Source organism: Scyliorhinus canicula, chromosome 2 (assembly GCF_902713615.1).
Source record: "Scyliorhinus canicula chromosome 2, sScyCan1.1, whole genome shotgun sequence".
NCBI lineage: Eukaryota > Metazoa > Chordata > Chondrichthyes > Carcharhiniformes > Scyliorhinidae > Scyliorhinus > Scyliorhinus canicula.
Genome location: NC_052147.1, coordinates 45,159,644 through 45,657,518, shown reverse-complemented (window position 1 = coordinate 45,657,518; position 497,875 = coordinate 45,159,644). Strand labels below are relative to the sequence as shown.

The window sequence follows — 497,875 nt, the reverse complement described above, 5'->3', positions numbered from 1 at the left end:
AACTGTACCTTGCCTTTAATACATTGGCCCTTTAAGACCGGGCTTGGAACCCTGGGGGACTCCGCCTCTGGCTCCGCCCCCAGGAAACGGTATATAAGGTGATGCTCACTGGGCAGCGTGCTGTGACCACACTTCTCAGCAGCTGTCCGGTTCTCTGGTAATTAAAGCCTTTGAATTACCAATCTTCTCTCCTGTGTCGTAATTGAGGGTATCTCAATTTAATTACCAGACACATCAAGATGGACAGCGCTCTAAAGCCGGAGAAACTCAACCTAGACGCTCGGTCACCGGAGGCCCCAGAAATTTTTTAATATTGGCTCCGGTGTTTTGAGGCCTAGCTAAACTCCTCAGAGACTGATTTTGACAGCGCTCGCAAGCTGAGCTTACTACATGCCCGGGTGGACCACCGACTCTCCGCCGTGATCGAGAACGCTACGACATACAAAACTGCGGTCGATATACTAAAGAAACGCTTCGTAAAGCCGATTAACAAGGTACACGCCAGACATTTGCTCTCGACCTGCAGCCAACGCTCCGGGGAAACTCTAGACGAACTCTCACTGCGCTCGCGAGGAACTGCAATCATAAAGAAGTGACGGCAGAAGTCCACATGAACTTACATATTCGTGATGCCTTCATGTCCGGTATCAGGTCCTCGTACATACGGCAGCAGCTCCTAGAAACGGGGCAAAGGATCTCCAAGGCACGGTAACGCTCGCCTCTTCTCTAGAAACGGCCCACCGTAACCTCCGTACATACTCCGCGGACCTTGCAAACCCCTCTTGATCCCCTCCAGACTCGGCCACGCTACAGGCCTGCGCCACGCATGGTTCCCCATGCTATTTCTGTGGGCAAGGCCAGCACCCACGTCAGCGTTGCCCGGCCCGCTCCGCGATCTGCAATGACTGCGGGAAGAAGGGGCACTTCGCTAAAGTCTGCCTGGCTGGGCCCAAAGGCCGCAAACAAAAGCCTCACCAGGCCCAGAAATCAAGCTCCCGGCCTCGCAGGCCCCGCAATGCAGTCGTGCGGCGGCCGGGCACGCCTACTTCCGACGCGTCATCGACCTCGTGCGAGTCATGGGGTGGCCATTTTGGCGCCGGCCATCTTCGAATCCCGACACGTGCGACCGACGGCGGTGGCCATTTTGTGACTCCAGGCAGCCATTTCGTGAGTCCAACCTAACCGAGGACTCTGACTACCCTCAACTAGGAGCGATCACGCTCGATCAGTCGCGGCCAAAGCACCTTCGGAACTCAATGATGCGGGTACAAATCAACGGCCACGACGCTCCCTGCCTATTTGACTCCGGGAGCACAGAGAGCTTTATTCATCCAGACACGGTAAGGCGCTGCTCCCTGTCCACCCACCCCGCCTCCCAAACTATCGCCCTCGCTTCAGGGTCCCATTCGGTACAAATCACGGGTTATTGTGTCGCGGACCTCGCGATTCAAGGCGCTGAATACACCCGTTTTAAACTCTACATCCTCCCTCAGCTCTGCGCCCCCCTGCTGCTCGGTCTGGACTTTCAGTGCAGCCACCGGAGGCTGACACTGAAGTTCGGCAGACCCCTGCCCCCACTCACGGTATGCAGCCTGGCGACACTCAAAGTTGCGCCACCCCCCCTCTTCGCGAACCTCACTCCCGACTGTAAGCCCGTCACCACTAGGAGTCGGCGGTATAGTGCCCAAGACATGACTTTTATCAAGTCAGAAATTCAGCGGCTACTAAAAGAGGGGGTCATAGAGGCCAGCAACAGCCCTTGGAGGGCTCAAGTATTGATAGTCCATTCCGGGGAAAAGCAACGAATGGTAGTGGATTATAGCCAGACCATAAACCGCTTTACGCAACTCGATGCGTACCCACTTCCCTGCATAGCGGAAATGGTGACTCAAATCGCCCAGTATCGGGTATTCTCCACGGTCGACCTAAAATCGCCCGATCATCAACTCCCTGTCCGCCCAGAGGACCGCCTCTACGTGGCTTTCGAAGCAGCCGGTCGGCTGTTTCACTTTCTCAGGATCCCTTTTGGTGTCACAAACGGAATCTCCATTTTCCAGAGGGCGATGGATCAAATGGTGGACAAGTACAGCTTACGGGCTACCTTCCCGTACTTGGACAACGTCACCATCTGTGGCCATGAACAGCAAGACCACGACACAAACCTGAGGAAGTTCCTCCAGACTGCCTGAGCCCTCAACCTCACATATAACAAAGAGAAATGCGTGTTCCACACAACCCGGCTAGCCATCCTCAGCTACGTCGTGGAAAACGGGGTCCTAGGCCCAGACCCCGACCGCATGCCTCCCCTTAAGGAACTCCCCCTCCCCCGTAGCCTCAAGGCACTCAAACGGTGCTTGGGGCTTTTCTCCTATTATGCCCAGTGGGTCCCCAGATATGCGGACAAAGCCCGGCCACTCATTAAGACCACGGATTTTCCCCTGACGGCTGAGGCCCAGTCGGCTTTCAGCCGTATCAAGGCCGACATCATCAAGGCTGCCATGCACGCGGTGGACGAAGCCATTCCCTTCCAGGTAGAAAGCGACGCATCAGACGTCGCCCTGGCTGCTACCCTCAACCAGGAGGGCAGACCAGTAGCGTTCTTCTCCCGAACCCTCACCGCCTCGGAAGTTCAGCACCCTGCAGTCGAGAAGGAGGCACAAGCCATTGTGGAGGCCGTGCGGCACTGGAGGCACTACCTAGCCGGTAGGAGGTTCACCCCCGTCACCGACCAACGGTTGGTTGCCTTTATGTTCGATAACGCACAACGGGGCAAAATAAAGAATGACAAAATTCTGAGGTGGAGGATAGAGCTCTCCACCTATACGTACGATATTAAATATCGCCCGGGGAAGCTCAACGAGCCCCCGGATGCCCTGTACCCCGGCACGTGCGCCAACGCGCAAAAAGACCACCTGAGAGCCATCCACGATGACCTCTGCAATCCGGGGGTCACCCGGCTTGCCCATTTCATCAAGTCCCGCAACCTACCTTACTCCACAGAGGAGGTCAAGGCCATGACTAAGGCATGCCAGATCTATGCGGAGTGCAAACCGCACTTCTATCGACCAGACAGGACTTGCCTGATAAAAGACCTCTGGGCCCTTTGAGCGACAAAGTGTGGACTTCAAAGGGCACCTCCCATCCACCAACCGCAACATCTATTTCCTCACTATTATCGATAAGTTCTCCCGCTTCCCTTTTGCAGTCCCCTGCCCCGATATGACCTCGGCCTCCGTGATCAAGGCACTGCACAGCATCTTCACTCTGTTTGGTTTCCCCGCTTATATCCACAGCGACCGGGGTACATCGTTCATGAGCGATGAGCTGCGTTGATATCTGCTGAGCATCGCCTCGAGCACAACGACGAGCTATAACCCACGGGGAAACGGGCTGGTGGAGAGGGAGAACGCGACAGTTTGGAAGGCTGTCCTTCTAGCCCTACGGTCAAGGAGTCTCCCAATCGCCCGCTGGCAGGAGGTCCTACCCGATGCCCTACATTCCATTAGGTCGCTCCTCTGTACGGCCACGAACGAGACCCCTCACAATCGTTTGTTTGTCTTCCCCAGGAAGTCCACCTCTGGGGTCTTGCTTCCACGCTGGCTGATGACTCCGGGACCAGTCCTACTCCGGAGACACGTGATGAGCCATAAAACAGATCCGATAGTCGAGAGGGTCCAATTGCTACATGCAAACCCTGAATACGCCTACGTCGAGCACCCCGATGGCAGGCAGGACACGGTCTCCCTGCGAGACCTGGCACCCACCGGCTATCCACCGACCCTCCCCCTCCTACCTACTCCCCGCACCAACTGCCAATCCCGACAGCGCCCCCTCCCATAGCGCCCCCTGCCACCCAGCCGGCGCCGGCACCAATCACTCTAGTCACCCCGGATACCCCCCCCCCCCTCCCGCTCCAAAGCGGGCAAAAGCTCAGTCAACCGTGCTCCCGGATATACCATCACTGAAACCGACCGTATCCACGGCACCACCACCGGAGCGGAGAAGGTCAGCACGGACGGTCAGACCACCCAAAAGACTGAACTTATAACTCCACTTTCACCCCCGACGGACTATGTGTTTTTTTAAAACAGGGGGTTAATGTGATGAATGGTATCGGTAACTGCTGTAACTGTACCTTGCCTTTAATACATTGGCCCTTTAAGACCGGGCTTGGAACCCTGGGAGACTCTGCCTCTGGCTCCGCCCCCAGGAAACGGTATATAAGGTGATGCTCACTGGGCAGCATGCTGTGACCACACGTCTTGGCACCAATCTTCTCTCCTGTGTCATAATTGAGGGTATCTCAGCATGAAACAAATTTACTTTAGTTCAGCAGGAGTTCAGCATGGATCTCTCAAAGCCTCTGCATAAGTAAACAGCAAACTGACATTTGCATATTTTGCAAGTGACTGTACTACAAAAGTATGTTGTTGGCTTGGGAGGTCCTGTAGCTGTGAGATGAGTTTATATAATCCACGAACTTTGAGCGGAACACTCAGCAAACTATTCCCAAGGAAAACTTTTAGCCTCCATGGATTTCCCAAATATGTAAACCAGTGGGAACCAACTGCGAACCAACTGCTACCAATGCATGTGGCAATATAGATACTGTGGTGAACCACGTTATTGCATTATATGTATTGTATTGTACTGTGTATGCTTGTGCATTCCTGGGCTTGTCCAAGCTGTCTCCGCCTGTGGCTCCTCCCCTCGGGCTTATGTATAAAGGTGGCAAGTCTCAGCCTCCGACCCAGTTCGGGTCCAGAGGCAGGAGGCTTGCTGTTTCGTGTATTAAAGCCTCCGTTATGTTCATCACTTGTGTGTTATTGATGGTGTATCAGATAGGTTAAATAATCAAATATAATCATAAACAGCTCTTTCAGAAAGTACTCAATGTCATTAAGTCACATCCCATCCTTACATTCTTTAGTATGCTGCATGTTAGCGCACTTAAAACCAACATGAGAAATGAATTAAAAACCATCCTTTCACTTGGAATAGATGTATCAAAGCTTTTGCAATGACCAGGGTCTTATTCCTGTCCCTGGAACATTCAGACATCTCTGGGCAGGCTCACACATAGCTTATCTATGTCTTGCATTGTTTTGGGACCTGTAGGAATTAAAAATTAATCTAATTTACACTGCCGGGAGTAACACATCAGGACAAATTTAAATATGTTCTTTTTCTGTCAAACGGCGTCCAACATGCAGTATAACCGGAATGACAGTCACTGTGCAGCTTGTTTCAATTTGACAGTAGACACTATGATTTGCCGTCTTTATGAAAAGAGCCTGAAGGGTGCCGAACAGTCTGGCTTACTGATTTGCAATTCATCCACATGGTATTTAATCAGAATCCACAGTGAGAGGCATGACAGATAAGAAGTTGAAATCACATTCTGAATAAAATTAAAGCTAACTCAAATATACCTTTTTTCACATGTCATCTAAACCCAATATTCTGTAAACACACTGATACGAATGCAAGAATTTGCTTTGAAATTGTAGCTTTCGGGGCTGTAGGCTATGCCAAAGTGCTACACAATCAATGTAGCATTATATGTCCAAAGTGTTGTAATGTTGTAATGTAGGGACATGTGGCAGTTAATTTGCTCACAACATGACACAAACAGCATGGAGATATTTGTCCTTGCGATGTTTGTTAAGGGAATGCTGGTTAAGTAGTTAAGAAACGGACTTCCGGTGACGGCGGGAAGGGAGGCAGCCGCACGTTGGAGGGCTCCCGCTCGGGAATAGAATTTTCGCGGTTTTAATGCCCGGTCCCAGGGGCAACAGATGTTGAAAAAGTTGTAGGAGGATACAGGGAGGAGAAATGTCCAAGCTTTTGAAACAAACGGTCATGAAAAAGGTGGCTAATGAAACTCCGCCAGTGAGTGGAAAAGTCGGCATTGGCACTGCAAGGAAAGCGGAGGCTAGGGCGCCGGAGGAGGTCACATTGCTCACCGCAGAAGGAATGACCAAGGTGATGGTCGTAGAACTTGGATCCCTCTCGATACGAACAGGATCGGGCTCATAGGTCGTGAGTGAAGTGAGTGAGCCACCAAGAATAGTGACTGTTTGTTTCTGTAGGTACAGCATGAAGGAGAAGGTCCTATGCTGGGCAAAGCAGAAGCGGGTGGTGCATTGGGCTGGAGCTGGTATAGGCATATACCAGGACTTTACGGTTTGTTGGCGAGGAGGCGTGCGACCTTCAGCCAGGTGAAGAAGGCACTGTACAACAGCAAGGTGCAGTGTGGCATAGTGTATCCAGCTAAGTTGAGGGTGACCTACAAATCCAAGGACTTTTATTTTAAGGCAGTGGAAGCGGCGAAGGGGTTTGCGAAGGCAGAAGGACTGTGGCAGAATTGAGAAATGGGACTGAGAGTTGATCTTGTACTGATGTAGCCTCATGTAACTTTATTTTTTCATTGCGTGTTGGTGTATGTACTAAATGAGTCAACAGTGTATATTTGCACAAGTGAAGAGTTGGGACTTTCCTTTGCAATGATGGTTCTTTGGGGCTTGGGTCTATATGCTGGGGCTGTGTGTTAAAGGGGATTTCTTTGTTTCCCTGGGGCCGAGCAGGGGGGAAGGAGACCCAGGCGCCGATCTCCATGCTTGCTGATTTAAGCCGGCCAGTGAACGGGAGTGAGGTGGGGGGAGGGGCTGCGGCCACCAGAGCTTGGCAGAACAGGTTCCGATGAGTCTCGCCGGGGTGAAAAGTTGGGGGAAGAAACCGATGCTGGGGGGAGGAGTTTACAAGAAGAAGTGGAGGGGAGGAATCTGTGTGGAGGGGGGTGTCTACAATTCATGGGTGTCATTCACAGTGCACCTTTTGGGGATTGGACAGCTTTGAATATTGGGGCTTAGGGGTTGGGGGGTGGACTATATATGTTAATGGTGACCAAGGGCGATTCCTGATTCCTTTTCCTTTTTTTTCTTGGGAGGTTTCTTTTATTCGATGCTTATATTGTCATGCGGGCCGTTGTTTGCGAGTTGGTGGGAGGATGGGATTGTTGTTGTTAATAAGGGGACTGACATTGTATTTGTTACCGTTTACTGTTTGTTGGTGGGGGTGTAAATTTTGAAGAAAATGTGAAAAAGGAGAATAAAAATATATTTTTTTAAAGTAGCTGAGATACCAGGGAAGCTATACAATTCTTTTTGGATGCGACTTTAAACCGATGCCCCATCTGCCCTCTCAGGGGTATAAACATTCCCCAAGGTACTATTTTGTAGAAAAGCAGGAGGAATTATCCCCTGTATCTTGGCCAATAGTTAGCCCTCAATTAACCTCACAAATACTGATTATCTCATCATTATCACATTGTTGCATTTCCTACATTACAGTGACTGCATTTCACAGAAGTACCTGATTGGCTGTAAAGTGCTTTGGGATAGCCTGAGGTCATAAAAGCAAATCTTCTCTCCATTAATGGGATAGCATAGGATTTTCAAACTGAACAGACATGACCTCAATTTAACATTTCATTTGAAAACAGCGCCTCTGACAGTGCTGCATTGAAGGGGAAGAAACAAATATAATCAATGGCTTGTACAACACTGAAGAAGGCCATTCAGTCCATTGAGCCTGTGCTGACTCATTTGAAGAGCAATCCAGTTAGTCCGACTCCCCATATTTTTCCCATGTCGTTGCAATGTATTTCTCCAAGTATTAATCCAATTCCCTTTGCAATCTACTGTTCAATTTGTAAATTCCAAATTTGCTCATTGTGTAAAAAGGGTTTCGCACATGTCACCTCTGGTTTGCCAATCACTTTAACTATGTGTCTTGTGGCTATCATGATAATAGATTGAAGGAAGCGACTTATAATTTTGCCAAAAGGTGTAGTAAACCTGAAGATTGAAAGGAATTTGGAAGTATTAAAGAATGGTCAAGAAATTAATGAATAGAAACAAAAAAGAATATTCGGTAAATGGGCAAGATACATAAAAGGCATTGCAAAAGCTTCGATCGGTAAATAAATAAGGAAGGATATACTTGCCTTAGACAGAGTGCAACAAATGTTCACTATATTGATTTGTGAGCTGGATGCTTGTTTTAATGAGTAGTAAATAAGGCTCACATTTACTCGTGTTTAGAAAAGTAAGAGATGATCTCATTAAACATAAAATGCTTAGATGGCTTGACAAGGTAAATGCTGGGAGGTTTCTTCAGGCTGGGGGGGGTCTATAACTAGGGGCGGGATTCTCCCGCAATTGGCGGGGCGGCCCTTACCGGCGCCAAGAACGGCGCAAATCACTCCGGCATTGGGCTGCCCGGAAGTTGCGGAATCCTCTGCACTTGTTGGCGCTAGGCCAGCGCTGGAGGGGTTGGCACCGCACCGACTGGCGCCGGAGGGCCGCCGCCGGCCGGCTTGAGTTGGTGCATGCGCAGGACTGCCGGCGTGTTCTGGTGCATGCGCAGAACTGCCGGCATGTTTCCTGCGCATGCGCAGGGGGTTTCTTCTCCGCACCGGCCATGACAGAGCCTTACAGAGGCTGGCGCGGAGGGAAAGAGTGCCCCCATGGCACAGGCCCACCTGCAGATCGGTGGGCCCCAATCGCCTGCCCCTGGATCCCCCCACGCCTGCCCCCGAGGACCCCGCTAGACAACAGACAAGCCAGGTCCCGCCGGGGTGGATCATGTCCATTTTATGCCGGCGGGACTGGCTGAAAACGGGCGGCCGTTCGGCCCATCGGGGCCTAAAGAATTGCCGGGGGGGGGGGCCGCTGCCAACGGCCGCTCCCAACCGCGCCTGAAAAGCGGCAGGAGAATTTGGCAGCCGGCGTCAGAGTGGCGGGGCGAGGTTCACGCCGCCCCCTCGCCAATTCCCCGACCTGGTGGGGGGGTCGGAGAATCCCGCCCTAGGAGTTTCAAAAGAATGGGTTGGCTATTTAGGAATGAGGTGAGGAGAAATTTCTTCACCCAAAGACTCGTGACTATTTGGAATTCTTTACCCCAGAGGACTATGAATACTTCTCAGTCATGGAGTATATTCAAGTCAGAGATCAACAGATTTTGGATACTAATGGAATCAAGGGATATAGAGATACTGCAGGAAGTTGGGTCAAGGTAGAAGGTAAGCCATGATCTGCAGTGATGAACCTATCTCTTAACTCCTCAAATGCATTGGATAAGCTATCTGTACATAAAGTTGTAAAAGCACCAGGGGCAGATGAGGTGCATTCAAGAATACTGAGGGAAGTGAGAGTGGAAATCACAGAGGCACTGTCCATAAGTTTTCAATCTTCGTTAGACTAAGGGGTGGTCCTGGCGGACTGCAGATTTGCAAACGTAACACCCTTGTTCAAAAATGTGTGGAAACATAAGCCCAGCAACTACAAGCCCGTCACTTTAACTTTGGTGGTGAGGAAATATCTAGAAACAATAATTTGGGACAACATTAACAGCCACGTGGACAAATGTGAGTTAAGGCCTTTGACAAGGTACCGCATTGGAGGTTGTTGCAAAAGGTTAAATCTCACGGAATTCAGGACGAGGTAGCCAATTGGATGCAAAATTGGCTTGGCAACCGAAGCCAAAGGATGGTTGTGGAGGATTGTTTTTCAAACTGGAGGCCTGTGACCAGCAGTGCGCTTCAGGGATCAGTGCTGGGTCCACTGTTATTTGTGATATCTATAAATGATTAGGATGAGAATGTAGGAGGTGTGGTTGGCTGTTTAGCACAGGGCTAAATTGCTGGCTTTGAAAGCAGACCAAGGCAGGCCAGCAGCACGGTTCAATTCCCGTACCAGCCTCCCCGAACAGGCGCCGGAATGTGGCGACTAGGGGCTTTTCACAGTAATTTCATTTGAAGCCTACTTGTGACAATAAGCGATTTTCATTTCATTTCAGTAAGTTTGTAGATGACATCAAGATTGGTGGCATAGTGGATAGTGGAGAAGGTTATATAAGATTGCAACAGGATCTTGACCAATTGGGCCAGTGGGATGATGAATGGCAGATGGAGTTTAATTTGGATAAATGTGATGTGATGCATTTTGGTTGATCAAATCAGGGCAGGACCTACTCAGTTAATGGTAGGGAGTTGGGGAGAGTTACAGAACAAAGAAATCTAGGAGTACAGATTCATAGAACCTTGAAGGTGGAGTCAAGGTGGACAGGGTGGTGAAGAAGGCATTCAGCATGCCAGATTTATTGGTCAGAATATTGAATACAGTTGGGACGTCTTGTTGAAGTTGTACAAGAAATTGGTAAGACCACACGTGGAATACTGTGTTCAGTTCTGGTCTTCCTATTATAGGAAGAATATTGTTCAACTAGAAAGAGTACAGAAGAAATTTACGAGAATGCTACCAGGACTTGATGGTCTGAGTTATAAAGAGAGACTGGATGGGCTGGGATTTTTTCCCCTGGAATGTAGGAAGTTTAGGGGTGATCTTATAGAGGTCTATAAAATAATGAGGAGCATCAATAAGGTAGATAGTCAACATCTTTTCCCAAAGGTAGAGGAGTCTAGAGCGAGAGGCCATAGGTTTAAGGTGAGAGGACAGAGATACAAGAGACCAGAGGGGAACTTTCTTCACAGAGCATCTGGAACGGGCTGCCAGAGGTAGTGGGAGAGGCGGTGTTGCTCGTTCTGAAGAGTGCGCTTTACACTCAATTGGCTCTGTTTTATTACTTAGCTCTAGAGTCACCAGGTATCCTTATGATACCACCACGAGGTTCAAGTTCAAGTTCAGATCAATGACTCAATACACCAATTAGTAAGGTTCAAATCAAGACACGTTTATTAATACACAGTTAATCGCTACTCATGCATACAATACTAAAAGATTAGGCTATTCCTACCACTAGCAGACCAATACTTATCTGGATAAGGGAACCCGCTGGGTCAGGGAACAATGGCCTCTTGCTCGATCCTGAGTCTGCAGGCTTCCAGCTGGTATGGACTAAGGGGTCAGGAGCATCTATCTCGTAGTGTGCGTTGACTGAACACTTACTTGATGGTGCAGCAGTTGGCCAGGCCTCTCCTTCTTACGGTCAAGTTCTTCGAGAGCTGCTAACGTGTTCTACTGGGAGGGCCGGCTAAGAGAGTGAACTGAACTTGGGACCTGTCCTTTATAGGTCCCAGGGGCTTCGCGCCCTTTTGGGCGGACCCCGAGCTTACTTCCAATCGATTGGATCCCATACCAATCGATTAGTTTGAATTCCCCAATACTGGGGCTGTTTCTCGATCGCTGGGCGGTTCTTTCTGGCTTGTTTGTCTCCTTTGTTTCGGACTCCCGTTGGCGCCGAGGAGTCTGACTTGCTATTTAGTGTCTTAAATGTAGCTAATTGTTGTAGCTATTGTTCCCGGGGATCGCTCATCAATATGCATTACTGCTGGTTTCAGTGCTGTCTGCTTTATTTGCAGGCAGAATACACAGGAAAAGTCTGCAAACTGCTTGTTTCTCTAGGGTTGTCCAATTTCCCTGCTGTCTTTGTGTTTCTCCATTTTGTGTGGGGAAGTGGCCAACTCAGGCGTCTACAGCGGGTACAGTTTTGTCTTTTAAAAAGCAGTTAGACAGCTACATAGGCAGGGTGGGTATAGAGCAGGGGTGGGCAAACTACGGCCCGCAGCCCGCCAAAGGTCTTTATGCGGCCCACCAAGATCAAGTCATAAAAAAAAAAGGTTAATGGGGGGTGCTGTTGGGTTACTGGTATAGGGTGGATACGTTGCCTTGAGTAGGGTGATCATTGCTCGGCACATGTGTTTCATGTGAAGTTTCTACTTTAAAATATTAATTAATCAAAATTAATTGCTTTTTTTTCTTTAAACTGAGTTACTTTGTTTTTCAAATAAATGTGTTTCATGTAAAGTTTCTACTTTAAAATATTAATTAATAAAAATTAATTGCTTTTTATTCTTTAAAAACCATTTATTTTGGCTATTTTAAATATTAATTATTTTACTTAATATACTATGCGGCCCTTTAAAATTGTGAATTTCTGAATGTGGCCCTTGCACAGAAAAGTTTTCCCACCCCTGGTATAGAGGGATATGGGCCAAATGCAAGTGGGACTAGTGATAGAAACTGGGAGGCATGGATCAGCTGGGCCGATGGGCTTGTTTCCATGCTGTAGGCATCTCTGACTCTAATGCCAGCATGGATTAGTTAGAGGAAAGTCATGTTTAACTATAATCTGTAGATTTTTTGAAGAAGAAACAGAGTAGGTTGACGAGGGAGATGCTATTGATGGACTTCCAAAAGGCATTTGTTCAGTGCTGCACAAAAGATTTATAAGCACAGTTATAGCTCATGGAATAAAAAGGACAGTAGCAATATAGTTGGGGAATCGGTTGAACCAATAGAAACAAAAGGTAGTGGTTGACGAGTGCTTTTCATGCTGGAGGAAAGTTTGTAGTCAAGTTCCCCAGAGTCTGTGTTGGGACCCTTGCTTTTCCTGATATATATAAATGACATAGACCTTTGAGTACTGGATACAAATTCATATATATATATAATTTTTTTTAAAATTTCCAATTAAGGGGCAATTTAGTGTGGCCAGTCCTTCTACCCTGCATATCTTTTGTGCTGTGGGGGTGAGACCCACGCAGACACGGGGAGAAAGTGCAAACTCCACACAGACAGTGACCTGGGGCCAGGATGGAACCCGGGTCCTCAGCACCATGAGGCAGCAGTGCTAACCACTGCACCAACGTGTCGCTCTTTGAGTACTGGATACAAATTTAAAGCTTGCAGATGACACAAAACCTGGAAGCATTGTGAGCCGTGAGGAGGTGTAAGTAAGCCTGGGTAGCAGATGTTTGTGTAAATGGTCAAAATGCCATATTTGTGCCATTTTGAACTCTTGTAGTTTATAATCACTCACATGTATTAATTAAGAGTTAACCACTGTGCACTGTGCCACCTGTGAGAGCTAAGAGTCAACCACATTACTGTGGGGCCCAGAGTTACCACATAGACATGACTGTATAAGGAAAATAGCTGTCCTTCCTCAGAAAGATTAATGATCGAATGGAGTTTTAAGACAAGCTGATCATTTTGTAGCTGCCATTACTGATATGAGGCTGTTGTTCCAGATTCATTGCACTAAATTGAATTTATATTCCCAAGCTGTCATTCCATCATTAGTCCAGGTCTCTGAATTAATACAGCCCAATAACACAGCCACTGTTCTTCCTTGGGGATGGACAATACATGCTGGCCTTACCAGCATTTCCCATATACCATGGACAAATTTCATAGAATTTACAGTGCAGAAGGAGGTCATTTGGCCCATCGAGTCTGCACCGGCTCTTGGAAAGAGCACCCTACCCAAGCCCACACCTCCACCTTATCTCCATAACCCAGTAACCCAACCCAACACTAAGGGCAATTTTGGACACTAAGGGCAATTTAGCATGGCCAATCCACCTAACCTGCACGTCTTTGGACTGTGGGAGGAAACCAGAGCACCCGGAGGAAACCCACGCACACACAGGAAGAACGTGCAGACTCCGCACAGACAGTAACCAAACAGAATCGAACCTGGGATCCTGGAGCTGTGAAGCAATTGTGCGAACCACAATGCTACCGTGCTGCCCAATGAAAACAAAACTCCTCGTCCTTGCGTTGTTCTCACATTCCTATGTTTTTAGCCATTGGGAATAGTTTCACCTTATTTAATTTATCCAGGCCCTTCATGTCTTTAAACCCAATACAAATAGATAAAAAGAATGAACAAAGAGCCACGTGGAAGAGAGGTTTTGATATGTTGACTGAAAGTTGGTTAGGAAGACCAGTTTGAAGATGGAAGTGGTGAGGGAGGGGGAGTTTATAACGGTGATTTTTGGTGAGCCATGGGCAAGACTAACACATTCCAGGGCGCACACTTTTTAAACAACCAACCTGGCAGCATGTTAAACATCCACAGCGAGCCTTTCACACAAATAATGTAACCATGATATAGCTGGAAATGAAATATGTCAATTACAGTTAAACATTTAGGAACATAGGGGCAGGAATTCACCGGCTGGTCGCTGGTGGTGGGGTTCTCTGGCTCCACCGGCAGTGGTTTCCTGGTAATGTGGGGTGGCTTCAATGGGAAATCCCATTAGCAAGCGGCGGGAACATAGAATCCCGCCCCAGCAAACGGCGGTCCACCTCCCACCACTGAGAAACACATGGCTAGGGGATCAGAGAATCCAGGAACAGAAGTAGGCCATTCAGCCTGTCCCGCCATTTAATGCCATTGTGGCCAATTGGACACTTCAATGCCTTTTACACCCCCTAATCTTTTATATTATTGCTAATCAGAAACCTATCAATCTCTGCTTTAAACATACTCAGTGACTGTGCTTCCCTCTTTGGCGAAGAGTTCCCAAAATTCTGCGTGAAGGATTGTTAATTGGCTGTATGTGCTGGGGTGGGAGGGGCGGTTTGGAGACACGCCTGTGGCGTGTTATTGGAAATATCCTCCAGCTCGCAATGGGCCGCCAGCAGTTTGTTTCTTGCCGTGACAGATCAGAGACATTTCAGCAGCGCCCCGCTGCAGGGACTTAGCCATGACCGGAAAGCTTTCCATCGCCTCCCTTTCTGCAGCTCTCGTTGTCACCTCAGCACTTGTGATTCTGAAACTAGCCGCCCGCTCCCAGTGGCGAAGAGAGGTCGATGGGAGAGGTGGTGATCCCGGCCGGCAGCTTTCCCGCTCTGGGCCACGTGAGCTGCTGGACGAACTGGAAGACAGGGAGCTGGAAACGATTCGCTATCAGGAGGAGGCTGTGCGCCGGCCGCGGGCTGAGCTGTTTTCCGGTCCCGACCGCGTTCCGGGCTCCTGGCCGGGAAGACCTTGGGGTGCTGGCCCTGTCTCCAGTGACTGGTGGGGGAGAGCGGGGAGGGCTGTCGGGCATCCACTCGGGTGCAGCGAGTTCAGGAATATCACAGGGATTGAATTCCTGGGCTCTGGCTACACTAAAACTGTTCTCAGGGGCACTCTGCAGGACGGCACTCCCATCGCCCTGAAAACCGTGAACAGCCAGGGCGACGAAGTAATGTGCTGCGTCCGGCGCTATGGCCAAACGAGGGATTGCCACAGACTGGCGGCGTTCAAAATCATCAAGGAAATTAGCCTGCTGCAAAAGCTTCAGCATCCGAATGTCATCCAGGTAACTCTCCGAATGCTGCCAGATTCATTTTCATTCCAAATAAATGGCACATCCTTGACAAAACTCTTCGTTACCTGACCGTTTTCATTTGTTAACACGCCCGTGGGAGCATTTCTGTGAAAAGTTAACTGCGCTTGTAAATAGAATCCACAGTCATGGTGAATCGTGCAGTCGTTATGTTTAAATTTAATAAAACAGCGAGGCAATCGGCGGATATCACAGGGGAGAAGATTCTGGGCGTTGACAGGTAATTTATGTCTGTGTCCCCATTTTGGGAGGGAGGGGGTGTGACAGCTTTATTCATTTAAGACTGAATTGTGAGGAGCATAACCTGATCTATCATTGCCCCAAAAGATCAGGCAACACACTGCCTCGCCTCAGCATTTCTTCAGTCCATACTAAAAACTTCCAGGAATGATTTATGAGTTTCTGGGGTGGTGGAGAGATGACTCAATCACAGAATTCCATCCCAGAATAACCCGCAGAATCAGATTTTAACATATTCACTCACTGTAAAGTTAATGGCTCTATTTTCAAATACTTAAGTTGTAATACGCAATGTACAGGGGGAGAACTTCAGGGATCTGGTATAATAAAGATAACATTTGTTTGTTATCCGTGCATGGACATCACTGGCTAGACCATCATTTGTTGCCCATCCTTAAATGCCCTTGAGAAAGGTGGTGGTGAGCTGCCTTCTTGAACCAGAGCAGCCCCCCAGTGCTGTTAGGCAGGGAGTTCCGGGACTTTGACCCAGCCACAGTAGTGAAGAAGCAGCAATATAATTCCTTATTAACACAAAAACAGAAAATGCTGGACAATCTCAGCAGGTCTAACAGCTTCTGTGGAGAGAGAACGGAGCTAACATTTCGAGTCTGGTTGTCTTTTGGTCAAAACTTTGACTCGAAACGTTGGCTCCCTTTCTCTCTCCACAGATGCTGTCAGACCTGTTGAGATTGTCCAGCATTTTCTGCTTTTGTTTCAGATCCCAGCACCCGCTGTAATTTGCTTTTATCCTAGTTCTTTAGTAACATGTCCTGTGTCTCGGAAGGGGAGCTTGCTGGTGGTAGTGACCCATGAGTCTGTTTTTGCTTGGAAGGCTTGCCAAGTCCTGTCAAGCGAACTTGGTCCCAGTGGTCATATTATAGCTTTTTGAATAGCCAGACTTGGGCTCGTTTATTTGGCATCATCACAGACACTCCCGTAGTGGGGGAAGTATTGGAACGATTAGCAGGGGGCAGATCAACCCGCTTGAACTGCATCATGAACGTTCAACATGAATGCAATGGGGATATGAACTCGGAGTTTTTGCCTGAGAGTAAGGGATTCTTCCTGATGAGCTCCCTGACTTCGAGGACAACACTGGGATTAGCTACAAACACATGATTCCTTTGGGCAGCACGGGAGCATAGTGGTTAGCATAAATGCTTCACAGCTCCAGGGTCCCAGGTTTGATTCCCGGCTGGGTCACTGTCTGTGCGGAGTCTGCACGTCCTCCCCGTGTGTGCGTGGGTTTCCTCCGGGTGCTCCGGTTTCCTCCCACAGTCCAAAGATGTGCAGGTTAGGTGGATTGGCCATGCTAAATTGCCGGTAGTGTCCTAAAAAGTAAGGTTAAGGGGGGGGGGGGGGGGGGGGGGGTTGTTGGGTTACGGGTATAGGGTGGATATGTGGGTTTGAGTATGGCTCGGCACAACATCGAGGGCCGAAGGGCCTGTTCTGTGCTGTACTGTTCTATGTTCTATGTCCCTCATATTTGGACAGCGATTGGTTTGGACATAATTAATAGTCCTTCGCTTGTATTATGTGTGATCATTTGGTGTGAGCCGGGTTGCTTTTAAAGGAATCTAACCTCGCAAATGGTTTCAGTGATTTCTAAATGGGGTTCAAAGCTCCCCTTGACACTGGCAAATGGGCCTGACACTGCGCCCGTTCGCTGAGGCGAAATTCCGCCCAAATGTCCACGCCAACTCATTCGCATAATGTCAGTCAATGAAACCAAGAAACAGGACCAAACCATTAATTGGCGCCGAGAATAAAACCGATAGATCTAAATGTGTTTGGATGGGGTTGTGTAATAGATAAATCCTCCACACAGTGAGGCTGGAGACCACAGGAGGTACTTTTGACTCGGTTTAAACTAATGGGTATTTCCCCAGCAGCGGAGCAGTGTCTTCCGTTGCTGGATGATTATTTGATCAATGTTGTATTGATGTGAAGGCCAATGCCTGTGGACGGGAGAATCTGACAGAACCAACAAGCGCAACTGGCAGACTCTCCAGCGCATATCTTGCATAGCTCCAAACTTGCGTGTTAAGGCTCTGTGCCGTCCCTGCTCTCCTCCACCTCTTTCATTTAAAATGCTCCTTCATGCCTATCTCTGTGAACAAGTTGATAGTGACCTGTTCAACGTCTCATCCTTTGGCTCACCTTTTATTTCGTCTGCTTTCCTTCCCGTGAAGGCCTTGGCGTTTGAGTTTGCGACGTTTAAAAGGCGCTACACAGATGCAGATCGTGTTTGTTCCGTGGTCGTTGAAAACAACCCACGGGACCGCAGAAGTTAACCACTGATGTTGATATGAAAAGATTGCTCAGATTTTGAGTCCTTTACTGGGTCATCAGCATGTGATCCCTCCCTAATTTAGTCTTTCTGCCCATCATTAGTTATATGGTCAATGCTACCATGGCCGTTTGGAAGATGCACCAGTGATAACCGCAATGATGGAACTGGGAACTCCTGTGGAAATGATACAGCTTTTGCAAACCCCCTGGGAAGAGAGATTTCGGGTAAGAAATCGAAACCTAATAATCGATACATTTTGGGCGGTAAACCGGGGAAGATTGGGGTTCTTCTGTGTGCCAGAGGTTCTGGAATAGATGTCTTTGGAGAGAAAATTCTCTTCAACCATAACAAAGAGACTTGCAGGGGAATTCAACATGGCTAAATTAACCTAAAGTGAGATGTGATAACAAAAGCAATTGACCTATGTCAGTTTCATAACGTCCAGTTGAAACTGGACTCAGCAAATTAAGGTGGATTTATTCGTCGGGCAAGCACACTAACAAAACTGATAAGAACAAAATGCCGTTCAAGTGTCATAATAAAAGATTTAAACGTGGTCGAAACGCTCACTTAAGTCTATGCTCAATGTCGCGCGTTGCTAATTTCTCACTGAATTTATCATTCCCCCTGAAGAATACGACTTTCAGCTGGGCTACGATTCCCTTTGTCTCCTGCCACAACTGCCCATTCTCCACACGGGAGCATCCACTGGTTATCTCCAACTGTCCCACACCTCAGTTCAGTATTCCACTCAGTCAGCCCTACAGAAGGGATTTTCCAACTACTTAATAATAAAGCAGGACAAACCAAAACGAAACCAAACTAAAAAGTACACTCGTTCACCCAAAGAGATCTTAGACAGCACTTGAGCCTCTCGAGCACTTGAGCAATGAATGTCCTTTACCCATGGATGCTTTGCAGATGTTTTAGATTTCTGCATTTTCATGGGTAGACAGTTTCACTTCCAGGAGGATAATGCGCTGTACTCTATTCTGCATTGTATCTGTTTCAGATTTGCCTGAGTCTAGTCAAGCTGCTTCATTATTTAGCTCACTCGCCTCTTGGGTCGGTGCTTCTGTTGGATTTCCAACCGCGTCAATTTGTCATCGTGGACGGAGAACTTAAAGTGACGGATCTGGACGATGTCAGCACGGAAGAACTTTCCTGTAAGGCAGACAGTGACTGTGTCCTTGAGTTTCCCACCAGGAATTTCAATCTTCCATGCACAGCAGAAGGGAAGTGTCATAAAATAAACGAGAAGAGAAACCTTTACAACGCATTCAGGTATTCAAGCAGGACATTGTCCAGGCCACATTGAAAGTTAACATATTGCCAGAATACTTTAACTTTCGAAGTTCATTTGTAATTTTAATACCGCACTTAAAGAGGTTATATCCATGCACACAACAGTAGGATTTTGCCGTCAGCAGTGAAGCAATGGCATTCACCATAGATCATGAAGAAAACTACCCATGAACATCTAACAATCTTGGACCGTGGTTTCCTCTTTTCCCAATAGCAGTTTAAATCTGGTGCCAAGTATGGGGGATATCCAGGTGTGCAGCAGCAGTGATGTTAGCAAGCAAATGACATTGAAGTATTGCTGCAGACAGCAAACCAGCTAGTTAAAAATGTTGAATCCCTTCACTTTAAAATGTGCAGGTAGCAAAATAAATTGTCATGATTGATTGAGAAAAAATTACTTAAAAATTATGTTTAAAAGAAATACAGTTTTAAATCAGTATGGGAAATGTGACATCCCACAAACATAAAATTAGCTTTTCAGGGCCAGTGAGGTTGTTTATCAATAATTATACTGTTAGTGTGCCATTTAGCAAGATGTAACTTGTTGTTATTATCTCTGAAAAATACGGGCCGCTGGTTAAATTCACTTGCATAAAATTGCATATATTAATAATCTTTCCATGTTGTGTTGGTTTGATTTTGTTTTCTCCATTAATGTTTTCTGTTTATTTTTTAAAAGATTCTTTTTCACATACTTGCTGCCCTACAGTGCACCCCCTGCCTTAACACCCCTCTTATGTGAAATTATGAATGCAACAGGTAATTATTACCTTTACTTGTATTTATTCCAGGAATGTCGTAGTAACATCAATAATTGACTGTGATTTATATTGCCCCCAGGAGACCTACGATATGGGATTAATAAAACATTAGACACATTTGAAGACGTTTTGTATCTTTACAAGTCTGGATTCCATCACATTAATCATTCTCAGTCCTGGCTGGAAGGTATTGCTTTGGATTTAATATTCTTACCCCACCTCTCAATTTATTAATTCCTGATCTCAGTATGACCATAGCTGTACGAATCAGCAGTATAATTCTGGCCTTCTGTAAGTATATCACACTGGATAGGCCTTGTACCGGAGCAGATGTGAACTTGAAGTATTCATTATAAATAAGCTAAATACACATTTGTAACATCAATAAGCAGTAAAAAGTGCAGCAAACAAAGGTCAGTGCTCAGTGGAAGCAAAACTGAACAACAAGGGTGAGGGTTGGGATTGTGTTGGGACAAGCTCTGCACCAACAAGCTCTGAACATTCCCTCCATCTTGAAACCCCCTTTTTCCTTTGTTTATTTTGGTTCCCTTGGCCTACCCCAATCCAACCCCATCCCTCCCCAACATGGCCACATGTCCCTTGTTGTTCAGTCTTTCACCCACGGAGACTTACCTTTGTTCTCCTATTAGCATATTCTATGATCTTACCTTTTGCCACTATTAGAGCTCTTCAGTCCATTTACATCCACCTTTATTCTTATGTCCATGACACCTTTGACAGTCTCCTAATCCTGTCCTTCTATTGTGCCCCACCCGCTTCGCCAACTATTATTGCAATATATGCAATTTCATATCCAGTACATTTAATTGCAATACATTTAATAAATCTACCTGACCAGGTAGATATTTGGAAATACTGATATGTCTCGGCTATTTCCTACCATGCTTGAAATTAAGTGAGCACAATTCTGTGACTTCTACATTTGGAATAACTGAATGAATTATAGTACAAAGCAAATTCAGATTTTGAATTCTGAAAGTATTGATTTCAGATTAGGATGTAACTTCAGAACTCAATTGTACTGATGCATGAAGTGAAAATTGTGCAGGGCATAACATGATTTAAATTGCTATCTTTCAGATTATAAAATATTTGAGGGGTTTCGCATTCGAGACCATTCCGACTACAAATGCTGGCCATCTTACAACCACCAGGGTTGTTTGCTGTCTGTGTATAATAAAGAGGAGGCTGCAGCAATCTGCCACTCTCAACAACAGTGCCAGAGCTTCATTTTTACCCAACGGACAACATGGCTTGGTACATTTATATAGTTTTCCACTTTGGTGCAGCTGATGGCAACTGTGATAAAGACCAATAGCTCATGAAATTAGTCCTACTGGTTAGTGCTAGCACAGGGAATCTGATTCACTTGGAATTAGTACTTTAAAAAAAAAAGAGTAAGGAGCTTGAAAATTTAGGAGACAATGAACTGATCCCAGTTTTGAATGTGTTGTGGTGATGACCAATGGTTTGTATACTGCTGAGCACTGGTTTTGTCAAATGTAAGTGAGTTTCACAGCATGTCAGCAGAAATGATAAAGCCATGGATCTATACTAGTCTGACACTGCCTGATCTCGGCTGATCTCAGAAGCTTAGCAGTCTCAGGCCTGGTTAGCACTTAGATTGGAGACTGCCTGGGAATACCATGTGTAGCAGGCTTAAGACTGGATTCTTCCGCCCTGCCCACCACAAGATCGCCATGGGCGGGATGCGGATCATGTAAAGGTCCATTGACCTCGGTCAGGAATTTCCGGTTGTCGGGTGGGCGTGGCCGGAGAATCCCGCCCTTCGTCTCCATGTTGCAATTGGTCAGCACGTTCAGCTGTTAACTGAAAAGTTAGTGGTTTGAGACCACCCAATGACTGAAAACAGGACTGACTGTACGCAATTACCTCAATGGTCTAACATAGTAGCTTGGCACAGCTAGAAGTTAAAATAATTTTATGAATAGAATTGCAGCTTTCAACATCATAAATACCGTTAGGAGAAAGTTTCATTTCGCGTATAGGGACAGAACACTTACGGCTTGAGTGAAAAGAATATTTAATGGTGATGCATGTAGCTGCTTAGTCGTATCACCTTTAGCATTGCTACAGATTTCTACTTCACGATAATGCTAAAGATGCTGAGCTAAAAAGGTGGATCGAATTGATCTCCCAGTTCGACTTTGCAATACAACTGTTGGTTTCAAACATAGGTTGCAGATTCCAGGCAGCACATTTGTAAATGCAGTTTCCTGCAGTGGAGATTCCCGCAGTAAAACCAATGTAGGGTATTGGAGAAAAAGCATTAATAATATCTGGTGACAATAACTTGGATTTATGATTCCTTGATTGATTGTCTGTCATGGGTGCAATGTTAGAAACATTTTAATGGGCATACTATGAACGGAACTATTTAATGTGCATGCATTGTGACATCATGCAAAAATCACATTGTGGATCTAAGAAATCGTAAGCAACTAGATTGGTTTTGGAGATGCTACTGTGGTATAAATCAATCCTTCAAACCTGAGTCTAACCCCTAAACAACTCATCTATTCAATGGATAGAGTTTCAATGCAGAATAAATTGCTAAAAAACACAATATTCTTCATAGTATCATAGAATCCCTATAGTGCAGAAGGAGGCCATTCAGCCCATTGAGTCTGCACCGACCCTCGGAAAGAGCACCCTACCTAGGCCTATGACCCCACCCCTATTACCGTAACCCAGTAGACCCACCTAACCTTTTGGAGATCAAGGGGCAATTTAGTGTGGCCAATCCGCCTAACCTGCATACGTTAGTATTCTTTGATAGTAACATCTACTGCATAGCAATTTTACTTGCAGCAAAACTTCCAAATGGTGTCACTGGCTTACCCTGATATGCCTTGAGAAAGTTTACAAAATGAAGCCAGAGATTTATGGTCCACGTGTTCATCACCAAACTGAGCAATGTAAGGTGGCTTCCTTGTGCTTTTCATGTGTGTAGGAAGCCAGATCTCTACTTGGATGTGCTCAAATGTATTTATGATGCAGTGATTACTGGGGTACAACAATTCTTTGAATTACAAACAATGAAAAGAGCGAGGAGGGAATGTTGATACTTTTCTAACTTTAAAATTTGGACAGGATAATGGCTGTTCACATGTGTGTGCTTCGTTTCAAGGTTTAGGTAAAGTTTATAATTAGTATGATTGGTGGCTGGCCACCAATCGTATTACACATTCAAGATCACATCCTCTAATGGTGGTCTTTTTACAGATGGCAAACTTTTGATTTTTGTGAAATTGAGAATGTTGATACAGAGTAGTACATTATGTTTGGGAGTTTATGTAGCCAGGTTAACAACTGTCTTGTTTTTCTACAGGACGATACTTGGTGTCATTCAGAAGCAGCACTGAGCTGGTATTGGATGTCAATTCAACTGTCTACATGAAGTCTAGTAGCTTCAAGGCACTGATGTGAAGAATCAAGATCACAAAAATAGTTAATCTTAAAAAATCTGAAACGAATTACAGTTTCAAGAATTAGATGCTATTTCAGGTATTCATTTGCCGTTGTTTGATCAACATGGTTGTTTTTCTAAGACTTTTAGACGTAAAGCTGAATGTGAGAATCTTGAAGTTTAAAAAAAATTTAAAGTGGCCAATATTTTTTTCCAATTAAGGGGCAATTTAGCGCGGCCAATCCACCGACCCTGCACATCTTTGGGTTGTGGGGGTGAGACCCGCACAGACACGGGGAGAATGCGCAAACTCCACATGGACAGTGATTTGGGTCCTCAGTGCTGTGATAGTGCTAACCACTGCACCACTGTGCCGCCCTGAGACCATTGAAGTTAACCAGTCTAATGATAGAAGAATGCATTATGATCACCAGTCTGAGGATGCTTACTGAAATATTGATCAATAATATGAGTCTTGGGGGAATGTTTTGTAATTTAGTATAGGTGATAGATTCAAACCAATTGTATTGCAATAATATTTAAGACAGAGTTATATATAAAAATGTTTCCAGCAGGCTAATATCCCTGCTTTCACCACATTTTCAACATTGGATAGTTTACTTGACTACATTTGTAATCTAAGCTAGCTCATCCTCGAGGCGGCATCAGTTAAGATGTTCACTGTAGCCAATCTGTTTATGCACTTTGTTAATTGGTACTAGACACTCGTCCTTTGATTATTTTCTCGTGCTGAGTAATTGTCCTATTATGGGGGTAGTAGAAGTGCCACAATTAATCTCCATCTATAGAGGAGATGGAGATGTTGGGGGCCATTCCCACCACCCCACCCCTCCCAATGTCTAGTCCAGGGGTGGGCAAACTTTTCCGTGCAAGGGCCACATTCAGAAATCCACAATTTTCAAGGGCCGCATAGTATATTAAGTAAAATAATTAATATTTTAAATAGCCAAAATAAAAGGTCTTTAAAGAAAAAAAAGCACATTTATTTGAAAAACAAAGTAACTCAGTAAGTAACAGAACAATGTCAATGAGAATAATGCATCTGACTGCAGTCATTTACCAGTTTGTTGAAATCAGGTGTCAAGTTGCTTGTGCTGATCCTTAACACTGACAGAAGCACAGCCTAGCCGAGTCAACGATAAAAACGCGCGTAGTGGGGTGGATGAGTGGGGCTGTCTCATTGGTCGGTTTAGTTGGGTGTGCGACCAATAGGAGTCCAGGTTACAAACAATAATAAGGCTTATTGTTTGTAACCTGGACTCCTATTCGTCGCACACCCAACTCAACTGACCAATGGGACAGCCCCACTCATCCACCCCACGGCGCGCGTTTTTATGCGGCCCGCCAATGAGGTGCCCGGAATCATAACCGGCATTTTTGAAAAGCTGCCGGGGAAAAGCCGCTGAAGTAAATGCGCTTATTGAATAAGCGCATTTACTTCAGCGGCTTTTCCCCGGCGGCTTTTCAAAAATGCCGGTTATGATTACGGGCAACTCATTGGCGGGCCGCATAAAAACCTTTGTCGGGCCGCATGCGGCCCGTGGGCCGTAGTTTGCCCACCCCTGGTCTGGTCCCTCGATCAGGCACTGAGTGCCTTTGATCAAGAGATGCACCTCGCTGCCCCCCCCCCCCCCCCCCCCCCCTCCCCACAACCCGAGGTGAAAAGCTGGCCGTGCGGTTTTATCTGCCCCGCATGCTGAATGGTGACAGGTCCATCTGCCACTGGATGGATGAGGCCGTTAAGTGATCATTAACTGTCGACTTGATGGCCTCAACTAGCAGCAGGGCAGGAAGGTCAACTATGGGCCTTCCCACCCAAAAGTTAATTCCGGCAGAGGCAAGAATGGTTCCGGAGTATGCCACCTTCCTGCCCAGTTACACGCCCTGCCCATCTCCAAGCTCACCACCAGCGTGAGCGGAAGGCTCCGTCCAGGAATACAGAGGAGCATAACAGTGGTTTGGAGGAGAGCAGCATGGGTAGTTCTGAAATGTGGAGGAGACTGGGGGAAGAGTGGGCCATAACCTTGCCAAAACAAATTGAGCGGAGAAGCAACATTGTCAATTCTAGAAACGTTGAAACGTATGAGCCCTCGGAAGGAAAACTGAGGGTGGAAGGGTCCTCAATTCTGCAGAAGGTTTTCAGGCAATGTTACTGGAATGCTATTGATTAATGACCTTACAGGTTACAGATGTATTTTCAATGAAAAAGTGTAAAATGTTTAAACGTTTAATTCCAAACTTGTATGTCATGCTTTTCTGACTTTCACAGAAAATAAAATAAAATTGGCAGAAGCAAAGGCAAAAGGGTGTTTTTTTCCTTTCATTGCACCAATTTTCATGAAACCCCATCCTGTCGGGGAACCACATGCCCAACAGCTAATATTACTAAATATATGAGAATGTACTTTTAAATTGAGGTCTATTGGTAAACTTACTTGCTTTTGTCAAAATTGTATAAAGTAATTTATTGTAATATTCATTCTAAAGTGTTCTCGTCATTGTTATACTTTAATATTAAAAAGAACACAAATAGCTGGGACAATTGTCACACACTTTACAATTCCAACTTCTGTAGAATATAGCCAAAATAGTTCCCATATGGACGAGAGGCTCTTGTCAACCCTCTTCAATTCAGTTGTTTTGTATTAGGCTGGTAGAGCCACTTCTCCAAGGACTCTAAAACACTTATGGGGACCTGTATGCATGGGGAAATAAACTGGGAATTTTTGTAATAAGAATACACTATTAAGTTCATACAATGTCTCTGCTGGCTCTCTGACCTATTTTAAGAGCTCTATTAAAGGCTGCTAAAATGAATCATTTAAAATGCACAAAGGTTGGACTTTTTCAGTCCAGTTCAATTCTCTACCTGCACCTAGGGTGCACTAAGGCAGACTTTTGTCTGTTTCCACAGCTAGGTATTCCTGAAACAGGCTGTTAGTCTGTAACCAGGATGTTTTCAGTAGGTAAATATTTATGGGGAAGATGGAAGGGAAAAGAGGAATTCTCTTGGAGTTACTGAGGCCTGCAAGAAATTAATTAACTTGTAAAACAAACTTAATAAATTTAATACATTGTCCCTGTTGTAACATAATAATCTATTTGTTTAAAACCTGCCATAGTTAGGTGTAACTCTGGATACAACATTGGTCAGACCACATTTGGATTATTATGTTCAGTTCTGGGCACCTTATTTAAGGAAGGGTGTTAAAGACCTGGTAGAGTGTAGAGGTGATTTACTATTGAATGATACCAGGAATGAGGAATTTTAGATACAAGGAACGATTGGACAAATTGGGCTTGTTCTCCTTGGAGCAGAGAAGATTAAGAGGCAACCTTATTGAGGTGGTCAAAGTTCTAAATAATTTTGACAGGGCAAAGAAGGATATTCTGTTTCCACTCACTGATCTGTCAGTGACTAGGGCGACACAATTTCAAGATGGTCAGCAAGAGAGTGAGATGAAGAGAAACTTCTTTACTTAGAGAGTTGTTGGGGTTTGAAATGCACTGCCTGAGAGAGTGGTCAAGGTGGATCCCATAGGAGGATTCAAAAGAGAGCTGGATATATTTGAAAGTGATAAATTTAGAGGGCTACGGAGATTGCGCTAGAGAATGGGACTAGCTAGATAACTCTTTTGGGGAGCCAGTGCTTATACGATGGGCTGAATGGCCTCCTGTACTGTAAATATCAAACTGACCTTTAGTAATGACCCATGTATAGAACATAAAGAGAAAGCAAGTGGCTTACATAGTTCTGCTTCTTAATAAGTCCTATGATTCACGCTGTATCAACTGGTGAAGCTACCTATACATAGGGGATCAACGTTGTCTATGAAGCATTCATTAAAAGTGGTGCTCTGTGATAGAATATTTCATCTGAAATAACAAGCAATGCATTTCAAAAATAAACTGTAGTCAAAAGTGCTTTGAGAAGTTTCAATTTCCATGTATAGAATGTCAAAATTGAATTTTCATTTCAGAATTTGAATGATGGTTTGATTTCTATGGGTCAAGGATGTTTCAGAGTGGCTGAGGACATTCTGGAGGGGGAGGGGGAGCAGCCAGCTGTCGTGGTGCATATAGGCACCAACGCTATCGGTAAAACACGTGATGCGGTCCTGTAAGCTGAATTTAGAGAGTTAGGAGTTAAACTAAAAAGTAGAACCTCGAAGGTAGTAATGTCAGGATTGCTACCAGTGCTACATCCTCGTCAGAGTAGGAATGTCGGGATAGATAAGATGAATACATGGCTTGAGAGGTGGTGCAAGAGGGAGGGATTAAAATTCCTGGGACATTGGAACCCGTTCTGGGGAGGTGAGACCAGTACAAACTGGACGGTCTTCACCTGGGCAGGATTGGAACCAATGAACTAGGAGGAGTGTTTGCTGGTGCTGTTGGGGAGGGGTTAAACTGATGTGTCAGGGGGATGGGAACCGATGCAGAAAGCCAGAGGGAATTAAAGTGGGGAGAGAAGCAAAAGGCAGTAAGGGGAAAAGTGAAAGACAGAGAAACCAGTCAAAAATCAAAAAGGGCCACAGTACAGAGTACAGACTGTGGATAACTCCGTGAATGGGTCCAGTAAGGCGAAGAGAAACAAAACACAGGGCGATTGTACAAAACATGACCGGACAGATGGTCTGAGAAAGTAGGGCAGAGAGCAAGGGAAGACTAGATTAAACTGCATTTATTTTAATGCAAGAGGCCTGACGGGCAAGGCAAATGAGCTTAGGACATGGATGGATACATGAGACTGGGGTATTATAGCTATTACTGAAACATGGCTAAGGGAGGGGCAAGACTGGCAGCTCAATGTTCCAGGGTACAGATGCGATAGGAAAGATAGAACAGAAGGTTAGAGAGGAGGGGGAGTTGCATTTTTGATCAGGGAGAATGTCACAGCAGTACTGAGAGGGGATATATCCGTGGGTTTGCCCGCTGAGTCTATGTGGGTAGAACTGAAAAATAAGAAGGGAGAAATCACTTTGATAGGATTGTACTACAGGCCCTCAAATAGTCAGTGGGAAATTGAGGAGCAAATATGTAAAGAGATTAGATAGCTGCAAGAAAAATAGGTAATAGATGGGGACTTTAACTTTCTCAACACTGACTGGGACAGCTATACAATTAGAGGCTTAGATGAAGAGATATTTGTTGAGTGTATTCAGGAGGAATTTCTCAGTCAGTATGTGGATGGCCCGGCCAGAGAGGGGGCAAAATTTGACGACCTCTTGGAGAATAAGGAAGGGCAGGTGACGGTAATGTTAGTGAGGGATCACTTTGGGACCAGTGACCATTCAATTAGTTTTAAGATTGCGATGGAGAATGACAGGTCTGGCCCAAAAGTTAAAATTCTAAATTGGGGCAATTTTGATGGTATTAGACAGCGACTTTCAAAAGTTGATTGGGAAAGTTTTTTGGCAGGCAAAACGATGGCTGGTAAGTGGGAAGCTTTCAAAAGTGTGTTAACCAGGGTTCAGGGTACGCACATTCCTTTTAGAGTGAAGGGCAAGGCTGGTAGAAGTAGGGAACCCTGGGTGACTCAGGATATTGAGGCCCTGGTCAAAAAGAAGAAGGAGGCATATGGCATGCAAAGGCAGTTGGGATCAAGTGGATCCCTTGAAGAGTATAGAGGTTGTCAGAATAGAGTTAAGAGAGAAATCAGGAGGGCAAAAATGGGGCCATGAGATTGCTTTGGCAGATAAGGCAAAGGAGAATCTAAAGAGCTTCTACAAATACGTGATGGGCAAAAGAGTAAAGAGGGAGAGAGTAGGACCTCTTAAGGATCTACAACGTCATCTATGTGCGGATCCACAAGAGATAGATGAGATCCGAAACAAATATTTCTCATCGGTATTTACTGTTGAGAAAGGCATTGATGTTAGGGAACTTGGGGAAATAAACAATGATGTCTTGAGGAGTGTGCATATTACAGAGGAGTTGCTGGAAGTCTTAAAGCGCATCAAGGTAGATAATTCCCTAGGACCTGATGAAATGTATCCCAGGCCGCTGTGGGAGGCTAGGGAGGAAATTGCCGGCCCCCTAGCAATGATATTTGAATCATCGACAGCCACAGGTGAGGTACCTGAAGATTGGAAAGTAGCAAATGTGCCTTTGTTTAAGAAGGGCCGCAGGGAAAAGCCTGGGAACTACAGACCGGTTAGCATAACGTCTGTGGTGGGTAAGTTGTTGGAAGGTATTCTGAGAGACAGGATCTACAGGCATTTAGAGAGGCGAGGACTGATTAGGGACAGTCAGCATGGCTTTCTGATTGGAATATCAAGTCTCACAAATTTAATCGAGTTTTTTGAAGGGGTAACCAAGAAGGTAGATGAGGGCAGTGCAGTCGACGTTGTCTACATGGACTTTAGCAAAGCCTTTGACAAGGTATCTCATGGTAGGTTGGTGGATAAGGTTAAATTTGATGGGATCCAAGGTGAAGTAGCCAATTGGATACAAAATTGGCTTGTGACAGAAGACAAAGGGTGATTGTAGAGATTGTTTTTCAAACTGAAAGCCTGTGACCATGGTGTGCCTCAAGGATCAATGCTGGGTACATTGTTATTTGTTATTTATATTAATGATTTGGATGAGAATTTAGGAGGCCTGGTTAGTAATTGGCAGATGACACCAAGATTGGTGGCATAGTGGACAGTGAAGAAGGTTATCTAGGATTGCAACGGAATCTCGACCAATTGGCCAGTGGGCCGATGAATGGCAGATGGAGTTTAATTTAGATAAATGTGAGGTGATGCATTGTGGTAGATCAAATCGGGGCAGGACCTACTGAGTTAATGGTCGGGTGTTAGGGAGGGTGAGAACAAAGAGATCTAGGAGTACAGGTTTATAGCTCCTTGAAAGTGGAGTCACAGGTGGACAGGGTGGTGAAGAAGACATTCGGCATGCTTGGTTTCATTGGTCAGAACATTGAATACAGGAGTTGGGATGTCTTGTTGAAGTTATACAAGAGATTAGTAAGGTCACACTTGGAATACTGTGTACAGTTCTTGTCACCCTGTTATAGAAAGGATATTATTAAACTAGAAAGAGTGCAGAAAAGATTTACTAGGATGTACCGGGACTTGATGGTTTGAGTTAGAAGGAAAGGTTGGAAAGACTGGGACTTTTTCCGGATCGGCCAGCAGTGCCGGTCGCCCTGACCTTCTACACAACGGGGTCATTCCAGGTGCCAAGTGGGGACCTTTCTGGGATCTCACAGAGCTTGGTGCACAGGTGCATCTACATCATCACGGAGACTCTATATGCCCAATTAGCACAATACATCCAAATCCAACATGGATTGAGCATACCAGAATGCCCGTGCAATGAGGTTTGCCACCGTCGCTTACATGTCCCGGGTCCTGGGGGTGATCAATGGGATGCATGTTGCCTTATGAGAACCTGCAGATGACAGGCCGCCCAACACAAACCGAAACGGATTCCACTCGCTGAATGTGCAGCTGGTTTGTGACCATCAGATGTGCATCATGCACATTTGCGCTCAATACCCGGGCAGTGTGCATAACGCCCTCACCGTGGCACACTTGGTGCTTCCTGGACTCTTCGAGATGCCCACCCAACTGGGTGGTTGGCTCCTGGGTGACAGGGGTTATCCACTCCAGTTGTTGCTGATGAGGCCACAAACCGTTGCGTAGACCCGCTACATCGACGCCCATGCAGCGACCAGGGGCATGATCGAGCAGTGCCTCGGCCTCCTGAAGATGCGGTTCAGGTGCCTGGTCCACTCGTGATGGCCTGCTGCATGCTCCACAACATTGCAAAGCGTATGGGCGATGATGCGACCATCAATTCACTGAGAGACACGAGTTGGAGTAAACTGTGGCTTTAATCGGCTTACAACTGAGCCTGCCTGTGACGGTCTCGCAGGACCGCAGAAGTTATACTCCCTAAAGGGGGCGGAGCCTAGGGCAGAGCCCTGTACATGCTCCTCATCTCCCACCTGTGGGCAGAGCCGCACAGTGGCTCACAGATGGGGCCCACAGGGAAAACAGTAAGGTACAGTGTGAATTACCAGTTACACATTCACCACAGGCGATGTGCTGGAGAAGGAGGATGAATGCCAATCCTCATCCGATGAGAAGGATGCAGGGGAGGGCGAGGATGGGCAGGGCATGGGGCCCAGGCAGGCAAGGGAGGTCGCACAACGTATGCGTGAGGCCCAATGTGCACGGGATGCTCTGATTGCCTCTAGGTTCACCGACTGGGGGGAATTGACCAGGGACACAGACATTGCATCCCACCCCCACACCCCCATACCCGGCCAGCCACACCCCCGCCTGCAACCCTCACCGTGATACATGCCTGCCACATTACGGGGCGTGGGCCCTGTGTTGGCAGCAACAGCGGATATGGTCAACGGGATGGAGCATGATGAAAATCTGCTCTGGGATCAGCTCTGGTGCTCCGCACCATCTGACAATGTCTCACTCTTGGCCGCAGTATCACTTTCCATCATCCACTTGGGTGATCACTGCATGCGAGCTGGCCATTCCATCACACAGTCCCACTGATCCCCTGCAGTGGGTGAGGTGGGATCGGTGGGGTGGGGGTGGGGGGTGGGGCACCAGAGCAGTCAACACTGGATGAACTGTGGTCCCTGAGCCAAGCCCACTCCCTAGTGTCCGCATATTCCGCCTCCCCCACCCTGTGCCCCCCCAGGAGCTATCCCAGCCCTCACACTCACAGAGCACCGAGGTTGGCTGTAACATTGTGAACAGGAGTTTAATGAGAAAACAATATACAGATAAGTGCCCCAGCCCCTATCACCAAAGTGTGTCCTGCACCCATGTCAAATTAACTAGTGTCTACTTTTCTGGCCTTACGGGCACTAATGCTACATCTAGGTAGATCCCCAGACGGTGCATCAGGAGTGGAGGTGCCCTGCTGTGATTTCTGCCCTGTGACCTTGGTCCCCTTTGGCAGGCGTCTTCTGAGGAGACTGTGCCTGGGTGGGCCCAGCTGCTGCTCGGGTGTCCCATTGGTCAGCGCGCTGCCTACCAGATGCGCCAGGGACAGGAGGGGGGAATCGAGGTGCTGTGGTGTTCCAGCACATCGCTGGCTGGAGTCATCATCACGAGCCCCATTGCAGCCTCCTCCGTCGGGGTGCCCAATGGCCCCCGAGCTACTCCATGGGATGGGATTGCGAACGGAGCTAACCGCTGAGGCTCTCCTGCCTCCTGGCTCTGCCAGTTTTGGAGGCCGCCTCCATCTCGACTAGGGTCAGCATGCTCGTGACCATGGAGCATAGAGCACAGGGAGTGGACCACCTCCATCTGGGACTGTGTCACATCACCCAGTGACTGTGCCGCCACCTTCTGGGTATGATCCACACCAGCCAGTGACTGCGGGAGTCTCGGGTCTCGGGTCTATGGCTCATGTTCATGTTGGTGTCATCTCACTGACCTGGGGCTCTGGCTGTGGCTGTGGCCGCGGGTGGAGGCAGGGGACACCAGAAGGACCCGCTCTATCACCGACAGCTCCAGCAAGACACAAGGCAGGATGCATGATTAGATTGTGGGAGGGGGGAGAGTGGGGTTGGGGGGGTGGAGACGGTGGAGCGTGGGTGTGGGGTGGTATGAGGGTGGTCTGGGTGTGAGGGTGGGTATGAGGGTAGTGTGGGGGTGAAGGCGGTGTTGGGGGGGTGGCACACATGTCACAGGAAACCGCAATTCAGCGGGGCCTCACTTCCTCGCCTGACGCCGACGTCCACCCCAGTGATTGCCCTTTCCTCGGGCCTGCCGACCACTGCTCTGCTGCAGCGAGGGGCCGCAGATCTGGTGGTCCCTCCCCCTCCCGCCTTCTCCTACTCCCAGTGGTTATGGGCGGCCTTCGCTTGGTGGAGGGGGGGGGAAGAGGAAACGACAGTTAGACAGGCCGCATGTGGCCTAGGGGGTGGGTAAGGGGGTGGGTAACTGGTAGCTTCAGTGGCCAGGGCACACGGCCATTGTGGCTGGTATGGTGGTTCGGCCTCCCTCCGGGTGGGGCAAGGGGTAAGTTTCCGGGCATGTGGAATGGGGGTTGGTCCAGGGGCAGAGTGCTGCCTACTGACCCTGGCCGCCCCTGAGGCGGTCATGCTGCTTTTTACGGCATTGCCGGTCGGTCCGGATGATGCTGCTCATGGTGCCTTCTGTATCTGCCACCTGCGCCCAGGCACAGTGAACGGACGCGGCTGGCAGCCTGCTTCTCAGGCTGGGGTACAAGGTCACCCACCTCTCCTCCATGGTGTTCAGCAGCGTCTCGAGCTTGTCATCCCTGAAACAGGGTGCCACTCTCCTTGCTGCCATCTTGTTGGCTGGGATGGTGTGTGTGGGGAGTGCAGTGTGTATATATACGGCTGCAGCTTGTCAGCCTCCTGAGTGTCAATCGAGAATCCGGTGAATCCCGCACTGTTTCTCATTACAATCAATTGTGTTCCACGTGGCGCACGGTCATTGAATCGGTCCAGGTGCGGTGACAGTTTTGCTGTTGTAGAACTCCAGGAACCCTGCTGCGACGTCAACATAATCTCAAGAACCGAGAATTCCACCGATAACCTCTTGGCTCGAAGAAAGGATAGTGCCACTGATTAATCCAACAAGTTTGCTCTGGCCTATGTATCATCCAATCATGGATTTAATGGTGCGGAGGTGAGAGGTTGACCCTCCAGACACATTGTAAACCCAAGCGTGGTGACGCTGGGAGTGGTTCCCGATCTTGTCACGCTTGATTTAGATTTTACGGGAGCTCAAATGTCAAATGCCTACCCACCCACAATTAAAGGCTGATTAAAGCACTTTATTTGCAAAATTTTACCCAGCCTGTGCTGTTTTCCGATCAGCGTGTGGGCTGAATGGATGAGTGTGAATTGTGACAGGGAGCTCTTTGTTGATCAAGGGTGGGACAAGAGCCCACAGCAAGCTGGCAGAGACTGGAGTCAGGGGCATGCTGTTGACAAGGTTGCAGCATGTTTGGTAGGCTTTTCTGCTTTTTATTTTCATCAACTGTGTTGCCATTTACCACATCTTTTCTTAATTGTTGGAGGCCCATAGCTCGAGGGGGCCTCTGTCAGAATGTGTTGTGAGAACATTTGGCTGCAGCTCATAAATCCTCATTGAGCCAAATGGGGATTGTGCATTCTGGCGGAAACTCCTCATCCGAGAAGGATCTGGTGGGAAGAGGCCAGCTAGCCAGAGGCAGCAGCAACACGTCTGCCAACTAGCATGACTGTCCATGCCAGGATGTGCAGTCCCTCTGGAAGCTCCACCAGGTCTCCATGCACATCCCGTTGGACATCTAACATTTGCTGCCTGATGGATATCCCCAGAGGCTGGTCATCTGCCTGGGGCTCAGCATTTTCTTGGTCTCTTTCCCACTCCTCTGAGTGCCAGAGTGTGAGGAAATCACAGATTCCGACAGCTGCTCTGGTGATTGTGCAGTGCTCCCCAAAGTTGGTGCTATCATTTTGATGGATTAATCAGTGGCACTATCCTTTCTTTGAGCCAAGAGATTATCGGCGGAATTCTCGGTTCCTGAGATTATGTTGACGTCGCAGCAGGGTTCATGGAGTTCTACGACAGCAAAACAATCGCGACACCTGGCCCGATTCAACGACCGTTGAGGGGCTAGCACCGGTGCGCCACGTGCACAACCCCACTGAGATGCGAGTGTCTGTGGTGATGTAAAGTGAGGGGCGAGGATGGCACATTGCACCCTCTGAGAGCCTCTGCTCTTCCTGAACAACTAATGGCGGCCCCTCAGCACCATGGGAAAGTTGGGACAAGGAGTGACCAGATGAATGAAAAAGAGCAGTGAGTGGACATGATGAATGAGGAGGGGGACTGAGTAAAAGTTGCAGCATCTTTTCACAGACATGGGCGGCATGGTGGTGCAGTGGTTAACACAGTTGCCTCAGGGCTCTGAGGATCCAGGTTCAATCCCGGCCCGGGGTCACTGTCCGTGTGGAGATTGCACATTCTCCCTGTGTCTGTGTGGGTTTCACCCCCATAACCCAAAGATGTGCAAGTTAGGTGGATTGGGCACGCTAAATTGCCCCTTAATTGGAAAAGAAAATTGGGTACTCAAAATTTAAAAAAATCTTTCTCACAGACTTTGCACATATCACCAATGGTGAGAATTTGGAGATACTGAGACCACACGCACCATAACCAGCCATCCCTACCCCCGTGTCCACGGAAGTTAACTCATATGGATTGCCATAATTGGGCCCACTATGCTCTCGCCTGCCTCATCCAAAACGCCTGCCTCTATTCTGCCAATCAGTCTCGTCCCCTGATGGCCGTACAGTTCAATATGTCTCCTCCATCGGGGTCAGCATTGTGAGATTGGCACTCCACCACCTGTCCTGAGTGTTCATGGGCATTGTGTGCCCTCTTCTCCTGTTAAAACAAATGTACGATAATGAGTCCAAAGTTTGAATCGAGCAGTTCCTCTTGCAGGTCTTCTTCACCTCCAGGTCTTCCTGCACCACACATTGCAGCAATGGCCCCTTCTCGGTGTACCTCCCAGACAACACTTCCTGACAGGCTCACTGGCTGCTGGGACTGCTGTTGGTGCTATGGCGGATCATGTAACCCACTTGTACACATTTGGCAGACCTTCCAGCCCCACCAAATGCATAGTCCCGCAGAGACACGCACTTGCATTGTCAAGTGGCTCCTTTCCTCATCGTAGATCATTCACCTTCTTGCAGCACTGCAGCAAGATTCTGTGCACTGACCCATGTGTGCTGACTGCATCTGCCATCTCTACCCTTGCTCTCCTGGTGAGCTCTCCTCTTGCCATCACGCACGAGACCGTCCCAGCACTCGGCTGACACCTTGAATGGGAGTATTCAGTAACTCATCAGTGAACCGTGGACCATGATTGTATGTCCTATGGCATTGCTGCAGGGTGGCACCTGAGAACCAAGATCTTTTCAGACTCTTCCCCTCCAAGCTAAGCTCCTGGACAGCAATAGAGCTGGCAAAACATAAATCCCACCCTCAGCAAAGATCTCTTGACAGTTCTGAAGTTTTCAGGGCCCCTCCAGATCTTGTCTTGTCCTCCTCCAGCCCCCACCCCCTTCGTTAGATAATGCTGCTGTCTTTTAAATGTCCCATTGGCAGTGTCTTCCACACTTGAGTCCATCCCACTCCCACCACCTGGCCAGCTCTGGGCCTCTCTTCATGCGAGCTTTCCGCTCGCCGCTCCTTAAATGGTCAGCTAGTGTGTGATTGGAGTGGGCTGGAGGCCACTCCCACTTCTGCCCATGGGGCTCTCCCACACACCCGGCGCTAAATTCTATCCATGAAAAAGGTGACTATTATTAGTACATTTTACTGATCTTTGAAGAACGTTGGCATGTTCCTCAACATTGAACGCTGTGTTATGGGCCAGGGTTTGGAGAACGACAAAGTGTATCATGGAGTTCACCTGACCCACAACTTTTAATAGATTGTGGTATCGGGAGCACACGGCCCACTCTACAGGTGTGGTACAGCAGAAATGAAAAAGTATTTTTTAAAACAAAACAATGTTTATTCTATGAACTCAAGTTAACCTTTTTAAAACATACAGTGAACATCTTAGCAACCATCAATTCAAATACATCCCCCAAAGAATACAACACTAAGTAATCCTTAATAACTTCTCAAACAACATCCAGAAGACAAAAGAAACACCTTTTAACAGAAGGACATTAGGTTTAGATTCACTACTGAGAACATTTATAATTCTGAATTCACCAAATGATCAAGAGATCAACAGTACACCTGCCCTGTCTGGCTTCAGCTTCAACACTGAATTAGAAACTAAAACACACCCTGCAGCAAACAGCCTACAAAAAAGTAAAAAGCTGACAGACAGCCCAGCTCCACCCACCCTCTGACATCACTGCAGTAGTAAACACCCATTTCTTAAAGGTACTCTCACATGGCATCTCCCCCCCAAGAAAAAACACCCATCAACTTCAAGATGGTTTCATTTTTCACCTTTTCACTACCCTTTAAGAAATGCACATAGTAAATATACATTTTTGTTTAAAAAAAAACAACACACGCAAACAGGTACAATAATATAATCCATTTTTGTTCTTCCTCCAACTGAAATCCTTCCTGATTGACAGTATCTTGAACAAGACGGTCTCTGCACGATCCATCCATTTCTCTACGCCTCGGCATTTCTCTTTAAAGTCAGATACTTTAGTTTAATCTGATCGCAAAGTCCCTTGTAATACTCCAACACAGGAGCATTGGTTATCACAGCTTTCAGGCCGTCAAATGCCTGTTGAAAATCCGCTGTCCACTGAAATTTTTGCGTTTCTTCAGCAAGTCCATCAGGGGAGAAATCATGGTGCAAACATTTTGCACAAATGTTCAATCAAATCCACTCATGCCAAGAAATCGCATTATTTCCCTTTGTCTTGAGGATATTGAAAACTCCTCAATAACTGTTGGTTTCACATCCCATGTGACCATTCGACGCTGTCCGATTGTATGATCAACGAAAGTGACTTGGACTTTTCCAAATTCACTTTCGGCAAGGTTTATCACCAAACCCGCCTCCTGAAGTCAATCGCATAACTCCATCAGATGTTTCAAATGTTCTGTCCATATCTAGCTGAAAATTACCAGATCGTCGATATGTACCGCACAATTGGTATACCATCTAGAGTCACAAAAGCTGAAATCTCCTTTGCCCTTTCAGATAAAGGTACCTGCCAGTAACCTTTAAGTAAATCCAGTTTGGAAATAAAAGTGGATTGTCCCACTTTCTCAATGCAACCTCCAAATGTGGGATAGGATAAGAGTCCGTTCCTGTAACTGCATTAATCTTTCTATTGTCCACACCACAACCATTGGGTACCGTCTTGTTTAGGTACCATCTATAGGTGAGCTCCATTGGCTGCAACCCACTTCAATTATGCCATTTTTAAGCATACTCTCAATCTCTTTGTTAACCTGTGCCAATTTTAAAGGGTTAAGTCTATATGGATGTTGTTTGATCGGAACAGCATTTCCCACATCTACATCATGTATAGCCATTTTAGTACTTCCCAATTTATCTCCACAAACTTGCCCACATGATATCAATAACTCTTTCAGGTCAGTCCGTTTTTCCTCTGGAAGGTAACTCAACAATTGATCCCAATTTTCAAGAACATCCTCGTTTTCCAATTTAATTTGAGGTATGTCAAATTCAGTCATCTGGATTTGGTTCGTCACTTTGAGTTAGAATCATTAAAACCTCCTCCTTCTTCTCTCCTTCCCTTTCAAAGTACCTTTTAAGCATATTCACATGACACAGTGAGTTTTCCTTCTATCCGGCGTTTTTACCACATAATTCACCTCACTTAATTTCCTTTCAATCTGATAAGGTCCACAAAACCTTGCTTTTAAAGGTTCACCTACTACTGGTAACAATACTAAAACTTTATCTCCACTGGCAAAACTACGAACTTTGGATTTCTTGTCCACTACCCGTTTCATCACATTTTGTGCAACTTTTAAATGTTGTCTAGCCAATTCACCTACTCTATTTAATCATTCCCTAAAATTTGACACGTAATCCAATAATGTAAGTTCTGATTTCTCACTCACCAATTTTTCCTTAATCAATTTAAGTGGTCTTCTTACCGCATGACCAAAAAATTAGTTCAAAAGGACTGAATTTGGTTGACTCATCAGGTGCATCCCGGATTGCAAACAGTACGAATGGAATTCCTTTATCCCAATCCTCTGGATAATCGTGACAATAAGCCCTCAACATTATCTCTAATGTCTGATGCCACCTTTCTAATGCTCCCTGCGATTCTGGATGGTACACAGTTGATTTAAATTGTTTTATTCCTAAGGTATTCATAACTTCTTTGAATAACCTCGAGATAAAATTTGATCCTTCATTCGATTGTATTTCTGTGGGTAGTCCATATCTAGTAAAGAATTTAAGTAACTCCTCCACAATCTTTTTAGCTGTAATATTACGTACTGGAATGGCCTCTGGCAACCCAGCAGACACATCCATTATAGTCAAAAGATATTGATTCCCACTTTTTGTTTTAGGAAGCGGTCCTACGCAATCAATTAGGACTGTGTAAAAGGTTCCTCAAATGCTGGAATGGGTATTAAGGGTTCTGGTTTTATCATTGCTTGAGGTTTCCCTATCACTTGACATGTGTGACATGATTGACAAAATGTAACTATATCTTTATGTAATCCAGGCCAATAAAAATGTTTTTTATTTTAGCTTGAGTCTTCCTTATTCCCAAATTACCTTCCACTGGTACCTCATGTGCAACTCGCAACACCTCCTTTCTATACCCTACCGGCACTACCTGATGAACGTCTGCCCACGTTTCATCAGCCTACAGATGTAAAGGTCTCCATTTTCTCATCAAGACATTACTTTTACGGTAATAACACTCTGGTATACACTCAGATTCCTCTTCCGTGTATGCTTTCTGATACATCCATTTTATTTCTACATCTTTCTGTTGTAACTCCGCCAATTTTCCTGAACTAAAAATATTCGCCTCATCCTCCACCTGTTCTTGTTCTTTTTCAACCATCTGATCAAAAATTGTTTCTGATAATTGCACTTCAACTTCATCTTCACTCTTTGATTTCTCCTCTTGTCTTAACCTGTGACTTTGCGACCTTGTTACCACACAATCTGGAAAAATCCCAGGATATTCGTCCTTCAATATTTCAGTTGTCTGACTTTCCACTGGCTTATCAACTACAGTAGGCATCACTCCCACCTGCGATCCAGCTATATCATTACCCAAGATAAACTGTATTCCTGGACAAGATAGTTTCTCTATTACTCATACTACCGCTTCACCACTCTTCACTGGACGTTCCAACCTTACCTTATATAATTGAACACAGCTCCTCTCACCCTGAATACCACATATTACCACCTTTTCTGGCAACATTCTTCCCAAACTACATAACTCCTCATCTCTTACCATTAAAGATTGACTCCCTCTCGTATCCCTTAAAATTGTGACTTCTTTACCTGCTCCTCCTGATACACAAGAGTAAACTTTACCCACACAAGTAAATTATTTAAAGAGATCTGGCACCTTCTTATCAATCACCTCTTGATCAGGCTATACATTCTTTTGCTCCACCTTCGCTTCACTTGGACTTTCCCTTACCATTTTAACAAACCCCACTGTCTTATCCTGTTTTACCACATCAGCCTTCCCAGTGCTTTTCTCCAACCATCAACACTGTGACTTTACATGACCTAGTTTATTACAGTGAAAACATTTGAAACTTTTCATTTCTTTTCCATCCTCCTGGATTTCTCTTTTACTCTGAGGTACACTCTCCTTATTATCTCCCATCAGATCACCTTTACCTTTACCACTTGAGTATTTCTCATGTCCCCAGTTTCTATCCCTCACAGGCTGAAACTGATGTCGGAAACCAAGCTTTGATTTCTGAACTAATTCATAATCATCTGCCATTTCTGCTGCTAATTTTGCAGTTTAACCCTCTGTTCTTCCACCAGTTCTCACTACATCAGGAATTAAACTCCTCCAAAAGTATAATTTTTCTGAGAGCTTCATATGTTTGGTCTGTTTTCAAAGCCCTTAACCACCTATCAAAATTACTCTGTTTGAGCCTTTTAAACTCCAAGTATGATTGACCAAATTTTTTCCTTAAATTTCAAAACCTTTGTCAGTAGGCTTCAGGCACTGGTACATCGGCACCAAAGATGGGTTTTTTCACCTCCTCATACGTCCCAGATACCTCCTCTGGTAGTGATGCAAACACTTCACTAGCCCTACCTATCAGTTTTGTTTGAATCAGTAATACCCACATGTCCCATGGCCATTTCATTTGTTCAGCCACCTTCTCAAATGAAATGAAAAAGGCTTCTACCTCCATCTCGTCAAACCTTGGCAATGCTTGGACATATTTAAATAGATTCCCACCAAGCCTTCGACTTTGATGCTCTTTCTCACTATCTTCATCCCTGTCATCCAACTGCACGTTTCCCTTTACATCTGCCAATTTTAACTGACTGTCATGTTTCATGGCCATTTTCTGAAGTTCAAACTCTCTCTCTTTATCTTTTTCCCTGATCTGTATCTCCCTTTCTCTTTCTTTTTGTTCTGCTAGGGTTATTCTTTCTTTTCTCCTTTCTTCTCTCTCCTTTTCTTTTTCCTCTCTCTCTCTTTATTTTTTCTCTCTCTTTCTTTTTCCGCTCTATCTCTTCTCTCTCTCTCTCTTTCTTTTTCTTCTTTCTCGTATTCAAGCTGCTTTAATTCTTTCTCGTGTTCCATTTGTTTAATTTGTAACTGAATTTTTTGCCATTTCCAATGAGTCAAACTGTATCTCAGGCAACTTTAAATGCTGAACCACCGCCATAATTACCTCATCTTTTTGCATTTTGTCAGGTAATGTTAACTGCAATGTTTTTGCCAAATCTAATAGTGTGCTTTTAGTCTCTGTCTGTAAGGTACTGCGTGTGACCGTCTCCACACCCAAAACTTCAGAGCCTCTGAAAGAGCCATTGCCACAACATACTCCCTACTTAAATTAGAATACCACACCTGAAAAGCAACCACAATATGCTCACCCCTCACTGTCTTTAAGTTCACTAAGCCAATCCAATAGATAGACTTTTATCCTGGACAAGCCCCCAATTTGTTATGGGCCAGGGTTTAGAGAACCCCAAAGTGTATCATGGAGTTCACCTGACCCACAACTTTTAAAAAATAAATTTAGAGTACCCAATTCATTTTTTCCAATTAAGGGGCAATTTAGCATGTTCAATCCACCTACCTTGCCCATCTTTGGGTTGTGGGGGTGAAACCCATGCAAACATGGGGAGAATGTGCAAACTCCACACGGACAGTGACCCAGAGCCGGCATCGAACCTGGGACCTCAGCGCCGTGAGACTGCAGTGCCTGACCCACAACTTTTAATAGATTGTGGTATGGGGAGCACACGGCCCACTCTACAGGTGTGGTACGGCAGAAATTGAAAAGTATTTTTTAAAACAAAATGACGGTTATTCTGTGAACTCAAGTTAACCTTTTTAAAACATACAGTGAACATCTTGGAAACCATCAATTCGAATACAACCCCCAAAGAATACAACATTAAGTAATCCTTAATAACTTCCCAAACAACATCCAGAAGACAAAAGAAACACCTTTTAACAGAAGCACATTAGGTTTAGATTCACTACAGAGAACATTTATAATTCTAAATTCACCAAATGATCAAGATAGTCTTTTCATGGCAGAGAGATCAACAGTACATCTGCTCTGACTGGCATCAGCTCCAACACTGAAAACGAAACTAAAACACACCCTGCAGCAAACAGCCTAAAACAAAAGTAAAGAGCTGACTGACAGCCCAGCTCCACCTACTCTCTGACATCACTTCAGTAATAAATACCCATTTCTTAAAGGTACTCTCACTACAGATATTTATATACACGCCCATTTATAAACAACTATTTCTTAAAGGTACTCTCACATGACAGCTGTGTACAAATATAATTTGTGGAAAATTGAATGAACAATAACTTTAGAATTCACATCTGTTTTCACTTTGCGACACGGTTAATATGGCTGATCTTATTATCAGCAACTTGCATTTATGTAATGCCTTTCATGCATTTTGGTTGGAGTTTTTTGACACCCGTATGCTGCCAAAGGGAATGACGTGGTAGGCATTGTAAGTACTTGGCAAAGGTCTTGTTTTCCCTGCACAATTCAAATGTTAATTTGATGTTAGTTTGGAAAGGCTCCAATACTCCAGAACAACAGGCAAATGCTTTCCAAAGTGGTCCAAGAATAAAAATTGTTCCAAAGGAATTTTTCCTCTTCCCTCCCCAGACTGGAAGCATGGATCATCCTGGAAAAATTCCATCTTTCCCTGCCAATTTTTTTCCCCTTGCTTTTTCTTTTACCAAAAACATGGCTGCCTCACTGCCGATTCCATCCCACACCCGATTAAGCCACGGTGTCAGGGTGAACCAGACTGTTCACAGCCTTGTCATTATAATTCACCTTAGACTGAAATTCTTACTCATGGATTTACATTTAAAGCACAGAATGAGGCCATTCAAACCTCGTGTCCACGCCGGTCAACAATTATCTGACTACACTAATCTCATTTTCCAACGCCTGGCCACAGCCCTGAAGGTTACGGCAGCACAAGTGAATCTCTGAATGCCTCAGGGGCTGTTTAGCACAGGGATAAATCGCTGGCTTTGAAAGCAGACCAAGCAGGCCAGCAGCACGGTTCGATTCCCGTAACAGCCTCCCCGAACAGGCACCGGAATGTGGCGACTAGGGGCTTTTCACAGTAACTTCATTTGAAGCCTACTCGTCACAATAAGCCATTTTCATTTCATTTCATTTCATTAAATGTCACGAGAGATTCTGATGCAACGCCGTTTCAGGCAGTGAGTTCCAGACTCCCACCACCCTCTGGGTGAAAAGGTTTCTCCTCAACTCCCCTCTTCCCTTAAATCTATGCCCCCTGGTTATTGACCCCTCTACAGAAGAACATAAGAACTAGGAGCAGGGGTAGGCCATCTGGCCCCTCGAGCCAGCTCCGCCATTCAATACGATCATGGCTGATCTTTTTGTGGACTCAGCTCCCTAACCGATCTGTAACCTTTTATTCCTTTACTGTTCAAAAATCTATCTATCTCTGCCTTAAAAACATTCAACGAGATAACCTCAACTGTTTTATTTGGCAGGGAATTCTACAGATTCACAACCCTTTGGGTGAAGAATTTCCTCCTCAACTCAGTCCTAAATCTGCTCCCTTTTATATTGAGGCTGTGCCCCCTAGTTCTAGTTTCACCCACCAGTGGAAACAACCTCTATGCTTCTATCTTAACTATTCCCTTCATAATTTTATATGTTTCTATCAGATCCCCCCCCTTATTCATCTAAATTCCAGTCTATTTAATTACCTACGGCACCTGGATGTGAGGAGGCACAAAGGTGCAGGAGAGTGAGTGGAAGAGATTGACCCTCTGGTGTATGGAGCTGAGGGTCAGAAGCGGTCGAAAAAGAGGGAATCAGTCGGTTGGAGTTGGTGCGGCGCCTGGGAGGCACATGGAGATGTCGGAAGGGCAGAGGACGGCCCTGCTGGCTCAGCGGTCGACGGACCAGCTGGTGAGTTTCCTGAACTAGAAGTTCATCCAGCAACGTAAGGAGAGCCTGGAGAACCAGGCCCGGGCAGTGGATTTGATCAAGGAGGTGGTCGATCGCCTGGAGACGAAGCTGGCGGCCCAGGGTCAGGCGACACAGAAAATGGAGGAGGTGGCGGGGGAACACGGGGAGCAGTTCGCCTGATGGCAGCTGAGATGGGGATGGTGCGCGATCAGCAGAGGCGGCTCCAGAAGGTTGAAGACCTAGAGAATCAGTCACGCAGGCAGAACATAAGGACCGTGGGCCTGCCGGAGGGGGGGGGGGCGAAGGAGCCAATGCTGGCGCGTATGTGGGGAGGATGCTGGAGAAGCTGCTAGGAGAGTGTGCATTCGCATGGCCTTTGGATGTGAATCGAGCGCACAGGGCGCTAATGAGGAAGCCTCAGGGGAACGGGCCGCTGAGGGTGATGGTGGTGCGGTTGTGGGTGGGGTGGCAGGCTCTTCAGAATTTTATTAATTACTACTGGGCGACGAATATTGCGATGGTCAGGAAGTGGGTAGTGGGGAAGGGTTCAATTTAGGAACAGGTGGAGGTGGCCTCATGTAAGGCACGGGTTTAGGGGCACCTCTGCCATTCTCGCCAGCCAGGTCCTCCACAAACCCGGTAGTAGTGGCAGTCCTGAGGGTGTGGGGACAGTGGAGGTAGCACATGGGGTTGGAGGGGGCGTTGGTGTGGGCGCCGAAATGTGATAATCACCGGTTCGCCCCGGGGCTGGATGGGGGGTTCCAGAGGCGGCAGTGGGCGGGAATGCGAGATTCGGAGATCTGTTTATTGATGAGGGTTTCCCGAGCTTGGAGGAGTTGGAGGAGGAGTTTGAGTTGCCAGATGGCAATGGGTTCCGGTTTTACAAATGAGGAATTTTGTGCGGAGGCAGGTTTCAAAAAGGGGAAGAATGGAGAGAAGGGTAAGGGCAGGGGAACCAATGGAGGGGGGCTGGGGAAGGTGGCACATTTTGTGAAATCCATGTTGGCTGGGGTTTGTTCTTGGGGTTTGTTGGTTATATTGTTGTGTTTCTGTTTTGCTTGAAATTTGATGTTTAAAATTGTTAAAATTATAAATGCCTCAATAAAATATTTTCTGAAAAACAAAAGTGTGTGTGAGTGAGTGTGTATTTGTGAGAGAGAGCATCGCCGGTGGGCTGGCCGATGGTGCGCCACAAGCCGTTGAAATGGCATGTGGTGCGCGTGATGGTGATGCCAGTTTGGAGGGGGAAGAGCATGGCGGACTGGCCCTGATTTTGTCGTGGGAATCCATTCTCCGCCCGATCACTGAACACGATTTCAGCAAGAGAATCGCACCCAAAGTGTCGGCCAAACCAGTGAGAAACTCCCCAGGGCCCAAAATAATGACTAAGTGCACATTCCATTGGCCATGTTGCACCTGAAAGTCAGCGCGCTGTGCTGCAACATGACCGGGTAGATGCTGGGAGACCCTGCTCCCGTGATCTATCGACTCGCCATGCCTCGCGAGTTCTAACACGATCTCGCGGGGATGCTGCGATGTGAATCTCGCCCATTGTGCGCGGGATCACTTTTTGGCAAGTCTTTATATTAGAGCGAGACAGTTAGTCTCCCTCTACTATTATTATATAATTATATTAATTATATTATATTCAGATTATTATATATGCAGTTCACTGGGGTAACCAAGGCTTTGGTATCAATCCCCTTTGCCTCGGAGACATCAGACGAGTGCCGCTCAATACTAGTCCCCACAAACGGTGCTTGCCATCTGGGCAGGGTGGCACACTGGCACTTACAGCCTGGCACTGCCACCTGGGCACCTTGACAATGTCAGGCGGGCACCCAGTTGGCACTGCCATGGTTCCAGCCTGACATTGCCAAGGTGCCCAGGTGGCACTGCCAAAGTGCCAAGCTGGAATTTGTTTACTGACGGGGATATGGCCCAGAGGTGCCATGTGCACATCGGCAAGCCCACCCGCGATGCTCTCTCTCACACACACTTTGTTTCAGAAAATATTTTATTGAGGCATTTATAATTTTAATAATTTTATAGGTGAGTTGGGGGTTTGGGGGTTGCGCCCGAGCCTCGAGGGATCGGGAGGCCATTTTATCTCTCCTTCTCTGAGGAGTTCTGGTGAGCGGGACCCCTTAGTGCAGGAAGCCAGACTAACAGCAGCCTCGGACACGCGCTCCCCGCTGAGGCTCCGTATCTAGCCAGAGTTGCATTGTGTTTCTCTGCGCTGCAAGAGCGAGGAAACACGCAGCTAAATGCGCTTGCTGTGGGTTAGATGTGGTTAGATCGTGGTGGGGAACTGGCAGACAGAGCCAACGGTAAACTACCAGCAAAACCTGCCACAAACGACACTTAGAATTTTTTCCGTGAGATCGGGGCCAACATTTCAAGTCGATGAGCTTTCAAAATTGTTCTGATGGAAAGTGAAGGACCTGAATCAGGCTGCATTTTCTCAGCACCGTGGAAATAGCTTTAGAGCCGGGAGGTGTGGGAAAATAGGGGCAATTCCCATCGGGATGGCTCCCCAATGCTTTCTTGGCTCCATGGAGTTTCTCAGGATGGGCTGGGAACAAAGTCGACAGCTCATTCCTTTTAGGCCAATAGTCAATGAGGACAATTAAAGCCCATGTAGTGGCTATTCTCTGAAGCCAATGGCAAATTTCTGTGGGGTGGGGTGCCACCCTCCAAGTGCAAAGCCCATTGAATTGAATTGAAGTTGAATTGATTTGATTTATTGTCGAGTGTACCGAGGTACAGTGGAAAGTATTGTTCTGCGTGCAGTCAGACAGATCATTCCATATATGAAAAAACATAGGGAAATACACAATGTAAATCCATAGGCACAGGCATTGCGTGAAGCATACGGAGTGCAATACTACTCAGTAGAGAAGCTGTGTGAAGAAATCAGTTCAGTCCATAAGAGGGTCATTCAGGAGTCTGGTAACAGTGGGGAAGAAGCTGTTTTTGAATCTGTTAGTGTGTGTTCTCAGACTTTTGTATCTCCTGCCCGATGGAAGAAGTTGGAAGAGAGATTAACCCGGGTGAAAGGTATTTTGATTATGCTGCCTGCTTTCCCAAGGCAGCGGGAGGTGTAGACAGAGTCAATGGATGGGAGGCGGGTTCACTTGATGAATTGGGCGGTGTTCACGACTCTCTGTAGTTTCTTACGGTCTTGACCTGAACAGTTGCCATACCAGGCTGTGATGCAGCCAGATAGGATGCTTTCAATGGTGCATCTGTAAAAATTGGTAAGAGTTAATGTGGATATGCCAGATTTCCCTAGTTTCCTGAGGAAGTATAGGCGCTGTTGTGCTTTCTTGGTCGTAGCGTTGACGTAGGTGGACCAGGACAGATTGTTGGTGCTGTCAACCATCTCCACCTCAGCCCATTGATACAGACAGGGGTGTGTACGATACTTTGCTTCCTGAAGTCAGTGACCAGCTCCTTGCTGACATTGTGGGAGAGACTGTTGTTGTTACACCAAGCCACTAGGTTCTCTATCTCCCTCCTGTCATCTGACTCGTCGTTATTCGTGATCCGACCCACTGTGGTCGTGTCATCAGCAAACTTGCAGATGGAGTTGGAGCCAAATTTTGCCACACAATCGTGTGTGTATAGCGAGTATAGTAAGGGGGCCAAGTACGCAGTTTTGTGGGGCGCCGTTATTGAGGAATATCCTGGAGGAGGTGTTGTTTTTTTATCCTTATAGATTGCCCATCAGCCCCTTAGCCTCTCACCAGGAGTCACATAGGAGTCCAAGAATGGCCTCAGGCAATCTTCCCAAATACCCAGTGTAATTTCATAAATGTGTAACTGTATCTATGTCAGGAAAGCTATGGGCAATAATGACATTTTGCACTATTGGGCCAAATTTTCATTTGGTTACAGAGGATGGACATGACATTGGTTTGTCAGCGAGCTCCTACCTCTGCGCCATTTTAGAAGAGACTGGTTTGGAGGGGGTGGGGGGGAGGATGGCTCCCCACCTGCAATTAATCATTCCAGTGGACAGCAGACTGGCAACTGTGGTATATCTATATTTATAAATGTATAAAAACTGCTCAGAGACTGCTTCCATCTTAAAGAGCTTTTTCTTTCTCCTACCAACATCGGGAGTTCTCAGTGTGGTGAATGTAATATATATATGTATATATGATAATTCACACTGTCTTTGTAAGTGCAGTAGCGCTATCCTACCACTAGGTGGAGTAGCTCTGGGAGTACTGAGGAACTTGTACTGGGCTCCACCCTTGGCTCCGCCCATGACTCCTCCCCCTAGTGCAGCTGTATAAATAACCCTTGTCCAGAGTCAGCCTGAGTTCACTAAGAGTTCATCAACGGGTAACAGGCTGGCTCTGAAGTAAGTCGATTAAAGCCTAGATTCATATCGGAAACACGTGTCTGGTGAATTGATGGTTCCATCAATTTAATCGACTTAAGAACAGTAAAGATCGATTATGGAATTGGCCCTCAAGCCTGGACGCCTGGAACTCAGCCCGCAGGATGCAGAGGCTAAAGAAATCTTCTCCCACTGGATGCGGTGCTTCAAGGCCTACCTGGCAGAAGCGAGCATAGCCGAAACGACAGAGGATCAGAAGCTAAGTCTACTGCACGCGAGGGTGAGCCACAGAATCTCTACGCAACGAAACTTGGCCAGTTCATATACTGCGGCGCTAGCAGTTCACGATAAAATTTATGTAAGGCCTATTAATAAAGTTTACGCTCGCCATGTGTTCACGACTCGCCGCCAGTGGCCAACAGAATCACTCGCCGAATTTCTAAGGGAACTCAATAATTTGTCCAATGACTGTAATTACCAAGCGGTTACCGCGGCTGAACACAGGGAACTTGCGGTACGCGATGTTTTTGTAGCGGGCCTCAGGTCTAACTATGTGCGCCAACGACTGCTGGAAAAGGGGCCCAGGACTTAGAAACGAGTTTGGAAGCTGGTACCACGATGGAGGTCTCCTTCCGCAGCCTTAACCCGTTCCCCGCGGACCCCGCGACCCAATCATGGGCCCCCGACCAGCGACTCCCCCAGGCCTGTGCTACGCGGCCGCCCAGCCACCATGCTGCCCCAGCCAGCCACTATGCAGCTCCAGCCAGCCACTACGCTTCTCCAGCCTGCCATTTCTGCTGCCACAACCAGCACCCGTGGCAGCACTGCCCGGCCCGCAACATGACCTGCAGCAGCTGCGGGCGAAAAGGCCATTGCGCAAGAGTGTGCCTCGCTAAAAGGGCCCCAGCTTCCAACTCCCCAGCGACTCGAAGTAATCGCTCCCCTCACTCGCAGGCCCGCGGGGCCCGAAACGCTGCGGCCTATGCCCCGACTCCGCCCCCTCCAACCACGTGCGATCCATGGGGGCCGCCATCTTGGAAAACCTCCACCACGCGACCGGCCACGTGCGACTCATGGGGGCCGCCATCTTGGATGCCATCTTTCTCGCCGCCTGCCACGTGCAATCCACAGGCCTGATCGGCATCTCCGCGCTCGGACAACTCTGCGGAAGAATTCGAATTCGACTATGAACTCAGAGGGCAGTCATCACGGGGCCACTCCAGCACAGCTGATCAAGCCGCCGACTACCCGCAACTCAGCGCGGTCACCCTAGACCAATCACGACCAAAGAATCTACGAAACTCGATGGCAGAGGACCGTATCAACGGGTACAAAACACCATGCCTCTTCGACTCCGGGAGCACGGAGAGCTTCATACATCCAGACCTGGTAAGACGCTGTTCGCTCCCCGTTTTCCCCGTGCAGCAAACTATCTCGCTCGCGTCAGGCTCCCATTCGGTCCAGATCCAGGGGCGCACCGCCGCGACACTCACAATCCGAGGCGCTAGTGTAGCCATCTAAGATGGACACCAGTAACACAAAATGGAGAACTGCAAAGACTGCAGGGAAAAACGGACAGTAAAGAGCAAACAGCTTGCAGAAGCTTTCAGCATTCAGATACTTGCAAAAACCGGTTTCCCCACAGGTGCAGAGCCCAGGCAGCGCTGTAAATGGGAAAACAATCTGCATACTAATGAGGTGATACCGGGACAATCCCGGACACAATAGATACACTCAAGTATCTATTGATACTTTCTATAGCGAAGCAGACATGATGGAGCCAGCGAAACCAGGACAATGAGTCCTAATAACCGCCCCAGCCATCAAGGAACGACCCTAGGATAGGGGGGTTCAAATCATATCGATTGGGGAAAGGCCCAATCGATACCCAGCAGGTGAGGAAGCCCACCCCAAGGGGCACGGACCTCCTGGGACCTATAAAAAGAAGGTCCCGCACATGGTTCGGTCTCCTGTCTCCGGCCTCCGACTCCAGCCTCCAGATCCTGTCTTTTACACCAGCCGTTGAGCAGCAGCCATCGATAAGTAAGTGCCAAAACGACGATCGCTACCTTGACCCAGGCATTACTTATACCCGTGCCGACCAGTAGTATCAAGAAGTTGCAGACCAGAATGGAATGAAGGCCTTGTTCCCTGACCTTGCCTGTTCCTTCTTAGATAAGTATTAGTCATTTAATGGTAGAGAAGTAAGTTAGTCTTTAGCGTGTGAATGAGTATTTATTATAATTGTTATAATAAACTCTAACTGTTTGGACTTACTAATTGGTGTATAGCTTTATTGCTTTGAACTTGACCTTGATGCTTGTGACGGTGTCTCTTACGGCACCTGGCGACTCCAGAGCATAGAAATAAGAAACAGAGCCAAACGAGTGTTAAGCACACTGCCTCTATTGGAGGAGTGTTAAACACACTAACTCAGAACGACCAACACAAGCTACTCGAAATTCAAACTCTACGTTTTGCCCGAACACTGCGCGCCACTCTTATTAGGCGTAGACTTCCAATGCAACCTCAAGAGCCTCACCCTCAGCTTCGGAGGGCCCCTGCCCCCACTCACAATCTGCAGCCTCGCTACGCTGCGAATTCCCCCACCTCCTCTCTTCGCCAATCTCACAAAGGACTGTAAACCTGTAGCCACTCGTAGCAGGCGGTATAGCCTGCAGGATAGGGTATTTGTCAGAGCAGAGGTCCGAAGGCTACTCAGTGAGGGGGTTATAGAGGACAGCAATAGTCCCTGGAGAGCTCAGGTGGTGGTCGTTAAGACCGGGGGAAAATTCCGTATGGTGGTCGACTACAGTCAGACCATAAATAGATTTACACTCCTCGACGCGTATCCCCTCCCCAGGATTGCAGACATGGTAAACCAGATCGCCCAGTACCGGCTCTTTTCCACGGTGGACCTGAAGTCTGCATACCACCAGCTCCCAATCCACCCGGAGGACTGCCACTACACGGCATTCGAGGCCGATGGCCGCCTCTTCCATTTCCTCCGGGTCCCTTTCGGCGTCACTAATGGGGTCTCGGTGTTCCAATGAGCAATGAGCCGAATGGTGGACCAGTACGGGCTGCGGGCCACGTTTCCGTACTTGGACAATGTCACCATCTGCGGCTATGACCAGCAGGTCCACGACGCCAACCTCCACCGTTTTCTCCAGACGGCACAGAAACTGAATCTCACGTACAACAAGGAGAAATGCGTTTTCCGCACAACCAGACTAGCCATCCTCAGCTATGTTGTGGAAAACGGAGTCCTGGGCCAGGACCCGGACCGTCTGCGCCCCCTCTTAGAACTCCCCCTCCCCCATTGCCCCAAGGCCCTCAAACGGTGCTTGGGATTTTTTTCCTACTACGCCCAGTGGGTCCCTCAATATGCGGACAAAGCCCGCCCACTCTTTAGGGCCACACGATTTCCCCTGTCAGCCGAGGCACGCCAGGCCTTCGACGGCATCAAGGAGGACATCGCCAAAGCGGCCATGCGGGCGGTGGATGAATCCACCCCCTTTCAGGTAGAGAGCGACGCCTCAGAGGTAGCTCTTGCAGCCATGTTAAATCAGGCAGGGAGACCAGTTGCATTTTTCTCGACGGACAATTCGACCACTGGACAGACTGACGTTGTAGGCCACCACCCCCGCCGGACTTGATTTTTTGCAGGGGGTGAATGTGGTGAATGTAATATATATATGTATATATGATAATTCACACTGTCGTTGTAAGTGCAGTAACGCTATCCTACTACTAGGGAGAGTAGCTCTGGGAGTACTCAGGAACTTGTACTGGGCTCCACCCTTGGCTTCTCCCACGACTCCTCCCCTAGTGCAGCTGTATAAATACCCTTGTCCAGAGTCAGCCTGAGTTCACTAAGAGTTAATCAACGGGTAACAGGCTGGCTCCTGAAGTAAGTCGATTAAAGCCTAGATTCATATCGGAAACACGTGTCTGGTGAATTGATGGTTCCATCACTCAGTCACCTCTGATGATTGGATTGACAATCTTTCAGTGCTGGAGGGCCTCCAGTTGACTCAATGTGGAGAGCATACCCACTCTCCTTAACTGGACAGGGCTCCAAGCTGCCACTTAATTCCTCAATCGCTTCCAGTGTCCCACTGCCAGCCAGCATCTCTGGGTTCCTGACATGTAATTTATCCCAGTATTGGGATCGGAACTCTGGAATTATTTCTAAAATGAACCTTCGCTTCATTGAGGAATGTTTTCAGATTGTCTGAAAGTTCACCTGCACTTGGACTTTCCTTTCATAAGAAACCATTGGAGATCATTGAATAGGATTATACCAAACAAGATCTCTTTTCTTATCTTCATCAAAGTATCATTGATCCTTGTAACTATTAACTCTATTGAGCTTGCAGTGGGCAAACATCAAATCACTTGAATAGAAAATGTACTGTCTCATCTTTGTACACGCTGTTATTATCCTGTCCCTGTAAATCATCCATCGTGTTTATTTTGTATCAGCTTACATCCTTGAGCTGCAATTCCACTTTATGATTCACAGCTTTTAAGTTCTCTACTCTCATACCTTTCTTTGTGATGTGGAGATGCCGGCGTTGGACTGGGGTGAGCACAGTAAGAAGTCTTACATCGCCAGGCTAAAGTCCAACATGTTTGTTTCAAACACTAGCTTTCGGAGCACTGCTGCTTCCTCAGGTGAAGCAACAGAAGTTCTCAGAGTAAATCAATAAAGGGGTTATAAGTGTAGCTCTTTATGAACATTCTCACAACAGAGAGCAGTGATTTTCCTGTTTTAGTGCATTTTCAAGTGATATGTAGGCAGTCACTGTTACATTGTCGTTTTCACCTTGAAACCGTAGTGCTTTGTAATCCTTCATCTTTGGTTTACTTCACATTAGTTGATAAACATGACCATTGTAAGAAATTGATGTTCCCTGCTTAGGATGAGAAGGAATGCTGTTGGTTTAGGTCTTTTTCATACATTTCACCTTTCCCAGATCACAGCCCTGTCCCTCTTTGGAGCTGTATTATAATATGCAAATTTCAGAATTTCAAGTTTAACAAGTTCTCCATAACATCAGTGTCATTAAGAAAGCATTAAAATGTGTGTGACCCATGGAGTTAATAACAATGATGGGAAATGTTCCCTGTGGGCCATGGTAGCTCATTAGAAAGTTACATCGTTGACAAGTGGATCCTTTCTCTTTGACAAGGTGAAACCCTCCAGACTGTTGTTGCCTTTTCTGTGGCTCTGCTGTAACTACAGCAATCAGTGAGTTTGCCCTCCTTTCTTTTGATATCTATTTCTAATGTTCAGAGTTGCCAGGTATCAAATAATACCACAACAAGGTTCAACCGGCTATCAGTCAAAGAGCCAAACACCAGTTAGTTAGTTCAAGGCCAAGGGTACTTTATTTACACACACAATTAGTCATGCAACATACACTACTAGTTAACTACACCTATCGACTAAGACAACCTGTACTTAACTTCAGGCACCCGGCTTAGGTTAGAGGAACAGTGGCCATTGTTCGCTTCTGGATCTATCAAGTCCGGAGAAGTAACTGGTGCTCAGCTAGGCTCATCAGTCTGGTAGCAGGCGTTGAACTTGGACTTGCTTCTTGTGGTGTTGCGATTGGAGATGGTCGTAGCCGGGGCGGCAGGTCCAAAAAAGGACGAACATATGGCGGACTCGCTTATGCTTGGGGGTTTTCGCGCTCTTTTGGGTGGTCCTTCGGTTTGGATCCCACTAATTGGGTGATCCCCAATCAATATGTTCGTTTTCTAACCAATAAATGGGCGGGTGCCTGGATGGCTGGGCGTGTCCCAAGCGGTCACTGACCCTGTTCTTTGCGTTTCCCTTGAACAGGGAGTGGCACCGAAATGTCTGGGACTGTACCAGTCGCTCGAGTACCAGTCCTTTGTCTTGGTGGAGATGGGCCATCAAATGCTAATCGGCCCATCAAAATGCTAATTCATAGAATTTACAGTGCAGAAGAAGGCCATTCGGCCCATCGTGTCTGCACCGGCTCCTGGAAAGAACACCCTACCCAAGGTTAACACCTGCACCCTATCACCATAACCCAGTAACCCCACCCACCACTAAGGGCAATTTTGGACACTAAAAGCAATTTATCATGGCCAATCCAACTAACCTGCACACCTTTGGACTGTGGGAGGAAACCGGAGCACCCGGAGGAAACCCACGCACACATGGGGAGGATGTGCAGACTCCACACAGACAGTGACCCAAGCCGGAACCGAACCTGGGACCTTGGAGCTGTGAAGCAATTGTGCTATCCACAATGCTACCGTGCTGCCACACAATTGGTCAGAGTTTCGATACCGTCTGGACTCCTTGTTTGCAAATATACATTTCAGGCTCTGAGCCTGCCTGAATCTGGCTTTGTCCATTTTACCTGCTATGCTTTGCGAGTTTCTCTGTTCCTGGTTGTACGTGGCCATCCCAGATGGCCACACTCCGTCCTCTTGATCTTCAACGCAAAGCATGAAGGATCACACTGCTGGATCTTCTCCTGTTCTCTGACATGCCGGGTACCCTCAATCAAGGACAGGTTCTACCTTACTCTGTCCTATGGGTCAAAATATTTCCCTAAATTTCCCTAACACAACACATATCTAAAAATTCCTAAGGGGGCATTTAACATTCAAACGTATATTTCAGCCTCCTTACACAAAAAGGGGAACCTCGAACTGTCTCTAACTAGACTACACTCATGCTGCTATTTAACAATCAAAGAACTTGGCCGGGATTCTCCCCTACCCGGCGGGGCGGGGGGTCCTGGGGTGTCGGAGTGGCGTGAACCACTCCAGCGCGGGCCGCCCCAAAGTTGCGGACGCCTCCTTTAGGGGCCAAGCCCTCACATTGAGGGGCTAGGCCCGTGCCAGAGTGGTTCCCACTCTGCCGGCTGCCGTGAACCGCTTTTGGCATCATGCCAGCTGGGGCCAAAAGGACTTCGCCGGCCGGTGTAAGTCCGCGCATGCACCGGAGCGTCAGCGGCTGCTGACGTCATACCGGCGCATGCGCAGGGGAGGGGGTCTCTTCCGACTCCGCCATGGTGAAGACCCGCCCGCCGATCGGTGGGCCCCGATCGCGGGCCAGGCCACTGTGAGGGCACCCCCCGGGGTCAGATCCCCCAAGACCCCGGAGCCTGCCCGCGCCGCCAATCCCGCTGGTCAGGTAGGTGGTTTAATCCACGCCGGCAGGAGAGCCTGTCAGCGGTGGGACTTCGGCCCATCGCGGGCCAGAGAACCCGGCGGGGGTTCGGAGAATCCCGCCCCTTATCTTACAATACAAAAAACATAACCAATAGCAGCATCACATTCCTACTTATCAAATGTCTATGTACAAAGAAGTAACTTTATTAAAGAAACAACAACTGCGGAATTTATAGGGTGGAAGGGTTCAGAAAGAGTGTGGGGTTTGCTGGAGTCCGAGGAAAGGGGCTCTAAGTGTGTATACTTGAGGACGGGAGGCTCCCCTTCTCCATTTCCGAAGTCTGATTGTCTAGATGACACTGGAGAGTATAGCTATGACCAGTAGAGCTTTGACTGTGTATGACAGGGAGTACCATTTAATGAGAGTCTCACACTATGTGGGGGTATCAGTGACTGTGTCTATGTGTGGTGTAATGTTTGGGCTAGTGGTGTTGTGTTGGGTAGTAGTGTTCGGGGCCTGTGTGGTGAGGGAGGTAGGGGTGGGTAACGTGCGCAACTGTACTGTTCCAGCGATGATCATGATGCAGATCATCAGGTTCCTCTTCGTCTTGTTCGGTCTTTTCTCCGTCTTTAAGTATTTTCGTATTTTCCTAGGGGAACAAGCATAATATCTGTTATTATCTTGTTGCTTAACATCTCGTTTGTCTGTCTGTTTCTCCTTATCGTCAATTTCCCATTTAGAATTGTCACCATATGTGACTCCCTAATTTTTTTTTAAACAACCATTTGGGAGACAAGACATCCCAAAAAATATTCTGTCACAGTGCCAGCACTCTCGCAGCCTGTGTTTGATGGGCTGATTGAGCGGACAATTTCTCCATCCTCTGCAAACTCGTTTTTCAACCAAGTGATTCGAACATGTCAATAGCAGGTGGGGGGGATAGCAACCGAAGGGTCGTCGGGAAGGGGAAAAAGTTGTGGCAAAAGTGCATTCTTTAAACCACAGACGTGATAAAGAACAGCAAAAGCGTTTAGAAAACATTCTCCGAATGGGGTGCGTATGATCCGCGGCAGGGCAAGAATGGGTGGAATTCCCGGGTAGGACGGTGACCAGTGGCGTTGCTCCACTATCCGAGATTGGCTGACCAAATGTATAGGGGGTCCTCAGGCAGGGCGGGGACCAGTGCCGTTACTCCACTGCTTAAGTGACCTTCCAAGAGCGGTAAGAATTTGGGGATATATGGTCTCCAACAAACTTGTTTCTTTAACTGCCAGAAGAGTAGTCTTTACTGCATCAAGAAATTATTCGTGAGGCTGACACACAAAACCGTACAAGAGAGATCGTACAACATTTAAAAATAAACTAAAGAAGAAAAGCAGGCAGGTTCCATCTGAGTGTAGGACACCGTAAATCAATTTGGCCTGGGGTGTAACTAGCATATGGAGTCAGTGTAGTGTATCCGAAGAAGAGAGGAAGGAGGAGAGACACAAAAATGCTGAGATGTCCCTGCCATGAAAAGTGGTGGGTAAGCGTTCACAGTTTGCATGGGGCAGCTGGGACCTTGTAGCTGCTGTGGGTGGTGTTCTCTTGCATATCTGGGGGCGAGTCTAGCTGGTGTTGCAATCTCGGGCGAAGTGTCCTGACTGCCCACAGTTGTAACATGACCCCTGGGGCACGTAAGGTATAGCAGGCTCTCTGGTGTATTGCTCCCTTGGGTATGGTTCCATGGGTGAGAGGGGTTGGGCTGTTGGTGGCACTGCTTGTTTGGGGGGGGGCATTGTGGGCTGATTCCGTTGCTGTTTCAGGGGGGCATTGCATTCTCGTGCGTAATGTCCCTCGTGTCCGCAATTGTAACATTCCTGCGCTTTAGGGTGCCATGAAATGCTAATCGGTCCATCGAAATGCTAATTGGTCAGAGTTTCCTTGTTTGCAAATGTACATTTCAGGCTCTGAGCCTGCCTGAATCTTGCTTTGTCCGTTTTACCCGCTATGCGGTGGTACCAGAGGATTGGAGAGTGGCGAATGTCGTGCCCCTGTTCAAAAAAGGGAATAGGGATAACCCTGGGAATTACTGGCCAGTTAGTCTTACTTCAGTGGTAGGCAAAGTAATGGATACTGAGGGATAGGATTTCTGAGCATCTGGAAAGACACTGCTTGATTAGGGATAGTCAGCACGGATTTGTGAGGGGTAGGTCTTGTCTTACAAGTCTTAGTGACTTCTTTGAGGAGGTGACCAAGCATGTGGATGAAGGTAAAGCAGTGGATGTAGTGTATATGGATTTTAGTAAGGCATTTGATAAGGTTCCCCATTGTAGGCTTGTGCAGAAAGTAAGGAGGCATGGGATAGTGGGAAATTTGGCCAGTTGGATAACAAACTGGCTAACCGATAGAAGACAGAGAGTGGTGGTGGATGGCAAATATTCAGCCTGGAGCCCAGTTATCAGTGGCGTACCGCAGGGATCAGTTCTGGGTCCTCTGCTGTTTGTGATTTTCATTAACGACTTGGATGAGGGAGTTGAAGGGTGGGTCAGTAAATTTGCAGATGATACAAAGATTGGTGGAGTTGTGGATAGTGAGGAGGGCTGTTGTCGGCTTCAAAGAGACATAGATAGGATGCAGAGCTGGGCTGAGAAGTGGCAGATGGAGTTTAACCCTGACAAGTGTGAGGTTGTCCATTTTGGAAGGACAAATATGAATGCGGAATGCAGGGTTAACAGTAGGGTTCTTGGCAATGTGGAGGAGCAGAGAGATCTTGGGGTCTATGTTCATAGATCTTTGAAAGTTGCCACTCAAGTGGATAGAGCTGTGAAGAAGGCCTATGGTGTGCTAGCGTTCATTAGCAGAGGAATTGAATTTAAGAGCCGTGAGGTGATGATGCAGCTGTACAAAACCTTGGTCAGGCCACATTTGGAGTATTGTGTGCAATTCTGGTCACCTCATTTTAGGAAGGATGTGGAAGCTTTGGAAAAGGTGCAAAGGAGATTTATCAGGATGTTGCCTGGAATGGAGAGTAGGTCATACGAGGAAAGGTTGAGGGTGCTAGGCCTTTACTCATTAGAACGGAGAAGGATGAGGGGCGACTTGATGGAGGTTTATAAGATGATCAGGGGAATAGATAGAGTAGACAGTCAGAGACTTTTTCCCCGGGTGGAACACACCATTACAAGAGGACATAAATTTAAGATAAATGGTGGAAGATATAGAGGGGATGTCAGAGGTAGGTTCTCTACCCAGAGAGTAGTGGGGGCATGGAATGCACTGCCTGTGGAAGTAGTTGAATCGGAAACGTTAGGGACCTTCAAGCGGCTATTGGATAGGTACATGGATTAGGGTAGAATAATGGAGTGTAGATTAACTTCTTCTTAAGGGCAGCACGGTAGCATTGTGGATAGCACAATTGCTTCACAGCTCCTGGGTCCCAAGTTCGATTTCGACTTGCGTCACTGTCTGTGTGGAGTCTGCACATCCTCCCCGTGTGTGCGTGGGTTTCTTCCGGGTACTCCGGTTTCCTCCCACAGTCCAAAGATGTGCAGGTTGGGTGGATTGGCCATGAAAAATTGCCCTTAGTGTCCAAAATTCTATGATTAACCTAGGACAAAAGTTCGGCACAACATCATGGGCCGAAGGGCCTGTTCTGTGCTGTATTTCTCTATCTATGCTTTGCGAGTTTCTCTGTTCCTGGTTGTAAGTGGCCATCCCAGATGACTACACTATTATAGTTAAATAGGCAGCTTCAAGACTTGCAGTGGAGATTAAAAGGATGATAATGCCCCAGGGAGATTTAAGGACACCCTGGTACAGGTTGTCGGGCTGTAACCAACAAGCGAGACAAATCTTAATCCTTATTCTGGTAAAAATGTTTGAAATGGGATTGATGGAATACTGGAATGTAGCTGACAATGTCAGTATTTTGGCTCAGCTAAAATTTGTTGCCCATCCCTACTTTCCCTTGAGAAAGTGCCATTGGGTGGCCTTCTTGCAGTCCATGTGCTATAGGTACATCCACAGTGCTGTTAGGAAGGGAGTTCCAGGACATTGACCCAGTGACAGTGAAGGAATGGCAATGTATTTCCAAGTTAGTGTGGCGTGTTACTTGGAATGGACCTTGCAGGTGATGGTGTTCCCATGCATCAGCTGCCTTTGTCTTTTGAGGTGGTAGAAGTCATGGGTTTGGAAGGTGCTTTTGAAGAGGCCTTGGTTCGTTGCTGCACTGCGTCTTGTAGATGGTACACACTGCTGCCACTGCGCACTGGTATGGAGGCAGTGAATGCTTAATGTGATGGTTGGGGTGCCAGTTAAGCAGGCTGCTTTGTGGCACTACCACCATGCTAACTGGATAGATTTTGATAGCAACTCCAAACTGGGCAGCCATGAGGCACTGTAGGCCATCAGTGCAACTAACTGTATTCAATCACCACCTGTATACTCATGGCCCAGCATATTCCCTGCCCTGTCATTGCCATCAAGCCAGGGGATCAACCTAGATTCAATGAGGATTGCAGGAGAGCATGCCAGGAGCAACACCAGGCACACCTAAAAATGAGGTGTCAGCCTCGTGAAGCAACAATACAGGACTATTTGTATGCCAAACAGTGGAAGCAGAAAGTTATCGACAGAGCTAAGTGATTCCACATCCAATGGATCAGATCTAAGCTCGGGAGACCTGCCGCATCTAATCGTGAATGGTGGTGGACAATTAAACAACTAACCAGATGGAGGAGGAGGCTCCACAAATATCCCCATGTGCAATGATGGGGACGCCCAGCACATCAGTGCAAAAGACAAGGCTGAAGATTTTTGCATTTTTCGTAGATCTGCCACAGATCTAGCCACTCAGAACTGGGCAGCCACGAGGCACTGTTGGCCATCAGTAGCAGCTAACTATACTCAATGGTGTCAAGCTTCTTGAGTTGTTGGAGCTGCACTCATCCAGGCAAGTGGAAAGTCATACTCCTGACTTGCGCTTGTAGATGGTGAACAGACTTTGGGGATCCAAGAGCTGATTTACTTGACACAGGATTCCTAACCTTTGACTTTGCTCTTGTAGCCACAGTATTTATATGGTTAGTCCAGTTCAGTTTCTGGGAAATGGAAGTCCTCAGGATGTTAGTGGGGAATTCAGCGATGATAATGCCATTGACTGTCAATGGGAGATGGTTAGATTCTCTCTTGTTGGAGATTGTTATTGCCTGGTATCTGTGTGGCGTGAATGCGACTTGCCATTTACCAGCCCAAACCTGAATGTTGTCCAGGTCGTGCTGCATTTGGCCATGAACTGCTTCAGTATCTGAGGAGTTCCAAATGGTACTGAACGTTTTGCAATCATCAGTAAGCATCCCTATTTCTGACCTTATGATGATGGGAAGATCATTGATGAAGCAGCTGAAGTTTGTTGGGCTTAGCTACCCTAGGGAATTCCTGAAGCGCAGAGCTGGGTGCTCTAGTTTCCTTTCACAGTCCAAAGATGTGCATGTGTAGATGGCTAGGTGGATTGGCCATGCTAAATTGCCCCTCAGTGTCAAAAGGTTAGGCAGGGTTATGGGGTTCGGGCGGGGGAGTGCGCCGGGGTAGGTGATGGTTCAGAGGATCGGTGAACTCGATGGGCCAAATGGCCTCCTTCTGCACTATAGGGATTCTATGCATAAATGAGGATTGAGGGGCGGCATGGTGGCGTAGTGGTTAGCACTGCTGCCTCATGGCGCCGAGGACCTGGGTTCTATCCCGGCCCCGGGTCACTGTCCGTGTGGAGTTTGCACATTCTTCTAGTTTCTGCGTGGGTCTCACCCCCACAACCCAAAAAGATGTGCAGGGTAGGTGAATTGGCCACGCTAAATTGTCCCTTAATCGGAAAAAAAAGAATTGGGTACACTAAATTTATTTTAAAAAATAAATGAGCATTGAGTTAATGCCAGAAGAATTTCACACAGGTACTTTAATCATTAAGCTGCAATTATTTCAAGGTACTGATGGAACCATCAATTCACCAGACACGTGTTTCCGATATGAATATGGGCTTTAATCTACTTACTACAGAGCCAGCCTGTTACCCGTTGATGAACTCTCAGTGAACTTCAGGCTGACTCTGGACAAGGGTATTTATACAGCAGCACGAGGGGGAGGAGTCACGGGCGGAGCCAAGGGTGGAGCCCTGTACAAGCTCCTGAGCATTCCCAGAGCTACTCCCCATAGTGGTCGGAAAACGCTACTGCGCTTACAAGATATAGTGTGAATTACCATGTTACATTCACCACATTCACCCCCTGCAAAAAAATCAAGTCCGGCGGGGGTGGCGGTCTACAAAGTCAGTCTGTCCGGTGGTCAAATTGTCCGTTGTGATCTGCGGAGCACCGGGGTTGCAGCCTCTTGCGGTGGCTGGATGGGTGTTGTGTGCTGGGGTACGATGGCGGACTCCAGGGAGGGTTGTATCCGAGTTTCACACTCTCCAGGTTCGACCGGGGACTGGGGGCACTGGGGGCTGGCCGGCGCGGGTGCGCGGAACTGGTGGAGCGAGCTCATGGGCTCAGGGGCGCGAAGGGGTGGCAGCATGGGGTCTAGGGTGAGAGGTCCTTCTGTGGGGGTAGAGGGGGCGCTGGATCCGGTGGGTGCCAGATCCCGGAGGGATACAGTGTCCTGACGGCCGTCAGGGAACTCGACGAATGTGTACTGGGGGTTGGAGTGGAGCAGGCGCACCTGTTCAACAAGGGGGTCGGTTTTATGTGCCCTGATGTGTTTCCTCAGAAGTACGGGGCCCGGTGCCCTCAGCCATGCTGGGAGAGAGACCCCCGTGGTAGTGCCCCTGGAAAAAATGAAGAGCCTCTCGTGAGGGGTCTGATTGGTCGCTGTGCACAAAAGGGACCTAATAGCGTGAAGCGCGTCTGGGAGGACCTCCTGCCACTGGGAGATTTGGAGCTTTCTAGACCGGAGGGTCAGTAGGACGGTCTTCCAGACCGTCGCGTTCTCCCTCTCCACCTGCCCGTTCCCCCGGGGTTGTAGCTGGTGGTCCTGCTCGAGACAATGCCCTTGTCGAGCAGGTACTGACGCAGCACGTCGCTCATGAAGGACGAACCCCGGTCGCTGTGTACGTAGCTGGGGAAACCAAACAGGGTGAAGATACTATGCAGGGCCCTAATGACTGTGTGGGAGGTCATGTCGGGGCACGGGATAGTGAATGGGAAATGGGAGAACTCGTCTATGACGTTTAGAAAGTAAACGTTCTTGTTAGTTGAGGGGAGTGGCCCTTTGAAATCAATCGCGAGGCGTTCAAAGGGCCTAGAAGCCTTGACCAGGTGGGCCCTGTCTGGTCTCTAGAAGTGCGGTTTGCACTCCGCACAGATCGGGCAGTCCCTGGTGACCGCTTTTACCCCCTCGTTGGAGAAAGACAGGTTTCGGGCCCTGATGTAGTGGCCGAGCCGGGTGACCCCCGGGTGGCAGAGGTCATTGTGGATGACTTTCAATCGGTCAATCTGCGCGCTGGCGCATGTCCCGCGGGATAGGGCATCCGGAGGCTCGTTGAGCTTCCCGGGTCGATACTTAATGTCGTAATTGTAGGTGGAGAGTTCGATCCTCCACCTCAGAATTTTGTCGTTTTTAATTTTGCCTCTTTGCGAGTTGTCGAACATGAAGGCAACCGACCTTTGGTAAGTGATGAGGGTGAACCTCCTACCTGCGAGGTAGTGCCTCCAGTAACAAATAGCCTCCTCAATGGCTTGTGTTTCCTTCTCGACTGAGAAGTGTCAGAGTTCTGAAGCGGAAATGGTACGGGAGAAAAATGCGACTGGTTTCCCTGCCTGATTTAAAGTGGCTGCTAGAGCTACCTCTGAGGCGTCGCTCTCAACCTGAAAGGGAGTGGATTCATCCACCGCCCGCAAGGCTGCTTTGGCGATGTCCTCCTTGATGCAGCTGAAGGCCTGGCGCGCCTCAGCTGACAGGGGAAATCGTGTGGCCCTAAAGAGTGGGCGGGCTTTGTCCGCATATTGAGGGACCTACTGGGCGTAGTAGGAAAAGAAACCCAAGCACCGTTTGAGGGCCTTGGGGCAATGGGGGAGGGGGAGTTCTAAGAGGGGGCGCATACGAGCCGGGTCTGGGCCCAGGACTCCATTTTCCACGACATAGCCGAGGATGGCTAGTCTGGTTGTGCGGAAAACGTATTTCTCCTTGTTATACGTGAGATCACTGGGTGGGAACCGAGGATGTTTTTTTTTTCTTTCCTGAGTGAAGACCACAGAAACCCATTGTAGCACCTTACCCAACAAACACTACATAGGTCAAAGCTTGAGGCCTTCTTGGTCCACATAGATCAAATATCCACTGGATAAACTCACTCAACCATCGATGGATTTATTCACAGGTTTTAATATGTACGAGGGGATCTTCTGTGACTTTGCGCTTGGTGAGGAAGGGGACACACTTTTATAATTTGGTCTCACTGGACTCTTTTCCCTCAGTTACCTGAGTAGTTGGACAACTGGATACTTAAAAGATTCATTTCATTTTCCCCAGATTCCTGCAGCCTCAGACAGATGTGCTGTTACCGCTGTTGGATGATTAAGGGAAAGAAACATTCAAAGACAAGTACTGTATAAGAATCATTTGTATTAATGGGGATCAGAATATAAAAATGCATATTGGACCTTGTTCTGTGTTTGACAACGTTTGCAGTCAAGTATGTTACTAAAGTTACTGAGCTCCTCGTCTGTGAAAGATTTTCGGAACAAGATTACCAATAATGTTGCGGATACATTTCTCAAAAAATCAAATATATCCTAGTAATTAAGGTTGAGGATTTTCCCTTTTGATATAAAGATTTTAATTAAAGTGCATGTACAATAATTCTATTGGCTTGTGGCCACTCTGCTGGAGGCATTTTGTAGCTTCAAATTATTGCCTGTCAGTTTTAAATCTTTAAGAAGGTTGGAAGATTAAAGCTATGTGCACATAAAAAGACCCACTTTGAATTATTCAACTATGTACAGCTGTATTTCATATGGCTGATCGAAGTTACTTTGTCCCTACATGTGTGCATTTCATTCCTCTTTTGAACAAATGGTAGAACCAATTTTATATATTTTGTTTCAATTCACTCTACCTGCAGTGCATGCAGATCGAAGCAAGTTATATTAATTAATTGGAAACATTCAAATTCTGAATAAGTGTTCTGTTATGACCCCCTCAGGTCCAAGGACTGTGCTCTATACGATTCCCCCCTTTCACCACAGTATGACGTCCCCTGGTAATTAGGGACGGAGTTTCCCCTTAACAAGGATGAACCTCTCAGTATATCGGCCTTTTGGCTAAGATGAGCGTGAGGTCGGGTGTAATTCCTGGATCTGGTATGTCTCTCTTGTGGGGACCATGAATTGCATTCAATTTGAATTGGTTTTTGGAGCAGGCGAGGAGCTGGATTAGGGGTTCGCCCCTGTCCACACTCTGAGCTCTGGCTTTGTAACTCTGCCACACTGGGTTGATATGGTGTTGGAGAAGGGAATAGTGCAAAGGCGGGGGTGGAGATTGGATGTGAGGCTGTTGGGGGACCGAGGGTTTTATGATAAGATTGGAAAAGTGATTGAAGAATATGTGTGGTTTAATTGTACGGGTGAGGTCTCGCAGGCGGTGGTATGGGAAGCTTTGAACGCAGTGGTGATGGGGGAGGTGATATCATTTAAGGCAAAGATGGATAAGGAGGAGAGGGTGGATCGGCAAAGGTTAATCGATAAGATGTTGGAAGTGGACAGGAGGTATGTAGAGGATGTGGATCCAACACTGTTGGAAAAGAGGAAGGAGTTTCAGGCGAGTTTCGACCAGCTGTCCACAAGGAAGGTGGTGTGCCAATTGAGGCGGGCGAGGGGAGCGGTCTATGAGTATGTAGCGAAGGCAGGATGCATACTGGCAGGTCAACTTCGGAGGGAGGTGGAGGTGAGGGAAATTGTTCAGGTGCAGGATAGGGTAGGGAAATTGGTGGTGGCTCCGGACAAGATTAATAGGATTTTTGAGGTGTTCTATGGGTTGTAAAGGTTGGAACCACCGGGGGAGGATCGGGGAATGCAGGAATTCCTGGATGGTTTGGAATATCCGAGGTTAGGGGAGGAGGATAGGACCACATTGGAGGGGGTGATCGGGGAGCAGGAGATAAAAGATGGGATTGGGAGTATGCAGTCGGGGAAGGTAGCAGGGCCGGATGAGTTTCCGATGGATTACTATAAAATATTTAGGGATAAGCTGGCGTCGCTGATGGTGGGGATGTTTGAGGAGGCGATAGGGAAGGGGGTGTTGCCACAGTCTTTGAGGCAGGTATCCATCTCCCTGTTGCTCAAGAAGGATAAGAGTCCAACAAAGTGTGGGTTGTATAGGCCCATATCAGTCTTGAATGTAGATGCAAAGGTGTTGGCAAAGGTGTTGGCGGGTCGGCTGAAGGAGTGCCTCCCAAAGGTGATAGGGGAAGATCATTCGGGGTTTGTAAGAAGGAAGCAGCTCTTTTCAAACATTAGGAGGATTCTAAATGTAGGGGCACCGGCGGAGGTGAGGGAGGCAGAGGTAGTAGTGGCGCTGGACGCCGAGAAGGCATTTGACCGGATAGAGTGGAGGTATTTGATGGCGGTTTTGGAGCAGTTTGGGAATGGGCCGCGAATTGTGATTTGGGTAAAATTACTTTACAGGGAGCTGAGGGCGAGTGTCTGCACAAATAATATGAATTTGGGATATTTTGCTCCACATCGAGGGACCAGGCAGGGGCGTCCTATGTCCCCACTGTTGTTTGCGCTTGCGATCGAGCCTTTAGCTATCGCATTGAGAAGTTCGGGGATGTGGAGGGGGATAATGTGGGGGGGAGAGGTGGGTGAAGCATAGGGTATCTTTGTATGCAGATGACTTGCTATCGTATGTGTCGGAACCAAGTGCGTTGATGGGTGGTATATTAGAACTGCTTCGAATGTTTGGGTCTTTCAACTAAATTTGGACGAAAGCAATATTGTGTGGTGCCCCGGCCTGGGGTGGGAAGGTGGCCAGGATTAGGAAGGTGCTTTTGCAGAGAGGATGGCAGTCAGGGGGGTTGTGTCTTCCGTATTATTACTAGGCGGTGAACGCTGAGAAGGTGCGGGGCTGTGTGAGGGGGGGGGGGGGGACGCCCAGTGAGTTAGAATGGAGGAGAGTCTATGTAGGGGGTCAGGGCTGAGGGCGTTGGCAACAGCGCCGCTCCCGATGGCCCCAGGGAAATACTCAGGGAGTCCGGTGGTAGTGGTGATGCTCAGGATCTGGAGGCAGTTGTGCCAGCCCTTTAGGTTGTGGTGGGGTCAAAGGAAATGCCAATTTGAGGGAATCACAGATTTGAACCTGAGAGGTGGGATGGGAATTCTCGGAGATGGGAGGAGAGGGGAGTTAGGATATTAAAAGATTTGTTTTTGGGTGGGAAGTTTGGGAAGTTAGAGGAGCTGGGGTAGAAATATGGATTGGGACAGGGGGAGATGTTTAGATATATGCAGGTCTGTAATTTTGCCAGGAAGGAGGTACAGAGCTTTTCGATTGCACCGGCTCCCACACTGTTGGAAGAGATAATGACTGCGAGGGGATTGGAGAAAGGGGTGGTGTCGGCAATTTATGGGGTTATTCTGGGAGAAGATAAGGTATCACTGGATGGGATTAAGGCAAAATTTGAGGAAGAGTAGGAGAATGGCATGGAAGAGGGGTTGCGGTGTGAGGTGCTTTGGAGGGTGAATGCCTCAAATTTGTGTGCGCGGTTGGGGTTGATACAGTTGAAGGTGGTGTATAGGGCGCACCTCACAAGGGCAAGGATGAGCCGACTTTTTGAGGGGTGAAGGATGTTTGTGAACTCTGTTGGGGGAGGAGCCCGCAAATCACGTTCAAATGTTTTGGCCCTGCCCAAAACTGGAGGGGTATTGGAGGGAGGCCTTTCGGGAAATCTCAAGGGTGGTGCATGTGAGACTCGAATCACGTCCCCTAAAAGCCACATTCGGGGTGTCAGATCGGCCAGGGTTGGAAACGGGTGCGGGGGCAGATATCTTAGCTGATTACTCAAAGGCGGATTCTGTTGGGGCGGAGGTCGGCTTCTCTGCCCTGTGCCTCAGCATGGCAGGGGACCTGCTGGCGTTCTTAACACTCGAGAAAGTAAAGTTTGAGTTGAAGGATGGAAGGATTCTACAACTCATGGGCCTTGTTCATCATGCACTTTCACGAATTGGATGACATTGAACATTAGGTGGGTGGGGGAGGGATTTGGAATGTATAAGTTAATGATGATTCTTTTTCATTGGTGTTTTGTATTCAAAATGTTGGGAGCTATTTGAGGGTGGATGGGATGAGGGGAATGTTAGCTAGGGGATTACCATTGTATTTGTTGTTATTGTTAATTATGTGTTGTAAATACGATGAAAATGTGAAAAAGGAGGAGAATAGAGATATTTATTTAAAAAATAAATAAAATAAATCTTTGTTAATTCCTATCCTTCGGTGCGTTCCCACATCTCTTCCATTGGATTCTACTCCGGGTTTCACGACGGCGTCGGCCGTTACGGAGAATTCCGCCCGAGGTATCCTTTGCTCACAGTCTAATCAAAATTAAAATAAAATATTGGGATTTCTGGCCACTGTTGGGGTCTGGTCCGGGACAGAATCACTGCCATTCTCTGACATGATATGCACAATAGATTCATGGAACAAGGATGCAGTTAACCACCTGCTACAAAATGGGCTTAGCACAGTGCAGAGATTTAGCTACACATTGAATCAAAGGACAGTGTATTCCTTCATAAAGGTATTTACATTGTCAGAGAAAGCTTGCAACTTCTTGCAATTTCAAAACTTAGTAAACTCAATGGGATATGCTAATCCTTGCTCTTTCCGAGTTGATATATAAAACTCAAAATCAGGGAAAAACTACTTTCCTAACAACCAGCACAGAAGAACTATGATGGGTCTTAACAGCATCTATTTTAAAATTCTGAGTAATATGGAAGCAGCTGTATAATATAGGTTGTTGCTTTCATATAAACTTCTTTTATGTAATGTCCTAACTACATTTGTGGAAGTGATTATAAAATAACTCTGGAAGTAGTTATTATTGCATGATTATGACTTGTTTCCCCAAATAGATCATTAAAGATCAGATTAAAAGTAGCAAAATAAAATTAAGTAAAAAGAAACAAAATCTTGTCAAATCAGCCCAACTTTTACAAGGCAAAAGAAAATCTTCATTAACAAGCGAGAGCCTAACCGTCTCCCCCTGACGTTCAATGGCACAGTTTTCAGTTCCATTTGCAGCTCCTCAGATAATGAAGCAGCCTATGTCCGCAGGCAGCAAGGCCTTGACAACATTCAGGCTTGGGCTGCTAAGTGGCAAGTAACATTTGTGCCACACAAGTGCCAGAGAAATGACTATATCCAACAAGAGAGGGTGTAATCGTTTTTACTTGAAATTCAATGACATTATCATTGTGGAATCCCCACCACCCACTTCCCCTGTGTCACCATGGACCAGAAATTCAACTGGACCAGCCACATAAATGCAGTAATGACAAGGGAAGGTCAGAGGCTGCATATTCTGCTCTGAGTGATTCACCGCCTGACTCCACAAAGCTGCTCCACATTTAACCAGGAGCATGACAAAATACTTTCCATTTACCTAGATGGGGCAGCTGCAAGATGTTTGGCAGCATCTCCAAAATATCAATCTGCTTCATTGTCGTTCCATATCCACCAGCTTAAACATGCACTTTCTCTACCTCAAGGGCAACTAGCAATGAGCAATGAAAGTTGGCCTTGCTGGTGACCCACATATCTTGAAAATTAATTTTTAAAAAGAGAGCACGAGTCTGCAATTTCTTCGACGGGGAACCTTTTCCCTTCCCTAATTGTACAACTTCCCTGGCTCCATTAGGAGCCATTGGATATCAATCAGCAGACGAACCCTCGCTTTATTTCATCTCACTGAGGCCAATGGGTTTAACCTTGAGTTATCTTATCTTAGCTGAAGCAGCAATAGAACAGTCATTGTTAGCGCTTTGACTGAAATCACAAAATGCAAACCTTGGAATTAGTGAAATGAAATCAGGAAATGCTGGGATTATGCAGAAGTATCTGTGGAGAGACAACAGAGAACATTTCCTGCTGATGACCTTTCATCAGAACTAGGAAATGTCAGAAATATAGGTTATAAGCAGGTGGAAGCGAGTGGGCAGGAAAAAGAACAAAAACGAACGTCTGAGACGGTGGAAGACAGGAGAGATTGAATGATAAAAGGTTTGCTGGTATAAGGCTGAAGGAAGTGGTCATGCCAAGAAGAATAGAGGGCTGGATTCTCCAAAAATGGGGCAATGTCCCCTCGCCGGTATAAAAACGCTGGTGTTTCACGCCAGACTTTCCTTAAAACAATTTACAGCTATTCACCTACCTTGAAGAGGCTGGCAGGGCCCCGGAATGCTTCTTGTAGCTTCAGCTGCGGATATGGGCCCCCGCACATCCGGTTGCGAATCCACACATGCGCACGGCGGCGCCCTGCAGCGGACGAGCCGCGATGGCAAACTCAGCCAGCGGACCTGACCAACAAAGAAGGTCCCATCGACCTGCCCCGCGCCGGTGGATCTAACCCACTCGATCGCCTCCCCGGCCGCCCATAAGGCCCTCCCCGGTACTTGATCCCCCCCCCGCCCTGAGGTTAGAACCATGCCGTCGGGAATTCGGCCGGTCGGGACTGGAGCATCGCTGGGAAGGCCTCTGGCGATGGCCCCCAGCCGGCATGCCAGTCACAATTTGGGCCGGCTTTTAAATGGTGCGTTTACAAGCCCCAGCTGGGCGGGCCTCTGCCCACTGGCAGGGAAGCTCGTACTCTACGAGTCCCACGTGGAGATAGATTTTGCACCCATGGGTGTCGTGAGGCTTATTATAATGTGGTCGTCAAGGGACAGATATTAGTCTGGACATATCTTCAGAAAAGTAATATATGATCCTTTATACTCATGTGAGCCGATCGACCAGCCTCGGTTAAAGTCCCATTTGAAAACAGCACTTCTGGCAATGTTGGCCTGGGCTATGTGCTCGGGTTCTGAGTGGAGCTTGATCCCACAGCTATTATTATTATACTGCTTCCTCTCATCTACCACTGAGGCAAGTTGATTCTGTTACGCAAATGCTGAATTACTGACCAACGATATGGGGGACTTCAACAAAACTGGCTTCATAAAACAAATACATGAAATGAAAATCGCTTATTGTCACAAGTAGGCTTCAAATGAAGTTACTGTGAAAAGCCCCTAGTCGCCACATTCCGGCGCCTGTTTGGGGAGGCTGTTACGGGAATTGAACCGTGCTGCTGGCCTGCCCTGGTCTGCTTTCAAAGCCAGCGATTTAGCCCTGTGCTAAACAGCCCCTAAACATTGAGAGCCTTTTGGAGACGGAGTTGAAGCCGAGTTACTGACATCAAAATGTGTGTCTTCTTCCAACAGGGGAGAGGATGTGCAGCTCAGCTCAGGCTCTGCCCTTGCAGCCTCCTGGTGCAAGTTATGCATGACCTCCTCCTGCAAGAAAGAAGGCCCTGAATTAGTAATGTCCTTGGTTAGGGTCATTCATGGTAGTAGAATAGTAGGTTCACTAATGTCCGTGAGGGAGGGAAATCTGCCATCCTTACCTGGCCTGGCCTACATGTCACTCCAGACGTGGTCCTCTCTCATTAGTTCTCTGAAATGACTTAGCAAGCCTCTCTGTTCAGGGAAGTTAAGGATGGACAATAAATGCTGGGCCAGCCAGCAATGCCCACATCCCATGTATGATTTTTCTTTTTAATGCAGCATTTAAAATATCTGCGGTATGGCCGAGAGTGACAATCATGTTAGAAAGAATTACAAAGCAGAGAAAAGGCCATTCGGTCCAATGGGTCCTTGCTGGTGGTCTGTGCACCACATGCGTTTCCTCCTTCATATAACCCCATCATCATTTTGTTTCATTTCTCTAACCCTCATGGGCCTATCTAGATTCCTCATAAATGTATCTATGCTATTAGCCTACAGTATTCTTAGAAACATAGAAAACAGGAGCAGGAGTAAGTAATTCAGCCCATCGAGCCTGCTCCACCATTCAATATGATCATGGTTGATCCTCTATCTCAACGCCATACTCTCACTCTCTCCCCATATCCCTTGCTGCCTTTAGAGTCCAGACATCTATCTATTTTTTTCTTAAATATATTCAGTGTCAGTTCCACATTTTAACCACCATTTGGATAAAGCCCGTTTCTCCTGAATTCCTCATTGGATTTATTAGCAATGAACTTGTATTTATGGCCTCTTGTTCTGGTTCTGCTCACAAATGAAAACATCTGTCCTACATTTGCCCTATCAAATCATTTTATAATATAAAGAACAGTATTAGGTCGCTCCTCAGTCTTCTCTTATGTGGAGAAAAATGCTTCAGCTGTTCAACCTTTCTTGATAGATGAAAGGTATGGTCTACCGGCTGCATTGCGCCCAAAAGGCAGTGCGACACATGGTCGGTAGATGCCGTGAGATCCCTCTTCCGGAATCTATGTGGCTTGCCACACCTCGTGAGATTTAATGCGATCTTGCAATGTGAGTCCCACGCATTGTGGGCGGGATCACTTTTTAGCAAATTTGATTATTAGAGCGAGACAGCTAGTCTCACTCTAATATGCATTCCCATGATCTACCCAAGACATGGGATCTAACATCTTTGCCTTGGAGATCTTGGGCAAGTGCTGTTCCCTGCTGATCTCCACAAATGGGTACCAGATGGCATGGGGCTCCCAGAGGATCGGAGGCCCCCAGGTGCTTGCCACCTGGGCATGGTGGTACCCTGGCAGTGCCAATGCCAGCACTACCTGGGCACCATGGCAGTGCCACCTGGGTGCCAGCCTGACAGTGCCAAGGTGCTGGCAGGAGCACTGCCAGGTTGGTGGTGCCAAGCTGGCATTTTTCCCTTGATGGTGATTGGGCCTCGGAGTGCTTTGTGTGTGGGGGAGGGGGTACAAGAGGGCCTAAGGACCTCTTTATAAATGAGTTGGGGCTTTGGAGCATCTCAATCTCACACTGCACTGAGGAGTTCCGGTGAGCAGAGCTTCTCAGTGCAGAAAACGGGACTAAGCGTGGCCTCGCCGGGGCCTTTGCTGCTGAGGCTCTGTATCTACCTGAATGGGAATTCAATAGCGTGGGGGTTTCACGGCGCTCCAAGCACCTGGCTGAACGAACTTGTCACAAGACTCTGTTTCCATTCGGGTAGATCACATGCTTAATTTCTCAGCTATGGTTTCATTCCAATGATCTTTTTGCATGTTCTCCAGTGCTGCCATCTGCTTTTTAATCAACTCGAGTTCAGAACTGTTTACAAAACTGCAAATGTGGTCTTCCAAGGGCTCTACCCTCTACCCAAGTTTAATGTAACCTCTGTTTTACAACTCTATTCCTGTAACAGTGTACACCAGTACTTTGTTGCAGTTTTTTTAGGGCTTCTTAACCTGCTTCACATATTTTGTAATTTGTAATTTGTCGAATTCTACCCCCAACAACAATGCCCCCCCCCCCCCCCCCCCCCCCCTCCCCCAGCCCCCTCCACCCCACCTCAGATTTCTACTGGGAAATAGTAAGTGTGTGAGCATGAGAGCTGGAGGCAGTATAAAATGTACTGCAATGATTGTAGGTGAGTGAAGAAAAGTGGTTGGGGTGGGGGTAGTACTTTGAGTAGTAGAGTTGGAGGTTGTGATGGAGGGGGGTGGTGAGCAAAGAATGAGTGATTAATATTTTTACCTCGTCAACTCTGGTGAGGTCCCTGAATCTATTTTGACATTATAGCCTTGCAATAGTAGCTAAACTTCAGTCATTGATAGCTTACATAACCTCTTCCCACTGAAAGACGAGGTAAGTACTGGAGGGCTTTCTGCTCTCTTTGGGGAATAAGATCCTCCCTTTTCCTGTCCATGACTTGGACTAGGGCCTTCAACGCAGCATTGAACAACATGGGTGCCATCTTGTCTGCAGCCAGGGTGCCCGCTCCCTTTATGAGGTACTGCAGTGCTTGTCAAACATTTTTCCTGGGACCCACTTTTACCAACCGGCGGACCTTCGGGACCCATGCAGGCCAGAGTTCGCGAGACACCATTAGTTCTTACCTTTAATATGGCAGGTGGGCCTGCTTGGTCTTCACGATCTCTCTTGCTTCGCCATTCAGTGTTACATTTCTGCTAAGGATTTATCAGCTGATGTTCTGGTCCTCTATGCTTTGAAAAAAATCAAGGGCTTGTCCTCGAACTCGCCATGCTTAGTCTTCAAAAGCGTTTGAATATTTGAGGGTTTTAAACTTCATTTTTCAGTACTTCCCTGCAGATAACACACATGGGCTTTGCATCCTGTTTGCATTGGCACAATTAACGCCATACCTCAAGAAATCACCTTTATACTGCTTTGCTCCCAATTTTAGTTTCTTGTTAATTATTTGTTCACCAGAGACCCTGGAGCTCTGGATACAGCTCACACCAGCACTGCCTTTTCCTACCGTGGACTCTCCTGAGAAGCTCTATCCAGCAGATTTAGTTGTGAGATCCAGTTCTGCTTGTATCTCTGGCCTCTCTACCTTATTACAAAATGACCCATCTTCAGTTCTTCACACAGTCCTGTTGCTTGCTTGCTGGCAGCTACAAAATTGAGGAATCTCACCTCTATGATTTTGCACCCAAAGCATTGACCTGCATGGCACACGACGTTCTCTCTGCTGCTGCCTCTGGTGGAAAGGCTTATCTTTCATATTTAAAGGCTGGTCGCAGCCGGCATTCTTTTTAAAAAAAATTTTGAAACTTTATTTCTGACACCTAATTTTTCCAAATTTATGACTTTTTACTTCTAAAAATTAAAACAATTTCAGTTGAACATGTGCATCCTTACATTTACACACAAACTTTGTTTTAAATATATTCCCATTCCTTTAAAAATTTAACCAATTACAGATAAAAGTACAATCTTGTTTTTACTTTTCAAACTACCACTTTAGAGGAGATGAAGTAACTTGTCAAACACACACAATGTTCCACTATTTCTTACTGGTTCCACTGCATTGTACTATCCAAACACCCAAGCCACCTTCTGCTCCATTCTCACCAAAAGCTCTGACAAAGTGCTGACTGTAGGTTTCTTCCAGTGTTCACATATGTCAGCCCTATTGACTGACCTCAGTTAATCAGTATTCTGCGAAACCTGGCCTGGCTTCCTCTCACTGTATCCACCCCAGTCACAGACCACTTTCCCAACCAGTACTTACCGTTGTGGGAGTGTAAACGGATGTTGTGCTGGCCGTTGAACGTATTAACCAAGTAGCCACAGGTTGCATATTGTCGATCGGTGACGGGGGATGAGCCGAGCAGCGTGCAAAGGACAAGCGATAGAGCGGAGCACCAAGCTGGGGCCACCATTGTTAGCATCGCGTCCATGTGGACACCCGTCAGCCCATTCCACCCCCCCCCCCCCATCGCTTTGTGTATGGTGACCAGCACACAGCTCAGCCTCGCGCCGCCCGCCCCCTCAAACACCACAACCAATCGGGGACTGCCCGCGGCCGGCATTCTTAAAAGCCGGTTGCGGCAGTTGGGAAATTCGTCCCGCGATCGGGAACGCCACAACCGATCGCTCCACGATCCTCCCGGTCACAACCCTGAGTTTGAAAATCCCTGAGGCATTGGCTGCCTTTAAGAGCATCAGGGCAGCACAATTTCCCACAACCCCTGTTATCAGACATGTGCAGCATACACCTACACCGTGAGCCTGATTTCAGGCCTCATTGAATGTCTCGGCCATACAATAATATTCTGTGAAAATAAAAGAAGGCACATGTGAGCGTACACATATTTACTTTGTGCATATGGAATTCTTCTGTTCTTTATTCTAATGGAAAAATTACTATTTATGTTCACTGCTATTAGAACATAGAACAGTACAGCACAGAACAGGCCCTTCGGCCCTCAATGTTGTGCCGAGCCATGATCACCCTACTCAAACCCACGTATCCACCCTATACCCGTAACCCAACAACCCCCCCCTTAACCTTACTTTTATTAGCACACTACGGGCAATTTAGCATGGCCAATCCACCTAACCCGCACATCTTTGGACTGTGGGAGGAAACCGGAGCACCCGGAGGAAACCCACGCACACAGGGGGAGGACGTGCAGACTCCACACAGACAGTGACCCAGCCAGGAATCGAACCTGGGATCCTGGAGCTGTGAAGCATTTATGCTAACCACTATGCTACCCTGCTGCCCCTAAAATAGTAATAAATGGAACTTCATACAACTCTGTACGACAAATTCACATGCTCCTATTTATCCAGTGTAATTCCAAGGTCTATCTACATAGATCTAAGTTGTCTCAAATGAAACATTAATTAACATGAACTCACAATCCTGTGTAGTGTTCAAACTCATTCTTTGCCATTCCTGCAGAATATTTTGTACAATAGGATGGAATTTGCTCTTTGGCATTGCAAAGAAACACAATCGAAATTTTCTGACCTGTACGATACCTCTGATACTTGTAAGTGTAGTTTGAAATATGTTCTCTAGTTGTTCAGCAATTTTAAAAGGGTTTTTGTGTGGGGCTCCGGGGCAATTTAAAACCAGAACATTAAACAATGGAAATTCTACAATTTGCTGGAGCTTTCCAAGTCTGTTGTCACAGGAAATATGGAATATTCAACTCAATCTACTCTGTGACGGCATGCATTTGATATGGAATATTGCTCTTTAAAAAAATACGATGACACGAGAAAAACTTGGAAAAATACAAGCAATGTATTGTTCTCAGATCACATAGAAAGAATAACAGAAGGGAATCAGAGGGGAATGTTCTGAGCAAAGACTCTTGCCATTTGTCATTCTTGGTTCAAAGCTTGGCCTCAGGAGCTTGATTTTAAAGTCAAAGGAAAGTTAAAGGCAGCACTGATATAAAAGAGCAAGAAAGAAGTACATTTATATAGTTCCGCTTACTACCTTACGATGTCCTAACATTCTTAGTCAATGATGCCCTTTGTTACCATTCTGATATAGGCAGTCAATTTGTACACAGCAAGTTCCTAAACACAGCAATGTGTTAATGGCCAGATAATCTGTTTTAGTGATGCTGGGTTGAGGGATAAACCTTGCTTAGGACACTAGGATAGCTCCCTTCCTCTAAACTAAGACAGGCTCTTAGTTTAACATCACACCTGAAAGGCAGCACCTCCACCAGTATGTACTGCACTAGGAATAACAGTCTAGATTTTCTGCTCAGGTTTCTAGAGTTAGATAAAAACTACAGCTTCTGACTCCAAAGTAAGAGTGCTGGCAATGAGCCATGGCTAAAGCTACTTACTCCCAGAAGCACCTGTTTTCTTTACACTGGAAAGAACCTTCGTCGCCTGTGCAGGACTCGCATACTGTTTAATGAATTAAAAATAATTGCCAGCATCATTTTACTCACAATCAGGGGCGTGATTCTCCTGATTGGAGACTATGTGCTTATGCCAACAGGAAAACCAGAGTGCTTCCTGCTTGCGCTAGGAGTGAACCCGACATGTCATTCAATGACACTTAGAAATGTTTTCTCCAGGATTGGGTTTTCCGAGCCATTCAATGGAACATTGGGGTTCTCGTAGGACCTGAGAAAGGCAAGACCTTCTTGAGAGGTCCTGCTGCTCAGAAATCGGGATGCCTTTTTTAAAGGGCACCTCAATCTCAGAATGCTGCTGCATTCTTAAAAAACTGTGGTTAGAAAAAACAGCTGCTGCTCTGAGTTATTGGACTCCTGTAGAGCGATATGAATAAACAACCTTAATCTTCCCTTTGAAAATGCCTGGACCTGTCAATCAAAAGGCTTGTAAAAGACAATGGTCTGTGAAATTGAATGTAAGCAATGAAGTTCAAAGCTTTTAGGCTTTTAGCTATACACACAGGCTTGAATAAGTTCAAGGGCTGTGGAAATAACCACTTTAAAGATTTCTACCACGTTAAAGGGAATAGGGAATATATTTACCTTAATCTCACAGATCTTTGAACTTGACATGCTGGGAGACACTTTAAAGGGGTTAGGGCTACAGACGGGAAGACTTTCACTTTATTGTCAGAGAACCTTAATTTTGACATACTGACTGACTGTTTAAAGGGTTTAAAGGCTGTTTGTTACTGGGGACCAGTAACAAACAGCACTTACCCAAGGTCCCCAAGACAAAGGGATTGAATCCCAAAGCCTCAGGTACCTTGTAAATCTGCACATTAGAGTAAGGCTAGCTACCTCGCCCTAATATGCAGATTTGCCAAAAAGTGATCCCGCCCGCTGTGGGCAGGATTCTCCTTGCAACGTCTCGCGAGATTGTGTTGAGTCTTGGCGTGCCGGAAAAGCATCTCACAAATCGCACCCATAGTCTCCCAAACGGAGAATCTCGCCCAATTGTCTTGAGTTATTTAATATCTCCAGTCACATGATAGGCTGCTGTCACTATGAATCCACAGACCTTTGCAATCAGCTTGTCTCATCTGCTCTGAACTGTATTGAAGTACAACTGAAACATTAACCCCAAAACAAAGCATTGCTGAAAATGCTAATAACATTTACCAATACATCAGATCAAACCCCAAGCTGCTTATTCCAAAACATTCACATTAATGCAGCTGAGACAAGAGGAGAAACCAGCAACTGTGGGATAATGGTGACATTATTTATGCCACAACTACGTTACATCTAAACGATGCTGGCTGATGAGGTAAGCATTCCTGTTTCATTTTCCTCCAAATCATTTATATATACTCCGAACAGTAAAGGTCCCAGCAGTGATCCCTGCGGAACACCGCAAGTCACTGTGTTGTTCCTTGTGTCTTAATAAAGCTCGTAGTCTCAAATGTGGAGAAGATGCTTTATTGTGAATTTGTTCTCTCTTCAGAGCCTAGCTTACGGCTACCTCAAATGCTGCCTGCTTGTGTCTGTGTCCTGCTACGAGTTCTGCCTTCCATGAAGTGTGTCATCACTTCCTGTCCCTGTGTATATATAGCTCTCCCGCGCTCCCTCTAGTGCTTGCTCAGTTGTATTGCATCTACTCAGATCTACAATCACCACATCCCCCCTTTTTTCTTTACATATTTTCTGTACATCGTTAATTAAAATTGTACAAAACAGTTAGATTACTTACGGTATGTGTATCTATACAGGAGATGGTGCTATTGCATATTTTACAAAGCCAATTTATATTTATGAGTCCAATCTTAATAAAAACATTTATGAGTCCAAACTTGATGAATTTGTTCACTGAGTTTTTTGTTGTTGTTGTTGACGTGGTGATATTGATATTGCAACTCCGTTGTGAATGTTGTCGGTGTTCTTGTTATTTTAAGTAACCAATACGTCATCCCAAGGTGTTTGCATGGTCGAATCACTGATGTTGACTGACATGGACTTTTTTCTGTGCTTGTGGTATCGATTTATTATGTCACCTGCCTTGAAAGCTGGTGTGCTTGCTTGTTCTGGAGCAGATGTGAGTTTGTGCGATTTGTTGTCATCACATGGCATGTTTGTAGTCCTGTCATTGTTTTGCAGTGTACTGTGGCATTGTCCTTCATGTGCAGAGTTGTACCATTTTGTACAAGTCGTTGTTTCATTGCTGTTGTTTCTGTCGTTCCTGTCTTTGTTGTTTTCGTTGCCGTTCTTGTTGCTGTTTTTGTCGTTTCTGTCTTTGTTATGCTTCTTGTTGGTTTTGTTGTTCTTCTTGTGGTTTTTGTCGTTGTGCTTGTAGTTTATGTTGGTGCTGTTGTTGTTCATGTTTCTGCAGTGCTTCTTGCGATTTTTGTCGCGCTTCATGTTGCTTTTGTTCTTGCTGTTGTTGTTCTCGTTTCTGCTGTGCTTCTGTTGGCTTTTATTTTTCTTGTTATGCTCAATGAGTGTCCCGTGTGGATAATTTGAGTCATTGTCACAGTTATTGATGCGAGTGTCCTTTGTGGAATCTGTTGCATTGAACGTTTCGTCTTGAGAATGGTGAGACTGATCTGATGTTGCATTGATGCTGGTGACATCAGTCATTTGTGGTGGATTTGATTCCTCGTCTTTGCTTCCTTTGTGCTCCTCTTCTGGAGTCAAATTCTTCACGATTTCATTTGACGCGGTCTCTCTGGACTCTTGGCGCTCCTCTTCTGGAGTCAAAATCTTCATGGTTTCTGTTGATGTGGTCTCACTGGACTCTTGGTGCGCCTCTTCTGGAGTCAAAATCTGGATGGTTTCTATTGGCGTGGTCTCTCTGGACTCTTGGGTGGCCCTACTCTGTGCTTCTGTACAGACAAGCTGAGAACTGTCAGTATCGCTGTGATCCTGTACCTCCTGTATGTCGAGTGTGATCACCTTGTCACTGTTTTCACATGCAGTAGGTAGATGTACATTGTCTTCTTCTTGTTTATGTGAGCTTGATAGACTTTCATAGTCTGCTTGGGGTTGCTCAGATACGGCGGGTTGACCTTCATGGTCTTGTTCATGCATGGTGTTCGCCAGGGAGTGTTTGCTTGCTTCCCTTTTGGAGTCTTTCATCACTCTCACTGTGGAGCCTGTCATCGCTCTCTCTGTGGAGTCTTTCTGTGCTCTCTGTGTGGCGTCATCTTCGTCTTGGGTATTGCTGTCATCCAATGTATCGACGATCTGCCATGGCACCATGGTGTTGGATTCATCTACCACGAGTAGATTCGTGTTGAGCTTTGCGACCGTGTCGCTGATGCTGTGATCAGCATATCCGAATAACTCAGCCATGTCTGAGTAGTATTCTTCGAAAACCAAATCATCTTGGTTGGATTCATCTACCACGAGTAGATTAGTGTTGAGCTTTCCGACCGTGTCGCTGATGCTGTGATCAGCATATCCGAATAACTCAGCCATGTCTGAGTAGTAATCTTCGAAAAACAAATCATCTTTTTTTGTTTTGGATTTCTTTTTGTTATCATCACTTTGGGTGGTGCAGACTGCTTTTTCCAGGGTGTTGTGAGAGTTATTTTCAACTGCTGGTTTAAGTTCAGGCGTTGTTTTGTCTTCTGAGGCAAGAAAGTTTGGTTTTACCGCTTTAAGTATCTTGTTTTCAATTATCAGGCATTTCCCTTTTAAGTAGGCGTGGTCCGGATGCTCAGGCGTCATGACACTCGTGACATCATGCTTAGGAATCAATTGCGCATGCGCAAATCGGTCTTCCTTTACTTTGCGGTTTTGTGTCCATTGCGCATGCGCGACTTGCGCATGCGCATAACGATCCGTGACCAAAACATTTTGAGACTGCTCATGCGCATAACGATCAGCAACACAAACTTTTTTAAACTGTGCATGCGCCAGCCGCATAAACGGGTGATTGTAACTGCGAATGCGCGGCTTCCGTTCCCTGCGCATTCGCAGACGCAGTTTTTTGTTCTTTGTCTGCCCGAGACTGTAAAATGTGCTCCGACGCCATTTTATTGCGGATTTCAGCGTTCTTTCTTTCTGAAAGTTGTAAGTTACCTTTTCCTTTTGATCTATACTGGACTTCAGCATTTTGGCTTTGTGAAAAATTCAAGGTTTTTCTTCTTTTTGATCTGTACTTTTCACTCGCGATTTCTTGTTTTGATAGTGATTGTCTGAGTTTTGCATCACTCAGTTTCTGTGCAGTTTGGACTCTGAGCATACCGTGCTGTTCAAATTCCTTACAGTACTCTTCAAATTTTTTTAGTATTATTTGTAAGCTGTTGCTGTCTTCAGCTTTTGAGTATTTAAATCCATTATATACTTTCCTAGCTTCATGCCCTGCGATGAGCATTGCTATTTTAATTTTGCCTGAGGCTGCTGTTACATCATTAGCTATGATGTAAAAATCGAACATTTGTTTAAATATTTTCCAGACATTTCTTACATTGCCGGTCGTGTCCAGCTGAGGTGGGGTTCCAAGCCACATCCTCGAATAAGCGATGTCTTCCCAAGTCCAATGTCCAGTAGGAGATTTCCATGCCATTTTGTTCTTTCTGTGTCTGCAGCTGAGTTGTCCTATAGTAAGCGTCTGAAGCCACTCTTGGTGCCATGTGTTGTTCCTCGTGTCTTAATAAAGCTCGTAGTCTCAAATGTGGAGAAGATGCTTTATTGTGAATTCATTCTCTCTTCAGAGCTTAGCTTACGGCTACCTCAAATGTTGCCTGCTTGTGTCTGTGTCCTGCTACGAGTTCTGCCTTCCGTGAAGTGTGTCGTCATTTCCTGCCCCTGTGTATATATAGCTCTCCCGTGCTCCCTCTAGTGCTTGCTCAGTTGTATTGCATCTACTCAGATCTACAATCACCACAGTCACAGCCTTCCAATCAGAAAAGCACCCTTCCATTGCTACTCTCTGCTTTCTATGACCTAGCCAGTTCTGTATCCATCTTGCCAGTTCATCCCTGATCCCATGTGACTTCACCTTTTGTACCAGTCTACCATGAGGGACCTCGTCAAAGGCCTTACTGAAGTGGATATAGACAACATTCACTGCCCTGCCTGCATCAATCATCTTTGTGACCTCTTCGAAAAACTCTTATCAAGTTAGTGAGACACGACCTCCCCTTCACAAAACCATGCTGCCTCTCACTAATAGGTCCATTTACTTCCAAATTTAGCATGGCCAATCCACCTAACTTGCTCATGATTGGACTGTGGGAGGAACCCCACGCAGTCATGGGGAGAATTTGTAAACTCCAGACACCGAGATCGGAATTGAACCTGGGTCCCTGGCGCTGTGAGGCAGCAGTGCTAACCACTGTGCCACCATGCCGCCCGTGTTTTGTTTCCGCTTCTCACACACTGTATATTTGACATTATCTTTGTGGAAAAATATGGACTCAAGTCTGTGCTTTTTTCACATAAAAAGCTAACCATGGACCGACTGGAATTAAAGCACTGAGATGGTTAACAACTACTTCAACCCAAACACCCCCTACTGAGCTGTCCAGAATCACTTGGAGGTAGATTTTCACTGTGTGTGATGGGCTGCCTGCCTGATGAGATCAGCAGGAGGCCTGAACCATTTGATGGTTGGTCATCATTCATATTTTATTGGCGAACTGCCAGGGTTGCTGGGCATCCTGCCCGATTAGAGGGTGGGATTTCCAGCAGATTCCATTTGGAAAGTGAATTCACCTCATAAAATGCGATGCTGTTCAATCTTCTGAAAAGCTGTGCTGCTCCTGGTGTTTTTTGGAGTGCAGCAATTTTTATCGCTGGGCGAGGCAAGCACTTATTGCCCATCCCTAGTTGCCCTTGAGAGCAGTTAACAATCAACCATGTTGCTGCATGTCTCTAATCATATGCAGGCCAGACCAAGGAAGGATGGTAGATTACAACAATATGGCTGGTGCTGTCAGGTCGGCATCACCAGCGAGAGGAGCGGGACTGCGTGCTGCCATACTTTGGTGTTGACTGGTGAGTGGTGAGGGAGTGTTTAAAAGCAGCTCCCTCTTGTTAGCGGTGAGAAGCTGCGGTGTGAGTCCAGAGAATCAGACGGCACTAAGTGCCATTAAGTATGGACCACGATCCCACCAATGCGGCCATCGAGAAACACCCACCAATCATGCCCAAAATAACACTTAGAAAGTTTACCGTTAAATTGTGCCCCTGATTTGTTGAGTTATTGCACACTTTCTGTTTCTGTGTTTTTACATGCAGCATCTGGGGGCGAAATTCTCCGACCCCCAGCAGGGTCGGAGAATCGCCTGGGGCTGCCGAAAATCTCCGCCACCCGGGAAGTGGCAGCGGCGGGAATCACGCAACTCCGATAGGCGAGGCCCCTGCGGCGATTCTCCGGCCCGCGATGGGCCCGAAGTCCCGCCACTGGGAGGCCTCTCCCGCCGCCGAGGTTTGAACCACCTCTAGTGGCGGCGGGATCGGCGGCGCGACCGGGCCCCCGGGGTCCTGGGGGGGGCGCGGGGCGATCGAACCCCGGGGGTGCCCCCACGGTGGCTAGGCCCGCGATCGGGGCGCCCCGCTCAGACTCCGGGCCAGTGCCCTGGGTGCACTCTTTCTCCTCCGCGGCTGCCACGGCCTCCACCATGGCGGAAGCAGAAGAGAAACCCACATCGCGCATGCGCCGGTGGTGACGTCAGCGGCCACCGGCGAAAGCCTTTCGGCCAACCCCGCTGCCGCTGGCGCCGGTTTTTTGCGCCAGTCTTCTGGTGCCAACCGTTCCGGCGCGGGGCTAGCCCCCAAAGGTGCGGAGAATTCCCCACCTTTGGGGAGGCCCGACCCCGGAGTGGTTGGCGCCACTCCCCTACGCCGGGACCCCCCGTCACACCGGGTAGGGGAGACTCCCGCCCCTGTATTGTGTTTATTGTTTCTGATATGCAACATCCAGTATTGTGTTTATCGTTTCTGATATACAACATCCAGTATTGTGTTTATTGTTTCTGATATGCAACATCTAGTATTGTGTTTTTGTTTCTGATATGCAGCATCCAGTATTGTGTTTTTGTTTCTGATATGCAGCATCCAGTATTGTGTTTTTGTTTCTGATATGCAGCACCCAGTATTGTGTTTATTGTTTCTGATATGCAGCATCCAGTATTGTGTTTAGTGTTTCTAATATGTAACATCCAGTATTGTGTTCTTGTTTCTGATATGCAGCATCCAGTATTGTGTTTATTGTTTCAGATATGCAGCATCCAGTATTGTTTTTGTTTCTGATATGCAGCATCCATTATTGTGTTTATTGTTTCTGATATGCAGCATTCAGTATTGTGTTTTTGTTTCTGATATGCATCATCCAGTATTGTGTTTTTGTTTCTGATATGCATCATCCAGTATTATATTTATTGATTCTGATATGCAGCATCCAGTATTGTGTTTAGTGTTTCTAATATGTAACATACAGTATTGTGTTTTTGTTTGTGATATGCCGCATCCAGTATTGTGTTTTGTTTCTGATATGCAGCATCCATTATTGTGTTTATTGTTTCTGATATGCAGCATTCAGTATTGTGTTTTTGTTTCTGATATGCAGCATCCAGTATTGTGTTTTTGTTTCTGATATGCAGCACCCAGTATTGTGTTTATTGTTTCTGATATGCAGCATCCAGTATTGTGTTTAGTGTTTCTAATATGTAACATACAGTATTGTGTTTTTGTTTGTGATATGCCGCATCCAGTATTGTGTTTTGTTTCTGATATGCAGCATCCAGTATTGTGTTTTTGTTTCTGATATGCCGCATCCAGTATTGTGTTTTTGTTTCTGATATGCCGCATCCAGTATTGTGTTTTTGTTTCTGATATGCATCATCCAGTATTGTGTTTTTGTTTCTGATATGCATCATCCAGTATTATATTTATTGATTCTGATATGCAGCATCTTGTATTTTGTTTTGTTTCTGATATGCAGCATCCAGTATTGCGTTTTTTTCTGATATGCAGCATCCAGTATTGCGTTTTTTTCTGATATGCAGCATCCAGTACTGTGTTTTTGTTTGTGATATGCAACAACCAGTATTGTGATATGGGGCGGGATTCTCCAAATTCCCGCCGGGTCGGAGAATCGCCCGGGGCTGGCGTCAATCCCGCCCCCGCCGTGTCCCGAATTCTCCGCCACCTGAGATTCGGCGGGGGCGGGAATCGCGCCGCGCCGGTCGGCTGACCCCTGCGGCAATTCCCTGGCCCGCGATGGGCCGAAATCCCGCCGCTGACAAGCCTCTCCCACTGGCGTGGATTAAACCACATACCTTACCGGTTGGAGCAGGTGGCGCGGGCGGGCGCTGGTGTCCTTGGGGGGGGGGGGGGGGGGCACGGGGCGATCTGACCCCGGGTGGTGCTCCCATGGTGGCCTGGCCCGCGATCGGGGCTCACCGAACGGCGGCCGGGCCTGTGCCGTGGGGGCACTCATTTTCTTCCGCCTTCGCCATGGTCTTCACCATGCTGGAGACGGAAGTGACCCCCTCCCCTGTGTATGCATCGAGATGACGTCAGCAGTCGCTGACGCTCCGCCGCATGTGCGGACTCATGCCGGCCGATGAAGTCCTTTCAGCCCCAGCTGGCGTGGCGCCAAAGGCCGTTCATGCCAGCCGGCGGAGCAGGAACCACTCCGGCGTGGGTCTAGACCCTCAATGTGAGGGCTTGGCCCCTAAAGGTGTGGAGACTTCCGCACCTTTGGGGCGGCCCGACGCCGGGGTGGTTCTCGCCACTCCAACACGCCGGGACCTCCTGCCCCGCCGGGTAGGGGAGAATCCTGGCCATGTTTCTGATATGCAGCATCGAGTATTGTGTTTTTGTTTCTGATATGAAGCATCCAGTATTATATTTATTGTTTCTGATATGCAGCATCCAGTATTGTGTTTATTGTTTCTGATATGCAGCATCCAGTCCTGTGTTTTTGTTTCTGATACGCAACATCCAGTATTGTGATTTGTTTCTGATATGCACCGTTCAATTTTGTGTTTTTGTTTCTGGTATGCAGCATCCAGTATTGTGCCTTTGGTTCTGATATGCAGCATCCGGTATTGTGTTAATTGTTTCTGATATGCAGCGTCCAGTGGTGTGTTTTTTTGTTTTTGATGTGCAGCATCCAGTAGTGTGTTTTTGTTTCTTATGAGCAGCATCCAGTATTGTGTTTTTGTTTCTGTTATGCAGCATCCAGTATTATATTTATTGTTTCTTATATGCAGCATCTTACATTTTGTTTGTGTTTCTGATACGCATCATCCAGTATTGTGTTTTTTTTCTGACATGCAGCAGCCAGTAAGGTGTTTTTTTTCTGATAGGCAGCATCCGGTATTGTCTTTTTGTTGCTGATATACAGCATCCAGTATTGTGTTTTGTATCTGATATGTAACACCCAGTATTGTGTTTTGTATCTGATATGCAGCATCCATTATTGTCTTTATTGTTTCTGATATGCAGCACCTATTATTGTCTTTATTGTTTTTGATATGCAACATCCAGTATTGTTTATTTTTTCTGATATGCAGCATCCAGTATTGTTTATTGTTTCTGATATGCATAATCTATTATTGAAATGAAAGAAATGAAAATCGCATATTGTCACGAGTAGGCTTCAATGAAGTTACTGTGAAAAGCCCCTAGGGGAAGCTGGTACGTGTTTTTGTTTCTGATATGCATCGTCCAGTTTTGTGTTTTTGTTTCTGATATGCAGCGTCCAGTATTGTGTTTTTGGTTCTGATATGCAGCATCCAGTATTGTGTTTTGTTTCTGATACGCAGCACCCAGTATTGTGTTTTTGTTTCTGATATGCACCATCCAGTATTGTGTTTATTGTTTCTGATATGCAGCACCTATTATTGTGTTTATTGTTTTTGATAGGCAACATCTAGTATTGTTTATTTTTTCTGATATGCAGCATCCAGTATTGTTTATTGTTTCTGATATGCAGCATCTATTATTGTGTTTTTGTTTCTGATATGCACCGTCCAGTACTGTGTTTTTGGTTCTGATATGCTGCATCCAGTATTATATATATTGTTTCTGAAATGCAGCATCCAATATTATATTTATTTTTTCCGATATGCAGTATCCAAATTGTGCTTTTGTTTCTGATATGCAGTGTTCGGTAGTGTGTTTTTTTTGTTTCTGATGTGCAGCATCCAGTATTGTGTTTTTGTTTCTCTTATGCAGTGTTCAGTAGTGTGTTTTTTTGTTTCTGATGTGCAGCATCCAGTAGTGTATTTTTGTTTCTTATGTGCAGCATCCAGTATTGTGTTTTTGTTTCTGTTATGAAGCATCCAGTATTATATTTATTGTTTCTGATATGCATCATCTTACATTTTGTTTGTGTTTCTGATATGCACCATCCAGTATTGTGTTTTTGTTTCTGTTATGCAGCGTCCAGTATTGTGTTTTTGTTTCTGATATGCAACATCCAGTATTGTGTTTTGTTTCTGATATGCAGCACCCAGTATTGTGTTTTTGTTTCTGATTTGCAGTTTCCAGTGCTGTGTTTATTGTTTCTGATGCGCCGCATCCAGTACTATGTTTATTGTTTCTGATATACAGCATCCAGTATTGTGTTTTTGTTTCTCATATGCACCATCCAGTATTGTGTTTATTGTTTCTGATATGCACCATCCAGTATAGTTTTTATTGTTTCTGATATGCAGCATCCAGTATTGTGTTTATTGTTTCTGATATGCATCATCCAGTATTGTGTTTATTGTTTCTGATATGCAGCATCCAGTATTGTTTTTGTTTCTGATATGCAGCATCCAGTATTGTGTTTATTGTTTCTGATATGCATCATCCAGTATTGTGTTTATTGTTTCTGATGTGCATCATCCAGTATTGTGTTTATTGTTTCTGATATGCAGCATCCAGTATTGTTTTTGTTTCTGATATGCAGCATCCAGTATTGTGTTTATTGTTTCTGATATGCAGTTTCCAGTGCTGTGTTTATTGTTTCTGATGCGCCGCATCCAGTACTATGTTTATTGTTTCTGATATACAGCATCCAGTATTGTGTTTTTGTTTCTCATATGTACCATCCAGTATTCTGTTTATTGTTTCTGATATGCACCATCCAGTATAGTTTTTATTGTTTCTGATATGCAGCATCCAGTATTGTGTTTATTGTTTCTGATATGCATCATCCAGTATTGTGTTTATTGTTTCTGATATGCAGCATCCAGTATTGTTTTTGTTTCTGATATGCAGCATCCAGTATTGTGTTTATTGTTTCTGATATGCATCATCCAGTATTGTGTTTATTGTTTCTGATATGCATCATCCAGTATTGTGTTTATTGTTTCTGATATGCAGCATCCAGTATTGTTTTTGTTTCTGATATGCAGCATCCAGTATTGTGTTTATTGTTTCTGATATGCATCATCCAGTATTGTGTTTATTGTTTCTGATATGCAGCATCCAGTATTGTTTTTGTTTCTGATATGCAGCATCCAGTATTGTGTTTATTGTCTCTGATATGCCGCATCCAGTATTGTTTTTGTTTCTGATATGCAGGATCCAGTATTGTTTTTGTTTCTGATATGCAGCAACCAGTACTGTGCTTATTTTTTCTGATATGCAGCAACCAGTATTATGCTTATTGTTTCTGATATGCATCATCCAGTATTGTCCTTCCGTTTGTGATATGCAGCATCCAGTATTGTATTTTTGTTTCTGATATGCAGCATCCAGTATTGTGTTTATTGTTTCCCATATGCAGCATCCAGTATTATATTTTTGTTTGTCATATGCAGCATCCAGTATTGTGTTTTTGTTTCAGATATGCAGCATCCAGTATTGTGTTTTTGTTTCAGATATGCAGCATCCAGTATTGTGTTTTTGTTTCAGATATGCAGCATCCAGTATTGTGTTTTTGTTTCTGATATGCAGCATCCAGTATTGTGTTTTTGTTTCTGATATGGAGCGTCCAGTATTGTATTTGTTATGGGCCAGGGTTGAGAGAACCCCAAAGTGTATCATGGAGTTCACCTGACCTACAACTTTTAATATATTGTGCTATGGGGAACACACTGTCCACTCCATAGGTGGGGTCCAGCAGAAATTGAAAAGTATTTTTTTAAAGCAAAACAATGATTATTCTATGAACTCAAGTTCACCCTTTTAAAACATATAGTGAGCATCTTAGCAATCATCAATTCAAATACAACCCCCAAAGAATACAACACTAGGTAATCCTTAATAAATTCCCAAACAACATCCAGAAGATAAAAGACCCTTTTAACACAGAGATCAGGTTTAAATTATCTAATGAGAGCAGTTATCCCTTTGAAATCACCCAAATCACCCAACTCTTTAGCTTGCAGAGAGATCCATGCACATCTGCTGGCTTTCACTGCAGCTCTTTGCTCTGAAAACAAAACTAAAAACTCACTCTATAGCAGCCTACTCAAAAATGAAAGTAAAGCAGACAGACAGCCCAGCTCCACCCACTCTCCGACATCACTGCTGTAATAAACACTCATTTCTTAAAGGTACACCCATTACAGTTATTCTATAAAAAACACCCATTTCTTAAAGGTAGTCTCACATGACATATTTTTGTTTCTGATATGCACCATCCAGTATTGTGTTTTTGTTTCTAATATGCACCATCCAGTATTGTGTTTTTGTTTCTAATATGCAGCATCCAGTATTGTGTTTTTTGTTTCTGATATGCAGCATCCATTATGGGTTTGGGCTGAAGGGCCTGTTTCATGCTGTAAGCCTCTGTGACTGTATATCTGCACATCCTTTACGTGAGGCAACAGTGCTAACATTCACACACCATCTTGACTAGGAACGAGATCACTGTTGTTGGGTCAAAAACCTGAAACTCCCTCCCTAAGAGCACTGTGGGTGTTCCTACAACACATGGACTGCAGCGGTTCAAGAAGGCAGCTCCCACCGCCTTCTCAAGGGCATTCTGGGATGGTTCATTGATGCCCGTTAGGGTGAAAATCTGCTTACTTTCTCTGGCCTACTTGTGACTTCAGACCCACAGCATTTGGGTGACTCATAACTGGCCTTGCAAGCCACTCAGTTCAAGGGTAATTGAGCAACAAACATTGGCCATGCCAGCGACACCCACATCCCATGGAAGAATAAAAAAAAACCTTTACTCTCTTTCTGCAGGGGAGCATGGCTCATAATAAATGGGAGAGGAATAAAATGCTGGAAAGTTAGCCTCAAACCATGCCCTGAGTTGGATGAAGAAGGAAACCATGGATGCCATTGGAGCAGGCAGGTCAAGTGCATCAGTGATGGGTGAGACTGGAGGCCTTGCTCAGTAGAGTGTCTATCTCTTACTTATACGTACTTCATCTTTCTTCAAACAATCACATCTCCAGGCCACATAACATCAATAAGAATGCTGTCAAACACTTCCATGCTGATTCTTGCCCATTCCCATTTTCCTTTTAAGGGCAATCCAATGATTTGGATCCTGCAGTAATTGACTTAAAGGCGGACAACCCTCTTAAAGAATCACTGACACTCATTCCAAGACTCCCAAGCTCAGCACACTGGGTGAACTGTGAACAGTTATCTAAGAAAAGATATTCTGGCATTGGAGGCAGTCCAGAGAAGATTCACTGGGTTGATCCCGGGTATGGAGGGATTTTCTTATGAGTAGAGGTTGAGTAGATTGGGCCTGCACTCAATGGAGTTTAGAAGTATGAGAGGCAGCCTTATTGAGACATATAAGATTCTCAGGGGGCTTGATAGGTCAGATGCTGAGGTGCTGTTACCCTTTGTGGGTCGGATCAGTGGGCATAATCTCAGAGTGAGGGATCACCCATTTATGACGGAGATGAGGAGGAATCTCTTCTCTCAGAGGGTAGTGAATCTGTGGAATTCTTCAATGCAGAGAGCTGTGGAGGTTGAGTCATTAAGTATGTTCAAGGCTGAGGTAGACAAAGACTTCCGGTGGCAGCTATGAAGGAGTAAGTCGCACATTTGGTGGCTCCCACTCGGGATGGACTTTTGGACCTTTACCCCGATTTTCTACTAGACTTGAATTGAAAAATTGATGACAGAGGCAATTGTGTACTGAATTCCTACATTGGTGCATGGAGAGGAGGACTAGAATAGCTCACAAAGGCAGAAACAGAAAGACAGAGAAGGCTTGGGCTGAAGCTGCAATGGGAGACAGCATGGCGGAGGACCGGACCTCTGGCTTGTCGACCGAGCGGTTGTAGCGCTAACAATTATACTCAAAGACGAGAGAATAGTACAATCGAGGCTTTATTGCTGTGCGATGCTATTCCTCCATCTGCAACTGTAGACGAAGGTCTGAGTGACTCACACGCATCTTTATACACAAGCTCCCTGTGGGCGGAGCTAGCCAGCAGGGCCTTACTGGAGGAACCTGTATTACAGGTACAGGCATAGATCCCCCTACTGCAAGTACACATCACTACAGTGGTTATATCACCACATTGGTCAACGGAGCAGCTGATACAAGTTAGTTTCAGGAAGGCTTCGCTAAGCAGAAACGGGACTGCTTGGACCCAATAAAAGAGTCAATTAAGCGGATGGAGCTTAGATTGGATGCCCAAGATCGTGCGACCTAGAGGGTAGAGAAGGCGCTGGCTGACCAGGAGGAACATCAAACTGCAATGGAGTTGGAGGTGGGGATGCTGAGAGAGCAGCAGAAGAAGCTCCTGGAGAAGGTGGAGGACCCAGAGAACAGGTTCCGCCGGCAGAACTTGAGAATTGTTGGGCTCCCGGAGGGGTCCGAAGGAGCGGACACTGGGGCATATATCGCAGGTATGTTTGAGAAGCTGCTGGGGGATGGGGCATTTTCCCGACCCTTGGAGGTGGACAGGGTTCACAGAGCACTTGCGAGGAAGGCGTGAATGGGAGACCCCCGAGGGCAATGGTGGTGAGATTCCACAGGTACTTGGATAAGGAGTGCATTCTACAATGAGCCAAGCAGACATGGAGCTGTAAACGGGACAACAGTATCCTGCGGATCTATCAAGACCTGAGTGTGGAGGTGGCCAGGAGAAGAGCGGGGTTTAACCAGATCAGGTCGATCCTTTTTAAGAAACAGGTGAAGTTCGGACTGTTGTATCTCTGGGTCACGCATGAGGATCAGCACTTTTATTTTGAGTCGCCTGAGGACGCGGTGGACTTCGCAAAAAGGAAAGGACTGGTGGTGGACTGAGAACTTTTGAACTTTGCTCCAACATCATGTTATTTTTTTTTAAAGTTTCTCATTTTTTTGTTTTGTGGAAGCTGTCTGTAATGCCTTCTGTACTGCTTTGGGGCCAGTTACAAAGCTGACTGAGTTACGGTTTACATTTGCACTGTTGGGGGGGTGGAGGTGTGCTTGTTTAGATTTTAGATCTCTTGCTTGATCTTTGTTAGCTTTTTTTTCTTCCTATTTTTCTGTCGAGCAATTGTGCTGGGATTATTTGTCATTGGAATATGTATGTATGAGCGGGGGGGAGGGTGGTGAGGGAATAATAGGTGGGAGGCTTTTCGGCGCCATGAGTGGGGGCCACCAAGCTAGCTGGGTGGGCTAACTCACGGAAGCATAGTGGGGGGTGTGCATATGTTAGGTTTATTAAAACGGTTGAGTTATATTGGGCGGGATTCTCCAACACCCCCCGTCGGGTCGGAGAATCGCCGGGGGACGGTGTGAATCCCGTCCCGCCGTCTGCCGAATTCTCTGGCACCGGAGATTCGGCGGGGCGGGAATCGTGCCGCGCCAGCCGGCGGTCGCTCGCAGCGGCCACCCCCGGCGATTTTATGGCCCGCAATGGACCGAAGTCCCGCTGGTTCTTTGCCAGTCCCGCTGGCGTAGATTAGACTAGGTCCCTTAACAGCGGGACCTGGCGGCATGGGCGGGCTCTGGGGTCCTGGGGGGGGGGGCGGGACAATCTGGCCCCGAGGGGTGCCCCCACGGTGGCCTGGCCCACGATCAAGGCCCACCGATCTGCGGACGGGCCTGTGCCATGGGGGCACTCTTTTCGTACGCATCAGCCGTGTCAGCCTTCGCAATGGCCGGCGCGTAGGTGACCCCTCAGGACCCCAGAGCCCGCCCACGCTGCCAGCAGCTGCTGACGCTCCCACGCATGCGCGGACTCTTGCCAGCCGGCAGAGCCCCTTCAGCCCCGGCTGGCGTGGCGCCAAAGGCCTTCCAGCGCCGGCCTCGCCCCTGAAGGTGCAGAGGATTCCGCCCCTTTTGGGGCAGGCCGATGCCAGAGTGGTTCACGTCACTCCGTCCCGCCGGGACCCCCCGCCCCGCCGGATATGGGAGAATCTCACCCATTGTGTTGTTACTAGGGGGGGGGGGAGGGGGGAAAATGTTCTGCTGACGAGGGAGGGACTTGTGCTAAAGGACAGAGAGGAGGTCGGGGGCTGCCTGGGGGCGGGCCACTGGTAGCGCGGAGGACGGGCTGGAGGCTTGCCCAAAAAGGGGATGGCTGACCAGCGAAGGGGGAAGGGGCAATGAGCCCCCCAACTAGGCTGATCACCTGGAATGTACTAGGGCTAAATGGGCCGGTTAAGAGGGCAAGCGTGATCACGCATCTGAGGGGACTAAAGGCGGACGTGGTAATGTTGCAGGAGACGCACCTCAGAGTGGTTGACCAGATTAGATTGAGGAAAGTCTGGTCTTTCACTCGGGACTAGATTCAAGGACTAGAGGGGTCGTGATCCTGATTAATAAGCAGGTGGGGCGCGATTCTCCGCCCCCCACGCCTGGTGGGAGAATAGCAGGAGGGCCTCCCAACATTTTTCATGCCCTCCCGCTATTCTACCCCCCCCACGCCCGACCCACGCCACGAATCTCCGCTCGCCGTTTTTTACGGCGAGCGGCGATTCTCCGAGGCCGATGGGCCGAGCGGCCAGGCCTTCACGCCCGTTTCAACACGGCAGCAAACACACCTGCTCGCTGCCGTCGTGAAACGGGTGCCAGAAGCCTGTTTGGGGCACCTGGGGGCCCGATTGGCACGGCAGTAAAACGCGGGTTGGCGTTGTCCAACCTGCGCATGCGCGGCCGACGTCATCGGCCACGTCAGCCGGCGTGATGCTTGACGTGCGGCCTTGATGACCGTCATCAAGGCCGTGCCGCCGTGACGCACGGGGCCGCGTTCCTAGCCCCGCCCGGGGGGGGGGAGAATCAGCCCCGGAAGTGGGCGTGAAGGCTGCTGTGGGTCACGGCCTGTCCCACGGCAGCCTTTACGATTCTCCGCATTTGTGGAGAATCTCGCCCGTAATGCTTGAGCGGAGTCGGGGAGAGGGCGGGCTGGCGCTGCCAAATGTTAGTAACCATTACTGGGTGGCGAATATAGCCATGATCAGTAAGTGGGTGGTGGGGGGAGTGTTGGCTTCATGCAAGGGCACCAGCTTGGGGCCGTTGGTAACTGCGCCTCTGCCGTTCCAGCCGGCACGGTACTCCACTAGCACCATGGTGGTGGCGGCCCTGTGAGTTTGGGGGCAATGGAGGAAGCATGTGGGAGCAGATGGAGCGTTGGTTTGGTCTCCAATCTGTAACAATCACCAGTTTGCCCCGTGAAGTATGGATGGGGGTTTCCGGGGCTGGAGGAGAAGTTTGGATTGGCGAGGGAAAACAAATTCAGGTACCTTCAATTGTGGGACTTCCTTTGTATTCAGGATTCAACCTTCCCGCTCCTACCACCAAGGGGGATTCAGAACAGGGTAGTTTCCAGAGGGTGGGTAGGAGAAGGAAGCATCTCTGACATTTACAAGGAACTTATGGGACCAGAGGAGACGCAGACTGAGGAGCTGAAGTGCAAGTGGGAGGAGGAGCTGGGAGTTGAGATAGAGGATGGTCTATGGGCAGACGCATTCAGTAGTGTCAACGGGTCCACAAAATGTGCCAGGCTCAGCCTGATACAATTCACGGTCGTTCATCAGGCTCACATGACAGTGGCCCGGATGAGCAGATTCTTTGGGGTGGAGGATAGGTGTGCAAAGTGTGTGGGAGGACCAGCGAACCATGTCCACATGTTTTGGACATGTCCGAAGCTTAGGGAATTTTGGTAGTGGTTTGCAGATGTCATGTCTATGGTGTTAGAAATAAGGGTGGCACCAAGTCCAGAGGTGGCGATTTTCGTGGTGTCGGAAGATCCAGGAATCCAGGAGGAGAAAGAGGCAGACATTCTGGCCTCTGCTCCCCTGGTAGCCTGGAGATGGATACTATTAGCTTGGAGGGACGCAAAGCCCCCGTAGTCGCCGACTATCGGACATGGCTAGCTTTCTCTGTTTGGAGAAAATCAAGTTCGCCTTGAGAGGGTCACTGTTAGGGTTCACCGTTCGTCGACTTCTTTGCGGAAAATTCATCATCAGCAGAAGGGGGAGGGGTTTAGACATAGAACATACAGTGCAGAAGGAGGCCATTCGGCCCATCGAGTCTGCAACGATCCACCTAACCCGCACATCTTTGGACTGTGGGAGAAAACCAGAGCACCCGGAGGAAACCCACACAGACACAGGGAGAACATGCAGACTCCACATAGACAGTGACCCAGCGGGGAATCGAACGTGGGACCCTGGCGCTGTGAAGCCACAGTACTATTCACTTGCGCTACCGTGCTGCTTAGACTAGGGGGTTAATAAAGGTGGGACCTGTAAGGGAGGGAGACAGCTTTTGCACTATGTTTATAGATTCATGTACATTGTTTATTTTGTTGTTGTTGTAAAACCAAGAATACCTCAATAAAATGTTTATTAAAAAAAAAGGCTGAGGTAGACAGATTTCTAATCAGTAATGGGGATAAGGATGGAAAGTGACGTTGAGGATGATCACATCAGATCAGCTATCTTCCCATTGAATGGCGGAGTAGTTTGATGGGCCAAATGGCCTACTTCTGCTCCTACGTCGGACAGGTGGATAGGCAATGAATTAGACGGATGAGGGAGCACAAATGCACAGGTACAGGGGGTATTGAAAGGACAGCCCAGGGATACTACGCACCATGTGGGGGTTTGGGCAAACCCATCTCCTTGCTGTACTAAAAGAAGAGAGATGCAGCCATTAAAAGCAAACTTCTGTCTTCCTTCATGGAGCAGGGGCTTAAAAGTAGGCCGCACATTGTCAAAACCAAATCAATAGCTTTTCTGGTAAGTTTTTAAAAAATCAGCTTTACCTCTGAATTAAACATGCAGCACAGTTAACTTTGAATAGCTAGTATCCACAACAGCTAGAATCCATAACAGTGAATAGCTAGGATCCATAACAGTGCTTTAAAGCTGCTTTTAACTCGCCTAAAGTTCCCATCTCCCAAATTCTTGGATCTAGTGTAGCTGATGACAACTCCAAAATAAACTTGCCAGATTTTTCTAAGGCTGGCTGCCAGAAACATCCAATAAACATCTGTTTTCCCAACAAATGTCGTGCACAAATCCTCCAAGTTTCCAAGGGCTTGCCACCAGCCCTGTGAGTCACGTGTTGGAAACACAGCAGTTAATTCAATATAACAGCAGCGAAACCTGGACCCAAAATGTTGGTTATGAAAACCATAATACTCTGAGATTCACTCATCTGCAAAGTGAGGTGAACAAATAAATGTCTTACAAGTCTGCACTGTAACATGTGGACATCAGTAGCCTGAATCAGACACTGCAATAACATCACGGATCAGTAAAACAACCTGCAGTGAACTAGTTTTATACATTCATATAACTGCACTGCAGTCTGCTTTGCCTTTTAGTGCAGACATTCTAATTTTGGATAATGAATGGCTCAACTCAAAGTCAATACTGACCCAGCCCTACCCACTACACCCACCCCACTGCCCACAACCACATCAAGGTTGCATCCATTCATTCCTCATGAGGAATAAATATATTTGATCTCCTCTCTCAAGCACAGTAACAACACAGCACCAAGCTCTTACGGAGTGAAGTTTATTGTATAATGGGTGCTAGGTATTCATTTTACGGGATGTGGGCTTCGCTGGCTAGACCAGCATTTATTGCCCATCCCTAATTGCCTTGAGAAACTGGTGGCTGGCTATCTTCTTGAATCGGTGCTGTCCCTGAGATGTAGGTAAACCCACAGAGCTGTTAGGGAGGGAGTTCCAAGATTTTGACCCAGAGACAGTGAAGGGACGGCAATATATTTCCAAATCAGGATGTGAGTGGCTTGGAGGGGAACCTCTAAGTGGTGGTGTTTCCACGTGTCTGCTGCCTGTGTTCTTCTAGATGTTAGCGATCGTAGATGTCAAAGGTGTTGCCTACGAGCCTTTGTGGGTTCCTGCAGTGCATCTGTTGCTACGTTGCGTTGGTGGTGGAGGGGGTCAATGTTTGTGTAAGAGGTGCCAATCAAGTGGGGTACTTTCTCCTGGATGATGTTCAACTTCTTGAGTGTTGTTGGAGCTGCACTCATCCAGGCAAATGGAAAGTATTCCACCACACTCCTGATTTGTGCCCTGGAGATACTGGACAGGCTTTGAGAAGCCAGAAGGTGAATTACTCACTGCAGAAATCCTAACCTCTGACCTGCCCTTGAAGTCACGGTATCGATATGTGTAGTCCAGATGTTAATAATGGGGGTTTCAGTGATGATAATGCCATTGAATGCCAAGGGATGATGGTTAGACGCTCTCTTGTTGGAGATAATCATTGCCTGGCACATGTGTGGTGCAAATGTCACTTGCCACTTATCAGCCCAAACCTGGTTCTTGTCCAGTTTTGCTGCATTTGGATATGAACATCTTCAGTATCTGAGGACTCGTGAATGATGCTGAACATTGTGCAATCATCAGGAAACATCCCCACTTCTGACCTTATGATTGAAGGAAGATCATTGGTGAAGTAGCTGAAGAGGTTTGGGCCTAGAAAACTGCCCCTGAGTAACTCCTGCAATGATGTGCTGGAACTGAGATGACTGATGTCAAACAATCGCAACCATCTTCCTTTGTGCCAGTTATAACTCCAACCAGTGAAGGGTTTTCCCTCTGATTCCCATTGACTCCAATTTTTCCATCTTGTCTCATCGTCTGCCACAGACCCAGTCGAGCAGCTATGTCCTTTATGATCCAGCCAACTTGGTCTGTGATGGTGCTACTTAGCCACTCTTGCTGGTAGACATTGAAGTGCCCCCACCCAGAGTACATTCTGCGCCCTTGCCACCCTCAGTGCTTCTTTCAAATGGTGTTCAATATGGAGGAATACTGATTCATCAGCTGAGGGGATGGTAGACTTCAGAAGTCAACATTGAGGGATCCCCAGGGTAACACTGTATACCACTGTACCATCACCTCTGGTGGGTCTGACCTGCTGGTGGGACAGGACCACCCAAGGATGGTGATGGTGATGTCTGGGACACTGTAAGGTATAAATCTGTGAGTATCAATATGTCAGGCTGTTGAGTGACCAGCCTGAGACAACTCTCCCAATTTTTGGCACAAGTAACCCAGTGTTAGTTCAGAAGACTTTACAGAGTTGGCAGGCCTGGGTTTGCCATTGCCGTTTCCGGTTTCATCCCTTTTGCTACAACTGAGTGGCTTGCTAGGTCATGTCAGAGGGAATTAAGAGTCAACCCCAAATATGGGTCTGGAGTCACATGTAGGCCAGACCAGATAAGGAGACTAGTCAACCAGATGGGTTTTTATGACGATCGTTTCATTATTAGACTTTTAATTTCAGATTTTTAGCCAATTCAAATGCCACCCAGGATTCGAACAAGGGTCCTCAGAGCATACTCGGGATCTCTGGATTTCTAGTCCAATGATAATACCATTATACCACCACCTACTAGTACAATGGCGCATTCAAGTATATCCTGATGTGTGTATCACCTCACTCTCCCTCACTCTACTTTCTCAAGCCTAGCAGTTCACTTCTCATACCAACTTGCCAGACAGGCCCTCTTGGCCTCCAAAACCCAAAGGTTTCAACCGAGAATCAGTCAGAGCAGAAATCTGAGCCGCTTGCCTCTATCTCTGCTGAAACCTTAGGTTGTATCGTGTCGAAGGACTGGGAGGAAGAAGACTAGAGATTTGTATTTACTCAAGGGTCTGCGTAAGGCATATTGCACAGTGTTAGAAATATTATTTGTTTCTACCATATTCCTGCCTTGCCTATTTTTGGTTGCTGTCGAGCATGTGGCCTTTTTTCTTGGGATAAATGGTAACACATTGATTGAGGTTGAGCAGTGGGGCAGCTGTGAATACTTTAGCTTTGTGTTGAGTGATGGGGAAGTGGCTTTCGGATCTAGCTGTCAGTTGGGTGGACTGATGTAACTTAAATGCACGTCATAATAATGAGAAAGCTCCAGATCCTGGGCAGTGCTGTTTTCCATTGCAGGTACCTTTGTCACATCACACTCCACTTCCTCATCTTTGTCCTGAGAATTGTCTGAAGAGGCTCTATTTTCTGTGTTTAGACCTGAACATTGCTGCTGTGTAATTGTGCATAGAGCACAGCACACCACAACCTTTCTGGAGCCCTTGACACATTGAAGGATCCCTCAGAACTGTCCATGCGCCTGAAGTACATTTTCAGCTTGCTCAGTGGCATACCAGTTTGTCATGTGGCCTCTGCTCCTGGATCTCAATGCTCTGGCTCCTCAGTAACGTTTTAAGTGGGTAAGCTTTGTCTCGAAGCAGTCATCCAGTACATCAGCTTTCGTGCACATGGATTTCAGTAAGGCATTTGATAAAGTTCCCCATGGTAGGCTTATGCAGAAAGTAAGGAGGCATGGGATAGTGGGGAATTTGGCCAGTTGGATAACAAACTGGCTAACCGATAGAAGTCAGAGAGTGGTGGTGGATGGCAAAAGTTCAGCCTGGAGCCCAGTTACCAGTGGCGTACCGCAGGGATCAGTTCTGGGTCCTCTGCTGTTTGTGATTTTCATTAATGACTTGGATGAGGGAGTTGAAGGGTGGGTCAGTAAATTTGCAGGCGATACGAAGATTGGTGGAGTTGTGGACAGTGAGGAGGGCTGTTGTCAGCTGCAAAGAGACATAGATAGGATGCAGAGCTTGGCTGAGAAGTGGGAGATGGAGTTTAACCCTGAAAAGTGTGAGGTTGTCCATTTTGGAAGGACAAATATGAATGCGGAATACAGGGTTAACGGTAGAGTTCTTGGCAATGTGGAGGAGCAGAGAGATCTTGGGGTCTATGTTCATAGATCTTTGAAAGTTGCCACTCAAGTGGATAGAGCTGTACAGACGGTCTATGGCGAGCGTTCATTAGCAGAGGAATTGAATTTAAGAGCCGTGAGGTGATGATGCAGCTGTACAAAATCTTGGTAAGGCCACATTTGGAGTACTGTGTGCAATTCTGGTCACCTTATTTTAGGAAGGATTTGGAAGATTTGGAAAAGGTGCAAAGGAGATTTACGAGAAATGGAGAGTAGATTTTAGGAGGAAAGGTTGAGGGTGCTAGGCCTTTTCTCATTAGAACGGAGAAGGATGAGGGGCGACTTGAGATGATCAGAGGAATAGATAGAGCAGATAGTCAGAGACTTTTTCCTCGGGTGGAACAAACCATTCCAAGGGGACATAAATTTAAGGTGAATGGTGGAAGATCTAGGGGGGATGTCAGAGGTAGGTTCTTTACGCAGAGAGTAGTGGGGGTATGGAATGCACTGCCTGTGGAAGTAGTTGAGTCGGAAACATTAGGGACCTTCAAGCGGCTATTGGATAGGTACATGGATTACGGTAGAATGATGGTGTGTAGATTGCTTTGTTCTTAATCTAGGACAAAAGTTCGGCACAACATCGTGGGGCCGAACGGCCTGTCCTATGCTGTATTTTCTATGTTCTATGATGTGAAGACATTATGGAAGATGGACTGCCGCAGGTTGAAAACATCATGGCAGCTGCCCAAGAATCTTATGCACATCTTGATCAAGTTTATTTGTGGCTGCACACCCAGCTGTGCAGCACAGTGCTGCTATTTTATAATCTCAGTTAACTCCTTTCCGCCTCAGTTTTACCCTAGTGTTCGCTTATTGTGAGCAGGAAATAGTCACATCTGTTTTACTCTTTGCTATCAAACCCATTAGTGAAATATCTGAACTTGCCTGCAGTATTAAATATGACATCAGCATCCACTGATTTTTGTGCAACCAGATTCCAAATTTCCACTGAAATGAAAACAACATGCTACAGGTTTTGGAAATCTAAAAATAAAATCAGAAATGCTGGATAAACTCAACAGGTCTGGCAGCGTCTGTGTTCTGAGTCCGTATGATTCTTCTTCAGAGCTGAAGACAGGTAGAAATGTGCTGGGTTTTATCCTGTTGAAGAGAGGGGTTTGGAGCAATGTGGAAGGTCAGGGATAGGTAGGAGTTCAGGAGAGATTTAACTAAGATGTCATGAACACAAGACAAAGTGAGTGGTAATAATTGTGTTCATACTATCCATAACAACGTGTTGATTAGTGCTGCAGCTACCGGTGGTTTTTAAGAATAAGGGAACGTGCATATAGCCCCCTTCACATATCTAGGACGTCTCAAAACACTTTCCAGTTCATGAATTACTTTTGAAATGTAGTCACTGTTTTCATGTAGGCAAACACAGAGGTAATTTTTCATATATCAAGTCCAACAAACAACAATTGATATCGACATTATGTATTTTAGCGGTGCTGGTTGTGAGATGCACAGGACGCCTTCCCTGTTTGTTTTTAAAGGATCCTTTATCTATTCCTGAACACTAATATGGTGCCTCATTTCGATGTCTCATTCAAAAGATGGGGCTCAGAGATAAGAGCACTACCAGTGAGCTAAAGCTATCCCTTTCCAATACTCTATGGAGCAGAGTAGTACACCCCTATTTTAGAATTTCACTTTCCCAATATCAGCTGTACCTCTATCATGGGTAGGTTGGTTTATTGTCAGCAGTAAATAACCGCATATGATTCTCAAACTACCATGGTAAGATTTTCATTCATATTTAGTGCAGACCTATGGATTACAAGTACAATAACACAATTACTATTCCACCATACCAGAATATTGAAATAGCAGGAGATATATAGATATAGAGAACAAATTAAAGCTGTTAGTGAGCCTCTCTTATGCAGTGATTTCTCTGTCTTACTGGAGGTTTACTCAGTTGGTGAAGCAACTCTGGAATTCTCTGCCGAAACCGCTGTGACCCTCTCACCCCCTTTAAGACCCACCATTAAACCTATCTCTTTGATCAATCGATAGGCATCCCTTTTTAATGGGCCCAAAACGCGAAGCAGCCGGTAGATGCCGGGAGATCCCTCTTCTAGGATCTACCCGGCATACCACGCCCTGCGAGATCTAACACGATCGGGCAAGATGTCGCTTTTTCAATCCTGCCCATTGTGGGTGGGATCAATATCTGGCAAACCTCCATATTAGAGTGAGACAGCTAGTCGCACTCTAATATACACTTGGCAGATCTACTGAGGCCCTGGGATCTAACCCCTTCGCCTTGGAGACCTCGGGTGAGGGCAGCTCAGTGTTGGTTCCCACAAATGGGAACCAGATGGAACGACACTTGTGGGTGGGGGTCTCCCAGAGGATTTGAGTCTCCCAGGTGGTTGCCCACTGCACAGGATGACACCCTGGCACTGCTGGTGCCACCTGAGCATCTTCGCACTTCCAGCATAGCAGTGCCACCTGGGTGCTGGCCTGGCACTGCCAAGGTGCTCACATGGTACTGGCAGGGGCAGTGACAATCTGGATTTTTTCCCATGATGGGGAAGGGCATGGGGATACCCTGTGTGTGTGAGGTGGGTTGTGGGAGAGGATGAGGATCCCCCCTATAGGTAGATTGCGGGTTTGGGGTTCGATGAGCGGAGCTCCTCAGTGCAGGAAATGGAACTAAGTACTGCCTCGCTGGGGAGCTCCCCACTGAGGCCCGGAAATGCAACAGAGTCCTGATAGATAGCGTGCAGTTCCTCAGCGCTGCGAGCACTGGGAAACACCCGGCGAAACGCGCTCGTCACGGGACGCTGTTCCAATTTGGTTAGATCACGTCTAATATCTCTAATGGCCTGGGTGTCTGCGGTGGTCACCACTGTTGTATAATACGTGTATTAGAGGTAATACGGTAAGGCTCCTGTACTACAGGTATGGGGGTAGATCCCTGCCTGCTGGCTCCGCCCAGTAGGCGGAGTATAAATGTGTGTGCTCACCGAGCTGCAACCATTTCTAGTAACAGCTGCAGGAGACAACACATCTCTGCGTAATAAAGCCTCGATTACTCTCTACTCTTGTCTCGTCGTAATTGATAGTGCATCAATTTATTAAGCAGAGATATTACAGTGATGGAACTACACATCAAGCCTGATCGCCTACAGCTGCACCCGTAAGCAGCCAACGCCGCTTCGGCCTTCGACCACTGGCTCGCTTGTTTCGAGAGCTACCTCCGATCCACGACGGACCAACCCTCGGAAGAACAGAAACTCCAGGTCCTCTACTCATGGGTGAGCTCCAATACTTTCCCCCTTATCCGGGATGCGCCTACTTACACGGAAGCAATGGTGCTCCTGAAAGGACATTATATCCGCCCAATCAACAAATGTACGCCAGGCACCTCCTGTCCAATAGACAGCAACTCCCTGGTGAGTCTTTAGATGATTTCTGGCATGCCCTGCACATCCTGGTGAGGAACTGTGACTGCCAGGCAGTTTCGGCAGTCGAACATACTGAACTTTTAATCCGGGACGCTTTTGTTACGGGCATGGGGTCACCGTACGTCCGCCAGCGCCTATTAGAAGGGGGTATACGCGACCTTGCGGCAACCAGGCAACTCGCAAACTCACTGACTGTTGCCTCCCGTAACGTACAGTCGTACACCCCCGACCGCACGGCGCCCTCATGGACATCGTGGGCCCCACTAGCGGCCGCCCCCAGCCAACTCCAAGCCTGCGCCACGTGGCAGCCAGCCAAAGCCGGGGGGCCCAAATGCTACTTCTGCGGCCAGACAAAGCACCCCGGCAGTGCTGCCTGGCGCGGAGAGCAATCTGCAAGGCCTGCAGGAAGAAGGGACATTTCGCTGCCGTGTGCCAGGCCTGGTCGGTCGCCGCTGTATCCAGGCCCATTGTTCCCGCACCCCCCATGTGCAACCCGTGGGCGCCGCCATTTTCGTCCCCACAGCCCACGTGCGGCCTGTTGGCGCCGCCATCTTCCTCCCATCAGACCACGTGCGGCCTGTGGCCGCCACCATCTTCCTCCCATCAGACTACGTGCGGCCCATGGGCACCGCCTCTTTACCGCTGCCCACCGCTTGCGCCCCGTGGGCGCCGCCATCTTCGGCACCATTTTGGACGGCGCATCAGGACCCCTGCTCATTGAACACCTCATCTGGCTGCTCATCGCCTGCCACCGTCGCCGACCAGCCCGGGGCCTACCAACACCAGCCACAGCTCGTCTCCATCACGCTCGACCAGGCCCGGCCGCACAACCTTGCAACCGCGACGACAACGGTGAAAGTCGATGGGCACGATACATCCTGCATTCTGGACTCTGGGAGCACGGAAAGCTTCACCCACACCTCTACGGTAAGGCGCTGCTCCCTCCCAGTACACCCTGTTACCCAAAGAATGCCCCTGGTCTCCGGATCCCACTCCGTGGAAATCCGGGGGCACTGTATTGCCACCCTCACCGTCCAGGGCGTAGAGTTCAGCAACTTCTGATTCTACGTCCTCCCCAACCTCTGCGCTGTGTGTTACTCGGCCTGGACTTCCAGTGCAACCTCCAAAGCCTAACACTAAAATTCGGCGGGCCCCTACCACCCCTCACCGTTTGCGGCCTCACAACCCTTAAGGTTGACCCACCTTCCCTGTTTACAAACTTCACCCCCGATTGCAAACCCATCGCCACCAGGAGCAGACGATACAGTGCCCAGGACAGGACCTTCATCAGGTCGGAGGTCCAGCGGCTGCTACGGGAAGGCATCATTGAGGCCAGTAACAACCCCTGGAAAGCCCGAGTGGTAGTAGTTAAGACTGGGGAGAAACACAGGATGGTCATTGACTACAGTCAGACCATCAATCGGTACATGCAGCTCGACGCGTACCCCCTCCCACACATATCTGATATGGTCAATCAGATTGCACAGTACTGGGTCTTTTCTGCCATGGACCTGAAATCTGCCTCCCACCAGCTCCCCATCCGCAAGGCGGACCGCCCGTACACTGCATTCGGCCACCTTTACCATTTCCTTAGGGTTCCCTTCGGCATCACTAATGGGGTCTTGGTCTTCCAACGGGAGATGGACTGAATGGTTGACCGGCACGGGCTGCAGGCCACCTTACCCGTACCGAGATAACGTCACCATCTGCAGCCACGATCAGCAGGACCACGACGCTAACCTTTTCAAATTTCTCCACACCACCTAACTCCTGAACCTCACGTACAAAAGGAGAAGTGCTTGTTTTGCACCAACCGCCTCGTCATCCTTGGCTATGTGGACCAGAATGGAGTTCTAGGGCTCGACCCCGACCGCATGCACCCCCTCATGGAACTCCTCCTCCCCCACTGCTCCAAGGCCCTGATGCCTGGGGTTTTTCTCCTATTACGCCCAGTAGGTCCCTAACTCTGCGGACAAGGCCCGCCCACTCATTCACTCCACAGTTTCCCCCCGACGGCTGAGGCTAGCCAGGCCTTCAACCGTATCAAGGCTGACATCGCCAAGGCCATGATGCACGCGGTTGACGAGAACCTCCCCTTTCAGTTCGAGAGCAATGCATCGGACGTCACTCTGGCTGCCACTCTCAACCGTGGCATTCTTTTCCCGCACCCTCCATGTCTCCGAAATCCGGCACTCCTCTATTGAAAAAGAGGCCCAAGCCATCGTAGAAGCTGTGCGGCATTGGAGGCATTACCTGGCCGGCAGGAGATTCACTTTCCTCACTGACCAACGGTCGGTTGCCTTCATGTTTAATAATACACAGCGGGGCAAGATCAAAAATGATAAAATCTTAAGGTGGAGGATCGAGCTCTCCACCTGCAATTACAAGATTTTGTATCGCCCCGGTAAACTCAATGAGCCCCCCGATGCCCTATCCCGAGGTACATGTGCCAGCGCACAAGTGGACCGACTCCGGGCCCTACACGATGGTCTCTGTCACCCAGGGTTCACCCGGTTCTTTCACTTCATAAAGGCCCACAACTTGCCCTACTCCCATTGTGGAGGTCAGGGCTGTCACCAGAGACTGCCAGGTCTGCGCGGAGTGCAAACCGCACTTCTACCAGCCAGATCGAGCACACCTGGTGAAGGCCTCCCGCCCCTTTGAACGCCTCAGCATGGACTTCAAAGGGCCCCTCCCCTCCACCGAACTCCATAGTACACTCGGACCACAGAGCCAGACAGAGAAAGGAGACCCCCCCCCCCCATCCCATCGATTGGCCGCACGCGCGAGCCTGAAACCGCGCAGATCTAATCCCTGGACTGAGTCCACAGCTACAAAATTGCCCTTAGTGTTGGGTGGGGTTACTGGGTTATGGGGCTGGGGTGGAGGTGATGACCTTGGGTAGGGTGCTCTTTCCAAGAGCCGGTGCAGACTCGATGGCTGAATGGCCTCCTTCTGCACTGTAAATTCTATGATGGTATCAGAAACAAAAACAATACTGGATGCGGCACATCAGAAACAATAAACACAATACTGGATGCTGCATATCAGAAAAAAAACACAATATTGGATGGTGCATATCAGAAACAAAAACACAATACTGGATGCTGCATATTAGAAACAAAAACACAATACTGCATGTTGCATATCAGAAACAAAAACACAATAGGGTGGAGGTATGAGCTTGGGTAGGGTGCTCTTTCCAAGAGCTGGTGCAGACTCGATGGGCTGAATGGCCTCCTTCTGCACTGTAAATTCTATGTAAACATCTCCATTTCTCCACCACTTGCCTCTCCTTTAAAAGGCACATTTTCCTCACATAGCCCTGTTGGTCTTGAAGCTGTATAAGGTTTGTGTGTATTAGTGGATTATTTGTCTCTTGAAGGCATCACAACAAATGTTGGTGTTGATCTCACTCTGACATCTACACACGTGGCCATTTCCAGAAGGGGAGACATTGGGTAATGATCGGGAACCCAATGTGATCTCTCATCCCTTCCATCAACAGAGCAGTGCTCCAATCGTCTTCCCCAGATCTGGATGTGAAATAAATACCTTCCGACATCGCGCACTGAATATATTGATAAATAGCTAGGAAATATATAGAACATAGAACATAGAACAGTACAGCACAGAACAGGCCCTTCGGCCCTCGATGTTTGCCGAGCAATGATCACCCTACGCAAACCCACGTATCCACCCTATACCCGTAACCCAACAACTCCCCCCCTTAACCTTACTATTAGGACACTACGGGCAATTTAGCATGGCCAATCCACCTAACCCGCACATCTTTGGACTGTGGGAGGAAACCGGAGCACCCGGAGGAAACCCACGCACACACGGGGAGGACGTGCAGACTCCACACAGACAGTGACCCAGCCGGGAATCGAACCTGGGACCCTGGAGCTGTGAAGCATTTATGCTAACCACCATGCTACCGTGCTGCCCCTACAAACAAAAGATTTTGCACTATAAACTTGGAAGCATTAGGGATTTCACCCAGCAACCTTTCGTGATCCAAAAAGATGTTTGATTACTTCATGTTATAAGCACATTAGATTAGTGATCACAAGAGTTAGCATGGAAAAAATGGACCTATTAGTTTTGAGCTGTGGCATTAAAATGTATTTGCAGAAAGGTTTCAAATGTGCAGTATTCTTGAAGCAGTGCAAGTGAACCCACAAAGTTTATTGGCACAGCAAATTAGCTCTCAGGGCAACAAATCACTCCTCCTCTGCTGTGCAGTGTGAATTAGGTATCTGTAAGTTAAGAGTGAACTTCTATAGAACCAGTAGCCGTTCATCATTTGTTGCTTTTGGGAACAGTTAAATAAAATTGCTCTGCTTGTTAAAACAATAACATTCACTGCATTTCAAAAGCAATTATTTGGCTGTAAAATAATATGGAACATCCTAATGCTCTCTATAAACTTGAAAGCTTGTTTTCAAAATGCATAGGAAATTGATGTTTTGGTTAAAAAAATTCTTCAAATAATTTCAAGCCCTGTTAAAAAGATTTTTTTGACAAATTAATGGTGGTCTAATAAGTGTTTACATCCGAAACACTAACCTATTGTGGTGATGTTGTGTCTCATTGCTCTGGAGGTGCCTCAGTGAGGAGACCTTGAGACCTGTATATTTAAACATGAACCATATTTTACTAATCTTTAACTATTCACCAGATCCAAGGTATGGTCATGCATGGTGCTGCCACTGTCATGCAGATAGGCTGCTTAGAGTATTCTTCTAGAGTATTCTTTCAGCGTCTCTTACCTTGTGACTCCATACATCATACCATGGTTGGTGCTATTCTCCAATCTCATGTTAATGCTGGCTCTGCCAAGCACCACAACATTATAATGGAATGCAGACAATATCGTACCACCTACCTTTCCTTTAGACATGCTGATTTTGCTGATATGCATTTCCAGATTTTCTATGGTTATATATGAAAATCCAACATTTACAGTTGTCTTTTTTGTCTGCATTTGATGAGTTGTGATTTTGTTCCTCTCATTTGGAGCATAGCTTAAAAATGAGTGTAAAAGATCTGTAGGTATATCTGTTTCATATTTTCCAAAGGCGTTTTTGATAGCCCAACATTACTAAAAGATCAAGATTAATGAAATAGGAAGAAATGCCACAGAAAATAAGGGGGGAAATATCCACCTGTCTACCTCACTTCCCTCCTGTAAGATGCTCCTTAAAACTTAGCGCACGCTTTTGATCATTTGCCTGAATATCACTTCATGTGACTTGGTGTCATAGTTTGTTTCTGACAGTCTGTGATGCACTTTGGGCCTTTATTTTACATTAAATGTGCTGCACAAGTACAAGTAATTTTTATTGTTGATGCAACATATTGGCAAACTAAATCAACAGAAGGTAAAACTCTAAGGGAGGATTTAATTCAGATGACAGAGAACCCTGCACCGCCTATATTTGTATGAAGTACCAATCAGGCATGTGGCTGGGACGCAGTGAGCCCTCCCAAAGATCGAGGAACCTGGTACGGGGACATTATTTAGCAACATGTGTTCATGAATATACGAACATATGAGATACTGGCAAAAGTACGCCATTCAGCCCCTTGAGATTGTTCCGCCATTTGATATGACCATGGCTGATCTGTTTGTATTTCAAGCACATTCCCATCTACCCCCCGATAACCTTTCATTCTCTTGCCTAACAAGAATCTGTCTATCTCTGATTAAGAACATTCAATGATCTGCCTCCCCTTGCTCTTTTTTGAGGTAGAGAGTTCCAAAATCACAACCCACTGAGGGAAAAGGTTTTTCCCCCCCTGTAAGAGTACGATGTGTTTCACACCTCTTCTGTTTGCCTCAGTAGGAAAAGAGGGCGCATAATTCCAGGTCTTGGCTGAGTTATACAACAGCATGTTTTTATTGATGGGAATGATGGTGTTAAGTGCTGGAGGGAGGGCTGTGCAGAAGATGATGTTGGCAAGTGGAGGAAGTGGATTGGGGGCCAGCTGAGGGGGTATACAAGAGTGTCTGCAGGCTATGGGCTTGAGGTGAGTATTACATCATTGAATGGCGAGCACCGGGAGGGTGGTCTGGATGGTGACATGTTCCTATTGCCATTCGCCTGTCAATGGTAAACCCGCTTTCTCACAGAAGCGGTGTGCATCCCCCCATCCCCAACAAGCCAGGTCATCCCTTTGACATGAGGAGGAATAAATGGTAAGAAGCCAGAGATCCAAGGTGACCAGATGGTTGGTGACTCCTTATTATAGGCCTATGAAGCAGTGGTGTTCTGTTGGCCCGGCTGGGAGTCTGGGAGATTGTGTGGAAGGCGAAGCTTGAATGCACGAGGCGTACCAGAAGGAGATGTTGAACCCCTGGAGGTGGCTCGCATTCCAAGCATTGCCTTGCATCTTTGACTTTGCCTATATATATGTTTCTGAAATCTATCTCTTCATTCACCTGAGGAAGGAGCAGTGCTCCAAAAGCTAGTGATTCGAAACAAACCTGTTGGACTTTAACCTGGTGTTGTAAGACTTCTTATTGTAATTTTGGATAGACACTCTAAAAATGGGCACTCTTTGCTCTAATGGTTTTTACTGTTAATTCAATTGGCAGGTCAGGTTGATGATCTCTCTTCAATGACGAAGGGCAACCATTTGGCGCCGGGAAGAGAGGCGTGAACCGCTCCAGCGCTGTGCTGGCCCCCTAAGTGGGCCAGAATCGGTTGTCCCTGTGCCCGTTTCGCGCCATCGTGAAACGCGACAGGGCTCACGGTGGCTCGAACACTTCGGGCACGATTCGCCGAAATGGAGACTAATTTTTTAAAAATTCATTAATGGGATGTGGGCGGTGCTGGCTGGGTCAGCATTTATTGCCCATCCCTGAGGACATTTTAGCGTCAACCACATTGCTGTGGGTCTGGAGTCGCATGTCGGCCAGACCAGGTATGGTTAGAAGATTTCCTTCCATAAAGGACGTTAGTGAACCAGATGAGGTTTTACGGCAATCGACAATGGTTTCCTGGTCGCCATTAGACTTTTAATTAGATTTTTATTGAATTCAAATTAAAAAAAAAATTAGAGTACCCAATTCATTTCTTCCAATTAAGGGGCAATTTAGCATGGCCAATCCACCTACCTTGCACATCATTGGGTTGTGGGGGCGAAACCCACACAAACATGGGGAGAATGTGCAAGCTCCACACGGACAGTGAGCCAGAGCCAGGATCGAACCTGGGACCTCGGCGCCGTGATGCTGCAGGGCTAACCCAGTGCACCACCGTGCTGTCCTGAATTCAAATGTAACCATCTGCCAGGGTGGGATTTGAACCCAGGTCCTACAGATCATTATCCTGGGTCTTTGGATTATTAGTCCAGAGACAATTCCTCTTCGCCATTGCCTCCCCTTACTAAGACAGTAGACTGTAGTCTATCTCTCAGTAATGGTAAGACTGTGAAGGATGATGGTATGGATGACCTCCATTGGAAGGTTCAGGCTTGGTTCATTGCCAGGCACGTTGTGCTGTGAGTTCTTCACAATCATTCAGGTGAATCGCTGCTGTGTTAAGCCCCTGCAAACAATAGCATCTGGCATGGAACCCAATAACCACCTCTGGGAAAGCCATCCACCAATCCTTTCCTCACCACTCCCTGTTTCTGATTGTTCACCCTCTGATTTCCCTGGCTGTTCCTCTCCCTCCTCTTGCTCCTCCTCTTCCTCCTCATCTTCCAATGACATGGGTCCTTCCTCAAGTTGCGTCCCCTTATCTGTCTCATATTGTGCAGGATGCAGCATGCAACCACTAACGTGATTAACATTACGGTGCACCACCAGAGCAGTCAAAACACCAAAAGCACATCTTCACCTGCTCAGCGATGGTCTGTGTCTGAATAAGGCCCATATTATAATGCTGTACGGCTTCAGTGTGGGCATTTCTGAGGAGAGTGAAGATGGCCTTTGTTACTGAATGGCCAGCTATGCACTGGGGAAATAGTGCGGAATAATTGAGGCACGCATGACTCCCGCAGGATGAAGGCAATGTGACACCTGCCTGGAAATTGAGCACACGTGTGCAGAAACATCTTCCTGTGCTCGCATACCACCTGTACACTGATAGAATGGAAAGCCTCCCGCTTTTCTTCAGCCTGTCAGTGGGTACCTTGATGGCCAAGTGTGTGTAATCGATTATCCATTGCATTGGGTGAATCGTCTTTCTTGGCAGAGGTCATTGTCCTTTGAGCCAGGGAATCTGCCTTTAGGAAAGGTGATGAAATCCTCCACCAGTGCAAACAGAGCACTTGTATAACAGTGACCATCTCTCTGGACATTCCCACCCTTCTCCTACACTGACTCTCTGACATGTCCAGATAACTGCATGAAACATGATACACCCAATGCTCAGGGTGTCCTCTTGAAGCTCTGCCTCCTAATGCCCGGGGAGCATTGCTCTTGTGGCATGCACTTGCTCATGTCCTGGTTCGATTCTGGATGTGTGATTGATGCACTATTAGTTACTACAAAGACGAGAGTAGAGAATAATCGAGGCTTTATTGAGCAGAGATGTGTGGCCTCCTGCAGCTGCTGCCAGAATGGGAGCAGCTCGGGTGTGCACACACATTTATACTCCGCCTACTGGGCGGAGCCAGCAGGCAGGGATTTACCCCATACCTCTAGTACAGGAGCCTTACCGTACTACATCTAATATACAGTTACTACATCTAATATACAGTTAGTGGTAACTACCACATTCACCCCCTGTTAAAAAAAGAGTCCAGCGGGGGTGATGGAAAAATTTACAGTTCAGGCAAAATTTACAAGTTCAGGCAAAATCTACAGGTTCAGTTGGTCGGGTGCCTTGATCCTCCGCTGTGATCGCCTCGGTCCCGGTGGTGATGCGGGCGCCGACTTAGTCGCCTGTGACTCTGGGAGCGTGTTGTCCTCGTCTTCATCCCCGAGTGGAACCAGTGTGAGGACGGATCGTCCTGGGGTGGGGGCTGTGGTGAAGTGGGCTGGGGGAGGGTGAGTGGTGGCAGGGCAATTGGAGGGGGGGTGTCGGGTGGTGGACCGTGGGTGGGGATGCAGCTGGTGCCAGGTCTCGGAGGGAGACTGTGTCCTGGCCCCCATCGGGGTGCGCCACGTAGGTGTACTGCGGGTTCGCGTGCGGTAGTTGTACTCTTTCAACCAACGGGTCCGCACGTGCTTGCGGAGGAGAACGGGTCCAGGAGCTGCCAGCCATGTTGGGAGCGAAACCCTGGAGGTGGACTTCCTAGTGAAGGCAAGGAGACGTTCCTGGGGGGTTTCATTAGTTGCAGTGCAGAGTAATGATCAGATGGAGTGAAGCGTGTTGGGGAGGATATCCTGCCAGCGGGAGACCGGGAGATTTCTAGACCATAGGGCCAGTAGGACGGCCTTCCAGACCGTACCGTTCTCCCTCTCCACCTGCCCGTTTCCCCGGGGGTTGTAGCTGGTCGTCCTGCTTGAGGCAATGCCCTTGCTGAGCAGGAATTGATGCAGCTCATCGCTCATAAAGGAGGATCCCTGGTCGCTGTGGACGTAAGCGGGGAAACCAAACAGAGCGAAGATGCTGTTGAGCGCTTTAATGACCGTGGCAGAAGTCATATCAGGGCATGGGATTGCGAAGGGAATGCGGGAGAATTCATCGACCACATTCAGGAAGTACGTGTTTCGGTCGGTGGAGGGGAGGGGCCCTTTGAAGTCCATGCTGAGGCGTTCAAAGGGGCGGGAGGCCTTCATCAGTTGCGCTCGGTCTGGCTGGTAGAAGTGCGGTTAGCACTCCGCGCAGATATGACAATCTCTGGTGACAGCCCTGACCGCAATGGAGTAGGGCAGGTTGTGGGCCTTTATGAAGTGAAAGAACCGGGTGACCCCCCCGGGTGACAGAGACTATCGTGTAGGGCCCGGAGTCGGTCCACTTGTGCGCTGGCACATGTACCTCGGGATAGGGCATCGGGGGGCTCGTTGAGCTTACCGGGGCGATACAAAATCTTGTAATTGTAGGTGGAGAGCTCGATTCTCCACCTTAAGATTTTATAATTTTTGATCTTGCCCCGCTGTGTGTTATTGAACATGAAGGCAACCAATCTGGCACACAGCAGCAAAATGGCCCTTCTTTCTGCAGGTCTTGGAGGTTGCGCTCCGCGCCGGGCAGTGCTGCTGGGGGTATTCGGTCTGCCCACAGAAGTAGCATTTGAGCCCCCCAGGGTTGGTTTGCTGCCGTGTGGCTCAGGCTTGGGATGGGCTGTGGGCGGTAGCTGGTGGGGCCCACGATGTCCATGAGGGTGTTGTGTGGTCGGAGGCTACTGTTAGCGAATTCGCAAGCTGTCTGGTTGCTGCAAGGTCAAGCGTACCCCCTTCCAATAGGTGCTGGCGGATGTACGCCGACCCCAGGCCCGTAACAAAAGCGCCTCTGATTAAAAGTTCGGTATGCTCAACTGCCGAAACTGCCTGGCAGTCACAGTTCCTCACCAGGATGTGCAGGGCATCCGAGGACTCCCCGGGGAGTTGCTGTCTCATGGACAGGAGGTGACTGGTGTAGAGTTTGTTAACCGGCCGAACGTAATGTCCTTTTCAGGAGCTCCATTGCTTCAGCGTAAGTGGACACATCCCGGATAAGGGGAAAAATATCTGAGCTCACGTGTGAATAAGGATCTGGAGCTTCTGTGCGTCCAAGGGTTGTTCAGCCGATGATCGGAGGTAGGTTTCGAAGCAGGTTAGCCAGTGGTCGAAGGCCAACATGGCATTGGCTGCTTGAGGGTGCAGCTGCAGGCGATCAACCTTGATATGAAGTTCCATCGCTGTAAAATCTCTGCTCTATAAATTGAGGCACTATCAATTACTACAAAGACGAGAGTAGAGAATAATCGAGGCTTTATTGAGCAGAGATGTGTGGCCTCCTGCAGCTGCTGCCAGAATGGGAGCAGCTCCGGTGTGCACACACATTTATACTCCGCCTACTGGGCGGAGCCAGCAGGCCGGGATTTACCCCTGTACCTCTAGTACAGGAGCCTTACCGTACTACATCTGATATATAGTTACTACATCTAATATACTGTTCGTGGTGACTACCACAGTGAGAGACCTGCACCCATTTTATAATTGGAAGCTTCCTTCAGAAAGTCACACTTTGCTGTCAGGTATCGTTGCAGCACTTGAGGTGATCCAACATTATTCCCTCCTATTTCCCCTTCTCAGATGTAAGGACAGGGAACTGTAATAAACTAAGAACAGTTTGGGATAACGTTGAATGAAGTTTCTCCAGACTGCCTTTAACAGCATTTACAGCTCCTTGTGAAGGACGTACTTCCGAAGCACTTCACTGCAGCTTTGGGAACAATGGGACTCAGGTCTGCCAACCTTTTCCACTAGAGGTACTGGCTCCACTGCCTTCTCCCCAAGCTTGTAGGCGAAGCACGCTCTGCCACCTTTTTTCCACTCAGATGAAAACACACAGAGCCAGAAATGGGGGTGGGACTTCTGTGTTCGGGTCCGATCCGCCATTTTTCTTTGGCTCACCTTCATTCTGGCTCGGATTGAGGTATGAAAATCTGGGCCCCTGGACTCCTAACTGGAGGACGTCTTCCATTGTCTGAAAATTCTTCTCGTGGAGAACAAAAATGAAAACAAAAAGAAAAAGAACAGAGGTCGGTGCCACCAAAAGATGAAGTAGATTCGAGAAGAAATCTGGATCAGATTTAGAAGTAAGGACAATCTATCTAGATCAAGCAGGAGCATTTCAGCAATTGTATCTTTTCAGATCTGAAAACTGTCGACATGAGGGCAGACAGTTAAGATGTCTACGAGAGATAAATATAAACAGCAAAGCATAGTGATTCTATGCCAAAGCCTAAAGCAAGAACAAGTCATTATTAGAAGTCAGAAAACAAACGAGCAAGAATAATAGAGTAAAACAGAAGGGGCAGAAATTCTTTATTTTCATTTAGTTGGCTTCAGATTGAGCATTCCTTGGAAATATATAGAAGGCCTTCCAGATCCACATCCTGCTTTGTGAGCTGGTAACAGAATTGCAAATTATTTGTTTTACCCAGACCTCAAAAAAATAGCAGAGTGAAAAGGGGCGCGATTCTCTGATCCTGGGGCTAAGTGTTGACGCCGTCGTAAACGCCGAAGCATTTTACGCCGCCGTCAACAGGCCCCTAGGAGCAGCGATCCTGCGCCGTACAGGGGGCAAGCACGGCACTGGAAAGCCACACACTGCTCCATTTGCCAATCCCTGCGTCAGAACGGGTGCCGCAGGTCCACGTATGCGCGCTATGGCCGGCAAGAGTTTGTGCATGCGCATGGGTTGCCTTCTCCGCGCCGGCCCCGACACAACACGGTGGAGAGCTACAGCGGCCCGGCGCGGAGTAACATAGGCCTCCACCAGGATAAACCTGCCCGCTGATCGGTAGGCCCCGATCGCGGGCCAGGCCACCGTGCAGGCCCCCCCGGGGTCGGGTGCCCCGTCCTCCCCGCAACGCCGCCTCCCACAACATGAATGCCGAGGTCCCACAGGGCAAACACATCTGTAGTAAGGGGGCTGGATTCTCCATTTTTGGGACAAAGTCCCCACGCCATCGGAAAAACTGTGGTCTTTTACACCAGGAAAACTGCTGTCAAAAGGCCACAGATTTCCCGTTTTGCTGGGGGCTAGCAGGCAGCTGTTGTAAAGCTCGCAGTTGTATCTGCCGATACGCCCCCCCCCCCCTCCCCCCCACACACCTCCGGGTCAGAGGGCGCGCATGCGCACGGTGGCAGCCTGCAGCGGCCACGCCGTGCTCCATGGCGGACTCAGCCCACGGACCTGGACTGGCAAAATAGTGCCCCGCATCCGCCAATCGCCCGTCCTGGACCACCCGCCCACATTGCCCCCAGACCTGAATGAAGCCCCCCCCCCCCCCCCCCCCCCCCCCGCTGTTCGGCCCACCCCCGACTGTGGCGGTCCCTGACTGAGTAAGCCGGGCGGGGACGGAGCATCGCGGGGCGTGCCTCAGGCAATGGCCTGAGGCGGTGGCTACTCGGCGCAGCGTACTCCATGAGTATGCTGATTTTCAGGGGGCGGAGAATTTATAAACCGGCGCCGCTCCCGATTGCGGCGCTAAAACAGATTCTCCGCCTTGTTGCCGAATGTGATTTTGGTGTCGGGGAACGGAGAAACTAGCGCAGTGTTTCGGCTGGAGGGTCTTTAGTCATTGAGTTATTGAGCTTGAGGCCGAATTACAGACACTGTGGACTATCAGTGGACTATTACTTCAATGGACAACGACTGCAGAATGCTGAGGCGCAGAGGGATCTAGGTTTTCTCACGCATGAGTCACAACAAGTCTTTATGCAGGTAGAGCAATGATCAAGACGGCTAATAGAATACTATCCGAAATTAATTGAAGATAAAAGTAAAGATGTTGGGTGCGAGTTAACGGAAAGGAAACAAGGTGCCTTGTCGGGCGGGTTTAGCCGGATGGTTCCCGGTGCTGGCAGCGCTGGGACCGATACCGCTATTAAACAGGACGCTGCTTCATTTTGGCGAGCAATGCCCTGCTGCGGCCACACTAACTTTCTCCGCTCACCAGTGCAGGAAGAGACCAGGGCACCAAAATAGCACCCGATATCTAAACCCCCTAACTGCAGCCTCTGGACCCCCCCCCCCCCCCCCCCCCACACAGGCTGGCAGTGTGTCCAGGTGCCATCAGGGGTGCTTAGAGTACCACCATGTCCAGAGCCCAACCACCCAGGGGCCCTCGATCGCCTAGGGGACCCCTACCAAGTGCCGGCAAACCAGGTCCACACCTATGGAAAACCAGGGGTAAATGGCGCCCGCTCGGGGTCTCTGAGGCGAGGTTGTTCGATCTCGGGGGCTGGGTAGATCTGGCATTGACATGTTCAAGTGAGACTAACCACTCACTTGAATATGCAAATCTGGATCCGGATTTCAATGGGTAGGATCGATATCGCAATGCTTCGCGAGGCCTCTGGCGAGATTTACGGGCCTTGTCAAGTCCTGAATCGGGCGGGATGAGGCCAATAGGTCGCGCCCGTTATACTTTAGTTATAAAGGGCTTTGGTGAGACCACATCTCGAATACGGTGTGCAGTTTTGGAAAGCTTATTTAAGGAAGGATGTAAATGGAGGCTGTTCAGAGGAGGTTTATTAGATTGATTCTTAGAATGAGCAAGTTTGGGGACTTCCGGTGACGGCATGTGGGTGAAGGTCGCACTTCGTGTGGCTCCTGCACGAGGCTTTGGTTTTGGACTTTAGTGCCCGATTTCAGGGACAGTTTTTGAATGAGCTGGTGCAGGAAGGTATAAGTAAGGTGGGAGGTGGCGAAGACCCAGAAGAAGGGCACTGGAAAGAAGGGGGTGAGCAAAACACCGCCGTCGAGTGAACGGGTGAGTCCGGCAGGCAGAATGATGGCGGAAGGTCGATCCCTGGGTGGGGTCGCGCCCTTCACAGTAAAGACTTTGACCGAGGGGAGTTTGAAAGGCAGTTCACTAAGCAGATGGAGGTGTTGCGGAGGGAGATGATGGCTGCAATGAAGGCGTGGGTGGAGGAAGCGATTTCCCCAGTAAAGGCGGAGTGTCAAAGACGTCGGCCTAGGTATGGGGGCAAGGAGAGATGTTGATGGGGGTGGAGAAGGCTTGGTCGCAAAACACAGTGGCCAATTCACCTCGATGGGTGAGGAGCTGTGGAGGGTGGCCCCAAAGGGCTCAGAGCCAAGGTGGAGGACCAGGAGAACAGGTCATGGCAGCAAAACCTATGGATCATCGGCCTGCCTGAGGGGGTGGAGGGCCCGAGGCTGACCGAGTGCTTCGCAAAGATGCTGGCAGAGCTGCTGGGGGAGGGGGAAGAACCCTCCCAAAGTGAGTTGGACAGGGCACATCAGTCATTCAGGCCGAAGCCAAAAGCAAATGGGCCACTAAGGACAGTTATAATTTGCTTCCATAAGTTTTACTTCAAGGAAAAGCTCCTGAGTTGGGCGAAGCAAAGGCGTGAGGTGCAGTGGGAAGGCATTGGTATTTGTATGTACTAAGGTTTGAAGGTGGAATTGGTGGGAAGGCAGGTGGCCTTCGGACGGGTGAAGGAGGAACTGTACAGCAAAGGTGTGAGGTTTGGAGTGGTCTATCCGACAAAGCTGAGGGTGACATACAACTCGAGCGATTTCTACATTGAGACGGTGGAGCTGGCCGAGACATTCGTGAAGGCCGAAGGATTGGGACTGAAATGAGATTGGGACTTGTTTGAGCTGATGGGGACTGTGCTTTGTCTTTATCTCTCGTTTTGGGTGGTTTCTTGTTTTGTATTTGTTGGGGGAATTTCTGCACTGGTTTTGTTTGTTTTGTTTTTTTGGGACTAGGTTGTGGGGGGGGGGGGGGGGGGGGGGGGGGGGATGGATTGGGAGGAGGGGGGCCTGGGCCTAGTTTGGTGGGGAGGGTGAAGGCTGATTTTTCGAGGTGGGACAATCTCCCTCTGTCGTTGGTGGGCCAGGTGCAGGCAGTCAAAATGAATGTTTTCCTGCGATTCCTGTTTTTATTTCAATGTCTGCCAGTCTTTTTAACTAAGTCCTTCTTCAGCCGGGTGGACAAGTTGATCTCTTCATTTAGGTGTGGGGGGGGGGGGGGGGTTTGCAGTTTGCAGAGGGGACAACAGTCAGGGGGGTGGCCTCCCAAACGTGCTGTATTATTATTGGGTGACGGAGAATGTGCGGGGCTGGAGCAAGGAGGGAGTGGGGGACTCTGTGGTAAAGATGGAGGCGGGCTCGTGTAGGGGGTCAGGATTACGAGCACTGGCAATGGCACCGCTCCCGATGGCCCCAGGGAAGTACTTGGCGAGTCTCGTGGTGGTGGCCACATTGAAGATTTGGCGGTAATTTAAGCAGCTCTTTAAGGTGGGGGCCGTGTCAGGCAGTTGTGGATCAGGGAGAATCTTGGGTTAGAGCCGAGGAGGATGGATGCGAGGTTTCAGTGTTGGGGCAAGAGGGGCATTAAGGAAATGAAGGATTGGTTCCTTGGGGAGCGATTCAAGAGCTTAGAGGAGCTGGGAGAGAAGTATGAGCTGGCGCAGGGATAAGGGTTTAGGCACATAAAGGTGCAAGACTTTGCAAGAAAGGTTTCCCTGACCTTCCCGATAGCACTGGCTCCCTCATTGCTGGAGGTGGTGCTGTCAGTGGGGGTGTTGGAGAGGGGGGTTGTTTCGGCGATCTACAGGAGGATCATGGAGGAGGATAGGGTGTCCATGGAGGGGATTAAGGCGAAGTGGGAGGAGGAGCTGGGTGGGGGAGGTCGCTGGACGAGGGGTTATGGTGTGAGGTGCTGCGGAGGGTAAATGCCTCGACTTTGTGCGCGAGGTTGGGGCTGATACAGCTGAAGGTAGTGTACAGAGTGGCCTCTCAAAGGATGAGCCGGCTGTTTGAGGGGGTGAAGGATGTGGGAGGGGCCCTGTGAACCATGTGCATATGTTTTGTTTCTGCCCAAAGCTGGAAAGGTTTTGGAGGATGGTGTTCAGCACAATCTCAGGGTTCTTACATATGGATGAGGAGCCTGGTCCCCTAGAAGCCATATTCAGGGTGTCAGACCGGCCGGAGCTGCAGGTGGGTGCTGGGGTGGACATTTTAGCCTTTGCCTTGCTGATTGCTCGTAGGCGGGTCTTGTTGGGGTGGAGGCCAGCTTTTCCACCCTGTGCTGCGGCATGGTGGGGGGTCCTGCTGGAGTCTTGACCCTGGAGAAGGTGAAGTTCGAGATGAGGGGTGTGATGATATGATCTGCATACTCGTCTGCCATTGGGCCAGAACGTCGGCTTACCATTGGCCCTGGTCGGTCATGTGCCTCTCGACCGATTGGCCGAGAGGCTGAGTTAACCACGCCTCTATCAACGAGGTATAAATGCTCAGAAGCCTGACGATCGTCCCTTTCCACTGTAGACGATCGCCAGGCTGTGTTCTAGTTAATTAAAGCCTGACATTGGTAAATCACTCGCCTCGCGTGCAATCGATGGTGCATCAAGGGGGTGAAGGAGGGTTCTATAATTGTTGGGGTTTGTTCATCATGTACTTTCGGGAGTTGGTTACTGTTGATTGTTGAGGAAGGGGTTTGGGGTGGGGGTTGATGGGGTTTTCTGTATTTGGTGGGGATTGCTTTTGTATTGCTGGGGTTGTTTTTTTTGTTGTACGACAAAAATGATGAAAATCTATTGAATAAAAATATTTAAGCAAAAAGAATGAGCAGGTTGTCCTAAGAGGATATGTTGGACAGGCAGGGCTTGTTTCCACTGGAATTTAGAAGAGTGAGGGGGTGACTTGATTGATGTATATAAGGTCCTGAATTATCTTGACAAGGTGGACATGGGGAGGATGTTTCCTCTGGTGGTGGGTCCAGAACTAGGGGTCACTGTTTTAAAATTAGGGGTCACCCTGATAGGACAGAGATGACGAGAAATGTTTTCTCTCAGAAGGTTGTACGACTTTGGAACTCTCTGTCTCAGAAGGCGGTGGAGGTGGAAAAGGTCACTGAATATTTTTAAGAGGGAGACAGATAGATTCCTATGAGGCAAGGGAATTAAAGAATGTCGGGAGGAAGATGGGAATGTGGAACTTGCAACATAAACAGATCAGCCAAGGTCTTATTGAATGGTGAAGCAGGCTCAAGGGGCCGCAGGCCTATTTCTACTTCTGTTTTGTATGTTCATATGTACCCACCTGAGGATCCCTGCCATTTACCTGTGCTCAGGTTCCTGGGCCAAACAGTTCCCTGCAATGCCTCTTCTGGCCACTGCAGCGCTGTGATGGTGGGGCTGGAGAGCTGTGGGCCAATCTGATTGGCTGGCAGCCCTTCAACGCAGGGCTTCACCCGATTGAGGGGCTGTCATAATCCGACCCATGGTCACATGAGGTTCCCTGTGACCTGGCCTGAGTATGATTTCCCCAGATAAGGGGGCGGAGCTACACCCTTAACCTAGTGGACATAGAATTTACAGTGCAGAAGGAGGCCATTCGGCCCATTGAGTCTGCACCAGCTCTTGGAAAGAGCATCCTACCCAAGGTCAACACCTCCACCCTATCCCCATAACCCAGTAACCCCACCCAACATTAAGGGCAATTTTGGACACTAAGGGCAATTTATCATGGCCAATCCACCCAACCTGCACATCTTTGGACTGTGGGAGGAAACCGGAGTACCCGGAGGAAACCCACGCACACATGGGGAGGATGTGCAGACTCCGCACAGACAGTGACCCAAGCCGGAATCGAACCTGGGACCCTGGAACTGTGAAGCGATTGTGCTATCCACAATGCTACCGTGCTGGACCTTGGGACATAAATACCCTGGCATGAGTGTGGCCCGGGGATGGGAGACCCTTCGGGGAGTAGAAGTGTATTGGGTAGGTGAATAAATATAGAGTTTTTCTAATCTGTCATCGCTTCCTTGTGGTTGCCCACCTGGAACTTTACAGGGGCGAAGTCCCACTTTATGTTCTTTGGAGCACAATATGCCATTGTGACTGCTGGGGTCGATGGGGATGCATTTCATGCTGACCCTATGGATGGGAGGGACAGAACACCCCATCGTTCTGAAAATTCAGGCCTTGAGCATGCTTTTATTGTCATGGTCCTCCCAGGTTGCAAGAAGCCCGGACAATCTTATTGCCCGTGAGGCATGGGCCCAGTCTGAAGAATTACTTTAATCAATTTATGCAAAGGCAGAAGAATAGTTAAATTTCTTCCAAATTTGATATAATTCAATGTGTGGGAAGAAGGCTGTGTGCTTACCTCTTTAGCTCTGCTGTTTCCTGACTGGAGGGGGTGAGTTCACTCACAGGTTTGCTGACATTAATTAAATTGATGCGAACATGTCAACATCCACCGAGCTGGGTCTTTTTATGCGCGCACTGATTGTAAATGCACTAATCAATCTGATTAGGATGTGATTCAGAGATTTGATTGTGGCTTATTACAGGTCTGAAATGAAATATGATCAGCATATAAAAGACGCATTTTTGGATAAATTAACGGTTTCTCATAGTAGACCCTGTAAAAGATGCAAATGTTTGTCACCGTCTCAACATTTTCAAAGATTCTCCTCCCTTTCATTCGTTTCAGTGTCCAGTTGCCCTGGAATATCCCTGGTGTGAGGAGAGTTGAGGAGCAAGGAAAGACTGCAGGAATGTAAGAGCACTGATTTTAGTCTGATCCTCCCCTCATCTGCAATGATTTAGACGGGGGGGGGAGCTTTGAGCAATACATCAGGCCCTCGCCACAGGTAGCTCTGCTGATGTCACTCAGGCATCAACACTATTTTAACTGCTTTTCAGTGAGATTGACACCTGGTGCCAGACTCTCCAGCATCAAGAGACAACTGGCAGCCCAAAAGAGGGACTGTTTCCATAGGGCCATAATCCGCCCCCTCCCCCCCACACCCTCTCCCCCACACAGAATTCAGGTTATTAATCATCTCAAAGCCACTCTTTGATTTTTGATTTGATTTATTGTCACATAGAACATAGAACATAGAACAGTATAGCACAGAACAGGCCCTTCGGCCCTCGATGTTGTACTCAAACCCACGTATCCACCCTATACCCGTAACCCAACAACCCCCCACCCCTTAACCTTACTTTTTAGGACACTACGGGCAATTTAGCATGGCCAATCCACCTAACCCGCACATCTTTGGACTGTGGGAGGAAACCGGAGCACCCGGAGGAAACCCACGCACACACGGGGAGGACGTGCAGACTCCGCACAGACAGTGACCCAGCCGGGAATCGAACCTGGGACCCTGGAGCTGTGAAGCATTTATGCTAACCACCATGCTACCGTGCTGCCCAAAGGCCACATGTACCGAAGTACAGTGAAAAGTATTTTTCTGCGGCCGAGGGAACTTACACAGTACGACATGGTAGACAAAAAGAATAATTGACAGAGAACATTGACAAATGGTACATCGACAAACTGTGATTGGTTACAGTGCGGATCAAGGGGCCAAACAAAGCAAATACATGAGCAAGAGCAGCTTAGGGCGTCGTGAACAGTGTTCTTACAGGTAACAGATCAGTCCGAGGGGGAGTCGTTGAGGAGTCTTGTAGCTGTGGGGAAGAAGCTGTTCCTATGTCTGGATGTGCGGGTCTTCAGACTTCTGTACCTTCTGCCTGATGGAAAGGTCTGGAAGAAGGCAATACCTGGGTGGGAGGGGTCTCTGATAATGCTGTCTGCCTTCCTGAGGCAGCGGGACCAACATAAGGCTTAAAAACTGAGTTTGGAATTTTGTTAATTCAGTTTTAAATACTTTAAATCTTGCCCAGTGGAAAGGGTAGCATGCATCTTCAAGACATGGCAATTAAACCGTGAGAAACCTCCATCTCATCCATCTGCCAGAGAAAAACAATTAAAGCAAAGTTAATGAGTAATAATGGTATAATTCTACTACTTGAGTTTATAGTCTCTTATCTCTTCAAAGCACTTCAGGTAATGAATTACCTGTCAAATACAGAAAGCATTATCTCGGCAAAAGGAACAGCCAACCGCGACCAACAATATGGATTGGATTGGATTGATTGGATTTGTTTATTGTCACGTGTACCGAGGTACAGTGAAAAGTATCTTTCTGCGAGCAACTCAACAGATCATTAAGTACATGGGAAGAAAAGGGAATAAAAGAAAATACATAATAGGGCAACACAAGATATACAATGTAACTACATAAGCTGGAAGGCGTGTGTACAGTACTATGCTTCCTGACGTCAATGACCAGCTCTTTAGTTTTGCCGGCATTGAGGGAGAGATTGTTGTCGTTACACCACTCCACTAGGTTCTCTATCTCCCTCCTGTATTCTAACTCGTCGTTATTCGAGATCCGGCCCACAAGCTCACAAGCAGTAAATAAATAATTCAATCTATTCTTTCAATGCTATTGTTTGTTGGGATAATGCTCTTCTTTTCTTTGAAAAATGCTGTGGAATCTCTTTGCACAGGCATCGGCCCCAGGATAATAAATGTGTAATGCCATGGAATCGTTCTGCACAGGGCACAGTGTATAATGGGCGCAATCCAACCAAAATGTTTCTGGGGGCGCGATTCTCCCAAAAGGGAACAAAGTCTCCCAGCGAGGGCGTTTAGCCTCGTGTTTCCCGGCGCTCCCAGTGCCGAGAAACACATGGCTATTCAACATGGCTTGCATTGAATAAAAAGTGGTGGAGGCTGCATATAGTCCCGTTTTGTCCAGCGGGGAGCTCCACTCGCTAGAACTCCCCATTGTAGTGAGAGATCGGGACGCATTTGTAAAAGACGTTCCAATCTCCGAGACTCCCATAACAATCCCGACCTCCACTCCCCAGCCCAAACTTACTTGGGAGGACCATGACCCTCCCCCCTACTGCATACCCCCAATACCCACACCAGCAACCCCAACCTGATGGCGCGCGTGCACAAAATGCCAGCTTGGCACATTGACACAGCCAATCGGCACTCTGGCAGTGCACATGCCAACTGGTTGTGCCAACTGAGTGCCAGCTTGGTGGCACTTTCAGCTGGCTTGGCACTGCCAAGGTGCCAAGCTGGCATTTTTGTACAGGTGCGATTGGGTCGGGGCTGCCCTGCGTGAGTGTTAGGGGTGATGTGGGGGAGGGGGGGGGCGTTGTGTGTTGGGACCTGTGGGGAGTTTGTGGGTCGCTTCGGGGGCCTCGGAGTTAGGGACATCATTTTTAAATGGTGTTCCGATCTCTCGCTCCACCGAGCAGTTCCGGCAAACGGGGATATGTGCAACCTCGGCTACACGCTTCCCGTTGAGGCTACCTATCAAATGTGAGTCGTGTGGAATAGTCTTGTGTTTCTCAGCACTGTGATCGCCGGGAAATACGCTGCTAAACGCACTCGCTGTGGGATTTTGTTCTCATTTAGTAAAATCGCGCCAATGTCATGTAATATCATGTAACCTACTGGACACAACACTGACTGAATTCAGCAATTTCAGACCTTCTCGTGGGCCCTCGCAATCACTCCTTTTCCCACCTTCCCCTTTTCACTTGCCTGAAACCTATTACCCTCCAACTTTCCCCAGTTCTGATGAAAGGACTTGAAAGGTTAACTTTGTTCCTCGCTCAGTGGATGCTGCCTGATCTGCTGAGCATTTTCAATTTTTCATTATGTTTCACTTAAACGTCCTCTATTATGAGGTGAGGGGGGGGGGGGGGGGGGGAGTGGAGAAAAGCAAAAAGTGAGGCTATAAAAGTACAAGAAAGGCATACAGAACAAACTTTCCTCAAATCCACCTTGTTCATAAAGCACTGCAACCCAAGCCTTTCCTTCAAGAATGGTTTAATTAATACATAAATCTTCACGTGTGACTGATAAATGAAAATTGTACATTTTGGAAGCAGAAAACATCTGGCTCTAAAATCTTACAAAAATTCGTATTGCAGGCTCTCATGAGCTTGTCCCTTTTAAATTGTTTCAGTTCACGTTAAAGCAACTGTAGTACACTTCAGGAAAGTAATTCCTTGCTTGTGGATCAATCTGTGTGCTTGGAGCGCCCTCTTGTGACCGTCCATATTTGTCTTTCCCAAACCGACAACCAACATAATAGTCTGGCTGCACTGAATTATTCCACCCCACGGATTTAAGTGATCCCACTGGGCTTGATGTGGATGACTGCAACTCATCCGCTTCATTCTGAATCACAAGTCTTAACCTTCGACAACAAGTTCTTCATCCAGATGCACGGAACAGCCATGGGGACCAAATTCGCACCTCAATACGCCAACATCTTCATGCACAAGTTTGAACAAGACCTCCTCACTGCACAGGACCTTCAACCGATACGCCAGATACATCGATGACATTTTTTTCCTTTGGACCCACGGCGAAGAATCACTGAAACGACTACACGATGGCATCAATAAGTTCCATCCCACCATCAGACTCACCATGGACTACTCTCCGAAATCAGTTGCATTCTTGGACACACTCATCTCCATCAAGGATGGTCATCAGCACTTTGCTTTACCGCAAGCCCACGGATAACCTCATGATGCTCCACTTCTCCAGCTTCCACCCTAAACACATTAAAGAAGCTATCCCCTGGACAAGCCCTCCGTATACACAGGATCTGCTCAGACGAGGAAGAGCGTAACAGACATCTACAGATGCTGAAAGACGCTCTCGTACGAATGGTGCTCGACGCATCGATCGATAGTTCCAATGCGCCACAGCAAAAAACCGCACCGACCTCCTCAGAAGACAAACACGGGACACAACCGACAGAGTACCCTTCGTCGTCCAGTACTTTCCCGGAGCGGAGAAACTACGACATCTTCTTCGCAGCCTTCAACACGTCATCGATGAAGATGAACATCTTGCCAAGGTCATCCCCACACCCCCACTACTTGCCTTCAAACAACCGCGCAACCTCAAACAAACCATTGTTTGCAGCAAACTCCCCAGCCTTCAGAACAGCGACCACGACGCCACACAACCCTGCTATGGCAATCTCTGCAAGACATGCCAGATCATCGACATGGGTACCACCATTACACGTGAGAACACCACCCACCAGGTACGTGGTACATACTCATGCAACTCTGCCATCGTTGTCTACCTCACACGCTGCAGGAAAGGATGTCCCGAAGCGTGGTACATTGGTGAGACCATGCAGACGCTGCGACAACGAATGAACGGACATCACGCGACAATCGCCAGGCAGGAATGTTCCCTTCCAGTCTGGGAACACGTCAGCAGTCAAGGGCATTCAGCCTCTGATCTGCGGGTAAGTGTTCTCCAAGGCGGCTTTCAGGACACGCGACAACGCAAAATCACCGAGCAGAAACTTATAGTCAAGTTCCGCACACTTGAAGGCGGCCTCAACCGGGACCTGGGATTCATGTCGCATTACATTCATCCCCCACCATCTGGCCTGGGCTTGCGAAATCCTACCAACTGTCCTGGCTTGAGACAATTCACACCTCTTAAACCTGGGGTTCCCAAATCTCTGGATCTGTGAAGACTTAATTACCTGCAAATGCTCGCTTTCTAAGCATTGTCTGGCATCTTTGAATTTGCCTATATATATGTTTCTGGAACATACCTCGCCATTCACCTGAGGAAGGAGCCGCGCTCCGAAAGCTAGTGTTTGAAACAAACATGTTGGACTTTAACCTGTTGTGGTAAGACTTCTTACTGGGCTTACACTCAGAAAGAATTGCGGACATTGCAACATCATTGGGTACATTTTTTACAATACTGTTAGAAGTGAGTGACTATAATTGTATTGTACTCCAGACACCGGCTGTGAAACATGTGGATGGGGTGGGTTGGTGAGGGAGCTTTAGCAGTTTACATTCCCTGTCAGCTCTGATGTAGAAAAAGAATTGTTCTGAAGTTTGTAACATAAACAGAAAATACTGGAGAAAACCTCAGCCGGTCTGGAGAAATAAGAGTAAATGTGTGAAGTCCTCAGAGTGAGGAAGAGGCATACGGCCTCGAAACATTGGGCGCAATTCTCCAGCCTTGCTACGCTCTCGTTCGAGCGAAACGAGGCCGATGAATAGTGGGAGAGGCCGAAACCAAGAACAGCGCCAGGCGGCAAACAGTTTGTGATGCAACCGGCCGGCTCCTCTAGGCGAAACCGGGATCCTGCCCCAGCATAGCAAGAAACCAATTATCGCCACTTAAGCCCTATTTCCATACAATTAATGGGAGCCACCCCTTATCTAACAGCTTCCTGTGATTCAGTGGTCTCCCCAGCAAGTGGTCCTGCTGACTCCGATTAGTACTCCTTTTGAAAAATGGGAATCTGGTGAAAGGGCTTCTGTGGGGAGCTGAGGAGATGAGCAGCCATCTTTGCTCACAGGCAGATAACCCAGGAGTGCTGGGCTCGCTCCTCCAGTGCTCCCCGGGCGGGGTGGGGTCGCTGACCCTCAGCTGGGGCAGGGCGCACCGTCCATGGAAGGCGGGGAATGGGAGGGGGGAAGCACTGGGAGGGGGGGGGGGCAACCGCTTGCGGCACCTCCATGCCAACCCTTAGTCCCTGTCATAATATCTACTCATGTATATCATGAGATGCAGACAGGCAGTGATTGACACACAGGATAACCAATGAACACACACGACACAGAACAACCAATCACCAGACAGGACACCACCACTATAAAGCCCACAGGGCATTAAGGCTCTCCCTCTCTCACAGGATACGGCTAGGGAGATAGTCGCAGTGCACAGGCCAATGAACATCATCACCATGTGATAGAGAGCTAGTCTGGTCAAGCCAGGAGGAGGTTATCTGTTAGGTTAATAGAGTGTCACCCCACAGCAGATTATGTACAGCAATCAACAGGTTCAATAAAAGAGTGTTGGACCATCTCCTGTGTCGGAAGCCTGTTTCTCGTTTTACTGCATCTAGTTGCAGTCGATGTTAGACCAACACAGATAACACATCAGGTAGGACAGTGGTACCAGAGAGCTATTAACTCTAACAAACCTACCTCGAGTGAATCTGCAATGACCAGCAAGCAGCCATCCAACGGCATGGAAAAGATCCAACCTCCTCCGCAACTCCGGATCTCCGGCAACCTCGGCGCCAACTGGAAAGTCTTCAAACAGAAGTTCCTCCTGTATATCGAGGCCTCCAACCTCGAGGCAGCATCGGATGCCCGAAAGATCGCGCTGTTCTTGTCGACTGTGGTTACCACGCCATCCACATCTATAACTCGCTCACGTTTGCCAATGGCGAAGACAAGACGAATTTCAAGACAGTTCTGCTGAAATTCAACAACCACTGCGACATTGAGGTGAATGAGAGCTTTGAACAGTACATTTTCCAACAGAGGCTTCAGGGTAAGGATGAACCTTTTCAGTCCATCTTGACCCATCTCTCCATCCTAGCGCAGTCATGTAATTATGACTCGAGGGCTGATTCCATGATCCGGGATCAGATCGTTTTCAGGGTCCAGTCCAACTCCCTGCGGGAACAGCTCCTCAAAGTCAAACAGTTTTTTTTTATTTTTTTATTTTTTATTTTTTTTTTTTAATTTAGATTAGCCAATTATTTTTTCCAATTAAGGGGCAATTTAGCGTGGCCAATCCACCTACTCTGCACATTTTTGGGTTGTGGGGGCGAAACCCACGCAGACACGGGGAGAATGTGCAAACTCCACACGGACAGTGACCCAGAGCCGGGATCGAACCTGGGACCTCAGCGCCGTGAGGCGGTTGTGCTAACCACTAGGCCACCGTGCTGCCCTAAAGTCAAACAGTTGACCCTCTCCGTCGCCATCGAAACGTATGTTGTCCATGAGCATGCCAGGAATCGTTACTCCCGCATCAGGGCGGCAGAAAATGCAAAACTAGTCTCCCACGAGGCAGACAGGGTGCAGGCCATTGCAAAAATGCAAGGCCTGAGCATCGAGGAGAGTGGCCGTTTTGTGCGCTTTTCCCGGGTTCCGAGGCATGCGTGCCACGACCGGGTGGACGACAAGGCCGAAGACCCCGATGCACATGTGCGAAAGTCGGCCGACCGCACTGCGCATGCGCGATGGCGCATGGAACGCGCTGACATCAGCGTCATGACGTGTCTAAATTGTGGCTCCGCCCATTTAAAGCAGCAATGTCCTGCCAAAGGAAGCTGATGTCTACAGTGTGGAAAGCCTGGGCATTACGCGGCCTTATGCAGGTCCGCTCCACTGACCAACAGCCAGCGATCCCGGCTGCAGCGCAGACGTGTCCGCTGCGTACAACAAGGCATGCAGGATTCGGATCCCGACTGCCATACGGACCCCGATGTTGACAGCCTCGAGTCTCCATCTCGGGTGGGCATAATCACCACGTGCGAGCTGGCCTCCACCGTGCCTGCAAACCTCCTTTCAATCCTCACTGTGGATCGTGACGACGAGTGGTATGCTGTTGTCACGGTTAACCAGTCTCGCATCCGATTTAAATTGGACACTGGCGCATCTGCAAACCTCATATCACAGTCGGACCTCGACAGCATCCGAGACCAACCTAGCATTCTTCTACCAGCCTGCCAGCTCCTTGACTACAATGGCAATGCCATAGCTGCCAGTGGATCGTGCCAGCTAGGTGTATCTCACAAGGCAATCAAAGTGACATTACGATTCGAGATCGTCCGGCCTGAGAAGGCATCCCTGCTCGGTGCTCACGCATGCCAACTCCTAAATCTGGTCCAGCGTGTCCATGCCATGTCCTCGGCACCGGCGACTGCCACGCCCCATGTAAATCTCCACGCTGAGATAGACGGCATTCTCACGCAATACCACAACGTGTTTGATGGAATGGGCACGCTCCCATATCGTTACAAGATATTGCTCAAACCGAATGCCATCCCAGTCATCCATGCACCGCGCTGGGTACCAGCTCCTCTCAAGGATCGTCTGAAAACACAGCTACGAGAGCTCCAAGACCAGGGTATCATCTCAAAGGTCACGGAACCAACAGGCTGGGTCAGCTCCATGGTCTGCGTCAAGAAGCCCTCTGGTGAACTCCGCATTTGCATTGATCCCAAAGACCTGAATCGCAACATCATGCGCGAGCACTACCTAATCCCAAAGCGTGAAGAGTTAACCTGTGAGATGGCTCATGCCAAATTCTTTACCAAGCTGGACGCCTCCCGTGGGTTCTGGCAGATACAGCTGGATGAGTCCAGTCGGAAGCTATGCACATTTAACACTCCGTTCGGCAGGTATTGCTACAACCGCATGCCTTTTGGTATCATATCAGCTTCCGAAGTATTTAATCGCATAATGGAGCAAATGTTGGAGGGGATCGAGGGGGTGCGAGTCTATGTGGACGACGTGATCATCTGGTCCACGAAGCCCGAGGGTCACATCGCTCGCCTCAAACAAGTTTTCCAGAGGATTCATGAAAACGGCCTCCAGCTCAACAGGGCCAAATGCTCATTTGGTAGGTCCGCTATCAAGTTTCTGGGTGACCACATTTCACAGCAGGGTGTGTAACCTGGCGCTGACAAGGTGCTGGCAATCAATGCCATGAAGACCCCAGAGGACAAAAAGACGGTCCTCCGTTTCCTCGGGATGGTGAATTTTCTCGGGAAATTCATTCCCAACATGGCATCCCACACCACAGCCCTCCGGCATCTCATAAAAAAGTCGACGGGTTTCCAGTGGCTTCCCGCACATCAAGCGGAGTGGCTTGAGCTGAAGGCGAAGCTCACCACAGCCCCAGTACTGGCATTCTTTGACCCAACCAAGGATACCAAGATATCCACAGACGCAAGCCAGGATGGCATTGGGGCGGTGCTCCACCAGCGAGACGACTCCTCGTCCTGGGCTCCAGTGGCATATGCCTCCAGGGTCATGACTCCGACCGAACAACGGTATGCCCAGATCGAAAAGGAGAGCTTGGGTCTCCTGACAGGAATAGTCAAGTTTCATGACTACGTATACGGCCTGCCAAAGTTCACGGTGGAAACAGACCACAGGCCTTTAGTCCACATTATCCAAAAGGATTTAAGTGACATGACACCTTGGCTGCAGCAAATTCTTCTTCGTCTCCGCCGATATGACTTTGAACTCGTCTACGCACTGGGTAAGGAGCTGATCATCACGGATGCCGTTCCCCGATCCATCACCACGCCGTGTGAACAGGGCAACTTCATTCGCCACATTGAAGCACAGGTGCAGCTATGTGCCAGCAACCTCCCAGCCACTAATGAACAAGTTATACAAGTGCACAAAGAAACTGCCAAAGATCTCCTACTGCAGCACGTGATGAAGCACCTCGCCCATGGCTGGTAAAAGGGGCAGTGCCCCCAGTTCTTCAACGTTAAGGATGAGCTGACAGTTGTTGAGGGGATCCATCTTAAACTAGATAGAATCGTCATTCCCCAAAGCATGCAAAACATGGTGCTCAGACAGATCCATGAGGGTCACCTGGGGTTCGGGAAATGTTGATGCAGAGCTCAGCAGGCAGTTTACTGGCCTGGCATCAGCCAGGACATTGCCAACACAGTCCTCAGCTGCATAACATACCAGAAGTTTCAACCAGCTCAGCCCAAGGAAATGCTGCAACAGCACGAGATTGTGACCTCTCCGTGGTCCAAGGTGGGGATAGACCTCTTCCGCGCCAATGGGCGTGATTACGTGCTCCTGGTCGACTACTTCTCCAGCTACCCGGAAGTGGTGAAACTGTCGGACCTCACGTCAAAGTCCGTCATCAAAGCCTGCAAAGAGATGTTTGCCAGGCATGGGATACCACTCACGGTAATGAGTGACAACGGTCTATGTTTCTACAGCCAAGAGTGGTCTGACTTTGCACGATCCTACCACTTTAGTCACATCGCATCCAGTCACCATTACCCGCAATCAAACGGAAAGGCCGAGAAAGGGGTCCACATTGTCAAGCAGTTGCTGTGTAAGGCTGCAGACTCAGCCTCGGATTTCAACCTGGCGCTATTGGCATACAGGGCAACCCCTCTGTCGACTGGTTTGTCTCCGGCACAGTTGCTCATGAACCGCAACTTGAGGACGAATGTTCCAGCCATCCATGTTCCAGACCATGACCACCTCACGGTGCTGCAGAAGGTGCAGCGGTCCAGGGACCAGCAAAAGATCACGTATGATGCTCATGCCACGGATCTGCCTGCGCTGGCTCCAGATGATGTTGTTCGCGTTCAGCTGCATAAGGGAGGTTGGTCAGCCCCAGCTGTTGTCATCAGACAGGCTGCTCCCAGGTCTTTCGTTGTCCAAATGGCTGATGTCTCTATTTTACGGCGCAACAGGAGGGCGCTGCGTAAAGTTCCTTGTCCATCACCCGACCGACTTCTGCGCATGTCATCATGCCTCCTCCGGACGTCTTGCACCACGAGGCCACCAATCTGGCAGCAATCCCGTCTGTCCACAAGGCCACCGAGATGGCAGCCATCCTGCCTGTCCAGGTGCTGGCGTCCCCCCTCCACCTCTGCGGCGATCGACAAGAATTCATCGCCCATCACAAAGACTGAATGTATGGCTTAAATCTTGTAAATTTTGTTCAGTTTGCTCTGTATCTGTACGACAGACAGCTTCCCATGTACATATGTTCACTCATTCCCCACTTGTACATAGTTATGCATATATATACAGCCACGTTCCAAAATTTATTTTAAAAGGGGGAGATGTCATAATATCCACTCATGTATATCATGAGATGCAGACAGGCAGTGATTGACACACAGGATAACCAATGAACACACACGACACAGAACAACCAATCACCAGACAGGACACCACCACTATAAAGCCCACAGGGCATTAAGGCTCTCTCTCTCTCACAGGACACGGCCAGGGAGATAGTCACAGCGCACAGGCCAATGAACATCATCACCATGTGATAGAGAGCTAGTCTGGTCAAGCCAGGAGGAGGTTGTCCGTTAGGTTTATAGAGTGTCAACCCACAGCAGATTATGTACAGCAATCAACAGGTTCAATAAAACAGTGTTGGACCATCTCCTGTGTCGGAAGCCTGTTTCTTGTTTTATTGCATCCAGTTGCAGTCGATGTTAGACCAACACAGATAACACATCAGTCCCAACCCCATTCTGGGGCAACCGTAGCCCCTGTCCGTCTGCCCCACCAACCACTCATAACCCCCACAAACTGCTGAGGCCTCCTGCCGTGCAGCTGAAGGCTATTGCTCATAGGGAATTGGCAAGTGTGGTTAAGTGAGCACTTTATGCAACCCAAGTAGATTCAGGTGGGTGGGTGGGCCATGTAGCCTGTGGGAGTCATTGTCTAGCATCCCAATTACACCTTGCTTGAACACTGCAGGAGGCAAAACCACACTTGCAACAGCCAACATCGGAACACCCAGGGGATGGGACGCAGCTCCGGGGACATGTGCACAGCCGGAGGATTGGTGAGTGCTACGGGAAAGGGGAGATCCCTGCAGAGATGGGCCAAGGGTTCGGAGGTCGGCCCGCATTGCGGTAGAAAGAGACAGAGGCAGCATACTGGTTGTGGTCAACACCGGAACTCTTGTTTCTCCCTCCTCAGATACTGCTGAGATTTTTTCCCTCAGCATTTTCTGATTTCAGATTTCCAGCATCCACAGTATTTTGCTTTCACTTTTGTTCTGAAGGTTGCATTGGGGTGGAGGGTCTTCTTTATGTTTAGGCCGATGAGGAGGTACAATGGCTGTCTGATTTAATCTCTTCAATGCTTTTCTCTCAATATTGGTCAGTGCCTGGGTAGCAGGTCCTGTAAAGGGGTTTCTCCAGTCTTGAAATCACTGCACATTATTGGGAAGACAAACCTGAAATGCCCAATCACTGGACAAAATATCTAGAATCTATGGACACGATGTAATGAAAAAAGAAAAGTCCCATTTTGGGCACATTGAGCAGGGTGTTTCTCAGCACACAACCCCGTTATCAAGCAGGACTCTTTATTGGCCTCAGTGTGGAACGCCGCGCCTAGGCCACACTGAGCTCAGCAGCGCAGGAAGATATCGGGACTCCATTTTTAAATGCCGCCCCGATCACTGAACCCCCTCCCCCCGTCCCTCCCTCAGACTCCCCGCCACGGCCTCCCGACCGCCCCACCTTACCTGTTAGGGCTTCCTCGAGGCCCTCCTCACCCCATGAGGGCGAGACACCGCTGGACCCGATCCCTGGCACAGGCAAACTGGCACTTGGGAACCTGGCACTTCCATCCTGACACTCTGGCAGTGGCCTGCCAGCCTGGCAGTGCCAGCGTGCCCAGGTGGCAATGCCAAGGTTCCAGCCTGGCAGTGCCAGGGTGCCCAGGTGGCAATGCCAAGGTTCCAGCCTGGCAGTGCCAGGGTGCCCAGGTGGCAATGCCAAGGTTCCAGCCTGGCAGTGCCAGGGCGTTATCAGGAGTGCCAGGGTATCAACTTGACCAGAGCCCGGACACCAGGGGGCCATCGATGGCCTGGGACATGTTTGCGGGGACCAGTGCTGAACACCTCCATCGTGAGGTCTGCCTAGTGCGGGCTTTCGTTCCCGGGCTTCAGGAGGATCGGGTGGCAACGTGCTTAATGAGCCTAACTGCTCATTTAAATACGTATATCTGGAACACTCCCAGAAGCAAGTAGATCTTGCAAGGCGTTCCGAGCGTCACAAATCTCGCGAGATTTAACGGCCTCGTTGCGTCACCGAGCCGGGCGAGATGAGGCCGTTCGATTGTGCCTCATATTGCATTCACAGTGAGGTGAACAGCAGGTGCTAAATTACTGACTGCCACTAGGGGGTGCTGTTACACAATGCAGGAAGATTGGATTGGATTGGATTGGATTTGTTTATTGTCACGTGTACCGAGGTACAGTGAAAAGTATTTTTCTGCAAGCAGCTCAACAGATCATTCAGTACATTGGAAGAAAGGGAATTGAACAGAATTCAAGAAAGTACATGAGAATACATAATAGGGCTACACAATATATACAATGTAACTACATAAGCATTGGCATCGGATGAAGCAGACATGGGTGTAGTATTAATGAGGACAGTCCATAAAAGGGTCGTTTAGGAGTCTGGTGACAGTGGGGAAGAAGCTGTTTTTGAGTCTGTTCATCCGTGTTCTCAGACTTCTGAATCTCCTGCCCGATGGAAGAAGTTGGAAAAGTGAGTAAGCCGGGTGGGAGGGATCCTTGATTATGCTGCCTGCTTTCCCCCGGCAGCGGGAGGTGTAGATGGAATCGATGGATGGGAGGCAGGTTCGTGTGATGGACTGGGCGGTATTCACGACTCTCTGAAGTTCCTTGCGGTCCTGGGCCGAGCAGTTGCCATACCAGGCTGTGATGCAGCCCGAGAGGATGCTCTCTATAGTGCATCTGTAAAAGTTGGTAAGGGTTAATGTGGACATGCCAAATTTCCTTAGTTAACATGTTAACTAATCAGGCACCTCCAGTTAACCAGGCAAACTATTCATTTGGCGTGCAAAAGTAATGAATAATATTGTCTGTACATCTGATAAGCAGGTGATTGGTGAGTCGATGCCACTTGTTGGCACAATTCGTAACTTCTTCCATTATTTGACGAATGATTGGGCAGAGACAGATTGGGCAATTGGACAGGTTCGATTGCTCTATTTATGGAAAGGATATAGAACATAGAACAGTACAGCACAGAACAGGCCCTTCGGCCCTCGATGTTGTGCCGAGCAATGCTCACCCTACTTAACCCACGTAACCTGTATACCCGTAACCCAACAATCCCCCCATTAACCTTACACTACGGGCAATTTAGCATGGCCAATCCACCTAACCCGCACATCTTTGGACTGTGGGAGGAAACCGGAGCACCCGGAGGAAACCCACGCACACACGGGGAGGACGTGCAGACTCCACACAGACAGTGACCCAGCCGGGAATCGAACCTGGGACCCTGGAACTGTGAAGCATTGATGCTAACCACCATGCTACCGTGAGGCCCCAAAAAAATACAAAAAAATCACTTTATTGTGACGAGTAGGCTTCAATGAAGTTACTGTGAAAAGCCCCTAGTCGCCACATTCCGGCGCCTGTTTGGGGAGGCTGGTGCGGGAATCGAACCGTGCTGCTGGCCTGCTTGGTCTGCTTTAAAAGCCAGCGATTTAACCCAGTGAGCTAAACCAGCCCCTGTAGATATAGTTAGGCAATTGTTCACCCGGTTGCCCAGATACCAGTGTAATAGCTGCCCTGAACCAGCTTGTCGGGTAGGCTGGTTTGCAGGTCACCACTATGTCCGGTGGAGGGCAATTAGGGATGGGCAATACATGCTGGCCCATCAATGAATTAAAAGAAAAACGCTTGGTGTGGGTAGACAAGACTGGAATGGACCAAGACTGAAACAACTCTTAATGGTCCAGACTTCAATACTTCAATTTAAATGTATTAGATTTGTGTTGCACCATGTTTAACATGTAAAATTTGGCATTGAAAATTCATTGTAAGTACTTGCAAGGATATCCATGGGAACACCACTATGTTGCAAGTTCCCCTCCAAATCACGCACCATCCTGACTTGGAAATATAACGCTGTTCCTTCACTGTCACTGAGGCAATATCCTGGAACTCCAGGCGTGATTCTCTGATCGCGGGTCAGAGTATCCGCGCCTTTGTGAATGCCGTTGCGTTTCATGACACCGTGAAACGGGAAACGGGCGCGGGCACTAGCAATTCTGGCCCCCTGCACGGCACTGGAGCGGTTCATGCTGCTCCAGCCTCACTTCCTGGCACACACTGGAGGCGGCGGCAACCTGCACATGCGCAGTGTCGACACGCCAACCCGCGCATGCCACGACGCAACATGGCGTGGGGGTTCTGGGGCCGGACGCGCAACAAATTGGCCCGGGGGGAGAGGCCGGCCTGCCGATTGGTGGGCCCCGATCGCTGGCCAGACCCCATCAGAGCCCCCCCCCCCCAGGGAAGGAGCCCCCCTCCTCCCCCCGCCACAGGCTGCCCCCGACCCTTCGCGCAGAGTTCCCGCCGGCAGTGACCAGGTGTGGACAGCGCCGGCGGGAATCTACTTTTTCCGCGCGGCTGCTCGGCCCATCCGGGCTGGAGAATCAGCGGCCCAGCCTCGTACAGCGGCCCGCGATCGGCGGCGCGCCAAATGCGCCGGCGCAAATGGCACCTCGGAGAATCGCGTTCTGGCATCGGGGCGGCGTGGCGCGGTAGCGATGATTCTCCGGCCCGAAGCAGGGCTGGGAGAATCGCGCCCCCCATTCCTAATAGCACTGTGGGTGTACCTACAGCACATGGACTGCAGGGGTCAAGAAGGTAGATCACCACCACCTTCTCACCGGCAGATAGATGGGCAATGAATCCTGGCCTAGTCAGTGATGCCCACATGCCATGAATGAATATTTTTTTTAAAGGCTGGTCTCACAGCCAACTGCTGCTGTTTTGTGGTGAGTGTCAATGGTTAAAGTGCTCCTTTCAATCTATACGCAGTTAGGGTGGGCGGCCACCGGGTGGCAGCATCAGAGGCTGATTTCTGAAATGTTTCTGTCTGTTGGGATACTGTGTTGTTTTGTTTGTTCTCAGTAAATGTTTATGCAATGGGACCATATTCTCCAGACGGAATCTGGGGGACTCTGGCCGACACTCACCACATCGTACAACAAACACGGGCCTGTCTTTTCTGTCGGTCGGCCCTGCGCACTCAGTGGAAGAGGTCGCAAAACATGTTTCTAATGTGCTCCCTCAGAGGGACAGCCACTGTGGAGCTGTCTCAGAGAGCCGCAGACCCACAAAAAATTAACTGTGATCGAAAAAGAGAGAGTAGGCGGCACGGTGTCACAGTGGTTAGCACTGTTGCCTCATGCAGCTGAGGACCCTTGTTCAATCCCAGCCCCGGGTCACTGTCTGTGTGGAGTTTGCACTTTCTCCCCGTGTCTGCGTGGGCTTCACCCCCACAACCCAAAGATGGGCAGAGTAGGTGGATTGGCCACGCTAAATTGCCCCATAATTGGAAAAAAATAATTGGCTGAATTTATTTTCAAAAAAGAACAAAAGAGAGAAGGAGACAGAGAGGAAGCAAGTGGGAAGGTTGGGGAGAGGAAAGGCAGTGAGTGGGAGGGTCAGGGAGGAGTATGGACCTGAGTGGAGGGTCGGGGAGGGGTATGGACTGCGAGTGAGAAGGTGGGGGAGGAGTATGGACTGCAAACGGGAGGGTGGGGGAGGGGTATGGACCCCGAGCAGGAGGGTGGGGGAGGGGTATGGACTCCGAGTGGGAGGGTGGGAGACGGGTATGGACTGCGAGCGGGAGGGTGGGGGAAGGGTATGGACTGCGAGCGGGAGGGTGGGTGAGGAGTATGGACTCCGAGCGGGAGGGTGGGGGAAGGGTATGGACTGCAAGTGGGAGCGTGGGGGAGGGGTATGGACTGCAAGCGGGAGGGTGGGGGGTGGGTATGGACTCCGAGCGGGAGGGTGGGGGAGGGGTATGGACTCCGAGCAGGAGGGTGGGGGATGGGTATGGACTCCGAGCGGGAGGGTGGGGGAGGGGTATGAGCTTTCAAGGCTCGTAGAGAGAGGGAAGAGAGGGCGGCTAGGCAGCAACTGATCGACCATCCTGGAGATCGACAGAAGATACTCCGGGGCCCCGACCGTAGAGCTTCTGACGGAGAGGAAAAAGCTACAAATGGACTTTAACCTGCTGTCCACCAGGAAATCAGTGCACCAACCCTGCCAGAAGGGGCCTTTTATGAACGTGGAGAGAAGGCTGGACGCCTGCTGTCGCACCAGCTGAGAAAGCAGGCAGCCAAGAGGGAAGTATCCCAGGTAAAGGATAGCAGAGGCAGAATGGTAGCCAAACCGAAAAAGACGTCAACCAAGCTTTTGAGGCCTTCTACCGGGGACTGTACACCTCTGAGCCCCCTGACGGGGACTCGGGGATGAAATGGTTCCTCGATGTACTGGATATGCCAGTCATGGGGGACGATAGACAGAGGGAGCTGGAAGCACAACTAGGACTGGGGAATCAGGCTGGGAAGGCGCCAGGACCCCATGGGTTCCCGGCGGACTTCTATAAAGAATTTGCTCCAGTATTGGCCCTGCACCTCATGGAGATTTTCACAGACTCGTCAGCAAGGGGCACTTTGCCTCCTACGCTAACACAAGCCACCATTTCACTGATTCCCAAGAAAGAGAAATACCCGACGGAGGACTGTGTACTAGAACTGGTCGCAGAGGACCAGATGGGCTTTGTCAAGGGTAGGCAGCTAACTGCGAACATCAGATGCTGCTAAATGTGATACTGACACCACCCGGGTAGAGAGCACCAGAGGTGATCATCTCCCTGGATGCAGAAAAGGCCTTTAAAAAAGTGGATTGGGAATACCTCATGGAGGTACTGGAGTGGTTTGGGCTTGGGACGGGGTTCACCTTGTGGGGGAAACTCCTGTACAACGCCACCAAGGCAAGAATAGGGACCAACACCACCAGCTCTGAATATTTACAGCTACACAGAGGCACCAGACAGTGATGCCCATTGTCTCCGCTTCTGTTCGCCCTGGCAATCGAACCCCTGGCGATTGCTCTGTAAGACCTGAGAGGTTGGAAGGGTATTTGAAGAGGAGGCAGAGAACACAGAGTCTATGTGGATGACCGGCTCTACATCTCAGACCTGCAGAACAGCTTGAAGGAAATCACAAAGCTCCTGGAAGGGTTTGGAGCCTTCTCGGGCTACAAACACAACCTGGGAAAAAGTGAGGTATTCCCAGTGAACCCGAATGGAGGGAATGACGGAGCAAATTCCACCACCTGGGGATGCAGATAACCCACCACTGGACACGGATCCACAAGTGGAACCTGACCAGTCTGGGAGAGGAAGTTAAAAAGGACCTACAGAGATAGGATACACTCCCCCTTTCTCTGGTAGGGAGGGTGCAAATGATCAAGCTGAACGTTCTGCCAAGGATCCACTTCCTGTTTAGATCCATACCAATCTACATCCCCAAGGCCTTTTCCCAAGGAATAGATAAAATGATTATGGCGTTAGTGTGTGTGTGTGTGTGTGTGTGGGGGGGGTGGGGGGGGTGGGGGGGGGGGTAATAATCTGAGAATCACCAAGACAACACTGCAGAGGAGAAGAAACTGGGCAGCACGGTAGCATTGTGGATAGCACAATCGCTTCACAGCTCCAGGGTCCCAGGTTCAATTCCGGCTCAGGTCACTGTCTGTGCGGAGTCTGCACATCTTCCCCGTGTGTGTGTGGGTTTCCTCCGGGTGCTCCGGTTTCCTCCCGCAGTCCAAAGATGTGCGGGTTAGGTGGATTGGCCATGATAAATTACCCTTAGTGTCCAAAATTGCCCTTAGTGTTGGGTGGGGTTACTGGGTTATGGGGATAGGGTGGAGGTGTTGACCTTGGGTAGGGGGTAGGGTGCTCTTTCCAAGAGCCGGTGCAGACTCGATGGGCTGAATGGCCTCCTTCTGCACTGTAAATTCTATGTAAAATCTATGTAAACAAGGGCAGCTTGGCCTTTCTGAATTTGTAACACTACATTGGACAGCCACAGCCGAGAGAGTGAGGGATGGGTAAGGGAGCCGAGCAAGAAATAGGGAAAAATGGAGGAGTCCTCCTGCACTGGAGCGATCCTCCGAGTCCTAGCCACGGCAATGCCCCCCCCATCCCCCCCCATCCCCCCCCCCATCCCCCCCCCCCCCAATCCCCCCCCCCCCCCCCCCCCCCCCCGCCCGGCATTGTACGCATCCAGTGGTGGTAGTTACGCTAAAAACCTGGAACCAGATGAGACAGCTCTTGGGCTTAACTGAGGTGTCCACCATGACCCCCATCTATGGTAACCACAAATTCCCACCAGCCACGCTGGATGCCACTTTAAGAAGTGGAGACAGGATGGGGGACACTAGCGATTAGGGACTTTTACATGGGGAACAGATTCACAACCCCGGACTGGCTGATGGAAAGATTGGAGCTACCCAACAGACAGGAGCTCTGACATTTACAAATTATAAACTTTCTCCGCAAGGAGTCGATGAGGTATCCTAGGGCCCCGAGAGACACAATGTTGGAGGAATTGCTGGTTGCAGACAGTATGGAGAAAGAGAACTGTGGGGACATTTAAGGCCGACTTTTAGAAAGGGCAAAAACACCACTAGACTGAGCAAGACAGAAATGGGAGGACGAACTAAGGACGGAAGTAGGGTGAGGATTCTAGAGTGAAGCACTGAGCAGGGCCAACTCCATCTCCCCCTGCGCTAGACTAAATCTCATGCAGTTTAAAGTGGTGCACAGAGCACACCTGACAAGAACCCGGATGAACAGGTTTTTCCTACAGGTGGAGGACAAGTGTAAACGGTGCCAGGGAGGTGCAGTGAACCACACCAACATGTTCTGAACCTGCACCAGACTTGTGTTCTGGACATCCTTCTTCGAGGCGATGTCTAAGGTTGTGGGTGTGAGGGTGGAGCCATGCCCGAGAGTGGCAGTCTTCAGTGTATAGGACCAGCCAGATCTTCATATGGGGAAGAGGGTCGATGTCTTTGCCCCTATGTTCAGCAGCACCACCCACAGCTGCAGACTGGCTGCCAGACCTGTCAGAATTTCTCTATCGGGGGAAGATCAAATACAACGTCCGAGGATCGGACGAGGGCTTCCACAAAGCAAGGGGGCAATTCATCAGCCTCTTCCAAGACCTGTTCGAGGCCAATAGCGGGAAGGAAGGGAGGGGCGGGGGGACCAATGGGGTTGGACAGGGCCACACGGAGCAGACAGGAACAAAGTGGAGGGGGCAGAAAAGAAGGAACCTAGGGAAATATCAGCAGGGGACATGGGAAAAAAGCGAAGAGGGGTCCAAAGGCCCCCCCCCCCCCCCCAACAAAGCCATGGGGCAAAAAACAACAAATACAGGATGAAAGGTAGAGTATCACATCTACGATGGAACAGAGGGCCTAACATAGCACCCGAATAACAAAAAGGGAAGGAGGGGGAGAAGGGGGATGGGGGAAAGGGGGGGGGGGGCAAGGGAAGGGGGGGGGGGCGATGAAAGAAAAACATGTAAATTGGACAACATAACCGTCACAATCACCTACAATATACAGCTGTAAAATTCAATAAAAAATATTATTTTTAAAGGTGGAGATAGTAGATTCTGTAATGTTGGAGATGGTCATTACCTGTCATTTGTGTGGCATGACTTGCCAATTTTCAGTCCAAGCATGAATTTTGTTTAGGTCTTGCTAGACAAGGGACTATTGCCAGGAACTATCTGAGGAGTTGCAAGTGGTACCAAACATTGTTCAATCATCAGTGAGCTACCCCACTTCTGACCTTATGATGGAAGGAAGGTCATTGACGAAGCAGTTAAAGATGGCTGGGCCTGGGACACTGCCCTTACGAACTCCTGCAGTGATGTCCTGGAGCTGAGATCATTGACCTCCAACCATCGTTTTGTGCTAAGTGTGACTCTAAATGGTGGAGAGTTTCCCGTTGACTTCAGTTTTGAGCAGGTTCCTTGATGCCACACTCAGTCAAACGCTGCATTATCGTCTAGGGCAGACATTCACCTCTTAAAGGTCAGCTCTTTTGCTCATGTTTGAACCAAAGCTGTAATGAAGACAGGAGTGGTCCTGGTCCATCAGTGAGGCAGGATATTGCTGCTTGACAGGACTGTTGCTGGCACCTTCCATTACTTTGCTGATGATCGAGAGTTGACTGATTGAGGTAGAACCCAAACTGAGCGTTAGTGAGCAGATTATTGGCGAGTGATCATTCACATCGAGCCATTAAAAGTTTCATTGAGCCCACTGTATTATAAATTAATACTTCTCAAACAAAGCTAATTGTTCTTTATCAAAGGATCCTGACAGGTTTGGCAGGGCATCCAGGGAAAGTTCAAATGATAGTTCACGCTATTGTTGAAGTACATTTCAGTAGCAGCACGGCAGCACGGTAGCATTGTGGATAGCACAATCGCTTCACAGCTCCAGGGTCCCAGGTTCGATTCCGGCTTAGGTCACTGTCTGTGCGGAGTCTGCACATCCTCCCCGTGTGTGCGTGGGTTTCCTCCGGGTGCTCCGGTTTCCTCCCACAGTCCAAAGATGTGCAGGTTAGGTGGATTGGACATGATAAATTGCCCTTAGTGTCCAAAATTGCCCTTAGTGTTGGGTGTGGTTACTGGGTTATGGGGATAGGGTGGAGGTGTTGCCCTTGGGTAGGGTGCTCTTTCCAGGAGCCGGTGCAGACTCGATGGGCCGAATGGCCTCCTTCTGCACTGTAAATTCTATGAAGTATCTGATCCAGTGAGTTCAAGAGACTTTTGTAAATATGAAAATTAATTGCTTGTTCATAGACACCACGGTGTCAAATGCCTTGGCTCAATCATTGAAATGGTCCCGAAGGACCACAATAACCATCAACAGATAAACACTGCAAAGTATACATGACTATCGGGGCCTTTTATGTGCGTAACAGGAGAAGACACAGTGCAAACTAAACAGATCACCCTCCCCACACTCACAGAAAGTATCACTTACATCAAATAGGTTTTTTTCAACTGATTTTAAAATTTATATTTGCTCCTTATGACCTCTGACTTATTTGATAATAAATTATAGGGACCCATTTTTCACTTGAGCAGCATGTGTGTGTGGGTTTGGATTGATCTATGTAGGGACTGAGACAATGGTGATAAGGGAATACCACTCAAACAAGATTAAATTACATCAGCAGTGTCATCTCTGGGGCTGGTCTGATCATTATGGCAGGAGTTCACATAAAATGAATTGCAGATGCACACAATGCTCAGAACTCTTATCAAAACATGTACTTATATATGTGCATGTGCGTGTCTATCATAAAAATTGTCATCACATTAATATCAGGGGCTTTGTGTGAGGTCTGATAAAAAAATAATTTATTCAATAACAGAAAAGTTAGAAAATGGCTATTTATTCATGTAGTGGTACTTTTGGATGAAAACAGCAATGAATGAATCTATCATTGGAGGAAATATATTCAGTTATTAATAATTTCATATTTCACTTCTATGTTGTGACTTCCTTTAGCAGCTAGAAGATCGCATTCTGATTACACAAGCTCAGTTCTGTGGTAGATTGCACATGAACAACTTATATTTGGGAGAAGTCTTTCTGAAGGAAGAATCCACTTTAAAAATCTAAACGTAGGGCAGCACGATGGCGCAGTGGGTTAGCCCTGCAGCCTCATGGCGCCGAGGTCCCAGGTTCGATCCCGGCTCTGGGTCACTGTCTGTGTAGAGTTTGCACATTTTCCCCATGTTTGCGTGGGTTTCACCCCCACAGCCCAAAAGATGTACGGAGTAGGTGGATTAGTCACACAAAATTGCCCCTTAATTGGGAAAAAAAAATGAATTGGGTACTCTAAATTTATTTTAAAAAAGAAAATCTAAACGTACCGGCAAATAGAAAGGTGGGTTGAAGTGTGTCTACTTCAATGAAAGGAGCATCCAGAATAAGGTAGGTGAATTTGGAGTGTGGATTGGTACTTGGGGCTACGATGTTGTGGCCATTACAGAGACATGGTTAGAACAGGGACAGGAATGGTTGTTGGAAGTTCCGGGGTATAGATGTTTCAGTAAGAGTAGGGAAGGTGGTAAAAGAGGTGGAGGTGTAGCATTGTTAACCGAGGATAGTTTAATGGCTGCAGAAAGGCAGTTCGAGGGGATCTGCCTACTGAGGTAATATGGGCTGAAGTTAGAAATAGGAAAGGAGGGGTCACATTGTTAGGAGTTTTCTATAGGCCCCCAAATAGTAATAGAGATGTGGAGGAAGAAATTGCAAAACAGATTATGGATAGGTGTGGAGGTCTCAGGGTAGTTGTCATGGGTGACTTTAACTTTCCAAATATTGATATATAGGTCGAACAGTTCGGATGGGGCAGTTTTTGTACAGTGTGTGCAGGAGGGTTTCCTGACACAAAATGTGGATAGGCCGACAAGAGGTGGGGCCACATTGGATTTGGTACTGGGTAATGAACCGGGCCAAGTGTTAGATTTGTTTGTGGGAGAGCACTTTGGAGATAGTGACCACAATTCGGTGTCTTTCACTATTGCAATGGAGAGGGATAGGGCCAAACGGCAGGGCAAGGTTTATAATGTGGGAGGGGTAATTATGATTCGATTAGGCATGAATTAGGGAGCATAAGATGGGAAAAGAAACTATCACGGAAAGGCACAAATGAAAAGTGGAAGTTGTTCAAGGAACAAATACTGCGTGTCCTTGATAGGTATGTCCCTGTCAGGCAGGGAGGAAATGGCCGTATGAGGGAACCATGGTTTACAGAAGAGGTTGAATGTCTTGTCAAGAGGAAAAAGGAAGCGTATGTAAGGATGAGAAAACAAGGTTCAGTTGGGTCGCTTGAGGGTTACAAGGTAGCAAGGAATGAGCTAAAAAAAAGGGCTTAGGAAAGCTCGGAGGGGGCATGAGAAGTCCTTGGTGGGTCGGATCAAGGAAAACACTAAAGCTTTTTACTCTTATGGGAGAAATAAAAGAATGACCAGGGTGAGGTTGGGCCGGTCAAGGACAGTAGTGGGAACTTGTGCATGGAGTCAGAAGAAATAGGAGAGCCGTTGAATGAATACTTTTCTTCAGTGTTCACCAAGGAGAGGGACCATGTTTTTGAGGATGAGAGTGTGATACAGGCGGGTAGGCTGCAGGAGGTAGATGTTCTGAGGAAGGATGTATTAGCAGTTTTGAAAAACCTGAGGATCGACAAGTCCCCTGGGCCAGATGAGATATATCCAAGGATTCTTTAGAGGCAAGGGATGAGATTGCAGAGCCTTTGGCTTTGATCTTTGGGTCCTCGCTGTCCATGGGGATAGGGCCAGAGGACTGGAGAGTGGCGAATGTTGTTCCTCTGTTCAAGAAAGGGAATAGGAATGACCCTGGTAATTATAGGCCGGTTAGTCTTACTTCGGTGGTCGGTAAGTTAATGGAAAAGATCCTGAAGGGTTGGATTTATGACCATTTGGAAAGATGCAGCTTAATCCGTGATAGTCAACACAGATTTGTGAAGGGTAAGTCTTGCCTCACAAATTTGATTGAATTCTTTGAGGAGGTAACTAAGTGTATAGATGAAGGTAGAGCAGTTGATGTCGTATATGTGGATTTTAGTAAGGCATTTGATAAGGTTCCCCACGGTCGGCTCATGAAGAAAGTAAGGAGGTGTAGGATAGAGGGAAATTTGGCCAATTGGATAAGTAACTGGCTATCACATAGAAGACAGAGGGTGGTGGTGGATGGAAAATTTTCAGACTGGAGACCAGTTCCCAGCGGTGTACCACAGGGATCAGTGCTGGGTCCCCTGCTATTTGTGATTTTTATCAATGACTTGGAGGAGGGGGCTGAAGGGTGGGTCAGTAAATTTGCTGATGACACCAAGATTGGTGGAGTAGTGGATGAGGTGGAGGGCTGTTGTAGGCTTCAAAGAGACATTGATAGGATGCAGAGCTGGGCCGAAAAATGGCAGATAGAGTTTAACCCTGATAAGTGTGAGGTGATTCATTTTGGTAGGAAAAATTTGAATGCGGATTACAGGGTCAACGGCAGGGTTCTGTGGAATGTGGAGGAACAGAGAGATCTTGGGGTTCATGTCCACAGATCTCTGAAGGTTGCCACTCAAGTGGATAGAGCCGTGAAGAAGGCCCGAAGTGTGTTTGCGTTTATTAACAGGGGGCTTGAGTTTAAGAGCCGCGGGGCTATGCTGCAACTATACATGACCCTGGTGAGACCACATTTGGAGTAGTGTGTGCAGTTCTGGTCACCTCACTATAGGAAGGATGTGGAAGCATTGGAAAGGGTACAAAGGAGATTTGCCAGGATGCTGCCTGGATTGGAGGGTAGGTCTTATGAGGAAAGGTTGAGGGAGCTAGGGCTTTTCTCTTTGGAGCAGAGGAGGTTGAGAGGTGACTTAATAGAGGTTTATAAGATGATAAGGGGGATAGATAGAGTGGCCGTTCAGAGACTATTTCCTCGGGTGGATGTAGCTGTTATAAGGGGGCATAACTATAAGGTTCAGGGTGGGAGATATAGGAGGGATGTCCGAGGTAGGTTCTTTACTCAGAGAGTGGTTAGGGTGTGGAATGGACTGCCTGCTGTGATAGTGGAGTCGGACACTTTAGGAACTTTCAAGCGGTTATTGGTTAGGCACATGGAGCACACCAGAATGACAGGGAGTGGGATAGTTTGATCTTGGTTTCGGACAAAGCTTGGCACAACATCGAGGGCCGAAGGGCCTGTTCTGTGCTGTACTGTTCTATGTTCTATGTTTGCATATAATAATAAATAATAATAATAATAATCCTTATTGTCACAAGTAGGCTTACATTAGCACTGCCATGAAGTTACTGTGAAAAGCCCCTAGTCGCCTCATTCCGACGCCTGTTCGGGTACACAGAGGGAGAATTCAGAATGTACAAATTACCTAACAGCAAGTGTTTCAGGACTTGTGGGAGGAAACCGGAGCACCCGGAGGAAACCCACGCAGACACAGGGAGAACATGCAGACTCCGCACAGACAGTGACCCAAGCTGGGAATTGAACTTTGGACCCTGGTGCTGTGAAGCAACAGTGCTACCCACTGTGCTACCCTGCCGCCCATATCATTTATTGCTTCCCTCACACCCCAGCTATCGTTCCCGATGATTGTAAGTAACACTGGAAAAAACGATTACCTGCCTCTGGTGTCTTTGACAAAGTAACCATCATTCAAGGACGAGTTCATGCACTGTATCAGCAAGGTATTTGAAGTTTCACAACCAAGGATCCACGTATATGCACTTAACAGCAGCGGTGGGGGTAAGGGGGGGGGGGGGGAGGGGTGGAGGCGGCGGAGGGGAGGGGGGTCACTAGATCACAATTGGGAACACGACTACCAGGAATCTTCCTGATCTTTATTGCTCCCCTATCTTAGTGCAAGTTTGCTCAGCCAGGATCTAGTTCCCATATCACTGGCTTGGCTGAGATTAACGAACCAAGTGTGAGCATCACATCTTCATGGTTCACTTCTGCGTATCATTTCTTCATAGTTTATTTGCCTGTCATGTTGTTAAGCACCAGTCGCTCACAAGGGATTGTGTAAACATGTTGAGGGACCATCTACTTAGACTAGACACATGGGAGTTTTTAGACATAGGTAGAAAGCTTGAAGACATCAGTAGCAGAACTGTGTGCTGTGTTCTGCTCATAGGCCAAAGTGAAAGTAAGACACATGACACACTTCCCTTTTAGTGATGGCATGCTGCTTCCCTTAAAAGCAAATAACAACATGCCCACTGACTGCACATGCATCAGTTGATCCATCAGGCCAACCGTGGACATGAAAGAGGTTCCATTTGACTTTGGAACAAAGATGGGGAGGCAATTCATGTGGAATCAGTGGTTCTTTGAACTGACATTGGCATAAGCTTTTGGCATGTCTTTTACTTCTTGATTATGATTTCATAGAATACCAATCAATATGCTGTCTCTCTTGCGAGTCTCCCAATCCTATCTATGCCCATGTGTGAGTGATGAAATTGTTGAAGAATATCAGGGCGGAAAGATTCCAGTATGATAACCTCCCTGCCTTTAAAAATGACTCCCCGGGAAATGTCTATTGCTAATCCCCATAAAGTCAAAATGGTCTCACATGTTTTGTAGACATACTGAACTCAATGAGGCCATCCTTCAATTTGGTTTTTCAAAGTTTCTGTATTGTAGAATCTTTTACCGTTTGTTCTTGTAGCTGCTGTCATTTGCGTTGCACAAAATGAATCAGGTTTGTTGTCAGACTTGCATTCTCCTGCAAGCGTCATGTTGCAGCTCACTTGAAACTTCCAATTTTGTTGAAATATTCTGGATTTTTTGATGTTATGTCATATACTGAGGTGATAGGAGTTGTTTCTGAGATTAATCTGACGTGTGGGGTCCAATTGATTCCATAGATTGCCACTCGTGCAAGGTCACGGCATGTTGATAGAGCTCTGATTGCCTGGCCTTAAATGTCCATGATGTAGAACATCTGTGGCACTCGGAGGATTGATTGTACCAGCATTCCAGGACAATGGATCCTATGCATGGAATCATTGAGCTGTTGTACGCTGAAAGTTGCCTCCCACTAGATTTCGCCACGGCCTTCCATGTCTGTGGATACATGTCTGGCACTTGCTCCCATGTCACCACTCTTTGTCTTGTGTACATTTTTGTCATTTTCTGGTTTGTCAGTCACCTCATTCACATGTCTCTGACGGGATACTGGATGGTTGCTCTTATTGCCTGGAGGTACTCCTTGTGTGCGACCTATTTGGATCAGTACACAGTTCTTTGTACCTGCATCAGTCTTTGTGCTGGTACACCTCTGCTGCTTCTGGCCTTTGCTGCCCCATGCTTTGTAGAAGTGATGGAATTGATGGAAATCTGAGCAATTTCTTGGTGCATGCAGAAGGCCACACTTTCTATATTGCTGGATATGTTAGGATGTTCGAGTGAGTGCATCAAAAATTGGTGTGGTACTTACGGCTTGTCAAGCTGCCTCGCATCGCACCACTCCCTTAACCACATCACTGGCAACTGGGACTTCAGTCCAGGCCCTAATCTCTGGAATCCCCTACTTGGACCTCTCTTTCTTCGTAACACTCCTTCTTCTTTGACTACGCTTTAAGCCAACCACCTTTTTATCTCCCTTTTTGGCTCAATCTCAGATTTTGTCTGATCTTGACCTGTAAAGATTGGGCCGTTTGTTACATTAACAATGCGATGTAAATGTAGATTGTTGTAGGTCAAGGGAACACTGGGATACATATATATTTGGAGTTTTACGTAGAAAAAAATGAAAATGATCTATTTAGCCAAAAAAAGTCACAATAATATGCCTGATTGATTGGGGAAGGATGTTATGATATACTTGCCTCCAAACGTAAAGCAGAGTTGGGAGAATGTTGTTAGTTGGCTGTCCAATGATGAAACTTGGGGAAGATGTGGAACTGATCATCCATCTCCATCTCCAACTCTTTACATTTCCTCGATTCTTGTTTGTTGGATCTGATCCCCTGAGAGTTGTTACATCTCTAACCTTTCACATTAGCTCACCATCTGTTCAAAGATTTGTTTTATTCCTTTTTTGGTTAAACTGAAGTATCATTTCTGAGTGAGTCAAAGTTTATTGGAGGCGGGCTCCTAAGAGATTCTTCATTGCCAAGTGGTGAGTAACGTTTAAAATATTTATCCATGTGGGCTCAAAACTTGGTAATCGCACCAACTCAATGCCCTCTATCTCCTGACCTCCTGCACAAAGTTGAGAACTGATTAGGATTCTTCGTCCTCCTCCTTACCTTCAAGAAATTGAACCTGAGAAGCAATCATAAGAAATAATGTGGAAAGGAAAATGTGATTATCATAGAGCAGGAGATAAACATACAGCCTGCCAAACTCATTAGAACCAAAGGTAAAATGTTGCGATGGCTGTCAGTTTGCACCAAGGCTGTAAAATTCCAACCTTTACGATGCTAGATGTGTTCTCCATTGTTTAGAATGGAGACCACCTCTCTGTGCACTGCTCAGCGAAGAGTGAGTATTTAGTCTGCAAAGTTCATCCCCATAGTTGGTTAAATGACTTGCTGCTTAAAGACAGTCTCTAAATGACTGCCTCCGTCTACAGATCTGGACACTTTCCAACATTGCCAGCCTGTTACTTCACCAGCAGTACAATCTTTTGTCCCAGCATTTTATCCTGGTTATCAATCTTTTCAGTCAGGCTAATATCCATTCTGACAACTAACCAATGTAAATGTCACACGGTTCCAGAGGCACACCTCTCCTTTGAGAGAGAGAGCTGACTGGTGGTGATTTAACCTAAGGGTCACCACACCTCAGACAAGGGGCAAGGAACGGGAATTGAAACCCTGCTGACGGCGTTGCTCTGCATCATGAACCAGCCGTTCAGCCAACTGAGCTAACCAACCCCCAGCTAACTAAAACTGCCTGTTCCACTCACCCAGAGTTGTACTTGGACCCTTTCCGAGATCTGAATATAGACACAGTTAAAAGGAAACCATAATTGAGAATACATTTTAGTTCAGCCTGAATTGGCGAATCATTATATATCTTGATCGATAAGTAACTGGATGGTGGGACATTGTGAGTAGGATTCTTTATTTATTTAACTGGAATTTATCCATTTCTATAATTCATTATATTCGATTACATTTTCATATTGAGAAACCTGTGCTTGCTGATCTGTTGAGACATTTCTTTACACCTCAGTCCTATTTCACAAAGGAATGGGTGGTGTAGCTTCATGCAATTCCAAGAAAGTGTCGCTTTAAAAATCTTTGATATGTTCAAGGTTGCATGACACCAAAACAAGACACACAATGTCCTGGCTTTTTCCAGTCTGGTGGAGGCTGGGTCCAGAGCTGGGTGGGATAGTCCAGACATTAATGTTGGGCACAGCATCCCAATGTCATCCCCTTCTCTGCTGGAGTTTGTCATAATATACACACAAGTATGGTGCATAGACAAGACACTGACTGACACACTGGGTGACCAATCAACACACTGAACACAGCAGCCAATCACCAGACAGGACACGGCCACAATAAAGCCAAAGGGCACTAGTTTTCCCACTCTCTTGGGATGCAGCCTCTGAGACAGCCAGAGCCCGTGATCAGCAACACGAACATCCACCATGTGCTAGCAGGATAGTCTGGTCAGGTTAGCCTCAGGTCTCCAGTCAACTCAACATAGTGTCAACCCACAGTGCAAGTATGTTTAACAGCTCATAGTTCAATAAAATAGAGTTGTACTTCTACAAGTGTTGGTAGCCTGTCTCTCTCACTGCTATGGTAAACGCAGTCCTCGCAGACCCAGCATACCCAACACATCAGAGTTCTCCAGGATGGGATAGCAGGCAAGCAGGGAGTCCCCTTGGATCATTTGGGTAAGTAATCAAGGAACGGTTGAGGTTGTTAATAAGACTATTAAGACCTGATTTAACCCTGAATTCTGGCTTTCCCAACCACGGGAACTGTTACCCGAGCTGACAGCAACTTGTCAGGGTCACCGAAGTGAATGCACTGTGGGAGGAGATTATTCAGCGAAACGAGCAAGTTGGACAGGTTCAGATCACTTAGACTTAAAGGGCTGCAGCCATGGCCAGGTGGGAGGTTACAGTTCTTCTCTGAGTGAGTGCTGTTGCTGCTTGAGAGGTGATTGCCAACTGCCTCACCTTTCCAGCTATTAACTCACAATCAGCTGCATCGCCCTGTCACCAGCTTTCATCACAGCAGGCCAACCTTCCAGCTCCTGAGGGGCAAGGGCAGAGGTCACGCTGCTGCCAACAATTTCAGGAGCAACACCAACAGCCCTCTCCTCAGCTGCATTCCCCTTTACAGGGCAGAGGGGATGGACACCAAGATTCAGCTGCAAGGAAGTGAAAACCCAACACCCCCCCCCCCCCCCACCCCCCGCCCCGCCCCCACGTCACCAACCCCCACAGAATAAGGGTCTATAGGTAGAGGATCATCTCCTTTGACATGTCTGAGCACCAGTACCTCAGAGTCTCCTGGCAGCTCACTACAACACTTGTAACCTCCTGAAATAAGACCTCCTTCCCAATGGGCTAGGTAAGCGTGTGAAAGTCTGTTGCTGGAAAACTGATCACAAATCAGAAATGTTGAGCTGGATTTTTCCGGAGTTGGAGAAACTCCACAGATCTTTAAAAATAGCAGACAGGACCAATTACGCTATTCCCGCCCCTATTCCCAGAAAGCCCACACCCTGGACCACCGACCTTGCTGGCTCCATTGCGGGGGTAGGCATCATATGGACCCCTGCAATTTTCACACAGTCAGGCCAGCTTTACAAGGACTTGCAGTTCATGGTCTCTCAGAGCTATGTTCTGGATAAGGGAACATTTTGAAAAATGACTTCAAAAGATCTCACCTATGCTTCCCAGGCCAAACCATTGCTCTCCACCACCCCCAGTGCCCCTAGTGTCTGTGGCTTTCTCCTCAAAATGCCCCCAGATGATTTTCACATGACAATTTGCAAACTCCCCTCCCCAAAACACACTTTAATATCTTCTCTCAGAAAATTGTTTTCACTTGGCGGTTTGCATTCTGAAATCCAATCCAGGTTTTACAAATGACACTTTCAATCAAAGCTTCCCCTCCACTTTTAACAGCGAATGCATTCCAGGATTTTACACTACCCCTTTTTTGGATCGTTATTTTAACTCACATTCCACAGACTGTAGTAAAATCTCACAAAGCTGAAAATCACTTCAGATGTCTTCCTGGCATCTCAGACTTCCTCTCAACTCTGTCTGTCTTTTCTGAACAGATCTCTTTAACAGTACCTTTAAGCTCAGTTTTCTTGAAAACTTTGCTTAATTTCTTTAGTTCCCTGAACCAGCTGCTCATTTCTCCATGGTATGAGTTTTCTTTTGCAAAGCTGAGAGAAATGTTCCCTCTCTTTAGCCTTCTAAACCCATTGCTTCCAGTTAAACTGTGGGAGCGGGTTTCTCGTTCTCGACATAGCTCCAACTGTTCAGGCTTCCAGGTAAAAAGAGGAAAGCCGCTCCCTCTGGAAAGTGGCTTCCTGTTGCTTAGCAACTCTCTGCTACTGCTCTTCATTCTCCACGTCGCAGCCCTCACGAAGCACAATAGGAACAAAGTTGAAACTTAACCAATCCCCACACTTCAGCCCAGCATGAATCTAATCAAAGGTTTTACCCTTCCAGGCACAGAAACGTGGGGCAGGCCCCCGAGATTCTCCGTCTCGTCAGCCGGCCAATGGGCTTTCCCATTCTGGGCAGCCCCACGCCATTGGGAAATCTCCTGGCTGCCGGAGGAACGGAGAATCCCGACAGCGGAGAATTCAGCCCATTAAGTTAAACACACCTAAAACTCTACCTTATTTCTAATGTTTACCAATAGAAATAGAAATCCCTTAAAACTACCTTTGTTCTCCTAACAATGGACATTCACCTGGTATACATTCTGTACAGCACCAATGAACCCTGTGGAACAAAGGCATTTGGGAAAAAGGTTAGAAACAGCCACTTGCAACTTCCTGATACAAAACCATATAAAATTATTAATCAACTAGACCTTTAACTTATCAATAGCAGAAACTATAATCACTTGACACTTCTTTGTCTTGTATTAATAAACATTGAGCCATTGACAAAATAGATCTAAGAAAAATAGCCATCAGTCAAGCAATAGTTTTCCTTGTGTGCACCTGTCTCAACAGACTAATTGAAGTCTCGGGTCTTGGCCAAGAATATATAATGAGCGTATAATGAATGCACCCACAATGCCTTGACCAATCACATTTAACCTGCCTGGTTCGAATTGAAATGAAAGCTTGGCAGTTAACTGTTCTCTGGTTTATTCTTCATGGCAGTCCATTTGACAACCAATCAGCACTCCCTTTTTATAAAATATAATATATTGTCCACTTTACAATTGGTATTCTTGAAAATCTGTCCTGATGAGTGCAAGAAGAAAAGCTTTGACAGCATGTTTCTTTTTTAAAAATTAATTTAGAGCACCCAATTATTTTATTTTCTAGTTAAGGGGCAATTTAGAGTGGCCAATCCACCTAACCTGCACATCTTTGGGTTGGGGGCTGAAACCCACACAGACATGGGGAAAATGTGCAAACTCCACATGGACAGTGACTTGGGCAGGGATCAAACCTGGGTCATCAGCACTGTGGACAGCAGTGCTAACCACTGGGTTCTTCTTTTTTCAGCAATACTCAAGTTATTTCTATGAAAAGGCTAAATGATTCTCAGAAAGAGCACAAACAACCAAACAAAATAAAGAGCCATTTCAAGTTGGTTTCTTCTATGGATTCTTCTGCTCGCTCTTCTGACTACACCCAGCTGGATGAAAGATCCCAAGCTTCAAAACCCATCTACTCTGATCTACTCGATGGTAACACCTTGCATCTCTCAACTCTCTCACAGGTCTTGGTCTTCTGCACCTACTGTCTCCCACATATCAACCACAGATCCACTTCTTATAGCTTCATCCTGGCTCTTCCCAGCCTGAATCTTTAGCTCTATACTTTCTCTCTCATTTTCAAATTTTCCACAAGGGTCAATACCTTTGTGCTTTGTTGCTGATTGAAGCCTCCTACCGGTACACAGCACCTCCCCACCTTGTTTATTCGGTCTCTGCTAATCCGTGATCCTGATAATATATTAATATATTTTATGCAACATTGGGCGTGATTTAACTAAATGGAAACAAAGTCCCATAGTGAGCGCGTTTAGCCACAAGGCTATAAAATGCGACTCGCGTTTGATAAGGGGCCTCAACGAGGAACACGTGACTGAGGCCGCACATAGCCCCGTTTTGTACGCTGAGGAGCTCCGCTCCGAGGCCCCCACTGCGACCCCGCATCATCAGCATGGATGGGACGGGGACCGTGTAAAGGTCCATTTTCCCTGGGCGGGAATTTCTGGTCGCCAAAAACTGGCTGTGGGGGTCGCCCGTTTTTTATTGGCCATGCTGTGCCGCGGCGCGCTGCTTTCTGGGTGCAGCGTGGCCATTAAATCGCGCCCATTGCACCAACATTGTGTCGTTTTAAAGTATCTGACTGCTCAGGGACAACCTGGAGGATATACACTGGTATTTAACTGTAACTTTCTGAGTTCAGTTCTGTAACAAAGGTTATTAACTAAACATGAAACATTAATTAAACAATGATTATATACACTGGGTCCAGAAAAACTGGAATACTAAAGTGGCCTAATGATATATTAATGATGCCAGGAAATTTAAGCTGCCAATTTGGTTATTCACTGACAAATGAGAAATGACTTTCATTAGTTTTGCATTAATATTGACTGTGATGTGTCACATAAATCTTTTCCAATGACTAAGATGTAAAAATTAAGAAATGGACCTTGGTAATGAGATGATGAATTCTCAGTGGACCTGAAAATTGCTCAGCTTGGCTGCAATTTTAACAAAACACCAATAGATCCCCTGTCCCATTGCTCACACTTCGAGCCCGATTTAATGGCTGCATTGCACTTAAGTGAGAGCGCGTCGAGGCTGATAGGTCACGGGAGAAGCCAAAAACAAGAACCGTGCTGAGCGCTGATCAGTTTGCAGTCTAACGGCAAAATCATGAACCCGCTGTAGCATGTCGAGAAACCAATAGTCACCACTTATGGCCAACCTCCATACAATTAATGGTAATGACCCCCTATCTAATGGCCTCCCGTGATCTAACCGGCAAGTGGTCACGCAGGTGCCGATCAGTACAGCTTTTTAAAAATGTGAAGCAGGCAAAATGGCTGCTGTGGGGACTCGAGGAGGTGAGTAACCATCTTCACTCCCGGGCAATGAGCCGGGGGCACTGGGGTTGCTGCCCCGGTGTTTGAAGGGGGGTGGAGGGGGGGGGGGGGGGGGGGGGGGGGAATCTTGGTCGAGGTGGCCTGCCATCTGTTGGGGGAGGGGGTTATTACAGGGCAAGGGGATGGCATCCCATGACCTGGGGAGAAGGGAGGGTGGGAATGGGTGCCTCAGTGCCCATGGGTCCGCCATGCCAACCCCTGATCATGTGCCCATTCCGGGGCCAGGCCAGTCTGTGCCACCGACCACCCATAACTCCCACTGACCACAGAGACCTCTGGCCATGCGGCTGGATGCTATTGCTAATTGGGAATCAGCAATAGTCATTAGGTGAGTACTATACACATCCCAAATGGATCCCCATGGGTGGGGGGGGGGGGGGGCATGTAGCATGTAGGAGTTATTGCCTAGCATCCCAATCAGACCGTGAAGCCTGGACACTGCATCTGGACACTGCGGGAGGCTACACCACGGACACAGCAGCCAACATTCGAACACCCAGGAGCTGGGCACCAGCACAGGGGACATATCGGCCACCAGAGGGTGGGTGTGTGCACCAAGGAAGGGCCCAGGATCCAGATAACATTACAAGTGTGTGTCTGGGGTACAGGGTGTGGGGCCCGGTGAGCAGGGGCCCGTGCGTGGGCAGGGCAGGTTGGATGGCAGGGAAGGGGTGGGGGAAATGGGGGAATGGAGGGTCCTGGGGAAGAAGACACCACTGATTGTCTGTCTTAGACGTTCTCCAATTCCTTACAGATATTACATAGAATGGATGATATATTGGACCTCGGCAGAAGCTGCCCTTATGGTGCTGCTGGCAGGCCAGGTGACAGATGCCAAATGGGGCGATGGCAGCAGTGCAGAAGCTCGAAGCAGCGGCCCATGTTCAGGGCCCTACTCCACACCGTGAGGACCCTGCTGCACATCAGGACAGGGAGGGACCTGTTATATTTTAATAATGACTTATCTAAAATATATATATTACTCTTGAATCCACCAGGATGATAAAATGACCAATAGTCTTCTTGTTAAAAGATGAACTATTTAATAAGTAATAAAATAATAAACTGTGAGAGTCCTTTTACTCAACACTAAACTAACACTAAAGAATTAAATTACAATACAGATAACTATATAAGTATGCACTATTATAATAAACTAGTTCTAACTTCTCTCACTCCAGTTATTCTATGTCTTGCTTGCTCACTGTTCTGAATCACTTCTTCAAGTCATCTGACTTAGAAAAGGCGGGAAATCAGTTCTTACAGAATCTGACTGTGAACCATCTAGTGTAATGACTGTATTACATTTACATACATTGATCATGTATATTGATATCTGAATATCACTACACGACCCAAAGGGAGAGGCTGGTGACAGCCCAAGGTGTGCAGGCGCTGCTGGTCTGTCGAACAAATGCCAGACAGCCTGTGCCTCCTTTGCCTCAACGAGGAGATGGTGTGGTACCTGTGCCATGTCCTTCTGGACTTGGCACCAGGTGGAGGAGGAGGATACCTGCTCCAGGTGGCCGTCAAGTTCACCGCAGCCCTGAACTTCCGTGAGGTCACGGATGCACTGTTTGCCCGGGCAGTGAACTATGTGAACTTTGACATGGACCAGGCCCAACAGGATGCCTGGGGCAGCAGGATTCTCAACCATCGCCGGGATGCCCCAAATCCAGGGTCTAAGAGGTGGCATGCAACTTACCTTTCACTCATCAGGCTGCCTGCAAGTGCCCAGGGGTTCCTCTACCCAGAGAGATTCTGTCCTTGACCCCCCGGGACATCTTCTCTCTTCATTGGAGTAATACCACCTTGAATTAATACTACCACTTCCCCCCCATTTTCTTCCTTACCTGTCTCTCCTAATTACCTTGTACCCAGGAATATTTAACGCCCAGTCCTGCCCTTCTTTGAGCTAGGTCTCTGTTATAGCAATAATATCAGAGTTCCCTTTGTTAACCTGTGGCTGTAGTTCATCAATCTTATTAATCCACACTCCGTGCAGTCACATACATACACATTAAATCTGATTTAGGCTCCAGTTCTATCAAACTCTCCAAGTACTTTATTTACCTTGATACTGCTCTGATATATCCTCCTCATCAGTTAATTGTTCTCTACTTCACACTGCCAGTTTATCTCCTCTCCTCTCTAATTTCAGCTCCGCTTCCCACCCCCCTGCCAATTTAGTTTAAACCCTCCACGAAACCACTAACGTCCCTTTGAGTTAGTCCCAGTCCTGTTAAGGTGTAATTCGTCCTCGTTATACAGGTCCCACCTACCACAGGACTGGTCCCAATGCCTCAGAAATCTAAAGCCCTTCCTCTTTGTCCAATTCTCCAGTCAGGTACTGTTTAACCTTCCTATTCTTATACTCACTAGTACGTAGCACTGGGAGTAATCCTGAGATTGCTGCTCTTGAAATCCTACTTTTCAATTTCCTTCCTAACTCCCGAAAATCTGCTTTCAGAAACTCGTCCCTTTTCCTGCCTCTGCCACTGTTGGATGACTCCGGGAGTGTGCCGAAATCCTCTTCATCCTCTGGCTTGGGCAGGGGAAGGAGGGTTGGTCCTGGGGGTTAATGATGGGAGCACCGGGGGAGGGGAGGGTGGCGCCGGGCCAGACAAGTGTGTATGGGTGGAACCTGCTGGTACCAGGTCCCTGAGGGAGACAGTATCTTGGCGGCCGTCGGGGTACTGGGGGTTGGCATGGAGCAAGTGCACCCTATCCACCAACGGGTCTGCCTTGTGGAGTCGGACGTGCCTACGGAGCAGGACCGGTCCTGGAGCTGCGAGCCAAGTGGGGAGCGACACCCCAGGTGTTATTCATAGCGGTGCACAGTAGTGACCGGATGGAGTGTAGTGCTTCAGGGAGGGCCTCCTGCCAGCGAGAGGCTGGGAGGTTCCTGGACAGTAGGGCCAGTTGGACGGCCCTCCATACCATCCCATTCTCCCTCTCTACCTGCCCGTTTCCCCAAGGATTATAGCTGGTCGTCCTGCTGGAGGCGATACCCCTGCTGAGCAGGAACTGACACAGTTCCTCACTCATGAATGAGGATCCCCTGTCACTGTGGATGTAGGCGGGGAAACTGAACAGAGAGAAGATTGTGTTTAGGGCTTTGATGACGGTAGCAGACGTCATATCGGGGCATGGGATGGCGAAGGGGATTCTGGAGTACTCATCGACCACACTGAGAATATACCTGTTTTGGCCGGTGGAGGGGAGGGGCCCTTTGAAATCCACGCTGAGGCGTTCAAAGGGGCGGGAGACCTTCACCAGCCGGGGGCGGTCTACTTGTGCACTGGCACATGTACCTCAGGATAGGGCGTCTGGGGGCTCGTTGAGCTTGCCGGGGCGATACAAGATCTCGTAATTATAGGTGGAGAGCTCGATTCTCCACCGCAAGATTTTATCGTTTCGATCTTGCCCCGCTGCGTGTTGTTAAACATGAAGGCTACCGACCGCTGGTCAGTGAGGAGAGTGAATCTCCTGCCGGCCAGGTAATGCCTCCAATGTCGCACAGCTTCAACGATAGCTTGGGCCTCTTTTTTGACGGACGAGTGCCAAATTTCTGAGGGATGAAGGGTGCGGGAAAAGAATGCCACGGGTCTGCCTGCCTAATTGAGGGTGGCGGCAAGTGCGACGTCTGATGCATCGCTTTCTACTTGGAAGGGCAGTGTCCCGTCTACTGTGTGCATCCCGGCCTTGGCTACATCAGCTCTGATAGTGGGGGAAGGCCTGTTGTGCCTCGGCCGTAAGGGAAAAGTGGATGGACTGAATGAGTGGGCGGGCCTTGTCCGCATAGTTTGGGACCCACTGGGCGTAGTAGGAGAAGAACCCCAGGCAGCGTTTGAGGGCCTTGGGGCAGTGGAGGAGGGGAAGCTCCATGAGGGGGCGCATGCGGTCGGGATCGGGCCCCAGAACTCCGTTCTGGACCATATAGCCGAGGATGGCTAAGCGGGTTGTGCTGAACACGCACTTCTCCTTGTTGTAGGTGAGGTTGAGGAGAGTGGCAGTGTGGAGGAATTTGGCAAGGTTGGCGTTGTGGTCCTGCTGATCATGGCCGCAGATGGTGATGTTGTCTAGGTATGGGAAGGTGGCCCGCAAACCGTACCGGTCGACCATTCGGTCCATCTCCCTTTGGAAGATCGAGACCCCGTTAGTGACGCCGAAGGGAACCCTGAGGAAGTGATAGAGACGACTGTCCATCTCGAAAGCAGTGTATGGACGGTTCAATTTATGAATGCGGAGCTGGTGGTAGGCGGATTTGAGGTTTATCTTTGAGAAGATCCGGTACTGCGAAATCTGATTGACCATATCAGATATGCGTGGGAGGGGGTACTCATCGAGCTGTGTGTACCGATTGATGGTCTGGCTGTAGTCCACGACCATTCTGTGTTTCTCCCCACTTTTAACGGCGACCACTTGGGCCCTCCAGAGGCTGTTGCTGGCCTCGATGATGCCTTCCCGAAGCAACCGCTGGACCTCCGACCTGATGAAGGTCTTGTCCTGGGTGCTGTACCGTCTGCTCCTGGTGGCAATGGGTTTGCAATGCGGAGTTAGATTGGCAAAGAGGGAGGGTGGGTCGACCTTTAGGGTCGCAAGATTGCACACAGTGAGGGGTGGTAGGGGCCTGCCGAATTTGAGGGTAAGGCTCTGGAGATTGCACTGGACGTCCAGGCCTAGTAGTAGTGCAGCGCAGAGATTTGGAAGGACGTACAGGCGGAAGCCCCTGAATTCTACACCCTGGACCGTGAGAGTGACCGTGCAGAGCCCCCGGATCGTGACGGAATGGGATCCGGAGGCCAGGGAGATTCTTTGATTGGTGGGGTGGACCGTGAGGGAGCAGCACCTTACCATATCCGGGTGGATGAAGCTTTCGGTGCTCCCGGAGTCCAGCAGGCAAGAGGTCACGTGACCGTTGATTCTCACACTGGTCAAAGCGGTGGCCAGGTTGTGCGGACGAGACTGGTCGATCGCTACTGAGGCGAGCTGCGGTCAGTCGTCGCTGGCGTCAGAAGATGGAGAGCATGGGGGGCCCAGGTCGTGGAATGCTATTGGCGTCCATGTCCCGTAGGGACGACAGGATGGCAGCGCCTAAAGTTCCTGCGGGGGACAAAATGGAGGCACCCATGGGTCGCACGTTGCGGGGGCTGGACAATATGGCGGGACCCATGGGCTGCACGTGGTCTGGGGGGGCAAGATGGCGGCGCCCACTGACTGGGCGTGGCCCCGGGAGGTGAAGATGGCGGCACCCACTGGCTGCGCGTGGTCCGGGGAGGTGAAGATGGCGGCGCCCACTGGCCGCGTGTGGTCTGGGACGAAGATGGCGGTGCCTATTGTGTGTAGGTCAGGGGTGAGGGGCCAATAGCGGCGACTGCGCGGGCCTGGCACACCACGGCAAAGTGCCCCTTTCTGCCGCAAGTCTTGCAAATGGCAGTGTGGGTCAGGCAGCATTGGCGGGGGTGCTTCTGCTGCCCGCAGAAGTAACATTGGGGACCCCCGGGGTGCGCGGGTTGGCGTGTGGCGCAGGTGTACTGGCTGGGTAAAGCCCCGGCTGGGGCGGCTGTCTGTGGGGTCCACGAGGGATAGGAGGGGTGGGCTGCACGGCTCGGGGTGTAGGCCTGAGCATTACGTGAGGCGACCGTCATGGAGAGCACTAGCTTTTTAGTCTCAGCTAGGTAGAGCGTGGCCCCTTCTAGCAGTGTTTGGCGAATGAGGTCCGACCCAATCCCCGTTACAAACGCATCGCGCATAAGAAGGTTGGAATGTTCAGTGGCCATAACGGCCTGACAGTCACAGTCCCGGATGAGTGGGATTAGGGCCCGCCAGAAGTCTTCTATGGACTCACCAGGGAGTTGAGAGCGAGTGGCGAGTACGTGCCTGGCGAAGAGTGTGTTCGCTTTCTGTGTGTAGTTTTCTTTGTGGACCCCATGGCGTCTGCGTAATTCGGGGCGTCCTGGATCAGCGGAAACATGCTGGAGCTCAACCTTGAGTACAGGATCTGTATCATCTGAGCCTCCATCGGAGGGCTGGTCGCTGAGTTGATATAGGCCTCGAAGCAAGCTAGCCAGTGATTAAAGTCCTTTTTGGCGTTGCTTGATTGAGGATCCAGCTGCAGGCGATGTGGTTTGATTCGGAGGCCCATCTTTTAGAAAATCTTACTGCAATAAATTGATGCACGATCAGTTGTACAAAGGGGTTGGAAACAACTATGGCTTTACTGCAGTAAGATGTGTGGCCTCCCACAGCAGTTGGCGAAATGGCTGCTGAATAGAGGACACGCTCCTCCTACTGGGCGGGGCCAGCAGGGCAGGGGCTACCGGCGAACCTGTAGTACAGGTCCTACCTTACATCACCTAATACAGGTGTAACAGTGGTTTACCACACCGACCTAACACCCTTCCGAGAATGGAGCACCAAGTGGGACACAATGAAGTGGTCATCAGCAGTCAGCACTCTGCTATACCTTTGGTGCTTCTGTGCCAATGGCACCAGTGATGCTGCAGAGCCCAATTTCATGGCCTTTGCACCCCCCCTCTTTCAATGGCAACGGACAATAATTTGCAGTTTTACAGTATTCCTCATGCAAAAACATGGGTGACAGTGTTTAGTGTCGAGTGCCAAACCGTCGATGCTGAACAGGAGAACAAGTGGCAACAGAAAGCAGAGGTTGAGAAATAAAAGACACAATTGAAGAAAAGTGTTTCAGGGAGTTGTTTTTTTTAAAAGCAAAGTAGGTGGAAAGAACTGGAGAGGCGGGACTGTTGTATCAATAGTGCAGAAGGGAAAACAGTAAGTGTGATGTTAGAGTGGAGGGGTTTTGCAGGAATTTTAAAATTAGACTAAAAATCAAAGTCAACTGTTCTAAACAAGAAAGAAAGAGTAAGAGAGAGAGTGTGTCAGAGAGTGAGAGAGAGATGGAGAGAGATGGAGAGAGAGAGTATGTCAGAGAGTGAGAGAGAGAGATGGAGAGAGAGGGAGAGAGAGAGTGTGTGAGAGAGTGAGAGAGAGTGAGAGTGAGAGAGAGAGATGGAGAGAGAGAGAGAGAGTGTGTCAGAGAGTGAGAGAGAGAGATGGAGAGAGAGGGAGAGAGAGTGTGTGAGAGAGTGAGAGTGAGAGAGAGAGAGAGTGTGTGTGTGAGAGAGAGAGATGGAGAGAGATGGAGAGAGAGAGTATGTCAGAGAGTGAGAGAGAGAGATGGAGAGAGAGGGAGAGAGAGAGTGTGTGAGAGAGTGAGAGAGAGTGAGAGCGAGAGAGAGAGATGGAGAGAGAGAGAGAGAGAGAGTGTGTGTGAGAGAGTGAGAGAGAGAGAGATGGAGAGAGAGGGAGAGAGAGAGTGTGTGAGAGAGTGAGAGAGAGTGAGTGAGAGAGAGAGATGGAGAGAGAGAGAGTGTGTCAGAGAGTGAGAGAGAGAGATGGAGAGAGAGGGCGAGAGAGAGTATGTCAGAGAGTGAGAGAGAGAGATGGAGAGAGAGGGAGAGAGAGAGTGTGTGAGAGAGTGAGAGAGAGTGAGAGTGAGAGAGAGAGATGGAGAGAGAGAGAGAGAGTGTGTCAGAGAGTGAGAGAGAGAGATGGAGAGAGAGGGAGAGAGAGAGTGTGTGAGAGAGTGAGAGAGAGTGAGAGTGAGAGAGAGAGATGGAGAGAGAGAGAGAGAGTGTGTCAGAGAGTGAGAGAGAGAGATGGAGAGAGAGGGAGAGAGAGTGTGTGAGAGAGTGAGAGTGAGAGAGAGAGAGAGTGTGTGTGTGAGAGAGAGAGATGGAGAGAGATGGAGAGAGAGAGTATGTCAGAGAGTGAGAGAGAGAGATGGAGAGAGAGGGAGAGAGAGAGTGTGTGAGAGAGTGAGAGAGAGTGAGAGCGAGAGAGAGAGATGGAGAGAGAGAGAGAGAGAGAGTGTGTGTGAGAGAGTGAGAGAGAGAGAGATGGAGAGAGAGGGAGAGAGAGAGTGTGTGAGAGAGTGAGAGAGAGTGAGTGAGAGAGAGAGATGGAGAGAGAGAGAGTGTGTCAGAGAGTGAGAGAGAGAGATGGAGAGAGAGGGCGAGAGCGAGTGTGTGAGAGAGAGAGAGAGGGAGAAAGAGAGAGAGAGAGAGCAAGTGTGTGAGAGAGTGAGAGATAGGGAGAAAGAGAGAGAGAGAGAGAGAGAGAGCAAGTGTGTGAGAGAGTGAGAGTGAGAGAGAGCAAGTGTGTGAGAGAGTGAGAGAGAGGGAGAAAGAGAGAGAGAGAGAGCAAGTGTGTGAGAGAGAGGGAGAAAGAGAGAGAGAGAGAGCAAGTGTGTGAGAGAGTGAGAGAAAGAGAGAGAGAGCAAGTGTGTGAGAGAGAGAGAGAGAGAGGGAGAGCGTGAGAGCGAGTGTGTGAGAGAGTGAGAGGGAGAAAGAGAGAGAGAGAGCAAGTGTGTGAGAGAGTGAGAGAGAGGGAGAAAGAGAGAGCGAGAGAGAGAGAGAGAGAGAGCGCAAGTGTGTGAGAGAGTGAGAGAGAGAGAGGGATAGCGTGAGAGCGAGTGTGTGAGAGAGTGAGAGGGAGAAAGAGAGAGAGAGAGAGCAAGTGTGTGAGAGAGTGAGAGAGAGGGAGAAAGAGAGAGAGAGAGAGAGAGAGAGAGCACAAGTGTGTGAGAGAGTGAGAGAGAGGGAGAGAGAGAGAGAGTGTGTCAGAGAGTGAGAGAGAGAGATGGAGAGAGAAGGAGAGAGAGAGTGTGTGAGAGAGTGAGAGAGAGAGATGGAGAGAGAGAGTGTGTGAGAGAGTGAGAGAGAAAGATGGAGAGAGAGGGAGAGCATGAGAGCGAGTGTGTGAGAGAGTGAGAGAGAGGGAGAAAGAGAGAGAGAGATAGCAAGTGTGTGAGAGAGTGAGAGAGAGAGAGAGAGTGTGTGAGAGAGTGAGAGAGAGAGATGGAGAGAGATGGAGAGAGAGAGTGTGGGAGAGAGAGAGAGAGAGAGAGAAGGAGAGAGGGAAAGGCAGTACTGGAACACTAACATCCCTTGCCAAGGCGAAATATCCCCAGTTCTTACTCTGTGGAATGCCTACGTATTTAACGAGATCAGTGTTGTTTTGTCGAAAGCGGTTGCTGAGCACATAATAAACAAAAGAAACGGCAGCTTTGGCGCCTTGCACAGCCGATCTCTGTAACCTGCTTGGAAAACTCAATTGTTAGAATTGTAAATTAAATCTCACTTCCTGATGCCTCTTCTCAAATACACTTCAGTCATCATCGGTACCAAAGCAATACATTTCTAAAAGAAATAAACTAATCTTAAATAGGAATGTATTATCACTGCTGAGGGCTTTGCTTCATTTCCCAATATTCTCACTGGATGTTCGTTCAGACTTCAGTAATAAGTTGTGCATTTTCGCTCATATTTCAATAATTCTGCCCAGTGTATCAAAGCTTTAAGGAGATAAAGTGCCCTTTCATTGGTTGATCCCCGGGGGCAATCTGTCCAAACTTTTAAAAATGCAATTAGAGTTAGATAGATTTTGAAAGAACATCCTGGCTGGATTCTCCACAGCTTCGCGTCGAAATCGCATTTGACGCAGGGGCGGAGAATCCATCTTCACGACGAAATTGGGCCTGGCGCCAGTGAGCATGCGCGGACTCGAAACCGGAAGTGCGGGGCCCCGTATCTGCAGCTAAAGCTGCGTGAATCACTCTGGGTCCCTGTTAGCTCCCTGAAGGTGAGTGAATTCGCTGATTTTTTTAAATCGGAAACTCGGGAGTGAAACGCCAGTACTTTTACCCAGCGTAAGGACATAGTCCCATTTTGGGAGAATCCAGCCCAGGTCAAAGTTCATGTTCATCCTGATAACTCTGGGCAGGATTCTCTGGTCCTCCAGTGTTTCTCGATTGCGCACCATTTGCTGGTGGCAGGATTCTATCTTCCCACCGCTTGTCAATGGGATTTCCCATTGAAGCTATCCCATACTCCCGGGAAACCCCCGGGTGGGGGTATGCTGCCAGCGGGACAAGTAAATCGTAACGATCGGGAGAATTTTGGCCTCTGTTAACTCTAAAAATGGAGAATTGAAAATGACAATGCTTTTTTTGGAAGATGACCTACATGTTGTGTTTGATCTTTTCTACTTTTCGAAAGAATCCACCAAACACCTGGACTTGTCCAAACCTGATTCTTTATTGAGTCTCATGTGATCAGATAGCAATCTGTTACAGAGCACGTTATCATGGAGTCTGCTTATTACTCCTCTGGAATCTGTACCTCATACCGACCATTCACTTGTATGACTTATTACCCTCTCAAAATTCTTCCGAAGATGGTCGGATGTGTCTCCCCTTATATGGGAGTCACTGGTCACATGACCTTGGTCTTGAGACTACATGGTGTGTCTGCACCGCCACCTGCTGGTTGGAGGTCACACACCTATATCATCTATGATATAGCCCATAGGCATATCACCACACTACAGAGACAAGAGAAAAGCAAATTAAAGTGCACGCCAATTATGATATTGTTGCTCAGCAGACGCACACTCAGCAGTCCAATCCAAACCTGGCTCCTTGAGCAAATGGCCGCAACAGGAAACTCTGAGATTTCACAGTCCTCTCGCCTGACAGAGGCTGAATTTGACTGAGAACTCAAGTAACTCAGGATCAATTTGCAAGGTGTTACACATGTGATATGCAGTTGCTTCTGGAACAATCTCAGGGATATTTTCCACACTACCTGACTTTGAAGTTAATTTTACATATAGAATTGTGTGGGGGTGGGGGGGGGGGGGGGGGGGGGGTGTCATGGGTAGAGGGCAGTGTCAGAAGAAGTGACTGACATTTTGTAAAAGAGAGTTGAAAATCTGCCCCCACTGATGCTGAGCGCAATAAGATAGGGATGTCCAAGGATGTCTGACTTGCTCCATCCTGTGGATCTTAAGGCCAGTATTTTACCAATCCTTTCGGAGGATCATCACCTTGCTGCGGAGGAGAGGCTTGCTTGAACCCGAGAGTGACGCCATCTGGAGATCACACTCCTGGTAGTGCCCGCCATGGTGTTAAGGTTGACGGGGAGCTTCCAGGCAAAGAAAGATCCACAAATACCTCAATGGCAGGACAGGCAGAGGACAGCAGCCACCCCAATGGCCGCAAAGGTGGAAGAAGGCTACAAATCGGAAGTGACCCAGTCGGCATGGCCTACAGTGCCAGTGAATCCGGCTGTGCACCGGTCCCCAGGCCTCCTTCTGGCAACAGCAAAGACCCCGTGGCAATAGACAATTGGCGACAGGGGCAGAGGCTGTGATACCTGTAAGCCCCCAGCCAAGATTCCGCACACAGGAAGTGGATGCGTGGTGGTCAATGGGCACCTGTGTATATTTCCAACATTTACATTTCTGGGAAACCAGGAAGTAGGAGCCATGGAAATTTCTATGAACTGGTTGTTCTCGGCTTTGCTTTCCTCCAGATATCATCGGCTTAATGGGACAAATAGAACGCCTGCCTGCCTTGAATCCCTTCAGATCCTATCCTGACTAAAGTGTCTTCCAGCCAACACTCAATTCCTCAAACTGGCCATTTTACAACAGGACAGTTCCCAACCCTTGAGGAAATTCAGGGTTCTCATCTCAAGCGATAGTGTAAAGTCAGAATTTTTATTAAACATCTTAAGTTATATAAATGAGGACTTTTTTTGATTATTATGATATCTTCTCCACGAGCACCTTGCTTGTACGTGTCCATTTATTTTGATTTGGTTGCCATGTGAAATAGTTTTTCGCAGTGCTTTCTATGCATTATGGTTGCACACATTTTATTCAGAAGCCATCAATGAAAATTATTTGATTCAGAGTTAAGAGTCACATCGTAGTTATTCTGACTCAGTATCAGGTTAAACCCTACACAATAGCGGATCAGCACTGCTAGAAATACAGGCTGCTGTCAGTGGGAATTAAAGGGTTACACACAGTACATTAGAACACAGGGGCTGGACTGGAGAAGGAGCAAGTTGAGAATTAATCATTTATGCACATCCTGTAATCCTAGTACAGTTTATTTTTCTAGCTGTTTTGCTTGGGCCAGTGTTAACAAAGAAGCATTAAGTGCCAGCACAAAAACAGGCTTGTTACATCATTATTCATTTTCAGTGGAAACAAGAAAATGTGCAATTATTCCTTGCTTTTATTGAAGGAAAACATCCCAAGGTGTTTCAAAGAACCGGGACAAAATGGAGACTGGGCCAAATGTGGAGCTATTTGGAGATGTGATCAAAGGCTAGGTTAAAGAGGTGGGTGATATGGAGGGCCTTAAAGAAAAGAGGCAAAATAGAAGGGTTGGGAGGGAATTCCAGAGCAGGAAGCCGAAAGAAAGCCTTGCATTCAGCATGGCTAGTTTAGCACATTGAGCTAAATCGCTGGCTTTGAAAGCAGACCAAGGCAGGCCTGCTGCATGGTTCAATTCCCGTACCGGCCTCCCCAAACAGGCACCGGAATGTGGCGACTGGGGGCTTTCCACAGTAACTTAATTTGAAGCCTACTTGTGACAATAAGCGATTTTCATTTCATTTCATGTTGACAAATGTCCCAGAGCACTTTATGAAACTACCATTGCTACTGTCGGAAACATGCTAGACGATTTGTACAAGCAGGTCCCACGCATAGCATTGCATTGACCAGATCATTTGTTTTAGTGACATTGAGTAGGAGTTAAACAACATCCAGGACACCAGGAAGAAGTTCCCTGTTCTTCCGTAAGACATGCCATGGGATCGCATGTAGATCTGAGAGGATAGACACGTCTATCTGAATTGAGCATGTCACCTGAAAGATGACACTGCGCTCCCAGTGCCTCTCTGGAGTGTCAGCCTGGATTATGTGCTGAAGTCTCTGGAGTGAGCACTCAGAAGCAAGTGTGCAGCCACGGCTGACCCAAGTTGCCTAGGCAACTGAAAGCAGGGCTGTCGATGGTGGGGTGACGCGGTGGTGAAAAATGAAGCCAGAAGGAAGAATAATGGGTATACAGTTGGAGGAGCTTACAGAGTTCAGGAGGGAAAAGCTATTAAGAGATTTAATTGCAAGGACAATAGTTTTAATTTGGAGGAATGCTTGTCCATAGGCAGAAGAATAAGTGGAGCATTGGTGTGGCATAGGATAGAGGCAGCAGAATTCTGGATGTGGTGAAGTTTGAAGCCAGTCAGGAGGGCATTGGAATATTTAAGTCTGGAAGCATGGATGCGAGTTTCAAATGCCGGTGTTTTTTTTTGATGTGTTAACTATTTTACTAAGCTTACCCCTTTCAAAAAGGAATTGGCTGAGAGGAAAAATGTGCAGGGCTCCAGCTGGGAGTGGGGCTAGCTGAATTGCTTTTGCAGAGCATTGCAAGTACACAAGAAGTCAAATGGTCTCCTGATGTGCTGTAACCATGCTATGATTTTATGATTCTTTGACCAGTTCTAGGAATTAAGATCACAAACAAATGCTCCTCCTCCTCCATGTCCTCCTGTAGTAGAGAACATTTCTATTGTTTTCACATCCTAGAGTAACATTTTTCCCAAGACATCTGTCCTGTTTGTACAATGTGAATGGAATGCTCAAGGTGGCATTCAGCAATGGAAGAGATGCCACTAACCCAGTTGATGTTGGTGATTAGAAAGGTCATCCGTGTTGCGCATGTTCATTTAGTCCTGTACATCTGTGTTAGAAAATACAAAGATTGTGTATAAGGCCATGAAGGAGTCCACATCGAGTAGTTCACAGAAACTTAGATTATTTATGATAACTATTATATACATCACAGGGTAGCTCCCACCAGGGTCTGCCTTGCTGGTGTCCAACTGACAGGCTCTATATGTCATACAACTAGACATTGTTTAGAGGTTCCACGCCCCCTTAACTGGGGAGCTCGTATTCTGCAAGGTTCATGGGGAAGTCAATTGATCCCACTCTGTAAGATACTTGTGGGTTATAGCAGTAATGTTGTTTGATTAATCACAACAGACTTTGTTTAAGGAAAGTGATACTACTTAATGCGATTAATGTTGCATGCTGTCGGAAAGCCGCATTAGAAATTGAATAGATGGATATATTTGACATATAAAAATAAAAAGAGGATTGCAATTAGAAAAGGGCTGGAAATCAAGGCAATAATAGACAGCAGTCAATATGAAAGTATCTCTGTTCATTGGTGTCACTGCCTGTTACAGCAGCAGTGGAGGGATTGTAAGCAGACAATGTCTTCATTATAGCAGATGGTGTAGTCATGATTGTTCTGAATTCCAGCAAAACAATTCAACAGACTCTCTCTGTTGTTTGCTCAGGAGCCATACACAGCACCTTGTAATTGAGAACAATATTTTACACAGCTATGTTTATTTGAGTGCCCAATTAAGCTGGCACTGCGCGAAAAACATTCATAGCTCTCAGCTCGGTAAATTAAGCAAGTGATTTTTTGATGCCTATATGAGGAATTTTGTCTGAGTTCATGACCAAGGAAACATGAGCTTCGAGGTTAGGAAATGGTCCTTACATTTTTTTGCAGGCCCTTATTGATCTGTGCGGCCTTCAGCGAAGCTCAAGTTCAGCGTACCTCATTTTTTGTGATAACTTATTGATGCTGTCTGTGTTCTAGGAGTCTCTTTTCTATTTAGTGCAGTAGTTTTCAGGTGTGTCTGTGGTTATGGATGGGTCTCAGTGGCTTGAAGGTCACAAAATAACATTTTTCAGATTATAAATATAAACTCAAAACGCTGGACAGACTCACCACTGATCCCGTTCTGTTGGCATGACCCTTACTACAGCATGTTGATGTTGTTTTGTCTAACCTTGAACCAACAGGAACCAACAGGACAGTAGCCAATGAGTAGGACATTAGCTGGGAATGAAAGTTTGAAAGGTGCAGTGGTACATTTACATGTAACCCAGATTAGATTTCCATTGGTTACTCTTCTTGTGGCATGCTTTTGCTTCTAGGGTTACTGAGACATCACTGTGTTCCATTGTTTCTTTGAATCTTTCCAATTAAGGGACAATTTAGCGTGGCCAATCCACTTACCCTTGGGTTGTGGGTTGAGACCCACGCAGACATGAGGAAAATGTACAAATTCCACATGGACAGTGACCCTGGACTGGGATCGAACCTGGGTCCTTGGCGCTGTGAGGCAGCAGTGCTAACCACTCTGTGTTCCACGGTAACACTGATTTATTCTTGCTGTTATCTCAGTATGTATATTTTTATTTAATGTCTCATACAATGATGCTTTCAAAACCAATTTTCTAAAAATTGCAATTGTTTTGTTTAGAATATACTTTCCACCTTTATTGGAAAGAAAGTGATACCTTGCCCTGGCTTGGATTTTGCAATCGAAATGGCTGTGAGGTCATCAGCGCTGACTTTTATTAAAAGTAAACAAGACAACAACGTCGTCTGCTTGCTGTGTATGCGCAGTTAAATGCAGAAATTAGCAAGTTGCTCCTCCTGAAGCTTTGCTACGGTGATATCTCCCTGAGAGGCTTGGCATTGAAACAAATGAAGGAAGTAAGTTGCTGTATTATGCCGGACTTTGTAGTTACTGGTGAATTGATGACGCCAGTTGTTCATTACCGTTCACTTGCCTATGGACTTTCTACAGACCTTTACACTGGAACCTGTGGGGAATAGAAACCCATTTTAGCATGGTGGGCGAAATTCTCCGCATCGGCCGACGCCGGAGTGAAATCCGGAGTGTTTCACTCCGGCATCGAAGGCCGCTCCTCGCCCCCTATTCTCTCCCCCCCCCCCCCCCCCTTTCCGGGGTCCAGGAGCGGCGTTGCGGGAAACTCGGCCGCCGGGCCTTGACGCTTGCGTCAAAGCGGCGCGCCGAGAATGACGCGGCCGGTGGCGCCTAGGTGACGTCAGCCGGCTCCAACCTGCGCATGCACGGTTGCCGTCTTCCCCTCCGCTGCCCCGCAAGACGTGGCAGCTTGATCTTGTGGGGGTGGCGGAGGGGAAAGAGTGCATCGTTTACAGACGCCGGCCCGACGATCGGTGGGCACCGATTGTGGGCCAGTCACCTCCTGAGCACGGCCATAGTGCTCGATCCCCTCTCCGCCCCCCACAGGCCCCACACCTACCTGTCGCGCGCTGTTCATGCCGGCAGCGACCAGGTATGGTTGGCGCCGGCGTGAACCCGTCGGGGTCGGCAGGCCGCTCGGCCCATCCGGGCCTGGGAGAATCGCCGCGAAAAATGTTTTGGGGGGGGGTGGGAGAATCGTGGGGGGTTCCAGAGCGGCTCTCCCACGATTCTTCCACCCGGCGTGGGGAGCGGAGAATCGCGCCCGGTGTGCATCCACTTCATTATGTTCATTAAGCATAGGCAGAAAGGTTAGGACTTGTCCATTCCAATGCAATTATTTTTTTCTGGTGTGACACATTTCAATTACTGCCAAGAAACCTCTCTGGCACTGAAAATTTACATTCACTGCTGAGGAATCTCATCCCTTCAGATTGTAATTAATGTTCAAAATGTAAAAAATATATATATTTTTTCTAAACTTATTTTTGTTTCTTCTCTTTCAATCTCATTTGCGTTTACTTCTCTTTGCTTTCTGTATGAAATGAAATGAAATGAAAATCGCTTATTATCACGAGTAGGTTTCAATGAAGTTACTGTGAAAAGCCCCTAGTCGCCACATTCCGGCGCCTGTCCGGGGAGGCTCGTACGGGAATCGAACCGTGCTGCTGGCCTGCTTGGTCTGCTTTAAAAGCCAGCGATTTAGCCCAGTGAGCTAAACAGGATTTGGCATTGAATTAAATCTTCAGAGTTACACTCCCTGGTGTAAATGCGACATGGATGCCTCAATCTGACTGATTCAGGATATTCACACTGCTCTTGGATCCTCCCTGGAGAGCACTGAGCTGAAATGGATTTCTAACAACCTCAGCTTTCTGGTGCAAATCCCTACATCAAGTCTGTGGCCAAATGTGGGTACGATGAACGGCTGATACAGCCCGTTCATCACCGACTTCCAAACTCTGCATTTAAAACTGCATTGAACCATTGAGCTGTCGGAGGTGGGATTGGCATAAAATATAATTGATTGGAATTTCCATGGCCTCTGTCCTGATGTCCTGTTGTCACTTCAGCAGAAGAAACTCTGGAACTATGGAATTAAATATCCAGTGTGTTATTTGACCTGCTGGAAATTAAGGCGCCCTTGGAGAGATTCTATCCCCGTGGACTCTGAGTGGGAAGCTGACAGTTTTGAATAAAGCTCAAAAGTTTCTGGACACAAACTCTTGAGGAGTTTTATTTTGTTGGAATAAAGTGTAAATCATTCATGTGATATGTTTTCCACCTCAATCTATCAGGACCCAATTTTGCAAATTGCAGGGCGGCAGAGTAAAGGTTGGCATGGTACCACCGAGCCTTCTGCATCGTGGACTTGGTGCATTTTTTTTGTTTACAATCGGGTACAATGATCCTCTTTGTTGGGACACCTCCTGTACATAAACATCTGCCTGTAAGTGGCAGGAAGTGGCAGGGTTAGCCATAGTGTGAAGCTAGTCCAAGATTTCTGTCTTGCTGCCATGTCCAAACACTATTTTGGCAGTATTAGAACAGTGAGTTGATATTAGTGAGTTATAATTTGCCAAAAGCCTCCCCGGAGTCACATTTATGAATCATTTGGCTAACATTTTATGTTGGAAACTCAAAGTACAAAATTAGCCATAAAAGCTACAAATTGTTTCTGGGAAAAGAAGGCCTACATACCATTTTTATTTTTCTATATGTTTCTAACACTTAGATCATACCATTGATTTTCACAGCTGGCGAGACTTTTTGGTCATTTATTTGGGAGATGTGGGCGTCACTGACAAGGTCAGCACTTATTGCCCTGGCCACTGTATCAGGTTGAATCCAGCTGTTTGCAACAAAGACATCAACTATGATCTAATCAACTGGTAGAAACTGATTGTTTTCCTGCTATATGATGCTATATATGCAAACTGTTCTTCTTGTCCACAAATCAAAATTTTGATGATCCCCTTTCAGCTAAACTTTTAACACTGCACATGCTGAGGGTGAAGAAACCATTGCCAATTATGTCGATTAAATTCCAATTCAATTACTTGATAAATATGGTCAGATGTCTTACAACACCAGGATTTCAGCAGCTCAAGGAAAAACCAACTGGATGGGCAATAAATGCAGCCTCGTCAATATTGTCTTCACCTCAAACAAAATACAAAAAGCAAATTGGATTGCTCAGTTACATGTAAGACGTTGCATGGTGCGAGTTTGGTGCCGATGATGCTCGAAGAATGCTGAATCAAATTTTAGTTCACTGCTTGGCAGTAGTGCTTTTTCAAGAGAGGTGGTCTGCAATGCAGAAGTTTGTAAGGCTCTGTTTTAGTGTTTCCTTGTATCATCTTTACTGGCCACCTTGATGTTGTTCACCTTGAGACAATTCCCCATAGCCGAGATGCTTGGCCATGTGGTGCAATGGGCAGGATCCCTGCCTCTGAGTCAGAAGCTCCGAGCTCGACTCCCACCCCAGGACATGATGGCCAAGGAAGGTGTGTTCATGACATGGCCATACAGGTTGTTTGTTCAACGTACAAATCCTCCCAAACACAATGGCTGGTGGTAAGAGCGGGAGAGACTCCTGGTCAGCCACGCTTGATGAGGAGTGGTGCCCCTCCAGCTATAAGCCCCTGGCGACAGACTAGCGACCTCTTCCGGGAATTACTAGCTATGCAAACATATGAAAGCCTGCCTTAGTGCACCACTTCCCACCTTTGAAGGTCGACTGCAGGGAACTGCAGAAGAGGAAGAGCGCGAGAGAGGCAAATTGATCCAAATGCAGCTGCAGCTGCCTGGAGGCTGTGTGGCTGTTTGCTACCACCTATTTTGCTTCTGTGACCTGGAGTAAGAAAATGGAGGGGGTAGGAAGACCAACTGCTGGTGCTGGAGAAAGGGTAGGAGTGATGGATCAATTCAACGGAGCAGTTTGATGAAGGTATTGAAGATCTGTTTTTGCAGATTGCTGGTGACCTTATTATACTGTTGACTCTTCAATGTTTAATGTCTGAAAGCCATGTGTCTGTTTGCTGCCACCCCTTTTGCTTCTGTGGCCAGGAGAGAGGAAAGGGAGGAAGTAAAATGGCCCACGACCAGTGCTAGTGGGGAGGGGGTGACAAATTGATGAGGCCACAACTTGAGTACTGTGTACAATTCTGGTCGGCACATTATCGGAAGGATGTGATTGCACTGGAGGGGGTGCAGAGATGATTCACCAGGATGTTACCTGGGATTGAACGCTTTAGTTATGAAGAGAGGTTGGATAAGCTTAGGTTGTTTTTGCTGAAGTAGAGAAGACTGAGAGGTGACCTGATCAAGGTGTAAAAGATTATGAGGGGCATGGATAGGGTGGATAGGGAGCAGTTGTTCCCCTTAATTGAAGGGTCAGTTATGAGGGGACACAAGTTCAATGTGAGGGGCAGGAGATTTAGGTGGGATTTGAGGAAAAACATTTTTACCCAGAGGGTGCTGACAGTCTGGAATTCACTGCCAGGGTGGTAGTGGTGGGTTGCCTCACATCCTTTAAAAAGTACCTTGACGAGCACTTGGCACGTCATAATATTCAAGGCTAGGGCCAAGTGCTGGCAAATGGGATTAGGTATGCAGGTCAGGTATCTCTCATGTGTCGGTGCAGACTTGATGGGCCTCTTCTGCACTGTATTATTCTGTGATTCATGTCTCTGTGACTGAGCAACTTGATGAAAGTATTGGAAAAATGCTTTTGCAGATTGCTGGTGACTTTATTGTACTGTTGACTGTTTGATGTTTAATGTCTGGAAGCCATGTGTCTGTCTGCTGTCACCACTTTTGCTTCTATGGCCCAGGAAAGTGAGGGAGTAAGATGGCCCATTACCAGTGCTGGAGGCGGGCAAGAGGGGCAAACCAATTCAACTATACAATTTGCTGAATGTATTGAAGAAATGCTTTTGAAGATTGCTGGTGACTTTATTGTACTGTTGACTGTTCAAGTTTAATGTCTGGAAGTCGTATGTCTGTTTGCTGCCACGCCTTTTGCTTCCATGGCCTCAAGCGAGGAGAGGGAGGAAGTAAGGTAATCCACTACCAGTGCTGGAGAGGGTGACGGGATGGCGGACCGATTTCACTGCACAACTTGATGAAGGTATGAAATACTTTTACAGCTTTCTGGTGACCTTATTGTACTGTTGACTGTTTGATGTTTAATGTCTGGAAGCTGCATGTCTGTTTTCTGCCACCTCTTTTGCTTCTATGGCCTGGAGCGAGGAAAGAGAGGAAGTAAGATGACCTACTACCCGTACTAGGAAGGAAAGGGGTGATCTTTCACTCTTCTGATGTGCTGTGCATCGGTGTGACTTTGCTGTGTATTGTTATGTTGCCCCTAACAACTTTCCACTGATGCAAGACAACTGCTGAGAGCTGTGGGAGGGTGACAGCGTTATTGTACTGTTGACTGATTAATGTTTCATGCCTAGAGGTTGTGTGTTTGGCTGCTGCACCCCCTTTTTGCTTCTGTGGCATGGAGCAAGGGAAAGGGAGGCAGTAGGATGACCTATCACCAGTGCTGGAGTGTGGGAAGAGGTGCTCTTTCACTCTTCTGGGGCGAAATTCTCCGACCCCACGCAGGGTCGGAGAATAGGCGGGAAGCGGCGTTATTTCCGCTCCCGCAGGTTTTTCAATTCTCCCGCCGGTCATAAACCGGCGTTGTGCAAATCCCGCCGGCAGCCTGTGAAAACAGCTGGCGCCGGCGGGATTTCATTTTAAAAAAAACTTACCTCAAATCTCCGGCCCGGATGGGCCGAAGTCCCGCCGCTGGGAGGCCTTCTCCCGCCGCCAAGGTTTAAACCACCTCTGAAACGGCGGGCTCAGCGGCGCGAGCGGGCCCCCGGGGTCCTGGGGGGGCGGGGGGCGATCGGACCCGGGGGGTTGCCCCCACGGAGGCCTGGCCCGCAATCGGGGCCCCCCGCTCACTCCGCGGGGCAGTGCCGTGGGGGCACTCTTTCTCCTTCCGCTCCGCCACGGCCTCCGCCATGGCGGACGCGGAGGAGAACCCCGCATCGCGCATGCGCCGGCAGGCTGACGTCACTGCCGGCGCATGCGTCGACCGCCGAAAGCCTTTAGGCCAGCCCGCTTCCAACGGCGCCGGGTGTTTGCGCCAGTCTTCTGGTGCAAACTGCTCCGGCGCGGGGTTGGCCCCCAAAGGTGGGGAGAATTCCCCACCTTTGGGGAGGTGCGACCCCTGAGTGGTTGGCGCCACTCCCCTACGCCGGCACCCTCCGTCACGCCGGGTAGGGGAGAATCCAGCCCCTGATGTGCTCCGCGTCAATGTGACTTTCCGGTGCATTGCATTCGAGTGACTTTCACTGATGCAAGTCTATTGCTGGTGAGGGGAGGGGGGGGGGGGGGGGGTTGGGGGGGGGGGGGGGGAAGAGATATTGTACTGTTGACTGTGTGATCTTTAATGCTTGGCAACTGTGTGTTTGTCTGCTGCAGCCCCTTTTGCTTCTGTGACCTGGAGTAAGGAAACTACTGCCAGTGCTGGAGAGGGGGAAGTGGTACTCTCCCGCTCTTCTGCTGTGGTCTGCATCAGTGTGGCTTTCTGGTGTATTGTTAAGCTACCCCTGAGCAGCTTTCCACTGATGCGAGCCTACTGCTGGGAGCTGCGGGAGGGGGAGAGAGGGTGAGTTGATTCAGATGCTGATGACTTCATTGTACTGTTGACTGTTTAATGTTTAAAGTGTAGTTGGTTTTATTTGTATAAGTGTAGTTTTGTGTTTGTACCAATATCCGTTAGTGAAGGATGCTTGTGCATATGCAGCATGATGCCTTCTCGTGTTGGTTGATGGTGAATGCAATATAAGAACTGTTAAGTAGTTATAAAAGGTATTGTTGACTGTTTAAATGTTGGTGTTGCAGCTTGTGTTTGCTGTCATCCGTAGCTGCAAATGCCTGGAGGCAGCTGCTGCTGTTTCCTTCTTTTTCTGTAGCCTGAAAAAAGAACAATTTTTCTAAGGTACCTGGAGCACTGGAGATGTACGAATCCAAATTGCAATCAGGTTTGAAGCAAGTGGACGCTGTGGGTCCTGGTGCATGACATTGATCCAAATGAGCAACCTGATGAAGATGTTGATGAAATGCTTCGCAGGTTGCTGATGCTTTAGTTGCTGGTGTGGTGAGGCTGCATTTAAGTAGCACGTGGCCACGGATCAAACATGTTGGAAGTCAAGGATGTTCAACTGCACCTTGAATGCCAGTGGAATATGTGGATGCCAGGATTTGGTTCCAGTGAGATTGGGCCATGTGAGAGGGTCTGCAGAGCTACGGCTTCTGGACAGAGAATGGCACTGATACATGGAGCAACCAAGGAGTAACACGTTGTTGGATAGCTCATTTCAGAAACAAAGGGTGATATTCTCCCCTACCCGGCGGGGCGGGGGGTCCCGGCGTAGCGGAGTGGCACCAACCACTCCGGCGTCGGGCCTCCCCAAAGGTGCGGAATTCTCCGCACCTTTAGGGACTAGGCCCACGCCAGAGTGGCTCTCGCTCTCGTGATTATGCCAAAACTGGCGCCAACGGCCTTTGGCGCTACGCCGGAGCGTCAGCAGCCGCTGATGTCAGCACCGGCACATGCGCAGTAGAGGGGGTCTCTTCCGCCTCCGCCATGGGCCCCGATCGCAGACCAGGCCACCGTGGGGGCACCCCCCGGGGTCCGATTGCCCCGGCCCCCCCCCCCCCCCAGGAACCCGGGAGCCCACTCGCGCTGCCAATCCCGCCTGCACAGAGGTGGTTTAAACCACATCGGCGGGATTGGCCTGTCAGCGGCGGGACTTCGGCCCATCACGGGCCAGAGAATCGCTGCGGGGGGCAAGCCGATCGGCAGGGAATGATTCCCGCTCCCGCCGATTCCCAGGTGGCAGAGAATTCCGGCCACGGCGGGGGTGGGATTTACGCCGGCCCCGGGCGATTCCCCGACCCTGTGGGGGGTCGGAGAATTCCGCCCAAAGTTCTGGACATGATAAAACATTCTCAGGCTTATCCTCTGTTTCTCTTGAGGAACCTGCGAGGGATGATACTGTGTGTTTGTTTGTTTTTCAGGATAGAGCCTTGTTTTGGTACCAATATGGAACGGTGAAGTTGAAATGAATTGAAATGAAATGAAAATCATTTATTGTCACAAGTAGGCTTCAAATGAAGTTAGTGAAGAAAAGCCCCTAGTTGCCACATTCCAGCGCCTGTTTTGGGAGGCTGGTACGGGAATTGAACCGTGCTGATGGCCTGCCTTGGTCTGCTTTCAAAGCCAGCGATTTAGCCCTGTGCTAGTGTTCTTGTTGATGAATGGTTAGTGTGATATGCGGAATGTAACATAGTTGATTTTCAGATCTTTGCTAATGTTGACCGTTTTTGCCAATAAAATATGACCCAAGTGGCTTCTCGTGGGTACACGTGTCATGTCTCAGATGATTATTGCATCGCATTTCAATCAAACTTTGAAGCCTGAACAGTGTGTTTGAACTCGAGAAGTGTCAGCACCATAGAGGCAGGAGCCAACAATCAAACACTCAAGAGTTGGGCTTCTTCACTGGGGATATCCTTGCAACCAAAAGGTAAGTGTGTAGATCAGTGGAGGGTACCTGGGCATGTTCTCCCTAATGTTCCCATCATGGGTCTGTGGTCTGGAGTCTAGGGGTACCTGCTTTGGCCAGAGGTGTGTACAGAGCAAGGTTTTCCAGCAGAACTGGTTCAGTGGATGGCACTCTGAGAGAAGGCGGGTCACCTCAGGGTGGGGGAGGCTGGGGGGATTTGAGGGTCCCGGGGTGGAAGCCCTAACTGATTGTCAGTCTCTCTTCCTCTTCGACTCCTCACAGATGTAACAATATGGCTGGTGCTGTCGCGGTGCTGGTCACAGCTGAGGCAGGCAGACGCTGGAGAAGGCCGCAGCAGCATTGATGCCACCCCATGTGCATGAGGCTGATGCACACCTGAAGTCCCAGCTGCCCATCAAGCCAAGGAGGAACCCAGAGGAGGATGCCAGCGATGGCCCAAGGTGTATAGATGTCATTTATCTTTTGAGGAGATGAACATGGAGGTCGGCTCTCAGGTGAACTTGCAAGTGGAACGGTTTGGAGGGAGATTCTTCCTCCCTCTTTCAAGGAATAGTTGTTCTGCTTTGGTTGCATGTCTTTCAGCTGGTTTGATGGCTTGTTAGGTGTTTTTCAGACGGACGCTCTCTTGGTGTTTCTCTGATTCGAACAGTTTCTGTTGTAACTTTTTAAAAGCAAGTACACGTCTGTCTTAACCATGTGACCTACACAAATCTGAAGAGCTTTCCCAAATAAAGCATTGGGTTAAACTGATGCACATCTTGTGTTGTGGCCTTTTATACTTAGTGTTTTGGATGAGGGGCCAACATAATACAATGAAACACCGATGCGAGTCATCTTATATTTGTCGAACAAATTCGGCTTTGTTGTCTCTGTTGTCCGTGGTGAGGCAGGACAATGAATTGGCTGGAATCTCATAGTCCTGTTTGTTCACACTTCCCACTTAACCAAAAGACTTGTGAGTGTCACAACTGGCTGAGGTTGTTCATATTTTAATGAGGTATTTGCTTGAGTTTTAGGTCTTGTCTGGAACCAATATTGCCAAAGTCACATTGTCAACCATTTTGCTATTGTTGGGTGTATTTTTAAAAAGTGGCGTTAAAATTTGTAATACTTCCAGTCGGGACTGGGTGTGAAATTAGTGCAACTAATCAGCCAACTCGCAATATTGGCGTCACGTTTTGTTTCTCTGCCTTACTTTCACCATCGCCATCACTATCATCGGAATTGGAAAAGAAAATCAGTATGGTGGCTTCAACGGAAGTGGGATTCCTCAAATATGTGTATGAAACAGGCATCGGTTGTTGCTGGCTGAAATAATAATAATCGCTTATTGTCTCAAGTGGGCTTCAATGAAGTTACTGCGAAAAGCCCCTAGTCACCACATTCCGGCGCCTGTTTGGGGAGGCCGGTATGGGAATCGAACCCGCGCTGCTGGCCTTGTTCTGCATTACAAGCCAGCTGTTTAGACCACTGTGCGTGGACAGTGGGCTAAATGGAAAAGGTAAAGGGCTATAACAAGTCCATAAAGACTGCTTGTGGATGCATTATCTTCAAACAGTTTTTTGCACTGCTGACTAGCGTTTTGTCAATGGAAACAGGGAAGAATTCTGTGCCAGGAGGGCTAGGCCACTGGCGGCAGTGGTTAGCACTGCTGCCTCACGGCGCCAAGAATCCAGGTGTGATCCGGGCCTTGGGTCACTGTCCGTGTGGAGTTTGCACATTGTCCCCGTGTCTGCGTGGGTCTCACCCCCACAACCCAAATATGTGCAGGTTAGGTGGGTTTGACATGCTAAATTGCCTTTTAACTGGAAAACAAGAATTGGGCACACAAATTTTTAAAAAAAGAATGGGTAAGCCTAAGATGCACTCAAAGCTCAGCCTGAAGGCTCATTAACTGTCCTGAATACATTGTAGAAATTCAATCTCCTTATTATTTGATCTGTTCTGCTTCTTCCGTCATTGCGACAATTAAAATCCCCCATTGTAGCCACATTGTTTTTGCGCCATGTTTTCCTGAACTCCGTAGTTACATACCTACCCCCACCACATGCCTATTGTCACACTGTCCACATACAACAGCCACACAAAATATATATGGAAATTAAAATTCTTCAAAATACAATTTTTAAAAATGTCGAAGAAAGCGGCAACAGAAACAAATAGAAATACAATTTTCCAAGTGATGTTTTAAGTGAAACATTCAACCATTTCAGATTGGCTGCACACGCCTCATCCCCTGTCAATATTCTATACGCTGTCTATCATCTCAAATTCTGTTGCAAAAACCTGCCAATTTTCAGCAGAATAATTGCCTCTGGTCAGTCTCGTTGTTTTGAAATTATTTTATTCCATTTCTAAGCCTGGCTGGGGATTAACTGGCTGCGCAGGTGTGTGTTGCGATGGAAGATGGTTATTTGTTACTCTTTGAAATATTATATTTGTTCATCGATTATGTTTGCTACCATGAAGCAGACACATTTATTTTTGTTTGGGCAGAGCTATGACAGCAACAATCTCATTAACTGGTTATAGTCAGAAAGTACACTGTGGGATATCAAGTCTACTGGTAAACGTGCAAAAAAAAAGAAAGACACTTTGAAACACCTTTTGGACCTCACAATGTCCCAAAAGGCTTCACAGCCGATGAAGTTCTTTTGAAGAATAGAGCGCGATCCAGCGGCCGTGTTACGTTCTCCCTTGTGTGCGGTGTGGCCGGTGAATGCCGGGGGAATCCTCTCGTGGACTTCCCGACAGTCCGGCGAGGTGTTGGAATCTGAAACACGCCCACAAGGAGTATGAGCAAACGGCGTGCATCAAAACCGGTTTTAAACCGGCTTCGGTGATCTTACCCAGTATCCACCGGCAATGCAGGATCCACCAGCCTCCCCAGCGAGGCTACAGCCAGGCGCTGACCAGCACTGGTCCACACAAACGTGGACCAGGCGGAACGGCACCCAGGGGGTCTCCCGGGTTATCGGAGACCCCCTTGGTGGTCAGGGAGAGTGAAGTGTGGTTCCCTGGCCCTTACCCTGGAATGCAGGCACCTTGGCACTGCTACCCTGGCACTGACAAGGTGCCCAGGTGGCACTGCCAAGCTGGCATAAGCACTGCATGAGTGCCAGGGTGGTTGTATAAGGGTGCCCAGGTGTCTGGGTGGCACTGCCAAAGATCCAGGCCCAAGGGGGCCATGTCCATAAAAGGAAAGTGGAGGGGGGTTTGAAGGGTGGGGGTGTGCAGGGCAGGTACGTAGGGGCCTTTGGGAGGTTGGGGGGGGGGGGGGTGACGGTGGCGGTCCTGGAAGGGGAGGGGCCTATAATTGGGCATGGGGGTGCCTGAAAATGGGGGGGAACCCCACAGGGACCCAATAGCGGGGTGTCCCCACTTGGGATGGTATAGGGTAATGCCCATGTGTGTGGGGGCTGATTTTGCCCATGGGTGGAGGGTGGAGGACCTCACAAGCTCAAAATGGCAGCCCCATCTCTGAGTTCAGCTCCCCTGTGCTAAAAATATTCTAAGGGCGCGATTCTCCAGAAAGATTTCTAAGTGTTGTAGCGAGCGGGAATTTCAGCGAGCTTCCGGCGCTCGGCCCAGCGAGAAAGGCAATTCTATTCAATGTTAATTGATCCACTTAACAAGGCCTCATGGACTTCTCGCCGCAAATGATGGCTCACCAGCTGATTTGCTGACACCGCGCTCGCCAGCCCCCCCATTAACAAGGTCAAGCAGCACTTGCTCAGCCAACTCGCAATATTGGCATCAAGGAGGCCAGCCCAAGATTCGGGGAAGCTGACCTGGGGAGCCTGCTAGATGCCGTGGAAGCCAGGAGGGATGTTCTGGTCCCCTGAGATCCAGAAGGGACAGCCACAGGGCAGCCAGTGCAGCCTGGGCAAGGTGGCAGCATCTGTAAATGCCGGGAGTGTGACCAAAAGACCATAAGACACAGGAGCAGAATTAGGCTACTCGTCCCATCGAGTCTGCTCTGCCATTCAATCATGGCCAGGGGGACTGGCCTCCAGTGCAGGAAGAAGGTCAATGACCTACACCAGGCAGCATGAGTGAGTAGACACTCTCCCCGCCTAGAGCAAGGCTACCTTCCTGGCATCAGACGCTGAGGTTAGAACCTGAGCTTCTAGATATATTTTGAACTGTTGTATAAAAAGTTTCCAATTGGAATGCATATTACCTCCATTACCAGCAGGCGTGGAGGTTGGATTGGGTCCATCGTGCCGATTGGTATCTGAAGGGTCTGAATGCTGCGAGGCCTTCCGTGGTCGAATGTCTGGTTTAAGTCCTCTTCTCTTGCTGGTGTCTAGCTAGCTTGCTGAAATCACGCCTGGTACCATATGTTATTCTCTCAGTCTGAATGAAGACTGTAGACTTACAGTTAACACAAACACTTTATTCAAAGGGTTCGTTCTGCTTCCAGAGCTCAACTAGATGTAAAACACTCAAGAGGTATGACCAGTGAGACTAAGGTAAACTGCCTATGCTGAGCTGTCTCTGTGTGCTGCTGCTCACTAGCTCTGTGCTTCTTGATGTACCATCAATTGGACGCGAGACACGATAAAGATCCAAACTGTGGCTTTAATCAGCTAGTTGTTAGCCCCAGTGGTCGACTACAGAGAAAGGCCGACCGCCGGGAAACCTGGGTACTTATACCCCGCCTCGGAGGCGGGTTTTACTTGCCTCTCGACCAATTGGTGAGCAGTCACATGACTAGTCCCAGCCAATCAGACGAGAGGCACATGACCAGCCAGAGCCAATGGGAAACCAATACTCTGCACCAATGGCAGTGCTCCCACTCATATCACCACACTTCTCAAAGTGGCCGATCCTACCTTGGGCTGGACCCTTTATACCTGTCTCTGATGCTGTCCTCTAGTGGTGCTGTGGCTGTTACATCTGTGCTGCAGTCCCTGGTGTATGTGCAGATGTATGTACAGATGTACAGATCACTATAGGCCCGGGTGTCTGGCTCCCAGTGCAGGAAGAAGGTCAATAACCTACACCGGGCAGCATGAGTGAATAGACACACTCCCCGTCGAGACCTCTCCACCCCCATGGGAGCATCTACACCCCTCCCCCTTCAACCCTCCAACCCATCCTTCACACACCCCTTCCACTACTGTGAACCACGCGTGTGGTTAATGATGCCCCCTCTGTGTCTCCTCAGGAAAAGCTCACCCACAATAGGCAGGAGAGGGCTCAGACTGGCTCAGGGGAGACATCATCACTTGCGAGGTGTGTGCCCTGGAGGTGGCCAGTGCGGCCAAGGACAGGGCGGTCACCAACGTGGTGGCTGACAGACGCCGCAGAGGTGAAAAACCACCGGGTCTCACCCAGTGGACCTGTCAAACGTGAGTTGTTGCTGCCTTTCTGACTGACCCACCCCTCCCACTGACCAGATGTCCATTCCCCGCAAGTCCTCCAGCTGACGACGCCGGCACATCCCAGCTGGTCCCCTCTCCAGTCTCCCATGAGACCACCTTGGAGGAGAGCTCCGAGGATGCCACCGTCATAGTCACATCACAGCTGTCATCCCCACCCACCAGCGCAGGTACACGCACTCGGTGGGAAATGTTAATGGTCAGGCTGTGAGCACCCCACTGCTGCTGATGCACATCAGGTGGAGGCCGGAACCTCCAGGCGAGACAGCAGTCAGAGGTCTGCTGAATCCCAAGACCCAGCTGGGTCCCAGCCTGATGCTGAGCCTGTGGACAAGGGTTACCTGGAGCTGATGGAGACATCAGGGAGCTGCCGGGACATTCAGTGGGAGATGTCGGCGACACTCCGGCAGATCCATAGCCGATTGGAGCAGTCCCAGAGGCTTTGAGCACAGGAGACATTGCTGACAATGCATGCTCCGAGGTAGGGGGTGAGGGGGCTTGGAGTAGGGGTGGGGGTGGGAAAGCACCATTGGGATGGTGGGGAATTGTCAAACACAATAACACCTTTGTGCACAATCAGTATGATGCCTCTGTCACTTTCTTCTGCAATGCGTGGGGGGCGCTGGGGGGGAATTGGGGTTGGGGGGGTGTTGATGGAAGAGGAGAGGGCCGCACGCCGGCGGGTGCCAGGTCCCGAAGTGAGACCGTATCCTGCCGACCGTCGGGATACTCCACGTACGCATACTGCGGGTTGGGGTGGAGTAACTGGACTCGCTCAACCAACGGGTCGGACTTGTGCGCCCGCACATGCTTCCGGAGCAAGATGGGCCTGGGAGTGGCCAGCCAGGTCGGGAGAAGGGATCCTGAGGACGACTTCCTGGGGAAAACAAGAAGCCGTTCATGAGGTGTTTGATTAGTGGTAGTACAGAGGAGAGACCGGATTGAGTGAAGGGCATCGGGGATGACCTCTTGCCAACAGGGGAATCGGGAGATCTCTGGACCATAGGGCCAACAGGATGGTCTTCCAAATGGTGCCATTCTCCCGCTCGACCTGACCGTTACCCCGGGGGTTATAATTGGTCGTCCTGCTAGAGGCTATGCCCCTGCTGAGCAGGAATTGACGCAGTTCGTCACTCATAAAGGAGGACCCCCGGTCGCTGTGGATGTACGCGGGGTAACCGAGCAGGGAGAAGATGGATAGGAGGGCCTTTATGATGGTTGTTGTGGTCATGTCGGGACAGGGAATGGCGAAAGGGAATACGGGGGAGAGGGTACGCGTCCAGCTGCGTAGACCTGTTGATGGTCTGACTGTAATCAATGACCGTCCAGTTTTTCTCCCCAGTCCGAACTACCAGCACTTGGGCTCGCCAGGGACTGTTGCTGGCCTCGATAACTCCTTCCTTGGACCTCGGACCCGATGAAGGTCCGGTCCTGGGCACTGTATCGTCTACTCCGAGTGACGACAGGTTTACAATCTGGGGCGAGATTAGAAAACAAGGAAGGTGGGTCCACTTTGAGGGACGCGAGGCTGGAGACAGTAAGGGGGGGAATAGGACCGCCGAATTGGAAGGTTAAGCTCTGCAGGTTGCACTGGAAATCCAGGCCCAAAAGTGCTGGAGCGCATAGACGGGGAGGATGAGGAGTTTGAAGTTTTTGAAAACCCTCCCCTGGACCGTGAGGTCCGCTATGCAGCACCCGGTGATTTGGACGGAGTGTGAACCCGAGGCCAATTCGATTTTATGCTTAACTGGATGGATGGGGTGCGTGCAGCGTCTTACCGTGTCGGGGTGGACGAAACTTTCCGTGCTCCCGGAGTCCAGTAGGCATTTCGTCTTGTGTCCGTTGAGCTGGATCGTTGTCGTAGTCTTGCCGAGCGAGCGTGGTCGCGACTGGTCGCGAGTGATGGAAGGGTTCGGGGGTTATGGGTGGTTGGTGGGGCAGACGGGCAGGGACAAGGGTTGCCCCTGGAATAGGTACACATGATCCAGCAGTTGGCATGGTGGTGTCACGTGTGGTTGCCCCCCCCGCACCCAGCCCCCACCCTCCCAGGGCGGCCCACGTCTGCGGAGGGTCCACCACCCCCAGATGAAGGTCCCCCACCCCGCACTGAGCCCAGCACCCCTGGACTCTTTGCCTGTGAGCAAAGATGGCTCCTCACCTCCTCGGCTCCCCACAGAAGCCCTTCCGCCAGGTACACTAATCGGCGCCAGCGTGACCACTTGATGGGGATGCCGCTGGATGACAGGAGGCTGTTGGATATGAGATGGCTCTCGTTAATTGTATACAAATAGGACTTAAGTGGTGATAATTGGTTTCTGTCCACGCTATGGTGAGATCCCGATTTCGCTCACGGGAGCGGGCCGGTTGCATCGCAAACTGTTTGGCGCCTGGAGCGGTTCTCATTTTCAGCCTCGCTGCTATTCACCGGCCGCATTTCGCTTAAGCGAGAGCGTAACAAGGCCGGAGACTTGCACCCTGAGTGTGGGCTAAACTAGTGAGAAGCTTCCCATGGTCCAGAAAAATGACTAAGTGTCATTGACTGAGGTAGGGAACTCACCGGCAGAGCTGGTGGGAAACTCCCTGGAAAACCTGTCACCAATGAACTTAGAAACCTTTTGGGAAAATCGCACCCTCTGTCTTGCCAGACATAAAGGGCGGGATTCTGTGATCCTGAAGTTAAGAGTTGACGCCATCAGCAACACCGTCTTGTTTCTCAATGGCGTCAACACGGCCTCAGGATCAGCAATTCTGGCCCCTACAGAGGGCCAGCACGGCACTGGAGCGGACCATGGTGCTCCAGCTGCTGATCCTGGCATGAACTGAGCGGCGTAGGGTCCGCGCATGCGCAGTGGCACCGGCACCAACGGGCGTATGCGCAGTGGCACCGGCACCAACGGGCGTATGCGCAGTGGCACCGGCTCCAACGGGTGCATGCGCAGTGACACCGGTGCCAACACGCACATGCGCAGTGGCTCTCTTCTCCGCACCGGGCCCGATGCAATATTGCACAGGGCTACAGGGGCCGGCGCAGAAGAAAGGAGGCCCCCAGCCAGAGAGGCCAGCCCGCTGATCGGTGGGTCCCGATCATGGGCCAGGCCACATTGGAGGCCCCCCCGGGGCTAATCCTCCCCTCCCCCCACCACAGACCGCCCCTGGACCCTTCCACGCCGAGGTCCCGTCGACTATGAGCAGGATTGAACCGTTGCCGCTGGTTCCACTGCGCATGCGCGGACCCCATGCCGCTCAGTTCATGCCAGGATCAGCAGCTGGAGCGCCGGCAGGACTCGGGTTTTTTTGCGACGGCCGCTCGGCCCATCCCGGGCCGAGAATCGGCGGGGGGCCGCTGTCGTCGCGCCAACCACGCCAGCGCCAATGGCGCCGATTCTCCGCTCTGTGGTGACTCGCGTCCTGGTGTCGGGCAGCATGGTGCGATTTGCGCTGGTCGCGGGGATTCTCTGGCCCGGCCCCGGGCTGAGAGATTCCCGCTCAAATTATTTGTCAAACTGCAAATTACAGACAGATCTGGCTCCTCCCATTATTTACATCATCTGCGTCCCAAGCATAATGCATTCTCCACTCTCCTCCTATTAAGATGCCCCGTGACCTGCTTAGCTAGGACTAAGCAAAATCCCTCATAAATTGTTTACACCCCAACGAACCTCCTAAATATAAACAATATTTAATTGGCCACTTATATGTAAACAAGTAAATGGTTGAAATCAATGATGACCTCACCTTTATGATACCTTAATCACAGCTTTAGCAGACATACTGCCTGTATGTATTTGAACCCAGGGGTTTTAATAACATTACTACAACCAGATATAATATATAACAATTTCCTGCATTTGTCACAACGCAGCTGGAGAGGGTGTAAGCAGGGCGCATGCCAGGCCAGATGATAAGGATGCCTGGCATGTGTGGGTGGTGAGTGGGCCCATAGACAGGATAAGGACATGGTCCACGGGGAGATGATGGTACGCGTGGGAACGTGTCCCTGGAGCTGACATTAAGTGAGATCCCTCTGGATGTGTGACTTGAGAGAGTTGAGAAGAGTTACTTACCCCGGTGGAATGGAGGAGATCATGCACCCTCTTCCTGCACTGGGTGGCTATCTTCATTTGAAGGGCTTTTGCACTGACCACCACCACCACCACTACCGCCTCCCATGCTGGATTGGTGTTCCTGCTGGCAGGTCTTCACACAGATCGCGGGGACACATCGTGGCAGATGTCCGCAGTGTCCAGGGGGCCACTCAAGGGAGGCATCGGTGAACCTTAGTGCCGCATGCTTCCTCGGTTTGGCAGCCATGACTTCCAGTGAACTCCAAAGCGTGCTAGCTGTGCGCTGGGGTGGCCTTTAAATATGGCACCTGGTTCACTGAAGTTCTGAGCTGACAGCGGGACGGGCAAATCAGAGGCGATGCAGGGTGGAACCCGTGCCTCACAATTGTTTCTTCTAAGTGCCGCACAATACACTGGAAAATTATCCCGCCTGACAACAAATTTTGCCGGTTTCTGAGGCAATTCGGCCACTCGCCTGAACTACCAATCCTTCTTCCACAAGCATCCAATATTTAGAGTAGTTTCTTACTTCAAGCTAAAACAGATGGGCGTTATGCAGTTCACCATTTTGAGTTTGTGCGAGCATTGAGTTCAGAATTTTCACAAACATTGGGGCGGAAAAGCAAGGAAGAGAGTTCGATTCTCATTCACCTCCAGGGCGATGGTCCAGTGGGAAACTTGGCCTCCCCCGCAGACTGATTTCTGGTCATACTCGAGTTAGCAAATATTAAACAATGCACACCAAATATGCTCATGTACATAAAAAGGAACCGGGGCCTTCCAACAGGATTTGGAAGGGACTGTAAACAGGATCAGGGAATTGGAGGACTGCCAAGATGAAGCAGAGTGTAAACTGGCTCACGCCCTAAAAACTATCAGTGAGCTACAAACCAGGCCATCCCTACTCGAGAATTAACAGAACAGCCAGAAAAAGGATTTTGGCCCAGAAAATTGATTGTGCAGCATCCATTTTTTGGGGGGCATTGGAATAGGGCACAGAATGGTCCAACATGGCGTGCAACATTTGCACACTCAGTCTGCACCAGAGTATGTACCATGTTGATCATCCTGTAGGTGTCCAGGACGACTGCCTGCAACTGGCTCAAAGCCAATTCCTTCTGCAGATCAGGAACCAAACAGCTGTTTTGCTTCTTGGAGAAGTGCTGCGATTTTATCTCAGGCAAACATCAACCAAACTAACCTGAAGGGTGGGAGCTGCTATGCCAAAAGCAAATTCGAAGTTTTTTACTTATCTGACTCCGAAACATGGGGGCTGGATGTTCCAAGCGAGCTTGGAGGCCAGACATCTCGATGAATTGCAAATCCAATGGTTAAATGTAAAAGTGGGCTGAGGTGAAGTGAACTCAATGCCAAATTTCAGGTGCAGAGCACCTCCAGGAGGCAGGAGCTGCCTGCCTGGTCCCATTGGCAAAGGCAGGCGGCAGCCATGTTTGGCATTGTCTCTGTCGCACTGAGGAGAGTAGGCAGCTTGTTAAAAAGACCAGAAGGATAAAGATGTCACAAAGTGGCCATGAATGCCAAGTGACAGTATAAAACTCAGCCTGGCACTAATTAACCCCTCAAATTTCACGAAAAAAAACACAGAAACAAATTTTCTTTTGCCCTGCAGTAACCCCAACAGCTGTGAACTGATGTGCACCAGATTGTTCAGCTTCATCCATATAAAAGATTGAAAATTCCATTCAGTTATGGACAGGCTTCTTTTTTTTTAGTGGCCAATTTAGCATGGCCAATCCACCTACCCGCACATCTTTGGGTTGTGGGAGCGAAACCCATGCATACATGGGGAGAATGTGCAAGCTCCACACGGACAGTGACCCAGAGCCAGGATCGAACCTGGTACCCCAACGCCGTGAGGCAGCAGTGCTACTCACTGTGCCACCGTGCTGCCCCTTGGACAGGGTTCTTAACGAGATTCTTTTGGAGGTTAATGGGTTGCTATGAGCAGGTTTCCCATTCCCTCAACGCTGCAATCAATCGCAAATTGTCCTGAAGGGCAAGGTCCAGTTCTTCCCTCTGGTAAAGCAGTTTCCAAATCACGATCACACCCGTTCCCGTCTCCCAGTGGCAATTGAAAACCAAGCCCTGGGAAGGTGCCCCCTAGCTGATGGCCTAGATTTCAGTGCAGGTTCCCGGCTGATGCACTATCAATTACGACAAGACGAGAGTAGAGAGTAATCGAGGCTTTATTACGCAGAGATGTGTAGCCTCCCGCAGCTGCTGCCGAAATGGCTGCAGCTCGGAGAGCACACACATTTATACTCCGCCTATTGGGCGGAGCCAGCAGGCAGGGATATACCCCCGTACCTGTAGTACAGGAGCCTTACCGTAATACCCTTGTATGCAGTATATAATACAACAGTGACTACCACATTCACCCCCTGTTAAAAAGGAGTCCAGTGGGGGTGGTGGAAACTATTTACATACAGGTTGTTAAAGAATTTATAGTTGTTTAAAATTTAAGAAAGAGTCTACAAATTTAGACGGTCGGGCGCCTTGATCCGTCGTTGTGAGCGCCGCAGGTGTGGTGTTGATTCAGGCGTCGGTTCGGTCGTCGGTGACTCTGGGAGCATGTCGGCCTCATCTTCATCCAAGTGTGGGACCAAGGGGAGGGCAGATTGTCCTGGAGCGGGGGCTGTGGCCGGGTGCGCCAGGGGAAGGGAGGGTGGTGCCGGGGTGGAGGAGGGGGCGGTGTGCGTGGACCCAGCTGGTGCCAGGTCCCGGAGGGAGACTGTGTCTTGGCGGCCGTCAGGGTGCGCTACGTAGGCATACTGCGGATTCGCGTGGAGTAGCTGTACCCTCTCAACCAACGGGTCCAACTTGTGTAGCCGCACGTGCTTGCGGAGGAGAACGATCCTGGAGCTGCCAGCCATGTTGGGAGCGAAACCCCAGAGGGAAGGCAGAGACGTTCATGGGGAGTTTCATTAGTCGCAGTGCATAGGAGCGACCGAATGGAATGAAGGGGGTCGGGGAGGACCGCAACAGCCATTCCTCGCCCTGCTCTACCCATGTCTCCGAAATGGGAGTATGTGGTGACCACGGGCACCATCGAGGCCTTCCATGTCCGGTGAGCACCGCAGGGTTTGAGGTGCGTCACTGACCCCTTTAATTGCACTCTTACCTGATATTGTTTAGTTTCCATTGACCAAACAATGTTCGGGAAGTGCCCCTATTAGGAGTGGCCCTTTATTGCTTTATCCCTAAGGAAACAAATTTAGGGATGAAGCAATAAAGGGCCACTCCTGGTAGGGGCACTTCCCGAACATTGTTTGGTCAATGGAAACTAAAAAATATCAGGTAAGAGTGCAATTAAAGGGGTCAGTGACGCACCCCACACCCTACGGTGCTCACCGGACATGGAAGGCCTCGATGGTGCCCGTGGTCACCACATACTCCCTTTCTAGGGACACCCGGCTGCGAATATAGTCGCGGAGGAGGGGCAGGCAGTCTGGTCGGACGACCCCCTCAGTCGCCCGCTGCCTGAACCTATAATTGCCAGGCCCAGAAGCAGGTTCACAAGGAGGTGTCAGCAGCCCATCCAATGTCAATTAAAGGGCTAATTAATTCAGGCAATTAAATCGGCAAAGCACTTCAATTTTAAGAGGCCCGAACAATTTTACGGTCAATGCATGAGCCGAAGGGGTAGGTGAGGGATGCACAATTTGCACTTTCTAAATCCAGGCTGGGGTATAAGGCTAAGGAGGAAGCAAGGAGTTTGGATATAGGAGCAAACATTTCTTTTGTAAGTCTGGACTGTCTTGTTTTCTCAATTGCTGATATCTTATGTGGTTAGCATTGTTGCTTCACAGCGCCAGGGACCCAGGTTTGACTCTCGACTTGGGTAACTGTCTGTGTGGAGTCTGCACGTTCTCCCCGTGTCTGCGTGGGTTTCCTTCGGGTGCTCCGGTTTCCTTCCACAGGTCCTGAAAGACGTGCAGGTTAGGTGAATTGGACATTCTGAATTCCACCTCAGTGTACCCGAACAGGCGTCAGAGTGTGGTGGCTAGGTGATTTTCACAGTAACTTCATTGCAGTGTTAATGTAAGCCTACATGTGACACTAATAAGGATTATTAATTATTATTATATATGTAAGGGGGTTTCCATCCTTAAAGAGGTATTTACAGATTTGCCTCAGCACCACCTGCCAAATGCCTCTCCAGAACCTTCATTGTGTCTTTCCTTCTATTATACCCGCTGCCCACAGCTGATGCCGGGAAGGCGTCTGCCTTGTTCCCCAGTTCGGTCCCCACACCGCCCCCCCCAGCAGCGCTGACCCTCCCAGAGAGCGGGTTTCATGCTGGGTGGCTGCTCATTGGCTACTTCCAGGCCCAACAGTCACGCCATCGCGCACGAGGGAAAAATTCAGGCCCACATTAAAACTGTAGGCCTCTTCTGACCTGTGCTCATGCCTCACCCTCCTGATTGTCACCCCACCCCCACCTTGGGCTAACGTTCGACCCTCGGTCGACTTCCCAACCAGCCGGTCGACCTTCTCCTCATCCCACCACCACACCTCCTAAAACCTTCCTCTTTGTCGCTTTGCGTGGGAAAAGGCCATGATCATTTGGGCCGTGAATGGATGCGAGTATGGGGGTCTTTGCTCGTGTTGCCGTTTCACCACAGCAAATCATAATTGTGCCAAGATAGGTGGGAACAGTGAGCATGCCTACTACTTGCTACTCTGTTGACCAGTTAACAGAAGAATCAAACGAAAATCCATGAAGCATATCGATAGCACTGGGAGTTAAAGATTCATATACCAGCCACTTTACTCTCATTTTTAAATGGCGTTTCTGATGGGGAGACAAAGTGGTGAAACGTGGTATGAAAGGTACAACTCGGTAAGGATTAATAAACTGATCTGAGGGCTCCCATATTATTTGCATCGGGTCATTTTATTATAAACAAAGAGAGTGCCTTGGTGACAATAGGCCTGTGAACTGCACCTGAGCTCCCTGTCAAACTGACACTGCTTATTCTTGCTTCCACCACAGTTACCATCTTAAACCAAGCCGGGAGAAGGAATCATGTAATATTACATCCTAGCCCCAATATCTAAAATAACAATAATATCAATAGAATATTCGTAATATTGATTAATAGGGAGGTCAGATAGCTCAGTTGGCTAGACGGCTAGTATAAGGTTCAGAATAACACCACCAGCGTGGATTTGATTCCCGTTGAGGTAGATTTGGGACCGATCTCCTCATCCTGCCCCTGAGAGTGGAAAACAACAGCAAACCACCAGCGACAAAAAACTGCTGAGAAAGGCGGTTTGGGGTGAAGCATCAGCAGCCAACGAGCTGTGTTTGAGCAGTGCGCTCGCCGAATGGAATATTGATCGATGTCTGTCAACATTTCTCTCACCCTGTCTGCTATTTTACAATCAGCGAGGTGTTACAGTAAAGAAATATTTGGGAGAGAAACGGTAGAAGATAAGGCAAAATATGGTTAGGTGGATAATGGGAACATCGCCACCATTCCCCCTCCATTAAGCTACAGGTGTGAGCGAAAAGGGACACAAAAATGTGACAATGTTCTTTATTTAAGTATTAGAGGGGGATATTCATTCGTGCCATGCAGCTTCTCACATCGCTTTGGACGCCTATCTTTGTTTCCCAAGGGGCAGGATATGCCACTGGTCACTTGCTGCACATCCTATTCAATGCTGTATGTGGGATACCGGAATATGTAGGCATCTGCATGTGCTGGAAATGCTGATTTGGCGTGAAGTTGATATAACGCATCACCTGACAGGATCCCAGATTTAAATAACGAATGTCCAGGCAGCATCTGCATTGTTTGGTCTAGGAAAAGCAGCCTGAAGATTGAAGTTGAGCTCCTCGGTACCTTTATTTAAAAGAATAGACACCCTGATTGCATGCAAGGTCTTTTTTTTTTCCAACTGTGTCTATTGCAGGTGCCTGGTAGCCATCTGGAGTAGTTTTGGAGGTGATTGGGTGAGTTCCTTTTTGCCTGAGAGCATTGCCTCATCCTCACAGAGATGGCAGAGGTGTAGACGCATGAGTGCACAAAGGGTGCGATCGAATGGCCACGCTGCGCCCGAAGAGCTGTGGCTCAACGTGGCTGATAAAAGCCGGGCGACCCCGCCCTCGGGATCTACCCGGCCCGCAATGCCTCATGGAATCTAACACAAATCTGCATATTAAAGAGAGACAGCTAGTCTCACTCTCATATGTAGTTTGCCAAGGCACCCGAGGCATTAAGATATATCCCCTTTGCCCCGGAGACCTTGGGCAAACGCTCTTCAGCGCTGGTCTCTACAGTTGGAATGGCACTCGTGGGGGTCTCCCAGGGGATCGGAGGCCCCCAGGTGCATGTCCTGTGGGCAGGGTGGTACCCTGCCACTGCTGGTGCCACTCAGGCCCACCTGGCAGTGCTATATGGGTGACATCCTGGCACTGCCAAGGTTCCCAGGTGGCACTGCCAGCAGGTAGGGACACTGGCAAGGTGCCAAGCTGGCATTTTCCATGTGGTGGCAATCAGGCCAGGGGTACCCTGCTCGGGTGTCTGCAGTAGAGGTTCAGGGAGGGCCCAGGGACCTCCTCATAGTGAGTTGGGGCTGGAGAGGGGGGAGGGGGGTCAGGATTGCGTTGGGCGCTCCAGAGATTGGGACACTGAGGCACTATCAGACACCATTTTAAAATGGCATCCTGATTTCTCGCTACACTGTGGATTTCCGGCGAGCGAGGATCTTCAGGACAGAAATTGGGCCTAGTGCCCCCTATCTAATCCGAGTGACATTTGATAGCGGTGTGTTTCTCGGTGTGAGCACCGGGAAACACGCGGCTAAAAGCGTTCACGATGGGACTTTGCTCCCGTTTGGTTCAATCACATCCAAAGTCTGCAGCAAGCATGGGTGCAGTGGGGCGGTGTCAGATCTGCTGCACGACAGGGAGATGCAGCAGAGTCAGTGATCAGGGCAAACTCTGAACCATCCCATCGCCAATTTGAAGCCTAATTCCTGGACAATGGCAGGGGTCTGGCAGAGCAGCCAATGCACTCTGCATCTGGGGTATGTGGTCATTCGGTGCCACTTGTTATGGACAAGGGTGAGATCGTAAGATGGTTTCCACCCCTCAACTGACGGAATATATAGGTGTTTTAAAGGAAACGCATTATAACCCTCTGAGTGCTGACACTCTCAAAGCAGACAAATCACAAACTTTCTCACACTACTTTGAAAAGGATAAATGTTTATTGCCCAACTCTCAAAATGGCAACAACATGCATACGCACACGGGTGATTCTGATTCCTCTTTGTCATTTGTTTATGTTAACATGCGGGCTAATATTTGGGGTTTGGTGGGTGGATGGGATCGTTGTTATTGATATGGGGATTGACATTACATTCGTTACTGATTATTGTTTATTGTGGGTGTAAATTTGGGAGAAAATGTGAAAAAGGAGAATAAAGAAATATTTTGAAAAATCATGCATACGCACACACATACATACACATGTATGCAAACACACACACACACTAGCATGCACATATGTGTTAAAATTCCCTGTCACACTAGCTTCTTTCAAAATAAAATCCTGTAACGTTGTAGGCCTGTGAATCCCTCCTCACTAATGCAGTACAGTTGCTCTCTCTCCTCCCCCTAGGGCCTCTCAGGCCTGGGAAGGTGCCAGTTCCTGAGTGTCTGAAAGCAGAATCATGGAAAGGGAGGTTTGGTGTAAGGCTAGGGGGATGGAGTGCAAAGTAAGGGTAGATCATGGGCAGCATGTTCATTTTGCCAGATAGCAGGACGAGGCTGAACAGGGAACTGTTATCCTCAATATTCTCAGTGATGTCAGATGCTGTGGACCTGTCACAATCAACTCCATGATGCAGAGAACTGTCTTCTCCATAGGGTTCAGGAGATAGACATCCTTGTCGCCTGCCACTTCTGCTCTGCTTCCTTCGACTGAGTACCACCCTGTCCGGCAAGAGAGAAGACAGAATTCCGTCATTTTTTTCAATTTTACTCATTCATTGGATCTCTGCGTCATTGGCTTGACCAGTATTTCTTGCCCATCCCTAATTGTCCTTGAGAAGGTGGTGGTTAGCTGATTTACATGTATTATAGGAAACCCCACAGTGCTGTTGAAAAATGAAATGAAATGAAAATCGCTTATTGTCACGAGTAGACTTCAATGAAGTTACTGTGAAAAGCCCCTAGTCGCCACATTCCGCTGCCTGTCCGGGGAGGCTGGTACGGGAATTGAACCGTGCTGCTGGCCTGCTTGGTCTGCTTTAGAAGCCAGCGATTTAGCCCAGTGAGCCAAACCAGCCCCTTAGCTCCAGGATTTTGGCCCAGCGATAGAGAAGGAACGGTGATATATTTACAAGTCAGGATGGTGAGTATTTTGGAGGGGAACTTGCAGGTGGTGGTGTTCCCATGCAGCTTCTTGCCCTTCTATGTGATAGAGGTTGCCGGTTCGGAAGGTGCTGTCAAAGGAGTCTTGGTGAGTTGCTGCACTGCATCTTGTAGACGTTACACACTGCTGCCACTGTGCGTCAGTGGTGGAAGCAGCGAATGTTGAAGGTGGAGGATGGGGTGCCAATCGAGCGGGCTGCTTTGTCCTGGATGATGTTAAGCTTTGTGAGTCTTGTTAGAGCTGCACTCATTCAGGCAAGTGGAGAGTATTCCATCACACTCCTGATTTGTGCTTTGTAGATGGCTTTGGGGGGGTCTGGAGGTGAGTTACTGTCCACACAATTCCCAGTCTCTGACTCTTGTAGCCATAATATTAATATGGCTAGCCCAGTTCAGTTTCTGATCAATGGTAATACCCAAGATGTTGATAGTGGGGATTCAGCGATGGTAATGCCATTAAATGTTACGAGGAGATGGTTAGATTCTCTCCTGTTGGAGATAGTCATTGTCTGGCACTGGTGCGGTGCACATGTTACTTGCTACTTGCCAGCCCAAGCCTGAATATTGTCACGGTCATTTTGCATTTGAACATGGACTGCTTCAGTATTTGAGAAGTTACGAATGGTGCTGAACATTGTGTCATCATCAGCAAACGTCACCACTTCTTTTTTTCAAATAAATTTAGAGTACCCAATTCACTATTTTTTCCAATTAAGGGGCAATTTAGCATGGCCAATCCACCTACCCTGCACATCTTTGAGTTGTGGGGGCGAAACCCACGCAGACACAGGGAGAATGTGCAAACTCCACACAGACAGTGACCCAGAGCCGGGATCGAACCTGGGACCTCGGCGCCGTGGGGCAACAGGGCTAACCCACTGTGCCACCGTGCTGCCCAAACATCACCACTTCTGACCTTCTGTTGGAAGAAAGGCCATTGATGAAGCAGCTGAAAATGGCTGGTCCTAGGACATTTTTGCGTGATGTGCCTGCCATAACTGAACAGCTGGAGTATGTGCAGGCAGTGTGAGGCGAGCAGTATTCATAGGTGTGTGAGTGTGAGGTGGAGTATTTAAATGTTAGGCACGAACCTTGTGGGTCAGGGAGTGCCGCTGAGTGGATGATTGGCAGGTGATGCCTTGAGTAATGTGAGGATTTGGTGCAGTTGTGAGTGAGAGATACCATGTGAAGATATATTCATTGACCTTGGCTAGCTGTGGGAGGTCACTAACCTTCTTGTGACACTGCTGCCAGGTCCTCAGGTCCAGACTCTTGAAGTTGGTCATCCTGGCCTCCTGCTCCCCTCACTTCTGAGAAATTATTTGAGGGTGTCCGATGGAACCAGGGAGTTTCTTGACCTGCCAACCTGCACCACCACAGGGCAGCACGGTAGCACACGTGGATAGCACTGTGGCTTTACAGCGCCAGGGTCCTAGATTTGATTCCCTGCTGGGTCACTGTCTGTGCGGAGTCTGCAAGTTCTCCCCGTGTCTGCGTGGGTTTCGTCCAGGTGCTCCGGTTTCCTCCCACAGTCTAAAGATGTGCAGGTTAGGTGGATTGGCCATGATAAATTGCCCCTAGTGACCAAAAAGGTTCAGAGGGGTTATTGGGTTATGGGGATACTGTGGAAATGAGGGCTTATGTGGGTTGGTGCAGACTCGATGGGCCAAATGGCCTCCTTCTGCACTGTATGTTCTACGTCGAATGTCCCCTGTACTGCTTCTGTCACTGCCCGCAAGTTCACTTTGCATGAGTTGACATTAAAGCAATCTTTTAGCGCAGCCTGGCTAGAAAAACAGCCTGACTGTATCATGGGGTCTACGAACAATACATCTGGGGCCTCAGCTGTGTGCAGAGCTCGCTGGTAACATTCAAGAGGAGTACTGGCTAAGGTTGAACTCATACAGATGAGGGGGATAGACATAATATTGTGTTTCCCACCCTGGCTTGAACGGATGTGAACAGGTTGCAAATTGATTTCTGTGTCCAAACAAAAGTGTTACCCATTATCTAAGCTTTTAGTTTTAATACTTGCTTACTGTAACAGTGAGTGATTGTGGGCTTCTGTTCATTATTTCTATACCACTAAGATAAGGCGTGACAGAACTCTGCCCAGACTGATTGGAGTCAAAGTTGAATATCCAAGACTCATCTCTTGGGTGGGGCTGGACAAGGAGCACTAGGTCTGAATACTTGTCAGATTTGGAGCTAATCAACCATTATATTCTCTGTCATTTTATTCTGGAAAGACTGTCTAGCATTTCTGTAAGCTGCACCGCATTTAATTCACCATTATCCCCTTATTTCATTTGCCTCTTTTTAAAACCAAATCTTTGCTCTACCGCCAGTGGAAAGCTTGCCTTCAACATACTCTCACTCCTTGTTTGAATGTATTTAGCCTGTACTTCAATTGTGTTTCTAAAGCTAATGGGCAAATAATTGATTGAACCAATTTTTTTTAATGACCCCCCCACAAAGCAATTAGATACCAAGAAAAGGAATAGTGCCAGTGAGGAACAAATTCAGACTAGCATCGCGTCTCTTACTGCTCTCATTTGTTAGCAAACTACACCTCACATTGTCTTCCAGTATCTTGCCATGCAATTTAATGTAATGCGATACAATTATAAGTATAACCCACCACACTTAGTGATTTCAGTAAGGATAATTAAGGTTGTCATATTTAAATCAATGAATGAACTAGATTATAAGGAGAAATGTGCCATAGAATTACACGCAGAAAGCACTTACTGATATTGATCCATATTGCACTTTATGAGTAAACTGTTTTGTTGTTTTGTTGTGGAAACCTATTCTCCAAGCTGAGTTTCTAACTCATATCCTCTGCGTCAAACATAGTTGCTTAGCTGCTTCTCAACACTTTCAGCAACTACCCCAAACCCTCATCTACTAAAACCCTCATGCATGTTTTTGTCACCTCCAGACATTAAGGGCGGGATTCTCCCGTACCCGGCGGGGCGGGGGGGTCCTGGCGGGACGGAGTGGCGTGAACCACTCCGGCGTCTGCCCGCCCCAAAGGTGTGGGATCCGCCGCACCTTTAGTGGCTAGGCCGGCGCCGGAGTGGTCCTTCCAGGTGCCGACTGGGGGATATTGGGGGGGGGGTTGGAAAATCCCGCCCTATTAATCCCATACTCCATAGGTAGACTGCCCCTCGTCCACCCTCAGTGAATTTCAACTCATCCGAATTGTTGAGTCAAGTCTTACTCATCACTTATTTTGCGCACTGACATTGGCTCCTATTCCCTCAGCAACTCGATGCTTAAATTCTTAACTTCTCTAATTTTGCCCCTCACTGTTATTGTACTCTTCTCTATAGAACATAGAACAGTACAGCACAGAACAGGCCCTTCGGCCCTCAATGTTGTGCCGAGCCATGATCACCCTACTCAAACCCACGTATCCACCCTATACCCGTAACCCAACAACCTCCCCCTTAACCTTACTTTTATTAGGACACTACGGGCAATTTAGCATGGCCAATCCACCTAACCCGCACATCTTTGGACTGTGGGAGGAAACCGGAGCACCCGGAGGAAACCCACGCACACACGGGGAGGACGTGCAGATTCCACACAGACAGTGACCCAGCCGGGAATCGAACCTGGGACCCTGGAGCTGTGAAGCATTTATGCTAACCACCGTGCTACCCTCCAGCTCTACAACTCTCCCCATAGCTCTCCATTCTTCTCACTCTGGTCTCTTGTGTATCACCTCTGCTCTTTGCCCCATTGTCTTCAGCCTTGTCACCCAGGTTAATGCTCTGGAATCCCTTCACTCCAGCACCCTCTCCTCCTCCAATGCCCACCTGAATATCCACTTCTTTGACCCAGCTGTTCACCAACTCTACAAATATCTTGGGCGGGATTCTCCATCGGCTGACGTGGAAATCGGGAAACGCGATTGGGCGGAGAATCGGTTCCGATGCTGAAATCACTGCGGGAGCTGATTTCATGCCAAATTGCAATCGTTCGTTGCCTCGACAGGGGTGTCATGCTGTACCAGAACGCATGTACAGTAAACACCATTTGTATGTCATTAGCGGGCCAGACCCAATATTCTCCGGGACCTCCGCAATTCTCTGCTTCCAATGGGCTGAATTCCCAAAGGCGCAGATCACTTGTGCTTTGAAAAATTGTAAAACTGGCATCATGGCTGATGAGGAGAGAGAGAGGAGATAGGACACACACAGGCGCGACCGTGGGCTGCCGGGCCGATCACTGGCTGGGCTCACTTGAGTGCCAAGGCGGGGTGATGCGGGGTGACGGGGAACGAGCCATGTGGCTGGGGTGACCCCCACGGGACTGCGGCGGTGTCCAAGCACAGACTACCATTACCACGGCCTGCAAGACAGTCACCTTGCTGCATATTCCACTGACCACCCACCTTGGCCTTGATTCTGCAGAGTGACACCTGCCGTATGGGTGCCCCCACCCTCCCACCCTCTGCCATAGCACCCACCACCCAACCAGCTGCCACCCACCGGCAGGTCTTCAGGCGGCCCACCCAGGTCAACACCCACTGTAGCCCAATGGGAGTGCCGGACGGGGGGCCTCGGAGCGTACCACTGGCAAGGACAGTACCAGCAGATGGTACCCCTGGCAGCAGGGATGGGCACCAGGGCCTGAGTCCCCATGGTGCTGGGCACAGACAGGGCCAGGGGTGCGGGGATGGGGAAAGGGACATGAGAGGGCAGGGTCCGCAGTGCAAACGGGGGCTACCATGTACCCCGTTGGACCTGGTTGGGCTGGGGGGGAGGGGGGGGGGGGTGACGGGGGTACATACCATGCTAACATGTCGGCCTTTCTCCTGCAGAAAATGGATATTGGAAGTCAACCAGCAATGGTGGCCATCCTCCTAGTCACTGCAGCCCTGCGGGATGCACTGCAGGTGAACGAGCTGGAGCTGCTCGAGGAGGAGGAAGCTGCAGCAGCAGAGCCTGCCCCGGAGTAACAGGAAGCAGCTGCCCAGGATGGAGAGCCGACCGCTCAACAGGTCGAGGAGGAGAAGGACGTGCCAAGGAGATGCCGCATGAGGCCTCGTGTGTACCGGAAGCGCCTGTCATTTGAGGACCTGCCGGCCCGGACCTACCGTCATGGACTCCGGCTGAGCAGGGAGGCAGTGTAACATATCTACCCGATCATGGCGCACCTGGCACTGCAGGGAAATGGGGAGGACACTCGTTACCGGTGGCCATCAAGGAGATGGTCGCACTGAAATTCTACACAAGAGGGTCCTTCCAGGTGCCGACTGGGAACCTGCACAGAGCTCGGTGTACAGGTGCATCCGCGCTGTCACGGAAGCCCTATATGCCCAGTTGGCACAATATATCCATTTCAATGTGGACTGAGCCACCAGGATGCCCGGGCAGTGGGGTTCGCCACCATAGACAGGATGCCCGAGTCCAGGGGGTGATTGATGGGATGCATGTCGCCCTACGAGCACCTGCAGATGACAGGCTGCTCTGCACAAACCGAAAGGGGTTCCACTCGCCGATCATGCAGCTGATAAGTAACCATGAGCTGCTCATCATACGCATCTGTGTCCGATACCCGGGCAGTGCACACAACACCTTACCCAGGCAGACGCGACGATTCCTGACATGTCCGCGATGTCCCCCTCCCCCGGCTAGAGCGTTGGTTCCTGGGTGACAGGGGTTACCAACTGCAGTCATGGCTGATGACACCTATCCGGAGGCCACAGACCGACGCAGAGACCCGCTACAATGACGCCCATAGAGCGACCAGAAATGCGATTGAGTGGTGCTTTGGACCTGGAGATGTGGTTCAGTTGCCTGGACGGCTGAGAGGGTTGCTTGCATCGTGGTGGCCTGCTGTGTCCTCCACAATATCGGCAGCATAGGGACGACGTGTTGGAGGGGAAGGATGAAGCCCAGGCCACCTCCGATGAGGAGGATGTGGGGGAGGGCGATGATGGGTAGGACATGGGGCGCAGGCAGGCACAGGAGGACAAACGACATGTGCGGCAGCGCTAACATGCACGGGATGCTCGGATCACATCCAGTTTTACCGGCTGCGCAGGGGTGGCCAGGGACCACCGCATCTCACCCTCACCGGGACCCCCCCCCCCCCCCCCCCCCCCCAGCCTCCTCCCTGCCTGCAACCCCCTCTGTGATACATACCTGCCGCATACAGGGTGCGGACCCTGTGTTTGCAGTAACTCCGGGTCTGGTAGATGGAGGATGATGACAACCACCTCTGAGATGAGCCCTGATGCTCCGCCAAGTGTCCTTTTCTTTGTTGCCAATACACAATGAGCTGCAAGAACACTGAACTAATCTTCATGTCTGCACAAATCTTGACAAAGTCATTAAAATGCAAATAATCATTGTGAGCATATCTTTGAGAAATTATCAAAATGCAAACAAACCTTTCTATGATTCATGGCTGCACTTCCGCAACTAATGAAAAAGACTGGTTTCACAATACTGTTTCTGACACTTAAAATCCAGAAAATAGAGATTAAAAAACTCTATTTATCAAGCTTGTATTGTATGTGGATGAGTGATCCCTGAACTCCATTGTTTGACAATGGCCTACTCGTCAGAAACTATTTATGAGGACAATGGAAAGAGATGCTGGGAGGTCATATGACCGAAACTAGGTTTCTGGTAGGGAGGTTTAAGGGTCGATTCTCCGCCACCCGCCACCAGTAACAGGGGTTCCGGCATAGAATCGAGCTAAAAATAGGATCGGCACTCAGCACCTGGCGCCGATACCGTTCTGATGCTCTGGATCCTCGCTGGTGGTCGCAGCGAGCTATATGTCCTACGCTGGTAGGAGAATGCAAATGAGTCATTTAAACCTATTTGCATCTTATTAATGGCCTGGAGGCCCAATTCTCCACGCCTCCTTGATGCTCTGGCTCTCATTTAACTATCATCACATCACAAGTAGTTAAGTGCTTTCTGCTGAGAAAAAGAGGATGTGAAAGCACTTATCTCCCAGATGTTTAAACATTGTGGTCGGGTCCACATAAGGGTGCTTGACATACATTCAAGCATGAAGGGAGATGAAAATAAACAATCCTGACACCTGGCTGTCTAGAAATTGTCAATTACAACTTACTAAAAGCTTTTTCCCTTTGAATGTGAATATAAACATCACAGGTCAAAGGATCTGAGAGGGTGTGAGACCTTGTGATTTGGTTTGGATTTCTATGAAGTAAAAGCTGCTGCTTTCTACACATTTTTCTACATGGATATTGAGATGGGTAGAAAACTAGTTGACAGAGAGGAAATAAAGAGTAGAAATTAAGGGATCTTTTTCAAATTGGAAGGCAGCAATAGTGGGGTACCACAGCGATTGGTGCTGGAACCCCAGCTATTCACAACATATATTAATGATATAGATGAGGGAACAAAATGTAATATCTCCAAATCTGCAGATGACACCAAGTTGGGTGGGAGGGTGAGCTGTGAGGAGGTGCAGAGATCCTTCAGTGTGATTTGAATAAGTTGAGTGAGTCGGCAAATGAATGGCAGGTGCAATATAATTTATATAAATTGAGGTTATCCACTTTGGTAGCAAAAACAGGAAGACTATTGTCTTAATGGTCATAAATTAGGAGAGGGGAATGTGCAACGAGATCTGGGTGTCCACCTACACCAGTCACTGAAGGTAAGCATGCAGGCACAGCAGGCAGCAAATGATATGCTAGCTTTCATTGCGAGAGGATTGGAATTCAGGAGCAGGGATGTGTTGCTGCAATTATACAGGGCCTTGGTGAGGCCACACCTAGAATATTGTGTGCAGCTTTGGTCTTCTTATCTGAGGAAGGATGGGCGGGATTGTCTCAGCCCACGCCAGGCCGGAGAATCGCGGGGCCAGGTGCGAATCGTGCGACACCGCCCCAATGCCGGTCCGCCGATTCTCCGGAGAGCGTAGAATCGGTGCCATTGGTGCAGACACGGTCGGCACGGCGCTGGTCGGGGGCCACTTTACGCCGCCCCCGGCGATTGTTCGCCCAGGATGGACCGAGCGGCCGCACAAAAGATCCGAGTCCCGCCGGCGCCATCCATGTGTGGTCTTACCCGGCGGGACTTCGGCGTGCAATGCATCCGGGGCGGCCTGGGGAGGGGGAGGGCGGTCCGACCCCAGAGGGGGCCTCCACTGTGGCCTGGTCCGCGATTGGGGCCTACCGATCAGCTGGGGGATCAGCTTCTCGGGCTGGGGGCCTATTTTGATCCGCGCCTGTCCCAACAGCCCTACGCCATGTTGTGTTGGAGCCGGCGCAATGAAGGGAGCCACTGCGCATGCACGCATTGCCGCCGGTCGCACTGCACATACGCGCATTGGCGCTGGTCGCAGTGCGCATGCGCAGACCCACGGTGCCCGTTTGACGCCAACATTGGCAGCTGGAGCGGCGTGGGTCACTCCAGTGCCGTGCTGCTCCCCTGTAGGGGTCAGAATCGCTGCTCCTGAGGGCATGTTGATGCCGTCGTAAAACGCGATGGCGTTTAAGACGGTGTCAACACTTAGCCTCAGGATCAGAGAATCCCGTCCGATGTTCTTGCTATAGAGTGAGGCAGCAAAGATTTACCAGACTGATTCCTGGGATGGCAGGATGGACGTATGAGGAGAGATTGAGTCAGGTAGGATTCTATACACTGGTGTTCAGAAGAATGAAGGGGGGGGATCTGATAGAAATCCTATTTCATCTTGACTGGAGTGGAATAAGACAAACCTGCCTCGGGGACAATAGATCAAAAGTGAATCTGTCCTTCTAAAGTTACCAGAGCTTTTTTGTTCGGTAGACAAAAAAAAATTACATGCCTGCACCGGTTTAAGTCGTCATCCTGGAGTAACGGATTGTGTGCATGTTTGTGCCTGTGTGCGTGCATGTGTGAGTGCACGTGTGCATGCAAGTTGTGTGAGTGTGCGTGGGTGTGTACATTCAGGTGTTGAATTACAACATTCATCTCTCTTTTAAAACTTACGAGAAAACCTGTCATTTGTCTGTTCCTGACAATTACAGCTCTCGAGGGTTAAAACATTAACACCGGCTGACATTGGTCAGTTGAAAGATGGAAAAAGGGGGAGGCAACCCCATCATCAGTGCGGCACAGTAGCACAGTTGTTGCTTCCCAGCTCCAGGATCCCAGGTTGCCTCCCACAGTCCAAAGATGTGCACGTTAGGTGAATTGGCCATTCTAAATTGCCCTTAGGTTAGGTGCGGTTACTGGGATACAGGGATAAGGTGATGGTGTAGACTTTGGTAGGGTGCTCTTTCCAAGGGCCGGTGCAGACTCGATGGACTGAATGGCCTTCTTCTGCACTGTAAATTCTATGATTCTGTGATCCTTGATCTCTCCCCTATCCATAACAATGATACCATGGTTTAAGAGAATGCTTTACTTCCCTTCGCAAATTACCTGATTCATTAACAGCATGAAAGAATGAAAAGCCTTTTGGGACATCTTGATGTCATGAAAGGCTCAATATAAAAACAAGTCTTTTTTCTTTATAACATGGAGATGCTGATTTTGGTATTGAAACCTGGGGTCACAATTTCAAAAGGCCACAGTGTTGGTGTGATTTGAAAATTGCAGGCCTAGAAATTGTCTCCGGGACAATTTCATATTTTCAAAGGTGGGGTGAAGGGAGTGGGAAATGCAATCACGGCCAGTTAACGGCCCGATGAGCTCGTTAAGGAGTTTGCTAAGGGACCTGTCTGGCAATGGAACTTACAGAGCTTGATTTGGTAAACCAGAACAGTCTGCCATAGTTTAGCGCACAGCTGCTGAGTTCGCTGTGCAGTCACCAGAAAGCTTTTCCACATTGATTTACAACCAACATTTCCTGGATCCCCTTGCGTCCCAGCACCTGCAGGACTGTTTTTACCATCATGGACATTGCCTGCTCTTTTCAGCAAAGCAGCAGCAGACCCCAACACGGCTGCTGCCTGCCTTTTCAATTGGCATCAGAACGGCAGCTCCTGCCTTCTGGAGGCACTTGGTGCCACTAACTGTGCGCCGAACGTACTTCTGGCCAATTAAGGCATTTGAATTTGAAAACAGTGTCCCAAGAGCTATGCAGCTTGCATGCAGGGTCAGGGTACGGAATTTATCTTAGTGTCGGGTTCCCCACCCCGCTTTGAAAGTCCAGTATCTGGTTTGGGAAAGGAAACTCTTTTTTTTAAATGTTTTTATTGAGCTTTCATATTTTATATATAGCAATTTATAAATTACAAAACCACTCCAAAAACCAACACATATATTTGTGGTGATTGTATATCTGTGTAGATGCAATACAACTGAGCAAGCACTAGAGGGAGCACAGGAGATATATAAATACACACGAACAGGAAGTCAGGACACACTTCACAGGAACGGGAGCTGGTAGCAAGACAGACTAGCAGCATAGATGTAACTTTAAGTTAGGCACTGAAGAGAGAACGAACTCACAATAAAGCATCTACTTCAACTTTAAGACTATGAGCTTTATTAAGACACAAGGAACAACACATGGTACCAGGCTTGGCTTCAGAACGCTTACTATAAGATTACACAAGCTGCAGACACAGAAAGACCAAAATGGCAAGGAAAACGCCTACCGGACATTCGACGTGGGAAGACTTCGCTAATTCGATGATATTGATTGGAACCCCACCTCAGCTGAACACAACCGGTAATTTAAGTAACGAATGGAAAATATTTAAACAAATGTTCGATATATATATCATAGCTAATGGTTTAAAAGCAGCCTCAGAAGAAATGAAAATAGCACTGCTCATCGCAGGACATGAAGCTAGAGAAATATATAATGGCTATAAATATTTGAAAGGTGAAGACAGAACCAAATTAGAAGTTATACAAAAAAAATTTGAACAGTACTGTATGCTCAGAGACCAAACTGCACAGGGACTGAGTGATGCAAAAGTCAAACAATCACTATCAGAACAGAAAGGGTTCAGTCCAGAAGTCGCGAGTGAAAAGTCCAGATCGAAAGGAAAAAGTAACTTGAACTTTTTACAAAGAAAAAACACTGAAATCCACTGTAAAATGGCGTCTGAGCACATTTTACAGTCTCCAGGGAACAAAAGATGAAAATCTGCGTCTACGCTGCACAGGAAACAGAAATGCGCAGTTAAAATCAGCTGTTTTGCATTCTGTGCATGTGCAAGCCATGCATGCGCAGTTAAACAAAGTTTGGTCACGGATCGTTCTGCACATGTGCAAGCCGCGCATGCCAGGTTGAAAGGAAAGATCGCACCATTCGAAGATGACAAAAAAAATGCACAGTAAAGGAAGATCGATTCCTACGCATGACGTCACGAGCGTCATGATGGCAGAGGACCCGGACCACGCCCACTTAAAGGGAAATTACCTAAAATTGAAAACAAGAAACTTAAAGCTGTAAAACCCAATTTTCTTACCTCAAAAGACCAAACAACGCCTGAACTTACACCAGCAGTTGACAATAACTCTCACAACACCCTAGAACAAGCAGTCTGCACCACCCAAAGTGAAGTGAACAATAACAATTCCAAAACAAAAAAAGATGAAGAAAACAATACCAAATCTGAAACAAAAAAAGATGATTTGTTTTTCGAACAATACTACTCAGACATGGCTGAGTTGGTTGAGTTATTCGGATATGCTGATCACAGCATCAGCAACACGGTTGCAAAGCTGAACACGACTCTACTCAAGGCAGATGAATCCAATACCATGGTGCCATGGCAGATCGTCGATACATTGGATGACAGCAATACCCAAGATGAAGACGACGCCACACAGAGAGCACAGAAAGACTCCACAGAGAGAGCGATGACAGGCTCCAGAGAGAGAGCGATGAAGGACTCCACAGAGTGAGCGATGAAAGACTCCACAAGAGAGCGACGCAAGTCTCCACAAAGAGAGTGACGCAAGCCTCCACAGACAGCTCATTGAAAGACTCCAAAATGGAAGCAAGCAAACACTCCATAGTGAACACCATGCATGAACAAGACCATGAAGGTCAACCCACCGTATCTGAGCAACCACAAGCAGACTATGAAAGTCTACCAAGCTCACATAATCAAGAAGAAGACAATGTAAATCTACCCACAGCATGCGAAAACAGTGTCAATGTGATCACACTCGACATACAGGAGGTGCAGGATCACAGCGCGACTGACAGATCTCAGCTTGTCTGTACAGAAGCACAGAGTAGGGCTACTCATGAGTCCAGAGAGACCACGTCAATTAAAATCTTGAAGATTTTGACTCCAGAAGAGGAGCACCAAGAGTCCAGAGCGGCCAGGTCAGTAGAAATCATGAAGATTTTGACTCCAGAAGAGGAGCACCAAGAGTCCAGAGCGGCCAGGTCAATAGAAATCGTGAAGATTTTGACTCCAGAAGAGGAGCACCAAGACCAACAAGAAAATAAAATTGTGAAGATTTTGACTCCAGAAGAGGAGCACCAAGACCAACAAGAAAATTAAATTGTGAAGATTTTGACTCCAGAAGAGGAGCACCAAGAAAGCAAAGAAGAGGAATTGAATCCACCACAAATGACTTTAAAAGAGGAGTAAAAAAAGGAAGCAAAGAAGAGGAATCAAATCCACCACAAATGACTGATGTCACCAACATCAATGCAACATCAGATCATTCTCACCATTCTCGAGATGAAACGTTCAATGTAACAGATACCACAAAGGACACTTGCACCAATAACTGTGACAATGACTCAAATTATCCACACGGGACACTCATTCAGCGCAACAAGAAAAACAAAAACCACAAGAAGCACAGCAGAAACAAGAACAACAGCAAGAACAAAAGCAACATGAAGCACAATAAGAACAACAAAAATCGCAAGAAGCACTGCAGAAACAAGAACAACAACAGCAACAACAAAAACTACAAGCACAACAACAAAAACTACAAGAAGAACAACAAAAACAACAATGAAAACAACAAAGACAGAAACGACAAAAACAGCAACAAGAACGACAATGAAACCAACAAAGACAGAAACGACAGAAACAACAACAATGAAACAACGACCTGTACAAAATGGTACAACTCTGCACATGAAGGACAATGCCACAGCACACTGCAAAACAATGACAAGACTACAAACATGCCATGGCAGGACAACGAATCTCACAAATTCACATCTGCTCCAGAACTAGCAAGCACACCAGCTTCAAGGCAGATGACACACTAAATCAATACCACAAGCACAGAAAAAAGTCCATGTCAGTCAACATCAATGGTTCAACCATTCAAACACCTCGGGATGACTTATTTGTTACTTAAAAAACAAGAACACCGACAACATTCACAACGGAGTTGCAATATCAATATCACCACATCAACAACGAAAAAGAAAAAAAACTCAACGAACAAATTCATTAAGTTTGGACTCATAAATGTTTTTATTAAGATTGGACTCATAAATATTAATTGGCTTTGTAAAATATCCAATATCATCATCACTTGTATAGATACACATATCATAAGTAATCTAACGGTTTTGTACAATTTTCTTTAACAATGTACAGAAAATATGTAAAGAAAAAAGGGGGGATGTGGTGATTCTATATCTGTGTAGATGCAATACAACTGAGCAAGCACTAGAGGGAGCACAGGAGAGATATAAATACACATGAACAGGAAGTCAGGACACACTTCCCAGGAACAGGAGCTGGTAGCAAGACAGACTAGCAGCATAGATGTAACTAAGTTAGGCACTGAAGAGAGAACAAACTCACAATAAAGCATCTACTTCAACTTTGAGACTATGAGCTTTATTAAGACACAAGGAACAACACAATATTCACAAGCATGTATCTTTACTACAACTTTGGCCATTACCCGTCCCTTTAGTCGGCATACATATTTTACATTCCCCAATACGGCCAGAACATGTATTTACAAGCATTTATTTACAGTTTGGTTTGGGTCTCAGCTTGCCCTCGGACTGGTCTCTTGCAGCTTTGTCCCTCCTGCTTGTCCCTTGCATTCTTTATGCGTGCCTTCACCCCCCCCCCCCCCGCTTCCTCCTCCCCGATCCCCCTTCCTCCTCCCCCCCCCCCCCCCGCTCCAGCCCCCCTTCCCTCCCCCCCACTTCCCTTTTCCTCTCTGTGTTGTGGCTTGCCCGTGTCTCCCCCACCTCCCCTTTACTCTACTGGTTGCTGGCAATGAACAGGTCCTGAAACAAGTTGGTGAACGGCTTTCACATCCCGTGGAAGTCTTCTGGCAACCCGTGGATGGCAAATTTTATTTTCTCCAGCATAAGAAATTCTGCCAAGTCAGACAGCCTTGGGTGGTTCTGCCGATCACCAGTCGAGCAGGATTCTCCAGCGGGTGATCGGGGATCAGGGATGCAAAGGCCACGGGATCAGCCCCCTCCCCATGAAGAGTTCTGTCTGACATGATACCCCGAAGGCCGCCACCTTTGGGCATGTCATCACCCTCACTCCCACAACCCTGGACATGGCCTCAAAGAAGGTTGTCCAGTACCCGACAAATCTGGGGCAGGCCCAGAACACATGGGTGTGGTTGACCGGGCCTTCCTAGCACCGTTCGCATTTGTTCTCCACCTCCAGGAAGAACCTACTCATTCTGGTTCTGGTTAGGTGCGCTCTGTGCACCACCTTCAGTTGCATTAGGTTCAGCCCTGCGCACATGGAGGTGAAGTTCTCCCTGTGCCGTTCTTCGGTCCAGAGTCCTCTCCCTATCTCCATGCCTAGCTCCTCCTCCCTTTTTTCCTTGTCTCATCCGGGGGGAGCGTACCTCCTCCAACAGTTTCCCATACAGATCCACACAGTTTCCCTTCCCTGTGTCGCCCGCGTCCAGCAGTTCTTCTACTTACAAGTGCCCTGGTATCTGGGGGTACGTTGTTGTTTCTTTATGGAGGAAACTTTTGACCTGAATGTATCTCAGGTCATTTCCTCTTGGTAACTGGAATCTGTCCGTGACTTCCCCCAGGATCGCTACTCTATTGTCCTTGTACCTGCCCCTACCCATCAGTGTCCCCTCGTCCTGTCTCCACCTTTTGAAGGTGGCGTCCATTATTGCGGGAGTGAACCTGTGGTTGTTGCAGATGGCGGCTATGGTGAACATTTTGGTCAGGCTGAAGTGTTGCCTCATTTGATACAATGTCCGGAGCGTGGTGACTACCACTGTGCTCCTCGAGTATTTGGCTGGCGGGATTGGGAAAGAGGTTGTGGCAAGGGCTTGGAGGGATATCCCCGTACAGGAACTCTCCTGCATCTTCACCCACACTGCTCCCAGTTCCTTAACCCATCCCCGTGCTCGTTCTGTGGTGGCCGCCCAGTGGTAGACTGTAGGTTCAGGAGGGTCAGGCCTCCCGCATTTCTTCTCCTTTGTAGGGCCTTCTTTTGGATTCTCGGGCTTTCCCTACCTCACCTCCCTCATTGTCCCCCACCCCTCACCTCTCTCCGCTCTCACTCCCTCCTTCCTGGGACTCAAAGCTAGGTTGAAAATAGGGCAAATGCCTTTTTATTTAAAATGAGTTTGCCTTCACTGCTGGCACTGTTGCTGATGCCTTCCAAGGTCGTGTCCTCGCACAAACTCGCCCGCATCGGCCATTGCAGTGAAGTAGAATTCCTTCCCCTGGAAGGTTATCCACAGTTTGACCGTGTCCAGCATATCGAACCACACTCCACTCTTCTACAAGGCTGCCTTGGCTGTGTTAAATTCAGCGTGATGCTTAGCCAGGTCTGCCCCAATGTCCTCGTAGACTCAGATTGAATGGCCTTCCCACTGGCAGGACTAAATGTTCCTTGCCCAGTTCAGGATCTTCTCCTGATTTAGGTATCGGTCCAGCTTCGCTGTTACAGCCCTTGGTTGCTCCCCCACTTTAGGTTTTGGCCAGAGTGACCTGTGGGCTCTGCCCATCTCCAGGGGTTTGGGAAAGCTCTCACTTCCAACCAGGTTACCTAGCATCAGGGCCACATATTCTGTGGGGTTCCTGCCCTCAATACCCTCTGGCTGATTCTCTTGGTCCTCCACCTTCCCCTTCATTGCCCCTTGCGTCGCTACCAATCTTGCCACTTCTGTTTCCAGGGAGACGATTCAGTCACTTTGGTCGGTCGGCGTTCTCTCGAGGTCCCTGATTGTTGCCTCCTGTGCCTCCAGACATCCCTCTGCCTTCTCCAACTCCACCTTGAAGGGGGCTAGGGCATCTGTGCCCACCGCCTTCACTGTCGCCATCATTTCCACGTTGATGGGATCTTTGTGTTTCTGGAGCTTCTGAGTCAAGAGGTCCATCCACCGGCTTAGCGATGGATCGTCTGGCTTGGGGCCCGGCGAGGCGGTCTGCTTGGGTGCGGCCGGCTCCACCTCCCTCCTCGTGTTCACCGTCGTCCCGTTCCTCCTCTCCAGGCTTTTGCTGGCCTGCCATCCTTTCGTGTCCTGGAGTTATTGCCGGGCATTTCTTGGTAGTTGCGGCTGTCGTGTGAGAGGGGGGTGTATTTGGTGGGCTATTTTCTGAGGTCCCGGGGGAGAGCCACCTTGCCAGTGTCCGCGAGCACATCCCCCTCACCGGAAGCCGAAAGCCAACTTCTTGTTGCAAACGTGAATGTAGTGTGTTGGGAAGATATTCAAAATGTAACAAAGATATTTTTAAAAATTGGTAGTGAGAAATTTGTTGTTGGTTACTGTATCAGAAAAGATGGTATAACAAATTCAGTTCAAAACAGCAGGCATGCAGTGTGTTACGACTGCGCCATTTACAAAAATGTGTTTTCAGGATGTGGACATCGATGGTGAGGCTAAGTTTATAACTCATCCTTCAGATGCTCTCACAACTTGCAAGGCCACATCAGAGGGTATTAAGAGTCAACCACAGTCGGCCAAACAGGGCACTGGTGTCAGGTTCCCTTTCTTGAAGGAAATTACTGAACAAGTTAAGTTGTTACAATTTAGCAATTTTCTTTCTGGTGGTAGTCAACAAATTATTTGATTTGCCTTGACAAGTTTGAGGGTATATAATCTTCAAATTGTTAAACCCCATAGATAAATCACTCCACTGCTATAAGGCTGAAATGATGCTGGAGTATAGTGTATAAATTACCCGCCTGTGATGTTATTGAAAGATTGCCATGTATTTATAAATAAATTCCTTTACCACCTAATTCAGGTCTCGCATCATCCTAAGTGTTGAAGGACGGTTATGTTTGAATGATCCAAACCACTCCGCCTCGCCATCTCTCTTTAATTCAACTGTGATGAATGTAGGAATTTCAGATATATTGTATTATATGTAGTTGATGCAGTAAGGGTTAAAAGCCCGGGTTAATCTGTGTATGACTGCTGCACTAGTGTTTTTTTAAATCCTGGTTTGAAAGACGGTTAGGCTTTTTGGAGCAAGCAGTGCAATTAAAGCATCGTAAAAGTTTGTGCTAATGGACTGTTATTAAGAGGGTTCCCTAAGGACTGAATAATTAGAGACATTGGGTGGAATCCTCCGCACTTCCGGGGGCTAGGCCAGTGCCTGAGGGGTTGGCGCCGCACCAACTGGCGGCGAAGGACCGCCGTGGTCCGCGCATGCGCAGAGCCACCAGCATGTTCTGGCACATGCACAGAACCACTGGCGTGTTTCATGCACATGCACAGTGGGGTTCTTCTCCGCGCCGGCCATGGCGGAGCCTACAGAGCCTACAGGCTGGAATGTGAGTGAAAAGAGGGCGGGATTCTTCGGAAACCGGCGAGGTGGGCAACTCTGGCGCGAAGGAATGGCATGAATCACTCCGACGTCGGGCCGCCCCGAAGGTGCGTAATCCTCCGCACTTTCAAGGGCTGGGCCAGTGGTTTGCGCTGCACCGGCCGGTGCGGATGGGGTTTGGCGCCATGCCAACCGGTGCTAAAGGGCCTCCGCCGGCTGGTGCTAGTTGGCGCATGCACAGGAGGGTTCATCTCCACGTCGGCCATCGCGGACCGGTACACCAACCATCGCGGAAAATAGAGTGCCCCCACGGCACAGGCCCACCCGCGGATCGGTGGGCTCCAATCACGGGCCAAGCCACCATGGGGGCACCCCCCCGGGGCCAGATCCCCCCGCGGCCCAACGAGGACCCTGGAGGCTGCCCGCGGAGCCAGGTCCCGCCGGTACATACCTGACGTAGCATACGCCGGCGGGACCCGCCGAAAGCGGGCTGCCACTCGGCCCATCGCGGGCCGGAGAATCGCCGGGGGGTGGGCCGCTGCCAGTGACTGCCAACCGGCATTGCGTGATTCCCACCCCCACCAAATCCCTGGCACCGGCGGAGGGTCGGAGAATCCCGCCCAAGGTTTCTGAAGAGTGCAGCCAGATAATCTGCATTATGCTGACAGGGTGTCAGGTCTCTTTCTTTAAAGCAGTCTCCAAAGATCTCTCTTTCTCAAAGTGAAGTATCAAAGGCTTCGCTTCACAGCAAGTATTCCAGAGCGCTAACAGTATTTAAAAGTGGATTATGACTAGAGATGGTTTTGTTGTTTGAAATAAAGATAGCCGTTAAGGGATATTGTGTCACTGTATTGATTAGCATTATTTAAGGGGTAATTGTAAGCTATAATATTGTGTGATGTTAAAAGATATTTTAACACTGTGTTGGTAATAAAGTTCGTTTTAATGTGCCATATCCCTATTTTGCATGAAATCACTTCTGGAGCGAGTTACCTTTCCTCACAGTCTTACAAAACTAAAATAAATTATTGGGGTTTCTGTCCAGTATTGTAGCTGCTGTTGGGGTCTGGGGCGAAATTCTCCGACCCCACGCAGGGTCGGAGAATTGGCGGGAAGCGGCGTTATTTCCGCTCCCGCAGGTTTTTGAATTCTCCCGCCGGTCATAAACCGGCGTTGTGCAAATCCCGCCGGCAGCCTGTGAAAACAGCTGGCGCCGGCGGGATTTCATTTTTTTTAAACTTACCTCAAATCTCCGGCCCGGATGGGCCGAAGTCCCGCCACTGGGAGGCCTTCTCCCGCCGCCGAGGTTTAAACCACCTCTGGAACGGCGGGCTCAGCGGCGCGAACAGGCCCCCGGGGTCCTGGGGGGGCGGGGGGAGATCGGACCCGGGGGGGGTGCCCCCACGGAGGCCTGGCCCGCGATCGGGGCCCCCGCTCACTCCGCGGGGCAGTGCCGTGGGGGCACTCTTTCTCCTTCCGTGCCGCCACGGCCTCCGCCATGGCGGACGCGGAGGAGAACCCCGCATCGCGCATGCGCCGGCAGTGACGTCAGCGGCCAGCTGCCGCTGACGTCACTGCCGGCGCATGCGCCGACCGCCGAAAGCCTTTCGGCCAGCCCCGCTTCCGACTGCGCCGGGTGTTTGCGCCAGTCTTCTGGTGCAAACTGCTCCGGCGCGGGGCTGGCCCCCAAAGGTGGGGAGAATTCCCCACCTTTGGGGAGGCGCGACCCCTGAGTGGTTGGCGCCACTCCCCTACGCCGGCACCCTCCGTCACGCCGGGTAGGGGAGAATCCAGCCCCTGGTCTGAGATCGTAATATAAATAAAGATTTCCTAAAAAGGGAGGGCCACATTAAGACATATAAATTGGGGCGGCACGGTGACACAATGGTTAGCACTGCTGCCTACGGTACTGAGGACCAGGATTCGATCCCGGCCCTCTGTGTGAAGTTTGCACATTCTCCCCGTGTCTGCGTGGGTCTCACCCCCATAGCCCAAAGATCTGCCGGTTAGGTGGATTGGCCATGCTAAATTGCCCCTTAATGGGACCAAAAATAATTGGGTACTCTAAACGAACAGGCGTCGGAATGTGGCGACTCGGGGCTTTTCACAGTAACTTCATTGCAGTGTCAATGTAAGCCTACTTTTGACAATATTAAAGATTATTATCATTAGGTCCATTATGTACATAGTAACCCAATGCAATTTGCAGCTACCAACATTTTGTTGTGGGATCAGTAGGAGCTTAATAGCGCCCCTGGTCTCACCAATATCTTCTTTCCTGTAGGCCCCTTGTGTGCCTCCCCTCCTCTCCACCTTACACACTCTGACCCGAGCAATGCTGAGCCTGCAGCCCCCAACCAAAGCTGCGACCTGTTAACTCAGCTTTGCGGCTGGACAGCCAGATTTCCTATTTCTCCCCCCCCCCCCCCCCCCCCCCCCCACCTGCCAAATTGGTCAGCTTGTTTGTGGTGCAGCACTCACAGCCTGCCAATCGGATGCCAACTGAGGCCTGGCCATCAAAATGGCTTTTGCCTATTGCTGAGGACATATGGCAAGCAGGGCTGCGCTACCCCACCCACCAATAATGCACAATGGTATCTGTAATCAGTCACAATAAGGGACAAAGTTACACAGAACGATAGTCAGCCAGTACTTTCCGGCCTCAGTAAAAGTAAACAGATCCCTTATCTATTGCTTTAATGTCAAATGAGGAAAAAGATCAAAATGATTCCTTGAACCAAGCAATTGCTATTTTTGTGATTACAAAATACGAACAGACCACAAGTAAAGCTGAGGCTGCATTCTGGCTGATGCTTGCCCTGTATTTTTAAATGACCGTCACCTTATTTAATTTGTGGGCTTCCTAGTGTAGTTTACTGAGTGACGGCTTGTTCCCTGTGGCCATACTGTGCAGAAAATGCTGCATTGTCTCTTACTGTAACATGACGTCAGCGGACACGGTGATTAGCACACTTTGAATCAGCCTGACCCTCTCCAGCCATCCTCAAACTGGATATGTACTTTCTTGCATCATTAATATTTCAATGGTAATTAAAATATCCACCATGACTCTGTGACCTTGGGTGGGAAATTTGATGGGAGTGGGCGGGACAAAGTAATTTTATCCACCAATAGGAATAGAGAGTTCTGGCACAGAAGTGCATTCTTTGCATCCCATAATGAGAAGCTGGACTGTTTGTTTCCATTAGCAGGGGTGGGGGACTGCTGTCAACTTGCAGCTGGGACCGATTACTGCTCACAGCGTGCACTGCAGTAGAAGACCTTAACTGTAGGTTTCTGCTGTGGGTTAGACATTAAAAGGAAGTGGGAAAGAAGGGAAGATTTTTTTTTTAAAACCTCTTTGTACGTGATGTCTGACTGTGAGGGATTAACCCTGGGTAAGTGCCAGCTTCAGTTTGTTGCTTCGTTCTCAGCCTGTGCTCTGTGGTACAGTTTTAAAAGCTGAACACTCTGCGGCGAATGCTCGCCTGCCATCAAGCTTCAGCAACTCAAGCTAAACTTGTTTTTACATTTTAAATGTGCAGCTAGGCCAAATGGATCATCTGCTGAGCTGATGATTCTGCACAACTACAAAATCTGTAAATATCCACAGGGTAACGGAGTTAAAATAAAAGACAGCAGAGGTCAGGAGATGGGTATATGAGACATTTAAATGTGTGAAAATAGTCACAGTGCCATTTTTAGAAAATTGCTGTCCTGCTGTCCTAATAATTCCTAATGTTAATAATTCTCTTCTGAAGGTAGTTCATTTACATCTTCTAAGCATGCATATTAAGGGCCGTCAGGTTAATGCATCAGATATTTGTGTTTTTTCTCACCTTTTTAAAAGGTATTAAGCAAGTTAACCAGAATATATAAGGTCCTGAGGCTCTTTGACTGACAGGAAAGAGCTTTAATGTTGTTTCAAATTGGATTGGATTGTTTAATTGCCAAATGGACAGTTTTGTATCAGTTGAGTAATATGCGCTGAACATTTGAAGTGTTGGGAGAATTCTTCCAATGGCCCAATGTGATATTCTAGCATCATCCAGATCAGAAAGACTCCAGATTCAGTTCCATGTCAATGCTGAGCTAGCACCAGCTGGGTGTGGGGTGGGTGGTCTTGTGGCTCAGCTCAGCTCTAGCTTCAAGTCCTACCCCAAGACTTGTATGCCATGGAAAGAGTGATGGAGCCAAACAGATTGATTATCGACCTGCTACTCCTTTCAACCCCGCCCCCCCCAATCAGGTGGTAGGAGTGGGCCGATTCCTAGTCAGCCATGCTTGATGTGGAGTGGCACCCTCATGCTCTAGCCATGCGTCCTCCTTTCTGAAATAACGAGTGATGCATCTGGTCCCTTGCAGATTATGGCTGATGACAAGTAGACATGGGGGCAACACAAGTTCTTCAATACAAAAGTACCATCTTGTGCCGTACAATGGCGGGTCCTTTAGTATTACTGCCTTCGGTAAGTCAGGGCATGTAAATAAACCTCAGCAGCAACAGTGCACTTTCTATGAAGGATTCTTTGAAATGAATAAACCCCAAATTGGGATGCTTGTTGATCTCATGAAAAAGAAACAGCCACAAACACAATGTGGCCAGCAACAACTTGCTGACCCCAGAAAGAGATGGAGGTTGTGAAACTTAACCCTCTCGTGGCCTTAACAGACACATCTAGATTAGATTGGGTGAATTTGGCTACCTGTCGTCAGACATTCCCACAGCAGGTATTGAAGGAAACTGGCAAAGGCTGAATCTGAATCCTGAAAACTGGCTGCAGAAATATTCCTCCACTTCTCAATGTTATACATTTGCTGGCCTGCCCCTTTAAGCTGCTGTAGCAAGTGAAATGCTGCCGCCCTGTAGGATGTCTTCCAAAATGCTCTCATCAAAACATAATTAACCCAAGTCAGGAAAATTGGAATCAGTCACTGCATGGGTGGTTGGAAATTTCACTAACAAGTACGGATACTAATGTCACAAGCGGGTACTGTGCTGGTGAAAATTATGCAAGCCTTAATAATCCTTTCAACAGGAATTGTCATTTTTTGAGTCCAAAGCATTATGTCCACTCGTACAAAGCTTTCTCAAAAGAAAGTAATTTGATATTGTGGTTTTATACTATCCTTTCTAATTAGTTATATTTTCTCTGGTGTGTGAGCTACTGAAGAAGGATCCATTGCCGTTCCTGTTGGACAAAATGGCCACACTGTACTCCTGAAGATTAACGGAGCATTTTCCTCCCTTACTGGCCTTGCCCCAGGCTTCAGGGTCCCCTTTTACGTCCTGCAACATGGCCGTCTGCCCAGAATATTCAACAGCTCCTATCACAGGAGTCAGGATTGGGTAGGCAGCTAGTCGCCATGACACACTGTGCCACACCGTGTCAGAGCCCACACGGGACTTATGAAGCTGAAATGATTAAACTCCCCATGAGCCTCGCTGAATATGAGCTTCTCTGTTAAAGCGGGTGTGGAACTCTAACAGTGAACAGATAAACTTCTGTATAAAGTCCGGCCAGTTTGGGTATCGACATCAGGAGAGACCCCGCTGGGATCTTTCGAACCGTGTAAATAATAATGTTGTAAAGAAAACTTTATTTCTTCTCGACTCGGTGTGACTACCTCACGGTCTATTAAACACCCCAAGCTGCTTCACCTGAATTATCTAAGTTTATGTCCCTTGGTTGGGGAGTCAGGGCAATAACTTGAAATAATCACAGAAAGATTGAGGGTGTACCTGAAATAAATTTCTTTCCACATAACGGTGGTTAGACCATGTTGCAAAGGTTTGTCCCAGGGAAGGGTTGAGGCAGACACCCTGCTATGGGAAGAGCAAAGCGTTTGAGGCAGAAAATGATACAGCACTAGAATGGACACCAGGGAGTAGGGATCCGTTTTAAATCACTGGGAAAGATGCAACACAAGCACCATGTAATCAGTGGGACATATGATGAAGGTAAGAATTCTTTGCTGTAAACCTGTACAGTTCAAAGTTCAAATGCCTAGATTATAAATGGATTTTATGAAAACGCTAGGCCAAGCAGCAACAAAGTTCATTACATCTCTTTGAGAAGCATGTTGTTAGCCTTTTATCATAGATCATAGAATTTACATAGAATTTACAGTGCAGAAGGAGGCCATTCGGCCCATCGAGTCTGCACCGGCTCTTGGAAAGAGCATCCTACCCAAGGTCAACACCTCCACCCTATCCCCATAACCCAATAACCCCACCCAACACTAAGGGCAATTTTGGACACTAAGGGCAATTTATCATGGCCAATCCACCTAACCTGCACATCTTTGTGACTGTGGGAGGAAACCGGAGCATCCGGAGGAAACCCACGCACACACGGGGAGGATGTGCAGACTCCGCACAGACAGTGACCCAAGCCGGAATCGAACCTGGGACCCTGGAGCTGTGAAGCCATTGTGCTATCCACAATGCTACCGTAGAAATATTATAATGTGCCATCGACTGGAGTTACAAGATGGTTTTCCCATCATTCCTGATTCATCCCTTCCTAAAAATAGTGATTTCATTTGGAATGCAGTTCTACTGAAATCTCTGGAGTATTACTCGGAACTGTTCTTTGCCTGTGGCCTGATTTAAAAGGCCTTTTTAAACGTAAGAGTCAGTACAACTGAGATCAATCACAGACAACGACTTCCAAGGTTATACAGAAATCAAGGTGCAGAAACCCTGGAGATTCCCTGCCATCTTCTACAGTGCAGCATTACATTACCATTTCCTCCCTGGTATGCAGGCATCGAGAGAACAGAAAATCATTTCAATAACTTCATGCATTTTAACCCTCTGCTGTACTGCACAGGGTAACAGTTTGAGGATGTTGGCTAACTATAAACATCAACATCCTGTAGCAGATATAAGAAGTGATGCAACTCTTTTTGTTACTCTTTCATGGGATGTGGGTGTCACTGACAAGGCCAGTGCATGTTGCCCATCCTCAGCTGACCTTGAGAAGGAGGTGGTGAACTGCCTGCTTCAACCTGCAGCCCATGTGTTGTAGGAATACCCATAGTTCCTGGAACAAGAACCAAGATGTTGACCCAGCAACAGTGAAGGAACGGTGATGTATTGCCAAGTGAGGATGGTGTGTGGCTTGGAGGGGAACTTGCAGGTGGTGGTGTTCCCATGCGCCTGCTGCCCTTGTCCTTCTAGCTGGTAGAGGTTGTGGGCTTGCAAGGTGCTGGCGAAGGAGCCTTTGGTGAGTTGCTGCTGCACATCTTGTCGATGTTCACACCACTGCCACTGTAATTCAGTGATGGATGGGGTGCCGATCAAGAGGGTTGCTTTGTTCTGGTTGCTGTTGAGTTTGAGTGTTGTTGGAGCCGCACTAATCCAGGCGAGTGGAGTGTATTCCTTCAGACTCCTGATTTATGCCTTTTGATGGGAAAAGGCTTTGGGGAGTCAGGAGATGAGTTACTCACCTTAGAATTCAAAGTTCTGACCTGTTGTTGTAGCCAATTTATTGATATGGCCGGTCCAGGTCAATTTCTGGTCAATGGTAATGCCCAGGATGTAGATAGTGGGGGATTCAGTGATGGTAATGCCATTGAATGTCATGGAGCGATGGTTAGATTCTCTCTTGTTGGAGATGGCCACTGTCTGTCAAATACTGCCTTGATGTCAAGGGCAATCAGTTTCATCTCACCTCTTAGTCCATGTTTGACTAGGGCTGTAATGAGGTCAGGATCTGAGTATCATCACACAAGTAAAGTGTCAGTTATCACTGTGTAAATGACACTTGATTTGAAAAAAAATAATTTAGAGTACCCAATTCTTTATTCTCCCAATTAAGGGGCAATTTAGCGTGGCCAATTCATCTACCTTGTACATCTTCTTGGGTTGTGGGGGCAAGACACATGCAGACACGGGGAGAATGTGCAAACTCCACACGGACAGTGGCCCGGGGCCGGGATCGAACCCTCGGCGCCGTGAGGCAGCAGTGCTGACCATTACGTCATCGTGCTGCCCATGAAAATAACACTTGATGACCCTCAATGGTACCTTCTATCACTTAACTGATGATGAAGATTAGATAGATGGGGCGGTAATTGACTGGTTTGGATTTGTCCTGTTTTTCGTGGATTGGACATACCTGGAAAATTTTCCACACTGCTGGATAGATGCCTGTGTTGTAGCTGAACTAGAACGGCTTGGCTAGGAGCATGGCTAGTTCTAAAGCACAAACTTCAGTACTATTGCCAAAATGTTAGCAGGGCCATAACGTTGTTATATTCAGTACCCTCAACCATTTTTTGTTATCATGTGGAGTGAATTGATATGGCTGAAGACTGGCATCTGTGAAGCTGGTGACTTGAAGAGGAGGCCAAAATGGGACATCCACTTGGCATGAAGATGGTTGTAAATGCTTTCGCCTTGTATTTGTCCTGCTTTGCGGGCTCCCCCATCATTGTGGATGGGAATATTTTCCTGTTATTTGCTTAATTGTTCGCCACCATTCATGACTGGATATGGTAAAACTCCAGAGATTTGATGTGAACCGTCAGTTGTGGGATTACTTAGCGCTGTCTATCACATGCAGTTTCTGTTCTACAGATCCCATGGAATTTGCAAATTCTCCCTGTGTCTGCATGGTTCTCATCTCCAAAGATGTGCAGGTTAGGTGGATTGGCCACATTAAATTGCCTAGTGTCCAAAAAAGGTTAGCTGGGGTTACTGGGTTATGGGGATAGAGTGGGGGTGTGGGCTAAAGTAGAGTGCTCTTTCCAAAAGCTGGTGCAGAGTCGCTGGGCTGAATTACGGTCAGCATTATGAGACAAGCTTTCAATTCCTAATTATTTAAAAATCATCAATGAGTTTAAATTCAACCAACTGCTGTGGTGGGATTTGAACCCTTTTTCCCAGGGCCTTTGGATTACTAGTCTGACATTGCCACTATGCCTCCATCTCCCAATACATACGTCACAGAGTGGGAGACTTGCTGTCAACTCCCAACCTTAGGCGCGATTTTCCGCAAATGCGGCGAGTCGTAAAGGCTGCCGTGAAACTGGCCGTGTTTCACGGCAGCCTCCGCGCCCCCTCCCGGGACCCGATTCTCCCCCCCGGGCGGGGCTAGCAGTGCGGCCCCGTGAAGCACGGCTTCGCGGGCTTAGCAACCGTCGCTAAGCCCGCTCGCCAAGCGTCACGGCGGCTGATGCGCACGATGACATCAGCCGTGCATGCCACTATGCGTGGGTTGGAGCCGTCCAACCCGCGCATGCGCGGATGACGTCATCACGCAGATGCGTCAAACACGCGCATGCGCGGGCCGTCATGCCCCTTAGCCGCCCCGCGGACTGATCCTGTGGGGCGGCGGAGGAACAAATAGTGCGCGGGTATCGGACCCGCTACCCGCGATCGGTGCCCACCGATCGCAGGCCCATGCCACCCTTGGCACAGCCATGCCAATCGGTGCCATGGTTGTCCGGGACGGCACTTTGCGGCCGTTTTCACGAACGGTGAGAGCAGGTGTGATTGCGTTCGTGAAAACGGCCGTAAATGCCTGGGAATTCGGCCCATCGGCCTGGGGAGAATCGCTGTTCGCCGTAAAAAACGGCGAGCAGCGATTCGTGTCGTGGGGCGGCCGTGGGGGGGGGGAGAATAGCGGGAGGGCGGGAAAAATGTCGGGAAGGCCCTCCCGCTATTCTCCCACCCGTCGTGGGCAGCGGAGAATCGCGCCCAAGTCTGTGGCTCAGATATCCTCCCAGGTAGCAGGTGCCAATCTTAGCCAAGCCATTGCTGTAGGATGTAGCACTGAGGGAAGCAGAGGGGGATTTACCTGAGGTCCCACATTGAGGGGACTTCAGTATTTCTGATCAGCTAAGCCCATATTGGTTTGGACGAAGTTGGACAGAAGTCCATTGGCACCATTTGGGCGAAGTCCTCGATGTGATGCCTGGCGAAGCCAGGAGGCTGGGGAAAATATAGTACATTTTAAATGTTCAAAACACAATCAGGCAGAGCTCTCTGTGACTGAAACCCATGAACAATATGACCTGGTTATGAAGCCAGCAATGTTACTGCTGCCAAGCTGTTTTCTACTCTATAATTTCAATGGAACACCTTTTGGAACAGGACAATAAGATGTACTGACTTACAGTTAATCACATAAACGGATCCAGATGTGAGACCACATTTATTTTAGATAATCTAAATTCCGTTCAAATACAATCGCCAGATGAATAATGTAATACTAGAATGTTAATATGTTTTAACTGGAGTTGTAGAAATTGAGGAATATCTACCCAATAATACCAGTGGCCATTGAGACAGAGGCAATATAATCGAAGAGGAAACTCATTGAGTATTTGAAAATGGGGAATATATCAGTCGTAGGCCAGAATGTAATGTGACCTGGATGGGTGGCAGGGATGGAAGGAAGTGGCGAAGTCCCTCGCACTCTCATCGCCACTCACATCACAATTGGCCACCAGCAGGTGGCAGTGACGACTGATCAGTATGCCGAGTCTGGAGGGTAGATTGGGGAAGGCTGTGAACTGGAAGAAGATGCTGGCAGCCTGATTAAAGGACTATCAGCATTCAATAGCTCTGTGGTGCAGGAGGGTTCTCCAACTCTGCCCCACCCCCTCCCCAGCTCTGCCCCACCCCCTCCCCTCCCCAGCTCTGCCCCACCCCCTCCCCAGCTCTGCCCCACCCCCTCCCCAGCTCTGCCCCACCCCATCTCCAGCTCTGCCCCACCCCCTCCCCAGATCTGCCCCACCCCCTCCACAGCTCTGCCCCAACCCCTCCCCAGCTCTGCCCCACCCCCCCAGCTCTCACCACCCCTCCCCAGCTCTGCCTCACCCCCTCCCCAGCTCTGCCCCACCCCCTCCCCGCCCCAGCTCTGCCCCACCCCCTCCCCAGCTCTGCCCCACCCCCTCCCCTCCCCAGCTCTGCCCCACCCCCTCCCCAGCTCTGCCCCACCCCCTCTCCAGCTCTGCCCCACCCCCTCCCCAGCTCTGCCCCACCCCCTCCCAGCTCTGCCCACCCCCCCCCCAGCTCTCACCACCCCTCCCCAGCTCTGCCCCACACCCCCTCCAGCTCTGCCTCACTCCTTCCCCAGCTCTGGACCACCCCCTCCCCCTGCCCCATCCCCTCCCCAGCTCTGCCCCACCCCTCTCCAGCTCCGGCCCACCCCCACCCCAGCTCTGCCCCACCCCCTCCCCAGCTCTGCCCCACCCCCACTCCAGCTCTGCCCCACCCCCTTCCCCAGCTCTGCCTCACACCCTCCCCAGCTCTGCCCCACCCCCTCCCCAGCTCTGCCCCACCCCCTCCCCAGCTCTGCCCCATCCCCTCCCCAGCTCTGCCCAACCCCCTCCCCCTGCCCCACCTCCTCCCCAGCTCTGCCCCACCCCTACTCCAGCCCTGCCCCACTCCCTCCCCAGCTCTGGACCACCCCCTCCCCCTGCCCCACTACCTCTCCAGCTCTGCCCCACCCCCTCCCCAGCTATGCCCCACCCCCTCCCCCTGTCCCACCCCCTCCCCAGCTGTGCCCCACCCCCTCCCCAGCTCTGTATCACCCCTCTCCAGCTCTGCCCCACCCCCTCCCCAGCTCTGGACCACTCCCTCCCCGGCTGACCCACCCCCTCCCCAGCTCTGCCCCACCCACTCCCCCAGCTCTGTACCACCCCCTCCCCCAGCTGTGCCCCACCCCCTCCCCAGCTCTGCCCCACCCCCCCAGCACTGCCCCACCCCCTCCAGCTCTGCCCCACCCCTCCCCAGCTCTGCCCCACCCCCTCCCGAGCTCTGTACCACCCCCTCCTCAGCTCTGCCCCACCCCCTCTCCAGCTCTGCCCCACCCCCTCCACAGCTCTGCCCCACCCCCTCCCTAGCTCTGTACCACCCCCTCCCCAGCTCTGGGCCACCCCCTCCCCAGCTCTGCCCCACCCCCTCTCCAACTCTGCCCCACCCCCTCCCCAGCTCTGCCCCACTCCCTCCCCAGCTCTGGACCACACCCTCCCCCTGCCCCATCCCCTCCCCAGCTCTGCCCAACCCCCTCCCCCTGCCCCACCTCCTCCCCAGCTCTGCCCCACACCCACTCCAGCTCTGCCCCACTCCCTCCCCAGCTCTGGACCACCCCCTCCCCCTGCCCCACCCCTTCTCCAGCTCTGCCCCACCCCCTCCCCAGCTATGCCACACCCCCTCCCCCTGTCCCACCCCCTCCCCAGCTGTGCCCCACCCCCTCCCCAGCTCTGTATCACCCCCTCTCCAGCTCTGCCCCACCCCCTCCCCAGCTCTGGACCACTCCCTCCCTGGCTGTGACCCACCCCCTCCCCAGCTCTGCCCCACCCACTCCCCCAGCTCTGTCCCGCCCCCTCCCCCAGCTGTGCCCCACCACCTCCCCAGCTCTGCCCCACCCCCTCCCCAGCTCTGCCCCACCCCCTCCCCAGCTCTGCCCCACCCCCTCCCCAGCTCTGCCCCATCCCCTCCCGAGCTCTGTACCACCTCCTCCCCAGCTCTGCCCCACCCCCACTCCAGCTCTGCCCCACTCCCTCCCCAGCTCTGGACCACCCCCTCCCCTTGCCCCACCCCCTCCCCAGCTCTGCCCCACCCCCTCCCTCTGCCCCACTCCCTCCCCAGCTGTGCCCCACCCCCTCTCCAGCTCTGGACCACTCCCTCCCCGGCTGTGCCCCACCCCCTCCCCAGCTCTGTACCACCCCCTCTCCAGCTCTGACCCACCCCCTCCCCAGCTCTGCTCCACTCCCCCCCCAGCTCTGCCCCACCCACTCCCCCAGCTCTGTACCACCCCCTCCCCCAGCTGTGCCCCACCCCCTCCCCAGCTGTGCCCCACCCCCTCCCCAGCTCTGCCCCACCCCCTCCCGAGCTCTGCCCCCTCCCCTCCCCAGCTCTGAGCCACCCCCTCCCCAGCTCTGCCCCACCCCCTCTCCAACTCTGCCCCACCCCCTCCCCAGCTCTGCCCCACCCACTCCCCAGCTCTGCCCCACCCCCTTTCTAGCTCTGACCCACCCCCTCTCCAACTCTGCCCCACCCATTTCTAGCTCTGCCCCACCTCTTCCCCAGCTCTGCCCCACCCCCTCTCCAGCTTTGCCCTCTTCCCTGTCCCCCTAGAGACGTTAGGCGGAGACCCACCTAACAAAGTATGTCTGGATGGAGGGGTGGAACAGCGATGGGATCGATTGGAGAACCTAGCTGCAGGGCCACAAGCAGATCAACGACCTTCTCCACTCTGCAAGTCTCTTCTGAGTGGTCAGCCAATGGCTGGGTGTGATGGGATGGCTGTTGGTGAGTGGGGGCCTACCAGTTGGAGGTGCAGGTGCCTGGCACAGCTGATCCATGCAAGCGTGCTGCCGAATGCCACGCTGCTGGGCCCCTACTCACCAACATCCAAACCATCACACCCAGCTGGGTGCCACACTGGAACTGACCCCAGAGCTGCAGCTGGAGTACAGAGTGATCATGTGTTCTAGACTCCACTGTCCTCCAATGAAACCATGCTCATATGTCTCCATGGGTGAAAAGGACACAGAATGCCAGGGGGAGAGCATGGACTGGTGGTAAAGTCCCATTGATCACCATGCTAATATCTATGGAGAAAGGCACTACAGCTATCCAGGTATATGCTGCCCCATTGCAGACAGTGGGTGCTGGAGCTCTTAATGAGGAGGGCAAGTCCTCAAATAATGAGCACATGGGTGAAGAGACAACCCCAGAGGGTGCAGCTTCACATTATTCCCCTGCACGCGCCACCAACTCAGATGCTGTCACCTCGTTGGGTATGCATTTATGTTCAGATTTAGGGTCATAACTAGTTCAACCACGGCACAAGCACTTGGCAAGCTGTTGGAGGCTGTGACAGTTGAGGCCACTTAAACGGAGAGTAGTGCTTAGCAGATGTTGCTTTTAGATTGATTGTTACAGTAAAAGTCTTAAATCTTGAATCTTGTCCACTTCCTTTAAGTTGGTCACTGGGGATTCAAATATCTGTTTTTAAAGTTATTTGTCTCCATGGGGATTGTAACAGAAGATCTGGCAGAGGTGCCAGCGGGTACCACTGTCTTGGCCCAGAGAGTGGCGGAGTCATCCAGGCCACGGGTGCTGCAATCTCTTACTCATCTGCACATGTGGCTTCCTCCATTGAGAGACTGTTGGTTGCTCACTCGGCTAAACCGCTGGCTTTTAAAGCAGGCCAAGCAAGCCAGCAGCACGGTTCAATTCCCGTACCAGCCTCCCCGGACAGGCGCCGGAATGTGGCGACTAGGGGCTTTTCACAGTAACTTAATTGAAGCCTACTCGTGACAATAAGCGATTTTCATTTTTGTTTTTTTGTTTTTTAACCCTCATGGAGGGCCAGATCCAGGATATTCAGTGTCGGTCGGACACTGGGGGTTCCTCTTTAGGGCCTCCTGCTGTAGAGTGTGGCTCCTTGGTGCCTCTGCCAACCACACCAGTGCTTCAGAGGACTGCAGTGTGAGCAGAGGCTCCTGACTCTGTGCAGAACCCCCTCTGCATGCCCGGACCCTCCCAACCTCAGGAAAGTAGAGTATGACTGCCAGGGCAGCACAGTTCACAGCCTCCCTCAACTGCAACTGGCAGCCAAAGGTGGGGGGGGGGGAGAACAAACTTGGGGCATGGGTAAAAGAATGAACAAAGCACCGTAACTGCACTTGGGTTTCACAGGCGTGAGATCAACATTCCTGTTGTGGAGATTTTCCAATGTCACTTTATTAAATGTCAATATTTGCCTACGACAGTCTCAGTGTAATGATTGTGAGATGCATGGGTAGGGTGGGTGAACCGGGGCTGCTTGGGGTTGACCACAGTGTATGTGTTAATCAGATGGACTATTGCAGAAGCACAAGACGCTGGTGGGCAAGTGGGTCTCGGCTTCCAGCGGGAGTGAGTGGCTGCAGTGAGCTTTGATGGATGATGGCTGAAGTGGTGAAGTTCAATAGTGATTCCCTTAGTATAAGAGCTCCCTGAGCTTCCCTCACACCTATATATTTTGCTTGATTGGTTTCAGCAACAGCCCTGAGAGAATGAGTAATATTTCCACCAATTCTCAAATGCTGAGGGCGACTCTCTGGCCGCGTTGTGCCCAGCTCAAATCCCACTGTCAGGAGAATTCTGGGAGAGGCCCAAAAAGGAATTTGCGCCGGCCACCATACTGTTTCCGATGCACCGGCCAGCTCAAGCTGGCATGATCGGTTCACCCCCTCTCTCCGCATGAACCAGATTAGCATATTTACAACTTCATTAAATATGCAGGATCGTTTTTTTAAGCCGGATTCTCCCGGCTCCTGCAATTCTCTCACTTGCTGGCGCGACATGAAGCGCCAAATGGAGACCATGGTGATGACCATACCAACGGGCTTGGAGGCCATTGTAGATCCAAGTGGTGGGGGTTACGGCAGCGACACCCTGGCACTGCCGGGTTGATACTGCTAGGTTGGCACTGCCATGTTGGTGCTGCCAAGGGGTGGGCGCTCACCGGTACTGGGAATTGTGGAGGGGCCTGATGCCGGCAATGGTGGGGGGGGGGGGCATCTTTGCGGGTGGGAAGTTGGGGTCGGGGGCAGCTGGAGCATTAGTCTGAGATCGGGACACACTTTAAAAATGGCACCCCGGTCTCTGAGGAGCCGGGCCAGTTGGCGTATTCAAGTCCCACACACCTCAAGACGCAGTTCACCCATATTCCAAAACAAATTTCCAAGTGTGGGTGGATTGCGCTCTGGATCGCACCAAACCACGCAGCGGGAATCGCGCCTCATTTCCAGCCGGAGATGACACTTTCTGGGAAGAATTGCGCTCACTGCCTGATAACATACTTGCCCCAGTAAATGGCAGGGGCAGGTAGCAAACAATACAGCTGTGGGCCAGTAAACTTTCTTCAATCCAGCCTTAACAATAGAAATGAATGTTTTAGATATTTTATTTCAATGCCAACAATCGACTATTTGGGGGTTTATGAAGGCAGTCTATTGTGTAAAATAACCTGACTAACCACAATGTTAATTATCCATCAAGTATGAATCATTCACTGAATCCGAACCGTCTTAGCCTTCAGTGTAGGGGGAATATTTCTCACTGTTCTTTTTATTCTTTGACCGCCACAATATAATGGACAATAGGAGATCTTTGAAAATCCCAACTCAACACATAGTTTGGGGGTCACATTCAAGGCGGAAGGGATGGAGGGAGCAACCACTGACTTTCTGTATAGTGTTTTAGTCATTTCTTCTCAGAGAATCTCATTCATTTAAAAATGCACATGTTTGGGAATGGAAAACGCTTCTCATCCTCAGACTTATTTCACTTTGTGTGCTAACTTTTTAAATCCATAATACATTGGCCAATAAACAGCTCATATTTGGCCAAAGCAGGATAACTTTTTTTTATAAACTTAAAGTGCCCGATTCATTATTTTCCAACTGAGGGGCAATTTAGGGTGGCCGATCCACCTACCCTGCACATCTTTGCGTTGTGTGGGACAAAACCCACGCAGACACGGGGAGAATGTGCATACTCCGCACGGACAGTGACCCGGGGCCAGGATCAAACCTGGGTCCTCGGAGCCGTGAGGCAGCAGTGCTAACCACTGTGCTCATGTGCCACCCCGAAAGAGAACTATTTTACTACTGAGGTCACTTTGGATGAAGGGATTTACTACTATATTTTAGAAAGTTAGCATGTATGTAGAATAAAATATACTGGCAACTATTATAATGAAGGAATGCATTAAGTGATTCAGGTGACATCAGGCTGGAGGCTTATCAATGTTATATGAACCCTGGATGTTTCACTCTTGTATGTGTCATTTTTTTTGTCCTAGAACAGTAAGTAGCTGTGAGTGAATCATTCAACTCAAACTACACCATTGCTGTACGTGGCTTTTCCTCCAGTATTATATACAATGATGTAGGACTAGATTGTATGCTCCTCCATGATGGGTTTGAAGGTCCACCACTCAGGATGCCTGGCAGCCCCTCCTGTCGGGCACCCAGGGCCAATCAGAGGCAGCCCATCCATGTCTTCCTCACCTTTAACCCTTCACCTGGCTCTCGAACTTGGGCCCCATGCCCCTCACTCTCTGGTTGGGGCCTTCCAACCTGTCCCCAGTGAGACCCCAGATCCCAGACTTACATGGGGTGTGGTGGGACTGCTTGTGGTCACAGCAGTGGGCAGCTCAAAATAGTTTTGAGATCAGTTGGCTATATTCAAAGCGCATTCTCAATGTGTTGGAAATAACCTCTTGGTATTTGTGAATCAAATTACTGGCCTAAGTTATTAACCAGTTATCATTTGGTACAACAAGAATCCCCTGAGCTTTTCTTCCTTCCAAGCTGTAACTGTGCCACCGATACTCGTCTTCATCCATGCACTACCCTCGACTGAAACTGAGACTCATTGTAGACCCTTACTCTCTTATTCTCTCCCAGACCTCCATATTTATTTCCCATAACGCAGGCAGCTTCGTTAACCAAAGTTAGACCTCCTTTAATCACCGCTTCCTAATTTATATCTAGTTATCTTTTAGTCTCTTTACCAGGAGTGCTCTTCATTGTGGGCCTTGGCCCCTCTGTGGCTTGTCAACATTAAAAATTCAAGCTTGTCAGATAGTATGAGGCAACAGAAATATTGGGCGCTATTCAATGGGACAGAAACAGAGTCCCATTTCGGGCATGTTAAGCGAGGTGTTTCTCAGCACCTGCAACACTGAGAAAGACCCTGGGCTGGATTCTCCACCACCCCAAAATCGCATTTAGCGCCAGGGCGGAGAATCCGTTTTAACGCCAATATTGGAGGTTTTCGTCGGTTTTCGTATTCTCTGCCTCCTGAAAATTTGCGTACCTTAGGAGTACGCTGTGCCAAGTATCCACGGCCTCAGGCCATTGCCTGAGGCCCACCCCCCACGATGCTCCCTCCCAGACCGGCCTGGTTCCCGACGGCGTGGGTTACATGTGCTCACACCGTCCGAGAACCTCACGTGGTGGCTGTGGACTCAGTCCTGCGCTGCCACAGTCGGGGGAGGGCTGATCCGCAGGCGGGGGGGGGGGGGGGGGGGGGGGGGGGGGGGGGGGCTTGATTCGGGACTGGGGGCACTGTAGCGGGCGGTCCGGGGTGCGCGAGCAGCCGAAGGGGGACACTAATTTTGCGGTGCAGGTCCGTGGGCTGAGTCCGCCATGAAGCACTGCGCGGCTGCTGCCCTGCGCATGCACGGCTATGGAATTGGAAATGCTCAGGACCGTAACAGCAGCTAGAGCTGCGAGCTCTATGCTGCCTCCTGCTGGCCCCCAGCAAAATAGGGAATCGGTGGCTGTTTAGCGCAGTTTTCCTGACATAAAAGACCACCAGTTGTCACGCAGGCGTGGGGCCTTCGTCTCCCAAACGGAGAATCCAGTCTCCTGTTTTCACCAGCACTTTGCCGTTTAATTTTGGCCTTGGTGTGGAGTGCCACGTCGAGGCCGCACTTATATCATTTCCTGCACTGACGAGCTCAGCTTGGCAGCTCAGGAAGATGGCCCGCGGATCGGGGCACCATTTTAAAAAGCTGCCCCCAGGATGGCACTGCCAAGGCGCCAGGCTGGCAGTGCCAAAATGCCCGAGTGCCAGAAGGAATGCCAGTGTGCCACCTTGTCCATGGGTCTGACCACCTGGGAGTCTCTAATGGTCTGGGTGATTTTATAAAACTCACGCGACGATTCCAGCATCGCGAATCTTGCGGGATTCAACGGCCTCATAGTGCCACCGAATCCAGCGTGATGGGGCCGGTAAATTGTGCCCATCATCATCCACAGTTGAGACAAAAAAGTATCATCCCACCGTCGCTTTAGACAAAAGCTTTTTAGAGTATTCGGAAAGTGAATTAATAAAGCAGAATCACATCTAACACCTTTAAAACCCAACCTCGATGCAACTACATAAGTACACATCTGAAGGAAAGCAAATTGCTCAATTATCGTTTTGAAGCTACAGTAACGCTCTGTCATTCCCAACCTGGTTTTAATGTTACTATTGTAATGCATTGACCCATTCAGCACTCAAAAGGTGATTCTGAAAATAGCCCAAAAGTGAAATAGACAACAATACGCACATTCACAGGCAAATAACAGCCCCTGCTGCCAGATTGATTAAGACAGTGATAACACAATTGTAGTGTTTGATGCCAGGCTGATGATGCCAGGCTAGGAATAGGCAATGGTTATTGTGTTTGTGGTAAAGGGTAGATTCAGCTTTCTTCTTAGATGCAGCCTCAGGAGAAACACTCTGCAGACAATATTCAGATTGGATCAGTCTGTCAATATGAACGAATGGGAACAGAGACAGCAACATGAAGACTCAGATAATTGACTGCAACATAAATTGATCCAGTTTAAAAATGGAGGTCTAAAGTCATTGTTAGAGTGAAAGCATTCAACTGAAAACTATCTAAACTACATCACTGCATTGGACTGAATATCCACTGGCTGTGCATTGTTATATGATCCTGATGAAACTATTACAGTTGGGGGCACCAGCATGTTCAGGTATTATCATGGGTTAGTGACTCAGTAGTTCTTGTGTAGACATCATAGCTTTTGTGTTGCATCAACCGGCTTTGTATCCATTTTAGGAAGTGGCTCCCCATTGGCTGCCAATGGGATCTTCCGGTCCCGCCGATGTCTGTGGCCCACCCCACCACCGGGGAACAGCAAGGGCTCACCTTTAGCAGGACCGGAACCTCCCACCATCGGGTAGGGCTGGAACTTCTTGGCCATCATGTCAAAGCACAGTAACGCCAAACGGTACAAAGTAACTTTTAAACGTTAGAAATCTTCAAATGCAAAGTCCGAGGCAGCTATCCCAACTCTTCTCTTAATTGTACAATCAACCAGCAATTAAACATTAAAGAGCAGAATTCAAGTGTTAGTATTCGCACAAATGCATCATTCTCTGTTTTGCCTGACAAAAGAAAGATGTGGAGTAAACAGCGTAACCACTCAGTCCTGCTTCAACCTGAAATGTCAACTGACTGGGGTGGTGTTCTCTATTTTGCTTTACCTGGATGGCTTGGATGCGTAGTGTTGAACAAAGAACACCAAGCTTTGTTGATGAACAAAACTAATTTATTAACACTACTAAATAAAATGGGTACGCATTTCTTAAAGTACAAGGTTACTATATTAACCTATGCTATCTCTAACTACAGAACTCTCAAATACACAACTGCTCCTAAGCCTCACCATCTTCAACTAGCTTCTAACTCCTACAAGGCTTAGCATCAATGTCTTGTATACATGTAACTCTAGCGCTCTCTAGTGGCTGATCTAGATATTTCATTAACCCTTGCAGTTCTTGCATTTATGATAAAACCATAACTGGGGCCTATCACGATTAAAAAACCTTATAGCACAGGAGGAAGCCATTCAGCCCATTATGCCGGGTTCTACTCTTTCAATCGTTCTCACTGACCTGTTCTTCCACAAATGTTCCTTATCAAGTATATATCAAATTCTCATTTGGAAGTTGCAAATGGATCTGCTTCACTACCCTTTCAAGCAGTGTGCTCCAGAACATAACAGTCACTTGTATATAAGAAAATAATTCTCCTTCTCTCCCCTTTCGTACTCTTGCAAATTATCCTAAATGTGTGTTCCCTGGGTTTGCAGCACTTTATCAAATGCTTTTGAAAGTTGATATGTAGAACATCAGTGTACAGTCCTCATCAACCCTCTCCCTGACTTTGTCAAAGAACTAAATCCAGTTTGTCAGTCAGGATTGATTTTTAACAAATCCATGCTGGCTGTCCTGCATTAATCCATGGTTCCTCCAATGCCAATACATTTTGGCCAGATTACGGTATGTCAAAGATTCCCTATCACTGACTTTAGACTGATTCGCTTGGTCTAGACTGAGAGGTCTAACCCTCTCCCCTGTTTTGAATGAGGGTGTAACATTTGCAGCCTTCCAGCTCTCTGGCGTCACTCCCATAACTAATGAAGATTGAAAGATTGCACCGCAGCCTTTCCCAAATCCACCCTGAAGATCCTTGAGCATCCCTATCCTGACTGGGTGGCTTTTCTGCTTTGAGTGCTGCCAATATTTAAGTACCTCCTGTTAATGTCTCTCATTGCATTTCTCTCTATCTCACTCCATGGGCGAAATTCTCCGCGGACCGTCGTGACGCCGATTTCCGGCGAACAAAAGTGGTGCAGATGACTCCGGCGTCGGGGCCTTCTTTTAGGCCGCTAATCTCCGCTCCCGGAGGGGCCAGCATCGGACCGACGCGATACGCGTCATTTTAATGCGCTGCAGAAGTGGCGCGTTGAGAGAGAGAGGACGGGTACCGGCGTGGGGAGAGGAGGAGGAAGGAAGGGGGGGGAGGGAGGAGGAGGAAGGGGGGGGGAGGAGGAGGAGGGGGGGGAGGAGAAGGAAGGGGGGGAAGGAGGGGGAGGAGGAGGAAGGGGGGGAGGAGGGGGAAGGGGGGAGGAAGGGGGGAGGAGGGGGGGGAGGGGAGGAGGGGGGAGGGGGGAGGAAGGGGGGAGGAGGGGGGGAGGAAGGGGGGGAGGAAGGGGGGGAGGAGGGGGAGGAGGGGGGAGGAAGGGGGGAGGAAGGGGGGAGGAGGGGGGGAGGAGGAGGGAGGGGGGGAGGAGGAGGAAGGGGAGGAGGAGGAGGAAGGGGGAGGAGGAGGAAGGGGGAGGAGGAGGAAGGGGGGAGGAGGAGGAAGGGGGAGGAGGAGGAAGGGGGGAGGAGGAGGAAGGGGGGGTGGAGGAGCAAGGAAGGACGGGGAGGAGGAAGAAGGAAGGAAGGGGGGAGGAGGAAGGAAGGGGGGGAGGAGGAAGGAGGGGGGAGGAGGAAGGAGGGGGGAGGAGGAAGGAAGGGGGGGAGGAGGAGAGAGGGGGGTGTGGGTACCGGCTTCAGCGGGAGGGGGGTGTGGGTACCGGCCTTCAGAGGGAGGGGGGGGTGTGGGTACCGGCCTTCAGAGGGAGGGGGGGTGGGTACCGGCCTTCAGAGGGAGGAGGGGGGTGTGTACCGTCCTTCAGAGGGAAGGGGGTGTGTGTGTACAGGCCTTCAGAGGGAGGGGGGTGTGTGTACCGGCCTTCAGAGGGAGGGGGTGTGGGTACCGGCGTTGAGAGGGGGGGGGGACACTGCGTTGAGAGGAGAGGGGGGACCCTGCGTTGAGAGGGGGGGACCCTGCGTGGAGAGGAGAGGGGGGGGGGCCCTGCGTTGAGAGGAGAGGGGGGACCCGCCGTTGAAAGGAGAGGGGGGACCCTGCGTTGAGAGGGGGGGACCCTGCGTGGAGAGGAGAGGGGGGGGGGGGACCCTGCGTTGAGAGGAGAGGGGGGACCCGCCGTTGAGAGGAGAGGGGGGGGGACCCTGCGTTGAGAGGAGAGGGGGGGGGGACCCTGCGTTGAGAGGAGAGGGGGGACCCTGCGTTGAGAGGAGAGGGGGGGGGCGGCGTTGAGAGGAGAGGGGGGACCCTGCGTTGAGAGGAGAGGGGGGGACCCTGCGTTGAGAGGAGAGGGGGGGACCCTGCGTTGAGAGGAGAGGATGTAGGACCCTGTGTTGAGAGGAGAGGGGGGGACCCTGCGTTGAGAGGAGAGGGGGGGACCCTACGTTGAGAGGAGAGGGGGGGACCCTGCGTTGAGAGGAGAGGGGGGACCCTGCGTTGAGAGGAGAGGATGTAGGACCCTGTGTTGAGAGGAGAGGGTGTGGGACCCTGCGTTGAGAGGAGAGGGGGGGACCCTGCATTGAGAGGAGAGGGGGGGACCCTGCATTGAGAGGAGAGGGGGGGACCCTGCGTTGAGAGGAGGGGGGCGGCGTTTGAGAGGAGGGGGGGACCCGTCGTGGGGGGGGGGGGGGGGACCCGTCATTGAGGAGGGGGGACCCGGTGTTGAGAGGGGCTGGGACCCGGCGTTGAGAGGGTGGGGGGTTGCGGCGATGAGGGGGGGGGTTGAGGGGAGAGGTTGCGGCATTGCGAGGGGGGGTTGCGGCGTTGCGAGGGGGGGTTGCGACGTTGAGAGGGTGGGGGGTTGCGGCGTTGAGGGTGGGGGGTTGCGGCGTTACGAGAGATGGGGGCGGCGTTGGAGGGGGTAGGGGTGGTGGGGAGGGGGGTAGGGGTGGTGAGGGGGTAGGGGCGGGAGGATCGGTAGGGTTGGTTAGCCGCGGGGTAGCGGGTGGTGAGGGGGGGTAGGGCGCGTTGGAGGGAGTTAGAGCGTTGGTGAGGGGGAGCCGTTGGAGTAGGGGGCTAGCGGCGTGACCAGAGGGGGGCGATGGTGCGTTGGCCTCGGGCATCCGTAGCCCCCCCCCTCTGCACCGCCGCTGCCTCCCAACCCCCCCACACCCCTACCCACTCCCCACCCCCCTACCCCCCTCCCACACCCCACCCCCCTCCCCACACCACCTACCCCCCTCCCAACGCCGCAACACCCCCCTCCAATGCCGCCAACCCCCCCTCCAACGCGCAACCCCCCCTCCAATGCCGCAACACCCCCTCCAACGCCGACAACCCCCCCCATCCAACACCGCAACCCACCCCCAATGCCACAACCCCCCCCCCAACGGCGCAAACCCCCCCCCCCCCCACGCCGCAACCCTCCCCCCAATGGCGCAACCACCCCCCCCCCCCCCCAACAGCCGGCAACCCCCCCCCCCCCCCCCCCCCCCCCCCCCCCCCCCCCCCCCCCCCCCCCCCCCCCCCCCTCGCCCCTCGGACACTGAACGGCGTCAACCATCATCAATGGAGATTTGTTGAAACTAAAAAATCAATGACATCCCGCCGGCACCAGATGTTTTCAGAGGCTGCCGGCGGGATTTGCACAACGCCGGTTTTTGGCCGCTCGGAGAATAAAAAACCCGGCGGGAGCGGGTATAACGCCGCCGCCGGCCGATTCTCCGACCCTGCGTGGGGTCGGAGAATTTCGCCCCATAACTGTGCAGAACCGCCTTCCTCCGTGAATGCCACTCATTTAGTACCGTAGATCTGTCCTCTGTTTTCACAAGAAGATTTTATTTGTGGTTGCTAATTGGCCTCACCCTTTCTTTAACATTCCTTTTATGTTTCATATGTTTATAAAGATTTATTATTCCTTTGTTTGTCACCTGCTCGTCTTTTTACAAATACTAACTTTGTCTCTCATTCGCTTCTTGAGTTCTCCCCTGCCATTCACACAAGTCTATTATGTCACACTTCATTAAATGCTATTTGAAAGTTCATATACACAACACCAACCTTCATAAATAATTCAATCAGGCTTGGCAGACACAACATGCCTTTGTTACAATTAAAAAGTTTAGAAGGTTGTTACGTTTTGTAACTGTCTCTTTAATTTAAGGTAAAATGGAGGAATGAAGGGGTATGTTACCTACTTTGAACTCTGCCCTTGTTGGCGTGGATGCTATGGGGGCAAGAGCAGCTGTTTACAGCTCTGACAATGGCAAGAGCATCTTTGCTGACTGTGGGAGGATTGATACTCTCCAAGCTTCAGTGGGTGACTGTTAGGAATGTCACTCTTTATAAACAGTTATACTTTAAACTTTGTTTGTTTAATTTCAAGGTAGAATGGATTGGAGGTCCAGAAGATAGCTAATTAGCATTTCTACCTGGGTACAGGGTCCATATGATTCACGCTACAATAGAAATGAGCTATGAGAAGGGAAAAGTCAATAGAAAGAAATCATAGAATTTACAGTGCCACCTGGCCCATCTAGTCTGCACCGGCCCCTGGAAAGAGCACCCTACTTTAGCCAAGCCTCCACCCATCCCTGTAACCCAGCAACCCTTTTGGACACTAAGGGGCAATTTAGCGTGGCCAATGTACCTAACCTGCACACCTTTGGACTGTGGGAGGAAACCGGAGCATCCAGAGGAAACCCACCCAGACACGGTGAAGAAGTGCAAACTCCACACAGACAGTTAGCCGAGGCCGGAATTGAACCTGGGCAACAGTGCTAACCACTGTATCAGGTCGTGAATTTCCTAAGATATTATTGAACCCCACAGAGACAAGTCAGTTTGCTGCTACCTAAGACATAAAGAGCAGGAGATAAAGGCAGCTAGTATGCCCCAGGGGCAAAGAAAATGCAAACCCTATTGCTCAATGACAGAATATGGTTGGGAGTTCATGCTAAGACTGAAGAGACTGAGTCTGTGAGGATTTAAAGGAGACTGGAAGATTAGCCTAACCTGGACTTGAGAAAAGGTATGTCCCATGCAATCCTCACAGTCAGATTGGGGAAGTTACCTTCCTGGGAAAGGAAGCCAGCCATCTGGAGCAGAGAATAGTTTTTACAGATTCTGGAAAAATAAAGGGACAGTGCAAAGTATACCACAGCTGTGCTGAAAGTTAAATGGGAAATTTCTTTTCTGTAATTTGAAATATAAATTGCCTGCAAAATAGCTTTTAGTCATTTTTGCTTTTAGTTTGTTTGTTACCATCAGAGTGTTAAAATTTGAAATGTGGGGCGGCATAGTGTCACAGAGGTTAGCAATGCTAACTCACGGCGCTGAGGAACTGGGTTCAATCCCGGTCCCAGGCCACTGTCTGTGTGGAGTCTGGACATTCTCCCCTTGTTTGCGTGCGTCTCACCCCCATAACCCGAAGGTGTGCAGGTTACATGGATTGGCCAGGTTAAATTGCTCCTTAATTGGACGGGAAAAAGAAGAATTAGGTACTCTAAATTTATTTATTTTTAAAAATTGAAATGTTATTAGGGTGTGGGTGGGGTGTGCCACCTAAGCTTGGCTGGCTCACCCCATAGTCATTTAACTGCCATCGGGTCATTAATTTACCTGACACAGGCCTTCCACACCATCTGGGGAGTAGACCACCTCCAAGAGCTACTGGCCAGTCAAGTGGCCAACTGTTTTCTGGTCCCAGCAACGCCACTGGGAGTGGTGGCCACTACTGGGACTGCAGCCAGGCCCAAAGAAGGTGTTCAATGAATGTTATGTCTGTGGTGTTACCGGGTCCAGGCTGGCAGACCTCATTGGGTGGGTATGGAGGGGGGGGGGGGAAAGAGGGGGGGTTTTGGACAGGGGGGAGTTGGCAGAAGGGGTGGGGGGTGAGAAGACCTTGGAGGGGGGGGGGGCTTCCATTGGCACATGGGACTCATAGATGAGGTACACACCCCCCCACCTTGACAAGCCATGAGCCAGAACAGTGCAAGGTGCCAGGCTGCACCTACCCCACCCCAATTGGGGGCCATAAAATCCAACCCTAAATAGATTCAAATAATTTTGTAGATCTAGTAATCCTAACAGATGTGTGAATGAATAGTACAAATGCTGGTAACTCAAAAAGCCATGTTTTCTATATCTCCTCTGCTGTTTTGCTAGAATTGGTTCACAATAGATTGCAGCAGGCATTCCCACCACGGTGCCATGGTGCAAACACAATGGGAATTCTAGGGGCTTTCCTGGGCTGTAAGTGACAGTTCTTGATTACTGCAGCCAGCATCGTGTACAGACTACAGAGTGCGCAGAGCAACTGGTTTCGCTCAAAAAAGCCCAAAGGACAGAAATTCTGATACAATTCCTTCTGAACAGAAATGACCCAAATTGATTGATGGCCCTTCTGAAATTACACAGGAAAACTAATACGCACAGGGAAAAGCTTCCATCCTGTTCCAAAATAATGCAGATACTTTTGGTTACTTGAGAGCTGGCAGAGCACGGCACCTGCAATCCATTAGGCAGAGTGTACGTTCACACAGGACTCACTTCAATAACAATGCTGTAAATATATATTATAAAAGAGTACAGCAAGAAGAATGAATACAAGAACCCAATCTTCGCTGGCTATAAAAATATAGGAGACATCTGAAATAGAGGATACAGATCTATGACTTGCCAGTCCGAGGGAAGTATTACTAATTGATAAAGAGTGATGACCGTACTGATATTGCAGTGGTACTGCTGAGCACCCTTCCGTCATTCAGAGAGCAGCCCCAGCTTCTGCAGGGTCGATATTCACATTTCCTCAGCAAGAATTTAAGAACACTGCTGGTTTGATCAACACTGTTCCACAGCCGCAGGGTTATTGTTGTCTGTTATCATTTGTTTTAACTCAGCTCTGTCAGGTAGCATGAATTTAAATCAAGTTGGGACAAGTTCACCTTGTGGCTTAGCTGAACTAGGCCTACACTACAGAAAAAGGAATCCACACTCCACTCTGTCTGTGCTGAGCTGCCTGAACCCTGCCTTGCTGATGGCAGGAACACCACACAATTGCATCAATGGCAGCTTGTATGTCCGTACTCCCTCATACCCACCCTGGCCTGGCTAAACCTGACTGTAGGTGGTAATTTACTCCTCAGCTGCTGTGTGCATTGGGGAATGCCTTTTTAACAAGCTGTCTCCCTCTGTGGCCTTCAGCTTCAACTGAATGATAAATCTAATGGATTATATGTCTTAAACCCCCAGGCACCAGACAGTCTCACCTTTCTCACAAACTCTCAGAGGATTTCAGTATACCTTCTAATCTTCCCGCTCCCAATTTAAACCTGTACAAGCCTAATGGGTATGTTGGCAATGGAACACTAGAGGGCTCTTGACTGGAACAAACATACTTTACAAAATTCACTTAAATTTACGGGGAGGACATTATGCTTCAGTTGTTCAGACTTCGGTTGGACCTTCTGTGGCATACTGACTCCAGGTTTTGGCACTGAACCTTAGCAAAAATATACTGGTCCTGAAGAAGCCCCAACGCAAATTCTACAGGCTTTAGAGGTAGACATACAGGGTGCCTGAACTTAATTTCTATTTCTTCCAGGGGTGATCTAATTGTAATATTTACAATGATAAAGGGACTAAACAGGGTTGACAGATAAACTATTCCTCCTGTAAGGGAATCGAGAGCAAGAGAACATCAGCACGGTAGCATTGCGGTTAGCACAATTGCTTCAGAGCTCCAGGGTCCCAGGCTCGATTCCCGGCTTGGGTCACTGTCTGTGCGGAGTCTGCACATCCTCCCCGTGTGTGCGTGGGTTTCCTCCGGGTGCTCCAGTTTCCTCCCACAGTCCAAGGATATGCCGGTTAGGTGGATTGGCCATGATAAATCACCCTTAGTGTCCAAAATTGTCCTTAGTATTGGGTGGGGTTACTGGGTTATGGGGATAGGGTGGAGGTGTTGACCTCGGGTAGGGTGCTCTTTCCAAGAGCAGGTGCAGACTCAATGGGCCGAATGGCCTCCTTCTGCACTGTAAATTCTATGATAACTGGACCATTAGGGGGTGAAATCAGGATGGATCCATTTCACGCACAAAGCACAGAGAGTAATCTGGAGCTCCATGTGGATACTGGGTCAACTGAAATTTTAACACTGAGATTGATCGAGTTGTACTGAGTAAGGATATCAAGTGAAAAGGACCAAATGCAGTCCTCTGGTCCTACACTCTCCCTTGAGTACATTTCAATCATATCACCTCTTAATCTTCTGAACTCCAGGAGTACAGACGCAACCTGTTTAATCTTTCCTTATAAAGCAGTCCCTCTATACCTGGGATCATCCTGTTAAACCTCGTCTGTACTGCCACTGTACCCGCTCAAATATATCTCCAAATCGTTTGGTCTTGTGTTTCATTTTTATAAAATCACTTTATTAGATGATGTAGTAGCAAATTATTTTGCTTAATGCTTTTTAGTTGTTAATCAGAGACATTCTTGAGGATGATTGTTGTCACCTTGAAATTCTGAAGGTGGAAGCTGAGGTATAATTGCATTTGCATTTTGGCAACTGGACACTAGAGGGCTCTTGATGAGAATAAGCGACGGCAGCAATTGCACTCCAGAAATTCTCGTTTTGAACGTACAATAGAGTCTGAAATAAAAGCAGCTATAACATTATCACATTAATTTTAATACTTTATTTGAACTAAGCATTTTAATCGGGGATGGAGTGGTTTGCTAAGCCCCGCAGCAGACAATGTCAAAAAAAAAGAAAGACTTGCACGTCTCACAGCCACGTAACATCTCAAAATGCTTCACAGAAAATTAAATACTTTTGAGGTGTAGTCACTGTTGTACTTGAGGAAACGTAGCAGACAATTTTCAAACAGCAAATTCCCACAAACAGCAATGCAATACTGAGCCAAGCATCTGCATTAATGATGTTCACTGAGGGATAAAAATTGGCCAGGACACTGGGGATAACCCTCCTGCTCTTCTTCAAAGTAGTGCAGTGGGGATCTTTTACGTCCGTCTGAACAGGGCGATGGAGGTCTCGTTTTAACTTCTTATCGGAAAGACAGCACCTCCGGCAGTGTAGTGCACTCCCCTGTCTAGGGGTATGTATGAAGGTCCGGCCTATCATAGCAGCAGGGCTCCGTGCATAGATGATTCTGCAATGCCCCCGACAGCAGATGGAGGCTTCAGTCAGAATCCCATTCGAATGATCCCTGGAAGACAGTGAGAGGAGGATCGGGATGTGAGGGGCTGGGCTTCCAGAGGGGTGGAGAGGTGGGCAGTGGTGGCTGGAAAGCCTAAGGCCTGACAGGAGCACTCCTGCTCCAAGAAGGGTTCCGACAGGAGTATGTTTTTCCAACCATGGCCTCTTGGGGCCTATGGATTCTCCTCGCTGTAGTCTGCTTTCAGGCTGCAGACAGGGCAGGACCTTTCGTTAAGTTCAATTGATAATTTTAGTTAGGATGTGACATTATCAGGTTGTGACTTTTGACAACTAAGTAGGGCCCCAGCTATCTGGAGCAGGATACTCATGATGCCATTATTCACCATCATTTTAATTCAGGCAGTTTGGAACATGGTGGGTTGGAACTGGAAGAAAGGGCTTCCAAGTTTTAATCCTTACCCAAACCTTTCCAGCCAGACAGAGAATGGAGCTGACTTCAAATCAGGACTTACACCAGACTGAATTATACTCCGTACAAAGTAACAAGGGATCAGCACCAGCAACGGGTTCAGAAAGTAAGTTTGAGGGAAATAGCTAGTGTCCCTTAAGGAGTGCAGGGACACCTGGCCACGAATTAAGTCACGGAAGAGGGGCAGACAGTCAGGTTGGATGATCCCCTCGATCGCCCGCTGCCTGGACCTATTTATGGCCAATTTTGCCAGGCCAAGGAGCAGGTTCATGAGCAGGTCCTCCTCCTTCCCTGCCCTTCTCTGCACTGGGTGACCATTTAGTCTCCTTACTGAAGGAATCTGCCTGCCCCATTTTCATGTTGATGAGGTGGGAGTAGGCTAGAAATGGGCCATCTTGCGGGATGGAAGGCCTAACTATTTGCTGGACCACTGCCAGGGTGTAAACATGGTTGTTAGGCCATCTAGCCTTCCCCCCTTACTCCACCCCCACTAACCCCATGTTCCCACCATATCCCCTTTATGCCCACTTACCGTGTATGTACTAGGTACTCAACCAATGAGCCACATAGTCTCACTGACATCTTTGGAATGCTCATGCGAAAGAACACAGCCATGCGTTCATGATGAGGTCATCTGGCAACTACATCAACAAACGCAGGTTGAGCAGATGGCCAGTTTTTGCAATGTCTATGTTTTGAACAATGTTCTTTTAAAATAAATTTAGAGTACCCAATTATTTTTTTCCAATTAAGGGGCAATTTAGTATGGCCAATCCACCTATCCTGCACATCTTTTTGGGTTGTGGGGATGGGTTGTGGGGGTGAGAACCATGCAGACATGGGGAGAATGTGCAAACTCCACACCGAAAGTGACCCAGGGCCGGGATTGAACCTGGGTCCTTGGCACCGACCGTGTGGCAGCAGTGCTAGCCACTGCACCACCATGCCACCCTCGCACAGTTAAGTGGTACGATTGAATGTTTCCTTATTTGGACTTTCACTGCCTGTGTTTGATTCACAAATTTATGAGAAGAGGGGAATGTTTCTCAAAGGGAATATTCAATGCCTCAAATGTTGTGATTCTCAACTTGACACTCGGTATTCCCCTGTGGTTCATGACTTGTCCGAGGTGTCATGACCCACATATCCGAACAAAAGGATTGTGACTCTATAAACATTGTGGGCGGTTTGAAATACCCACCCCTCCTGGAGACAGCAAAGGCGGGAGGGATGCATGTGGGCTTTCTTGCCTGCACATTTAACCCGAACTGCAAAAATAGCCAGGAATGGAAATGGGGACGCAAATCCCCAAATTGGGTCCTGTTTGCCATTTTTAAAGTCATTTGAACTTGGTCCGACTACACAAAGCTCCGGGCTGCTATATTCAGTGCTATTTTTGATTTGCCAGCTTTGCAGATGCGTACCAGCTTTTTTGAAATCAGCTTTTGCTCGATTGGCATGTGAGCACATTTATTTATTTTCTTTCCCACTCATTTGTATGGAATCACTTTCTTCACTTTTCCTCGTGTGTGTTTGAGTAAGGAAGCTGTTGTTTGGCCTCTGTCGTGTTGTATAGCTGCTTGCCAACAATTAAATAGGCATAGCCTGTGTCTTATAATTACATGGTTCATCTCTGCTCATTGACAGTTGTGACAGCTATCTGAAATCAGGAACTCATTCTTTATAAAGAAGAATTAAGCACAAAGCCCCATCCCATTGCTCCAAGATTGTTGGGGTACAAAAGCTTCATTATACTTGCGTTTCCAAAAATCATGTGAAAAAAATCAGATGTTAATGGTAGACACATGAATATTTTAACAAATGCAGTGACTCAACAAAGCTGTTTATATTTTAAGTCTGTACAATAAGCCCTTTATATTATTAAGTCCATGAAGATTTTATAGATACACACTGGTTTGCAATCATACTTTTGGGGCCTTGTAAAAATTAGTCAAATGGTGCACAATTCCCGTGAGGATTTATGGTTCCTCGGAGTCCGCAGAGAAAGGATGACGTGTATGTAGCACTACCCTGTTCCTTCTCTCTGAAAAGCAATGAAGGTGTGATGTTACTTGAAGCTTGTTTTAAAATGAGGAACTTGCTGTTCTCCTGAATTGCAGTCATTCACAGATATCACACCATTTTTGGTTTAAAACTTCTTGTGAGCAAGGGCAGCACTGTGGTGCAATGGTTAGCACTGCTGCCTCACGGTGCCGAGCTCCCAGGTTCGATCTGCCATCTGGGTCACTGCCCGCGTGGAGTTTGCACATTCTCCCCGTATTTGCGTGGGTTTCACCCCCACAACCTAAAGAGGTGCAGGGTATGTGGATTGGCCACGCTAAATTGCCCCTTAATTGGAATAAGTGAATTGGGTACTCTAAATCTATTTTTAAAAACTTCTTGTGAGTCATATAGCTTTCGTTGTCTTCACTATGACACAATTCTTTTTAGAAAGATAAAAGTGCACATACCTGAACATTTCATTGAACAACTTGATCTGATGTATACTATTGAAGTTGCCAAAATCAGAGAGGTATGTTCAGACTCTCCTCACAGAATTTTGAAAAAAAGAGGTTAATCTGTCATTTCTCCTGAAATAGATTTTAACTCATATTCCGGATGAGGGGGGCCGGGGGGGGGGAGCAGTTCAGTCATTTTCGCCCAGTCATTGCTCAGATAATGCAAACAGCTTTGTTGGGAGGTTATGCAAATTTCTATTCAAAGTTCAAAACTCTTTGACCAATACACATAACTCCTCCGCAAGGTGGATCTTTAATTGCAGCTTGGGCATTGAAGTGGCATTGTAGAATCTTTCCGATTCCTATTTGTTTTGATTTTTGATGGGAATGAGAGCTAGACAACTTCCCTAGTGGGTGGCTGATGGCCATGCCCATTTTATGTCTGGGCGGCACATTGACAATCTGCCCCCATCCCTTTGAAGCCAAGTCGATGATGGTTCTTGGGCAGCAGCCCATTTGAGAGGATTTGCTAAAGCCGTTTAACCAAATGATTCATTCCTGGTTATGCGATAAATTAGCATAATTCTATCGCATTTAACAATGGATGAGTCTGACAGCACCTGACAGAAAAGGAGAAAGTACTATTTGCATAGCACTTGTACAGCTCGCTCACATTTATCACCAAAGTTTCTCCCCGTCTCACAAGGTTTCACTCTTGAAACATTCAGTGATATGATGAGAATGCGTGGAAAAATGGAAACGTCCTTTAATAGACTGAACCTAAGGTTTGCCATTTGAATGAGAGAGAACTGCTTTGGCTGAAACCAACACAAAATTGGTCGAAGAGAACGAGAAAAGCCTTTTGACTGGGGTTGCCAAATCCCCCATCGTTGTCCTAGAGTCTCCACAAATGAAAGATCAATCATTTGCCAGTGACCTGGGGAATAAATCATAGGGCACAAAGCAAATACTGAAGGGAAGAAAAACCTTTTCTGACTGACAGTCAAGAATCATCCCATGTGAATGACACAGAGCCCGCCACTTCTAATTGACAATGGCGGGGTTGACAACAGCCAAATGGCAAAACCAATGAAAGAGCTTCGGATTAGGTGGTTAGAGGCAGGAGATCAAGTGATAAAGCCATCCTGGAACATATCCAATTCTATTTTTGACTGAACAAAAGTTCCATTAGAATGGAAATAATTCCTTGGCGTGCTTTTGTTTCATAATGCAGTTTATTTATTACAGATTTCTTTTTCCAATTAAGGGGCAATTTAGCGTGGCCAATCCACCTACCCTGCATATCTTTGGGTTGTGGGGGTGAGACCCACGCAGACATGGGGAGACCGTGCAAACTCCACACGGACAGTGACCTGGGATCGAACCCGGGTTCTCGGTGCCGTGAGGCAGCAGTGCTAACCACTGCGCCACCGTGCCCCCCTTATTACAGATAATTTTAAGGTACTGGAAAATGCTTTTAAACATTTTTCTTTGTCATTTGCGTCCAGTTTGAATTTTAGATGTACTAAAAGTGAAAAGCACAGTTTGACACTTCAGACAGTTTACGATAGCCTCAACACAGCCTGAGGCAGAGCAGGCAGTCACCACAACCACTTTGCATATTGATCGCTTCAAAGCTAGCTGGTTTCAATCTCTTTACAAACTGCAGGCTGCAGTGCACCAACAGTGTCAGCCTTTCCGTTCACATCCAATCTTTTTCTCGTCGAGGCAGTTCCCATTAAAGCACTAATCCATGGAGATTCGGAGATGTGATTGGAGAACGGGTGACATGTCCTGTACAGAGACATTTTCTGGGATTGTACTCTAATTTATTATAGGACAGAATGTAGCTCCTAGCCTGGGCGGGGAGATGAAACTTTGCCGTGATATTTGGAAATGTTGCGTGCTTTCGCATACTACGAGATAAAATGCCTCTGGCTATACCGCATTTAAACCTAGAAAAAAACAGTGAATGTTTTATTTACAAACAAGAGGGGCCATATTGTTGGAGAGGACAGCGTGAAGCAGACTGATAAGCTCGAGGAGATACTTGTCAGGAAGGAAGATGTGTTGCGCGTTTTGAAAAACTTGAGGATAGACAAGTCCCCCGGGCCTGACGGGATATATCCAAGGATTCTATGGGAAGCAAGAAATGAAATTGCAGAGCCGTTGGCAATGATCTTTTCGTCCTCACTGTCAACAGGGGTGGTACCAGGGGATTGGAGAGTGGCGAATGTCGTGCCCCTGTTCAAAAAAGGGAATAGGGATAACCCTGGGAATTACAGGCCAATTAGTCTTACTTCGGTGGTAGGCAAAGTAATGGAAAGGGTACTGAGGGATAGGATTTCTGAGCATCTGGAAAGGCATTGCTTGATTAGGGATAGTCAGCACGGATTTGTGAGGGGTAGGTCTTGCCTTACAAGTCTTATTGACTTCTTTGAGGAGGTGACCAAGCATGGGGATGAAGGTAAAGCAGTGGATGTAGTGTACATGGATTTTAGTAAGGCATTTGATAAGGTTCCCCATTGTAGGCTTGTGCAGAAAGTAAGGAGGCATGGGATAGTGGGAAATTTGACCAGTTGGATAACAAACTGGCTAACCGATAGAAGACAGAGAGTGGTGGTGGATGGCAAATATTCAGCCTAGAGCCCAGTTATCAGTGGCGTACCGCAGGGATCAGTTCTGGGTCCTCTGCTGTTTCTGATTTTCATTAACGACTTGGATGAGGGAGTTGAAGGGTGGGTCAGTAAATTTGCAGATGATACGAAGATTGGTGGAGTTGTGGATAGTGAAGAGGGCTGTTGTCGGCTTCAAAGAGACATAGATAGAATGCAGAGCTGGGCTGAGAAGTGGCAGATGGAGTTTAACCCTGACAAGTGTGAGGTTGTCCATTTTGGAAGGACAAATATGAATGCGGAATACAGGGTTAACGGTAGGGTTCTTGGCAATGTGGAGGAGCAGAGAGATCTTGGGGTCTATGCTCATAGATCTTTGAAAGTTGCCACTCAAGTGGATAGAGCTGTGAAGAAGGCCTATGGTGTGCTAGCATTCATTAGCAGAAGGATTGAATTTAAGAGCCGTGAGGTGATGATGCAGCTGTACAAAACCTTGGTCAGGCCACATTTGGAGTACTGTGTGCAGTTCTGGTCACCTCATTTTAGGAAGGATGTGGAAGCTTTGGAAAAGGTGCAAAGGAGATTTACCAGGATGTTGCCTGGAATGGAGAGTAGGTCATACGAGGAAAGGTTGAGGGTGCTAGGCCTTTTCTCATTAGAACGGAGAAGGATAAGGGGCGACTTGATAGAGGTTTATAAGATGATTAGGGGAATAGATAGAGAAGACAGTCAGAGACTTTTTCCCCGGGTGGAACACACCATTACAAGAGGACGTAAATTTAAGATAAATGGTGGAAGATATAGAGGGGATGTTAGAGGTAGGTTCTTTACCCAGAGAGTAGTGGGGGCATGGAATGCACTGCCTGTGGAAGTAGTTGAGTCAGAAACGTTAGGGATCTTCAAGCGGCTATTGGATAGGTACATGGATTAGGGTAGAATAATGGAGTGTAGGTTAACTTCTTAAGGGCAGCACGGTAGCATTGTGGATAGCACAATTGCTTCACAACTCCAGGGTCCCAAGTTCGATTTCGACTTGGGTCACTGTCTGTGTGGAGTCTGCGCATCCTCCCCGTGACTGCGTGGGTTTCCTCCGGGTACTCCGGTTTCCTCCCACAGTCCAAAGATGTGCAGGTTGGATGGATTGGCCATGAAAAATTGTCCAAAATTCTATGATTAACCTAGGACAAAAGTTCAGCGCAACATCGTGGGCCGAAGGGCCTGTTCTGTGCTGTATTTCTCTATTTCTATTTGTAACACCGTGGTTAAGAAATATTTGTGCATCAGTCATCTTGAATAAAGCTGTTGTTTGTCATTGGTTTATGGGAGTCCAAGCAGCAAATAAAACATCAGGTGACTACATTTGCAGAACCATCCGAGTTCAGGGTAGTCATGGAATAAACAGCTACCTCAAAATTTTAAAACTTTTGTCTTTTACCAGTGTAGGAAAGGTTTTCTTAACTCCAGCACACGTCTTTGCGATGCATTCTGCACAACCATTTAACTTTCAAAAATTTAAAACAAAATCTTTTCCAATTAAGGGGCATTTTTTCATGGCCAGTCCACCCACCATGCACATCTTTGGGTTGTGGGTGTGAGACCCACGCCGACGTGGGGAGGATGTGCAAACTCCACACAGACAGTGACCCAGGCAGGATCGAACCTGGGATCTCGGAGCCAAGAGGCAACAGTGCTAACCCCTGTGCCACCTTAGAACCATTTCACTTGTAACACAATACTTGCATGTCATTTCACCACAATCCTCCTCGGCTATGCCCACAGATTCCATTTGTACCTCTTTTGGCATTTACAGTGGCTGCCCCCTTGCAAGCAGTCACACCTAAATGTGCGGACTTCCTCTCACTCCTTCTTGTCTAACATAACCACAGAGCAGAAATCTCATTAACCTCCTTTCCAGCCAACTCACCCCATTGAACACTTCTCGCTTGGACTCCGTAATTAGATATCAACAATCACTGCAACTCTCTGCATTTCCCTTCGGAATGCCTGTTCAGTTGTGAAAAAGGACTTTAATAATCGCTTATTGTCACAAGTAAGCTTCAATGAAATTACTGTGAAAATCCCCTAGTCCCCACATTCCGGCGCCTGTTTGGGGAGGCTGGTACGGGAATTGAACCCGCGCTGCTGCCTTGTTCTGCATTACAAGCCAGCTATTTAGCCCACTGTGCTAAACCAGCCCCCCACTCTAAGCAGTACGTAATTCTGGAGGATTGCAATGCTACATGGCTTTTCACTGATATCGTGCTCAGTGGTGTTGAGGGCCAGAGTCCCAACTCTGCTCAACTCGAATTTGGATAAACACACATTTACTGGATCCACTAATAACGAGTATTTATTAATAAATTATAAGAATTAAGATTCAGTAGCTTTGGACTTAAGAATACGACACAATGAGGTGGACCTGATCAGGCTCTTCCTACGAAGGGTCTTCGCTGAGTCTCGGCTCATCGGCCATCTCACATGCCGAATCCTTCTGCAGGTTTCTCGGGGGGGGGGGGGGGGGGGGGGGGGGACTGGGTTTCCAGTCTGTTAATCAGATGGAAACGGATGCAAGTCGGAGCACGGGAACAGGTTTGCCATCTGGTGCCGATCCCATTTTTGGCCACTCCCTATTCTTTATCTGATCGGGAAATCCGCGGCTGGATTCTCTGCACCCCGCCGCTGAAATCGAGGCCGGCACCGAGGCGGAGAATCCGTTATGGCGCACGAGATCGGGACCGGCGCCAGTTCCCCGATTCTCCAGGCCCCGAAAAGTGGCATACTTACGCCGCGCCGCAAAGCACCTACCTGAGGTAATTGATGGAGGCCCTCCCCGCCATTCCCTCGGGGCACTAACCTGGCGGCTGCGGACTCAGTCTGCAACCGCCCTGGTCGGGGGCGTGCTGATCGGAGAGAGGGGGGGCCTTATACTTGGCCGGGCAATGTTCGGGCGGACCCGCGGCCTAACGGGGTGTCTAGTTTTCCTGTCCAGCTCCGCGGTCTGAGTCCACTATGGAGCACGGTGTGCCACTGGGGGCCACTGCTGTGCGCATACGCGGCCTCCGACCTGGAAGTGCATGTGCCCGTATCTGCAGCAAAAGCTGCGAGATTTACGCCGGGCCCCTGCTAGCCCCCTGTAGGGCTATGAATATATGACCCTTTCACACTAGTTTTTCTGACGACAGCGTGGGGACATAGTCCCAAAAACAGAGAATCCAGCTCCCGATACCGGTGTCTGGCAATGGGGAATCCACCCTATTATCTTGTCAGCCAGCAACTGCGGAGGATGTAGGCTCAGATAGTAATATTCAAAACGATAAGTCCATTGCAGCATCTAGAATAGAATTAAACATTAAAATAGAATGACTAACATGAAAGGATTGAACTTGCCTGCCTTATGTATAATAGTGTCGTAGTCAGCCACATTTAGTCGGGATTTACTGGAGTAATTTCCATCTGTCACTTTTATAATAGTCTACACAAGATAACAATCATTGTCATCATTATTTAGGCTAATTAAAGCTTCAATAAGATTAAATACAAATGAAAAAAGCCCATATGTGCAAGGTTTAAACCTGCTCCTTTGAGAATAGCTGTGTATTAATCACAGTTCCAAAGCTGCTGGGTGAGAATTTTGCAGGTGTCCACATGAAGTAAATTGACTGAACTGTTGACAAGACACAGACCTGTCAGCATGGCTGTGTAGCGAAGCTCTGTTTCTACCAGCAATAGTTCCTTGGCTAACACCATGACAAGAAATGAGAACCCTTCTTTACATGCAAAAACAACTTTTAGGTAAAAACTTTTGCATCAAAGGGGCAGAGGGTATTTAATATTGATTTGTTCCTCATAATAATGCAGTCAGCTCTCTTCCTTATGTTTACAATCACAAAGGGCAGTACGGTGGTGCAGTGGTTAGCACTGCTGCCTCACGGCACCGAGGTCCCAGGTTCGATTCTGGGCCACTGTCCGTGTGGAGTTTGCACATTCTCCCCGTGTTTGCGTGGGTTTTACCCCCCACAACCCAAAGATGTGCAGGGTAGGTGGATTGGCCACGCTAAATTGCCCCTTAATTGGAAAGAATGAATTGGGTACTCTAAATTTAAAAAAAAATGCCCTCAGACAGATAATGGGATCTCCTGGATAACCTGCCAACATTGCCATCTTTAAAAAAAAAATGTTTTTGTTATATGTTGCACAGTATAATACACACAGACTGATAAGACTTTAATGCTATTTCATTTTGGTTGTTTTTTGTTGTTTATTTACATGAGTTTAGACTTTGGACCGTTTGATTTTTTTCGTTCACAGGGCAGCACGATAGCACAAGTAGCTAGCACTGTGGCTTCACAGCTCCAGGGTCCCAGGTTCGATTCCCCGCTGGGTCACTGTCTGTGCGGAGTCTGCACGTTCTCCCCGTGTCTGTGTGGGTTTCCTCCGGGTGCTCCGGTTTCCTCCCACAGTCCAAAGACGTGCAGGTTAGGTGGATTGGCCATGATAAATTGCCCTTCGTGACCAAAACGGACAGGAGGGGTTATTGAGTTACGGGGATAGTGTGGAAGTGAGGGTGTAAGTGGGTCAATGCAGATTTGATGGGCCGAATGGCCTCCTTCTGCACTGTATGTTCTCTGTTCCTTTGTTTTCTTTCCGCCTTACTGCATTCGCTGTGGCTGTTGTATTCCCCTATGTTTCCTTTCCCGCTTGTGTTCCCCACTCTTTTCTCCCTCCTGGTTCTCCTCTGTTGTTACCCCCCCCCCCCCCACCCCCCCCCCCCCCACCCCTCCCCCTCCCTTCTCTCTCTCGCTGGGTTTGGTTACGCTTTCTTGTTTCCCCGAGTCTTTCCCCTTCGCCTTCTTTCCTATTGCATCTTGGCTACCTTATCTTAGTTGCTGGCCACAAACAGGTCCTGGAACAACCTAGTGAATGGCTCCCATGTGTTGTGGAAGCCGTCTTCCAACCCACGGATGGCGAATTTGATTTTCTCCGTTTGGAGAAATGCCGATAGGTTGGACAGCCGGTCTGCAGCTTTAGGTGGTGCTGCTAACTGCCAGCCAAGCAGGATTCTATGGCGGGCGATCAGGGAGGCAAAGGCAGGGGCGTCCACCCTCCTCCCCGTGAAGAGATCTGGCTGGTCTGATACCCCAAAGACCGCCACTTTTGGGCATGGATCCACCTTCATCCTCACCACCTTGGACATCGCCTCAAAGAAGGCTTCCAATACCCGGCAAGTCTAGGGCAAGCGGGTGTGGTTATACTGTTCACATTTATCCTCCACCCCTGGGAAGAACCTGCCCATTCGAGTTCTGGTCAAGTGGGCTCTATTTACCACTTTCAGTTGCATTAGGTTGAGTCTTGCGCATGTGGAGGTGGAGTTGACCCTGTCAGTGCTCTACTCCAGAATCCCCACCCTATTTCGCATCCCAAGTTTTCTCCCAATGCCTCCTTGTCGCATCCAGTTTGGTATCAGCCCTCTCTATCAGTCGTCCGTACAGTTCCCTCTGCCTAGAATATCTGCGTCCGGTAATTCCCCTAGTAGTGACTGTCGCGGCGGTCGTGGGTATGTGCTCGTTTCCTTTTGTAGGAAGGTTTTGAGTGACAGGTCCCTGTATTCATTGCCCTTTGCCAGATTAAATCTTTCCGTCAGTTTGTCCAGTGTTGTGACCCTACCGTCAGTGTATAGGTCTCTAGCTGTCAATGTCCCCATCATCCTGTCTCCACCATTTAAAGGTGGCGCCAGTGAGTGCTGGTGTGACCCTATGGTTGTTGCAGATGGGGCCCTTATCGAACATTTCGGTCAGGCCAACTTGCTGCTGTAACTGGTTCCAGGACTGGAGTGTTGCCACCACCACTGGGCTGCTTGAGTACTTCTTGGGTGGGGATGGGAATACCGCCGTGGCAAGGGCCCAGTGCGAGGTCCCCTTACAGGAGGCCTCCTCTGTGAAAACCCACTCGGCGCTGGCTCCTTTATCCATCCCATTATTCTTTCTGCTGTTCCTGCCCCAGTGATAGTGCTGCAGATTTGGGAGGGCTAGTCCCCCGCTGGATTTTGTTTTCTGTAGGACCTTCTTTGGGATCCTTGCATTCTCCGCCCCCCCCCCCCCCCCCTCCCCCCCAGCCCCTCCTTGGGGATATAGATCGGGATATATCTTAGTAGGAAGAGGTACCTGGGCAGTACATTCATTTTGATCGTCTGTACTCTCCCCGCCAGGGAGAGTGGGAGTGTGTTCCATATCGGTGCGTGCTTTTTTACTTCCTCTGTCAGACTGGTCAGGTTCCATTTGTGGACCCCCATCCAGTCGTGAACGATTTTGATCCCCAGGTAGCGGAATTTGTGTCGGGCTTGTTTAAATGGCAGTCCTGCCAGTGCTGCCCCTCCTCCTTGCGGGTTCACCGGGAAAATCTCGCTTTTGCTCATGTTGAGTTTATAGTCCGAGAAGGCACCAAACTCTTTCAGGAGCGCGATGATTCCTTCCATGCTGCTTTTTGGGTCTGAGATGTAGAGGAGCAGGTCATCCGCTAGAGCGAGACTCTATTCTCACACTGCCACTCTTCAGGCACTTGTACAATGTTGGAAACATGAACCTGGAACGTCACTCCCACGTACATTCACACCTCATGGTGTACCTGCTCCTGGGACCTACATTTCTTTCTCCAATCTGCACACATCCTCTCCTCACTGAGACACTTGCTCCTTGCCCTTGTGAGAGCGACATTGTCCAAATGGTTCAGGCTGCCATTGTTTAGGATTTCTTTGATCCGCTTTCTACATTGGACCCATTGAAACCGGGATCGGTGCCATTCCGATGCTCCTGACCCGAGCAAGGTTCGCTCCCTGCACCAGCAGGAGGATGTAAATGGGTTATTAAGACCCAGTTGCATCCAAATTTCCGGCCAGGCACTATATTCTCTAACATCGTGCTGACCTGCTGCGTCCCGCACAATATCGCGCAGCAGAGGAGGGAACATGCTAGAGGAGGAGGAAAACACCAGGCCTCATGAGGAGGATGAGGGGCATGGCCAAGAAGAACTGGGCATAGAGCCCAGGCAGGCCCGACAAGTTGCCCAACGTGTGTTCCAGGGTCACCACACACAGGACTACCTCACCACCTCCAGATTTGCCTAAGAGGTGTGGCCACCAGCATCTCTATCACCCTGTCCCATACTCTCCCCAAACCCCCCCCTTCCAAGTGCTGCCCCCTTCCCCTAGCTGCTCACATCCTCCGCTGTCCCTCCTCCCTTCACTGCACCACCCCTGTCCCTGCTCCCTTCACTCCATCCCACCACCTCACCTCCCCCTCCCCCCGCCGATGGTCCAACCAGCATCGCTGCACGATGTTGACCCTGGGCAGGAAGTATTCGTGGGTCTTGTCCATGGGACAGAGGATGATGACAACTCGCCATGAGATGCGGCGGCACGGTAGCACAATCGCTAGCACTGTTGCTTCACAGCGCCAGAGGCCCAGGCTCGATTCCCGGCTTGGGTCACTGTGCTGAGTCTGCACATTCTCCCGTGTCTGTGTGGGTTTCCTCCGGGTGCTCCGGTTTCCTCCCACAAATCCTGAAAGACATGCTGTTAGGTGAATTGGACATTCTGAATTCTCCCTCGGTGTACCCAAACAGGCGCCGGAATGTGACGACTAGGAGATTTTCACAGTCACTTCATTGCAGTGTTGATGTAAGCCTACTTGTGACACTAATAAAGATTATTATTATGAGCTCTGGTGCGCCTCATCCTTTGGCAAAGTCTGATTCTTGTCTTCAGGGTCACCTTGCACTGTCCGCCTGGGTGATCCCTGCATGTGTACTGGCAAATCCATCTCACCGGCCCATATATTCTTTGGGCTGGTGATAGGTCACTCGCTAAGTAAGCTGTTCTACAAGGACAGCCTCACACTTCTTGCCTCGTTCCCTGCCGCTCTGAGGGTCACCCCACGTGGAAGGTTCAATTTCCCTCGGGGCCCTGCCCTGTGCCATCCTCCAACACCCACAAACCCCCACCCTCTACACCCAGCCCAGTCCATCCCTCACAACCTTCAGACAGAGGATCGAGGCAGGCTTAAATGTTGGTGAAAAGGTGTTTGATAGTGACTACATGCATTTGTTGTGCCTGACATCTACCACTAACCTATATGCTGTACCCATGCCAACTTAACTGGTGTCTAACTTCCTTACATTACGCTCCTTCTAGGTGTGGCCCCAGACAACATATCAGACGTGGAGGCAGCTTGCTGCGGATCTTGCCCTCTGATTTGAGGGGCCTTTGGCAGCTGTTGTCCGGAGGGCCTGGACCTGGCCCAGTTCTCTCTTGGGTATCACAGGTGACGAGGTGCCTCCCTGTTCTGTCTGCTGCCCATCAGATGCGCCAGTGTCAGGTGGTGGGGATTCAGAAGCGCTGAGGTCTTCCAGCACCTCCCCTGCAGGAGACACTGGCATGGGCCCCATCACTTCCTCCTTCCTTGGGGTGCTCAATGGTCCCCGAGCTACTCCATGGGTCAGAGTGAGCTCCGAGTGCTCCACCATCACCTGGCACTGCCAGTCCTGGAGGCCCGCTCTCATCTCACCATGGAGCACAGAGACCGGGACACGTCTCTCAGCGAGTGAGTCTGCAGGTTCTCCCCGTGTCTGTGTGGGCTTCCTCCGGGTGCTCCGGTTTCCTCCCACAGTCCAAAGATGTGCAGGTTAGGGGGATTGGTCAGTGTCCAAAAGCTTAGTTGGGGTTACGGAGATAGGGTAGGTGGCATGGGCCTAGGGAGGGTACTCTTTGAGAGGGTCGGTGCAGATTCCTGGCTCTGCATCTCCACCAATGATGGGATCATACTTTACAGAAGCGAGATTCCTGTCTGGACTACAGCTGTTTCCTGGGATTGGGCAGCCCTCTGACCGCCCACTCTCTCGTGTGTCCCTACCTTCACATTATGTGCTGCAGCATGTCTGACGTGTCCATCGGAAGGTGACCCAGGAGCCCCCTTGGCCCACTGCGAGATTCACCAACCAGGGCCATGCTGGTAGAGCCCATCTGAGCCCATCCGTAAGCCACTCCCCACACACACACCCACAATGCACTGCCTCCCCATGTCTTCTCTACTAGACCCCCCCCCACCAACGCTCAGGAGCGGCTGTGATATGGGGACCCCCCGAGACATGCGGACCCCTGTCAGGGACCCCTGTGATAGGGGGACCCCCTGCAGGGTCCCCTGCAACAGAAAGACTCCCCCACATGGACCCCTGGAATAGAGAGACCCCCACATGGACCCCTGCAACAGAAAGACTTTCCCACATGGACCCCTGGAATAGAGAGACCCCCCACATGGACTCTGGGAAAAGAGTGACCCCCCCCAACACATGGGCCCCTGGAATAGAGAGACACCCACACATGGACCCCTGGAATAGAGAGACCCCCACATGAACCCCTGGAATAGAGAGACCCCCCCACATGGACCCCTGGAAAAGAGTGACCCCCCCCCAACACATGGACCCCTGGAATAGAGAGACACCCCAACATGGACCCCTGGAATGGAGAGACCCCCCACATGGACTCCTGGAATAGAGCGACCCCCCCCCCCCCCCCCCCCCCATCACACATGGATCCCTGGAATAGAGAAACCCCAACATGGACCCCTGGAATAGAGAAACCCCAACATGGACCCCTGGAATAGAGAGACCCCCAACATGGACCGCTGGAATAGAGTGACCCCCCCCCCCCCCCCCCCCCACACCACACATGGATCCCTGGAATAGAGAGACACCCCACAGGGACTCCTGCATCAGGGGGATACCCAGACTGGGACCCTTGTAATAGGGAGATCCCCCCCACAGGGACCCCAGGGACCACCCACATGGCCAATCCACCTAACCTGCACATCTTTGGACAGTGGAATGAAACCGGGACACGAGGAGGAAAGGCACTTAGGCACGGGGAGATCGTGCAAATTCCACACAGCCAAACCCCAAGGCTGGAATCGAACCCAGGTAACTGGCACTGTGAGGCAGCAGTGTTAACCACCGTGCCACCATGCCACCCATTATGATTATCAACATCTTACTCAGCTGCATCATAGTGCTCTAGCAGATTGCTCCAGGCATCTAAAATGAAACTTCCCAGTTCCGATGGTTTGCTCCATGATGATGCTTATCTGTAACCTCGGTCTGGTTATAGTTGGCCTCTTCTGTTGAAGTTTTATTGGAATCATAAGGGCAGAGTTCTGATCACCAATTAAACATCCAGCCACACGGATTCAAGGCATAAGACTAACATAACACATTGTCATATGATGTTAATGACATGGCAGCTTCCCAGGAATGTGGTCCTCCTGAACAACACACCAGCGATCATGTTGCAATGGTCAGCATCTGCCAGGTCACCACACATTTCCTGGAAGGATTCAGATACAAAGAAACTCGATCTTCTCCTGGGCAAAGCAGGCTGCAGATCTTCTGCCAGCATTTGGCATATTTAGCTAATGATCTGAGGGTTGGGTGAGGTAGGGGTAAGCATATCCCTCTGAGGTATTGACTGTCAGACAAATCTGTCAGCCTTGGGTCAATGGCAGAACCTTTACGCTCTGAACCAGATGATTGTTGGTTAAAGTAATAATAATCTTTATTAGTGTCACAAGTAGGCTTACATTAACACTGCACTGAGGTTACTGTGAAAATTCCCTCGTCGCCACACTCCGGCGCCTGTTCGGGTAGACAGAGGGAGAATTCAGAATGTCCAAAGTTCAGGAGCTTGAGCACATAATGCAGGCTAACACTCCAGTGTAGCACTGAGGGAGTGCTGGTCTGTTGGATCTGCTGTTGTCTGAATGATACATGTAATAACTCGCACAAGACCGACAGGGATGGCCCAACTAGCCTCCCCGTGAGCCTGATTGAATATGAGATTCCCCACTGTGGAAAGAGGGCCCATCAGTGGAGTAAATGGACGAGAATAAAAACCCCCAGCCCAGATGAGAGTTGAGCACGGATAGTCCCAGCTGGTACCTGAAGTATACTGTTATAGTCCGCTTCACATTTGGACTCCTCTGTGGCCACTAAAATACATTAAACCAATGCCGCCTCTGATCTCTCAGGTGAACATAAAAGATCCCATGGCACTGTTTTGAAAATGAACAGTGACTCCTCTCCAAGGTCCTGCCCAATATTTATTCCTGAACCAATACCTAGATCAGGTGATGTGGTCATTTATTCCATTGCTGGGAATTTGCTGTATGCTAATTGGCTGCCACATTTCCTGGGTGACTTTACTTCAAAAAACATTTCATTGGCTGCAAAGGGATTTTGAATGTTGTGAGGTTTTGAAAGGTGGTATACAAGTGCAAATCTTGCTTTTCTTACTTTTCACTGGTGCAGGCACCAGGGTCTGGAATGAGTGACAAACCCAGTCCTGGAAGCTGAGACCATCGATGAGGGTTTAATTTAGCAACATTGTGAGTTACTTAGAGGGAAGGCTCCTCGAGATTATAAATGACCAGAATAGCTCTGGGAAATTGCTGTTTTGTCTCTGTTTTCCAATTATAGTTAAATAGCTTGCCAATAGGGATCTATGTTCATATATGAAGGATATACATTTGGGTGCGGTACTAGAAGTTTTTTTAATGAGTTTAGCGTACACAATTCATTTTTTAATCCAATTAATCGGCAATTTAGAGTGGCCAATCCACCTACCCTGCACAACTTTGGGTTGTGATGGTGAAGCCCACACAAACACGGGGAGAATGTGCAAACTCCACACAGACAGTGACGGAGCCGGGGTCGAACCCGGGTCCTCAGCGCCGTAGGCAGCAGTGCTAACCAGTGCGTCACCATGCCACTAGAATTATTGCCCTAAATCCCAGCAGGAGACAACACCGTCAGAAAACTCTTTCCCCAGAAATTCTGCTAAAACTGGATCAGTTGGAAAGTTCAAATCTGAGGTTGCAAATTGGCTTGTCAGTCCCTCGGAGTGGCAAGTGGCGATGGTTTGTCACTCTGTAGCGATTTACCTGAACTTGACATGGCAAGAGCCTGTCTCACCCGACCTTCCTGACTCAGGCCAGGTGAGACTCAAGAAGCGCGGTGTGCCCCCGACTCCAGTGATGTAGTGCAAAAGGAGCAGAGCGAAGGAGGACACGCCCCCTTTGTACAGCACTAGCTGCCATAAAGCAGGTTAGTTTAAAGGCCCTTTGAAGGGTAAAGGGTAAGTTTCTAAGGTAAGTGAATGGGATGTGGGAGTGGGGATTCCGGACATCAGGACTGGGATGGGGTGACCGAAACATCGGCTGGGTTGTCTGGACATTGAGGGTGGTGTGGGGTGTCATTCAGGTCAAGCTGCAGAGGTTGAGTCGGGGGGTCGGGGGGGTTGGCGGAGGAAGGTGGGGTGCATACCATGCAGGTGGGGAATACTGTAGGGATGGGGGGGGGGGCTTAGTTGGGGGGATTCTCTGTGGGGGAGCTGGTCTGAGGTGTACCATGCGGGACTCGGTGTGGATATTTCAAATAGTTACTCTGAAGTTTGAAGTGCTTTTTTTTCTTCTAACTCTTTCAGAGTAACCATCAGGATAAAACTGACAGGGCCACCTGCAGTTAGCGATTTAAATAACTTTGTCAGGTAGTTCACAGCCCAGTGCAGTTGTCTAGGGATAGTTAGCCCTTCCGGACAATTGCCTAGTAAATGCTTATGTGAGAACTTCCAAGAGGGATTCCCCAGGACGTCTTTGGGTTACCCCCAAACATGACACTGGGGAGCCAAGAAGTTATGGTCAGCACATTATGGACCCAAGGCATGGAGCATTGAGTTCAGTTACAAATGCAGCCCTGATCTAGTTGAATGGCGCAACAGACTTGAGGGACAGAATTATAATAATTTTATAATAATTATAATAATCTTTATCTTTATTGTCACAAGTAGGCTTACATTAACACTGTAATGAAGTTACTGTGAGAATCCCCTAGTCCAAATGTCCAAATTAACTAACTTTCGGGAGGAAACCGGAGCACCCGGAGGAAATCCACGCAGACGCGGGGAGAACGTGCAAACTCCGCACAGGCAGTGAACCAAGCTGGGAATCGAACCTGGGACCCTGGTGCTGTGAAGCAACAATGCTAACCAGGTGCTACTGTGCCGTCCTCCTTGTTCCCATCTTCCTTTAAGATTAGGGGTAAAAAGAAGAGAAAGTAAAATGTTGCCATTCGCACAAAACAACACAAATACAATCTTGAGGAGTTGAAAACCTGCTTCTTTTTCCTTGTTGTAAAAGTGATGTAAACAAATTAGGCACAAAGTGCTTGGGATGAAAGGAGTGGACGCATTGTGGCAGCTGTGACATGCTAGCAGGATCTGTAATGATAACTAATGGACAATACCGTCTTGTTTCAGTCCCTGTAATGTTTTTGGAAACAATGGCCCATTGTGCTGTTTGTTTGATTCCTTTCTGGAGAGAAGCCTTGACCTTGCTGCTTGCAGGCGAGTTCTTCTTGTTGGGGATTAAGCTCTGTCTGTGGCAAGACTCCAATTTACACGATTATCTACGGTCTTCTGGCTATTCCATTTACACACACTTCAGCGGAGTAAATTTTATGATTGAACTATTCCACAAATGAAGCTTTTACCTGATATAACCAATAGGTTGTTAGTATCTTATACATTCGCTCTACTTTGGCTATTAAGCTGTAAAATTGATTTAAACAGTTTTCATTTGGAGCTGTCATTTTAAACTGGGTCTGAATGACATCAGCGAGATGTTAATACGACAGCTTAAAAAGAGATTATTCAGAGAACATGTCATTATTCTTCCTGCACTATTGCTGTTACCAACTAGTGACTGAAACATATCAGGCACAAAGCCCGATAATATGCAGAATCTTGTAGATTCCATACATTTGGCCCCTGCAGGACCTGATTTATGTTCAATGAACATGAAGTCTATACCGGAAGAACCATTTCAGCTGGATCAGCCTGCAGCTCCAGATACATGTCCAGGTTATTACAATTTAGCCCTGCTTACTTCTTTGGTCTGGGGTAGAATGGTTGAAATGTAAACAAGCGCATCTTCTGACTTTTGCATGCTTTTCGCACATATGAATTGTCACATTGTTACAAGGCTGTGTACGCCAGATTAGTTACTGTATTGTACCAATGTGGAACTAAATTTAAAATGTAAGGTATAAGTCGAAGTATTATCTATTGATGTTGGCCATAGTTGGACTCACGCACAACGCCGAGTGCACTGAATCTGCCGATTGTTCTTCGAGAGGAAATAATAAATGGATTCCATTTGTGGGTGGACTTGATTCACTGTCCGGGTGCACAAAAGAAGAGCATCTAAACCCACTTCTTAATGTTTGCGATGGGGGCCTGGAAAGCCGGTGTCACACTCTCCACCAACATTTATACCTTGATTAACACCAACAAACGGGCGATTTGATCATTTTATCTCATTGCCGTTTGTTGGGGCCTTGCTGTGTACAATTTGACTGCTGGTTTTCCTGCATTATAACAGTGACTATGCTTCACAAAGCCCTTTATTCGCTGTGAAGTACGTGAGACATTCTTGTAATATCCCACACAGGACTTAGGGGTCAGAAATGATGAATTCCCCGTGAGTACGAGCTCCCCCGCTGAGGGGCGGGAGAGCTCTATTAACCATTGAATAAAAGATTAGCCAGTCAGGCACCAACCAGAGAAAGAACCCGGGTAGTGAATTTATCATTATTTTTACAAATTTAGAGTAACCAATTCATTTTTCCAATTAAGGGTCAATTTAGCGAGGCCAATTCACCTACCCTGCACATCTTTATGGGTTGAGGGGTGGGTTGCGGGAGTGAGGCCCACGCAGACACGGGGTGAATGTGCAAACTCCACACGGCCAGTGACCCAGGGCCGGGATCGATCCTGGGTCCTCGGCGCCATGAGACAGCAGTTCTGACCACTGCACCACTGCGCTGCCCCCGTGTACATATCATTATTGTGAATAAATCTAAGTTCATAGAATTTACATTGCAGAAGGAGGCTATTCGGCCCATCGAGTCTGCACTGGCCCTTGGAAAGAGCACCCGACCCAAGCTCCACACCATCATTCTACCCCCGTAACCCAGTAACCCAACCCAACTTTTTTTTGGATTCCAAAGGCAATTTAGCATGGCCAATCCACCTAACCTGCATGTCTTTGGACTGTGGGAGGAACCGGAGCACCCGGAGGAAACCCATGCAGACACGGGGAGAACGTGCAGACTCTGCACAGTGACCCAAGCCAGGAATTGAACCTGGGACCCTGGAGCTGTGAAGCAACTGCACTAACCACTATGCTACCGTGCTGCCCTTCTTTATTTTCTTTGTTTTACTCAGTGTGAACTCCCCATGAACTTATTAAACTAGCGATGGGGAGTAAGCTGGTTTGCTGTCGCAGCTGCAATCTACTTGGCAGAGCCATATCCCTGATTTTCTGGACCCAGGTTGGAGTCATTTATTCCGCCATGCCTCTGTTTGGGCCATTAGATGCATTTGAAGGTGGTGCTGAAGACTGGAACCAGTACGCAGAAAGAATCGTTCTTCATCTGGGCCAACAACATCACAGAGAACGAGCGGCAGACAGTCATACTGTTAATGGCCTGCGTTTGGGGTGATCTGGTGTCTCACGTACCCGGCGGTGCCAAATACACACTGGTTCAACCAACTCGTGACACTTGTGGCACAACACTTTAACCCAATCCTGTAACTGATCATTCAAAGGTACCAATTTAATACAGCAGAGAGGACCCCAGTGAGTCCATCACCAACCAGGGATCTACCGGGGCAGTGTATATATATATCGTTATTGTGAATAAATCTAAGTTCTTTGTTTTATTCGGTATGGTCTCCCCATAACTTCATTAAAACTCTGATCTTATGAAATTTAAATGAATGAAATGAAAATTGCTTATTATCACAAGTAGACTTCAAATGAAGTTACTGTGAAAAGCCCCAAGTCACCACATTCCGGCGCCTGTTCAGGGAGGCTGGTATGAGAGGCGCTAGATAAAATCACAGAATCTCAAAATTGTTACAGTGCAGAAGGAGATCATTTGGCCCATTGTGTCTGTACCAGCTCTTTGAATGTATCATTCCCGTAGCACTTCCCACTCCTGTCCCGATCAGATGCGGGGCAGGAAGGTCCATAGACAACCTTCCCTCCCCAGCACCAGTGGAAACCCTTAAATGGGGAATTAATGCCCAGTCAAGGGCCAGATCTCACTGTGTGACAGGTGGGGCAGACACCACACAAGGGGCCCAAAAAGCAAACCCTCATTGGATTGTTACTTGTGGACTCCAATGGGGGACCTTTTGTTGTCAGGCACTCAGTGCCTGATTGAGGGACTGGCATCAGGGAGAGAGGGTGCCTGCTGAGAGCCACCCTCCTGCCCTTCCCTCTTTCCCCCCCAAACCCCCAGCCAACCAGCAACCCTCTCCCCCCAGCCGCCCCACTCCCCGCAACATCCATTCACCATCAGTAACTTGTGGCCTGAGTACTTTGCTGATTATGGGCCTCTAATTGGCTAGCTGTCCTCAGAAGAGCAGACTTTCTTCCCTGTGGGTGTCTTTAATCCCAGGGCAGGTTGTCCTTGGACCTTTGGTTGGTACTCAATAAGGTGCCCTTCCCCAAAGGAAGATGTGTCACCTGCTTTCCAGACCCCCAGCACAAACATTAAATTCCTCACAGTGCATGTCACCAGACATGATGAGCAGGATATACATTCAAGTGAGATTCCTTCTCAGCAAACCTCCAGGCCACCTTATTAACTGCTGGTCAGTTCATCTTGATGTCGCCTGCCTGGCAATCCAATGGACCAGGAGAAGTTTGGGCTGTGAGGAAACTTCATTGTTGAACCTGACGTCCAATGTTAGCATTCTTCCCCAAGATGTGATTGACTTTGATGGGACATACAGCAAGTTCTAATTAACAGTGATCAGTGCTTGCAGTACCAAATCACCTCCTTCAAGCAAGGAGCCGAGGGGAGGCAAACTGACAGGGGAAAATAATAGGCAAGTTTCTTATTTGCTTCACATACATTTTAAGGGAGCTTTGAAGGATATATCAGTACTTGTCCCAGAGCATTAAACTCTACTGGCAATTGCATCCCACTAAATTATTTCTAAATAAGTCAAAAATTACATTTCAAGGTAAAGTCATTTCTACTGAGTTAAAATGCTGCCACGTTGCAGAAAACGAGAACTTAGAATGTAAAGTAAAAGTCACATTAGTCCCATAATTTCCCCCTTTGAGGGTAGAGCTGACTGGTGGTGATTTAACCTGAGGTTCACCACACCTCAGATGAGGGGGAAAGGTTGAGAAGGTGGAGCCTTCATGAATAACCTCAGCCGGTACAGGAATTGAACCTGCTCTTGCTCTGCACCTCAACCCAGCTGTCCAGTCAACTGTGCTAAACCGGCTCCCCATTTAGGATGAACAAGGAAATGATAGGAGAAAATTATTATCATATAAAATGGTGCCTCTAATGTGACGTAGCGACACATGCCTAATCATCAAGGCTTCACTTTTTCGGACTGCAGAGTCTTATCAAGTTCTGCAAGTTCACACACTGCCTGAGATATAGTGATAGCATTTCTGTAGGGTTCCTACTGATTTTTCAAGAGCTGTTTATGTAATTTCTCCAGAGTTTGTGCCAATTTTCCATCAAAGTTACAATAGGAGACTGCATGAACAGCCACAGAAATTCCACCCCACGTCACTGTACTCATGTTGATGCCTCAGAACTCTAGTTCGAATTGTCAAAGTAAAAAAGCGGGGAAGTAGAAGATGGCAGGGAGTAAATCGAACATTTGAAGAAAAATCTCTCAATGAATTTTCCTCCATTTTTCATGGAATGTGGGCAATTGGCAAGTCCAGCATTTCGTGCCCATCATTAATGTCCCTGGAGAACTGCTGCACCTAAAAAAAAGACTAAGCCAAAAGGGCCAGAGGGACACCCAAACTGAGATTACTGAGCCCAGCCAGGCCAATGGTTGCAGTGCTACGATAGGCCTCTCTGACTATCCCACTTTTGATCAAGGGGTCATATAGAATTGGTTTTTGGAGCATGCAAAGAGATGGGTTAAGGGTTTGCCCTGTCCACTCCGCACATTGTCTTACACTGAGAAAGGAAAAAAGTTTATTAAACGTTCTTGAGAGACTGAGACATTAGACGATAAAGACTGAAGTTATCCAGTGATTTCCTAAAATGGGTTGTTGCAGCAAGTGGTAAAAGTCCAAGAAATTCATAAACCTGAGAGGAAGTACTGTGTCCTTTTTATATTTTACATTATTATTTTGTTTTTCGTAAAAACGTAGTGCAGTCAGACAACTTGTAACTTGAAGTAACCAGCTGTTGAAGGATGAACGGCTTCAAGGTTTATAGAAAGGAGAACTATTTTGTACACTCATTTTTGTACATGTAAACAGATCTTTGAAGTTACTAATCCAGTTTATGTGATTTACGTTGAAGTCACGTCTGTGCATGTTACATTGAGCACATATTGATCCAAATACCATAGTGTCATGGACAGAATTTACACCTGTGGTTAGTGTGTTTTGTATTTGAGAGGTGTGTGTTTATTTACTGCCTGTGTTCAGTGTGTTTTGTATTTGAGGGGTGTGTTTCTATTTACCGCCTGTGGTCACTGTGTTTTGTATTTGAGGGTTTTGTGTTTATTTGTTGCCTGTGTTCAGTGTGTTTTGTATTTGAGGGGTGTGTGTTTTCTTACTGTCTGTGGTCAGCGTGTTTTGTATTTGAGTATATTTGAATGCATTAATAATGTTAGTATTTGCAGCCTGGGCCTGCAGTAAACATTATCAAATTTATTTTTATTTTTAAAATGTCATTCTTTTTCTGCCAGGAGCATGACAGGAACAATGTGGGTCTTGATATTTGAGTAGCTTTATTACCGCAATCTTAGTGTTTCTTTCGGCTGCTGAATGCCTGCCCAAGGAGATTGTGACTTCCCTCGACCTGGTTCATGTGAATAATCCGGAAAATGTCTTTAGATCAGATGACCGGACCTTCAATTGCATCAGTTCACTTGGTTGAGAACCTAAAACTCAATCATAGCAAATAGTTAAATATAAATGTTGCAGGGTTCTTGGGTGGGATTCTCCGTCCCACCGCACCACTTTTCCGGACGGGCGCACCCTCGCCGGCAACGGGATTCTCCATCCTGCCGGCTGGCCAATGGGGTTTCCCATTGTGGGCAGCCCCACGCCGTCAGGAAATCCCCGGGCATGGGTGCGCTGCCAACGCAGCAGAGAATCCCGACAGCGGAGAATCCAGTTCCCTGTTCCCCCAATGGTATCATGGATGGGATTCTCTGACCCGCGATGGGCCAAAGTCCCGCTGGTTCTTTGCCAGACCCGCCGGCGTAGATTAGACTAGGTCCCTTACCGGCGGGACCTGACGGCGCGGTCGGGCTCCGGGGTCCTGGGGGGGGGGGGGGGGGGGGTGCGGGATGATCTGGCCCCGGGGGGTGCCCCCACGATCGGGGCCCACCGATCCACGGGCGGGCCTGTGCCGTGGGGGCACTCTTTTCCTACGCGTCGGCCGTGTCAGCCTCTGCGATGGCCGACACGTATGCACATGCACGGGGATGGTGTCAGCAGCCGCTGACGCTCCCGCACATGCGCAGACTCGTGCCGGCCGGTGGAGTCCCTTCGGCCCCGGCTGGCGTGGCGCCAAAGGCCTTCCAGCGCCGGCCTCGCCCCTGAAGGTGCGGAGGATTCCACAACTTTGGGGCGGGCCGACGCCGGAGTGGTTCACGCCACTCCGTCCCGCCGGGACCCCCCACCCTGCCGGGTGCGGAGAATCCCGCCCCATGTCTCACTTCACCCATTGGCCCCAAAGAAGGCCTGGGCTAAGAAGAAACCATCCGAGTCACGTTGTTGGGAGCATAATGCAAAATCTCTTGCTGCTTCCAGGAGATTAGGAAGTCTGCCAGGCCAATTAACACCTCTCGATACATGACTGGAGCCAGGGAAGACTTAACTAGAAATCCTGGAGGATTGTATTGACTTTGTACCACACTGAGATGATCTGAATGAGATCTATCTTATGCAGCAAATATAATTGGGGTTTTGGAGTTTGCAACCTTCTTCAGCTGGTTCCATGGAGACCAGATTAATAGGCCTCACTTATTCCTTTTAGGTCCGAGGGACCAAAATTCGATTGATGTTTGACCATTTGCTGTTATTTAGAACTCAGTGGGGAGCAGTAGTTCTGGCGTGTTACTCCCTAACTCTCTCAAATTAGGTCAGCTCCCAAACAATGGACAGATATAAATAATTGGCATCTGGAAGTTAACCAAGTGTGTTAGCAATCAGTGATAACCCACAATGTGAGCAGAAAGTAAATTGGCTTATATTCAGTTACTTTTGACACATCAGCTGATGTATGAATTCAGGACAGCATGAAGACTTTAGGAAATAGCACTTTTCAGTCAAGGTAATACTGCTAACTCTTGACGAACGCTAAATTGAATTATTTACGAGGAAAAATGCCCCTTGCAGATATGACGATACGTCACTAAATAACCCATCGTTTACACTTGAAGCCAGCTATTTATGGGAACAGATGTGCTGAATCATTTTCACTGCTTTTTAAAAATAAAATACAGCTTTAATTCTGAAACAAAGGGACATTGTGGCTTTGGGCTGTTACAACCCAGTATCTTGGAACCAGGTAGAATAAGATCTCTCCATCCTTTGTCCTCTGGTGTGATCTATGAGAGTAGCCCGCTGTGGCAACAACCTCGCATATGATGTTAGTGAAGAGAGTACAAAATTATTTTCCCTGTATTGTAGAAGTGAATTAATGTAGCTCTCAGAAAGCAGTGATGGAAAAGACAGTCCGATGTTCGGAGAAAAGACAGTTAGTCATAACCATAATTACAAAGTCTAATTTGCCCAAGCTGGAGCTGCAAGAAGAATATATTACAATATTTAGTATGGATATTGAGATTATGCCAATGTAATACAGTTTTAACCTCCATTATGTTTGCAAGAAAATAAACATACTTGTCTAAAGTAGAGTATTGTAACCTACACCTGATGTCAAATAAATTACTGCAAATAGAAATCTTTGAGGAAACCTAACCTAGATGGAAAAGACAAATTATCAATATACAAAACATTGAGGGTGGAATGTTCCAAGACTAAGTGTTGAAGCTGACGCAGAATTTGTGGACTTTCACGACAGTAAAACTTACGCCGAACCTGGATCGATTCAGCAACTGTGGAGGGGTTAGCACCGGCATCATGTGGAACACAATTGATTCCAATGAAAAATGGTGTGAGATTCGCCGGGTCCGTGATTGACACGTGGGAAGCTGACAAGCTGCAGCCACAGATACACACTTCACTCCCCACACACACTTATCCCAGCCAACAAGATGGCACTGGTTGTGCTGGAGCATATCCGTACAGCTAATTGGTCGGCTGGGGCACCTAGAGGGGTGGCCTGGGGGAAACCTATATGACCCGTGTTCATGATGGGCTGTTAGCGATGTGTACAGCTGCATGGCTGCCTTGCCAGCTGTGGCAATGGTGTTCCGTGCCCGTCCACCCCGATCCAACAGCCCACCCCCTGGCCACCCCCCGCTACAACCCGCTACTTGGCTCCTCACTCTGAAACTGGATCCTCGACTTTCTGACCCACAGACCACAATTAGTAAGAATAAACAACAACACCTCCTCCACAATAGTCTACAATACCAGGGCCCCACAAGGCTGCGTACTTAGCCCCCTGTACACACGACTGCGTGGCAAAATTTGGATCCAACTTCATCTGCAAGTTTTCTGCCGACATGGCCATGGTGGGTCGGATCTCGAATAATGATGAAACAGAATACAGGAGGGAGATAGAGAACCTAGTGGAGTGGTGCAGCGACAACAATCTCTCCCTCAATGTCAGCAAAACTAAAGAGCTGATCATTGACTTCAGGAAGCAATGTACTGTACACACCCCTGTCAGCATCAATGAGGCCAAGGGGGAGATGGTTAACAGCTTCAAAAATCTGTCCTGGTCCACCCACGTCGACGCTATTACCGAGAAAGCACAGAAGTGCGTATACTTCCTCAGGAAACTAAGGAAATACGTCATGTCCACACTAACTCTTACCAACTGTTACAGATGCACCAGAGAAAGCATCCTATCTGGCTGCATAGCAGCTGCTCGGCCCAAGACCAGAAGAAACTTTAGAGAGTCATGAACACAGCCCAGTCCATCACACGAACCTGCCTCCCATCCATTGACTCCATCTACATCTCCCGCTGCCTGGGGAAAGCGGGCAGTATAATCAAAGACCCCTCCCACCCGACTTACTTGCTCTTCCAACTTCTTCCATCAGGCAAGAGATACAAAAGTCTGAGAACATGCATGAACAGATTCAAAAACAGCTTCTTCCCCGCTGTTACCAGACTCCTAAATAACCCTCTTATGGACTGACCTGATAAACACTACACTCCTGTATGCTGCACCCAATGCCGGTGTCTATGTATTTACATTGTGTGCTTTGTGTTGCCCTATTATGTATTTTCGTTTTATTTTTTCTTTCTCATGTACTAAATGATCTGTTTGAGCTGCTCGCAGGAAAATACTTTTCACTGTACCTCGGTACACGTGACAATAAACAAATCCAATCCAATCCCCCAGCTCTGGCAGAAGCCCCCTGGCCAGCGGCACAACTGTGAGCACACTATGACAATGGTGGACACTTTCCGTACCCCCTTGCTCCCTCAGTAGCCATGACGCCGGTTTCATGATTTTTAAAAGCACAAGTGAACCGCGCCACCGGGAACTCGGCCCATCGAAGGCGGAGCATGACGCAGTCCCTGGAGAATACCGGGGCGGGTCCGCTAATGACATGCAAATGGTCTTTACTGTACGTGCGATCCGGACCGCATTGACACTGCTGGTGAGGTGACGGAAAATGACGATTTGGCGTCAAATCGGCGCCCGCCGCGATTTTAGCGTCGGAGCCTATTCTCCATCCATTCACGTTTCGCGATTTGCGGATCAGCCAATGGAGAATCCCGCTCAGAGTATTTTGTCATTGTCTATACATAGATACGTAATCATGTTTGTGGTCCATTTTTTTCAAATTTACACCATGGATATTTTAATTTTTGGTTATATGTGAGGGGTGTGTTTTGCCAAGCTCCGCCCAGTTGTTGAGTCGAACAGCTTGGTATCTTACATCTCTGATGGCCTCAAGTGCAGAAAACATAATCTACATTTGGAGAAGGGATTTTCATAAATGCAGAACAGAATTAGTAGGATGGGTATGGAAGAAAGTATGATTTTTCAATCAAAGATTGAAGCAGTAATATTTATGGGTTAAAATGTATAGGTAAATGGAATTTGAAATTTTGTGAATATTCAATGTTATTCCAAGATCGAGGGCCAGATTTTCACGGAGGTGGGCTGACTCCAGAACCCTTTACAAATAGTGGTGGAAACACCACTAAACAGAGCAAGACAGAAATGGGAGGACGAACCCGGGATGGAAGTAGGGTGTGGACTCTGGAGCAAAGCACTAAGCAGGGCCAACCCCACCTCCTCCTGCGCATGGCTAAACCTCATGCAGTTCAAAGTGTGAACAGAGCGCACCTAACCAGAACCCAAATGAACAGGTTCTTCCAGGAGGTGGAGGACAAATGTGAATGGTGCAAGGGAGGCCCGACCAACCACACCCACATGTTCTGGGCTTGCCCCACACTTGTCTGATTTCGAGGCAATGTCCAAGGTTGTGGGGTGAGGGTGGATACGTGCCCGAGGGTGCCAGTGTTTGGGGTATCGAACCAGCCAGAATGTTATATGGGGAAGAGGGCGGATGCCCTTGCTTTTGCTTCCTTAATCGCCCGCCGGAGAATCCTGCTCGGCTGGCGATCAGCAGCACCACCCACAGCTGCAGACTGGCTGGAAGACCTTTCGGAATTTCTCCATCTGGAGAAGATCAAATACACCCATCCGAGGGTCGGATGAGGGCTTCCACAAAGGATGTTCCAAGACTTATTCAAAGCCAATAGTGGATAGAAAGGGAGGGAGATGTGGGGGTGGGGGGGGGACAGTGAGGGCAGACAGGACCACACAGAGCAGATAGGAACAAGGGGGGAGGGGGGCAGCAAGGGAGGAGCCAGGGAAACATCAGGAGGGGACACAGGAAAAGACCGAGGAGGGGTGCCCCCCCCCCCCCCCAAACAAAGCCATAGGGGCAACAGTAACAAATCCAAAATGAAAGAGGGCCTACAGTATCTACGACAGAAGAAAGGGCCCAAGATGGAGTTCAAACAACCAAAAAGGGGGAGGGGGAAGGCCAATGAAAGGGGAACATGTAAATTGTACATACGAACCGTCTTGCTTACCGATTGTGTAGTGTACAGATGTAAAAATTCAATAAAAATATTTCAAAATTAAACAACAAGAAGGACAGGGGGTTTGTGTGTGTGTGTGTGTGTGTGGGGGGGGGGGGATGTTAAGGGGGTAGGGTCTTGGGGGTTATTTCCAACGATTGGCTTCTGTAAATTGTATTTGGTCTGCACAGACTTGTTTATTTTGTATTGTATAAAAAACATTCAAAACAAAATAATGGTGGGACATGGATGCGGAATCCCCCCCCCCCCCCCCCCCCCCCCCCACCCCCACCCCCATCCCCATTTTCATTAGAGTCAACAGTGTGGGAGTCACAAATTGATGAAGTAGATGTAAATGTTCTTGAAGGTCCCCTGAAGTATTTAAATCCCCAAAATTTTAAACATAGAAAATGTGTAATATGTCAGTGAGAATTAAAACAAAATCTCTTCTAAGCTGCAATTTACTGGGGCTAGTTTACCTCACTCGGCTAAATCGCTGGCTTTTAAAGCAGACCAAGCAGGCCAGCAGCATGGTTCGATTCCCGTACCAGCATCCCTGGACAGGCGCCGGAATGTGGCGACTAGGGGCTTTTCACAGTAACTTCATTGAAGCCTACTCGTGACAATAAGCGATTTTCATTTCATTTCATTATTTCGTTTGGAATGAATATCATCTGTTAATGCAGTTTCAGTGGAGGTTATACAACTGGGATGAAGTCCACCTACAATCTACCTTTGGGGGTTGGTAGATCCAACTGTATTCAACCCCCGCATCCCTGAAGTGAAAATTGGGTCCAATGAGGCTCTTTAACAGAGTCAGGGAATTTTCTAGCTTGAGCAACCAACCTCATTAGTGAACATCCGGCCTCACATCTGCAACTCGGTAGTGTTCAGTGTTTGACCATGCAGCTGCATGGAATATCCCATCATGGGCAACTTTTGCAAATCTCCAGACATTGAGTTTTTTTTCTCCGCTGACTCACCCAGCATTGAGGTGTACTGACCTGGGCGGGGAGGCAGAAATGTCAGATGCTCTGTCACTCTATGGACAGAGAATCTGGGGGTATGGTTTTCATTGTCACTCTGGCGAGGCATGATAGAGCTAGAAAGGCCAGCTCCACAGAGATTGGGACCCCATCTTTAAAGGGCGCCCTTCAACTCCCTTCAACAATCAACAAGCACTGGGAAGACCCCCTCCCCCCCCCCCCCCATCCCTCCACCCACCACAAGAACCAGAGTGACCCTCCCAACAAGCAATTCCCCCCCCCCCACCACCACAAATAAGAAGAATGCTCGGAATATAGCTCCGCAGAGGCGCACCTTGGCATTGCCACCCTGGCATTGGTCGACATTGCCAGGTTAGCACTACCAGGTTGGCACTGTCAGGGAGCAGGAGTCTTGTCCCTCTTCCCCAGGAGCCTATAATTACCCTGGCAACCCCGGTGGTTACCCTCAACCAATTCATGTTTTTATATAGCTTGTCAGTGTATTGCAGTGTAGAGTTATTGATAACATGTCACTGTAGTGTTAGTGATAACGTGTCAGTGCAGTGTTATTGATAATGTGTCAGTGTTGCGTTATTGATAATGTGTCAGTGCAGTGTTATTGATGATGTGTCGTTGTACTGTTATTGATAACGTGTCAGTGTCGTGTTATTGATAATGTGTCAGTGTAGTGTTTTTGATAATGTGTCAGTGTCGTGTTTTTGATAATGTGTCAGTGTAGTGTTATTGATAATGTGTCAGTGCAGTGTTATTGATAATGTGTCAGTGTAGTGTTATTGATAATGTGTCAGTGCAGTGTTATTGATAATTTGTCAGTGAAGTGTTATTGTTAATGTGTCGGTGTAGTGATATTGATAATTTGTCAGTGAAGTGTTATTGATAATGTGTCAGTGTTGTGTTATTGATAATGTGTCGGTGTAGTGATATTGATAATTTGTCAGTGAAGTGTTATTGTTAATGTGTCGGTGTAGTGATATTGATAATTTGTCAGTGAAGTGTTATTGATAATGTGTCAGTGTTGTGTTATTGATAATGTGTCAGTGTAGTGTTATTGATAATGTGTCAGTGTTGTGTTATTGATAATGTGTCAGTGTAGTGTTATTGATAATGTGTCAGTGCAGTGTTATTGATAATGTGTCAGTGTAGTGTTATTGATAATGTGTCAGTGTAGTGTTATTGATAATGTGTCAGTGTTCTGTTATTGATAATGTTTTCAGTGTAGTGTTATTGATAATGTGTCAGTGTTGTGTTATTGATAATGTGTCAGTGTAGAGTTATTGATAATGTGTCAGTGTCGTGTTATTGATAATGTGTCAGTGTCGTGTTATTGATAACGTGTCAGTGTAGTGTTATTGATAATGTGTCAGTGCAGTGTTATTGATAATGTGTCAGTGTAGTGATATTTTGAAATGTCTCAGTGCAGTGTTATTGATAATGTGTCAGTGCAGTGTTATTGATAATGTGTCAGTGTAGTGTCATTGATAATGTGTCAGTGTCATGTTATTGATAATGTGTCAGTGTAGTGTTATTGATAATGTGTCAGTGTAGTGTTTTTGATAATGTGTCAGTGTCGTGTTTTTGATAATGTGTCAGTGTAGTGTTATTGATAATGTGTCAGTGCAGTGTTATTGATAATGTGTCAGTGCAGTGTTATTGATAATATGTCAGTGTTGCGTTATTGATAATGTGTCAGTGTAGTGTTATTAATAATGTGTCAGTGTTGCGTTATTGATAATGTGTCAGTGCAGTGTTATTGATGATGTGTCGTTGTACTGTTATTGATAACGTGTCAGTGTCGTGTTATTGATAATGTGTCAGTGTTGTGTTACTGATAATGTGCCAGTGTTGTGTTATTGATAATGTGTCAGTGCAGTGTTATTGATAATGTGTCAGTGTAGTGATATTGATAACGTGTCAGTGTAGTGTTATTGATAATGTGTCAGTGTAGTGTTATTGATAATGTGTCAGTGTAGTGTTATTGATAATGTGTCAGTGTAGAGTTATTGATAACTTGTCAGTGTCGTGTTATTGTTGATGCGTCAGTGTAGAGTTATTGATAATGTGTCAGTGTAGTGTTATTGATAATGTGTCAGTGTCGTGTTATTGATAATGTGTCAGTGTAATGTTAATGATACCATGTCCATGCAGTGTTATTGATAATGCGTCAGTGTAGTGCTATTGATAATGTGTAAGTGTAGTGTTAATGATACCATGTCCCTGCAGTATTATGGGTATCATGTCCATGCAGTGTTATTGATAATGTGTCAGTGTAGGGTTAATGATACCATGCCCGTGCAGTGTTATTGATAATGTGTCCATGTAGCGTTATTGATAATGTGTCAGTGTAGTGTTAATGATACCATGCCCGTGCAGTGTTATTGATAATGTGTCCATGTAGCGTTATTGATAATGTGTCAGTGTAGTGTTAATGATACCATGCCCGTGCAGTGTTATTGATAATGTGTCCATGTAGCGTTATTGATAATGTGTCAGTGTAGTGTTATTGATAATGTGTCCGTGCAGTGTTATTGATAATGTGTCAGTGTAGTGTTAATGATACCATGTCCGTGCAGTGTTAATGATACCATGTCCGTGCAGTGTTATTGATAATGTGTCAGTGCAGTGTTAATGATACCATGTCCGTGCAGTGTTATTGATAATGTGTCAGTGCAGTGTTAATGATACCATGTCCGTGCAGTGTTATTGATAATGTGTCAGTGCAGTGTTAATGATACCATGTCCGTGCAGTGTTATTGATAATGTGTCAGTGCAGTGTTAATGATACCATGTCCGTGCAGTGTTATTGATAATGTGTCAGTGCAGTGTTAATGATACCATGTCCGTGCAGTGTTATTGATAATGTGTCAGTGCAGTGTTAATGATACCATGTCCGTGCAGTGTTATTGATAATGTGTCAGTGCAGTGTTAATGATACCATGTCCGTGCAGTGTTATTGATAATGTGTCAGTGCAGTGTTAACGATACCATGTCCGTGCAGTGTTATTGATAATGTGTCAGTGCTGTGTTAATGATACCATGTCCGTGCAGTGTTATTGATAATGTGCCAGTGTAGTGTTATTGATACCATGTTTGTGTAGTGTTATTGATACATGTCCAATCAGTATTATTGATACCGTGTCCATGTCGTGTTATTGATGCCATGTCATTTATACAGCAGCATGAACTGTCAGGTAACGACTTCGGATTTATATTTCCAGGTGTCAAATCTGACTCCCACGGACAGTTACAGCTAAATGTTCACATGGTGGAACAGATATCTGTACTTAACTGAGTGGATTAGTATCCTGGGCAAGAACACCCACCCTCAAAACATTTGGGAGTTCTGCTTTAGTTTAAGTAAACCGCAAGCTCACTTTGAAACTTCAATTTTAGTCTGGTGTGGTGGCCAATAGAAGGTTTGAGCGATGGCTCCCATTACCCAAAGTCAGGTGTGGAGTCCCTTCCCGGGTTCGACTATTATTTTTGCCTCATGTTCTGCTCTTTGGTTTTGGTGATACAAATATGTCACGATAACTATGCTAACTGAATGGAGTTTTGAAATCCTATTATAAAAGTGCATGGGCATGGACTGCAATTAGGCTTGGCAATCCTCCAGGATTTTCCTGCTGTTTACCGGGAATGAAGATTAATCATCCGGTCTCTGGTGTGAGCAACCGGGGAAAAACAAGTCATTGGGGCAGTTGAAAATTATTTTGCATTTCATTCACTTTCTTTGAATATTTGCATTTGTTGTAAAAGATACTCGCAATGGAAAAATATGTTTTTTTAACTAGACGGGGAATTCATAGAATCATTGAATAGTTACAGCACAGAAGGAGGTTATGTTGTCTGTTCTGGTTTTCTGTACGTGGAACGCGCCTCCTGCCATTTCCCTGCAATCTTTTCCTTTCGAGATGGGCAGTTGTGAAACCTCCAGGGATATGTCCATGACCCCAATTGCAGCCGGCATCAAAGTGACTTACATTAAATCTTGTTCTCTGTTACTGCTAGCTGCAGCCAGAGGCATGGATCTGCAGTTGTCAGCCAGGCGTTCATGGACTGCCTAGTCCCAGGAAAACTGTGAACTCTGATTCAATGAATTCCATGGATTAGCACTGGTAAACTCAGGGGAAAATGAGTCATTTGCAAAGTGTCTCCTGATCAATTCTCTCCTCAGCTTCAATAACATGATGATGCTTTGCTGAAGTAAGAGTGGGGGAAAGTTCCTCTCGTTCAGATAACTAAAATATGGTGAAAAGAGACATTACGCCACCACAAATAACTTTGTGCCAGGGCACAGTTTAACACTTATTTTGATAGTGAATTATCAGGGTAAAGAATCGGTTCCAAATGATTTTTTAAATTAGTAGGTTGCACAATAAATGAAGCCTAAGGCGTCTGTCACATGTTTTTATGTTTTGCAAGAAAATATTCATGCCACAAACGGGGAATCACAAATAGTTTGGCTTTTTGATTGAGTCCCCCCTTCAGCACTCCGCTTGTTGTGATTGTATCATAGCAACACCCTCCTTGTTGCTGCTGAATTTCTAAAATGCTGTGTTATGCAAAGTTATCACCATGGAAACAGACAGAAAAAAAACATAAACAGAAAGATATAGAGAACAGAGCATTATCAGCACATTTCTGGCTGTGGAGGTGGAATAACGATTGCTTCTTCATGTGCAATGTATTTTGTTCAATTGTCCATTGATGGTTATTTTGAGATCGGTGGTCAGTTAAATGTTGCAATGTTACAAACTGCGAGCACTGAAACGCGCAAGCTCCACACGGACAGTGACCGGGGTCAGGATCAAACTCGGGTCATCAGCGTCGTAGGCAGCAGTGCTAACCACTGTGCCACCGTACCAAAGTGTGGCTTATTATCATCCACTCACTGACCCATATTCATTCTCCTGCACTCACTCACTGCCACAATGAAACTTCTATGTTCATAAACTCACTATTCCAAATTCACGCTCACTCACTTCTCATATTCACTCATTCTCCCTCCATAACACTCTCACAGCACCTCTCTATTCCTATGTGCGTTCACTCTCTCGTTCGGTCTTTAACTCAATTTGCTACTTAGTCTTTTCTCACTCAGGGGCTCACACCGAGGCGGCACGTTGGTACAGTGGTTAGCACTGTTGCCTCACGTTGCTGAGGACCCGGGTTCGAACCCGGCCCCAGGTCACTGTCCGTGTGGAGTTTGCACATTCTCCCCATGCCTGCGTGGGTCTCACCTCCGTAACCCAAAGATGTGCAGGCTAGGTGGATTAGCCACACTAAATTGCCCCTTAATTGAAACATATATAAGAAAAAAGAAAATTTGAAGAATGGTTTGTGCTCTCAATCATTCACTCCTTTGCTCACTCAATAACTCACCACTTTTCCTTCTAATCGCTGATACTCTCACGCTCATGGGGCTGGGTGTTTTCCTGCACACCCTCAATGAGTTTGCTGGTGGGCCTGGAAGAATTCGGGATATAGGGTGGGATCTCTTGGTCGCATTGAACCTGAAAAGCACCAAGCTCATGGTCTCCAGAGCAGAAGGGATACTCACCCTCCTATATGGCTGGACTATGTACAGCAGGCACTTCAAAACCCTGAAGAAGTAACACCAGTGCTACCTCCGCAAGATCCTCCAAATCCATAGGCAGGATAGGCACATCAATGTCTGTATTCCAGCTCAGTCCAACATCTGCAGCACAAAGCATTGATCACACTTGGGCCACATCACCCACAAGCCTGACACAATTCTCCCAAAACAAGTACTCTGGGCTGGGCGGGATTCTCTCAGCCAGGGGCTGGGCCGGAGAATCCCTGTGACCAGAGCGAATCGCACCATGCCGCCCCGACACCGGCACACGATTCTCCACAAGAGCGGAGAATCGGCACCATTGGTGCCGGCGTGGTTGGTGCAGCACCAGTCGCGCGCTGCTCTAGGCGGCCGGCCCACCGATTCATGGGCTGGGATGGGCAAGTGACCATCGTGGAAACGCCGAGTCCCGCTGGCAGCGTCTACACCTGCTCTCAGCCGGCGGGAACTCGGCGTGGAAGGGTCGGGTGGTGGCCTGTCGGGGGGGAGGGGAGGGGGATTCTAACCCGGGGGGGGCCTCCGATGTGGCCTGGCCGAACGGGGCCCACCGATTGGCGGGCCGGCCTCTCTGTCTCCCTGTCTGCTTTCTTCCGCGCCGGCCCTCTAATCCTGCGCCATGTTGCGTCGGGGCCGGTGCGGAGAATGGAGACACCGCGCATGCGTGGAAATCGTGCCGGTGGGACTGCGCATGCGTGGGTTCACGCCGGACACACTGCGCATGCACATCCTCCGGAGCTCTTTCCACGGCCAGATGAGCAGCTGGAGCGGTGTGAACCGCTCCAGCACCGTGCTGGCCCCCTGTAGGGGCCAGAATTGCTGATCCTGGGGCCGTTTGACGCCATCGAGAAACGCGACGGCATTTCCGACGGCGTCAACACTTAGCCTCAGGATCAGCGAATCCCGCCCTCTATCCACATGTGTACCCTGCACCCAGCACCAGAGCAGATACACATGCCCCTCAGTCGGAAGTCAGTCAGGTGATGGCTCAGGACCACAACCTGCCGAATACCCCACAGTCATGCAGATGTGGGAGGCAGTGAGGGGGGGGGGGGCGAGGCCACTGCTTGTTGGAGGCATGTTGGAGGGCAGCCCCCCTGCTCTGCCCCAGGCTGATGAGGGGCCACCTTTCGCACTGGGCTGTGTGCCACTGTCCTTTAAATAGACAGACATCTCAAAGTTTGCCTGCTGCCTGCATTACTTTGAACCTGTGCATATTAACCATGTATCTCGATCCTCGTGCCTGTTTTCAAGGGCTATACAATCTTCAGCCCAGAATGTATTTGGGCGAAATCCACAGCACATTAGGATAGTGGAGTTGGCGAAGAAAAAAACTTTGTCCTTGGCCTGCAGAGCAAATATGACACGTGCAAAGCCTGGATAAAATGAAGTTAAAAATGGAACATGAGAAATTGGCAGTGTTGGATTTCCCATTGTACATTGCCTGACAAAAGCACCTCTGTTGTCTTCAGCAAAGGGTGGTGCGTAGCGAATGGCTCTGCATGAGGTGGCAGAAAGTTGGCATCTCTTCAGAGGAATCTGCAGGGAGGGAAGAAGAACTGACACTTCTGCATATCCCACAGTTCAGCCACCAGTGAAATCAGTCACTTGAAAATGTTCAGGAGCAGCTGGGAATGAGTTGTCCCTCATTCCCAATTCCCCCTGCCCAAACATGGAAAAGTGCTCAGCGGCCACTTGGCATGTCCCACAAGGTGGACAGTTGTGAGTGGCAGATGAGTGAGTGGAGGGTGCTGGGATACCCTGCCACTCCAGGGCACAGCGTGTTGAATCTCCTATGCATCTCAGTGCACATAAAAGACAGTTGGCAGAATAAACGTTGCTTGTGGTTTCTCTGCAAATCTCTCGATGGGGAGCATTCTGAAATGCCGCAGTTCGCTGACTCAGAAATCATTGAAGGAATATTGAGCAAAGTATGATCGTAGAGCTCAAAATGTTTAGCAGGTTGTGGCAGTATCTACGGAGAGAGAATCAGAGATAAATGTTTCCAGTCTGTAACCTTTCACCAGGACTGGATGTTGCCTGGCCCACTGAGTATTTCCAGCATTTTCCATTTTTAAGTTCAGACTTTAAGCACCCACAGTATTTTGTTTTTCTGGATGATTTTAGCCAGATAAGTGCTATTGACATTTTAATGGTGATGTTTGACATGTTGCTCTCTGGATAAGATTTCTGGTTTTTTTTCTAATTTCTATTAATTTTATTCATACATATTTTGATTTCTGGTGTTTTTATTTAATTTATTTTCGGTAATAAATGCAGAGAAAATCAAATGTTAGAATTGTTGAAATGACGGAGTGATTCAGACTATTCATCATGATCCGATCTGAGCTTTACTGAATTAAACGAAACTCCAGACCTGCAAAAGGTGCTGGATCAGAATTACCATCAAGATAATGTCCAGGAATAAGTCCAGGCTAAAAATATGAGATGATATAATACGATGAGTCAGCATCATCACTGTGAGCATTGGATTGTTATTAGCTTATATACGAGAAAAACTTAATTAAATAATCCAGTTGGTGAGTACATCATCTCCAATGTCATCATGTTAATTCTTCCTCTTATTTTGTGGTAGATTTGTATTGAATTGTGATAAGAAGATCTGTCTGAAAGGCACAATGCAGCCTGACTTCAATTATGATCAAATGCTTCACACAATACTCTCTTTATTTGGTCAGATCTGCTCCCTCAATAACTGCCCCATTTAGCAATGAGGAGAGATTCCTCAGTGTTTCCTGGCACTCACGTTGTATAAGGGGCCTGAACGGGGAACGCATAGCCGAGGCTGCACATAGCCCTGTTTTGTACAGTGGGAGCTCCGCTTGCCGGAACTCCCCATTGTGACAAGAGATCGGGACACCTCTGAAGCCCCTGAAACAATGCCCCCCCCCCTCCTCTCCCGCATCTCCCCAACACCTACGTTGGGCAACCCCAGTCTGATTGTGTGTGCGGAAAAGATGCCATTCTGGCACCTTGGCAATGCCACCCTGGCACCATGGCAGTGCCCATGCCTGCTGGCAGTGCCATCTGGACACCTTGGAAGTGCCAGGCTGACACTCGCCACCTGGATGCCTGCCTGGCACTGCCAAGTGGCATTGCTGGCTGGCAAAGACACTTCCAGGGTGCCAGGCTGGCATTGCCAGGGTACCCAGGTGACACCAGCAGTGCCAGGGCATCATCCTGCCCAAAGGGCATGCAGCTGGAGGCCTCCGATTCCCTGGGAGACCCTCAAGAGTGCTGTTCCATCTGGCCCCCATTTGTGGGGACCAGCGTTGATTGGCGCTCACCCGAAGTCTCCTCGGTGAAGAGGAAAGAGTAAGCGACCTCGGGAATCAGCACATTAGATTGAGGCCTACTGCGAGCTGGGTAGATCACAGGAACGGGGTCTCCCAGCTTTGAATGGCCACGCTGTTCTGGAGCGAGCTGCTTTTTGGGCACAATGTGGCCTTTGTATAGCGCCCCTGGTTACTGCCACTTGTATATGCACCACAGAAAATAATAAATATGAAGTTACTTTATTCCACACCGCCTGGTTCTTGCAGAAGACTTCAACGCCCAACTTGACATAACAACAGTCGGTCCAGAATTTGCGGTAAAGTAACAGTGAAGCTATCAGCACTCAGCATTATTCAGTAGTAAAGCCAGAAACCTCTGACATCCGTACGTGTACGGTTAAACATGGAAATCAGGACGTTCCTGTCCAAATCCTCTTGCTCCTCCAGAGGTTTTACTAATTTGATATTTTGCCCATAGTTTGCTTTGAAATACATGGATGGAGTGAGGTTGCAGTACAAATGTGATAAATTCCCACTAAAATTTGCAGGAAAAAGGTTCTGTCCATTCCAATGTAAATACGTTCTTAACAGCATAACTTAGCAATGTCTGGCACTGAAAATTCATTTTTACAAATCTGGAGTCTCAGTTCAAATTTGCACGGTGGTGCAGTGGGTTAGCACTGCCGCCTCATGGCGCCGAGATCCCAGGTTCGATCCCAGCTCTGGGTCACTGTCCGTGTGGAGTTTGCACATTCTCGACATGTTTGCGTGGGTTTTGCCCCCACAACACAAAAGATGTGCAGGCTAGATGGATTGGCCATGCTAAAATTGCCCCTTAATCGGAAAAAATTAATTGGGTACTCTCAATTTTTAAAATTTATTTAATTGTTGTTAGAATTTTTAAAAATTTAAATATTTAAATAGTATTTTAAAGATTTTTTTTCTTTCTGTCTCTTTAACCTCTTTGTCTTGATCCCATCTTTCCTTTTGCTCCCTTTATTTCACTTCTGTGCATGACCGGACAATGAATTTCAAATTTGACCTTGCACTTTGTAGCTCAGACCCCCACATGCCTCGGTAAGGATTTTTCAGTCCGACTGGTCGGGGAGACATTGCTTGTCCGATTTACGCAGATCCCAGATCCACTACAGAAGGTGCCAATTTCAAATAGATCCCTGCTCACCGCAGTTTCCAGTGTAAAAACACACAGAAAGAGCCAGATTCTCCGATTCTGAGGCTAAGTGCGGAGGATCCGTGACGTTTTACTTGGAAAAAATCGGTGGGGCCCCTTCACCACTGCTGCGACCGATGAGGGGCAAGCATCCTTGCCACGTAAAACATCCGGCCTCCATTAAATAAATGGCCTGAGAATTACCTAGTCCATAGCTGCGCATGCGCACGGCGACGACCTGCAACGGTCATGCTGTACAACATGGCGACGACTGTGTGGGGATCTAACCTGCTAGATAGTGCCCCCCCCCCCCCCCCCCCCGGACACCCCCTCGCCACCTCCTGGCCACCCCCCACCAGTCCTCCTAGCCCTCTCCGAAGCCCACCCCCAGACTAGCAGCATGGCTCCCGCCCGACTATGACGGCGATGGACACAGTCCATAACTGCCACGCTGGGTTCCCGCACGGCTGAGACCATGAGTGAATCGTGCGGTCATGAACTTGGCCCATCGGGGGCGGAGCATCAGGGGAGGGCTTCCAGGTGACGTCCTGTTGCCGTCCGAATGGCCTGCGGCATGTGCCGCGATGATGCCATTTTGGAGGGAGCAGAGCATGTGAAACCTGCGTAAAACAGACGTCACCCCCGATTCCGTCATTAAAAGGCATTCCCTGCCCGGTCGTTGATTCCGAAATTGGCGTTGGGAAACGGTGAATCCAGCCCAAAGTCTTTGGGCAAGTGTTAGTCTGATGAATGTTGACCACTGATCATAAAATCTGAACCCACGCATTTTAAGTTAAAGTACAAATGAAGCGAGACAGGAATATGTGCAAAAGGGACAATTGCAAGGCCCAAAGCAAAGGCTAATGGGTAGAGAGCGGGTATCAGTAGGTGAGACCCCTATGTCATTTTAACTGCCTGCCCACCAGACTTCTGTCAGGCAGGCAGAGTTTAAACAACGTCCATGAGTAGTGCGTCCCCAAAACCACCTTGAGGCTTCACCTGGAGTTGCGAATAATTGTTCAATCAGTTTAGATCAGAGAATTGGATGTTTGTTACACTGCAGCTCAGATGGATCTTTAAAAAAAGTGGCAGCTAATGAGTTATCAAAAGGAGTTATTATCTTGAATCATTGTTCTGCTGTTGTGAGCCTCAAGATACAACCTGGCATGATTGATCGCTTCACTGAGACTGCAGGACGGCTGAGAGAAGAAGCTGGAGAATTTGTTTTGATGCAGGAATCCATTCACGCTACTTCACATGGCCCATCAACATTGGAACAGGATTTACTCCAAATAACAGAGTCTACTCAAACATAACATTGCAAAAACTGTCATTTATAAACTTTGAAGTTGTAAATGTAAAGGGGGACAGCTAGATTTATGAAGCTGCATCCTTTACAATGGAAAAAGAATGTAAATTTAGACACAATTTGGGAGTGATTTGTACTCAATGCAAGATAAAATATTCCCTTTAATTGAACAAAAGACTACATTTCACTTGCTCATAACTGTAACATCTGGAAGTCTTGCATAGTTAGAATCCTCATTAACATATCTCATTGCATGTATTAAACTGGAATGCTTCAACATTAGCCCTTGCTGTTGAGAATACTCTTTGATGCAATATGTGCCTCAGCTTTGATGTTACTTCTAGCATAAAACACTCAATCTAAAAGGATCAGCATGTAGTAACCTACTTTTACTAATTATGAGTTGAAAAAGAGTTACTGATAGATGTACTACAAGACAATTTATGGACATGATCTACGGGCGTTGTCACGAACAACTCAGAGAGCGACAAGGCCATTAAATCTCGATACAGGCCTCTCGCAAGATTTATGACACTTGTTACACCTTGCAAGATCTAAGAAGAACTTGCAAGGCATTGCAACCTGGATCTCAACCTCAATGGACATACTAAAGTGAATATGTCTGCGCCAGAATTACCCAAGGCACAGGATCGAACAATCAGAGACTCTGCCGTGGCAACAAAGAACAATACAGCACAGGAACAGGCCCTTCAGCCCTCCAAGCATGTACCGGTTATGATACCACCCTTGGCCAAAACCCTCAGCACTTCCCAGTGCCGTATAATATACTGAGGTTGGATTCTCCCTTTTTGGGACTATGTCCCCATGCCATCGTGAAAACTGTGGTCTTTTATGCCAGGAAAACTGGTGTGGAAAGGCCACAGATTCACAGCTCTGCAGGGGGCTAGCAGGCAGCTGTCATGGAGTTTGCATCTCCAGCTGCCAATACAGCCCCCTGCACTTCCGGGTCAGAGGCCGCGCATGCACACGGTGGCGACCTCCAGCGGCCACGCCCTGCTCCATGGCCGACTCAGATCGCGGACCTGGACTGCGGGAATAGTGCCCCCGATCGGCAGCTCGCCCGACCCGGACCGCCCGCACAAAAAAACCCCAGTCCCCCTTTTTCCAAAACATAGACAAATTATTCATGGCATTTGTGTAGGGGTGGGGGCAGGAACCCGAGAATTCCCAAACCGACACTGCAAAAAGGGAAAGTCAGAGGGGGCCTGGCTCTACCAAACCTACAATACTACCACTGGGCAACAACGGCAGAAAAAGTGAGGGGATGGGTACAAGAACCCGACACAGATTGGGTTCAAATGGAGGAGGCATCCTGTAAAGGAACAACCCTCTGGGCCCTGGCCACAGCAGCACTCCCATCCTCCTCAACAAAGGTACACAACAAGCCCAGTGGTAGCGGCCATGCTGAGAACGTGAACCCAGTTGAGACAGCACTTCGGGATAACCAAAATGTCCCTTATGGCCCCCACCTGTGGCAATCACAGATTGCCCCCAGCCATGCTAGATACCACCTTCAAAAGATGGAGGCTGGACGGGGGCACACTGACAGTCGGGGACTTCTACGTAGGGCGCAGACTGGCGACACTGGATGAACTGACGAGGAAGTGGAAACTAGCAAGAGGACAGCACAGCAATCCTCAACAAATCCATTGGGCGCAATTCTCCCAAAAGGAGACAAAGTGCCGACGCCGGAGTGAAAACTGGAGTGTTTCACTCCGGTGTCGGGGGCCGCTCCTCGCCCCCTATTCTCCCACCCTCAGGGGGCTAGGAGAGGCGGCGCGTCAATCTCGCGCGCCGGGCCTTGACGCTTGTGTGAAAGCAGTTCCGCCTGAATGACGCGGCCGGTGGCGCCTAAATGACGTCACCTGCGCGTGTGCAGGTTGCCCTCTTCCCCTCCGCCGCCCTGCAAGACATGGAGGATTGATCTTGCGGGGCGGCGGAGGGAAAAGAGTGCATCTTTCAGAGACGCCAGCCCATCGATCGGTGGGTATGGATCGCGGGCCAGACCCCTCCTGAGCACCCCACTGGTGCTCGATCCTCCCTCCGCCCCCCACAGGCCACACACAAAGCGGTCGTGCGCTGTTCATGCCGGCAGTGACTAGGTGTGTTTGGCGCCGGCGTGAACCGGTCGGATTAGGCAGGCCGCTCGGCCCATCCGGACCAGAGAATCGCCGCTCGACTGGAGCGGCGATTCACCAAGCGGCCTGTCGCAAAACGGGACACGCCGTTTTGGGGGGGGGTGGGAGAATCGCGTGCGGTGTGGTGTGAATCGCCCGGCACTCCCGCGATTCTCCCACCTGGCGTGGGGGTCGGAGAGTTGCGCCCATTGTGCCAAACCTACCTAATGTAAACTAGCCAGGTTGGACAATCAGAAACATCTGGGGCTGGATTCTCCGCTGCCGGGATTCTCCGTTACACTGGCAGCGCACCCATGCCCGGGGATTTCCCGACGGTATGGGGCTGCCCACAATGGGAAATCCCATTGGCTGGCTGACTATACAGAGAATCCCGCTGCCAGTGGAGATGCACCTCACCAGAAAACTGGTGCAGTGGGACAGAGAATACTTTCATCCTGTTGTATTGAGAATCCTGTGCTGTTTTTTAAATGAGAAAAAACCTGGGCTTCTAAATTCTCAGCAATATCACAAATTCAGTGAGCCACTGTAAGAGCCACTTAATAGTAAGTGGGATGCATTTCAGTTTTTCAGCTGATTTTTCATCTAGGACTGTACGAGCCATGTCTAAAGCTACAGGGAGAATTGAAATATTTCTGCGATAGCGTGGGGCATTTTCTCTAAATTACACGGTAAGCTACCATTTAAGAGGTTAATTGTGCGTCGTCGTTCAATGTTACATTTCTACTAAGGATTTCAGCTGGTGATTTAAGTTTCCGCTGCTTTCCTTTGAAAAGAAACAAGAGGTCTGTCCTCGAACTCGCCATGATTAGTCTTCAAATGCCGTTGAAGTTCTTAAGGTTCTAAACCTGCATTCACCGGTGCTTTCCTGCATCTAACACACAAGGGCTTTGCATCTTGATTTGCATTGGCACAATTATCAAACCCATATCTCAAGAAATCATGTTTATACCGCTTTGTTCCTGATTTAACGTTTCCCTTTTTAGGGAATGTGGGCTGGTCACCAGACGTCCTGGAGATCTGTACAGAGCTAACACTAGCACTTCTCTGTCCTGCTGTGGATTCTCCTTAGCAGCTCTCTCTAGCCAATTCAGATGTGAGATTCTGGCCTTCTCTTCCTTATACCAAAATGATCATCTTCACCGTTCCCTTGCCTTGCTTGCTGACAGCTGGAAAATGGAAGAATTTGCTTCTGTGATTTCATGCCAAAAGCATATATGTACAGGGCGCTTGATGTCAAGTGTACATGCAGGGCACGTAACCTTATCACTGCTGCCTCTATGGCCAGAAGACTGCACACAGCCTAATTTTATTCTCATTTTAAAACCGGGAGCGGCCAGTGGGCGATTCTCCCTCGAATGGGACCACCACGGAAATGCTAGAACCGACCACTCCGCGACCCTCCTGAAACCCGTCTGTGACCCACCCACGGGTCGTGAACTGCACTTTGAAAATCCCTGCTCTAGGCCAGAGTGAATGTAATCACAGTTGTCTATGTTGCTGCAAGATGCTTTTCTTAGAAATGTGTTGGTAAAGCTTATTTGGAAAACAAGAGGTCTTGTGCTGCCGTGGTAGCATGTCTGCCCCTGGACCTCTGGGCTCAGGTCTAAATCCAGGACTTGTTGGCCACGGAAGGAGCATTTAACGGACTGATAATCAGCTCGGGTATCCTTCCATCACTTCCTCCATTATTCTTTTTTTAAATAAATTTAGATTGCTCAATTTCTTTTTCATTTAAGGGGCAATTTGGCGTGGCCAATTCAGCTACCCTGCACATCTTTGGGTTGTGGGGGCGAAACCCACGCAAACACGGGGAGAATGTGCAAACCCCACACGGACAGTGACCCAGAGCCTGGATTGAGCCTGGGACCTCGGTGCCGTGAGACAGCAGTGCTAACCACTGTGCCGCCATGCTGCCCTTCCTCCATGTTTCTGAAAAGGGTAAAAAAAGGTGTGGGTGCAAAGATCCGCTTAAAAATAAAATTGGAAGACAACTTAAATCATTACATCTGTCACATTCCTGGGATACTTGAATTAAGAAGGCTTGATATTGTTCGATTTAGTTTTGAATGACTTTGCCTCGACAAATATCAGCAGAAAAAGCAACAAAGAAATGAAAAAATGAAAATGAGATGAAAATCGCTCATTGTCACAAGTAGGCTTCAAATGAAGTTACTGTGAAAACCCCTAGTCGCCACATTCCAGTGCCTGTTCGGGGAGGCTGGTACGGGAATTGAACCATGCTGCTGGCCTGCCTTGGTCTGCTTTCAAAGCCAGCTCTTTAGCCCAATGTCAGCAGGCTTGATAAATCAGGCAGGAAAGGTATTCTAAATTTATAAGAATAAGGAACGCCCCCTGAAGCAACAGGCAGTAAGCAAATTGAAACATTAAAGATACCTGTTACCTTGCCTAATAGTCAGAGTGTCATTCCACTGAGCCTCATGCGATGTAACCTTCCAGCAGATCCATTAACAATAATGCAGCACTTGGATTACAAAAGGAGAGGAATTCAGTGTTTGGAATGGCACCATTAACTAAAACAGCAGGCTAGAATCGTCTGAATGATGTGTGACTTTAACTTTCTGTTCCCTGTTGTGTCAATCCTGCCATTTTCAGCTGTATATTCAAAATAAAGCAACAGAAGTAGAATGGAAAAAGTCAAATAAATGCCCAGGTTATTTGTGGTTTTCGGAACGATCTGATCTGTAAAATGATCTGTGAGTGAGATTTCCTATTTGATAACATTGGGTGCCAGGTGTTGTACTCTACAACATGACCGCTTAGTGACAGTGTGAATAATGGCAAACACTGAAGGTTGTTGGAACATGCATCCAGCTATAAGAAATCATTATCATCATATCTGATGTTATCTCTGAAAGAATTTCTTCGGTACGGAACTAGCTGGATAATATTTGAGATCTTTAACTTGTGGGTATTGATAGACACTTTTACTTTTTTAGGTCAAAGTGTAGGTTCCTTCCATCTAAATGCCAGCAATTCCACTGCTTAATATTAATCAGAAAATCGTAGCTTAAGGTTTTTATGGATCCATGAGATCCATAAAATCTGGAGAACCAGATTTAACCGCGTTAAGGTTGGGAGATTTCCGTTTTTTGTAATCTGTACCGAACAAATGTAAATGCCTCAAAAGAAAAGTTACTTGGTTTTGAATGTTCGAGGTGTACAAGGTTGTCATATTTTGCCAAGTCCAAAGCAAACCTTCAATGAGCACAGATACTACATGGGATTGTCACCTTGTGATGTACTTCTGTTCCCTGCCGCTAAAAGTAAATTAGCATTGAAAGTAAAGGTAAATAGCTGTCAGTGCTGATCGCCCAGACACCAATAAAGGACAGTAATAGAACATTCTTATGCTGATCTCCTACAGTATAAAGAGAGCAAATTCAACAGACAAGACTAAACTAGTTTATTTGTATTATGACAATAACTGGAGAAGATAAAGGATTAACTGCGGGCACTGGAACCATTTAACCAGTTCAGTTTTTGATTGAATTGCCAATTTTTTGAAAAGATTGTCCAGAATTGACACTGGGGTGTGACACTCGTCTTTGGTAGTAGCCTGGAATGGGTACCAAACGGGCAGCCTGGCCAATACCTCACCCAATTTCCTTTTCCAACAATGTACTGCTGATTCTTTGTTCATGGTTTTGTGCTCCTCCCGAGGACCAATTTAATCTCCAATTTATGCAGCACTTAATCATGTCTTCAGAATGTCCCAAAGTTCATTGTATCAAACTGGTGGATTATTTTTGAAATGCAGCCCCTGTTATTTGGGTAAACGTTGCAGCCAATGTGCATACTGTTAACTACCCACAAATGGCAAGTGAATGGATAACTGGATATGAGTTTTAGGCAGCGTCAGTTCATGGACACTGGGAGAATTTCCTGCTTTTCTTTGCCTGGTAGACCTGCTCAGACAGACAGGGAATTGACATCCCACCAAAAGGTGGCACCCCCAAAGATGTAACACTCCCTCTTGACTACGCTGATGTAGCAATCTGCATAATGCACTCAAACACGCAATGGGACATCAATCCACAACCTACTGAGCCAGGAGGAGAGCTACAGACTGAGCCAAGTTGACACTAGGGGGCAGATTTTATTCTCAAGTACCTGGATGTAAAAACTTGGCGAAAACATATTTGACAATTTTGGGCCCAAGCTGCCCCTGGTTTTCTGGCCTTTCAGTTTACTGGCTTGAAAATCCAAAGCAGCTAGCGCCTGCATTTGTAATTAGCCAAGTTGTTCGAGGTGATGAAGGACAATAAATGCGTGCCCCGAATGTTTCTATCTTAATGATGCAGTCTTTGGTTTTGGTTATTATGGGTGGAACCTTATCATATTTTTTCAAAGTCCCAGGTTTAGACTGAAAACTGTAGCTCTCCAGCTGCACAGACCAATTTTCTCTCCAGGTATTGAGCCTCTTTAAAGAAATATAATGAGTGGCCGTGCTTTACGCTGTCACTCTGGCGGGATGAGATCTTTTGGAGCCGTCACCCGGATTCACAGAGGTCAGGGCGCCATCTTTAAAAAAAAAAAAATTTAGAGCACCCAATTCATTTTTTCCAATTAAGGGGCAATTTAGCATGGCCAAACCACCTACCCTGCACTTCTTTGGGTTGTGAGGGCGAAACCCACGCAAACACGGGGCAAATGTGCAAACTCCCCACGGACAGTGACCCTGAGCCGAGATCGAACCTGGGACCTCGGCGCCGTGAGGCAGCAGTGCTAACCCACTGTGCTGCCCTGGGGAGCCATCTGTGAAGGATGCTCCGATCAGCACTGAGGTTTTACTCTCACCCGCCCACCCCACCATACAATCATCAGGGGGGTGGGGGGGGGGTCTCCTCCATCCCTGAACAGTCATTGAGAACTTCCTCCCTCCCCTAGCACCGCGGACGTATCGCCAGCATTTCCCACTCTCAGTGGCCGCTCCGCCCCCCCCCCCCCCCCCCCCCCCCCCCACCACCACCACCACCACCACATATAAATGGAGCCTCCCTCTCACTGGGGCTCCCATGGGAGCCGTCCCCTGGAATTGCTCCCTAGTTGCTGCCAACCTGTGCCAGGGCAATGGCATTGGCAGAGGCAATACCACGGCACTGCCCAGGCATGACCCTCCCCCCCCCCCCCCCCCCCCCACCGAGGCTCTGGTTACTTTTGCGCCTCCGGAGGGATCCCCTTGACTGAATCCCGTATTTAAAATGCTATTGTAAATCACCTCATTGAGATATGAATATTTAGTGAGGAGGGATTGTGTGGCAGCGAGATGTGTTAATAATATAAAAATTTGTCTTAACTCATTTAAATGAGGTTCCTGCCCATTTCTGCCCATGTCGCTGCTCTCTCAGGCACCAATCGCCCCCATGTTTCTAATGGTTCTAATGCTTTTTCATCAATTGAAAGCAAGCACTAGAACTCAAACAGTGATTAATACCACTTCCTGCACTGTTTCAGTTTTGACAATCTTGGTGGTAAACCTGGGCCCTCTAAGTGCTCATTGTCAGGCAGGTTTCTGTTTGAGCCACTGAATATAGGCTGCAGTGAATTACTGGGCGGCACAGTAGCACAGTAGTTAGCACTGTTGCCTCACAGCACCAGCGACCTGGGTTTGACTCCCGGCTTGGGTCACTGTGCAGAGTCTGCACGTTCTCTCCGTATCTGCATGGATTTCCTCCGGGTGCTCCGGTTTCCTCCCACAAGTCCTGAAAGACAGGCTTGTTAGGTAAATTGGACATTCTGAATTCTCCCTCATTGTACCCGAACAGGCGCCGTAATGTGACGACTGGGGGATTTTCACAATAACCTCATTGCAGTGTTAATGTAAGTCAATTTGTGACACTAAGATTATTATTATTAGAAAAACTGGGCGTAGTGTTTAGCACTGCTGCCTCACGTGTTCGCGTGGGTTTCGCCCCCACAACCCAAAGAAGTGCAGGTTAGGTGGATCGGCTACACTAAATTGCCCCTTAATTGGAAAAAATGAATTGGGTACTGTAAATTTATAAAACAAAATATCAGAAAAACTGTCGTGAAATAAACTTTTAACGTTAAAAGGGTGTGGGCTAACTAAAGATAAACAATAACTGCAAGAACCATTTTAATCCTTGTGCACTGTGCCTTTCAACATAATACAGGAAGAACCAGTTCTCGACTCTTTAGCTGGTGTGCACAAGAGGTGTTCACACAATGGAGATCTCATTTCGCATGCAGTGATGTCTGAACCATTGTTACAATACTTAGAGCACTTAGAACAGTAGAGATGATTGAAGTGGCAGATGTGTTTGACTCTAGAATTTCTTATGCAGGCCAATCAACAGAGTCACTGAAATGTGCATTAACTTCCTGTAAGAGGCACGTTTACAGAAGCCTTCAACTATCCCTGAGAGCAAGGTCAACTTGTTTCTTGGTGTCACTTGAGCTCATGACGAGTTGTTTATGATTGTGTAATGTCATCAGCGATGGTTATCGAAAAACAAAAACATCTATTCTCCATTTAAATTTCTCTTTTCAATGTAAGAGTGTGGCAATAAATTGGTGGTGGTTGAGGTGTTCAATAATTCGTCATCAATTTCTTCTCTAAAATCCACACTACTGTGAGGTGCTGTTTCTGTCGTCTCCAGTTTGTCAAGAGAGTTTACTATTAACTCTGCAGAAACGAAGTTGAGGAAAGACACAATAAATTAAGTGTTCTGTTAATTCAGAGACTATTGTGGCAGATTTGTGATTTTTTTTGTGAGAATATAATTATTAGTTTATTTTTCTTTATTCAATGTGCTAGCTCTTTACTGGCCATTGCATCATTTTCATGGGCACTGGCTATTGTATAGGTTTGGTGAATGGATGTCAGTATTATGGGGGTGCCTCACAGTCCGGCTCAAACCTCTGCTAACCTGAGGCAGGATTCTCTGTTTGGGAGACTATGGGCTGGGTTCACCATTGCCCGCTGCTGGTAGCGGAGTTCCTGATGCTGCGGAGGATCCAGCATTGGCAGAAAACGCCAATCACATTCTGATGCTTAATCCCGTTGGGATTAAGGTTCATGTCCTACGCCTGCGGGAGGATGCAAGATTAAGATCCATTTGTCTTATAGTAACAGGCGGGGCACCATGGGCGCGATTCTCTGCAAATGCGGAGAATCGTAAAGGATGCTGTGAAACTGGCCGTGTTTCACGGCAGCCTCCGCGCCCCCTCCCGGGACCCGATTCTCCCCCCCGGGCAGGGCTAGCAGCGCGGCCCCGTGAAGCATGGCATCGCGGGCTTAGCGACGGTCGCTAAGCCCGCGCGCCAAGCGTCACGGTGGCTGACGCGCACGATGATGTCAGCCGCGCATGCGCAGGTTGGACGGCTCATACCCGCGCATGCGCGGATGACGTCATCACGCATATGCGTCAAATTCGCGCATGCGCGGGCCGTCATGCCCCTCAGCCGCCCCGCGGACTGATCCTGCGGGGCGGCGGAGGAACAAAGAGTGCGCGGGTATCGGACCCGCTGCCCGCGATCGGTACCCACCGATCGCAGGCCCATGCCACCCTTGGCACGGCCGTGCCAATCGGTCCCATGGTTGTCCGGGACGGCACTTTGCGGTCGTTTTCACGAATGGTGAGAGCAGGTGTGTTTGCGTTCGTGAAAACGGCCGTAAAGGCCTGGGAACTCGGCCCATCGGCCTGGGGAGAATCGCTGTTCCCCGCGGACTGATCCTGTGGGGCGGCCGTGGGGGGGGAGAATAGCGGGAGGTCGGGAAAAATGTCGGGAAGGCCCTCCCGCTATTCTCCGACCTGTCGTGGGCAGCGGAGAATCGCGCCCCATATTCTCCGGGCCCTCGTGATTCTCCAGTCCTCTGGGCTAGGAATCACAAGGTGAGAATTGGTGCAGGTCCTGATAAGCAGTGGATCATGGGGGTAACTCTTTCAGGGAGTTGCCCCTGAGGTCCATAGGAGGGCCACCATATCCCCCCCCTACAGTACAAGACCTGCCCACACACCCCCACCAAACGTGCCCCCACCCCCACCCCCTACCAGAGACCCTCGAAATAAAGAGATTCCTCTACAGGATCCCAATAAAAGAAACTCCCCAGGGACCCCCTCAATGAAGAGACCACCCCCACAAGCCCTCTGAATAAAGAGCCCCCCCCCCCCCCCAAGAAGAGAGACCCCTGTCTGGAAGCTGGAGAGCAGTACAGACAAAGGCAGTGAAAACTGCTTTAACACTCACCTTAGCCAGCTGGCTTAGACACAGGAGTCACCACCTGTTAATTCTTATTTTTAATAAATTTAGAGTACCAAACTATTTTTTTTTCTAATTAAGGGGCAATTTAGAGTGGCCAATCCACCTAACCTGCACATCTTTGGATTGTGGGGTGAAACCCACACAGACATGAGGAGAATGTGCAAACTCCACACGGACAGTGACCCAGGGCCGGAATTCGAGCCCGGGTCCTCAGCGCCGTAATCCCAGTGCTAACCACTGCACCACGTGCCGCCAGCCCACCTGCCAGTTCTTAATGACCCATTTGCAACCTCCTGCTAGTGCGGGGCATGAACCTCGATCCCGGCGCCAGTGAGGGACCGGAGCATCGGAGCAGAATTGGCGCCCAGCACCGATCCTGTTTTCTGCCCAATGCTGGATTCTCACTTTACCCTGTCCTGTGAATTCGCTGTCCTGTTGTTCTCCCATCACTTCCCCCACCGTAGAAACTATTCAACCCATGTTCACAACCACCACTTTGACGTTGCCACTTCCCGTGGCCTCTCTAGTCCCATCATATCAACCCCTTGGGTAAAAAACATTCCCCCAAATGACACTTAATAAACTTCCACTAGTCTAGCCTTTGGCCCTACATTCTCCATGATACTTATGCTACTATTTACTCTTGCTTCCACTCTGATGCTCTTGACTTTAGCTAAACTCCTACTCTCTTACACCTCGTTACTTCCCCTAGTACAGCCCCAATCTTTGTTCCTGTGAAATTCACAGGGCACACAGACTTCAATATGTCTGCCACACAACAGGTTGAGCAATTTATTGTCAGTTCTGGCTGTGCAAGCTTTGGGATCACTCTGGAACACAAAGCTCATGTCTGCTTCTGTTTCCCCAATACGTGTTCACTCCTTAAACTCTTCTCCCTAATCCCTCACCTCCAATAGCAACATGAGAAACACATGGACTTCATTGTAATTAACGTTGAGACTGCTGCATGTCGCTCTTTCCCTTGGCCATCAAGCCAAATTCCATCTTTCTCCAGGTTCTTTCCAAACTCTCCTCATGACCTCTCCGAGATTTGCTTGTGCATAGGACCCATGCAGCATCCAAAAGGTTAGGTAGGGTTACAGGGATAGGGTGCAGGTGTGGGCTCAAGAAGAGTGCTCTTTCCAAAGGCCGATGCAGACTCAATGGGCCGAATGGTCGCTTCCTGCACAGTAGGATTCTATGATAAGTAGATGTCCATTTATGAGCACCCATTCACCTGCACGCCCATATTAGGCAGGTCAGATTGTGCCCACAAGTACCCACTAGGCGGAGACATTTATCTGGTCACTCATTTATTTAATTTGTGTAAGACCTTGCAGTGAGAAAGTGACTATCTTGTTTGCCAATTATGTTTTGTAAATTTAGAGTACCAATTATTTATCTTTTTCCAATTAAAGGGCAATTTAACGACTTCCGATGGTGGCCATGCGCGGGTAGGTCGCATTTTCGGCAGCTCCCGCTGCAAGAAAAGTTGGACTCAACCTAAAGGACAGCCACACTGGGACGTTACTCTGGTGGGGATGGTAATTGCCGAGTAGCCGGAGGCAGCGACATTATGTTGTTCCCTCTTGTATTTGTTTGTTCTCTGGGTCTTCGGCCATGTTTTCGGCTTTTGTAGAGCTCGGCCGCAGAGGGAGGAGTGGAATGTGCGGGGCCTAAATGGGCCGGTCAAGAGGGCTCGCGTGTTCTCGCACCTAAAGGGGTTAAAGGCAGACATAGCCATGCTACAGGAGACGCACCTAAAACTTGCGGACCAACCAAGATTGAGAAAAGGGTGGGTGACCCTGCAATGCGCAGAGGCGTCGGCGGGCGAACGGAGTCCATTCTGTAGGATGGCGCGAGACTGGTGGAAGACAGATCACTGAAAGGTAGGTCTCAGAAGTGCGAGCATCCCTCAACTCCTGGTATCATGGTGTTGGTTAGTGTAGACTTGAGAGATGAACAGACACTTCCAACACTGATGAAGGTTCAACTCAATTTTATTAATTAGTTCTAACTAACTAACACACGATGACTGTGGGTCTAAATGATGCTAACTTAAACTAGAGACCTAAGCCTTGTCCGAACCAGTTGATTCTCTCAGCACGTGTTGTGAGTCTATGCTGGGCTGGATGAGTTCTTGTTACACTGAGAGGCAGCACCCAGAATGAGCGGGAACCGTGGTGCCCTCTGCCTTTATAGTGTGTGTATTCTAACTGGTGATTGGCTGCGGTGTTTGTACATGTTGATTGGTCCCTGTGTGTGTCCATCAGTGTGTGTCTGCACCGTGATATACTGGTGTATATTATGACAGTGGGTGGGCCAGATGTTCCATTCGGGGCTGGATTCAAAGAACAGAGGAGTAGCAATCCTGGTCAGCAAACGGGTGGCTTTTGAGGCAGGGAATATTGTAGCTGACAAGGGGGGGGCAGATACATAATGGTCAGCGGGAAGCTGCAGGGGACTCAGGTGGTGCTAGTGAACGTTTACGCCCCGAACTGGGATGACGTGGAGTTTATGAGACGCACGCTGGGTAAAATTCCGGACTTAGACTCACACAATCTGATTATGGAGGGTGACTTCAACACAGTCACAGACCCTGTATTGGACCGGTCAAACCCCAGGTCGGGGAAGCGACCAGCGGCAGCTGAAGAACTGAAGGAATTCATGGAACAGGTGAGGGGTGTAGATCCGTGGAGATTCGCCCGACCGAGGGCGAAGGAGTTCTCTTTCTTTTCCCATGACCACAAGGTTTACTCCCGTATAGATTTATTTGTGATGAGCGGGGCGATGATCCCCGGGATGGAGGGGGCAGAATATTCGGCCATTGCAGTCTCTGATCATGCTCCACACTGGGTGGATATGCGTCTTGGGTGGAAAGGGGTCATCCCCACTATGGAGGCCAGATGTGGGGCTGCTGGCAGATGACGAGGTTTGTGGGCGGATAAGGAGGAACATTAAAATCTACCTGGAAACTAATGATACGGGGGAGGTAGCGGTGTCCACGGTGTGGGAGGCCCTGAAGGCAGTTATCAGAGGGGAGTTGATTTCTATCAGATCCCATAGAGAGAAGAAAGAAAGAGCGGAGAGAGAAAGGCTAGTCAGGGAGATACTCAGAGTAGACAGGAGTTACACGGAGACCCCCGTGATGGGGCTACTGAAAGAGCGCCGGAGGATGCAGGCGGAATTCGGCCTGCTGGCCACGGGGAAGGCAGTAGCACAGCTGAGGGGCTGTCTACTAGTATGGGGAGAAAGCGAGTAGAATGTTGGCGCACCAACTTTGCAAGTGGGAGGCAGCCAAGCAAATTGGGGAAATACGGGATAAGGAGGGCAACACGGTCATAGACCCAGAGGGGGTGAACAAAGTTTTTAGGGCGTTCTGCGATAAATTGTCAGAGCCCCCGCCGGGAGGAGAGGGGATGAAGCAATTCATGGACCAACTGAGGTTTCCAAAGGTGGAAGAGGATCTGGTGGAGGGACTGGGGGCCCCAATAGAGCTGGAGGAGATGGTAAAGGGGCTAGGGAACATGCAGTTGGGCAAGGCCCTGGGGCCGGATGGCTACCCTGTAGAATTCTACAAGAAATTTTCGGAACTGCTGTGCCCACTCCTACTAAGGACCTTTAATGAGGCCAAAGAGAGAGGGACCCTCCCCTCAACAATGTCACAGGCTTCGAATTCACTCATCCTCAAACAAGAGAAAGATCCGCTACAGTGTGGATCTTATAGACCGATATCGCTCCTGAACGTAGATGCCAAACTGTTGGCCAAGATCTTGGCTGCTAGAATTGAGGACTGTGTCCCTGGGGTGATAGGGGAGGATCGGACAGGCTTCATCAAGGGCAGGCAATTGAAATCCAATGTACGGAGGCTCCTAAACATCATCATGATGCCCTCAGAGGGAGGGGAGGCAGAAGTAGTGATGGCAATAGACGCAGAGAAGCCTTTGACCGGGTGGAATGGGAGTACTTGTGGGAGGCGCTAAGAAGGTTCGGGATCGGTGAGGGGTTCATAGGTTGTGTCCAGCTACTCTACCAGGTCCCTGTGGCAAGTGTGTGCACAAACAGGGTGAGGTTGGAATACTTGAGGCTCCATCGGGGGACATGGCAGGGGTGCCCCCTCTCCCCGTTACTATTCGTCCTTGCGAAAGAGCCGCTGGCTATAGCGCTGCGGACGTCAAGGAACTGACGGGGGCTGGTTCAGGGGGGGAGGAGCATCGGGTCTCGCTTTAAGCGGATGATCTGCTCCTCTACATTTTGGACCCACGAGAGGGGATGTGGAAGGTCATGCAGATTCTGAGGGACTTTGCCAATTTCTTGGGGTACAAGCTAAAGAGAAGAAAAGCGAGATGTTTGTGATCCAAGCTAAGGGGCAGGAAAAGAGACTGGGAGAGCTTCCGCTGAAGTTGGTCGAGAAGAGTTTTCGGTACCTGGGGATACAGGTGGCTCAATAGTGGAATGCCCTCCACAAGCTTAATCTATCTCGGCTGGTAGAGCAGATGGAGGGGGAACATGCTCCCGCTATCTCTAGAGGGGAAGGTGCAGACCATTAAGGAGACGGTCCTCCCCAGATTCCTGTTCGTCTTCCAGTGCCTTCCCATCTTCATCCCTAAGTCCTTTAAGCGGGTGAACAAGATCATCTCGGGATTCGTACGGGCAAATAGGACCCCGCGAGTAAAGAGACTGTATCTAGAGCGCAGTCGGGGGGGCTGGTGCTGCCAAACATTTGCAGCTACTATTGGGCGGCTAACATAGCCATGATTAGGAAATGGGTATTGGGGGAGGGGTCGATGTGGGAGCGGCTAGAGGCGGCCACATGTAAAGGTACCAGCCTAGGGGCACTTGTAACGGCACCTCTGCCGTTCTCGCCGTCCCGCTACTCCTCCACTCCGATGGTGGTGGTGGCATTAAAGATCTGGGGTCAGTGGAGAAGGCACAGGGGTGTGGAGGGAGCCTCAGTCTGGACCCCGATACGCAACAATCACAGATTTGTCCCGGGCAGGATAGACGGAGGGTTTCAAAGCTGGCATAGGAGAGGCATTAAAAAGATGGGGGACTTGTTCATAGACGGGACCTTTCCCAGCCTGAAAGTGCTGGAGGAGAAATTCAGTTTGCTACCTGGGAATGCTTTCGGATACCTTCAGGTACGCGCCTTTCTGAAAAAACAGGTGGTGTCATTTCCACTGCGACCCCCACACAGGATACAGGATAGGGTGGTTTCCGGCACCTGGGCAGGGGAGGGGAAGGTGTTGGACATCTACCAGGAACTTCAGGAGGTGGAGGAAGCCCCAGTAGAGGAGCTTACGGGCAAATGGGAGGAGCTAGGTGGAGAGCTGGATGCGGGCCTGTGAGTGGATGCCCTAAATAGGGTCAATTCCTCTTCATCATGTGCCAGGCTTAGCTTAATCTAGTTTAAGGTGGTCCACCAGGCGCACATGACGGCAACCAGGATGAGCAAGCTCTTTGGGGCTGAGGGTAAACGTGCGAGGTGTGCGGGAAGCCCTGCAGATCATGTCCATATGTTCTGGGCATGCCCGGCTCTTAAGGGATTCTGGTGGGGTTTTGCTCAGGCAATGTCCAAGATCTTGGAGACCCAGGTGGTGCCGAGTCCAGAGATAGCGATCTTTGGTGCGTCAGATGATCCGGGAGTTCAGGGGGCAAAAGAGGCCGACGTGTTGACCGTTGCCTCCCTGGTAGCCCGGAGATGGATCCTTTTAATGTGGAGGGACTCAAAGCCCCGAGTGTAGAGACCTGGGTTAGTGACATGGCTGGGTTTCTCCGTCGCAAGAAAAGAAAGTTTGCCTTGAGAGGGTCCATGGTGGGGTTTTCTCGGAGGTGGCAGCCGTTCCTCGACTTTCTAGGAGAGCAGTAAAGGTCAGCAGCAGCATCCCCGGGGCGGGGGGGGGGGGGGGGGGGGGGGGGGGGGTGGAATTGTTACGTTGTACTGATCTTTTCTTTGTATATATGGTTAACTTTTATTTTATTTTGTTATGTTAACGGTTGCGCACGGTTATGATTTTGAGAAAAATTTTGAATAAAAATAATTTTTAAGAAAAGGGCAATTTAGCATAACCAATCCACCAAACCATCACATCTTTGTGTTCTGGGGGTGAAAACCATGCAGTCATCGGGAGAATGTGCAAACTCCTCACGGACAGTGACCCAGGACAGGGATTCGAACACGGGTCCTACAGTCCCAGTGCAAACCACTGCGCCATATGCCGCCCTCTGTTTGTTAATTTAACTACTCAAGTCTTCACTTTAAAAAAGCTAACCCTTTAGTTGGAAGACATGTTCAGATTCCTTGGGAGTATGACAGTGCAATTTGTTGGAATGTGATTTGCTGTGATGCGTCACTTCTCTTTCCCCAGCAATCAGCATAACAAGCTTCATATCCCTTTGTAGGTTCTCTTTGCTTGCTTCATCATTTTGTTGACTTCTTTCCTAATCTTTTCACAATGCCACATAATCGGACCACATAATTGGTTTTCTTCCAGTTTGCATTGTCACTGAGCACAAACACAGAGGAAATTTCGGGCCTCGGTGTTTTGAAACAGGTGGGAGGATGTTGCAAGAAATAAATGGCCCAGTGATTCATCAAAAGAAACATTCCCATCGCGAATAGTCCTGGGATGAAAGAAAACCAAGATTAGAGCAGGCAATGAGAGGTGGTGCTTTGGGAGACTCGTTTCAGTCAAAGAATGGCACTCAAGTGCCTTAGAAACAGTGGCGAAAGAATACATTCCCTTTGAGCCTGTTCTAGCATTCAGTTAGATCATGGCTGATCTTCGCCTGAATACATCTTTGTTCCAATTCCCTCAGCACACACTTACCCAAATGCCAATCACACAGCCTTTGTGGGAGCATGTGCCACATTTCCACTGCATATTGTGAGAAAAAGTGCTTCCTAATTTCATTCTTTAGTCGCCTAGCTCTAATTATTCTGGGTTTGCCCACTAGAGAGAATAATTTCCCTGTATATACCCTATCAAATTGCTTATCATTTTAAACACCTGACTCAGATTACCCCTCAACCTTCTAAGCTCAAGGGAAGGCAAGCCATTTTTTATGCCATCTATCCCTGCAATTTAAGCCTTCAGCACTGCTGTCATTTTGGCGAATCATGTGTGCTTGTTTGCATTCCTGAGATACAGAGCCTAAAACTGAACAGAGATGACCCCAGGTGGGGGTCAACACTTTGTGAAGTATCACTTTCTTACTTGGGAATTAGAATCCCCTTGAGAAAGGGTCAGTATACCTTTTTAATTACCTTTCGTACCTGTGCATCAGTTTTGATTTGTCGAAATGGGCACCTAAATTCTCTTGCTTCTCCATAGATCCTATTTTTCCAGCATTAGGAAAACATGCCGTATTGTTGTTCCCAGGCCAAGACTTGATTATTTTGTTCTTTCCCACGTTGAAGTCCATTTGCCATGATTTTGTGCGACCATTTAGTCTCTGTCCCTGTGTGGCTCCAGTTCCCATCCAGAAAACGTACACTGCTTCCCAATAATGTCGTCCTGAAAAAACCTGCACTTGTATGGCCCCTCAATTATGTAGTCAAATATTTCTGAGTACTTCACACAATTAATTACTTTTTAAAAATAAATTTAGAGTACCCAATTATTTTTTCTCCAATTAAGGGGCAATTTTAGCGTGACCAATCCACCTAACCTACACATCTTTTGGGTTGTAGGGGTGAAACCCACACAGACACGGGGAGAATGCGCAAACTCCACACTAACAGTGACCCAGGGCCGGGATTCGAACCCAGGTCCTCAGCACTGCAGTCTCAGTGCTAACCACTGTGCCACATGCCGCCCTGAATTACTTTTTTAAGTGCAATGACGGTTGACCTGTGGGAAGTCAATGGCTACTATGATATTGATGTTTCCATCCAAATCCACCCACTCATGAACCAGTTCCTGGTATTTATGTTGCTAAATCCGACTCCATTATGCCAGCAGCAACCTTGAAGTTCTAAATTTAAAAAAAATATGTGTTTATTGGTAATTTAAAAATGTCATATTAATCAAAACAACCCAAAACAATCAAACAGAAATGCACAATAGAAGAGAAAAAAAAGCAAAAACATACACAACACCTAATTAACTTGATCACAAAAACTAACCAAAATCCCCGAACAACTGACAGTGACTAACTCCTGAAAAAAGGAAATGAATGGTTGCCATCTTAGATAGAACCTCTCCTCTGACCCTCTGATGGTGAACGTGACCTTCTCCAAATGCAGAAATGACATGCGATCAGGCAGCCAAGCTGAGGCACTGGGGAGAACAGGAGTCCTCCACCCAAGCAGCATTCGCCTCTGGGCTATCAACGAGGAAAAGGCGAGGACATCCGTCTTCACCCCAGGCTGAATCACTGGTGAATCTGATACCCTAATTATAGTCACCAGCGGACATGGATCCAAATCTGTGTGTCTGACGGGGGGTATGGAGCTTCCCTCCCGACAAGGAATCTGGTACCGGGTTCTACTCTTTCAGTGCACCAACTCGTGCCGTCAAGCGGAAAGGAATATCTCTGACATGGTGTTAATGAAAGAGGCCTAGAAGCCGATCAACCTACGACAGGACCAGAACATATGTGTATGATTATAATAATAATCGCTTATTGTCACAAGTAGGCTTCAATGAAGTGACTGTGAAAAGCCCCTTGTCGCCACAAATTGGCGCCTGTTCGGGGAGGCCGGTACAGGAATTGAACCCGCAATACTGGTCTTGTTCTACATTACAAGCCAGCTATTTAGTCCACTGTTCTAAACCAGCCCCTAATTAGATGTATACCGCACAATTGGGTAATCCTGAAACGACTTTGTAGTTAACCGTTGAAATGTGGCTGGGGTGTTTTTCATGCCAAATGTCATAACTTTGAATTGGTATATACCATCTGGAGTCACAGAAGCTGAAATCTCCTTCGCCCTTTCGGATAAAGGTACCTGCCGGTAACCTTTAAGTAAATCCAGTTTGGAAATAAAAGCTGATTGTCCCACTTTCTCAATGCAATCTTCCAAACGTGGTATAGGATAAGAGTCCATTCTTGTAACTGCATTAACCTTTCTATAGTCCACACATTTTTTTTTTAAAATTTAGATTCCCCAATTATTTTTTCCAGTTAAGGGGCAATTTAGCGTGGCCAATCCATCTACTCTGCACATTTTTGGGTTGTGGGGGCGAAACCCACGTAGACACGGGGAGAATGTGCAAACTCCACACAGACAGTGACCCAGAGCCGGGATCGAACCTGGGACCTCAACGCCGTGAGGCGGTTGTGCTAACCACTAGGCCACCGTGCTGCCCTCTATAGTCCACACATAACCGTTGGGTACCATCCAGTTTTGCTACCATCACTATGGGTGAGCTCCATTGGCTGCAACCCACTTCAATTATGCCATTTTTAAGCATACTCTCAATCTCTTTGTTAACCTGTGCCAATTTTAAAGGGTTAAGCCTATATGGATGTTGTTTGATTGAAACAGCATTTCCCACATCTACATCATGTATAGCCATTTTAGTACTTCACAATTTATCCACAAACTTGCCCATGTGATTTCAGTAACTCTTTCAGGTCAGTTCATTTTTCCTCTGGAAGGTAACTCAACAATTTATCCCAATTTTTAAGAACATCCTCATTTTCCAATTTAATTTCTGGTATATCAAATTCACAGTCATCTGGATTTGGTTCGTCACTTTGAGTGAGAATCATTAAAACCTCCTTTTTCTCTCTTTCCCTTTCAAAGTACCTTTTTTCTTTCCTTCTTTTTTTTATAAATTTAGAGTACCCAATTATTTTTTCCAATTAAGGGGCAATTTAGTGTGGCCAATCCACCTACCCTGCACATCTTTTTGGGATGTGGGGGTGAAACCCACGCAGACACGGGGAGAATGTGCAAACTCCACACGGACAGTGACCCAAAGCCGGGATTCGAACCCGGGTCCTCAGCGCCGTAGGCAGCAATGCTAACCACTAGGCCACCGTGCTGCCCGTTCAAAGTACCTTTTAAGCATATGACACACTCAGTGTGTCTTCCTTCTATCTGGCGTTTTTACCACATAATTCACCTCACTTAATTTACTTTCGATCTGATAAGGTCCACAAAACCTTGCTTTTAAAGGTTCACCTCCCACTGGTAACATTACTAAAACTTTATCTCCAATGGCAAAACTACAAACTTTGGATTTCTTGTCCACTACCCGTTTCATCACATTTTGTCCAACTTTTAAATGTTGTCCAGCCAATTCACCTGCTCTATTTCATGGTTGCCTAAATTTGACACGTAAACCAATAATGTAATTTTCGATTTCTGACTCACCAATTTTTCCTTAATCAGTTTAAGTGGTCCTCTTACCTTATGACCAAAAATTAGTTCAAAAGGACTAAATTTGGTTGTCTCATTAGGTGCATCCCTAATTGCAAACAGTACGATTGGAATTCCTTTATCCCAATCCTCTGGATAATCTTGACAATAAGCCCCCAACTTGGGTGGGATTCTCCTCTACCCGGCAGGGTGGGCCGTACCGGCGTCGAGGAGTGGCGTGAACCACTCCGGTGTCGGGCCGCCTGGAAGGTGCGGAGGATGGGTCTAGGCCGGCACCGGTGGGGTTGGCACTGCGCCAATCGACGGCGAAGGCCCTCCGCTGGCTGGAACGGAAGGAAAGAGTGCCCCCACGGCACAGGCCCACCCGCGGATCGATGGGCCCCAATCGCGGGCCAGGCCACCATGGGGAGACCTCCTGGGGCCAGATGACCCCAGGCCCCCCCCCCCCCCCCCCCCCCCCCCCGCCCCGAGGACTCTGCAGGCTGCCAGCAGAGCCAGGTTCCGCCGGTAAGGACCTGGTTTGATTAACGCCGGCGGAACCGGCCGACAACGGGCGGCTGCTCGGCCCATCGCGGGGCAGAGAATCGCCGGGGGGGGGGCACTGCCAACGGCCCCCGACCGGCGAGACGCGATTCCCGTCCCCGCCGAAAAACCGGCGCCGGAGAATTCGGCAGCTGGAGTCGGAGCGATGGGGCGGGATTCACGACGCCCCCCGGCGATTCTCCGACAGGGCGGGGGTCAGAGAAACCCGCCCATTTTCTTTAATGTCTGATGCCACCTTTCTAACACTCCCTGTGATTCTGGATGGTATGTAGTTGATTTAAATTCTTTTATTCCTAAGGTATCCATAACTTCTTTGAATAACCTCGAGGTAAAATTTGTTCCTTGATCCAATTATATTTCTGTGGGTAGTCCATATCTAGTAAAGAATTTTTTTGTTGTTGTATAAACTTAGAGTACCCAATTCATTATTTCCAATTAAGGGTCAAATTTAGCATGGCCAATTCACCTAGCCTGCACATCTTTGGGTTGTGGGGGCGAAACCCAAACAAACACGGAGAGAATGTGCAAACTCCACACGGACAGTGACGCAGAGCCAGGATCGAAGCTGGGACCTCGGCACCATGAGGCTGCAGGGCTAACCCACTGCGCCACCATGCTGCCCATCTAGTAAAGAATTTAAGTAATTCCTCCACAATTTTTTTAGCTGTAATATTACATACTGGAATGGCCTCTGGAAACCTAGTAGACACATCCATTATACTCAAAAGATATTGATTCCCACTTTTCATTTTAGGAAGCAGTCCTACGCAATCAATTAGGACCCTTGTAAAAGGTTCCCCAAATGCTGGAATGGGTATTAAGGGTGATGGTTTTATCACTGCTTGAGGTTTCCCTATCACTCGACATGTGTGACATGATTGACAAAATTAAACTACATCTTTATGTAGTCCAGGCCAATAAAAATGTTTTTGTATTTCATCTTGAGTTTTTCTTATTCCCAAATGACCTCTCACTGGTACATCATGTGCAACTCGCAACACCTCCTTTCTAAACCCTACCGGCAATACTACTTGATGAACTTCTGACCACTTTTCATCCGCCTGCATACGTAAAGGTCTCCATTTTCTCAACAAGACATTACTTTTAAGGTAATAACACTCTGGTATACACTCAGATTCCCCTTCCGTGTATGCTTACTGATACATCCATTTTATTTCTGCATCTTTCTGTTGTAACTCCGCCAATTTTCCTGAACTAAAAATATCTGCCTCACCCTCCACCTGTTCTTGTTTTTTTAAACCATCTGATCAAAATCGTTTCTGATAATTGCACTTCAACTCCATCTTCGTGTTTGATTTCTCGTCTTGTCTTCACATGTGACTTTGCAACCTTGTTGCTACACAATCTGAAAAAATCCCAGGATATTCGTCCTTCAACACTTCAGTTGTCTGATTGTCCACTGGCTTATCAACCACAGTAGGCATCACTCCCACCTATGATCCAGCTACATCATTACCCAAGATAAACTGTATTCCTGGACAAGATAGTTTCTGTATTACTCCGACTACCACTTCATTGCTCTTCACTGGACTTTCCAACCTTACCTTATATTGGGGCAGCACGGTAGCATAGTGGTTAGCATCAATGCTTCACAGCTCCAGGGTCCCAGGTTCGGTTCCCGGCTGGGTCACTGTCTGTGTGGAGTCTGCACGTCCTCCCTGTGTGTGCGTGGGTTTCCTCCGGGTGCTCCGGTTTCCTCCCACAGTCCAAAGATGTGCGGGTTAGGTGGATTGGCCATGCTAAATTGCCCGTAGTGTTCTAAAAAGTAAGGTTAAGGGGGAGTTGTTGGGTTACGGGTATAGGGTGGATACGTGAGTTTGAGTAGAGTGATCATTGCTCGGCACAACATCGAGGGCCGAAGGGCCTGTTCTGTGCTGTACTGTTCTAAATAATGGAACACTACTCCTCTTACCCTGAATTCTACATATTACCACATTTTCTGGCATCATTCTTCCCAAACTACATAACTCCTCATTTCTTACCATCAAAAATTGACTGGCTCCCGCATCTCTTAAAATTGTGACTTCTTTACCTGCTCCTCTTGATACACATGAGTAAACTTTACCCACACAAGTGTTTTTTAAAAAGAGATCTGGCACCTTCTTATCAATCACCTCTTGATCAGGCTCTACAATCTTTTGCACCTCCTTCACTTCACTTGGGATTTCCTTTACCACTTTAACAAACCCCACTGTCTTACCCTGTTTTACCACATCAGCCTTCCCAGTGCTTTTCTTCAACCACCAACACTGTGACTTTACATGGCCTAGTTTATTACAGTGAAAACATTTGAAACTTTTCATTTATTTTCCACCCTCCTGCATTTCTTTTTAAATCTGAGGTACACCCTCCTTATTATCTCCCATCAGATAACCTTTACCTTTTCCACTTGAGTATTTCTCATGTCCCCAGTTTCTATCCCTCACAGGCTGAAATTGATGTCGGAAACCAAACTTTGATTTATGAACTAATTCATAATCATCTGCCATTTCTGCTGCTAATCTCGCAGTTTTAACCCTCTGCTCTTTCACATGAGTTCTCACTACATCAGGAATTGAACTTTTAAACTCCTCCAAAAGTATAATTTCTCTGAGAGCTTCATATGTTTAGTCTATTTTCAAAGCCCTGATCCACCTATCAAAATTACTCTGTTTGATCCTTTCAAACTCCATATATGTTTGACCAAATTCTTTCCTTAAATTTCTAAACTTTTGTCTGTAGGCTTCAGGCACTAGCTCACATGCACCCAAGATGGATTTTTTCACCTCCTCATACAACTCAGATACCTCCTCTGATAGTGATGCAAACACTTCACTAGCCCTACCTACCAGCTTTGTTTGAATCAGTAATACCCACATGTCCTGTGACCATTTCATTTGTTTAGTCACCTTCTCAAATGAAATGAAAAAGGCTTCTACCTCCTTCTCATCAAACCTTGGCAATCCTTGGACATATTTGAATAGATCTCCACCAAGCCTTCGACTATGACGCTCTTTCTCACTATCCTCATCACTATCATCCAACTGTATATTTCCCTTTATGCCTGCCAATTTTAACTGACTGTCATGTTTCATGGCCATTTTCTGAAGTTCAAACTCTCTCTCTTTATCTTTTTCCCTGATCTGTATCTCTCTTTCTCTTTCTTTTTCCTCTCTATCTCTTTCGTATTCAAGCTGCTTTAATCCTTTCTCAGGTTCCATTTGTTTAATTTGTAACTGCATTTTTGCCATTTCCAATGAGTCAAACTGTATCTCAGGCAAATTTAAATGCTTAGCCACCACCATAATTACCTCATCTTTTCGCATTTTGTCAGGTAATGTTAACTGCAATGTTTTTGCCAAATCTAACAGTCTGCTTTTAGTCTCTGTCCGTAAGGTACTGCGTATGACCGTCTCCACCCCCAAAATCTTCAGAGCCTCTGAAAAAGACCTTGTCCACAACACACTCCCTACTTAAACTAGAATACCACAACTTAAAAGCAACCACAATATTCTCACCCCTCACTGTCTTTAAGTTCACTACGCCAATCCAATAGATAGACTTTTATCCCCCTTGAGCCCCTAATTTGTTATGGGCCAGGGTTTAGAGAACCCCAAAGTGTATCATGGAGTTCACCTGACCCACAACTTGTAATAGATTGTGGTATGGGGAGCACACAGCCCACTCTACAGGTGTGGTGTACAGCAGAAATGGAAAAGTATTTTTTAAAGCAAAACAATGTTTATTCTATGAACTCAAGTTAACCTTTTTAAAACATACAGTGAACATCTTAGCAACCATTAATTCAAATACAACCCCCAAAGAATACAACACTACGTAATCCTTAAGCTGTCCTTTTAACATCCATAAGACTGAAAAAATAACTTTTAACAGAAGCACATCAGGTTAAAGTCAATACTGAGCGCAGTTATTAGTTTTAAATCACCATAGGATCGATTTACAGTTTTTAGAATACAGAGAGAGAGACTAATATCCCTTCTGGCTCTGACTGCAGCTTCCCAGCTCTGAAAATAAAACTAAAACACACCCTGCAGCAAACAGCCTAAAACGAAAGTAAGAAAACTGACAGACAGCCCAGCTCCACCCACACTCCGACAATACTGATAAACACCCATTTCTTAAAGGTACATTTCTTAAATACCCATTTCTTAAAGGCACTCTCACATACCAAGCACTTCACCCCTGTATGCTTCACCCGATGCCAGTGTTATTTTGTGTTGCCCTATTATGTATTTTCTTTCATTTCCTTTTCTTTTCAAGTACCTCATGATTTGTTGAGTTGCTCGCAGAAAAATACTTTTCACTGTACCTTGGTACACGTGACAATAAACAAAATCCAAATCCAATCCAATTTACTGGATATTTCCCACCTGTATTAGACCTTCCAAAATGCACTACCTCACTCAATCCCCAAAACTACACTTTAAAATTTTCTTTCATAAAATGTGTTCCCTTGGCTGTTTGCATTTCAAAATCCAGACCAGGGTTTCCAAATGACACTTTTCAACAAAGCTTCCACTTCTCTTTTAATAGTGAATCCAGTCCAGGATTTTACACCAACCCCTTTAGGATTTCTTTGTCTTCAATGCTGTGCAAACTTCTCACAATTGTGTGAACTTTCAATTCCCAAACTGTATTAAAATGACATCAGTCTTTTTTTAACCTTTGTAGGCTGCTGACCCAGTATAAATCTGGTTACTGCAATTGTCTCTTTAACTCAGAACACTTTGTTTACTCTTCTTCAATTCTTCTGAACTATACTTTGATGTCTGTTTACTTAACTCCAGTCTTCTTGGACACCTCTTAATTTCTCTAGTTTCCTCAACTAGCTGGACTTTAGATTTGTGGCATCTGTTTTCTTAACCATTACTTCAAAATATGGGCCATTTTTCTAGTAAAGCGAGAGAGAGAGAGATATTCCCTCTCCAGGTTTCTAAATCAACTGCTTCTAGCAGAGCTATAAGAGCTTTTTCTTTAAAAAAAATTAAATTTAGAGTACCAATAATTTTTTTTCCCAATTAAGGGGCAATTTAGCGTGGCCAATTCACCTACCCTGCAGATCCTTATGGGTTGTGGGGGTGAGACCCATGCAGACAAGAGGAAAATGTGCAAACTCCACATGGATAGTGACCTGGGGCCGGGATCAAACCTGTGTCCTCGGTGCCGTGAGGCAGCAGTGCTAACCACTACACGACCGTGCTGCCCAGAGCTATGAGAGCTGCCTTCTCTCTCATTACCTATCTTCAACTGCAATCCAATTAACTAAACTAAAACTTAAAGATTTGCCTACCTTACAGGGCTCCAGCTGTTAAACAATACCCTCAGTCTTATGCTTTTTATTTATTCTTGATGCCGTAGCCCTCTCTAAGCACACTAGAAACACAGTTGGAACTTAACTAATGCCCACACATACAAACACCTTTGTCCAGCATGAATCTAACGAGAGGTTTTATCCGTCCAGGCACAGAACATCAAATTAAACCCTTTTAAAGATATACCTTATTTCTTCGGCAGCACGGTGGTGCAGTGGTTAGCATTGCTGCCTCACAGAACCAAGATCCCAGGTTCAATCCCGGCCCTGGGTCACTGCCCGTGTCGAGTTTGCACATTCACCCCGTGTTTGCGCAGCTCTCACCCCCACAACCCAAAGATGCGCAGGGTAGGTGGATTGGTCACGCTAAATTGACCTTTAATTGGAAAAAATTAATTGGGTACTCTAAATTTATTTTTTAAAAGATATACCTTATTTCTAATGATTACCAATACAAAAATAAATCCCTTAAAACCAACTTTGTTTTCGTAACTAATGGCATGGATCACTTGGGTCCAATAGTTTGTTTGTATGCTGTAAATTTGATATAGTTCTATGCAGACTAAAATCATATTTTACTACAATGATGCAAAGTGGCAAATCATGAATTGATTTATTGATATAAAACACACAATGAATGGTATACAGTTTTCACAATGAGTACAATGAATTTATCTGCGTCAATTGGTTTTGACAAATGATAAATGTGCAGCTCACTGAAACTTTGAATGTTGGTAAACTCCTAAAGCTAAACTGGTCCAGATCCTTTCAAAGCAAAACAGCTCCTGTTCATGTTTCTGGAACCACGATCACTCTATCGGTTAGGAGAGGATTCCCTGTCACCTGTCGTAAGTCAGTGTTTAGACAATGAACTATCCATGATTTAATTAATCATAATGGAAATTTTAACAAACCTAAGCGAAGACAAATAAGATCATGTTTGTTGATGACCTAAATATTTAACAATGAGATAACTAGTTCAGCTGGCTTACCAGCTGGTATCTTTCCATTGTTTCAGAATACAACAGTTTGCATAATTGAACTGTACCCTTGCCATGACATCTGAGATAGGCTCCCCCTTATCTGAGACTCTGGGTGATGGAGTTAACTACTTTTGAGCTGATCTTAATAACAGAGAAACTTAGCAAGTTAAAATTCAGCACAATCAACCCAGGCAAAATCAAATTGGCTCACAACATTTGCACACAAGTGTACTCACAGAGATCCATTCTTGATTGTTAAAAGAGATTTCTCCCTTGTTGTACACAAGGAATTACTCCTCAATATTCAGAGTCACTCCTCATTATTTATCTCCACATTATAAATCAGATTTGCTCCTCATTCTCCACATAAATAATCTTAATCATAATATTCTTCATGTCCTGTTAAGGCATTGATGTGGAATGGTGTGGCTCCACTGACAGAAGACACTCTCTGATGGTTTGTCTGAACAGCCATTCTTTATACGTGAGCACAGGCAGTAAGGTTAGATTTGTGACTCCACCTGAGAGACAATCACACCGACACTGATTTTGTTCTTAACCAATAACTATGTAAAACCTCAAGCTGGAGCCACTGAGCAGTGATGAGGGCCAGAATTCTCCAGCCCTTCCCACTGATGGGAGGCAGGATTCTCTCAGCACAGGCCGGGCCGGAGAATCGGTGGGAAGGCTGCAAATTGCGCGACCCCAGTCCGCCGATTCCTCAGAGAGTGGAAACTCGGCACCATTTGCGCCAGCGCCCCCCCCCCCCCCCCCCCCCCCCCCCCCCCCCCACACCCGGCGATTCTCCGCCCGGGATGGGGCGAGCGGCGACGCGAAAAAACCCGAGTCCCATCGGCACCGTTCACATCTGGTCTTACCCGGCGGGACCTCGGCGTGCATGCATCCGGGGGCGGCCTGGGGGGGGGGGGTCCGACCCGGGGGGGGGGGGGGGGGGTCTCCGCTGTGGCCTGGACGCGATCGGGGCCTACCCACCGCTGGGCCGGCCTCACGTGCTGAGGGCCTCTTTTGTTCCGCGCCGGCCCCTGTGGCCCTATGCCATATTGCGTCGGGGCCGCGCGGAGAAGGGAGCCACTGCGCATGCACGCATTAGCACCGGTCCCACTGCGCATGCACAGACCCGGAGCGCCCATCTGTTGCCTGGATTGGCAGCTGGAACGGCGTGGGTCGCTCCAGTGCCGTGCTGGCCCCCTGCAGGGATCAGAATCGCTGCTCCTGAGGCCATGTTGACGCTGTCGAGAAACGCAACGGGTTAGCCTCAGGATCAGAGAATCCCCCCCCCCCCCCCCGGATCTTCCAGTCCTGCCAAAGCCGACCACTGCTGTGGGTTCCCTGACAGGGGTATGGGCAAGGAATGTAAATCACCTTCCACTTTGGCGGGTCCAGAAGATCCCACGAGCCACCCCCATCACGGGAATATCCACTACAGGGGAAGTGGAGGGGAACTGGAGAATTCCGCCCAAAGGAGTGGAATGTAGTATAGAGGCCTGGTACAGACAGGGTCAATGTGGGACTGAGTGTAGTACTGCCCACACAGTGATGTAAGAGAACACATGACCCCAACCTAGGGGTCAGTCTAGTGTTGCACAGAGCTGTGTACACAAGCAAGCAGAAAGACAGCTCTGAGCTTCAACCCTTTACTGCCTATTTACACATAGTTCCTGTAGTTAATAAATACATACAGTTAACCTACTTAAGACTTGAAAGACTTCAGTAAGATTGACCAAATGGTATCCAACACCCTACAACATGGAACACCTGGCTGATCTTAAGTCTTTCATTAATTTTTCAGATGTTTGTGCATTAATTTCCTTCCACACGCTAACCTAAGCCAGGAGCAGACAGGTGGCTGCACTGACTGCCATTTCCTTCACTGTGGGGAAGCACACAGCTCCCCTGACAGACACGTTTAATATTCAGCCTGTGGGATATTTGTGACGGTGAGAGTTTATGAAGATGGTACCCTGTGAATCCCTGGCAAAGTGACACAGTACAACACGGAGTTTCAAGCAGCTCTATCATCTTTTCCCAGTTAAATAAACTAAAGTAATTATCCGAATGTAATACCTGACTGTCTACAACTGCTGGCCACCACTTCACTTTTCATGTCCCGAATGACACTTGTCATTTTTCTACTTGCTTACTTGAGTACTTAAATTTGACAGGCATCGACTGAAAACACAATGTTTCAAGCTCCATTTCTCTCTTGAGGCTGGCAAGCTTCCAGCAAAGATGGAGAAGAAACAATGGTAGAGTAATGGTTACTATCCTGCGGGACATGCCACCTGACTTCAGACTGTGGGAAAATCTTTCATCTATTCACAGGGTGCCATTGTGCATTGAGTGCTTAATCTCTCGTACAAGCAGGGAGCTAATGCAGAAAGATTACCTGAAATAAAACACCCATACAGCTCCACTCATTCGATTAAAATATTTCAGACATTTAATAAACATCAAATGCAGCAGCAACATGATTTTACTTGGTCATGTCAAACAACAGAGAATTCTAGATCAATTTCTGGCAACGTACAGTGGGATTGACTTGTGTTTATTCTGTGGACATAATGTTAACGCTGTTCAGGTATACTGAATGGGAGAACAGGTTCAGCTGAACATCAATGTTATACTGCCACTGCTCTTTGAGAAAACAAGCCAAGACCTAGAAGGTGCCTCGTTAACCTTTGTGTTCATCAGAATGAATGCTGGATAAGAACTCTTTGTTAACGGTCATGTGCTTGTGGTACATCCCAACAGTAGTTCCAGAGTGACATTTTATCTTTATGCCGTACTCCTCTCTGAATGAACTTGCCAATTAGTGAGAACTTGTCAGCTCGTGTGTCCATGAGGAAGTGGACTGAAGTTGCCAAACTAATCATAATTAGGGACCTTACAGCCAAGATGACCATCAGGATAAGCTGGATTCAATTTGAACCCGATCCATAGCAATGAAAGGCCAGTATCAAACTCATTCTGTTACCTCATGGGATTTAATGGGGCAAGTATAGGAACCCTGTCCCTTCTGGGTGCTGTCAATGCATTAAGGTAATAAAAAGTTACTTTACAATTTAATGTGAGTGTTAGTTCTTAGGGCTGGAAAGTTTAGGCTGGGGACAGGCACACGGGTGGAGGGATGGGGAATTTTGCACTGCTGGTCAGTGTGAAAGTTCTCCCATTCCATCTCACCAGATAGGGAACAAATTCAGGTGGTTAATGGCCATTTAAGGTCAGCTGTCAGAGGTCGATTGGGATTTAATAATAATAATAATTGCTTATTGTCACAAGTAGGCTTCAATGAAGTTACTGTGAAAAGCCCCTAGTTGCCACATTCCGGCGCCTGTTCGGGGAGGCCGGTACGGGAATTGAACCCGCGCTGCTGGCATTGCTCTGCATTACAAGACAGCTGTTGAGCCCCCACAGACAATGGAGAACAGGGCAGTCCTTACTTTTCTTCAACCTCTCATTTGCTGATCCACCTATCCCTGATTGCCAGGGAATTGCCCCAAGGGGTCTTCAGATACAATTTTCATGGTGCTGAGCAAGAAGCATAAGATGCTAATGAGATTCTGCCTTTTAGATTAGCAGGGCTCCTGTGTTTCTGACATTTTTGGGTTCTTTAATCCATTCTTGTCCGCCCCATAAATAGTGCTGATATTCAGTAACTTTTCATTTGCGAAGCATGGAGATGATGAAGGTATGGATTACGCTTTTAGCAGAATGAGAAAGAAGTGGCAATGTAAGTGGGTAATGTTCTGAAAATGGAAAAGTGGAATTCGGAACAAACAAATAGTAAATTGAAAGAAAGCCATAAGAAGTCAACGTGTGCATTCTATGATCCCGTCCATCAGCAAATAAATGCTGCTGTGTAAAATTAGATTGGCGTTGGTCAGCAGGATATAATGGTGTATGTCTGCCGAGTAAACTGGATTTCCTTCTGTCAACTACATTATTGTTTCTAACATCCTGTTTCTGAAAGGTTATCCTCTTGTCTGTACAACTCCACAGGCCATGATTAGAAAATACAGCATCCATAGCTTTTTATGTAGAGTAATGGGATGACACAGAAGAATTCATTTTCATTCTTTGTGTAAGGTTTGCCATTTTGGAACACCTGGGGTAACTTCAATTGTGCTCTCTGGTTTTCAGTGTAACATTGTTCAATTATCTCCACTCTCCCCCTCTCCAACCCTCCTGAAGGCATTGAACCCTTGCTGGGATACAATTCAACAGGTTTCCTGCCATCATTTATGTTGTCGTGCCGAAATGTGGAAGGGGAATGAACATTAACAGGCCATTGTACCTTATGTAAAACTGAATGGTATCCACGCCGGCTCTGGGTCACTGTCTGTGTGGAGTTTGCACATTCTCCCCGTGTTTGCGTGGATTTCGCCCCCACAACCCAAAAGCTAGGTGGATTGGCCACTCTAAATTGCCCCTTAATTGGAAAAAATGAATTGGGTACTCTAAATTTAAAAAGAAAAAAAAAATGACTGAATTTACATCCTCCACCATCTTTCGCTTGTATGTTCATTTCAGTAAACTTGCAGATCTAGTCAATGTCCCATCACAAAATACAGGGGTGATTTGGTCATTGCAGCCATCCCCATGGGTCTGTAATATATGCTGCCCCAATTTCACTTGGAGATTAAACTTCCCTTCCATTGGTTATGAATGAAGAAATACCACACATATTTCATGTACTTTAATTAGTATAATGATTATTCAAATTCTGGAAGAATAAGTAGGATTAAGGTTTGTTCCGAGACATTATTTTTATGATAGGTGTCATTTTTTATTAACAGGATGTGATCGCCATGTTGGGCCAGTATCCCAGTTTGATTGCAGATGCTCATTGAGTGATTGAGTTACCAGCAGAGTGGGCGAGAATTAATCATTCAAAGGCTGTTGCTTCAACAACAGCTTTGGGTGGAGAATGATTGTCAACTATATTGTTCATAACCCACCAAATGACTTTGGGATATCCTAAGGTTGCGAAAGGGTACTATATGATTGCAGATCTTTCACTCTTTCATGTGTCAAAGGATTTTTAGCATCATGTGGCTCTATACAGTTTTACTATGTCTTAATTTATTTGCAAGCAGCATGATGGACATCAGATATCATTGTGATTTATTTCAGTTGGACGATATCCTCTGCTATTTCACCTGTGGCTATCCAATCAAACAAGCCGAATTAAATATTTTAAAGAAGAACCATACATCCTGAACAGCTTGTTTGTTAAATGTATTGTAGTTTGCTTCCAACCACAAAATCACATTTTTAATTCTGCCCTGATCTGGGATTGGTATTTCTTCTATTATTTTGTGTAACCCACGACATTCCTTCAGTTCGTGGAGTTACAGGTGGAATCTAGTGGAAGATGCTTGAAATCTTGCAAAGTTTTACATTCATTTTTAAAAAAATTTAGATTAGCCAATTATTTTTTCCAATTAAGGGGCAATTTAGCGTGGCCAATCCACCTACTCTGCACATCTTTGGGTTGTGGGGGCGAAACCCACACAGACACGGGGAGAATGTGCAAACTCCACACGGACAGTGACCCAGAGCCGGGATCGAACCTGGGACCTCAGCGCCGTGAGGCGGTTGTGCTAACCACTAGGCCACCGTGCTGCCCTTTGTACATTCATTTTAAAGTCTGAAAGATTTGCCAGAGATTTTTTTCAGTTCAGCAGAGCTGCTTTTCCAGCTTCATTGTCACCAGATTCACCCCACCGCTCATCCCCACATCTTCTTAACACTCCTGCTGTGCACACGACATGAGTAGAACATTTACTCAACATGAACTGTGAAATGTCAGGGGCTGGGTTCTCCAATAATGGGGCTATGTCCCCACACCCGCGTGAAACGCTGGCGTTTCAATGTAACTTTCCTTAAAATCCTGAGTGATTCTCCCATCTGCAGGGGCTGGCAGGGCCCCGGAGTGGTTCTCGCAGCTCTGGCTGCGGATACGGGACCCGCACTTAAGGTTGGGAGTCCGCGGAGCGGCACCAAAAATGTAGGGGCCCCCCCAAGATCGTGTGCACCCGCGGGTCCGTGACGCCCGATCACTCCCCTGGTCGTCCATGAGGCCCCCCCCCCCCAGTGAACGATCCCCCCGCCCATACCAGGGCGGCCACGAACTGACTCCGCAGCCGCCACCCAACGTTCCCGATGGCGGATAGGTGGTTAGAACCACACTGGTTGGAACTCGGCCACTTCTGCGTGGAGAATCGCGTGGGGCCTCTGTCAATGGGCCCCTACTCGCGCCACGGAGAATCCCGGGAGTGGCGCTGGTCCGAATTTCCGGTTTGACCATTCTCTACCCCCCCGTGCCGAACGTGATTTCGGTGCGGAGGCTCGGAGAATCCAGCCCCAGATTTGTCCAAAATTTGGGGACATGACGACCCCTTTTTGAAGGGGGTCCCAACAATCCTATCAGTGGAGAGTAGCAGCTTAGACCTTGTTCATCCATTACAACCAATTTGGGGCGGCACGGTGGCACAGTGGTTAGCACTGCTGCCTCACAGCTCCTGGGTCCCGGGTTTAATTCCGGCCTCGGGTGACTGTCAGTATGGAGTTTGCACTTTCTCCATGCATCTGCGTGGGTTTCCAATGGGTGCTCTGGTTTCCTCCCACAGTCCAAAGATGTGCAGCTTAGGTGGATCGGCCATGCTAAATTGCCCCTTAGTGTCCAAAAGGTTAGGTGGGGTTACTGGGTTATGGGGGTAGGGTGGAGGTGTGGGCTTACGTAAGGTGCTCTTTCCAAGGGCTGGTGCAGAACCAATGGGCCGAATGGCCTCCTTCTGCACTGTAAATTCTATGAACATTGATGCAAGTCTGAAGTTACAAAATAGGTCTTTACTTTGGAATCATTCAAAACACAGCAGCAAAACAAACTGACTCCATCAAATGAGCCTTGATATGATCATTTAAAAAAATAATTCTTTCAAAAAGTCTGACAAGAGTAACAGAAATGAAAGCTAAATACTCGGTAAGGAAAATAGGTGATAACCTGGCTGTGGGTCAAATGAATCCACTGTGCCATAGCTGCCAATTGCAAATAGAATACTTGTGTGTGTACTAAATATACTACAGTAAGCCACTTCACTGCTGTCGGAGCCATGGGCCTCCAGGGAATCATTCTCAAACATTAATCCGCATATGGCTTTGCCAAGTACTGGAGCTGTTTTGCCTAATGAGCACAAAGCTGCATTTCCCTTTTAAAACAAGGATAAAACTAAAAGCCATGGGCCAGAGACAATTTGCAGGTACTGGCTTGGAAATCAGAATGAAGGATCAGTTAAAATGTGCCTTCTTTCGCTTTTAACAGTTATGAGCTACAACTAAACTTAATTAAGTTCTTTATGTTTTGAGAAAAATCCTATCGCAGGAGCCAAACCCCAAATATTCCCCAGGCAATGTCTTCCAATAAATTGCAGGGCCTGCTGCTGAATGAATGGAAGTACTTAGGAAGCATTTTAGAATAAAAGTCCTTTGGTAGATGTTTAGTTTCCAGTCTGCTGACACTGGAATTCAGTTTATACGAGCAGGTTAGGAGCAGCATTGCTTTTCCCAGACCCGATCTCAGCAATCTTTAATGAAATCTCATTCACAATATGAAGCCATCTTCATTCATCTTTGCCTATGCTTGCTTTTCCGCATTGGCAGTTCCCCTGTTTGCTTAGAACGTTATCAGTGGAAAGTGCCTGCTGCTGTGACAGGCTTCATGCAGATTAGACCATGGAAATGGCTGCTTGATCATATGTTGTCGGCTGAGCTGAATGAGGCTGAGAGATTCCTGTAGATTCCCCTCTTACAACTTCCTCCCTAGTCTCTGCTCAATTCTATTTCACGCATAGTTTAGCAGCCTCCGCATCAGCTGGTCGGATGCGACAAGGTTATTGGCCAGGGCTACGTGGCTGTATTTTGAAAGGATGCTCGTCCTGTTTTTTTACTGGTCTAGGATTACCGTCAGGCAGGAACTAGAGAACAGTTTGGCAGTCCCTCTCCCTCACCCACTGCCCGAGACATTCAGCTCCTTTTGCACTCCACATCTGTGAGCTGCCTCCCATGGAACTTTCTGCGTTTTGAGTCTGAACACGCCGCAGTGCAAAGAAGGTTCGGAGGGAAACACACCACACACAGAGAGCGAGGCTGTGGAAAGAATCTGATTGAATGGGTTGCTATGGTAACTGACACCGGCAGGGAGACCCCGGAAAACTGGATCGTGAACGGGGGACATCTCCTGTGGCAGGCAAACTAAGTAACGGAGAGCCTGGGACAAATAGGTTCAGCATGGAGGACGGGTTTTCTGGCTACAACAGCCTTTACGACACCTCTTCACTGCTTCAGTTCTGCACTGGTAAATGATCTAAGCTTTTGCTATCAGTCTTTATAGAGACAAATCTATTAAGGGGAGAATTTAGACCTGCGTTGAGGTGTGTTTAAAGGTCAGGGATCCCCTTTGAAGATATTATTAAAGAAAACAGCATTATATTGGTAAATCTAGTGATCTCAGCTAGGTCACTTTCAGGTTTAAATTGAATTATGCTTCAGATTGGAAAGTTCTCGGGCTTTCCCACAACTTGGGTTCATTTTATTCAGCCCATTATAGTCTCGGATGACGTTTCTGGGGTAAATTACTAGCATGTACCAATAGAGCCTCTCTAGATTTGCAGTGCTGTTGCTGATTACATTGTGTTACTGTCACCTTTTCCGAGTGCGCACAGTGACATGAGTTGGATATTGGTCAGTGTGGATGTGGTATGTGTGAAGGCTGGTTCTGATAAAGAAGGTAGCGATCATTTGAATATTCAGATTACATCTTTTACTCAAGCCCTAATGCAATAGTTCAGCTCAGTTGGCTGGATGGCTGGCTGGTGAAGTAGAGCAAAGCCAACAGCGCCGGTTCAATTCCTGTACCGGCTGAGGTTATTCAGGAAGACTCCACCTTCTCAACTGTGCCCCTTGTCTGAGGTGTGGTGACCCTCAGGTTAAACCACCACCAGTCAGCTCTCCTCCTCAAAGTCTATGGTCTTTTAGTAATATAATGCTTCTCCTCAAGGAAAATGATTTGATGTGATTTTCCCCTGTTGTACATTTTGAGGCATTTTTCTGTGCTCAAGGTGCTATATATTCAAGTTGTTGTACCAGGCATTATGTAACAACAATTACTTTTTGATGGTAGTTTTCTTAATTCCCAATCTTTCATTTTATTATTATTATCATTATTTCCAGTGGGACATGGATCAAACTTTCCCTTGTGCTGTGGGACCCTGTGTCACTTTCGGGCTGCTGATCAGCAGGGGCCCACAGGCCGAATTCCCGTTCCCACAAAGGGGACACTGATGCAATAACAAAGTGCGGGCCTCATTTCAATCCCAACTTGACAAGCTACTGACGCCAACTGGTCATTACAAGGCAGCTCGCCAGTATTGGGCCAGGGGGAATGTTGACCAGCTGAAAGTTTGGCAGCACCTGGTGGGGGTACGGTGAAGGTGCGGGTAGGCAGGACAGAGAGGCTGAGTCCAGGCTGGCAGTGGTTAGTTTTATTAAGTAGGATTAACGGCACGGACCAAGCCTTTTAGCCCAATCGGTCCGTGCCAGTGTTTATGCTCCAGTTGGGCCTCCTCCCAATCTTTCTTCATCTAAATCTGTCGTCCTATCGATTTCCTTCTCGCTCCAATACTTGTCTAATTTCCCCTTAAGTGCATCTGTACTGCTTGCTTCAACCACTTCCCATGGTAGAGACTTCCATATTCCCATCACCCTTTGTAGGCCTGCAAAAATAATGAACTTATCTTTTCTGAGTGCCTTACTGCTCTAACACCAGTGCAATATGTTGTGTGCTCTGGTAATGCCAATTAAGGTTCTAATGTATGTCACAGGGCCCATATTAGCATATTAATAGCGATCTAATACCTGAACCAGTTGGTGCTCAAAGGGCCATTGATTGGCCCCTTGTAAAAGTTTTGTGTGTGTGGCAACACATTTGCTAGATTTTTATTTATTCCCCCCCCCCCCTAATTGAAGTAAAGTAATATTGTTTTATAAAATAAAGCTGATTTGAGGAAACAGAGGCAAATTTTCAACAGGTCCTTCGGAGATGAAAGTTCTAAATAACAAAACATTGCCATGTGATGTACAACCCAAATCCACTCCATGCAATGTCAATATAAACATCATCTGGTGTTTTACTGGGACCAATTAATTATTGATTGGTAAGGCACTGCAGATCATATTGCAGAACACTGTCAAAGATGAAGAAACTGTGAAGCCAAAGTAAGTCAGAAAGTAGTGATAGGTTAATGCCAAGCTTGTGTTAGGAGACATATAACAAGGCTTGATTTCAACAGTTAGACTGCAGTGTGTGGACTGCAATTAGTATCACCCCGAATGCCACATGGCACAGTGAATGAGATAAGTAAAACCAACCATATGATTAGTCAACCTTGTAATGATATGCTTCTCGTATATTCTTGGCATAGCATAATCTCGATTAGGTGCTACTACTAGAGGAAGCAGAAATGCTAGGATATCAATTCCTAAATGTCAGGCTGACAAGTCACAGGGTGAGGGGGAGGGTGTGGAAGCATGGGGGGGGGGGGGGGGGGGGGAGGGTATGGGGTGGGAATGAGTGGGGGCTGGGGAGGAGACTGGCACTATTCTGAGTTCCAGCTGAACAGGAAGAACATCTGTGCACTAAATGTGGGCAACTGTTACGACTTGCAGACATGTTACTATCTTAGTGGAAATCAGGAGCTGTCTTAATACCTGGCCTGAATTGATAATGATTGACAATAATGATAGGAAAGGATAGGCGACCTGGCTTGTTACTTCCGACCAGGTAATCTGCACAGAACTGAAACTTGGCAGATAGTTATGATTCAAGCCTTTGGGGTGGCACGGTAACTCAGTGGTTAGCATTGCTGCCTCACAGTGCCGAGGACCCAGGTTTGATCCCGGCCCTGGGTCTCTGTCCGCGTGGAGTTTGTACATTCTTTCCATGTCTGCGTGGAACCCCCGGAACGCAAAAAGATGTGCAGGGTAGGTGGATTGGCCACACTAAATTGACCATTAATTGGAAAAAAAGAATTGGGTACTCCTAAATTTAAAAAAAACTCTAAATTAAAAAAAAATTATTCAGGCATTTGCAGGTTTGCACCCCAAAACATAGAAAGTGGTTTCAAGATTATATCTATTGGATGGTGGTCAAAAGTTTCAATGGCTGGGAATAAAAAGAGTAACTGCGCTATTCATTTTTAAATTAAAGATATAATTGACTGCTACTGTACACCTGTGATTCGCAAATGGATTTATTTGTTGGATGGTGTAAACAAGGAATAGTTTCCAGAGCTGGCCCAGTGTTTAGATGTCCAGAGCATGTTTACGTTTAGTTAATTTGGCAATTCCTTTTACACATGAAGGATGAGATGAGCAGCTCCAGGGAATTGAAACAACTTCATTGTTATGGTAGGTAGGGGGCTGTGCTACAATTACAAGACGACAATTACGCACAGCAGAGGTAGAAATCAGTGCTGTATTCCAGCCCTTATGTACAAGACACTGGTACGTTTACTGATTCTGTTCTCAGCCCTATTACAATAGCTGAAATGAAAGTGCTGAGAATCCAGATGGCTCTTCTGCTGTCTTTGCGTTGCCATGGAATTATGTGGGAAAAAAATACCTCAGCGTTTAGGTCAGAATGTTTGGTTTTGAAGACTGAGAGAACTACATGCTGCACACAACAAGAAAGAGTCAAATTATTCAATTTACTACGTTGTGCCTTCAGATGGAATAATTCAAGGAACTCTGTATTGGTCGGACACTTCTGATCCCAGCATTCATTACAGCAACCATCTGTGGGCCACACTGTGCCATCCAGTAAGTGTATTAAATAGAAAGAAGCACAGGGTCACATACTTTACAGCTGTGGAGATTTATGATGACAGAGTCAGATTACAATGTAACTGCCTCTGTTTAGCTGCAGTAGATAAATTGACCTGTTATTCATGTCAAAAAAATCTACTGGTTGAAAGCAATAGGTAAGAAGTCCATGCTGGATTTTGTTAGTGTGAGGTTTGGCTGAGAATACTAATTGACGTGGGATAAATCATTTGCTGTGATGTTGGTTATGTTTTAAACACTGAACATGCTTCGGATATACACCTTGGGTGGGATTTTCCAGTCCCGTCCACCCCGACGTCGGAAATTCCAGCCCGAGGCCAACGGACCTGTTGAAGTGAGACTCCTTTAATAGAATTTGCAGTGCAGAAGGAGGCCATTCAGCCCATCAAGTCAGCACCAGCTCTTGGAAAGAGCACCCTACTTTAGGAGAAACTCTAGTTGGACTATGTAACCTATTCATCCTATAGGATGGGAACAAAGAGAGCAAAGGCTTTGTCCTCAGTTCTTGGATTTAGAAGTGGAGAAAGTATGGCCTGTATCACAACACTCTGTACATAGTCCTTGTTTGTAAATAAATAGTGTCACCACACCCTGGCTTGGTATGTGGTCACTAAGCCCCACTTGACCCGGAGTCGCAACACAGATTTTATCTAAAGTACCCAAGGTCATTGGTTGAGCCCAATATACTCCAGTCACCAGGTTTGTTAGTTTAAAACTTTATGAACAGTTTTGTGCTGTAGGTATTGAGTCTGACACTTGAGATCTGTGTTAAGATATTCCAAGTTGACTCCAGGTCAGAGCCTGGCAACCAATTGAGAAAATCAATATTTACCTCATTAGGTTGGGTTGGATCCACCACCCTGCCTAACCAGTTTATTCACCTTTTTACATCAACTGTTTTATGGCTTCACTAAGAGCAATGTAACATTTGCCTTAATCAGTGGAGTTAGTCAGGCTGCAGGAAGAATTTTAAACTATTGAAACTTTGCTTCAAACTTGATCCCACAGTTGAATGAACACTGTATTATGGTGGTTGTGTCTGTCACATGTGTGAGTGTCTGATGCGTTTCATATAGGAAACTTGCAGAACTGTCTGTGTGGAGTTTGCACATTCTCCCCATGTCTGCGTGTGTTTCCTCCGGATGCTCCGGTTTTCTCCCACAGTCCAAAGATGTGTGGGATAGGTGGATTGGCCAGGCTAAATTGCCCCTTAGTGTCCAGGGATATGCAGGTTAGGCCATGGGGCTATTGGGATAGAACGGGATAGATGGGTGAGTGGATATGGTTAGAGTGCTGTTTAGAAGGGTTGGCACAGACTAGATGGGCTGTATAGCTTCCTTCTACACTGTAGGGATTCTATAAAAACACAAGTAACCTTCTAGGGGCTGTTTAGCACAGGGCTAATGCGCTGGCTTTCAAAGCAGACCGAGCAGGCCAGCCGCACGGTTCGATTCCCGTAACAGCCTCCCCGAACAGGTGCCGGAATGTGGCGACTAGGGGATTTTCACAGTAACTTCATTTGAAGCCTACTCGTGACAATAAGCAATTTTCATTTTCATTTCATTATGTACAGTATTATCATTAAATGGACAGAAAATGTCCCACCCTTTTCCAACCCCCCCCTCCCTCCTCACCAGCCCCACTCTCTCTACACACACACACACACACACACACATACACAGACAAACAGCACAAAGGGGAAAGGGTTCTGAAAAAGGAAAGAAAATATAAGCACAAATAAAAGGATAAAGTTCTTTGATGCACTGGGATACCTTTCAGTCAATGTCTTTCTGAAGTTCAGCCTTTTGTTTTGGTACTTCTTCCTTTTAGGATTGAGGTGAATTTCTCCTGCAAAGTTTTCTACTTTCTCTGCAGACACAGCACCACTTCAGGTTCACAGCAGAGGATGTGCCAGGCACTCTGTTTTCAGAACAATTTCATAGAATTTACAGTGCAGAAAGAGGCCATTCAGCCCATCGATTCTGCACTGGCCCTTGGAAAGAGCACCCCACTTAAGTTCCACGCTTCCACCGTATCCCATTTATCCCCGTAATCCCAACTAATCTTTTTGGACACTATGGACACTAGAATGGCCAATCCACCTAACCTGCACATCTTTGGACTGTATGCAGCAATTATTTCATGTCAGCAAGCCGGAGAGAGAGGGAGAGCATTCCTTTCACTTCCAAGTTCTAAATACTTCTGCCCAGTTCTCTCAGAAAACATCGCGCAGGAACCAATCACTGACCGTTGCCAGGCAGAACACTGTCCCTGGTCAACCCACCGGTTGACAGTTAACCAACCGAACCAACTCCCTCCAAAGATGGTTCCTTAGATCCACTCAGTGCGGAAGAGTCTGGATTCTCCTTTGCAAAATACAAAGCCTTGGAACACAATATCCTGGCAAGCAGGCTATTTCAGCTTCAAATCCTCTGCTTAAAGACATATCCTGATTATGGGTCCACGGAGCAAAATAAAATAAATGTGAACCAAAGAAATAAACAGCACAAACTCGTACAACCGTTTATAGTTGATTATTGACCAGTGGTCATCTGGAGACCCTATAACGACAGGACATTTTGCTCGTCTGGTAAATTGTCCACCACGCTCGTGACAATTCCCGTGATGGATCAGACCAGAAGATTTGGAACCTTCTATTTATTATGAACACACGGACTTGTAACACTTGCGATGCTTCATTTTCTTTCAGCAGCAACACCAACAACCAAGAGGTTGACCTTATTAATTTAACAGAACTAGGGGGCACTGTTTTAAAATCAGGGGTTGCCCTTACCGGACAGAGATGAGGAGCATGTTTTCTCTCGGAGGGTTGTCCGACTTTGGAACTCTACCTCAGAAGGCGGAGCCACTGAATATTTTCAAGGCGGAGTTAGATCATTTCTTGTTATGCAAGGTTATCGCGGGTGGATGGGAATGTGGAATTCAAAACACAAACTGATGAGCCATGGTCTCGTTGAATGGAGGAGCAGGTTTGAGATGCTGAATGACCCACTTCTCTTATTTTATATTTTTGTGTGTTTGTATAAAAGTTGTCTGAATGTACTTCACAATTGGAATCAATGTAATGGCAATATAGATTAAGAGGTGACTTGTTAAAAACATAGGACGAGATTGCTTCTCCGTGGCGGGAGACAGCCTGTTGTCCGCCGATGGGATCCTCTGGTCTCGCTGCTGTCAAAGGGATTTCCCGTTGAATCCATCCCACACCGCCAGGAAACCCGTGGCATAGGGGCAGCACAGTAGCGCGGTGGATTAGTCCTGGTGCCTCACGGCGCCCAGGTCCCAGGTTCGATCCAGGCTCTGGGTCACTGTCCGTGTGGAGTTTGCACATTCTCCCCGTGTTTGCTTGGGTTTCTCCCCCACAATCCAAAGATGTGCAGGGTAGGTGGATTGGCCACGCTAAATTGCCCCTTAATTGGAAAAAATGAATTGGGTACTCTAAATTTATTTTTTTTAAAAAGGAAATCCGTGGCGCGGGGGTGCACTCTCGCTGGAAGCGGAAGATCCCACTGGTGTGAACAACTGGAAGATCTCGCTCATGGGTTTTGGGAATGATTTCAAAGTCAGAAAGAGAAGAGATTTTGTTTCAAGGTGCGAATTTCAAGAAGTCGCACCCAGGTGGATGGTTTTGTCACAAAGCTGATAGGAAGGAATGGGAGATGTATAGAAGGGTGGAGGATTAAAACGTTTAAGAAGAGCAAGACCATGAAGAGATTTGAAGAAGATGAGGAGGAGGTTATTACACAGGAGAGATTAAACAAATCTAAGTTAGCTGGGCAAGTGGGAACTAGCAGAGGACAAAAAAACAAGCGGTGGTATTTTGGTCAAGATGGAGTTTATGGAGAGTGGAAAATAATGAAAAATGAGACATTGGAATATTTGAGTCTAAAAATATGCATGGACAAGGGGGCAGTGGTGAAGGATTGGCAATGAGTTGAACATGAGATTTATAGTTCATCTCAGGATTGAAAAAGATGCCAATGTTTAGTTCGTGCTAAGTAAGTAGCTGAGGGGGTGGGGTGTTAAATGCAATCAGTGGTGAGGTGTTAGCCTTGATGACGTCAGTGGCCATCTTCTGGTCACTGGGGCCTGTGTAGGCCCACCTGGGCAGGAGAGCTAGCACCATGCCTGGGCACTCCTCAGTCATCACAGTTTCCTCAGACGTGACGGTCATTGGCAGAGTGTTGGAAGAGCTGCTGTCATCATCAGGAGCTCCCTGACAGGAACTCTCAGATGCACTGAGCTGCAGGCCATCCACCAACATAAGGTGTCTTTGAACCCTCTGCTCACCAGCGATAGATTCACTAGGTACCTCCTCTGACTCTCATATTGGCAATGACCTTCTGAGGTAGCTGCCCGTGTGTGGGTTTGCAGGTCTGTATGCATCCCCAAAACCCCCTGATTGAGTTCCTGGAATTGCTGCTCCAGGAGAGTCACCACACTTTCAATGGAGGAGGCTGTAGATTCAGAGCTCCGGACAAAGGCAGTGCTCTCGTTTTGCATAGACTCATGCAAAGCAAAGACCATGGCATGTAGACCCTCAGGGATCTCTTCCAGATCTTCCTGTGCATCATGCTGGACATTAGCAACTGCTGCCTGATGGATGACTCCAGAGGCTCATCAAATTCCTCGGATTCAGCATCATCCTAGTCTCTACCAATCCTCTGACTGCCAACACCCTGTGGACACTCTGCCTCTGCCATCTCTTCAGGCAAGTGTGACGTGCCTTCACTACTGCGCACTACTATCTGCCCCGATACACATATGGCTATCAACGTGCCTGTATCTGTGCTGGTGCATGGTGCAGCCAGAGGACATGAAGTGGGTGCAACTGACAGCTGGTCATCCTCAGAGGTCAAAGGTTTGATCCTCGGGGTCCTTCTGAGGTCACGAGGGCGCTCCACCTGAGGAGGAAGAATAATTCTAAGTCTTGAACAGCATTATGAACTCAGAGGGCCGCACTCTGGTTGCTTTTTGGAATGGACAGCTGGCTGAGCAATGAGTTCTGAATGGATGGGCAACAGGGATGTGGATTTCACACAGCAGTCTTACAACTGCTGCCCTAAGTCTCACATACCCTTCCCCAATCTCTCCTCTATCCACTGGACTCTTACCCTCCACCGAGAGCCCTGCCTCTCCACAACCAATGGACCTAGTTCCACATCCTTTAATAATCTTTCATAATCTTTATTGTCACAAGTAGGTTTACATTAACACTGCAATGAAATTACTGTGAAAAGCCCCTAGTCGCCACATTCCGGCGCTTGTTCGGGTACAAAAAGGGGGAATTCAGAATGTCCACTTCACCTAACAGCACGTCTTTCGGGACTTGTGGGAGGAAACAGGAGCACCCAGAGGAAACCCACACAGACACAGGGAGAACGTGCAGACTCCGCACAGACAGTGGCGCACGTTGGGAATCGAACCTGGGACCCTGGAGCTGTGAAGCCATAGTGCTAACCACTGTGCTACTGTGTCGCCTTGCCATTTTGAGTACTTGCCCCTCAGTCTGACTTAAGAGCAGAAGATTTGGGGCCTCACCATCTGCCCATCATTGCTACTGCACATTGTGAATCTCTTCTCTTGTAAGGACAGAGGTGTACTCAGAAGGCTCCATCTATACTTGCTGAAGCATGCCAGCCTCCCCGCACCACGCCACCAATGAGGCAGATTCAGGTGCCCATCATATTGCCAAACCTCACCCTTACGTACATACCAGCCATCTAGTTTAGTTATGTGTAATCTTTCAAGGCACAGGAATATGTGCCAATTGACCCTCTGCATGTCACCACCCATGGGCACCAACAAGTGCTGCCACCCACAAAGACATCTATTCAAGGTTCCAACTGGAATCAGTGTTCACCCTGGCAGAGTGCAGAAGGTCATTGAACCCTTTCCTGCACTGGATCCATGTCCTTTGCACGGCGTCATGTCCGCTGATCTATAGAATCTTTTCAGAGCAGAAGGTGGCCATCCGCCCATCGAGTCTGCACTAACCCTCCAAAAGAGCACCCTACCTGGGCCCACTGCCCCACCCTATCTCCCAACTCCACCTAATCTACATATATTTGAAGTCTTTGATCACTATCTTGTAGTTTCCATCGCCATTTCCGAGTCCACAGTTTTTCAGGCAATGTGTTGTCTCTGGGAATTGGCAGGTCAAAGTCAACAGAAAAGTCACCCAAACATGTTGTAGATGTTGTTGTTCAGGATGAATGTGTAGTCTGGACGCTGCTCAATACTTCAAACCTTTTAACAAAAAGTGCCAGAGTATTGTTTTGCCGAGTTTCGTCCTCTTGTCTCGCCTTCAAATTTTGACTTCCAGATTCATAGTATCTCTTCATGTTGACTGGGGATTATCTGTCTTAATTTCAATGATTTCAAGAATAAGTCTTCAGAATCCTCTGTCAAGTGAAGCCTCCTTAAGCAAAAGCAGCCGATGGGCTCCGTTTAAAGAAAGGAAATTAATGATCCTGTGTGTGAATTTAATTCTTGGTCTTTGTCTTGATTTGTGACAAGCTGTGCAGTAATTTAAAGCCTTGATGACAACATATTTAACAAACTACTGATTGAGATCTTCCTTTTAATAATAAACAAATGCCACCTGATTCTGAAAACTGGTACAAGTGTAGGTTTGCCAGTAAACTATTTTCCTGCTGGTGTCTGATCTGTCAGTAAAGGCCAGAGTGTGATGATCCAGACAAAGCAGTTTTACAACTGGACAGCTGTATTATTTTGTTGGAAGATGATCCTTCCACCAAACCCCATAACACAAAACATCGCAGGCCGACTATTGCAATTATATTGGCAGCACGGTGGCACAGTGGTTGGCACTGCTGCCTCACAGCGCCGGGTTCGGTTTTGGTCTTGCATGATTGTCTGTGTGGAATTTGTACGTTCTCGCCGTGTCTGCGTGGGTTTCGTCCGGGTGCTGTGGTTTCTTCCCACAATCCAAAGATGTGCAAGTTCGATGGATTGGCCACGATCGTGCACGGGGTTGCAGGAATAGGGAAGGGGAGTGAGCCTAGGTAGAGTGCTCTTTCGGAGGAACGGTGCAGACTCGAAGGGGCGAATGGCCTCCTTCTGCCCTGTAGGCGTTCAATAATATGACCTGCAACCCAGGGTTCATCACACAACTGCCTTAAAATTGATGATTAGTTTATTTTCAAAGCACTTTTATCGAAGTTTTTCATTTTAACAATTAAAGCAACAAAACCACAGCAATGGTACAGCTCAGCACAAAACGTCTCAGCATATATGGATACAAAGAGGAACAGGAGAGCAGCAATATAATTGACTCAGTACAATTATTAGAATCAGTTTGATGCCTCTGGATACATCACCAGAGCACAAGGGAGAGAAGGGTAAAGCCATGAAAACATGGTGAAATGGTGTACTCCTTCCCAAACAGCGATTGCTCACAACGACCACGAGAGTTCAGGATAAATATTCGTGCCAAGTGCAGGTTTGCACCAGAACATATCTCCCTCAACTCCAGCAAAGCGGAGGCATCAATGACACACTGTAACCCCCTCCCTCCGGATGTCAGACTCATCTGTTCCTCTGCAGGATTCAATCACAGATTCTTAAACCCCACCATAACAAAAATAGAAAAAGGCAAAGAAAATACACAAGTACCCCAGTTCTAGAAGTCTGCTTTACATATACCACATATATTCCCTGTTGTTTTATGTACTCTGGGATAACACAGACTGCAGCTTGATGCAGCTTTGACAAAAAGATACTCCACATTTTGAAGTAAGTTCAATGTGATTTATTGAACCATTAGCACAGTTCTCTATGAGTTCGACTCTCCTGCTAATCTTGCTATAGTAACTCAGCCTAACTAAAGAGTCTGCTCTAAGCCACGTGGTGTGTGTGATACTTCTGATCTGTCCATGTCCTACTCTCTAAGTGTCACCTGTGGAAAGAGACAGAGCATGTATGCCCTGCCCTTATATATGGGTTGTGTAATGCCCCCTTGTGGTAGTGTCACCCCTGGGTGTCTTGACTGCCCATTGGTCGTGACTTATTCTATGTGTTCATTAGCTGTATGTCTGCATGTCATGACGTCTCTGGTGCGCCCTCTAGTATTTACTTAGTCGCAGTGTATTTACATTAACCCCTTGTGCATTTACAGTGATGCATATCACCACATTCCCAACCACAGGCCCAGTACAAAATGATCATCATTCCACATATTTATACAGGGAGGACCAGCAATTCAGATTATGGTCAGTGTAGCCAGCGTTTCCCAACTCATTAAACAAGCAGGATACAAAAGGGAGAGCTACAAGGAGCAAACGTTCTCAGGATAAATGAAGGTCAATATACAACTATAAGTCTGCATTCCTCTGGCGCAAGCCCAACCCCAAGGATAAAGAAGAAAAAAAGCTGCTCATTCATACAGGGGAACATCTCAACCATAAGGCTGACAACAGGATATCAACCACAGTACAGGACCTGTCCCAATCCCACGCCCTCGTGCACTTAGGAATGAATAAACCAAGGTTATTCAGGAACATCAAAAAACAGTCTCTCCCGATGTCCCTAATAACTCCCAAGAGAACAACAGGATGTCAACCACAGAACCGGACTAGTCCAAGCACACTCTGAGACAGGGGTGTCAATACCTCCAAGACACCTAGCACATGCCAGGACCCACCTCCCCAGGGAAGGAACACTGGAGTAAACCCAAGAACATAAGACACAGACTCACAATGCAAGTAGTATATTCGGGGACAGAGCAGCGCTGCCTCAGCAGATACGATACACTACCTCCCCATGGAATACCCAACCACGTTGAAGAGGACATTCAGGAAACCAATATATAAGACCACCTGGTGGAGGGTGCCTAACTCTCACATCAAGCCTACCCCCAAATGGAAGAAGGGCTCCGACAATTCACAGGTATAACATCCAGACTCTCACTTCAACAAATCAAACAGAGATAAACTGACCACACCCAGACATGAACCACCTCTCATTTCCCCTACCCCAATTGCCCTCAAGATGCCAGCCACAAAAGAAAATCAGGAGGAACCCAGTCCTCTCCAGGATCCAGGACCTGCACAGACCTTTGAAGGAGACAAGTACGGATTCTCAAAATAACAAAAAAAAAGCATAATGCAAAATTAAAACCCGATGCAATTAGCTCTGACTGGGGCCTATCTTCAATCCAAGTGAGGACTAATCAAACCCGACCACCCACCACTACACCAATCACCCACCCATCAACCCGCCGTGGCTCCACTCATCTTCTCTATAAATGAGGTAAAGGGTATCTAAAATGCACTCCCTTCTCATGGATGCAAAAGTTACAGCACATTCAAAAACAATATAAGACTGTGCACAAACCACATATCACTTCACCGACTCAAATCGGATCTTTGCCAAAGCAGGATAACAAATGACACTCGGCCTCATGCTCAAATATCGTACACCCTTGTCAGGAGAAAAGACAACAACATGAAATCAACAGCATAATCACAAGGGAATAAAGTGCACGATTATTAATGAACTGCAGGATAAAAACATCACCTATGCCGCTTGGAAAAGCCAAGACTATGACAGGATTGTTGAACAACACTCAAAGGTTCTATTGAATGAAGCACGTTCACCTCCACCACACTGCCGCCTCAATGCCCAGGCGGCCAGAGACCCAGACCCGGGCTGGGGGGATCACTCAAAATAGCCAGCCACCTCAACCCCTCCCGACGAGCATCGCAGACAAGACAATATAAGACCAATGGCCGGGGCTTCCACCCAACCCAGTTCATTAAAGTGAGTACCATAAACCCGCACCACAGAGCTGAGCTCATCATCCAGAAATGTATTTGCAATGGTGTTCATCATCCTGATGCTGACAGCACTGTTGAGGAGTGGGCCGGCTCGCCTGCAAAACCACCACTGCAGGCTGGGCCCCACCCCAGCCATCTCCGACCACCCCAGTCAAACTAGGATTCTCTCTGATTCAACTCAGCTCTTCACCACCAATCTCCGACCAGGATCATCCAGGGACGTAGTGCAAGACATAGATCCCCCAAAAAAGATAATTACGGAATGTGCGTTGGGATAACATAACGGATCAAAAGCTGAGTGGAGCATGAGCTCGTGAATACGCAGCCCATATCACGTTACCCCGGTTATGAGCAATTTAACAGAAAAAGACTGGATCACTTTCTCCTCTACCCAACTCCCGAGCCACAGCCTGCACCTGGCCCCAGTTCAGATTCTCTCCTGGGAGCACAGATAAGACCAGCACCACCAGGATTACAAACCTGCAGCTGAATAAACTGTGAATTAAAGCGGTAATATTTAGGCATGTTGGACTAGCCAAGCTTGCTTCTGACTGTCAGTATATAGCAAAATAGCAGCTCGAGTGTTAACCAGAGATTGTTCCAACCAGAGGACATGGCTGGTTAACCTGCGCCTACCCACCCATTGATAAGTGTCAGAGATAATGGGGAAAATACCTTGCCTACTGCATATCTGAGATTATTTTTTATGAAAATGGCACATTGCCAATGAAGCACAGTTATACTCCTGTTCTTGGTGTACAGGAACGCAGCTGTGAGCTTAACCTTTTTGGTGGTTGGCAACAAATATTTCATTTTTGTACTTAGTTCCTAGGATTTTATGTTTATTTTGGTATAAATTTTGTGGAATGAATAATATTATGCAGCTGGAAGCAACAATGATCATGACAAACGTCAAACGTCTCTCAGGATTAACTCTGTTGTTGCCAAAGCCCAGATAGCACAGGAGAATAAGTGCTCAGATGCTAATGGCAAATTCAGACCACCCCATGGTTGAATGTGTGTGCCAAGTTGGCTGGGTAAAAGTACTGTTGCCTCAAATTGACAACGGTAAGAAGTCTTACAACACCAGGTTAAAGTCCAACAGGTTTGTTTCAAACACGAGCTTTCGGTGCTCCGAAAGCTCGTGTTTGAAACAAACCTGTTGCACTTTAACCTGGTGTTGTAAGACTTCTTACCGTGCTCACCCCAGTCCAACGCCGGCATCTCCACATCAAATTGACAACGTTGTGGGTTCAAGTCTTGCTCCAGAACTTGAGCACACATTTGAATACTGGCAACTCAGTGCGCAAAGAGCGTCGCAATGTCAGAGGAGATGAGACATCAAACTGACGCCACCTTTGCCTCTTTAATTGGATTCAAAATAACCAGTGGTTCTTTTGTGAAGAAGAGGGAGAGATCTCCCAACGTCATGGTCAACATTCTTCCCTCAACCAATGTCACCATCTATAATCATTGTTTTTTTGTGGGATATCGCTGTGTCCATGTTGACTGCCCAGTTCACTTTAAAATCAATGTCAGCAAGAACTGCAATGATTCAAGAAGATGGCTCACAACAACGTTCTCAGAGGCAATTCAAGATGGGCAACAAATGCTGGCCTAGCCAACGATGCCCCCATAAATTAAATAAAAACTACACCTCAGAAATAATTAATTAGTTATAGGGCAGTTTGGGGCATAATGCAGATGTGAAAGGTATATAGATTCACGCCTTTTTCTCATTCTTTAGCAAAAGGTCGCCAAATCCACATTTAAACTTCTGCATACAAAGTGCAAAGCTTATGGAGTTTAATCTGGACAAATGTGAGGTAATTCATTTTGGAAGATCTAATACAGGTAGGGAATATAGAGTGAATGGTAGAACCCTCAAGAGTATTGACAGTCAGAGAGATCTAGGTGTACAGGACCACAGGTCACTGAAAGGGGCAACACAGGTGGAGAAGGTAGTCAAGAAGGCATACGGCATGCTTGCCTTCATTGACCGGGACATTGAGTATAAAACTTGGTAAGTCATGTTGCAGCTGTATAGAACCTTAGTTTGGTCACACTATAGTGTTCAATTTTGGTCGCCACACTACCAGAAGGATGTGGAGGCTTTAGAGAGGGTGTAGAAGAGATTTACCAGGATGTTGCCCGGTATGGAGGACATTAGCTATGATGAGGGGTTGAATAAACTTGGTTTGTTCTCACTGGAACGACGGAGGTTATGGGGCGACCTGATAGTGGGCTACAAAATCAAGAGGGGCATAGACAGAGTGGATAGTCAGAGACTTTGTCCCAGGGTAGAGGCGTCAATTACTAGCGGGCATAGGTTTAAGGTACGAGGGGCATGGTTTAGAGGAGATGTACGAGGCAAGTTTTTACACAGAGGGTAGTGGGTGCCTGGAACACGCTGTCGGAGGAGATGGTGGAAACAGGGACGATAGTGACGTTTAATGGGCATCTTGACAAATACATGAATAGGATGGGAATAGAGGGGTAGAAGATTTTAGTTCAGACGGGCAGCATGGTCGGCGCAGGCTTGGAGGGCCGAAGGGCCTGTTCCTATGCTGTACTAATCTTTGGTCTTTGTTCTACCATTGGGTGGGTTAGGATTGAAATATTCAGTGTTGCCAAACAATGGCAGTTTTTACCTCCAGAAGCTGCTGCAAATATGTGAACAACAGTCAACCGAGCAGCAACCTGATGAAAATTCTATCCTATTGTTTCTGGAATTGTTGGGTACAAATATTTGGTCCCTCAGCAAGGCATGTCTGCTCAGGCCAGTATAGTGTTACTGAGGCCCAATCAGGATATTTGTTTCGACAAAAAAAGAAGTTCGACTTAATTATCCACTTCTAACATTTTGCTGTCTGGAAGTCTCCGTCCGTTCCCGCCGGCGGGATTCTCCGTCCGTTCCCACCGCCGGGATTCTCCGTCCGTTCCCGCCGCCGGGATTCTCCGTCCGTTCCCACCGCCGGGATTCTCCGTCCGTTCCCACCGCCGAGATTCTCCGTCCGTTCACGCCGCCGGGATTCTCCGTCCGCTCCCACCGCCGGGATTCTCCGTCCGTTCCCTCCGCCGGGATTCTCCGTCCGTTCACGCCGCCGGGATTCTCCGTCCGTTCCCGCCGCCGGGATTCTCCGTCCGTTCCCGCCGCCGGGATTCTCCGTCCGTTCACGCCGCCGAGATTCTCCGTCCATTCCCGCAGCCGGGATTCTCCGTCCGTTCCCGCCGGCGGGATTTTCCGTCCGTTCCCGCCGGCGGGATTCTCCGTCCGTTCCCGCCGCCGGGATTCTCCGTCCGTTCCCGCCGGCGGGATTCTCCGTCCGTTCCCGCCGCCGGGATTCTCCGTCCGTTCCCACCGGCGGGATTCTCCGTCCGTTCCCGCCGCCGGGATTCTCCGTCCGTTCCCGCTGGCGGGATTTTCCGTCCGTTCCCGCCGGCGAGATTCTCCATCCGTTCCCGCCGCCGGGATTCTTCGTACGTTCCCTCCGCCGGGATTCTCCGTCCGTTCCCGCCGCCAGGATTCTCCGTCCGTTCCCTCCGCCGGGATTCTCCGTCCGTTCCCACCGCCGGGATTCTCCATCCGTTTCCACAAGCTGAGTGCCAAATTCCCCGTTCTCGCTGGGAGGTTGAACCCGGATCGGAGAATCCCGGCCTGTGTTTTCCTTCATGCAGCTTTTATTATTGTGCGAGTTGTTTTGTGTACACATTGTTTTCAATGTGCTGTGATGTCCAATGCTGTTAAAAAGGATAACCTTAATACTAAAAGAAGCAATCAACTAATCTCTAATCAATCTGTAATAATACATAACATTCTCTAATAATTACATAATAGCATAATATATAATAAATAAAAGTGAATGAAATAATATATAAGAAATAATGTGGCTGGGGGTGGCGCTGGAAAAGGTTCTGTGGTGTGAGGTGCTGTGGAGGGTAAATGCCTCGACTTCGCGTGCGAGGTTAGGACTGACAGCTCAAGGTAGTGTACAGGGCGCACCTTACAAAGTCTAGGATGAACCAGCTGTTCGAAGGGGTGGAGGATGTCTGTGAGCAATGTGGGGGGGGGGGGGTGTTGCTAACCATGTAGATATGTTTTGGTCCTGCCCGAACCTGGAGGACGGTGTGCAGCACCATCTCGGGGGTCTTACATTTGATCCCATGGAAGCCATATTCAGGGTGCCGGACCGGCCAAGTTACAGACATGTGCGGGGGCAGATGTTTTAGCCTTTGCCTCACTGATTGCTCGCAGATGTGTCTTGTTGGGGTGGAGGCCAGCTTCTCCATCCTGTAATTCAGCATGGCGGGGGGGCCCTGCTGGGGTTTCTGACCCAGGAGAAAGAGAAGTTCATGCTTTGGTGGTGAGTGGTGTGTGCTACAGTTGTTGGGGTTTGTTCATCATGCATTTTCGGGAGTTAGTTGCCGTTGACTGCTGAGGGAGGGGGGGTGGGGGGTGACTGGGGGGGGGGGGGATGGAGGCTTTGTTTTCTGTTGTTTTATGTTGTAAAATTGTCCAAAATTTGCTGAATAACAATACTTAAAAAAAAAATAATGTGATACATTATAATCTGGAGTGTACATGATTTTCCAGGTAGATGTCTTCAGCTTGTTCTTGACCCACTGAACTGATATCTTCCTATCTCGATTCTATTTATTCTTTCCTTGTCCAGTTTTGTTTCATTAACTTCCATAATTTCCCCAACACCTCCTTTCTAACAATTTCCTGGCTCCTTTTCTCCATGGCTGGCCCATCTCTCTACACTTCCATTACTCACCAGGATGCTCTGAGGAATATCAATTTCTTCCAAGAAAAGTGTGCCAACCAACTCCACCCTCCTGCCCTGGCTGAACTTCTTCTCACATTAAACAACTTATTTAACTCCAATTACTTCAAAATGAAAGCTGTTGCTATGGGGTGTGCTAGGGTGAGATTTTGTGCCCCCCCCCCCCCCCCCCCCCCCCCCACCCCGAGGACATTTGGTGGCAGATGGCATTTAATCAAATGGGGATCCAGCCACCTTAGTGAAGAAGGCTTATAGTGTGTTAGCGTTTATTAACAGGGGGCTTGATTTTAAGAGCCGCGGGGTTATGCTGCAACTATACATGACCCTGGTGAGACAACATTTGGAGTATTGTGTGCAGTTCTGGTCACCTCATTATAGGAAGAATGTGGAAGCATTGGTAAGGGTGCAAAGGAGATTTACCAGGATGCTGCCTGGTTTGCAGGATAGGTCTTATGAGGAAAGGTTGAGGGAGCTAGGGCTTTTCTCTTTGGAGCGGAGGAGGCTGAGAGGCGACTTAATAGAGGTTTATAAGATGATGAAGGGGATAGATAGAGTGGACGTTCAGAGACTATTTCCTCAGGTGGATGGAGCTGTTACAAGGGGGCATAACTATAAGATCCAGGGTGGGAGATATAGGAGGGATATCCAAGGTAAGTTCTTTACTCAGAGAGTGGTTAGGATGTGGAATGGACTGCCTGCTGTGATAGTGGAGTCGGACACTTTAGGAACTTTCAAGCGGTTATTGGATAGGCATATGGAGCACACCAGAATGACAGGGAGCTTGATCTTGGTTTCGGACAATGCTCAGCACAACATCGAGGGCTGAAGGGCCTGTTCTGTGCTGTACTGTTCTATGTTCTATGTTCCTGCCTCCATCCCTATTAAGACCATGGCAGGAAAGCTCATGGATGGCATTCCCACTTGCTACCAGTTGACGCCCTTTAGCAGGCAATTGATGCTCAATTAAGAGCCGAATCCCAGAGTGGCTGTTATTAAACCAGTGGGAAGCGGCCTGCAACCATGTAAGGAACACAATGAACAAACCTGTGCAGGCTGTTTGTAGTCTCATCGGGGGAGGGGCGGCTTCCCTTGTTCAAATGCACTCAATGCCTGATCGAGGGACTGTGAAGGCAAGTGGGGGTGGATCCCTGAGAGTCACCCGGCCCTTGCTGTTGACCCCCCCCCCCCCCCCCCCCCCCAATCCATTCAATTTTTTCTCTTCTACTCTCACCCTTCTCTTTCCTCCCTTCCCAGAGCCAAAATAAGGTTTCCCTTTCCCTCACCTTCTACCCCACAACCTCCATGTTCAATGGATCATCCAATGCAATTTTTGTGTGGTCACATCACCAAGTTCATGTTCCCCCATCTTCCCTTTTAGCACCCTGAAGAAACATCTCTCTTATGGCGCTCTGCTGTTGGGACTCGCTGTTCCGCCGGCAGTGCGCCCCTGCCCGTGGGTTTCCTGGCCATGCAGGGTGGCTGCAATGGGAAATCCCATTGGGCAGCGGCGGAATGGACAATCTCACTGCCAGCAATGGCTCATTGCCACGAAACATTAGGCTTGGAAGGGGGAGAATTCAGCCCCTCATCATGAAATTAGACACGTCACAAAATCCCAGATTCAACAGAGAATTCAACAATTTGTGTCCACATTGTTACAGATGGCAGCTTGTCATGTTCATTCTGCTAATTCCATTTACACCACGTCCAGTTCCGCCTCTTGTTTTTCCACATCTCCCCTTACTGCCCGTTTTGGCCTTCCACCCACATTCTTTTTGTCATTTGATATCTCCTGCTCTCCACCCTAACTCAGACTTTCCCTTTTGTTTTCTCCTCCCCTCTTCCCTTCCCCAGCCTCTAAGTTTGTTTTAAACCTGCCCCATCTCTAATTTTTTCCAGTTCACACAAAAGGTCATCGACCTGAAATGGATTTTTATCAGTGTGGAGGTGATAGACTGCGCAGAGGGCTGGTAAAATGGAACCAATTCAGCACCCCTTCTTGCCGCTCCTCACGTTTATTTGTGTTGGGAAGGCCGTTGTCACCTGGGTGACCGTCAGGATATATCTGGCGGCCTCCCAGTGGGATTCCCTCTCATTGGGCCATCAGCTCTGGGAGGCGGTTGGGCAGTGGTCCCAGTTGCAGCCCCTAATTGGCTGCTTTGGGTAAAATATCCCCCTCGGGTCCCACTGCCCAACCACACTCTCTCGGGCCTTGCTTTGAACCATAGTGCTGCCCAGTGGCACAGATGTTGCCTCACAGCATTAGGGACCCAGGTTCGATTACGGCTTTGTCTGTGCGGAGTCTGCACATTCTCCCCGTGCCTGCGTGGGTTTCCTGCGGGTGCTCTGGTTTCCTCCCACAGTCCAAAGAAATGCAAGTTAGGTGGATTGGCCATGATAAGTTGCCCCTTAATGTCCAGGGATGTGCAGGTTAGGGTGGGGTAGGCATGGGGAGTGGGCCGCGGTAGATGCTCTTTCAGAGGTTCGCTGCAGCCTCAATGGGCTGAATAGCCTTCTTCTGCGCTGGACAGATTCTATGACCATTTTCCTGCTGGGAAAATCCAAGCCTTTTGTCTTTCTCTCTTCACTGATTCTGCTAGACCTGTTGAGTTAATATAGTTTCTTCTGCATTTATTTAAATGAATCTACATATTATGAAAAATGTCGTTATGCATTTCCTTTGAAACTCCTTGTTGTCACAGTTTTTGTGTCCTGCTTTATGTCCAATTTAAAATTTAAAATTCCTATATGAACATTAAGAACAAAAATCCTTTCAAAACTGTATGTAACACCTTCAAAACCACAGGATTTTGCAAAGTGCGATATATCGAAGTACTTTTTTGAAGTGTTAGTCACTGCTTTAATGTGACAGCCAATATGTACACAGCAAGTTCCTACGAAGAACAATGCGATGCTGAGCAGATCATCTGTTTTTGCAATGATGTATGTGGCATAAATATTCCCGAGAAGACAGGGAATAATTCTCCTGCTCTTCTTTGATAAAGTGCTGTGGGATCCTTGACGACACGTGAGAGGGGTCTTGGTTGCATGCAACAACACAGGCCGGAGTTCTCTGGCCCGTCCGGCAGCGCACCCCACTCACGGGCTTCCCGGCGGTGTGGGATGGCTTCAATGAATTCCCATCAACAGCAGCAGGAGCAGGGAATCCACAGAATCTGACCAGTAGATTTTGACATCTTCCAATGTCAATGTACATATAAAAAATAAAATATTCATTCAAACATACAAATTAGGAGCAGGAGTAGGCCACTCGGCCCCTCGAACCTGTTCCGCCATTCAGTAAGATCGTGGTAAACCTGATTGTAACTTTGACTCCGCAGACAGGATTCTCTAACAATGGGGCTATGTCCCCACATCGGCGTGAAAACCGGTGCCAACGACTCCGGCGTCAACGGCCCCGGAAGTGAGGAATCCTCACCTTTCTAGGGGGCTAGGTTTCCACCGGAGTGGTCCCCGCAGCTCCAGCAGAACGACCGGCGTATTCCCACGCATGGACAGAATGGCCGTCGTGTTTCCGCACATGCACAGGGGTTTCCTTCTCCACGCCGGCCCCCGGGCAATATGGTGGGGCCCCCCGGCACGGAAGTAGTAGGCCCCCACGGAACCAGCCCGCCCGCCGATTGGTAGGCCCCAATCGCGGGCCAGGCTACCGTGGAGTCCCTGCCCCCCTCCAGGACAGCCCCCTCACGCCCACCTTCCAGGTCCCGCCGTGTGGGAGGTGAGTAATCCACGCCAGCCCATCAGGGCCCGGAGAATCGCCGGGGGGGGGGGCTGGGGGGGGGGGGGGCGCTTTCAATGGCTCCCGACTAGCGTGGCGGGAATCCCGCGGGCGCCCGTAAAATGGCGCTGGAGAATGGGGAAGCCGACGTCAGGGCGGAATTGCGCCCCCCCCCCCCCCCCCCCCCCCCCCCCGGGATTGGGCCGGAGAATCCCGGCCCACATTCCCACCTACCCTCACTAACCTTTCAACTCCTTATATATCAAGAACATATCTAGCTTTGCTTTAAAAATATACAAAGACTCTGCTTCCACTGTCTTTTGAGGAAGAGAGTTCCAAAGACTCACGACCCTCTGCAAGAGAAAATATCACCTAATCTCTGCCTTCAATGGGTGACCCCTTAGTTCTAGATTCTCCCACATGAGGAAACATCCTTTCCACGTCGACCCTGTCAAGACCCTCAGGATTTAATACGTTTGAATCAAGCTGTTTCTGACTCTTCCAAAATCCAGCAGATACAAGCCTAGCCTGTCCAACCTTTCCTCATAAGACAACCCGCCCATTCCAGGTATTAATCTCTGTAAACCTGCTTCCAAAGAATTTACATCATTCCTTAAATAAGGATACCAATATTGCATGCAGTACTCCAGATGTGGTCTTACCAATGCCCTGTATATCTGAGGTATAAATGGTGGGCAGTGGTTAGCACTGCTGCCCTTCAGCGCCACGGGCCCCAGTTAAATTCCAGCCTTGGGCGACTGTCTATGTGGAGTATGCATGCTCTCCCCATGTCTGCGTGGGTTTCCTCCGAGTGCTCTGGTTTCTTCCCACAGTCCAAAGATGTGCAGGTTAGGTGGAGGTACGCTGTTATGGGCATAGGGTGGACGAGGGGGCCTAGGTAGGATGCTCTTTCAGAGGGTTGATCCAGATCTGATGGGCCGAATGGCCTGCTTCTGCCGTGTAGGGATTCTATGGTACCTTCTTATTTATTCAATTCCCTTCGCAATAAATGGTAACATTTTATTAGCTGCCCTAATTACTTGCTGTACCGATGTACTAAACATTTGAAATTCATGCACCCAGATTGCCTTGCATCTCAGAGCTCTGCAATCTCTCACCATCTGCTTCTTTTTTATTTGTCCTGCCAAAATGGACAATTTCACATTTTCCCACATTATACTCCATTTACCAGATCTTTTCCCATTCACTTGACCTATCTATATCCATTTGTAGTTTCCTTGTGTTCTCTTCACAACTTACATTCCTACTTATCTTTGTGTTGTTAGCAAATTTAGCAACCATACTTTCAGTCCCTTCATCCAAGTTATTTATATAAATTGTAAAAAGTTGAGGCCCCAGCACTAATCCCTGTGGCACATCACTCCTCACATCCTGCCAACTAGAAAACGATCCATTTATGCCTGCTCGGTTTCCTGTTAGCCAGCTAATCTTCTCTCCATGCTAATATGTTACCCCCTACACCGTGAGCTTCTATTTTCCACAATAACCTTATGATGTGACATTTTATCAAATGCCTTCTGGAAATCTAAGTACAGTACATCCACTGGTTCCCCTTTATCCACTGTCTCTGTCACGTCTTCATCAATTGTTCATGGACAACACTGTAAGTTCACTAATGTGTTAAAATTTCACATTGTGCTCATCTCACTGAATTGGTTGTTCGTTTGTGTACTAAACATATTTTTGTGAGAATTGGCAGGTCATCGGGAGTGCTCCTATTTTCTGAGTTTCAGTTAGCCTTGCTCAGAATGCTATCAAACAATTGAAGAAGTGAATAGTTAGCAAAGATGCCTCACATCTGTCATAATATACATCTATGTATATGATGGAGTGCAGACAGGCAGTGATTGACACATAGGATGACCAGTAAGCACACAGAACACAGCAGCCAATCACCAGACAGGACACGACCACTATAAAGCCAAAGGGCACCAGTTTTCCCGCTCTCTCGGGATCCAGCCTCTGAGACAGTCAGAGCTCGCGAGCTAGCCAGTGCAAACACCATGCGGTAGCCAGTAAGTCTGGTCAGGCTAGCCTCAGGTCTCCAGTCAAGTCAGCATAGTGTCAACCCACAGTTGAACATGTATAATAGTTTAGATGATAAATAAAATCGTGTTGCATCTCATCAAGTGTTAGAAGTCTGTCTCTCGCTACACTGCATGAAGTGCAGTCCACATCGACCCAGCCTGCCCAACACATTAGATCGATTCTTCGCAACTGGAGTGATTCACCTGCCATTAACTGTCAGCTACATTTGCTTTCTTATATATTGTGCAAGACTGCTTTATGGCTTATGGTTTCAACCCCAGTTGTTTGTGCAATGTTACAAATTGAGGAACCTGCTCTGTAACGAATCATTACCATTTCTGAAAATGAAAGACCAAAACTAAACAACCTGCTGCAACACTGAATATTTTATCTGATCATCTTTCCTTATTTTCTCAGTGTACCTGTTAGTCCTCAATGTAATTTATGCAACAGGAACCAATTAGAGAGAGCTGCAAATGAATGGTATGTTTGGAAGTGGTAATCATGAATGCAATAGTTAATTTGTTTGCACACAAATATTCTAACATCCCCCTAGCACTTGCTAAGCTCATTGCAATGCAGAATGCAGACGCGCCAGAGTGACATTTTATTACCTTGTTGTACATCTGAGGCTGGATTCTCCTGTCCCTCAGTCCCGTGCTTCTCAGCGGCGCGCCCGTTCCCTGGTGATGGGATTCTCTACTCTCGCCATTTGTCAATGGGATTTCCCATTAAAGCCACCCCACGCTGACGGAAAACCCACGGCAGGAATGCGCTGATGGCGGGAATAGTGAATCGCAACGGCCGGAGAATTCGGCTCTGATATGGGCAAATTAGCCACAGACCTGATGCACAATTCATTTTTTTCTCTTTGGTTCATGCTCAGGCTAACTTCTCTTTAATGTTTGTAGTCTCTATTCTATCTCCAGTTGTGCTATCCATGTTGTTATTCTGGCAGATCAGCTTGATGTGCCCCTAGATGTATTGGACAGGCTGGCCCGATGACACAGTAATTAAAGATGAGGAATGCCATTCAGTATGTATCAAATCGTCCATCCTGAGAAATCCTTCTGCCCCTCCCATTGTAGAATCCATTGTTTCTGAAATGATTGCAGAATTTTATGCCTCCCTTATTCTGACTGAATGTTTATTTAGGGTGTAAATCACTTTTAAAGTGAAGAATTTCCTGATATCGGAACCAAAATGAATTGCCAAGTTTGAACCTGTCTTTGAGTTCTAATCCAGGTTAACTTTTTCTAAGCCTTTAAGAATTTCACACACCTTTTATGAAGTCACCTTTCACCCTATCCAAGCTCTGAAGCTCAGTTTTTCGATATGACCCAGGCTTGACCCTGGAGATTAGCCTCATGTTTTTTTTCTGTGATGTCCCCCAGTCACTCTTCCTTCATTGAGACCTGTATTGTACACGGTATTCACAGTGCGGTCTATTCTAACCAGAGCACTGCAGCTTGATCATGAGCTTCACTGACTTTTATTCTATAGTTCTGACAATGGAGTTCAACATCCTATTAGCTTTGTTGATTGCTGTTGAGTCAGGACGAAGAGGATCTCACTGCCAAGTTATAATAAGGTATGATTCATCCACTTGCATCCAGAGATCGCCAGCTAATTGGAATATGTGTTTACAGGCTGCTTCCAGCTTTTCCCACAACTCCTCCATTTATTTCAACCAGCTTATCCAGTTTTACTGGAGAACCCCTAAAGTCTCAAATACAATCATTATTAATGAGTATAATAGTGCTAAGCCACATTACTTCCAATACTAAGATGCTCACTAGCAGCTACACACTGGTTGTTTCGATATACATGGCCAATCAATTCTGTACATGTCACAATACTAGTCCCACGTTAGCCCCATGCAGCTAAACTTGGATAAGACACGAAATACAGTAACTCTTCATAGCGTCCGAATTGCAACTACAGCTGCCGTCGGAGGTTAGTTTCAGAGTGAGTGGTGGCATTTGTCTTACAAGAGTCCTCCTGGGGAAAGGGTGACAAAACGGACAGAGCTCCAGCCTCCTCCTTCACTCATGGAAAAAAGAATTATGATTTGTTATCCAGTTCAATTTATTGCAAAGCTGCCAGAAACTTGTATCAAATTAAACATCTACAGATTCACTGTGTGAAGAGTGGACAATTTTAGGAATATTGGGGGTGAAATACTGGGGCAATTTAAGGGTGAAAGGTTATAGTGGGTTTGACTGCAGTGGTCATGTTTTTAAAAAAAATGTTTTGTAAAGGCCTGGAAGCTTCTAGGAGCCAGAAGGTGAAATTGGCCAAACTAATGTGGTTTTCAGTCTGGACTAATGGATTGTGGTTTGACTGGGGAAAGTCCCTGGGGAGTTAAGCCACTTCCAATATGTAAAGTTAATTTGTTTTTATGTTTGGGGAGATGATGTAATTGGTGGGTGGAGCCAAGGAATGCAGAGGGTCAGTTTTTTGGAGAAGGCTTTGGGAGAGTGAAGATGTGAATTCTGGTCTGTCTGACACTGAGTCAACAATTCTCTCACATGGGATAGTTATAAAAGAGTGATCTGTAAAGCAGATCAATCTTGTCTGGGGACAAGGAAGAAACAGAAAGACGGCAGGTGAACCAGCTTTTTAAAGATATTCAGTCAGAGTCTGAAGGGTTCTAGCAGCAGTAGTCCAAATCCGTTCTGTGAAGCAAGTATGACAGCAAGTGCTGACTTATAAGATACATTGAGAGCTGTTTATTTAATTTCTTGTTGTTTAATGGGAAATTGATTAGTAGTGTTTCAGGGGTAATTGTAAGATGTTTTCTTTGGGTGTGAAGTTAAAAAGATTATTTTGTAGTCAGAATAAAGTTTTGTTTTAAACATAACAAACCCCTATTTCTTCTTGCAATCACTCCTGGAGCGAATCATTTTTTCCGCACAGTCTTACAAAATTAACTAAAATATTGGGGTTTCGGTACAGTATCCCAGCCACTGTTGGGGTCTGGTTTGGGATTGTGATGACTGCAAAATGAAAATCATAATTAATCCACTAAGCTATCCTTTGTGTAATGTAGTGCATAGGATGAGAACAGAGGCTTTATGTGCTGAAAGCATTTGCAGTGTTTGCCAAATACCTTGCAACAAGGCCATGTTTGTGATTCCTCTCATTGCAAAATACGAGTAGAGCTAAATATAGTTTTAAATGGAAGTAGTGTATGTCCAATCAGATTTTGTCCATATTCACCAGCCACTGGAGTATTGCCCAGCCATCCAAGTGTCTTTGTTCCACGTACCCATGGTACATAATAGAAATGCCAACATGGCAGAATTTATTTAAGAACATGTAAGCAGTTTATGTTCTTTGGTTCACTGCTTTGACCTTGGTTTATATATACGCACACAATAATTTCAAACAATCGCTATATATTTAGCAACTGTACATCAGGGCCAACGTGCAGTCATGTTGCACACCACATTCTCTGTGCAGTTTGACTTGTAGCACAATAATGTGTAGTTTCTCCTCCCACTCATTAAAGTAATGTGGGAACTTACCCCGCCACCAGTGTCGGTCCACCATTGTAGCACAAGGCACTCATCTCAAGCTGTCGGTATAACTTTTACAAAGGCTTTAGTAACAGCAGTTAAGTAGCCTGGGAATTCTCTGTCGCTAAATTATAAATGGGAACCTTTCATTAATCCAATATTTTATTCATAAAAGCAGAAAGAACTTGAATTTTAGCCCTTTCATGTGCCCCGGACCTCCCAAAGCACTTCACTTTGAAGTACGTCTGTGGTATAATCATTGTTGTAGTGTAGTGGAATACAGCAACCACTCGTACACAAGGTCCAATAGACAGCCATGAGGTAAACCTGCTTTAGTCATGTTCAATGAAGAATAAATGTTAGTCCGGATGCTAGGGGAGATTTTTGTTGCAAATATATACTTTATTCATAAAATATCTGAAAGGAAGATTACAAAACATTTCAAATTGTCATGCAAGGAAGTGCAAATGATATTCACATTCTCTGCAGAGGTCAAAATGCATTCTCTGGTGCTTCAATGCAGAAATGAGGACATTACAAACATCTCAATATTTTCATTACAAAGAGTCCAATGCTGTTCAAATTAGAGTCATGTTGCGCTCTTGAGGTGCTTTAGCATGGTTACATTACTATGCGCAGTCAGGATTAAGTTTATAGCTCAAGGGGTTTTACATGGTTACCAGCCTTACATAGTGGCCTTTCCCCATTGCTTGGAGAACTCCACTGTTCTTCAAATAGTGCCAAAGAATTATTTACAATTTTCTGTCAGGCAGCACCTCCGACAGTGTAGCAATGCTTCAGTACTGCACTACAGGGTCAGCCTAGATTATATACTTACGTCTCTAGCATTAGGTTGAAAACTATAAACTTCTGATTCTCTTTTTTGTTAAATATAAATTTTGAGTATCCAATTCTTAGTTTTCAATTAAGGGGCAATTTAGCATGGTCAATTCACCTACCCTGCACATCTTTGGGTTGTGAGGGTGATACCTACTCAGACACAGGAAGAATGTGCAAACTCCACATGGATAGTGATCCGGGCCCAGGATGGCAGCAGTGCTACCCACTACGCCACCGTGCCGCACGATTGACTTCTGATTCAACAAAGAGCATATGACCACTGAACTAAGAGTGACACAATAAGCAATAAGCATGAAACCTATGGGGTGGGATTCTCTGGTCTCTGATGCCGAAATCCCGTTCGGCGATCGGCCAGAGATTCCCCGTTGCGATGTTCCGCTCCCTCCAACGCACGGCGTCGGGACAGCCTCAGGACGTCACCTGAGGTCCTCCCCCGATGTTCCACCCCCTCCAATGGGCCACGTGCACGACGGTGTGGGACATTTTTTTTCGGGAACCCGGCGTGGCGGCTGCGGACTGAGGCCAGCGCCACCACAGTCTGGTGGGAGCCATTCCACGGGCAGGGGGGCTTTAGTGGGGACTGGGGGCACTGGTGGGGGGTGATCCAGGCGTGGCGAGCATGGTCAATGGGGGGGAAGTATTTGGCAGGCCGGGCCCGTGCACCGTCGTCACCATGTAGCATGGCGCGGCCGCTGCAGGCCGCCTCCGAGCGCATACGCGGTCATGGGCTCGGCAATTCGCCGGCCGTAATCGCAGCTAAAGCCGCGGGTTCTATGTTGCATGCCTGCTAGTCCCCCCACCGGATGGTGGATCGGTGCAGCTTTTGTGCCATTTTTTCAGGTGTAAAACGCCACCGTTGCCACACTGGTGTCAGCAATTTAGTCTTTAAATCGGAGAATCCAGCCCATGAACTTTTTTTGGCACTAGATTCGGCGCTAAACCACACCTTGCACGACCAGGAATAAGTCTTGATACTGTTTTCTGCTGTGTGCACGAGCATGCTTGCCAGCTGCTGTATTGTTTTCAAGAGAGTGCACATGGTGAGCATTCTGGATATTGGTATTCCAAATTCTGAAATGAATGCTTTAACATTTATTAAGCTGCCATTCTTAAGGCCTTGGGTTCAATTTCATATTTTCACGGAGTCAGCCCTGTTTCAATTAGGAAAGTAGTTGTGATGTCAGCTGGGAAGCCTTATCCCAGTGTGATTCATTGCTTTCCATAGAGGAGGGAAGAAAAATGGCCACCAGACAGATGATCATAATTAACATGTGGTTGTAAGCCACGGGGACCATGTTCACAAAAAAATAATGCCCATAGAATACAGAGGGAGAATAAAATACAAATGTGGAGCAACCTTTCCTCAGATTGTTTCAAATGTCATTGCAGCCAATTAAATAGATGTTACACAGTAATGTACAGCACTCCAAACAGACCATTCAGCTCACTAGGTCCAAGCCAGTGCCTATGCTCCTTTCGAGCCTCCCCCCACCCTTCTTCCAACCCCATTCCTCTATCTCTTTCTCCCTCATGTGTTTATCTAAATCCTCTTAAACGCACCCAGGCTGATGGCCACAACTACTCCTTGTGGTCCTGACCTCCACATCCTAACCACACTCAAGGATGAGGGATTTTAGTTCCAAGACTCAGTTGGAGAAGCTGGGGTCGTACTCCTTCGAGCAAAGGAGATTGAGATGAGATTTGATAGAGAGCAGGGGCGGATCTACTATGAAACTAATGAAGCTTAAGCTTCAGGGCCCCTAATCCCGGAGGGGCCCCAGAAGCGACTTCAGTCCAGATTGCTTAAAAATTTTGGGTCCACTGTATGAGAAAGGGTTTTTAAAAAATAATAATATTAATAATACAGTGTAATTCAAAACAAAATAATAGTTAAAATAAAAATTAAAAGGTTATTAAAGTATCATGTAGGCTAGCCGTAAACGAAAAAATGTTCAAATTAAGCGGGCGCGATTCTCCACAGGCCGCACACGCAGCGTTCACGCGCTGTTCACGTCGGCAGCGACCAGGTGTGGTTGGCGCCGGTGTGAACCGGTCATATTGGGCAGGCCACTCGGCCCATCCGGGCCGGAGAATCACCTCTCAATGGTTAGAAACGGCGAGCGGCGATTCTCCGAGCGGCCTGTCGTAAAACGCGGCACGCCGTTTTGGGGGGGGTGGGAGAATCGCTTGCCAGGGCGGCGTGGCGGGAATTGCCCGGCACTCTCGCGATTTAAAACACTATTAACATTTATGACAGAAATACAAACAGTAGATGACGTGTTGTAACAAAAAAGGGGAGCCGTTGAAAAGGCAATCACAAAGCTAACGTGAACTTTCAACATGATAGCACTCGTGATGGCGATCTAGACAAGAATTTTTTTCAATAAAGTGTTCATAAGGATACAATATTTTAATTACCCCAACTCAAAAATAAATGTTATATTTAGAAAAGTAAGGTAAGTAATAAAGGTGAAATAGTGTTAGATTAGCCTAAGCCTATTGTTTTTATGAAGAAGTGAACGGAAGGTAGGGTACGACCGCATAGCCTAGGCTAATACTATATTACAAGTATTTATGAAAAAGTAATAAAAGGGTGAATTTGTGTTAAACTACAGGTGTTTATTATGAAAAGTGTTCAAATAATGGTAAAATTGTGTTACATTACCTTAGCCTATGAGTTTTGGTGGCCTAGTCTTGCCTAACTTAGTCTAGCCTAGCGTAGGCTAGCTCGAACATAGCCTAGTTAAGCCTATTTAGCTTATTTATTATAAATCTTAAAAAATGGCGCTTTACTTTCTGAGAAGGGGTTTTTAAAAAAACCCTTTCTCAGAAACTAGACCTAAAATTTTTTCCTTTCAAAACATTTGACAATAGTCGCACGACTCAAATTGATTAATTTTTTGTTGTATATATTTCAACAATCCCAAAGTTTGAGAGTCAGTAGCACAGATGTTGTAAAGGTGGAGTGTTGCGGTAAGTTGGCTGTTCGTGGAACAACCCTATTGAAGAAGATAACAGTGGTTACCCAGACCTCGTTGCTGGTTGCGAAGGGGCCCCCATAACAGTTCAAGATTCAGGGTCCCAAAAATGTAGGTCTGCCACTGATAGAGAGGGCCAAGATTTCATAAGATTTAGATAAGGTAGACAAAGACCAGTCTTTCCCTTTAGCTGATGGTACAAGGACTAAGAGACACAGGGGGCGGGATTCACCCCTACCCAGTGGGGCGGGGGGGGGGGGGGGGTCCCGGCGGGATGGAGTGCCGTGAACCACTCCGGCGTCGGGCCACCCCAAAGGTGAGGAATCCTCCGCACCTTCGGGGGCTATGCCCGCCCCAGAGTGGTTTGCGCCCAGCCGGCCGGCGGGAAAGGAGCTTGGCGCCACACCAACCGGCAGCGAAGGGCCTCCGCCGTGAGTCGGCGCATGCGCGGGAGTGCCAGCGCATACTGGCGTCATCCCCGCGCATGCGCAGAGGGATTCACTTCCACAACGGGAATGGTAGAGGACCATGGCCTCTGGTGTGGAAGGATAGAGTTCCCCCATGGCACAGGCCTGCCCGTGGATCGGTGGGCCCCGTTTGTGGGCCAGGCCACCGTGGGGGCACTTCCCGGGGCCAGATCCCTCGTGCCCCCCCAAGAACCCGCCAGGTCCCGCCGGTAAGGGACCTACTCTACGTTACACCGGCGGGACTGGCAACGAACTGGCTGGACTTCGGCCCATCGCGGGCCGAAGTTGCATACCCTTTGGGCAGGGTGGTGCTTTGGCACTGCTGGTGCCACCTTGGCACCCTGGCAGTACCAGCCTTCTACCTTGGCAGTGCCACCTGGGTGCCAGCCTGGCACTGCCAAGGTGCCCATGTAGCACTGCTGGCTGGCATGGGCACTGCCAGGGTGCCACATTGGCATTGCTAAGGTTTCCATCTGGCATTTCTGTGCGCCCGTGATCAAGCCGGGAGTGCCTTGCATGGCTGTTGCGGGGGATGGGGTGCAGGGGGACCCTCCAATAGTGCGTTTGGGTTGGGGGGGGGGGGCGGTCAGGGATCGCTTCGGGACCTCAGAGATCAGGATGCCATTTAAAAATGGCGTCCTGATCTCTCGCTACACTGGGGAATTCTCTGGCCCGCCATGGGCCGAGTTCCCGCCTGTTTTTGCTGGGTCCCGCCGGCGTAAATCAAGGTAGGTCACTGCTGGCAGGACCCAGCTCCGTGGTCGACCTCCGGGGTCCTCGGGGGGGGCGCGGGGTGATCTAGCCCCAGGGGCTGCCCCCGCGGTGGCCTGGCCTGCGGTCGGGGCTCACCAATCCGCGGGCGGGCCTGTGCCGTGGGGGCACTCTATTCCCCCAGGCCGGCCGCGTAAGCCTCCGCGATGGCTGGTGCGAAGATGAACCGCCCCCCCTGCCCTGCTGTCAGCAGCCTCTGACGCTCCCGCGCATGCGCGGACCCGCGCCGGCTGGTGGAGTCCCTTCGGCCCCGGCTGGTGCGGCGCCAAAGGACTTCCACCCCGGCCAGCAAACCACTCCGGCGCCGGCCTATCCCCTGAAGATGCGCCTGACGCTGGAGTGGTTCCCGCCACTCCGCTGCGCTGTTTCTGCCCACCCCGCCGATTCCCAGAGAATCCCGCTCCTGATCTTTCGGGAACATTGCTAGATCACAATTAGCTCATTGGTAAATCAGAGAACTTTAGTTGACGTTTAATTTCTTGTTGAAATGATGGAGGCAAGATTGGAAAAAAACTGCAGGGTTAGTGCATACAGCGGGCGGAATTTTCCATTCTCCTCACAGAATCCTGGCTGCAGAGCTGACTTTTCATGAAGATAATCTATCACACTGTGCAGAGCAAAATCTGGAGGTATAGCCCACGCCATCATGCTGGCAGGCAGAGCTGGAAAAAGCCGGCAGCAAAGAATCCTGAGATTGTGCTACCCTTCTTAAAGGGACCCCCTCACCCCACAGACACAGGGAACCCCTCCCACACACACACACACAATGTGGAACCCCCCCACACGCACAAGGGGAACTCCCCCTCCAATCGTTAAGGGAACCCCTCACCACCCCCCCCCCCCCCCCCCCCCCCCCGGGTTGGGGGGGGGGGGGGGGATCGGTAAACACAATCCTACTGGCGAGAGGCCCAGGTCGCCATTTGTGTTGTGCCTGACACACGAGCATATTAAGCTTCCCCAGAAATAGAATGAAGCACACAGTCCTATGTGCCCATAAAGCAAAGGATTTATTAAAAACTTACCTTTTCAGGTTTCCTTCTCATTCCTCACAAGCGCCTGGAACTTAGAGACTGAAAAGCCAGCAAAGTTCTCTGCTGGTTGTATCAGCCGTGAGCATCGGTCGTTGAATGTGAGCCCCTCAAAAACATTACCTGTTTAAATGTTTCCCCCTTAAATCGTGCCAAAAAGAGTCTCAGAAATGTCACCATTACGTGAATGTATATGGTAATTTATTTCAATCACTTTATTTTGGTTGAATATCTTTCACTTAGGAATGCCATTAGTTTGATCCTGACAACAGTCAGCAAATCTTCCAAGTGGGCACGTTATAAACTTCTAGATTTAACACTGAGTTAAACAATTTCAGGTTATAACCATTGCCCCCATTTTTTCAGATGGCTGCTGGTGATGAATCTGCTCTTAGCACTTTTGTCTCATTCAGACCCATCTTTTTTTCTTTACTTGTTCCTTTTCCATATCCTTTTGCCTTGCACCATCGTCCGTCTTGGGTGGAATCTTTTTTAGGGGACGGGGGCACTGGCTGCTGGCGAGACCTCCACATTGCCCCTTTCCCAGAAGGCCCACCACATCATCTGCCACTCAGGCACTTGACAGGCCAGTGGCACGCCTCCCTCGGGATCAAGGACCCCAAGAGCAGTGGTTCTGCCTGCCAAGAGCTGCTGACCAATCAAACGCCGGTAGCTCTTTTGTACTCAGCAGTGGCACTCTCCTGAGACTTTGGATTGAGGAGGGACCCAGGCATATGGTGAAGGATGGTGAGAATGGTGTCAAAGGGTGGACTCGCGAGGAGGGGTTAAGGAGTTCGGCAACAAGGGTAGCTCTCAGTGAGCTCCCCAAACATGCCAGAATTTGTTTGGCAAACATCTCTTTGGCGAGCACCTTGTCCACTGCTGGGTTAAGTAGGCATTAATTGTCCACTTAAGGCCTTCAACTAGTTGGTGGCCTGTGGAAGACTGTCCACAGGCTTTCCTGCCATGGACTTAGTCAGGGCAGAGGTGAGAACGGGCAGGGGTCCCTCCCAATTGCCCGCCAGCCCAATTAAATGATGGCCTGCCACCAAACCCACCAGGGGAGGGCAAGAGATTCCACCTTTTGCCCTTTAAGCTCTCCTGCTTTCTATTTTATCACATTTAACCAGTCTTGTTCTTTCTCCCTCATCCATTTCCCTGCTTCTTAACTTGTTCAAAATCTGTTCATCTGTAACTTTTTCCAGTTCTGACTCAAGGTCATTGACCTGAAATGATATTTCTCTCTCTACAGATACCTGACTGAATATTTCCAGTGTTTTCTTTTACATCATGCAGCTTGTTAAAGCTGACAAAGAGAGGGCGGGTATTTCAGCTGAGGTTTTTAATTAAGGAGTTCCATTAAAAAATAGGCAGATGAGTACTTCCTGTGAATGTATGGTTGCCTAACTTCAAATACACGCAACTGTTAAATATCTGGAATTTTTTCCCGCAATTAGGGAGCAATTTAGCGTGGCCAATCCACCTACCCTGCTCATCTTTTGGGTTGTGGGGGTGAGGACCAAGCAGACACGAGGAGAATGTGACCCGAGACTAGGATCAGACCCAGCTCCTCGGCATCGTGAGGCAGCAGTGCTAACCACTGCGCCACCTTGCTGCCCATGACGGCTTGGGTCACTGTCTGTGCGGAGTCTGCATATCCTCCCCGTGTGTGCGTGGGTTTCCTCCGGGTGCTCCGGTTTCCTCCCACAGTCCAAAGATGTACAGGTTAGGTGGATTGGCCATGCTAAATTGCCCTTAGTGTTGGGTGGGGTTACTGCGTAATGGGGATAGGGTGGAGGTGTGGACCAATGGGCCGAATGGCTTCCTCCTGCACTGTAAATTCTATGTTAAATATCTGGAATTTGAGTTTGGAATGTCATTGTGGTCTTGTGACGAGAAACGCTTGATCGATCCCTCAACAGTTACTAGTCGCCAATCTCGCAGTAAAAATCTGCTGCTTTGAAATTGTGTGCAGTGAGATGATACGGTCATATCTGAGCTAGGACCTGGCTATTGTTGAATCAACGTTTGTCTGAATCTGTAGTGTTTGGCTGAACAGACTAGTCTTCCTCACTTAAATATTCAGAATGTTATAAGCATTTGGACTCTAAATATCTTTCAAATTGCCATTTTAAAAATGTATTTTAGTAGAAAATGGACCAGGTTTGCTGATGTTGCCTGTGCTGTTTCACTGCTTTACCATTTCACATTGACTTTATAGAATGAACTCTCGTGTATTTTGTGGGCAGCTGATTAAAGCATGAGGCAGCTGAGTGTTTTATTTTTCTCTCCACGCTCTTCCCTTAAAGGCGGGGCTGCAGTTCCATAGGTGGAGAATTACAGGGCAATATTTTCACCCATTCAACGAGCTGTGAGCCAAATGCAGATTTATCAGCATCATTTTTGAGCCAAGAGCCAAATTGTGGTTCCTTAGAATGCGATCAGTGATTAAAAACAAGTTATCTGCCAATCACAATGAGCTTGTGAGATAATGATCATTTAACGCTTCTCACGCAGTCATTTAATTGAATTAAATGTTGAAACATTTGCCAATCTTGCCATAAGCAATGTTGCCTGACACTGACTCAGTGGAATGTGAGGAGTCCAATTTTCATTCCTGATCCTGTACATACTCACGATGATCTGCGATGGATTGACATTCAAAACAGGAAATTGTGAAGAGCGGCGACTCTCAAAAGTGGAAAGGACAAAGCAATACTGTAATATGTCAAAGGGCAGCACGGTAGCGCAGTGGTTCGCACTGCTGCCTCACTGCCTCACAGCGCCAAGGACCAGGGTTCGATCCCGGTTCTGGGTCACTGTCCGTATGGAGTTTGCACGATCTCCTCGTGTCTGCGCGGGTCTCGCCCCCACAACCCAAAGATGTGAAACGTAGGTGGATTGGCTACGCTAAATTGCCCCTTAATTGTAAAAAAATAATTGGGTAATCTAAATGTATTTTTAAAAACATAATATGTCAAGGGGCGACCGATTGGAGCAGGATTTTCCCGCCCCATCATGGTGGGACCCGCTGTGGCAAATTCTGTGGCTTAGCTAAAGGTCCACTGACTTTCGTCGAGACCGGGCGACCCTGTCAATCTGGGACTGCCGGTTCGAAGTTGTGTATTCCTCTTGCATTGCATTTTGCTATCTCCTGATAGGTTTCTCAGTTCATGTATAACCACTACCGGGTGTCACACCTGGTGTCATATTGTTGCTGGCCAATATTGTCGGGTAGAAGCTCCCATGTGGCGTGTACAATTATCGTCACACTACATAAAAGCAGTAAGAACATTCAAAAAGTAATTTGCTGTGTGGGACAAGACTTGTAGGGAGCATAAACAACAGAATAGAAGTTAGGCCTGTTTCTGCCCACGCTTTGTAATTCCATATGCAAAGTGCTTTCAGACATTCTGAGAATAATTGGGACTATACAATTCAAATATTTCCATTTCTTTCTAACTCCCTACCAGAGCAATTTTCAACCTCCTATTTGGTGGGAACAGAGTAGTTGAGCAGTTAAAATGTAGGGGGGAGAGGGCAGCACAGTGGTGCAGTGGGTAGCACTGCTGCCTCACGGCGCCGCTCTCCCAGGTTCGATCCTGGCTCTGGGTCACTGTCTGTGTGGAGTTTACACATTCTCTCCATGTCTGCGTGGGTTTCTCTCTCACATCCAAAGATGTGCAGGATTGGCCACACTAAATTGCCCCTTAATTGGAAAAAATTAATTGGGTGCTCTAAATTTAAAAACAAATGTAGGGGGGAGGGTGAGGATTCTCTGTTTACTGCTCCATTCTTGATTTTAATGCTGCTGGTTTGGAGGCAGGTGAGATGCGTGCTAGATTCTGACAATAAATGCTGCTTTGATAGCTCTCCTACCGGGTGATGCTGTCAGAAAGCCAGTGAGGACTTCGAAAGGAGATTTTAAAAAACTTTCCATTCTGGTTTAAGAGTGTTCCTCCAGTGTCTCACAATTATGTGAGGCCTATGCCCCTGCGCTACCCCTTCTTCCCATCAAACTACTTCCTTCCTTCACCTCCCTCCCTCCACCCCCCTCCACTCCCACTTCTTCACTCCAGCTCCGTGCCAGCTATGAGATCCTTGTTTCTCCCATTTACCTTGCAGCTTGCAACCTCCTCTTGGTGCGAGCAGGTGGCCAAAGAGCGGCCAAGCTATGTCTTTGCCCTTCACCTCCCTCACCTCACCAATGGGCCGCTGCTGCTTTCCATCGCAAATGGCCAGGAAGTTGACTGTCGATCTTCACCTGGAATCAGCTGGGCCTTTGGTGAAGCCTCCCATGTGGCATTGACTTCTGCTCCCACCAGAGTTCAAATTGCTGATAATCAGATAATCAGATCTACTGGTAAAAACACAATCATCCTTTTATTAAATTGGCTATAAAACCTTAAACCTTAAAATTGAACTGAATTTTGTGACTATTTCTTCAGCTCATTGAGTGCGTACTCCTAAAATGAGAGATAAAACCGGTGTCACCATATTGCTTTAATGAATGCCTATGCCTGTGAGGACTATGCTATTAGTATAAGATTGAAAACATGCAAAGTGACTGTGTACAAGGGATAATGGGAAATGAGTGGTACTCTACTGAAAGGTATACGATTTGTGTGTTCCAGCTCCAAATATAATTTACCCGTGAGCTTCACTTTCTATGGGAACAGTGGACTAATTCGACCTTTATTTGTACTGGTTATGTTGAAAGAGCTTCATTATAAGTTTCAGTCAGATGTACTAATAATTCAGATGGCTAGGAACTGTTAAAATATTCCTAGCCTACAAGATGTTGAATTAAATTAGAGGTTGTGGTAGTCGGTATTAGGGGCGTTACGGTACCCAGGTTGAGGCTGTGTGATGATCGGAATACCTTGCCCCTTTAAGAGGCTTGGCATTGCCCCTTTAAGAGGCTTGGAACCCTGGGGGACTCCGCCTCTGGCTACGCCCCCTGGGAAACAGTATTTAAGATGAGACTCCATTTTGCGAGCACACTTCTCTTGGATGCTGCCATTGTTCAATGCTTATTAAAGCCTTTGATTACTGACCTAACTTTCGTGTCGTAATTGAGAGTGCCTCAGGCTGTAAGATCATTGGTGTGGGAGGTACCTGAGACAGCAAGATCATTGGTGAAGCCTGCCTGCTGGTTCCGCCCAGTAAGGCGGAGTATAAGAGTCTGTGTCTCCCCAGCTGTTGCATTCCGTACCTGCGCTGCTGGGGGAAACATCTAGTCCAATAAAGCCTTCAATTGTACTCCAATCTCACTTCGAGAGTTATTGATCGTGCATCAGAGGTTAATTCAAACTAAATGTGAAGGACACAGCTCCTCCTTATGGGCCCTGTGACATATGCATTTAAATGAGAGAGCGTGTAGTGTTTTCACTTTCTGGCCTCCTTTGTACAGTGTGTGGGAGGAGGTATGGGAGCAGTCACGTTCCGAACTGAAATTTATCCAACCCAATTTTTCCACCTCATTTCTCACATTTTCATTACTTTCCCTGCGATACTCCGCGGGGGGGGGGGGGGGAGAATCGGCGCCATTGGCACCAAAGTGGTTGGCATGGCGCCAGTCGGGGGCCGTTCTACGCGGCTGGCCTGCCGATTCTCGGCCTGGGATGGGCCGAGTGGCCATCGTGAAAATGCCGAGTCCCGTCCACACCTGCTCTCAGCCGGTGGGAACTCGGTGTCGAAGGGTCGAGGGCGCAGCCTGTAGGTGGGTAAAGGGGGGTCCGACCCCAGGGGGGGCCTCCGATGTGGCCTGGTCCGCGATCGGGGCCCACCGATCGGCGGGCTGGCCTCTCTGGCTGGGGGCCTCGTTTCTTCCGCGCCAGCCCCTGTAGCCCTGCGCCATGTTGAGTCGGAGCTGGTGCTTTGAAGGAAACCACTGTGAATGCGCGGGTTGATGCCGGCGCCATTGCTCATGTGCAGATCCTGCAGCGCCCAGTTTACGCTGGGATCAGCAGCTAGAGTGGCGTGAACCGTTCCAGTGCCGTACTGGCCCCTTTTGCGGAAAGAATTAGTCATGGGGCGGCCCGTTTACGACGGTGTGGACACGCTGCCGTGGGATTAGGGAATTTCGCCCCCTATAAATCGGATTTGCCTGTGGAAAAACTAATCGAAAATTGTTCCATGCCACTTTCATGACAGGTTGGCTTCCCACTGATCCATATCAGGAATTCCATTTACATGTCAGGAATACTCATAAAAAATGCAACTTGCCGGAATCACGTTCCCTCTCCCAATTACAAGCCCCGCCAGTGGGAAATTAGGCCAATCCAAATAGGTCAGGGTGAGAGATTAAAGGTGTACCTGTCCACCCTCACTTCACTCATGAGTTTGAGTGTAACATTCAAAACCTACTTACACCAGCCCTGCTCTGGTTCCTCAGCGATGCCAGTGTAGGTGCACGTTGCTGGGGGTGTATGGGGCTGCTCGCCGTGGTTACGGCGCTACTCTGGCAAGGCAGCATTGTGGGCCACGAGCCTTATGCAGGGCTGTACTCGAAAACAGAGACCAACATGGTGACCAGGGGCTGGATGAGGGACTGAAGGGGGTGGGGTGGGGGAGAAGAATAATGACTGGCAGAAGGAAGATTGGGACTGGGGAAGCTAGAGGCCAACAACGAATAGCAGAACACAGACACAGGAGCAGGTGGATAGGATTTGATTTGCACAGGGGAGGACATGCCCCCCAGATTCTAGAGTAAGAAGGGGGGGAGGCTTAGTGTGGCACAAGAGGGATGGGTTTCAAAGAGACTACTGGAGCGGGAGGGCTGAAGGGAAACTGTCTCGTGGCCATTCATTGAGGAACTCAAGAGCTGAATGAAAGAGAATTGCAGTCCCTGGACTGCTGCCAAGAGGTCAGGGTGAGAGATCAAAGGAAGCTACAGGACTATGCACGGCACTCATGTCATGTTCCCGCTCCAGGTAGGTGCAAAGCCTGTGAGCTCAATGGGGATCAGGCACAGCTTGGTGTGCAGACGCTGCCGTAGCCTCACAGACGATGATGATGGAGGTGTCTGGGTCGGTACTAGTCAGCAGATGGGATGGTCATGGTCTGGGGAGGCATCTGCAGCCTGTTAATGGGGAAAACATAAAATGTGGTGGGAGGGCGTTACACAAAACTCTCCTAGGGGAAGACAGTTATCTCTGTATGTAACCATGCACGCAACCTCATGATGGGACGGGGAGAGGTCCATATGGGGCATGGGGATGTCAACATGATGGGTTCAGAAGGAGGGCAAGAATGCCCACTGCAATGGCAATGGGATCCAGGGTTACCAGGCCTGGAGAGTCACGAGCTGGAGTTCTACCGACTAATAGTGAGGCTCCAGGGAAATCAAGAGGGCCCGAACTCTGAGAGTGGGAGGGTCAAAGTAAAAATACAGTACCACCAAATTGGGACCACGACGCTATAATTTAAAATTTTTATTTATTTATTTATTTATTTATTTAAATTTAGAGTACCCAATTCATTTTTTTTCCAATTAAGGGGCAATTTAGCATGGCCAATCCACCTACCCTGCACATCTTTGGGTTGTGGGGGCGAAACCCATGCAAACATGGGGAGAATGTACAAACTCCATGCGGACAGTGACCCAGAGCCAGCATCGAACCTGGGACCTTGGCGTCATGAGGCAGCAGTGCTACTCACTGCGCCACCGTGCTGCCCACACCCTGACGTTATAATGTAATGTAAAATCGAAACCGGAAATGAATCTGCAGAGGAGGGGATTGAGGCTGTGTGAGGAGCCCATTGCTAGTCATGGGGCACACTCAGAATGCTCAGAGTAACACCATGGAAATGGAGTCTGAGCTGATAGAACTCAGTAAGAGCTAATTGAGATGGTGCAAGTGGAGCCACTGACATTTGGAGCACTGTAACGTGAGACTTCAGGAGTCATTGGGTTCACAGTGAAGTTGATCAAATTGACATTAACAGAGGATTGTGAGAATGAATGATGCAGTTAACCAGGAAGGGAGAACAGCTGCTGGATATTCGTAAGATGATCAATGAAAACCTCTAAGGAGCTTTCTGCAGTTGGAATGGCTAATGGGTCAAAGGGTATCCAGTCATTCCAAAAGAGTTAGTTAGGCATTATCAATATATCAGATAAGACATAGTCGGAGTCAAGCCTCTTCCAGCCTCTCTGAGATTAAGATGTCAAGTAGCTGGGATGGCATCTTGGTCAATTAGATCTGTGAAGTAGTTCCTCAGCTGGAATGCTGGATCAGGGAAAGGCGAGTAACGCAGACGCAGATCAAGGCATGACACTAGCTTTCTGGCCGCGATTGGGAGCTCTACTATGGGATGCTGGGAGTTCCCATGATTCACACCTCCTGGACCACTCCCAGGGATGGACTCAGATAGGGCCGTGGCACCTACGGGGCTGGCTGAGTGGTCATAAGGGCTACCCACTGAAATTATGGCTCATGACATCCATGCATCGTCCTCAAGGTGCCTCGGAGGAAAGATATAACAAATCGCAATGTTTGAAACGGCCCATCATAGGACAAACCATTGACATCCTAAAGATACACATCCGATGCGTGGACTGCTCAGGTGGAGCCCTGCAGTACTCTCTGTGTTGGTGGGGAGTACAGGCGAATGCAGTAATCGGCCTTCTTCAAATGGCTCTTCAGCAGCCTCGTTTGAGGTGGCCTGCGGACTGGGCCTTATGTTGCCTGCCCCAGTCTGTCAGGACCTGCTGCTGTGAGAGAAAAGATAGATTTAGTTCATGAACAGACTGAATACATTTCATGTCACTCACTGTGATTACCAGGATGTGATCAACTCAAGGAAGGTTCATCCATACTGGATTGCTGGGAGAGGCCGGCCTCACCTTCCCCACAGCAGTGATCTCTATCTTCACTTGTCAACTTGCCAACATCCTCTTGAATTTGCAGAGTTCCTGACTGTCGGTCATACCTCCTCCAGTCTTGGATTTCTCTCTCTTGTTGAGGGCAAACCTGGCCCATATGAAGACAAATGGATGGGATGTGATGAGATAGGGTGGAGCAGAGGAGGCAAGCCTATCTGCTGTGTGTTCTGAGCCCTCCTAGTATTGGGCGAAGATGTAGTTTGTGCAGGATGATAGAGGAGATGCTGGGGAATAGGCTTTCAATGCTGATATCTCCCCTGATAATACTGCATGAGATCCTTGAGCTGTGTAATCCTTTGAGTGCATAATGCTAGAGTGTGAGTTTGGAGTGAGCTGAAGGTTGACTTACCCTGGCGGTGTGGATTAGATTTTTCACCCTTTTCCTGCATGGGATGGCATTTCCCTTGTGGTTGCCTGCAGCACAGATTACCTTCACGACCACCTCCCAGGCCAGTGAGGTCAGGTCGATTGACCTCCTGGATCCATCCCTGGGAAAAAGAACCTCCTGGTGGACACTACTAATTAAAGCATGACGAAATCTTGGTCCTTGTTCCTTGGGGCCTTCTCCAGAACTTCCAACCATGCATCTGGGCTGTGGAGCATAAAGTGTGTGTTCAGGTTTAAATATGATGCCGGGGGGCAGCACAGTGGAGCAGTGTTTAGCACTCTTCCTCATGGCGCTGAGGACTTGGGCTCGATCCCGGCTCAGGCCACTGTCCGTGTGGAGTTTATTCTCCCTGTGTCTGCATGGGGCTCACCCCCAAATCCAAAAAGCTGTGCAGGGTAGTTCAATTGGCTGTGTTAAATTGCCCCTTCATTGGAAAAAATCTAATTGGGTACTCTAAATTTAACCAAATAAATAAATAAATATGAAGCCAGGAACTTCGACCCCATGAGATGACGGTAGGCGGACGAATCCGTACTCACCCAGCCACTTGATTCAGCGAGCGCCTCGCCTATGTGGTTTCAAGCAGAGGATGAGGTGAGGTGAGGATCCAACCCACCAATCAGCTGAAAGTATGCCACTAATCCCGCCCGCCACCACCGTGGGATCTTCTGGTGGTATCTCTGAAGTCAACCCTCCGCAGAGCGTTCCCTGGCAATGGGGAGGGAAAGCCATGCAAAAGCCCGTCAACTTTGGCAGGACCAGAAGATCCAGCTGGCAGCCAATGGCGTGCCAGATCCACTGAGGGAAAACCTGCCGCGGATAATTGCCCCCTAAATCTTTTTGCCAAGGTCATTAACATCTTAATGTTTCAAACATGTCATGCATTGAAATGAATACGTAACTTCACAGGGTGCAGAGGAGATTTATCAGTATGCTGTCTGGACTGGAGGGCATGTCTTATGAAGAAAGGTTGAGGGAGCTAGGGCTTTTCTCACTGCAGTAAAGAAGGAAGAGAGGTGACTTGATAGAGGTGTACAAGGTGATGAGAGTCATGGATTGAGTGGATAGCAAGAGACTTTTCCCCAGGGTGGAAATGGCTGTCACGAGGGGACATAGTTTTAAAGTGATTGGAGGAAGGTATAGGGGAGATGTCAGAGGTAGGTTCTTTTTTTTTTTAAATTTAGAGTATCCAATTCATTTTTTTCTAATTAAGGGGCATTTTTAGCGTGTTCAATCCACCTACCTTGCACATCTTTGGGTTGTGGGGGCGAAACCCACGCAAACACGGGGAGAATGTGCAAACTCCACAAGGACAGTGACCCAGAGCCGGGATTGAACCTGAGACCTCGGCGCCGTGAGGCAACAGGGCTAACCCACTGCGCCACAGAGGTAGGTTCTTTACACAGAGAGTGGTGGGTGCGTGGAATGCACTGCCAGCAGAGGTGGTGGAGTCAGAGTCATTAGGGACATTTAAGCGACTCTTGTACAGGCACATGGACAGCAGTAAATGGAAGGGATATAGGTTAGGTTGATCTTAGATTAGGATAAATGGTCGGCACAACATCATGCACCGAAGGGCCTGTACTGTGCTGTACTGTTCTATGTTCTATTACATCCTCAACCATTTTGCAAAGATTGGGTGTATTTTCACACACCCTTATTAATAAGCTAGTACAGTACTCTCTTGATGGCTCCTTTGCTGCATTCCTGTATCCTATTTATTGTTTAATGCTGACTGCATTGGCATTAAAAAAAAAACATCGGGTACAACTGACATAAATCCAAATCAACATACAGAAGGTTAACTTAACTGCCAAAAAATTGCTTCAAGCTAAAGGTTTCCCCCAGTTCTGGGATATCACAGTGCCAGACTTTAAGTAGTTTCAGACATAATAGGAGGGGAAACCTTTGACAGGGCAAGCAAGTGACCCAGGCAAGAGGTGCACTGTTTCACTGCTGGTGTGCAACTTGACACTGCCACCATTTGAATTGAGATTGTGCCGACTCTCCTTACTCACAGGAGTGGTCAAGCTCCAAGTGTGACATTTCAGTTCATTCATAGAAATCCTTGCTGTTGGATAGTAACATAACTCATGTGCATTTGTCGCCTGAGAAACAATTTTATTTTCTAACGCACGCCATGAGCTCTGTGCAATTCCAGCTGAGTTGTTCTGAAAAATAGCCCGAATACCTTTGTTCATCTGCGGCAACAAAATTAGAGAAGATATACAATTTTCCACTCGGCTGTCCATTCACTGCACTTCCATCCTTGATGTGGCAACTGACATTCAGAGAAGTCGTAGAACAACGGCATGCTTGTTATACTAACTCAGTCTCACTTTTAATGCGATTATTAATAACTCAGCCAAATCTAGACTTAATTTGATTTTATTGATCATATACCATACATTCCTGCCACAGGCTACACAATAAGTTGCTGTGATTTGCATTTTTCTATTTTAATGGTATCTATTTATTTCAATATTGATTGACTCTAGTGCATTATTCTTAATTTGTCAGCAAAAATAATTATGTTTCTTTCTCATAATTCCAATCCAAGTCTCCTTTTGTTATCTGTTTTCAGTTTCCCCTGGCCAATGATGTTTTCATTGCAACCTCAGTCATTCAGTGCCATACTGATGAAATGGAAAATATTGTCTGGAAATTAATCCACTGTCTACAAATCCCCATGGCATCAGGCACAAGTCTTCATCATATAGCAGTTATTTATATCCCACAGTTAACCACCAGTCATTAAAACAAGGTGATGAGGGAACTTGGGTGCAGTGGCGGACAGCATGCGGAGCTTTATACCTCAGGGGGCTGAGTTTAAATCCAGCCTCCTTGATCAAATTAAAGCTTATTTCTTTCCGCTGGTTGTAGGGATCTGAAGTTTAATGAATTTGGATATTCTCAAAACTATCCACAAATGAGGTGTAAATTACTAATTAGGCTTGGGGAGACCACAGGAATGGATGTGGAGGAATGAAAATGTCCCACTGATCAAGATGATTTTAGATTGGAGTTAACAGTGAAGAAATATGGGATTGTTAATCTGTTATTGATGTCTTTGGTCTGGAGTGTGATACTTGTGTTCCTGCACTTGCCGATAAGGCTGGAGGTGATGCGGCTGGCAAACATTGTCTTTTATTTAACATCATGATAAATATCGACACGATAGTCTCGGCACAAAGCTGTCGCTCTCCATACTCTCTTATAATGGCCGACATTTCTGGCCCTTCCCATTGGCAGGATCTTCCAGTCCGGTCGAAGGCGAACCCCTGCAGCAGGTTCCCCAGTGGCGGTGGCTGTGAACCAAGGAAAAGGCCATTGACTTCAGTGGGACAGGATGATCCTGCAGCTGGCCAATGTCAGGTCACCTCCACTGCTGCACAACAAGCAGCAGGGTGATGGAAAATCCCAGCGGTGTGGCTTATGTCATTGATTGTGTCGACTATATATTAACTTAATTAACATTAAACTTGATATGGCATCTTCCCCCCTCCACAGCAATGGGTTTAACTCTTAAATGACCTCTGAAATGACCAAGCAAGAAGTTCATGGGAAATTGGGGATGAGCAATAAGTCCTGGCCCAACCAGCAATGTCCACATCCCATTAATGAATTTTAAAAAAAATTATATATTTTTTAATTTGGTATTATTTCCTTTGAAACCATAAACAACATCATATCGGTAATCCTGTTGTATATCATTATGTGGCTCTTGTAATATTGGCCAACACTTTCCAGTCTTCAAAGCTCCGAATAATTTGATTCATTTGCAATTTTTTTGTAATTTTTGAATATTGGCAGCCAGAAAGTATTGAAAGAGCTGCTTACAATGCCTCAGACTCTGTAATAATTTCAGGAGGCACGGAGTGAAAGGCCGAACTGGTTTATTTTAAATTGAAAATGAAGTCACGACTGCAATACACAAATCACAAGTCCCAGCCCAGGACTATCGAGTACTGCCAGTCCGGATCTGGGAGCTTACTCTAAAGGTCCTGCTAACAAGCCCCAGCTGGGCGGGCCTCCACCCGCTCACCACATGAACTCATATTCAATGAGGCCCAGGGGGAGATCAATCAGCAATCCCCTGTGGTCCTTCTGAGGGTTATCCCAATCTCATTGGTGGACAAATTCTAAATCAAATCATTTAGAAGTCAGCTTGAAGTCAGTGCAAATTGAAGTGAACAGTGATTTAAACTTTACATGTGGCCCGGGGACCCCCATGGTTTGTGCCTGTGTGCAGCCCATTAAGACAAAAGCTTGGAAATTCCTGCATTGCAGATTTCCCCCTGCTGTGCGATAACGTAGCAGGAAGTCAGATCTGTAACATTGCTGTGATACTTCACCAAGCCGAACTTATTCTTAAGTGTTGTGTTCAATGCCAGTTATTCAGTTTCAATGGTCACTCTCATGAACTCCTTCTTCAGTTAACTGTTTCTTCTGATGAAATATATCGTAAATTCCTCTCTGTCGCTGGTTTCCACTCTTGCCCTCTCTCCAGTTCTCGCACTGGTGAGATGCACAAGAAACCAGCAGTGAGGAGGAACTTTCACCAAGAGTGGCGCAATATTAAATTGATTGTTTGCTTGCACTTTAAACCTGTGCTTTTAAGTATTTTAGAAGTGTATGTTAGAAAAACAAAGGTCGTTTTAAGGGATTTATATTGGTATGGGTAAACATTAGAATTAAGGTATGGTTTTAATTTAATGTCTCTGTACCTGGAAAGGTAAACCTATAGTTTGATTCATGCTGGACAAATGTGTCTGTATGTGTGGGGTTGGTTTCAATTCGAACTGTGATTCGATTGGACTTAGACAGGGTTACGGCGTGAAGAATAAATAGTAGTAGCAGTAGTTACTTAGCAACTGAAGGCCCTTGTAAGGTAGGAAAGCTTTTAAGTTTTAGCTGGATATATTGCAGTTGGAGACAGATCACCAGGGACTGACCATCTCTCAATTCTGCCAGAAGAAAGACTGGACAGGATTGAGCTGCAAAGAGGCAGATTTCTTAAAGAAACAGTTATTGTCCAGATACTAGGGAAAAGGACAGAAAGAATACTTTAAGACGACTGAAGTTAAGAGAACAGAGACCAAAGTATTGTTCAGAAGAATTCAAGGAAGAGTAAATAATGTGTTCTGAGTTAAAGAGTCAATTACAGCAACCAGACTTAGAGTGGGAAAGCAGATTTCAGAGTTAAATCAAAAGTTTGATGTCATTTTAATATAATCTGGGAATAGAGAATTAAAGCTATCGTGAACAGTTTATGCAGCCGTCAAGTCAAAAAAATGCTAAAGGGGCTAGTGTGAAAGCGGGACTGGTCTCACTGTTAAAAGTGAAGTGAAAGCTTTGTTTACAAGTGTCATTTGGAAAAGCTGGACGGATTTTGAAATGCAAAGCGCAAAGAGAAAGCATTATTGTGAAAAAAGATTTTAAACCATATTTTTGGGAGTGGAGTTTGGAAACTCTCATGTGGCTATCATCTGGGGGCATTCTGATGAGAAATCCACACACATTAACTTGAGGTTCAGAACGGAGTGCGTGTCTTTGACCACAGTCACCTTGGGTGTTTAAAAGGGGCATTGTGTGTAAATGAGACCATTGTAGTTTGGTACTTTGTAATCTGTGTTAATTTTAAAATCTGTGTGTATTGTTAAAATAAGCGGGAGTAAAGCAGTATTGTATTATAATCCAATTTTTTCATGTTTAACAAATATTTTCCTCCTTGTTGTTAAGACTAATTGGCGGTTCTGTTCCTCCACGTTTTATTTAAAAAAGTAACATTTATCTTTTGAGCCAATCCAGTTTTAACACCAACTGAGATCATAACGTATAGCAATGAGAGGAGGCTAGCTCCAAGATATTAAGTGGGTTTAATGATTACTATCCCATTACATTCATTCAAGGTTTATAAAATAATGCATTTGATGGCCTAAACAATAAGACAAAGGTGCTGCCTGAATAATCTGGATATAACATACTGAATGTTTTGTAAGTGTTTGCATATTGAAATGCTTGTCATCTTTGTGCTGTGCTATGCAACCTAACTTGAACACAGCAGCTGGAGTTGGAAAGAGATCTCCGTGTGAGGTATCTGCACAGTGTTCACCAACAGCTTCAGATGACATTTATTCACAAGTCCCGAAAGACGTGCTGTTAGGTAATTTGGACATTCTGAATTCTCCCTCTGTTTACCCGTACAGGCGCCGGAATGTGGCGACTAGGGGCTTTACACAGTAACTTCATTGCAATGTTAATGTCAGTCTACTTGTGACAGTAAAGATTATTATTATAATTATTATCTAAGCTGGGACATTTCCAGAAAGTGGCCGCAATGCAGATTCCACATTATTCCACTTAAAATCAAATGTGAAGCTCTCCAAAGAGTTTGAATGCAATTTAATGAGGGCAGCAGGAAGTAGTGGGGGATGACATCTGTCACTGGGAGTCCCGAGAAATTTAGTTTCCTAATTGGCAACAGGAGCCCAGCCACGAGGGCTCCTGACTCCACGGAAGGCATTTAGTTGTTGCATTTCCCCCAGTTGGGCAGAAACTCCACCCTCTGAGAGCAGCCAGCCAGTCAGAGGTGTGGCTGCTGCCAGTGCTTCACTTGGGCCTTCATCAGGCCATTTGGATGCCTGGTGAAAGGTGGGATGAGGGTCGCAATGAGGGGAGGAGTGGGGTCGGCTGAAATGGCAGGCATTTAACTCTCAGCAGCCCCTCAACCTTCCCGTGGCAGGGTCACTTGATCAGACGTGGAGTCCTTTGTACAAGGTACTGGCCTCTACAAGCCCACAGCATAACCTACAAGGTTTACTGGGTGGTTGAATTCCAGCAACAGTGGGCATGAACTGCCCCAGGGGCTAAAATGACACCTGGGTGGGAAGGCCACCTGCAAGGCTTCCTACCCCAGAGTCAGTCAGAGGGAGCAGGAAGGTGGGATCTCCACCCCACACCAACCTGCCCAATCACATGGTTATCCTTGCCTTTGAATTTGCCTTGGGAAGGGACGGTTGACATTAAATTCCACACCATGGACTCAAACTTCATGCCTGCCATGAGTGCGAACAGCGATGTGGGTACGAAATCTCGCGAGAGTCAGAAAACGAGATTCTAGCCAGTGAGATTTTTTTTTCCAATTGCCCTGCCCCTTGCTGGTGACGGGCAGGAACCTCATTTCAATACATTTTGATACATTTTAATATGATATGCGGGCTTCTCCGCCATGTGCTCCCCCCCAAAAAAAAAATGTTGAATCCCGCTACATTGCTAAGGTTTACAACTGCTTTTTAAAAACATGGTCAGGGGTGCCACTGCCAGGGTGGCACAAAGAGACGGATCGGGGGCAGTGATGGTGGAGCCCTCCGAGGAGCTCCATTATGGGGTGGGGGGTTCCCCTTGTGCGTGTATGGGAATACCTTTTTGATATTGGAGAAATGGGTGACCCGGTCTTGGGGTTCGTGGTTGCCGGCTTTATCTGGCCCCACCCTGCCCCGCCTTTTTCAAAAAACCTGAGCCAAACATTTGAATGAAAAAAATCAGACAAGGCAGCCTTATGTTTCATGCATTTCCTTTGTACACTATTATTTTTAAAAATAAAAATAAATTTAAAGTACCAATTTAGTACACGCAATTTAGCGTGTTCAATCCACCTACCTTGCACATCTTTGGGTTGTGGGGGCAAAACCCACATAAACACGGGGAGAATGTGCAAACTCCACACGGACAGTGACCCAGAGCCAGGATCGAACCTGCGACCTCGGCGCCGTGAAACTGCAGTACTACCACTGCGCCACTGTGCTGCCCTCTTTATACGCTATTATAAGCCATTGCTTAACATTATATTGCCTGGGAAATTAGTGTGACAGAGAATTGGAAATGGAAACACAAAAATGACTGTCGGAGTCGGCACAGTAATAGAGCTGGATTACATTTTTAAAAATGCGTCACAAATTCTGTATTATGAAATTTTTTATTTTTTATTTTTTAAAATTAATTTAGAGTACCCAATTCATTTTTTTCCAATTCAGGGGCAATTTAGCGTGGCCAATCCACCTAGCCTGCACATTTTTAGGTTGTGGGGGTGAAACCCACGCAAACACGGGGAGAATGTGCAAACTCCACACAGACAGTGACCCAGAGCCGGGATCGAACCTGGGACCTCGGCGCCGTGAGACAGCAGGGCTAACACACTGCGCCACCATGCTGCCCTGTATTATGAAATTTGACAATTAGGAAATTAGAAATATCTAGAAAAATATTCCCAACACAAACCAAGATATGAGGGCGGCACGGGGGGGCACAGTGGTTAGCACTGCTGCCTCACGGCGCTGAGGGCCCGGATTCGATCCCGGCCCTGGGTCACCCATGTTTGTGTGGGTTTCGCCCCCACAACCCAAAGGTGCGCAGGATAGGTGGATTGGCCACGCTAAATTACCTCTTCATTAGAAAAATAAACCAAAGATATGTTCAACCAAGGAATAAAAGATGCAGTTTGATGTTCTAAAAGTGTAACAAATGGAGAGGGCAGAATTACAGTCTCCCAAATGGTGAGCTAGCAATGACATTCCTCACAACCTAACCCTGCCTTGCGCAATGCTGCTTGACTCTTCACTGAGAGAAGATGGTTTGCAGACTTTACAAGGCTTCCGTGGAGTTTATTTTTAACATAATAACGATTTTGTGGCACACATTCTCCCAGGTACAGTGTATCATAATTTACCCTGATGATAAATACTTCACTTTCATTTCATCATGCTCCAGCTCAGTACATTGCATTATGGGCAGGGGAGAGCATCGGAGACAACAGAATTGTAGATAGCACCAAACACACACACACCATCAAACATACACACCACACACAAACTCTGATATATTATTCCTGTGCTATAGGGAATGACCATGATTAATGTGTCAATGCAAATGAAGGATAAACTTTATTTAATTAATTTTTACAGGATGTGGGCTTTGCTGGCTAGGCAAACATTTGTTGCCCATCCCTAATTGCTCTTGAGAAGGTGGGGGGGGGGGGGGGGGGGGGGGCGGGGTTGCCTTCTTGAACCGCTGCAGTCCTTGTAGTGTGAGTACAACCGGGTTTGGTACGTTTCGGCGTGGCCAGTTCGGCGTGGCCAGTTCGGCGTAGCCGATTCGACGGAGGAATTTTTCGGCGGAGGGACGTTTCGGCGTCAAATTAGTTATAGTCGCAAAATGTTTGTGCAGCCCATTTCTCGTATCTTTTCCTTCCAGCAGCCTTAGATATCGTGTTTGTGCACCAAACCGGGTCTCTTAAAGAAAGGCACCAACATTAAACTCTTAAAGAAAGCCGGTGTTACTCAGCGCCGGCCCTAGGGTTGCTGGCGCCCCGGGCAAGCTGAACTTCGGCGCCCTTGGGGGGGCGGGGCCGAGGGGGGCGGACCCGAGGGGGGGGCGAGGGGGCGGACCCGAGGGGGGGCGGACCCGAGGGGGGGCGGGGGGGCGGACCCGAGGGGGGGGGGCGGGGGGGGACGGACCCGAGGGGGGGGGGCGGACCCGGGGGGGGCAGACCCGAGGGGGGAGCATGGGGGGGCGGACCCGAGGGCGGGGCGGACCGAGGGTGGGGCGGGGGGGGCGGACCCGAGGGGGGGGCGGGGGGGACTGAGGGGGGGGGGCGCGGACCGAGCGGGGGGGCGGACCGAGCCGGGGGGGCCGCCCTGGGGGAGGGCGGCCACCGCGCATGCGCTGGTTGGCACCGGCCCAACTGCGCATGCGCGGGACCCGAGTCTCTGGCGCCCCCTAGCACATGGCGCCCCAGGCGACTGCCCGAGTTGCCGGTGCCTTGAGCCGGCCCTTGTGTTACTGAAAGTATTGAAGCAGCTGCCCAGTGATCTACACTGCTGTCTGACTTAACACATTGTGTAAAGTCACAATATCTTCAGTAACACCGGCTGTATAGAGTCAGACCCGGTTTGGTGCTCCGCGGGGGAGCTTATGGACCCCAACTGTCAGTTGTGTCAATTTCAGCGGCCGGCTCACTTTGATCCGGAGAGGGAAGCTGCTCTCTCACTGAAACAATCAGCGGCCGCTGAAATTGACACTGCCGGCTGCTCTCTCCCTCCAATCAGAAACATTAAAACTTAAAAGTTGGATTGGCGGGAGCGAGCAGCCGGCAGTGTCAATTTCAGTGGCCGCTGATTGCTTCAGTGAGAGCAGCTTCCCTCTCCGGCCGCTGAAATTTAAGGGGTTTTAAATTTATTTAAAAATCTATGCTAGCGCTTCCCATTGAGAGTCTACGGGGGTCTGACCTCTCCCCCCCCCGCCCCCAGTAGACTCTCAATGGGAAGCGCTAGCATAGAGTTTTAAATAAATTTCCATCCCTCCGCCGAAAAACTCCTCCGCCGAATCGGCCACGCCGAAACGTCCCATTCCAATCGGCTACGCCGAACTGGCCACGCCGAACTGGCCACGCCGAACTGGCCACGCCGAAACGTCCCATTCCAAACGGCTACGCAGAACTGGCCCCGCCGAATCGGCCACGCCGAACTGGCCACGCCGAAACGTCCCATCCCCAGTACAACCACTGTGCTGTTAGGGAGGGAGTTCCAGGATTTTGACACAGTGACAGGGAAGGAAGAGCGATCAATATATTTCCAAGTCATGATGGTGAGCAACTTGAAGGGGAACATCCAGGTGATAGTGTTCCCAGGTATCTGCTCCCTTCTTTTAGATGAAAAAATGAAATGAAATTGAAAATTGCTTATTGTCACGAGTAGGCTTCAATGAAGTTACCGTGAAAAGCCCCTAGTCGCCACATTCCGGCGCCTGTACGGGGAGGCTGGTACGGGAATCGAACCGTGCTGCTGGACTGCTGGGCTGCTTTAAAAGCCAGCGATTTAGCCCAGCTCAGATGGTGGTGGTGGTGGGTTTGGAAGGTGCTGCCTAAGAAGATGTGGTGAGTTCCTGCAATGCATCTTGTAGATGGTACACACAGCTGCCACTGTGTGATGGTGGTGGAGGATTTGAATGTTTGCGGAAGGGGAGCCAATCAAGTGGGCTACTTTGTCCTGGATGGTGTCAATCTTCTTGAGTGATGCTGGAGCTGCACTCATCCAGGCAAAAGGGGAGTATTCCACCACGTTCCTGACTTGTGCCTTGTAGACTGTGGACATGCTTTGGGGAGTCACGAGGTGAGTTACTCGCAACAGGATTCCCAGCCTCTGACCTGCTCTTGCAGCCACAGTATTTATATGGCTAGCCCAGTTCAGTTTCTGGTCAATGATAACCCCCAGGACATTGATTGTGGGAGATTCAGTGATGGTGAATGTAAAGGGGCAATGGTTTGATTCTCTCTCATTGGACAAGGTCATTGCCTGGCACTTGTGTGGCGCAGATGTAACTTTCCAGCTGACATCTCAAACCTGGATATTGTCCAGGATTTGCTGCATTTGCAGGTGGACTGCTTCAGTATCTGAGGAGTGGCGAATGGCTCTGAACATTGTGTAGTCATCAGAGAACAGCCCCATATCTAACCTTATGTTGGAAGGAAGGTCATTGATGAAGCAGCTGAAGATGGTTGGGCCTAGGACACTATCCTGAGGAACTTCTGTAGTGATGTGACTGCGATGACTGGCCTCCAACCACCACAACCATCTTCCTTTGTGCCAAGCACTGGAGAGTTTTGCCCTTGATTCCCATTGACTCCAGTTTTGCTCGGGTTCCATGATGCCATACTTGATAAAATGCTGCCTTGATGTCAAGGGCAGTCAGTCACTCTCACCTCACCTCTGGAGTTCTGCGCTTTTGTCCAGCTTTTGAACCAAGGCTGTAATGAAGTCAGGAGCTGAGTGACCCTGGCGAACCCCAAACTGAGTATCTGTGAGCAGGTTATTGCTGAGTAAGTGCTGCTTGAGAGCACTGTTAATGAACGTTGCCATCACTTTTCTGATAGGGCGGTATTTGGCCAGGTTGGATCTGCCCTGTTTTTTGGGCACAGGACATACCTGGGTAATTTTCCACATTACCATGTAGATGCCAGTGTTCTAGCTGTACTGGAACAGCTTGGCTAGGAGAGGGAAAGTTCTGGAGCACAAGACTTCAGTACTATTACTGGAATATTGTCAGGGTCCATAACCTTTGCAGTATCCAGTGCCTTTCGCCATTTCCTGATATCAAGTTGGGGTGATTCGAATTGGCTGAAGACTGGCAGCTGTGAGGCTGAGAACCTCCGGAGGAGACTAAGATAGATCATCCGTTTGGTTCCTCCATCATTGAGGATGGGGATATTTGTCAAGCCCCCACCTCCAGTGAATTGTTTAATTGTCCAACACCATTCACGACAGGTTATGTCATGACTGTTATACATAGGTCTGATCGTTGGCTGTAGGATCCCTTAGCTCTGTCTATCACTTGCTGCTGTTGTTGTTTGGCACGCAAGTAGTCCTGTGTTGTAGCTTCACCAGGTTGACATCTCATTTATTGCTGCACCTGTTTCTGCTCCTGGCATGTCCTCCTGCACTCTTCATTGAACCAGGGTTGATCCCCTCGCTTGATGGTAATGGCAGAGTGGGGAATATGCCTGACTATGAGGTTACAGATTGTTATCGAGTACAATCTGTTGCTGCTGATGATGCCTAGCCTTGAGTTGCTGCATCTGTTTTGAATCTAGCCCATTTAACACCATGGACACCCACACCGCTGTGCGGTGTTCACTCCTACCGATACTGTCATGGACAGATGCATCTGCAGCAGGCAGGTTGGTGAGGGTTAGGTCTAGTATGTTTTTCCCTCTTGTTGGTTCCCTCACCACCTGTTGCAGACCTAGTCTAACAGTTATGTCCTTTAGGACTCAGCCAGCTCGGTCTGTAGTGATGAAATCGAGCCACTCTTGGTGATTGATATTGAAGACCCCCACTCAAGAGTATATTCTGTGCCCTTGCCACCCTCAGTACTTCCTCCAACTGGTGTTCAACATGGAGGAGTACCGATTCATCAGCTGATGGTGAACGGTACCTGGTAATCAGCAGGAGGTTTCCTTGCCAATCTGAAGCCATGAGACTTTATGGAGTCCGGCGGTGATGTTGAGGACTCTCAAGGCAACTCCCTCCCAACTGTAAACCACTGTGCCACCACCTCTGCTGGGTCTGTCCTGCCAGTGGGGCAGGACATCCCCAGGCATGGTGATAGTGTGTCTGGGAATTTATCTTTAAGGTGTGATTCTGTGAGTATGGCTGTGTCAGGCTAGTTGCATGACTAGTCTGTGAGACAAGTCTCCCAATTTTGATCCAAGCCCCAGATGTTAGTAAGGAGAACGTTGCAGGGTTGTCAGGGCTGGATTTGCCATTGTCAATTTCTGTGCCCTCGATTGATGCTGGTTGGCGCATCTGGGCCGGGATTCTCCGACCCTGCGCCGAGTCGGAGAATCCCCGGGGAGAGGCGCGAATGCCGCCCCGCCGCCCCGATGCCGGCTTCCCCATTCTCCGGCGCCATTTTTCGGGTGCCTGTGGGATTCCCGCCGCGCTGGTTAGGGGCCGTTGACAGCGGCTCCCCCGGCGATTCTCCAGGCCCCAATGGGCTGAGTGGCTGATGAGTTTGGCCCAGTCCTGCCGGCGTGAATTACTCACCACACACACGGCGGGACCTGGAAGGTGCGCGTGCGGGGGTCGTCCTGGGGGGGGGGGGGCAGGGGTATGGGGGGATAAGCCCCCAGGGGAGGGGCCCCCACGGTGGTCTGGCCCGCGATATGGGCCTACCGATCGGCGGGTGGGCTGGTTCTGTGGGGGGCCTACTTTACTCTGCGCCGGACCCTTGTAGGGCTCCACCATATTGCCCGGGGGCCGGCGCGGAGAAGGCAACCCCCATGCATGTGCAACAATATGCTGATCCTTCTGCGCATGCGCGGAAATATGCCGCCCGTTCTGCGCATGCGCGAACTTGTGCCGGCCCTTCGGCGCCGGCTGGTGCTGCAGGAACCACTCCGGTGTCAACCTAGCCCCCTAGAAAGTGGAGAGTTCCTCACGTTTGGGGGCCATTGACGCCAGAGTGGTATCGACAGTTTTCATGCCGGTGTGGGAACATGGCCCCAATTATTGGAAAATTCCGCCCCTGGTTTCTTTCCTTTTTAGAGGGCAATTAAGATTCAACCTGCTATGGATTGCTATGGATCTGGAGTCACATGTAGGTCAGACCAGGTAAGAATGGCAGATTTCCTTCCCTAAAGGACATTAGTGAACCAGCTAGGTTTTCAATGGCAATTGACAATGGTTTCATGGTCATCATTAGACCTTTAATTCCAGACATTTATTGGAATTCAGTTTCCACCATCTGCCACAGCGTGATTCGAACCTGGGTCCACAGAGTATTACCCTGGGTCGGGGTGGCACGGTGGTGCAGTGGTTAGCACTGCTGCCTTATGCCGCCGAGGACCTGGGTTCGATTCTGGCTTCAGGTCGCTGACCATGTGGAGTTTGCACATTCTCCCCGTATCTGCGTGGGTTTCACCCCCACAACCCAAAGATATGCATGGTAGGTGGGTTGGTCACACTAAATTGCCTCTTAATTGGAAAAGAATAATTGGGTACTCTAAATTTATTTTTAAAAATAGTATTATCCTGGGTCTCTGGATCACCAGTCCAATGACAATACCACTACGCCACCCCTACCACATGTTTGCACATGTGAACAGTTAAAATTGAGATAATCACATTAGACATGAGAAATAATCCAAGAAAGATTGCAGTTAACACAGGCTTTTGTAACAATGCCTTAATGCTAATATAGTTAGCCATCTGAGTAAGTAACTATGCTAGTCAATGAATGTTTGTAGAGCATATAAATGGCATAGCTTATATTATGATTGTTCTTTCCTGAAGCATATCATTATCTTCCAGTCAAGCTGCTTCCAAATGATACTGTTTAAGCAACTTGACTGTCCTGGCTATTAAAGCTTATGTGTTGTTCAACCCCTCGCCTTTTCTCCCCAGTCACTGCCACGTCATGGATTTCATTCAAGCAACACAGGCTATGAGCTGTCATTGTACTCCAGCACTATCCTGGGCAGCAGGAATTCGCATGGCAGCTGACAAAGCACTAATTATTGTTTCACTCGCCACGTTGCTTCAGTGTGAACTGAATAAACTCTGTTGCTATTCTGTGTGCACATGGTCCTTGATTAGCTGTCTGAGAGCGAGATCCAACTCAGCATTGTCCAGGCTGCTACTGACATTGGGCTGGTGAAACCAAGGGCTGGTGTATGTTTCGACAACTGGATGAATTAAACCACTACATTTTGACATGGGGTTGGGTTTTTCATCCTCTGGTTGGGGAGCGGGAGTCGGGAAATTACCCATCCCAGTTTGCCTGCCTCGGGAGAAAATGCAAGGAAGGATGGGAATTTCATTCCAGTTGGGCGGGGGGGGGGGGGGGGGGGGGGGAGGGTTGCAGGCTACAGCTGATCTAGCTGACTGTTTGCTGGTGATGCTGCTTTGGTGGTGTGGGTCTTTGGCGCAGTTATAATCAAAACAGAAAGATCTTCCCACTCCACATACCTCCTTACTCCCCATGCTCCATCTGTGTCACCTCATGCCACCCCCACCCGAATTCCAAGCTATGGAACTTATCTGCCTCTTCACCCAATATACACTATTTAGGAACAATGAACCCTATTGTAAATGTATAATGTGTTCAAAGAATCTTCTAAACCAGTTATTGATGGATAACTTTCCAATTTCTTTCAACTTTATTCCACCTTTTACTATAATCCAATTAAAGTGTCAATCATCGAGACCCTTTCAAGTATCAATTGCAGAAACCGCAAGCACTTGAAACCTCTTTATCTTGTATAAATAAATGTTATGCAGTTGACCGAAGAGATCAGAGCTGTCAATCAAGCAATGTTTTCTCTTGGCCAAGAGAGCCCAGACATCCATTAGAGTTCTAAAATAACTAAGCCCCAGAGAAAACATTGCCCCTCCCCACCCCAAGAGAGTGAAAGCGTTGAATGGAGAAGGCAGAGGAATATTGTGTAAATAATTGGACACAGAAGCAGACAACTTACTACAGGGAATAAGAAAGGGGGGAAAGCTCCCTCCAACCTTTCCAAAGATTTAGCTCCAGCAGTATCCTCTTTCTATTGAACGTAGCATCTTTCACTGAATTATCATAATCATCATTTAATTCCTTCTTATGAGGGTGGCACGGTGGCGCAGTGGTGATCACTGCTGCCTCACGGCGCTGAGGACCCGGGTTCGATCCCAGCCCAGGTCACTGTCCATGTGGAGTTTGTACATTCTCCCCATATCTGCATGGGTCTCACCCACACAACCCCAAGATGTGCAGGTTAGGTGGATTGGCCAAGCTAAATTGCTACTTAATTGGAAAAATATAATTGGGTGCTCTAAATTATTTTTTTTAAATATTCTGCTCTTTAAGAACCTCTACAAGTAATTGCTTTACTGTGAGATATAACATTTAGCTGTAATTGGCAAATCTAATGGAATTACTTGCAAATGTTGATTTACACAACATTGTGTAACATTGACAAGCTTCATCATTGTACTGATGTATCTGCTGTCCATTAAAGTGCAAAGATGATTTAATTGATATGACATTTTAATTAAATGACCCTCTTCAGTCAGGAATTTCAGGCCTTTCCTGATATCAAGAAACGACTGGATCTGCATTTGTGCCCCAAAATAGGGCAGGTACGAAGACAGCGGAGTGTGTAATATCCAGAGACAGGATTGGGGTAGAAGGCCTACCTGCCAGCAACTGGCGATTAGCCAGATGAGATGCGTTAATGGCCCATTAAAGTCAATGCTCAGAGGCTGACTGGAATTTTCCAGTTGACCTTTGGGTCCCCCGCGACTTCAGAAAGAGGCCATCTCCCTGAGGAGCAACTTTCTGGTGGCGGATGAGGAGCCAGCACTCCAGGGAGATTTTGGAATTGTCCCCACCTTTCAGGCCAGGACCCCAGCTGCAGATCAGGCTACCCTGTGGAAGGATTCCACCTGCACATTGGTGGCCTGGCAGCTGCGGCAATTTTAAAAATTCTAAAATGTTCGAAGAGAAATGTATCTCACTGAGAGATATGACGGCGTCTTTAATGTTGGTGGCCCCTTGCTGGCCCTTCAGCTTAGAGAGCCCACCGGGGGAGGAACAGTTGCTTTTCTGTGCATTGTGGGGTTTTACTTGGAGCGGGTGTACTTGGCCAGTTCCCTGGGCAGCAGCAGGCACACGGTGGTCTGGATCTCCCCGGAGCTGATGGTGCTGCGCTTGTTGTAATGGGCCAGGCGGAAAGCCTCACCTGCGATATGCTCGAAAATATCATTCACAAACATTCACAAAAGATGCCAGTGTCGGGGTGAACCTGTTTCATCATTATTATGGGTGGCAAGGTAGCACAGTGGTTGGCACTGTCGCTTCACAGCACCAGTGTCCCAGGTTCGATTCCCGGCTTGGGTCACTGTCTGTCTGGAGTCTGCACGTTCTCCCCGTGTCTGCGTGGGTTTCCTCCGGGTGCTCCGGTTTCCTCCCACAGTCCAAAGATGTGCAGGTTAAGTAGATCGGCCATGCTAAATTGCCCCTTAGGGTCCACAAAGGTTAGGTGGGGTTACTGGGTTACGGGCATAGGGTGGAGGTGTGGCTGAAGTAATCTTTCCAAGGACTGGTCCAGACTCGATGGGCTGAGTGGACTCCTTCTGCACTGTTGATTCTACAATCACTCTGAAGATGTAGATGGAGCATCTTTCTTTCCTGGCTCTTCTCGTCTTTGTGCTGCCCTCTGCTGAAAGTTTTTTCTAAGTTTTCTTGATACCCTTCTTGGAAGCCAGTGCTTTCTTCGTGTCACCCATGGTCACAGTGAGTTTGCTCTCTGGTTACTAATTGACCTGTACACGGAAAATCAATATTTGACTGCAGCTGGCATGTTGCGGGGGTCGAGATCCCCATTCCCAATCGTCAGGGTACTGCCCCAAAACCCCAAATCCTGCTCCTGATATCAACATGGCAGTGACCTGTGAGTCCACTGTAACTTGTTCAGTAACACGTGGGATAATAGAGCAACCTTCAAACACAAACTCTGTATCATTGTCATTGTCTCTATCAGTCCAAAGATGTGCAGGTTAGGTGGATTGGCTGTGCTAAATTGCCCTTAATGTCCAAATAGGTTTGGTGGGGTTACTGGGTTTATGGGGATAGGTTGGAAGTGTGGGTTTAAGTGGGATGCTCTTTCCAAGGGCCCGTGCAGACCCGATGGGCCAAATGGGCTCCTTCTGTAAATTCTATGATTCTATGATTCTATGATTGCAGATTGTTTAAAACCCTCAAAGACTACAGTAGACTTGCAGCTTGCCAAAATTATGAAAAGCACCACAGTATTTGTCACAGCTTGGGCTCTATTAAATGGTATTAAATCTCTAAACCATAGCCACTCTCAATTACTTTCCCACCCTGCTCGACAGAATAACATCCTCTTTGAAATGCTTGATGGTACTGGCTTTATTGACACTGCCCATATGTTGCCCCCATGGAGGAACAACAGTCGTTGAGGTGTTTATTCCGGCCATCTGCTCTTTAGTGGCTGTTTGGCACCGTAACATCATTCTGCGCCACCGGTGACATAGGTTTTTGATGGAGTAAGGGAAATATTTAATAAGCTTTGTAACAGCATGTGTTTTCTTATTGACAAGAAGGAATGTTAGATAAATCATTGTAACAGTACCTCTGTGACACTTTTCGTTTAATTGTAGATATTTCAATCTTAACACGGTGCAAATTAGAATGCCTACCTATCAGAGTGTATTTTTCAGTTTCACAGTTCTGTGAGCAGGAAAGGACAACTGTGCAAAGGATGAATGCTTTCAGTTGAACAGCATTGCATTTCTCCTGAAACTGCTCAAAAGCATTTTAAGCAGTGGATGTATTTATTCCTCCTCGGGTGATGCAAGACTTCAGTGCTTGTGTCTGATTCACAATTCTCATTAGTTTTATTAGTTGGGTCTCTTTGCAGTGGTGGAGTTTCAAAAAGGTCAGCCTGTTGTATGTTATTCTTGACTACTTTACAGACCTGCCATATACAGCGTAGGAATCAAAGCATCGTTTTCTGTGGCTATATGGTTCATGTTAATCATTTGGGAAATTGATCTTCCCAAAACATGCCGCTTTCAGTACTTCTAGAACCTAGTACATAACTTAAAACATAAGAACTAGGAGCAGGAGTAGGCCATCTGGCCCCTCGAGCCTGCTCCGCCATTCAATAAGATCATGGCTGATCTTTTGTGGACTCAGCTCCACTTTCCGGCCCGAACACCATAACCCTTAATCCCTTTATTCTTCAAAAAACTATCTATCTTTACCTTAAAAACATTTAATGAAGGAGCCTCTACTGCTTCACCGGGCAAGGAATTCCATAGATTCACAACCCTTTGGGTGAAGAAGTTCCTCCTAAACTCAGTCCTAAATCTACTTCCCCTTATTTTGAGGGTATGTCCCCTAGTTCTGCTTTCACCCGCCAGTGGAAACAACCTGCCCGCATCTATCCTATCTATTCCCTTCATAATTTTAAATGTTTCGATAAGATCCCCCCTCATCCTTCTAAATTCCAACGAGTACAGTCCCAGTCTACTCAACCTCTCCTCATAATCCAACCCCTTCAGCTCTGGGATTAACCTAGTGAATCTCCTCTGCATACCCTCCAGTGTCAGTATGTCCTTTCTCAAGTAAGGAGACCAAAACTGAACACAATACTCCAGGTGTGGCCTCACTAACACCTTATACAATTGCAACATAACCTCCCTAGTCTTAAACTCCATCCCTCTAGCAATGAAGGACAAAATTCCATTTGCCTTCTTAATCACCTGTTGCACCTGTAAACCAACTTTCTGTGACTCATGCACTAGCACACCCAGGTCTCTCTGCACAGCGGCATGCTTTAATATTTAATATTTAATATTCAGCCAATTCTTTTGCCAGTTTGTAGCTGTAAAATAGATTCCCAAATGCGATTAGGCCTTTCCAACAATCCACCTGTTACATCCTCATGTTGTTCATTGAAATTTCTTTCTTTTACTCTTGAAATGCACCACAGATGAGCTCGAATGAGAAAAGTCAGGTGCAGCTGCCACCTTGACCATGGTGGAAATGAGAAGCTTCTTGAGCTTCACCGATGCAGAAACGTTGAGGAGCAATTACTGCAGCTGAGGATGACTTTATTGCGCCACTTAAATATTTTGCATTCAGCATCCTTGCAACTTGTCTGCCTCTATCAGAGTTGATACCACCGGACGATTTTCCACTCCAACAATGAGGATTTCTCAGGAGCAGCGTATGGTATTCCCTGTGGGGATACAGTGCATGTCGTTTATCATCGAGGGGAAAGAGCAGGAAAGCATGGTGGGAAGGACACAAGCCACATGGGAATGTTAGTGAGGTGTTAATGTGTTGGATGAGCGTGCTTCACCAAAGAGGTATTCGGGTTCAGCACGACCTGCAGTTTTGGTTGTCTGCCCTTGCAACTCTATCTGCAGCTATGCAACTTGAGGCTGCACTGGATCGCTTAATGCAGCCACAAGAAGAATCTTTGTCGTGTTAACCAGAGTGTACATTGACTTTAACATCACAGCAAGGCAGCAGTGAGATAGGGCCATTCAGGTTCGTCAAGGTAACAGCTTTACCTAGATTCATTGTGCAAATGAAAACCACTCCAACCTCACATTGCCGAGCTCAGGAGGAATCGCCACTTGTCTTTGCATTTGCTAGATTCCTTCACAAATTAAAATCAGGGTATGTCATTCCCTCTTGGTTCAAATCGTTTCACACATCTTTCGAGCAATGCATCTGAGGCATTGGCAGAGTGATCTTTACTTCCTGCCTGGCACATACTTAATAGCACTTAAATAACTTTCATAGCTTGTGGTCACATAGAATTCTCAAAGGCATAGGTGACAGAGACAGGACAAGGGCCCCAGGCTGAAGTTCATTGTAACAAAGCACGGAGACAGATTGAGTGTGACATAGTAACAAGGTCGAGACAACGAGAATCCTTGACAGTTGCGAACAAATGAAGCATCATTCGCTATTTAACAAGAACGCTGCTCTTTCAGAGGAGATCCTGCTGTTTTTAAATGACAAGCGAGAAAATAAGAAGTACAAATCCACCAGAAGGGTCAGTAGTTGGCACAGATTTCACAGTAAAAGAATGAAGCAAAACACTTACTTGGTCATTGTCCAAAGCACTGAGCTGGTACTAATTAAAGGCACTGTGGACCGTTTATCCATTTTAATTTAATTGGATATATAGATGAAGGCTTAAAATAAAACCCAAATACTCTTGTTCAGGCTATTAGAGAACACTCAGAAAAGATTCAAGAGTATTTGGTTCTGAACATTTTCCGTGGTAGTGTTGAACTGGGCAATAACGGGCAGATTGAACAGAGATTCAAATGAGAAACACTGAAATCCAGTTTTCCCACATGCTGTGGCTTTCTAATTTCACAGAGTTGCCCTTTGTTCCTGGCAACTCCTGGCAAAAATGCAGTCAGATACAGGCTCGTTAGTAGGCGGTTCACAGCAGTAGGTTGGTCCAATCCATCACCCCAATCCGGGGGGGGGGAAGGTCCGATTCCCAATATGTGGGAAGCCCTTGACCTCTGTTTTTGAGAGTCTGATTCCTGAACATGTGGGGGGGGGGGGGGGGGGGGCAGTGTTCCCTATTCCAGGTGGCCTGATCCGGAATCCCAATGTCCAGTCCCTGATTGAAAAGAGTCCAATCTTCAATCCTAGCAGAGTACACATCCCCAATTCTGTCCGATCCTGATCCCAGTCAGAGGATCTGATTTCTGATCCCATGGAGGGTCTGATTCCTGATCACAGGGAGTCTAATTCCTGATTATCCTAGGAAGACCTGATCCCAAGTGAGGGATTGATTCCCGATCCCAGGGGTCTTTGTCTGGGCAAGGTCTGATGGGAGAGCCTGGGGGTCAGTGCAAAACACTTGTACTTCTCCTGACCCTCAAGCAGTGCTGTAAAGTCAATCCATTGTCCTTACAGCTGTCATTACTCTTCTTTAGCTTTCCCAAGCTGCCTCCCGGGAGAGGCTTGACTTCCCTCCCCCTTGCCCTTGTCTGCAGAAAGTGGGCTGGGGGGGTCAGTGTTCACAATTTTAAAATGTTAACATCTAACCTGAACCCAACCCACAGTTTTGGTGCACTAAATTTCAGCCTACTGTATGCATCTGAAAGTCAGGTCATCTATTATTGAAACATTTGGCAGCCTGATAATCTAGCCACGCGTTAAACTGGGGACCTAATAGATTATTACCATCTGCATGCGTGTCCCTTATAAACCAACATGTGTGAAATCACGAGGACTTCTTTAATGATAGGATTGCAACCTACAACAGACGGCCACTTGTCTCTCTGTGGTTCTTAGTGTAAACGGGGCGATCAGTAACCACCCCCTTCTGCACGAGGCGGAAGAGGTTCAAAGCCACCCTGATGTTTTTCAGCCATGCCACTTAATGTTTATATAAGGCAGCAAAGTTTCGAGCAACATAGAAAGAGAACATTCGGCCAATGCTGCTTGTGCAGGGGTTTTTAAAAGAGTTATCCAATTATCCCTACTCTCCCCCTCTTTCCCTATAGATATGCAAATATTTCCTTTTCAAGTATTTTATCCAACTCCCCTTTGGATTAAATTTGCGATTGAATCTGCTTCCACTACCCTTTCAGATACTGCAATGTATTCCAGATCATAACAACACGGTGTGTAAAAGATAATCCTGCCCATTATTCTTATGAGTGAAATAAATCATGTTTGGCTTTCATTAAAGTTTTGCATCAGAACATTTCCAATAAAGCCGCTGTACTGTGTGGAGATTTACACTTCAAAGATATCAGTGATGCACAACATTGCTTCCACCTTGTAGCATGTGACATCTCAAAGTAATCCTTATCCATTCTCACTAAAAGGTGCTGGCATCTTTAACGATATGGCCGGGAATACCACATGTTACGTAGCAAGGTTCAGGAAACTTTGCACTCCATGTGATCAAAACGACGGCCGGAAATGTTTTACGTTCTCCTCACCGAAAGATGCACTGCGCAGGACAAAAATATTTCCGGTGCACAAGTCCTGTATGAGATTCCTCATTTTCAGAATTCCTTATGTGGTGCAATGGAAAGTAAAAAGTAATTTTTATTCGGTGACCAGATTTTTAAAAATTTTTTCAACGCACAACATAAGCCCCAGCGACAGAAGATGTATCTTACGTGCAAGATTGAGCTCACAGCTTTCCAGTGTAGTGAAAATAGGACTTGACAGCAGCTGTGCAATGGAAATACAGGACCTAGATATGAGCAGATCACCATTGAGCTAAATGTGTACATCAGTGCCCTTTTTTCAAAATTGAACTAAGCTTGTTAGCCGGCTTAAACTACCATAAATCCTTCCTGTCATCAAACCTTTTCAAATGCAAAGTTGTGACCTACATTACACAACTGTGGTGCCCCGTATGGTGGAGACACATACTTAGCACTTAATTCTTCTTCCTGAATATGAGAGTCTCCAAATAGATTGAACCCTTTTAAGGAATTTCATTAGATCTTTTATGCCAAGTTCAAGATTGTCTGTTTCCATTTTCAATAATAATCTTTATTATTGTCACAAGTAGGCTGACATTAACCCTGCAATGAAGTTACTGTGAAAAATCTCTAGTCGCCACACTCCAGCACCTGTTCGGGTACACTGAGGGAGAATTCAGAATGTCCAATTCACCTAACAAGCACGTCTTTCAGGACTTGTGGGAGGAAATCGGAGCACCCGGAGGAAACCCACACAGACCCACAGGGAGAACGTGCAGACTCCTCACAGACAGTGGCCTAAGCCGGGATCCGAACCTGGGACCCTGGAGCTGTGAAACAGCAGTGCTAATCACTGTGCTGGCATGCCATTGAACTGCAATGTAAATACATATTGTGTCGCACACTCTTAAGAGGATATTTCCATGCATCATTTACGTTTGTCCTGGGCCTCTATTCAAACTACCATTACTGCTGTGATCAGGGTGAATTTTAGAAGCAGGCACCTTGAGTACACTGTATTCTGTCAGCCTGGTCAAAATTTGACCTGCACGTCAAGGGCCTTGCACCCCACTAAACACAAAATAAGCAGCTTTAGTTAAGCAATGCACAGACAGACTGATATTTTTAAAGAAATGACACTTTGATCAATTGCGTTATGTCATGGCGTTCAGTTATGTAAACGAAATTAAAATTAAAAGCATTAAAAGAACAGCCAGTGAGATAAGATAACCGCTTGCATCGCCATACATGAACATTGATCATTAACAGAAGTTCCCTTTTAACGTTATTCATTCAGATTAAAGTCTCTTCCATTTGATCTCCTCAGTTTGTGTTTCTTTTTTCTTTTGCCTCAGATGACAGTGCCTCTGCAGCCAGTAGCATGGAGATGACTGATCGAATCGCCTCCCTGGAGCAGCGTGTACAGATGCAAGAGGATGAGATACAGCTGCTGAAGTCGGCGCTGGCAGATGTAGTCCGACGCTTGAATGTTTCCGAAGAGCAACATGCCATGCTGAACAGGAAAGGACCGACCAAAGGTAACCAAGAGGCAGAAAGTAGGAGGGCGTAAATTTACTGCAAAGGGAAACACGCCAGGAGCATACACTGCACTTACACTCATACTGTCTAATTCTGAATAATAATAATCGCTTATTGTCACAAGTAGGCTTCAATTAAGTTACTATGAAAAGCCCCTAGTCGCCATATTCCAGCGCCTGTTCGGGGAGGCTGGAACGGGAATTGAACCCGCACTGCTGGTCTTGTTGTGCATTAAAAGCCAACTGTCTTAGTCCACTGTGCTAAACCATCCCCTAATGGGCGTGACTCAGCAGAATAAAATCTTTTTCTGGTTTTGTGTGCATTTGGCGGCGTGTTTCTTGACCACTGCATCGCTGAGAAGCAGCTCGCTATTCAATGGCAATTTGCAGTTTTATTTGGCCTTGGGGAGTTTCTCTCTGTCGAGGCTGCACTTGACTCATTTCTTGCTGGCGACCCCACTCATTATTGCATCCCTTCCCCCCGGGTCCTGCACTTCACTGGCCCCCACAAACCCCATCCTCTTATTCAACAAATTGGCCAACCCCTACGACTGTCGATCAAACCCCGAGTGAAATACTTGCCCCCCTCTCCGCCCATGACGGCTGCCCTGCTCTCGGCTTCTGCCTCAAGGACCTGTGGGTCCAATCCACCTCTGGGGCATTGGCCAACACCTTGTCCCCCACCAGCCTGACCAACATCCTCAAAACGTACTTCGTGGCACTCGAACCTTCCACACCCTGTGGCAGACCCACAATTCACAAGTCCTGTCGCCTGGACCTGTTATCCTGCTCCTCCACCTTCATCCGCAGCGACTAGCATAGAACCCCCAGGCTCCCCAGCTCCACCTCGAAAAACACAATCCAATTGTTCTGGTCGGACACCACCCCCTCCACCTCACATATCGTCGTCCCATGCACTTTGAGGCACTTCTCCACTTGGTCCAGCGATCCGCGAGAGGTGCGACTGCTCCCTCAATCACCTTTGACCAGTTGTCCTGCATCTCCTTCCTTTGCTGGCGAAATTCCTCCTTGAAGAAGCTCATCAACTGTTCCACCTGAGTCTTTTGCACCGATTGTAACCCTTCCCGCTCCACCATTCTCAAAATTGGTGCTGCGCCTCAGGTGTCCTGCAGCTCCTTAGCCAGGTCTTTGACTGTCTTTTGCCAGGGCTGGTAGCCATTAGACATGCCAATTCTGGGGAGAACCTCTTCTTCTGCACCTACCCCACTAACGTTCTACCCGACTGATGGGTAAGAAATGAAAATGAAAATGAAATGAAAATCGCTTATTGTCACGAGTAGGCTTCAATGAAGTTACTGTGAAAAGCCCCTAGTCGCCACATTCCGGCGCCTGTACGGGGAGGCTGGTACGGGAATCGAACCGTGCTGCTGGCCTGCTTGGTCTGCTTTAAAAGCCAGCGATTTAGCCTGGTGAGCTAAACCAGCCCCTGGTGAGCTAAACCAGCCCAAATCAACGCCTTTGAGCTGGAGCTGCCTATGTGTGACCACATACTCCCTGGCCGCCACCGGACGTCCAGCCATGATTAAGTTTAACCATCATGCATTATTTCCTCCATTATTTCTTTCCTTTCTCTCCTCTTCTGATGATTTGGACCTTTCCTGGAATTTGATTCCATGTGTACTGGTCACCTACCACACCTTGCCTAATGTGGCCATTACTCTTCTGAGAGTCTCGATTTAGAGTATTGATAGGTTGTTCAACCATATCAGGGATCACAGCTAAATCCAATCTTGCCCTCAGCCAATGGCTATACATGTGCAGCTTCAGTTGGAGTCACCGGGTGACAGTCAGGAACAGAAAGCTTTGCTGCAGTTCCTCTCCCTATCTCAGGTGTGTTGACTCCTCTCAGATAGTGATGAGTCCCAGCTGAAGTTGAAACTTTCCTAATCTGAATGGACAGCCACTCAATCGACACGGTCATTGAGCCAGTTTTCAGCTTAACAATGATACATTTAAACAGCATTCGGAGAAGATGTCTGGTGGGATTCACCATTCCTTCATGTCGGCGGGATTCTCTGTTGCTGCTATAATGGGTGGAAATTTGACTGAGCGTCTCATTCTCCGTTCTCGCTGGCAGCGGTAGTGAGGCAGACTCGCAAAGGACAATCTTGGCTATCATTTGTAGAGAATTGGATTCCAACTCCATTTGTATATTTTTATCTTGAAGGACTGCTGTTGACCACTGATGTCTCATTCTCCTACTGATAGCAGCTCTTTCTCTGGAATTCCTGGCATTTAGAGAGCAGCATATCCTATATATTTGCGGTTCCCGAACTTTGAGCATGATGATACTCTTCTACTGAGACCTGGGAACAAGGGCAACATCTGCACCCATAACCAGGAAAGATCAACCTGCCAGATGTTTTATTAAAAAATTAGAGCACCCAATTCTTTTTCCCCCCCCAATTATGGGCAATTTAGCGTGGCCAATCCACCGATCCTGCACATCTTTTTTTTGGTTTGTGGGGGTGAGACTCACACAGACACGGGGACAATGTGCAAACTCCACACGGACAGTGACCCGGGAGGGCTTGAACCTGGGTTCTCAGCGCCATGAGGCAGCAGTGCTAGCCACCGTGCCGTCCAACCTGTCAGATGTTACGACACCTTGGGCAAGTGCACAGCAAATACAACTGGTTAACTGTTAACTCATTCCTAACTCCCCACTTTAACTCCCCCCCCCATACACACACAATACAGAAAAACACAGAGGGGTGGAAAGGTGTAACAAACAATAAGCGAAAGGAAAAACAGTCTTTGTTTGAGATGATAGTTTTTAGCACAGCAGGCTTGTGGGTTAAAGTCTTTGTTCTCAGCCTGGAATGGTCTTCTCTGTAGATTCATTCATTCATCCAAGTACTCCCAACAGGCTTTCTGGACAGAGATAGCACTCACAGGCCTTCTAGATAAATACAGCACTCACAGCAGACTTTCTGGAAAAATACAGCACTCACAGCAGACTTTCTGGAAAAATACAGCACTCACAGCAGACTTTCTGGAGAGAGATAGAGAAAGTCAGTTCTATCTCTCTCTGCGCTTCCAGAATCAAAACTGAAACCTTGGGACTCTGAAAAGCATACCAGTGGGATAAGATTCAATCACCACGTGTTACCGGGCAGGGCACAGCCTTTAGGGCCAATTCATTGGCTACGGGCCAACCAATCAAACTGAATCCCAACCCTGTCTCTCGCACTGGTGCTAAAAGCTCTGCAGCTCCAGTTTAAACCAGCACGTGATCTTTCCTTAAACCTCTGGAATCTTCTGCTTGAATTAAGGACATGGGTTGCTTGACTTAAAGGCACATGTTCATTAACCATCCATGGATCAAAACAAGAACGGGAAAATAAAAGAAAGGGGAAATAAGGGGAATAAACAGGAAGGACTCTTACATGGACAACATTGTACCTTACATTCCTTGTGACATCATGCACCCTAAAAGCCGATACAGTGGGAAAAAAAGCATAATTACTATTAAGTCTTTATAACAGCAGAGAGGTTGCAATGTCGCTTGAGTTCTTAGCAGAGTTACTTGAGTATTTGGCAATATAACAGGTGCCACACTGACTACATGAGGTTCACTTGTTTAGCTGAACATGGAAGGATGCCATCTGTTATTCAAGTGCAGGACGATTTTATTCAGAATGTTTCACATTGGTGTTTTCTCATTTGAAAACTGCACAAAATTAATGAGACCAGCAATCTATCTCAGTTAGCATCTAAATATCTGTATAAGCTTCAAGTTTGTAGTTAGAATTGGAGAGTAAAACAATCAACTCCTGCAAACTCCTTCTGCACTGTAAATTCTATGATTCTATAAACTGATATTATTCTATTATGATTCTATGAACTGAAGTTGGTTCTCCCCGTGCCTGCGTGGGTTTCCTCTGGGTGCTGCGGTTTCATCCCATGAGTCCTGAAAGACGTGCTGTTAGGTGAATTGGACATTCTGAATTCTCCCTCAGTGAACAGGCACCAGAATGTAGCGACGAGGGGCTTTTCACAGTAACCTCATTGCAGTATAAATGTAAGCCTGCTTGTGACACTAATAAAGATTGTTATTCTGAAGGATAAACATTAAAGACCTACCTACAAGGTAACCAGTAACACATGCATTTAGATACTGGACCACCTGATACTTAAATACATACACATAGATATAGATATTCAAATACTGTCAAGCATTGACAATTAAGGATTCTCAAGCATAAGAGCCCAAGATACAAAGTTCTTTACCACCACGTACGTGGATGCTTTCAACAATTAGAGATTCAATTACACACAGGTACACAACAGTCAGACTGTTGTTCTTCTCGGGTGACTGTGGAGTTTGCACATTCTCCCCGTGCCTGCATAGGTTTCCTCCAGGTGCTCCGGTTTCCTCCCATAGTCCAAACGTGTGCAAATTAGGTGGATTGGCCAGGCTAAATTGCCCCTTAGGGTAGTGTGCAGGGATAGGGTGGGGGATTGGGCCTAGGTAGGATGGTCTTTCGAAGGGTCGGTGCAGACTTGATGGGCCGAATGGCCTCCTTCTGCACTGTAGGGATTTTATGATCTAAAGTTCCAGGTCCTCCGATAATGTCCATATACAATCACCAGAGACTATAGTATTTACAGGTACTAGGCTGCCAGGGAAAATGTCTGTATCGTATATGCCACCAGTAAAATAGCTACAAACAAGGACAATAGTTCTCCAAGAAAAGCGGCTATACAATGGCCTTTCCATTTAATATTTACTACCCAGTTTGTGGTCACTGGTGACTAAAATATGTTTTGAAACTCAGCTTTTAAAAAAAGTTATTAAATTTTTTTTTTTCCAATGAAGGGGCAATTTAACATGTCCAATCGACCTAACCTGCACATCTTTGGGTTGTGGGGGTGAAACCCATGCAGACACGTGGAGAATGTGCAAGCCCCACACAGACAGTGACCTGGGGCCGGGATCGAACCTGAGCTCTCAGCGCTGCAGGCACTACACCACTGTGCTGCTCTGTGCAAGAATTATTTTATGTGCAATTAGCAACATGGTTCTAAATCTATTTATCAGGTGAATTGGCCATGTTAAATTGTCACTTAGTGTCCAGAGGTGTGCAAGTTAGGTGGATTGGCCATGCTAAATTGCCCCTTAGAGTGAAAAGATGTGCAGGTTAGGCGGGGTTATGGCGGATAGGGTGGGGAAGTGGGCCTAGGTAGGGTGCTCTTTCAGATGGTCAGTGCAGACTCAATGGGCCGAATGGTCTCCTTCTGCACTGTAAAGATTCTGTGATAGTATAATGTTCTATGGTCAGTAGATGAAAGAGTGGGTTGTATTTGATCTGGCTGTTCAGTCCCGTTTTTTTGCCATCCTTTGTTTACAGCTTGAAGAACCTCGCTTTGAAATTCTATTTGGTCTTGTGATATTTTCAAAGGTGAAATGTGACAGCTGACTTCAAAGATTGTTATTAATAGCCAGCAGGTCATTAATGATATATTATCCAGAGTTCAGCTCTCTCCACCATGATCTATCCTCTGTGTGTGCTATTGTAATGCTGGGAGTGAGCAGAGGCAGGAACACTTGAGAATATTAGGGGAGTTCCATTTTGCTCTGCCAGATGCAATTTTTGGATAAACAAGTTTTCAACAACTGTTATTTTCGTAATCGTTTGAAAGAATCTCAGAATCAGTTTCAGTTTTAATGTTATGACTCTACTGTTGATTAATCTCTCACTGTCCAGAGCCTACAATTAAAATGCATGATTATAGTTATATTGTTAGCATGTCTGGTTAATTGAAAATAATTAGAATTCCCCACTTCCCATTAAAGTGGAGATCAGTTGGAGTCACTGTTCTTTATCTAGATCATACTTCTGTGGCGCTTTTTAACTTTCCTTTGGTAGCTATTCTACTTTCACTTGCTCTCCTCTTTAATCTTTTATTTTATCATACTGTTAAACTTTTCCTTCTGTAATCTTTCATATTTCAGTCACATTTACATTTTATTTTCCTCTTTTGTCTGTTTTTCTTTGTCAAATGCTCCTCTTTATGGACCGTTAGATCAGGCAGCATCTAAACGGACAGAGGCAGATAAACAGGGCAGTTCTAACAAAGCAGGTAAGCATTTGAGATCCCTTCAACTCCAGGTTATAGAAGCTCCCCATAGAATAAGATGCAATCTGCAAGCACGTGGAAGATGCAGACAATAGAGTTACTGTTACACTCTAAATTAACATCCTAGCTGTTGTCAAGTGCGCCATTAATGAACGATGATGGATTTAATGCAGGGACATTTACCTCAGAAACGTTGTCATTAAGTTAATGAAACCTTCATGAATATACAATAATTGTTTTCATTTAAAATCATCTGGGTAATTTTATTTTCTCACTCCCTGCATGGCACAATCTTCCCATCCCATCCAGTGGTTTATACATCAAGACCAAGAGTGGAGGTGGACAGCTTCCTCTGAGCTCTAAGACCATCTGCTGGAAGGTGCTGGAAGAGCAGAGTGTCGGTCTTCTAGTTTTCCTTCCTCACCTTTGGGCCATGCCGAGCAGCAACGTGATAACTTCTCAGTCAGCTTGACTGAATCAGGAAATCAGGTTGAGCATTTGGGAATTGAATCCATCACTTTCAGCTGCCCAAATCATTAAGATAATGAACTGACTTCCAGTAATATTCCTATGTCAACACAGGCATTCTTCATAAGGAACAGAACTTTTATTTATACAATGCCTTTTTCAGCCATAGGACATCCAAAGTACATCACAGCCAATCAATTAGTTTTGAAGTGTACAATATTTATTTTTGGGGCATTTATGTGAATACCTCCCATATGAAATATATTATTTGTAACCCTATATTTGAAAGATTCTTGATGGAGATTTTTCACTGGGAAAAGATCCAGGCCACACAATTTACACAAGATAACAGGGGAATTGACGATAACTTGCATTTTTACACTGCTTTTAATGTGGATGAACAGCCTTCACAGAAATATCATTAAAAAAAGATCCGTGAGCAAAATAAAGTGATAGAAGGAGGGAGTAAAATCTTGGCCAAAAGAACGGGTTTTCAGGAGGAGAAGGCGGTGGAGAGCCAGAGATGACTTTAAGAAGAATTCCAGAACACATTGACCAGCTGACTGAAGAGGGAGATGCAGAATTACCCAGAGTCGACGCAACGGCGAGGTTGAGGAAGGGGAATATTGTATTTGAAAGAGTTTACAGAGCTCAAGGTAGCTGAGGCTATGAAGGGAGTTAAGCAGAGAAATAATTTTAAGTTGGGGTTATTCACGGAACAGGGATGTAATCGGTGGTTTGCACTTATGCCAAGAATTATGGGTTCAGCCTTTCCAATGTCGAACTGGAGGAAATTGTGGTTCACCCTAGATGGGATGTTGGATAAGCAATGACCACACAAAGACAGTGGAGTGTTCAAGAAAGGAAGTGGAAAGTTAGAGTCAGACAGTGTACACCGTGTCCCCATAGAGGAACAAGATTAATAGCAAACTATTCAAGCCAATATTATGTGAATAATATTAGGGAATATATCAGATGTCTGCAGTGTCCTTGTTACTTATTGCAGAGGGTCAGTGCAGTAGGAAAGAGGGAATGACATACCAGGTCACAGAAAACTTGTGAGGAAATCATGGTGTGAGATGTCAATAGTTGGTTTGCAACCAAGTAAACCAAAGGGCAACAGTCATGAAAGTTGAGGTTTCTGGGCGGAATCTTCACTGGACCGCTAGCTAGCGCCCCTAAAATAGTCAGACAAAGCTTACCATTCTGTCCCAGCTCCCATTCTGCTGAAACCATACAGACACCAGCACTGTGACCACTGATTAACTTTCTGCTGTTTCTCCAGCTAGGACAACAACAACAACTCCTCGTGTTTGTATAGTACCTTTAATATAGTAAAACATCCCTTACACTTCATCGGAGCCTTTTGTTAAGGTCACGGCTAATGGTAAATGCCGATTTTCTCCAACTTCCAGATGGGAAAATTGAAGCAACTGTCTTCAATTATATTTTGCAATTTGGTATAATGTGAACAAAGGTGTGAAATCCAGAGATTGATGGATCCCGGATGTTTTGTGATGATTTTAATAAAATAAATATTTATTAAGAAACCGAACACTAAAGTAAACTAGAAGTACACCTAACTAAGTCAATGGATAGACACAGTATCACTAATTGTTTAAACCATTCTAAACAATCTTTACTATCTTCAGAGCTAACTCTCCCCAAATTGTTCTACTGCACCTTGTAGATCCTAAAATCTGTTTCAAAAATCCAGTAAGAGTTACCACACCAGGCAGTTATAACTCTTTGTGTTGCGTCTGAGCTATCATAAGCAACTTGCTTTTCAAGACAGGTTTTTATCACAGGTACTTCTTGCTGGGAGTTAAGATATTCTTGCTGTTGTCTGAAGTCCAAAAACAGCTCTCTTCATAGGTTTAATCATCTTAATTAAATACAGTTTCCCCTTGTCTGACCCAACTTATTCCAGAAAACAGACTTAATTACCCTCATTTCTTGATTTTAGTTTTTAGAGTGTAAAAGCAAAATGCAGAGAACATTTCTTCACAGCTTGTATCTGTTCCTTTGAATCCCTTTGAACTTATTAAAATTCATTCATGTGTTGTCCCCCCATTGTTACTGACTTGCCCTAGGTAACATCTGTTTGCCGTTTTGCTAAGCTCTTCAACATATCAACGGCACTGGCTCCATTAACACAGCCATCCTTCAGAACAGCCAGATCTATTCCTGGGGAGGAGGGCGGACGCCCTTGCCTTTGCCTCCCTGATCGCCCGCCGTAGAATCCTGTTTGGCTGGCGGTCAGCAGCACCGCCCAGAGCTGCGGACTGGCTGTCCGACCTCTCGGAATCTCTCCAAATGGAGAAAATCAAATTTGCCATCCGAGGGTCGGACGACGGCTTCCACAGAACGTGGGAGCCATTCATGCAACTGTTCCGGGACCTATTTGTGGCCAATGTACAAGAGGAAGAATAGTCGGGGGAAGGTAGCGGGAGGGGCTACAGGTTCGGTACGGGGGTTCGATGGCTAGCTAAGGCCCAAAACCAAACTAAATAAACATGTTGGGGGGGGGGGGGGGGGGGGGGGCGGGCGCAGTTACTACTACGAAGATGCTTACCTGTAAATATGTATGTTAATTTTTGCGTGTTTGTTTGTTGTTTTTTTTTTTTTTTTTTTTTTTTTTTGTTCTTTTTCTCTCCTAACAATTTGTAATTTGTTCAATATAAAATATGAAAACTGAATAAAAACATTTATAAAAAAAAAAAACACAGCCATCCTGTCCCTGCCTTGATTAACTTTCATTCTTGCAGTTTTTAAAATATATAACCAACTTAAAATATTCTAATTTCATGGATTTCCTTGATATTTTCATGTCCTTAATATTTTCCTGACAATTGTCTAACAAGTAATGACACGGATGCACATAGACAATCAAATGTGTTGTTAAAGAGGTAGGTTTTATTGAAGTAGGAGAATATTAAAGCGGGGAAGGGCATTTAGAGGTGTGCAGGGAGAGAAATCCAGTGCTTGGGGCAAATGAAGGCAAGCCTACCATTGGAGCAATTAAATCGGGGATGCTCAGGATGCCAAAGTTAAAGGAGCACAGATAACCTAGAGGTATGTGGCTCTGGAGCATATACAAGAGAAAAGGTGGGTCCAGGCCAATGAGGAATTGGGATACAATGTTGAGAATTTCAAAATCAATTGGTGGGTTTCTCCAATAATGGGGCTATGTCCCCACTCCAGCGTCAAAACGCGGGCGTTTCACTCTGGACCTTCTTGAAGCACGTCCAGAGTGATTCTCCTACCTGAAGGGAGCTAGCAGGGCCTCGGAGATTCCTCGCAGCTCTGGCTGCTGTTATAGGGCCCTACACTTCCGGTCGGGAATCTGCGCATGCGCCCGGTGGCGGCCTTTGGTGGCCGCACTGCGCGACATAACGGACCCACAACGCGGACTGGCCCCGAAAATATAGGCCCCCCCCCGAGACTGCAGGCACCCACGGATCGGTGGCCCCCCGATCACTAGTCTGGCTGTCCGCGAGGCCCCCCAGGGTGAAGGATCCCCCCCGCCTCACACAAGGGCGGCCGCGGACTGACTCCGCAGCTGCCGCCAACCGTTCCCGACAGGCAAAACATGGTGAGAACCACGCCGTCGGGAACTCGGCCAGTTTTCGTCGGTGAATCGCGGGGGGGGGGGGGGCCTCTGTCAATGCTCCCCTACCTGCCCCGCGTAGACCCCGCGGGCATGCGATTCACGGTGAGCGGGAGCGGCGTCGTACGGGTTTTTGGCGTCAATGCCCATTTTCCGCCCCCACCCCCTCTGTTTTCAGATAATGTCACAGGGGTTGTGTGTAGTTGAGAAATAGGAGGGAGCCAAGGTTAGATACTTGGTGGGGAGGGGGTCACGGTAACAGCAGAGGTAACAATGTGAGAGCAGGAAGAGAAACCATTGCAATTGGTTCTTTAACCACGGTTAGATAGACAAGAATGGAACCAGGGTAACCCCTCTGTGGTGAATGCGATTCACACCGGATTATAATCTGTATATACATGTGCCTATATTGTAAGCAAGTTGCACTACCTGACCACCAGGGGGAGTAGCTCTGGGAATGCTCGAGAATTGTACTGGGCTTCTCCCCTGGTTCCGCCCAGGACTCCTCCCCCCTGGAGCTGCTGTATAAAGATCAGTGCCACATGGTCAGCCGGCCAGTTCACCGAAAGATCAATGGCTAACCGGCTGGCCCTGTTGTGAGTATATTAAAACTGCTATTCTAATGCTACAAGCACGTGTCCGTGGAATTATTGGTTCCAACACCCTCACAACTTGATGAAGGTGGAGAGATGTTGGAGGATGGTGCTATGGTCAATATTGCAAAGGCTGCAGACAGGTCGAGAAGGACAAGGGGAGATAAGGATTAGGTGCACCCTACATTTTGGGTGTTGAATTTTAAAGTTACTTTGGCTATTTAAAAAGAAGCCCCATCTCTATTGACAACTCTACACCTCTATTTTACAAAGTGTAGTTTTCTTTACTTTTATGGTATCAGCAAGGCATGTTTTCCCAATTATTTCATACACCTAAGCTAGTGCTTGCAGGCCAATATTTCTTATGGCTATTTAAGGAATTGTGTCAGAGGCTAACTGAACATGACTACCCTTTGATTGTTTCCTATTGGCAGGAGATGGCACAGCTCTGCTCTGGACTTCTGTGTTCAATTCAACTTGGGTCAGCAACTCAGCAGAGCTCAGTGTTTCATATTCCAAAGTGTATTTCATTTTACAGTATTGGTCACTTTAATCGAATAGCTACTGTAGTGCACCTGAAAGGTAAACTAGCCTTCTCCCTCTGCCCTGCCCCCAGATCAGGCTCAATGGTCAATCACAATTAATATTGGAATTGGAAGCCAATAGGATCATAGAAAACATAGAAACCTAGAAGCTACGAGCAGGAGTATGCCATTCGGCCCTTCGAGCCTGCTCCACCATTCAATATGATCATGGCTGATCCTCGATCTCAATGCCTTAGAGACAACTGCTTCAGCTGTTCACTTCAGAACAGGTCCCAGGAGGGTTAGCATGAATAATAGTTCATTCTAAAGGTACTTCTTAAAAATTAAGAAGTTTATTTGGTGAATGATTAGTGATGGAATCACAATATTTTTGATTCCATAACAAATTAATGAGCCTGACTGATGGTGTTTGGAGTCCACTTGCCAAATGGTTTGTTCTGAGTGGCTCTGACTGTCCTATTGTAACTGTACTGCAGCAGCACATTTGCCATAAAGGGTTCCTGACAAGCTGCCATTGCTGATCAATGCAGCTGATTTCTTTCCCCTAAAGTAGCAATTAGCACACAACTAGAGAAGATTTTCAAAAGGCGCTTACTGATCCTGTGCTGTGGAGAAATGACATCTGTGGTAAATGGCAAACCCTTAACAAGACACAGTGTCACTTTTTAAATGAATGTGCTTGATAAAACAATGAGCCAGATGATCTTGAAGGACTCCAGGGTTCGGTCTGCATGCGTGTTCCTAGCTAAAGGACCAAAAAGCCCCAAAGGAAATAGTATAAGAAGCTGCTGAAAAAATTAATGATTTTAACACTTTTATGAGTGATATTTCAGACTGGATAGCTGTTGGCATAGTTTCGAAATGCTATTAGCAGGTTTTAGATGAACGAACAGTATGCTGTTTGCATCAAAGTTTCCAAAATACGCATCATTCTGGCTGTAGATTTGGACCAGTATCAGGATCACAGTAATTGGAACGAACTTGCATGTAACTTACTCTGAAGGCAAATTAAAGGAAAATGCCAGAATGGAGGACAGAAGCTCTATAAACCTTTGGGAAAGATCAGAGGATTTCTCAACGTATTGCAAATTTTGCCTGAGCTGGTGAGGGAGGGGCTAAAAAGTTACAGACAGAAATGATGGAAGAGGCAACCCAAGGAGCAAGCATGAGCCTGCAAATAAGTGGGTCTGGATTCTCCCGTAATTGACGGGGCGGCCCGTACCGGCGGCAAGAGCGGCGCGAACCACTCCGGTGTCGGGCCGTCCGGAAGTTACGGAATCCTCCGCACTTTGGGGGCTAGGCCGGCGCTGGAGGGGCTGGCGCCGTGCCAACCGGTGGCAAAGGACCGCCGGCGGCCGGTGTGAGTTGGCGCATGTGCAGGACTGCCAGTGTGTTTCCTGCGCATGCGCAGGGGTTTCTTCTCCGTGCCGGCCATGGTGGAACCTTACAGAGGCCGGCACAGAGGGAAAGAGTGCCCCCACGGCACAGGCCCGCCCGCAGATCGATTTGCCCCGATCGTGGGCCAGGCCACCGTGGGGGAACCCCCGGGGCCGGATCCCCCCGCGCCCCCCCCCCGAGGACCCTGCTAGACGGCCGACAAGCCAGGTTCCGCCGGGATGGACCATGTCCATTTCACGTTGGCGAGATAGGCCGAAAACGGGCGGCCGCTCGGCCCATCGGGGTGGGGGGCCACTGCCAATGGTCCACGACCGACGCGGTGCGATCCCTGCCCCCGCCCAAAAACCGGCACCGGAGAATTTGGCAGCCGGCGTCAGAGCAGCGGGGCGGGTTTCACGCCGCTCCTCGCCGATTCTCCGACCCGGCGGGGGGTGGGAGAATCCCGCCCGTGATCTCTAGTATGCATAGTATTTACAGCACACAAAAAGGCCGTTTGGCGCAGTGTTTATGTTCCACAAAAGCTTCCTCCCACCTTCTACTTAAACTCCATTAATATATCTCGCCATCCGTTTCTCCCTCAATGTGTTCGATCAGATTTCCTAACATGCATCCATGCTATTAACCTCCACTGCACCTTGTGGTAGTGGGTTCAACATTTACACCACTCTAAGGGTAAAGAGTTGTCCTGAATACCCTGTTGGATTTATTAGTGAATATTTTACATTTACAACCTCTAGTTCTGACCACAGCAAGTGGAAACATTAGCAAGTAGAAACACCTTTGCTTCCTCCACCTTATCGAAATGGTCCATCATCTTAAAGACCTCTACAATGTTAATCCTAAATCGTCTCTATTCCAGAGGAAAGAGCCCTAAACTGCTCAATTGTTCCTGTTAGGCAAAAAACTCTCAGCCCTGGTATCAGTATATCCTTTTTGAGAGAACAACTCGGCACTTACTTCCTTGCTTGTGGCTACAATAGGGGAGGTAATCCTGTAAAGGCTGCTATTTGGAAAGGAGGTTTTCTGTGACATTCCTTTGGACAATCTTCACAAAATGCCTGAAGGGAAAGCCAATCATTTTACAGACAGCAGATAACTGCAACTCTTACCGGATGTGTCGACTGTCATTCTGTGTGATTGGAGCGTGTGTAGCAAATAACACCGACAACTGATTCTCGAATGAGACAAATTCAAGGACATTTTCAGTAGGTGTGCCAGAATCTGCAAATAATGTTGGTGGTACCGTGGCAGGTCCAGCCAATTGAGGTAAGTTTGCTGTTTCCAACCTTTGTATGCATTGCCTCTGAAAACGCTGCGCATTGTGATTGGGGTACTTCTGAAGCAACTTCCTGAATTAAAGTTAGCTTGATATTTACAAACATTATCAATTCCAATGGGCATGCTCTCCCACCTTTCAATGAAGAAAAGCAATCAAATTCACCACCTTTCTGCAAGAGTGACGTATGTTTAGCTCTGTTGATGGGTTCGCCTCTCATTCAGCCTGAGCTGCTTCACATGCCTGTTTTAATCCTCTCAAACATCCCCGCCACAGGATTTCCAGTGCTGTTGGGAAAGAAATTCCTTTACAAAGTTTGGCACAAAATCCTGTGAGCCTAAATGCCAGTGGAGAGGGGAAAAAATCAGTCATTAATATATGGGTGAAATACACTTAATATTATGGTGTCCTTTTCATGACCTTTATTTGCTTACCACTGCCTAACAATCCAGATAACTATTTCATTCAGGAATGATCTATAGCTGGCGTCTTGCATACTGGACTGGCAGATAATGACATGGAGGATGGTTAACTCCCAAGTGAATACTTTAAACAAAACGCTTGTCATTTGTGAAGTGGAGCCTCAGGTCACTGTCCGTGTGGAGTTTGCACATTCTCCTCGTGTCTGCGTGGGTCTCATCCCCATAACCCAATAGAGGTGCAGGGTAGGTGGATTGGCCACGCTAAATTGCCCCTTAATTGGAAACATTAAAAAAATGTTTTTGAAGTGGATGTTTCCTATATCCCTGGTTCCTCATTCCCCTGGAAACTGAAACAGGAGTAATGAATTCCTCCCCGATTATCTGCTGCCTGAGTGACACTACCACAATGGATGGCTGGCGATGGAAAGTACAGGTTTTGTTCTGAACAGTGAGGTCATGAAAAAACAAACATAATAGGTCGACATTACTGTTGACAGTATCAATGATGTGAACACTCACTGTTTGCAAATAAATTGTCTCTATGCTGGTAGTAAAATAAACATGTGAATGTCTCTGTTAAGTGGCAGAGAGGAATTTGGCGTTGTGTTCAATTTTCACCACATACCACTGCCAAGATTACTCTTTATCATGTCCTCCTTTAATCCTACCATTAGTCTTCATGATTAAAAGATCAATGATCTACTTAATATGCACACGATAAATATATCTATATATATATATTGACATATATTAACGTTTTTCAACTTGTGCATGTGGTGATATTTCAGATGTTACAATACAATGTTTTCACACTTTGCTGTCAATACAAAAAAATCTAGAAATGGTAGAAAAGGAAAAGACAGTCAGCATTTCCTGCTGGTTTTCTGACCTTTGGAATGCGATGAAAGCAAAATACTGCAGAGAAAAGCAGATCTGGCAGCATCTGTGGAGAGAGAAACAGAGTTAACGTTTCGAGTCCATACGACATTAATGCGAAACATTAATCATAGAACCATTGCAGTGTAGCCCATTCAGCCCATCATGTCTGCACCGACCCTCTGAATGAGCATCCAACCCAAGCCCATTTCCCCACCCTTTCTCAATAACCACTTAATCTAACCTATACATCTTTGGACTTTAAGGGCAATTTAGAAAGCCCATGTGGTATCATTCTGACTCAGAAGGAACTCATTTCTATTATCTTCAACAATTTTGTGGAATTTATCCTTGCTTAATTGTTGAACCACAATTGACTTCTTTCCAGTGTGTCCTTCTAGAGAACTTGGTCTTCCTGGATATCTCCCCAGGGCGTGTTTGTTGAATCTGACCTAAAATCTGAGCAGAATTAAATAATCATTTTTACCTTGAAATAATACAACCTGGGAATGATCCTTACTATGCAAACATTCAACAGATTTCTAGTCACGGTAGACCAGAAAGATAATACAATATTGGATTTGTGGGCTAAATACTGGCAGTTCTTGCTGCATTTTCTTTCAGAGGTATCCATGACAATGTCAAGCAATTTGCATGAATATTTTGAATGTATTACTTCCTCATAAATGTTTAAGACTGTGAGCTCTGAGTTTGCTCTCTGTGACTATAGGTGTAAACACTTACAAATGCATAAAAGCTTCTGGGCTGGATTCTCTGCCGGCGGGATTCTCCGTTTTGCCGGCAGCCTGGGGGTTTCCCGACGGTGTGGGGCTGCCCCACAATGGGAAACCCCATTGACTATCCGGCGTAATGGAGCATCCCGTCAGCGGGCTGAAACAGAAATGTGGTGCGGCAGGGCGGAGACTCCAGCCCTATATCTCAAATTCCGCTCTCGTCTACACTGGCAAAAGCATTAACCACTTTGTGGGTATTGCCTCCACTAAAATAGGGGAATAGGGCAGCACAATGGCACAGTGGTTAGCACTTCTGCCTCATGCCGCCGAGGACCCGGCATCGATCCCGGGTCACCACCCGTGTGGAGTTTGCGCATTCTTCCCATTTCTGCGTGGGTCTCACCCCCACAACCCAAAAAGATGTGCAAGGTAGGTGGATTGGCCATGCTAAATTGCCCCTTAATTGGAAAAAAAGAATTGGGTACTCTAAATTGTAAAATAAAATAGCGGAGTAAGGAGCTTCAGACAAGCAAATTGAGCATTTGCATTGATTATCCCATAGATTAATTTCAAGGCAGTCACTTCTTTGGAACAGAAACCAGAAGTTCCACATAATATAGCAAAGTAACTTTCGCTTTAGAGTATTAACCCCTAAATGAAAACAGTGATTAATTTACTTCAAAAGCAAAGGTATTTGCTCTGTGGAGGGTAGTGACGTGCTGTTTGTTTGTTTTACAGCAAGACCCATAGTTCAAACCCTGCCGTTAAGGCCGACAGTTAACAATGGGACTGTGCTACCAAAGAAGGGAAGTGGCTCTTTGCCATCTCCCTCAGGAGTCAGGAAGGACACAACACCAGCAGCCAAAAGGTGAGAATGCTGCAAAAAAGCAGCAGGTACTTTTTCCAATCTTTAATGTAAAATATTAAGATGCCCCAATGTCCTTAAGCACTTCTTCACTTCCCAAAGCAACCCTTATGCACTGAAAAACACAAAATACCACCACTATACTTCAGATCACACCCTGTTATACCACATTATGCAACCTATTAGAGTATATTACTCACCCTATCATCTTGCATAATTCTAATTCTATACTTTTTCGTGTTTATTTTTAAGCTTGCCGTAGTTTGCTTTAGGTTTATTATGGAGATTATTTCTGTTGCTGTCCACATTCAGTGCAACGTGAAGAAGACCGTGACTGACCCACACCTTTGAGGACGCGATCGAGGAAAGGTTATCTAAACTCCCCAAAAAAATTATCATGAAGGTTTACCAGTTAACATGCGGAAATTCAGGGTACAGTTTGGGAATGGAAACGGTGTCGGCCCAAAGGTAGTGAACAATGTGAGGTAGTAAGCAATACAATGGAGTGACCCTCAGATTAGGGTTGGGCCACCCAAATGTTTATCATTTATAGTAATGATTTACATCCAGAAAATCAAAATTAAAATGAATGAAATTAATAGATGATGCCAAATTAGAAAGGGGTAGCTCTGCACTGTGCGGATAAAAGCTTAAAATGTAACCCATTGAGATGCTCAGTTGCAATAGATGCGATCCTCCGGCCACTCTGCAGAGGAAAGCAGCTCACCGTCCCATAGCGTGGCCGGTGAAAGCCGGGAAACCCCGCTCCCGGGATCTACCCGGCTATTGACGCCTCATGAGAGACGTTGCAAGGGGAATCTCGCCCACAATGGACGGGGTCACGTTTTTTCAAACCCCAAAAAAATAAGATCAGACAGTGATCATAAAACAGAGGAAGCCATTTTTCTGCATCAAAGAATCATTTTATTGTAATGGAGGAAAGCTGTTTGCAGCAATCAATTGCTTCCCATGGTTTGCATGTGTGCAGAGATGTCTTTGACAAAATCTTATATCCCATAGTGTAAATCCACAACTTTAGCAAATATGAATTGTTGGGTAAATGGGGCGGGATTCTCCCATCCCGCGGCAGAGTGAACAGGCCGCTGCCAGGACTAATTCTGGCCCCTACAGGGGACCCAGCATGGCGATGGAGCAGTTCGCACTGCTCCAGCTGCCGATCCCGGCGCGAACCTGGCGCCGCGCATGTTACAGAAGAACGCGGGCATGCTCAGTGGCCTCTCCTTCAAAGCGCAACATGCGATCGGTGGGCCCCGATCGCGGGCCAGGCCACATCGGAGCCCCCCCCCCTGGGGTCGGGACGCCCCCCTCCCCACACCACCCCACCCCCCCACACCCCCACAGGCCCCGCTCGATCCTTCAATGCCGAGGTCCTGCCGGCTCAGAGCAGGTTAGAACGGCGACAGCGGGACTCGTTTTTTTTTCTTACGGTCGCTTGGCCCATCCGGGCCGGAGAATCGGTGGACCGGCCGGTAGAGCGGCCCACGACCGGCGCCGCGCCAACCACGCCTGCGCCGAGGGCGCTGATTCTCCACTCTGCGGAGAATTGTGTGCCGGCGCCGGGGCGGCGTGGCACGATCCGTGCGGTACACCAGCGATTCTCCGGCGTGGGGTCGGAGAATCCTGCCCATGATTTTTACATTAAGTCTGTATCACAATTTTATAGCTATAATTAAACTTTGCGACAAACATAACGGCCATTTGTGGAATAAATTATTTGCACACATGAGGTGGAATTTTCCGATATTTTTTCAAGTCTCAGTCTGTGTGAGAATCCCATTGGTGCAATCATTGAGAAAAGTTGTCGTTTAGTCAGCCCCTTTAAGTGGAACTTTTTTTTCCATGAGTTTCACGCCGTGCCCATGGCGGCCTGCCTCTGAATCACTTGCCCCGCCACATCTTAATGGCTGCAATCAATGGGGCCCACCATTTAAACGTCTCCCAACAAAGTCGAATTGGGGGAGGTGGCTGCCAGAAAGACTGCACCATGCTTCACCGCAGGTACCCTCAGCAAGCTCTGGATGGGACCCAGCAGGGGCAGAAGTTCCTCTACCCTCTACCAATGACTGATCAGGGGCGGGATTCTCTGAAAATGGGGCTATGTCCCCACGCCAGTGGGAAAACCGGCGCCAACGACTCCATTGTCAACGGCCCCCCAAGGTGAGGAATTCTCACCTTTCTAGGGGGCTAGGTGGATGCCGAAGGGGTTGCCGCTGCTCAAGCCGGCTCCAAAGGGCCTGGCGCGAGTTTGTGCATGCGCAGACCGGCAGCGGGTTTTTGCGCATGCGCAGGGATTTTCTTCTCCGCGCCGTGCCCCCCGGGCAATATGGCGGAACCCTACAAGTGCCCGGCGTGGAGGAAAAAAGTCCCCGCATGGAACAAGTCCGCCTGCAGATCGGTAGGCCCCGATCGCAAGCCAGGCCACTATGGGGGGTCCCCCCCGGGGTAGGATTGCCCTGCATCCGCCCGAGGACCACTCCTCCACACTTACCTGCCAGATCCTGCCGTGCGTGAGGTGAGTAATTCACGCTGGCGGGACTGGCCAAAACTGGATTGCCGCTCGGCCCATCGGGGCCCGGAGAATCACCGGGGGGGGCGCTGTCAACGGCCCCTGACTGACATGGCAGGAATCCCACTGCCCCCTGAAAACCAGTGCCGGACAATAGGGCAGGCAGCGTTGGGGCAGTGGGGCGGGATTCGCGCCTCCCCCCGGGGATTCTCCGACCCGGCGAGGGGTCGGAGAATCCCGGCCCAGATGTCTTGCCAGCAAGGTCACCAACCCACGCTTGTGAGCGCCAGTTCACTTCACAAGAACACAGGATTGCAGTGCCGTACGAAGATGAATGACCTTTGAGCATCCAGGATAAGTCTGCCTCCTCGTGTCTCCTGCAGCACCCTCTATCGCAGTGTTTTTAAAACTTATTTTCCCGGGACCCATTTTTACCAACCTGCCGACCTTCGCGACCCACGGCAGCTGACCTTCGCGAACCACTCCAGCCGACCTTCGTGACCAACTCCGGCCGATCTTCATGACCAACTCCAGCCGACCTTTGGGACCCGCGGCATCGAACCTTCATGACCCAACGCCAGCTCCGTGACCCAATCCGGCCGACCTTCACGACGCATGCCAGCTGACCTCCATGACCCACTCGGGCTGACCTTCGGGACCCGCGCCGACCGACCAACCTTCACAACACACCATTTTCTCATACCTTTATTGTGACTAATGATCCTGCTTGGACCTCACAATCAGGTTCCCAGGAGAAGAGGCCAATATGCACAACAGGTGCAGAGTTCAGCTGGTTCCTTTGTGCTGTCTTCATCTTTGTGAGGTCAGAAAATCCAACCTCGCACATGTAGGTCATTGTGAAGGACATAAGCAACAAAATACTTGTTTTACTCAGCACTGGACGCTCCTTGGAGATGCTACTCCAGAGCCGCATGGCCTTGTGGCGTATTTTTAATGTGCTGTCACAGGTGAGGCTCACAAATTCAGTATCTTCATTTGGAATCAGCTGTTAGTTTTCTTTTTAAATTTAGAGTACCTAATTATTTTTTTACAAGTAAAGGTCACTGTCTGTGTGGAGCTTGCACATTTTCACCGTGTTTGTGTGGGTCTCCCCGCAACCCACTGTTCTATATTCTATGTGCAGTTTAGGTGGATTGGCCATGCTAAATGACCCTTAATTGGGAAGAAAAGAATTGGGTACTTTAAATTTTTAAAAGAAAAATAAATAACTCAGCTGTTTTTCCCAATCATGTTGGCTGCCTCATCGCTTGTGATTCCTCTGCAATGAACCCAGTCCTTTGTTATTCAATGTAACATTTCTGCTAAGGACTTCATTAAGTTCTCACTGCATCCTTTGAAAAAAATCAAGAGGTTTGTCCTCACCATACTTCAGGCAGGATTCTCCGACCCCCGCCAGCGAGCGAGGAGGTAGGGGTTGGCGTGGGGCAGCCGCCAGAGAGGAGACGGCACGACCGTGGCTGGGGTGGGGGGGGTGTTGTGGGTGCCGGTAGAGGATGCTCCCCAGGGCCGGGGGTACGTGCTGGTGATCGGGGTCAGTGCAGGGGTGGGGTGGGGGTGCCAGGGATGGGGGTGCCGGGGATTGGGGTGCCGGGAAGGGTGGTGCCGGTGATCGGGTGCGGGGGATGGGCCTGCCGGGGGTGGGGGTGACGGTGATGGGAGTGCCGGGGTTGGGGGGTGGGGGGGTTGCCTGGCGAGGTGCCAGCTGGCTGCGTAGGGGGGTATGGGCAATGATGACATGTCGTTATGTTTGGGCATCACCCAGCAATGTTGGCCGCCATAGCGGGAGCCGCCCTGCTACATGTTGCCCATTGGGAGCTGGAGCAGGAGCGTGCAAGGGAGGCGGCGGAGGCTGCGGCAGAGGAATGTGCCGCAGGGAGGCAGGTGGCAGCCACCCAGACTGGAGGGCCACCCGCCCGACAGGACGATGAGGAGGAGGAGATGGTGGTGGTGCCATGGTGACGGAGGCGCCCGATGAGGCCCCGTGTGTACCGGCGCTGCTCATCGTACCAGGACCTCCGGACCGGGCATGCAAGAGGAGACTCAGGATGAGTCGGGAAACCGTCGCCCATATCTGCCACCTGATGGCACACCTGGCATGGGATTGGGGGCGGACACTCTCTCCCAGTGGCCGTCAAGGTGACAGTGGCCCTGAACGTCTATGCCACAGGGTCGTTCCAGTCGTCGAGTGGGAACCTGTCCGGCATCTCCGAAGCATCGGTGCACCAGTACATCCATGCAGTGACTGACACCCTGTACGACATCGCGGACCAGTCCATCCAGTTCCCTGTGGGCCACGCCAGGATGCAGCGGGCTTTGCTGCCATGGCCAGGATACTCATGGTACAGCGGGCGATCGATGGGGTGCACGTCGCCATACACCCACCAGCAGATAACAGGGCCGTGTTCATGAACAGGAAGGGGTACTACTCCATGAACATTCAGGTGATCTGTTACCACCGCTTGATGATCGTACATGTCTACGGCCAGTACCCGGACAGTGTGCGTGACTTTTTCATATTGGCACAATCTTTCATCCCCGCCATTTTCGAGGGACCCCCCCCCCAGGCTGAGGGACTGGTTACTGGGCAACAAGGGTTACCCGTTGCTGCCGTGGCGGATGATGCCTATACGGAGGCCACAGACTGACGGGGAGAACCGCTACAATGATGCCCATGCAGCGACCAGGGGTGTGGTCGAGAGGTGCTTCAGGTGCCTGGACCGCTCTGGAGAGGCCTTCCAGTACCCGTCGGATAGGATCGGCCGCATCGTTGTGGTTTGCTGCGTCCTGCACAACATAGCCCAGCAGAGGGGCGATGTGCTGGAGGCAGAGGAGAGGGAGGGGAGGGGGAGGAGCAACACGACAAAGGGCAGGCCCCCCCAGATGAGGAGGATGGGGGCAATGAGCAGGACAGACGGGCTGGACAGGGACGGGAGGCTGCCCACTGTCACCGGCTGGGCCAGCAGGCACAGGACGGGTTGATAGCCACACGTTTCACAGACTAGGGGGGGGGGGTGGGAATCGCGAGTATGGGCACGGACAGCACAGTACGGCACCTGCCCACCATCCTCACACCACCCACCACCAACCACCCTCACCCGGCACACCACCCACCACCCACACCCCACCCACCACCGCATCACCCGCATGCACACCACTCCTCCATTGCATATCCACCTGCGGCACACTGGGCAGGGCTCACACGGTCACCAGTGGAAGCATGTCTATTGCAGGCCATGGAGAATGCTGACAACCCGCTCTGCAATGAGCTCCGGGCTCTACATCGTTAGACAATGTCTGACTCATGGCCACAGTCAAACCCTCCACCTGGGAGGACCCTGCATGCGGCCTTGACACTGCAGCGCGCGGTCCCGTCTTCTACCCGGGGACGGGATGGCAAGGGCGACCCGGGAGGGAAGGGGTGGGGCACACTCACCTGAGCTCGAAGTCCTATCACCCCTCACACACATACTGGTGCTCACCTCACACCACACCCCCGCAAACATCGGACAGAGCACAGAGGCAGCTTCTGCAGGTGTGAAAGTGATTTTAATGACAAACAGTTCATACATGTGCCCTAGACCCTATAACTAATCTGTGCCCTGCACCCGTGCCAACTGACTCAGTGTCTAATGTTTTGGCCTTACTATGACTATGTCTAGGTGGTTCCCCAGACGGTACAGCATAACTGGAGGTGGACTGCTGTGATTCCTGCCCTGTGACTAGAGTCCCCTTTGGCGGCCGTTTCCTGCGGCGGCCTGGCCTGGATGGGACAGGCTGCGCCTAGGGCGAGCGGGATGGCGAGCTGCCAGCCTGTTCTGCCCGTTGCCCACCAGATGCACCTGGGACGGAAGGGGGGGGGGGGGGGGAGTCCGAGGTGTCGCAGTGTTCCAGGACTTCCCCTGTAGGGGGACCCGGAACGGTCCCCAGCACCTCATCCTCCCTCGGGGTGCCCGATGGCCACTCCGGGCCTCTTCATGGGTAGGAGATGCAAACGGATCCAGCACCCGATGCACCCCGGCACCTGGCGCTGCCAGTCCTGGAGGCCCGCCCTGGTATCAACAAGGGTCTGCAAGTTTGCAGCCACGGAGCTCAGGGAGTTGGCCATCCCCGTCTGTGTCTGGGCGACGCCGGCCAGCAGCTGTGCAATGGCCTGCAGAGACAGGGCCACGGCGTTAAGCGTCGCTGCGATCTGCAGCTGGCTCTGGTTCATGGCTTCCTGTGAGAGGGCAGCCATGTCCTGGGCCACAGACGCCGCCTGCATGGAAAGCCCCAGGTCTCGCATACTGCTCCCCATGTCTGACATCGTCGCATCCATTGTCTCCATCGTGGACACCACCCATGCGCTTTCGGCCTGGGTGGCACGCCTGACCGGCACCACTCCCAGCTCCTGGACGCTGGTGGACTCCTCCGTCTGTGTCTGCAGGTGCTGCAAGCCAGCCGTCACCCCCTTCAATTGTCCCTGGGTCCGTGACTGCATCGGGTCTATGGGTGGGTGTGGTAACTCCAGGAACCCAGGGTGGGTGTGTCCTGGGTGGGTGTGTCCTGGGTGGGTGTGTCCTGGGTGGGTGTGTCCTGGGTGTCAGTGTCCTGGATGGGTGTGTCCTGGGTGTCACTGTCCTGGGTGGGTGTCCTGGGTGTCAGTGTCCTGGGTGTCAGTGTCCTGGGTGGGTGTGTCCTGTGTGTGGGTCTCCTGGGTGGTTGTGTCCTGGGTGTCAGTGTCCTGGTTGGGTGTGTCCAGGGTGTCAGTGTCCTGGTTGGGTGTGTCCAGGGTGTCAGTGTCCTGGGTGGGTGTGTCCTGGGTGTCACTGTCCTGGTTGGGTGTGTCCAGGGTGTCAGTGTCCTGGGTGGGTGTGTCCTGGGTGTCACTGTCCTGGGTGGTTGTGTCCTGGGTGTCACTGTCCTGGGTGGGTGTGTCCTGTGTGTGGGTGTCCTGGGTGTCAGTGTCCTGGGTGTCAGTGTCCTGGGTGGGTGTGTCCTGGGTGGGTGTGTCCTGTGTGTGGGTGTACTGGGTGGGTGTGTCCTGGGTGTCACTGTCCTGGGTGGGTGTGTCCTGGGTGGGTGTGTCCTGTGTGTGGGTGTACTGGGTGGGTGTGTCCTGGGTGTCACTGTCCTGGGTGGGTGTGTCCTGGGTGGGTGTGTCCTGGGTGGGTGTGTCCTGGGTGTCACTGTCCTGGTTGGGTGTGTCCTGGGTGTCAGTGTCCTGGGTGGGTGTGTCCTGGGTGTCACTGTCCTGGGTGGTTGTGTCCTGGGTGTCACTGTCCTGGGTGGGTGTGTCCTGTGTGTGGGTGTCCTGGGTGGGTGTGTCCTGGGTGTCAGTGTCCTGGGTGGGTGTGTCCTGGGTGTCACTGTCCTGGGTGGTTGTGTCCTGGGTGTCACTGTCCTGGGTGGGTGTGTCCTGTGTGTGGGTGTCCTGGGTGGGTGTGTCCTGGGTGTCAGTGTCCTGGTTGGGTGTGTCCTGGGTGTCACTGTCCTGGGTGGTTGTGTCCTGTGTGTGGGTCTCCTGGGTGGTTGTGTTCTGGGTGTCACTGTCCTGGGTGGGTGTGTCCTGGGTGTCAGTGTCCTGGGTGTCAGTGTCCTGGGTGGGTGTGTCCTGGGTGTCAGTGTCCTGGGTGGGTGTGTCGTGTGTGTCAGTGTCCTGGGTTGACTGGGGCGGGGGCTTGTTGGTGTGGCTGCCCTCCCCGTCGCTGGATGTGGCCCTACGGCGTCGCCGCACTGGCACTAGCTGGGGGCGGCATACGCATGATGATTCGGGTCTATCCCTGGCTCGTGGGCGCCCCGGCACTGGGTGGGGGCGTCGTATGCCTGAATGCCCAGGTCGGTCCCTGTCCTGTGGGCGCCCTGGCACAGGGTGGGGGGGTGTCGTATGCCTGAAGGCCCCGGTCGTTCCATGTCTTGTGGACGCCAATTTCAGAGAATCCCGCCCTTAGTCTCCAAATGCCTTTGTAGTTTTGAGGGTTTTAAACTTTTAATTGTCAGTACTTCCCTGCATATAATACACAAGGGATTTGCACCCTGATTTGCATTTGCACAATTAATAAAGCCATACCTCAAGAAATCATCTTTATATTGCTTTGTTCCTGCTTTCAGCTTCTTCTTAATGGATTGTTCACCAGAGGCCCTGACTCTCACCAGCACTGCTTTGTCCTGCCGTGGACTCGCCTGAGTCGCTCTGTCCAGCAGATTCAGTTGTAAGATCCTGGCCTGTTTGTGTCTCTGGCCTTCTCTTCCTTATTATGAAATCATCCACCTTCAGCTCTTCACAGTCCTGTGGCCTTGCTTCCAGGCAGCTATAAAATGGAGGAATCTCTCCTCCATTGTTTTGTGCCTAAAGCACGGACCTACAGGACGCATGATGTCAGTGAGAGCGTCGGATGCGTGTCAGCCTCTCTGTCACTGTTTAGGGGGCTGTTTAGCTCACAGGGCTAAATCGCTGGCTTTGAAAGCAGACCAAGGCAAGCCAGCAGCACGGTTCGATTCCCGTACCGGCCTCCCCGAACAGGCGCCGGAATGTGGCGACTAGGGACTTTTCACAGTAACTTCATTTGAAGCCTACTCGTGACAATAAGCGATTTTCATTTCATTTTCATTTCACTGCTTTTGGCAGGAGGACTCCATTGCTTTTCAAAATAAAATCTGGGCTGGGATTCTCCCTTACCCGGCGGGGCGGGGGGTCCCGGCATGATGGAGTGGCGTGAAACACTCCGGCGTCGGTCCGCCCCAAAGGTGCGGAAGTCTCCGCACCTTTAGGGGCCAAGCCCTCACCTTGAGGGGCTAGGCCCGCACTGGAGTGGTTGGCGCTCCGCTGGCTGGCGTGGAAGGCCTTTGGCGCCATGCCAGCTGGGGCCGAAGGGACACCGCCGGCAGGCGTAAGTCCGTGCATGCACCGGAGCATCAGCGGCTGCTGACGTCATTCCCGCGCATGCGCAGGGGAGGGGGTCTCTTCCGCTTCCGCCATTGTGAAGACCATGGCAAAGGCGGAAGGAAAAGAGTGCCCCCACGGCACAGGCCCGCCCGCCGATTGGTGGGCCCCGATTGCGGGCCAGGCCACTGTGGGGGGCACCGCCCAGGACCAGATCGCCCGCGCCCCCCCCCCCCCCCCCCCCCCCGCCACCAGGACCCCGGAGCCCGCCCACGCCGCCTGCTCCCGCCGGTCAGGTAGGTGGATTAATTCCCGCCGGTGGGAGAGGCTTGACAGCGGCGGGACTTCGGCCCATTGCGGGCCGGAGAATCACCGGGGGGGGGGGGGGGGGGGAGCCCGCTGACCGATGCGGTGTGATTCCCGTCCCTGCCGAATCTCTGGTGGCGGAGAATTCGGGACACGGGGGTGGGGGGGGGGGGGGGGGGGTCGGATAATCCCGCCCCTTGTCACTGACAGCGCACAGACGTCAGGAGGAGGCGGTCTGCCCCGCTGGGCTTTGGGCCTGCGCACTGCCGGATTGACCTGAGGAGACACGCATGCGCGGAACGGCCGGCATTTTTTAAAGATGGTCACATTTGGTATTTTTAAAAGCCAATCGCTCCGCGACCTCCCGACACCCGACTGTGACCCACCTACAGGTTGCAATCCGGAGTTTGAAAAACACTGCCCGAACACACCCCTAACGCCTCCACAGTGATCGTACTCCCACCCACCTCTCAGGGCCCCAGCCATTGCAATGCTGACCCTCCCCCTTCCCCGTACTCCACCCAGTAGCTATTCTGCTCTTCACATCCCCACTCCCACACATGTCCCACTTATGGCAGATACACTATCATCTAACTTGGCATGACTGCCACCTACACCCTCCGCATCTTTCTCACTGCACAACCGGTGTGGGCTGGCCCAGCTGGCCAGAATGATGCCAGAACTTAACCCCATTCGAGGATCGAGCTCTTGAACTTACCGGTGCAGAGCAGGACCGCACCTGTGCACAGGGTGAGGTGGGGGCTAAAGACACAAGTGAGAACCCTCAACGCAGGGCGGCATGGTGGCACAGTGGTTAGCACTGCTGCCTCACGGCACCGAGGACCCGGGTTCAATCCCGGCCCTGGGTCACTGACCGTGTGGAGTTTGCACAATCTCCCCGTGTCTGCGTGGGTCTCACTCCCGCAACCCAAAAAAATATGCCGAGTAGGTGGATTGGCCATGCTAAATTGTCCCTTAATTGGCAATTCATTGTATATCAGTGGCGAGATGATGGTGTCGTGGAAATGTCATGGAACTAGTAGAGGTCCAGTCTCGTGCTCTGGAGACGCAGGTTCAAATCCCACCACGGCAGTTGGTGGAATGTAAATTCAGTTAATAAAGTCTGAAATATAGAAGCTATCTTCAGTAAAAGTGACTCAAAACTATCATCGATTGCCATAAACAACCATTTGGTTCTTAGGGAAGGAGATCCGTCAACCTTGCCTGTTATGACCTTATATGTCACTCCATTGAGGCTGACCCTTAATTGCTCCCTGAAATGATCCAGTCAAGTTACACTTTTGGGGCAAATAAGGATGGGCAACAAATGCCGACCTTGCCAATGATACCCACGCCCCATTAAACAATACATTTTAAAATACATTTTATTTACTTAATTGAACTTTCAAACAATGATTAACTGCTCAATATGCTAAGAGAGGATTGTGTTATTAAAGGTTCCATTGTGACTGTGAGATTATACAGCTCTATTAATGCAACCAATGATGCAATCTTTTCCATCACGTTTATTTCTCTGTTCATGGAAGCATCTCATAAATATAAAGCACATGTGGGCTTCACAGTGCTTTTCACTGGCGAGATAGAATAGTTATAGATTAAATTATTTGTTTTATGACTCAAAATCTTCATAAATTAGAATGAAGGGATTCATATTTTAACCTTTTTTATTTCAGCTGTTAATAATGACTAAATTTTTGGCATCTTTCCCAGGAAGACTCTTCATTCAATTTACACGGATAAATTTATTCTCAACTGATTTGGACAGTAGGGTGGTATTTTAATGACTTTATGATTATGTATGCAGAATGGCTTTGCTTGAATAATTGAGTTACTATGAGAAAGGCTACACGGACCGGAATATGTCAAAATGACCCTGCACATACACACACACGTAACAGCAAACGTAGCAAGGACATACTATTATTAGCGGCAATATAAGTAATTTTAAAACTCCTTTAAACATGACACAAATGTCCTTTATAATACCGGCGGAATAAGCTGATCAATGGATAAAACCTATTTCATTAACGATATGTGGAACAGGATTAAACGCAAAATGTTGTCTCAGATTGTCAAATTAATATTGTATTGATTAGCTAGAGTGACACAAAGCTAGAATTCTGTAAAGATTGCTTTCATTTTGACCTCCTTAGTGACTAATGTGTTCCAAATTGCTAGTCACGATAATGTTTCTTGCCATATAAATTAGGAAGTCATCATTAAGGGAAATCTTCATTCAACTAATTAGATGAAAATGTTAAATAAAGACACTATTGAGCGTCATTGATGAGCATGCTTTCAAACAGACATTCCACTATATCTGGCGTTTACATTTACAATGAGAACTCTTTGTTAATAAAAGATGTTTGCAAGAAATAAGGGTTAATCTCCCACATAAATGGATCGAGGATTACTTTTGCTTTTTTCACTTTTGCTCCAATTTTGCTTTGTTGCACTGTGAAAGTTGCAAGGGTATGGCACTCTTGTGGCACAATATGGGGGCTGGTTTAGCACAGTGAGCTAAATAGCTGGCTTGTAATGCAGAACAATGCCAGCAGCGCGGGTTCAATTTCTGTACCGGCCTCCCCAAACAGGCGGCGGAATGTGGCGACTAGGGGCTTTTCACAGTAACTTAATTGAAGCCTACTTGTGCCAATAAGCAATAATTTATTATTTATTATGATGGCCTTGTATTTCATTTCGCACCACACACACACACACACACACACACACACACACACACTTGTCAAGGATGGCATGGTGGCACAGTGGTTAGCGCTGGTGCCTCACAGTGCTGAGGACCTGGGGTCGATCCTGGCCCCAGATCACTGTCCGTGTGGAGTTTGCACATTCGCCTCGTGTTTGCGTGGGTCTCACCCCCATAACCTAAAGATGTGCAGGGTAGGTGGATTGGCCACGTGAAATTACCCCTTAATTGGAAGCATTTTTTAAAACACACACTTGACGAACTAATCGCTGGTCCTTGAGCAACATTGACTGCTGGGTTTTTTGTTCCCTCCGCGTTATTATCCCATTTTTTACTTATAAATGTGGCTTGCGCTTGTCCACATTATTTGTTCAAACCTTCAGATTTAACAGCTTTCATGAGCTTTGGTGGCACTTCGTGCCAGTAGTAGCGCTGAATGTAATGGTGTATCCTTGTGATGCATGAGTCTAAGTGGGTGGGATTTACTGGCCTTGACGCGCCCGACTTGGTGGCACGATGAGGCTATTGAATCTCGTGAGAGGCATCTCATGAGATTCGCGAGGCTTGTGCCGTCTCATCAGTTTTTTTTAATTGAAAGTACCCAATTCTTTTTTTTCCAATTAAGGGGCAATTTAGCGTGGCCAATCCACCTACCCTGCACATCTTTGGGTTGTGGGGGTGAAACCCACGCAAACACGGTGAGAATGTGCAAACTCCACACGGACAGTGACCCAGGGCCGGGATCAAGCCTGGGTCCTCGGCTGTCTGAGGCAGCAGTTATAGCCACTACGGCATCGTGCTGCCTCATCTTGTGGGATTCAACCGAACCTCCCAAGATGTCGCGATCTGGGCCTCGCCCGTACTGTGCGTGATCCAGATCTTAATGGCTCATTTAAATATATCTGTGTCCTATTCTCCCAGGGCCCAGGAACTAATGGCCTCCCCAGCGAGGCCTCAATCGGGCTCCGCTTAGTACTGGTCCACACAAACGTGGACCAGTCATAATGACACGTGGGAGTGTCTCCCAGCCCATTGTAGATCCCGCGGGCGGTGGGTCTCTGGGCAGGGTGGTATCCTGGCTCGCCCACTGGCACCTGGGCACCTTGGCACTGTCAGCCTGGCACCTTGGCACTGCCATGCTTCGCAGTGCCAAAGTGCCCAAGTGCCAGGTTGCCCTGCCAGGGGTGCCTTGCCCTTAAGAGGTGGGATGAGGGGGACTCAAGGACCCACAAAGAGGTAGGTCGGTTGCAGTGGTGGGGTCCAGAAACCACGGTAGGGATGCTGTGGGGGGTCAAATATCAGAGCCTCCTTTAAAAATGGCACCCCGATTCACAACTCCTTTTGTAGGTTCGGGGTATTCTCTGCCGAGGCCAAAGAAACCAGAAAGTGCCGTTGAATAGGAAGATGTTTCTCACTGCTGCAGCTGCCAAAAAATACCCCGCTCAACCCGCCCAAAAGCGGACTCTGATTTCCTCTGGTAAATCGCATCCATTGTTAATGTTACTTGCTTTCTGCTAAGGCAGGCTCAGAGGGTAAAGGAACTTCACTTCAGTGGCAAAAGAGGCTCAAGCATTTTGAGAAAAGTAATACTTTAATATCATTGTTGTCCATCACTGTGTGCGTGTGTTAGCTGGTGACAAGACACAGAACTATGATATTACCTTCACTGTAATTCACGATTGTACAAAATATAATACTGGTTGAATTGCTATGGGATTTAGAATCAGATTAGGCAGTTGATTCCCAGGTACAGCAGGTAATGCTTAATGTTGAATCACCGATTAGGCCTCAGCTGGAGTATTCTATCCAATTCTGGGCACCACATCTTCGAAAGGACGGAAAAGCTTTGTTGTTGGTGCACAGGAATTACATTTAGTGATATCATTTTGGTAAAATGATATCAGACTGAGGAAATTTCATTCTGTGGGATGATTGGAAAAGCTGTGATCATTAGGGCAGAGAAGAGCTTGAGAGAGGAAAAAATGGAATGGTTTTGATAGAGTAAGTAGGCTAGAGTTCAGGGAATAATGATAATCGGAGGATACAAATTTAAGATGATTGGCAAAAGAGCCAGAGGAGAGATGAGGAGATTTTTTTTAAGCGCAGCAATGTGTTACGATCTGGAGTATACTGTCCGAGAGGTGAGAGAAAGCAAATTTCATGGTAACTCGCAAAAAGGAATTGGATATATATTTGAAAACGAAATGTTTGCAGGGCACTAGATGGGGGTGGGGGGGGGGGGGGGTGTGTGTGTTGCGGAGAGAAGCAACGGAGTGTATAGTTCTTCTAAAGCAGTATAACAGGCCAGATGGCATCCATCTAAGCTGTCTGATACTTTGGATGGAATTTTATTTGCTTAGTTTTTAAATGTAGGCCGGAGCCATTTCCAGGTCCCCACCCTGATGGTTTCTGATGCCCACCCACCTCTGTCATCTCCCTGGAGGTGGACAATTAGCAAACTGGGGCCAATGGGAGCACCTGAGTCTCCAGCAGTCCCACCAGGAGAGAGGTGGGTGCAGCTGCTGTGGGTGGGAGATCACAAGGACACGTCAGAAAGAAGGCGCCCCCTGAATACTTCAAAAAATCTTAAAATAAGAATGGCCACAGCTGCCAGGCCAACACCATGAAGGGGGAACCCCACCATAAGATGGCATACCACTCTGGCCTTCTGGCACTCATGGCCCCAGGGCAGGTAGGGGAAATTAAAGGAGCTATCTGCTGGACTTCGGCCTGACAGGGGATGGCCATTGTGATGATCCCAGCAGCGTGGACATTTTGCCACATGTCCACTAAGCTGAGGTAACTGGTTCCGATCCAACCCTGTCTCCAGCTAGGTTGCATGGGAGTGGGATTGCATCGGGTGCATGGCCTGACAGACACCATGGGCGGGATTCTTCCATTCGGCAGCAGAGTATCCACGCTGTCGGAAACGCCATCGTGTTTCACAACGACATGAACGGGCCGCTGGGAGTACCGCTTCTCACCCCTGTAGGGGGCCAGCATGGTGCCGTAGCGGTTCACGCCACTCCAGCCTCCCATGCCGGCGCGAACTATGCACCGCAGGATCCGCGCATGCGCAGTGACGGCCGGCACCAACCCACGCATGCGCAGTGGCGGCCGGCACCAACCCACGCATGTGCAGTGGCCTCCTTCAACGCGCCGGCCTCGACGCAACATGCGTGGGAGTTCAGGGGCCGGCGCGGAAGAAAATAGGCCCGGGGAGCGAGAGGCTGTCCCGCCGATCGGTGGGCCCCAATCGTGGGCCAGGTCCCATCAAAGGTCCCCCTTGGGGTTGGAGCCCCCCCCCCCCCCCCACCCACAGGCCGCCCCCCAACCCTGCACGCAGATTCCCGCCGGCTGCGACCAGATGTGGACGGCGCCGGTGGGACTCTGCCTTTTTAGAGCAGCCGCTCGGCCCATCCTGGCCGGAGAATCGGCGGACCGGCCGTGTACAGCGGCCCACGATCGACGTCGGGACGGCTTGGCCCGGTTGCGGGGATTCTCCGGCCCGGCCCCGGGCTGGGAGAATCCCACCCCATTCCCCTGATTTAAACTCCTGTGGAATCTTTACCAGGGGTCCTGGGTAAAACAAGTATAAAATGACTGTCTCTCCACAATCACTGTGCACAATACTGTTATCAATAGACATGCATGATAGCAGAGGTGATATATTTCTTAACAATACTGTATTTTACCCAGTTGGAGTTTTTAATAATCCAAATAGTGTGACAGTTCACTGAGAATGTTTAGATTTCACTTTCGCCAGGCTGGTGAATTCAATTGTCACTTTTTACTTTGCAACAATTTTTCTCTAAAATTTACTTTTGATTGTTTTCACCTACATTCTGTGTGTTTTCATCAGGTTTTCTTCCTTCTTGTCTTTTGCATGTCATTCATTTTTCTTCTCTTCCATATTGCATCTCACTTCTGGATGTAGCAGGCACGGGTGTCTGGCTAGCATGTCTAAACTGAATAAAACTGCTAAAAGGTGAGGGTAACCTTGAACTCAGTCAAAACAGAAAGTAGAATTGAACACTCCGCTGGTGCTAATACACTTATCTCATTTTCCACAATTCATAATACTCTCACTTGGACACAAAGATGGCACCCATAGCGTGCAGCTGGAATAACCAAAAGAAGTTGACTGGACTGATAAAGTGGTGTTAAATGGAGCTTTCCAGGGAATCATTGATATTTTCCATGTTATCCATGTCAGTTCCCCCCTCCCCTCAAAGGGAAAAGCAGTCTATGATCATCTGAGATTATTGTGACTTTACCTTAAGCCCCCGTCTTTGGCTGGGTGTCAGTTTCAGTCTGATTACGCCTTGTAAAGTTAACATTACAGCTTTAACAGGTTTGCATACATCCAAGCTGATGTTGTTGAGAGTTCTTGCAAACATTTCTTTCATCCTGTAAATCTGGACTGCAGTTAAAGCTGGTTAACCGGAAACAATAAGATAATTCTGTGACCCATGACACGACTCATGTATTTCCCACTCGCTTTATTTTTTTCTCAACTATTTTGCATTCAACAAAGAGTGATTTATGGGTGGTGGAAATTTCTACGTGAACAGAAATATCACCATAATGTGCTAAATTGTACAAGGCAAAGCGAGAATGAAGGATTCTCCCTCAGTTCACAGATGGTTCTGTGGTGTGTGCTGGAGGTACAGGGAGCAGAGAATAATGACATCTCCTTTGTCATTGCCTATTGTGAATAACAAGATAAAAATGGAAATTCCGACAGAAACCATTTATTTATTCAAGATCAAATAAACCAGATTCGAATCAATGTTCACATAAAGCTCAAAAAACCCACTTCAGCTACCAAGATACTTCCAGTGCTGCCACAGTAAAGGTGAAAATTGCAAGAAATTCATATATCTGCAGAGAAAATGAACAACCAAGATTCAAACAGTTGGATTAGATGCACACTTTATTCTGTGTTAATAGTGTAGCCAGCATAGATTTAATACTACAAACTTAATAAGGGATCCTATAACTGAAAAGTAGAATAGAATTTTTCCAAACAAATGTGACTTTGTATTGGGGAGGTTTGCTGACTCTTCAACTATAGCCTTGGTAAGTAGTAGATAAAATCTGGAAAATGAGCCAGGGTGTGGCAGAATCACACAGGACAAGTCTTAGAGCCATTATTGCACAGAAGGAGACCATTTGGATCATCGAGTCAGCACTGACTCACAATCAGTCCCATTTAGCCACTTCATTTCCGTAAACCCTGCAAGTTTATTTTCCTCAATGCTTATCCAATTTCCTTTTCAAACCATTAATCGTCTCCGTTCCACAACCCTCATAAGCAGTGAGTTCCAGGAAAAAGTTCTTTCTCGAATTCCCCCCTCCCACCCTGCCAACATCTCTTCCTCAAAACGTTAAACCTATGCCCTCTAATCCTTGCACCATCAACTGATCAGAACAGCTTTCCTCTGCCTTACATATCGAAATCCGTCATGATCTTGTACAGCTCTTGTTAAATCTCTCAATTTCCAGAGAGGTACAATGACGCAGTGGTTAGAACTGCTGCTTCTTGCCGCTGAGGACCTGGGTTCAATCCAGCCCTGGGTCACTCTCCTTGTGGAGCTTGCATATTCTCCCCCTGTCTGCGTGGGTCTCACCCCCACAAACCCAAAGATGTGGGTAGATTGGCCATGCTAAATTTGTCCTTACTTGGAAAAGAAAATTGGGACTCTAAATTTATATTTTTAAATAATCTATCAATTTCCTTTGCTTTGAGGAAAACAACACCGGCTTCCAGCCTTTTCTGGTTTATTTAAAATATATATTTTAAGTCTGCTTTTATGCAACAAATATTGAATATTTGATTTGCATTGAAGTAAAATCTGAAGAAGGCAGCCATGTAATTGTAAGCCATTGCATTTGAAAAGTAGATGGTTCTCAAAATCAATATTTCTGCAGCAAGGGCATTGCATTTGTGAATTAATGAGCCTTTCTTTAAACTAGTGCTGTGAAAAGAAGCAACTCTTCTGAGCGAGTGTCATCAGCTGCCCGTAGAGAGAGCTTTGGAGAGTCAAAGAACACCAGGACCCGCACTGGTTCAACTAGCAGTGGTTCCAGTGGGAAAAAGACCAGCGACAGGTAAATTAATGTGCTTACATACATTTTCTAAGTATTCTACACTCTCCGTAATGTTGAACAGAAGTTTAATGGTATTATCTCGGCCATGGAGAAAAGGGTTAGCATGCTATTTGTGCCTTCGAAAATTAACAGATAGCTTCAGCTTGGAGAACACCATTAACATCCCCTTCCTTCGACTTGAACTACATCTGTTGCCCTGAGAATATTTATTAGTCTTTTCAGCTGGCCAAATCAAAGTAACGGGCTGTGACCAATAGAGGGGCACATTTTGAAAAACTTCAAATACATTTTATTAAAATACCAGTTAAGAGTGTTGCATTTTTACCTCTAATAGGGAACAGTTTGAATTATTATGAAGTGATCTGAATTTGTAGGGGTGCTAAATAAAGGTGCCCTGGTTCAGTTTAGGTGTCAATGTCTTCTATGAAATCATCCTGAGGAGATCATCCTGCATAAATTGATATTGAAACAATCTGACGTGATGCTGATATTGAAGGCCAACTTCAATTGGTGTCTTTTGCACCTGTTAGGCCAATGAGGCCTAAGTAGCTGAATTGGCTGAGAGCTCCATGTGATGATCTGCAGATGGCATTGTGACGGCTGTTTTGGATAGTTCCAAATCAGCTCAATAATCTTTTTTTTTTAATTATCCTATTTTTTAGACAAGAAAACTAATTGTGTGCTATGTAAGCGGTATTGGTACTGATATGAAGATTCAGACTAATATTATTTCTTTCACAGTAAACCCAAGGATCCGCTCTTTAATGCAGGTGAGTAGCTACAACAATTATTCCTGTTCAATACTAGCTTTCTGAAGAGCTCAATTAGACCATCATGAAATTGTAGCATTCTTGCTTTCTGTGTTTTATGTTCTTTCCTCATTTGATGTTCCTGCTCTTTGAAATGAAAACTCTTGGCTTTGGTTTCCCCAAATTTTCAAATACATAATTTTGGAAAGCTAGGGTGAGGAATTCAACCAGAATCCCAGAGCAGTGTATCATCCATATCAGACATTCAATGCTGAGATAGACACCATATAGGAACCACTGACTGAAGCGGATATGTAGATTTTGTGTTGAATAATAAGTCATAATGTGATGCTCAGTGTATGCTTTTCCTTTGCTGAAAACAATTGTTAAAATTCTACCAAACAATGGACTAGCTTGGCCCCTTCCCATTCACCCACCTACCCTTTCAGGAGATATATCTTTGCATATTTTCTTCAACTAGGTTGGCTGCTGCCAACACAACAGCGATCAGGAAGTCCGGTTCTAAAGCATATGGATCATTCTGCCTTCTGTGCCTCTTCTCCCTTCCTTTATCCACAAAATGGAATTACTGACGTTCATGAGTGTTTCTCATGGTTCCACAGTAAAGGATAGTGCTGATTATATTTGTATCCCAATGGAATGACCCATTACTATCTCTCACTTATCTGGGTTGTTATTGAGGAGACAGTCATCTTTAAAATCAGATCATTGGCAGCTCAGATACGTTTACTGGTCACTGCATCAATCTTCAATGATGGCTATTCTTTCCATGTATAAAATGTAGCTAAGTGATATTGCTCTGGATGTGCAGTTCCAGATAGAAGTTCCCTAATGATGAAACAATTATATCTTTTGCAAAAAAAAAGCAAATGTGAAGTGCAAAAAACAATTTCACAAAATTAATGGTTGGGGTCTGGAATGCGCTGCCTGGCAGTGTGGTGGAGGCAAGTTCAATCAAGGCATTCAAGGGGGCATTCGATGATTATTTGAATAGAAATAATTTTCACGGTTATGGGAAAAGGCAGAGGAATGACACTAAGTCATAATACTCATTTGGAGAGCCAGTGCAGAGACGATGGACTGAATGGCCTCCTTCTCTGTGGTAGCAATTCTTTGATACAGTGATTATGTTACGTAACTAAAGGCCAAATTCCCTTTGCACCAATTCTTCATGTGCTATTGGGAGAAAGGCCAAATTGATGGAAATCTGAGAACTATGTGTATTGTTCCCATTTTGCTCATGTGTGGAGCCAAATCTGAGCTTCTTTTTACGTTGCTGACATCTTCTCTGGACTGCACTTGAAGAGGGTACAGCAATGTAAAGGGCCTTTGTACCCAAATTTACCTTAATAATGGGAAGTGCACTTCAGGGTCAAACAGCCGCCGTAAAACCTGGTGCGATTTATTATTGAGCTGCTGCTTAAATACTACCAATCATAGGGTATTGTCAAAATAGATCTTTAATTTTAACTTTATTCATATAAAATAGTATTGTTTCAGGATGTACTGCAAAATTGGCTGTAAAACAGTTCTTATGTGCCAAGGTCATGAAAGGCATTAAATAAATGTACGCTCTTCTTCAGAGTAGGAAACACTTGGCGATAATAAAAAGAGAAGCCACACAGATAAATAAACATCCTCCTATTCCTGCACCCTAATTCTTCATATGGGCACTTTTTTTCCCAGTCCCCTTTCTGGCTACTTGGCACTAAGGTGCAGTTTACTAACTCCCTACAGGGTAGATAGCAGCAACAAGGCTTGCACATCGAACATAGCTCTAGAAAATGTCCCAGGATGCTTCACAGGAAGCATTAGGCCAAATAAGCAAAATTATGATCAAAGAGGTAAGTTAACAGACATCCTTAAATAAAGTGAGGGAGGTGATGAGATGGAGGGGTTTATGGAGAGAATGCCAACATTTCAGGCTTGGACACCTGAAGGCTGCGACTCTTGGAATGAAGGAAGGGTGGGATGCACAAGAGGCCTGAGCAGGCGGTGAGTTTGGGGAGGGCAACAGCAGGACTGGGGGAGCTTACATTGATAAGGGGCGGCTATGAAGGGATTTAAATGCAATGGGAATTTCTAAGACTGTGGGCTGAATTTGATGGCTCTGTCATGGTGGGGGCTGGGCTGACAAATGCACCGAGTCATTCAAAAACCCATTGACTTCCGTGAGAGCAGAAAGTTCCACCCTGGAAGTAACCCTGCAAGCAGTTTGAAAACACTGAGACTGGGGGCTGACCAAAGGAGGCAGTGGGCAGTTAGAGCTCAGTGGAATCATCAGCGTACTTGGAATTGCTGAGCCCACATCTGCAGAGCATGTTACCATGGGGCAGCGGGTAGATGAAAATCTGAAAAACGGTCAAGGTTATGTCCTTGAGAAACTCCAGAGGTCGCAGTACAGGGGATGAGAAGCAAAGCTATTGCTGGTGATTCTCTATCAATGATTTGATAAGTAAGTATGGAACCAAGCCAGTGCTGTCTTACGAGAATTGAGCAGAGGTGTGCTGTGCAGGAAGATCGGTGAGAGAGGAGGATTGGGCAGTCAGGGTTGCTGCTTGTAAAAAAATGACCCATCACCATGACCGACTACCATGAGCCATCGCAGAATGATAAGAGAAACCGAGTGGGTAGGAGAAATTCCTGGGATGGTGGCAGGAGAGTGGGAAAACGAAGCGTTGAGATGGGGATTGCAGGAGGAAAATACTCGCAAAGATAGAAGTAAAAGGTTGATGGGAAGAGAACAAGAGATGGGCCAAGAAAAGGAAATGAGGGAGACTAAAGGGTTGGTGCCTAATTTGCACCCACAGTGATCACGACACATACTTAGTGGCCTTACAAATGTATCTCTCTGGCTTTGATGTTGCTTCAGAAGCTTTCTTGTCTGGTTCAGTTTTAAATTTGGAGTCTTTGAATGAATTTCAGTGGGTTTGAAATCTGCATGAATCCCATTTACTTTGGTTATTATCAATATTGACAATGTTCTAAGTTCCTAATGGAGTGAGGCACTCCAAATGTCTGATAAGAATATGCAGCTGATGAGCAGCTAGCCAAGTCAAAGCACATGTTTATTAATATAAAGTCGTGTCCGGTGCATTTTTAGGATGATCGAGTTGCAATGTAATTTTAGTATCTGAGGGACTGAGAGTCTTATTCCTTCCCAATATATCATGAATGGAATTTGCATGTAACGGATTTATAGAAGCGAATATGCTAAGATAGGTGAGGACCTCAAGCTTCTATGTTGCATGAGAGGTCATTTAGAAGCTATAAATGAATATGGCTGTGCAGTCCTTAGAACAGGTGTTAGGTGAACCTGACTTTCCTCATACACATCTTTATCTAGCACTTCTGTCTCTGTCTCTGTAATCACAAGGAAAGCGCCGTGTGATGCATTGCAAAGGTAGGTCTCATTTGTGCAAAATTCTAGCTCTCTGAACGTACCTGTTTCCTAGCTGTCAGGTCTCATTCACATGCACACACAGCCTCTTCTGCAAGCATGCTTACATTTTCTTGTAAATGCAAAGCTTTCTTATCTGGGTATCACTTTTCACTGCAACCAACCTTTCCAAATGCATTAAACAAACTCTCCTTGGAGCAGTAACCCATCCTGGACATAGTTTACCATCTGGTGGTGGGGGTTATGGGGTTGGGGAGGGGGGTGGAGAACCGTGAATTAATGAGGAGGTTTTCTGACTGACTCATAGATCCTTGCGTTGTCTTTGAATTTGGCTTGTTAAGTCATGTGACTGACGTGCAGAGAGCTATGCCACATGTCATGTAGTGCTGCTTGCTTTTCAAAGTTTGCATCAATTCACCACTGCCTGAAGAATAAATCACTTTTCAGGATGCAGTTTGTAATTTCTGCATGAGAGTTTGTCAAAATGTACTAATCTTTCAAAACAAAATTCTTGTAGTTAGTCCAAATTTAGTACGGAGACATAACTCTCAGTCAGGAGTGACCTTGCCAAAAAAAATCACATGAATGCTAGTAGACAAGCCACAGGATTGAACATAGTCTTTTTGTTAGTAGCAAATCCCATGTAATGAGCAATAGACAAGCCCAGATTGGGTGACCATGGGTTTTGTGGTGTCTGAATTAGAGCTTTCTGTGTTGCAGTAGACATAGAGAGTAATATTGAATTTGGGTAATAGTGGAAAGGTGATTGTGATTGAAATCAATACAAATTAAATCACCGATTTCACACTATCTCACAAAGTCAAAATCAACCTCAAGAACAATAGGTTTAGCACTTGAGCTGTCTGCTCAATTTCCTATCTTTACAGTACAAGTATCATTTCAATTTTCTCATGGATGAGAAATTCTTTAAAAAAGTTATACGATAGGGTGGCACGGTGGCACATTAGTTAGCAATGCTGCCTCACGGCACCGAGGACCTGGGTTCGATCCTGGCCCCGGGTCACTGTCCTTGTGGAGTTTGCACATTCTCCCTGTGTCTGCATGGGTCTCACCCCCACAACCCAAAGATGTGCAGGGTAGGTGGATTGGCCACGCTAAATTGCTCTTTAATTGGAAAATAAAAAGAATTGGGGACTCTAAATTTATTTTAGAAAAGTTATATTATAACCCCAAAGTCTTTGGTTTTGTAACAGTGAACTCTCACATTTCATTTAAAGTTTAGCAACTTCCTAGATAATAAAACTACCTGGGATAAGTTGCTAATGCTTGCATTGCCTGTTTAAAAAGGGACAAATAATTGAGGTGTACATATAAATTTTTATCCATTAAATTTTAATAATGATGCTGATGTTTTAGTAGCTGAGAAATTGTAAAACCGTATGTTGCAATAGTGAGAATTAAGATTGTTATTCTTCATTAATACTGTTAGACATTAAAATCTAACTGAAATCTTATTTATTGTCATTTGTAATCATTTTTACTTCTGTCCTCCCATTTGCTCTGATCCCATGACCATCCCCATGTAGTTTCAGTGCAGATAATACTGAGTCAGATTCCAAAACCGATTGGTCCTCCCGAGAGCAGTGCTGAATTCTTTAATCTGCTATTGAACCCAGAACTAACTGTTGAAGAATCTGGAACAACCTCAATTAAACCTGTTGGGAAGCTTGGAAGTCGCAAGTCACCCTCTCTGACCTTACCATTTCCTAAAAGCCCAAGTCAGATTCTCATCAGCCCTATTGCTTTGTCAAGGTCTCCAAGTTTGCTGAGTCCACTTAAATCCCCTAGCCAATACTTCCAGATCTGCTTTTAACTCCATTTCAGAATGAAGTATTTGTTGGGCTGTGAAGGAATACATCTGTCTTGTTTTATTTTGTCCTATTATGTGTCTGTCATTTACATTTCTATGTCATATTTTGCTCTATCGTCCTCTCTTTTTTTTCCGCACACTGTTTCCTGCATTACGTTTGTTGTTTTGGATGCATAATATTGACTAAATAGCATGCGCCGCTGATGTTATTTTGGTCGGATGGAATGTGGTCACCAACTGTTGCACTTTGAATAATTTTGCTTCATTGTTTTAACATTAGCAGCATCCACTGCATGTAATGACATTGTGTGAAACCTTTTATGTAATAAAGACAGTTCCGATTTGAAATCAAATGTTGGTGTTGGCTGTCCTTCAATTCCTCTCCCTTTGTCTCTCTCTCTCTCTCTCTGAATATTGCTGCCAGTTTATCAGATCTTATTGCACCTTATATTGTTGTTATAACAGCGCTTTCAAGAAATGAGCATTATATTCTCTGTCCTTTTTATAGAGGAAGGATATATTAAAATGTTCCTGCGTGGTCGTCCAATCACCATGTATATGCCCCAGGTTATTAAGGAGACCTACAGTTTGGAAGATAAAGGTGAACTTCCAGCCAAAAAGCTAAAGCTAGACTGGGTGTATCCTTCAGCCTGCAGACTCCAACGTTGAATTATTTAACCGTAATGTACAGTTGTTAAATACTTTTTCATTTCAGCAAGCCACAGTGGTTAAAAATAGCAGATCTGGTTATTAAAAGTATTGAATAAAATGATGGCTGTGCGAGATTCTCACTCCCTGTGAAAATGTCCTGAGGGCTAGATTCTATTTTTGTGACTTTTGATGGATATTATTTTACATTTGTGCTTTTTAAATTCCAGATACCAGACCCAAATCCTGCATTAACTTGTTTGAAAAGTGCTGTCTGTTTTTGTTTTAATTCCTTTATGTCTCTTCTGTGGAAATGTTTTCATCAGAACACTCTTTGGAAAATTGCAGTACTTGTTAAAAATATATATATATATTCTTTCATGGGATGTGGACGTCACTGGCATGGCCAGCATCTGTTGCCCATCCCGAATTGCCCCTTGAACTGAGTGGCTTGCTCGGCCATTTCAGAGGAGGGCAGTTGAGAGTCACATTGCCATGGAGTCACATGTAGGCCAGACCAGGAAAGGACGACAGATTTCCTACCCTAAAGAGGGCACTTTAGTGAACTAGATTGGTTTTTAACGACAATTGAAAAGTCTTGCGGGGTCACCATTACTCAAGCCGGCTTTGTATTCCAGATTTTGTTATTTAATAATGATCTTTATTAACATCACAAGTAGTCATCAAATTTGAATTCCACCAGCTCCTATTGGTGGAATTTGAACCCTTGTCTTCAGGGCATTAATTTGGGCCTACTGGACTGAAAGCCCAGTGACATTCCCACTGTGCCGCCATCTTCCTCCATTGCCATGCATCAGCTGATGAAACTTGTAAGATTTGTTATTATTTTGAAGTTATTATTTAATCTGTAGGACTGATGTACCATCAATTGAACACGAGACGAGTTGCTGAACAAAAGTATGGCTTTAATCAGCTAGATGTTAGCCCTACAGTCGATTACAGTAAATGGATGACCGCCGGGAGTACTGGGTATTTATACCCTGCCCTGGAGGCGGGGTTAACTCAGCCTCTCGAGCAATCATGGAGCCGTCACATGACTGGTCTCAACCAATCGGTCGAGAGGCACATGACCGACCAGGACCAATGGTAAGCCGGTGTTCTGCACCAATGGCAGGCAGCTATGCTAATCATACCACCACAAGGACAATGCTACTTTTTAGATTTGATGTTTCCTAATAAGTAAAAGGATCATTTCCCCCAATCCGATTGCCTTCTTACCACATGTAACCCTGCTACACAGAATTTCTGTATTGTAGGAAATGTAAGTTTTCCAGCCTACTCCCACTCTCAATGAACTGGAAGGGCCATTTGAATTCCATAAAGCTGTGCTCTGGTGATAAATTACCATTTTGTGAGGTCCACAATAACAAAAGGAGCTATTGCAACATCAGAGCAGTGGTGGTGGTGTTGTGCTATTGTCACTGGACTAGTAATCCAAAGATCCAGGATAATGCTTGGGGGACCTGGGTTTAAATCCCACCACAGCAGAAATTCCAATTTCGGGCAGCATGGTGGCACAGTGGTTAGCATTGCTGCCTCAAGGCGCTGAGGTTCCCAGGTTCAATCCCGGCCCTGGGTCACTGTCCGTGTGGAGTTTGCACATTCGCCCCGTGTTTGCGTGGGTTTCGCCCCTACAACCCAAAGGTAGGTGGATTGGCCACGCTAAATTGCCCCATAATTGGAAAAAAATGAATTGGGGTATTCTAAATCTATTTTTTTTTTTAAATTCCAATTTCACAACAAAACATTAAAAAAATCTGGAATTAAAAGTCTCAAGATAACTATTGTTAATTTTTGTATAAAATCATTTGGTTCATGAATGTCCTTACCTGGTGTGGAACTCCAAACCCACAATTGATTGACTCTTAGATGCCCTCTGACACACGCAGTTCAATGGGAATTAGGGACGGGCAATAAGTGATGGCCCAGCCAGCGATGTCCACAGCCCCTGAACGAATAAAGGGGACTGTGTACAATGACTGCAGTCAGTTTTGTCTACTAGCATTGCTTCAAGGTCAGTAAACTAGGATAGAACATAGAACAGTACAGCACAGAACAGGCCCTTCGGCCCTCGATGTTGTGCCGAGCAATGATCACCCTACTCAAACCCACGTATCCACCCTATACCCGTAACCCAACAACCCCCCCCTTAACCTTACTTTTTTAAGGACACTAAGGGCAATTTATCCTGGCCAATCCACCTAACCCGCACATCTTTGGACTGTGGGAGGAAACCGGAGCACCCGGAGGAAACCCACGCACACACGGGGAGGACGTGGATCTGGGGCTTCAAACTTAAAGCCCAGATAGCTCAGTCAGGAGAGCATGAAACCCTTAATTGGGTGCTTAGTTATCATTTGAACATGGGGAGGCAATATAAAATAAAGGGTACAGCTCTAAAGGAGCGGAGGGGCAGAGAGACTTGGGTGTATATGTGTGTAAAGCATTGAAGGTGGCAGGACAAGTTCAGAGAGCAGTTCATAAAGCGTACAGCATCCTGGGTTTTATTCACAGGGGCATCGAGTGCAAGTGCGGGAGAGGTTATGTTGAATTTGTGTAAGTCACATTTTGAGTTCTGCATGTTGCACTTTAGGAAGGATATGAAGGCATTGGTGAGGGTGCAGAAAAGATTCACGGGAATGGTTCAGAGATATGGAAATTTGGTTATGACGATAGATTTGAGAAGTTAGGCCTGTTTTGCTTAGAGAAAATAAATATTGAGAGAAGATTTGATGGAGATATTCAAAATTTTGACTCACCTAGACAGAGTAGATAGGGATAAATGGTCCCCACTCTAGAAAGGATAGAGAATGAGAGGACCCAGATTTCAAGTAATCAGTAAAAGAAGCAAAAGTGAAATGAGGAAAAACATGTTTATGCAACGAAGATTTCCTGAGAGCGTGGTTGAGGCAGGTTCAATTGAAGCATTAAAAAGTGAACTAATTTCTTATATGAAAGAGAAGAATTTGCAGGGTTATGGTAGAGTTGCTCATTCAGAGAGTTGGTGCAGATACAATGGGCCCAATAGTATTCTTCCGCACCATGCCTTATCTATGCAATTGAAAACCGTGGAAACGAGACACTCATATGGCTTAAGGTAGTGGTGATGGTGATGTTGCCAGCACTGAGACAACATTATGATGCAATGGTTACCCAACACTTGAAGCTAAGTAGAACAGTGCAATAATTGACACCTAATTTGATTAGTAGCGGAGAAAGACATAATGCTCACTCTGATACACACAAGTGATATAATGTTTCCCTTAAACATTTTGCTTTAATACAAATGTTGGAGATATATCCAGTCATAGCCAGAGAGACATTACAGCAGTGTTCTACAAAGTCGGGGGCACGACCCACAGGTGGGTCGCGGGCGAGTGTCGGGAGGGTCGCGGAGCCGTTGGATCGGCGCGCATGTGCAAATGTGCATGCGTGCCAATAATCGGGCAAGCACATGCAGTGCGGCCGCTGTTTTTTTAAAATGGTTACAACTTTTTGGTTTACAAGTTCTGTAATGGTTTTTATTCATTTATTTTATTCATTTAATTTTTATTTTTTTCATTTATTTTATTCATTTTATTTACAAGTTCAGGGGGGTTTTATTCATTCTTTCCATTTATTTTATTCATTTTATTTTTATTTTTTTTTACAAGTTCGGGGCGGGGGTTTATTTGATATAAATTTACAGGAAAAAAATGCAGAACTTTGGACAGATGGAGACTCCATACTTTCCGACACTGGAAGGCTTCACCTTCATCCAACAGGTTCCATTGGAGGAGCGTGTACGAGGGCCAAAAGAGACCCAAAACCATTTCCTCCATTTTTGTCAGCAGCAGACAAGGTAAGAGAAAATGGTGGGTCGCGCAGGTCGGCCGGCGTGGGTCGCGAAGGTCGGCCGGCGTGGGCCACGAAGGTCGGTCGGCGTGGGTCGCAAAGGTCGGCCTGGTTGGGTCCCGAAGGTTGGCCGGTTAGTAAAAATGGGTCCCCGGAAAAAAAATTTGAAGAACACTGCATTACAGCACCCTAAGAGGCCCTTCGGCCCATCAGGGGCTGAATTCTTCGGTTCCGCAGCCACTTGTTTCTCGGTGGCGCACCGTTCTCTGGTGGCGGGATTCTCTACTCCCGTCGCTTGTCAATGGGATTTCCAAATGAAGCCACCCCACAACGCGGGAAACCCATGGGGGTACATTGAGGTGGGAACAGAGAATCCCAATGGCCAGAGAATTCTGGCCCTTTCGATGCCGGCTTTCAAACACCGATCCATTTTAATCCATCTTCCTGCACTTGGTCCATAGCCTTGAATGCTATGGCGTTTCAACTGCCCTGGAACATGTTTATTTGAGGCTGTCATTTTTCAGAATAGCTGCACTTGTCAAGCCATCCCTTTCAAAGTCCCATGGTTGTGACAGGGAGGAGGTAGCACCAGGCTGTCCAGGAGGTACAGGGTCCAGAGATGCAGATAACAGCAGTTCCATAGGGAGCTGCTGGAAACATATAACAAACATGAAAAATAACAGCAAAAATATCTCCAGCTTTATCCAACATGATTAGTGATGTCTTGTACATTCCACAAAATACTCTTGCCACCACATCCTGAAGTGTTTCTTCTGGGTAATGTGGAAAAACACAAAAGCTCAGCAAGCTGGGAAAAATATTTCAAAAATGATATGATTGTGAAGGACATAGTTGACTGAAAAGCTGCCAAGGCTCAAACATTACTTACTTCTGCCTGTCTTAGCTGATCTCGGAACCTCTCATCCTCAATATTGCAACATAATTTACCCATTGAGTAAACCTTGGAATAACAGGGCAGTGATGCCACAGACCCTCAAAACAATAAATATCGATGGATGCACAAAGCTCAGTTTGAACATTGTGGGCGGGAATAAGTCACACAAGAAAATTTGGCGGCACAATGGATTTTGAAGTTGGAAGTGGTTCCCACCCCAATGTGCTGGTGAGATAAACTACCTGATTTAAGGCTGCAATCCTGCCAATTAAGAAAGCACATAACTGCAGGGTTGTATTTGCGAATGACGTTTGTGCTCCTACGTTGTGCTAAACACAATTTGTATCATATCAATTCAGTTCTCCAGATCGCCAGCTGTAACAATATTTGACTATGTAAATATTTAATGCCACTTCAGCATGATATTTAGAACACCAAGGAGATAACTGAGACAGTGAGAGCTTTTTAAGCTTCTCTCTGTTTTGATCCTACTTTGAAGGAGGGGCTGCTGGTTATATTTTCTTCCTGTCTTGTACTGTTCTAAGTATGACAAATGACCCACGCGTTTGAACTGAGGGGCTGGTTTAGCTCACTGGGCTAAATCGCTGGCTTTGAAAGCAGACCAAGCAGGCCAGCAGCACGGTTCGATTCCTGTACCAGCCTCCCCGGACAGGCGCTGGAATGTGGCGACTAGGGGCTTTTCACAGTAACTTCATTGAAGCCTACTCATGACAATAAGCGATTTTCATTTCATTTCATTTCAACTGTTCCTAATACACCATTTTATTTATCGCAGCTACTTTGAAACTAAATATAAAACCCTTACATCAGAAAAAGAGTTCAAAACAATTAATTTGCATGGTCGCAAAAATCAAGTTGCACTACAATGCACACTGCTAAATATATCTATTCCCTCAGAGAGCAAATTGTTTTCCCTAAGCTGAAACCAAGGGCATGCGATTTAGAATGAAATGCCCCTCAAATATCCTGAAGAGAAACAGGAAATTCGAGGAAAATCTCAAACAAGTCAGGCAGCATCTGTGGAGAGAGAAATGGGGTTGATGACCTTTCATCAGAACTCTTTTTCGGAACCTGCTGTTTAAGCTTGTTCTTGGGCAATGGGCACAGGGTTGCCAACCCTCCAGAAATGGCCTGGAGTCTCCAGGAATTGAAGATCAATCTCCAGGACGCAGCTGCATGGAGAAAAATCATCGGGACTTAAAAAAGATTGGGGGGGGGGGGGGGGCGATTCTCCGAGCCCCGCGCCGGGCTGGTGAATCGCCGCAACCGCGATTTTCCGAGGTGTGGAGAATCGGCTCCATTTGTGCTGGCTGCCGATTCTCCGGCCCGAATGGGCCGAGAGGCCGCGCCGATACGACAGAGTCCCACCGCCGCTGTTCACCCCTGGTCGCTGCCGGCGGGAACTCTGGGCGAATGGTCGGGGGCGGCCTGTGGGGGGTGGGGCTCCTTCACCGGGTGGGCCTCCGATGGGGTCTGGCCCGCGATCGGGGCACACCGATCAGTGGGCCGGTCCCCCCACCCCCCCCCCCCCGGCCTACGTCACGACGCACAAACATTTGGGCTGTATATTGGAGAATAGCCCCCTGGGTTTTTTTCTTTTCTCACTTTCTTTGAACATTTCTCTTTACCAGATGTAAAAATATTGAAAATGGAAAGAAAAACAAGGCTGCTTGGCTGATAGTCAAGCATGGTAGCACAGTGGTTAGCGCAGTTGTTTCACAGCGCCAGGGTCCCAGGTTCGATTCCCGGCTTGGGTCACTGTCTGTGCGGAGTCTGCACGTTCTCCCTGTGTCTGGGTGGGTTTCCTCCGGGTGCTCTGGTTTCCTCCCACAGTCCAAAGATGTGCAGACTAGGTGGATTGGCCATACTAAATTTCCCTTAGTGTCCAAAAAGGTTGAGTGGGGTTACTGGGTTACGGGGATAGGGTAGAGGTGTGGACTTGGGTAGGGTGCTCTTTCCAAGAGCTGGTGCAGACTCGATGGGCCGAATGGCCTCCTTCTGCACAGTAAATTCTATCATTCTATGATTCATTCAATTGGATAATGGCTGTTTTAGATTTCCATTTGGTGTAAGGAGGCAGTGCATCATAAGAATGGACTAATAGCTGGAGCGTGAGGGGCAGGTTATGCGATGAATCCACCAGGAATACATTAAATCACAGCTAGCACCCTAGATCGTGCCAGCAAGGTTGCATTATTGCCCATTCCTAGTTGCTGTTAGTTAGAATCATATTGCAATCCCATTGAGAAACATACAGCTAATTGCTGCACTATTTAGAGGAGGGAAAACATTTAGAGGTGGAATTTTGTGGCCTCCCGGGGGACTGGAAATTTCTGCCCAAAATCCAGGGACCTGTGCTGGTCCATCAGATGTTCCGTCCTTCCCGTGACAATTCCCGCAGTCGGCGCGACTGGAAAACCCTGTCCAAAGAAAACAGGATTTGAATGTGTGTTTGTTTCTCTCTATTGCCCTCCCACTGGTGCATTAAAAATGACCCAACCTTCAGTTTGTTTTAAAATTGCAAACATGACACAGACCTGCATTATTTTTCAATGTTTTCACAACCAATTCACCTGATCCCGGCATCGTCTGCTATGTAATATCAAAGTGTCTCAGAATTCAAATCAACTTTATTGATCCTCTTGATCTGTGTGAAGCTTCACCACTTACTCCAGTTAATGCCCTTGACCAATACTTCAGTTATGGCTACCGAGGCCGGGATTGCCGCTGTAATCTGTACCTTCTGCCAACCGGTGAGATTGTGTATTTCATTGCGTCTGTGGTCGTACTATACAATGTGGAGGAACAACTTCAGAGACATTATACCGGCCACAATGATGACGTCAAGTGGTGAGTTTTAAAAAAGCATGAAGGAAAATGTGCCGGAGTTCAATTTGCTGCTTGTCGCTGTGAATGGTAACTCTTTTTACAGGCAATCTCTCAGCTAATCATGTGTGTCTGATTCATCTTTCCTGGCCAGGCAGCAATTGATTTACATCTGTTTGCTGTAGTGGTGTTATTCTTCATGCTGGCAGGAAACCTGCTGGAAAGTTTCGGATGACCTAAATGTTCCTGTTTTTCAAATTGCACTTATTTACCGACTGATGTCGCGCACTGGTCGGAATTCTCCGATCATTGCAATTCACTTTTCCCGCTGGCAACGCACCTCCATTTGTGGGTTTCCCGGCAGCGTGGGGTGACTCCAACGGGAAATCCCATTGACAAGCGGCGGGAAGATAGAATCCGGCCCCCAGCGGGATGCGCACCGTTGAGAAAAGCATGGCTGAGGGTCCGGAGAATCCAGCCCTAGTCAATGTGTTTGTTTTAGCTCTATTGAGGATTAAATTGCAAACAACACTGAAATGCTCACAGACTCTCAGCTGCGATTGATACACCAGAAAATCTAGTTAGGAACAACATGAGTCATGTCTTTGTTTTGATGCAACAACTGACATATTTTTGTTTTCTTTTCATAGCCTTGCAGTCCACCCTGACAGAATCACCATAGCAACTGGTCAGGTAGCAGGGATAACCAAGGATGGAAATGTGTGTGGTACTATTTATTCATCCAAGTAACAGATAATGTAAAGTGAAATAGGACACGCTGGCACATAATGCATCTCATTCACTTTGATTGGAGTTTCAATAATGGACTCCCCCACAGTCTATTCGAAAGCATCTCGACTCACTTTAATGAAGCTTTAAGTAGATCATTTAAACTGCAGCGATACAATTAAGAAATTGTGTGGAAAATCTATTCATATTTCCATTAAAGATTGCTGAGCCATTTCAGAAAGTACTTGTTGCTGACTAAACTGAAGTGAAATGAACCTACCTCTGCTTTATTTGCACAGCAAGCCGCCCCTCATGTTCGAATCTGGGATTCGGTGAGTTTGAACACACTGCACACTATTGGAACAGGTTTCTTTGATCGATCAGTGACCTGCATAGCTTTCTCAAAATCGGTAAGTGTCAGGAGGTACTCACTGAGTAGAATGAATTTTCTATGAAACACTGTAGGGAGTTCTGTTATGTATGTGTATTTCCATTCATTTCTTTTCCAGAATGGAGGCTCTACTTTGTGTGCAGTGGATGATTCTAATGACCATGTCCTTTCAGTATGGGATTGGCAGAAAGTAGAGAGACTAGGTGATATTAAGGTATTTTCTTTCTGAACATCCTTATCTCTATAATACTGCAAATATTTTCTTTGATTGGCTGTTCAGGAATCATGATAACAGTCAATCAAATCAACTATTTATATTGTAATATATTCTGTCAGATTTGTTTTGTTATTTTTAACCAGAGGAGGGGAAGGATAAGGCAGAGTGTGTACAGGAGAATGTATAGGCCACAACCGGGGAGGGGGGTAAGATAGTGGTGTTGTCACTGGACTGGTAATCCAAAGACCCAGGTTAATACTCTGGGGACCCAGGTTCGAATCCCACCATGAGATACTGAATCCAATAAATATCCGGAATTAAAACTTGGCACAGTGCTTAGCACTGCTGCCTCACAGCACCAGGGACCCAGGTTCAATTCTGACCTCGGGTAACTGTCTTTGGAGTTTTCACATTCTCCCCGTGTCTGCGTGGGTTTGCTCCGGGTGCTCTGAGGTCCTTCCACAGTCCAAAGATGTGCAGGTTAAGTGGATTGGCCATGTTAAATTGACCCTTGGTGTCCAAAGGTTAGATGGGGTTCCGGGGATAGGGCAGGGGATTGGGTGGAAGTAGGGCGCTCTTTCGGAGGGTCAGCGCAAACTCAGTGGGCCAAATGGCCTCCTTCTGCACTGTAGGGATTCAATCTATATATTCTATGATGACCAAAAATATGCAGGTTAAGTTGATTGGCCAATAATAAAGCCCCTTAGTGTCAATGGATATGCAGTTTTCCTGGCGTAAAATACCACCATTTTCACGCCGGCGTGGGGACTTAGTCCAGGGTGTGGGGGTGGATCTAGGTAGGGTGCCCTTTCAGAGGGTCGGTGCAGACTTGATGGGCTGAATGGCCTCCTTCTGTAGGGATTCTATGACTCGATGACCATGAACTATTGTCGATTGTCGTAAAAAACCCAGCTGGTTCACTAAGGAAATCTGCATTCCTCACCTGTGACTCCAATCCACAACAGTGCCCTCTGAAATGGTCTAGTAAGCTATTCAGTTCTATCACACTACTACGAAGTCAATAAATAGGAAAGAAAATAGACAGACCTGGACACTGGAAATGACAACGGCAAACCCAGCCCTGTCGACCCAAGTCCTCCTTACTGACATCTGGGGAAATTCGGAGAGTTGTCTCAAAAACTGACATAGTCACAGTCACAGAATCATACCTTCCAGATAACGTCCCAGACACCATCATCCTCATTCCTGGATATATCCTGTCCCACCGGCAGGACAGACCCAGCAGAGGTGGTGGCACAGTGGTATACAGTCGGGAGGGAGTATCCTCAACATCGACTCTGAACCCCATGAGGCCTCAAGTGTTCAGGTCAAACATGTTCAAGGAAATCTCCTTCTGATTACCATGTATTATCAATCAGTATCCTCCATGCTGAACACCACTTGGAGGAAGCTCTGAGGGTGGCAATGGCACAGAATGTACTCTGGTGAGGGACTTCAATGTCCATCATCAAGAGTGGCTCAGTAACACCACTACTGGCCAAGCCCTAAAGGACATAGTTGGAAGACTGGGTCTGCAACAGGTCCTAAGGGGACTAATAAGAGGGAAAAGCATTATCCTCACCACCCTGCCTGCTGCAGATGTATCTGTTCATTATAGTATCGGTAGGAGTGACCACTGCACAGTGTTGTGGAGATGAAGACCCGTCTTCACATTGAGGATACCTTCCATCATGCTAAATGGGATAGATTCAAAACAGATCCAGAAACTCAAGACTGGGCAACCATGAGGTGCTGTGAGTCATCAGCAACAGCAGAATTGTACTCAGCCACAATCTGTAATCTCATGGCCCGGCATATCCCCCACTCTACCATTACCATCAATCCAGGGGAACAACTCTGGTTCAATGAAGAGCCAGGAGCAACACCAGTCATACCGAAAAATTAGGTGTCAACCTTGTGAAGCTACAACACAGGACTACTTGCATGAAACTACATTAGCAGCAAGTGATAGACGGAGCTAAGTGACCACACAACCAGTGGATCAGATCTAAGCTCTCCAGTCCTGCCACATCCAGTCGTGAATGGTGAAGGACAATTACACAACTCACTGGAGGAGGAGGCTCCACAAATACCTTCAATGATGGAGGAGTCTAGCACATCAATGCAAAAGACAATGCCGAAGCATTCACATTAATCTTCAGCCAGAAGTGTCAAGTGGATGATCCATCTCGGTCTCCTCCAGAGGTCCCCAGCATCACAGATGTCAGTCTTCATCCAATTTGATTCACCCCGCGTGAGATGAAGAAATAGCCGAATGCACTGGATACTGCATAGGCTATGGGCCCTTACAATATTCTGGCAATAGTACTGAAGACTTGTGCTCCAGAATATGTCGCCCCCCTAGCCAAGCTGTTCCTGTACAACCACAACACTGGTATCTCCCCAGTACTGTGGAATCAAGAAGCCCCAGCAAAACTGGAGTCAATGGGAATCAGGGGAGAAACTCTCCACTGGTTGGAGTTAAACCTATCACAAAGGAAGATGGCTGTGGTTGTTAGAGGTCAGTCACCTCAGCCCCGGGACATCACTGTAGGAGTTCCTCAGGGTAATGTCCTCAGCCCAACCATTTTTAGTTGTTTCATCAATGGCCTTCCTTCCATCACAAGCTCAGATATAGGGATATTCGCTGATGACTATACAATGTTCAGCACCATTCCTGACTCCTCAGACACTGTAGCAGTCCACATACAAATGCAGCAAGACCTGGACAATATCCAGGCTTGGGCTGACAAGTGGCAAGTTACACTCACACCACACAAGTGCCGACAATGACCGGCTCCAATAAGAAAGAATCAAATCATCGGCCCTTGACATTTAATGACATTACCATCACTGAATCCCCCACTATCAACATCCTGGGGGAGACCATTAATCAGAAACTGAACTGGACTAGACATATAAATACTGTAGCTACAGAGCAGGTCAGAGGTTTTGAATCCTGCGATGAGTAACCCACCTCCTGACTCCACAAAGCCTGCCCACTATCTAGAAGGCACAAGTCAGGGGTGTGATGGAATACTCTCCACTTGCATGGGTGAGTGCAGCTCCAATGACACTCAAGAAGCTCGACACCATCCAGGACAAAGCAGTCCGCTTGATTGGCACCCCTTCCATAAACATTCACTCCCTCCACCATCGACCCACAGTAGCAGCCAGTATGTACCATATACATTTTACACTGCAGGCACTTACCAAGGCTTCTTAGGCAGCACCTTCCAAACCCATAACCACTGCCATGTAGAAGGACAAGGGCAGCAGATCCATGGAAACACCACCACTTGGAAGCTCTCCTCCACGTCACTCACCACCCTGACTTGGAAATATATCGCCGTTCCTTCACTGTCGCTCTGTCAAAATCTTGGAACTCCCTCCCTAATAGCACAGTGGGTGTACCCACACCTCATGGACTGCAGCAGTTCAGAAGGCAGCTCACCACCACCGTCTCAAGGGAAATTAGGGATGGGCAACAAATGCTGGCCTAGCGAAGCCCACATCCCATAAAAATGAATTTAAAAAAAGGTGAACTTCAACTGTGACTTTCAACTGCATATCAAAGCCAAAGGTAAATGAAGGAATTGCATTTGATTCAAAAACTTACTTCCCTGTGCTTCACACCTTCAACATTTAATCGCTAGTCGTACTGACAGGCTCTCCCACAGATCCTAGAAGTCAGGTATTTAATTAAAGGAGATGTGAAATGGATGCACATTTGCAGATTATGCCTGTTCACTTGTATTGACTTTTTTTGCACACCGATTTTCAGCCACCTGTGGTCTTCATTCTGAAATGTCCACAAAGATAGTTGAAATAGCCTTGATGTGGAACATTGATGGTTTAATTTGAAAGTGTGAGTTATCCCTAATTCAGAAGCTGCAAAATAACCTTTTCAGGCTCAGTTTCTTCTGTGGATTCCCCACCTCCACATGGGCATTTGTCCCTTATGGTATAATTTTCAGGCTATCTTCCACTGAGTGAAGTTACAGATGTGCCTAGAGTTTGCTCCCAATGGCAGAATGTAATTGCACAATATGGGCAAATTCCTGTAATTGAACTTTCAGTCTGTAGTGATGAGGCAGCAGGAATGTGAAAAATGGCCGACACTACTCTATGAGCATCCCCTTTTAAGTCAATGAAGAGTAACCGTGGCAATTTCCTGAGACCAGCTTATCCATGCACTCCCCTAAAAATAATCAAGACATCCCAAAAATTATTCAATTACTGTGCTGTGAGTCAAAGCAAGTGTACGTTCAGAAAACTTTCTGAAGTCAACTCTGTGTTTTGTTCAATTACTGATTAATTCAAACAAGTATATAAATATGTGTTCACTTGTACCCTTGCCAGTGTTCAAACGAGCCAGTCTTTGCAGCAGATTTCCATCCAACAGAGACAAACATCATTGTTACTTGCGGAAAATCACACATTTACTTTTGGACACTTGAAGGAGGCTCTTTTGCAAAGAAACAAGGATTGTTTGAGGTACGTTTGCATTGTATAAATATCATAAGCACTAGGGTTTTTGATGTGAAATAAAAATATGGGCAGTGAAAGTCAAGCACATTTCTCCAAAAGTATACCCTTGTAGCACTGTTCTACCAGTCACATGATTCCTATAATATACTTGCTTAGACAATCATTCAACTAAAGCTAGAGGGAACAAGAATATTTGAGAAATTAGGTAACATCATTAAAAGTGACACTGAAGGGCAGCTCAGTGGCACAGTGGTTAGCACTGCTGCCTCACGGCACCGAGGTCCCAGGTTCGATCCTGGCTCTGGGTCACTGCCCGTGTGAAGTTTGCACATTCTCCCCGTATAATCAGTTTACCCATTTTGACTGGAATAATTTGATTGTGGTGATATGCATCACTGTAAATACACAAGGGGTTAATGTAGGTGTACTGCGACTGAGTAAACACTAGAGGGAACACCAGAGACATCATGACACACAGATATTCAACCAATAGGTCAGTAAGATAGGACATGACTAATGGGCAGTCAAGACACACCCAGAGGTGACACTACCACCAGGGGGCTACCCATATAAAAGGACAGGGCACACATGCTCTTCCTCTTTCCATAGGCGACACTCAGAAGGACAGGGGCAGATCAGAAAGCATCACACCCACCGCATGGGTTAGAGCAGACTGGTTGGTTAGATTGAGTTACTATAGCAAGATTAGCAGGAGAGTCGAACTCAAGTAGGAGAATTGTTAACTGTTCAATAAATGTGTTAAACCTATCTCCAAGTCTGAACCTTCCTTTGTCAGAGTATACATCAAGGAAGCAGCTTATGCCACATGAAGAAGCATAACATAACAATGATAGAGATGAAAATAGAATTATACTTGCATAAAATGTTTTTTTGACTTAATTTGTATGCAATTGGGATTTCCATGCAACTGTTACTAAGAGGTTTGACCATAATCTTTGAACGCTGTCTTCATATCTCATAACTGCAGCACCTTGTTGTCCAGGACTGCCCTCAGTCTGAAACACGTCCAATTCCTGACCTGCCACAGAAATACTTGGTAACTGGAATGTAAAGGACACGGGAAAAAGCACTATTTAGTTCCGACAGAATGTGTGCAAACAGAGAACTACATTCTGAAAGTAAATTGGCTTTCATTGTATTCAAGACTGTAACCTGCATTTGAAGTTTAGATGGCATTGATTGGCTGTGAGAATAATGATGCCAACCGGGGGCTGGATTCTCCGACCCCCTCGATGGGTCAGAGAATCGCCGGGGGGGGGCGGTATGAATCCCGGCCCGCCGCTCCAACACCACCCGCAATATTCTCCAGCAGCCAAAAATTTGTGCCGACGGTAATCGCGCCACGCGCCTCGCAGAATAGCGAGGGCCGGCGCAATGCTATGGGCCCTGGGGCTGCTCCAATTCTCCGGGTCGGATGGGCCGAAGTCCCGCCGACGTGACAGCCGGTGTAGATCAAACAACCTTTTTAACGGCGTCAACCAGTCGTGCTGGTTGATGCTGGCCAGCGTGGGGTGGCCACTGGAGACGTGACGGCTCGGCCAAAGGTGGGAGGGTCGCGGGTGCCGGTGGAGGGTGTGTCGGTGATCATGGTTGGTGCCGGGGATGGTGGGGTGAGTGCCGGGGGGGGGAGGGTGAGTGCCGACGAGGGTGAGCGCTGGGGAGGGGGGAGCAGGGAGGGTAAGTGCCGACGAGGGTGAGCGCTGGGGAGGGGGGAGCGGGGAGGGTAAGTGCCGACGAGGGTGAGCGCTGGGGAGGGGGGAGCGGGGAGGGTAAGTGTCGATGAGGGTGAGCGCCGGGGAGGGGGGAGCAGGAAGGGTAAGTGCCGACGAGGGTGAGCACTGGGGAGGGGGGAGCGGGGAGGGTAAGTGCCGACGAGGGTGAGCGCTGAGGAGGGGGGAGCGGGGAGGGTAAGTGCCGACGAGGGTGAGCGCCGGGGAGGGGGGAGCGGGGAGGGTAAGTGCCGACGAGGGTGAGCACTGAGGAGGGGGGAGCGGGGAGGGTAAGTGCCGACGAGGGTGAGCGCCAGGGAGGGGGGAGCGGGGAGGGTAAGTGCCGACTAGGGTGAGCACTGGGGAGGGGGGAGCGGGGAGGGTAAGTGCCGACGAGGGTGAGCGCTGGGGAGGGGGGGAGCGGGGAGGGTAAGTGCCGACGAGGGTGAGCACTGGGGAGGGGGGAGCGGGGAGGGTAAGTGCCGACGAGGGTGAGCGCTGGGGAGGGGGGAGCGGGGAGGGTAAGTGCCGACGAGGGTGAGCGCCGGGGAGGGGGGAGCGGGGAGGGTAAGTGCCGACGAGGGTGAGCGCCGGGGAGGGGGGAGCGGGGAGGGTAAGTGCCGACGAGGGTGAGCACCGGGGAGGGGGGAGCGGGGAGGGTAAGTGCCGACGAGGGTGAGCGCCGGGGAGGGGGGAGCGGGGAGGGTAAGTGCCTACGAGGGTGAGCGCCGGGGAGGGGGGAGCGGGGAGGGTAAGTGCCGACGAGGGTGAGTGCCGATCAACCACCCTCTCCCCACCCACCCACCACCAACCACCCTCCTCCCCCCACCCACCCACCACCAACCACCCTCCCCCCACCCACCCACCACCAACCACCCTCCTCCACCCACCCACCACCAACCACCCTCTTCCACCCACCCACCACCAACCACCCTCCTCCACCCACCCACCACCAACCACCCTCCCCCCACCCACCCACCCACCACCAACCACCCTCCTCCTCCCACCCACCACCAACCACCCTCCCCCCACCCACCCACCACCAACCACCCTCCTCCACCCACCCACCACCAACCACCCTCCCACCACCCACCCACCACCAACCACGCTCCTCCACCCACCCACCACCAACCACCCTCCTCCACCCACCCACCACCAACCACCCTCCCCCCACCCACCCACCACCAACCACCCTCCCCCCACATACCCACCACCAACCACCCTCCTCCACCCACCCACCACCAACCACCCTCCCCCCACCCACCCACCACCAACCACCCTCCTCCACCCACCCACCACCAACCACCCTCCTCCACCCACCCACCACCAACCACCCTCCACCACCCACCCACCACCAACCACCCTCCCCCACCCACCCATCCACCCACCCACCACCAACCACCCTCCACCACCCACCCACCACCAACCACCCTCCCCCCACCCACCCATCCACCCACCCACCACCAACAACCCTCCTCCACCCACCCACCACCAACCACCCTCCCCCCACCCACCCATCCACCACCAACAACCCTCCTCCACCCAGCCACCACCAACCACCCTCCCCCCACCCACCCACCACCAACCACCCTCCTTCACCCACCCACCACCAACCACCCTCCCCCCACCCACCCACCACCAACCACCCTCCTCCACCCACCCACCACCAACCCCCCTCCCACCACCCACCCACCACCAACCACCCTCCTCCACCCACCCACCACCAACCACCCTCCCACCACCCACCCACCACCAACCACCCTCCTCCACCCACCCACCACCAACCACCCTCACATTACCCGCATGCACACCTCCCCTCCATTGCACATCCACCTGCGGCACACTGGGCAGGGCTCACACGGTTGCCGGTGGAAGCCTATCTATAGCAGGCCATGGAGGATGGTGACAGCCCGCCCTGCAATGAGCTCCGGGCTCTACATCGTTTGACAATGTCTGACCCATGGCCACAGCACCACCCTCCACCCGGACCATCTCTGCATGCGGCCTGGACACTGCAGCGCACGGTCCCATCGTCTGCCCGGGGTGATGGCGAGGGCGACCTGGGGTGGGGCCACACTCACCTGAAGCCGACGTCCTATCACCCCTCACACATACACTGGCACTCACCTCACACCACACCCCCAAACATCGGACAGAGCACAGAGGCAGCTTCTGTAGGTGTGAAAGTGATTTTAATGACTAACAGTTCATACATGTGCCCTAGCCCCTATAACTAATCTGTGCTCTGCACCTGTGCCAACTTACTCAGTGTCTAATGTTTTGGCCATACAGTCCCTATGACTACGCCTAGGTGGTTCCCCAGATGGTACAGCAGAACTGGAGGTGGACTCCTGTGATTCCTGCCCTGTGACTCGGGTCCCCTTTGGCGGCCATTTCCTGGGGCTGGATGGGCCAGGCTGTGGCCGGGCTACTGGGATGGCGAGCTGCCAGCCTGTCTAGTCTGTTGCCCACCAGATGCAACCGGGATGGAAGTGGGGGTGGGGGTGGGGGGGGAGTCCGAGGTGTTGCGGTGTTCCGGGACCTCCCCTGCAGGAGCATCCGGAACAGGCCCCACCACCTCCTCCCCCCTCAGGGTGCCCGATGACCCCCGGGTCTCTCCATGGGTCGGGTGTGCGAACGGATCCATCATCCAACGCACCCCCGGCACCTGGCGCTGCCAGCCCTGGAGGCCCGCCCTGTTATCAGCAAAGGTCTGCAAGTTTGCCGCCATGGAGCTCAGGGAGTTGGCCAGCACCTGGGCAATGGCGCCGATGCCCTCAGCGATGGCCTGCTGAGACTGGGCCATGGCCTGCAGAGACTGGGCCATGGCCTGCTGGGACTGGGCCATAGCCTGCAGAGACTGGCCCATGTCCTGCTGAGACTGGCCCATGGCCTGCTGAGACTGGGCCATGGCCTGCTGGGACTGGCCCATGGCCTGCAGAGACTGGGCCACGGCCTGCTGAGACTGGCCCATGGCCTGCAGAGACTGGGCCACGGCCTGCTGGGACTGGCCCATGGCCTGTTGGGACTGGGCCACGGCGTAGAGCGCCTCTGCGATCTGCTGCTGACTCTGGCTCATGGCGTCCTGTGAGAGGGCAGCCATGTCCTGGGCCACAGACGCCTCCTGCACGGAAAGCCCCAGGCCTTGCATACTGCTCCCCATGTCTGACACCGTTGCCCACAATGCCTCCACCACGGACGCCAAGGTGGCACGCATGACCGGCACCACTCCCAGCTCCTGGACGTAGGTGGACTGCTCCACCTATGTCTGCAGCTGCCGCAAGTCGGCCGTCACCCCCTTCGATCGTCCCTGGGTCCATGACTGCATCGGGTCTATGGGTTGGTGTGGTGTTGCCCGTTTTGCTAAGTGTGCTTTACACTTAATTGCTCTGTTTTATAACCTTGCTCTAGAGTCGCCAGGTATCTTTATGATACCACCACAAGGTTCAAGTTCAAGTGCTGATCAATAACTCAATACACCAGTTAGTAAGGTTCAAATCAAAACACATTTATTATATACACAGTTAATCGCTACTCATGCATAAAATACTACAGAACTAGACTATTTCTACCACTAAAGGCCAATACTTAGCTTTGGAAAAGGAACCCACTGGGTCAGGGAACAATGGCCTCTTGTTCGATCCTGAGTCTGCAGGCTTCCAGCTGGTATGGACTAAGGGTTAGGAGCATCTATCTCGTAGCGTGCGTTGACTGAACACTTACTTGTTGGTGCAGCTGCTAGGCAGGTCTCTCCGAGTTGAGAGTCACGGTTGAGTTCTTTGAGGGCTGCTAAGAAGACTTGCCAAGAGACCGAATTGAACTTGGGGACTCTACTTTATAGTCCCTAGGGGCTTCGCGCCCTATTGGGCGGACCCCGTACCTGGTTCCAATTGATTGGACCATGTTCCAATCGATTGGTTTGATTTCCCCAATACTGGGGCTGTTCCCTGATCGCTGGGCGGTTCCTCAGTGTCCGTTGGCTTCTTTTGTTTTGGCTCCTGCTGGCGCCGAGGAGTCTGGCTTTGCCTCGATTACCTTAACTGTTGCTATTGTTCCCGGGGATCGCTCATCAATATGCAGATGGTCGTCAGTTTCAGTGCTGTCTGCGTTCTGCGAGTCTTAATATACAGGAAGCTTTGCATTCTGCTTGCTTCCCTGTACCTGTCCATTTTTCCCTGCGTTCTAAGCGAATCCCCATTTTAAAGTCGGGAAGTGGCCAACCCAGGTGGCTACAGTGGTAACTCCAGGAACCCGGGACCCGTCTGGGCGGCAGATGGTTACTGGCGCCGGGCTGCCCTCTGACCGTCCAGCCCCTCGGCTGCTCCTACCTCCACTTGCTGTACCGGGACTGTTGTGTTGTGCGCACCAGTTAGTGTACCAGAGGCCTCATTGCTAAATTGCCCAACCGAAGTGAGTGTCTTTGCGATGTTGGAGGGCGTAGAAGATAGCAGTGGCGTAATGTCGAGGTCCTCATCAGACCCGAAGTCCGAGGTTCCCTGGAGTGGTGTTTCCTGTCCGTCCGTCTCCTGTGTGTGGGTGTCCTGTGTGTGGGTCCCTTGGGTGCTTGTGTCGTGTGTGTCAGTGTCCCGGGTCGACTGGGGCCTGTTGGTGTGGCTGCCCTCCTTGTCGCTGGGTGTGGCCCACCGGCGTCGCCGCACTGGCACAAGATGGGGGCATCGTATGCCTGACGCTCCGGGTCTATCCCTGTCTCTTGGGCGCCCTGGCACGTCCTGGGGGCGGTCGGCATCCACAGGGACGGGTGGGTCGACATTTGGTCCTGCAATACACAATACAGCATGCTTGGTTAGATACGCAGGCGAGGATGGGGGATGGGGGAATGGGGGGTTGGGGAAGGGGGGTTGGGGGAAGGGGGGTTGGGGAAGGGGGAAGGAAGTGGGGTGTCTTTTATGCTGCAATGCCACACTGCGGCAGTGACAGCACGCGTCCGTGACGGGTGACGCCGTCGCGAATGGCGTTACGCCGCTGCTAGCCCCTTCCGGGTTGGAGGTTTTCTGATGTTCCAGTTGGCCCGACACATGAGTGGTTTGCGCCGTTTTGATGCTAGCATCGCGCCGATCACGGAGAATCCTGCCCAGAATCTGCGAATGTTTTCAACAAAGATCCACCCATCAGATTTTCTTTCTCAGTTCCTACACACTGAAAGAATATCAGGGTGAACTGGGCTAATGTGAATGATTGAGACGTGTAGGTTGCAGGCACTGAGTGTTTGCTCCTGAAGATGATTTAGAGAGTCATGTTATTTGGTTCTTGGTTGTATATTGTTTAAAAAAATGTAACTATCTAAATACATTTGCTTCTTCATAGAAACACGAGAAACCAAAATTTGTGCTGTGTGCGACTTTTGCTGAGAATGGTGACACAATAACAGGGGATTCGAGTGGAAATATTCTAGTTTGGGGAAAAGGTGAGAATAAGGCAAACTTTGCTTTTCAAATCACATTAGTACTATTGCTCCTTTTCTCCCAGATTCTGGTGATATTTAATTCTAATTTCAGCCATTAAATCATGTGCAAAGTCACGCAAAAGGATGTTATTCATGAATAAAAACGGCATCTCTGAATAGAGTCGGGCATTAGATTTGGATTTATTGCCACGTTTACGGAGGTACAGTGAAAAGTATTGTTCTGCATACAATCCAGGCAGATGAAAAAATCCATACGAGAAAAAAAAATATAGGACATACATAGACACAGACAGTGGCCTTTCTTCAACAAATGCCGGTGTGATTTCACTTCGCAACAGATAGCAATATATCTTGTAAATGTTACCGACAGTAAAACTGGTGAAAATAGATCGGTGAAGCAAAATGGTGATGAGGCCGATACCATTCTCTGTTATTCTATTTTTTGCTCAGACCAGACTCAGTAGATCTCTGGGGTGGGATTCTCCAGTAATGGGGCTATGTCCCCACGCTCGCACCAAACCGCTTGTGAATCACTCTGGACTTACCTGGAGTAAGTCCAGGGTGATTCTGCAATTAGCAGTGCCCCGGAGTACTCCTTGCAGCTCCATGCTGCCGATACGGGGCCCTGGCTTCCAGTCGGGGGTCCGCGCATGCGCACGGCGGCAGCCTGTGTCGGCCACACCGTGCAACATGGTCGACCCAAACTGTGGACAGGCACCAAGAAGATAGGCACCCCCAGATCGCGCACGCCTGCAGATCGGTGGCCCCGATTGATAGCCTGGCCGTCCTGGAGGCCCCCCCAATGAATGATGCCCCCGCCCCCCACCAGGGCGTCCGCAGACTGAGTCAGCAGCCGCCAAACCGAGTGTCCGCCGGGTGGAACCATGAAAGAACCACGCTGGCAGGAACTCGGCCAGCTGCTCTTGGAGAATTACCGCTAGGGCCTCTTTCAATGGCCCCCAACCGGCATCATGTCGACGGCGTGCGCCCGATTGGCGTCAATTCTCCGAGGACTGGAGAATCGCGGGAGCGGCGTTGGACCCAATCTCGGGTCTAATGCCAATTCTCCGCCCCCACTCCGGGCGCGATTTCTGCGCGGAAGCTCGGAAAATCCCGCCCCTGATCCCTCCCATCTGGATGAGTTTGAATTCTGTGAAAGATGAAAAATATAATAAAACTCTTACTGTTTAACAACACCCAAAACGTATTTTTAAATTCAATAAAAATGTATGGTGGGATTCTCCCATGCCGCGCTGTATGGGAGAATCGCCGCTCGCGCCACTTTTTCCCACGGCGCCGGTCTGACGCCGGCAGGCGATTCTCCGAGCAGCGGAAAATCGGCGCCATTTGCACCGGTGCGATTGGCGCGGCGCCGGTCGTCGGCCGCTGTCCGCGGCCATGCCACCGATTCTCCGGCCTTGATGGGCTGAGCGGCCACAGCAGAGTCCCGTCGGCGCCGTTCACACCTGCTCACTGCTCGCAGCCAGCGGGAACTTTGCGTGTAGGGTCGGGGGGGGCGGCCTGTGGGGGAGGGGGGGAAGGGGGGTTGGGAGAGACGCTCCTTCACTGGGGAGGGGGGGGCCTCTGATGGGGTCTGGCCCGCGATCGGGACCCACCGATTGGTGGGATGGCCTCTCCAGCCCCGGCCCTATTTTATTACACGGCCGGTCCCTAAACCCCCACGCCATGTTGCGTCGGGACTGGCGCGGTGAAGAAGTCCCTCGCGCATCCATGGGTTGGAGCGGCCCAACTGCGCATGCGTTCACGACGGTGCGGAAACTCTGTCCCGCGATTGGAGAATCGCCCCCATGGTTTCCCCAAACAATCTGCTAGCTGAGATGGTGGGAAGCTTTTGGTTGTTGGAAATTGAATGTAAATGTTGGACCCAACAGAAACGTCTAAATCTGCCTCTCCCTTTAACTGACCTGAGGCCTTAGGATTAATCTCCAAAATCCGATTGCACAACCTTGCATTTAACTGAACTACCCTAAGTGGCTCACTCAACTACATGATCGAATTTCTCTGCCCTGTAAATCCATTTACACATATTAGTCACACTTTAACATTTTCCTGGGGGTAGTTTATTAGAGCAAGTCAATCATGCTTATTGTATACATTCAAAAAGCAGCAGATTTCATCTGATAATCAGCTCATTCTTATGTTATTCATTCTGAGGCTGTTGCTATAGAATATTGTGAACAGGCTTTTGCCGGCAAGGTGGGTTGCTCGAGTTGGGAATTTCCTAACTAGCTGTTCCCGCCTGGGTAAAAAGGCTCCCAGATGGCACAATCCTCAATCCGGAGGATTGGGGAGCGGTTTGATTGGGGTTGTGGGTGTGGTTGGGGGTGGGTCTAGGATAGATTCAGACCTGCTGTCCCCAGATGTGGAACGTAGGTGGTTACAGGAGCAGCTGGTTACTGGGGCAGGCTGTTTAAAAAGCCCAGCTCAATGCTCTGGGGCATTGTCCCAATTTTATTGTGATATTTTAGGCACACTAGGCCTCAACATCATCCTCTCCCCCCAACCAGTTCTACGTTAACTCATGCCACCATATGGCCCTTCCATGCCATTTCACCCAGTATACAGTAAGGGTGCAATTTGCAATTTTCCCAAAATTACACAGTGTTGGATCAGGTGAGAAAAGTTGTGTGAGATTCACTGGCTTCACCGGAGCCTTCGATCACCTGATTTAACAGTATTTGGTGCAATTTCAATGTTCCAACGAGGATCAGACAGCCAGCTACAGGGACGAGGCCAAAACAAGGATGGAGAATTCTGAGATTGGGGCATCATTAAGGGCCCCCGGATCTCAAAGCTACATTTATGGCCACTCCCACAGAGATTGGCGCACTCCCCACAGAGATTGGGAGCCTCCCTCAAGCATCGGAGCACCACCCCCAACACACACCCCCCCCCCCCCCCCCCCCCACCACAACGTCAATATTGGGGCACCCCCCAACCACACACAAGGGGAACTTGTCCCAACCGTGGAGAGTTAACCCCTGCCAGAGCCCCCTTGGCACTGCCAGGCTGACGGTGTCAAGTGGCATCTTGCCCGTGCCGGGTCTGGTGGTGCTCTCCTCTTAAGAGGTGTGGTGAGGGGGGCTTGAGGACCCCCAATCAATAAGTTGGTGCGTTGGGGGCGGGCGGTCCATGGGTCATATTGAGGGATCGAAAGATGGGGGGCACCATTTTTGAACGACACCCCAATCCTTTGCTGCGTTGGCGAGCTGAGCTCCTCAGTGCAGGAAATGACAGTAAGTCGGGCCTCGGCTGGGCCCCCAAAAATAACAGAGTCCCGTTTAATATCGGGTTCATCCTCGGCACTGCAAGTACCCCGCGAAACGCAGCCTCTGTTTTTTCTCCCGTTTAATTATGCCCTAAAAGTGGTTGGAAAGTGGTTCGATCTCACCCAAAAAGCCGGCAAGAAACATCCGCCAAATCCATCCAAAATGACACTTAGAAAGGTTTTGGTTGAATTGCACTCTGCATCTCCGTGATGGAGCTGACATGGTCGGGAGTGGCTGGCATGGTCGGGAGTGGCTGGCGTGGTCGGGAGTGGCTGACCTGGTCGGGAGTGGCTGGCCTGGTCGGGAGTGGCTGGCCTGGTGGGGAGTGGCTGACCTGGTCGGGAGTGGCGGGCCTGGTCGGGAGTGGCTGGTCTGGTGGGGAGTGGCTGACCTGGTCGGGAGTGGCTGGCCTGGTCGGGAGTGGCGGGCCTGGTCGGGAGTGGCCGACCTGGTCGGGAGTGGCCGGCCTGGTCGGGAGTGGCTGGCCTGGTGGGGAATGGCTGACCTGGTCGGGAGTGGCGGGCCTGGTCGGGAGTGGCGGGCCTGGTGGGGAGTGGCTGACCTGGTCGGGAGTGGCTGACCTGGTCGGGAGTGGCTGGCCTGGTCGGGAGTGGCGGGTCGGGAGTGGCCGACCTGGTCGGGAGTGGCTGACCTGGTCGGGAGTGGCTGGCCTGGTCGGGAGTGGCTGGCCTGGTCGGGAGTGGCCGACCTGGTCGGGAGTGGCTGGCCTGGTGGGGAGTGGCCGACCTGGTCGGGAGTGGCTGGCCTGGTCGGGAGTGGCTGGCCTGGTGGGGAGTGGCTGACCTGGTGGGGAGTGGCTGGAGTGGCTGGCCTGGTCGGGAGTGGCTGGCCTGGTCGGGAGTGGCTGGCCTGGTGGGGAGTGGCTGACCTGGTCGGGAGTGGCGGGCCTGGTCGGGAGTGGCTGGCCTGGTGGAGAGTGGCTGACCTGGTCGGGAGTGGCTGACCTGGTCGGGAGTGGCTGACCTGGTCGGGAGTGGCTGGCCTGGTCGGGGGTGGCTGGTCGGGAGTGGCCGACCTGGTCGGGAGTGGCCGACCTGGTGGGGAGTGGCCGACCTGGTGGGGAGTGGCCGACCTGGTCGGGAGTGGCGGGCCTGGTCGGGAGTGGCTGGCCTGGTCGGGAGTGGCTGGCCTGGTCGGGAGTGGCTGACCTGGTCGGGAGTGGCTGACCTGGTCGGGAGTGGCTGACCTGGTCGGGAGTGGCTGGCCTGGTCGGGGGTGGCTGGTCGGGAGTGGCCGACCTGGTCGGGAGTGGCCGACCTGGTCAGGAGTGGCCGACCTGGTGGGGAGTGGCTGGCCTGGTCGGGAGTGGCCGGCCTGGTCGGGAGTGGCCGGCCTGGTCGGGAGTGGCCGACCTGGTCGGGAGTGGCTGGCCTGGTCGGGAGTGGCCGGCCTGGTCGGGAGTGGCTGGCCTGGTCGGGAGTGCAACGTGTGAGCTTGCCACCCACATCCTTTTCCTGTGCCAGCTGAAATTGAGGGCACCAGTAATGGGGGAAGGAATTCCAGATTCGGGTCATGCCTGCCATTTTTGAATGGCTCCAGAGTTCTTTAAACCTGCAGAAATCTGGGTCTGTGTGTTGGCAGTGTGCATTGGAAATTCAGGCCTGCACTTCCTGTGATTTTCTGCTAAAGGTGAAAATCTAGCCTCCGATGTGCTGCACCACAAATGGTAAAACCCAAATTGGAGCCTGGAATTCCCAATTTTCACCAGATTGTTGCGAAAACACAAGTCACGTGCTGTTGCAGAGAGGGAAGCAGCTTCGTATTTCCAGGATTCTGTTAAGACCTGGAACCAGAATATTTTACTTTTGGGGAGAAGTTCTGGGGATACAGTGGAGTGTGGCAGGGGATTGGAGAAAAATAAAATTGGAGTAGAAGAAAACATATAATTCTGAACTTAGAAACACAATAGTTAAGGGCTCGGCCTTCCCTGATCAAACCTTTGAGGCCATGATGTGAATAGGATGAATGAAATTAGCATTGCTCCAAAAAAAAAGTCAATTACCCTGTTTATTGCAAAATACACAAGTTTAGCTTCACCCCCTACATTGTAATTCGCTAATAAATGCTATTGTTAATTAACTGATCTTTTGCGAAGCGTCTTTGTGACCAATGAAACAAATATTAAAATTACATTTGAAACAAAGGTGAATTGGAAACTGAACGAGAGGATGCATTGTTCATTTTTTCTCTTAAATACAGTTGTGTTATTGTGACAACTTATCTTAGGTACCAACCGCATTAGCTGTGCTATTCAGGGGGCCCATGAAGGGGGTATATTTGCACTTTGCATGCTGCGTGATGGCACCCTCGTATCAGGTGGAGGAAAAGACCGAAAGCTGATCTCTTGGGACCGTAATTACCAGAAGATACAAGAAACTGAGGTGAGGCTTCCAAACCAACAATGGAATAATTTCCCAACTCTTAGATAACAATGTAACAACTCTGCCTCTGTTATCCTATGTTCTGCAGTCTACCAATATCCCATTGAACATGCTTCCCCCAGCAATGTCCCATAATTGGATTAATAGATAGAAATTCAGTCATCTTACTCTGATTATCCTGGCAATTCAATATTAATCTTCGTAATGATTAAGAATTGGGATGCAGTAGTTGAAAGATATGTGACATGACATGTGGTAAGTGTAGAGTGCTTAGGAGGGACAGATGTCCTTGGAACTATGGTTTCCCAAAGCGCTCTACCACTGAGACTCCAGCTCTATCCAGCTTTGACAAAGAGTCATCTCCACTCGAAACGTTAGCTCCCTTCTCTCTCCACAGATCTAGTCAGACCTGCTGAGATTGTCCAGCATTTTGTGTTTTTGTTTCAGATTCCAGCATCTTTTATCTCCACCACTGGGGTTTTGTTGGGTCTGTTTCAGACCAATTGGTGTAGATTGATTCCTATGTTTAATAAACAATTCCATTCTCGATGGTATCATTTCAACTTCTTTCTCGCTCTAAACTAAGTCAATGATTCAAGTTTATTATATTCAATAAAGAAGCACCATCAATTATATGACTTTTATTACCTCGCTATGAAGTTTGAAGCAGTTCACTGGCGGGCTGATGTGCTTAATATTGTTTTTACATAGAATCTTTTTTTTTAAATTTCCAATTAAGGGGCAATTTAGCGTGGCCAATCCACCTACTCTGCACATCTTTGGGTTGTGGGGGTGAGATCCACGCAGGCAGGGGGAGAATGTGCAAATTCCACATGGACAGTGACCTGGGGCCGGGATCGAACCCGGGTCCTCGGTGCCATGAGGCAGCAGTGCTAACCATTGTGCCACTGTGCCCCCCTTTACACAGAATCTGAGAAGGGCAGAAGATCTTCTGTTGAAGTTGTACATAGAAAACCCAAATAAGTTGCTAAGATGGACGATACAAAACCTGTCATCTTACATGGAACAATGAATGAATTGTAGTGTTTAGATATTAGCAAGCAAGTCAAACAAGTGTGCATTTTCAGCTTTCACTTTTTCCTCAATGACTCCCTTCCTCACCTTCCTCATTGTTTTCTTTCAACACAACCAGAGAGATAAAGATGGAGGGCCCGACCTAACGGAAAAGTTTTTAAGTGTCATTTGTGGTGGGAGTTTCCCACCGGTTCTGTCAGCGAGTTCCCCACCGCTATCTAACCATACTAATGCTTTTAGGCCCTGAAGAGTTTCTCCCAGTCAAACCCACACTTAGGGTGGGATTTACCGGCTGTTCATGCCGGCGGAAATTCCGGCCCCACGCCATCGCACGGGTTTCCCGGCAGCGAGGGGTGATGTCAACAGGAGTGGTGAGACCGGTAGATCCCGCTGGTGGGCCGCCTCCCCCGTCGAAAACACGCGGCGGGGTGATCGGTAAATTCCACCCTTAGGGTGAGATCTTTGGGCAGGGTGACACCCGGAAACGCCAAGGTGCCCAGGTGACATTGCCAGCTGGCAGGGACACCTCCAGTGTGCCAGGCTAGCAGTGCCAAGGTGCGCAGCTGGCATTTTTCTATGACGGGGATCGGGTCTGGTGGTACCCTAGAGGGGGGTGCACGAGGGCCTAAGGATCTTGTTATGGGTGAGTTGGGGTTTTGGGGGGGGGGGGTTGAGGTTTGCGTTGGGGAGTTCAGAGATCGGGACAGCGTTTAAAAATGCCATCCCAATCTCCTTCTGCGTTGAGGAGTTCTGGTGAGTGGAGCTCCTCAGTGCAGAAAACGGGACTGAGTGCAGCCTCGTCGGGGTGTACCCGCTGCGGCACCATGTCGACCTGAATGTACGTTTGGTAGCGCGATGTTTCTTTGCACTCCAAGCGCCGGGAAACACCCGGCTAAACATGCTCACTACAGACTCTGTTCCCATTTGGGCAGAACATGCCCTTAGAATTACTTCCATCACTGGGCAACTGAACTCGCTGGCAAGATCGGCTCCTCAGAGATCGAGCCTCCATTTAGTAAGAGTGCCTCAATCTCTAAGAGGGCTTGTGGGTCCCCGCCCCCCCCCCCCCCCCCCCCCCCCCCCCCCACCCACCCACAGGCAATGTCAGACTCCGAGGATGAAAGCTACGGTAAGGAGCCAACAGGGAAGTAACATATGGGAGTTAGGGTGACCGGGGAAGCTGTCACTCAAATTCTTTCCAGTAGGCTGCCAATGACCCCATTCCATAGCCTTAAAATGTTGTAGTTGTGGGGTTTCGGTAGCAGCCATGAAGGAGTAGGTCGCACATTTGGTGACTCCCGCTCGGGACGGACCTTTGGACCTTTCCCCCGATTTGTTCTTGGATTTTACTTGAAAAATTGATAGTGGACGCGACCATGAGGAGGAGTCCCACACCAGTGCATGGATAGGAGGACCAGGAGTGCTCGCAAAGGAAGAAATAGGCGAACAAAGAAGGCCTGGGTTGAAGCTGTAGCGGGAAAGAGCATGGCGGCTGAACGGAGTTCTGGCTCGACGACCCAGCGGTCGACGGAGCAGTTGATGAGGGTTATTGAAGAGGGCTTTGTCAAGCAGAAACAGGGATGCTTGGACCCGATTAGGGAATTGATTGCTCGACTGGATCAGAGATTGGATGCTCAAGATCGGGCAATCCAGAAAGTGGAGAAGGCACTGACTGAGCATGAGGAAAACCAAACAGCAATGGAGGTTGAGGTGGGGATGCTGAGAGACCAGCAGAAAAGGCACCAGGAGAAGGTGGAGGACCAAGTGAATAGGTCCTACCGGCAGAACTTGAGGATCGTTGGTCTCCCGGAGGGGTTCGAAGGAGCGGATGCAGGGGCATATATAGCGGGTATGCTCGAGAAGCTAATGGGGGATGGGGCGTTCACCTGGCCCTTGGAAGTGGACAGCGCGGACAGAACACTAGCGAAGAAGCCGCGTATTGGTGACCACCCGAGGCCGATAATGGTGAGATTGCACAGGTACTTGGATAAGGAACGTATTCTACGGTGGAACAGGCAAACGCAGAGCTGTAAGTGGGAGAACAGCATCCTGCGCATTTACCAAGACCTGAGCGCGGATGTAACCAGGAGAAGAGTGGAATTCAACCAAGGAAAGTCGACCCTTTTCAAGAAGAAGGTGAAGTTTGGACTGTTGTATCTACCCGTCTTTGGGTCACCTATGAGGAGCAACAGAAGGAGAGGGCTGGCAGGGGACTGAGGGGTTTGAACTTTGCTGCAGTGTTCACGTTAAAAATACTTTTGTTTTTGCACTATATTTGTAATGCCTTCTGTATCGATCCTGGAGCTGCCACATATTTTTGCAAGTTAAAGTTTGCATTTGTACTGGTGGGGGATGGAGGTGTGAATTTTCGATGTGGGATTTTTCTTTTCTTTTTGTTTCTTTCGGTGAACTGGGCTGGGAATGTTTTCTCTTGCATATGTGTCCCCGAGCAGGCTCACGGAAGTGCAGTGGGGGTGAGCAGATATTATGCTTGTTGAAGGGGGCTGTTTTTACTGTACTATTATTGGGGGGGGGAGGGGGGAATTGCTCTGCCAACGGGGGAGAGACTGTTGCTGGGGGACAAAAGGGAGGTCGGGGAAGGAGACTGCCTCGGGGCGGGCCTGCGGGTACGCGGGGCGCAAGCTTGAGACTGGTCTATTTGGCTAGCCAGCATGTAATTGCTGCTGGCAGCCAGTGTTGGGCAGAAGCGGACATTACATCCACTCCTTGTCCCGCTGATCTGACAAGCATACAGAGTGCAATATACAGGTTATAGAGATGGTCCATATTCCTGCGATGCGCATTTTTATTTTCACTGCTGCTTTGCTTCTAAGTTTTTTAAATGATAAAATAAAGTGATACTAGGTCTGTGGAATCAGATGTTAAAATCTTTACCGAGTGACATAGGCGACAAACTAATCAGTAACCTTTAAGAACGTATTATTTATCATTCTGCCAACAACTTAGCCTAATAATACAGCAAATATATCCTGTGTGTAAGTGTAATTTCATAACATTCTTGTCTTGGGAGTGCAAACATCCTGTTGCAAGGATAAATGAGCTTCATAGCCGATTTATTGAAATGAGGAGGAATTTCCTCAGCCAGAGGGTGGTGAATCTGTGGAACTCTTTGCCGCAGAATGCTGTGGGGGCCAAATCACTGAGTGTCTTTAAGTCAGAGATAGATAGGTTCTTGATTAATAGAGGGATCGGGGTAATGGGGAGAAGGCAGGAAAATGGGGATGAGAAACATATCAGCCATGGTGGAATGGCAGAGCAGACCCGTTAGGCTGGGTGGTCTAATTCTGCTCCTGTGTCTTATGGTCTTTATAGCATTTCCCATACTGATCAGACTTATATAGAATCTGCCTGTTAACTCCTCTTCTTTTTAATTAAGGTCCCTGAGCAGTTTGGTCCAGTGAGGACAGTAACTGAAGGAAGGGGAGAAGTATTGCTTATTGGCACAACAAGGAATTTCATCATACAAGGCACTTTATCTGGAGACTTTCATCCAATCACCCAGGTAGGAGCAGACGATTAAAAAATATGCGCACTTTATCTCTTCAACTTCTTTGGGTTGCTGGAAGGAATGTTCATAAATCATTCCTGCAAATGCATGTAAAACTTGCTCAGTTCTCCCCCTGACTAATTTCCATTGTAAATCACTCATGTGGAACCCGCTGCAGTCAAAGTGGCCATTCAGCTTTGAGATTTATACCCGTCTTTTTTTGTAAGGCCCAGAACAGGTTGGCTTTCCGTTTCTGAGATTATTCTTGGCTCTGCCATAAAACTCCAAAGATAATGGGAAACAGTCTGAATTTCAATTGGCGCTATTGTACTTTCTCTTCACTGCAGTTGGTGAGGCGACTTTTTCTTTTATTGTTCGTCGTACCCAGTGGCCAGTGAATCTTTGTAGTAATCAATAATCAATGACACTTGAACACATTAGTGAGCCGTCAACTGCAGCCTATTGTGGAGAACTAGTCCCTCTTTGTGCAGACTGTCCCTTTGCAGTCCTCCTGCCCAAATAAACCTTTTATGCCAAGGAGAGTATTAAACTTCTCAAGCATAGAGCAAACCAGCCTTTAATATTTTATGGCCAGCGTTATGTTTGATGTATGCGGAGATAAAAATTGAACGCGGCCAGATAAAAGGTTTCGGAAAACCGCGTCATGGTAAAAAAAGCAATCTATTTTATATTAATTCCCCGTGGTTTTTCCTGCATTATTCCTAATTTGATCTCTGATTGCTTTTTTTTCTCCTGTTCTGCTCACAAAGGTTTATTTCGAGAACATTAATTTGCTTTACTTCTTCTGCAATAGGGTCACACAGATGAACTGTGGGGGTTGGCCAGTCATCCAAATAAAGAGCAATTCCTAACATGTGGGCACGATAAACATATTACTCTATGGGACGCTGTCGCTCATCAGACCATATGGAGCAAGATCATAGAGGTAGCAAGTTATCAATATTTTTACTCTCTAGATTTTTTTCATTGGAAATTGGGAAACTTAGGCAAATGCATGGCATGACCCAACTTGAAAATAATGGAGAAACGTGAGATTAATCAAGAATTAGTTGGAAGCCCAAGCTTTAGAAGCCTGTAGGTTAGTGTCCAAAAGGTGAGGAGGGGTTACAGGGATAGAGTGGGGGCATGGTAGGCAAGATACTTCTTCGGAGCGTCAGTGCAGACTCGATGGGCCGAATGGCCTCCTTCTGCACTGTAGGGATTCTATGATAAGAGGGAGGGAAGACTGAGGAAGTTAATTCCAGATTCTGGGAAAGATTGACCATGGGAGATGGTTTGATGAATCTTAATTGCAACAGGTTGGGAAAGAAACAAGTGCATTTGGAGCTTCGGACAATACGGCAGCACAGTGGTTAGCATTGTTGCTTCACAGCACCAGGGACCTGTGTTCGATTCCAGCCTTGGATGACTGTGTGGAATTTGCACGTTCTCCCCAAGTCTGCGTGGCTTTCCTCTGGCTGCTCTGTTTTCCACTTTGTCCCCAAGGATATGCAGATTTGGTGGGGCTACAGGGATAGGGTGGGGGGACTGGGCCTGGGTAGGGTGCTCTTTCGGAGGTTCAGTGCAGACTCGATGGGCCGAATGGCCTCCTTCTGCACAGTCGGGATTCTAAATCCTGTGTTGCTTGTCCATAGAATATAAATTGAAAGTAGCAAAAGTTCAATCAAACAGTTCAAACCGTTCAAATGATTCTTGCCTGAGAAGTGAAGAACTTTTCCTCGTTGAAATAAAGCAGGTCTTGGCACAGCGGGTGCCTGACAGGGTTGTAACATTGTTTAATTATTAAAACACTGTTATTGTACGGAAATGTTTGCTTAACAGGAAACATTCCACCTACATAATTATTATACATGTTCGAACAATTGAGATTTACACGCTCTCAGCACTGCGGAGTTTAATTAATCTATTACTAACAGTCTGTGCTTCTGAATATGTTTCTTCCAAATTGTAGGACCCAGCTCAGTCTGCTGGTTTCCATCCATCAGGCTGTGTCGTTGCTATAGGAACCCAAACTGGAAGGTAAGTGTGAGTAAGTGCAGACTGTGCAGACAGCTAATTGCTGTTTTGTTTTTGCGTTTTTTCTCATGCAAATTCACAGTAAAATGGAAGAAATAAAATTCATCTGGCCAGGTCACATTTCTAAAGTCAAAGTTACAAAAAAGACTGTCATTTAATTTATCATTCATAACTCTTACTGGGTGGAAAAGGGAGAAAATGGTCAAGAATTTCCAGTATTTGCTTCAACAGGAGAGTTTACGGAGCAATATCTGGACCTATTGGTGAGCCCAGGAATTGCTGACAGCACTGAAAATGAATTGTTTACAATCTGCATAGGTTTCAGGTAAGGGGCAGGAGATTTAGATGGGATTTGCAGGGAAACATAGAACATAGAACAGTACAGCACAGAACAGGCCCTTCGGCCCTCGATGTTGTGCCGAGCCATGATCACCCAACTCAAACCCACGTATCCACTCTATACCCGTAACCCAACAACCCCCCCTTAACCTTAACCTTACTTTTTAGGACACTACGGGCAATTTAGCATGGCCAATCCACCTAACCCGCACATCTTTGGACTGTGGGAGGAAACCGGAGCACCCGGAGGAAACCCACGCACACACGGGGAGGACGTGCAGACTCCGCACAGACAGTGACCCAGCCGGGAATCGAACCTGGGACCCTGGAGCTGTGAAGCATTTATGCTAACCACCATGCTACCGTGCTGCCCACAAAAATGAAGTTACTGTGAAAAGCCCCTAGTCGCCACATTTCGGCACCTGTTCGGGGAGGCTGTTACGGGAACCGAACCGTGCTGCTTGCTTACCTTGGTCTGCTCTAAAGCCAGCGATTAGCCCTATGAGCTAAACAGCCCCGTTCATCCAACCCTTTTCATCCAAAGGGTGCTGAGAATCTGGAACTCACTGTCTGTATGCGTGGTAGAGCTGGGAACCCTCACAATATTTAGGAAGCATTTAGATAAGCACTTGAGATGTCATAGCATACCATGGACCATGTGCCGGAAAATGGGATCAAAATAGATAGATGCTTGATGGCAGCCATGGTGGTGCAGTGGTTAGGACCTGGGTTCGATCCCGGCCCCGGGTCATGTCCATGTGGAGTTTGCACATTCTCCCCGTGTCTGCGTGGGGCTCACCCCCACAACCCAACGATGTGCAGGGTAGGTGGATTGGCCACGCTAAATTGCTCCTTAATTGGAAAAAAAAATAGATTGGTGCTTGACAGCCAGCAAAGGCACGATGGGCTTTGCTGACCATCAAATTGTGCTGTAAAGCCCCCTGACTCTATGACGATGCATGTGTATACCTTAATTGGACAGTAGTGGCCACACTGAAATCCCAGTGTTACCACATAAAACTCAGCATCACAAGTGTTCCCTCTTTGAGGGCACCACTCATAAAATAATCTAACCTGAGGTCCAATCTAAATTAAAGAAGTACAACATAAATAAACTCAGTGTTTTGTTCTGGTCATAATTTGCCTCCAGCGTTGGCCATTGATCACAGAGGTGAATTTTACCTGTGAATCCTTTGATAAATGTACCTCCCATTTTCAGCATGTAATTACAAAGGCAAATGGAATGTTAGCATTTATTTTAAAAGGACTGACTGGAATATAATAGTAGAGAAGTGTTGTTGTAATTGTGTAGGGTGATGGTGAGACCACATCTGGAGTATTGTGTCCAGATTTGGTCTCCTTATTTGAGGAAGGATGTGGTGGCAGCGGAGACAGTTCAGCGGAGTTCATCAGATTGATTCCGGGGATGAGGAGAGATGAAGCACTTTGGGCTTACACTCGCTAGAGTTTAGAAGGATGGGCGAGGATCTGAGCAAGGTATAAAAAATACTAAAAGGGAGGGATTGATAAAGTAAACGTAAACCAAATGTTCCCCCTTGTTGGGAAATCTAGAAAAGAGGTTATAGATGTAGGTTGAGAGGTGGTAGATTTTAAATCCCTTCAAATGGTCAATCTCATAAAATAAACCAACTTCTAATCAGTAACCAAATTAAAGACAGCTAATCCTCTAATAGACTGTGAAAACTGCCAATCAAAATGTGAACTCAGTCCCCATGCTGAGATAATGGGTTTTGGATAATCTGAAATTCTGCCAAGCATTCATAATGAACTCAGTTGTAATATCAGCCCTTGGGAAATGCAAAAGAAAACTCTATTAAAACTGTAGGAATATCTAGTAATGATTTTCATGAGCTGCATCAGATGGCCTGTCAATCAATGCACTCCAGCAGTGTGTGTTTTTCTTTACTCTAACCGGCAGCTACAGCCCAGGTTTTTTTCATGTTTAAGAGCTGGGGATTTAAATAACCTCAGATCATGACAAGTTAAACAGACCTCATTCACCCTTCAAGATAATTTATTAATTGGTGGCACAGTGGTTAGCACTGCTGCCTTATGGGTCTAATCCCAGCTACGGGTCACCATCCACCTGGTGTTTGCACATTCCCCCCACGTCTGCATGGGTCTCACCTCCACAACCAAAAAGATGTGCAGGGTAGGTGGATTGGCCACGTTAAATAGCCCCTTAATTGGAAAAAAATTATTGGGTACTCTAAATTTATGAAAAAAAAGATCAAGGGCTGAATTCTCTGCTGGTGGGATTCTCCGTTGCGCCCGCAGTGTACCAGGCCCGGGGATTTACTGACAGTATGGGCCCTCCCACAATGGGAAACCCCATTGGCCGGCTGGTGAGACAGAGAGTCCCACTGCAGGTGGGGACACGCTGTGATGGAGTACCCCGCCCCATTTATTTCCCTTCCATAAATCGGTGATTCCCACACTGCAGGTATGTGTCTTTTGGCACAGCAAAAATGGGTTCTGTATAAACGCAGCCATATTTTCAATTGGCCAGTAAATTTGTGTTTTGCACCCATGCTATTCGCACCCCGCCCCTTTTCCCCTACCAGCAAATTTTAAATTTAAAGTGCCCAATTCTTTTTTTCCAATTAAGGGGCAATTTAGTGTGGCCAATCCACGTAGCCTGCACATCTTTGGGTTGTGGGGGTGAGAGCCGCACAGTCACGGGGAGAATGTGCAGACTCCACACAGACAGTGATCCTGGGCCGGGATCGAACCCGGGTCCTGGGCGCCATGAGGCAGCAGTGCTAACCACTGCGTCACCGTGCCGCCCATTCGTGCAAAAGTTGAAAGGCAATCTGGTTAGTCCGGCACTTGTGGATGTTTGATTTATATATGTAGGAGTCAATGGAATCACGGTTTAATTTGTTTCATTGACAGGTGGTTAGTTCTGGACACTGAATCAAAGGATTTGGTAACTGTTCACACTGATGGAAATGAGCAACTCTCAGTCATGCGCTATTCACCAGGTAAGCACCAGTGTTAAACAGCTGACTAAGAGTTACCTCTCAAATTTTATATTACTGCAAAGGAGAAATCATTCCAAAACATCTGTGCACTGACTGGTGTGATTTCTCGTAGCTTCAGCTTGTAGCTATGCAATGTGAAGTGATTATTCTCACTAAGAACGATTGGTTTTAATATGTTCCAGCTGTCAAGCCAGAAATAATTAGTCACCACCCAACAGATTGAATCTCTCATTTCCAGCAAAAATTGTTGCTTTTTAATGGAAAATGAAAGTTTTATTCAAAAGGAAATATTTGCAAGACTATGGCAATAGAGCAGACAAATTAGAACATAGAACATAGAACAGTACAGCACAGAACAGGCCCTTCGGCTCTCGATGTTGTGCCGAGCAATGATCACCCTACTCAAACCCACGTATCCACCCTATACCCGTAACCCAACAACCCCCCCCCCCCCCCTCTTAACCTTACTTTTTAGGACACTACAGGCAATTTAGCATGGCCAATCCACCTAACCCGCACATCTTTGGACTGTGGGAGGAAATCGGAGCACCCGGAGGAAACCCACGCACACACGGGGAGGACGTGCAGACTCCGCACAGACAGTGACCCAGCCGGGAACTGAACCTGGGACCCTGGAGCTGTGAAGCATTTATGCTAACCACCATGCTACCGTGCTGCCTAATTGCTGGGACTAATTGGGTAACTCTTTCGAAGAGTAACCAGAGGCATAATGGGTTCAATTAACACCTTTGTGTTCCATCATTCTACCATTTTATGATTCCATTCACACCGTGGCACAGTGGCACAGCGGTTAGCACTGCTGCCTGCCAGGGACCCAGGTTCAATTCCAGCCTCGGGTGACTGCGTGGAGTTTGCACGTTCTCCCCATGTCTGCGTGGGTATCCTCCGGGTACTCCGGTTTCCTCCCACAATCCAAAAGATGTGCAGCTTAGGTGGTTTGGCCATGTTGCCCCTTAGAGTAACCAAAAGGTTAACTGGGGTTACGGGAATCGGGTGGAGTGCTCTTTCAGAGAGTCAGTGAACAACTCGATGGGCTGAATGGCCTCCTTCTGCACTGGAAGGATACTATGATTCTAACCTCAGTTTCAAAGATTTGGTCAGTTTTTGTGTCTCTTTCTTTCCTCCCAAGATCTTGGTCTCAAATTTTGACATGAATGAACAGCTCCTGTGTATATTAAACAATATTTTCCAAATTGCTGTTCCATGTCTTCTTTCCCTGAACATTTTTTTAAAAATCCGTTCCTTTGTTGCAACTTCACATCATGATATTTTAATGCAGAGCATGCATCTCGGCAAACTTTCTACAACTGCTGTGAGATTGTGTAACAATTGGCTGGCAGACGATATTTTTGGGATAGGATTATGCTTCATTTACACCCTAGCTGGCCAAATTCCTCTGGGCAGGATGAAAGAGTCTGAGTACCAGCATACTCTAGATATTCAAACATCTAGAATGCCTCAATTGGATATCAGTGTTTTATCACTTTGGCTTTTGCTTTGTATTTGCTGGCACTATGGCTGTGTTACAGGTGCTCTCACACGTGGTCACTAAGATCGTGAAAACTGACCAGACAGAGAATCCCAGAAACGGGATCGGCGCCACGCAGCAGACACGTCCCCAATCTCTGCTCCCGTTCCACCGGCCATAGCGGGATTCCCGCCTACGCTGGCAGGAACATGTAAACAGCTCCTTTGCATCCATTTGAACGAGATTAACAGGCTGGAATCCTGAATCTCCACCCCCCCCCCTCCCCCCTTTATGCTAGGACCCCTACAGTGGGAACTCCACCAGACGTTCTTTGGTGAAAGTATTGTCAAGCGCATTCCTGGCATGCTGGATCCAGAGTGGCCGAGGTCGGGGGGGGGGGGGGGGGGGGGGGGGGTGCATGGGAGGCAGGGGGGACGACAAGGGGCAAATTGTGGTTAGAAAAGAGGACGTGAAATCACTTAGCTGCTTTCAAGTGGGCAGATGCTGTCAATCATAACAAGAATGTTTATAAACATTGATATTAGGGTCAATGGAGGGTACTTAAGATGCATTCAAGCATGAAGGGAAATATAAATAAACACATCTCCTGGCAGCTGTGTTTAAACCATTAGGCTGTCAATCAAAGGCACGTTAAAGAGCCTGGACTATGAAATTGACTGAATTCTTCACAGTTCCAAGATTTCAAGGCATTTCAAGTGTAGTGGGCTTTCTAGAAAGGCTGACACTTCAAAAGCAGCAGTTTTAAAAGCATATGGTTGAAGGAGCAGAGTGAGGAAAGGGAAAGTTCCTAGCTTGATTTTTCACTGAACTCTCTTCTCTGCTGATGAACTGTCAATACGAGCAGTTCAGAGTGAGAAGGCCACTTCAGAGTTTAAGCAGGTCAGACAAGGATGATGATTTTGAACAGAGGGCTGTCTGAGATCACCCCGCCAAAGGTGATCTTTAGGTCGCCCAGGGACAGGGGACCCGACCCTGGGTGAGGGTCTTGGTCAACGCCTTACCCACAGCCCCAGCTCACCCAACCCCCAGGACCCTTGGAGGACCCTCACTCAGCAGCCTGGCAGTGGCAGTGGGGGACTTGAGCAATGGGCTGACCCCCTTGACTCCACCCGGGGTCCAGCGTGCCAGGTTACGGTGTCACTGCCAGGGTGTTGGTGCCATAGTTCCAAGGGGCAGTGCACAGTTGGCAATGTCAGGGAGTGAGGACTAAAAGGAGGGGCCTGAGGAGAGGCCTGAGGAGGAGGGGGTGGCTGAATGGGGGTGTGGCTGAGAGGGTGGTGTTTGAAATGCGTGAGGCTGAGGGGGGCTAAGGGTGCGACAGTCAGGTTGGGGGGGGGGGGTTCAGGCCACCCTCATGCATGTGTGGTGTGGGAGAGGGTGACCCAATATTCCCATGGTTGGGGGGAAGAATGCCTTCCTTAATGAGGCTCTTCACTTTTTTGCCTTTTCTGATACAATCAAAAGTCCACCTCATTGTTAGACCCAGAGGGTGGGATTCTCTGTAAATGGGGTTATGTCCCCACGCCGGCGGGAAAATCGGCGGCAACCACTCCGGCGTCAACAGCCCCCGAAAGTGAGGAATTCTCCACTTTCTCGGGGGCTAAGTTGACGCCGGAGTGGTTGGTGCCGCTCCAGCCGGCGGCAAAGGGCCAGTTTGCGTATGCGCGGAACGGCCGGCGTGATCTCGCGCTTGCATGGACCGCCCGGCGTATTTCCGCACATGCGCAGACCGGCCGGCATATTGACGCGCATGCGCTGGTGTTCCCTTCTCCGCATCGGCCCCCGGGCAATATGGCGGAGCCCTACAGAGGCTCGGCACGGAGGAAAGAAGGCCCCCCACGGAACAAGCCCGCCCGCAGATCGGTAGGCCCCGATCGTGGGCCAGGCTAACGTAGGCCCCCCCCCCCCCCCACAGGGTCGGGTCGGATCCCCCCCACTCCCCCCCCCCTGCCAGGACCGCCCCCGCACTCTTACCTGCCAGGTCCCGCTGTGCGTGAGGTGAGTAATTCACGCCAGCGGGACTGGGCAAAACTTTACAGCCACTCAGCCCATCAGGGCCTGGAGAATCGCAGGGGGGGGGGGGTGCTGTCAACGCTCCCCGACCGGCGTGGCGGGAATCGCACCGGCCCCCGAAAGAAGGCGCCGGAGAATAGGGCAGCCGGCATCGGGGCGGTGGGGCGGGATTCGCGCCTCCCCACCGGGGTTTCTCCGACCTGGTGAAGGGCCGGAGAATCCTGGCCAGCATATGTCAGCCTTGTATCGCTGACACTATTGAGTTAACAGAGTAAGACATGGGATGTGCAGTACCATCCTCTAACACAGATGGGCCTGTGAAAGGTGATTTTTGGGATAGTAATAACTGATAATATAGTAGTAATATCAATGTCAACTGGTAACATTTTATTTTGACTGATTATTTTGAGAAAGGTGTACTTTTTAAAAGCACAAGCTTGCTTTAATTCCATTATCAGCAATCTATTCTACTTTGCCCTTCTTTTTCTAGAGGGAAATTACTTAGCAATTGGCTCCCACGATAATTATATTTACATCTACACAGTCAATGAAAATGGCAGAAAGTACAGCCGAATTGGTAAATGCTCAGTAAGTTGCATCTATTCAAAATTAAACTGCATTGCATTGCATCTTTGTTTTTTGTTATAAAGGTGGTTTGTTAAATCAGTGGGGGGTAATTTTAGGCAACCGAGAATGATATCAGATTGACCACTTTCCCCAAGCTAATAGAATTCAACATTGGGAAAGATGCATAATGGGCAGCTGATCCAGTATCTCACCACTTACAATACCCCAATCACTTTTATAAATCAGTAAGAAATTTCACTTTTCCGTTGAAGACATTGATAACTGTGCAGAGTTTCCCTGATGCAAATAAGGTGCTACAAAATATTTTTAGACTGCTCTATAACTTACTATTGCATGTTAACTTCTTAACAGTTCCAGCGAGGCAGGAAGCTATATACAATCGTAACCAAGTTCATGTCTAATCGAGATGTCATTCCTCCCCCTCACAGGGTCATTCCAGTTTTATCACACACCTTGACTGGTCGACTGACTCTCAGTATTTAATGTCTAATTCTGGGGACTATGAGATCCTGTACTGTAAGTATTTCATTTTTCAGATTCGAAATAAAAGTTAGTTTGATTTGGAATTTGTTTTTAAAGGACAATGCTGTGAGAGCTATGGGCCATGTGCAGGAAGATGGGATTAGAAAGAGCATCTGGGTGTCTTCGGGTTGGCATGGACAAGATGGGCTGAATGGCCCACTTCTGTGCTGTACCTTTTCTATGGTTCTAACTCATCCCATCAAAAGTGAGTGGCATCTGGTTCAGCAGCACCTCAATTTTAACATTCTCATCCTTGTTTTAATCCCTCCCTATTTCTGTAACCAGCTACAACCCTCCAAGATCTTGGAGCACCTTCAAATTTGGTCTCTTGTGACCCTTAATGTTACCCGTTCCGTCACTGGTGGCTCTGCTTTCAGCAGCCAGAGCCTCAGTTCTGGCAATGCTCCACAGCACTAGCATTCTAACAACTTTTGCAGCAAGTGATAAAATAAACTCAAAGGTTTGATTACAGCATCCCCTATTGACCTTAAATGGAAATGTCTCATTTAAGCATGGGCGTTTGAACATGTAACTGACTCACCATAGGATATATTTACATTGCAGTTTTCTCCATACCTCTGTTAATACACTGATCCATATGTTCCAGTCAGTGATGAAGAAACAACCCCCCCCCCCCCCCCCCCACTGTTTGCTCACATGCTTAACGTGCACATTTTGCATTGTGCTTACAGTGTGTGGGATTTTCAGTGGTTAATTACAGAATTTAGAGATTCTTTTCAGTACAGCACTCGCTACAGATCTGGTAGCATATATCAACAAGGCAATCAACAGCGTCCTCTTCAAACAATCAGGTGGAGAAATCCCCACTCTGAGCTATGCAGACACTCAAAAATTCAACACTCAAATATGTTTCCGTCAGGTGGGATGTGTAAAATATTTGAAACATTTCAAACCCAGCAAGCCTCTAATCTTTCTGCTTCCAATATTTAAGGAGGCAGGTTGGAGAGATTGAGGGGGGGGGGGGCGGATTCTGGTGCCCAATCTGCTCTCAGAATGCTGGTGGGTGTTTAAATATTATATTGAGGCTGCTTGCCTCATATTTCATTTCCCTTCCAGGCTTAACCCCAGCCAGTCAGGTTTCCCAGCTTTTGAGGTGGGGGAGGTCTGATCCATGGAAATGTTAAATACCTTTACAGCACTACCTGGGGGCCCGGAGAATCAGGAATGCTTTCACCTAGTCCACCAACTAATCTCCCTCCCACACCCCTCTAACATTGTCCACCAGCCCTCCAGGCCCGATGACCTTAGCCCCGCCCCCAGGACTGGGCACAATCCAGGGTCGCCAACTTCACCCAATCAGACAAGCCCATGATCAGGCCATCTCTGTCTGCCTGACAGCACCCACAAACCAGACCCTCCCTTTCTGCTCCCTTGCTGCAGCCTCCTCCAGAACATTCGCCGCCCAGAAGCCAAGCTGTCAAGAGGTGGGCATAGCGGCAGGGAACCTACTGGGAAAAAAAAGATGCAAGTGATGGAACTGAGTGCCTGGGGAAACCCAGATCTCAGGACTTCCTGGGCATTGCAAGACCCCCCCCCCCCCCCAACCACCCCCCAATCACAAGATGGAAAACCCATGTCTCAGTAAAGATCGGTGTTACAGTGTCTATTCTAGGAAGTATAAAGTAGAACATTTTAGCTCACTGGGCTAAATCGCTGGCTTTTAAAGCAGGCCAGCAGCACGGTTTGATACCCGTACCAGCCTCCCCGGACAGGCGCCGGAATATGGCGACTAGGGGCTTTTCACAGTAACTTAATTGAAGCCTACTCGTAACAATAAGCGATTTTCATTTTTCATTTTTCATTTAATTCCGTGTGCAATCATGGACAGAATGTAAAATTAAGCCAAAGAAAGATGGGATTAAACCTCACACTTTATAATATGTTTTCATGCAGAATCTAACAGGGAGGTGATGGCGTTGTACAGTTTGTGAAAGAGCAGATCAAATTGGAAAGAAACTTTGTGTTAATCATGCATGTGCAGACACCAGAGGTTGCTGTCCCACTTCATCCATAAGAACCTTCGGGCTGAGGTCCCCCCCCCCCCCCCCCCCCCCACCCCACCGCAGTGTGTTTTCTGCCGATGGGGGGGGGGGGTTTGCCATTGGCCGCCAGCAGGACCTCCTGTCCTGCCAAAGTCTAATGTCTCACCGGGGAATCCGGCACAGGAGATCCCGCCGGCGGGATGGGGTGGAAAATCCCACCCTAAAGTAGATACGTGGAAATCAGTGTCTGAGTTTTATTAAAGGTGTATCTAGCTGGGGAATTCCAAGAGTTTAACCTGTCAACAAAGAAAGAAATATGAAAGGATGGTTTGTGACATGAGGACAAGTTAGATGGTGTTTCTGTGCATTTAACTCCACTGACGTTCAAAATTGTGGAGTTTGCAAGATTTTGGAGATATTAACCATAAAATCATAAGACATGAAAGACTCAGTTATTTGACCTCCACAGCCTTCTGCGGCAAAGAGTTCCACAGAATGCCGGTGCCTCTGCTAATCGACCACTTTCTTTCAGCTACTGAGGTTTCAGCTGAGATGAAGCGCCCAAGTCTTGGAGTGGAGTTTGAACGTGTGCTCTCCTGACTCAGAAGTAGTGGACTGTCACTGAATCAAGGTTGAGACGATAAGAGAGGATTTCCTTCAGTGCAATATAACCGTCCTTTTAGTAAAAAACAAATCCCCAAATGTTACAATCCAAAAGGAAATTATGTAATAAATGGAAGCAGATTTTTAATTGTTATGTTTTATTCTAATTTTGGGTGTTGACACTGTTGCGGGCTCCATTTTAACTCTACAAGTGAATGTATTTTTGAGTTAAAATCAGGCCCTGAGTCGATTTTCAAATGGATTAGTATGGTTTAAGCTGTGACAGTAAATGTTTCTACCACAAGGATAGCTTTTGATGGAAGCATGTTTAGTGCCTTGAATTTATAACTCCATGGTTTAAAATGGTTCTATAATAGCCAGTGCAAAACAAATGATAAAAAATTCATTATTTAACATTCACTCCAGTTGACTGAATCCTCATATTTTACTTTGTTTTTCGTGCACAGGGATGCCTTCAGTGTGCAAGCAAGTGGTGAGTGTTGAACACATCCGGGATGTTGAATGGGCCACTTATACCTGCACATTAGGATTTCACGTATTTGGTGAGTATTCTGCTCATTCATATCCTAACTAAGTGAGGAGTCAATGAAACTGTACTGTTGCAAAAATTAATCCCATCCTTTTAATTAAAAAAAACCCCATTTCCAATGAAGGGACAATTTAGCGTGGTCAATCCACCTACCTTACTCATCTTTGGGTTGTGGGGGTGAGACCCATGCAGACATGGAGAGAATGTGCAAACTCCACACAGACAATGACCCAGGGTGTAATGAACTTCAATTGGCTTTATTGGTTGGCCAATTGGAGTATGAGCTCTCTCAATGATAGCTCATTGAGGGGGCCCATATAATCACCTGTGTAGGCTTTGTGAGCCAGTCTTAAGTTGACTGGACTGCTAGCAGCACTGTTTGTAGCTGCTCCTGTAATATCGTTATGGTAAATAAATATTGGTGTGGTGACGGAACTCCTGCCTCCCGTGGATTACTACACAGGGCCTATCCCTTTAAATGGTTTACAGTTGCCTGCTGTTCTGAAGGTGCAGGCTGCCTCGTGCCCTGGAGGTGCTGTCTGGAGCTCTTGGGGTGCAGGATGTTTGTAAACTGTGTATTAATTGTATTTAAGTGCTTGAAGTTGATGGACACTAGCTGGGGATTCAATTTTACTGTAAATAGAAACAGACTGATACTGTGGTGATTGGGTTCTGAGATGCGTATTTTGAGCTTCGCCAAGCATTTAAAATGAGGCCATCTGCCACTTGACAGATGGCCAGACATCTGTTTCTCCAGATTGTCTCATTATGAATGCTTGGCTGCACTTGAAAACTGGATTAACTCAACAAGTGTCTGTTCACACAAGCTGCAGGGGGTGTCAGCTTTGATTGACTGACATCTTTTTGAGGTTGTAATATGTTATTCTCTCTTTGTTTAAAAAAAATGCTTATTTATTTGGACAAGATTAAGAGTTGTGAACTGGCTAAGGCTTCTGTTATTGAAACTGTGAACGGCAGTGTCTGATGGGCACTTTATAAGATTGTAAAAGCAACAGAGCTTTTCAAAGCATTTCAAGACTTGTCACTTATTATATGGATCATTGGTTCTGTTCATAGTGCACATTGTTTGAGGGGATATGGAAGGAACAAGGGGGCATGAAGTTGACAAGTGATATGGAGGTGGCATGGGAGTAGCTGGAGGCGCGACAAGGTGTGAGGGATGAAGGCTAGAGGTCCTAACAGCCTTTAATATCAAGGGCTGGATTTTAAAAAATGTAAAGTCATAGTGGTGATGTGAATGATCGCGACACAGGGTATAGAGCTATCACATTCACAGGTCAATTTTCCAGAGTATGCACTCAGGTGGCAGAGGAGCCTAGTGAATAGAGGGATGCAACAATGGTGGGACTTGCAGGAAAAGCTCCGAGTGAGTTTAAATATTGGTTCCATAATGGGCGGGATCCAGATATGCATAGCCAAGTGCGTAGTTAGGCACATTTTACTATTTCTACACCAGGACTAACTAGAGTACCAGGCTGGCAGTGCCAAGGTGCCCAGGTGGCATTTTACCCATGCTGGGATTGGGCCCGGCGGTGTCCTGCCCTTATGAGGTGGGGGGCAGGGGCTCAAGGACCCCTTCAACAGGTGAATTGGGGGGGGGGGTTCGTGTGGGGAGGTTGAAATATTTTTAAATGGCACCCCGATCTCTTCCTGCGCTGACAGGCGGAGCTCCTCAGTACAGGATATGACACTGAGTGTGGCCTCGGTATGAACGCTTCGTTGTCCTTAATCTCTCTTCATAACTTAAATGTTCAATCCCATGGAACATCCTGGTGAATCACCTCTGCAACCCCTCAAGTGCAATCCCATCCTTCCTATAATGTGACAACCAGAATTGCACACAGTAATCCAGCTGTGGCCTCACCAAAGTCCCAAACAACTCCAACATGGCCACCCTGCTTTTGTAATCTATGCCTTGATTGATAAAGGCAAGTGTCCCATTTCCTTTTTCACCACCCTATTAACCTACCCTTCTGCCTTCAGAGATCTATGGACAAACACAAGGGATGGGAATCTCCGAGCCTCCGCCTCAAACTTTGCCTCTCCAAGTGGAGATAGATACTCTCCTTTAGAATTTTCTCCAATAGTTTCCCTACCGTTAACGTGGGACTCACTGGTCTGTAGTTCCCTGGCTAATGCTTATCCCTGGAAATGCTTAGGAAATCAGAAGCACAAAGCAGTGGGCAACACGATAGCATAATGGTTAGCACTATGGCTTCACAGCGCCAGGGTCCCAGGTTCGATTCCTGCTTGGGTCACTGTCTGTGCGGAGACTGCACGTTCTCCCCGTGTCTGCGTGGGCTTCCTCCGTGTGCTCCGGTTTCCTCTCAAAAGTCCTGAAAGATGTGCTGTTAGGTAATTTGGACATTCTGAATTCTCCCTCTGTGTACCCAAACAGATGCCAGAATGTGGCGACGAGGGGCTTTTCACAGTAACTTCATTGCAATATTAATGTAAGCCTACTTTTACAATAAAGATTATTAAAACAAGAATGGTCCCTGGAATGAAGGGCTTGTCGTGTGAGAACGGTTGAGGACTCTGGGTCTGTACTCGAAGTTTTGAAGGATGAGGGGGGATCTTATTGAAACTTACATGATACTGCAAGGCCTGGATAGAGTGGACGTGGAGAGAATGTTTCCACTTGAAGGATAAACTAAAGCCAGAGGACACAATCTCAGACTAAAGGGACGATCCTTCAAAATTGAGATGAGGAGGAATTTTTTCAGCCAGAGGGTGGTGAATCTGTGGAACTCTTTGCCGCAGAAGGCTGTTGAGGCCAAGTCACTGAGTGTCTTTAAGACAGAGATAGATAGGTTCTTGATTAATAAGGGGATCAGGGGTTATGGGGAGAAGGCAGGAGAATGGGGATGAGAAAAATATCAGCCATGATTGAATGGCAGAGCAGACTCGATGGGCCGAGTGGCCTAATTCTGCTCCTATGTCTTATGATCTTATCTCTACACCTTTCTTAAATAGTGGGACTGCATTAGCTGTTGCCCAGTCCTCTGGCACCTCCCCCGTGGCCAGCGAGCAATTACAGATTTGAGGGCAGCATGGTGGCGCAGTGAGTAGCACTGCTGCCTCACGGTGCCGAGATCCCAGGTTCGATCCCGGCTCTGGGTCACTGTCCATGTGGAGTTTGCACATTCTTCCCATGTTTGTGTGGGTTTTGCCCCCACAACTCAAAGATGTGCAGGGTGGGTGGATTGGCCAGGCTAAATTGCCCCTTAATTGGAACAAATGAATTGGGCACTTCAAATTTTTTTTTTAAATTGGATCAGAACCCCCTGCCTCCCAAGGCATCCTGGGACCTGGAGATTTGTCCACTTTTAAGCCTATCAACACCTCCAATACCTTTTTAAAACCTATATCAATTTGCTCAAGAACTTCACAGTCTCTCTCCCTGAGTTCCAATCTACCACCTCATTCTCTTGGATGAAGACAAATGTGAATTATTCGTTCAACACCCTACCAATATCCTCTAGCTCCACCCACAAGACTTCCCCCTTGGTCCTTAATGGACCGTACTCTTTCCCTGGTCATCCACTTCCCATTGATATACTTATAGAATATCTTGGGATTTTACCTACTTTTACCAGCCAGAGCTTTCTCATACTCCCTCTTTGCTCTCCTAATTGCTTTCTTAAGCTCCATTCTGCACTTTCTGTAGTCCACAAATGCCTGCGCTAATTTTCTCCCCTTGTACTTGCTGAAAGCCTCTCTTTTTCTTCTCATCGTATCCTGAAAGTCCATGGTCATTCATGGTTCTCTGAGCTTACTACTCCTTCCTATAACCCTAGAGAGAACATGTTGGGCCTGTCCTCTCCCCATTTCCTTTTTGAATGCCCCACTGCTCTTCTGTAGATTTCCCCACAAGTAACTCTTTCCAGTCTACCTTGGCCAGATCCGACCTTATTTCACTAAAATCCACTCTCCCCCAATCCCAAACTGTTTTTTGCAACTTGTCTACTTCTTTATCCATAACAAACTAAAATTGTACCATGTTATGGTCGCTATCACTAAAATGCTCCCCCACCAACACATCAACCACCTGTCCGGCTTCATTCCCCAGAATTAGGTCTGGCACTGCACTCTACATATTGAGCTAAAATGTTCTCCTGTATACATTTTAAGAACTCAATTCCATCTAAGCCCTTAACGCGATGACTATCCCAATTAATATTGGAAAAGTTGAAATCAACTTATATAATACCCTATTATTATTTTTACATAAATCTCGAATTGCGTACTTATTTGCTCCTCAATTTTCTTCTGACTGCCTGGGGTCTATAATCAACACTTCGCAATGTGGCTGTCCCTTTTTTATTCCTAAGTTCTACTCACAAAGCTTCATTTGATGCCCCCTCCAAGATATCATCTCTCCGTACTGCAGTAACTGACTCCTTAACTAATAATGCAAGGCCCCCTCCTCTTTTATTCTCTCCCCCGTCTCGCTTGAAGATTTTATAGCCCGAGATATTGAGCTACCAATCCTACCCCTCCCTCAATCACGTCTCTGTGGTGGCTACGATATCACAATTCCAAGTGTCAATCCTCACCCTTAAGTCATCCATTTTGCCTGCAATACACCTAGAATTAAACTAGGTGCCATCCAGCCTTGTCTTACTGCCCTGAAACATACTACTGCATCATACCTGTGGACACAACAGATAGTACAAGAGGGACCTCTCAAAGTACAAGACCCAGCAGGCATAAAGGTGGAAATATGGGTCATAGTTTGAATAGACGAGATGGTGAAATTAAGGCAACAGATTGTTCTGATAACAGACGTCTTGAGGATTATGCTGCGAGATTCTCCGTTGGCAGGATTCTCCGCTTTGCCAGCAGCATGCCCGCGGGTTTCCCGACGGTGTGTGGGTGGCCACAATGGGAAACCCCATTGGTCAGCTGTGGGAACGGAGAATCCCACTGCCGGCGGGTGGGGCGCACCGTGCCAGAATACGGGGCTGGCGGGATGGAAAATCCCGCCCATGATGTTTTGGTGACTGCCAATTAAATCAAGGACAAACTAGAGAGCCAAAACAAAGAGAGTTAGGTCGTTGGAGTGAGTTAGAGTTTATTCTGAGGTAACAAATAAGGGTCAACCAGTCACATGTGAACTTAGAAAATCCTTAAGCTAAAACATGGCGACTGTTTGTGAACAGTGATAGGGTGATGTGCTTGTTCAAGTGCTTCTCTCACAGTTAGAAAAGTAATCTTCAAATGTTTTTAACCCTTTTGGCCACAGGGATTTTCAACATAAAAGGTGCATTTCTGCGCAGCAGAATGCTGAAGGAAAACTATGGAAAATAAACGAATGCAACAGTGGCCTGGATGCTCCTTCAGGATAAAAGCTTTGACAAAGAGTCATCGGACTCGAAACATTAGCTCTTTTCTCTCCCCTACGGATGCTGCCAGACCTGCTGAGATTTTCCAGCATTTTCTCTTTCGTGCTCCTTCAGGATATTGGTCTGGATTCTCCAGTCCCCCAGCCGTGTGTTTTTGGCGGTCTGCCGTTCGCTGGCGAGGTGATTCTCGACTCTCCCCGCTTGTCAATGGCATTTTCCATGGAAGCCACCCCACCCCGCCGTGAAATCCATAGGCGTGGGGGTGCGCTGCCGGTGGGAACAGGGAATCCCAATGGCTGTAGAAATCCTGCCATGGTATTTTTGGTGAGATCTGTTTTGCTGCAAATAGATTGTGTCCAACTAAAAGGAGAACCTGTGGTGATTTATTGGTATGATAAGGGAAAACGTTTGGATGTTTTCATAATGCACATTGATTTTTATGGGGTAGGGTACTACATAATTTGGGCAATGTGTTATTAATAAGAATAGAGTAGAATTTAAAATTGGGAGTCAAGGTAATTTAGATATGAGGTCTGGAAAAAGTTTTCAATCAATAATTCCATTGAAACAGTGTTACTCACATCCTGGCTAATCCTACTGGGTTCACACAGAAAGATTAGAAAGGACAGTGCAATTATGAAGTTTGATTGGTCAATTGAACTTATTGTTCATTCAAACTAGATTGGATGTTAGTTTGGTGTACTGTGATCAAACCCCCTAAAGTAGAGAATGTTTTAAGGGCAAATCAAACATTTGGCAGGTGTTTCTGGGAGGTGGAATTGGTCCATGAACTCGAGGTCACTGGCATTCCTCTCTCAGGCTCCTATTTCAGGCCTCCTCTTGCCGTCAACTGTTCTCAAAACATTGTTCCCCTTCAGTCAGGAGATTCCTCCAGATAAGTTTCTTCTGAGCAAGCGTCTTCCAAGTGCTGACGTCTATGTTGCATTTCTTGAGGTAAACCTTCAGTGTGTCTTTGTAATGCTTTCTTATTCGGGTGCCTTCTTTGAGGCGGGCGAAGAAGATTTTCATTGGGCAGTCAGGACTCTGGCATCCTAAGCAGGTAGCTGGCCCAGCGGAGTTGGTTTTAGATGATCATGACCTTGATGCTGGTGCTCTTGGCTCCTTCAAAGATGCTGATATTAGTATGCCTGTCCTCCCAGCTGATGTGGAGAATCCATCTCAGACAGCATTGATGACACCTCTCCAGGGGCTTGAGGTGGCGTCTGTATGTAGTCCAGCTTTCTGAGCCATATCGGAAGGTTGGGAGGACGACTGCCTTATACACGAGGATCTTAGTATCAGAACGGTTGTCGAAAACACACATCCTTAGGCATCTGAAGGCAGTGCTTATGGATTCAATACAATGTTGGATCTCCATGTCGATGTCAGCCTTAAATGAGAAGTGGTTCCCCAAGTAGGGGAAACGTTCCACATTTGGGAGGGTTTCTCTCTTGATATTGATGGAGAGAGAGAATGGATCGTGTCCTGGGATGGGTTGGTAAAGGACTTGAGTCTTCCTGAGGTTGAAGCTCAGACCGATTCTTTGGAATGCTTCCGTGAAGGTGTCAAGCATGATTTGGAGATTCCCTTCTGAGAGAGCAGAGATGGCCGTGCTATCCACATACTGAAGTTCCACGAACACTATCTGTGTTTTCTTCTCGGATTTTAACTTATTGAGGTTGAAAAATGTCTGACCATTCTATAGATGACATGCATTCCACTGGGAAGTTTGTTCTTGACAAGGTGAAAGATGGTGGCGATGACAGTGATCTCCTCTCCTCCAAGTTTGAAAATCTTCGTTGGAATCCCATCCACACCTGCAGCTTTTCCATTCCTCATGTGCTTAATGGTGGCTACGAGTTCGTCCATGCTTGGTGGGAGGCCAAGACCAGCTTTGATGGGGAGTTGGGGGATTTCCTTGAACACAACCTCATCTACGATTGTATTACGGTTTAGGAGTTCTTTGAAGTGTTCTCTCCATCGAAGGCTGATGTTTTCTCTGTCTCTCAAAAGGGATCCTTACTCCTCACCGGTTTGAGGCCCAGAGTGTTGGGTCTAAGTATTGCTTTGGTGACACTGAAGAAGCTCCTGGTGTTGTGCTTGTCAGTGAGGAGTTGCAGCTCCTTAGCTTTCTCAGTCCACCATTGGTTCTTGATTTCCTAGTTCTTCTTGGCTGTTTGGCTAGTTTCATGATAAGGGAGAGAATGGGAAAGTTTTATCCCTTAGCTTGGGAAGCTAAGAAAATATAGAACAAAAGCATGTTAAAAATACTTTTGGTGTGGAAACACTGGTTCTTTTGGAGGCAAATGATATGGGATTCAAGTAGTCAAGTAACTTGGATTCTGTACAATTAGTATTCTGGAGGTAGTCTAGGCATTGAATTGTATGTAGATAATTGTTTATTTTTGGACAATGTACTGGCTCTGAAAAGTGTGAGGGAGAAATGGTAAAGATTGACATTGTTGGCTTGAAAGAAATGCTGAATAGAAAGGAAATCTCTAAAATTAAATAGGTGGATGCAAGTCATCCATTGTCAGATTGTTTTACAAAAATATATGTACATATGAGAAAATTGTTAGACATTCAAGAGTACTTTGTACAAAATATCAAGGTCTTTTTTATCTTAATTTATTTTGAAATTATGACTGTGCATATAGGACGTGATTCAGCCGCCTCGTTGCGCCCGAGATTCATTGCGCCTGAAATGTCTCGCAAGATGCAACACGAGAACGAGTTTCAGGCGTGCATATATAAATGAGCCACTACGCTTATTTAAATATGTGTTTGTCCAATTCATCCGGAGCCTGGGATTCACTGGCCTCGCTTGCGAGGCCTCGACTCTGCATTGTTTGGTACTGGTTCACAGAGTCGTGAGCCAGTCATGATGGCATCTGGGGGGGGGGGGGGGGGGGGGGGTTGGGGGGTGGGTTTCGCTGGGGAGTTGATGGCCCTGGGTGGTCGGGTGCAGGGCAGACTGGTATCCCGTCACTCCCCCTGGCACCTGGGCACCTTGGCGCTGCCAGCCTGGCACTTTTGTGGTGCCTGGGTGGCACTACCATGTTGGAAGGGGCACTGCCTGGGTTCCAGGCTGACAGTGCCCAGGTGCCAGGCCGCCTCTGCTAGGGGTCGGGTCCAGGGGAGCCTTTCCCATAAGAGATGGGGTGAGGGGGGCTTGAGGACCCCAGAAGAGGTAGGTTGGGTGAAGTGGGGGAATCCGGAGGCCACGGTGGGGGCACAGAAGGTGGTCAAAAGATCAGGGCTGCCTTTAAAAATGGTGCCCTGATCTGTGGGTCGACTTACTGCACTGACGAGCTGAGCTCGCTGTGAAGGAAATTACTTAAAGAGTGCCCTCGACAGGGAATTCCTCGCCAAAGCCAAAAAAAAGGCAAAGTGCTGTTGAATAGTGGGGTCGCAGAACCGAAAAATACCTCGCTTAACGTGCCATTCAGCAGAATTTATCTCGAGTCCGCTGAATCCCGCAATAAATTCTATCTTCATTTAAAGAGAATTGTATATGGTGGGATGCAGGCTGCCTGGTGATCTTGGGGGTGCAGGATGTCTGTTAAATGTACATTTACGGTCGACATTTACTGGGTTTATGCAATCCTATAAATAGGAATTGACTGAAACTGGTGGTTGGGGTAGGAGGTTCACGTCTGTAATGGTCAACTCGGCAAATGAAAGCCTATAAAAGTTGGTCAAGATGAGCTCCAGTTCAATCCTTCACCACCAGGCTTTCTGTAATTTGAGTGTCTCGTACACAGATGGTGCAAGGTGCCTGACGCTCTGATGATGCTGCCTGACGCTCTGATGATGCTGCCTGACGCTCTGATGATGCTGCCTGACGCTCTGATGATGCTGCCTGACGCTCTGATGATGCTGTCCGGTGCTCTGATGATGCTGCCTGACGCTCTGATGATGCTGTCCGGTGCTCTGATGATGCTGCCTGACGCTCTGATGATGCTGTCCGGTGCTCTGGAGGCATATTGTTCTGGTAGTGAAGGCTATCTGATAGGACTAATGGTACCACTCTGGGTTCCTAGACTATTAGCCTATGCATTCCAGATTGCAGTTTTAAAATATTTAGTCCTGCACACTTAATTTGGCAATTACCAATTGGAAATTTGGAGTATTCAATCAGGTTAACCGGGAGAGCACAAAGTAAGTACATTGAAGCATATAAATCAGGAGTAATGAAATACCCGTCCCTTCCCTGGATGTGTGAGGCTCCAACAACATTCAAGAACCTCAGCACCACCCAGGATAAAGCTGCCAGCTTGATTGGCATCTCAACCACCAGCTTAAACATTCACTCCGTCCACCCAGTGGTTAGCACTGTTGCTTCATGGTGCGAGGGACCCGGGTTCGATATCCGGCCTAGCTCACTATCGGTGCGGAGTCTGTACATTCTCCCCGTGTCTGCGAGGGTTTCCTCCGGGTGCTCCGCTTTCCTCCCACAAGTCCCGAAGGACGTGCTTGTTAGGTGAATTGGACATTTTGAATTCTCAGTGTACCCGAACAGGTGCCGGAGTGTGGCGCCTAGGGGATTTTCACGGTACTTCATTGCATTGTTAATATAAGCCTACTTATGACACTAATAAAGATTGTTATTATCAATGATGCACAGTGCCACAGTGTGTACCATCTACAAGGTGCACTGCACAAACTCACCAAGACACCTTTAACAACACCTTCCAAACTTACTACCTCTACCACTGAGAGGGGCAAGGGCAGCAGATGAATGGGGACACCTCTGAGCCATCCTGACTTAGAATTACAGCAGGGGTGGGCAAACTACGGCCCGCGGGCCGCATGCGGCCCGCCAAAGGTATTTCTGCGGCCCACCAAGTCATTAAAAAAAAAAAAAAATTTTTTTTTAAAAAAATTTTTTTTTTTTTTTATTAATTTTTTTTAAGGTTAATGGGGGTGGGGGGCTGTTGGGTTACTTACTGGTATAGGGTGGATACGTTGACTTGAGTAGGGTGATCATTGCTCGGCACAACATCGAGGGCCGAAGGGCCTGTTCTGTGCTGTACTGTTCTATGTTCTATATGAGGCGCCCAGAATCATAACCGGGTGAAGTAATTATTTTACTTAATATACTATGCGGCCCTTTGTGAATTGTGAATTTCTGAATGTGGCCCTTGCATGGAAAAGTTTGCCCACCCCTGAACTACAGTATCACTGTTCCCTCACTGTTGGTTCAAGATTCTGCAACTGCCTTCCTAACAGCACTGTGGCGTTTCTGCACTAAATGGACTGCAGCAATTCAAGAAAGGGCTCATCACCACCTTCTCAAGGGCAATTTGCGATGGGTAACAATTATAGTTCTGGATGACTAAGTTATTTTTAACAACTTTACTGTGTATTTGTGTATTGCAGGAGTTTGGCCTGAGGGATCAGATGGAACTGACATCAATGCTGTTTGCAGATCCAACGATAAAAAACTTTTATCTACAGGTGATGACTTTGGCAAAGTGCATCTGTTTTCATGTCCATGTTCACAGGCCAGGGTATGACTTCTCTTTTACTATATTCTTCATATTTATATTGAGCTTAATTTTTGAAGAATTTCTCCCCCGACCCTTTTAAGAAGTTGCCTCTCTTCTTTGAGTACCTTACAAGATTGTCCATTCATATTATCAGAGGGCAGACGAGGTAACCTGCTCCCAGGCCTCTAGGTGTTATATGTCTGCTCTCCAACGTATTTTTTCCTCTGTCAGACACTAAGTAGCCTGGTTGGGATTTTATGGCCCATCTGCTCCATCAGGTTGAGAACTGAATCTATTGTCTAGTTTTGGCTTAAAGAGCATTATTATTGGATATATAATCATTTAACAAAATGAATAAATAAGGGTCAAAGAAACCAAAGGGGCGCAATTCTGGTGATTCCACTAGAACCATGCCGACCAGATGTTGTGGGTCAGTCACAGAACCTCCTCCCCCCCCCCCCCCCCCCCCCCCCCCCTCCCATTGTGGACTATGCTGGCAGAAGTCTGGCCACAGTGGCTGTGGAATGTCAACCCCCCCATGGGAATGGCTATCCATGCCCAAGTTGACTTTCCATCATCCCAATAATTATCCTGTAGGCTCCCAATGGTCAAAGTCACTTGGTGAAACTTGAGTGAAGCTAAGGAATGGGAACACCTGATGTAGGAAAATAATGTGATAATGTCCCTGTCCGAGTCCTCTTGCCGAGCAAGGGGCAGCCAGATGTTACAAGGCAATCAGGCAGCTCCTGGAATAGGTGGAGGGCCAGGAAAACCGAATCTCTGCTGATTTCTGTGGCTTTTTGTTGAAGTTGTAGGGGGTGACTTGTAGATTTATGAAGCCAAGGTGTTCTACTGACCTATACTGTCCTTTTAGTCTGTGAAACATGAAACCTCCTTTGATTATATTTCTCCCTCTATCTCGTGCCTTGCTGTTGTTTTTTTCTTATTCTTGCAACAGGAGATTCAGAAATGTTCGGTTTCAATCTATATGTTTTATATATAATTTCAAAGAGGTTTAAACCCCATTCCAGCTATATCATTGGAATAAATACTATTGATTTAACAGGGTTGTTTTCATGGATTAAATGGAATATCCTTGCTGTCCAAGGAAAACTCTTAGAATTCTTAAAATGGCTCTGCCAGGAGTGAATACTGAATGACTAACAGTTAGAGTAAAAGTGTTCAGCACGAGCAGCCTAACTTTATACGGGAAACAAATGCCAGTTTGCAAACTAGGCAAATGTCATTTTAAAAAATAAATTCATAGGATGTGGATGTCGCTGGCTGGCCCAACATTATTTGCCCATCCTTACTGCCCCCCCCCCCCCCCCCCCCCCTCCCAACAACTGACTAGCTTGCTTGTCCAATTTTAAAGGGCATTTAAGAGTCAACCACTTTGCTGTGGATCTGGAGTCCAGACCACACAAGGACAACAGATTCCCTTCCCTCAAGGGCATTAGTTAACCAGATGGGTTTTTACAACACTTCTAATTCCAGATTTTTTATTAAATTCCAATTTCACCATCTGGGGCGGGATTCTCCGACCCCCCGCCGGGTCGGAGAATTGCCCGGGGCTGGGGTCAATCCCGCCCCCGCCGTGTCCCGAATTCTCCGCCAGCCGGGATTCGGCGGGGGCGGGAATCGCGCCGTGCCGGTCGGCGGGCCCCTCGCGGTGATTCTCCGGCCCTGACAAGCCTCTCCCGCCGGCGTGGATTAAACCACCTACCTTACCAGCGGGATTGGCGGGATGGGCGGGCGCCGGGGTCCTGGGGGGGGGGCGTGGGCCGATCTGACCCCGGGGGGGGTGCCCCCACGGTGGCCTGGCCCGCGATCGGGGCCCACCGATCGGCGGACGGGCCTGTGCCGTGGGGGCACTCTTTTTCTTCCGCCTTCGCCATGGTCTTCACCATGGTGGAGGCGAAAGAGACCCCCTCCCCTGCGCATGCGCCGGTATGACGTCAGCAGCCGCTGACGCTCCGGCACATGCGCGGACTTACGCCGGCCGGCGAAGCCCCTTCAGTCCCAGCTGGCGTGGCGCCAAAGGCCGTTCACGCCAGCCGGCGGAGCACCAACCACTCCGGCGCGGGCCTAGCCCCTCAGTGTGAGGGCTTGGCCCCTAAAGGTGCGGAGACATCCGCACCTTTGGGGCGGCCCGACGCCGGAGTGGTTCACGCCACTCCAACACGCCGGGACCCCCCGCCCCGCCGGGTAGGGGAGAATCCCGGCCCTGCTCTGGTGGGATTTGAACCTGGATCCCCAAAGCATTGCCCTGGGTCTCTGGATTACCAGTCCAGTGGCAATACTACTGCGCCATCTATTATCACCATGATCATTTCTCTTTGGAATATGTCCAGCTGAAGCTGTTGACTTTAGTGTGGGGATGGTTCCCTGGACGAGTGGTGGGGAGCTGGTGGTGGTTGGGGGAGGGGGCTTCTTCTGAGTTAAATTGGCAAAAGCTGAGTGCACTCTTATTTAATATCTGTACCTTCAGAACTGAAGTGAGCTGAGGTCTGAGTCACCAGCCTTTGATGCAAGTAAGTTACAGTTTCCTTTTCAATGTTAATCCACAACGTGCCAATCAGATATAAAAATATATATTATTTTTAATCTTGCAGGCTCCAGGCCACACATATGGAGGACACAGCAGTCATGTGACCAGTGTAAACTTTCTGCACGATGACAGTCAGCTAGTCTCCACTGGTGGGAAGGACATGAGTGTCATGCAGTGGAAGGTCATTTAGACTGACCTCCTGCCATGGAATTTGCTTTGGGATGTCACAGCAAATGTAACACATATGGAATGATTTTTGCCAGAAGTTTAAACTGCAACTAAAAAGCGAGAGAAGTTCCTGCACTTTTACAGGCCACGATTTGGCATTTCTGTTAAATGTCAAAAGATTTTATTTAAACCTCAGGAAAATCAAGCCTCTGCAAGGTTACTGGTGCATTATGTGGTACGTGACTGATTAACAGTTCTGGCAGTCACTTTCGAAAACAGACTTGCTCCTGGTCTCGACATGTTTCTCTGTGGTGAAAGTGAGGGTAATGTACAATATTGTTTATATGTTTACCCCAACAAAATGTCTGTAAACACAACCTTTCATTTTAAATGGTGAAGATGTCATGAACTGTTTACCATCAACACTATATGCACTAAATTTCTCATACTGACATAGGCTTTGTGTATAATGTGTCTTAAATTTATGTCGCAGTCTGTTTTGTATCTAATTGTCAATCTGTTTCTGAAGTATGGTGAGACTTGACTCCCAGTTGTCACGTTGTTGGAAGCTGCTTACTTTCTTCCTTCTTGCCCTGAAAGGAGCTGCAGTCTTGAAGACAAGTTCCAATTTAACTGTAGAACCGCTGACTAATGCACTGGAAGCCTGCAGAGGCTGTTCACAGAGAAAAACAAAAGCCTGCACTTCTATGACTGTGCAACTTCTACTCCATCTCTATCCACCCCCACCCACCACCCGCTCCCCGGCAAAACGTTGTACGCATGGATATGTCCCCCATTGTAAACAAGGCTGTCTGCTTGTGAAGACGAGAGAAGGACAGGTGTTAGACAGGGCTGGTGGTGACAGCTCGCACTTTCAGCAAAGTGGAAATATGCAGTTTACATTTGGAATGTATGTAGAGATTTTTTTAAATGAAAGTTGTTGGTACATTCTTTAACAATAAGGTTCAAAGATTTGTTTTGTGACTGATTGTCAATAAATTAAAATTGCTGAAAGGTATCAATGTGAATAGGTGTCTGTGCACTTCTTCCTCTCCTCCAAACCACTCGAAGTGAGCAATATTAAAAATGTGTCCTGAACATTTATTGCTTTTAACGTAATGCCAGTTGGAAGTAACGTGCACAAATAGACACATACACTGCAACTGTAATCTGAATCCAACTCGCATAAATGTGGAAGCTGACTACATGTTTTCACGTTCTTTTGCCACGGGCTGGTGTATAAATGTTGAAGAGGTGGCATCCAACTATGGAGCCGTGGGCTACACCCCAGAGGACCAAGCAAGCTTGGGAGGAGAAATCACCGGAAAGGGTATACTAATTATAAAGTAACAAAGTAGAACAGTCAGTGTCAGTTTGAATAAAAAATTAGCTTAAGGACAGAAAACAGTTTCCGGCCTTGGGTCACTGTCTGTGCGGAGTCTGCACGTTCTCCCCGTGTGTGCGTGGGTTTCCTCCGGGTGCTCCAGTTTCCTCCCACAGTCCAAAGATGTGCAGGTTAGGTGGATTGGCCATGATAAATTGCCCTTAGTGTCCAAAATTGCCCTTAGTGTTGGGTGGGGTTACTGGGTTATGGGGATAGGGTGGAGGTGTTGGCCTTGGGTAGGGTGCTCTTTCCAAGAGCCGGTGCAGATTCGATGGGCCGAATGGCCTCCTTCTGCACTGTAGATTCTATGAAATGTATGAAGTAGGAGAGTATGAGCATTCAGCCATGGAAAGGTACAGTCAGTGGAACTTGCAATTGTTGAACCAGATGAATAGTAAGATCAATCACTCCCAAAGTGTACTTAAACTTGTTGTTTGTAGGCCTGAGGCCACAGAGGTGTTTTTGGTATGAGCAGGAGCTTCCTGCCGTAAGAGATCACTTAAGAAGTGGAGATATTTTCAAAGGAACCAATAGAGGCATCAGCGTCATCATGGTTTAAAGGCCTGAATGAGGAAAGGTTTAAATGTGAAAGGGTATTTGTGAGGGGGCTGTGGTGAAATGTTCTGCATTAAAGGTATCAAAGGTTCAAATTCAGAGCATGGCTAGTAGTGAATCCTTTGCAGTCAAGGGAGATGGCTTGGATAAACCAGTACTATAAGGCCACCTGGTGGAGGTTTATTTGCCAACATCAGCACAAGGTAGTGGGGACATCATTGCCAAAAGGGGAAACAGTTGCATAGTGGCATTACTACTGGAATAGTAATCCAGAGACCCAGGGTCATGCTCTGCAAACCTGGGTTCAAATCCTGCCATGGCAGATGGTGAAATCTGAATTCAATAAAAATCGGGAATTAAAAGTCCAAAGGTGACCATGAAGCCATTGTTGATTGTCGTAAAGACCCATCTGGTTCCGCTAATGTCCTTAGGGAAGGAAACCTGTTGCCCTTACTTGGTCTGGCCGACATGTGACTCCAGGCAGTAAGTGCTGCCTGCAGTCCATGAACAAATAAAATAAAAGGTAGAACCAGAGATCAGGCAAACAGATTAGTATCACAAGGCCCTGTACTGCTTTTATTCACTGGACCTTGAGCAATTCAGTGGATATATAAACTCTTATGAGTTTCCTTTAGCTTTCCTTTTCCCCTTCACAACAATACATTAAGCGATGTAACATATACTCTACTGGAAACTTAATGTTCTTAACCCCTCACCCCCCCCCCCTACTTCTTAGGTAGATCCCCTACAGTGCAGAAGGAGGCTCCTTCTGCAGTGACACACTGAAAGAGCACTCTACTTGGGGCCCAATCCCCCACCTTATCCCCGTAACCCCACCTAGGGACAATTTAGCATGGCCAATCCACTTACCCTGTACGTCTTTGGACTGTGGGAGCAAACCAGAGCACCCGGAGGAAATCCTGACAGACACAGGAAGAATGTGCAAACTCCACGCAGACAGTGACCCGAGATTGGACTCAAACCTGGGTCACTGGCGCTGTGAGGCAGCAATGCTAACCACTCTGCCACCGTGGCGCCCCACCACTCTGCCACCATGCCGCCCCACCACTCTGCCACCATGTTGATCAAAAGAAAATCTGCTGTTTTATCTGCAACTCCAGAATTAGGGGGCGGGATCTCCGACACCCCGCCGGGTCAGAGAATCGCCGGGGGGGGGGGGGTCGTGAATCCCGCCCTGCAGCTCCGATAGCGGCTGCCAAGTTTTCCTGTGCCGGCTTTCAGGCGGGGACGGGGATCGCGCCGCGCCGGTAGGGGTCCATTGGCAGCGCCCCCCCCCCCCCCCCCCCCCCCCACCGCCCGTAATTCTCCAGGCCCTGTTGGGCTGAGCGGCCACCTGTTTTCGGCCAGTCCTGCCGGCATGAAATAGATATGGTCCATCCTGGCAGGATCTGGCTTGGAGGGCGGCTAGCGGAGTCCTCGGGGGGAGGGGGGGGGGGGGGGGGGTGGGGGGATCCGGCTCCGGGGGGGGGGGCCCACAGTGGCCTGGCCCGTGATCAGGGCCCACCAATCTGCGGGCGGGCCTGTGCCATGGGGGCACTCTTTCCCTCTGCGCCGGCCTCTGTAAGGCTCCACCATGGCTGGTGCAGAGAAGAAACACCCTGTGCATGCGCAGGAAACACGTCGGCGGTTGTACGCATGCGCTAGAACACGCCGGCAGTCCTGCGCATGCGCCAACCCGCGCTGGCCCGTGGCGGCGCATCGGCCGGTTGGCGCGGCCCCAAGACCTCCGCCGCCGGCCTCGCCCCCGGAAGTGCAGAGGATTCTGCAACTTCCGGGCAGCCTGACGTCGGAGTGGTTCGCACCACTCTTGGAGCCAGCGTCAGGCCATCTCACCAAGTGCGGGAAAATCCCACTCCAGATATACATTCACCATTACAAATGTGGGGCGCAAGCTGTGTAAAAGTTTACCCTCTATGAGCGCTGCTGGGTCACATTATTGGGAAATAAGCTGCATTAGGCTAAGTTTGGTCTTCCATGTGTAAAAATCAAAATGGTCAATGTTGAGGAACATTTGCCAATTCCATTTGATTTGGATGTCATTCTTGTAACCATCTAATCTCATACCTTCAGGAACAAATTATTTCAGGCATTAATATTAACGAGGTCTGCTGTCTCTATGTAATGGTCGTGTTCATCTGAGTATTATTTTCTTGTGGTTTACCTGATGAAACTTGAACAGACTAATGGCCTGGTCTTATCTATATGGAAGTGCTAAATTAATTTAAAATCAAAGTTTTGCTCCAACTAGGTAATGATATTTCAGATATGTAAACTTGATTTATACTATATCATATTTTAAAAGTACTCACAAATATATGTTGGGTATGTGCACTAAACGATTTATAACAAATTTTCTCAATGTAAATACAGTAAACGTTGTGTTATCCGGCACTGTACCAGCAGAAATGCTTCAGGCTGAGCCTAACAAATACGGGGCTGGATTCTCCATTCCTGAGGCTAAGTGCCGACACGAACGGAGAATCCACGGGGAGTTCACCACAGGACAATCAGCACAAACCCCTCACCGATTCCAGTATCGGTGAGGGGCTAGCACCGGCGCCATGTGAAACTCCCGCTGATCGTGCCGAAAACGGCCGGGTCCCAGGTCGTACCTGCACAGGGCTGACGACCTGCACCGGCCGTGCCGTAAAACATGGCGCCAGCCACGCTTGAACCCTAACCCGTCAAACGCCAACCCAGAGCCCATCCCCCACCAGCGCCCCCAGCCCTAGCAGAAGACACCCGGGCCAGCGGCATGGATCCTGGGCGAGTATGGTGGCGCTGGACACTGTCTGCAGCTGGCACGTCGGGTTCCCAACCGCAGAGACGCACGTGGCCCACGCCGTTGGGAATGGGGGTGGGCCGGCCGATGACACGGCAACGGCGTTGAAGTGGCTCATGGTGTGCATCACGATGACGCCAGTTTTGAGGGGGCGGAGCACGGTGGACCGGCGTCAAACCGGCGCCAGCCCCAAATCCGGCGTCGGAATTCATTCTCCGCCCGATCGCTGATCACGTTTTCAGCGTCGTGCTACGGAGAATCCAGCCCGAGGTATCTGCCATACTTGCACAGCGATTCTCATGACAGAGACCACTTCCCCGAGTGACTTGTTTACAGTGGCACAACCCCGCATCTGGGCAACGTCAGGAGCCACAAAACATGAGCAAGAATCTCAAAGAGCGGCTGCTGTGCAGGAGAACAGGGCCCACGGGCTGGCATCTCTGACCTTACTCAATTGGAACGAGAGAGAGGGAGAGTGACACTTAAACCCGGTTCAGTCAGATTGCTGCTCACAATTTTTATACATTAATTAAAATAAACTTGTCAGTTTATCGGCGATAACCTGTTGCCTGTAGATAAAGAAATGTGTGCGTGTGTGAATTTCATAGAATTTAGTGCAGAAGGAGGCCATTCGGCCCATCAAGTCGGCACCGGCTCTTGGAAAGAGCACCCTACCCAAACCCACACCTCCACCCTATCCCCATAACCCAGAAACCACACCCAACACTAAAGGCAATTTTGTACACTAAGTGCCGACACGAACGGAGAATCCACGGGGAGGGTGCTAGCCCCTCACCGATACTGGAATCGGTGAGGGGTTTGTGCTGATTGTCCTGTGGTAAAATTTAGCCTGGTCAATCCACCTAACCTGTACATCTTTGGATTGTGGGAGGAAACCTGGGGAGAATGTGCAGACTCCACACAGATATTGACCCAAGCCAGGAATCGAACCTGGGACCCTGGAGGTGTGAAGCAATTGTGCTAACCACTACGCTACCGTGTGTGTGTGAGTTAGTGGTGGAACCCACCCACCTTCTGTAGAGTGTCTCACAAGTGTCAGTTGTATCATGAACTCGACTTGGCTTTCCAGCATTTCCAAGTGCATCCCCTGGCTAAGCTTCTGACAGAGACACTGGTAATCCCTCTGCCACCATCCAATCCTGGAGCAGCCCTGATAACAAACAAGTTTACTGTATTAGCTTTACAAGCAGCCCTCCAAACCAAGTACTTATTTTGAAACAAATGATTTACCATTTATAAACAATTTGTTTGTGCTTCTGGTTCTGTATAATTTTTTTAATGATTAATCAGATTGAAATAAATGTAAACTTGAAAATGATGGTGAAATAGTACTTTTTGCGCACCTAACATTTTAATTGCTTTGTCTCATAAAGGACCAGGGAATTTTACACAACTCACGGGTAATTCTTAAATAAGAGCTACCTTTTCAAAATGTTATTTTCTTTATTTGACATAACTTTCCAAACCTGGTTTGAAAATGGTGTGATGTTGAGTCACACATCTCTTGATAGCTTGAAGCACAAGAAAGCCACTAAGAGGCTGAGAATATTGCCCTTAGAACATAGAACAGTACAGCACAGAACAGGCCCTTCGGCCCTCGATGTTGTGCCGAGCAATGATCACCCTACTCAAACCCACGTATCCACCCTATACCCGTAACTCAACAACCCCCCCCTTAACATTACTTTTTAGGACACTATGGGCAATTTAGCATGGCCAATCCAC

General features: G+C 48.1%; 2 protein-coding genes across 12 annotated transcripts; both read left to right on the top strand.

Annotated features, from left to right (window-relative positions):
• The first annotated feature begins 14,398 nt into the window (after positions 1-14,398).
• On the top strand, positions 14,399-24,147 carry LOC119953190 (extracellular tyrosine-protein kinase PKDCC-like). 2 transcript variants are annotated; one of them, XM_038777193.1, is made up of 7 exons: positions 14,399-15,118; positions 17,780-17,902; positions 18,691-18,962; positions 19,693-19,742; positions 19,824-19,931; positions 20,846-21,022; positions 23,118-24,147. In XM_038777193.1, exons 1-7 carry the CDS (start codon positions 14,519-14,521, stop codon positions 23,213-23,215), a joined length of 1,428 nt encoding a protein of 475 aa, XP_038633121.1. In that variant the 5' UTR covers positions 14,399-14,518; the 3' UTR covers positions 23,216-24,147. The 2 variants fall into 2 exon arrangements, with proteins under 2 accessions (XP_038633121.1, XP_038633111.1); XM_038777183.1 differs by having other exon boundaries at positions 14,400-15,118; positions 19,663-19,742.
• Positions 24,148-219,929: 195,782 nt separating this feature from the next.
• On the top strand, positions 219,930-492,415 carry eml1 (EMAP like 1). Of its 10 annotated transcripts, none has more exons than XM_038777141.1 (25): positions 219,930-220,125; positions 391,544-391,726; positions 397,778-397,834; positions 408,492-408,621; positions 424,997-425,047; positions 427,039-427,173; positions 427,915-427,943; positions 431,320-431,346; positions 433,683-433,812; positions 441,294-441,443; positions 442,070-442,139; positions 442,448-442,558; positions 442,658-442,753; positions 447,119-447,253; positions 454,303-454,402; positions 459,940-460,094; positions 464,527-464,652; positions 465,452-465,583; positions 466,610-466,677; positions 469,930-470,018; positions 474,032-474,129; positions 474,558-474,645; positions 477,725-477,820; positions 488,559-488,689; positions 491,284-492,415. In XM_038777141.1, the coding sequence occupies exons 1-25, from the start codon at positions 220,098-220,100 to the stop codon at positions 491,407-491,409; spliced, it is 2,541 nt and encodes an 846-aa protein (XP_038633069.1). In that variant the 5' UTR covers positions 219,930-220,097; the 3' UTR covers positions 491,410-492,415. The 10 variants fall into 10 exon arrangements, with proteins under 10 accessions (XP_038633069.1, XP_038633021.1, XP_038633012.1 ...); XM_038777093.1 differs by lacking the exon at positions 219,930-220,125 and adding an exon at positions 265,336-265,546 and having other exon boundaries at positions 425,000-425,047; XM_038777084.1 differs by lacking the exon at positions 219,930-220,125 and adding an exon at positions 265,337-265,546.
• Positions 492,416-497,875: the final 5,460 nt, after the last annotated feature.

Bases quoted from the DNA above. Each gene is read 5' to 3' on its own strand.
- eml1 (XM_038777084.1), top strand. From the start codon at position 265,420: ATGCAGAATCTTGTAGATTCCATACATTTGGCCCCTGCAGGACCTGAT. The intron at 442,140-442,447 runs GTGTGTGGTACT...TTATTTGCACAG, and splicing joins GGATAACCAAGGATGGAAAT to CAAGCCGCCCCTCATGTTCG. The intron at 466,678-469,929 runs GTAAGTGTGAGT...TTTCATTGACAG, and splicing joins ATAGGAACCCAAACTGGAAG to GTGGTTAGTTCTGGACACTG.
- LOC119953190 (XM_038777183.1), top strand. From the start codon at position 14,519: ATGACCGGAAAGCTTTCCATCGCCTCCCTTTCTGCAGCTCTCGTTGTC. The intron at 15,119-17,779 runs GTAACTCTCCGA...GCCCATCATTAG, and splicing joins AGCATCCGAATGTCATCCAG to TTATATGGTCAATGCTACCA. The intron at 19,932-20,845 runs GTATTGCTTTGG...GCTATCTTTCAG, and splicing joins TTCTCAGTCCTGGCTGGAAG to ATTATAAAATATTTGAGGGG.